We start from the raw sequence: 576,716 nt of genomic DNA on the forward strand, positions 1-576,716 counted from the left end.
CGCTTATTCGACGGTACAGGTGACTATTTTGACTTTTTCTTAGTCCGGTGTGTACCAGTTGATCCATATTTAGTTGACTCTGACAAGAAAAATGGAGATCTCTATCGACCTGTATGTGATTTAATACTTTTCACAAGATTTTTCAAAGGAGGCGAAACAGCAGGGCCAAAAGGAATTTCAAAATATCGAATAGATGAAGAAGTTTTGACAATCTTTCCTCGCAATAAGTGATCCGATTGTGGTTACACAACTGTGCTTAAACAACTGAATTGTTGCGAGAAAAAAGGAAACAAAAACTGAATCAACGACTGATTTGGCTCAATATCCATTTTTGGAAAATCTCCCTCCATACGCTGTAAAAAGAAATTTTGATAATAACAGTTTATGATATTTTGTAATACTTTTTATACCTACCGCCATAGAATGGGCGGTAAAACATCGAAATGTTGATCTCAGACACGATCAAATATTTTGGGTCGTGGTGAAATTCTGACCAAATTTTGGAGTCCATTAGTCTGTTGAATTTCCGGTACCATGGGAGCGAAACAAGCTATCTACTGTAAAACTTGGCACAAGTCGATGTTATTAATGCAGGTCAGATGTCAGTGTATAGTCCACATCAGACTATATACTGAAAAAATATTTACGTGATATTATTTACAAAATATTAAGGACAAATTTCTTTAAAAGAATGAAATTTTAATTAAAATAAAGTTTATAATGTTTGCTTCAAACATCTCTCTTCAAACATCCCTACTTCACGCGTCCCTCCGTTAAAGTCGCATGTCTTTGAACTGAGATTAATTTTCCTTAAAGTAAAGAAACACATTTTTGATTTAAAGAAATTGTCCTTGAGTTAACTGAAATATTGAAACTTTAGATTTAAGATAAAAACGCTTCAAATATAGGCTTAGCCTTAATTTGAGAATTTTTTTTTGAATTTAGAAAACATTTTTTACTTTGAAGTATCCGTTATAATTTGCATTTTTAAACTGGCATTTGTCTGTACGTGAGTACCTTTATTAATAAACCTCGAAAAGAGAATGAAAGTTTGATAAATGAGATATGCATCTTAATTTTAATTTTATTGGGCCTAGATTTATAGCCAGATAGGTCGCTAAAAATTTCTTTATTTTAAGGAAGCCGCATCTTTGGTTCGGAATCAATACCAAAATCCTTAAGGGAAGGTCCAAATCTTTGGTTCCAAGTAAACTTTTTTTGAGCGTATAAACCGGCCCCCAGAATTGACAAGGAAGAGCAAATTTCTTCTGGTCCGATGAAATTTGATACTCGATTTTAGTAGATGTCCTCGAATAAGTATGGAAAAATTAGCCCATACCAGTCTATTATTGTATATAGCCACCACACTAAGAATATTGGCATTGATTCCGAGCCAAATATACGGGTTCTTTAAAATAAAGAAATTTTTCTAAATTTAAATTACTAAATTACTAAAATTAAAATCAGGATACTGATTAAATTTAGAGATTCAATATTTCAGATAATTTAAGGACGATTTCTTTAAATTAAGAATATGTTTCTTTACTTTAAGGAAGAGAACGACTTAATTGGAGGGGCGAACATTTCCAAAAATGGTGTCCTAAATTTAATAAATATAATTTTTGTTTCCAAGAGTATAAAAATTCTTTTAATTCATATTTCATTATTTTAAAGAAATTTGTATTTAATATTGTGTAGATTACACATCCTGAATCTTAGGTTTAAGATATCCTTAACTTCTAAACTGGTCCACTAAATTATCCAATTATAATCCTTTTGCCAAATGTTTCTAATATAACGATTCAAAGTAAGATCTTCTACACAGTATATCTAACAATGGACAAAGTCATATTTACAAGTCTATATATTGGCATGAATTCATAATTGCATCGTTTTAAGCTTTTAAAAAAATTGTTTCCTTTGGAGGGTACTTAAGATTCGGTCCCGTCGTATTTACATGCTTTATTATTAAGGCCTGCATACATTTTATTTGTTTCAGGTTATTTATTTGCATGTTATTGTCAGTGTTTCACATTGTATTGGAAGCTTGTTCCCTGGTTTTCATATTTTTTTTTTAATTTTTTCTCCCAAGTCTTTTGAACACCATTTGTGATTTATTAATTAAAAAATGATAAATTATTTTTCAATTATTGTCACACCTTTGCTGTGTCAATAAAATACCAATAATATTATTTGTTTGTTCTTGTTGTCATCTTCGAAAAGACCAAAAAAAAAACAAAATTGATCTCTCCTCGTGTATGTTTTGCATTATTATTCTTTGCCAATGATTTCCCCCTGGACATATTGATTTATTTGTTTAACTAATGGCATTGTTTCTCATACCTATGGGTGTTTTTTTTCTATTGTTGATTTTTTTTCATATTTCGTCTACATTATGTGAGATCAAAGCTTTTGCGGTTTACCCCGTCTCTATTTGCCTTTCAGTCCTAGGGGATTATTATGATAAATATTTTTCTATATGAAGTTTGAAGAAGCTTAAGACATACACATATTTTTTTGACATTTATCGAATATTGATATTGACTTAAGTGTGCAGACATTTTGTCTGCCCATATGAGGAGTTTAAATATTTTATGAAAAAATAAATTAAGATTGCATTGGTGTTTATCTAAGCTCATTACGGAATTTTGTTCAAAAAAAGTATGTAAATAAAAATTAAATATTGAGAAATTAAGTGCTCCGATCAATATTTTATTTGGGGAGGGGGTCTGCATGAAGCAATAGTAAAAGATATTTTTTAATCCATCCACGGTATTACCTTTATTTGACTTCAAATATAAATCATCTCGCTGGGTGTTGATATCAGTCGATACCTCTATCGCTCTAGGACATCGGCATCTTGGAATAGTGCTCGCTCAAATGTATCCATTTTTAAAACTATTCGTAGGTTTTTTTAAGCTAAATTTTTATCATAACACTCGATAAATATGTGGTCACCAATATCAAAAACTAAAGGGTCCTGAAATTTTAAGCACCCAAACCCAAAAATTGGGTCTGGAACATTCCTTCACTATTTCTTGTGTAATTTTCTATGGAATATCAGCTAAAAGTTCAAACAAAAGACTTAAGACACAAACACACCCGAAACCCATACATGATTGACCCTATTTTCATTAAACATTCTATAAGTTATGGAACACTAAACTTGAATTCTTATCACATTAATCAATCTAAATGTTTCCAAATTCAAAATATTCAATGGTTTTTCTCAATATGAGGCCATGAGGCAAACTAGTTTTGATGATTGGAAAATTTCAATTTTTCCATTGCTTTTGATTTTAATCAAGATGCCTTATCGAAAGACACTATCTAAGTTCTTTTTTTCTACAAATAAAAATTTCATATGGCTATGTAGTTGACGGGTCTTAAAATGCAGCCAAAGAAAAATTTGATCACAAAATTTGGTTGAAACTTTTATTCATTTCTTTCAGTCTGTCTGTCACATTGACTTTTTTGTTTTATTTTTATATTTTATTTGATGATATTTAATTTAATGCAAAGCACCTGCTGTGCGAACTCACACGCCTTGGTTGGCATTGTTATCACATGATATCATCACTAGAAATTCCTCAAAGGCAAATAAATCCTAAAATTGTATTAATTAAAAAAAAAAAAAAATAATAATAATAAAAAAACCGAAAATAAACAAATCAGTTTCTCATCTTCAAGAGATTCGAAGTGGAAGTCCATAAACAATGCCACCCTGAATAATGGACAAAACAAAGAAATTTAGTGAAGTCGTAAACAAGAAGCTCATTTACTTTGGTCTGACATTTTAGACAATAAAATTTTTATATTGTTAATAGTCCATTGAGAAATAGCATTGCTAAGAACTCAGTTATGCTTGTATTGAAACTCTATAAAATCATCTTGTCATTGAATCTATAAAATATTAATTAATTGCATTTTTATTGCTAGAAATGAGATGAAAGTTATTTTTCTCTAATGTAACTCAAGCATGGTTATTTAGAAAAAAAATCACTTTCAAATAAACCTCTTTTTTGTTTCACATACATTTTTCTTTTACTTTGACCCAACTGAGATCACATATATGACGTGCATTATACGCCCTGAAAATCCTTCATCCATTATCTCTTCATTAATTGGCTTCCTTAATTACTCATATTTTTCCACTAATCGTTTCCCATTAACATTATAATCAATATCTCACTAATACCTTACATAAATATAATCCCTGAAAGCTTCAATCTAAACACAAAAATAATTTTTAAGAGGCTGCCGTGTTTCGCGCTTTTTATGAGAAATGGATTGTGAGCAGTTAACTTTCGTAAATCGAATATACAGAGATTTACAAACAAAAGACTTAAGACACAAAAATCCACTATAATCGATGCAATAAAAGGCAACAACATCATTCAAAATCAATGTCGTCAGACGCATAATCCCATCATCGAAATCGCTTATTAAAACATTAATTTTGTTTTAAAGGTAAATAAATGAAATCTTTGTTTAAACTTTCACACACCAATGGAAATATTTTACGGATTTAAAACAAAAAATATTTAGATATTTTTTTTCTTGACTTCCTATTATGTATTTTTTCCTGTGATGATAATTTTTAATTGTTTTTTAAACAGATTCTTGTTTACTTTTTAATTTGTCATCTCAATGTAATGTTATGTGTTTTTGTATATACTACTCAATGCCGGTATTTCAGCTTAAGAAGTAGTTAACGTCGCAATCACATTAGCTTAAGCATATGCTGAAAAAAATCGGTAAAAAAATAAATAAAACTCTAAAAAGTTTAAATACTGCTATATAGCCCAGGGGCTGAGAAAAGAAGCAAAGAGATTTCCTTACTTTTGGCCAAACAAATTTAAAGGTACATAAAAAAAGGCTTAACAACTACAATAGCTGTTGATTCTTAAAGTCATGACGGCAATAAGCTTTGACCCAACAGACAATAAGCTGCCAAAATCATGGTGACGGTGCTTGTACCTGGTTAGGGGCGATGAGTTGTTTATAATATACATGGACATTATTAAAGTCTTAAAGTTATAAATGTCGCATAATTCAATCTTAGCCTCATTTTATTAACGCTTTAGCTGTCGGTGCTAAAAAGGAATGACAGTCGTAACTTGGAATAATTTATAAATCTTTCAGTCCAAGTAAGTACGGAAATCTTTTATAGGTCCAAACAAGAGTTATTGCAATTGTGAGCATATGATATAGTAGATCTACATATTTTAAACCAATGTTGGAAATTAGTATATGAAAAATAATTAAATGAATATAAGAAAATAAATCAAATCAATTTCATATTGGCTTTAGACCCCGCACAGAACAAAAATTAACTATTTCATAGGACGAATGAACTACCTCGCCCTATTAAACCTCACGAAATTACAACCTCTCATAGAAGAAAAATGAACTAAAAGTCAAAATTGGCGTCAAATCATGATCATTTTAACCATATAGTAGTTCATTTTTAATATTTTTGGGAATGGGTATGAAAATTTTCTTATTCTTTAGTTCATATTGAACTTACGAGTACGTTCATTGAACTTTATGACCACGTTTAGTTCATAAAATTTTTGAGAAATACTTAACAAAAGGAAAATTTCATTAACCTGTGGAAAATTTCGAAAAAATTATAAAATTTAACTACCAAGAAATAATTTTGTTCGAGTAAAAATAAGTTAAAATTAGCGTTAGTTTAACTACGGACATTTTTTTTTCGGTGCATAAATACTATATTCGTTTTGGTAGTGCACAGAAAAAAATTACAAAAATATGTTCAATTAAAATGTTAATTGAATTAAGAACAAGTATATACAGCAGTAAGTTCGGCCTGGCCGAATCTTAAATACCCACCACCATGAACCAAATATTAGGGTTTCCTTTGAAATTTCAGGAGGACTTGAGGACACTTCCCGAAGATAAATTTAAAGATTTCACCTATGAGGACTATATCAGATTCTGGATTTATAAGAACCATTTTTGTTTGAGTTTTAGAGGAATCATTAACATCTCTTGTAAGTGTGCAAGAAAATTATAAAATAACGTCTTGATTTGAAATCTTAAATCTGTAGAAGTAAACTCTGGAAATTTTACATTGAGTTTCAAGCAATTTTCATGATCAGTGCGCCTTCTATACCCTCAAGAAGTGAAATCGGTCTATATGGATGCATTACCAAACCGACAAAAAACTAATCCGATACACGTTTTTGTGAGCCTAAAATACCAGAATATTTACAGTTTCCGGTAAATCGGATAAAAACTACGCTTTCTAGAAACCCAAGGAGTTAAATCGGGAGATCGTTCTTATGGGGGCTATACTAAAATATGGACTGATACTCACCGTTTTCGGCACACCTCTTTATGACCCGAAAATACCTCTAGATTTCCAATTTCAAGCAAATTGGATAAAAACTTCGGATTCTAGTAGCCCAAGAAGTAAAATCGGGAAATCGGTTTATATGGGGGCTAAACCAAAATATGGACCGATACTAACCATTTTCGGCACACCTCTTTATGGTCCTAAAATACATCTAGATTTCAAATTTCAGGCAAATTGGATAAAAACTACGGTTTCTATAAGCCCAAGACCCCAAATCGGGAGGTCGGTTTATATGGGGACCATACCAAAACATGGACCGATACTCACCATTTTATGCACACAATTTTTTGGTTCTAAAGTACCTCTCGATTTCCAATTTCGGGACATTTGAATAAAAACTGTGGATTCTAGAAGCCCAAGAAATAAAATCGGGAGATCGGTCTATATGGGGGCTATACCAAAACATGGGCCGTTACTCACAATATTCGGCACACCTCTTTATGGTCCAAAAATACCACTAGATTTCCAATTTCAAGCAAATTGGATGAAAACTACGGTTTCTATAAGCCCAAGAAGTAAAATCGGGAGATCGGTCTATATGGGGGCTATACCAAAACATCGACCGATACTCACCATTTTTGACACACCTCTTTATGGTCATACAATACCTCTAGATTTCAAATTTCAGGCAAATTGGATAAAAACTACGATTTCTATAAGTCCAAGGCCCCAAATCGGGAGGTCAGTTTATATGGGGACTATATCAAAACCTGGACCGATTTAGCCCATCTTCGAACTTTACCAGCCTGCAGACAAACGGCGAGTTTGTGCAAAATTTCAGCACGATTGCTCCATTTTTGAAGACTGTAGCGTGATTACAACAGACAGAGAGACAGACAGATAGCCAGACAGACGGACATGGTTACATCGTCTTAGAATTTCTCTCTGATGAAGAATATATATACTTTATATAGTCGGAAATCGATATTTCGATGTGTTACAAACGGAATGACAAACTGATTATACCCCCATTCTATGGTGGTGGGTATAAAAGTAGTTAATTAAAAATTTAATTGATTCAACAAATTTTTCAATCACAACAATTAATACTATGAATTAAGTTTTAAATTGACTTTGATAATGGATACTATCATTTCTGTGATGTGAAGACATTTCAATTAAAAATTAATTTAATCAATTAATTTCGTGATTGAATCCGAACATTATTTTTTTGTGTGTGATGAAATTCTGAGTCGATCTGGGAAAGTCCGTCGGACAATCTGCTGAAGCCTTGTTAACTTTTAACAAAATGCTAGCTATTGATTCTTAATCCTGAGGCAGGCCGCACTATGTATCCATTTTGGTTGAAATTTGACATTGGTCCATATCTATCGCATTCGTATTTTAAAATAAGAAATTGTTGTGCTTACGATATATTTATTTTTAGCATTGTATTATCTACTTACGAATTTTAAAGAAACTGGGAGGAGTTAAGTATAGTAAAATTTCCGTCGCTTGGCCACATTCTATATTGCTTAAAATATCAAGTAAATCGTATAACTAAAAACATTTTTTCAATGCTTCGAACTAGTGGGAGTCACAAAACTATTGAGTTACCTATTTGCAACACCTGAATGCAACATCTAGGCTATACACAAACTTAGAAATGTTAAAACTATACCTGAAGATTGCTTTCTTAGTGAATCGAAAGCCTAAGATCCGCAAGTAAACTTTGGTTATGTTTAAATCATTACACTATGATGTGTAAAACATTCACATGAATTTAAGTTGATGTCTGCTGGTTCAATGCTTCTTTTTGTATTACCAACTCCATAGTTGCTTGATTGCTTGCTATTATTATTATGTTTACGATGCTTTGTTATGGAGTCTTACAGTCTACCTAAGTCATTCTGAGTCTGATATTTTGTATTTTTTTATTATATTCCTTGTATTGCAGCTTTTGTTGTCTTTAAATTTTTAATGTTAAAAATTGTTAAAAATAAAAACATGCTTGATAATTTTGCAAAATGTTGTCTTCGGATGTCTGATAGCTTTTTGTTGATTTTTTATGGATTATGAACCATTCCAGGAGATAATGAAGAAATTATTGCGCATCGCATTATGTATAAAACCAACCCTAGCAATACGACAAGAGAGATCAGACAAATTTGGTTTTAGTTGAAATTATAGAGCTTTTAAAAAAAATATTACACTTTTGAAAATGTTTTGTCACATTTTTGCAAAATTTGATTGCTATAAAAATTTTATTTCTATAAACAAATTTGATTTCTATAAAAAAAACTTTGTCAAAATTTTATGGCTATAGAAAGTTTTGTTAAAATTATATTTCTATAAAAAATATAGAAACACTTATATTTATTCTATAAACAAATTTGTTAAAATTTTATTTTTATAAAAAAAACTTTGTCAAAATTTTATTTCTATAGAAAATGTTGGTAAAATTTAATTTCTATAGAAAATTTTTTCAAAATTTTAATTTTTATATTACATGTTAGCCTGATACCGAAACAGGCAATTGACGTCCAAATGCATTATATCTAATTATACAATTATTATTCGAGCTTTATGGACAGATATAGATTAAGGAACATGGTTAATAGAGCCATTGAAAAGAAAACGCCAGATACAAATCTATACACGCCTGGACTGTACATGTTTCGGTTCGGGCGAATGAACCTTTCCACAGCCTTTAGTATAGATCTTGGCTGGGAGAGATAACTCAATTTTGGGCCCTTTATGCTAACTCCTTATGGAGAAAACATTTGGGAAATTTCCTCTTACAAATTGAATCATCTTTTCTCCCACTGTACATCATCTTTTCATATAACTTACAAGTCCCTTAATCTTATTTTTATTTCGTTTTGTTACATAGTAATGCAACAACACGAAATTTATTTTTAGAAAGCTAATTTGTTAGAATTCACCTAAGTGGTGAACAGTCGAACAATGCATTTGTATCTGGCGTTTTCTTTTCAATGGCTCTATTAACCATGTTCCTTAATCTATATCTGTCCATAAAGCTCGAATAATAATTGTATAATTAGATATAATGCATTTGGACGTCAATTGCCTGTTTCGGTATCAGGCTAACATGTAATATAATAAGCAACGATGAGCCCGTCGTAAAACTAGGAAAAACACGACTAATGTACGCGTTAGAATTGTTGTTGTATCCTGGAAACCAGTTTCTGTTAATTGTCATATGTTGTAGTTGACTGTAGAAACAATAAGCATTGTTCGACTGTTCACCACTTAGGTGAATTCTAACAAATTAGCTTTCTAAAAATAAATTTCGTGTTGTTGCATTACTATGTAACAAAACGAAATAAAAATAAGATTAAGGGACTTGTAAGTTATATGAAAAGATGATGTACAGTGGGAGAAAAGATGATTCAATTTGTAAGAGGAAATTTCCCAAATGTTTTCTCCATAAGGAGTTAGCATAAAGGGCCCAAAATTGAGTTATCTCTCCCAGCCAGATCTATACTAAAGGCTGTGGAAAGGTTCATTCGCCCGAACCGAAACATGTACAGTCCAGGCGTGTATAGATTTGTATCTGGCGTTTTCTTTTCAATGGCTCTATTAACCATGTTCCTTAATCTATATCTGTCCATAAAGCTCGAATAATAATTGTATAATTAGATATTTTAATTTTTATAGAAAATTTTGTCCAAATTTTATTTCTATAGAAAATTTTGTCCAAATTATATTTCTTTACAAAATTTTGTCAAAATTTTATTTCTATAGGAAATTTTGTCAAAAAATTATTTCTATAGAAAATTTTGTCAAAATTTTATTTCTATACAAAATTTTGCCAAAATTCTATTTCTATAAAAAATTTAGAGAATAATTTGTCAAAATGTTATTTCTTTGGAAACTTTTGTCAAAGTTCTATTCCCATTCTTTAGAAAATTTTGTCAAAATTTTATTTCTTTAGAAATTTTTGTCAAAATTTAATTTCTATAGAAAATTTTGTCAAAATTTAATTTCTATAGAAAATTTTTTCAAAATGTTAATTTTAATAGAAAATTTTGTCCAAATTTTATTTCTATAGAAAATTTTTTCAAAAAATTATTTCTATAGAAAATTTTGTCAAAATTTTATTTCTATACAAAATTTTGTTAAAATTCTATTTCTATAAAAAATATAGAGAAAAATTGTCAAAATGTTCCCGTAGAAAATTTCATTTTCATTTTCAATTTCAATTTTATTTATTTTATTTTATTTCTACAAATAAATTTGATAAAATTTTATTTCTATAAAAAGCCTTTGTCAACATTTTATGTCTATAGAAAATTTGGTTAAAATTATATTTCTATAAAATGTATAAAAAAGAATTTGCCAAAAAATTATCTCTATTGAAAATTTTGTCAAAATGTTATCTCTATAGAAAATTTTGTCAAAATTTTATTTCTGTAGAAAATTTGTCAACATTTTATTTCTATAAAAAAATTTTGTCAAAATTTGATTTCTATGCAAAATTTTCTTTGTCAAAATGTTATTACTTTGGAAACTATTGTCTATTTCTATAGAAAATTTTTGTCAAAATATCATTCCCGTAGAAAATTTTGTGAAGATATTTCTATAGCAAAGTTTGCCAAAACTTTATTTCTATCGAATTTTTTTTCAAAATTTTATTTCTATAGAAAATTTTCTCAAAAATTTTATTTCAATAGACATTTTTTTTTCAAAATTTTATCAGAAGTTTATTTCTATAGAAAATGTTCTCAAATTTTTATTTCCATAAACATTTTTATTTCTAAAGAAAATTTTGTTTCTATAAAAAATTGTAGCAAAATTTTATCTTTATTGAAAGTGTTGTCAATATTTTATTTTTATAGAAAATTTTGTCAAAATTTTAGTTCTATAGAAAATTGTGTCTTTTTTTATATAAAAAATGTTATCAAAATTTTATAACACTAGAAAATTTTGTCAGAATTTTATTTCTATAGAAAGTGTTGCCAAAATTTTATTTTTATAGAAAATTTGTTCAAAATCTTATTTCTATCGAAAATTTTGTCAAAATTGTAGGCACATCATTTAAAAAAAAAAAATCTTTCAACTGGTAATTTTTTGATGAAATGCCACTCATATTACTTTGGTAATATCGCAACATGTTTTTTGAGTCTTCTTACATGAGTTTTTTTTTATTGTTCCTGAACATTTATTCATGACTTTTGACTTTGTTATTAAACGAATAACAATCGCATACCGTTTTTGTGAATTGCATGCAATTATTTCTGTTGTTTTGGCATTGAAGCATATGAGAAGGTAGAAATTTTTGGCATTTATTTTTAACAAAAAATAACGAAAACATCAAAAATTAAATAAGGTTTCATTCTATTAAAATCCTCATGTTAGCATATTTGTTTGCAACTTACTTGTTTGTCAACTTTATTGCATCAGGTTATCAATTGACCTAATGCGAAATTCTCACAGTCAATGAAAAAGCATATTTCAATTGTAGCCATGAAAGAGACGCAGTAATGAATAACATAATCTTTTAAAATAATAAGTCTGAAAAGCATAAAGGATTAATTATTGTATTTTTATGTATTTCTAATAATAAAATTTACAGAAATGGAAAATGTTTTAGTTCAAAATCTAATGAATCAGAAACTCTTTATTCAAGTTAAATAATGTGTGCAAAATATAGGTGAAAAAAGCAAGTTCTTTCTGATGCAGAGCTAAAAGTAGAATATGACATTGAATAATACCCCTCTTCAGTTGTACGAAGTCCATTTGGAAAGATAAACCCCAAAGTATGATTCACTTTGTTTTGTAACTTTTACACTGCCGCTAGATGAGCAAATCTTACATAGAGAAAACTGCAGTATCCACACCCAAAGAAAAAATACTTTTGACGAAATTTTCTTTCTATGTAGTTTTCAATTCCGGACGGTCTTTTAAATCAAAAGTAAAAATAAACCCTAATTTTATTTTGGGGTCTATTTTGATGCTTCGTTTTGACACGTTGCTCCAAACTTGTGGCCCTTTTTTATTTGGGCTGCGGGGTTCATTTTTCTGGGGCCCACCATCTTATATATACGTACTCTGAAACCTTCAAACTAAGTTATTGTGTTTAGTATACTTTAACAAAAGTCGGAAAAAGCGGAGGTGCGTTTAAATATGAGAAGTACCAAAGATTAGTTTGAATAATTTGATTTAATTTCTTCATGTTAATTTGTTCAAAATATAAGGTTAGGTTAGGTTAGCTGTAGAAGCAGTCTGTTATTTTAGGGTCACTTTCATTATTCACTATACGGTAAGTTTAGCTCAAAGACAAAGGACCTCCTTTTTAAAGCCAACTCCACACGGAGAAGCTTTAGTATACTCAGAAATATCACCAGCTATACTGAGAGGGTTTACCGTGAAAAACTTGTTGATGTTTAGTCGAAGCTGGTATTGAACCAATGAGTCATTATATGTAAGCCGGCTGCGGGAACACCGTGGTGCAATTCCCGACCAGCTTTGGTTAAGTGAGGTACCCTGCGTCAGGTCATCTCTTCACGTGTTCACTAAGGTGATTCCACTCTTGACGAAATCGGTTTATATGGTAGTTGTTTCCCCCGTTAAATCCAGTTTGTGTCTTAAATCTTTTGATTTCATATATTCCATTATAAAAAATGGATTTTAATTTCGTACATTGTTATTTATTTCCTTTAAAGTTTTGCATTCCCAAACAATTTGTACAATATTATATAATATTAATAAAAATACATTTGATGATAATAAACTGAGGCGACATTTTTTGATGTTTGGTCAAAACTGGGATTGAACCCGTGATTCATTGTATGTAAGCCGGCTGCGGGAACCACCGTGGCGCAATGGTCCAAATAATAGTAAGTATTCCATTCTCGAAAAGATTTGGAAATATAAGCTAATCCGCTTTTAAAGCTCTCTCTATGTTTTCTGTAAGGAGCTGGGCGCTTTGGAACTTTCAAGTAAATTGGTTTAAGTTCATTTTTCTAAAAGACAAACAAGTTAGAGTCCTCACTTCCCTACCAGCTTTGGTAAGGTGAGGTACCCTGCGTCAAGGCCTCTCTTTACGTGTTAACTAAAGTGATGTCACTCTAGACGAAATCGGTTTATATGGAATGTGTTTCCCCATTTATATCCAGTTTGTGTCTTAAGTCTTTTGATTTTATATATTCCATTATACAAAAATGGATTATTATTTTCGTGCATTGTTATTTATTTCCTTTAAAGTTTTGCATTCCCAAACAATTTGTACAAAATTAAATAATAGCAATAAAAATACATTTGATGATAATAAATTGTTCGTTCGTTCGTTCAATATAAAATTTATTTACAAAACAAAATGTTCAACAAAAATGTTAATGGTCGGTATGGAGGATAAAAATCTGCTTTTTTTCTCTTAATGCCACACAAAGACATTAACAAGGGCAGCTGTGAAGAAATCTCCTGAACCAAAATATTGGCAATCCATGAAGGTACTATGAGGAGTCAAGAACCATTGCCATGAAGCGACAATGCATGAAGAAACAAAAGCGATAAGTAGCATACAACATATTACAAACAACAATAGCTGCAACAAGCACATAAAACACAGACTTTTTGTCAGTCACACACAGTGCCGCACAATCACCCATGTTGTATGGGATACGATGTTTTAGTCTGTCCGTCCGTCCATCACTGACAAGTAGTAAAATATATGTACTGCAGCTCTTCGGATATGCAGTTAACTCCTCACAACTCCCACCCTGTTGGTTAAAGCGAGGACATAACCTGCATGCTTTAGTCGCTATATGTCAGTGTCAGTTAGAGCTTGGAACTTGGCGAGTTTGAAAAGCTCCTCTATGTGTTTGTCTGTAATTTATGTTAGTTGGTCTGAAATTTCTCACAGAAGACAAAAGAAATACCAAGCAAACATTTTGAAAAGAATTTTAAAAGAGCTGACATTTTGCATTTCGAACGCATTCCTTTAGGGCGAATTATCGATTGGAGTTTAAGTAGTTGTTATTGGGGTAGTGTGTGCGTGTATATGTGTTTGTCTTTATGGAGTCTGTGGCTTGGGTCAGATCACCATCAGAATCATCCTCATCATCATCAGCTGCCGTTGAAGCACCCGTGAATGGAACATCCTAGCATACTCACATGTTTGTCTGTCCATTTTGGTGAATTGGTGGGCGCAAAGTAGTGCCACACACATGCCATGCCAGGCCATAGGACAGCATAACAGCTGCAATCTGAACATAGGCAATTGTTGCACCATCAACATCACAGCAATGACAATGGCTACAGCTACAACATCATTCGAAAACAACAGCAACAGCAGCCAGAGAACAACATTCGGGGTAAAAAAAAAACTAAACTAAAGATTTTTTTAAAAACATTTAATAGCCAGCCCCTCATGGAGTGGGGTACATGGAGTTTATTTAACATTGACACTGATGATCAAGAGCGGTTCGCTTGTAAATAGTTGGGTGCCTTGATTCGGTTTCAATTTCGTATTGTATATCTTGGTTTGCACTAGTGTTGGGGTTTTTTTTTGGCCATATACTCCAAAAAATGGGTTACTAGGTTTATCAATCGCTTTGTAACATTTGAAACTAGTCACTTTTTCCAAAAAAAAGTTGGTAATGCGGGATGGTCAACAGTTAGCGTAGTTCGTAATTTTATTTAATTTTTTTTGTTGACCCAAATTAACCGCCTTTTTGCTATAGGACGCTTTGTTTAGGAGATATGAAAAAATGCGTTTTTCATATAAAAAATTAGATCACCACGAATTAATCTCCTTTTGGCTCTAGGACACTTACCCCCATTTTCATGAAGCTCCGTTAGTGCTTCGTTAGCTAACGAACTATTAAACCGTACTACGGATTTCTCTGTCATTTAGTTAAATTTAACCGGAGAGAAGCTATTTTCACTTTACTTTCTGTTAACTGGCAGTTAAAGCTTAACGGAGCTACATGAAAATGGCTGTTAGTTTAGGAGATATGAGGAAAATAAATATTTTATACAAAAACGTGGATTTTTTTTAGGGTTTGGATGGAATTTTAAAGTTTTACAGGGTGGTCATAAATCAACCTACTTTTCACCCTAGGGCGCTTAGTTTAGGAGATATAAGCAAAAGAAGTAATTCGCACAAAAACTTGATTTTTAGGATATGGATGGAGTTTTAAAATTTTGCGGGGGGATATTAATAAAATCACTTTTTCATATAAAAATTTGGATTTTTTAGGATTTGGACGAAATATTTTTTTTTTTTTGGGGGGTGACCAAAACTTTGATATTTTAGGGTTTGGTGTTAAAGCTGAGATCAAAACAACAAATATGGTTGAAGTACAAACCAACTATAATAAAACAAAACGCGAATGAAGTAAGAGGCAGCACGCTCAAAATAAACCCAGCCAACTGTACTCAAATCGATGATTTTATGGTGGCAAAGGAAAAGAGGGATATTTGTATGAATTTATTTCGGCATAAGCCGGCTATCATGCAAAACCTTTTTTCGGAGGGTTCAAGTGTGGTTCACTTTGGGTTTAGTGAACTGCCTGAATTTATTCTGATAATTGGTTGATAGTTTTGCTGCAAGTAGAAGATGCTAATGAGGAATGTGGTAATTCCGAAACGTGCGTCCATCCAACAATCTTGCAGTCTACAGGGCTTTGCCCAAAAAAATTTGACAAACATTCTTTTCCTCTGTTGGTTAAGTTACTCTTGTAGTTTAGTCAACATAATGGTTTTAAAGCGGAGATCAAAACAACTAATATGTTTAGATGGAATTAATTTTTTTTTGTGGGTGATAACGAACTAACCTCCTTTTCGATCTATATTCTGATTTCTCTGTACTGAAATTCTTGAGGAATTCCATGTATAGATTTTATAATAGAGTTAATGGGTTGTTTCGATGATTTTCTTTTTCTTTTGGGTGATCAAAACTTGGATTTTTTAGGGTTTGGATAGAATTTAAAATTTTTTGTGGGCGATAACGAATTAATCTCCTTTTCGATCTATATTTGGATTTCCCTGTACTGAAATTCTTGAGGAATTCCATGTGTAGATTTTATAATAGAGTTATTGAAGTGCCTTTTAGAACATTTTGCAAAATCTACCAAAACACCAAGAAGTCAACTAAATAGTAAAAATCTATAATTTTTGGTAGAATTTTACCAACTGTGGGAACCGTGTACCCAACCCGCCATATAGTCCAAATATTGTCCCATCTAATTACAAACTTTTCCGATCAAGGACGCATGTTATGGCTGATAAGCATTTTCATTCCAATGAGAAAGCACAAAACAGATCGCGTTAAAAAGCGAGTCGATTTTTTTGTCACGGTATCCGTGTGTTGCCACATAGAAAATATAGTGGCTGCCTAAGGACAATTATTTGATTGATCAGTTTTTTACTTTTTTGAATATAATTAATTTACCCTCCCAATATCGGTATTTACATTTGATACGATTTTAAACAAATTTCATGAATATCGGTAGAATATGTAAAAGGGAGATAGACAGCAAGAGTTACAGCCACTTAGATGTAGGTGGGTCTGAATAAGTCAATATCAGTTTTTTTTCTCAAATTTGTCGTTCGAAGAATAGCTTCCTATAAGTTGATAAATTTAAGAGATTTTAACATCTTAGGAAGATACATTTTCTTTTAAAAAAATTGAGAACCTTTTAGAATCTGGATTATAACATACGATTATAAATGTTCGAGGTAACATGGTACCACAAGAAAATAGTAGTACAAAATTTCCAAAGGAATTGTAAAAATTTTTTGGAATAATTTTACAAAACAAAAAAAAGAACAATTTCTCCCTACTAAGGCTACAATAATTTTTGATAGTATTGATAGTAATCTTAAAATTCTAGAGAATTCCAAAGATCTCGTTCCAGGAAAAATCCCATTCAGTATATTTGTTGTGGAATAAAGCTAAAAGGTAGATGGACCGTTAGCCACTCGGACCAATACGTCAAGTTGCGATTATTATACCCTAGAGTTTGCTTCTTATTTATAATTTGAAATTCCATAGGTTATATAGAAACTTCTAGCCGCCTTAACATATCAAAAATGTCTTTGCATTTATTGACTCCATGTGTCCTTTTGGTGTGTACTTCGCCAATGTGTCGCAGTTTTGTTCTCATGCATGTAATCCAACAACTATTAAGCTACAGTGATGTTGTGGCTGGTTTTGTTTCGTTTTATATTCTTGGTTATACAATTGAAGCTATTGAGACAGGATTACAGCATCTGGCAGAAAGATGCAATGTTGCCGTTGTTACTGACACTATTACCGCAACAATTCTTTTGTGGCCACAATATTTTTTTGTCATGAATTTAGTATGAAAATGAGAAGAAAAGCGACAATGAAGAGCTTCATCCCATAAAATAATGAACAGTGGATTAGTTGGATTTGTAGATTACAATCTAATTGTTAATATCAGGTGTTTTAAAATGATATCCATGATATTTGAATTTAATGCACTCAAAAAAAATTAAACTCGCCAGAAACGGAAATGTAGGAATTTTTAACTAAACTGCATTACAAACACCGTTATGTTAAAAACAATTGGTAAATATTTTTCGAAAAATTCAACAAAAATTTATTAGGCATGTAACATTTTTTTTCACATGTTAATTTTTTTTTTTTAAATTTTAGAATTGAAAAAAAAGGTGAAAATTACAAAACATTCAAGAGTGACGAACTTCTAATTAAAATTAAAAAAATTTAGGAAATTCTGAACTATTTCATAGAAATCCAAAATTAGTAAAATTTAATTTACGTATAACTTTGTTTCTCTTTTTTATTTCGTTAAACTAAAGGCAAAAAAAATATTAATGTGAAGAAAACCTTCTCATATTGGGAAAATTTTAACTAAAATATAACAATTTCCATAAACTAAAATAAAATAAAATTGACTATTGTAAACATGGGATCGATCAGAGCGAAAGTAAAGAATATCGACAATCAGCGGCGAGAGTCAAATACTTGGCTCGAAAAAAACGCAAGGACTATTTCGATAATATATCTGCAGAAGCGGAGAAGTCAGCGGCAAATGGCAAGAATGCTCGAACAACTGACGTAATCAAGGACGAAAATGGAAATGAAATTACAACAACGGCTGAACAGTTAACACGCTAGCGCAACTATTTCAACAATTCTTCTCCGACTACTACCCAAACAACTAGCTTGAGCTTGTTAACAATAGACGACTTCCAAGATGGGATATCTCGACTTCAACACCTACGTTTTCACAAATATTAAACGCACTGTCAAATTTGAAGAATTCCTTATTGCAGAAGCGCGGACACCAATTATCACAAATGTGTGAGAAGAAGAAGCTATAATGGATTGCTGGAAGGATGACGTAATTGTAACGATTCCAAAGAAAGAAGATCTCAGATTGTGCAGAAGTTGGAGGGGTATAACGCTGTTGAATGCAGTCAATAATACTGTCGACGATACTACTTAATCGCATATATCCAGCAGTAGAAACCATACTTAGGAACGAACAGGCAGGGTTCAGACCTGGAAGATCGTGCGCAGACCATATAAATACGGTCAGAATTATTATAGAGTAGTCCATCGAATACAACTGCAATGCATACCTCCTATCTGTGGACTTTGAGGGCGGGTTCGACACTGTATCCCGTCCAGCATTGTGGGATGCTCTAAGTATCATTGGAATACCGCCGAAAATAGTGAACTTAATACGAGAACGGTATAGAGATGCAAAATGCAAAGTAAGCTATAAAGAATGTGAAGACTTCGAGACAGAAGCAGACGCCAAACAGGGTTGCGTCTTATCACTCACCTTATTTCTCCTGCTCCTAAACAGTGTCATGCAACAGACAAAGGTCGAAGCACTATATGGAATACGCTGGAATATAAGAAGATTTCTATTCGACATCGATTATGCGGATGATATCTGCCTTTTTGTTCACCGATTTGAGGATATTGAAAAGAAACTCCAAGTCCTATCAAGAAATGCCAAGGCTGTTGGCCTGAAGATTAAAACAAAGTTGATGAGAATTGGAGGCAACAACGACTCACTACTCTCACTCGACGGCCAGATAATCGAAGATGTTGAAACTTTCTCAAACCTGGGTACCACCATCACCAAAGATGGAGGCTCACATGATGATATATCGGGCAGAATAAATAAGGCCCGAAACGCTTTTCATTCTTTGCAGAGGGTTTGGCGTGCAAACAACATCTCGAAAGATTTAAAACTGAAAAATTTCGACAGCAGCGTTAAGTCAGTTCTTCTATACGACTGCAGCACTTGGAATACTACACAGAATTCCCGAAGAAAGCTTCAATCATTTCACAACAAGTGCTTGAAGTAAATACTTAAAATCTTCTGGCCAAATTGGGTCACAAACGACCAACTATTAGCGATTGCTAACCGTCAGCCAATTGAAGCCGATGTACGACGACGTAAATGGACATGGATTGGGCACATTCTGGGAAGAACATGCGATGATATTGCCAGACAAGCTCTTGAGTGGAACTCCCAGGGACATAGAAATCCCGGACGGCCTAGGAATACCTGGATTCGGATGGTTAAAGCTGAGTGTACATCTCTTAACATGACCTGGAACCAAGTTAAAGCGTTGGCTAAGGACCGTACAATGTGGAGAGAATTCGTTGGTGCCCTTTGTTCTATACGAACTTTTAATCAAATTTTAAAACACACTGCCAAATTTCCACCACACCAGATGGTGGAAATAGTGGACATAGAGTAAAATTGATATTTTCTTTATGTATGTCAAATTTCACTTTATATATAGATATAGATCCATATAAATCTATTGAGCAATAGACTGAGAAGAGTGTTTTCTTTTGATGCAACAAAATTTTCTCTAAAAGTACACTAAAAAGACTAAAGGCAGTCGTTGCAACGCTTGTCATAAATCCATGTTAAGTTGCTATTTAAGAAACTACAAAGGGTAATTAAGTTTGTCTAAAATTTCCTTTCAATCGAAAGTATTTTTCTTTGACCGTAGTTACTGATATGGCCACAGAGTTAAAAAAACTGAATTTAAATCCCATTGAGGTTTTACAAAAAATTTTACGAAATCCAATATAGAATGCCGGTGCATCGGTTTGTTTTTTACTTTAAAATGTTACATTTTTTAACATCTTCGAAATTCAGGAATGTACGCTTTTGCGATCCGTATAAAAAAATTGTTTTTTACAGTTGCTTACTTAAGTTTTGATGGAATTTTCTAAAAATTGATGGTCATTTACTAACGAAAAAAAAGTTCTTTGTCCATAAAGCTCGAATAATAATTAATTGTAGTTAAATTAAAAGCATGCATTTCCATGATAATCGCCTGTTTCGGTATCCAGCTAACAAGAAACATAAACAGTGCTATACTATATTTCAAATATTTATGGAAAATTATTGTCATTTAAATCCACTGTTTGCAAAAAAAATTTTTTATTTCGTGGACTTTTACATTATTTCGGTTTTCAACTTATAGTGTTTAGATGGGAGAAGTATGATGCCATTGATGTTGTTTCATGAATGTTGCAATGTAAATTCGTAAAACAATAAAGAAATAAATTACTTTCAATTCCAGATTTTGCAATAACATTTAAACAAACAAAGCCAGTCATACAACTGCAGATCCAGTGCCATCATCATCCGCATTCACATCGTTCTCGTCATCATTGGTAGTTGTGGTGGTACTCCAAACGCCACCATTGCCAAAAAAAAAAAAAAAAACAAACTCTTATCGGCAAAACTCTATTGAAATGGCCAGAAGGAAAAGCAAGCACAAAAATTTAACATCGACACGACAAAAGCGCTGAAATCGTGGTTATGTTCAACGCTTTACGCTTGCCACACACAAACCGCAAGCACTTGTTTTTTAAACATTTTCGAATTGGTCTCCACTTCAAATAAAGTTGGTTGCTTACATATTATTGTTGTTGTTTTGAGATTTTGTTCTTTAGCCAAATGTTTTTGTTTTGTCTTTTAGTTTTGTAGGTTTCTTGATCTTCGTTTTGAGGGAAAATGGCGTTTGGGAAATTCCTTTAGTTTCATCGATCCTCATTGCCTCCATTGCCATCATCATCATTGTGGGGTGACTTACTTGTGTGTGAAATCTTTTAAGTTTTCCCTTCTTCACTGACATGAACTTTGTCCGCCTAAAATTGCAATTTTTAATGCATTTCGTGAGGATACCAGCAAATCCATTCATGTAACGAACAGGGCTGAAATAAAAGTTGGATAAGTGATGTTGGTATTATCCAATAAAGAGGCCTTTTTTGATGAGATCAATGGTATAATATTACAACATTTGATAATACAACCCCTTGATTCCGATACTGAAATGGCGAATCAACAGATGCGGTTAAACTATAACACTATCTAGCAGTGTAAATCTATATGGTGTTATAGTCACTGAAAAAATAGGGGTTTTATTCTCCACTGATGTTCTACTGCTTTTCGAAATGAGCATAAACGAACTCACTTTCTCCTTGATGGAGTTCGTGGCTTAAGTCTTTAGTTTTGGATGTAATATTTCTAATTCTTAAAGACAAATTTCAATTGTCCAACTTTTTGAATGTTGGCTTTAGCAATCCAATTTTATAAAGTTCGTTTCTTAAGTCTTTTGTTTTGATGCATTAAAATTTTTTGGTTGCCGTACTTTAATCATTGTATTGCTGTGCAAACGATGATGTAAATTTAATTGTAAGTCAATTATCTAAGAAAGTACGCGCTTTCAATAACGGAACTAGTGTCCCTAAAATGTAACAGATTTGTATTATGTCTGCTGCTTGGTAAAGTTCGTCATTCATTTTAGAATGAAGGATCTGGTAGACATATTTTAATTGGTGGTTTAGAAGACAGTTTTTAAATGGGGTCTGGGTGAAATACGGCCTAAAGGTAGAACAACTTTTCCTTATTACAAATTTGCAAGACATTTAAAGGATATTTACGTGGTTGAAAAGGATACGCAAATTTTTAAGAGTAAATGGGTGCCTTTTTTAACAGCGTGTGTAAAAAGTTAGTTTATATTATTATAAGGCTAACTAATGCTGTGTGAAAGAACTGACAATTTTTGTTTTATTTTGCCCACTGGTCAGCCGTTGCCTTTCAAAATGAATCCGTTCCTTAAATCTTTTGTTTTGATGGAATAAAAATTTTAAATAATGCAATTGTCCAATTTTTGACACTTATTGTCTACCAAACACTTATTGACTACCAAAATTTGAAGAAAATGTTACCAAAAATCTACTAAATAATTCTTATTTTGAAGTGTTTGATCAAATTTGTGTGGTTTTTGTGTTTGTCAGATATTTCATTAGAATATTTTGTCAAAATTTTATTTCTATAGAAAATTTTGTCAAAATTGTATTTCTATAGAAAATTTTGTCAAAATTTTATTTCTATTTTGTCAAAATTTTACTCCTGTATAAAGTTTTATCAACATTTCCTTTATATAGAAAATTTTGTGATCATTTTATTTCTATAGAAAATTTTTTCAAAATTTTACATATGTAAAAAATTTTGTTAAAATTTTATTTCTATAGAAAATTTTGTCAAAATTTTATTTCAATAAAAAATTTTGTCAAAATTTTAGTTTCACAGCAAATGTTGTCAACATTTTATTTCTAAAGAAAACTTTCTAAATTTAATTTTATTTCCATAGACAATTTTTGTCAAAATTTTGTTTCTATTTTGTCAACATTTTACTTCTGTAGAAAATTTTATCAACATTTTCTTTATATAGAAAATTTTGTGCTCATTTAATTTTTATAGAAAATTTTGTCAAAATTTTACATATGTCGAAAATTTTGTTAAAATTTTATTTCTGTAAAAAATTTTGTCAAAATTTTAGTTCTAAAGAAAATTTGTCAAAATTTTATTTATTAAATTTAATTTTATTTCCATAGACAATTTTGTCAAAATTTTATTCCGATAGAAAATTTTGTCAAATTTTGGAAAAAAAATTATTTCTGTAGAAAATTTTGTCAAAATTTTATTTCTATAGGAAATTTTGTCCAAATGTGATTGCTATAACAAAATTTTACATTTGTAGAAAATTTTGTTAAAATATTATTTCTATAGAAAATTTTGTCAAAATATTATTTTTATAAAAAAATATGTAAAAATTTTAGTTCTACAGAAAATTTTGTCAACATTTTATTTCTAAAGAAAATGATGTTAATTTAGTTTTATTGTCATAGAAAATTTTGTCAAAATTTTATTTCTAAAGAAAATTTTGTCAAAATTGTACTTATATAAGAAATTTTGTCCAAATTTGATTGTTATAACAAAATTTTACATTTGTAGAAAATTTTGTTAAAATATTATTTCTATAGAAAATTTTGTCAAAATTTTATTTTTATAAAAAATATGTAAAAATTTTAGTTCTACAGAAAATGTTGTCAACATTTTATTTATAAAGAAAATGATGCAAATTTAGTTTTGTTTCCATAGACAATTTTTTCAAAATTTTATTTCCATAGAAAATTTTGTCAAAATTTTATTTCGATAGAAAATTTTGTCAAAATTTTATTTCAATAGAAAATTTTGTCAAAATTTTATTTCAATAGAAAATTTTGTCAAAATTTTATTTGTATAGAAAATTTTGTCAAAATTTTACTTCTATAGGAAATTTTGTCAAAATTTTATTTCTATAAAAATTTTTGTAAAAATTTCAGTTTTACAGAAAATGTTGTCAAAATTTAATTTCTAAAGAAAAACTTGTAAATTTAATTTTATTTCCATAGACAATTTTTTAAAAATTTTATTTCCATAGAAAATTTTGTCAACATTTTATTTCAATAGAAAATTTAGGCAAAATTTTAACATATTTCTACAGAAAATTTTGTCAAAATTTTACTTCTATAGGAAAATTTGTCAAAATTTGATTACTTTAGAAAATTTTGTCAAAATTTTATTTCTATAGAAATTTTACCAAAATGTTTTTTCCAAAGGTTTTTTTTTTGTAATTTTCTTTTTATAGAAAATTTTTTTAAAAATGTTTATTTCTGAAGAAACACCTCGAAGCCGATGACCTGTAAAGTTCAAGGATAACCATCTGAAGAAACTGTTGAACGCAAATAGTCCCCAACAATCCAAAATATGTACATAAACGCAATGGCATCTCATCACGTTCAGTCAATTGGTTTTACCCAAAACCTCGGAGTATTAGAGTTTACTTGTGCATATATACTCGTATATGAAACATTTTTAGAAGGCCCATAATTTTCACTATTCCCAAAATAAATCAACGTCAATGTTCCCCATTACACCATGGATTTACTTAACTTAAAAATCTAAAAACAACAACGGTCATGGCTTTTGTTTTTGTATTTCATCTTCCTTGTTCTTGTTGGCCATGGATTGGTGGACTTTACTTACAATTGGTGGTGGTCATCAACAACAATACGATTCATTCTCTCCGCTTGCATGTATTTGAATAGTTTGCATCGAATGTTGGACATTTTGGTCTGCATGATTTCAATGGGATTCTTGCAATGGATTGGTACTTGGAACACCTTATTGGCTAGTTCTTTTATTTCATTTTTTCATGTTTTTTGGCAAATAAGGACCACCCTGCGTGTTAAACTTATAGCCGTTGGTCAGAAATGTTGTCTTTTTGTTTTATTCCTTCTTGATAGTCATACTCCATGTAAAGAAAAGTTTGTATCAAGGAGGTTAGGAGGAAGCAATGTAAAAAGTTTTATACCAACTTATATTGTGAGAACTTTTACTAGTTATATGTGTTTTTGGTTACCATTTGTTTTTGCAAAGAGTCTATGGGAAGAATACATTGCAAAATGATTGATTATTAGTATTAGAAATTCGGGCATTCAGGTCTTTATTTAAAACAATTATTGTTAAGGAGCTGAGTCTTTGCCTTAGAATCAAAACCAAAATCCTCAGGGTTTAACTCTATGGATTCAAGGGAACTTCTTTTTTAGTGTAGCCAACCGGAAATACGAATAGAATAAATTGATTCGAAATGATAATAAATTTTAGACCTTTCACACTTATTTCCACTTTCAATTCTTAGAAGTTATTCCAACAAGTTTTACTTAACCAGTATTCCACATATTCCGTAGCGACTTGATGTCTAAAGAATTCTTATGTAAATTTTTCTAGAAATTTCATATTTTAATATCTATAAGCAAGTAAGCCTGTCACTCAAATGCAAGAGAAAATTATAACAGCAACTTTTCATCAAATTAAAAAAATGCCACCTCGAAGTACATATATATCACATATTTAATTGCTTTGGCGACACTATCTAAACAGGTAAGAAAACAAAGTAACTCCAACATTCAGTACCCCATATAATAAAATAAAACATATGACAATATCTTTTCTAATCTATTAGTTCTGGGAACAATAGAAAATCTAATAAATGGACATTCTTGGCATAATTTAGCATCGATGTTACAGAAAACAAAAAAAAAGGTATTACAATGCGACAAGTGTTTATCTAAGCGTTAAGTGTTCTGCTTAACGTCTTTGATTGGCATTATTTAATTAGCACTGTAATTTCGCATTACAAAAAATAAGGTGTATAATTTTACAATTAATACCTTATAAATCATTCGGGCTCACTAATTGCTAGACTATCTAGACTTTTGTTAAATAAGCCATTAGCGAGACAAATAGAAGTCATTATAGAACAATGGGGGCAAATTCAAAATTTCCCCAACAGAACGCTTTATAATATGTGAAAAAAGTACTAAAATCAATCGTATTCAACTACACTGAGCAAATTTTGGCCCAAATATGAAAGATTATACAACCGAAGTTTTAGGACATGCAATTTACACAAATTTCATATTTCTTCAAAATAAAACAAAGGCTACATGTTATTACACTTTAAATACTAATTTATTGTACATGAAGATTAAGGACTTGGTATTATAAATTGAAGAGGAATATTGAAAGAACAATTCTGGTATGTAATTTCTATAAAAAGTTAGCATATAAGACCCAAAATGAATCCATACTTCCCGCCAGATCTATACTAAAGGCTATAAAAATTCGAAGCAATAGCAATAAAACATGTATAGCCAGGCTTTTATTTTCAATAACATATATACCAATACCATAATATTTATATTCAATAAGACGAAAACCAGCCTGCATTGCTATAAGATAGCATTATTAAAAATATGAAAAATATTTAGATTTAAAGCCATTCGGATTCAAAACCCACACATGTGCCACATTTGAAGTAGATTGGACTAAACCTGCGATCTAGATTTTGATCAAAAAATTCAGGAGACAGGTCAGAGCAATGTTGCCCACCATACGTAATCACTGTTGCCACTCGTACCAAAAATAATCTACCAAAATTTTAAAAAAATTTACCAAAAAAAAAAAATTTTTTTTGATCAAATTTTTGGCACAATTTTATTTCTATACAAAATTTTATTTCTATAGAAAATATTGTCAAAATTTCATTTCTGTAGATAATTTTGGCAAAATTTTATTTCTATAGAAAATTTTGACAAAATATTAGTTCTTTAGAAAATTTTTAAAAAATTTTACTTCTTTAGAAAATTTTGACAAAATTTTATTTCTTTAGAAAATTTGGCAAAATTTTATTCCTCTAAAAAATTTGGCAAATTTTTTTTATAAAAGATTTTGGCAAAATGTATATTTCTTTAAAAAAATTGACAGAAATTTATTGCTGTATAAAATTTTGGTAAAATTTTATTTCTGTAGAAAATTTTGACAAAATTTTATTTCTATAGAAAATTTTGTCTAAATTTGATTTCTATAGAAAATTTTGCCCAAATTTTATTTCTGTAGATAATTTGGGCAAAATTTTATTTTTATAGAAAATTTTGGAAACATTTTATTTTTATAGAAAATTTTGACAGAATTTTATTTCTGTAGAAAATTTTGGCAAAATTTTATTTTTTTGAAAATTTTGTCAAAATTTCACGTCCATAGAAAATTTTGCCAAAATTGTATTTTTAAAGAAAATTTTACTAAAGTTTTATTTCTATAGACAATTTTGTCAAAACTTTATTTTTATATTTTTATAGAAAATTTTACCAAAATTTTATTTCTATAGAAAATGTTGGGAAAATTTTATTTCTGTAGAAATTTATTGCTGTAGAAAATTTTGGAAAAATTTTATTTCTGTAGAAAATTTTGACAAAATTTTATTTCTATAGAAAATTTTGTCAAAATTTGATTTCTATAGAAAATTTTGCCCAAATTTTATTTCTGTAGATAATTTGGGCAAAATTTTATTTTTATAGAAAATTTTGGAAACATTTTATTTTTATAGAAAATTTTGACAGAATTTTATTTCTGTAGAAAATTTTGGTAAAATTTTATTTTTTTGAAAATTTTGTCAAAATTTCACGTCCATAGAAAATTTTGCCAAAATTGTATTTTTAAAGAAAATTTTACTAAAGTTTTATTTCTATAGACAATTTTGTCAAAACTTTATTTTTATATTTTTATAGAAAATTTTACCAAAATTTTATTTCTATAGAAAATGTTGGGAAAATTTTATTTCTGTAGAAAATTTTATAAATTTTATTTCTGTAGACAATTTTTGCAAAATTTTATTTCTATAGAAAATTTTGAGCAAATTTGATTTCTATAGAAAATTTTCTCAAAATTGTATTTCTAAAGAAAATTTTGTCAACATTTTATTTATATAGAAAATGTTGGCAACATTTTATTTATATAGAAAATGTTGGCAACATTTTATTTATATAGAAAATGTTGGCAACATTTTATTTCTGTAGAAAATTCTGTCAAAATTTTACTTCTGCAGAAAATTTTGTTAAAATTTTAATTCTATACAAAATTTTGTCCATTTTTTATTATTGTAGATAATTTTGGCAAAATTTTGTTTCTATGGAATATATTGACAAAATTTTATTTCTATAGAAAATGTTTATTTTTATACCCACCACCATAGAATGGTGACGGGGGTATAATAGGTTTGTCATTCCGTTTGTAACACATCGAAATATCGATTTCCGACTATATAAAGTATATATATTCTAGATCAGGGAGAAATTGTAAGACGATTTAACCATGTCCGTCTGTCTGTTGTAATCACGCTACAGTCTTCAATAATGAAGCAATCGTGCTGAAATGAAGATTTCCACAAACTCGTCTTTTGTCTGCTGGCAGATCAAGTTCGAAGATGGGCTATATCGGTCCAGGTTTTGATATAGTCTCCATATAAACCGACCTCCCGATTTGGGGTCTTGGGCTTATAGAAACCGTAGTTTCTATCCAATTCGCCTGAAATTGGAAATCTTGAGATATTTAAGGACCATGAGGTGTGCCAAAATTGGTGATTATCGGTCCATGTTTTGGTATAGCCCCCATATAGACGGATCTCCCGATTTTAGTTCTTGTGCTTCTAGAAACTGTATTTACTATCCGATTTGGCTGATATTGGAAATCTAGAGGTATTTTAGAATCATGATGAGGTGTGCCAAAAATAGGGAGTTTCGGTCCATGTCTTCGGCTTATAAAAATCGTAGTTTTTTATCCAATTTGCCTGAAATTGGAAATCTAGAGGTATCTTAGGACTACAAAGAGGTGTACCAAAAATGATGAGTATCGGTCCATGTTTTGGTATAGCCCGCATATAGACCGATCTCCCGATTTTACTTCTTGGGCTTACAGAAACCGTAGTTTTTATCTGATTTGCCTGAAATTGTAAATATACTGGAATTTTAGAATTAGAAAACATGTATCGGATTTAGTTTCTAGGGGTCCATTTGGTAAGGCCGATTTCACTTCTTGAGGGTATGGAAGGCGCATTGATCATGAAAATTGCTTGAAACTGAATATAAAAGTTCCAAATTTTACTTCTCGTAATCATTTGAATAATGGGGATAAAAATCTACAGATTTTAGATTTAAATCATGGCGTAATTTCATCATTATCTTGCACACTTACAAGAGATGTTAAGGATTTCTCTAAAACTCAAGCGAAAATGGTTCTTATAAATCCAAAATCTTGTATAGTCTTCATAGGTAAAATCTTTAATTTTATCTTCGGGAAGTGTACTGGTTGAACTGCTCTGCTTGGTACAATATCTCTCATAAAATAGAAAATTTTGTTGAAGTTGTACTTCTATAGGAAATTGTGTCAAAATTTGATTGCTATAGAAAATTTTGTAGAAATTGTTGATTTCTATCGAAAATTTTTTTCAAATTTGATTTCTATAGAAAATTTTGCCAAAATTTTATTTGTATAGAAAATTGTGCCAAAATTTGATTTCTATAGAAAATTTTATTTCTATAAGAAATTTTGCCAAAATTTGATTTCTATAGAAAATTTTGTCAACATTTTATTTCTATAAGAGGAATGTTATGCAAAATCTACCAAGACATCAAGAATTCTATCAAAATACCAAACCATAAAAAATCTACCATTTATGGTAGAGTTCTACCAACTGAGGCAACAGTGTGTGTAATCCGAACAACAAGAGCATGCATAAATGGTTTCCAAGGGAGTTTCAGTTTCATTTCATGAGAGTCGATGAATCATAGGTATATAGGCACAAAATAGCGATCAACGAGTAATCGAAATAGTGGACTGTTCCCTGCAAACTTGTTCCACAGAAGGCAAACACTGCCTCATCTCGTTTAATTGGATTTACAAAAAGTCGGGATAGGAGAAGGTTTTAAAAATTGCTAGTAATTTTTTGAACTTAAATTTATTTTTTTAAAACGTTAGGTACTCCTTATTCACTATATCAATACCATTTACGTTCTTTTTAAATTCAACTTCATTTTGTTAAAGACATTGAAATAAGATCCATTCCATGCTAAATATATTTACCAAGTGTTTTATTTAAATAAAAAACATATATAAATAAATAATCTAATTGGCTTGGCAAAGTTATGGCGTAAAAATAATATCAATACCATCAGTTGGATTCAAACAGCATGAAATGCGCTCATTTCTAACCACTTTTTTTAATGAGGTAATTTTACTGCGAATTAGCAAGTGAGCCAATACCACACTTGTTGCCTTAAGCAAAAGCAAGCAAGCCAAACCCTCTTGCTCACGGGTAATGATGATAAAATGATTTCCAATTGAAATAATTATTTAGAACGTAATTAAACTTGATAATTGATGATGCTGTCAAAAGGAGAGAATGTTATTTTTCTTTCATATAATGTTTTTTTTTTTTTTTGTTTCTTGCCTGTTCCTTCTCATTAATTGAGTTGTCTGTCATATATAGCAGTGGTGGAGGTGATTTATGAACAAGATTTATTTACTTTATATTAAAATTCATACAAATTGCCAATAATGACAACTGTTCAAACAATAGCCCAGTAAGCATCGCCATAAGGTGATACTAAACGAGTGTGATTAGTTAAATGTCATTTTGTGCAATGCCTCCCACTATGTAGCAAACGAAAGACTTAGGCAACAAACTTGCAAATGCTACATATGTATATTGTATGTTTAATGTCTGCACTGAATAATTGTGACATTTGATGTACAGCTCGGATTATTGCAGTAATTAACTAAAGTGACAAAGTGCTTGTTGTATTTAAAAACGTTATAGAGTGATTGGAAATGTAACCGTTAGCCGATCCCAAGTATTAATTAAAATAATTGTTTAATAAATTGTTTTGCATAAATGTCGATATGGACAACTTTTCACTTAAGTTTCTAATGATTAATTTATTGTATTAGAAAAAGTTAAGAAGGATGTAAGTTGTATAAATGAATTGAAAAAACAATGGAAAAAATCGTTTCTCTATATAGCACTGGACTATGGAAACTACAGAAAACTTATCTAATGTGTCAACTTTTAAATTTATGGGTTCAGGAAATAAACTACGAAGATCGGATACTTCATTTTTGAAGAAGCGGAATTATAAACACGCACGTAATGATGACGGTCCGATTCATCATATTCTGTGCTTACGTTAGGTTAGGTTAGGTGGTAGCCCGATGTATCAGGCTCACTTAGACTGTTCAGTCCATTGTGATACCACATTGGTGAACTTCTCTCTTATCACTGAGTGCTGCCCGATTCCATGTTCAGCTCAATGACAAGGGACCTACTTTTTATAGCCGAGTCCGAACCGCCGTTCGTTCCACGTTGTAATGAAACCACATAGAGATTCTGCGCTTAACCCAATACAACATTTTTAATATAGCTTGTCTCGTCGGGCCTGCAAGATATATTAACGCCGATAGGCTCATTATTCAGCGATAATCGGTCCAATGGGACGGTTTCCAAAGTTCAATTCAAAATTTCTAACACAAAATTTTAGATTTAAAGGAAACAAACAATTTGCTTAAATATCTGTCTGAGCGCCTAAGGCAATGGAATGGAAATATCACCTTTCATTGACTGAAAAAAAAAATATTGTCATGACACCAAAGATTTCTTTTCCTTAAAATACGAATGCGAATTTTGCTTAGTAAAAACGACGCATTTTTCTGACACGAATTTTGTTCCCTTGTCCAAAAGTGGATTAACTTTTTAATGAAGTCGTTTTGTCTTAATAGTTAAGTGGTTCCACTTGGGGTACATTTTTGTCAGTCTACGACTTCAGATCTAAATTTTATAGATTTATATAGTGGATGGTTATTGCTCGAAATGGATAATTATACCCTGCGCCACACTGAGGAACAGGGTATTATAAGTTAGTGCATATGTTTGCAACATCCAGAAGGAGACGAGATAGACACATGGTGTCTTTGGCAATAATGCTCAAGGTGGGCTCCTGAGTCGATCTAGCCATGTCCGTCTGTCTATGAACACATTTTTGTGATCAAAGTCTAGGTCGTAGTTCAAATCCAATCGCCTTCACATTTGGCACAAGTTCCCGTTTTGGGACAGAATAGAACTCTACTGATTTTGGAAGAAATCGGTTCAGATTTAGATATAGCTCCCATATATATCTTTCGCCGGAAATTCACTTATATGGACCCAGAAGCCAGAGTTTTACTCTAATTTGCTTGCAATTTTGCACCAGGAGAACAATAAGTACTATAGTCAGGTGTGCCAAATTTGATTGAAATCGGTTCAGATTGAGATATAGCTCTCATATATATCTTTCGACCGATATAGACTTATATGGCCCCAGAAGCCAGAGTCTTAGCCCAATTTGGTTGAAATTTTGCACTAGGAGTACAATTAGTAGTGCAGTCAAGTGTGCTAAATTTTATTGAAATCGATTCAGATTTAGATATAGCTCGCATATATATCTTTCGCCCGATTTTCCGTCATATGACCACAGAGGTCAAAGTTCTAGTCCGATTTACGTGAAATTTTGCACAGGGAGTAGAATTAAAATACTAAGTATTCATGCCAAATTTGGTTGAAATCGGTACAGATTTCTATATAGCTTCCAGATTAAAATGTTTCCCATATTTTTTTTACTAACATAGCGTACCATCCCAGGGCATTAGCAGACTTTAATTTTAAGTCTATAGATTATAAATTTTGTTCATATGGAGTCAGATTTAAATGTATGTATTTGGACAAAAACCTTTATATATAGTATCCAACAAATTTGAAGGATTTGATATAGAATCGAAAATATGGATTTACAAAGTGGTGCAGGGTATAATATAGTCGGCCCCGTCCGACTATAGATTTTCCTTACTTGATTTAATAAGTCGATGTGGGGCCTATATTATAATGAAAATAAAAATATTACCCATATTTAGTGTCAATTATATATCCAAACTAGCCCAGCAAAAAGCGTCGCCAAAAAAGTAGTGCAATTTTTTTTTTTCATTTCATTTCATTTCAAAAGCCATTGCACTAAATTTGCATCACTTCTTAAGGTGTGATCCGGTGTGTTTTGGATGCTAATTACAAAATTTTATGATATTTTTTTAAATAAATAATTTTTATAATTTTTTATGATTTTTAATGCATTTGAACACATGTTTGGCCTCGGATATTTATGCAAATTTGTAATTTTTTTAGAATGGATTTATCATTTTTTGGAGCAAAATTTACATAATTTGTATCATTTTATTAATTCCCCTTTGTTTTTAACCTATCTGAAGCAGAATAAGTTAAAATTTCCTACTAAAAGTATGGAGAAAAAATGAGAAATTTGAATTAAAATAACTTCCTGTGTAGTAAAAATAAAGAACATTTTTGGAAGAATATTTTCGGAAGTGCTTTTAAAGTTGTACCTTTAGAACAACTTCCAAATTTTTTGCTGGGAGGTCATGTCAAGTAATAATTGGTGTTGTTTCAAGAAATTGCGGTTACCATGCCCCCAAATTGAGATATCGATCTATATCAGCGCTACCAAAATGGGGGTGCCCCCTAGGGCGGCAACACGAGGTTCCAGAGGGGGCGCAGCGTCATTTTTGGTTGAGCAGGTTTTGTATCATTAAATTTGTTAAAACAACACAAATTGAAGCAAATTGGGTTGGGAAGCTCTGGTCTATATGGAAGCTTTATTAAAACACAATCCAATATATACTAAATTTCGTATACCTCTTGACGACTTTAGACCGATGTATAAAAGGAAAAAACTTTCACGAAAATTTTTCCAATTAAAATGTTAATTAAGTTTTAAAAAATATTCAATAAAAAATAAAATTTATTGAACAAATTGTTTAATTGAAAAAAAATCAATCACACAAATTAATAGTGTCAATTAATTTTTTAATTGGATCAATTAATTTTGCTACGGTGATAGCTATAATAAATCCAGTATGAGTTGACGAGTTAAAATTTGCATACAGGTCGAAGTTGTTAAGTGGGATTTTTTTTGGGATACAAAAACAAAAGACTTAAGACACAAACTTATTTCATTACTAAAAGGCAATCGCTTTTGTTTCAATGCTTCAAACTGATACGGTTCCAATAATAATTTTAGCACTATCAAAATTACTCTAATCATTTCACACTTATTTTATTGTTTGCTTCTATACGCCTGGAACTACATCGAAAAAAATGTATGGTAAAATATGTGTTTCTAAATAATCAAAATAATTTCATTATAAAATTCTAAATTCCATAAAAAAGTTTGAGTCTTTTGTTTGGCTTTCCTGAAAACCACATATCTTATCATGAAACTTAGAAAAAAATTCAAAAAAATCCTATTTAAATAATAAAACTGCTATATAACGAAATTCCTAAGTGGCGCCTATTGACCCATTAAAAAGGAACCATTTGAAAAATTTACACTCTAACACAGTAAGGATTCTAATAAAAACAGCCAGGATTAAATAACAAACAACTATTTCACCCTAACGTCGCAACACTTTTTTTTTCTTCAACATAAAAATTACTTCAAAGCGGTAATAAAAATAAAACTTTATGCCATGGTTTATTAGCAACACTTCATCACAAGAAATTTCACAGTAATTAAATAAATTTTAATAGACATTGAACAATTATTTCATACATAAAGTGAACGGACCGGAGAAAGAACGTGTCATTAAATGAAGACCAAATAGACTAAGAGATTGGACATCACCACGATTGTACTCAACACCAGCCTCCACCACAAGTATCTGGGGAAAAAGTGATTAGAGGAAAAATTCCACAAACCACAGGTATTCAAGATATTTCAGATCGGAAAGCGATTGCTCGAATGCCAGCCACCACATCAATGTGATTATTTTGCATTTAACCGTATCTAACACCATCTTCAATAGGTTTATTGTACAATGAAAAAAAAAATTCAAATTGATACAAAATTAGTTAAAATATAATTAATTTATATATCATAATTTACCACATAATTTCACCAATGTGGTATCACAATGGACTGAATAGTCTAAGTGAGCCTGGTACATCGGGCTGCCACCTAACCTAATTTACTGTGATACGAAAAGTTCGTACCTAGGAATGCTTCTTCACTTTAGCAAAACTTCTCTTTGAATATATTTTAGTTTTACATATTTTTTTTTTCTCTTTATATCTTTATTTGCAATCTATTTACAATACACAAATATTAAGCAAATTGGTTGGATGAATTTACAATACATGACATGTTATGTTAAGCTCCATTAAACTTAAATCATTAGATGAAATTGTTCAAAAACAAAATTAATATCATAAAAACATAACTTTTATACCATGAAATTTGCAGACTACATACATATAATTTTGACTTAAGTTAAAAAGGGCAAGTCGAGAACACTAAGTCTTTTCAGTCTTTTTAATTCATTTGTATCATCAAGGAGAGTTATAGCTAGAATATTCGAGTGGTTACTTAGTCTATTGAGGTAATTTGTACTAATTTTTCGTATTACATCTCGAACCATTGGGACATCAAGATCTTTGTGTATATTTTTGTTGGTCATAAACCACGGTGCACTTGTAATCATCCTTAACGTTTTGGATTGATATCTTTGCAGTATCTCAACGTTTGAGTTGCTTGCTGTACCCCAAAGTTCAATTCCATATGTCCAGATTGGTTTTAACGTTGTTTTGTATAGCAATAATTTATTTTCTAATCTCAACTGTGATCTTGGACCTAGAAGCCAGTACAATCGCTTTGTTTTAATTTCAAGCTGTTGTCGATTTGATTTTATATGCTCCTTCCACGTCAATCGTCTGTCAATATTTAGTCCTAAGTACTTTACGCAATTTGCCATTGGAATAACATCTCCATTTAGATAGACCTCCGGACAGTTACCTTTGTTAAGTGTAAATGTTACATGATTCGATTTGTCAGTATTTACTTTTATATTCCACTTTTTAAACCATGTTTCGATAGTATCTATATGGTCTTGTAATATTTCTGAGGCATCTACACATGATTTATTTACGGCCAATACTGCAGTATCATCGGCATAAGTAGCTACGGTCACCTCTTCACTAGTGGGAAAATCGCTGGTAAAAATAGTATACAATATTGGTCCTAACACGCTGCCTTGAGGAACTCCAGAATTTATACAACCAATATCAGAGTTTTCTTCATTGATACTAACATAGAAACGCCTTTCATTTAAATATGATTTCAACAATAGGTAAAAAGGTGTGGGTAGTAAGATCTTCAATTTGTATAACAGACCATTATGCCAGACTTTGTCAAATGCCTGTTTAACATCTAGAAAAATTGAAGAGCAATATTCTTTATTCTCCAAACAATCTCTAATGGTTTGAATGACTCTATGACATTGTTCAGATGTTCCGTGACCTTGTCTGAATCCGAATTGGTGATCAGGTATAATATTGAGCTCACGCAATATGGGCACCAGTCTTTTTTGTACTAGCTTTTCAAATACCTTTGATATTATAGGTAGCAAACTTATGGGTCTGTAGGAGCTTATAGAATTTTCTGGCTTTTGAGGTTTCAAAATCATGATAATTTTGGCTAACTTCCATTGAATGGGGATGTATGTCAAACGCAACGCCGCGTTGAATAGAAGAGTAAGAAAAATTATACCTTTTCTTGGCAGCGATTTCAAAATTCTTCCATCAATTAGGTCGTAACCGGGAGATTTTTTAACATTAAGTTTCTTCAACTCGTTACATACTTCATTCACAGTGAATGCTTTGATCGGACGATACATTTGACAGGGTACATCAAGAAATCCCCGAATTTTCTTATCATCAGACGCCTCACAGATAGAAAATGGTGTAAAAGTTTCCTCCAGAAGAGATTTAAACGCATCAACTTTACTTTTATCTGAACGACACCAAGTACCAGAGGCAGTTTTTATTGCAACGTTCCTTTTTTGTGGTTTCTTAAGATATTTTGTAGCTCTCCATAGATTAAATTCATTGTCTGAAGGTTCAAGGTTACGAAGAAAATAATTGACGGAGTCATTCTTGTAGCATATCAAATGGGTTTTCAAGATTCTTGTGGCTCTGTTCAAATTAGATCTGTCGGAGGGTGATCTCGTCTGTTGCCATATTTTCCGTAATCGTCGTTTTTGTTTTATTAATTTTTTATTTCGAGTGTTACTCGGTGTATCGATACATTTGTGTCTGAAATTTGCGGCGTAGCTATGGAAGCGGACTGATGTATCAAACCCGTAAACATTTCAACAGCTTCTTCTAACTCCGCACCAGTTTTTAATGAAAGATTTAAGTTTATATTATTTTCAATCCAAGATTGAAAAAGTGTAACATCGGTATTACGTGAAAATATCCTAAGTGTTTTATTTTGAAGACATGGTGACGTAGCTAAAGCAACTATTATTGGACTATGATCAGAGTTCAAATCGTGACTTTCAGATATCTGTAAAGATGTAGGGGAAATTCCTTTAAATATTATAAAATCAAGCAAATCTGGTATTTTATTGGGATCACTTGGCCAATAAGTAGGGCTTCCTGTCGACAGCACATTGTAGTGGTTATTGCAAATGCATTTGTAAAGTTCCCTACCTTTGGGATTTATCAGCCTTGACCCCCACCACGTATGTTTGGCATTGAAGTCGCCACCCGCAATGAATGAGTTTCCAATAGTTTTAAAGAAATCATTAAAATGTGCGCATTTTAAAGTGAATCGTGGTGGAAAATACACTGAGTACACTGATATGTTAGTGTTATTACAACAAATTTTAATTCCTGCTGCTTGTAGATATGGCTTAGTAAATGGTTCACTGACTTCGTATTTAATATTAGATTTTATTATTACTGCTGATCCTCCATGAGCCCGATCGTCAGGGTGATTTGTTTGGACAATGTCATATCCATATATTCTAAAATACGATTTAGAGGTAAGATGCGTTTCGGAGACAATATCAATAGCATTTGTTTTTAGAAAATATTCTATTTCATTTAAATGATTCAGAATGCCATTAGCATTCCATTCTGCTATAACAAGACTTAGTTGCATAGTTTGGTCATTATCATTGACATCATGTTCATCAACGTATTAGTAAGTTCAATTTGTTTAGCCAATATAGCTTCTATTTTCTGTAAAACATTGCCTATAGCAGATTCATCATTTCTTAGTACTTGCGCATAAGTTGCATTATTCGCTCCCATCATTTGGGGAATATTTTGGAACCTATTATCTGCTTGAGTAAATGATGAATTACTTATACGTTCTTTAACCTTGTTTATAGATGATGATCTTGTATGTAAAAGTTTTTGATAGAATGAACATCCACGAAAATTGGCGGTATGTTGCTGTGAACAATGAACATAATTACATAATTGATATATTTTTTTGTGATTTTTTAGCGAACATTTTCAATAGCGCTGTTTTTCTTTGTGCATATGTGATTGCTTTGACATTAGTCGGGGGAGTAAGTGGGGGTATAGAGAGACATATTGTCATTGTGGAATTTACACAACTTGCTCTAAATTCCTATTCAAAGCTAGACAGACAGTTAAAAAGAGAGCTTCATTGCGTTTGAAAATGCAAATTGAAATGGAGTTTTAAGTTGGAATTGGAATCATAGTTGAAATGTTACTAGCCTATGACTAGATGGATGGATGGTAATAGCAATGGCAATGATAATGCCCCCGATGACGATGACGAGGATGATGATGACGGTAAATCTGAAGCTGGCAATGTTTATTGATGATATCAAATGTTAATGAACGCCAAAGGAATGTGCCACAGAGGGAGAAAACTGGGAGGAATTTTAATCACCACACACACACACACACCACTAACTCTATGCACACGTGGTGATTTTTGTTACCCATCCCATAGTGTGTGGTTACTGTGACAAGAGAAAGATTCTCCACTTCTCTCCGGGTGGAATGTTGATCTTGCTTATCTCCTGGACAGAATGTGCATCCAAGCATACATAAGTGTGTCTGGCCGGTTAGAAAAAGAATCACATGGTGTACCACCATGAACAGGTATGCAAAAAAAAGTGAGTGCAGATTATGGGAAAATATATACAGAGAAAAAGTTTGAGATTTTCAAAAGATTTAAAATTTTTTCAAGATGATTTCCCATTAGTTGAGAAAAGTACGAAATATCACAACTCGCGAGGAACGGAAGGTTGTGCAGAAACAGAGTGGCAGAAGCAATTGCCACAGGGCCAAAAATAATCTACCAAAATTTTAAGAAAAGTTCAATAAATCTACCAAATTTAAAAAAAATCTTTACTTATTATTATTACAATTTAATACGAGCTTATTCGACATGAAAGATTGAGGAATTGATTATTTACGAAGCCATTGATTATTTACGAAGCCATTGACATTTCTTTGCTGACTAATGCAAGTTTCCATCGTCCTTAGCGTAGATCTGGTGGCGTGAGAGATGATTTATGATGTGTTCTTATATGCTAATATCCTAATGAAATTATTCTAAAAAATCTTATTTTGAAGCTTTTGATCAAATTTTTGTGGTTAGTATGAAAAAATAATCTTCTTCGAATGAATGATGGAATGGTCCCTCCTATTAGCGAACATTTTTTGGTAAAGGGTGATACGGTCAAAATTTGGTCAATATAAACTTGACGTATTTCTTTCAAATTTGCATTTAAAAAACTTGAAAACCCATCATTTTGAAGGTGTGTGTGTGTAGAATGTTGCTCTTATTTTGATTTTGGAATTCACTCTTCAGTTGTCAAAATGCCGTCCAAGCAAGAAGAGCAGCGTATCAAAATTTTGCCGGCGCATCGCGAAAATCCGAGCTACTCGCACGCAAAGCTGGCAAAATCGCTAAAAGTTGCCAAATCAACTGTTACAAATGTAATTAAAGTGTTTTGGGAACGTTTGTCGACAGCCAGGAAGTCTGGATCGGGGGGAAATCGAAAACCGGAAGCCGCTGAGTCGACAAAGAGAGTTGCCGGTAGTTTCAAGCGAAACCCTAACCTCTCTCTCCGAGATGCCGCAAATAAGCTGGGTGTATCGTCTACAACCGTGCATCGAACCAAAAAACGAGCCAGACTATCGACTTACAAGAAGGTAGTGACTCCAAATCGCGATGATTAAAAAGAAAATACGACGGCCAAAGCGCGATCCCGGAGGCTGTACACGGCGATGCTGACGAAGTTTGACTGCGTGGTAATGGACGACGAATCCTACGACGAAGCCTACGTCAAAGCCGACTACAAGCAGCTTCCGGGACAGGAGTTTTATACGGCAAAAGGAAGGGGAAAGGTAGCAGATATTTTCAAGCACATAAAACTGTCAAAGTTCGCAAAGAAATATCTGGTTTGGCAAGCCATCTGTACCTGTGGCTTGAAAAGCAGCATTTGCATAGCTTCCGGGACTGTCAACCAAGAAATGTACGTGAAAGAGTGTTTGAATAAACGTCTGCTGCCTTTCCTGAAGAAACACGGTTGTTCCGTACTGTTTTGGCCGGATTTGGCATCTTGCCATTACGGTAAAAAGGCCATGGAGTGGTAAGCCGCCAACAACGTGCAGGTGGTTCCCAAAGAAAAGAACCCTCCCAACACGCCAGAGCTCCGCCCAATTGAGAAATACTGGGCTATTGTCAAGCGGAACCTAAAGAAGCAGCAGTTCAAGGCAAACTGGCTTTCTGCGGCGAAGAAGGTGGACAAGGTGGCTGTATAAAATTTGATGGCAGGTGTCAAGCGTGAGGCCGGATTTGGAAAAGCGGAAACCTAACTGAATATTTTTCCTGAATTTTATACTAATTGAACTTGAAAAAGAAATTTAATTTGATTTTTTAAATAAACGATTTCACCGATTTACACGCGTTTTCCCTTGACCAAATTTTGACCGTATCACCCTTTATATTAATAACCCTTGAATTGTAAATGTGTCGACTTTTAAATGTTTTAACGATTTTAGCTTGCACCAACAAAGGAAATTTACTACTTCTACAAAAATTTAGCTTGTAGAAGATTTTAGCTTGCACCCACAAGGGAAAGTTACTACTTCTTCCAAAAAGGGAGAACTTACACTAAACTTTTATAGTAAGAAATAAAACGAAAATTAAAATCTCTAAAGATTTGTAGACAATTTTATTTCTATAGATAATTTTGCCAACTTTTTATTGCTATAGGAAATTTTGTCAAAATTTTATTTCCTTGAAGAGTTTTTTCAAAATTTTATTTCTATTGAAAATTTTCTCAAAATTTTATTTCTATAAACAATTTTGTTAAAATTTTATTTCCATAGAAAATTTTGTCAAAATTTTTTTCTATGGAAATTTTTATTTCTATAGAAAATTTTCCCAAAATTTTATTTCCGTAGAAAATTTTGTCAAAATTTTATTTCCACAAAAAATGTTCTCAATATTTTATTTCTATAGAAGATTTTATTTTTATAAATAATTTAGTTTATTTCTATATAAAATGTTATTTCTATAGAAAGTTTTGGCAATATTTTATTTCTATATAAAATTTGTATTTCTATTGAAAATTTTGTCAAAATTTAATTTCTATAGAAAGTTCTGTCAACATTTAATTAATATAGGAAGTGTTGTCAACATTTTATTTCTATCGAAAATTTTGTCAAAATTTTATTTCTATCGAAAATTTTGTCAAAATTTTATTTCTAAAGACAAATTTTTTCAAAATTTTATTTCTATTGAAAATGTTCTCAAAATTTTATTTCTATAAAAAATTTCCTCAACATATTATTACTATAAAAACGTTTCTCAATATATTATTTCTATAGAAAATTTTATTTTTATAGAAAATTTTGTCAAGATTTTATTTGATAGGAAATTTGGTTAAAATGTTATTTCTATATAAAATGTTATTTCTATAGAAAGTTTTGGAAATATTTAATTTCTATATAAAATTTGTATTTCTATAGAAAATTTTGTCAAAATTTTATTTCTATAGAAAGTTCTGTCAAGATTTAATTACTATAGGAAATGTTGCTAACATTTTATTTCTATAGAAAAATGTGTCAAAATTTTATTTCTATAGAACATTTTGTCAAAATTTTATTTCTATTGAAAATTTTCTCAAAATTTTATTTCTATAAAAAGTTTTCTCAACATTTTATTTCTATAAACAATTTTGTTAAAATTTTATTTCCATAGAAAATTTTGTCAAAATTTTTTTCTATGGAAATTTTTATTTCTTTAGAAAATTTTCCCAAAATTTTATTTCCATTGAAAATTTTGTCAAAATTTTATTTCTATAAAAAAATTTTCAATATTTTGTTTCTATAGAAAATTTTATTTTTATAGAAAATTTTGTCAAGATTTTATTTGATAGGAAATTTTATTAAATTTTTTTTCTATATAAAATCTTATATCTATAGAAAGTTTTGGCAATATTTTATTTCTATATAAAATTTGTATTTCAATAGAAAAATGTGTCAAAATTTTATTTTCATAGAAAAATTTTCTCAAAGTTTTATTTCTATAAAAAAATTTTGTCAAAATTTTATTTCTATAAAAAATTTTTTTCTAAATTTTATATCTATTGCAAATTTTCTCAAAATTTTATTTCTATAAAAATTTTTCTCAACATTTTATTTCTATAAAAATTTTTCGCATTATTTTGTTTCTATAGAAAATTTTATTTTTATAGAAAATTTTTTCAAGATTTTATTTGATAGGAAATTTGGTTAACATTTTATTACTATACAAAGTTTTGTCAATATTTTATTTCTATATAAAGTTTTTTCAAAATTGTATTTCTATAGAAAATTTCGTCAAAATTTTATTTCTATAGAAAGTTTTGTCAACATTTAATTGCTATAGAAAGTGTTATCAACATTTTATTTCTATAGAAAAATGTGTCAAAATTTTATTTATATAGAAAATTTTTCCAAATTTTTTTTAACAATTTTATTTCTATAAAAAATTTTGTCAAAATTTTATTTCTGTAGACAATTTTATCAATTTTTTTATAGCAAATGTTGTCAACTTTTTTTCTATAGAAAAATTTTTCAACATTTTATTTCTATAGAAAATTTTGTCACAATATGATTTCTATACAAAATTTTGTCAAAATTTTATTTCGGTAGAAAATTTTGTCAAAATTTTATTTCTATAGAAAATGTTGTCAAAATTTTATTTCTATAGAAAATTTTGTCAAACTTTGTTTTCTATACAAAATTTTATTTCTACAAAAAATTCTGTCAAAATTTTATTTCTACAAAAAATTTTGTAAAAATTTTATTCCCGTAGAAAATGTTGTTAAAATTTTATTTCTGTAGAAAATTTTGTTAAAAATGTATTTCTTTAGAAAATTTTGCCAACATTTTATTTCTATAGTATATTTTGTACCTCTTATTTGCAGAGGAATATTTTGCAAAATCTATCAAAACATCAGGAATTGTACTATTCTTCCAAGCAATAAAAAAATTTCCCATTTTTGGTAGAATTTTACCAACTGTGGTAAACGTGATGACATTATGTGCTAACTTTGAACTGCATTCAATGAAATTTGCTCCTCCAATTGAGGTCGGCTTTTATGGGGACTATACATATATAAAAAAGTGGTTCAGCATCAGCAACAACTATTTGTGCCAAGTTGATAACTTATTTCGTTTATAAGTTAACTTGATTTCAACAGACGGACGGACGTACATCGCTAGACACTAATCCGAAGATGGAGGGTATAAAAACCTTATCATTATTAACTATGATCATGATCAGTTTAAATTTTAAAAATGGCATATTCAAATTTAGAAAAAATTCTAATAGGTTTTATGAAAATTTATTTTTTTTTCTATGTGTAACTTAATAATAAAAAAAACTGAGAAATTGTGAAACGAACTATATTACATCTACCACGGAAACCAGTATTTGAAGTTATTTATAGCAGCTGAAGCATAATTCTAGTAGACCATATACAAAAATCTTAGGATGCATCTATCGGCCGACAACATTCTTGAGGAGAAAAACAAAAATAAAGACTAAACCAGAATGAAAAAAGTGAAGGTCGTTTGAAGATTGTTATGAGTTGAGAAAAGAATTTTTGTTGGATTCAAAAATCACAATTTTCATACTGCTACTGCAATACTAGTAAAGTTTTCTTTTAAAGAGAAAATAAAATAGCAGGCATAAGGTGGTTTAAATAATTTGCTTTAATTTTGTTACACTTCACAAAGGTCCAGATTAGAAAAAAGAACTGAACTTAATGAACTTCAATTCTATAACAATTTCCCTAACCATAGTTTGTTTCCCCAGAGTTTGTAGTACACATAAAGTTTTCCAATTTTACATTGAATCTTTACATTTAAAATTTAATATTCAAAATAATTCTATAGCATATATCCTCAATGTATCTACAGAAGAAAATTATTCTCGAAATCAATTAGAAAACACCTTGCTCTGGGATATCAATGTGTTCTGGAAACAGGAAAAGGTGATTAAAACATTTTTTCTTTTAAATGGTACATTTTTTCTTTCTTATCCTGACATCCTAATTGTTGTAATGTATGTCGTTTTTTTTGTTTTCTTCCATCTCAAAGATGGTTATTGGTGATGTTCCTTTCTCCTCCTATTTTGTGTTTTATAGATGTTCCGTTGTAAAATGCCGCTTCATATATTAACCACCTTTTTGTTTTTGTTATGGAAACAGGGAATTTTTCCTTACAGATTGATCTGAGTTCAGTTTTTTGTTTTTGTTGTTCCATTTTCAGTTTCGGTTGAGTTGTTCTCTTCTGTCCCGTGCTGTGTGTGGCTTCTTATCAGCACTTATGTTGCCCTGCTGCTAATTGTCTTTTAGGCCCCTTTTTCTTTGTACACCGTGTCTATGGATATTGGAGTATTGGCTTGGTCACTGCCATTGGTCTTATATGGAGTTGTTATATTTCTCAGAGTGATGTTGTTGTTGTTGTTTTTGGTGTATCAGTAGGGCTTGTTCCTGTTGCTTTTGTTGTTGCTGTTTAGTTTTAGTTGATTTTTATTACCACCAATTTGTGCTGCAACATTCTTTTTGACTGGTCCAACCACCACCACCATCGATGATGGTGGCATTACTGGCCGTTGTCCATTTACTGTCTTTCCTTCTCCTCAGCTTTTGTTTCTGACCTTTAATTGATAAGAAAAATTTGTCGTGGTGCTTCTTATTTTTTGTTGTGCTTGTTTTAATTCTCTTCCATATCATCTTTTTTTTATAAATTAATTTTGTAAGAAATTTGTTCACAGAGGGGAAGGGGGGCATAATGGAATGTTATGAGTCATACTTAATGACAAACAAGGAGATAAGACTGGGGAAGATAGAACACGCCATGAATCCTATTGCCACCATGAAGTGGTGATCTCATTACGATTGGTTTAGAATTTGGAAAACCTTGAAATGAGAGGACTGATGCATTTCATAAGTTTTTAGATTTTCGTTTAGATTGGTGGAAACCATATAGGCATGAACTTAGAGATCGAATGTGGTTGGTCATAAGATTTATTAGATTTAGTTTATTTATGCTTTTTCCAGCTTTGCATGCAGATCGTCATGAGTTCCCTGCATAAGTTTGGCCAGGTACCCTGCATAAGTTCGGCCAGGTCGAATCCTATATATTCTCCAACTCTACTTGCATAACTATAACTATAGACCGATATGGACCTAGTTAGGCATGGTTGTTAACGGCTATATACTAGCACAATGTACCAAATTCCAACTGACTCGGATGAAATTTGCTCCTCCAAGAGGCTCCAAAACCAAATCTCGGGATCGGTTTATATGGGGGCTATATATGATTATGGACTGATATGGACCACTTTTGGCATGGTTGTTAAATATCATATACTACCACCACGTACCAAATTTCAACCAGATCGAATGAATTTTCCTTCTCCAAAAGGCACCAGAGGTCAAATCTGGGGATCGGTTTATATGGGGGTTATATATAATTATAGACTGAGATGAACCAATTCCTGCATGGTTTTTGGATACCATATACTAACATCACGTACCAAATTTCAACCGAATCGGATGAATTTTGCTCTTCCAAGGGGTTCCGGAGGTCAAATCTGGGGATCGGTTTATATGGGGGCTATATATAATTATGAACCGATGTGGACCAATTTTTGCATGGTTGTTAGAGATCATATACTAACACCATGTACCAAATTTCAGCCGGATCGGATGAAATTTTCTTCTCTTACAGAGTCTGCAAGCCAAATTTGGGGGGTCCGTTTATATGGGGGCTATACGTAAAAGTGGACCGATATGGCCCATTTGCAATACCATCTGACCTACATCAATAACAACTACTTGTGCCAAGTTTCAAGTCGATAGCTTGTTTCGTTCGGAAGTTAGCGTGATTTCAACAGACAGACGGACGGACGGACGGACATGCTCAGATCGACTAAGAATTTCACCATGACCCAGAATATATATACTTTATGGGGTCTTAGAGCAATATTTCGATGTGTTACAAACGGAATGACAAAGTTAATATACCCCCACCCTATGGTGGAGGGTATAAAATTGGTCCATACGAGGAATGCTCTTTATTGTTTTTCAATATATTCCTCATTAAGATTTATACCTTTTTGCATACCTTTGAACCAATTGTCGAAGCATTTTTGCCACTCTGATTGAGGTGATGACTCCAAAACATGCATTCTGAACCGCTTCTTAGGGTGTCGAAAAACGTTGACCCTCTATTTTGTTTTTTAAAAAATAGGTGCCAAGTCAGGACAATACGGCCAATGTCCCATCAAATCGATGTGTGAGTTCTCGTATTGTCATGGAGAAGAGTGTTCTGTCTTCGCCGTCAGGACAATACGGCCAATGTCCCATCACATCGATGTGTGAGTTCTCGTATTGTCGCGGAGAAGAGTGTTCTATCTTCGCCAGTTGGTTTTTCTGATTTCTTGAAAGACAACAGACAAACAAATGGTTGTAGACCACTGATAATTGGCTGATCTGTGTTGTTCTAGTGGTAGGATTGCGGCATGTCCTCGTATTTTTGGAGCATTTCTTTTGGCCATTGACACGAGCCTTTGACAAATAGTGTGGGATCCAACGCAAAAAAAAAAACATTTTTGACGGTCAAATGTTCATGTAATATTGAATGTACGCTGGTCCCACTAATGCTTAATGCGTCTTACAGACTATAAGCTTTTCCGGACGGAATGTCTGTGTCAAATGTTCATGCAATATTGAATGTACGCTGATCCCACTAATGCTTAATGCGTCTTACAGACTATACGTTTTTCCGGACGGAATGTCTGTGTTTGTAAAGAATCTTACAGTGTGTCCAATCGCTACGACAATTCCTTGAAGACTAAACAATCGGTAAATGTGTTATCGATCCCTTAAACATGCAGCAGTATCGATTATGCCTTCGGACTTAACTTATAATGTGGCCAATATATCGGATATGTTCAACACGACCACTGTCGTCCGTATAATCTTATAGTCTGCAAGGCGCATAAGGTTGTCTCAATCTCGCTAAAGGTCCCATGACAATCTTGCAATATAAGTTGGTTCATGGTTTCCGGACCCACAACTAAATTTCGGTCCGTGAAATTTGGGTTGCAATGGACTATAACTTCGGTTGAATTCGCCATGCCATCGGTTAATAGTGGTCCTTGAAAGAGCTTCATCTAAAAAATAATAACACGAAAATATCCCCGATTTAATTCCATTTTTTGAACGAGATGAATCTTTTATGTTGCTTTAAACAACACAAATAGCGCTCGTATGTCAAAACGTATGTCAAAACTTAAGACTATAAACTTGAAACGAACCAACGTACCGCGTTTCCAAATCCCTTTTTAGAAACTTTCTGAATGGATAAAGATATGAATAGGAATCTGAGTCCACAATCTGTGATAGTTCCCGTGTTGCCAGGTTGGGGGTTTTCCCCCAAATTTAGGGGTTTTTCACACGTTTAGGGGAATTTTTAGGGGTAACATTTATTTGGGGGATTTTTGGGGGTAAAAAATCTTATACCTTATAAAGTGGAGCAATTCTCGACAAAATTTGTGGGGAAGAATCAAAAATTACCTGGCAACACTGGATAGTTAAAAGTCTTGTTTCAGCTGCCAAATTTGCACATTTTAAATCCACTTTCACGATTCGTACTCTTAAAAGCTACACAAATGGTCAAGTGGATGTGCATTCATCTCTGTTGGTCCGCAAGATATTATCCTTATTGGTCTAATTTTGCATCGCATCAAAATGTTTGGTTATAATGGCAGAAAAAAATTGGGTACATTTGGACCCCTTAATTTCTGTGATCCTTAATTTGTCAAATAAAATTGGAAATTCCAATACTTTTTACTGTAGAAAATGAAAATTAAAGACTTAAGAAACAAACTTTAAATTGTATTGTACTCTCTTGTTTGTGTCTTAAGTCTTTCGATTACCATAATCAAAAACGACAATACTTTTTATGGAAAGTAATGAAATTGCAAGGAAAATTATAAAATATCACATTTCTCTATTCTTATTACTTACCTTTTCAATTTTTTTTATTTTACCCAGATGACCCATTAAATAATGAAGAATATGGTAAAACAATTAAATTTGTTTTTTTTTTTTTTTTGGAACAAATACTTTTTATCATTCATCACTCTTCTTTTTCCGAAAGATACTCTAATATTTCCTTCAATATAGGGCCGGGAAATGATACTTTCTAAGCGTATAATACTCTCCGACACTCTTTGTTTCGTAAGCGCCACCATAGTGTCTCATATTCATATTGGATCTTAACTGAATAGTTTCTTAGATTTTCCAAGTAGATAAGAAAATTATGGTTTTTCGAAGCGCCCTGTTGTTTTTTCCAAATAGAAAGAAGGTATTTTAAAGTCAAATGACAACAGTTGTGACCAAAGGTTCTTATATGATGGTTACACTTCGACTGCCTCAAATAAGGGTCAGTTGTCAGGTATGCTGTGACCATGATCATTCTGGCATTTTAGATCAAAGTATCTTCAGTGGAAAATTGAAGGGTCTACATTGGTGATTATAATGTTCATAATTTAGATGATAGTATGCGTGAGCATATGTGTGTGCGTGCGAACATTGTTGTAACCATCATAACAAACATTAACATTTAACATATTGCCGTAGTTCTTGTGTTTGTTGTATTCTGCGATTCCTTCCTGCTGTTTTCCTTTTGCTTATCTATGATCAAAAATCTTGAGAATTTTTGAAAAGAACAACTCACATGCCCTCACACACACACACACTGATATAAAACGACGGACATAAGCAATTTCTCCCGTGTCCATTCTAAAATGATTTACATTATAAGGCCTATAATTACACCATACAACCATCGATATTATCATCTTAAGATCGAATATTGTAATCATCAATGAATGAATGAATGCATGTTCTATAGATGTATATTTGTTTTAATCATCTCCATGTCTGTCCTTCTGTGTGGGTCCTATCATCTGTTAACTAAAGTGACAATAATTTGTTGTTTTTTCTCCTCTCTAATCGATGGGGATGTGCCTTTATAGATTGAAATTGCTAGGTATAACGATAAGGCCTACAAAGGTCTCTAAAGATGATTATCAATTTGATCTTTGTGTCTTTCGTTTTCATAGTGTTTGTTGTTGCGACTGTGTATTATCTTCTTTTTTTTTCTTTGATGAAAATTGCATTTTTAATTATCTTTCTTAAGAATTAACAGCGGTGTTGCAAAGTGTTGTATAATTTCTTGTAAAACACACCCAAATGAATATCGATTTTTTTGTTTTAAATTTCGGCATTTTTGAAAGATATTAACAAGTGTTTTTTCTTCTTCATTTGTTTTCCTCTATCTATGAAATACATACAGAATACAGATACTTTTGGAGATAATCCTTATTATTAAAGTCACTGAAGTTAACCGCTCACGGATTGGTTTGCAACACATTAAACTGAGAAAATATCCAAGCGAGATGATATATACTCAAAGAGAAAAAGCGAACCTATAAGGAAAAAAATTAGATTAATTTTAGAACATTTTTAAAAGTATCAAAATGACGAAAATAGGTAAATATTTTTCAACGAATTCAAGAAAATTTAATAAACATAATCAAATTTTAATTATACAATTATTTTTCGAGCTTTATGGAACGATATAGATTAAGGAACATGGTTAATAGAGCCATTGAAAAGAAAACGCCTGGCTCTATTAACCATGTTCCTTAATCTATATCCGTCCATAAAGCTCGAAAAATAATTGTATAATTAGATATAATGCATTTGGACGTCAATTACCTGTTTCGGTATCAGGCTAACATGAAATCAAATTTTGTCACTTGCTACACTGAAAAAAATATTGTCGTGAGGTCAAAGATTTAATGTCTTTAAAATACGAATGCAAATTTTGCTTAGCATAAAAGACGCATTTCTTTAGTACAAAGTTTTTTTCCTTGACCAAAGGTCGATAAACTTTTCAATGAAGTCGTATTGTTCTTATAATTACGTGATTTGATTTAAAAATGGATATCATAACATGAAAGAAAAAATGTTTGGGCTAAGGTCAACTTGACTTTAATAATTTAGAAAAAATCTTTAAACTTAATGAAATTGTCTTTAAATTTGTTGTCTTTTTGCATCTTGACTACAAAGCAAAAAATCGTTCAAATATAGGACATGTTTTTCAACACTTTATTTGAAAGACGTTTTCTACTTGAAACACAGCATAATTTCTACTAGAAGTCGAGTCTTAATTTGGAAAATAAAGTCGTCGTTAACTTGTTTTTAAAGGACTTTGATAGCATATGAAGAAAAAAAGCTGAAAAATCGAATAATTAAAATTTGCTTCCTAGAAGCAAGTACACAAAACCCGATTTTAAAAGAGAATTGTGTCTTAAAAGTATCCTTACTTGTATTCTCCGCTTCTTTGGCTCGGAACCAATACCAAATTTTTTAAAGTAAAGACAAAATCTTTGGAACCGGGTATGCTTTTTTTTTCAGTGTAAAAAGTTTCGTCTTTTTAAGAAAACAAATTGGATTTATTATAAAATTGTCTTGTATGGATTTTTTATACCCTCCACCATAGGATGGGGGTATATTAACTTTGTCATTCCGTTTGTAACACATCGAAATATTGCTCTAAGACCCCATAAAGTATATATATTCTGGTCATGGTGCAATTCTGAGTCGATCTGAGCATGTCCGTCCGTCCATCTATTGAAATCACGCTAACTTCCGAACGAAACAAGCTATCGACATTAAACTTGCCACAAGTAGTTGTTATTGATGTAGGTCGGATGGTATTGCAAATGGGCCATATCGGTCCACGTTTACGTATAGCCCCCATATGAACGGACCCCCACATTTGGCTTGCAGACGCTCTAAGAGAAGCAACTTTCATCCTACCCGGTTGAAATTTGGTACATGGTGTTAGTATATGGTTTCTAACAACCATGCAAAAATTGGTCCGCATCGGTCCATAATTATATATAGCCCCCATATAAACCGATCCCCCGATTTGGCTTGCGGAGCCTCTAAGAGCAGCAAATTTCATCCGATCCGGCTGAAATTTGGTAAATGGTGTTAGTATATGATCTTTAACAACCATGCAAAAATTGGTCGAAATCGGTCCATAATTATATATAGCCCCCATATAAACCGATCCACAGATTTGACCTCCGGAGTCCCTTGGAAGAGCAAAATTCATCCGATTCGGTTGAAATTCGGTACGTGATGTTAGCATATGGTATCCAAAAACCACGCAGGAATTGGTTCATATCAGTCCATAATTATATATAGCCCCCATATAAACCGATCCCCAGATTTGACCTCCGGTGCCTTTTGGAGAAGCAAAATTAATCCGATCTGGTTGAAAATTTGTACGTGGTGATCGTATATGATATTTAACAACCATGCCAAAAGTGGTCCATATCAGTCCAAAATCATATATAGCCCCCATATAAACCGATCCCGAGATTTGGTTTTGGAGCCTCTTGGAGGAGCAAATTTCATCCGAGTCAGTTGAAATTTGGGACATTGTGCTAGTATATGGCCGTTAACAACCATGCATATCTAGGTCCATATCGGTCTATATATATATATATAGCCCTCAGATAAATCGATCCCCAATCACACAAAAATTGGTCCATATCAAGTTCATAATTCTATATAGCCCCCATATAAGCGACCCCCATATTTCAATTCTGGCTGTCTACGTACCGAGCAAAAGTCAATATCGATTCGTAATTATTTGTAAACTTACCTATACATACCTTTTTTGTCTAATATAAATCACGTATGGACTAACTCACAATTTAGAAAACGATGTTAAGAAGTTTTATGATAACACAACCCAAGTAATTCGATTGTGGATGACAGTCTTTCGTAGAAGTTTCTACGCAATCAATGGTGGAGGGTACATAAGATTCGGCCTAGCCGAACTTACGGCCTAGCCGAACTTACGGCCGTATATACTTATTTTAATTTATAATTTTTTGGAAATTCTCAACTATTTATTTTGTGGCATGTTAAAATTTAGTAAAATGCTTTCTATTTCATTTCGATTATGTCAAGTTGAAAAACAAGTAAATAAAACTTTCTCATATTGCACTGAAAGTTATGTCAGCGTTGCTAATAATGTTAAGTTAAAAATTTCTAAAATTAACCAAATTTTTTTTCTGGTGGGTTCACTGTTTTTTCAGTGTGGCATTTGTACGTTAATATGTTTTTTTTTTAATATATCGCAAAGAGAGAATGAAAATTTCTTAAATGAGATGTGTAACCTAATTTTAATTTTATAGCTAAATAGTTCCCTAAAAATATTTTATTTTAAAGAAACCGCATCTTTGGCTCGGAATCAATACCAAAATCTTGGATCAAATTAAACTTTTTTTTGAGTGCATATATTACGAAGTTATACATACCTAAAATACTCAAAAATGACATTAGCACTGCGGACGGACTAAGCCACCGCAAAAGTATGTGATATTGTGACCCATTATAAGTACGCAAATCGGAAAAAAACTAATTATCTTAAATACGTGTGCGAATCACGAAGTTATACCAACCTGAAATACTCAAAAATGACATTAGCATTATAGATGGACTGAACTAACGCCAAAAAATGCAGTGTCTGGGATTGATCCCGTTACTCATTGTAAGAATGCATCTACCAATGGATGTTTGCTATTCACAACTTTTAGAGAAGTTATACAAACCTGAAATACTCAAAAATGACATTAAAACTACGGTCGGACAAAACCACTACCGAAATGGCAGTGTCTGGAATTCTGGATACCATGTAGGTGGGAAGACTAACAATCACCGTACAAACAAAATCAATGCCAACTACAGGAGAAGAAATTGTCAAAATAGTAAGAATGAACTACAGAATGGTTAATATGGTAATGATTTGGTGCCAATTAATTTTTCTTTAATTTTACTTAATTTTTGCTTTTATGAGAAGCAAGAATTTCTTATATGCTGGTTACAAATTCCAAACTTCTCTCTAACAAATTTCAAAATTGGTCAAAAACCTTTGTTGTTAGCAAAGACAATAAACTTGAGGAAGATAGGAAATTGGCTTGCGTTATACCAAATATTGCATTTACCATGTTAGTTCCATACATGTTTGTAATTTTTTTATTTATTTTTCGTTTTTATTTTTTTAATGAAAAATTTAATTTTCTTAATGAAACAATGTTAAATTTTAGGCTACAACAAAAAAATTACCTTTTCCTCTTTATGGAAATTTATTTCGTGCACTAAACTTATTTTTATTTGCGTTTTAATGCTATGTCAATACTTGTCGTATACGCGTTTGGTTCGAGTATGAAACTAACACGGTAAATTTTTTGATCTCCTCAGTAGCCAATTTCCTATCTTCCTAGAGTTTATTGTCTTTGGTTGTTAGTACCTAATTTGTTTATATTTATTTTCGTAATTGATTATGATTGTAAATCTTGTAATAAATAAATAAATAAATTTCAAAATAGAAAAATGTCATTATTTTATTATGAAAATACAAATAAGTTCAATTTTCGTAAGAAGTAGTTGATATCTCCCATAAAATAAGTTAAATTTTTAGGCGTATTTAAAATTTAGTCCGTTTAAATAAAATTCTTGAGGAAAAATGGATACTCAAACCCTCTCTAATGTAGAAAATGGATATTTAAGGATATCCATAAGAAAAATCTAAAGACTTAAGAAACAAACTTTAGCTTGTAATGTAGTGTATTGTTTGTGTTTTAAATCTTTCGACTACCATACTTAAAATAGGGAATAGTTTTTATGGAAAATGCTAAAATTGCAAGAAAAAATTACACAAAACACATTTCTCATTTTACTACTTATATTTTTTTCTTATTTTGACCGATGACCCATTAAATAATGAAAAATGTGGTAATACATTTGATTTGTTTAAACAAATACTTTCTGTCTTATTCATCGATCTTCTTTTTCCGAAAGATGTTCTAATATTTCCTCATAATTTGTCTCATACTCATATTGGATCTTTAGCAGAACAGTTTCTTAGAACTTCCGGACACATAAGAAAACAAGTAAGGAAAGTCTAAAGTCGGGCGGGGCCGACTATATTATACCCTGCACCACTTTGTAGATCTATATTTTCGATACCATATCACATCCGTCAAATGTGTTGGGGGCTATATATACAGGTTTGTCCCAAATACATACATTTAAATATCACTCGATCTGGACAGAAGTTGGTAGACTTTTACAAAATCTATAGACTCAAAATTTAAGTTGGCTAATGCACTAGGGCGGAACACAATTTTAGTAAAAATTTACCCTGTTCCACAGTGTGGAGCAGGGTATAAATATGGGAAACGTTTCAATCTGAAGCAATTTTAAGGAAACTTCGCAAAAGTTTATTTATGATTTATCGCTCGATATATATGTATTATAAGTTTAGGAAAGTTAGAATCATTTTTACAACTTTTCGACTAAGCAGTGGCGATTTTACAAGGAAAATGTTGGTATTTTGACCATTTTTGTCGAAATCGGAAAAACATATATATGGGCGCTATATCTAAATCTGAACCGATTTCAACCAAATTTGGCACGCATAGCAACAATGCTAATTCTATTCCCTGTGCAAAATGTCAACTAAATCGGAGTTAAAAATTGGCCTCTGTGGTCATATGAGTGTAAATCGGGCGAAAGCTATATATGGGAGCTATATCTAAATCTGAACCGATTTCAACCAAATTTGGCACGCATAGCAAGAATGCTAATTCTACTCCCTGTGCAAAATTTCAACTAAATCGGAGTTAAAAATTGACCTCAGTGGTCATATGAGTGTAAATCGGGTGAAAGCTATATATGGGAGATATATCTAAATTTGAACCGATTTCAACCAAATTTGGCACGCATAGCTACAATGCTAATTCTACTCCCTGTGCAAAATGTCAACTAAATCGGAGCAAAAAATTGGCCTCTGTGGTCATATGAGTGTAAATCGGCCGAAAGCTATATATTGGAGCTATATCTAAATCTGAACCGATTTCAACCAAATTTGGCACGCATAGCTACAATGCTAATTCTACTCTCTGTGCAAAATTTCAACTAAATCGGAGCAAAAAATTGGCCTCTGTGGTCATATGAGTGTAAATCGGCCGAAAGCTATATATTGGAGCTATATCTAAATCTGAACCGATTTCAACCAAATTTGGCACGCATAGCCACAATGCTAATTCTACTCCCTGTGCAAAATTTCAAGCAAATTGGGGTAAAACTCTGGCTTCTGGGGCCATATAAGTCCATATCGGGCGAAATATATATATGGAGCTATATCTAAATCTGAACCGATTTCTTCCAAAATCAATAGGGATCTATTCTGAGCCAAAACACATACTTGTGCCAAATTTCAAGTCGATTGGACTAAAACTGCGACCTAGACTTTGATTACAAAAATGTGTTCACGGACAGACGGACAGACGGACATCACTATATCGACTCAAGAGCCCACCCTGAGCATTTTTGCCAAAGACACCATGTGTCTATCTCGTCCCCTTCTGGGTGTTGCAAACATATGCACTAACTTATAATACCCTGTTCCACAGTGTGGAGCAGGGTATAATTATTGGTTTTCGGGTATAAATATACCCCGATGTACCAATATTCGCAATATTTTCATTTGCCGATATTTTCTTAAGTCCAAAAACAGATTAACTTAAAATTTGGCTATACAGTTTTCTTTGATGAGATATTCAAATTGAAAACGAATTCAAATATTTTTTTCGTTGTAAGAAAAATAAATTCTTGCAATTTACTATTCGGGGTATCAGAATATAAGGGATTGAGTATTATTTATATTTAGTGTAAAATCAAGAAATAACAATAAGAAAACTCATCCTCCATTAAATTCTATTGAAATCAAAAGACTTAAGACACAACATATTTCAAGAAAATTTCAAGAAAATTGATGTCATTGCTTTACGATTTGTGCACCTGACACTCTAAACTAAACTGATACAAATGAGGCGCTTACTATCTATAATTTCATGCCAGAACACTTTCCTCACTTCCGCGATGACTCATGCCTCAAGCAATGATCAGATAAGCACAAAAAGAAACAAAATAAAATGCTTTTAGTCTAATGCAATACATCTAGATGACGCATTTTGGGGGAACAAAATCAAATTGAAATTCCTTCCATATCAAAACAAAAAAATGGAAAAAACCAAAGCGTCATCACTTCATTTTTCCTTTTTTTTGAGTTTTGTGAACACCAAAGTCCATACTGCGACAACAGCACTTAACATTAAAACTTAAGACCAGAAAACAGGATGTTGGTAATGCAACATTTTAAGATGTTACCTTAACCTCAGTTTAGTTTCGAGAAGTATGGTATGGTAGGGGGAATTGAAAAGATAATCATATATTTCGAATACTTTCAATAAAATATCCGCTCTTACTTAATAATGAAGAAGATGCCCATCAATATTGAATTGAAATTAATTTTCGAAAAAAGGAAATAAAATGAAAAATCTACGACAAGATAATTAAGATTGGTTTACTCACTCAAACAGAAACACAGCAACATGTAAAACCGACTGCTGCTGCTGCTGCTGATGATGATGATGACTCACTACATCAAGAATTTTGGGATGAAAAAAAGGAAAACTAAATAACCTTAACTAAAGTAAAAACCATTAATTTTAACATAAATGATTTGAAGGGAGAGTTTCAAAGATAAATCGGTATCGATGATGGTAATAGAAAAAAATAGTATTTCAGGGCAAAGTTTTAAGGAAAATTTGGGTGATAGCACACTGAAGCCGTGACTGACTTTTCCGTGCAGAAAGTGGAGACATCATTCTTCTCTACCACGTATATAGCCATTTGGTTATTGTCTTGGAAAGAAAGTCACAGTCCTTGGTAGCCATTAATGTTGCATTGAATGAAGCAGTATATCTGCACACTAGTTAATCTAAAAATGCGTAATATACTTTACTTTATAATATCTTCCTCTAGAGCTCCATGCCTTACTGCATCGTAACGGAGAAGTGCAATATTTAAGTTAGTTAAATCTACAATACCTCTCTTCTTGGCAAGGGTCTGTTGAAATTTGAGCAAATTTTACAAAAAATTTTGTAATATATTGCAAATTACATTTTCCGTTTTTAATCTGCCAAAAACGCGTATATATTGTTTAAAGCAGAGAATCAGATGTTCCTGTTGTTGTTGTAAGAGTGTATTGAATCTCCAGATGAAGGAACTCTGCGACTAATATCCACTCAAAAAAATTTTTACTTGGATCGTAAGATTTTGACCTTGCCTTAAGGACTTTTTATCTTGATTCAGAGCCAAAGATGCGTCTTCTTTGAAATAAAGACATTGTGTAGCGACTTATCTGGCTTTAAATCTAGGATCAATAAAATTAAAATTGCGATACAGATCTCATTTATCACATTTTCAATCTCTTTTTGCGGTATTTGAATAAAGCTATTCACGTACAAACATATAAACCAAAGATGCTAAATCCTCAACATGAATCTTAGCCTATTTTAAGTGATTTTTGCTTAAATTTATAGATTGAATATTTTGGTTAATTTAAGAGCGATTTCTTTAAATCAAAAATATGTTACCTTACTTTAAACAAATTTGCCGTAATTCAAAGACATACGACTTTAACGGAGGGATGAAAATTTCTTAAATTTGAGTCCTAAGTTTTTAGTCGGATTTATCTCGCCGTCGACTCTGCCTGCGATCTCTTTTCGTCCATATAATTAATGGTATGGCTGAGGATTTGGTGGCAGGTATTCTTAAATTTCTAATAATTGGTAAGATCTGCAAGGTAGAGGATGTTCACACGATCGCAAATGTCATCAACAATGGGCGTTTGCATATGATACAATCTTAACGTCGTCGGGGAAGTGGGAATATAAGATAGAAAATGGTTAAAAAGTGCCAGAGATGTCACCTAACCTTGGGGAACTCCCTGTTTTACTCTACGAGCTCTTGACTTCTATCACGGTTGCCACTCGAGCCAAGAATAATCTACCAAATTTTTAACCAAAAAACTATCAAATAAAAAAAATTGCAGTGTTTATAAAATTTTTGTGGTAAATAGTTTTGTCGTAATTTAATTTCCATAGAAAATTTTGTCAAAATTGTATTTCTATAGAAAATTATGTAAAAATTTTATTTCTATAGAAAATTTTGTCAAAATTTTATTTCTATAGAAAATTTTGTCAAAATTTTATTTCTATAGAAAATTTTGTCAAAATTTTATTTCTATAGAAAATTTTGTCAAAATTTTATTTCTATAGAAAATTTTGTCAAAATTTTATTTCTGTATAAAATTTTGTCAAATTTTTATTTCTTTAGAAAAATTTGTCAACATTTTATTTCTGTAAACAATTTTGTCAAATTTTTTTTTTTCAAAATTTTATTTCTATAGAAAATTGTGTCAAAATTTTATTTCTATAGAAAATTTTGTCAAAATTTTATTTCTATAGAGAATTTTGTCAAAATTTTATTTCTGTAAACAATTTTGTCAACATTTTATTTCTATAGAAAATTTTGTCAAAATTCTATATATATTTTATCTTTTTAGAAAATTTTGTCAAAATTTTATTTCTGTATAAAATTTTGGAAATCTTTTATTTCTATAGAATATTTTGTCAACATTCTATTTCTATAGAGAATTTTGTCAAAATTTTATTTCTATAAAAAATTTTGCAAAATTTTTATTTCTATAAAAAATTTTGTCAAAAATTTTATTTCTATAGAAAATTTTATTTCTATAGAAAATTTTGTCAAAATTTTATTTTTATAGAAAATTTTGTCAAAATTTTATTTCTATGGAGAATTTTAACAGAATTTTATTTCTACAAAAAATTTTGTCAACATTATATTTCTATAAAAAATTTTGTTAAATTTTCATTTCTATAAAAAATTTTGTCAAAATTTTATTTCTGTATAAAATTTTATTTCTGTATAAAATTTTGTCAAAATTTTATTTCTATAGAAAAGTTTGTCAAAATTTTTTTCTATAGAGAATTTTGTCAAAATGTTATTTATATAAAAAATTTTGTTAAATTTTTATTTCTATAAAGAATTTCGTCAAATTTTTATTTCTATAGAGAATTTTGCCAAAATTTTATTTATATAAAAAATAAAAGAAAATTTTGTCAAAATATTATTTCTATAGAAAATTGTGTCAAAATTTTATTTCTTTAGAAAATTTTGTCAAAATTTTATTTCTTTAGAAAATTTTGTCAAAATTTTATTGTAGAAAATTTTGCCAAAATTTTATTTCTACAGAGAATTTTGTCAAAATTTTATTTCTATAAAAATTTTTGTCAACATTTTATTTCTATAGAAAATTTTGTCAAAATTTTATTTCTATAGAAAATTTGGTCAAATTTTTATTTTCTATAGAAAATTTTGTAAAAATTTTATTTCTATAGAAAATTTTGTAAAAATTTTATTTCTATAGAAAATTTGTAAAAATTTTATTTCTATAGAAAATTTTGTCAAAATTTTATTTCTATAGAATATTTTGTCAAAATTTTATTTCTATAGGAAAATGTTGTCAAAATTTTATTTCTATAGAAAATTTTGTCAAAATTTTATTTCTATAGAAAATTTTGTCAAAATTTTATTTCTATAGAAAATTTTGTCAAAATTTTATTTCTATAGAAAATTATATATAATTTTCTATAGAAATAAAATATATTCCTTATTGACCAATCCTCTGATTCTATGAAAATTTTGAAATTAATATTTTCCTATGATGTACCAAATTTTTTAATATTATTTTTTTGCTAAATTATTTAATGTACAGTACAAACTCGTCTAGTCTTTATTAAACCTTTCAATGAAAATATATTTTGTTTTTCAAAAATTAAAAAATAACTATGCTGGTGTTTGTTCTTAGTACATTAACATGACCCCTGTTTGATTTTCTCATGTCCTTGCTAATAGTATTTTCCTGCCCAACCTATCGAGATCGTGTAGTAATCAATAATGTGTCATCAATAATGGTATAAAATCTACACCCCCTCCCAAACAAACACTTGAAATAACACACAAAGAGTTCCTGTAAAATCTCAAAAATTTTGAAACGCTTATCGAAATAACAATCAATCTATTCATATATCCATCAAATCCATTCACTGAATGGATTATTCGATACAGTCGATCGTTTTGTTTGATTCATAACTCTTTTTGTCAGATCATTCAGCGAGCAACTGTTCTCCAATCACCGGTACGCCTGTCCGTCCCATTAACGTCAGTCTGTCCTTCGTGACAGACATCAGATCGTTGGTTTAGTTGGTTGGTTCATTCACATCACTTGACTTCCCTAAACTCTCCCAATGATTTTTTGATTTGCGTTCACCTGTCGTTGTTACTCTCCAACCGGGAATATTTCGACACCAGCAGCTTATGGGAGCTATATAAGAAACAAGAAAACAAAAACAAGACCACTTTTCTTTGGTATTCTTAAAATGCTACTTAAGCAGCAATTATGGCTGCTTTGTAAGGCCATTGTTATTGAATTCATTTTCGAATTGATCTCTTTTGTTGTGGCTTGAATTGTTTTCGCTCGATCAACTGCTGATATTTCTATAAAGGATGTTTAATTGTACACTTAAGACAAAAGATATTCCTGGTCTGGTGGCGGTGTTGGTGGTGAAATAACATAATGTGTGGGTTTTCATTTTGGCTCGATTTCACTATTTTTTAAGATAGGTATTGTGAGACTAATGATCTGATTTGTATATGGCTCAAGAAGGGTTGATAATATGTATAAATCTAGTCAACAAAAAGTTTAAAATCAGAATAGTAACGAATGGTTTAAAGAAGAAACCAACATGAAAACAAAATAAAAACAAAACGATTGAAAGTAATTGGAAGCAAGGTGACTGATATGCAATGCAACAAGGTAATTTTATGGTTCCAAACACACACAAACAAAATCAATGAATTTTCTTGTCAATACAAATAAAATTATGTTTAAATTTGAGCTAACAACATAATTTACAGTTACGATTTTAGTAATATTTTGTCAAATTAGCAACCAATTTTGTTATATCAACAAAATTTTGTTGAACTTAAAAATTTTCTTTAACAACAATTTATAGTAAGTTCAAAACTTATAATATTATTTTGTGTGAAACAAAAAATGTTGGAAAGTAACATCACATTTTAGAATCAGAATCAAAGAATGAAGCCGTCGATCATTTTTTGCCAATCGACGTCGACGCCGAATATGTCGACAAAAATATCGATTTAAATCAGAAAAATGTATTAATAATTGTCGCATTTCTGCCAAAATTTTGAACCTTCCAACCACAATCAATGTCAAACTGCTATAATAGTTTTACAAAAATGTAGCTCAGAAATTTTTAACTAAATGTAATTTTGATTGTAAGATTAGTTGTACAACTAATCTCATTACCATTCGAATAACTTCAAATTGATTTTATAATGGATAATTGTGCGCCGCCAAATGAACAAATTTATATCGGCTTAGTCATCAAGCCGCCACGTTAAATATTGTTTGCACCAAAAGTAACGGTGGGAATTATAATTAATTTTTTGATTGAACTTTGAAATATGTGGAAACGATTATTCTGGATTAGATAAAAAATGCAGATTTCTCAATAGTTCAATAGAAACTGCGACCTAGACTTTGACACAAAAATGTGTTCACAGACAGACATACGGACGGACATGGTTATATCGACTCAGGGACCCACCCTGAGCAATATTGCCAAAGACACCATGTGTCTATCTCGTCTCCTTCTGTACCCTGTACCACAGTGTGGCGCAGGGTATAAAATTTGTTATGCAGATATTCTTTTACAATTTTGCATATTATATATTTTTTGAGGAATCGGTGTTCTTGTGTATTTAAGGGTTAAATTCCATCAGGAATAACTTTATTTCTGAATGCAATAGATCAGAATGCTCTTATAAGCTTGTTAACAATCAAATAAACTGCCATATCAGCTGTCAGACGAGCGGTTAAGAAATTACAGCAATCCAAAATTGATTACAATACATATTACCCACTCTGTATTGTCTATATTTTATATCTCTAGGGTAACGGTAATGTCGACTTTAACCCATTATTTTTTTTCATATTCTGTTTAGGTTTTCAAAATTCTGATTTTGATGCGCTTGCCATTGTTGCTGCATCATCATTGGATTCTGATTTACCAATTAGACTGTCAAAGTTGCATTTATTTTTATGTTGTGGCAATAAAGAGACCAGACCACAACAATAAAAGCCGATATGTATATCATCAGGGATCAGTGCAATGAATATCTTCGTTTGAAGTATTGTTTGGGATCGATCAATCGATCGATCGATTGGTTGATCGATCATTGAATGAATGGTCGATTTGTTGATTGGTTGAATGTACTTGGTAACCTTTTTTGTAGATGGAAGAGAATTTTGCAAGTCATATCCTATATAAGGTTGGTACTTCAATTTCCTTTTTCTTATATTTATTGGTTGTATATACGATTTAAAGTTTTCAATTGAATTTACTTTATTATGTTGGAGTCATTGAGAGGCATTGGTTTTGTGCGTTCAATCCCAGACTCTGGAAAAAGAGGAATAATCGGAAAATATCGGCATTTATGCGCCCAAGAAGCAAAATCGGTGGCGTCTTCTAGGCCCCTAGGTAATACAATCAGGAGATTTATATTTATGACAACTATATCAATGAGTGTTTTGGAGGCGATATAAAACACTAGATACTGAATTTTGGTCAAGTCCGTATAAAACCACAGCTTCTGAGATTTTTTAATAAATCAAATTAGGACAAACTATGAGATAATATTTTTGCAATTAATAAAGGGTGGTTAAATTGTAAGGGCCGATGTTGAATGTGAACCACACCTAAACTCCAAGTTTTTTCCGAATTTGATTTGACATTTCTCTATTTCAGACTTATTCAATTTGAACCATGGAGGTCGTGAATGGGCAGAATGGTTCCAAGAAATGGCAACAGTGGATGATCAATTTTCGAAGAAAATCATCTTCAGTGATGAGGCACATTTTCACCTCAGTGGATTCGTCAATAAACAGAATTGCCGCATTTGGGCGAATGAGAATCCAAGAGTGATTGTCGAAAAACCAATGCACCCATAAAGAGTGACTGTTTGGTGCAGTTTATGGGCTGGCGGCATCATCGGGCCGTATTATTTCCAAAATGTGGCCGGTCAGGCAGTTACTGTGAATTGTGTTCGCTATCGTGAGATGATAACGAACTTTTTATGTCCCGAATTGGAAGATATGGATGTGAACGATATGTGATTTCAGCAGGACGGTGTCACTTGCCACACAGCTAACGAAACAATGGCTTTTTTGCGCAACAAATTCAATGGCCGTGCTATCTCACGTAATGGCGATGTCAATTGGCCGCCAAGATCATGTGATTTGACACCGTTTGACTTTTTTCTTTGGCCAGCAATAATTCAAGAGCTATAGGATGAGATAATTAGGCACATTAACGGCATAGAACCTCCATTATGCCTCAGTGTCATCGAAAATTTGGACCATCGGATGAAGGTGTGTCACCGAGGTCGCGGCGCCCATTTGGCCGATATTTTGTTCCATACATAATTGAATAATACCAATATATCATAATAAAATAAAATTACAATAATTTCCTAAATAGTTTGTGTTTTATTCAAAATCAACATCGGCCCTTGAAATTTTAACCACCCTTTATATTGGGTCTATTAGTGTTCATAGTAAAAAATCACATTTACAAAAATTCCTTTCGAATTTTCGACTACAAAAAATCGTTCAGTCGACGTTGGCCAGCATCAAAACACAACTAGTTGATTTGACTATACAGAAAAAATAAACCCTTTTTTAGGAACAACAAACTACCCCGTGAACTAAATTGTACTTCACATTTAGAGATTTCCACAAAGCGTTGTTAAAACAAGGAAAGTTTAATGCCACACAGTATTACTCTCAATAGTACTCTCATAGAAGAAAAAATGAAATAAAAGTAGAGAAAAATCATTGGTGCCAGATCATGATCATTTGAACAATACTGTAGTTCATTCTTACTATTTTTGAGGAATCGTACGAAAATTTTCTCCTGCTTTAGTTTATATTGAACTTATGTGAACGGTCATTGAACTCTATATCCACGTTTAGTTTGAGACATACTTAAAAAACGGAATTAGGCTGTGGAAAATTTCGAAAACAAATAAACTTTAACTACAAAACAAATAATTTTTGGCAATAAAAATAAGTTAAATTTAGCATTCATTTAACTACGGACTTTTTTCATTTTACTTGCGTCAAAGTTTTACACAATTCCTTGAACAGGTTGGTATTGATTCCGAGCCAAAATTACTTAGCTCTAAATCTCTGCTAAATAAAATTAAATTTTTGATAAAATGACTAAAAATAACAAAACAAAATCCAAAAAAAAAAACTATTAACCTATATTATATTTATCTTTATTTCAAAGATTCAATGTCTCCGTCAAATTAAAGATTATTTCTTTAAATTAAAAATGTGTTTCTTTTTAAAGAAAATGTATCTTACTTAGAATACTCGATAAGGCTTTGGAGGGAAGACAATTTCAAAAATTAGTGTACTAATATAATTTGAACTTCTTGTCAATTAAAAAATCTTTTTGTTAAAGAAATTAGTACTTAACAATTGCGTGCCTTAAAATTTGGGATTCATAATATTACACACCGTTTATAATGTCTCCCTTGCCGCCTGAGCATGCAAAGGCCACTGGGGGTCGGCTAGTCCCCTCCAGTAAAATGTCAGCCACCCAGACCTATGTACGATTTTCCATGGTAGTCCCATATTTAGTGGTGAAATACTCTCTTATCACTGAGTGCTGCCCGATTCTATGTTAAGCTCAATGCCAAGGGATCTTATTTTTTTAGCCGAGTCCGAACGGCGTTCCACATTGCAGTGAAACTACTTAAACATGTCCGGTCCCAAAGATGTTGTCTTTACACTAATGATTTTGGTATTGATTCCAAGCCAAAGAAGTGGAGATAAGAATAATGGCGATTTCGATTGGGAAAAAAGGTGCAACATTCTCGAAATTGATTGCAACATATCAAGGACACTGTCATAGATTTTGGATCCTTTATACCTCACAATATTATAAATTAACAAAAACTTTAGAATTACACTATCATTTGGGCGAAATGTCAATTAGAGAAAAAGTAGTGTAACACCAAGGCAACATATTTTTTTGCGAATCGAAAACGCCCTAAGACACAATTTTCTTGCATGTGAAGATGCCCAGTTTTAAGTCGCATAACTTAACATTAAAGCCAAACGAATTAATTGATAAGTTTATCGACTTTTGGTATTCCTCTCGCCGTTTTTCGTCGTAAATAACTTCGGTTACTGTTGTTGTTAAATTTATCAGCAACGAGTTTGGTGATAAATTTTTGAATAAGTTTTTTGGTCTTTAATGGGCAACAAAGTTAAAATACGATAACTCGAAGGTGTCAAATTGAATAACGCTCGTTAATTTGAAAAAAAAAAACAAATAAGGAAAGTCTAAAGTCGGGCGGGGCCGACTATATAATACCCTGCACCACTTTGTAAATCCAGCTTTTCGATACTATATCAAATCCGTCAAATGTGTTGGGGGGCTATATATATAAAGGTTTTTGTCCCAAACACATACATTTAAATCTGACTTCATCTGAACAAAATTTATAATCTATAGACTTAAAATTTAAGTCGGCTAATGCCCTGGGATGGTACACTATGTTAGTAAAAAAATATGGGAAACATTTTAATCTGAACCAATTTTGAGGCAACTTCGCAAAAGTGTATTTATAAGATATCGGTCGATAGATATGTATTAGAAATAAAGGAAAATTTGAGTCAATTTTACAAGTTTTCGACTTAGCAGTGGCGATTTTTTAAGGAAAGTGTGGGTATTTTGGTCATTTTTGCCCAAATCAGTAAAGCATATATGGAAGCTATATAGAAATCTGAACCGATTTCAACCAAATTTGACATACATTCTTAGTATTTTAACTCTACTCCCTGTGCAAAATTTTACGTAAATCGGACTACAACTTTGAACTCTGTGGTCATATGACGGAAAATCGGGCGAAAGATATATATGGGAGCTATATCTAAATCTGAACCGATTTGAATTAAATTTAGCACACTTGCCTACACTACTAATTGTACTCCTAGTGCAAAATTTCAATCAAATTGGGCTAAAACTCCGGCTTCTGGGGCCATATAAGTCTATATCGGGCGAAAGATATATAAGGGAGCTATATCTAAATCTGAAACGATTTCAATCAAATTTTGCACACTTGACTATACGAGCAAGTGTTATGTTTGTGCAAAATTTCAAGCAAATCAGGGTAAAACTCTGGTTTCTAGGGCCATTTAAGTCCATATCGGGCGAAAGATATATATGGGAGCTATATATAAATCTGAACCGATTTCTTCCAAAATCAATTGAGTTCTATTCTGACCCAAAACAGGAACTTGTGCCAAATTTGAAGGCGCTTGGACTTAAAGTGCGACCTAGACTTTGATCACAAAAATATGTTCACAGACGGACGGGCGGACATGGCTAGATCGTCTCAGGGACCCACCTTGATCATTATTGCCAAAGACACTATGTGTCTATCTCGTCTCCTTCTGGGTGTTGCAAACATATGCACTACCCAGTAAAAAAGAGCTTCCAAAAAAGTAGTTTGGAACCCCAATCTGTGATCCGGAAATAGTGCAAACTTGGATCATCTCCAATGAATTTTACATGGGCTTGTCATAGGACGGAAGTACTCCCTTTTTGGATCCTTTGCATTGGTTTAGAAGTTGAGCCCTGGAAGTTAATGTGAATGAAGAAATTTAAAAAGCGAAAAAAAAAATTGTTTAACAATTTCACTTTTTATACCCTTCACCACTACTGTGGTACAGGGTATAATAAGTTTGTGCATTTGTATGTAACGCCAAGAAATAGTGGTCATAGACCCATCTTTTAGTATACCGATCGACTTAGAATTAAATTCTGAGTCGATTTAGCGATGTCCGTCTGTCTGTATATGTAATTTTGTGCACAAAGTACAGCTCGCAATTTAAGTCCGATCATCCTCAAATTTGGCATAGAACCGTTTCTTGGGCCAGAGACAATCGCTATTGGTTTTGGAAAAAATCGGTTCAGATTTAGATATAGCTGCCATATATATTTATCCCCGATTTGATCATAGTTAGCGTGTTTATCAACCGATTTTCTTGAAACACCGTACATCCAAATATTTTATGAGTCTCGAAAAACGTGCAAAATATCAGCCAAATCGGTTCAGATTTAGATATACCTCCCATATATATATTTCGTCCGATTTAGACTCATATGACCACAGAGGCCAAAGTTTACTACAGATTTTCATGAAGTTTTGCATAGAGAGTAGAATTGACATTCTACCAATGCTTGGTAAATTTGATTGAAATCTGTTCAGATTTAGATATAGCTCCCATATATATCTTTCGTCCGATTTGCACTTATATGACCTCAAAAGCCAGAGTTTTGCCGTGATTTGGTCCAAATTTTGCACGAGAGGTACGTTTAATGCTATAGTTATGTGTGCCAAATTTGGTTAAAATCGGTTCAGATTTAGCTATAGCTCTCATATACATCTTTCGTCCGATTTGCACTTATATGGCCTCAAAAGCCATAGTTTTTCAGTGATTTCCTTCAAATTGTGACCTGGAGGTACGTTTAATGTTGTCGTTATGTGTGCCAAATTTGGTTAAAATCGGTTCAGATTTAGATAACCCTCACATATATATCTTTCGTCCGATTTGGACTTATATGGCTTCAAAAGCCATGACTTGTTTCAAGTTTTGCACAAGGAGTACGTTTAACAGTATCGGCAAGTGTGCCAAATTTGATTGAAATCGGTTCAAATTTAGATATAGCTCCCATATATATCATTCGCCCTATTTACACTCAAATGACCACGGGGGCCAGAGTTATGCTCCAATTTGCGTGAAATTTTGCAGAGATTGCAGAATTATTATACTAACTATGCATGTAAAATTTAGTCAAAATCGGTTCAGATTATATATAGCTCCCATATATATGTACACCAGAGTTGGGAAAATATGGTAGACTATTTCATATTTTAGACCCATTTTCAATGGGATTTTCCTCCAATTGACTGGATAGTTTCCACAGAGAATATATTTAATATGATATTTAAGTGTGTCAAGTTTGATCTAATTTGCTTCAGATTTAGAAAAAGCCTGCATATATTCGTTTTTCCGGTTTATACAAATATGGCCCATATTCCCACACTTTACACAAAATTCTGTGATGATTTCCTCATATCTTAGTCCTATCCTGTCTAATGTAATGCCAGACTTTCCACAGAACGGTTGAAATAAGGTTCCAAGTCGCCCGACTTGACCAATTAATATATTACAACTCACACTTGACCACAAATCTTGGCGAGATCCAACCAATAATCTTGTAAAATCGCCAAAATAGCAAAAATTGTAAATATTACTGAAATTTTCCTATATCTAGGATACATATGTATCGCCTGATAAATCATAAAAGCTTTTTTGTACAATTACATTAAAATTTCTCTCGCTTCATATTTCCCATGTTATACCCTGCGCCACACTGTGGAGCAGGGTATTATAAGTTAGTGCATATGTTTTTTTTACTAACATTGTTTTTCATCCCAGGGCGTTAGCCGATTTAAATTTAAATTGTAGAGATTTTGTAGAAGTACAAAAAATTATCTCTATTTGTATCTAGAAATGCAAACTTTTATATAGCTTTCAGCAAATTTGAAGTAGTTGAGATGGTAACACAAATGTTTGTCTACATAGTGCTGAAGGGTATAATATAGTCGGCTCCGCCCGACTTTAGACTTTACTTACTTGTTTTTTTTTTCTTTTCTTTCAAAAATCCTTGGGAGAATAATTTCAGTGTGGTGCCAAATCGATAGTCTTGGAAGTTATTCCAGTCTTTCTGCAGGCATCTATATCTTTTCCCGCCTCGAGTTTAATATTTTTATTGATTTGTCCATTAATTATCCGCCACAGATACGTACAAATAAATTTAATAATTCAAAGCCACATACTTACACATTTAAATGCCCCCCCAGAATATTGCCTTATTTCCGTAGAGAGAAACTCAATAAAAATTTATTTTTTTTTTTATAAAATATTTTTTCTTTTTTATTTTTTTCTTTCAAAAATTTCGATTTTCATCATTCAATTTGTTTTGTTTGTTTTTATATTCTCTCCATTTCTCGGTACATCGTGTTTACAATTAAAATTATAAAAAATAATTTTTATAAATAAATAATAATAAAAAAATAAGAATTATACATCGAATTGTAGTAAGTAATAATAAAACTATCCATCTGTTCATCAAAGAAATGGAAGGCAATAAAAGTATATTTTTTCTTTGTAAAAAAACAAAAAAAAAAAAACTAAAACATTAATAAATGTATAGAAAATTATACACAGAGCAAAAACACACACAAATTAATTTTAAAGAAATTTTCAGAAAAAAATATACTTTTTGTAAAGAAAGAAAAGATAGTAAGATATATAGATGGTGGATAATTTACAATTCATATGAAAATATAAACAGGAAATATATAGAAAAATACATTGGATAGAATTTTGGAAGAAAAAATAATCTAAGGGAACTATTTTAATTATTGATTACATTTTTCGTTAGTTACTTGATAAAATAAGACTTAATAGTGTTTTTTTTTTAGATTTTATATTAAGTTCTTTTTTTTTGTATTTAAATTAAGACATACACATACGATTTATATTAATCTATAGTATATAGAGATAAAATACATTATACATTTTATTATATATATATAATCATGTAAAATTATAATAATTATCATTTATATTCATAATAATTGTAATAATAATAATAATCCTTAAATGTAAGGATATTCGCTAAAAGAGAAAATTTTAACTTAATTTATTTAAACAATACAAATTTTCCAACTTTAATTTAGGGTAAAGGGATTCGTTTATTTTTATACAACAGTAAAGTTTTATTTTAAATCAATTGTTTAAAAATTGTATTTTATTATTTTTTTTTAATTTAAAACATTTACATTTCTTTTATATTTTATTTGAGGGTTTTTCTTTATACAAAAATTTTTTCGAGTATATATTAGGAATTTTTAATAGATTTTTTGTTGTTGTGGTACAGATTTCGTTTTGTTAATTCAATGAACAAAATTTATGGATGATGGAACTTTTTTTATGAAATAATGGCACAGTGAGATTTTTTTCAAGAAATTATTTTTATTTATGGATGGATTTTGTTTAGGGACTAAACCTTCTTCTGACAGCCTAGCTGCCAAAATGGTTAGTTTTAAATTTTTACTTGCTATTGCTTTTTTTTAATAATTGAAATATTTTTTGTTAAATTAATGACTACTTTTGCAGTGTTAAAATGGAGTGTGTTAGACTTAACAAAATACCTTCATTTGATCATTTTAGATTTTCTTGTTTAATGCACTCAACTCTAGGGCTTCCTTAAATATTTAATATTTACACTTATTTAAGAAAAATAAAATTCAATAATTCAGTCCATTTAAATTGCGTTTGTTTTGTTTTTGTTGTTCTACACTTTAATTTAAACACAAAAATGTTTATAATTTTCATTTATAAAAATTATAAATTCCAAAAACAAAATCTCTTAGAAAAATTTTTTAAAGCAAAACAAAGCTGTTTTCAGAGAAAGTTACCAAAGACCCAAAGCTTTTCAAATATATTTTATTCTCTTGTTTTACATATACAAAAATGCTCTTTTGTTTGCTCTTTACATAATTTTGTGTTTTTATTATGCAGCATTTTGTTTTTGTATGCTCTCTTTTTAGCTAGCTGCTAGAAAATATCACGATTTATATATGACCATCATTAAGAGAAAATGTTTCAAAGAGATTGTTTAGACAGACAGAGAGAGAGAGAGGGTGTGTGCAAAAAAACTCCAGAGAAATATCGGTAAGAAGAACAAAATACTCAATAAAACTATTGAAAGAAATACTCAAAACTTATATAAAATCTCAATACTACCATAGGCTCTCGATCCCATACTAGCTCTTCTGATTTCGTTCTCTTTAAGATAAGCGTTTGAAAGACATTTTCAATAATTATCTATTACAGTTTGAAAATCATTGCAGTAAGGGTTTGAAAATATAGCGAATGGATATAAGCGTAAGAGTTTTCTAAAAAAATCATATTATTTTGTGGTTTTGTATAAATTACGGATAGAAAGTTTTTTTTAGAAAAATTCATATTATTTTGTGGTTTTGTATAAATTACAGATAGAAAAAAATATGCATTACGACTTTTAACTGTTTTTCTTCTATTAAAACATTTTTTAAAGGAAATTTTAGTAAGATTAAAAATTGTGTTTTTTTTTACTTTCTTATTAAAAAAACAAAAACAAATTTCTAATATTGATTAATTAATAGTTTTAGAAACCCTCTCCTATGACTTTCAAACTATCCTTTTATAAACTGAAAGCTGAGCGCTTTAAAGATCGAATGTCAAGATTTAAGAAATTTTTGCATGACGATTTTTTCTGCTATAAAAAATTTTCAGCAAATAAAACAATTTTTTCTTCTCCTGAAAGAATTCTCTCTATCACTTCCTCTCTGTCTCAATTATCATTCACAAGGTTTCTTAAAAAACATCACAGTGATCTCTTACAACGAAACATTTACTCACAATATGTCATTTGGGTTTCTTCGAATTCATTTGACCCCTCAATTTATCGACAGCCACAACCCACCACGGTCATATCTTGATAATTCTTGAGCACAACTGTACTTTGGTCATTTAAATAGAGCATAGATATGCCCTCCAACTGTGTGGGTACACAGCATGCCTTTGGTACCTTTCCTGGATTGATATTATTGACTATGGTTTGGACAACTGCATGATTGGTTGAATTAAAATGATCCGCTAGCGGAAATGGACACTTGCCCTGACAATAGAAGGCATCATAGCCTGGTGGGGCCACAATCCAATCGCTCCAACCGACATCGGTGAAATCCACATAGAGTGAATGCCGACGGCAAACATCCTCGTTATTCTTTCGTCGATGCGATCGTCGATGATGGCCAGCTCGTTTCGAGCGATTACTCACATCGCGTATGGAACGCGATTTGTGGCGTCCATCGTCGGTATAGGTGAAGAGCAGGGGTTGTTTATGCTGCCAACTATCATGTTCCTCGTCCGCACTGCGGCGTAATCTGACATGATGATGTGGTGCCGGTTTGAGGGAGCGTGATGTTCGTACCTCTACCAGTAGACCGAAATTCTTTTTCGGTGAAGCCAGCCACCGATCAACAGCAGGTTGCACATCCAAACTCACCGTTTCTGTGCTATTCAGACGTATCGTCTTATTGTCCAACAGCAAATAGCTGGGCTCTCGTTTACCCCTCACACCCACCCGGGTGATGTCATAGACAAGCACCTGATAGCGAGTGCGATTGGCCAGGCGGGGATTTAGGGAGGCATGACTAATGGCGTCACGTGTAAGCTGCAATTCGGCAGCCTTTAGCTTTTCCTCGGCGGGTATACTCTTGACGTCAAAATGTAAACGAAACCGATGATGGTGAGGAAACCTATCGTCGATTTTACTATCTGCAAAGAAAGAGAGAAAATATATTGAGATTAGTTAAAAAGGAATTTATTGGTGGGGAGAACAATAGGTTGAGGGTGGCTTTATTAGTTATGGCAGGTTAAGGTTAATTAAGAGGATAGCGCCATAGTGGCTAATCCGCTTAGAGAGAATTTTCCATTTTCCACACAGATTTCGAGATTCGGACTTTAACACACAAAGAGGCTACTCAAAAGTGACACTACCTCTAACTCGTAGAGCAATGCATTCGTCTCGGCCCTGCCCTTAGTAAACTCAACACCTTTAATGTAATTTTCAAAAGATGAGAAAAAATAACAGAAAATTTATAGCCGGCGCCTAAACAAGCCGCAATTCTCGTTTAAGGTTAACAGCAAACGACCATCATCGCGGTATGAGAACAACACAACCAATGGCAAGGCTGTTTGTAAACCTCCCACATATCCAGCCATCCATATATCAGTGTTTTTATGGATGTGCCATAAAACTTGCTAACAAAAATCTTCACACAAAACCCATTCTAACAGGTTCTCATGTTGATACTTTGGCCAACATCGAGCAAAGATGAAATGAAGCAAGATGGGTTCATTTCATAAATTCGTGGTGTTTTTTGTTTTTACAGAAATTGTTTTCACATACCCATTTGGCAGACAGACGGACGGACGGACTGGCCGGTAACCGAATAGCAGCACTATTCGCTATGTTATCCCAAATGCACCTACTTCTACTTCTTCTTGTTTTGTTGAGAAAGCACTTGAGTAACAAGCTGATCTCTTGGACCAAGAAAAACAATCTTCCTGTTCCTTTCTCCATCTCCAGACTTAAACATAACAGGTACTTTTGACCAAGGAATTTCGTTTGGCATACGTGTCATCTAACTATTCGGCACTATTTCCCACTGACCGATGAGCATATTCATAATTTTCATAGCGTGAGTGTATGTAAACACTTGAGATTCATTTGGATTCTATAAAGAATTTCCAATGAATTATGTAAAAACTACAACAACTAAATATATGATATTGTAAAATTTTCAAGGTCACTGCAAGGATAACATTAGCGTTTAGGTAGCCAGATACTTTAAATACCTGTTATAAAATTAAATCCCCCGAATTGAATCGATGTCCTTAATGATGATAAAGTCCTTTTTGGCATCATGCTATTGTTGCTATTGTTGTTGTTGCTATTGTTTATTTATTTATGATACGACCACTTGAGAATTTTGTTAAAGGTAGCTATCGTTATTGACCGGCCTTTTAGTTTAATTGTGAAAAATTATGGAAATCCCATTGTATTACTCTTAATGATTTTTCACTAATATATGTATACATATATTCGTTGTATGTATTTAAGAGGCAATGTATATATGTGAGTATAGTGATAATGCCTAGATGTGTGAACATTTGGGAAAATTTGCACAAGCTCTAAATGAGGCCATCGAAACAAGTGCATGATGAAATACTCAAGACATACATACATACTGAGTATCCTATATAAATATGAAAAAGTATGTGTAGATGTATTGGAAATATGGAAATATATACTATAGAACAATTATCAAACAAATATATATAAGTCATTCCATGATAAAAACATATGGTTATATACCAATTTATTTGTCACAATATGTATATGGGTTATTCTGATAAATAAATTGCATGATTGGAAAAACCCATTGATTTCGCAAAATTTTGAATCATTCTTAAGACTGACTTATAGCATTTTTTAATTTGTAGGTTTCAACATAAACCTCTTCTAAAAGATTGTGGAGACTTTTCGCCATTTTAAACAGGGAAGTGAGAAATAGCTAAATTTGAAATTTGAACAGTCAAGTATGATATGATAACCCTACGGTTATTAGAGGTATTCAGCACACTTGTAAGGTGTCTAAAGCAAATACATTTCTGGTATTGTGATCATATTTTTGATTGTTGGTATTATGATTATATTTGTGATAAACGGTTATATCAGTAAAAATCAGGCGATGTTTCTTCTTCTCAGGAATATCATACGCGAATGTAGAGATGAGTAATATAAAAATACGTCTGATGATTGAATATAATACGAATTAATATGACAATATAATAATAAGATAATTCATATATAGGAAGTAAATTGAAATTCTAAACGATATGAATTAAAGTTTACTTTTGAAAACGATCTAGTTTTTGAGGATAAGAGCACGACATTTTCTATATATACCTCGGTTAAGTTCAAAAAAATTGCTGTGTAAAAGTATATTGCCCAGTAAAAAAAAGCGTCGCCAAAAAAGTAATGAAAATGTTTTTTTGGATCCGGAAGTGGTACAAAATTGACGCAGAAGCGATGAATTTAACATGGGCTTGTCATAGGACGGAAGTCCTCCATTTCAACGGCTGTTGCACTGAATTTGCATCACTTCTTTAGGTGTGATCCGAATTCTATGTTTTGGATGTAAATTAAAAAATTCTGTGATATTTTGTCAAATAAATAATTTTTATATTTTTTTTTATAATTTTTAATGGATTCTAACGCTTGTCGGAAACGTTTGACCTCAAACATTTTAAAAAATTTACAATTTTTTCAGATTGGATTTAGCATTTTTTGTCGACAAAATTTAAATGATTTGTAACATTTATGAATTCTTACTCTGTTTTTAACCTATTTGAAGCAAAAAAAGTTAAAATTATCCATTAAAAGTATGACAAAAAAACAAGTTATAAAAAATTTAATTAAAGAAACTTCCCGGGTAGTTAAAATAAAGAACATCATAGAGAGTGCATCTTAGGGAAGTGCTTTTAAAGTTGTGCCTTTGGAAGAACTTCCAAAGTTTTTTCCTGGTTGTTAAACTTTGTTAGCTACTACTGCTACTCTTGCTTTGATACTATTTTAAAATGCAATTTTTATGACTTATGTTAAAAGAAATGTGACTAATGCTTTATTGAACTAACAATGTTGGAGATACTGTTTTAAGTCTTCTCAACATTTTTACTGATCAACTATACTCTTCTGAAAGAAATTTGAAATTATTTTGGAGGATTTTTTTTTGCCGGATATGAGCATTTTATTTACCATATATAGAAATAATATAGTGTTTTTCCGTAGGTTAAAAACTTATTTTCACAGGCAGTTTCGCAAGAATTTATTTTTCTTATAACGAAAAAAATCGAGATACTCTTGTACTTCAAACCAATTTAAATTTTAAACGTCTCATTAAAGAGAACTATATAGCCAAATTTTAAGCTTTGGGGTTAAGAAACCAAAATTTGGGATTCCCAATACTGGAACATGGGGGATAGTAAAAATATTCTTTGGTGCACTTCAAATAAAATTCATACCGAATAACCGAGTCTCTATGTCTTATAAGGGATTCCATAAGGGATTCTATGTCTTATAAGGGATTCCACTAATAATAATTCTACTAATAATATTTTTTGTTCAATACAGTTCACTTGCGGTAACGTGAACTAATTAAAACCAAGAGAGTTCACGTTAGCGAAAATGTTCACGTTAACGAACTTCAGCGAATTTTCGGGAGTTTTACGCGTTTTTTTTTTGTTATTAGTAATATTAAAAATTTAATTTAATTTAGTGAAAAAATTAAAAAAAGGATCGGGAAAATATCAGTGGGTATGGCATTTTTTAAGCCATTTAAATTATTAATTAAAATTTACAAAAAAAAGCTAAACTAGATCACTAAAAAATTCCGTAGGTGTATTTGAAATTGTATTTGGCATTGTGATTTTGCCTTCAATGTCAAATTTTATGTTACGGCGTTACGGAGTAGTTAGAGTCAGAAAAAGCATGTTCACGTTACGAGTGTACTGTATTAAAATTTTGTACTTGAATAAAATTTATATATAAAACGGAAATTTAAAATATTCGATACATATTAGGGAATTCATATTTTAATAATATAGCAAATTCTGTATTCTGCAAATTCTGCAAATTCTGGGTCAATCAGACTTGAATAAAACTGAAGCTAAAAACTTTAAAATTGTTCAAAGTTCTTGTAAGACCGGAGATTTATTTCTAAATCATCATTTTAAGTGAGTTCACATTATTTATAATAATAATCGAAACAGAACTAAAAACTTTAAAATATAGATTTTTTAGAAGGATACCAGCAAAAAAAAAAAATCTTCCAAAGGCACAACTTTAAAAGCACTTCCAAAAGATATACTCCTAAAGATGTTCTTTATTTAAAATATACAGGAAGTCCTTTTAATTCAATTATTTATAACTCGTTTTTTTTCTTATTTTTAATGCGTAAATTAATTTTTTGTTTTGTTTCAAAAAGGTTAAAAACAGATTAAGCATTACAAAAAATGGTACAAATTATTGAAATTTTGTCGAAAAAAATTTATAAAAACATTCAAGAAATACTGGGAATTTTTCAATATATTTTAATTCAAACATTTTAGACAAGTGTTACACAGAAAATAATATTATAATTTTTGAGCTAACAATAAATTGTTGTTACAGAAAAATTTAAGTTCAACAAAATTTTTGTTGATATAACAAAGTTGGTTGCTAAAGTGACTAAAATCGTAATTGTATTTACAAATTATGTTGTTAACTCAAATTTAAACATAATTTTAATTGTATTGACAACCAAATTAATTAATATTTTTTTGTGTGTTAGAATGTATTAAAAATTATAAAAATTATTTATTTGTGAAAATATGACAACATGTGAATTAAAAAACATCCAAAATACTGAATTCGAATCACAGAGTAAGAAGTGACGCAAATTCAGTGCAACGGCCATTGAAATGGTGGACATCCGTCCTATGACAAGCCCATGTTAAATTCATCGCTTCTGCGCCAATTTTGCACTACTTCCGGATCCAAAAATAAAAATTTTCACTACTTTTTGGCGATGCTTTTTTTACTGGGATATTATCCGGCTAACATTTAAATCTACATTTATCGCAATGGACTGAAAGTGAGCCTGAATCAAATCGGGCTATCATTTTAACCTACATTTATATAGGAGATATACCTAAATTAGGCTCGATATATAACAATGGAATGAACAGTCTAAGTGAGCCTGCAATCAAGCTGGCAGTCACTTTAACCTAACCTAACGTAGGTCCGATATGGGTGATTAAGTTCCCAGCAAAAAAAAATTGGAAGTTCTTCTTAAGGCACAACTTTAAAAAGCAATTCCAGAAATGTCCTCAAAAAATATTCTTTTTTTAACTGCACAGTAAGTTCATTTGAATCAATTTTTTATAACTCGCTTTTTTCATATTTTTGATGGGAAATTTAAAATTTTATTGTTTCAAATAGGTTAAAAACAGATTAAGAATTAATAAAATGGTACATAGTATTTAAATTTTGCCGAAAAAATGCTAAATCCTTTCTAGAAAAATTGTGAAGTTTTAAAAATATTTGTTGTCAAACGTTCCAGACAAGCATTATAATGCATTAAAAATCATAAAAAATTTTAAAAATTATTTATTTGTCCAAATATCACATAATTTCTTAATTCCCATCCAAAACACTGAATTCGCCTCACACCTTAAGAAGTGATGGCAATTCAGTGCAACGGCTGTTGAAATGGTGGACATCCGTCGTATGACAAGCCCGTGTTAAAATCATCGCTTCTGTGCCAATTTTGCACCACTTCCGGATCCAAAAAAAAATATTTTCACCACTTTTTTGGCGACGCTTTTTTTGCTGGGTTAAATGGATTACTATGTTCGAAATTTGAAGAATATTAGTTGGTTTACCTAGAGTTAAGATAGAATAGCTGTCGGTTGTTAAAAACACATACGATAGTAACAAAAACTACACGATGATATGTTTAATTCAGTGATAACGTAGCTCTTTTTATAGTCGATTCCTACACTGAAAAGAAAGCATACCCGGTTCCAAAGATTTTGTCTTTACTTTATTGATTCCGAGCCAAAGAAGCGGAGAATACAAGTACGAATACTTTCGTTTTTTTCAGCTTTTTTTCTTCATATGCCATCGAAGTCCTTTAAAAACGATTTAAAGACAACTTCATTTTCCAAATTCAGACTCGACTTCCAGTAGAAATTATGCTATGTTTCAAGTAAACAACGTCTTTAAAATAAAGTATTGAAAAACATGTCCTATATTTGAATGATGTTTTGCTTTGTAGTCAAGATGCAAAAACACAAAAAATTTAAAGACAATTTCATTAATTTTGAAGAATTTTTCTGAATTATTAAAGTCAAGTTGACCTTAGCTCAAAATTTTTTTCTTTCATGTTATGATACCCATTTTTAAGTCAAATCACTTAATTATAAGGACAAAATGACTTCATTGAAAACTATATCGACTTTTGCACAAGGAAAACATCTTTATATTAGAGAAATGCGTCTCCTATGCTAAGCAAAATTTGCATTCGTACTTTAAAGACCTGAAATCTTTGACGTCACGACAATATTTTTTTCAGTGTAATGGCGTGTAATATTAAGTGTGAAATTACTTAGAAAAGCATTGAAACTCTCAAAAGTGTCACCAGCATTACCAAGAGCCACGGTGGGGAGCCACCGTGGTACAATGGTTAGCATGCCCGCCTTGCATACACAAGGTCGTGGGTTCGATTCCTGCTTCGTCCGAACACCAAAAAGTTTTTCAGCGGTGGATTATCCCACCTCAGTAATACTGGTGACATTTCTGAGGGTTTCAAAACTTCTCTAAGTGGTTTCACTGCAATGTGGAACGCCGTTCGGACTCGGCTATAAAAAGGAGGTCCCTTGTCATTGAGTTAACATGGAATCGGGCAGCACTCAGTGATAAGAGAGAAGTTCAGCAATGTGGTATCACAATGGACTGAATAGTCTAAGTGAGCCTGATACATCGGGCTGCCACCTAACCTAACATAACCTAACCTACCAAGAAAAAAATAACAACAATTATGTGATTAAATTTAACAAATCACATTTTCTACCAAAAATTTTTAATTAAAATATTAGCAAACAAATAAATTGAGTAGACCTTAAGTGGGGTTGGTTATTGACACAATCATTTCGATGATTAAAAGAAATTTCAATTAAAAAATATTTGGGTCAATTCATGATTGAAGACAAAAAATATTTTGTGGGATATTTCATAGCCTTCGTCTTTATGCTAAAAAACCTATATTGAACCAAATTTCAATATATCGAACCAAGATTTTTATTTTCCAAAACTTACATTTTGAAAACAGGAATTATATAAAATTTATTTAACTCAATTCTTCTCAATAATAATGATCGGAAAATACTATAAAATAAAGAATAATGTTCTCAAAATGACACAATATCATTTTTTACATTTAATAAAAAAAGTTAAAATTTTTTATAACTAAAAAAATACTTTCCTCCGGAACCAACTTTTAGACAAACAATATTCTTCTTTCTTACGACTTATTTTCTTTAAGGACAAATGAATTCGAATTTATGACAAACATTGTAACGATCTTCTCAATTTTTATGTGATTTTAAAGAAAAAAAACGAAACCTTCATTTATATAAAATTACGTTCTTCACAAAAGAAATCTAATTTCAAGCAAGGGATCACACAAGGACAATAAAAAAAATTCCATATGAATTTACAAAAGAAAATTATTTACATTAAATTATAACAAACTACCGTAAAAATGGACAGAGAGAAGAATTTTATTTTCTGAGAAACTAAATCTCGGACAAACTATATTTTTTTTTTTGAGAAAAAAATTTTAATAACAAATTGACACAATCTTGGCAACACTTTCTTTTTGAATGCTCGGTCCATGCCGTTTTCACTCGGCGAAACAAGTTTTACACATTATTTTATTAATATTTAGAAAACCTTTTATGCGTTATCAGATGATGTAATATAGGCAAGAAAAACATTTAAATGCCTGGATGAAGCACTAGACTAAATTTATTTGGCCAGTTTTCATAGTGACCTTTTTGCTTAGCCAATATGTCTATTCTTACTTTTCTTTAATAATAATAAAAAAATAAAATTATATAGAAATTTTTTTTTCTTTATAATTTCCTGCCTTCCAAGTGTGCTATATTTTTTAATGTTTTTATAACTTTAGAAACGAGTTTGTGTGCTGAAATTAGTTCAACAGTTCACTAACAAATTTTCCAAATTTGAATCACTTAACTTTAGACCAAATTGTCTATAACGCTAATTTTGTAAAAAAAAAATATCCAGTAAAAAATATTTCATTCCATTTTCGCTAAGAACCTGATGCCCTCTTTTAAAAAACCGCACAATTATTTTTGTTTACAAACTATAATTTTTTTTGGGTGGAAATAATTACTTTTTAAATAAATTAAGTTTGATTTAAGGGTCATTCGTATTTGGACTACTTTTTGGGGACTTTATAGAAAACACATGGCAACGTTGGTTAGAGTCAATTAAAATCATAAGGAGTCAAATTAACATTGGCAATGTTTTTATATCTAACTAAAATCCCCAACAGAACGGCCATTAAAAGTATAGTATGTTGCCAATGATGTGAACAATTATTCTTTAATTGTTAACTAATCAAGTGTGAAGCTTATCTAAGAGCCATATAAAAAAAATATTTCATATTATAAAGAAGAAATCTTTTAGCACTTACCTTGATGCGTAAAACTTCGCACAGTATTTGCTGACTTTGTCAACAAACCAGGTTTTGGTATATTTACAGAATTCAATTCATGACCCATTATTTGGGCATACAATTGTTTCATGGCCTCCGGTATGATAATTTTCGAACGATCGATTTTTGGCGGCCGCTTCATATTGAAGAGTGATAATAAACTATTTTCAATTTCGACTAGAGTTGAGGGATCTGGCTTAAGTTTTTCGCCAATAATCTCATTATTACTATAGGTGCGTGGACCATCCTCTGGTATGACAGCATCCACTTGAGGTTCATCATCTTCGGCAATGACATCAGTATCCTCATCGGAATTGGAATCATCGGTTATAATATCAACATTTGAGGATGATGATGATGACGATGATGGGGAGGGATTTAGGGAGGTTAATGACTCTGTAGAAGATGATGTTGGCGATGCTGATGAAGATGTTTGGCTGGAGAAATTATCACTAATTGATTTGGTGGATATGGTATCAGAGTCCAAAGAATGTTGTTCGGACTGTTGTTGCGGCTGCAGCTGCTGCTGCTTCTCATGATGATGATGATGTTGACGATGTTTTTGTTGCTGTTGTGAGGCAGGTTGTGTTTGTTGCTGATGTTGGTGTTGGTGATGATGATGATGTTTTTTGTGTTGCTGTTTCTGCTGCTCAGTTGAGGAACTATGCCTTGTTTTTATAGCAGAGGAGTCCTCTGAATGTTTAGGCTTTTTGTTGTTGTTATTATTAACAATTTTTTGGTTTTCTTTTTGTTGTTGTTGTTGTGGTTGTTGTTGATTATTTTCATTAACACTTAAAGCCATATTTGTTGTTTTTGCTTTACTATTATTTTTAAGAATTTTCTTAGATTTTAATAAACTTTTCTCTTCTTCTTTGTCAACTTCTACTAGGTTTTCTTTAAACTCCGTAAGATTTTCTTTAGCTGTATTATTTTTACTATGATGTTTTTTATTATTATTATTACTATTATTATGTTTAATAATCTTGTGGTTGTTGTGATTCTCTTTCACTTGTATTGCTTGAATATCGTTTAAATCGTTTGTTTCGATTTCTTCAATATTTTTTATTTCAATAATAATGTTTTTGTTTTTGTTGTTATTATTGGAATTTTCTTCCACTTCTTCTTCTTCTTCAAACACTTGTTGTTCTTTTTGTTTTAATGCACTATCACTTTTTATGGAATTTCGATTTTCTTTTTTATGTTGAGGTTTATAAACAATCGTTTGTTGTTGTGGTTTTTGATCACCGTGAAAATCCATTAAAGCCGTCGTTGTTTTCGTTTGAACTTCGGTTTTTTCTTGTTGTTTTATAGCCGTTGAACTTATCGGCTTTTTATCATTGATTATTAATAAATCCTTTCTAATCGGTTGTATCGCTTCAATAAATCTCGATGATATTGAATTGGGATCCTCGGTGCTAGCAACTTGCACGATCGTTTGAAAAGTCGCCAGCACTGCGAGGAGTAGTAGCCATGCGCGCATGGTCGCTTGCAACTCTAAAACGATACAAAAACATGAACACACAATCGTTGTTAGTTAAAGGGTTAACACACAAGAACTAAAACTACATTTCAACAATATCTACGACTAAACTTAAAAATTTCAACGAACACCGACTAAACCTCACAATGCTCACTCACTCAAGAGAGAATGACGAGTGTGAGAGGGCGCGTGAGATGAAATAGCTAACAGTCATAAGGGGGCCACCATAGCCACCACAATGGAAAACAATAACAACAATGGGCAATGGTTGTGAAGCAGGTAAATGATTCACGAGATAGACACGAGCCACTAGCCTCCTCCTCTTTAGACCGAACAAAATCACTCATAATCGAGAGTACTCTGTTACTCTTGCTCTCACTCATGTATGTACTCTTTTACAAATAAATGTTCTCTCTCTCTCATGTTTCCATACTCTCTTTTACTCTCGCTCTCTTTAGCTCAATGTATATTCATTCGTTAGACCATTTGGAAAACCCCGTAAAATTTTTCAATCAGTCTAGAACTCTCAATTTATCTTCTCAGGCTTAGGCATAGCTTGTTCAGCATGACATGATGGTATATGCGTGTTGGGTGTGTGTGTGTGGTGTCAGTGTGCTGTTTTATGATCTTGTCTTCTCTTGTAATAAAAACAAATATACCCACCCATGTACCTGCTTGTCTGGTCGGCTATTTATGGCCCCTTTTTAGGTCTCTGATCAGTTGCACTTGCGCATTTGATATTTTCTCAACTCTCACTTTAACCAAAGCGCCAGAGATTTGCCCTTATGCAAAAGATTAATAATAAGTGGTCAAGCAACAGGTAAAAGTATTGGTATTTCGATCTGATATTTACAGATGGGTGAAATATAACAAACTCCTCTATCGAAACAGCGAATTTCTACGGATATGATTTAGGGGATATAAATAAGCAAGTGCCAGAGTTTTACCGACCATCTTATCTTGTAGTTTTGTATGTTTTAGACTATAATCTATTTTCGTTTTATAGAATTTGTTCACCTTTTTTGTATTGAGGAAAATCTCAAAACGGGACTTTGTGATTGGTTTTAGATTTTTGGCTTCAGGAAGAATATATTTAAACCATCCGTCCATCGATCTATTTACTTGTGATCAATCATTGATTAGGATTTAGATTAAATTCATTGTGTGTGTGCGTGTGACTGCCGTAACAAAGAGAGTCATCGTGATGCAATTCTTTGGGTTTTCGTGCATGGACAAAATCATGACTTTTTTCCCAATTTCTCACGAACACCTAAAGAAGTTTCAACTCTGGCGAGCAAGGCCTCTTAGCATGCAAGGAGTTATGGGATTTCTCCCAGTTTCTCACGAACGGCACATAACATGGTTTATAATATCTCAGCGACGACAGACCAATAGATCCAAGAGAATGATCAAAATCGTAAGCGTTAACCTTAATAACAGACTGGCAAATTGATAAAAAATAGAGCTCCATCAGATGCAAAAAAATCAAACTGCTTAACTTGGGACTTCCAAATGCCCCAAAAATTAAAATCTATAGAATGGTTTATATCGATGACATAATCGGTCATCCAGATAGACTACAGGTCCCGGAAAGTTAAGGTTTGTATGACTTTGGAATTAACACCATCTGTGGTGCAATGGTTAGCATGTCGGACTTGCATGCAACATGAGCCGTTCATGAGCCAGCTTCGACCGAACAGTAAAAACTTGTTCAGAGGTCACCCCCGCCAATAAAGCTGGTAACATTTCTGTGTCTTTCAAAGGCTCTCTAAGTGATTTAAAAATAAGGCCTCTTGTCGCTGAGCTAAATATGAACTGAATATTCCAAGAGAGCCTCAAATATCGAAACATTCTACTTGCAATTAAGGTACGTACCACCGGTTAAGACGTGGAGACATGTAACACTTCTGTTTTTTATATAACTTGGACAGCTTCCGAAAGCCTTGCAAATACATAAAGGTAAGTTAACTAGATAATGATTGATATGAGTTCAGTGTGGATAACTATAACTAACTTTCCAATGAAGGCACTTAAAATTGTAATAGCGCTTCGTTTCTCCATTAAAATTGATCTTCTTTTTTGTACTTTTTCAGTGTTCTTCAATCGAAACTGCTAAAGGGAGCTGTAAAGCCTATTTAAGAAGTTTATTTGGATCAATGTTGACCGACCTTCCTTAAGGATAGTACTATAAATAGTAAACATTATGAATTATATTAAAATTTACTATAAATAGGTAAGTTTACGAAATTTTACTATAAATAGATAATTTTATGAAAATTGACTATGAATATCAATTTTATTAAAATTTTATTTTATTAAAAACAAGTAAATAGTAAATTTTATGAAAACTTACTAAAAATTGTAAATTTTACGAAAATGTAAATAAATTTTATAAATTTTTTTTTTAAATAGCGAATTTTCTATTTTTTTTATAAATACTCGTACAAAAATTTGCTGTTGCTTTATGGACATTTCCTGTAACTCGAAAATATCATAAAATGTAGTTTAAAAATTTTTATGAAAATTGACTATAATAGCAAATTTTATAAAAAATTTCTATGATGACAAATTTTATAAAAATTTACTATAAGTAGCAAAGTTTACGAAAATTTTCCGTAGTTAAATTAACGCTAAATTTAACTTATTTTTATTGGGAAAAATTATTTGCTTGTAGTTAAATTTTATTATTTTTATCGCAATTTTCCACAGCTTAATGAAATCTTAATTTTTTATGTATGTCTCAAAAATTTAATGAACTAAACGAGAGTATAAAGTTCAATGACCGTACGTACACATAAGTTCCCAAAAATAGTAAGAATGAACTACTGTATGGTTAAAATGATCATGATTTGGCGCCAATGATTTTCTTCTTTACTTTTAGTTAATTTTTTCTTCTATGAGATGATACAATTTCGTAAACTGGAGTTAAAAGGTACAACAGGGCATTAAAATTTCTTGGTTTTAAAAACGCTTTGTGGAAATCTCAAAATGTGGAGTAAAATTTAGTTCAATTTTCGTGCGTGGTAGTTCATTCTTCCTATAAAACAGTTCACTTTTTTCGGTGTAAATATAAAATTTTATAAAAAATTGCAAATTTCATGAAAATTTACAAGCAATAGGAAACTTTATAACAATTTACTAGAAACAGCAAGTTACATAAAAATTTAAAATAATATAAAAATTTACTATGAACAACAAATTTTATAAACATTAATCCGTAAATAGCAAGTTTACTATAGAAAATTTTATGACCAATTACTAGAAATAGTAAATTTTACCATAATCTATCATAAAAAGTAAATATTGTGTTAGTGTACTGTATAAAATTTATGAAAATTTACTATAAATAATAAATTTTTGGAAATGTACTATAAATAGTAAATTTTTTGAAAATTTACAATAAAAATACATTTTTTGAAAATTTACAATAAAAATAAATTTTTTGAAATTTACTATAAATATTAAATTTTTGTGAAAATTTACTATAAATATTAAATTTAAATGTAAACTGTATTTTTTTACCTTACTTTTTTTACTATTTATTCTAAATATAATTTTTTGGAAAATTTACTATAAATAGTACATTTTATAAAAATTTACGTTAATTAGTAAAGTTTATGAAAACATTCTGTAAATAGGAAATTTTATAGAAATTTTTTATCAGTAACAAATTTTATGAAAATTTACTGTAAGTAATATTATGAAATAGAAAATATTTTCAAAATTTACTATAAGTAGTAAATTTTTTTAAAATTTACTATAAATAGAAAAATTTTGAAAACTTACTTTAAAAATTATTTTTGTTGGCTGATAAGTCCCCGGTCTGCACATAGATGGCGTCGCTAGTATTAAATGCATATTATTTTTATATAGTACCAACCTTCAAATGATTCGTGTCAAAATTTGACGTCTGTAAGTCAATTAGTTTGTGAGATAGAGCGTCTTTTGTGAAGCAACTTTTGTTATTGAGAAAAAATGGAAAAAAAAGGAATTTCGTGTTTTGATAAAATACTATTTTCTGAAGGGAAACAATACGGTGGAAGCAAAAACTTGGCTTGATAATGAGTTTCCGGACTCTTTTCCAGGGAAATCAACAATAATTGATTGGTATGCAAAATTCAATCGTGGTGAAATGAGCACAGAGGAAGGTGAACGCAATGGACGCCCGAAGGAGGTGGTTACCGACGAAAACATCAAAAAATCCACAAAATGATTTTGAATGACCGTAAAATGAAGTTGATCGAGATAGCAGAGGCCTTAAGGATATCAAAGGAACGTGTTGGTCATATCATTCATCAATATTTGGATATGCGGAAGCTCTGTGCAAAATGGGTGCCGCGCGAGCTCACATTTGACCAAAAACAACAACGAGTTGATGATTCTGAGCGGAGTTTGCAGCTGTTAACTCGTAATATACCCGAGTTTTTCCGTCGATACGTGACAATGGATGAAACATGGCTCCATTACTATACTCCTGAGTCCAATCGACAGTCGGCTGAGTGGACAGCGACCGGTGAACCGTCTCCGAAGCGTGGAAAAACTCAAAAGTCCGCTGGCAAAGTAATGGCCTCTGTTTTTTGGGATGCGCATGGAATAATTTTTATCGATTATCTTGAGAAGGGAAAAACCATCAACAGTGACTATTATATGGCGTTATTGGAGCGTTTGAAGGTCGAAATCGCGGTAAAACGGCCCCATATGAAGAAGAAAAAAGTCATGTTCCACCAAGACAACGCACCGTGCCACAAGTCATTGAGAACGATGGCAAAAATTCATGAATTGGGCTTCGAATTGCTTCCCCACCCACCGTATTCTCCAGATCTGGCCTCCAACGACTTTTTCTTGTTCTCAGACCTCAAAAGGATGCTCGCAGGGAAAAAATTTGGCTGCAATAAAGAGGTGATCGCCGAAACTGAGGCCTATTTTGAGGCAAAACCGAAGGAGTACTACCAAAATGGTATCAAAAAATTGGAAGGTCATTATAATCGTTGTATCGCTCTTGAAGGGAACTATGTTGAATAATAAAAACAAATTTTGACAAAAAATGTGTTTTTCTTTGTTAGACCGGGGACTTATCAGCCAACCTGTTACTTTAAATAATAAATTTCATGAAAATTTACTATAAATAGTAAATTTTATAAATTTTTTTGCAAATAGAAAATTTTACAAAAATTTACTATAAAAAGCTAATTTTATAGAATAAATTACTAGAAATAAAAAATTTTATGAAAATTTACTATAAATAATAAATTTTTGGAAATGTACTATAAATAGTAATTTTTTTGAAAATTTACTATAAAAAGTATTTTTTTTTTTTGAAAATTTACTATAAATATTAAATTTTTGTGAAAATTTACTATAAATGTTAAATTTAAATATAAACTGTATTTTTTTTTGAAAATTTACTATTTCTACTAAATACAATTTTTTTTTGGAAAATTTACTATAAATAGTACATTTTATGAAAATTTACTGTAAGTAGTATTATGAAATGGAAAATTTACTTGAAAATTTACTATAAGTAGTAAATTTTTTGAAAATTTACTATAAATAGAAACACTTTTTTAGAAAATTTACTGTAAGTAGTATTATGAAATGGAAAATTTACTTGAAAATTTACTATAAGTAGTAATTTTTTTGAAAATTTACTATAAATAGAAAAATTTTGAAAACTTAATTTAAAAATTATTTTTGTTGGAAAATTTACTTTAAATAATAAATTTCATAAAAATTTACTATAAATAGTCAATTTCATGAAAATTTACTATAAATAGTCAATTTCATGAATAGTAAATTTTATAATTTTTTTTTTTGTAAATAGAAAATTTTACGAAAAATAATTTTATAAAATAAATTACTGGAATTTTATGAAAATTTACTGTACACTGAAAAAAATATTTTCGTGATATTAAAGATTATGCAACCTAAATTTTAGGATGCGAAATTTACAAAATAATAAGGACATTTTTTTCTTTAATAATGAAATTTTAATTAAAATAAAGTTTATGATCTTTGCTTCAATTTTTTTTTCATTAAATTTAGGACACATCCCTTAAATTTAGGACGTCCCTTCGTGAAAGTCGCATGTCTTTGAACTAAAGCTAATTTTCCTTAAAGTTAAGAAACACATTTTTGATTTAAAGAAATTGTCCTTAAATTACCTGAAACATTGGAACTTTAGATTTAAGATAAAAACGCTTCAAATAGAGGCTAAGACTTATTTTGAGGATTTAGCGTCTTTGGTTTAAAGTTTTTTTGGAATTAAGAAAACAGTTTTTACTGGCATTTGTTTGTACGTGAGTACCTTTATTAATAAACCGGAAAAATTCATGAAAATTTGATATATGAGATCTAATTCCTAATTTTAATTTTATTTGTCCTAGATTTAAAGTCAGATAGGTCGCTAAAAAATTTCTTAATTTTAAAGAAGCCGCATCTTTGGCTCGGAATCAATACCAAAATCCTTAAGGTAAGGTCCAAATCTTAAGGTAAGGTCAAAATTTTTTTGAGTGTAAGTATTTATTTATAAAAATTTACAATAAATAGCAAATTATGTATATAAAAATGGTGAATAAATATGGACATCATATTATAATTCAAAGAAATTACTCTACAAACAATCATAAAAAGTGATTCCCCCATTTATATTCCACTATATGCAATAGATCAATTATGTTATGCCTTAAACAACAAAGCAACCATGCTATTTTCACTACCAAATAATTGTTTAAATGCACACCTGTATTCTTAGAACATTTCACAGGAAGCGAAACGAAGAAATATTAAAACTAAAGAATAATAAATTTCTTGGCAAAATCTTTTCATACGAAACGTAGCCAATTAAGCGCCAAATTTTCTAACGAATTTATTCCACTTTCCAAGGATTTTGCGCTGCAAGTGGTGGCAGCATGTGAAAATGAAATAATTTTTTGTTTTGTTGTATTTTATTTTTTTGTTTTTTTTTTTTTTGTTTTGAAAAACTAAACAAATCAATTGGACTATTGAATATAGCATGTCGATATATGGATATTCTTTATTGTGGATGATATACCATAGCCATCATAATGTTTGTTTCAAAAGTAGAAAAATGAACAAATTCTTGACCAATATATAGAGCCATAGAACAATTTTTTAAAAAGTGGCAAAAAAATGTCCTGCTTAAAGAGTGACTTATTTATTTTGTAAAGCATGACTGTTCAAAATCTATAAAATTTTGAAATCACTATTTCCAAATTAGTTTTAGAGTAATATAATAATTTGTTTGTGTCCTTTCCGTCCAATGTACTGAAGTCTGATGCATCGGGCTGCCACCTAACCTAACCTTTCCTTCCAAAATCACTCTTTGCGATTTACAATTCACGGGCGTAACCACTCTTAACTACTACAGAAATTTTTCTTGGCATACTTTTAGGCGGTACACATACTTTTATCGGAAGCTTGTAGTAAAAAAAGAGGCAATTAAAAAGGGGTAAACACAGTGTAAAAAGTATGACATTTGCAAGTAAATAAATTTATTAAAAAAAAAAAAATAAATAATAACCAAAATACCGGCAGAACTTTCTATAAGACTCTATTCTTAAGGGTATAACGATACTCGACCTAACGGGCTTCATGCCAATTTTTTTTCTATTCATTTAAATTAAACATAACTACAACAATTGGTTCATTTGTTTATTAAGAAAAAACGCACCAAGCCAAATCAGAGAAACGATACGAAAAAAAAAAACATTCTTATAAACAATTTATATAAAATTTTGTTTAAAACGTATTTTGTATAAACGACGTAGTATAGCGGGCATACACTTCAATGAAAAAATTTTTTTTGTGTTTTTTGGGAGGCAAAGCGTATTTGGTGTTTGGTCGTTTGGAAAAACTTTGTGAATATAGCAACCGACCGACAACAAACCGTGCCCGAGAAATCAAACAAGAAAATTTGATATTTTTAAGGTAAACAAAAATTACAAATAACAATAAATACTACAAACAAAACAGCTCAAAGGTGAGAGTAACAATTTGTACAAATTGTATACAAAATGTCTGATATATTTTTTGTTTTCGTGAAGATTAGCAAAATTTGGAAATTAAGTGAGGAAAACCACCAAAGATTCTTTATAAACCATTTACGTAATTTTTGCGGTGAAGGAAAATCGTTTAAAAGCGTGTAAGCATTGTTCGACAGATGAATATAAATTAACAAACACACAAAAATAATAAAAAAAAACTCTTGTACTTAATACACTGACAAAAAAAGCTTACTGAGTTGTAAAGATTTTTTAATTACATAAATTATTTTGGTATTGATTCCAAGCCAAATGAGCAAGAAATTATAATAATGATACATAACATATATGTAGTCTATGCTCTTGAACAGTCATGCAAAAATTGATCTATCGGTCTATAATTATATATAGCCCCCATTAAAACCGATCCCCAGATATGCCCCTAAGGACACGGTTGCCACTAGGGATGCCAGACGTGCTCTTTTAAAGAGCACAAGTGCTCTTAAAACAAGATAGGCAAAAAGAGCACACAAAAGTGCTCTATTTTTAGTTAAGTACTCTTTTTGTGCTCATTGTATGCATCACAACATATATTACTCCAACGCGATTGAATAAATGGTAAAAGTAAACTGAACATACTTAAATGTCACACTACGAGATTTTACTACGCCGTTATTTTCTAATTAAATATTGTTTTACTTTATATATCAGAGTCGAAGAAGAGCACGCCGATGTTGCTTCTTCACTTTGTACTCTGTTCTAATGTAAACAAACTTCTTTCAATAACATTTTTCACAAAAACACCAAACAAATGACTTAGCTTGATTTGAAAGTGGTTTATTTTATGTATATGTTATGAACCTTTTTTTACGTTTAAATGAATTATTATGGAACTAAATGTTATCATATTATTTGAAAAAGTATGCTCTTTTTTTCGTATGTGCTCTTTTTATAAATTGAATGTGCTCTTTTTGCCTCTTCAAAATCTGGCAACCCTAGTTGCCACAGTTGGTAAAATTTTACCAAAAAATGGTAGATTTTGAGAAACTTTTCAATAGAAATGAAATTATGAAAAAAGTTTCTATAAAAATACAATTATGAAAAGAATGGTAGAAATAAAATTGTGACAAAATTTTCTATAGAAATTAAATTTTTGAAAAAATGTCTACTTTGAGAAAATTTTCTATAGAAATAAAATTTTGAGAAAAATTTTTATAGAAATAAAATTTTGACAAAATTTTTATAGAAATAAAATTTGGACAAAATTTTCTATACAAATAAAATTTTAAAAAAATTTTTCTATAGAAATAAAATTCTGACAATGTTTTCGATACAAATACAATTTTGACAATGTTTTCTATACAAATAAAATTTTGACAAAATTTTCTATACAAATAAAATTTTGACAAAATTTTCGTTACAAATAAAATTTTGACAAAATTTTCTATACAACTTAAATTTTGACAAAATTTTCTATAGAAATATAATTTTATCAAATTTTTCTATAGAAATCAAATTCTGAGAATGTTTTCTATATAAATACAATTTTGACAAAGTGTTTTATACAAATAAAATTTTGACCAAATTTTCTATACAAATACAATTTTGACAAAGTGTTATATACTAGAGGTGTGCACGTGACGACTCACGCGTGAGTATGCGTGATTAAAAAATCAAATTGTAGTGCGTGAGCGTGAGTCACGAAAATATTATCTTCGTGAGTGTGCGTGAGTAAAGATTTACGCTACCGTGGTGCAATGGTTAGCATGCCCGCCTTGCATACACAAGGTCGTGGTTTCGATTGCTGTTTCGACCGAACACCAAAAAGTTTTTCAGCGGTGAATTATCCCACCTCAGTAATGCTGGTGACATTTCTGAGGGTTTCAAAGCTTCTCTAAGTGGTTTCACTGCAATGTGGAACGCCGTTCGGACTCGGCTATGAAAAGGAGGTCCCTTGTCATTGAGCTTAACATGGAATCGGGCAGCACTCAGTGATAAGAGAGAAGTTCACCAATGTGGTATCACAATGGACTGAAAAGTCTAAGTGAGCTTGATACATCGGGCTGCCACCTAACCTAACCTAACCTACGCTCACGAAAATAATCCCGTTCACCAACATTTACAAAGTTTCTTTTCGTGAGTGTGCGTGAGCCCTACCAAACAATATCGTGCGTGAGTAAGATTTTTCCGTCGTGAGTGTGCGTGAATAAAATATTACTCACGCGCACACCTCTATTTATTATATACATATAAACTTTTGACAAAATTTTCTAAACAAATAAAGTTTTATATTTCATGTTAGCCTGATACCGAAAACAGGCAATTGACGTCCAAATGCATTATATCTAATTATACAATTATTTTTCGAGCTTTATGGACAGATATAGTTTTGACAAAATTTTCTATACAAATAAAATTTAAACAAAACTTTCTATAGAAATAAAAATTTCAGAAAACATTCTATAGAAATAAAATTTTGACTAAATTTTCTATAAAAATAAAACTGTGACAATGTTTTCTATACAAATCAAACTGTGACAAAATTTTCTATAAAAATAAAATTTTGACAAAATTTTCTATAGAAATAAAATTTTGACAAAATTTTCTATAGAAATAAAATTTTGACAAATTTTCTATAGCAATAAAATTTTGACAAAATTTTTTATAGGAATAAAATTTAAACAAAACTTTCTATAGAAATAAAAATTTGAGAACATTTTCTATAGAAATAAAATTTTGACACAATTTTCTATACAAATAAAAATTTTACAAAATTTTCTATAGAAATACAATTTTAACAAAATTTTCAATAGAAATAAAATCGTAACAACATTTTTTATAAAAATAAAATTCAAACAAAACTTTCTATAAAAATAAAATTCTGACAATGTTTTCTATACAAATAAAATTTTGTATACAAATAAATTTTTGACAAAATTTTCTATACAAATAAAAATTTGACAAAATTTGCTATAGAAATAAAATTTTAACAAAATTTTCTATAGAAATAAAATTTTAACAAAATTTTCTATACAAATAAAATTTTAACAAAATTTTTTATAGAAATAAAATTTAAACAAAACTTTCTATAGAAATAAAAATTAGAGAACATTTACTATAGAAATAAAATTTTGACAACATTTTTAATAGAAATAAAGTTTTGATAAAGCTTTCTATAGAAATAAAATTCCGACAACATTTTCTATAAATAAAATTTTGAAACAAATTTCTATACAAAAAAATTTTTGACAAAATTTTCTATACAAATAAAACTGTAAAAATAAAATTTTGACAAAATTTTTTTTGCAAATAAAATCTTGACAAAATTTTCTGTACAAATAAAATTTTGACAAAATTTTTTATACAAATAAATTTTCTGTACAAATAAAATTTTGTCAAAATTTTTTATACAAATAAATGTTCTGTACAAATAAAATATTGACAAAATATTCTGTACAAATAAAATTTTGACAAAATTTTCTGTACAAATAAAATTTTGACAAAATTTTCTTTACAAATAAAATTTTGACAAAATTTTCTGTACAAAAAAAATTTTGGCAAAACATTCTGTACAAATAAAATTTTGACAAAATATTCTGTACAAATAAAATTTTGACATTTTCTATAGAAATAAAATTTTAACAAAATTTTCTATACAAATAAAATTTTAACACAATTTTCTATACAAATAAAATTTTAACGAAATTTTCTATAGAAATAAAATTTTGAGGAAAGTTTCTGTAGAAATAAAATTTTGAGAAAAATTTCTATAGGAATAAAATTTCGACAAAGTTTTCTATAGAAATAAAATTCCGACAATGTTTTCTATACAAATAAAATTTTGAAAAAATGTTCTATACAAAACAAATTTTGACAAAATTTTCTATACAAATAAAATTTGGACAAAATTTTATGTACAAATAAAATTTTGACAAAATTTTCTGTACAAATAAAAATTTGACAAAATTTTCTATACAAATAAAATTTTGACAAAACTTTCTGTACAGATAAAATTTTGACAAAATTTTTTATACAAATAAATTTTATGTACAAATAAAATTTTGGCAAAACTTTTTGTACAAATAAAATTTTGACAAAATTTTCTGTACATATAAAGTTTTGACAAAATATTCTGTACAAATAAAATTGTGATAAAATTTTCTATAGAAATACAATTTTAACAAAAGTTTCTATACAAATAAAATTTTAACGAAATTTTCTATAGAAGTAAAATTTTGACAAAATTTTCTATTGAAATAAAATTTTGAGAAAATTTTCTATTGGAATAAAATTTCGACAAAATTTTCTATAGAAGTAAAATTTTGACAAAATTTTCTATTGAAATAAAATTTTGAGAAAATTTTCTATTGGAATAAAATTTCGACAAAATTTTCTATAGAAATAAAATTTTCTGTAAAATAACATTTGACAAAATTTTCTATAGATATAAAATGTTGACAAAATTTATAAAATAAAATTTAAAATTTTGAAACATGTTTCTTTTTGGTAGTTTTTTGGTAAAATTTTGGAAGCTTATTTTTGGTTCGAGTTTGGTTGAAATTTGGTACGTCATGTTGGTGTATGCCTTTTTTCGACCTAGCCGAACTTTCGGTCGTATTTACTTGTTTTGTAATTTACTTTGTATATAATATATTTTACTACAAAATTATGTTAAATTAATTTACATTTGCTTAAATTAATTTTATTACATTTTAAGTTTAATTCAATTTAGTTTGATTTAATTACATTTTATTTTATACAAATTTAAGGTAAGTTTTTGTTTTATTCTTTATTTTCATTTTTATATTAACCTTAAAGAGTGGTTTAATCGTTTTCAATACTTCCATATAAAAATCATTGCTGACTGGTGTAGTTAATTAGATTTTTTTTTTCAAATCTCGTATCAATTTCAGACCCTTCCTTAATTTCCATTGAGAGTGTGAGTTTTCCCAAATTGACTTGCATGGTGGGAAATTCACGTACACTTGCGATAACCGTTATGTTTAATTTGATCTTAGCACATTTTCCTAGCACAACGATCGCAATATGGGGTGATCGATCAACTGGTGTTCACTCAAACGCACAAGGTGACAAGACGACAGAAAAATACACCGAATGTGACAAAAATGTCTATTTATTTTCACACGTGAAATTGTTGTTCGTTTTTGTGTTTTACTTCGCGCTTAGTGAACGTGTAAGCCACATTTTATGGGAAGATGTACGACGACGACATTGCTCTATAATGGTGTTAATAGATAACAAAAAAAACGGTAGTTTCCCATTCTTTGGCCACAATTCCCGATTAGACTGAGTGTATGGTTTAGCAAAGCAAACGACCAATGAGGATTTCTTGTAGACAATGAACCCGAACTTCGTGTTCTTTTTGGAGTTTATGGGAGAATGACCATTACTGGGCAAATACACACAACACAGATCTTAGAGAAAGAATTTTTCAACAAAACCAAATACTAAAAATTTTCAGAATCTAATAACAAAAAAAAAAAAAAAACAAAAGATAATACGTCACAACAATTGTCTATTTTCTTTGTTATATTTTTTTTATGATTTAATTTTGATTACATTTTTTCCCTGGTCCTTATTTCATAGAAAAATCATAACATTATTGAGCGTACACAATTCAATATGGATGTTGGAAATATTAAAACATAATTGTATGGTAGTATAACGATAATAAAAAATTCCTATAAATTTTAAGATAATAAATCAATTGACAAAGGAATTTTCGATAGCACCACTTCATATTGCGACAATGATAAATTGTCCTGAAATGGGAGTGTTGAGTGTTCTTTTAAAGGATTTTGAAATGTTGTTATTATATTCTCTGCCCTAGTAAGGGGGTATAATAACTTTGACAATCCGTTTGTACAATATATGTAGGTGGCAGACCCTATGAAGTATACATATAAATTTATGTTATTGGTCGGAGTTCATCTAGCGAGATCAGTCCGTCCGTCTGTCACGCTACTTTCTGAACGAAAATAAGCTATCGACTTGCTATTTTGATGTCGATCAGATGACATTGCAAATGGGCCATATTGGACCAATTTCAGGTATAGACCCCATATAGACTTGGTTGAAATACCATGTGAGTAACAGGTTGGCTGATAAGCCCCCGGTCTGACACATAGATGGCGTCGCTAGTATTAAATGCATATTATTTTTATATAGTACCAACCTTCAAATGATTCGTGTGAAAATTTGATGTCTGTAAGTTAATTAGTTTGTGAGATAGAGCATCTTTTGTGAAGCAACTTTTGTTATTGTGAAAAAAATGGAAAAAAAGGAATTTCGTGTTTTGATAAAATACAGTTTTCTGAAGGGGAAAAAATACGGTGGAAGCAAAAACTTGGCTTGATAATGAGTTTCCGGACTCTGCCCCAGGGAAATCAACAATAATTGATTGGTATGCAAAATTCAAGCGCGGTGAAATGAACACGGAGGACGGTGAACGTAGTGGACGCCCGAAAGAGATGGTTACCGACGAAAAATTCAAAAAATCCACAAAATTATTTTGAATGACCGTAAAATGAAGTTGATCGAGATAGCAGAGGCCTCATATCATTCATCAATATTTGGATATGAGGAAGCTCTGTGCAAAATGGGTGCCGCGCGAGCTCACATTTGACCAAAAACAACAACGTGTTGATGATTCTGAGCGGTGTTTGCAGCTGTTAACTCGTAATACACCCGAGTTTTTCCGTCGATATGTTACAATGGATGAAACATGGCTCCATCACTACACTCCTGAGTCCAATCGACAGTCGGCTGAGTGGACATCGACCGGTGAACCGTCTCCGAAGCGTGGAAAGACTCAAAAGTCCGCGCATGGAATAATGTTTATCGATTATCTTGAGAAGGGAAAAACCATCAACAGTGACTATTATATGGCGTTATTGGAGCGTTTGAAGGTCAAAATCGCGTCAAAACGGCCCCATATGAAAAAAACAAGTTAAAACGGCCGTAAGTTCGGCCAGGCCGAAGCTTATGTACCCTCCACCATGGATTGCGTAGAAACTTCTTCTAAACACTGCCATCCACAATCGAATTACTTAAGTTGCGGTAACGCTTGCCGATGGCAAGGTATCTTAAAACCTCCTAACACCATCTTCTAAATTGTATGTAAGTCCATACGTGGTATATATTAAATCAAAAACGATCGATCAAATACGTTCGTAATTCAGTTTGACAAAATAGACATAAAATTTTGACAAAATTTTCTACAGAAATAAAATTTTAACAAAATTTTCTATAGAAATAAAAATTTTGACAAAATTTGCTATAGAAATAAAATTTTGACAACATTTTTATAGAAAAAAAATCTTTTGCCTCGAGTGGCAACCACGATTATGAACCGAATAAAATTTGAACAAAATTTTCTATAGAAATAAAATTTTGACATATAGAAATAAAATTTTGACAATGATGAAAATTTGATTATGAACCGAATACAATTTTAACAAAATTTTCTATAGAAATAAAATTTTGGTAGATTATTTTTGGCTCGAGGGGCAACCATGATTATGAACCGATATGGACCAATTTTTGTGTGATTGGAGATCGGCTATATATAACTATAGACCGATATGGACCAATTTTGGTATGGTTGTTAGCGGCCATATACTAACACCACGTTCCAAATTTGAACCGGATCGGATGAATTTTGCTCCTCCAAGAGGCTCCGGAGGTCAAATCTGGAGAACGTTTTATATGGGGGCTATATATAATTATGGACCGATATGGACCAATTCTGGCACGCTTGTTAAAGATCATATACTAACACCATGTTCCAAATTAAACCGGATTGTATGAAATTTGCTTCTCTTAGAGACTTCGCAAGCCAAATCTGGGGATCGGTTTATATGGGGGCTATATATAATTATGAACCGATGTGGACCAATTTTTGCATGGTTGTTAGAGACCATATACCAACATCATGTACCAAATTTCAGGCGGAGGGGATGAAATTTGCTTCTCTTTGAGGCTCCGCAACCCAAATCTGGGGATCGATTTATATGGGGGCTATATATAATTATGGACCGATGTGGACCAATTTTTGCACGGTTGTTAGAGACCATATACCAACACCATGTGCCAAATTTCAGCCGGATCGGATGAAATTTGCTTCTCTTTGAGGCTTCGCAAGCCAAATCTGGGGATCGGTTTATATGGGGGCTATATATAATTATGGACCGATATGGACCAATTTTTGAATGGTTGTTAGAGATCATATACCAACATCATGTGCCAAATTTCAGCCGGATCGGATGAAATTTGCTTCTCTTTCAGACTCCGCAAGCCAAATCTGGGGATCGGTTTATATGGGGGCTATATATAATTATGGACCGATGTGGACCAATTTTTGGATGGTTGTTAGAGACCATATACCAACATCATATACCAAATTTCAGCCGGATCGGATGAAATTTGCTTCTCTTTGAGGCTCCGCAAGCCAAATCTTGGGATCGGTTTATATGGGGGCTATATATAATTATGGACCGATGTGGACCAATTTTTGCATGGTTGTTAGAGACCATATACGAACACCATGTACCAAATTTCAGGCAGATCGGATGAAATATGCTTCTGTTAGAGGCTCCACAAGCCAAATCTGAGGGTCCCTTTATATGGGGGCTATACGTAAAAGTGGACCGATATGGCCCATTTCCATCCGACCTACATCAATAACAACTACTTGTGCCAAGTTTCAAGTCGATAGCTTGTTTCGTTCGGAAGTTAGCGTGATTTCAACAGACGGACGGACGGACGGACATGCTTAGATCGACTCAGAAATTCACCACGACCCAGAATATATATACTGTCTTAGAGCAATATTTCGATGTGTTACAAACGGAATGACAAAGTTAATATACCCCCATCCTATGGTGGAGGGTATAAAAAGGTGTTGTTCCACCAAGACAACGCACCGTGCCACAAGTCATTGAGAACGATGGCAAAAATTCATGAATTGGGCTTCGAATTGCTTCCCCATCCACCGTATTCTCCAGATCTGGCCCCCAGCGACTGTTTCTTGTTCTCAGACCTCAAAAGGATGCTCGCAGGGAACAAATTTGGCTACTTACTTATCAGCCAACCTGTTATGTGTCCCCTAACAACCATTGCTGTGGAGTAAACGTTTTGCTCGACTCCGGCTAAACTAAAATTTTAAAATTGTAACTAAACAAAAATTTTGCAATAATGGAGATTATTCTATGTTTTAATAAAAACATTTTTAAATTTACAGATCGAAACCCTATGTTGTTAGCACCGATATTTCCTGTTTATTTTCATAATTAATTATGATTGTAAATATATAAATAAATAAATAAATAATTTTTAAATTTTGTTTAAGAAAATACGTATGTCGGTAGACTTCACGCTCGAAGATAAGTCACACCGGACAGTTATGTGACATAGTACTCACATAGAAATCGATCTTCCGATTTGGCGTTTGTATGATATACTAAAAATTATCTTCTAATTTTATACCAAACTGACTTGGAGTCACTACGTCTGCGATATTTTAAAAAACAAACTCAAGGATCACATTTCAAAGATTCATATTTTTGAACGTGTGTGTAAATACCACAAAAGGATAAGAACAGAGTCCTTCGATATTTTTGACCAGAATTCCTAAGATCTATAAAAAAAATACACACACAGAAATATTTGTTTTTTCAGCTATGATCCCAACGAAGCAGCACCATCAACATAAGCTGTGTGATATTGTAGGGCAAGTATAAGACTCAATGGTAACTTACTCAAAAAATGTTGAGTACGAGAATATCGAAAAGATTATAATCTTTATGTGAAAAATAACATGTAATTTGTTGTTCTTTTGGTGTTTGGAGTTTTGTGATTTTTTTTGTTCTGTGGCACAGGCGTTACAATTTCCAAATGCCACTGAAGGATTACCTTAATCAATTCATGGTTCAATTCTCTACAAATATGTACTATCTATTAAGTGTTTGTGGATGAACTACAATACAAAGATATTATCAAAGATCGATTGTTAGCGGCTGTTGTTGGCACATGTTCTACACAAACAACGAGAAACACGAATGTTGTGTGTCTCTAATAATCTACAATAGATGTGTTTTCTTTTAGGGAAATGAAAACAGGCATAAACCGTCATGAAGTTTTACTTGAGATTGACGAAAACAGTTTTGATCAAAATTAATTACTATCCGATTAAGATTTAGATCCCACTTATATACACTATGTGCATTTGTATGTAATGTCCACAAGGAGCAGTCTGATCATCTTCAAATTTGGCAAAGGCTATTATTTTAGAAAATCATAAGCAATCCCCAATGAGCGTTATCGATGAGAATTTCTAAAAAGTGGCACAAAAAGTCTCACACGCTATTAAAGATGGCACATTCATTTTAAAAAGTGACACACTTTATAAAGAAAAAGTAACAATTAAACGTATTTATACACAGAAAAAATTTCCTGTAGTTAAACTAACACTAAATTTAACTTATTTTTATTGTAAAAAAATTATTTGCTAATAGTTAAATTGTATTACTTTTTTGGAAATTTTCCACAGCCCAATGAAATTCTCCATTTTTTAAGTATGTCTCAATTATTTTATGAACTAGACTTGGGTATAAAGTTCCATGACCGTACACATAAGTTCAATATGAACTAAAACAAACGAATATTTTCGTACGATTCCCTAAAATAGTAAGAATGAACTACTGTATGGTTAAAATGGTCATGGTTTGGCGCCAATGATTTTCTTCTTTACTTTTAGTTCATGTTTTCTTCTATGAGAGGATGTAATTTCGTGAAGTGCAGTTAAAAGGTACAACGGGACATTAAATTTTCCTGATTTTAACAACTCTTTGTGGAAATTTCAAAATGTGGAATACTATTTAGTTCAATTTTCGCACGAGGTAGTTCATTCTTACTATAAAACAGTTTACTCTTTTTTTCGGTGTATCAATGTATTTTATAGCATAGTGAAATAATTTATTTCTATTGAGATCTTAACTCCATCTACTTGAAAATCATTGTTTGGAACTTAATAATGTGTAGAATATTAAGCCGGCATACTCGTAGTTGGTAATATTATGGGGGGAAATTAAAAGTTTCACACAAATATATAATTTCGACATGCGAACTCGATTTTTTGCTAAGAATTCAATAAAAATCTATATATAAATCGAAATGTGAACAATTATTACAGCATAAATTAATATTGTTAAAAAGTGGCACATTATGACAAAAAAAAAGTGGCGCAGAAAAGTAAAATGTATTACATTTAGTGGCAAAACAAAAAGGTGGCACCAAAGTATCACCGCTTGAAAAAAGTGGCAAATTTCCCACTAAAGTGACCCAAGGATAACACTGTCCCCATAAATTCTCCAAAAATCATTTCACCGAACATTGTCTTCTAAATTATAAGTTAGTGCATATACAAGGTGCATATGTGATATGTATTGCAATCAACTTCAGCTTGATATCATTTCTTAACCGTTAGATTTATTTCCAGTAACAGTTCATTTTATAGTTTACAAGCATTCTAAGCTATTGCAATCAAAAATAATGTTATTCGTTAGTTAGTTCAGGAGTAATAGTGTGAAGCCACTGGAAAGCCACTAGCGGCTTTCGTTGGAACCCTCAGCATTTAAATGTAAATAAATCTTTAGTTTTTCGTAACATTGCACGTTACCATATTCAAAAGCGAAGAATGACTTATTGGGAAGGCTTTGGCCCTTTAAAAACCTATTTACCACAATATAATATTGCCGTATTTTAGATATGGCGCTACAAAATTATCTAAATGCGCTAACGATCATGATAGTGAAGGCCACATTTGATCGAAATCCATGCAGCAGTGGTAGAAACTTGTTCGTGAGCCTAACATATCACGAAAACGGATGCAATATAACAGGTTGGCTGATAAGTCCCCACTCTGACACATAGATGGCGTTGCTAGTATTAAATGTATTATTATATAGTACCAACCTTCAAATGATTGGTGTCAAAATTTGACGTCTGTAAGTCAATTAGTTTGGGAGATCGAGCGTCTTTTGTGAAGCAACTTTTGTTATTGTGAAAAAAATGGAAAAAAGGAATTTCATGTTTTGATAAAATACTGTTTTCTGAAGGGAAAAAATACGGTGGAAGCAAAAACTTGGCTTGATAATGAGTTTCCGGACTCTGCCCCAGTGAAATCAACAATAATTGATTGGTATGCAAAATTCAAGCGTGGTGAAACACGGAGGAAGGTGAACGCAGTGGACGCCCGAAAGAGGTGGTTACCGACGAAAACATCAAAAATATCCAAAAAATGATTTTGAATGACCGTAAAATGAAGTTGATCGAGATAGCAGATGCCTTAAGGATATCAAAGGAACATGTTGGTCATATCATTCATCAATATTTGGATATGCGGAAGCTCTGTGCAAAATGGGTGCCGCGCGAGCTGACATTTGACCAAAAACAACAACGTGTTGATGATTCTGAGCGATGTTTGCAGCTGTTAACTCGTAATACACCCGAGATTTTCCGTCGATATGTGACAATGGATGAAACATGGCTCCATCACTACACTCCTGAGTCCAATCGACAGTCGGCTGAGTGGACAGCGACCGGTGAACCGTCTCCGAAGCGTGGAAAGACTCAAAAGTCCGCTGGCAAAGTAATGGCCTCTGCTTTTTGGGATGCGCATGGAATAATTTTTATCGATTATCTTGAGAAGGAAAAAACCATCAACAGTGACTATTATATGGCGTTATTGGAGCATTTGAAGGTCGAAATCGCGGCAAAACGGCCCCATATGAAGAAGAAAAAAGTGTTGTTCCACCAAGACAACGCACCTTGCCACAAGTCATTGAGAACGATGGCAAAAATTCATGAATTGGGCTTCGAATTGCTTCCCCACCCACCTTATTCTTCAGATCTGGCCCCCAGCGATTTTTCTTGTTCTCAGACCTCAAAAGGATCCTCGAAGGGAAGAAATTTGGCTGCAATGAAGAGGTCTGGGTCCGAATCACCTCGGTTGAGGTGATCGCCTCAGTTCACCCGAGTGCCTCCGGCAGAACCGAAGGAGTACTACCAAAATGGTATCAAAAAAAGGCCGTTATAATCCTGTTATATTGCAAAATGAGTTTGGACAAAAGTTCCAATAAAATACTACCAAAATGGTATCAAAAAAAGGCCGTTATAATCGTTGTATCGCTCTTGAAGAGAACTATGTTGAATAATAAAAACGAATTTTGACAAAAAAATGTGTTTTTCTTTGTTAGACCGGGGACTTATCAGCCAACCTGTTATATTGCAAAATCAGTTTGGACAAAAGTTCCAATAAAATTCAAAAGCTCAAGAAGTTTCTTCGCTTGAACGAAAGTTGCCTGTTACCGATGAAAAGTCATTCCAGTTGAGCAGTTTGTGAACAAACAAAATTATTTTTTTTTTACTTGCCAAAGAGGTCAGCTGAAAATGTAGACCTTCGATTGGCCACGACAACTCAAATGCCGTCAATGGTAATAGAGTGGACCGCACTAATGGACGTTGGTCGTTCATACTCATCGACCGTGGGGTCGATATAAATGCCGAATTGTAACGGGAAAATGTGCTAAAGGCAATATCAAATATTATCAAATAATACCAGCACCAAGAATTGAGTAGAAATGAGGTTGAAGCCCTGGGCAGACAAACATTTTGGCTGCAGACCATGAACATTCCAAGAGAACTCAGTACCGCTATACTCAGCACGCATCAACCAACAATAGTTTAGAAAGGAGGTTGTTCCTAAAGACAGAAGACTGAGCAGGGAAAATTTCGGACCCAGACCAGTACCAGCACCAAGAATGGAATAGAAAGGAGGTTGAAGCCCTGGGCAGGCAAACATTTCGGCCGCAGACCATGTCATTCCAACAGGAATCAGCACCATCGCACTCAGTATGCTTCAACCAAGAATGGCATAGCCATGAGAAACTTCTTTGAACGTAGGTTTCTCGCTTCATTTCTATCACACAATGACCACTAAATTTGCCGGATCTCAATTCATTGGTTTTGCATCTTGGTCGTTTTGGAAAATAAGGAATACGAATGTGGTAATCATCTCAAGATGGCGTTTTGCCATATCACAAAAAATTTGCCAGAACCACTTCCGTTCGGCGTGTGATGGCTTGGACGGCCATTTAAAGAACATAATATGTGTAAAAGCCAACTCGAACAAGTTCTAAACTGGCTCTAAAATTTGATAATATTTCCGACATTTTATTCTATCGAAAAATAAAATAAAAAAGATCCAAAATGAATCATCTCCCCCTGTCAGATCTGTACTGAAGGCAATGGAAATTCGAATTGGCCAACGATGTCTGATCTGTACTGAAGGCAATGGAAATTCGAATAAGCCAACGATGAAAAATGTATAGCCAGGCGTGTTTAGATTTATATTTGGCATTTTCTTTTCAATAACAATTCATAATTGCATTATTTATCAGGCACTCTGAATATGTGAACTATTTTTTTATACCAAATCTAAATTTCGATAGGACAAATCAGTGTATCACGCAGTAAGCCCCCTATTCAATAAATAATATTCGCTTTAATAATAACTATCTGTTGCCTCGCTACCATAACACTTATATTATTTTCAAGTTTACTCCTTCAAACGAATGATATACCTGCAGTAAACTAAAGTGAAAGGGTTAATATCACCCTCCGTCTAAAATTGGATTAGTTACCACTGTAGTTTTATATGGAATTTCCATAAAGCCATGAATCACTTCGACGATTCCACTAACACATATACTAATACGACAGAGGGATTTATTAACCATTTTACCCCATTCGCCAGGTAACCCTTTCGTCGTCACAGGTAAATCTAAGGCTATCATTGTTTAAATTCTTTGGAAATTCCTAACATAGAGGCGTTGAAATTTTAACTACAATTTTATTACAAGAAAATAGATCAACAAAATGTCACAGTGAAAACCTCCTTCCAATTTTTTGGGTTGTACAAAAATCGTTTCATAATGGAAGTCAATTGTTAGAGTTAATTCGAAATAGTTGGGGAAATACGTTCTGCCCATTAATGGATTCAAATGCTGGAAAATCCATACGAAATATTTTCTGTTGAAGATAAAGTATTTCCTTAATGAGAGAATTTCCGCAGGCGGTGACTTTCAGAAAAGTCAAGATTTAAAATTTCCCAGGCATTAATGCAATTATTACATAAACTGCTAGATGGAAAATAGGTTTTGGAATTTTTTAATTTGCTAATAATCACAGTTGGAATCCTACCAAAAATGCTAATACAAATACAATTTTGACAAAAATTTCTATAGAAATAAAATTTTGACAAAATTTTCTATAGAAATAAAATTTTTACAAAATTTTCTGTAGAAATAAAATGTTGATAAAATTTTCTACAGAAATAAAATGTTGACAAAATATTTTATAGAAATAAAATGTTGACAAAATTTTCTATAGAAATAAAATTTTGTTAAAATTTTCTATAGAAATAAAATTTTGTTAAAATTTTCTATAGAAATAAAATTTTGTTAAAAGTTTCTATAGAAATAAAATTTTATATAGAAATAAAATGTTGACAAAATGACAAAAAAAAAAAAAATACAATTTTGACAAAATTTTCTATATAAATAAAATTTTGACAAAATTTTCTATAGATATAAGGTTTTGACAACATTTTCTATAGAAATAAAATTTTGTCAAAATTTTCTACAGAAATAACATTTTGTCAAAATTTTCTAAAGAAATAAAATTTTAAGAAAATTTACTATAAAAATAAAATTTTTACAAACTTTTCTATAGAAATAAAATTTTTAAAAAAAATTCTATAGAAATAAAACATTGACAAAATTTTCTATAGAAAGAAATTTTTGACAATTTTTTTTTATAGAAATAAAATGTTTTCTGTAGAACTAAAATTTTGACAACATTTTCTATAGAAATAAAATTTTGACAAAATTTTCTATAGAAATAAAATTATCACAAAATTTTCTATAGAAATAAAATTTTATTAAAATTTTCTATAGAAATAAAATTTTGACAAAAATGTTCTATTTTTTTTTTTTTGACAAAATTGTCTATAGAAATGAAATGTTGACAAAATTTTCTATAGAAACAAAATTTTGACAATATTTTCTATAGAAATACAATTTTGAGATTATTTTCTATAGAAATAACATTTTGAAAAAAATTTACATAGTAATAAAATGTTCACAAATAAAATTTTGACAAAATTTTCTATAGAAATTAAATTTTGACAAAATTTTCTAAAGAAATTAATTTGACAAGAATACCAAATAAATTTTCTATAAAAATTAAATTTTGACAAAATTTTGATAAAATTTTCTATAAAAAAATTTGACAAAATTGTCTATATAAATGAAATGTTGACAAAAATTTCTATATAAAAAACTTTTGTTAAAATTTTCTATAAAAATAAAGTTTTTACAAAGTTTTCTGTAGAAATAAAATTTTGACAAAAATTTCTAAATTTTCATAGAAATAAAAATGTTGACAAAATTTCCATAGAAATAAAATGTTGACAAAATTTCATTAGAAATAAAATTTTGACAAAACTTTCTATAGAAATAAAAATTTTGACAAAATTTTCTATAGAAATGAAGTTTTGAAAATGTTTCCTATAGAAATAAAATTCCGACAATGTTTTCTATACAAATAAAATTTTGAAAAAAAAATTTCTATACAAAAAAACACAAAATTTTCTATAGAAATAAAATTATCACAATCAGATTTAGATATAGCTCCCATATATATCTTTCGCCCGATATGAACTAATACGGTCCCAGAAGCCAGAGTTTTACCCCAATTTGGTTGAAATTTTGCACTAGAAGTACAATTAGTAGTGTAGTCAAGTGGACCAAATTTTATTGAAATCGGTTCAGATCTAGATATAGCTCCCATATATAGCTTTCGCCCGATTTACACTCATATGACCACAGAGGCCAATTTTTTGCTCCGATTTAGTTGAAATTTTGCACAGGGAGTAGATTTAGCATTGTAGCTATGCGTGCCAAATTTGGTTGAAATCGGTTCAGATTTAGATATATCTCCCATATTAGCTTTCGCCCGATTTACACTCATATGACCACAGAGACCAATTTTTAACTCCGATTTAGTTGAAATTTTGCACAGGGAGTAGAATTAGCATTGTAGCTATGCGTGCCAAATTTGGTTGAAATCGGTTCAGATTTAGATTTAGCTCCCATATATATGTTTTTTGATTTCGACAAAAATTGTCAAAATACCAACATTTTCCTTGTAAAATCGCCAAAAAAGTTGTAAAAATTACTCTAATTTTCCTAAACTTCTAATACATATATATCGAGCGATAAATCATAAATAAACTTTTGCGAAGTTTCCTTAAAATTGCTTCAGATATCACAAAAGATTATATAGAAATTAAATTTTGAACAAAATTTTCTATAGAAATAAAATTTTGAACAAAATTTTCTATAGGAATAAAATTTTGACAAAAATTTGATAAAATCTTCTATATATATTGTTTTTTTTGACAAAATTGTCTACAGAAATGTAATGTTGACAACATTTTCTATAGAAATAAAATTTTGAAAAAAATGTACATAGTAATAAAATGTTGACAAATAAAATTTTGACAAAATTTTCTATAGAAATCAGATTTTGACAAAATTTTCTAAAGAAATGAATTTGACAAGAATACCAAATAAATTTTCTATAGAAATTAAATTTTGACAAAATTTGATAAAATTTTCTATAAAAAAAATTGACAAAATTGTCTATAGAAATGAAATGTTGACAAAATTTTCTATAGAAATAAAATTTTGACAAAAATTTTGTAGAAATAAAATTTTGACAACATTTTCTATAGAAATAAAATTTTGACAAAATTTCTATAGAAATAAAATTTTGACAAAATTTTCCATAGAAATGAAATTTTGACAAAATTTTTTATAGAAATGAAGTTGTGTTAAAATTTTCTATAGAAATAAAATGTTGTCAAAAGTTTCTATAGAAATAAAATTTTGATAAAATTTTCTATGGAAATAAAATTTTGACAAAATATTCTAAAGAAATAAAGTTTTGACATATTTTTCGATAGAAATAAAATTACTATATTAAAAACTATATTAAAAAATTTTGTTAAAGTTTTCTATAGAGATAAAATTATGACAAAATTTTCTGTAGAAATAAAATTTTGACAAAATGTTCATAGAAATAAAATGTTGACAAAATTTTCATAGAAATGAAATGTTGACAAAATTTCTATAGAAATAAAATTTTGACAAAATTTTCTATAGATATAACATTTTAACAAAATTTTCTAAAGAAATAAATTTGACAAGTATACCAAATAAATTTTCTATAGAAATTAAATTTTGATAAAATTTTCTATAAAAAATTTTTGACAAAATTGTCAATAGAAATGAAATGTTGACAAAATTTTCTATATAAAAAATTTTGTTAAAATTTTCTATAGAAATAAAATTTTGACAAAATTTTCTGTAGAAATAAAAATTTGATAAAATTTTCTATAGAAATAAAGTTTTTATAAAATGTTCTGTAGAAATAAAATTTTGACAAAAATTTCTATAAATATAAAATTTTGACAAAATTTCCATAGAAATAAAATGTTGACAAAATGTCCATAGAAATAAAATGTTGACAAAATTTCTATAGAAATAAAAGTTTGACAAAATTTTCTAAAGAAATAAATTTCAAATAAATTTTCTATAGAAATTAAATTTTGATAAATTTTTCAAAAAAAAAAAATGTTTGACAAAATTTTCTATAAAAAACAATGTTGACAAAATTGTCTATGGAAATGAAATGTTGACAAAATTTTCTATAGAAATAAAATTTTGACAAAATTTCTATAGAAATAAAATTTTGACAAAATTTTCCAAAGAAATGAAATTTTGACAAAATTTTTTATAGAAATGAAGTTTTGTTAAAATTTTCTATAGAAATAAAATGTTGTTAAAAGTTTCTATAGAAATAAAATTTTGATAAAATTTTCTATGGAAATAAAATTTTGACAAAATATTCTAAAGAAATAAAGTTTTGACATAATTTTCGATAGAAATAAAATTTTGATAAAATTTCCATAGAAATAAAATGATGACAAAATTTACATAGAAATAAAATGATGACAAAATTTTCTTTAAAAATTAGATTTTGCAAAATAATTATTTGGTAGTTTTTTTTTTGGTAAAATTTTCTCCAAATGTTGTTAGATTATTTTTGGCTCGAGTGGCAACAGTGCTACAAAACCAATATTCATAAAAAAACTCAGTCTATCCAAACTGAATGACAGAAAAACGACATGCTAGAGCTATTCTGTCACTCCAAATGGTTGTTCTATATTTTGATTTGGTACAAGCACAAATAATGATTTACAAAAAAACTGGTAACCACGATATTTTAACTATCACCCACGGTCACACTCATATTTAACAAAAACGAACATAAATCTCAACTTTCATAAATTAGGTTAACTTCCCTGATTGGGAATTTAAGTTTCCTTTCTTTAATGCCGACAATATAGTTATCTCGAATATCTCATTCTAAAACACTTGTATTAATTTAAAGTATTTAAAAACATTTTACCATAGAAATCAATGTTACAATGCCACCTTACACAATCCCCAGTAATGTGTTATCGTTCATTATTTACCACTAAATAGGTTTTATTATACCATCATATCATCTATCCAACCAAACATCCATCGATTGTATATCTTGATTACAATTGTCCGTAGTAATGTACCGGCATTTGAAAATTATTGAATTATACTTGCCAAGAGGGTAAGTAGTAGATGGATACAAATACTTAGAGATAGACCAAAGCAACGAATATGTGCACTTCAATTTTAAACAATAAACTCGATTTCCGCTTCTTGTTGCTGCCGTAATAATGGATACTTGAGATATATTCAACTGTTATTCGAGAGATTATTTATTTGGAGATGGAGTATTAGAATATGACATTTCTTGGAATATTGATAAAATGATCGTAATGTCAATGGAGCACCGTGGTGCAATGGTTAGCATGCCCGTCTTGCATACAAAGGGCCGTGGGTTCAATCCCTTCTTCGACCGCACACCAAAAAGTGTTTTTTAGCGATGGATTTCCCCTCTCACTAATGATGGTAACATTTCTGAGAGTTTCAAAGTTTCTCTAAAGGGTTCCACGGCAATGTGGAACGCCGTTCGTACTCGGCTATAAAAAAAAATTTTTTTTGAGAGAGGTCCCCAAAATTTCGAAGGCATATCCCAAAAAATTCCCAACCGAAATATTTTCCCTCTTTCTAATTACATATATGTTTATAGGCTATTTCTACATTAATATATGTTTGAATCCAAGCATCCAATCCAAGAATATTATATTTACAAAAATTGTCCAAAGCATAATATGTACTAACATATTAACATATATGTCCCAAACATGTTATGCTGGATTATGAACATTGTATGCTTGCACTTAAAAATATTGTGTTAAAAAATTTGGGTTCCAAACATATAATTTTTACACCCAAATATATGAAAAACAGTCTTTTTCGTCAGTGTAGAACCTATTTATAAACTCTTTTAATGACATCAAAATACATAGATATAGCCAATTCTGCCAATATTGGGAATTCCCCTCCTTAAAATGGGAATATGTCTTCGTGAATGGGGACGACATTTTTGAGTTGGGGATTTGTGGGGGAATTTCCATAAACTTAAGAATTTTCGAAGGGATTTTTTTCGAAATCGGTTTGGTATTATAAATCAGGTTTCTTTTTATTTCCACATTATTGAACAAGTAAGGAAAGTCGGGAGCGGCCGACTATATTTGCAGATTTACATTTTTGATACCATCTCAAATTTTTCAAATTTCTTGGGTGCTACAAAGGTTTATGGTCTCAGGGTATAATAGGTCAGACGAAAAAAAATCTCTTTAAATAAAACATTTTGTTTTCATTATACCCTGCGCCACACTGTGGAACAGAAGGAGACGAGGTAGACATTTGGTGTCTTTGGCAATAATACTCAGGATCAGCCCCTGGGTCGATCAAGCCATGTCCGTTCGTCCGTCTCTCTGTCTGTGAACACATTTTTGTGATCATAGTCCAGATCGCAATTTTAGTCCAATTAACTTCAAATTTGGTTCAGACTTAGATATAGCTCCCATATATATCTTTCACCCGATATGCACTTATAGATCCTCAGAAGCCAGAGTTTTATCCTGATTTGTTGCACAAAAACTACTATTGATAGTATCGTAAAGTGTGACAAATTTGCTTGAAATCGTCTCAGATTGAGATATATCTCCCACATATATCTTTCGCTGCATGATAGGCGATTTTGCAAAAACTATTGGCGCGAAATGTAATGAGCTGTCATGATGCGGCGGAGAAGGAATCAATTAAACACCTCTTGTGTGAGTGTCCTGCATTTTATGTAAGGCGTAAGCGAATTTAAGGGGCATACAGCTTTAGATTACTGGCAGAACTGGAAAACGTTAACTTTCCCAGCAAAAAAAATTTGGATGTTCTTCCAAAGGCACAACTTTAAAAGCACTTCCAGAAGATGCACTCCCAATGATGTTCTTTATTTTAACTACCCAGGAATTTCTTTTAATTCAATTGTTTATATCTTGTTTTTTTTTTATACTTTTAATGGGTAATTTTAACTTTTTTTGTTTCAAACACGTTAAAAACGGAGTAAGAATTCATAAAATGGTACAAATCATTTAAATTTTGTCGAAAAAAATGGTAAATCCAATCTGAAAAAATTGCGAATTTCTGAAAATATTTGAGGTCAAACGTTTCCGACAAGCGTTAGAATCCATTAGAAATTATAAAAATTATACAAATTATTTATTTGACAAGATATCACAGAATTTTTTAATTTACATCCAAAACAGTGAATTCGGATCACACCTAAAGAAGTTATGCAAATTCAGTGCAACAGCTGTTGAAATGGAAAACTTCCGTCCTATACCAAACCCATGTTAAATTCATCGCTTCTGCGTCAATTCTGCACAACTTCCGGATCCAAAAAGAACATTTTCATTACTTTTTGGCGACGCTTTTTTTGCTGGGTTATGCAGTTGCTAATGTTTTTAGAACAATCTTTTTGGTTCAACAGAAGAAAATTATCGAGAAGGTTCAGCGGTTAAAACTAGAAGTGCCCATATGTAATAGGTTAATGTGGTATCAAAATGGACTAAATAGTCTAAGTGAGCCTGACACTTAATAGGGCTTCCACTTTAACCCAACCTAACCTACGTGATATTTTGCACAGAGGCCAGAATTAATTAACTTAGTAAATTGTGAAATCGCCACTGCTAAATCAAAAACTTGGAAAAAATACTCCAATTTTGCCATACATGTAATAGATGTATATCGACCGATAAATCATAAATACACTTTTGCTAAGTTGCCTAAAAATTGGTTCAGATTTAAATATTTCCCATATTTTTTTACTAACATTGTGTTCCACCCCATGGTGTTAGCCGACTTAAATGTTAAGTCAATAGATTTTTTTTAGAAGTCTAACATATTTTATCCAGATCGGGTCAGATTCAAATGTATGTATTTGGGAATATAAACCTTTATATATATCACGCAACAAATTTGACGGATTTAATAGGGTATCGAAAATGTGCAACTACAAAGTGGGCAGGGTGTATATAGTAGGGTGTAATATAGTAGGTCCCACCCGAGTTTAGACTTTCCTTACTTATTTTAATTATTTTTTTTTTGTACACCAAAAGTCAACTAAATTAAAATAATCTAAAAAATGTCAACGGCAAACTAAATGGGTTTAAATTATGCAAAAACAAATTTACCCAGGGAACATGAAAACTAAATACATTATATCGTATAACAAAAGTAGAACAATAACAAATATCTGTTTTCATTGGTTTAACACTCAATGACCCCCAAAGCTCCCCATTCCTCTCGTTCAATATTGCAAAACTGTAAGAATATACCATTGTCATAAATTCCACAAAATGCAATGGCTACGAACACAAAAAAAAAACTAAAGATTGCTACTTTGATTGCAGCAATTAAAGAATACAAACTACATTCCCACCTATTAATTGGACACCTCGTTTGAGTCATGCGGAACACTTTTTGTTCACAATACCAAACATAAAGCAAAAACAAAAAAATGATAAGACAAAAGCAAAATTATGCTTAAACTGGCATAATTACGAAATCTGGTACATTTAATTTGAGATGCCGAAGAAAACCAAAATACACCGAAATTCAATTCAAAAAATCAATGACAAAACACATTCCGTTAAACAACCTCCCAAACCATGGATATACCCTCAGCCCCTAGAAGAAGTTGAAGACAAAGTGGATGGGTTTGTTGCCCATAGTCACCACAGGGCAGGGAGAAATACTCACAAATAATAAAATTTACAAAATAAAAATAAAACAAACAAACAAAAAAAAAACTCCCAAAAAATGCGGATAAAATATCACTAACAACGAAATAAAATGTAACTCTTAAATATATAAAATTTCGAGAGAAAAAAAAAACAAAACTGAAATAAAATTTTCAATAAAAGATGACCTAATACAAACAGACATACCGAAATATTTGGACATACGAACATATGTCCAATCCATCCAAAACAGTCCACCGGTCGTTTATTTGTCTGTCTGTCCGTCCATCCAACCGGCCATCCATCTAACCATCCATATATATATATATATATATATATATATATTTTTTTTATTAATACAAATATTTTTTTGAAGGTATAAACGCATAAACCTAATCACACATATTTATGTTCGGTAGTATGTCTGTAGACGTGTGTCCATATACATACATATGTATAATATGCTGATTTATATGATACAAAAAATATCAAATTACTATATTAACAACAATAACAAGATACACAGTAGAAACGTAAGAAGTCACACAAAAAAAAAAACCAAGAAGAAGAAGCAGAAATAACATAACTACAACAAAATTCAAACATTGTAAACTGAAAATATTTCAGATTGAGTTTATTATAATGTTGTCGTCCAATATTTGCCATCGCTCATCATCAAATGGCTAACTAGGTACGATGATGGTATATTGAGTTAAGAAAATTGAAGGAAACGTTAATTAATTAAATTCATTTTGACTTAATATACTTAATTTATTTTTGTATTTTTTTATACCCTAATCCACATACACTGTTAGAAAAATATGTTTTTCATATGTTCCGATATAAACAAAATGTGTTTCGGGCACAATTTTAAAACACAATATATTTAAGCGCAAACATGTAATGTTCCTAGACTAACACTAAATGTTTGGGACATCTATGTTAATATGTTAGAATATATTATGTTTGGGACATGAATGTTTCATAAAAATCATATGTGTGAATGCAAACATATATAAATTTACTAATTTCGACTAAACATACATATGTTGTGATATTTTATTCAAAGCGACAGAGAGAGTATAGAGAAAGAAATAGAGATGGAAACCGGGAGAGTTGACGAAAGATATCAACATAACACAGCGAGAGAATCAAAAGAGAGCGATTTCTGTGAAACCGCTTGTATGTTGTTTCGGAAAACTGTTTTATGATAAGGCCAAAAATTTGATATGCTTAAGTCTAAATATTATTTAATTTGAATAAAGAGAATGGACATTCGGAACCAAGAAAATAGACATTTGAAAAACAAACAGCATATGTTTCGACTTGAGAGCAGCATTTTATGTATGTGTGGACATGTGTTTTGTTTATCATTTTGGCATTATGGGCACAATTTTTTTCTTGGTTCGTTAAAAGAAATCAGGGGTCTTCATAAAAATAACGAAAGGGCACTATACTCTTTTTAGAGTTGGGACAGTAAAATGAAATAAGGAGGAAATAGTGAAAAATTACACAGTAAAATGTAAAAAAAAACAAAGTTTAGTTCCTCTTAATTAATAAGTAGTCCACGAGGAGTTGACGGTCACCTTCAAATATAAAAGCGGGCATTAAGTTCGAGTTTTGCAGCTAAAACAATTTAAAAAGTTTATTTTCTTTAAAATGAATTATTAAAGAAAAATAAAAGGCATTTTAGAGCGATGGTGTTAAATGCTAGTAAAAAACTGTTCACGCCTAAATAAATGTATGTTTATATTATAAAATTATTTATGTACGTTTATACTCGACTCCACGTTCTTCTTTTGTTAGAGTTTTTGAATTCCTTCCAAATTTTAAAGTTTTGTACCAAAAACAGTTTTTTGTTACAAAATTTTTATTTTTGCAAAAAAAAAAAATATTTCATCCAAAAATCAGTCAATTTCGTTTATATCAAGCTACTGTCTATAAATCTTTAATAACCCACATTTCGAAGTTTCATTATAAAAATTTAATATAGCATAAATATAAATGTGTAAATTAAAAAAAAAAAAAAGTTTTCGGTCGGAGCAGGGATTGAACCCACGACCCTTTGCATGCAAGGCAGACATGCTAACCACTGCTCCACGTGGCAAACAAATGTATGTTTCTGTTAAATAATGTTATGTTTGCATGGGCTCGTGGGCGCTGCAAACTATGCTATATAAATGTAACTTATAACGATAATTATCTGCTGGTGACCATAACAGCTACGTAGCCCAGTGGATAGTGTGTTGGCTTACAAACTGTATGGTCCTCGGTTCGATTCTCCGTGCAGGCGAAAGGTAAAATTTAAAAAAATTATAAAAGTGAATAATTTCTTCAACATTATTTGTATTACAGAAAAAGGTGCCAAGAACTAAAAAATTTCGTGGAAGTGAAAATTACGAGTATGTTAGGGAATGAGCACAATCGTCTTTGGGAAAAATTCTTCCAAGCATATAATATTTTTGGGCTCAAAATGCTTCCAAACATATAATATGTTCACATAAAACAAACATATTAATGTTTCGGCAGTATCCAATAATATATGTGCTTCCTGCAAAATATGTTTGGAACATATGTTAAAGAAGCGATTTTTTTTGAGGGTGTAGTAGTCAGGGTATAATAACTTTGATCTACCTAAAAATGTGCCTACCAGAAATATTGATTTTAGATCCCATAAAATAAATATATACCGATCGAGTTAGAATCACCTCCTAAGTCCATCTAGCGCTTGGTTTCCGTCTGTCCGTCATGTATTTGGCGTTCGCAGGATTCCGGTCGCAATTATTAACCGATTTTGATGAAATTTGGTATGTGGCGGTTTTTTGGTACAGAGACGAACGCTATTGAATTCGGATCAAATTTAGATATAGCACCCATATATATGTATCGTCCGATTTCGATATTTGGGGTCACATTACGTTTATTTACTAACCGATCGGCGTCAAATTTGCCGCAAAAGTAATCCAATTGGCCACCCTTTAAGCGTTCCAAATGTCATCGAAATCGGTTCAGATTTAACACTCTGAAAACCTGGAAGATTGCTATATTAACACATTAAAGTCAACATCTCATAACTGGACACCTCCCAAATGTGGACAAAATTTAGGTGACCGTGGGGAGCCACCGTGGTGCAATGGTTAAAGGGTGATACGGTCAAAATTTGGTCAAGGGAAAACGCGTGTAAATCGGTGAAATCGTTTATTTAAAAAATCAAATTAAATTTCTTTTTCAAGTTCAATTAGTATAAAATTCAGGAAAAATATTCAGTTAGGCTTTCGCTTTTCCAAATCCGAATTGCCAGGCCTCACGCTTGACTCCTGCCATCAGATTTTGTACAGCCACCTTGTCCACCTTCTTCGCCGCAGAAAGCCAGTTTGCCTTGAACTGCTGCTCGTCCTTAGCAGTTTTTTGGTCTTCTTTAGGTTCCGCTTGACAATAGCCCAGTATTTCTCAATTGGGCGGAGCTCTGGCGTGTTGGGAGGGTTCTTGGTTCCCAACCACCTGCACGTTGTTGGCGGCGTACCACTCCATGGCCTTTACCGTAATGGCAAGATGCCAAATCCGGCCAAAAGAGTACGGAACAACCGTGTTTCTTCAGGAAAGGCAGCAGACGTTTATCCAAACACTATTTCACGTAAATTTCTTGGTTGACAGTCCCGCAAGCTATGAAAATGCTGCTTTTCAAGCCACAGGTACAGATGGCTTGCCAAACCAGATATTTCTTTGCGAACTTTGACAGTTTTATGTGCTTGAAAATATCTGCTACCTTTCCCCTTCCTTTTGCCGTATAAAACTCCTGTCCCGGAAGCTGCTTGTAGTCGGCTTTGACGTAGGTTTCGTCGTCCATTACCACGCAGTCAAACTTCGTCAGCATCGTCGTGTACAGGAGTCACTACCTTCTTGTAAGTCGATAGTCCGGCTCGTTTTTTGGCTCGATGCACGGTTGTAGACGATACACCCAGCTTATTTGCGGCATCTCGGAGAGAGAGGTTAGGGTTTCGCTTGAAACTACCGGCAACTCTCTTTGTCGTCTCAGCGGCTTCCGGTTTTCGATTTCCCCCCGATCCAGACTTCCTGGCTGTCGACAAACGTTCCCCAAACACTTTAATTACATTTGTAACGGTTGATTTGGCAACTTTTAGCGATTTTGCCAGCTTTGCGTGCGAGTAGCTCGGATTTTCGCGATGCGCGAGCAAAATTTTGATACGATGCTCTTCTTGCTTAGACGGCATTTTGACAACAGAAGAGTGAATTCCAAAATCAAAATAGGAGCAGCATTCAGGTAAATGCAAAATTTAAACAAATACGTCAAGTTTATATTGACCAAGTTTTGACCGTATCACCCTTTAGCATGCCCGCCTTGCATACACAAGGTAGTGGGTTCGATTCCTGCTTCGACCGAACACCAAAAAGTTTTTCAACGATGGATAATCCCACCTCAGTAATGCTAATGACATTTCTGAGGGTTTCAAAGGTTCTCTGAGTGGTTTCAGTGCAATTTGGAACGCCGTTCGGACTCGGTTATAAAAAGGAGGTCCCTTGTCATTGAGCTTAACATGGAATCGGGCAGCACTCAGTGATAAGAGAGAAGTTCACCAATGTGGTATCAAAATGGACTGAATAGTCTAATTGAGCCTGATACATCGGGCTGCCACCTAACCTAACCTAGGTGACCGTGGGGTTCCACCTTTCGGAGGTTTCACTGTATATGTATTACCCGATTTTGCCAAATTTGCCCATAAGTTCCTTATTTATCAACCGATCTGACTTCAAGTTGGCCAAATCTAGTTTTCTATAGCACTTACTATATGTGCAAAAAAATCGGTTCCAATCGGTTCAGATTTAGCTATAGCTCCCATATATATGTATCGCCCGATTTTCACAAATTTGGCCATAAATCCCTTATTTATCCGACCGATCCTACTCAAACTTGGCTTACTCTAATCTTCTAAACGACTGACTCTATCTGCAAAATATCATCCAAATCGGTTCAGATTTAGATATAGCTCCCATATATATGTAGCGACCGCTTTTGAAAAATTTGTCCCTTATAACCTTATTATAGCCACCACCATATAATGGTGACGGGGGTATTATAAGTTTGTCATTCCCTTTGTAACACATCGAAATATCGATTTCAGACTATATAAAGTATATATATTCTTGATCAGGGAGAAATTCTAAGGCGATATAAGCATGTCCATCTGTCTGTCTGTCTATTGTAATCACGCTACAGCCTTCAATAATGGCGCTATCGTCGTGAAATTTGGCACAGATTCTTCTTTTGTTTGCAGGCAGGTCAAGTTCTAAGATGGACCTCCCGATTTTGGGTCTTGGGCTTATAAAAACTGTAGTTTTTATCCAATTTGCCTGAATTTGGATATCTAGAGGTATTTTAGAACCATAAAAAAGTGTACTGAAAATGGTGCCTATCGGTCCATGTTTTGGTATAGCCCCCATATGGACCGATTTTGCTTCTTGGGCGTCTAGAAAGTGTATTTTCTATGCGATTTGCCTGAATTTGGAAATCTAGAGGTATTATAGGACCATAAAGAGGTGTGCCGAAAATGGGGTGTATCGGTCCATGTTTTGATATAGCCCCCATATAGACCGATCTCCCGATTTTACTTCTTGGGCTTCTAGAATCCGTAGTATTAATCCAATTTACCTGAAATTTGAAATATTTAAATACTAGGACCCTAAGGACGTGTGCCGAAAATGGTGAGTACCGGTCTATGTTTTGAAAATGGTGAGTATCGGTACAGTTTTTAATATTGAAAATATACTGGCATTTTAGGCCCATAACAAAGTGTATATGATTTAGTTTTATCGGTCCATTTGGTAAGGCCTTCATATAGACCGATTCACTTATTGAGAGTATAGAAGGCTCGCTGGTCTGCTTGGGAAAATATCTGTCATCAAACTCCCCTGAAATTTTCAAAGGAAACTATTATATTTGATTCATGGTGGTGGGTATTTAAGATTCGGCCCGGCCGAACTTACTACTGTATATATCTAGACCCCAAGAAGTAAAATCGGGAGATCGGTCTATATGGGGGCTAAAGCAAAACATGGACCGATACACATCATTTTCGACGCACCTATTTGTGGTCCTAAAACACCTGCATGCTCCAAAACGAACGCAGTGTTTTTTATTGGCAAAGTTGTATTTTTAAATATAAATACATTTGTGTTGTGGCAAATGGTACTATAACTTTGCCACGTTTGCCCGCCCCCACCTATTTTGTTTAGCCTGAAGAAAACAACTGTAACAACAAAAGAAAACTTCGTTGATTTAAAATTTCGTTTCCCACAAAAGAAAACGAATTTTTGCCTGTGTGGCTTAATAGGCAAAATACTTTGTGAGTTTCATTCAACTGACGGCAGCCCTTCATAATTTGCACACTACTCTCGTAAGCCGTAGCCAAAGCCATAGTTGTCACTTAAATCGGGTTTAGTAGAAGGCTAACAAAAACGACAGTACAAAAAAAAAAAAACAATGTTGGAAAAACTCACCTCAGGTTGTTTGAAACAAAAGTTTTCGGTTACCGTGCAGTAGACCCCGATGATGATACGTGGTATATATGGGTGCATACATGTATGTCCGTATTGGCTGTGTCTCAACTGGTCAAAATAAATCTACTGGTGATAATGTTTAAATTACCAACAACCAAAAACTAATAACAAAGTTGAGGTGACTTCTTTGCTGCTTGGCTGCATTCAGAAGATACAGTTATGGAAATGTATCTTTTTTTTTCAGGTCTGTTCAAATTCCGTTTTACAGCGGCTGCGGTAGATATCAAATATTTTTGTTTGACAAACATTCACGTTGGCAACGGAGAGTAGCAACACCGCAACACTGCATTGCTAAAGACGAAGCTACTCAAGTTCATGCCATTTTTGGATTTAAGATCAAATCACACAACAACGCACACACAACACAATTTAACCAACATTGAATTTGGTTTTTGGTATCTTCGTTTCGACTATCGTTTGGTTTGTTGGGTGGCATGGGCATTTGAATGCTTAGGAATTTCGAGAATGTTGAAGAGTATTTTGAATTGTTGGATTTGTTTGTTGATCGAGATCGGGAAATTAAGACCGATTACTTCCGTTTTCTTGTAGCTATCACAAATCACTGCAAAGAAATGAAAGAGAAAACAGAAAAAAAAAACGAAACGACAATTTAGACCAAGTAAATATTTGGATAATTTATTAATATATTATGGAATTATGGAATTTTTCCCAGTTGCCCAAATTCGTTGGATTTAAACGCCTGATCTAGTTCGCATATCTCCGATAACATAATTTTTTTTTTTTTTTTGGTTTTTATTAAAAATAAATACACCTTGACTTGTAGTATTGACACTTTTCGAGTGAAAAGGTGAATTTTCAATAGGCACACAAACAACAAATAAACAAGGGCGTTTGACAATAAAATGTGTACAAACATATAAAGTTACAGCCATTCTTTATTATTACAAGTATGAAAAGGCCACTGTGACACGGGTTTTTTTTTCTAGGCAAACAAAATTTACAAATACGAAAAAATCTAGAATATAAGAATATTTCTTACAAATATGTATTTATAAGGAATCAAAATAATTAAAAACAAGTATAAACGTCCGACCAGGCCGAATATTATGTATCGCCTACTATGCGTATTGGTTTCTAAATTGTACCTTAGCCCATATGGAATCTATGTTAGATACAAAGACAGAATAAATAGTTATACAAGCCTTTTAAGTTCTTGATCCGTTTATATACTGAAAAAAATATTTACGTGATATTAAAGATTATGCAACCTAAATTTAAGAATGCGAAATTTACAAAACATTAAGGACAAATTTCTTTAAGATAATGAAATTTTAATTAAAAAAAAGTTTATAATCTTTACTTAAAATTTTTTCCATTAAAGTTAGGACACACATTTTGTAAATTTGCGTACCTCTATTAAAGTCGCATCTTTAAAGTAAAGAAACACATTTTTGATTTAAAGAAATTGCCCTTAAATTAACTGAAATATTGAAACTTTAGATTTAAGATAAAAATTATCACAATGGACTGAATAGTCTAAGTGAGCCTGAATCTTAATCGGGCTGCCACTTTAAGATAAAAATGCTTCAAATATAGGCCAAGACTTATTTTGAGGATTTAGCATCTTTGGTTTAAAGTTTTTTTTTTGAATTAGGAAAACATTTGTATACCCTCCACCATAGGATGGGGGGTATATTAACTTTGTCAATCCGTTTGTAACACATCGAAATATTGCTCTAAGACCCCATAAAGTATATATATTCTGGGTCGTGGTGAAATTCTGAGTCGATCTAAGCATGTCCGTCAGTCCGCCCGTCTGTTGAAATCACGCTAACTTCCGAACGAAACAAGCTATCGACTTGAAACTTGGCACAAGTAGTTGTTATTGATGTAGGTCGGATGGTATTGCAAATGGGCCATATCGGTCCACTTTTACGTATAGCCCCCATATAAACGGACCCTCAGATTTGGCTTGCGGAGACTCTAACAGAAGCATATTTCATCCGATCCGGCTGAAATTTAGTACATGGTGTTGGTATATGATCTCTAACAACCATGCAAAAATTGATCAACATCGGTCCATAATTATATATAGCCCCCATATAAACCAATCCCTCGATTTTGCTTGCGGAGCCTCAAAGAGAAGCAAATTTCATCCGATCTTGATGAAATTTGGTACATGATGTTGGTATATGGTCTCTAATAAACATGCACTGAAAAAAATATTGTCGTAAGGTCAAAGATTTCATGTCTTTAAAATACGAATACAAATTTTGCTTAGCATAGAAGACGCATTTCTCTAAAATAAAGTTATTTTCCTTGTCCAAAAGTCGATAAACTTTTCAATGAAGTCGTATTGTCCTTATAATTAAGTGATTTGACTTAAAAATGGGTATCTTAACATGAAAGAAAAAATTTATAGGCTAAGATCAACTTGACGTTAATAATTCAGAAAAATTCTTTAAATTTAATGAAATTGTCATTAAATTTGTTGTCTTTTTGCATCTTGAATACAAAGCAAAAAATCGTTCAAATATAGGACATGTTTTTCAAAACTTTATTTTAAAGAAGTTTTTTACTTCAAACATAGCATAATTTCTACTGGAAGTCGAGTCCTAATTTGGAAAATAAAGTTGCCGTTAACTCGTTTTTAAAGGACTTTGATAGCATATGAAGAAAAAAAGCTAAGAAAGCGAAAAATTAAAATTTGCTTCCTAGAAGCAAGTACACAAAACCTAAATTTAAAAGAGAATTGTGTCTTAAAAGTATCCTTACTTGTATTCTCCGCTTCTTTGGCTCGGAATCAATACCAAATTTTTTAAAGTAAAGACAAAATCTTTGGAACCGAGTATGCTTTTTTTTCAGTGTGCAAAAATTGGCCCACACCGGTCTACGAGCCTCAAAGAGCAGCAAATTTCATCCGATTCGGCTGAAATTTGATACATGATGTTAGTATATGGTCTCTAACAACCACGTAAAAATTGGTCCAAACCGGTCCATAATTATATATAGCCCCCATATAAACCAATCCTCAGATTTGGCTTGCGGAGCCTCTAAGAGAAGCAAATTTCATCCGATCCCATTGAAATTTGGAACATGGTGTTAGTATATGGCCGCTAACAACCATACCAGAATTGGTCCATATCGGTTCACAATATTGGTTGCCACTCGTGCCAAAAATAATCTACAAATATTTGTTTCTATAGAAAATTTTGTCAAAAGTTTATTTCTATAGCAAATTTTGTTAAAATTTTAGTTCTATAGAAAATTTTGTCAAAAGTTTATTTCTATAGAAAATTTTGTCAAACTAAATTATATACGTATTTAATCGGTCTTCTTTGATATAATATATACCACGTATGGACTTACTTACAATTTAGAAGACGGTGTTATGTTAGGCGGTTTTAAGATACCTTGCCATCGGCAAGCGTTACCGCAACTCAAGTAATTCGATTGTGGATGGCAGTGTTTAGAAGAAGTTGCTACGCAATCCATGGTGGAGGGTACATAAGCTTCGGCCTGACCGAACTTACGGCCGTTTATACTTATTTATCCGTTATAATTTGGATTTTTAAACTGGCATTGGTTTGTACGTGAGTACCTTTATAAATAAACCGCGAAAAGAGTGTGAAAATGCCATCCTAATTTTAATTTTATTGATCCTAGATTTAAGGCCAGATAGGTGGCTAAAAAATTTCTTTATTTTAAAGAAGCCGCATCTTTGGCTCGGAATCAATACCAAAATCCTTAAGGGAAGGTCAAAATCTTTGGATCCAAGTAAACTTTTTTTTTTTGTTGAGTGTATAGAGGAGCCAATTTTCGCGTGCTAGTGAGACAAATTACCACCGGATCGGATGAAATTTACTCCTCCAAATTTGAAGTCGTGGGGACTAAGAGTGCGATCTAGACTTTGAATACAAATATGTGTTCACAGACAGACAGACATGGCTAGTTAGACTCAGGAGCCGGTCTTGAGCATTATTACCAAAGATACACTACAAAAAATTTTACTTGGTTCCAAACATTTTGACCTTCGCTTAAGGATATTGGTATTGATTTCGAGCCAAAGATGCGGCTTCTTTAACATCAATACATTTTTCAGCGACCTATTTGGCTATAAAACTACACTCAAAAAAAAAGTTTACTTGGATCCAAAGATTTTGACCTTCCTTTAAGGATTTAAAATAACGAATTTTTTTCGACCTATCTGGCTTTAAATCTAGAATCTGTAAAATTAAAATTAGGATACAGATCTCATTTATGGAATTGTCATTCTATTTTACCGGTATATTAATAAAGCTATTCACGTGCAAATAAATGCCAGTTTATCCAAATCCAAATTATGACGGATACTCCATATATATAAAAAATAAAAAAATATTTTCCTAATTCAAAAAAAAAAAAAAAACTTTAAACCAAAGATGCCAAATCCTCAAAATAAGTCGTAGCCTACATTTGAAGCGTTTTTATCTTAAATCTAAAGATTCAATGTTTCAGTTAATTTATGGACGATTTCTTTAAATCAAAAATGTGTTTCTTTACTTGAAGGAAAATTTGCCTTAATTTAATGACATGCAACTTTAACGAAGGGGCAAATTTTCAAATTGTGTGTCCTGAAATTTAATGAAAAAAATTTTTGAAGCAAAGATTATAAACTTTCTTTTAATTAAAATTTCATTATTTTAAAGAAATTTATCCTTAATATTTTATAAATTGCGCTTCCTAAAATGTAGGCTTTTTTTAGTGTAGGATCAATAAAATTAAAATTAGAATAGAGATTTCATTTATCGAATTTGCATTCTCTTTTCGCTGTATATTAATAAAGCTATTTACGTACAAACAAATGCCAGTTTAGAAATCCAAATTATAACAGATACTTCAAAGTTAATAGCGATTTCTTAATTCCATAAAAAAAAAACTAACCCAAAGATGCTAAATCCTCAAAATAATATTTAGCCTATATTTGGAGTGTTTTTATGTTAAATCTAATGATTCAATATTTCAGTTAATTTAGGGCCGATTGCCATAAATCAAAACTGTGTTTCTTTACTTTAAGGAAAATTTGACTTAGTTCAAAGACATACTTATACGGAGGGACGCAAATTCCTAAAAAATTTTTTTGAAATAAAGATTATAAACATTATTTCAATTAAAATTTCATTATTTTTAAGAAATTTTTTCTTAATATTTTGTAATTGTCGCATCCTAAAATTTGGGTTGCATAATATTTAGTATATTTAAATTTTTTTTCAGTAAATATTTTTTTTAGTGTACCATGTGTCTATCTCGTCTTCTTCTGCGTGGACCAATGAAAATTAGCCCCAAAACCTGAATGAAATACGACCCCAAAAACTTATATTAAAAACCACAACAACACCAAATTTTTAGTTTTTTGTGGGAATTGACTTCATTTTATGTTTGTGGACCATTTGTATTACGAAAATAAATCCCAATATTTCACATGAAAATAAGACCCAATTTTCTTTTGACAATTTTGCGTGGACGGTCTTTGGTCGAGGTTTAAAACTAACTCCTATGAACAAATTGGGCTAATGTGATTTCCAACATATTCATTCTGGGTAACACATATTTATTTTTTTTCATAAAATGCCATACATTTTTCATCAGTTCGGGTTAATTTACAACCGGCCTTTTAAGTCAAAAGAGAAGAATATCGGTCCTAATTTTCTTTTGGGGACGATTTTCATGTTTCAGTTACATTTTGTTGGGGTTCATTTTAATGGGTCTCACATGCATTACGAAGCGCCAGCCCTCATTTGTGTCCTGTTTCATGTGGGTTTTGAGGCTCGTCTTCCAGGTACCCATTTTCTAGCTTAAAATTTTTGGATATAAGTAGCCGTCCGTCCGACCATCCGTTAAACCCACCCAATTATGTCCTTCGTTTGAACCAACCAAAAACTTTAGGCTTTATGACAACTCATAAAGATTGCCTCCTACCAATCCGACACACTATTTTGCGAAGCTCTGAAACACTTAATTTTTTTTTTAATTACTATTTCCTAAGAAATGATCGTATATAGGACTGAAGGTAATTTTTTTATGTATGTTATTTATTAAAAATATTAGTTTAATACTCAGCTACACTATATTTATATCTCACAATTGTGAGTTTTTTTTTTTGTTACTTTGGATTTTCTTCTAAATACTATAATCTTATTCCATTTCTCTAGCTCATAAATAAATAATTCCAAGATTTAGTTTACATATGAGATATCTCATTTCATAATGACCACATCTTCTCAGACATCCAGGTGTTCAATTATATTCGATTTAATTGTTGTTCTTTTCAATTCTTCGTTTATGATAATAAAATATTCAATTTGTATATTACTTATACACTATCTTCGTTGTTGTTGTTATTGCTTGTTGTAGATGTTTTGTTGGTTTTTTTATTATTGTATTTTCAATTTACAATCTACTGTTTTGTGGCTCTAGTTGATCGTTTTGTTGTTGTTGGAAAGAAAACATTTTTTTCCGCTTCTCTAAAAATTTTTTTACGAGCCATACATAACAAATTTATTTATTATTTCAATTAGTAAACGAACGTGAGTTGAACTACATTTTATTGATTTTCAAATTGGGCAGATTCCATTCAGATAGTTGTAACACTGCGGGAAAATTAAAAAGGTGCAGTGTAATAAGCAGCTGTGGTCCAAAGCTTGGAATTAAACTGAAGATTGTAAACATTTCTGTAAAATATGCATAGTATTGTAAGCAACGAGATTGTTCGTGAGTTTCCAGAATTTTCATGGGCCACAACACACATGTGGGAAATGTTCTCTTATAAATTAATTCTGATAGATTCTATGTTTAGCTCAATGATAGAAGAAGACCCGTTTAAAATAGTAGAGATGTACGTGACACGAAATTGTCGTGACACAGACGTGAACCTCACGAATGAAGTACGTGAGCATAAGTCAAATAAGTATTCTGTTCGTGAGTAAAAACTACGCTTACGAAAATAATCAAGATACCAAACATAATCCCGCTCACGAATTGTATTATTGCAGATTTCAATCATGCTCTAGTTTTTCCATCACGTTCACCAGGTAAAATGATCAGACAAATTTAGGATTGATTGATAATATTTAATGACGACTACCACATGATTCTCGTGGGTGAATAGTTTTCAACTCTCCAGACTATCTACATTTAAGGATTTTGATATTGAGTCTGAAGAAGCGACTTTTTATACCCTGCGCCACACTGTGGAACAGGGTATTATAAGTTAGTGCATATGTTTGCAACACCCAAAAGGAGACGAGATAGACACATGGTGTCTTTGACAAAAATGCTTAGGGTGGGCTCCTGAGTCGATATAGCCATGTCCGCCTGTTCGTCTGTCCGTGAACTAGAGGTGTGCACGTGACACGAAATTTTCGTGACTCACGAAAATTATCGTGACTCACGCGTGAGCCGTGAGTCACGATGGAGTCAATCTCGTGAGCGTGCGTGAGCGTGATCAAGCTGAAAATTTTCGTGCGTGAGCGTGAGTCACGAAAAAAAATTATTCGTGAATGTGCGTGAGTAAAAATGTTTGATAATTACACTCACGAAAACAAAATCACGCTCACGATTTGAATCACGATAACTACTTTAATCACGCTCACGATTTAAATCACGCTCACGATTTTAATCACGCTCACGATTTGAATCACGCTCACGACTTGTATCACGCTCACGATTTGAATCACGCTCACGAGTTGAATCACGATCTCGATTTGAATCACGATCACGATGTCAATCGCATGGATTGTGTAATAGTTTTTTTTCATTTAAAATTAATTGATTAAAAAAGTAATGTTGAAGCGCTGGTTTTCGGTGCAAAACCGAGTATAGTGCCGTTCCTTAAACAATAAAACCTTTTATAAAATATTGCTTTGTTTTTTTTTTCTAACGAAAATGAGAAATATTGTCGAAAAAGTGTACCATAAAACATTTGTAGATTAAATAAAATTCGATTAACGAGTAAAGTAGAAAGTCGGGCCGGGCCGACTACATCATACCCCAAATCACCCCTACTGAATTAGTGAACATTGTTTGTAGGGTATCAATGATATAGGTTTGGGAAAACCACATCTCCAGATTTAATAATATTACTGGGTACATGGGAGTTTTATCATAATCTGAACAGAAATGTCTTATATTAACATAGGAGTATAGTTGATTCTGAACCTACAGAGTTATTTAGTATGCTACTAATATTGAATCCTTTATTAAAAAAACTGGAAATCGCTCAATTAGTGTGGGTAATAAATTCAAATTTCTGAAAATAGGGTAATAGATTTATGTAATAGCTACATACAAGTCTCAATACGATCGGCTAATACATGTTTATTTGAAATTTGAGCAACATAGGTTAATAAATAAGAGTATTATGGTCAAATTTGGGAAAATCGATCGATGCATTTATATGGGAGCTATATCCATATATTGGTTGATACCACAGAGGGCTGCCTTGTGCTAAATTAGAGTAAGATCGGGTATTAGATAAGGCTACTATGGTTAGAAATAAAGTTACAAGGGGTACATTTTTCAAAAACGGGCGAAAAATATATATAAGAGCTATATCTAAATATGACCCGATTTGGATTATATTTTGCAGGTTTTGTTGATATTACAGGAGATTACCTTGTGCTAACTTTGAGTAAGATCGGTTAATAAATGAGGCCACAATGGTCAACAATAAGGTTATAAGGGGCAAATTTTGAAAATTGGGCGCTACATATATATGGCAGCTATATCCAAATCTGCACCGATTTGGATGATATTTTGCACATAGAGTCAGTGGATTACATTGTGACAAATTTGACGCCGATCGGTTAGTAAATGAGCGTAATCTGACCCCATTTATCGAAATCGGGCGATACATATACATATATGGGAGCTATATCTAAATTCAATAGCGTTCGTCCTTGTGCCAATAAAGAGCCACATACCAAATTTAATCAAAATCGGTTAATAATTGCGACCGGAATCCTGCGAACAACAAATACATGGACGGACGGACACCAAGGGCTAGATCAACTCAGGTGGTGATTCTGAGTCGATCGGTATATATGTATTTTAATTTCCATTAAGTTAGCATAGAACAATATTTTAGTTCATTCGTACTAAGAAGTATTCAAACTTTCAATTAAGCCAACTGCCTAAACATTTGAGAATAACAATTCGAAAATTACCAAGAAGTATTTATTTTTGTCATTACAAATAAGTCATTATAACTCACCGCAATGTAATGCAACGTGTAATGACAGCTTTACTCCTGGTAATGCCAATTCTAATGAGATGTGGTTGCCTAGTTTTTGCTGGGTATATATATTATTTATCGTCAAATTAGCATTTCTACAGTCGTGAATGTGCGTAAATACTTCACAAAATTTTTCGTGCATTTGTAACAATTCTCTGTCGCGAGTGTGAGCGTCAAGAACAATTTTCGTGCGTGAGTTTTGGAAAATAAATTCCTTCGTGAGTGTGCGTGAGCGCCTTGAAATTTTTTCGTGCGTGAGTGTGCGTGAGCAAAAAATTTCTTTCGTGAGTGTGCGTGAGCGTGAATGCCTCGAATTTTTTTCGTGCGTGAGTGTGCGTGAGTAGAATTTTTCTATCGTGAGTGTGCGTGAGCGTGATTTGTTAAAATAAATTCATTCGTGAGTGTTCGTGAGCCTGAGCGGTTCGAAAATTTTTCGTGCGTGAGTGTGCGTGAGTAAGATTTTTCTGTCGTGAGTGTGCGTGAGCGTGAGTAAAATATTACTCACGTGCACACCTCTACCGTGAATACATTTTTGTAACCAAGGGATTAGGTAGTAATTTAAGCCCAATCCACTTCGAATTTGGCACAAGTATGTGTTCTGGGTCAAAATAGAACCCTATTGATTTTGGAAGGAATCGGGTCAGATTTAGATATAGCTCCCATATATATCTTTCGCCCATATGCTCTTATACGGCCCTAGAAGCCTGAGTATTACCCCAATTTGGTTGAAATTTTGCACTAGGAGTACAATTAGTAGTATAGTCACATGTGCAAAATTTTTTTGAAATCGGTTCAGATTTAGATATAGCTCCCATATATATCTTTCGCCCGATATGGACTAATACGGTCCCAGAAGCCAGAGTTTTACTCCAATTTGGTTGAAATTTTGCACAGGGAGTAGATTTAGCATTGTAGCCATGCGTGCCAAATTTGATTGAAATCGGTTCAGATTTGTATATAGCTCCCATATATAGCTTTCGCCCGATTTACACTCATATGACCATAGAGGCCAATTTTTTACTCCGATTTAGTTGAAATTTTGCACAGGGAGTAGAATTAGCATTGTAGCTATGCGTGCCAAATTTTGTTGAAATCGGTTCAGATTTAGTTATAGCTCCCATATATAGCTTTCGCCCGATTTACACTCATATGACCACAGAGGCCACTTTTTTGCTCCGATTTAGTTGAAATTTTGCACAGGGAGTAAAATTAGCATTGTAGCTATGCGTGCCAAATTTGGTTGAAATCGGTTCAGATTTAGGTATAGCTCCCATATATAGCTTTCGCCCGATTTACACTCATATGACCACAGAGGCCAATTTTTTGCTCCGATTTAGTTGAAATTCTGCACAGGGAGTAGAATTAGCATTGTAGCTATACGTGCCAAATTTGGTTGAAATCGGTTCAGATTTAGATATAGCTCCCATATATAGCTTTTGCCCGATTTACACTCATATGACCACAGAGACCATTTTTTAACTCCGATTTAGTTGAAATTTTGCACAGGGAGTAGAATTAGCATTGTAGCTATGCGTGCCAAATTTGGTTGAAATCGGTTGAGATTTAGATATAGCTCCCCTATATATGTTTTTCTGATTTCGACAAAAATGGTCAAAATACCAACATTTCCCTTGTAAAATCCCCACTGCTTAGTCGAAAAGCTGTAAAAATGACTCTAATTTTCCTAAACTTCTTTTACATACATATCGAGCGATAAATCATAAATAAACTTTTGCGAAGTTTCCTTAAGATTGCTTCAGATTTAAATGTTTCCCATATTTTTTTTTTTTTTACTAACATTGTGTTCCACCCTAGCGCATTAGCCGACTTAAATTTTGAGTCTATAGATTTTGTAGAAGTCAAATTCTGTCCATATCGAGTGATATTTAAGAATCAAATTCTGTCCATATCGAGTGATATTTAAATGTATGTATTTGGGACAAACCTTTATATATAGCACCCAACACATTTGACGGATGTGATATGGTATCGAAAATTTAGATCTGCAAAGTGGTGCAGGGTATAATATAGTCGGCCCCGCCCGACTTTAGACTTTCCTTACTTGTTTTAAAATAAATATATAATTGAGGAAGGCAATAAAGTTATAAGTAGGTCACAGAATATTCCACTTTTAATTTTAGGATATGCTTACATACAAAGCCACCGTGGTGCAATGGTTAGCATACCCGCCTTGCATACACAAGGTCGTGGGTTCGATTCCTGCTTCGACCATACACCAATAAGTTTTTCAGCGGTAGATTATCCCACCTCAGTAATACTGGTGACATTTCTGAGTGTTTCAAAGCTTCTCTAAGTGGTCTGACTGCAATGTGGAACGCCGTTCGGACTCCGCTATAAAAAGGAGGTCCCTTGTAATTGAGCTTAACATGGAATCGGGCAGTACTCAGTGATAAGAGAGAAGTTCACCAATGTGGTATCACAATGGACTGAATAGTCTAAATGAGCCTGATACATCGGGCTGCCACCTAACTTTCATTCAAAATAAAATTCAATATTTTTTTTTTTTAACTCAATTCAAATTTTAATTAGAAGTGGAGACAAAATTCAATTAAAAATTTAATTGACATAGTTATTTTTTTTTCTCAGTCGCAGCAGATAAATGTTCGTTTAAAATTCCAAGCTACAACAGACCCTTCAAAATAAAACATTTCATTGAGCAGAAAAACATTTAAATCATCGATGCAACGCACAAAAAAAAATTCTTTCCCATGAAAAGATATATCAGAAAACTGGAAGATTTATTTTAGTGGAAACAGTGTTTCTTCAATTTAAATAAATAGTGACTTAAATAAATAATCTTTAAGTTAACAGAGTATTGAATTTTTGCATTTAAAACAATATTTCAAACTTTAATTTCAAACAAAAAAAATACTTCAAATATAAGTTCGGATATATTTTGGTTTAAAGATTGTTTGAAATTAAAAAAGTCATATATCACTTTGAAATATGTGTTAAAATTTGGATTTTTAAACTGAAATTTATTTGTATGTAAATACCCTACGGGAAATGGATCAACCACAGAACCGGTACAGGACTAGTCCCTGGTGTGTATGGACCAGTCTCAATTCTGATCAAAACGTCATTGACGGGGTAAATTTACATTTTAGGACGCGTCTTGGACTCATCCCAAAGAACACGCCCTGGGACAATTTAGCAGGAGCACGCCATAGACAGGTCCTCAGGAACCAATCGCGGACAAACTCTTAGAAATCTGTTTCAATTTGGCCTCTTAATCGAACCCGAAATGAAAAAAAAAAACAAGTATATACGGCCGTAAGTTCGGCCAGGCCGAAGCTTATGTACCCTCCACCATGGATTGCGTAGAAGCTTCTTCTAAACACTGCCATCCACAATCGAATTACTTAAGTTGCGGTAACGCTTGCCGATGGCAAGGTATCTTAAAACCTCCTAACACCGCCTTCTAAATTGTATGTAAGTCCATACATGATATATATTAAATCAAAAAAGATCGATTAAATACGTATATAATTCAGTTTGACAAAATTTTCTATAGAAATAAAATTTTGGCAAAATTTTCTATAGAAATAAAATTTTGACAAAATTTTCTATAGAAATAAAATTTTAACAAAATTTTCTATAGAAATAAAATTTTCACAAAATTTTCTATAGAAATAAAATTTTCACAAAATTTTCTATAGAAATAAAATTTTGACAAAATTTTCTATAGAAATAAATTTTTGACAAAATTTTCTATAGAAATAAATGTTTGACAAAATTTTTTATAGAAATTAAATTGTAACAAAATTTTCTATAGAAATAAAATTTCAATAAAAATTTTCAATAGAAATAAAATTTTAACAAAATTTTCTATAGAAATAAAATTTTGACAAAATTTTGTATAGAAATAAAATTTTGGTAGATTTTGGCTCGAGTGGCAACCATGATTATGAACCGATATGGACCAATTTTGGTATGGTTGTTAGCGGCCATGTACTAACACCACGTATCAAATTTGAACCGGATCAGATGAATTTTGCTCCTCCAAGAGGTTCCGGAGGTCAAATCTGGGGATCGGTTTATATGGGGGATATATATAATTATGGACCGATATGACCCAATTTTTGCATGGTTGTTAGAGACCATATACTAACACCATGTGCCAAATTTAAGCCGGATCGGATGAAAATTGCTTCTCTTTGAGGATCCACAAACCAAATCTGGGAATCGGTTTATATGGGGGCTATATATAATTATGGACCGATGGGGTACAATTTTTGCATCGGTGTTAGAGGCCATATACCAACACCATGTACCAAATTTTAAACAGATCGGATGAAATATGCTTCTCTTATAGGCTCTGCAAGCCAAATTTGGGGGTCCGTTTATATGGGGGCTATATATAATTATGGACCGATATGGACCAATTTTTGCATGGTTGTTAGAGACCATATACTAACACCATGTGCCAAATTTAAGCCGGATCGGATGAAAATTGCTTCTCTTTGAGGATCCACAAACCAAATCTGGGAATCGGTTTATATGGGGGCTATATATAATTACGGACCGATGTGGACCAATTTTTGCATGGATGTTAGAGACCATATACCAATACCATGTACCAAATTTTAGCCAGATCGGATGAAATATGCTTCTCTTATAGGCTCTTCAAGCCAAATTAGGGGGTCCGTTTATATGGGGGCTTACGTAAAAGTGGACCGATATGGCCCATTTGCAATACCATCCGACCTACATCAATAACAACTACTTGTGCCAAGTTTCAAGTCGATAGCTTGTGTCGTTCGGAAGGTAGAGTGATTTCAACAGACGGACGGACGGACGGACGGACATGCTCAGATCGACTCAGAATTTAACCACGACCCAGAATATATATACTTTATGGGGTCTTAGAGCAATATTTCGATGTGTTACAAACGGAATGACAAAGTTAATATACCCCCCATCCTATGGTGGAGGGTATAAAAACTTTTGAAATATGTCGTTATTCAGATAATTTTATTTCAATAAATGTGAAAATGCTTGATATTAGATTAAGATTTTAATATCAAGCAAGTACGGAAATAAATAAATTACGACTATTTAAAAATTGCAACTAACTGGAGCACAGATACCAGTTCTGTGATAGGTCCGTCAGTGGCAATTTGCACCAATTTCCCGTAGGGTAGCAAAAAGAGAATGAAAATTCGATAAATTTAAACTAATTTTAATTTTATAAAGAATAGATTTAAATTTTTACCTCATCATCTTTGGCTCTGAATCAATACCAAAAAACTCAATGGAAGATCAAAATCTTTAGATCCAAGTAAACTTTTTTGTTGAGTGTGTGTGTGTGTACAATACATACAGACAGGTGATGAAAAAATTATATAATATAAAAAATTGGCAAACAGAAGCGGTCAAAATTTTCGTCATACACGCAAAGAAAAAAAACGTTTGGAAAACGTGTACCGAAAACGTTTTTCTTTTGTTAGAGTTTTCTGAATTGCTTCGAAAATTTTTAACTTTTATCACCAAAAAAATTCGTTTGTTACAAAATTTTTATTTTTTTCAATAAAAAAAGTTATATTTGAAACAACAACACAGTCCATTTCGTTTATATCAAACACTGTTCTTTTCTGACTTTAGTGCTTTAATAAGACACATTTTACAGTTCAAAATTTAATATAGTACAATGTAATGTTGAACATTTTTTCGGAATCTTTCGAACATATCTGGAATATATGTAAAAAAACGAACAAACAAAAAAACTTTGGTCAAAGCAGGGATCGAACCCACGACCCTTGGCATGCAAGTCGGACGTAGCAACCACTGCTCCACGGTGCCAAACTAAATGTTTGTTTCTGTTAAATAAACTTTGTTTATTCGGTTCGTGGGCGCCGCAAGCTATGCTATATAAATATAACTTATATGGATAATTATCTATTGATGATCATAACAGGTACATAGCTCAGTGGTTAGTGTGTTGGCTTACAAAGTGCTTGGTCCGCGGTTCAATTCTCCGTCCAGGCGAAAGGTAAAAAATTTTAAAAATTTATAAAATCGTATAATTTCTTCTACATTGTTGGTATTACAGGAAAAGGTGTTATGAACTAAAAAACCTCGTGGATGTGAGAAAGATGTGAGGGAAAATGCAATTATCAAGAAAACAATGATTTTTTTTTTGAGTTAGTCTTTATGAAATTATTTTTACATCCTGGAAAAGAATAAACGTTTATCACAAAAAGTATATACTTTTCTTCCAAATACACTTCCTTAAGGCGAAAAGCAAATGAGAAACGAAGTTTGTTTGTCTAAAATTTCGTTTGGGAGGAAAGAATTATTTTTTTGGGTGTATAAAGGCTAAGATTTATTTATGTTCACATACTTAAGTAAAGGATACATTAATGGATATGTTGAATTTAATTTACTTTGTTGCTAAAATAATGACAACATTTTTTTATGTTTTAAACTTAAAACAACAACTGTATACTAAATCTGCTTTATTGTAATTGTATTGTTTTTTTTTTTTTTTTTTTTTTGGTTTGTTAAAAAATAAGCACAAGGAATTTTTATCTAAGGAGAATTATATTATATTAAGATGTTTATTTTTCTATAGAACTAAAACACATTTTTGTGGTCACAAATATTATATAATTAATTTGTAATTCTTCTTTTTTTAATTTCTAGTTTTTAAAATATTTTTTATTACTTTTTAGGTTGGATGCATTTTGCCGAAGTCACACATTTTATTATCTTCAATGTAATTTTCGTATATCTTTGAAGTTTACGATTTATTTTCGATTCAAAACTCTTGCGCTTAGTTTCATTATTAGACGTATGTATTTTGGGCTTTCAATTCGTTTTTTTTTTTAATTTGTAATTTATGTTTATTCATTGTATTGTCGCTATCGGTGTTCTTATTTTATTTAGTATTTATTTTATTTAATTATCTTTTGCTCTCTCAAAATGAAAACAACAATAAATATCAGTTAGTTGGTAGTAGAAGAAAAACAAAAAAAAAAAACAAATTTTGTTTTAAACTCGTTCATTGCCGTAGAACGACTAAACAAACGCCTTTCTGTCTACCTGAAACAAAAAGCCAACACACATACACGCACATCTATACAAAATTCATACATGCAAACACAACGAAGACGAGAAGGAAGAAGAAGAAGACGACGGCGATCAAAAACCCAATATTCCACTAGGCAGAGGCACACTGGCTGGCATCATAGAGATAATACAGGGCCCCACACTTATACACCATCAACATTCCACGACGATGCGGCGACGATCGCATTTACAACCGATCTCCTACAAGACTTTATAAAGTGATCGCACACACACACACGTACACTCAGCCAAACATGCCATCAGCAAAAACATATCGCGCATTATAGTATCTGCCGAAAGTCACAAACACCTGTATACCACATCAAAACTTAAAGCATGCGAACGATCGATCGATCGATTGTTTCGTTATTTCATCTTCCACCATAAAGTCTGTTCGATCGGACTGTCTGAAAAATCTGAATAAAAAAAAAAATAGTCCATACTCTACGCTACACCTCTCTCGGGTCCGGGCTTTGCCTGGCATGGCATGGCTAACAAAGTAGCTGTCTGACAGAGCTCTTAACTCAAATCGGAGTAGACCGAACGACCACAAACAACAAAATCATTAAAAATTTAATCAAAATCTACATTCAAACAAACTCAAAGTTCATTGTGTACTGAGAACCCCTTAGCCTCATCAGAGAAAGAGCATGTGTGTGAGTGCGAGAGAGCATCTGGCTTGTGGTTATTCTCTTTAAGCTTTTGGCTGAATTTCCCACACAACCATTTTAACGCCACCGCCACCAACGATTACAACAAACATCCAGTGGTCGAGTACAAAACATTCTTACATAGCGGCGCCTAAGTTGCCGCAATAGACAGAGAACCTTAGCGCCGCTTACAACGAGAAGCCTACATGACCAACTATTCGAAAAGAATATTCAGTCAATTGTGACAAGAGAATAACATCACTTTCGATAGCTAATACCCAGTAGGGTATTCGAGGTAATATTTCTATAGAAGGTTAGGTGGCAGCCCGATGTATCAGGCTCACTTAGGCTATTCAGTCCGTTGTGATACCACAGTGGTGAACTTCTCTCTTATCACTGAGCGCTGTCCGATTCCATGTTAAGCTCAATGAAAAGGGACATCCTTTTTATAGTGAAACCACTTAGAGAAGCTTTGAAACACTCAGAAATGTCACCAGCATTACTGAGGTGGGATAAATCACCGCTGCAAAACTTTTTTGGTGTTCGGTCGAAGCAAGAATCGAACCTACGACTTTGAGTATGCAAGGCGGGCATGTTAACCATTGCACCACGATGGCTCCCGTGGAAGTTTTATTTCTATAGAAAGTTTCGTCAGAAAATGTTGCCGAATTGTTATTTCTATAGAAAATTTCGTTGAAATTTTATTTCTATACAAAATTTTATCAAACTTTTATTTCTATACAAAATTTTATCAAACTTTTATTTCTCTAAAAAATTTTGTCGAAATTTTATTTCTATAGAAAATTTCCCCTAAATGTTATTTCTATGGAATATTTCGGGGAAATTTTATCTCTTTGGGAAATTTTAGGAAATTTTTTCATAGAAATTTTCGACGAAATTTTTTTCTATAGAAAATTTCGACGAAATTTTGTTTCTATAGAAAATTTCGACGAAATTTTGTTTCTATAGAAAATTTCAGGGAAATTTTATTTCTATAGAAAATTTCAGCGAAATTTTATTTCTATGGAAAATTTCGTCAAAATTTTATTACTTTAGAATTTTTTTTTCGATATTTTGTATCTATAAAAAATTTCGTCGAAATTTTATTTCTACAGAAAATATAGTCGAAATGTTAATTCTATAGAAAATTTCGTCGAAATTTTATTTCAATAGAACATTTCCTCGAAATTTTGTTTCTATAGAAAATTTCGTCAAAAATTTATTTCAATAGAAAATGTCATCGACATTTTATTTCTATAAGAAATTTTGTCAAAAAAAAATTCGACAACATTTTCAATAGAAATGAAATTTCGACGAAATTTTCTATAGTTGTATTTCTATAGAAAATTTCGTCGCTATTTTATTTCCATAGAAAATTTCATCGAAATTCTATTTCTATAGAAAATTTCGTCACAATTTCATTTCTATAGAAAATTTTGGGAAAATTTTATTTCTGTAGAATATTTCCGGGAAATTTTATTGCTATAGAAAATTTAGGGGATTTTTTTATAAAAATTTTGCGACGAAAATTTTTCTAAAAATTTCGGGGAAATTTTATTTCTATGGGATATTGCGGGGAAATTTTTTCTATAGAAAATTTCGACGAATTTTTTTTAGAAAATGTCGACGAAATTTTTTTCCATAGAAAATTTCAGCGAAATTTTATTTCTATAGGAAATTTCAGTGAAATTTTATTTCTATAGGAAATTTCAGTGAAATTTTATTTCTATAGAAAATTTCGTCAAAATTTTATTACTTTAGAATTTTTTTTCGAAATTTTGTATCTATCGAAAATTTCGTCGAAATTTTATTTCTACAGAAAATATAGTCGAAATGTTAGTTCTATAGAAAATGTTGTCGAAATTTTATTTCAATAGAAAATTTCGTCAACATTTTATTTCTATAAAAAATTTCGTCAAAATTTTATTTCGAAATTTTATTTCTATAAGAAATTTTGTTAAAATATTATTTCTATAGAAAATTTCGTCGAAATTTTATTTCTATTGCAAATGTTGTCGAAATTTTATTTCTATTGCAAATGTCGGCGAATTTTTATTTCTATAGAATTATTATTTCATCGAAATTTTATTTCTATAGAAAATTTTGTCAAAATTTCATTTCTATCGAAAATTTCGGGGAAATTTTATTTCAATACAATATTTCCGGGAAATTTGATTGCTATAGAACTGTAGGGGATATTTTTATAGAAATTTTGCGACGAATTTTCTTATAGAAAATTTTAGCGATTTTTTTATTGAAAATTTCGTCAAAAATTTATTTCTATGGACATCTTTTCGAAATTTTATTTCAATAGAAACTTTAGTCGATTTTTTTTTTCAATAGAAAATTTCATAGAAATTTTATTTCTATGGAACATTTCATGGAAATTTCTATATTTCTTTTAAAAAAATATTTCTATAAAAATTGTTGTGAAAATTTTATTTCTATAAAAAAATTATCGAAATTGTATTTCTATAAAAAATGTCCACATTTTATTTCTATAGACAATTTTGTTGAATTTTTATTTCTATAGAAAATTTTTTCAAAAAAGGTGAACTCTCTCATAGAATTATTATGGTTGGAGAATTTTTCCTTTACTCTAATAAATTTCTGACTACGTTAGTTAAATGAACTAAAAAACGGGCGAAAAATTATACAAAAATTAAGTATAAAAATTTACTAAATTCGTATTTCTTACAAAATAGTTCATTATTTCTTTAAATTTGTAAATTTTACTACCATCATTTACGTCCATCATGAACTTCGTATGTTACTATAGACATTCTTGCATTTTTGAATTCCATTTTTTTCCTTCAAACTACAACATTTTCTTTAACAAGTGAAAAAAATTATTTATGTCTAAGAATTTTTTTTAATTTGTCGAAAAATATTTACTTATTTTTATGATATCGGCATGATGCCAGCGTTTTTAATACTGTTTAGTTACAATTTTCTAAAAATATTCAAAATGTTCTAAATTTAACCAAAAGTTTTCTTCTTGGTGGGTTTACTGTTTTTTTAGTGTAGAAAATTTCGTCAAAATTTAATTCTATTGAAAATTTCGTTAAAATTTAATTCTATAGAAAATTTCGTCAAAATTTTATTTCTATAGAAAATTTCGTCAAAATTTTATTTCAATAGAAAATGTCATCGAAATTTTATTTCTATAAGAAATTTTGTGAAAATTTTATTTCTATACAAAATTTCGTGAAAATTTTACATCCATAATTGAAATAATTACAACTTTGTATAGAAATATTCGTATTCACAAAACTACAACATAAACATTTTAATAATATGATGAAATATTAATATTCATATGTTCATTTCTCTTAAACACATAGCTAGATCTCTTATTTTCCCAACCATATGTCTCTTCAAACTGATGCTCAATATTTACTCAGTCCCAAAATTATCTTGTAAATATTTTGAGAAAATATCTCTTTATCATTAAGTCTGAGTATCTATTATGAGATAATAATGTCCACTCTATTCTCTTTCACTCATACTCACATCCAATTAATGAAAAGAGACAAAAGAATCTCAATACCTGTTGCTGATCGTCTCTTAGATACAATAGCTCTTTGGTGCTCTTGTGAATTTTTCTCATGTTATTATTACTCATATTTGCGTAATATTAAATAACTGGGCCTATTTTTTCTCATTCTCATTGCATTGATGGGCTATGAGTTGAGTCAAAGATCATTTCATTTCGATGATTCGTTACGATGGTGGGGTACTTTAATTATTAATAACAATAAGACACTTGCAAAACAATGTTGTTGAGAATCAAATGCAATTAAATGAGACTATTTCTATAGTCTTGCTTTATATTCTAGTGCATACCGACCGAATTGGAATAGATATCTTAGCTAGATTTGGTTTTGTCTTAATATGGTTTTCCATTAATTAGCATAACATTATTTATTTATAGATTGCATTGCATTTAGTTTTTGTAGCATTTTTATATTATTTGCATTTGTTCTCGTGAGTTAATAGGAATTTTAATTGGATTTTTATTTTGTAAATGAAAAAAAAAGGAAATATATAAAATAAATTGTTTATATTCTCAAAACTAGTTCCGTCGGCTAAATATTTGTTTATAAACTATTGAGGTGATGTAGAGTTTGATTATCGTTTTGAATACAAACATTACAACTACACTAAAAAATGTGAACCCACCAGGAAGGGAAATGCAGGTTAATTTTAAAAATTTTTTAACGAAACTATATGAAAATCTTGTGTCAAGAATAAGACACAAGATTTTTTTCAAAGAAACTTTAATAATTTGAAGAAAAAATTCTAACTACAAATTACAACTTTAAAGAAAATTTCATAATTTGAAAAAAAATTTAACTACAAATTACAAAAACGTGCACACAGAAAAATATCAAAACAATATGATTAAGTTGAAAAAATTTTTATTTAAAAAATTAATTGATACAATAAACTTTTTCATTAAACTCGAAAGACTAAGTCAGTTAGAAAAGGGGATGTCCATTTTTTTAATTTTTAATTAAAATGTATTTCAAACAATCAATATTTTAATCAAACTAAAAACGCAGTCGGTTAAGAAAGTAATTGAAAATAGTTACGTGTTTAATTAAAAAGTTTAACACCAACTAAATTTCAAATTGAATCAATTAAAAAGTGATTAGAAATTTTTTAATCAAGTATTTTTCATGCCCAATTAAAATTGTGATCGAAACTATCGTTTTTTTGATTGAAGACATTTCAATTAAACAATAAATTCGATCAATTATCTTCGTGATTGGCTCAGAAAAAAATTTGTGTGTATAACGCCATTCGAAAAATTTTAGTATATTCTGAACTAGTTGGAGGAAATTTGAATATAAACAAGTAAGGAAAGTCTAAAGTCGGGCGGGGCCGACTATATTATACCCTGCACCACTTTGTAGATCTAAATTTTCGATACCATATCACATCCGTCAAATGTGTTGGGTGCTATATATAAAGGTTTGTCCCAAATACATACATTTAAATATCACTCGATCTCGACAGAATTTGCAAGACTTCTACAAAATCTATAGACTCAAAATTTAAGTCGGCTAATGCACTAGGGGTGAACACAATGTTAGTAAAAAATAAATATGGGAAACATTTAAATCTGAAGCAATTTTAAGGAAACTTCGCAAAAGTTTATTTATGATTTATCGCTCGATATATATGTATTAGAAGTTTACGAAAATTAGAGTCATTTTTACAACTTTTCGACTACGCAGTGGCGATTTTACAAGGAAAATGTTGGTATTTTGGCCATTTTTGTGGAAATCAGAAAAACATATATATGGGAGCTTTATCTAAATCTGAACCGATTTCAACCAAATTTGGCACGCATAGCAACAATGCTAATTCTACTCCCTGTGCAAAATTTTAACTAAATCGGAGTTAAAAATTGGACTCTGTGGTCATACTAGTTTAAATTGGGCGAAAGATATATATCGGAGATGTATTTAAATCTGAACCGATTTCAACCAAATTTGGCACGCATAGCTACAATGTTAATTTTACTCCCTGTGCAAAATTTCAACTAAATCGGAGCAAAAAAATGGCCTCTGTGGTCAAATGAGTGTAAATCGGGCGATAGCTATATATGGGAGCTATATGTAAATCTGAACCGATTTCAATCAAATTTTGCACACTTAACTGCACTACTAATTATATTCCTAGTGCAAAATTTCAAAAAAATTGGACCTCAACTCTGGCTTCTGGGACCGTATTATTCCATATCGGGCGAAAGATATATATGGGAGCTATATCTAAATCTGAATCGATTTCAACCAAATTTGGCACACATAGCTATAATGCTAACCAAATTCGGCCAAAAATCTGGCTTCTGTGGCCATATAAGTCCATATCGGGCGAAAGATATATATGGGAGCTATATCTAAATCTGTACCGATTTCAATCAAATTTTGCACACTTGATTATACGACTAAGTGTTATGTTTGTACAAAATTTCAAGCAAATCGGTATAAAACTCTGGCTGCTGGGTCCATATTAGTGCATATCGGGCGAAAGATATATATGGGAGCTATATCTAAATCTGAACCGATTTCTTCCAAAATCAATAGGGTTCTATTCTGACCCAAATTAGGAACATGTGCCAAATTTGAAGGCGATTGGACTTAAATTGCGACCTAGACTTTGATCACAAAAATGTGTTCACAGACAGACGGATGGACGGACATGGTTATATCGACTCAGGGACCCACCCTGAGCATTATTGCCAAAGACACCATGTGTCTATCTCGTCTCCTTCTAGGTGTTACAAACATATGCACTAACTTATAATACCCTGTTCCACAGTGTGGCGCAGGGTATAAAAAAAATTGTATGCTTCTTTGAGTCTATTTTTTTCAGGTTTCTTTAAGATTCTCATAGTTGGGAAATTTTACCTAAAATAAATTTTAATTTGTTTTAGTACCCCCTTTTTGAATTTACATATTATCCACCCTCAAATTCAAGTAAATTAATTAAGAGATTTTTTATAAAATGTTTGTATTATGAATTCTTTAGGGCATTTATAAGGCTAGCAAATCATTTATCATCTGGGGCGTACTATCCTTTAGGTTAGGTTAGGTTAGGTTAGGTTATGTGGCAGCCCGATGTATCAGGCTCACTTAGACTATTCAGTCCATTGTGATACCACAGTGGTGAACTTCTCTCTTATCACTGAGTGCTGCCCGATTCCATGTTAAGCTCAATGACAAGGGACCTCCTTTTTATAGCCGAGTCCGAACGGCGTTCCACATTCCAGTGAAACCACTTAGAGAAGCTTTGAAACCCTCAGAAATGTCACCAGCATTACTGAGGTGGGATAATCCACCGCTGAAAAATTTTTTGGTGTTCGGTCGTAGCAGGAATCGAACCCACGACCTTGTGTATGCAAGGCGGGCATGCTAACCATTGCACCACGGTGGCTCCGTGGTGCAATGGAGCCTTTACACAGGATTCAACTACACTTTAAAAAACACACTAGGAAGGAAAACTTTGGATATTAAAAAAAATTTAGACGTAATTATTTAAGTATTTAATGAAATCTCATAGTTTGAGGAAAAAATGGATTTCAAAATTACAGCCATGAGCATTTTAAGGAGAAAGTCTTTAACTTTGTAAAATATAATATCTCGTTGAAAATGATCATTGAAGGTGTATCGAAATATCCCAGAAAACAAAAACAAAACAAACAAATTTTCAAGAATAAAATAATTAAGAACCACAACACCAGACTTTTCATTAGCTCATGACCTCAAGCCAAACAAAAACATAAAATTGTAAAAAAGCTTTTCAGTGCCATACGAAGTTCACTATAGTCGCATTTGTGGTAAAATTTACAATTTTTTCAGAAATTCTAAACTATTTTGTGGGATTGGAGGAAAATTAAATGGAAATTGGGGCTTCCAGAATTTAGGTTAGGTATAATACCAGCCAAATATTTTAGGCTCACTTAGAACATTCACCACAGGTTGTGAACACCTCTTTTATCAATGACTGGGGACCTCTTTCGTATATTCACATATTATGGGGACCTCTTTCGTATTTTCACATATTAGTTAAACCATTTAGAGAAGCTGGGATACACTCAGAAATCTCAGAGTGGGCATATACCACCACTGAAAAACTTTTTGATTTTCGGTTGAAATTGGAATTCAATCAACGACCCTAGGTATGTAAGGCGACAATGCTAACCATTGCACCACGATAGATTTAGAATCTAAGAAAGTAAAATTGTTATTTCAGTTTAAATTTTAGCATAAAAAACCCTCATGTGTCCAAAATTTCATTCCTCCGAAAACAAAAATTTCTCTTTCCGGTGCAGATTGATTTGAATGCGGTTTATATCTAAAATTGAGCCGATCAGAATAAAAATGTTCTTTTTGGATCCGGAAGTGGTGCAAAATTGACGCAGAAGCGATGAATTTAACATGGGCTTGTCATAGGACAGATGTCCACTATTTCAACAGCCGTTGCACTGAATTTGCATCACTTCTTAAGGTGTGATGCAAATCCGGTGTTTTGGATGTGAATTAAGAAATTTTGTGATATTTTGACAACTAAATAATTTTTAAAATTTTTTATGATATTTTAATGCATTATAACGCTTGTCTGGAACGTTCGATAACAAATATTAAAAAAAAATCTTATTTTTTCTAGAAAGGATTTAGCATTTTTTAGGCGAAATTTAAATAATTAGCACTATTTTATTAATTCTTAATCTGTTTTTAACCTACTTGAAACAATAAATATATAAAATTCCCATTAAAAATACGAAAAAAGCGAATTATAAAAAAAGTGACTCAAATGAACTTTCTGTGCAGTTAAAATACAGCACAACTTTGGGAGGACATTTTTTGAAGTGCTTTAAAAGTTGTGCCTTTAAAAGAACTTCCAAATATTTTTGTTGTGACATGGTAGATATATTTTTTATGAAAAATAGATTTTATTAAAAATCTAAAAAAAAACATTTTGTTGACAGAAGAAATTGTTAGATAATTCAGAGATGTTTTGTGTTGCATTTTGAAATTATACCAAAGTTACAGAACTATTATTAACAATAAATATTTTAAATTCCCATTAAAAATACGAAAAAAGCGAATTATAAAAAGTGACTCAAATGAATTTCCTGTGCAGTTAAAATACAGAACAACTTCGGGTGGACATTTTTGGAAGTGCTTTAAAAGTTGTGCCTTTTGAAGAACTTCCAAATATTTTTGTTGGGATATGGTAGTTATATTTTTTAAGAAAAATAGATTTTATTAAAAATCTAAAAAAAAAACATTTTGTTGACAGAAGAAATTGTTAGATAATTCAGAGATGTTTTATGTTGCGTTTTGAAATTATATCAAAGTTACAGAACTTTTATTAATTCATTTGTATTTAACACAACCACCCGACGCGCTTTCAACTGTTCATTGTGGTGTATAGTATTAACTGTCCTAGATAGTGATAAAGTAGATAAGAATGTTTTGCAATTTCAAGTTCAAAGTCAAATAAAATTCCAAAATTATTTTAATTATTCAATGAGTACATTGAAAATAATCATTAATCACAATTATTACAAAAATAATCAAAATATTATAATCAAGTATAAAATTAGTCATCACACTTACACATTCATTTGTTTTAGTAATTTATGTAAACTATAGTATAATTTTAGCATATTTCATCTTTCTTTTTTTTTCACAAAAAACAGTCACCAATGTAGAGGAAAATCTCCCCTTGTAAAATCAATAATGTTTGTTTTTTCTTTCTTCTTATTTTTAATTGAATACTTGCTACACCACTTTGTGAATTTTAAACGACTTTGCCGAACACAAAATGTCTCGCGGGAAACGGAAACTGAACCAATGCCAAGTTCATTGAAAGATGAATTGAAAAAACCCAAACTGTCTGACTGAAAACAAAATCCATGACTAAAGAGAATGTTCATGAAGAATGTAAAAACAAAAAACAAAAAAAGCACACACACTCAATGATTATAGGGATATGGATGGTGAAATTCACACTCACATAGGCATAATGACAAAACAAAAAGTTTCTTTTTCACCACTACCACAAGCAAGGCTTTAAGAAACACAAGAACTCTCATATAATAAACAGGGCTTGGAAGCATAGCTGGTTATAGTTCTATGTGTGTATGTGTGGGTTTGTGCATTCGTACATAATGATCGACCACCCGCGTGACTTAAAACGAATGAAGAACGAAGGCTAACTACATCACAATGACGACGACAACGCCAACGATTCATGGACTAAAAATTCCTCTTCATTTAGATACACTCTCCCTCTCTCACATACATTTTGTGCTTATTGATGCATACAAAGCCCAACGAATACCTAACAACACGTTGACGTCCACTAACAAGGTACAACAATAGCAACAATCGAATAACATCCAACAACAAACAGCCAGAACATAATCGAAAACAATGCAGATCCTTTTATAAACCCAATTGGATGAGTTGTTATCATTATTATTGGTGGTGGTGGGGATGCTGTTGTTGTTAGAGGTATTTAGTATTCAATGGTCCACAGTATTTGAGGAGCCATTATAGCAGTTCACGCTGAAACATCAAAAACGAAAACAAACAAAAAAAAAACATCATAATCGGAAGAAGACAAACAGGCATCATGGTCGTGCAGGACGACAACGATAGCCAAGAAATTTTAAACTTGAAAAATAATAAAAATGTTGAGCGAAACAGAAATGTTTTAGAAAAACATTTTATTGGTTAACAAGGGCAAAAGGAATCGACTTCGTTGATCATTATTAGCTTCATTTATTTGGTGTATGTAATTAAAAACGTAGAGAACAAATTTAGACAAATAAGCTTTAATTAATGGGAAATTCTTCACCTTCTGTTTTTGAAAGATGAATTTAAAGTATTGCATTTAAATTTATGTTTTTTGGATCTTTAGTTTCAAATGAAAGTTCTACGTTGATACGAGCTTGATATCTATTGCATTTAAACCAAATTTTTATTTATGCTTATGGTTGAGCAACCTCAGAAACTAAAGTTTAGTTTTACAAAAATTAGGAATCGAAAATTTTTTAAATAAATTTTTAATTGTTTTTAAAACTTTTTATTTAGCTAATTATATATAGAAAAAAAAAATCACTAAAAGTCATAAAGAAACATTCATTTAAATTTCAATTCTTTCCTCCCACACGAAATTTTAGACTAGAGGTGTGCACGTGAGTAATATTTTGCTCACGCACACTCACGACGGAGAAATCTTATTCACGCACACTCACGCACGATATTTTTTGGTAGGACTCACGCTCACGAAAAGAAAATTTGTACTCACGCACACGCACGCACGAAAATCTTTTAAATGTCGTGACTCACGAAAAATGTCGTGACTCACAAAAAACGTCGTTACTCACGAATAATTTTATGAAAGGTGTTTACAGACAGACGGACGGACGGACGGACATAGTTAGATCGACTCAGGGGCCGACTCAGAACATTATTTCCAAAGTCCATTCTCCTGGGTGTTGCAACAATATTCTTTAACTTATAATACCCTGTTCCACCGTGAATAATTGAATGGACTAATTAATTAATATCAGAAAAAAATGTTCGAACCAATTTCCAGATTTTAATTTTTTTTAGAATTTTGTATGGAAATGTTCATATGATAGTGCTAAAAATTTTATTTTCCTAGAGAAAATAAAATATATGCTCATTTGTATTTATAATGAGATATTTTTGATTTTTTATTTTCCTATAAAGGACATTTCCATATGTTCTTTATACCAATGTATTTCATATCCTTGTCTCGCCATCCGGTAGACAATTTAGACTCAAGTGAAATTATATCTCATAATTCTTAAGAAATCGACACTTTAATGCTTCCGGTTCAGTTACTTATTCATTGTGCTCTTCTCTTTTGTAATACCAAAGAGTCGCTTTCGTTTGTGATTTTTAGCCTTGATCCTTGTCGTCGCCAATCACATAGAGTTGTTTTTGTGTGTACTCAAATATCCTTCATTTGCTATTCCACCACACTCATCGGGTCTGTCATTTGGTTTTTGTGTGCCTGTCAGTGGAGAGAAGATGTCAAGTAATGCCGTCAACTTAAGTAGCCATGCGCTAATTTTCTACCACATTAGATCTACTCCTCCTTCTCCTCCTATTTCTAGAGTATTGGTCAAATTAGTTGGAAATCTGATGCGGAAAATTAGTAAGTCAAACAAAATATTTTGGGTCATATTGTCATGGGATGGGTGATGTGAAGTGGATCGACCACCACCACCACAAGTATTAGACATACGAAAATATTTAGTGGTATAATGATCGGTAAGGGGGAAAAAGGAATTCATTTAAATTGGGTCCATTGTCTTGGTTGATATCTTAAAATCACTTCAAATGACAGTTTGTCTTTTGTACTGGAATCTAGGGTTCTACTCAATCTGTCGATTTTGATGGCTTGAGGAGAATTCTCGTTTATGGTAAATAATTTTGTGCCGCCTGACTGAGTTTTCAATATTGATTTTTGTCTTATTTTCTGATTGGGATGTCTTCAAGCATGATGACACTAACATGGATGGAAGGCTAATTGTAGTTAGGATTTATTTTTTAGAAAGAAACATTTTTTCAGAATTTGTCAAAATTAATTTCAAACAATTTGAAAGATGATAGTTTAAAGGCAAAAAAAGTCTAAATAAAATATGGACGCTTGACTATCTTCTAATATAGATAACCATACAAGAACATACGAATTTGGATTTATAATATATATCCAGAAGGAGTTTTAAACTATTATAACTATTTCAATACAGGCCTTCTTTCTTTGACTTCTTTAATAGCATCCATTCCAATTGGATATAAATGCAAAAGTCACGATTTCTTTGTAAAAAGAATGTTTGAGGAATGTATCGCATCGAATGTGGTTTGAAACAAATAAAAAACTAAAAAAAACACACCTGTTAATATAAGCGCCAGGCATTCTTCGCCAGGGGCTTGAATTTACAACGACTCTAGAGGCAAGTTACATATTCTTAAAATATGCAAGAATGTGCAGGAACATACTTATGGCCAACATATATATATATGTATATACACAATCACGTTCTTATAATGAAAACCAACAGTGTGACAATTATCCAAAATTCGTTAAAATTTTTTCAATATGGAAAATTTTGTAAAAATATTATCTCTATAGAAAATTCTATCTCTATAGAAAATTTTGTGAAAATTTTATCTCTATAGACAATTTTTTCAAAATTTTATCTATATAGAAAATTTTGTAAAGTTTTTATCTCTATAGAAATTTTTTGACAAAATTCATCTCTATCGAAAATTTTGCCAAAATTTTATCTCTATAGAAAATTTTTGACACAATTTTATCTCTATAGAAAACTTTGGACACAATTTTATCTCTATAGAAAATTTTGTAAAAATTTTATCTCTATAGAAAATTTTGTCAAAATTTTATCTCTATAGACAATTTTTTTAAAATTTTATCTATACAGAAAATTTTGTAAAGTTCTTATCTCTATAGAAAATTTTGTCAAAATTTTATCTCTATAGAAAATTTTGTCAAAATTTTATCTCTATAGAAAATTTTGTCAAAATTTTATCTCTATAGAAAATTTTGTCAAAATTTTATCTCTATAGAAAATTTTGTCAAAATTTTATCTCTATAGAAAATCTTGTCAAAATTTTATCTCTATAGAAAATTTTGTCAAAATTTTATCTCTATAGAAAATTTTGTCAAAATTTTATCTCTATAAAAAAATTTGTCAAAATTTTATCTCTAAGAAAATTTTGTCAAAATTTTATCTCTACAGAAAATTTTGTCAAAATTTTATCTCTATAGAAAATTTTGTCAAAATTTTATCTCTATAGAAAATTTTTAACAAAATTTTATTTCTATAGAAAATTTTTGACAAAATTGTATCTCTATAGAAAATTTTTGAAAATTATCTCTATATAGAACATTTTGTCAAAATTTTATGTCTATAGAAAATTTTGTCAAAATTGTATGTCTATAGAAAATTTTGTCAAATTTTTATCTCTATAGAATTTTTTGTCAAAATTTTATCTCCATAGAAAATTTTGTCAAAATATTATCTCTATAGAAAATTTTATCAAAATTTTATCTCTAGAGAAAATTTTGTTAAAATTTTACCGCTATAGAAAATTTTGTCAAAATTTTATCTCTATCGAAAATTTTGTCAAAATTTTATCTCTACAGAAAATTTTGTCAAAATGTCATCTCTATAGAAAATTTTGTCAAAATTTTATCCCTATAGAAAATTTTTGACAAAATTTTACCTCTATAGAAAATTTTTGACAAAATTTTATCTCTATAGACAATTTTGTCAAAATTTTACCTCTATACAAAATTTTTGACAAAATTTTATCTCTATAGAAAATTTTTGACAAAATTTTATCTCTATAGAAAATGTTTAACAAAATTTTATTTCTATAGCAAATTTTGTTAAAATTTTATCTCTATAGAAAATTTTGTCAAAATTTTATCTCTATAGAAAAATTTGTCAAAATTGTATATAGAGATAAAATTTTGTCAAAATTGTATTTCCATAGAAAACTTTGCCAAAATTTTATTTCTATAGAAAAATTTGCCAAGATTTAATTTCTTTGAAAATTTTGTCAAAATTTTATTTCTGGAAAATTTTGCCAAAATTTTATTTCTATAGAAAAATTTGCCAAAATTTTATTTCCATAGAAAATTTTGTTAAAATTGAATTTCTATAGAAAATTTTGTCAAAATTTTATCTCCATCGCAAATTTCATCGAAATTTTATCTCTATGGAAAATTTCGCGGAAATTTGGTTTCTATAGTAAATTTCATTACAATTTTTTGGTAGTGGAATTTGATTCGTAGCACTGTAATCATTATTCACGAAACTAAGTGGTATGGTTATGTGTTGGTGTGTGAATGAGTTACCCAAACTTAATGTTCGAGTATATCTCTGAACAATTGCAGAAAAGACTTTGTGTCGTCGTTGCCGTTTGTTGATCGTTGTACCTCTGGCATAGCTAGGCCTACGTTGTTGCTATTATTGTAGGGAGGCAGTTGGTCTCTGATGTTTGTCTTTTTATTTTTGTTTTGCACGCTGGCAGTATTTTTTGCAGATGTGGTGGCGGTAGCTTTCTGTAAGACTTTTCGTCGTCAGTAATCTGGACCCGAGACGATGACTTCAGGTCGTTTAGTCTTCCAGCTTTATTTTGTGGTTTATTTATTTGCAGAAGTTTTGCATTGTAGATTTTTTTGTAGTGGTAGTTTTTTTGTGTTGGATTCTTGCTGTTGTTGGATAAGTTTTTGTTTACTTCTGTTGTTTTTGTTTTTATTTCTGTTTGCTTAAAGGCCATTAGCGCAAAAAGTAGGTGGAGTTGTAGATTCTCAAAAAAAAAAGAAAACAAAATAATAGCAACAATACAAATGCTAAGATCAACAATATCCACTATAACAATAGCAACAACAACAACCAAAACTAAACAAATAGTAGATTTTTTTTTGCCAGAGTCCTGAGATCTGTTCAATTATACATTCGTTTTGTATAAGAATGGATTTTTACTTTACAGAATCCCAGATCAGCCTTTAGGACGTCGCTTAGCACAGTGGAATACTTTTCGACTTTTTTTCGAACTTGTGTGTAGAGAAAAAATTTTGACAAAATTTTTTTATAGAGATAAAAGTTTGATAAAAATTTTTTTAGAGATAACATTTTGACAAAATTTTCTATAGAGATAAAATTTTGACAAAATTTTTTATAGAGATAAAATTTTGACAAAATTTTCTATAGAGATACAATTTTGATAAAATTTTCTCTAGAGATAACATTTTGACAAAATTTTCTATAGAGATAAAATTATGACAAAATTTTCTATAGAGATAAAATTTTGACAAAATTTTCTATAGAGATACAATTTTGATAAAATTTTCTCTAGAGATACAATTTTGACAAAATTTTTATAGAGATAAAATTTTGTCAAAAATTTTCTATAGAGGTACAATTTTGACAAAATTTTCTATAGAGATAAAATTTTGATAAAATTTTCTTTAGAAATAAAATTTTGACAAAATTTTCTATAGAGATAAAATTTTCTTTACAGATAAACTTCTGACAAAATTTTCTATAGAGATAAAATTTTGACAAAATTTTCTATAAAGATAACATTTTGATAAAATTTTCTTTAGAGATAAAATTTGGACAAAATTTTCTATAGAGATAAAATTTTGACAAAATTTTCTAAGAAATAAAATTTTGATAAAATTTTCTATAGAGATAAAATTTTGACAAATTTTTCTAAAGAGATAAAATTTTGATAAAATTTTCTTTAGACATAAAATTTTGACAAAATTTTCTATAGAGATAAAATGTTGACAAAATTTTCTATAAAGATAAAATTTTGACAAAATTTTCTATAGAGATAAAATTGTGAAAAAATTTACTATAGAAATAAAATTTTCTACAGAGATAAATTTTTGTCAAAAATTTTCTATAGAGATAAAATTGTGTCAAAAATTTTCTATAGATATAAAGTTTTGTCAAAAGTTTTCTATAGAGATACAATTTTGAAAAAATTTTCTATAGAGATACAATTTTGAAAAAATTTTCTATAGAGATAAAATGTTGACAAAATTTTCTATAGAGATAAAATTTTGATAAAATTTACTTTAGAGATAAAATTTTGACAAAATTCTCTATAGAGATAAAATTTTGACAAAATTTTCTATAGAGATAAAATTTTGACAAAATTTTCTATAGAGATAAAATTTTGACAAAATGTTCTATAGAGATAACAGTTTGATAAAATTTTCTTTAGAGATAAAATTTGGACAAAATTTTCTATAGAGATAAAATTTTGACAAAATTTTCTATAGAGATAAAATTTTCTTTAGAGATAAAATTTTGTCAAAAGTTTTCTATAGAGATACAATTTTGATAAAATTTTCTATAGAGATAAAATGTTGATAAAATTTTCTTTAGAGATAAAATTTTGACAAAATTTTCTATAGAGATAAAATTTTGACAAAATTTACTATAGAAATAAAATTTTCTACAGAGATAAAATTTTTACAAAATTTTCTATAGAGATAAAATTTTGACAAAATTTTCTATAGAGATAAAATTTTGACAAAATTTTTTATAGAGATAAAATTTTGACAAAATTTTCTATAGAGATACAATTTTGACAAAATTTTCAATAGAGATAAAATTTTGACAAAATTTTCTATAGAGATAAAATTTTGACAAAATTTTCTATAGAGATAAAATTTTGACAAAATTTTCTATAGAGATAAAATATTAACAAAATTTTCTATACAGATAAATTTCTTACAAAATTCGAATTTCAACGAAATTTTCAATGCATCTGTTGTAGTGAAATTTGATTGTAAAATTTCCGCTACAGTTCTGTGTCTTTCCTTACGTTTCCTTCGATTGTACAAGGCATTTTATTTGGCTTAAAGCCTGCAGCAAGTCATCCATCCTTGTAGCCAGTCAGATAGTTTAAGTGGCATAATTCTCTTTCCACCACTACATTCAAAGCCATGTACTCCTCTGGAATCTGTTTAGCATCGTTATGTCTTTTGTTTTTTCATCCAGTCCAATGTAGATTTTTAAAACAATTTTTCGCTGTTCCATGTATGTGAGTTGAATAGAGGGACTTTTTCGAATTTCTTTTTTTATGATTCGTTGAGGCGGTGAGGTATATTAAGAAGAAGTAATGCTGTTTTGTTTTTTTTATTTTTTGGTTTGGTCTCATGCTCTTTGAGATACATGTAATAGTAATTTCATGCATGCTACCCCTCCTTCTCCGTGTATATCCTGATTAGGCTGTTTTACTGCATTAGTTGATTTTTAATATCCCAAATGATTGATCGTCATTATGTCTGTACCTGTAGTTTGAGTTTTCGAAGTAGACATTTTGTCGTGCAATGGAATGGAATATGACTTAGACCAGTGGACGACACAAATATTGTGGCTTTTATGGTAAGCGAAGCCAGCAAAAACCGGGTAACCATATGTAATTTTTTTAATATTACGAATAATCAAAATTTCATAGCATTACAAAAGCTTTAAAAGTAATGCATTATTTTTAGCATTACCAGTAATTGGTCTTTATTACTTGTCACATTGGCAAAGTTGAAAAATAATGCATAACCAGCATAGAAAAAATATAAATAATATTTTTGCAATTACATTTTGAATTGAATTTGAAAATTTTTTCAATTAAAGGGTCAATTGATTCAATTAATTTTTTTATCAAAATAAAATTCAATCACAAAAATACTTGCAATTTTTTTATTGAATCAAATTATTTTGTGATTAAAACCAAAAAAAAAAAAAAAATTAAATTAATAAAGGTAGTTTAATATTGGAGCCGTTTTATTTTTTTTTTTAATTTAAAATAAGTAGGTAATCAAAATCTTATTTACGACACTCAAAAGAAGTTAACCTCAATCCAAATCGGTATCCTAATTTAAGTTGAATAGAGATTAGTTTTAAAGCTGGTAGGCTTCCCAAAAGTTGTATTTATTTTAAAGAAACTGTATCTCTGGAAGGGAATCAACACCGAAAGCCTTAAGGGAATGCCAAAATCGTTGGCTTCAAGTAATTTTTTTTTTTGTGTAGAGACAACGTGACAATTCTTCGAGAAAGAGGGCAAGTCGAACCCATGACCGTAGCAAATCATACATACTAACCATTACCCATACATCCATGTATATCTTTTGCCCGATTTGCACACATAGGTCCCTAGAGGCGAAAGTTTTTTTCCGATATACGCGAGACTTTGCACAGAGATTAGAATTCACATTTACATATAGCTCCCGTGTATATCTTTCGCCCAATTTAGATTCAGAGGACTGTGGGAGGCCAAAGTTTCATTCCCATTTACTTGAAATTTTGCACTGAGAGTAGAACTAACAATTTTTGCATTGTGTGTTAAAGTTAGTTAAAATATTTTACACAGAGAAATGATTTAAAATTATATTCAACTGTGACGAATTTGATCCGAATGGGTTCAGATTTAAATAAACCACCATATAACAGGTTGGCTGATATGTCCCCGGTCTGACACATAGATGGCGTCGCTAGTATTAAATGCATTTTATTTTTATATAGTACCAACCTTCAAGTGATTCGTGTCAAAATTTGATGTCTGTAAGTCAATTAGTTTGTGAGATAGAGCGTCTTTTGTGAAGCAACTTTTGTTATTGTGAAAAAAATTGGGAAAAAAGGAATTTCGTGTTTTGATAAAATACTGTTTTCTGAAGGGGAAAAATACGGTGGAAGCAAAAACTTGGCTTGATAATGAGTTTCCGGACTCTGCCCCAGGGAAATAAACAATAATTGATGGGTATGCAAAATTCAAGCATGTTGAAATGAGCACGGAGGACGGTGAACGCAGTGGACGCCCGAAAGAGGTGGTTACCGACGAAAACATCAAAAAAATCCACAAAATGATTTTGAATGACCGTAAAATGAAGTTGATCGGGATAGCAGAGGCCTTAAAGATATCAAAGGAACGTGTTGGTCATATCATTCATCTATATTTGTATATGCGGAAGCTCTGTGCAAAATGGGAGCGCGCGAGCTCACATTTGACCAAAAACAACAACGTTTTGATGATTCTGAGCGATGTTTGCAGCTGTTAACTCGTAATACGAAAATGTCCTACATTGTGGCCCTACGTCCCTACAAGACGCTAAATATTAAAAACACCCTACATATAGGGAATTTCCCCTACTTCTAGCAACACTGGCTGTGTTGATATTGCACCTACGGAGTTAGTATGCCACTAATATTGAGCCAATTATTAAAAAAGAGAAAATCGTTAAATTAGTGTGGCTAATAAATACAAATTTGTAAAATTCGAGCAATATTCTTACGTAAGAGCTACAAGTACGTATAAGTACGATCGGCTAGTACATCAAAATTTGAAATTTGAGTAACATTGGTTAATAAATAAGAGTACTATGGCCAAATTTGGGAAAATCGAGCGATGCATATATATGGAAGCTATATCTAAATCTGAACCAATTTGCATAATATTTTGCGGGTTTGATTAATACCACAAAAGGTTACCTTGTGCAATATTTGAGTAAGATCAGTTACGAAATGGGGCCTGTATGGTCAACCATAAGGTTATAAGGGCGAATTTTCCAAAATCGGACAATACATATATGGGAGCTATATCTAAATCTGAACCGATTTCGACGATTTTTTGCACATATAGTTAGTGCCATAGAAGACTATATTTAGCCAAATATGGGTAAGATCGGTTGATAAATAAGGGTTTATGGCCAAATTTAGAAAAATCGGGCGGTACATATATATGGGAGCTATAGCTAAATCTGAACCGATTTCGATGATTTGTTGCACATATAGTTAGTGCTATAGAGGATTATATTTAGCCAACTTTGAGTAAGGTCGGTTGATAAATAAAGGTTTTGTGGCCAAATTTGGGAAAATCGGGCGATACATATATATGAGAGCTATTTCTAAAAATGAACCGATTTGGATAAAACTTTTCAGACTTGAAGGGCGATGGAAAAGATTACCTTTTGGCAAATTTGGTGACGATCCGTTTGAAAAAACGCGCAAACTGACCCCATTTGTCGAAATCGGGCGATACATATATATGGGAGCTATATCTAAATTTGATCCGACTTCTTTCAAATTGAATAGCGTTCGTCCTTGTGCCAAAAAAACTCCCTGTACCAAATTTCATCAAAATCGGTTAATAATTGCGACCGGAATCCTGTGAACAACAAATACATGGACAGACGGACGGACGGACGGACGGACACCAAGCGCTAGATCGACTCAGGAGGTGATTCTGAGTCGATCGGTATATATTTTATGGGGTCTAAAATCAATATTTCTGGTAGGCACATTTTTTGGCCGATCAAACTTATTATACCCTTACCACTATGTGGTTTAGGGTATAAAAACCATTAACAGTGACTATTATATGGCGTTATTGGAGCGTTTGAAGGTCGAAATCGCGGAAAAATGGCCCCATATGAAGAAGGAAAAAGTGTCGTTGCACCAAGACAACGCACCGTGCCACAATTCATTAAGAACGATGGCAAAAATTCATGAATTGGGCTTCGAATTGCTTCCCCACCCACCGTATTCTCCAGACCTGGCCCCCAGCGACTTTTTCTTGTTCTCAGACCTCAAAAGGATGCTCGCAGGGAAAAAAGGATGCTCGCAGGCTGCAATGAAGAGGTGATCGCCGAAACTGAGGCCTATTTTGAGACAAAACCGAAGGAGTACTACCAAAATGGTATCAAAAAATTGGAAGGTCGTTATAATCGTTGTATCGCTCTTGAAGGGAACTATGTTGAATAATAAAAACGAATTTTGACAAAAAAATGTGTTTTTCTTTGTTAGACCGGGGACTTATCAGCCAACCTGTTATAAGACACAACGTCAACGATGATTTTCCCAGACATTCCACAGAACCGGTTAAGATTTAGGCCAGACTCCGGCTTGGGTAAATGTCTACGTAGGCGAGATCTAACCCATATACCTCAAGATTTAAAATTTCAGGTAAATACGGTTTCTAGACGCCCAAGAAGTAAAATCGGGAGATCGGTCTATATGGGGGCTATTCCAAAAGATGAACCAATATGAGCCATTTTCGGTACACCAATTTTTGGTACCCAAATACCTACAGATTTCAAATTTCAGGTAAATCAGATTGACAATACGGTTTCTAGAAGCCCAAGAAGTAAAAGCGGGAGATAGGTCTATATGGGGGCTATATCAAAAGATGGACCGATACGCCCCATTTTGGCCTCACCTATTTGAGGTCCTGTAGTAAATACAGTTTCTAGAAGCACAAGAAGTAGAAGTAGGGAGATCGGTCTATATGGGGGCTATACCAAAACATGGACCGATAAGCACCATTTTCGGTTCACCTTTTTATGGTCCTAAAATACATCTAGATTTCCAATTTCAGGCAAATCGGATACTAAATACAGTTTTTAGAAGCCCAAGAAGTAAAATTGGGAGATCGGTCTGTATGGGAACTATATCAAAACATGGACCGATAAGCACCATTTTCAGTACAACTTTTTATGGTTCTAAAATATCTCTAGATTTCCAATTTCAAGTAAATTGAATAAAACTACGGTTTTTATAAGCCCAAGACCCCAAATCGGGAGGTCGGTTTATATGGGGATTATAAAGGGTGATTTGTTAAGAGCTTGATAACTTTTTTTTTTAAAAAAAACGCATAAAATTTGCAAAATCTCATCGGTTCTTTATTTGAAACGTTAGATTGGTCCATGACATTTACTTTTTGAAGATAATTTCATTTAAATGTTGACCGCGGCTGCGTCTTAGGTGGTCCATTCGGAAAGTCCAATTTTGGGCAACTTTTTCGAGCATTTCGGCCGGAATAGCCCGAATTTCTTCGGAAATGTTGTCTTCCAAAGCTGGAATAGTTGCTGGCTTATTTCTGTAGACTTTAGACTTGACGTAGCCCCACAAAAAATAGTCTAAAGGCGTCAAATCGCATGATCTTGGTGGCCAACTTACCGGTCCATTTCTTGAGATGAATTGTTCTCCGAAGTTTTCCCTCAAAATGGCCATAGAATCGCGAGCTGTGTGGCATGTAGCGCCATCTTGTTGAAACCACATGTCAACCAAGTTCAGTTCTTCCATTTTTGGCAACAAAAAGTTTGTTAGCATCGAACGATAGCGATCGCCATTCACCGTAACGTTGCGTCCAACAGCATCTTTGAAAAAATACGGTCCAATGATTCCACCAGCGTACAAACCACACCAAACAGTGCATTTTTCGGGATGCATGGGCAGTTCTTGAACGGCTTCTGGTTGCTCTTCACTCCAAATGCGGCAATTTTGCTTATTTACGTAGCCATTCAACCAGAAATGAGCCTCATTGCTGAACAAAATTTGTCGATAAAAAAGCGGATTTTCTGCCAACTTTTCTAGGGCCCATTCACTGAAAATTCGACGTTGTGGCAGATCGTTCGGCTTCAGTTCTTGCACGAGCTGTATTTTATACGGTTTTACACCAAGATCTTTGCGTAAAATCTTCCATGTGGTCGAATAACACAAACCCAATTGCTGCGAACGGCGACGAATCGACATTTCACGGTCTTCAGCAACACTCTCAGAAACAGACGCAATATTCTCTTCTGTACGCACTGTACGCATTCGTGTGGTTGGTTTAATGTCCAATAAAGTAAACTGAGTGCGAAACTTGGTCACAATCGCATTAATTGTTTGCTCACTTGGTCGATTATGTAGACCATAAATCGGACGTAAAGCGCGAAACACATTTCGAACCGAACACTGATTTTGGTAATAAAATTCAATGATTTGCAAGCGTTGCTCGTTAGTAAGTCTATTCATGATGAAATGTCAAAGCATACTGAGCATCTTTCTCTTTGACACCATGTCTGAAATCCCACGTGATCTGTCAAATACTAATGCATGAAAATCCTAACCTCAAAAGAATCACCCTTTATATAATTATGGACCGATGTGGACCAATTTTTGCATGGTTGTTAGAGACCATATACTGACACCATGTACCAAATTTCAGCCGGATCGGATGAAATTTGCTTCTCTTAGAGGCTCCGCAAGCCAAATGGGGGGATCGGTTTATATGGGGGCTATATATAATTATGGACCGATGTGAACCAATTTGTGTATGGTTGTTAGAGACCATATACTAACACCATGTACCCAATTTCAGTCGGATCGGATGAAATTTGCTTCTCTTAGAGACCTGGCAAGCCAAATTTGGGGGTCCGTTTATATGGGGGCTATACGAAAAAGTGGACCGATATGGCCCATTTGCAATACCATCCGACCTACATCAATAACAACTACTTGTGCCAAGTTTCAAGTCGATAGCTTGTTTCGTTCGGAAGTTAGCGTGATTTCAACAGACGGACGGACGGACATGCTCAGATCGACTCAGAATTTCACCACGACCCAGAATATATATACTTTATGGGGTCTTAGATCAATATTTCGATGTGTTACAAACGGAATGACAAAGTTAATATACCCCCCATCCTATGGTGGAGGGTATAAAAATATTTTAAAATATATGAATAAAATATGAATACGATCAATTTAAATTAATTTGAGATGATAGACTTTGTATTTATTATAGTTGAAGAAGTTTAAGAAATAATAAATTAATTAATTGATAGTCATAAATTTTTATAAATTTTAGTTAACTGAAAATATTTTAAACTAAACTGAACTAAAATAAATTAATTAAAATTATTTGAATTTAAATTAATTAATAAATGACATTGATAAAATAATGACATAACACCTTGGTAATGCTGTTTGTTAGGCTGTATTGAAGTAAAAGCGATTTATAAATTTTTAACAGCAAATGTTTAAATGTGCCTCTAAATTTTCATAAAAAGATTTCTTTTTCATTTTATATAAAATAAATCCCCTTATGAATCACTGAAATAGATTAAAGGGAGCTGAAACGAAACGCCCTTTTTGATGAAATGGTTTTTATTTCCTCTCTGTTTTATATTTGTTTCAAGTAAGGTTGCAGCAACATCTCTTTGTAATGGGAATGCATTCCTAAAAGACCATCCCACAAAAATTCATTGTTTTTTTTTTGACTCAAAACCACATAGAATTCAATTTACGAAAAAGATCAAAAAAAAAAGCACAAAGACATACAAACATTCCAGATCTGAATAAGAATCTTCCAAAATACTTGAAAACGTAAAACTGAAACAGATATATACAGAAAGATCTTATGGGTCTGAAGAGCAAGTAGAAGAGCCAAAAGAACCACTCCTCACCATGGATCCACTACAATGATCATTCATTGTTGGAGAGAAAAAACGAAGACAAACCCAAACAACAAAAACATCACACAACAAACTAAAGTAACAAAAAAACACACACACACACAAAGATGTTGAAGGGCAATTAACATACAAAAGGATCAGAGGTGGTATCAACCGTAGCGGCAGAATCTCCACCACCACCAGCGTTGCAGTATCATCTTGATCCATGTGAATTATGGAGCTCCTCCTGCACCACACAGATCTCACCGAACAGCCAATAAGCGTCAGCGGTTAAATCATTGCATGAATACCATGATGATGATGATGCTGCTGCTGATCTTTATCATCTGCATTATGATCATATTCACCTTCATCATGATGATGATGATGAGCCCAAAATAAAACACAAAATGTCCAAACAATACTCGAAGAGGAATTCAAAAGACAAGAATACCTCATCCAAAATTGCTGTATCATTTCGATTGTACCACAGAGACTATTTGGCGTTCGATTTGATCTTCCTGTGCATGAAAGATTTTGCTTTCATTCAGCATTTTGTTTTTTTTTTTTTTTTTTTGGGTTGAGTTGTTTTCTTATGCTTCATCTTTGATTTCTCCTTTGAATTGAGTGTAATTTGGTCAGAAAGAATGGAGGGAGGGTGATTTTTTTTTTTTGCCTGTTGGAGAAAGAGTGACAGAGAAAGATTTTTTTGTATATTCTATCATAAAATGAGAGGTATACTAAATTGATCATTCAATGAAGAACATTTGAAAAAATTCAATATATAGATACACTGGAAAAAAAGCATGTTCGTTTCTAAAGACTTTGCCATTTAACTAATGATTTTGGTATTGCTTCCGAGCGAAAGAAGCGGCGAATTGAAGTAAGGATACATTTAAGACACAATTCTCTTTTAAATTTGAGTTTTGCGTACTTGATTGTAGGAAACAAATTTTAATTAATCGCTTTTTCAGTTTTTTTCTCCATGTGCTATCAAAGTTCTTTAAACATGTGTTAACGACAACTTATATTTCAAAATTCCAATCGTCTGTACGAATTATGCTATATTTCAAGTAAAAACGTCTTTAAAATAAAGTGTATAGGCCGATAGCCTCTAGTGTCCATATAAATAAGTTTATTATAATTTGTAATTATAATAAATTAAGTAAAAATAAATAAATAAATAAGTTGTTAAGAAACATCACCAAATTCATTTTAAAAAAGACGATTTCATAAATTTTGAAAATTTTTGTAGAAGTATTAAAGCCAAGTTAGTAACACGAATTTTTCTTCCATGTTAGGATACCCAATTTTAAGTTGAATCTTTTAAGTATAACGACAAAATGACTTCATTGAAAAAATGATCGACTTTTAGACAAGGAAAAATTTTTATATCATAGAAATACGTTTTCTAGGCTTAGCTTAGCGAAATTCGCATTCGTATTTTAAGGTTTTGAAATCTTTAGCCTAACGACAATATTTTTTCAGTGTATGTTTGTCCGTCTGTAGGTCTATGTATTTTAATTCGGAAAAAAATCTGCCAGTTTTTATATCGTAAACCACTATACATAGTGGTTGGAAGGGAGCAAACATTTTTTGACCATCATGAAAATGGATTTAACAGAAATATTGCCCTGGAGTGTCCCTGGTCCCTGGAGCGACCCGTGCTGCCACCTAAGCTATATCTTATATAGAGTATCCACCGTAAAGATCTACAATATTAAATTAAAACAAGTATATACGGCCGTAAGTTCGGCCAGGCCGAAGCTTATGTACCCTCCATCATGGATTGCGTAGAAACTTTTTCTAAACACTGCCATCCACAATCGAATTACTTAAGTTGCGGTAACGCTTGCCGATGGCAAGGTATCTTAAAGCCTCCTAACACCATCTTCTAAATTGTATGTAAGTCCATACGTGGTATATATTAAATCAAAAAAGATCGATCCAATACGTATATAATTCAGTTTGACAAAGTAGACATAAAATTTTGACAACATTTTCTACAGAAATAAAATTTTAACAAAATTTTCTATAGAAATAAAAATTTTGACAAAATTTTCTATAGAAAGAAAATTTTGATAAAAATTTCTACAGAAATAAAATTTTAACAAAATTTTCTATAGAAATAGACTTTTGACAAAATATTCTATAGAAATAAAATCTTGGTAGATTATTTTTGGCTCGAGTGGCAACCATGATTATGAACCGAATAAAATTTGAACAAAATTTTCTATAGAAATAAAATTTTGACAATGATGAAAATTTTATTGTGAACCGAATAAAATTTTAACAAAATTTGCTCTAGAAATAAAATTTTGACAAAATTTTCTATAGAAATAAAATTTTGACAAAATTTTCTATATAAATAAAATTTTGGTAGATTAATTTTGGCTCTAGTGGCAACCATGGTTATGAACCGATATGGACCAATTTTTGAGTGATTGGACCAATTGTTGTATGGTTGTTAGCGACCATATACTAACACCACGTTCCTAATTTGAACCGGATCGGATGAATTTTGCTCCTCCAAGTGGCTCCGGAGGTCAAATCTGGAGAACGTTTTATATGGGGGCTATATATAATTATGGACCGATATGGACCAATTCTGGCACGGTTGTTAAAGATCGTATACTAACACCATGTTCAAAATTACAACTGGATTGGGTGAAATTTGCTTCTCTTGGAGACTTCGCAAGCCAAATCTGGGGATCGGCTTATATGGGGGCTATATATAATTATGGACCGATGTGGACCAATTTTTGCATGGTTGTTAGAGACCATATACCAACACCACATACCAAATTTCAGCCGGATCGGATGAAATATGCTTCAGTTAGAGGCTCCACAAGCCAAATCTGGGGATCGGTTTATATGGGGTCCATATATAATTATGGACCGATGTGGACCAATTTTTGCATGGTTATTAGAGACCATATACCAACATCATGTACCAAATTTCAGCCGGATCGGATGAAATTTGCTTCTCTTTGAGGCTCCGCAAGCCAAATCTGGGGATCGGTTTATATGGGGGCTATATATAATTATGGACCGATGTGCACCAATTTTTGCATGATTGTTAGAGACCATCTACCAACACCATGTACCAAATTTCAGTCGGATCGGATGAAATATGCTTCTCTAAGAGGCTCCACAAGCCAAATCTGGGGATCGGTTTATATGGGGGCTATATATAATTATGGACCGATGTGGACCAATTTTTGCACGATTGTTAGAGACCATCTACCAACACCATGTACCAAATTTCAGCCGGATCGGATGAAATATGCTTCTCTTAGAGGCTCCACAAGCCAAATCTGGGGATCGATTTATATGGGGGCTATATATAATTATGGACCGATGTGGACCAATTTTTGCATGATTGTTAGAGACCATATACCAACACCATGTACCAAATTTCAGCTGGATCGGATGAAATATGCTTCTCTTAGAGGCTCCACAAGCCAAATCTGGGGATCGGTTTATATGGGGGCTATATATAATTATGGACCGATGTGGACCAATTTTTGTATGGTTGTTAGAGACCATATACCAACACCACATACCAAATTTCAGCCGGATCGGATGAAATATGCTTCAGTTAGAGGCTCCACAAGCCAAATCTGGGGATCGGTTTATATGGGGTCCATATATAATTATGGACCGATGTGGTCTAATTTTTGCACGGTTGTTAGAGACCATATACTAACACCATGTACCAAATTTCAGCCGGATCTGATGAAATATGCTTCCCGTAGAGGCTCCGCAAGCCAAATTTGGGGGTCCGTTTATATGGGGGCTATACGTAAAAGTGGACCGATATGGCCCATTTTCAATACCGTCCGACCTACATCGATAACAACTACTTGTGCCAAGTTTCAAGTCGATAGCTTGTTTCGTTCGGAAGTTAGCGTGATTTCAACAGACGGACGGACGGACGGACGGACGGACGGACGGACATGCTTAGATCGACTCAGAATTTCACCACGACCCAGAATATATATACTTTATGGGGTCTTAGAGCAATATTTCGATGTGTTACAAACGGAATGACAAAGTTAATATACCCCCATCCTATGATGGAGGGTATAAAAAGATCGATCCAATACGTATATAATTCAGTTTGACAAAGTAGACATAAAATTTTGACAACATTTTCTACAGAAATAAAATTTTAACAAAATTTTCTATAGAAATAAAAATTTTGACAAAATTTTCTATAGAAAGAAAATTTTGATAAAAATTTCTACAGAAATAAAATTTTAACAAAATTTTCTATAGAAATAGACTTTTGACAAAATATTCTATAGAAATAAAATCTTGGTAGATTATTTTTGGCTCGAGTGGCAACCATGATTATGAACCGAATAAAATTTGAACAAAATTTTCTATAGAAATAAAATTTTGACAATGATGAAAATTTTATTGTGAACCGAATAAAATTTTAACAAAATTTTCTCTAGAAATAAAATTTTGACAAAATTTTCTATAGAAATAAAATTTTGACAAAATTTTCTATATAAATAAAATTTTGGTAGATTAATTTTGGCTCTAGTGGCAACCATGGTTATGAACCGATATGGACCAATTTTTGAGTGATTGGACCAATTGTTGTATGGTTGTTAGCGACCATATACTAACACCACGTTCCTAATTTGAACCGGATCGGATGAATTTTGCTCCTCCAAGTGGCTCCGGAGGTCAAATCTAGAGAACGTTTTATATGGGGGCTATATATAATTATGGACCGATATGGACCAATTCTGGCACGGTTGTTAAAGATCGTATACTAACACCATGTTCAAAATTACAACTGGATTGGGTGAAATTTGCTTCTCTTGGAGACTTCGCAAGCCAAATCTGGGGATCGGCTTATATGGGGGCTATATATAATTATGAACCGATGTGGACCAATTTTTGCATGGTTATTAGAGACCATATACCAACATCATGTACCAAATTTCAGCCGGATCGGATGAAATTTGCTTCTCTTTGAGGCTCCGCAAGCCAAATCTGGGGATCGGTTTATATGGGGGCTATATATAATTATGGACCGATGTGCACCAATTTTTGCATGATTGTTAGAGACCATCTACCAACACCATGTACCAAATTTCAGCCGGATCGGATGAAATATGCTTCTCTAAGAGGCTCCACAAGCCAAATCTGGGGATCGGTTTATATGGGGGCTATATATAATTATGGACCGATGTGGACCAATTTTTGCACGATTGTTAGAGACCATCTACCAACACCATGTACCAAATTTCAGCCGGATCGGATGAAATATGCTTCTCTTAGAGGCTCCACAAGCCAAATCTGGGGATCGATTTATATGGGGGCTATATATAATTATGGACCGATGTGGACCAATTTTTGCATGATTGTTAGAGACCATATACCAACACCATGTACCAAATTTCAGCTGGATCGGATGAAATATGCTTCTCTTAGAGGCTCCACAAGCCAAATCTGGGGATCGGTTTATATGGGGGATATATATAATTATGGACCGATGTGGACCAATTTTTGCATGGTTGTTAGAGACCATATACCAACACCACATACCAAATTTCAGCCGGATCGGATGAAATATGCTTCAGTTAGAGGCTCCACAAGCCAAATCTGAGGGTCCCTTTATATGGGGGCTATACGTAAAAGTGGACCGATATGGCCCATTTTCAATACCGTCCGACCTACATCGATAACAACTACTTGTGCCAAGTTTCAAGTCGATAGCTTGTTTCGTTCGGAAGTTAGCGTGATTTCAACAGACGGACGGACGGACGGACGGACGGACGGACGGACATGCTTAGATCGACTCAGAATTTCACCACGACCCAGAATATATATACTTTATGGGGTCTTAGAGCAATATTTCGATGTGTTACAAACGGAATGACAAAGTTAATATACCCCCATCCTATGATGGAGGGTATAAAAAACAAAAAAAAAAACTCGGATCAAATTTTAACAATTTTACGGCCGTAAGTTCGTCCAGGCCGAATCTTATGTACCCTCCACCATTGATTACCAAAGACTGTCATCCACAATTGAATTACTTGGCTTGCGGTAACACTTGCCGATGGCAAAATATTGTAAAACTTCTTAACACCGTGTTCTCAATTGTAAGTTAGTCCATACGGGTTATATATTAAACAAAAAAAGCCGATTAAATACGTAAATAATTCAGTTTTACAAAATTTTCTATAGAAATAAAATTTTGACAAAATTTTCTATAGAAATAAAATTTTGACAAAATTTTCTATAGAAATAAAATGTTGACAAGATTTTCTATAGAAATAGAATTGTGACAAAATTTTCTATAGAAATAAAATTTTGACAAAATTTTCTATAGCAATAAAAATTGGCAAAAATTTCTCTAGAAATAAAATTTTGACAAAATTTTCTATAGAAATAAAATTTTGACAAAATTTTCTAAAGTAATAAAATTTTGATAAAATCGTTTATAGTAATAAAATTTTGACAAAATCATCTATAGAAATAAATTTTTGGTAGATTATTTTGGGGATCGTCTATATATATAATTATAGACCGAAATGGACCCATTTTGGCACGGTTGTTAGCGGCCATATTCTAGCGCAATGTACCAAATTTCACCACGTACCAAATTTCAACCGGGTCGGATGAATTTTGTTCCCCCAATAGCTCCGGAGGTCAAATCTGGGGATCGGTTTAAATGGGGGTTATATTTAATTAAGACCGGTATGGACCAATTTTTGCATGGTTGTTAGAGACCATATACTAACACCACGTACCAAATTTCAACCGGATAGGGTGAATTTCGCTCTTCCAAGGGGCTCCGGAGGTCAAATCAGGGAATCGCTTTATATGGGGACTACATATAATTATGGACCGATATGGACCAATTCCTGCATGGTTGTCAGAGACCATATACTAACACCACGTACCAAATTTCAACCGGATCGGGTAAATTTTGCTCATCCATGAGGCTCCGGAGGTAGGCTTGCCAGATGGCCGGGATTCGCCTGGATTGTCCCGGAATTTCGTCTCTAGGAAGTGTCCCGGATCTTTCACAAAATTTACCAAATATCCCGGAATTTCAATTACTCAAGGCATATGTTTTATTTTTTTTACATTTCTTAAAAATGAAAACGATTTAAAATTAAATCGCTTTCAAAAATATTTTTGGTTTTGGATTTCCATACATTTTAAATGTGCATTTGTTTGTCCGATTTTGTACCATTTCATTTAATCTCACCACTTTGAGAAAAAAATCAAATCACTGTCTTGCGAATCATCAGCTGTCACTTGAGTAGTAAATGTAAAAAAAATATACGCAAATATCCAATTCACGTTTTTCTGCAAAATGCATTTTAACAAATTATAAGTCAAGTTTGTGCTCCCTGCCATCATTTCGATTTTATCCTATGATTACCATAGACCCTTTAGTGACACTATAACAATCCCCAATTCGGATACGAAATATACCTAAAACCATGTCCATGGCGATATCCAAATTCCCAGTCCAGTCGAAAGCCACTACAAAAGAAGCAGCGATTGTCACCTCAGAGCTTAAATTTGTTCGCCAAACCCGAAAGTATATGCCAGTAAATATGAGTTTAGGTTTCCGTTTTAAAAAAAATATTCCCAAAATTATTTCGTTTTATATAAAATCGTCGCAGCCATCTTGGGAGAAAGTTTCAGAGGCTCCAATATATTTAGGAATTTCAAAGCTTGCTGACAATTACGACTACGCCATGGCGTTTATGCAAATTTACCAAGTGATAAAATATGGGGAACTAATATCGAAAAATATGACTGTTTTTGCTTGTCCCGACAAATCCAGGAATGTACGGCGCAATGTCCCGGATTTCGGCAACCATCATTTGGCAACCCTATCCGGAGGTCAAATCTGTGGATTGGTTTATATGAGAGCTATACCGATGTGAACCAATTTTTGCATGCACCCAGAGAAATGGTTGTTTGGAATTCGAGCAGGATAACAGAAAGATAGTTCAGATACATTATTTTTAGTTGTGTGGATCATATGTTTGTTATTTCTTTCGTTTGGTCGTTGATATAACCAATAAAATATCAATGCAATCAAATGCTATTACTAATGACCAAATATTGGTCGTTGTAACTCAATTCATTAAAAACAAATTTCATTGTGTACCGCTCTGTTGTGTTGATTGATTTATTTTCCCAAAGTGTCAGCAAAACTGACAAAAAGACTGTACAGCAGATAATTTGGTTGTTTCAACTGATTTAAAAACTGATTGTTGCTGCAACCAATATTTGCATATATCAACTTCAATACTTCAATGTGAGTAAAATTGTTAAAAAGGTAAGTAGAATATTAAATGTCAATAAATCGATGTTTTGAAAATTTACATTTCAGCTTAAATATGTATAGTATATACGAATAAAATCTGAATACTGCTAATCCATCCATCGCCAAAACGAAATAAAAAGAAGTAAGTTCATTGTTTCGACTGCTCCTTGATCTCTGATGCGTACCAGTGGATCTATGTTTCGTCAGACTGAGAGGTATTTTCAAATGTTTCTTGTATCTCATGCACATGAAAACAGTCCTTCAATCTTAAATAATGGATTTGTCTAAATGTATACACAATGGTAGCCGTTTCGGGACATCTGAACGTTACCCATCAAAAACCATTGGGTCTACGTAGCAACTCACTCAACAACAAAATCTTGGCGGTAGCTACAGGAGGAAAAGAACGTTACGATTATTTCCCCATACACCGCGGCGCACAAAATAGATTCGGAAGATAACTCGAAAGATACATTGCGATTTGAAGGAAACAATAAAATCGGATTAGTATTACAAAAATTTTATATCTAAATATGTATTATTTATGCCTTTATATTATTGAACAATAAAGTACTAAAAATAAAAAATTATTTTTTTGCATAATTTTGTATGCTGTACGTGGTTCAAATGGGGTACCGATAGCAATTTTATTGGTTGCCCTGATAATTCAAAAGGCAGTTACTTCACACAATAGTTGGCTGTCATAAAAAAAACAAATACAATTATATTGGTTGTGACTGCCAATTTTACTGTCAATTGGTTGAGGCAACAAATTCTATCGGTTAGATTCCGGTAGTAGATGGAACCAAATAAATTGGTTGGCAAAAAAATTGGTTGTCACAACAAATTTGTTTTCTGTGTGTGGTTGTTAGATATTATATACTAACACAATGTACCAAATTTCAGCCGGATCGGATGAAACTTGCTTCTCTTAGATGCTCCGCAAGCCAAATCTGGGGATCGGTTTATATGGGGGCTATATATAATTATGGACCGATATGGACCAATTTTTGCATGTTTATTAAAGTCCATATACTAACACCATGTACCAAATTTCAGCCGGATCGGATGAACACATCGAAACAGACGGGCGGGCGGACGGACGGACGGACATGCTTAGATCGGCTCAGAATTTCACAACGACCCAGAATATATATACTTTATGGGGTCTTAGAGCAATATTTCGATGTGTTACAAACGGAATGACAAAGTTAATATACCCCCATCCTTCATTTATACCCTTTGTGGCGCAGGGTATAATGAAGGTACACCAAAAAAAAATGGGTTTGTTGTTTGCAATATATTTTTTTGGATCCTATTTCATTGAGGTTTTGAGACTCCTTATTGAAGCCTAATTATTGAGCCCATTTGATGCAAAATTTAAGGACGGAGTGAATGAAATGAAATGGACTCACAAATGTGAGACGATGCTTTCTAATGAATGCGAGGGACTCACATAACATAAAATAACTGAATCATAAAAATTTGAAATTTAATTTATTTAAACTTTTAATTTAAAAGGCCGTGCGAAAATTGACCCTTACTGAAGCCATATGACTAAACCCAGCTGAATCCTTTTTACTTTGAGGTCACTTCCACTTAGGATCTATCCGTAGGAGAAAATCTCTAACCCCGCCATCCATAACACTTGGCATTAACATCAGCCCACTTTGTCCGCAGAAGAGAGACCCAAATCCTGGTCGATGGACGTCCACTAGTCATCGAGACCTATTGGCCCAATTTGGATTCTGTTTAGCCTTTGCTACTTTTGTAATGGTGGAATTATCTCCCTAGGTAAACTTCCAATAACAGGATTGTAATGTGCCAAATTATTTAGCCCATTTGATACTGAATTTTATGATGGTGTGAAAATAGTCCCCAGGAAAAAGACCCAAAAACTAAATGAAATAGAGTCCCAAAGTGGGACGAGGCATCGTAATGAATTTGAGCCCGCATACAATAAACCTGGCCCTTCGGCCAAGATTTGGGACTTTCTACTACGGACAAAGTGGGCTATTTCGAACGCCAAGCATTAAGAATGACAAGGTTTCAGATTTTCTTCTGTGGATGGATACTAAGTGAAAGTGATCTCAATGTGGTATGGCCCCAGTTAGGGTCCAAGCCTTAAACTCCGGCCGAAAGTCTAATATTTATCTCATTTTGGAATCGGTTTATTCCACTTTGGATCTATATATGAGAAAATATCAAACCTCGGTTAATGCAAAAATAAGTCCTACTTGAAAAAGAAACACAATCTCATAAAGGAAATCGGAGTAAATTTTCATTTGAAATCGGGGTTTATTTTCGTAATTTTTATACCCCAAAAGTAACACAAAGTTAATCTCCAAACAAAACATAAAAAAATGGTGTTTGTTTTCATATAATTTTTGGGGTCCTTTTTTATTTAGGTTTAGGGGCTCATTTTCAGAATGGGTTTCACTCACATAGTCCAATCCGGAACCGTTCCTATTTGTTTCGTTTGTAACTGCATAGGACAAATAGGACTTGAGAATAATAGTTCTTGTTGGAATAAAGCGTTTTTGTTACATATCCATCGTCAAGGAAACTTTTTAGGAATTAGGGAAAGTTAATTGCCGGTTCACTTTGGAATTGCGTTAGCCCACTTTGTAATCGCATTAGCGCATTTTGACTCTATCTATAGCGCAAAACTTTGAACCCCGAAAAATATTTTTTGATCAGGCAGAAATTCTAAGACGATATAAGCATGTCCGTCTGTCTGTCTGTTGTAATCACGCTACAGCCTTCAATAATGGCGCAATCGTCCTGAAATTTCGACATACCTTAAAGAGGTGTTTCGAAAGTAGGGTGTATCGGTCCATGTTTTGGTATAGCCGCCATATAGACCGATCCCCTGATTTTATTTCTTGGGTTTCTAAAAACTGTATTTAATATCCGATTTGCGTTAAATTGGAAATCTAAAGGTATTTTGGGACCATATAGAGGTGTGTCGAAAATAGTACGTATCGGTCCATGTTTCGGTATAGCCCCCATATAGACCGATCTCCCTATTTTGCTTCTTGGGCGTCTAGATACTATATTTTCTAGTCGATTTGCTTGAAATTGAAAATCTGCAGGTATTTTAAACTCACAAATAGGTGTGTCGCAAATGGTGCCTATCGGTCCATGTTTTGGTATAGCCCCTATATAGACTGAGCTCCCGATTTTACTTCTTGGGCTTCTAGAATTCGCAGTTTTCACCCAATTCGTCTGGAAGTGGAATTCTAGAGGTATTTGAGGAATATTAAGGTTCCTCAAATGAGGCTTCTAGAAACCGTATTTTTTATCCGATTTGCACAAAAATGTAAATACACTGGAATTTTAAACCCTCAAAAATGTGTATCGCATTTATTTTTACCAGTCCATTTGGTAAGGCATCGATATAGACCGATTTAACTTTTTGAGGGTACACCCAAAGAAAAAATATTTTCCTCCGGAATGAAATTTTAGACAATTTCATTCCGAGTAGAGCAAACGAATCCGATTGTCTCTAAAATTTGTTTCAAAAGAAAACTTTGCCTGTCTAAAATTTCGTTCCTCAGAAAAGAAAACACATCTTTCAGGGTATAGCAGGCGCACTGATCATGAAAATTGCTTGAAACTGAAAGTAAAATTTCCAGATTTTACTCATCGTATTCATTTAAATAATGGCGGAAAAAATCTACAGATTTAAGATTTCAAATAGCAAAATTGGTTCTCATAACTCCAGAATCTGATCTATGTTAGTCTACATAGGTACACGCAGAGAAGGAATATGATCACCTCAAACATGTTTCAAGAGCAAAATGTTATTTTTGTATGGTGACCATGTAACATGTTTGTCAATAAAATTTTATTTTCTCGTCAAATATAACCTGCTTGTCGAAATCAGATACATGATTTCCGAGAAAATAACATGGTTGCGAAAACCATGTTACATGGTCACAACCCAAACATAACATTTTGCTCTTAAAACATGTTTGAGGTGATCACATTCCTTCTCTGGGTGTAGAATCTTTAAATTGTTTCTTCGGCAAGCGTACTGGTTGAACTGATTTGCTTGGGAGAAGATTTGTCATCAAACCCCCTAAAATTCTACATATTATCAAGTAACCCGCTATAGCGAAGATTTTTCAAAGTAAACTATTAACAGGTTGGATGATAAGTCCCCGGTCTAACAAAGAAAAACACATTTTTTTGTCAAAATTCGTTTCTATTATTCAACATAGTTCCCTTCAAGAGCGATACAACGATTATAACGACCTTCCAATTTTTTGATACCATTTTGGTAGCACTCCTTCGGTTTTGCATCAAAATAGGCCTCAGTTTCGGTAGCACTCCTTCGGTTTTGCATCAAAATAGGCCTCAGTTTCGGTGCAACTCCTTCGGTTTTGCCTCAAAATAGGCCTCAGTTTCGGCGATCACCTCTTCATTGCAGCCAAATTTTTTCCCTGCGAGCATCCTTTTGAGGTCTGAGAATAAGAAAAAGTCGCTGGGGGCCAGATCTGGAGAATACGGTGGGTGGGGAAGCAATTCCAAGCCCAATTCATGAATTTTTGCCATCGTTCTCAATGACTTGTGGCACGGTGCGTTGTCTTGGTGCAACAACACTTTTTTCTTCTTCATATGTGGCCGTTTTGCCGCGATTTCGACCGTCAAACGCTCCAATAACGCCATATAATAGTCACAGTTGATGGTTTTTCCCTTCTCAAGATAATCGATACAAATTATTCCATGCGCATCCCAAAAAACAGAAACCATTACTTTGCCAGCGGACTTTTGAGTCTTTCCACGCTTCGGAGACGGTTCACCGGTCGCTGTCCACTGAGCCGACTGTCGATTTGACTCAGGAGTGTAGTGATGGATCCATGTTTCATCCATTGTAACATATCGACGGAAAAACTCGAGTGTATTACGAGTTAACAGCTGCAAACACCGCTCAGAATTATCAACACGTTGTTGTTTTTGGTCAAATGTGAGCTCGCGCGGCACCCATTTTGCACAGAGCTTCCGCATATCCAAATATTGATGAATGATATGACCAACACGTTCCTTTGATATCTTTATGGCCTCTGCTATCTCGATTAACTTCATTTTACGGTCATTCAAAAAAATTTTGTGGAGTTTTTTTGATGTTTTCGTCGGTAGCCACCTCTTTCGGGCGTTCACCGTCCTCCGTGCTCATTTCACCACGCTTGAATTTTGCATACCAATCAATTATTGTTGATTTCCCTGGGGCAGAGTCCGGAAACTCATTATCAAGCCAAGTTTTTGCTTCCACCGTATATTCATAGCATTGAAATAAGGCGAAACGGTTTCACTCACCTAGTCCAACTTAGAAGTGTTCTTTTTTGTTGGGCTGATAATTGAATCAAATATTATTTGGAAAAATTAGTTCTTCTTGGAATTAAGATTTGTTCGATTTTTTGTCAAGGATCTCCATAGTCATGGATGTTTTTTTGTGGAATTTGGGAAAGTTAATTGATAATTTTAACTTATCTATACGAAAGACTAGCATTTCTTTTTTATATTCGAAAAACTAAATTTCAAAGTAACCGCTATCAAAAATTTGTTGAGCATTGACAATATCACAATTAGAAATTCCACAAATTAGGATTATTTTCTATAGAAATCTTACTATACCACACACACGCACACAGAGTTTTCTTGGGATGCAAAATCTAAGGATTCCATCATAAAATGACCTAAAAAATGTGATAAACAAAAAACATTTATCATTGATGAGTTATCTAAGTTATTTCGGTATTGGCATTTCTTAATGAATCTAATCTCAATTCAAGAGAATCGTACATCGGAATCTATCTTGAAGGCTTATCTTTATCCTGCTATTGCAAAATAAGGTGAGAGATACACAAAGATGCAATATCCTTTGGCTAGTGCACATGCCAGGCTCTTATATGAATTTTTCCAAATTGTTATCAAATGAAGGCAATTGTGAGGTATCTCCTGCTGGTCAAGTACTTGAAATCACAGCATGTTTTTTTATTCCAGTCTATGGCTATCCATCGGGGGGGAACAAACAAAAAGAGAAAAGGACCTTGTTTTCCTTGTTAATGTAACAGCAGGAATAGACAGCACTCATTTTAAGAACAGTCTCCTTGATCTGCATGCTGTACATTGTCCGTCCTTTGCCGTCTCAATATTTTGTGCGGGAGTGCATGCCAGAGCATCCTGGATGGATAAATGTACGTCACACGACATTTGCAACATTGCTCTCGGTAAGGAAGGTGTCGTTTGACCTATGATAACAACAACTACCTCAACATCAATGTAGACAACCCGCATAGAGAACGTGGCCATTCTTAAATGTCCTTTGTTCAGTTCAAGTACCATTTTTGGGAAAATAACAAAATGAGAATTCAACCAGAAAACAAATGCTGACGGCTGCTCTCTGGCACCCTGTGTTGATAACCGACAAACACGAGCATTTGGTATCTTCTTTTTTTTTCTCCTCTCAATCCAAGAACAAAAGATTGGCCGTAAAGATCACCTTGGTTATCAAGCTGTCCTTTGGGTTTCCTTTGGCCATTGTTAGATAATATTATGTGTTAGTTGCTGGTCGTCTCGTTTTGGTTGATGTGATTTGGGAACGATTGGGAAACCTGTCACCCGGGCATTTGTCATGTGTCCTATGTCTGCTGGTAGGGAAGTTTACCTTTTTTTACTTAATTTGAATCTTTCAAGTGTTGTCCTTCTAATTAATAACTAATTGTTATTAATTGTTTCTTTTGTGAAAAAATCAATTAAGGAAATTATATTCGTTGTTCATTGTCATTGTATATAATCCTATCCTAGTAATAATTGTCCTTCGGTTTTCTAACCAATTACTCTTGTCCACTGGTGGATTTAAAGCAGACCTTCTAGAAGGGAGGGATGGATGAGAGCCGGTTCCAGTTTCCTAAGGATTGCAAATTTGGCCGTTTCTACACACATCGATGGGAAATTTCTTTTCGCGGTAAAAAATTATTTATTTATTTTTTTTTTTAATTTCACATTTTTCGAGACGAAGGATCGATCCACAGATCTTTCGTTATATAAGCCAACAGACTACATGGTCCAAGTAGCTCATATACTCATCAATAGAGGTGTGCACGTGACACAGAATTGTCATGACTCACGTTGATGGCAACGGTGTGAGCTTGATTATAAGTTTTTCGTTATAGCGCGTGAGTAATGAATTTCGGAAGATGCTTACGAAAATATTCCTTTTTTTACATGTTAAAGAAAATATCGTAGTTTGAAGGAAAAAAAATTGGAGCTCAAAATTGTCTGTCTTTAGTGCCAAATGCAGTTCAAGATGGGAGCATTTCTGGTAAATTGGCTTTCACAGAAAAAAATATCACGAACATTTTTCTAATTAAAATTTTAATTGAATTAAAAAAAATATTCAATTAAAAATTTAATTGATTCAACAAATTTTTTAATTGCAACAAAAATCAATCAAAAAAAAAAAAATAATGGCATCAATTAATTTTTTAATTGGATCAATTAATTTTTTAGTTGACTTTCAATTAATTTTTTAATTGATATTATCATTCTGTGATTGAAGACATTTCAATTAAAAAATTAATTGGATCAATTAATTTTGTGATTGAATCGGAAAAAAAATTTGTGTGTTAGTGTCATAGAGGGTTCAATTTTTTTGATCGTACCAACAAAGTTTTTTTTTTATATGATGAAAAATCCTAAAAAGCTAAGTCTACGAGTATGTCTACATTTGAAGCTTTTTTATCCTTGATCCAAAGATGCAATATATTAATTAATTTAAAGATTATTTATTTAAATCAAAAATGTTTTTCTTTTTTTAAGAGAAATTTGCATTACGAAATTTTACTTTAACGGAGGCACCACAGTTGGTATAATTCTACCAAAAATGTTAGATTTGTTCTGTTTGGTAGAATGGTAGAATTCTCGATGTTTTGGAAGATTTTGGTAGGTACTTCATTTTTCTATAGAAATAACATTTTGACCAAATTTCCTAGATAAATAAAATTTTTATTTTAAATTGTTTTTCTATGCAAATAAAATTTTTACCACATTTTCTATGGATATTAGATTTTGAGAAAATTTTCTACAGAAATAAAATTTTGACAAGATTTTCTACAGAAATAAAATATTGAGCAAATTTTCTATAGAAATAAAATTTTGACAAATTTTATCATAGAAATTAAATTTTTACCAAATTTTCTAAAGAAATAAAATGTTGATCAAATTTTCTAAAGAAATAAAAGTTTGACCAAATTTTTTATAAAAAATAAAATTTTTCAATAAATTCAATATTATTAAAAAATTCGATTTTCGCACAGAAAAATATATTGTCGTGAGGCCAAAGATTTCATGTCCTTAAAATGCAATTTCTACTTAGCGTAGAAGACGCATTTATCTAATATAAAGTTTTTTTCCTTGTCCAAAAGTCGATAAACTTTTCAATGAAGTCGTATTGTCCTTATAATTAAGTGATTTGACTTCAAAATGGCTATCATAACATGAAAGAAAAAAAAAATTGGGCATTGGTCAACTTGACTTTAATAATTCAGAAAAATTCTTTAAAATTAATGAAATTGTCCTTAAATTTATTGTCTTTTTGCATCTTGACTACAAAGCAAAAAATCGTTAAAAAATAGGACATGTTTTTCAACACTTTATTTTAAAGACGTTTTTTACTTGAAACAACGTCTACTGGAAGTCGAGTCTGAATTTGGAAAATAAAGTTTTCTTTAACTCGTTTTTAAAGGACTTTAATAGAATGTGAAGAAAAAAGCTGAAAAAACGAAAAATTAAAATTTGCTTTCTAGAAGCAAGTACACAAAACCCAAATTTAAAAGGGAATTGTGTCTTAAAAGTATCCTTACTTGTATCCTCCGCTTCTTTGGCTCGGAATCAATACCAAAATTGTTAAAGTAAAGACAAAATCTATGGAACAGGGCATGCTTTGTTTTCATATCCAAAAATTGTCGCAGATAGAAGGGGCAATTGTTTTATACTAACCACAAAAATTTGATTAAAAAGTTCAAAATATTTTTTTTTTAATTTGGTAGATTTGTGATAAAATTTCCTCAATGTTTAGTAGATTATTGTTGGCAGGATTGGACCTAAATTTTAAATATCCGTGTTCTAAAGTTAAAGAAAACAATTCTAATTAAAAATTATTTATTTTAAAGAAATTTGTCCTTAATATTGTGAAATTTGCGTATCCCATAATCTTTCATATTGGGTCAATATTTGTTGCAGTATAAATACTAATTATTTTCGAATAAAATTTGTGATTATATTTTTAATTGGCAATATTTATACCCTTCACCACTACTGTGGTACAGGGTATAATAAGTTTGTGCATTTGTATGTAACGCCAAGAAATATTGGTCATAGTCCCATCTTTTAGTATACCGATCGGCTTAGAATTAAATTCTGTGTCGATTTAGCGATGTCCGTCTGTCTGTCTGTCCGTCTGTCTGTATATGTAATTTTGTGCACAAAGTACAGCTCGCAATTTAAGTCCGATCGTCCTCAAATTTGGCATAGGGCCGTTTCTTGGGACAGAGACAATCGCTATTGGTTTTGGAAAAAATCGGTTCAGATTTAGGTATAGCTGCCATATATATTTATCCCCGATTTGGTCATAGTTAGCGTGTTTATCAACCGATTTTCTTGAAATACCGTACATCCAAATATTTTATGCACCTCGAAAATCTTGCAAAATATCAGCCAAATCGGTTCAGATTTAGATATAGCTCCCATATATATCTTTCGTCCGATTTAGACTCATATGACCACAGAGGCCAAAGTTTACTACCGATCTTCGTGAAATTTTGCACAGAGGGTAGAATTGACATTCTCACAATGCTTGGTAAATTTGATTGAAATCGGTTCAAATTTAGATATAGCTCCCATATATATCTTTCGTCTGATTTAGACTCATATGGCCACAAAAGCCAGAGTTTTGCCGTGATTTGGTTAAAATCGGTTCAGATTTAGATATGGCTCCCATATATATCTTCCGTCCGATTTGCACTCATATGACCAGGGGGGCCAAACTTATACACCCATTTACGTGAAATTTCGCTTCGATACCAGAATTATTATTCTAACTATATGTTACGTGTCAAATTTAGTCAAAATCGGTTCAGATTATATATAGCTCCCATATATATATAGCATCCCACTGTTATACATTTTAGACCCATTTTCTATGGAAGTTTCCTCCAATTAACTGGATAGCGTTAGCCGATTTAAATTTTAATTCTAGAGATTTTGTAGAAGTAAAAAAAATTGTCTCCTTTATATAGCTTCCACCAAATGTGAAGTAGTTGAGATGGTAACACAAATTTTGGCCTACATAGGGGTGAAGGGTATAATATAGTCGGCCCCGCCCGACTTTAGACTTTACTTACTTGTTTTTATTTTACTAAAGTGTTAATTGGGATAATTAATATTTTTAACATATACCCTGCGCCACACTGTGGAACAGGGTATTACAAGTTAGTGCATATGTTTGCAACACCCAGAAGGAGACGAGATAGACACATGGTGTCTTTGGCAATAATGCTCAGGGTGGGTCCCTGAGTCGATCTAGTCATGTCCGTCTGTCCGTCCGTCTGTCTGTGAACACATTTTTGTGATCAAAGTCTAGGTCGCATTTTAAGTCCAATCGCCTTCAAATTAGGCACAAGTTCCTGTTTTGGCTCAGAATAGAACCCTATTGATTTTGGAAGAAATCGGTTCAGATTTAGATATAGCTCCCATATATATCTTTCGCCCGATATGGACTTATATGGACACAGAAGCCAGAGTTTTATACCGATTTGCTTGAAATTTTGTAGAAAAATAACACGTAGTCGTATAGTTAAGTGTGCAAAATTTGATTGAAATCGGTTCAGATTTAGATATAGCTCCCATATATATCTTTCGCCCGATATGGACTAATATGGTCCTAAAAGCCAGAGTTTTGGCCCAATTTGGTTGAAATTTTGCACAGGGAGTAGATTTAGCATTGTAGCTATGTGTGCCAAATTTGGTTGAAATCGATTCAGATTTCGATATAGCTCCCATATATATATTTCGCCCGATATGCACTTATATGGACCCAGAAGCCAGAGTTTTATCCCGATTAGCTTGAAATTTTGCACAAGGAGTACTATTGGTAGTATAGTCATGTATGCCAAATTTGATTGAAATCGGTTCAGATTTAGATATAGCTTCCATATATATTTTTCGCCCGATATGGACTTATATGGCCCCAGAAGCCAGATTTTTGGCCGAATTTGGTTGAAATTTTGCACTAGGAGTACAATTAGTAGTATAATCAAGTGTGCAAAATTTGATTGAAATCGGTTCAGATTTAGATATATATCTTTCGCCCGATATGGACTAATATGGTCCTAAAAGCCGGAGTTTTGGCCCAATTTAGTTGAAATTTTGCACAGGGAGAATATTTAGCATTGTAGCTATGCGTGACAAATTTGGTTGAAATCGATTCAGATTTATATATAGCTCCCATATATATCTTTCGCCCGATATGCACTTATATGGACCCAGAAGCCAGAGTTTTGGCCCAATTTGTTGGAAATTTTGCACTTGGAGTAAAATTAGTAATATAGTCATGTGTGTCAAATTTGATTGAAATCGGTTCAGATTTAGATATAGCTCCCATATATATGTTTTTCTGATTTCGACAAAAATGGTCAAAATACCTTGTTAAATCGCCACTGCTTAGTAGAAAAGTTGTAAAAATGACTCTAATTTTCCTAAACTTCTAATACATATATATCGAGCGATAAATCATAAATAAACTTTTGCGAAGTTTCCTTAAAATTGCTTCAGATTTAAATGTTTCCCATATTCTTTTACTAAAATTGTGTTCCACCCTAGTGCATTATCCAACTTAAATTTTGAGTCTATAGACTTTGTAAAAGTCTATCAAATTCTGTCCAAATCGAGTGATATTTAAATGTATGTATTTGGCACAAACCTTTATATATAGCCTCCAACACATTTGACGGATGTGATATGGTATCGAAAATTTAGATCTACAAAGTGGTGCAGGGTATAATATAGTCGGCCCCGCCCGACTTTAGACTTTCCTTACTTGTTTTTGCTAACATAGTGTACCATCCAGCCGACATAAATTTTAGATCTATATGTTAGATTATAAATTTTGTTCAGATGGATTTTGATTTAAATGTATGTATTTGGGACAAAAACCTTTATATATAGCACCCAACACATTGAGTGAAGTTGTGTGTTTTCCTAAGTACCATCTTATAATATTTGCCAAAACCCAATATGACTATTTTTCAAAAAAGGTTCCATCGATTCAAAATGGGTTTGATTGAAAAATAAAAGAAAATACATCAGTTAACCTAAAACCGTTTACCCATATCAAATCTCACCTGTCGCTATGAGACTACTTTCATAAAATTTTCAATGGACCAACGGACTCAAAATCTTATTACAATTATCAGACAAAGGGACGACGCCGTTTATGGCAACACTAAACACAAGCCAGACTTGAAATAGACACAGTCAAGCCCCAATGGGTCTGGTTGCACAACAACCAAAAACCAAAATAAATAGAAATCGAATAACTGTAATTGAAATTTCATAATTTACGATCATATTTAAATGAAAATATTTACAATACAAAACCAAAGCCAGAACTCAAAACAGAACCCCCAATCCAACAAGGAAGCATCAGTAGCTGGGGCAAATGGCCAAGCAAGCATACAAAACCATTTAAATAAACATTCGATCGATCCAATCGATTGTTGTGTAATCGTAACCGTAATACTATCGATTGTATAGATGAGTGTGTGTGTGTGTGGGTGTGCGTGCGTGATTTGGCCTCAGTAGTGTTTACATTATCAGGACAAGTATACAACAATAACAACAAATTTAAGTAAATTTAAATAAACAAAAAAACACACACACACCAGAAGAAACTTCGAAGAGGGTTTTGTAGAAAGTTTCCATCCATTCATCCATCCATCTATCTCCACATCCCCGAGGCGCACTTGCCGAGATTGAGGGATATCGTCATGGTCGTCATTATCATTTCACTGCTGATGTGTTTCGTTCGTTGTATTTATGAAATCATAAAATTTGATGTTTCCTTCTGTCTCTGTCAATTGCTGCCTCAATTGACAGTTACGATCAATTCACAATTATCGCTCTGTGGCATGCTTAACAAGAGAACTATAGGCGAGTTGCATACATTACGCGTTTACGGGTGGAGGCTGTAGTTGGAGGCATTTTCTTTGCTGTTGTCATTGCATAGCATTTGTTTTTATTGTCTGCGGCAGGCTTGCGTCGGTGGTGTTAATGATGATTTTGATGATCGTGGTAACGATTATGATGACGATTACATTGAGAGTATTGATGATTATCGCAATGGTTATGGTTGATATTTATTGACACTACTTTAAGAGAGCCAATGTGAAAGGGATGCAATGAGAGCAAGAGTATGTACGTGTATGTGTGTGTTTAAACATCTCCATGTAGTCTGGCTTATAATGATTGTTGCTTGATTTGTTATGGCTATGTTGTGCATTGTTGGTGGGGTGTGAAGAAATGATTTTTATGAGTTTTGCAGTGCAGAGGTCTAGGCTTTATCTTCATCATCCTCCCTCCCTCCCTCCACTATTCTCTTAATTTTTTCAAGAACAATAATTATGTAATGTTGTATTATAGGGTCTTCGGTATTTGCCTAAATTATCATGAAAAAACAAAATTTTATATTTATGTATAATAATTTATATTAACATTTTTATGGGACATTAGCTTCTGAAGCCGATAAAGATGATAAATATGTCGATAAAAATTTAGCCTTCGAATTGACTATTGATTTCATTTCATTTATTATTTGCCACGATTACAAATTTTCAAATATTTTTTTTCTAAATATCATAAATAATACATTTTTTATATTCACCACAATAGGATGGGGGTATTTTAACTTTGTCATTGCGTTTGTAACACAATATTGGTCTCAAACCCCCATCGATCTAGCGATGCCCGTCCGTCTGTCAGTTGAAACCGCGCTTGAACCACTTTCGAACGAAACAAGCTATCGATTTGAAATCGAATTTAAGTTGCAACTCCAAATCTAAACTGAAAAAAAGTTGGATCCAAAGATTTTGACCTTCCATTAAGGTTAGGTGGCAGCCCGATGTATCAGGCTCACTTAGACTATTCAGTCCATTGTGATACCACATTGGTGAACTTCTCTCTTATCACTGAGTGCTGCCGTATTCCATGTTAAGCTCAATGACAAGGGACCTCCTTTTTATAGCCGAGTCCAAACGGCGTTCCACATTACAATGAAACCACTTAGAGAAGCTTTGAAACCCTCAAAAATGTCACCAGCATTACTGAGGTGGGATAATCCACCACCGTAATAACTCCGAGCTAAAGATGCGGGTTCTTCAGAATAAGGAAATTTTTTGCGACCTGTCTGGCTTTAAATCTAGGATCTATAAAATTAAAATTAGGATACAGATCTCATTTATCGAATTTTCATTTTATTTTTCCGGTATATTAATAAAGCAATTCACGTACAAACAAATGCCAGTTTAAAAATCCAAATTATGACGGATGCTTCGAAGTAAAAAATATTTTCTTAATTCCAAAAAAAAAACTTTAAACCAAAGATGCTAAATCCTCAAAGTAAGTTTTATCCGCTATTTGAAGGGTTCTTATCTTAAATCTAATGATTCAATATTTCAGTTTAGTTAAGGACGATTTCACAATCAAATATGTTTTTCTTTACTTTAAGGAAAATTTGCCTTAGTTTAAAAACATGCAACTATAACGAAGGGATGCAAATTTTCCAAATGTGCGCCCTAAATTTAATGAAAACAAGTAAGGAAAGTCTAAAGTCGGGCGGGGCCGACTATATTATACCCTGCACCAATTTGTAGATCTAAATTTCCGATACCATATCACATCCGTCAAATGTGTTGGGGGCTATATATAAAGGTTTATCCAAAATACATACATTTATGTTAAATATCACTCGATCTGGACAGAATTTGATAGACTTCTACAAAATCTATAGACTCAAAATTTAAGTCGGCTAATGCACTAGGGTGGAGCACAATGTTAGTAAAAAAATATGGGAAACATTTAAATCTGAAGCAATTTTAAGGAAACTTCGCAAAAGTTTATTTATGATTTATCGCTCGATATATATGTACTAGAAGTTTAGGAAAATTAGAGTCATTTTTACAACTTTTCGACTAAGCAGTGTCGATTTTACAAAGGAAAATGTTGGTATTTTAACCATTTTTGTCGAAATCAGAAAAACATATATATGGGAGCTATATCTAAATCTGAACCGATTTCAACCAAATTGGGCACGCATAGCTACAATGCTAATTCTACTCCCTGTGCAAAATTTCAACTAAATCGGAGTAAAAAATTGGCCTCTGTGGTCATATGAGTGTAAATCGGGCGAAAGCTATATATGGGAGCTATATATAAATCTGAACCGATTTCAATCAAATTTGGCACGCATAGCTACAATGCTAAATCTACTCCCTGTGCAAAATTCCAACCAAATTGGGCCAAAACTCTGACTTTTAGGACCATATTAGTCCATATCGGGCGAAAGGTATATATGGGAGCTATATCTAAATCTGAACCGATTTCAATCAAATTTTGTACACTTAACTGCACTACTTATTGTACTCCGAGTGCAAAATTTCAAACAAATTGGGCCAAAACTCTGGCTTCTAGGACCATATTAGTCCATATCGGGCGAAAGATATATATGGGAGCTATATCTAAATCTGAATCGATTTCAACCAAATTTGGCACGCATAGCTACAATACTAAGTCTACTCCCTGTGCAAAATTTCAACCAAATTGGGCCAAAACTCTGGCTTTTAGGACCATATTAGTCCATATCGGGCGAAGGATATATATGGGAGCTATATCTAAATGTGAACCGATTTCTTCCAAAATCATTAAGGTTCTATTCTGACCCAAATTAGGAACATGTGCTAAATTTTAAGGCGATTGGACTTAAATTGCGACCTAGACTTTGATCACAAAAATGTGTTCACAGACAGACGGACGGACGGAGGGACAGACGGACAGACGGACATGGTTATATCGACTCAGGGACCCACCCTGAGCATTATTGCCAAAGACACCATGTGTCTATCTCGTCTCCTTCTGGGTGTTACAAACATATGCACTAACTTGTAATGCCCTGTTCCACAGTGTGGCGCAGGGTATAAAAATATGGGAAACATTTAAATCTGAAGCAATTTTAAGGAAACCTCGCAAAAGTTTATTTATGATTTATCGCTCGATATACATGTATTAGAATTTTAGGAAAAGTAGTCATTTTTACAACTTTTCGACTAAGCAGTGGCGATTTAACAAGGAAAATGTTGGTATTTTGACCATTTTTGTCGAAATCAGAAAAACATATATATGGGAGCTATATCTAAATCTGAACCGATTTCAATCAACTTTGGCACACATGACTATATTACTAATTGTACTCCCAGTGCAAAATTTCAAGCTAATCGGGATAAAACTCTGGCCTCTGGGTCCATTTAAGTGCATATCGGGCGAAAGATATATATGGGAGCTATGTCTAAATCTGAATCGATTTAGACATAATTAGACACGCATAGCTACAATGCTAAATCTACTCCCAACGCAAAATTTCAACCAAATTGGGCCAAAACTCTGGCTTCTGGGGCCATATAAGTCCATATCGGGCGAAAAATATATATGGAAGCTATATCTAATTCTGAACCGATTTCAATCAAATTTGGCACACATGACTATACTACCAATTGTACTCCTTGTGCAAAATTTCAAGCTAATCGGGATGAAACTCTGGCTTCTGGGTCCATATAAGTGCATATCGGGCGAAAGATATATATGGGAGCTATATCTAAATCTGAACCGATTTCTTCCAAAATCAATAGGGTTCTATTCTGACCCAAATTAGGAACATGTGCCAAATTTGAAGGCGATAGGACTTAAATTGCGACCTAGACTTTGATCACAAAAATGTCTTCACAGACAGACGGACGGACGGAGGGACGGACAGACGGACATGGTTATATCGACTCAGGGACCCACCCTGAGCATTATTGCCAAAGACACCATATATCTATCTCGTCTCCTTCTGGGTGTTACAAACATATGCACTAACTTATAATACCCTGTTCCACAGGGTATAAAAAAGTGAAGCAAAGATTATAAATTTTCTTTTAATTAAAATTTCATTATTTTAAAGAAATTTGTCTTTAATAGTGTGTAAATTGCGCATCCTACAATTGAGTTTGCGTAATCTTTAATATCACGTAAATATTTTTTTCAGTGTAGATCAGAAAATGACAATAACATGTTTGTCGAGATTCAACGATGAATAATAACAAAGTACTTTAGATATTCATTTTTATGGCCCCAGACGCCTGAATTTTACTCCGATGTACGTGAAATTTTGCACAGGTAGTACAATTAACTTTCTTACAATACATGCCAAATTTGGTTAAAATCGGTTTAGATTTAAAGTAAAGAATCCAAGTAAGGATACATTGTATTTTGCGTACATGGTTTTAAATCATTCGCTTCTTCATGTGCGATCAAGGTCCTTAAAAAACGTGCTAACGGAAACAAAAAAAATCAGAGTCGACTTCATGTAGCAATTATTCTATGTTTCAAGTAAAAACGTCTTTGAAATAAAATTTTGAAAAATATCTCCTAGTTTAAAACGCTTTTTGGCTTTGTAGTAAAAAAAAATCAAGAAATTTAAGGACGTTTTCATTAATTTTGAAGAATTTTTCTGAATGATTGAAGACGAGTAGACCTTAGTCAAATGACATTTTCTTTTATATGAAGTTACCCATTTTTAAGCCAAAACACTTAATTATAAGGACAATACGACATCATTGAAAAGTTGATCGATTTTTGAACAAAGAAAAAAACTTTATATCAGAGAAATGCGTCTCCTATGTAAGCAAAATCGCATTCATATTTTAAGGACATGAAATCTGTGGGCTCACGAGAAAATCGTTTTTTTCTGTGAACTTCTTGCAATATTGCTCATCTTACAATAAAATATATCTATGTTGCCATAAAATGACTTCAGCTCTATAACTTCGTGTACATCTTATTATATATCAATGAGATTTTCAAAGGTACAAGCTTCAAAGTATTTTCAATTAACACCCTGCTGGTATGTTTTCGGACTTTTTTTCTAGATATCAACTTTCCAGGTATCCTTCCTACCCCCTTCCTAGCCTAAAATTATGTTTCATAGAGAAAGATGAGACTGAGCTGATTTTTTTGTTGGTATCGTTGGTAAGCGGATTTGGTGTCGGCTTGTATTTCACACCTAATTAGTGATAAAATAAAATCAAATGTTAACCAGTGCTATGACGGGATGGTATTCTGATGTAGTGGATAATGTTTGATTGGTACAGCGTAAGAAAAAATATAGAAATACAAAAATGCACTGTTTTTTTCAAATTGAAATCTTCAATGTAAATCCGTAGAGGTAAAATTTTCGAAAACGCGTTTTTCGTTTTTAAGGCGAAATCAATACAAGGAATGCTAAAAAATGATGATAGGTTAGGTTAGGTGGCAGCCCGATGTATCAGGTTCACTTAGACTATTCAGTCCATTGTGAAACCACATTGGTGAACTTCTCTCTTATCACTGAGTGCTGCCCGATTCCATGTTAAGCTCAATGACAAGGGACCTCCTTTTTATAGCCGAGTCCGAACGGCATTCCACCTTGCAGTGAAACCACTTAGAGAAGCTTTGAAACCCTCAGAATTTTCACCAGCATTACTGAGGTGGGATAATCCACCGCTGATGTAGTGGAAAAACTTGTTTGGTGTTCGGTCGAAGCAGGAATCGAACCCACGACCTTGTGTATGCAAGGCGGGCATGCTAACCATTGCACCACGGTGGCTCCCAAAAAATGATGATAATGAACGTATGTAAAATTCATTGCTTCAAAGCCAATTTTGCGCCACTTCCGGATGTAAAACATTTACATTGCTACGCTTTTTTTTCGGTTATATACCGATATATTGAAATGTTTTAATTTTTTTTCCTGTGTGTAATGGCATACAATTTTTGTTTGTGATTCAAAACAAATTTTTGTTTGATTAACAACAATTCCCTTTTTGCTGATGGGATGGAGAAAATTAAATTCCATTTGGTAAAAGAAGCGTTAATGATTTCTGCCGTACATCGCAACAATTAACGTAGCATTTATGGGAGCCATTAAGTTTTATTGGATTCCTGCACTGTCTGTCTATCAAAGGCACCCACTCGTCTCCAATATGGATGGGAATTTTGCTTTTTTTCGGGGCCCTAGCGCCACTAAGTGCCACACTGTACAAGTGGGAGAAGACAGAAATTTTGTGAAATATCCAATTTACCAATAGATTTGGTCAGGTCGGTACTTTTCAAGTTCTTTTCATTTCTTTTTTTTTTGTTTTAGGTTGAGATGAATTTTTGGAGATTTCTACCCTACCCGATGATATTGGTAACATCAGGCATTAATGCCGCAATTTATTTCGACGTAAATGATTATTGTAATTGCATTTAAATCTTCTCTGAAATATCCATTTCAGCAATATGTACCTCACCGAATTACTCGGGTAATGAAAGCTGTTTATATTGAAAATGAAATGTTTTGAAATCAATAAAACATCGATGCTGTCAATAAATATACAATAACATTGGAAAATTCGGAATATGTATTTAAAAATCATTTATTGACTACAAATGGAAATGAAGGAAGAACAGACAAAAAACTGGGTTACGTCATACGCCATTTTAGATATGGGAAGATAAAAAAAATAATAATAAGTAAGGATATAATTTAGTTTCTCAAATTTGGTCCTACTTAAACTGAATGACCTATTTTTCAAATGAATCCATTAAGGTATTAAAATATCCTCAAACAAGTAAAAAAGTCTAAGGTCGGTCGGGTGGAGCTGATTATATTATGCCCTTTGTACACTCAAGTGAATCCTACGGTATATGACACTATAGCCAATTTCATTTTATTTTAGCTAATAGTACGTACCGCCATGGACTGTATAGTCTAAGTGAGCCAATAATAACCGGCTGTCACTATCACGATTGCACAGTTGGAAGAATTCTACCTAAAGTGGAAGTTTTTTTTTTTACAGTTTGGTAGATTGGTATAATTGCTGACGTTTTGGTAGACTAGGCACTGCATTCCAACACAGAAGTACTTCACAAATTGTCTAAAGAAATAAAATTTGGACAATATTTTCTATAGAAATAAATATTTAAGAAAAAAATAAAATTTTGAGAAAATTTTCTATAGAAAAAAAGTTTGACAAACATTTTCTATAAAAAATAAAATTTTGACAAAAATTGCTATAGAAATTCCATTTTGAAAAAAATATAGAAAAAAAATTTGACAAAATTTTCCATAGAAATAAAGTTTTGACAAAATTTTCTACAAAAATAAAATTTTGATAACATTTTCTACAGAAATAAAATGTTGACACCATTTTCTGTAGAAATAAAATTTTGACAAAATTTTCTATAGAAATAAAATTTTGACAAAATTTTCTATAGAAATAAAATTTTGACAAAATTTTCTATAGAAAGAAATTTTTTGACAAAATTTTCTATAGAAATAAAATTTTGACAACATTTCCTATAGATATACAATTTTAACAAAATTTACTATATAATTAAAATTTTGGCAAAATTTTCCACACAGTAAAATTTTGACAAAATTTTCTATGGAAATAAAATTTTGACAAAATTTTATATAGAAATAACATTTTGGCAAAATTTTCTATTGAAATAAAATTTTGACAAAATTTTCTATAGAAATAACATTTTGACAAAATTTTCTATCGACAATTTTGACAAAATATTCTAAAGATATAAAATTTTGACAAAATTTTCTATAGAAATAAAATTTTAACAAAATTTTCTATAGAAATAAAATTTTAACAAAACTTTCTATAGAAATAAAGTTTTGACAACATTTCCTATAGATACACAATTTTAACAAAATTTTCTATAGAAATAAAGTTTTGACAACATTTACTATAGAAATTTTCTATTAACAAAATTTTCTATTAACAAAATTTTCTATAGAAATATCATTTTGACAAAATGTTCTATAGAAATAAATTTTTGAGAAATATTTCTATAGAAATAAATTTTTTGATAAAATTTTACATTTTTTGACAAAATTTTCTATAGAAATAAAATTTTGGCAAAATTTTCTACAGAAATAAAATTTTGACAAAATTTTCTATAGAAATAAAATTTTGACAACATTTTCTATAGAAATAAAATTTTGACAAAATTTTCTATAGAAATAAAATTTTGACAAAATTTTCTATAGTAATAAAATTTTGACAAAATTTTCTATAGAAATAAAATTTTTACAAAATTTCCTATAGAAATAAAATTTTGATAACATTCCCTATAGATATACAATTTTAACAAAATTTTGTATAGAAATTAAATTTTGACAACATTTACTATAGAAATAAAATTTTGACAAAGTTTTCTATAGGAATAAAATTTCGATAAAATTTTATATAGCAATAAAATTTTGACAAAATGTTCTATAGAAATAAAATTTTGAGAAATATTTCTATAGAAATAAATTTTTTGATAAAATTTTCTATAGAAATAAAATTTTGACGAAATTTTCTTTAGAAATAAAATGTTGACAAAATATTCTATAGATATAAAATTTTGACAAAATTTTCTATAGAAATAACAATTTGATAAAAATTTGCTCTATAAATAAAATTTTGATAAAAATTTGCTCTAGAAATAAAATTTTCTATAGAAATAAAATTTTGAAATAAAATGTTGATAAAAATTTCTAAAAAAAAAATAAAATTTGAAAAAATTTTTCTACTGAAATAAAATTTTAATAAAATATTTTTATAGATATAAAATTTTGCAAAAATTTTCTATAGATACATAATTTTGCCAAAATTTTTTATAGAAATAAAATTTTAGCAAAATTTTCTATAGAAATACGATTTTCTATAGGAATAAAATTTCGACAAAATTTTACAGAAATAAAATTTTGACAAAATTTTCTTTAGAAATAAAATTTTCACAAAATATTCTATAGATATAAAAGTTTGACAAAATTTTTTATAGAAATAAAATTTTGACAAAAATTTCAATAGAAATAAAATTTTGACAAAATTTTTTATAGGAATAAAATTTCGACAAAATTTTCTATAGGAATAAAATTTTGACAAAATTTTCTATAGGAATAAAATTTCGACAAAATTTTCTATAGGAATAAAATTTCGACAAAATTTTCTATAGGAATAATATTTCGACAAAATTTTATATAGAAATAAAATTTTGACAAAATTTTCTATAGGAATAAAATTTCGACAAAATTTTCTATAGGAATAATATTTCGACAAAATTTTATATAGAAATAAAATTTTGACAAAATTTTCTACAGAAATAAAATTTTGACAAAATTTTCTATAGAAATAAAATTTTGACAAAATTTTCTGTAGGAATAAAATTTCGACAAAAATTTTCTATAGGAATAAAATTTCGACAAAATTTTCTATAGGAATAAAATTTCGACAAAAATTTTCTATAGGAATAAAATTTCGACAAAATTTTATATAGAAATAAAATTTCGACAAAATTTTTTATAGAAATAAAATGTTGACAAAATTTTCTATAGAAATAACATTTTGACAAAATTTTCTATAGAAATAACATTTTGACAAAATTTTCTATAGAAATAATATTTTGGCAAAATTTTCTATAGAAATAAAGTTTTGACAGAATTTTCGATAGAAATAAAATGTTGACAAAATTTTCTATAAAAATAAAATTATGACAAAAGTGTCTATAGAAATAAAAATTTGATAAAATTGTCTATAGAAATAAAATTTTGAAATAAAATGTTGATAGAAATTTCTAAAAAAATAAAATTTGAAAAAAAATTTTCTATAGAAATAAAATTTTAATAAAATGTTAACAAATATTTGTATAGATATAAAATTTGGAAGAAATTTTCTATAGATATAAAATTTTGACAAATTCTTCTATAAAAATGAAATTTTTACAAAATGTACACGGTTGCTCCTTTGGCAACCGTGGCCACTATACCTAACCTACTTCTCGATTCCATGATATTTCCTTCAATTTTGAAAATCTTTGTTACCAATTTCGTTCCCAATATGGCTGATATAAAACAAAACCTCCGTAAATCTTACTTGCTCCCCTTCATATCCATTCACAATTCTATACTTCAAGTATTTGCTGGTCATTAATGATTCTCCTATTGCATGTGCCCATTCATGAAGATCAACTACAAGTAGTCAATGTCTTCCTTCACTGTGCCTACTTCAGTGATTCAGGTATTCATTAAATAATTCATCATCGCATTGTCCATTAAACTATTATTGACAATGTCTTGAACTTGTCATTGCTGGTTTGGCATGTGGTGGCCCATGCCGATGAAGATGACGATGATGATGGAGCAGCAACATAAGTTGCGACTGCTTCCATGTATCACTCTATGCTCAACATCTGAGGACTTTGATTTTATTTTGTAATTCAAGACCATACCTACGATTACATTTTTAAGATGCATCGAAAAAAAAAACCTCCATTGTCCAACTCCCCAAACAGACATACGGGGGACAACATACTATTGTACTAAGGAAAAAATCTGGACTATCAAATGGTAACAAAAAAAAAAAAAACGCTTGCGCATAATGCCAAGATCATCATTAAATGACCATAAATGGTCAAACATGTGTGCATAGCGAAACAGAATAATGCTGCAAGCACTATTTCCACATGTTGCACAGAGAAATCACAAAAAGCCATGGGCCACAGTGATATAGATCGGCTGTGTTCGAATTTTAGGAGCACTAGTTTTGGAAGTTGTTTTAATTTAATTATTTTACTCACTCGAATCGGAAATTCGTTGAATGGGAAATGTAATTAGATTTATACAAAATTTTAAAAGTAAAAAGTTCGATGATAGGAATTGTCGAAGGTCCACTTTTCCAAATTTTTAAAAATCCAAAGAGTCGAGTATTTTTTTTTTTTTTTTGGAAAATAGTCGACAATTCGGAGCTTTGAAACTCTAGACGTTTAGTTTCCCAATTTTTCTAAAAAAAACAGGAGGTCGATTTTTTTTAATTTGTTAAAATCCAAACAGTTGATTTTTTAATGAAAGACAGTCGAACCTTCGATGTTTGGAATCTTAAGGGTCCAATTTTTCACCAAAAAGTCAGTTTTTTAAATTTTCATTTAATTTTAAGAAACACAAATTCGAGGCTTGAAAATGTCTAAGGTACACTTTTCAAATTATTAAAGTCGGAAAAGTCGAAGATCCATCCTCTTTTACAAAATCGATAAGCCGGGCATGAGAATCGTTAAAATCCAGTGATCCAAGGTTTTAAAAAGCCAAAAACTTGACTTTCTTAGTCTTGGAAAACTGTCGAAATATCGGGGATTGGTACAGCCAAAGGTTTTGCAAGAAGTCGATTTTTTATTTTAGAAAACAGTCACCAATTCGGGATTTCGAACCCTTAGAAGTTAAATTTACCTAATTTTTAAAAACACCAATTTTTTAATTTGTCCAAAACAGATCGGGGTTTCAGCAGTCGAAGATCCAAATTTCCAAAGTTGTAAAACTCAAAATTCGTGGCTTGGAATCGTCTATTTTATGTCATTGTTTATTTAAGAAAATATTCGAAAATTCGGTATTGAAAATTATTTTAAAAACCTAAAATTTTATTTTTATAGAAAATTTTGTAAAAATTTTACTATAAGAAAATTTGGCAACATTTTATTTCTATAAGAAAATTTTGCCAAAATTTTATTTTTATAGAAAATTTTGTCAAAATTTCATTTTTATAGAAAATTTTGTCAAAATTTTATTTCTATAAAAAATTTTGTCAAAATTTTATTTCTATAAAGAATTTTGTCAAAAAAGTATTTCTTTAAGAAAATTTTGACAAAATTTTATTTCTATAGAAAATTTTGTCAACATTTTATTTCTATAGAAAATTTTGTCAAAATTTTATTTTTATACAAAATGTTGTCAAAATTTTATTCCAATAGAAAATTTTTGACAAAATTTTATTTCTATAAAAAATCTTAAATTATTTTAAAAACCTAAAATTTTATTTTTATAGAAAATTTTGTAAAAATTTTACTATAAGAAAATTTGGCAACATTTTATTTCTATAAGAAAATTTTGCCAAAATTTTATTTTTATAGAAAATTTTGTCAAAATTTCATTTCTATAAAAAATTTTGTCAAAATTTTTTTTCTATAAAAAATTTTGTCAAAATTTTATTTCTATAAAGAATTTTGTCAAAAATGTATTTCTTTAAGAAAATTTTGACAAAATTTTATTTCTATAGAAAATTTTGTCAACATTTTATTTCTATAGAAAATTTTGTCAAAATTTTATTTTTATACAAAATGTTGTAAAAATTTTATTCCTACAGAAAATTTTTGACAAAATTTTATTTCTATAAAAAATTTTGTCAAAATTTTATTTCATTCGTTTTGTGTTGTTATTGTTGTTTTTTTTTCTTTATTCATTGTTGTTGTTTTTTGATTTCAGCTTAAAATCATGAATTGACTAAACTACAAGTGTAGCTTAACCAACAGAGGAAAAGAAGCAAGTAGATGATGATGATGAGGAATGTGGTAATTCCGAAACGTGCGTCCATCCAACCATCTTGCAGTCTATAGGGCTTTGCCCAAATAAATTTGACAAACATTTTTAAGCTGACATCAAAAAAATTTATTTCTATAAAAAATTTTGTCAAAATTTTATTTCTATAAAGAATTTTGTCAAAAATGTATTTCTTTAAGAAAATTTTGACAAAATTTTATTTCTGTAAGAAAATTGCCAAAATTTTATTTCTATACAACAATTTTTCAAAATTTTATTTCTATAGAAAATTTTGTCAACATTTTATTTTTATAGAAAATTTTGTCAAAATTTTATTTCTATGGAATAATTTACTCAAAATTTTATTTCTACAGAAAATTTTGTAAAAATTTTATTTCTATAGAAAATTTTGTCAAAATTTTACTTCCATAGAAAATTTTGTCAAAATTTGATTTCTATAGAAAATTTTGTCAACATTTTATTTCTATAGAAAATGTTATCAAAATTTTATTTCTATAGAAAATTTTGTCAAAATTTCATTTTTATAGAAAATTTTGTCAAAACTTTATTTCTATGGAATAATTTACTCAATATTTTATTTCTATAGAAAGTTTTGTCAACATTTTATTTCTATAGAAAATCTTGTCAACATTTTATTTCTATAGAAAATTTTGTCAAAATTTTGTTTCTATAGAAAATTTTGTAAAAATTTTATTTCTATAGAAAATTTTGTAAACATTTTATTCCTATAGAAAATTTTGTCAAAATTTCACTTCCATAGAACATTTTGTCAAAAATTGATTTCTATAGAAAATTTTGTCAAAATTTTATTTCTATAGAAAATTTTGTCAAAATTTTATTTCTATAGAAAATTTTGTAAAAATTTTATTTCTGTAGAAAATTTTGTCAAAATTTTATTTGCATAGAAAATGTTGTCAAAATTTTATTTCTATAGAAAATTGTGTTAAAATTTTATTTCTATAGAAAATTGTGTCAAAATATTATTTTTATAAAAAATTTTGTCAAAATTTTATTTCTATAGAAAAATTTGTCAAAATTTTAGTTTTGTCAATAGTTTATTTCTATAGAAAATTTTGTCAAAATTTTATTTCTATAGAAAATTTTGTCAAAATTTTATTTCTATAGAATATTTTGTCAAAATTTTATTTCCATAGAAAATTTTGTCAAAATTTTATTTCTATAGAAAATTTTGTCAAGATTTTATTTCTATAGAAAATTTTGTCAAAATTTTATTTCTATAGAAAATTTTGTCAAAATTTTATTTCTATAGAAAATTTTGTCAAAATTTTATTTCTACAGAAAATTTTGTCAAAATTTTATTTCTATAAAAAATTTTGTCAAAATTTTATTTCTATAGAAAATTTTGTCAAAATTTTATTTCTATAGAAAATTTTGTCAAAATTTTATTTCTATAGAAAATTTTGTCAAAATATTATTTTTATAAAAAATTTTGTCAAAATTTTATTTCTATAGAATTTTTTCTCAAAATTTTATTTCTATAGAAAATGTTGTCAATATTTTATTGCTAGAGAAAATGTTTGTCAAAATTTTATTTTTATAGAAATAGAATTCTTTCTAAAAAATTTTTATAAAAAAATATAAAATTTCAAAATTTTATTTCCATAGAAAATTTTGTCAAAATTTTATTTCTATGGAATAATTTACTAAAAATTTTATTTCTATAGAAAATTTTGTCATAATTTTATTTCTATAGAAAATTTTGTCAAAATTTTTATTATTTAACAAATTTTTATAAAAAAATATAAAAAATTTTGTAAAATTTTGTTCAGTTTTGGTAGAATTCTACCAACTATGGCAACCGTGAATGTTCTACACTGAAATGTTACAAAAGCTATATCAAAATGACCATACCTTTTTTGCATTCTAGAGCATACAAAACCAAGAATCATCGAACCATTCATTCATCTATGAATTTCATTAATAGGAGAAATGCTTGAATACTCGTACATCTGTCATACAACTCAAACCACTAGGCCATCACTTCAGTCAGCCATCGGTACAACTTACCTCTCGCTCTCTCTCTGGACTAAAGCTGTGGCATGTTTTTCAACGCGAAATAGTGTCATGCATTTTAAACATGATCGACTATTGGACAGGGATTTGATCTTATGTTTGACTTTACAAGAGCATACAGGCTATGCAATTGCATTGCATCGAATAATATAATGATGATGGTGGTGACCAGTGAGCAGGTACGCATGCGCCTTGCTGCAACTTATACAAGTGGTACACAAAGATATTGTGTGTGTTGCACTGAGAAAACCGGAAACAACTCATTATCCTAATTAAAACGTTCTCTTGCTAACCATAAAAGGCAAATACACGCGATCATTTAATTCCTTGACTACATTCGATGTTGCCATTGCTGATGCAAAAAGCACCAATGCTCCCCATACACAAAATCCAATGGCCTAAGATGGTCAATATTAAAGCGCCTCTTTATTGATGGAATACTATGATGGACATCGTAGAGAGAAAGATCTATACTGGGACTTGATTTCATTGCCAGTCATCTATCCATCCAGTTATCCAAAAATCAAAGTCCTCTATACTTAACCATAGTCGTAGTGATGGCTATGTGTTATGGCCAGTGTTGTTGTTGTGGTTGTTGCTATGGTATTTTATTGCTCCATGATTCATTGTCATGCGTCACATTACAACATGCCATAAATGTTGGCAACAAGTCATTTGACGTGTGGACAATGCTCACTGCTTATTCCAGCTTTTGCCTTTGAAAGCTGTATCTCTGACCCAAGTCGATTAATAGAATGATGGTAATACCTATAACCAACAACATTCAATCTTTCATCACATAAATATATCCAGAGATGTCAGTCAATATATATATTTTTAATTTTAAACATATTTTTCATATGGACATGTTTGGAAAGCCGAATATTAAATCGTTGGGGTCTTATAGCCTAATTGAATTGAAACATAATTCAATTTATACATTTCTCATAAATATGTAATCGATTTAAAAACACCAGAGAGAGAGTAAACGACTAATAGAGTAGAAAAGGGCAACAAATACCATCACAATTAAGATAATAGATACTTCATGGCGTTAGTGCTTCGAAGAATGGGGAAGACTTCCGCTTGATCGGAAAGGTGGTACCGTAGTGCCACGTTAGTGACAAAATGTCGATTTTCTTTAAGTGATGGTACATGTGTGCCACTAATTGCGATACTTTTTACATTTTTTGACAACCTTTTTTTATAATGTAATATATTTTGTCGTTTGATACGACAACCCGTTAAGATTATGGAAATTATCGGAGTCTAAACAAATAATCGAGTTTACGAGTCGAATATTATATTTGCGAGCAATTATAATTTTATTTATTTTGAGATAAAGTATTTAGTGGAAACTAATGTATGGACTGAAAATATGCAAGAGTAAATTTTTAAATTAGTTAAACCGAATGAATCTCCTGAATATTAAATAATTGTGAAGCTAAAGAGGATCTAAATGGAACAAGTATATGTATACAGCCGTAAGTTCGGCCAGGCCGAATCTTATGTACCCTCCACCATGGATTGCATAGAAAGTAGTACTAAAGATTGTTATCCACAATCGAATTACTTGGGTTGCGGTAACACTTACCGATGACAAGGTATCTTCAAACTTCTTCTAACACCGTCTTCTCCATTGTAAGTTAATCCATACGGGGTATATATTAAAGAAAAATAAAAGGCCGATTAAATACGTATATAATTCAGTTTGACAAAATTTTCTATAGAAATAAAATTTTGACTAAATTTTCCATAGAAATAAAATTTTGACAAAATTTTCTATAGAAACAAAATTTTGACAAAATTTTCTATAGAAACAAAATTTTGCCAAAATTTTCTATAGCAATAAAATTTTGCCAAAATTTTTTATAGAAATAAAGTATTGACAAAATTTTCTATAGAAATAAAATTTTGACAAAATTTTCTATATGAAATAAAATTTTGAGAAAATTTTCGATGGAAATAAAATTTTGAGAAAATTTTATATAGAAATTAAACTTTGACAAAATTTTCTATAGAAATAAAATTTTGACAAAATTTTCTATAGAAATAAAACTTTGACAAAATTTTCTATAGAAATAAAATTTAGACAAAATTTCATGTATAAATAAAATTTTGACAAAATTTTTTATTGACATAAAATTTTGACAAAATTTTCTATAGAAATAAAATTTTGACAAAATTTTCTATAGAAATAAATTTGTGACAAAATTTTCTATAGAAATAAAATTTTGATGAATTATTTTTGGGGATCGGCTATATATAACTATAGACCGATATGGACCTATTTCAACATGGTTGTTAGCGGTCATAAACTAGGGCAATATACCAAATTTCACCACGTATCAAATGTCAACCGGATCGGATGAATTTTACTTCTCCAAAAGCTCCGGAGATCAAATCTGGGGATTGTTTTATATGGGGGTTATGTATAATTAAGACCGGTATGGACCAATTTTTGCATGGTTGTTAGAGGCCATAAATTAGCGCAATGTACCAAGTTTCACCACGTACCAAATTTCAACCGAATCGGATGAATTTTTCACATCCATGAGGCTACGGAGGTCAAATCTGGGGATCGGTTTATATGGGGGCTATATATAATTATGGATCGATGTTGACCAATTTTTGCATGGTTGTTAGAGACCATATACTAACACCAGGTATCATGGACCTATGTGGACCAATTTTTGCATGGTTGTTAGGGATCATATGCTAACTCCATGTACAAAATTTCTACCGGTTCGGATGAAGTTTGCTCCTCCAAGAGGCTCCGCAAGCCAAATCTGAGCTATATGTAAAAGTGGTCCGATATGGCCCCGGTTCGGATGAAGTTTGCTCCTCCAAGAGTCTCCGCAAGCCAAATCTGAGCTATGTGTAAAAGTGGTCCGATATGGCCCATTTGCAATACCATGCGACCCACATCAATAACAACTACTTGTGCCAAGTTTCAAGTCGATAGCTTGTTTCGTTCGGAAGTTAGCGTGATTTCAAAAGATGGACGGACGGACGGACGGAAGGACATGCTTAGATTGTCTCAGAATGTCACCACGACCCAGAATTTATATACCTTATGGGGCCTTAGAGCAATATTTCGATGTTTTACAAACGGAATGACAAAGTTAATACACCCCCCATTGTATGGTGGATGGTATAAAAAGAGTTATTTCAGAATTCTATATAAAACTCCAATACCAATATGTTTAATTGTTACTTTTTATACCCTAAACCACATAGTGGTCAGATTTGTCAAAAGATGTTCTGCTTAATTTCAGACCCCATAAAATAAATATATATACAGATCGACTCAGAATCACCACCTGAATCGATCTAGACCTTGGTGTCCGTACGTCTGTCCAGTCATAGTTATTAAACGATTTTGATGAAAATTGGTTTTTGGGGATTTGTGGAACAAGGACGAACGCTATTTCCATAAATGGGGTCATATTTCGCTCCTTTCCCAATGAGGGCTGCCTGATTCGACAGCGAAAAAAATATAGACCTAATATGAAAAATTATGCAACCTAAATTTTAGGTCACGGAATTTACCCAATATTAAGGAAAAATTTCTTTAAAATAGAAACGTTTATTAAAAAAAGCATTTGTAATCTTCGATTTAAGAATTTTCTTCTTTATGTTCAGGACACGAACCTACGAAATTCTCGAAACAAAGAAAAACATTTTTGATAAAAAAATAATCTTTAATTTAACTGATATATTGAATCTTCGGATTCAAGATAAAAAAGCTGCAAATATAGGCTAAGACTTAGAGTAAGGATTTTATATTTTTGATTTAATTTTTCGTTTTTAATTAAGAAAACAATTTTTACTTTGGAGTATTTCATATAGTTCGAGTTTTTATACTGAAATTTATTTTTACATGAATAACTTTGTGAATATATCGCAAAGAGAAAATGAAAATTCGATATGTTAATTTTATTTTTATAGACCCTAGATTTAATGATAGATGACTCCCTAAATACAGTTTTTACTTTAAGGAAGCCGAATCTTTGGCTCGGAATCAATACCAAAATCCTTAAGGGAAAGTCAAAATCGTAGTATCCAAAAAAAAAAAAAAAAATTTTTTTGAGTGTATGTTTAACTCAATGACAAGGGCCTTCTTTTTTATAGCCGAGTTAGAACAACATTTCACATTGCGGTCAAACCTCTTAGAGACCACTTAGAGTTTTCAAACATTCAGAAATGTCACCAGAATCACTGAGAGGGAATAACCCACCGTTGGAAAATTTTTTGATGTTTAGTGGAAACCGAGATTGAACCCATTGATATTTCATCTACAAGGCGGGCATGCACCATGTTGAGTGATATATAAGCTTCTCTCAGGCCACCCTCAGTGCCATTTGTCCCTCTTTCTTTAAAATTTCTTTTCCATGCCAATTCACTTTTCCATCTCTGAAATCATAACTTCTTCAGAATGCATTGCACAGAAAAATATTTACAACTGGTATTTTGCTATGATTTTATTTTATATGCTCACATGCCTAACTGCGTCTTTTACAAGACGAATTTAACAAAAAAAAGAAAAAAAAAATCAAGCAACATACATCGAACGATAACTGCGTAGAGTTTTATTTGTTGAAAGAAAGAAAAGACGCATGCCAAGAATGCTGCACAACTATGATTGTTGCATACTGATCAATCACTTTACATTTGGGCATGCGCAAGCGCCCTCCAATTGCAGCTCCCTCTTAATGATAACAGTAGCATTACACACACACCATTGACTGAAGCGAACCTAGCTGAATGCGTTAGAATTTATCTATGGCAAGCAAGTATCGTGAAGCCTTCAAAAGCCTTTTATTCATCTGGATCTATCAATTCTTGATGATCTTTTGTTGAAATTGCATGTCGCTAACGAATGATAATTGAGGTCGAGAGAGAAGCGGCTATGATGATGAAGATTGTGACTGATGCTCTTGGCGGCATGTTTACTGGCATGAATCTAACCATTTTTGGATTAAATCTGAGATTGTTATTTTATTTCAGTTTCCCCATCGTCTGGGACAATCATCAAAGTCAACTAACGTGGCGGCTTTTGTAGAAATAACATCATTTACTCTCATCTAAGATGCTAGTACTTTGCTATGTATCGAAAACGGTAATGCATAGTGGGGCAGGTTAGATCAAATGACAGATGGGTTTAACTTTAGCTTAATGTTCGATATAGAAATACAATTTTTACAAAATTTTCTATAGAAATACAATTTTTAAAAAAATTTCTATAGAAATGCAATTTTGATAAAATTTTCTATAGAAATGAAATTTGACAAAATTTTCTATAGAAATAAAATTTTGATAAAATTTTCAATAAAAATAAAATTTTGACAAAATTTTCTATAGAAATAAAATTTTGAGAAAAATTTCTATAGAAATAAAATTTTGAGAAAATATTCTATAGAAATAAAAATTTTACAAACTTTTTTTTACAAAAAAAATTGACAAGATTTTCTATAGAAAAAAAATTAACAAAATTTTTTATAGAAATAAAATGTTGACAAAATTTTCTTTACAAATAACATTTTGACAATATTTTCTGTAGAAAAAAAAATTGACAAAATTTTCTATAGAAATAAAATTTTTACAAAATTTTCTGAAGAAATAAAAATTTGACAAAATCTTCTATGGAAAAAAATGACAAAATTTTCTATAGAAATGAAATTTTGAGAAAATTTTCAATAGAAAAAAAAATTGACAAAGTTTTTTATAGAAATAAAATTTGGACAAAATTTTCTATAGAAATAAACTGTTAACAGAATTTTCTATAGAAGTAAAATTTTGACAAAATTTTCTATAGATATAAAATGTTGACAAAATTTTCTACAGAAATTAAATTTTGCCAAATTTTCTATAGAAACTACATTTTGACAAAATTTTCTATAGAAAAACAAAATGACAAAATTTTCTATAGAAAAAAATTTTGCCAAATTTTCTATCGTAATAAAATTTTGACAAAATTTTCTATAAAAATAAAATCTTGACAAAATTTTTATAGAAATAAAATTTTGACAAACTTTTCTATAGAGATAAAGTTTCGACATTTTCTTTAAAAATAACATTTTGAAAAATTTTTTTATAGAAATACACTTTCGATAAAATTTTCTATAGAAACAAAATTTTTACAAAATTTTTTATAGAAAAAATGACAAAATTTTCTATAGAAATAAAATTTTGACAAAAATTTCTATAGAAATAAAATTTTTACAACATTTTCTAGACAAATAAAATTATGACAAAATTTTCTATAAAAATAAAATTTTTACAAAAATTTCTATACAAATAAAATTTTGACAAAATTTTCTATAGAAATGAAAATTTGAGAAAATTTTCTATAGAAAAAAAAATTAACAAAATTTTCTATAGAAATAAAATTTTGACAAAATTTTCTAAGAAATAAACTGTTGACAAAATTTTCGATAGAAACAAAATGTTGACAAAATTTTCTATAGAAATTAAATTTTGCCAAATTTTCTATAGAAATTCAATTTTGACAAAATTTTCTATAGAAATACACTTTTGACAAAATTTTCTATAGAAATAAAGTTTTGACAAAATATTCTATAGAAATGAAACTTTGAGAAAAATTTCTATAGAAATGAAATTTTGAGAAAATTTTCTATAGAAATAAAATTTTGAGAAAATTTTCTATAGAAATAAACTGTTGACGAAATTTGCCATAGAAAACAAAATTGACAAAATTTCTATAGAAATAAAATTTTGACAAAATTTTCTATAGAAATAAAATTTTGACAAAATTTTCTATAGAAATACACTTTCGACGAAATTTTCTATAGAAAACACAATTGACAAAATTTTATATAGAAATAAAATGTTGGCAAAAATTTCTATAGAAACTAAATTTTGACAAAATTTTCTATAGAATTAAAATGTTGACAAAATTTTGAATTGAAATTAAATTTTGTCAAATTTTCTATAGAGATAAAGTTTCGACAACATTTTCTTCAAAAATAAAATTAAAAAAAAAAAAAAATTCTATAAAAATAAAATTTCTATAGAAACACACTTTCGACAAAATTTTCTAGGGAAATAAAATTTTGACAAAATTTTTTATAGAAATAAAATTTTGACAAAATTTCCTTTAGAAATAAAATTTTGACAAAATTTGCTATAAAAATAAAATTTTTACAAAATTTTCTATACAAATAGAATTTTGACAAAATTTCCTATAGAAATGAAATTTTAACAAAATTTTCTATAGAAATAAAGTTTTAACAAAATTCTCTATAGAAATAAAATGTTGACAAAAGTTTCTAAAAAAAATAAAATTTTTACAAAATTTTCTATAGAAAAAAATTGACAAAATTTTCTATAGAAAAAAATTGACAAAATTTTCTATAGAAATAAAATTTTGACAAAATTTTCTATAGAAATAAACTGTTGACAAAATTTTCTATAGAAACAAAATGTTGAGAACATTTTCTATAGAAATTAAATTTTGCTGAATTTTCTATAGCAATTAAATTTTGACAAAATTTTCTATAGAAATAAAATTTTGACAAAATTTTCTATAGAAATACACTTTCGACGAAATTTTCTATACAAAACAAAATTGAAAAAATTTTATATAGAAATAAAATTTTGGCAAAACTTTCTATAGAAATTAAATTTCATTCGTTTTGTTTTGTTATTGTTATTGTTGGTTTTGTTCTATAAGCATTGTTGTTGTTTTTTTATTTCAGCTTAAAACCATACATTGACTAAACTACAAGTGTAGCTTAACCAACAGAGGAAAAGAATGTTTGTCAAATTTATTTGGACAAAGCCCTATAGACTGCAAGATGGTTGGATGGAAGCACGTTTCGGAAATACCACATTCCTCATCAGCATCCTCTACTTGCAGCAAAACTATCAACCAATTATCAGAATAAATTCAGGCAGTTCATTAAACCCAACAATTAACCACACTTGAACCTTCCGAAAAAAGGTTTTTTATGATAGCCAGCTTATGCCGAAATAAATTCGAAACAAACATATCTCTTTTCCTAATTAAATTTGACAAACATTCTTTTCCTCTCTTTGTTAAGCTACACATGTAAAAATGATTGAAGAATAAACCAATAATAACAAAAAACGAATGAAATAAAATTTTGACAAAATTTTTATAAATGTTTCTATAGACATACAATTTTGAAAAGAAGATTTCTTTGTTTGGTAATTTTTGATAAAATATTGTCAATTTTTTTTTTTGGCTCGAGTGGCAACCATGGGTGCAACCCTAGGGTCACACCTTCTCAAATAAATGAAATCGCCACTTGTATCTTTCAATGAGTTGATTATTGTGGCTTCTATAGATAGTGAAAAGGCTTTCAATTACGTCAGAGGTGATCCGAATGACAATTTTTTGGGTTTTCAATTGACAAAAAGTTTTAAACATCGAAAATTTTATATACAGGGTGGCTGATATGTAATGCAACAAAATAAAACACTATATTTTTTAACTTTTTTATATTATTGGTTAAAGGCCAAAATGGTCGGAAATAAAATCGAATTTTAGAATCGATTTTAGAGAAAACAAACTTTTTTCGTCTACTAATATCAGTCTTATATGATTTCTACCCTTATGACAGAGGGTATAAAATCCCACTGTGCAATATAACTAACTAGCAATTCACGGCAAAGTAAAAAATAATTTTTGAATGAATTGCACAGTTTATATGAGCAATTCTTGTAATCAGATACCATATGTTTGGTTCCTGCTGTTTGGATTCCACATAAAAATAATTTACTAAACACTAAAATCCTAAAATCTTGTAATAAATCAAAAATCTTGTAATTTGCAACAATGAAACAATTTGGGAAATGCATTAGAAAAATCTCAAAACATTGAACACTCGTGATTTTTTTTTTTTTTTTGTAAAATTGACATTGAAAAACTATTTGATCAGATCAATTCATGTGAATTCCATGCACTTGGATTTGGGCGATTCAAAACGATTTAATGTGAAAATTAAATACGTAGACGTGATGTCTGCTCTACACATTTCTTAAAGTAAGCGGAATTTGTATTGTAATTTTTTTTGCGCTCTCTCTTATGGACATAATTTTTGGTTTAATTTGCTTCAAATTTATAACGATTGAGATGTTTTGTTTGTATATCAAATTATTATGGATGCGGATTTGCTAAAAATAAATTCAATCATATTGCATTAATTGTCGATAATATTTTCTTTTCCATAATGATTTTCGAGTTTTGTACAAATTTGTTAGGCAATTTATTGACATTCAAATATAAAATTTATTGTATCCTCCACCATACGCTGAAAAAATTATTTGCGTGGTATTAAATATTACGTAACTTAAAATTTTGGATGCGCAATTTACATAATATTAATTTTTTTTCAATAATGAAATTTTAATTAAAAAAGTGTATAATCATTGTTTCAAAAATTTCTGTTATAAAATTTAGGATGCAAATTTTTGAAATTTGTGTCCCTCCGTCAAATTCGTATGCCATTCAACTAAGGCCAATTTTCCTTTAAAATAAGAAACACATTTTTGATTTACGAAGTCTTCCTTGAAATAACTGAAATATTGCATCTTAAAACGCTTCAAATATAGGCTAAGGCTTATTTTGAAGATTTTGCATCTTTGGTTTAAAGTTTTGTGGAATTAAGAAAACACTGAGTCGATCTAGCGGTGTCCGTCCCTCTGGCATCCTCTTGAAATCACACTAACTTCCGTACGAAAACTGAAAAAAAATTTGCGTGTGGATGTGGATAGGAGCCACCGTGGTGCAATGATTAGCATGCCCGCCTTGCATACACACATGGTCGTGGGTTCGATTCGTGCTTCGACCGAACACCAAAAAGTTTTTCAGCGGTCGATTATCCCACCTCAGTAATGCTGGTGACATTTCTGAGTGTTTCAAAGCTTCTCTAAGTGGTTTCACTGCAATGTGGAACGCCGTTCGGACTCGCCTATAAAAAGGAGGTTCCTTGTCATTGAGCTTAACATGCAATCGGGCAGCAATCAGCGATAAGAGAGAAGTTCACCACTGTGGTATCACAATGGACTGAATAGTCTAAGTGAGCCATCGGGCTGCCACATAACCAAACCTAACCTACACTGAAAAAACAGTGAACCCACCAGGAAGAAAACTTTCGATTAATTTTAGAAAATTTTGAATATTTTGTAGTTTGAAGGAAAAACTTGGAGTTCAAAATTGCAAGAATGTCTTTAGTGACATACGAAGTTCATGATGGACGCATTTTTGGTAAAATGTACAAATTTAAAGAAATTCTGAACTATTTTGTGGAAGACACGAATTTAGTTAATCTTTATGCTTCAGTTGAGTATATTTTTTCCTCGGGTTTAGTTAATTTAACTAACGTACACAAAAAATTATTATAGTAAAGAAAAGTTTCTCCAAACATAATAATTCCATGAACTAAAATAAAGTTAAATTGGCTTTAGTGAAATAGAGAGTTCACTTTTTTTGAGTGTAGTATGTGCAATTTACACACTATGAAGGACAATTTTTTTTTTTAAATAATGAAATTTTAATTAAAAGAAAGTTTATAATCTTTGCTTCAAAATTTTTTTTCATTAAATTTAGGACACACATTTTGAAAATTTGCGTCCCTTTGTTAAAGTTGCATGTCTTTAAACTAAGGCAAATTTTCCTTAAAGTAAAGAACCACATTCTTGATTTAAATAAATCTTCCTTAAATTAACTGAAATATTAAATCTTTAGATTTAAGATCAAAACGCTTCAAATATAGGCTAAGACTTATTTTGAGGATTAAGCATTTTTGGTTTAAAGTTTTTTTCGTTTTTGAAATTAAGAAAATATTTTTTACTTCGAAATATCCGTCATAATATGGATTATTGTACGTGAATGGATGTTTGTACGTGAACAGCTTTATTAATATACCGGAAAAATAGAATGAAAATTCGATAAATTATTTTAATTTTATAGATCCTAGATTTAAAGCCAGATAAGCCGCAAAAAAAATTATAATTTTAAAAGACTCGTATTTTTGGCTCGGAAACAATACCAAAATCCTTAAAGGAAGGTCAAGACCTGTGGATCCAAGTAAACGTTGTTTTTTTTTTTTGAATTAAGCTATTGAATTAAATATATGATACGGAACTATTTTTGCATTAGCGCAGATACTGACATCACGTATCGGACCTAATGTGCAGCGTTGCCAGAATTGTTTCTCAAAAAACCGCTAGATTTGCCCAAAAAAATAGCTAAAAAAAGCTAAAAAATGCTAAAAAATAGCTAGAAAAAAGCTAAATTTTTTTGTATCAAAAGTCACATTTTTGATTGAAATTTAACAAACTTAAAGGCTTTATTTCACTTACAATGCATATTATTTTCATTTTAATTCCACTTCTGTGAGACTGTAACAATATCTAAGGCATATTAGCTCTGTTTGCGTATTCGATACATTTTGATTACTATCACAAATTTTTTACTGGAAGTCCTTCGTTTTGTGGGAGCTACCTTCCCAACACCTCTATTTTATTTACTTGTTATTTTAAAATACTAAATGATCTAAGCATGCTTTGGATTTGGTAAAAAAATGATTTGTCATTTTTTTAAATAAAATTTTAGTTTGGATTTGAAATTGTGAAAAATTCGAAGTACATTACTTTTATTTAAATTGTAGAAAATACCTATAGTTTACATTTCCCAGTAAAAACATTTTCCTTTTCTTCATGAGCTATCAAAGTGCTTTAAAAACGTGCTCACGCCAACTTAAATTTCCAAATTCAGACTCGACTTCAAGTAGAAATTATTGTATATATACGTTTTTAAAATAAAGTGTTGAAAAACATCTTCTATTTTTGAACGCTATTTTGGTTTGTGGTTAAGATGCAAAAACTCCTCACATTTAAAGACTATTTCATTAATTCGTCCTTCTTTCATGAAAACATACCCATTTTTAAGTTGAATCACTTAATTATAAGGACAAAACGACTTTATCGTCTTTTGGACAAGGAAAACAGTTTACATAACAGAAATTCACAAATGCTATTATAACCAAAATTCGCGTTCGTATTTTAAGGAGACGACAATATTTTTTCAGTGCACAAAGCTATTCACATCTACTATTTTAATTTAGTAATATCGTAATAACTTTAGAATATTATAATAACATAAAAAGGATAAACGAGTCAAATGATAATATTCCCAATAATTTACTGACAGTTTATCTAACAAATTTGTATGGTAATAGTAGATTTAAAGTTTACGATAACTTTTATGTATATAATGAAAAAACTTTACAACAAGGTGTATTTGCTACAAAAATGCCCGCATAATGGCTGGACTCATTATTAATGTTTCAACTGAGCTTTGAAATATGTGGAAACCCTTATACTTGCAGCAAGGCTTAGATAAAAACGCCGATTTATCCATATTTCAATAGAAACATGTCGAAAATAAAAAAGCCAAAAATAGCTAAAAGGGTCATGAAAAAAAGCCAGAAAAAAAGCTAAAAGCTAAATGAATTTTTTTCCCGCTAAACGTCTTCAAAAAAAGCCAAATCTAGCGGGAAAAAAGCTAAATTGGCAACGCTGCTAATGTGAACCGATATGACCCATTTGCAATATTGTTCAAAGCAAAGTTTCCAACAGATATACAGCGTTCGGATGTTAGCGTCTTTTTAACCAGACGGACAGACCGACATCGTTAGATCGACACCAATATTTCGATATGGTACAAACGAAATCACAAAGTTTCTATACCCACCATTCGACATCAAGGCATATGGTGCCTTTAATTTCCCCAATCCTATATACCCTGTACAATATTGGTGTCTTTAAGTCTAATTATTTACATATTATCTAATGGACCACCCACAACATATATTGATGTTTGGAAAACTTAAGAACTTGATGAAATAACACTCAGCTACTTTAACAAATGACTAATTACAGCGGTGTCTTTGAAAATTCTCTTTTGTGTACCGTGGGTGGCTACATCCACAAATATCATCATCACTCCAAATACGATTGTCATCATGGACATCATGTAATACCTTCTTCCTCATCAGCAACAAGAAATCCATCAAAATCTATTTTGTATGGTTTAAAGAAATCTATCATCTCAAGTGATGTGGTAGTGATAGATTTTAAGTGATTTACATGCAACCCCTTGCGCCGAGCAGACTTCTTCAAATGATATCCAATGGAGATCTTATGCTTTTCAAAAACACTATTTAAATCGTAACTCATGTTCTCTTAGTTGGAGGAAGAAAAAAAATTAACCGTAAGGATAACAAAATAGGATCCAATATGATCCTTATGAGAAAAGAGCAATGCACTGAAAGGAGAGTTTTCTTTTCTGAGGAACGATATTATATTTTGACGCTAAACTATTATATTTAAATACAAGTAACAAGTAAGGAAAGTCTAAAGTCGGCTGGGGCCGACTATTTTATACCCTGCACCACTTTGTAGATCTAAATTTTCGATACCATATCACATCCGTCAAATGTGTTTGGTGCTATATATAAAGGTTTGTCCCAAATACATACATTTAAATATCACTCGATCTGGACAGAATTTGGTAGACTTGTACAAAATCTATAGACTGAAAATTTGAGTCGGCTAATGCACTAGGGTGGAACACAATATTAGTAAAAACAAGTATATACAGAACTAAGTTCGGCCAGGCCGAATCTTAAATATCCACCATCATGTAGCAAATATTAGGGTTTCCTTTGAAATTTCAGGAGGGCTTGAGGACTTGAGGACAATTCCTGAAGATAAATTTAAAGAGTTCACCTATGAGGACTATATCAGATTCTGGATTTATAAGAACCATTTTTGTTTGAGTTTTAGAGGAATCATTAACATCTCTTGTAAGTGTGCAAGAAAATTATAGAATAACGTCTTGATTTGAAATCTTAAATCTGTAGAAGTAAAATCTGGAAATTTTACATTGAGTTTCAAGCAATTTTCACGATCAGTGCGCCTTCTACACCGAAAGAATTTTCTTCGTAAAAAGAACGAAAAATTTCGTTAAAAGTACGAAATTTGTCATTGTTTTACAACCAAAGAAACTTTTCATTAAAAGTACGAAATATTTCGTACTTTTTACGAAGAAAAATTCTTCCAAAATTTTCGTAGTTTGTAAGAAAAAAATTCGTACTTTTTATGAAGAATCTTCGTACTTTTTATGAAAAATCTTCGTACTGTTTATGAAACAATTTCGTTCTTTTATGAAAGTGTTTCGTACTTTTTATGAAAAATTTTCGTAGTTTTTATGAAAAATTTTCGTACTTTTTATGAAAAAATTTCGTACTTCTTTCTGAAAAATGTTCGAACTTTTAGAAAAAAAAATTATAGTCGAAAGTGCATTTGGTTGTAGTTGCAAGTGTGAAAAATGACATCACTACTTTACATCTTAAGTTTTTGAATAATTTTTAGTTTTATTGCTTCACTTTTATTCATAGCGCCCTATCACCCAAATGAGAAGTAGCATAGACTTGCATAAAAAATAGAATAAAGGAATACACTCAAGCACATTATAAAACAATTTAATGCCGCGAACGGAAATTTTACAACTTCAATGAAACTTCTTCGTTATTTCAAAGAAAATGTTTCGTACTTTTTATGAAGAAATTTTAACGCAGAATGTTTCGTAAAATATTCGTAAAAACTTCTTCACAAAATTCATGAAATGTGAAGAAAGTTTCGTTAAAAGTACGAACTTTTTACGAAGAAAAGTTAATGTAGAATGTTTCGTAGGAGTTTCGTATATTCGTAAAATGTTCTTCGTAAAATTTACGAAAATGAATGAAAATTTCGTTATTTTAATGAAGAATTCAGGAAGAATAGTTAATGAAGAATTCTTCGTAAAATTAACGAAGAGAATTCTTTCGGTGTACACCCTCAAGAAGTGAAGTCGGTCTATAAGGAGGCATTACCAAATGGACCGATAAAAACTTAATCCGATACACGTTTTTGTGAGCCTAAAATACCAGAATATTTACAATTTCAGGCAAATCAGATAAAAACTACGGTTTCTAGAAACCCAAGGAGTTAAATCGGGAGATCGTTCTTATGGGGGCTATACTAAAATATGGACCGATACTCACCGTTTTCGGCACACCTCTTTATGACCCGAAAATACCTCTAGATTTCCAATTTCAGGCAAATAGGATAAAAACTTCGGATTCTAGAAGCCCAAGAAGTAAAATCGGGAAATCGGTCTATATGGGGGCTATACCAAAATATGGACCGATACTCACCATTTTTGGCACACCTCTTTATGGTCCTAAAATACCTCTAGATTTCCAATTTCAGGCAAATTGGATAAAAACTACGTTTTCTATAAGCCCAAGACCCCAAATCGGGAGATCGGTCTATATGGGGGCTATACCAAAATAAGGTCCGATACTCACAATTTTTGGCACACGTATTTGTGGTCCTTCAATACCTCTAGATTTCCAATTTCTGGTAAATTGAATAAAAACTGCAGTTTCTATAAGCCCAAGAAGTAAAATCGAGAGATCGGTCTATATGGGGGCTATACCAAAACATGGACCGATACTCACCATTTTTGGCACACCTCTTTATGGTCATAAAATACCTCTAGATTTCAAATTTCAGGCAAATTGGATAAAAACTTCGATTTCTATAAGCCCAAGACCCCAAATCGGGAGGTCGGTTTATATGGGGACTATATCAAAACCAGGACCGATATAGCCCATCTTCGAACTTGACCTGCCTGCAGACAAAAGACGAGTTTGTGCAAAATTTCAGCACGATTGCTTCATTATTGAAGACTGTATCGTGATTACAACAGACAGACAGACAGACGGATGGATAGACGGACATCGTTATATCGCCTTCTCCCTGATCAAGAATATATATACTTTGTATAGTCGGAAATCGATATTTCGATGTGTTACAAACGGAATGACAAACTTATTACACCCCCGTCACCATTCTATGGTGGTGGGTATAAAAAGTATATACAGTAGTAAGTTCGGCCGGGCCGAATCTTAAATACCCACCACCATGAATCAAATAGAATAGTTTCCTTTGCAAATTTCTGGGAGGTTTGATGACAGATATTTTCCCAAGCAGATCAGTGCGCCTTCTATACCCACAATAAGTGAAATCGGTCTATATGGAGGCCTTATCCAATGGACCGATAAAACTAAATCATATACACTTTGTTATAGGTCTAAAATGCCAGTATATTTTCAATTTGTGCAAATCGGATAAAAACTACAATTTGTAGAAACCCTAGGAGTTAAATCGGGAGTTCGGTGTAATGGGCTATACCAAAACATGGATAAAAACTATGGATTCTAGAAGTCCAAGAAGTAAATCTGGAGATCGGTCTATATGGGGCTATATCGAAACATGGTCCGGTAATCACCATTTTCGGCACATCTCTTTATTTTCCTAGAATACCTCTAGATTTCGAATTTCAGGCAAATTGGGTAAAAACAACGGATTCTAGAAGCCCAAGAAGTAAAATCGGGAGTTCGGCCTATATGGGGGCTATATCAACACATCGACCGATAATCACCATTTTCGGCACATCTCTTTATTTTCCCAGAATGCTTCTACATTTCCAATTTCAGGCAAATTGGATAAAAACAACGGATTCTAGAAGCCCAAGAAGTAAAATCGGGAGATCGGCCTATATGGGGGCTATATCAAAACATCGACCGATAATCAACATTTTCGGCACATCTCTTTATTTTCCTAGAATACTTCTAGATTTCCAGTTTCAGACAAATTGGGTAAACAATACGGATTCTAGAAGTCCAAGAAATAAAATCGGGAGATGGGTCTATATGGGGGGCTATATCAAAACATGGACCCATACTCACCATTTTCGGCACACCTCTTTAAGGTCCTAGAATACTTCTAGATTTCCGGTTTGGGGCAAATTGGGTAAAAATTACGGATTCTAGAAGACCAAGAAGTAAACTCGGGAAATCGGTCTGTATGGTGGCTATATCAAACCATGGACTGGTACTCACCATTTTCGGCACACGTCTTTAGGATCCTAGAGTACATCTAGGTTTCAAATTACAGGTAAATTTGATTAAAACTACGGATTCTAGAAGCCCAAGAAGTAAAATCGGGAGATCGGTCTATATGGGGGCTATATCAAAAGATGAAGCTATACACCCCATTTTCGGCACACCTCTTTATGGGCCTAGAATACCTCTAGATTTCCAATTTCAGGTAAATCGGATAGAAAATACACTATCTAGACGTCCAAGAAGCAAAATCGGGAAATAGGTCCATATGGGGGCTATGCCAAAACATGGACCAATAGGCACCATTTTCTGTACACTTTTTGATGGTCTTAAAATACCTCTAGATTTCCAATTTCAGGCAAATTCGATAAAAACTACAGTGTTTATAAGCCCAAGAACCCAAATCGGGAGGTCGGTTTATATGGGGACTATATCAAAACTTGGACCGATATAGCCCATCTCCGAACTTGACCTGCCTGCAAACAAAAGACGAATCTGGGCAAAATTTCAGGACGATAGCTCCATTATTGAAGGCTGTAGTGTGATTACAACAGACAGACAGACATGCTTATATCGTCTTAGAATTTCTCCCTGATCAAGAGTATATATACTTTATATAGCCGGAAATCGATTTTTTTTTTTTGGGTGCATATGTTGCTATTAGCCACTGTTCCATTTGTTGTAGCACTTGTGTCCCACAATGTTTGTATATTTTTTTGGTAGTAAAGAATAATAAATATACTAAAATACTAAATGAAGAAATTTTTTTGTTTTCCTTTAAAACGGAAAGTATGTTGTTGCTGATGTTTTGGTGTTGTGTCAACAAACAAAATGTCAGATATTAACATAAGTCTATAAAACATCAACCACAACCATCAACCCAGTGGAGTTAAATCAGAAACACTCAGCAATGTCACCAGCATTACTGAGTTGGGATAATCCACCGCTGAAAAACTTTATGGTGTTTGGTAGAGACTGGGTTTGAACCCACGACTCTGGATTCAAACTTGTGCAAAATGTAAAGCAAATCAGGTTGAAATTCTGGCTTCTGGGGCCATATTAGTAGATATCAGGCGAATGATATATATGGGAGCTATATCTAAAACTGGACCGATTTCTTCCAAAATCAATAGGGTTCTATTCTGACACAAAACACATACTTGTGCCAAAATTTGAAGACGATTGGACTTAAATTGCGACCTAGACTTTGATCACAAAAATTTGTTCATAGGCAGACAGACGAACGTGGCTAGATCGACTCAGGGCCGGCCCTGAGCAGTATTGCCAAAGACACCATATGTCTATCTCGTCTCCTTCTGGGTGTTGCAAACATATGCACTAACTTATAATAACCTGTTCCACAGTGTGGCGCAGGGTATAAAAACATCGTTGAGAGGCGAGTTTTGGAAGTGCTTTTAATGTCGAGCCTTTAGAAGAACTTCAACTTTTTTCTGTGAAGATATAAATAATAATAAGGCCTTTCAATCCATTTTTGGAAAGGCCCCTCCTTTGCTTGGTTTTTCCTAATTTCCATTTTATCTTTTTCCAGCAGCCATACCGCACACTCCTATTCCTAGATTTTAAGTATCCCAGAATATAATGATGTTGTTTAATGACTATGCGGACAGATTGACATTCATCCGAAAGAAACAAACGCGTGCCGGCAAACATCAGAAAATTATTTTCACAATCTTAAGAGTAATGTCTTACTCACATAGGTAAAATCAAATTATTGACTCGTGTTTGATCAACCAAATCAGTAATGAATTCAATAAAAACAAGTATATACAGCCGTAAGTTCGGCCAGGCCGAATCTTATGTACCCTCCATCATGGATTGCGTAGAAACTTCTACTAAAGATTGCCATCCAATATCGAATTACTTGGGTTGCGGTAACACTTGCCCATGGCCAGGTATCTTAAAACTTCGTAGCAGCGTATTATTAATTGTAATTTAGTCCAATCCGGGTGTGTTATTTATTACACAAAAAAAAATCCGATTAAATACGTATATAATTCAGTTCTTGACCGGTATATATAGGGAAGTCTACAAATAATTACGTACCGATATGATAATTACGTACCGAGAGATACAGAATACAAATATGGCGGTCGCCTTTATATGGGGGCTATATACAATTATGAATACGTTTGCCACAGTTGATAGAATTCTACCAAAAATGGCAGATTTTTCACTGTTTGGTAGATTGGTAGAATTCTTGGTGTTTTGGTTGATTTTGCAAAAAGTTCCTCTCCTCTGCGCCTGCAGGGCACTTCATAAATTTTCTATAGAAATAAAATTTTGGCAAATTTTTCTATAGAAATAAAATTTTGACAAAATTTTCTATAGAAATAAAATTTTGACAAAATAATCTATAGAAATAAAATTTTTACAAATTTTTCTATAGAAATAAAATTTGGACAAAATTTTCTATAGAAATAAAATTTTGGCAAATTTTATATAGAAATAACATTTTGACAAAATTTTCTATAGAAAAAAAATGTTGACAAAAATTTTCTAAATTTTCTATAGAAATAAAATTTTTGTAAAAAGACTTATTTCAGCAAAAGCCCACTATCATAAACCTCTTTTCGGAAGGTTCAAGTGTGGTTCACTTTGGGTTTGGTGAACTACTAGAATTTGTTCTGGTTGATAGTGTTGCTTCAAGTAGAGGATGCTGATGAGGAATGTAGTAATTCCGAAACGTGCATCTATCCAACCATCTTGCAGTCTATAGGACTTTGCCCAAATCAATTTGAGAAACACTCTTTTCCTCTGTTGGTTAAGCTACTCTTGTAGTTTAGTCAACGCAATGGTTTTTAAACCTCTAATGCCCCAATTATTATTATTATTATTATTTAGCCAACTGATTACATTTTCCATGTTAACGACACAAAAGCAAGAGAACTAAGCAAGAAAAATGTATATGGTAAAATTTTGCGTATGCTGCAAAGCCTCTTGAATAGTTTCACATAAGTTTTCTTTTTATTTTGCCCATTTTTGTTGTCTTAAGGTGTGTTTTCCTAAAAGCTTCCTTATTAATTGAAACCCGCCTACAGGCGGGCTTGGGCATTAGAGGGTTAAGCTTAGATCAAAACCACAAATATGATTGAAGTACAAACCAACAATAACAAAACAAAACGAAATAAAATAAAATAAAATAAAATGTTGACAAAATTATCTATAAAAATAAAATGTTGACAAAATTTTCTATAGAAATAAAATTTTGACAACATTTTCTATAGAAATAAAATGTCGACAAAATTTTTTATAGAAATAAAATTTTGACAAAATTTTCTATAGAAATAAAATGTTGACAAAATTTTCTATAGAAATAGAATGTTGACAAAATTTTCTATAGAAATAAAATTTTCACAAAATTTTCTACAGAAATAAAATTTTGACAAAATTTTCTATAGGAATAAAATTTTGACAATATTTTCTATAGAAACAAAGTTTTGACAAATTTTTGTAAAGAAATAAAAAAAAATTTTGACAAAATTTTCTATAGAAATAAAATAAAATTTTGACAAAATTTTCCATAGAAATACAATTTTGACAAAATTTTCTATAGAAATAAAATTTTGAGAAAATTTTCAAAATTTTCCATAGAAATAAAATTTTGACAAAATTTTCTATAGAAATAAAATTTGGCAAAATTTTCAAAATTTTCTATAGAAATTAAATTTTGACAAAATTTTCTATAGAAATAAAATTTTGACAAAATTTTTTATAGATATACAATGTTTACAAAATTTTCTATAGAAATGAAATTTTGACAGAATTTTTTCTATAGAAATAGATTTTCGAAAAAAATTTTTATAGAAATAAAATTTTCACAAAATTTTCTACAGAAATAAAATTTTGACAAAATTTTCTATAGAAATAAAATGTTGACACAATTTTCGATAGAAATAAAATTTTCACAAAATTTTCTACAGAAATAAAATTTTGACAAAATTTTCTATAGAAATAAAATTTTGAAAAAATTTTCAATAGAAATAAAATTTTGACAAAATTTTCTATAGAAATAAAATTTTCACAAAATTTTCTATAGAAATAATATTTTCACAAAATTTTATACAGACATAAAATTTTGAGAAAATTTTCTATAGAAATAAAATTTTGACAAAATTTTCTAAAGAAATAAAATTTTGAAAAAAATTTTCTATAGAAATAAAATTTTGAAAAAAATTTCTATCAAAATAAAATTTTGACAAAATATTATATAGAAATAGAATTTTTGACAAAATTTTCTAAATATTCTATAGAAATTAAATTTTGACAAATTTTTCTATAGAAATAAAATTTTGACAAAATTTTCTATAGAAATAAAATTTATAACAAATTTAAAAAACCAACCATCTTGCAGTCTATAGGGCTTTGCCCAAGTAAATTTGACAAACATTCGTTTCTTCTGTTGGTTTAGCTACTCTTGTAGTTAAGTCAACGCAATGGGTTTTAAGCTGAGATCAAAACAACAAATATGATTGAAGTACAAACCAACAATAACAAAACAAAATGAAATGAAATAAAATTTTGACAAAATTTTCTACAGAAATAAAATTTTGACAAAATTTTCTATAGAAATAAAATGTTGACAGAATTTTTTTATAGGAATAAAATTTCGACAAAATTTCTATAGAAATTAAATTTTGACAAACTTTTCTATAGAAATAAAATTTTGACAAAATTTTCTATAGAAATAAAATGTTGACAAAATTTTCTATAGAAATAAAATGTTGACAAAATTTTCTATAGAAATAAAATGTTGACACAATTTTCTATAGAAATAAAATTTTCAAAAATTTTCCATGAAAATAAAATTTTGACAAAATTTTCCATGAAAATAAAATTTTGACAAAGTTTTCTATAGAAATAAAATTTTGACAAAATATTATATATAGTAATAGAATTTTTGACAAAATTTTCTAAATCTTCTATAGAAATTAAATTTTGACAAATTTTTCTATAGAAATAAAATTTTGACAAAATATTCTATATAAATAAAATGTTGACAAAATTTTCTATAGAAATACAATTTTGACAAAGTTTTCTACAGAAATAAAATTTTGACAAAATTTTATATAGAAATAAAATTTTGAAAAAAAATTATATAGAAATAAAATAAAATTTTAACAAAATTTTCTATAAAAATAAAATGTTGACAAAATTTTCTATATAAATTAAATGTTGACAAAATTTTCTATAGAAATACAATTTCTACAGAAATAAAATTATGACAAAATTTTATATAGAAATAAAATTTTGAAAAAATTTTATATAGAAATAAAATAAAATTTTAACAAAATTTTCTATAAAAATAAAATGTTGACAAAATTTTCTATATAAATAAAATGTTGACAAAATTTTCTATAGAAATACAATTTTGTCAAAGTTTTCTATAGAAATACAATTTTGACAAAGTTTTCTACAGAAATAAAATGTTGACAAAATTTTCTATATAAATAAAATGTTGACAAAATGTTCTATAGAAATACAATTTTGACAAAGTTTTCTATAGAAATACAATTTTCGACAAAATTTTCTATAGAAATAAAATTTTGTCAAAATTTTCTATAGAAATAAAATGTTGACAAAATTTTCTATATAAATAAAATGTTGACAAAATTTTCTATAGAAATACAATTTTGACAAAGTTTTCTACAGAAATAAAATTTTGACAAAATTTTATATAGAAATAAAATTTTGAAAAAATTTTATATAGAACTAAAATTTTGAAAAAATTTTATATAGAAATAAAATAAAATTTTAACAAAATTTTCTATAAAAATAAAATGTTGACAAAATTTTCTATAGATATTAAATTTTGAAAAATTTTCTATAGAAATAAAATTTTGAAAAATTTTCTATAGAAATAAAATTTTGAAAAAATTTCTATAGAAATAAAATTTTGACAAAATTTTCTATAGAAATAAAATTTTGACAAAATTTTCTATAGAAATAAAATTTTGAAAAAATTTCTGTAGAAATAAAATTTTGACAAAATTTTCTATTGAAATAAAATTTTGACAAAATTTCCTACGGAAATAAAATTTTAACAAAATTTTCTATAGAAATAAAGTTTTGACAAAATTTTCTATAGAAATAAAATTTGTACAAAATCTTCTATCGAAATAAAATTTTAACAAAATTTTCTATGGAAATAGGATTTTGAAAAAATTTTCTATAGAAATGAAATTTTGACAATATTTTTTATAGAAATAAAATTTTGACAAAATCATCTATTGATATAAAATTTTAACAAACTTTTTTATGGAATTAAAATTTTGGAAAAAGTTTCTATGGTAATAAAATTTTGACAAAATTTCCTATGGAAATAAAATTTTGACAAAATTTCCTATGGAAATAAAATTTTGACAACATTTTCTATAGAAATAAAATTTTGACAAAATTTTCTATAGAAATGGCCACCGTGGTGCAATGGTTAGCATGCCCGCCTTGCATACACAGGTCGAGGGTTCGATTCCTGCTTCGACCGAACACCAAAAAGTTTTTCAGCGGTGGATTATCCCACCTCAGTAATGCTTGTGACATTTCTGACTGTTTCAAAGCTTCTCTAAGTGGTTTCACTGCAATGTGGAACGCCGTTCGGACTCGGCTATAAAAAGGAGGTCCCTTGTCATTGAGCTTAACATGGAATCGGGTAGCACTCAGTGATAAGAGAGAAGTTCACCACTGTGGTATCGCAATGGACTGAATAGTCTAAGTGAGCCATCAGCTACCACCTAACCTTCTATAGAAATAAAATGTTGACAAAATTGTCTATAGAAATAAAATTTTGACAAAATTTTGTATAGAAATAAAATTTTGACAAAATGTTCTATAGAAATAAAATTTTGACAAAATTTTCTATAGAAATAAAATTTTGACAAAATTTTCTATAGAAATAAAATTTTGAAAAAATTTTCTATAAAAAATTTTGGTAAATTATTTTTGGCTCGAATGCCAACCGTGATGCACCAATGAACCGATATGCACCAATTTTTGTGTGATTGGTGATCGAGGCAGAAGCGATGAATTTAACATGGGCTTGTCATAGGACGGAAGTCCTCCATTTCAACAGCCGTTGCACTGAATTTGCATCACTTCTTTAGGTGTGATCCGAGTTTAATGTTTTGGATGTAAATTAAAAAATTCTGTGATATTTTGTCAAATAAATAAATTTTATATTTTTTTATAATTTTTAATGGATTCTAACGCTTGTCGGAAACATTTGACCTCAAATATTTTCAAAAATTCACAATTTTTTCAGATTGGATTTAGCATTTTTTTCGACAAAATTTAAATGATTTGTACCATTTTATGAATTCTTATTCTGTTTTTAACTTATTTGAAACAAAAAAAACTAAAACTATCCATTAAAAGTATGAAAAAACCAAGTTATAAAAAATTTAATTAAAATAACTTCCTGGGTAGTTAAAATAAAGAACATCATTGGGAGTGCATCTTCTGGAAGTGCTTTTAAAGTTGTTCCTTTGGAAGAACTTCCAAATTTTTTTGCTGGCAACAACTACTTATGCCAAGTTTCAAGTCGATAGCTTGTTTCATTCGAAAATTGGCGTGAGTTCAACAGACGAACGGATGTGGCTAGATCGACTCGGAATTTCACCAAGACCCAGAATATATACAAACGGAACGACAAAGTTAATATACCCCCATTCGATTGGAGGGTATAAAAATTATATTGAAAAAATATCAACAATCACTATAAAGCAGTAGAAAGAGTAATTTGGCTATGCTCTCAAATCCCACAAACTTATTCCCATCCAATACACTAGAGCTTGCAATGATGAATTTCTATCATGCCAAATGAGTTACTCTCTCTCTCTAAAGACTACCGCTTTATAGATGTGTAGAGAGGCGCGTGTTTGATATCTAATTACTCAATTTCTATAGAATATCACATCAAATTTTATTAATACAATTGCGTTATAAAAACAGAAAAAATTGCAATGTTTACATCTGTTTAATTTCTTTAAAATAACAAGAAAAAAACGAACACAAAAAAAAACACATTCAATATCTGTTTCTGTTTCTTGTTCAATCGTCTGGAAAATAACTTTCAACATATCGATCATGTTTAGAGGCTATTCATGCCATTTAAACAATTGATTTGATATTTTCGAAAGCAAAAAAAAAAACACAAAACAAACTCAATTGCAATAAAAATCAATCACGAAATCATATAATTAAATTAAACAACAAAATTTTGTATTACAATTTAATTAAATTGTAATGGCCAACAATTCATGGTCTATGTTATGTGAAAAGGGCAATAAGATTTTTTTTAATATTTAAACTAATCATTTAAATATACTCACGATTTTATAGAGATCTCTCAACATACCTGCAAAATAGAAAATATCAATTATATTAAAAATCAAACAATTTTGTTTGTCCATATATACCCGTATGTAACATTAAAGCAAGATTTTTTACACATTTTTCAACGGGAATTATATAATAGACATACAGTAATAGTCTTATTAAAATTTTTGCTAAAGTATTTTAATGTAACCCCAAAAAACACTATTATATTTTTATAGCATATATTTTTTATGCTTTACCACTATCCATATTAGTGATGGGGCGTTTTGAATATGAGCCCCCAAATCATTTTGTGACAAAATATTTTTAAACAGCATTTTTTTGTTCAGTGTGAAATCAGTTGTAATTGTAACTGAAACCAAACCAGTAACATGACTTTATTGCAGTATTGTTTTTATTTTTTACTTCTTATATTCCGTTTTTGTATTAAATTGTTTATTTATATTCATATGCAGAGAATACTTGGAACTGTATCTGTTGGAGTGATAACAAAATGCTATTGGCACGCTTTTTATTTACAAAAACAAAAGCCAGAAAAAAATCTAAGGCAAAAAGTGTGAAATAAACAACAGTATCGAATTGAAAAAAAAAATCACTTGCCAAAAAACAGCATGGTGATAAGTTTAATTGAGATTTCTATAAAATCTTCAGTCACCTTAGAATGCTCTCACTTTCATTGAATTCATTGAAATGTTGCGAAATAATTATGGCAAAACATTTATGTTTTTTTTTGTTATATCAGCTATTTAAATCTACTAACGTCTAAATCAGTACTCGACCATTAACCGCCTTATTGTCGAATTAAAAATAATTAGCGAATCCATTTGTTTCTCTCAAGAAGTTTTTGTTTTATTATGTCAGCGAACTTAATAAATTTTGCAGTATAAAATTTATATAAAAATAATCCGCCTCACAATTACTGATATGGACTTCATGATACCATGTTGTTAGCGCGTGCTGAACTTATGGCAATTCTACCACCAGACAGTAGCGCATACATTCGAGTATAATATTTCCATCAGCACTTTACTTCGAATTTAATGAAGATCTTATATTTAATATAGAAAAATATTTTTCAAGTGTGAAATTGAAATCAATTGTGAATTGTATATTTTTTCAAAAATGTTTACGAATATTTTATGCACAGAAAAAATTTAAAAAAAAAATTATAAGTAAAATGAATTAGCCCGCGGGAAAAAATAGCAAAATTGTAGTCCACTTTGGCAGTCCGATTTTTCAGGTTCACTTATGGGCCGTCCATGCTATAAGTTGTCCGGATAAACTTATAGTATGGTCCATAAGTGGCACAGTGTTCGTGTCAAACATATCTCAGATATTGGCCACACTATAAGTTATGATCGAAGACATAATCGATACTGCAGCTTACTTACTTACTTACTTACTTACTTGTTACTTCCGACAATTCTTAGCGTTCGTCCATTCGAGTATAATATTTCCATCAGCACTTTACTTCGAATTTAATGAAGATCTTATATTTAATATAGAAAAATATTTTTCAAGTGTGAAATTGAAATCAATTGTGAATTGTATATTTTTTCAAAAATATTTACGAATATTTTATGCACAGAAAAAATTTAAAAAAAATTATAAGTAAAATGAATTAGCTGGCGGGAAAAATTAGCAAAATTGTAGTCCACTTTGATATTATTTTTAATTTAATTTAGAAATAGTGGCACTACGATATTTCAGGCTCACTTATGGGCCGTCCACACTATAAGTTGTCCGGATAAACTAATAATATGGTCGGCCCATAAGTGACACAGTGCTCGTGTCACATATATATCTCACATATTGGCCACATTATAAGTTATGTTGGAAGACGTAATCGATACTGCAGCTTGTTAATGGGACATTTATCGATATTTTACTTACTTCCGACAATACTTAGCGTTCGACCACACTGTATGATTCTTTACAAATACAGACATTCCGTCCGGAAAAACTTATAGTCTGGACGGCGCATTAGAAAACGATGTTAAGAAGTTTTAAGATAGCACAACCCAAATAATTCGATTGTGGATGACAGTCTTTCGTAGAAGTTTCTACGCAATCCATGGTGGAGTGTACATAAGATTCGGCCTGGCCGAACTTACGGCCGTATATACTTGTTATACCCTCCATCATAGGATGGTGGTATATTAACTTTGTCATTCCGTTTGTAACACATCGAAATATTGCTCTAAGACCCCATAAAGTATATATATTCTGGGTCGTGGTGAAATTCTGAGTCGATCTAAGCATGTCCGTCCGTCCGTCCGTCTGTTGAAATCACGCTAACTTCCGAACGAAACAAGCTATCGACTTGAAACTTGGCACAAGTAGTTGTTATCGATGTAGGTCGGATGGTATTGAAAATGGGTCATATCGGTCCACTTTTACGTATAGCCCCCATATAAAGGGACCCTCGGATTTGGCTTGGAGCCTCTAACGGAAGCATATTTCATCCGATCCGGCTGAAATTTGGTACATGGTGTTAGTATATGGTCTCTAACAACCATGCAAAAATTGGTCCACATCGGTTCATAATTATATATAGCCCCCATATAAACCGATCCCCCGATTTGGCTTGCGGAGCCTCTAAGAGAAGCAAATTTCATTCGATCCGGCTGAAATTTGGTACATGGTGTGAGTATATGGTCTCAAACAACTATGCAAAAATTGGTCCACATCGGTCCATAATTATATATAGCCCCCATATAAATCGATCCCCCGATTTGGCTTGCGGAGCCTCTAAGAGAATCAAATTTCATTCGATCCGGCTGAAATTTGGTACATGGTGTGAGTATATGGTCTCAAACAACTATGCAAAAATTGGTCCACATCGATCCATAATTATATATAGCCCTCCTATAAACCGATTCCCCGATTTGGCTTGCGGAGCCACTAAGAGAAGCAAATTTCATCCGATCCGGCAGAAATTTGGTACATGGTGTCAGCATATAATCTCTAACAAACATGCAAAAATTGGTCCACATCGGTTCATAATTATATATAGCCCCCATATAAACCGATCGCCCGATTTGGCTTGCGGAGCCTCTAAGAGAAGCAAATTTCATTCGATCCGGCCGAAATTTGGTACATGGTGTGAGTATATGGTCTCAAACAACTATGCAAAAATTGGTCTACATCGGTCCATAATTATATATAGCCCCCATATAAACCGATCCCCCGATTTAGCTTGCGGAGCCTCTAAGAGAAGCAATTTTCATCCGATCCGGCTGAAATTTGGTACATGGTGTGAGTATATGGTCTCAAACAACTATGCAAAAATTGGTCCACATCGGTCCATAATTATATATAGCTCTCATATAAATCGATTCCCCGATTTGGCTTGCGGAGTCTCTAAGAGAAGCAAATTTCATCCGATCTGGCTGAAATTTGGTACATGGTGTTAGTATATGGTCTCTAATGACCATGAAAAAATTGGTCCACATCGGTCCATAATTATATATAGACCCCATATAAACCGATCACCAGATTTGACCTACGGAGCCCCTTGGAAGAGCAAAATCCATCCGATTCGGTTGAAATGTGGTATGTGATGTTAGCATATGGTATCCAACAACTATGCAGGAATTGGTTCATATCAGTCCATAATTATATATAGCCCCCATATAAACCGATCCCCAGATTTGACCTCCGGTGCCTTTTGGAGAAGCGAAATTCATCCGATCTGGTTGAAATTTGGTACGTGGTATTAGTATATGGTATTTAACAACCATGCCAAAAGTGGTCCATATCAGTCCATAATCATATATAGCCCCCATATAAACCGACCCCGATAGTTGCTCTTGGAAGAGCAAATTTCATATGGCCGTTAACAACCATGCCTAGCTAGGTCCATATCGGTCTATAGTTAATATAGCCCTCAGATAAATCGATCCCCAATCACACAAAATTTGGTCCATATTGTATATAGCCCTCATATAAGCGACCCCTATATTTCAATTCTGTCTTTCTACGTACCGTGCAAAAGTCCATATCAATTCCTAATTATTTGTAGACTTACCTATACATACCTTTTTGTCCACGTATGGACTAACTCACAATTTAGAAAACGATGTTAAGAAGTTTTAAGATACCGCAACCCAAATAATTCGATTGTGGATAACAGTCTTTCGTAGAAGTTTCTACGCAATCCATGGTGGAGTGTACATAAGATTCGGCCTGGCCGAACTTACGGCCGTATATACTTGTTATAGCTAAGTCCGAACAGTTTACGATGAAACCTCCTGAGACACTTAGAAATGCCACCAACGTTACTGAGAGGGGATAATCCACCGATGCAAAATAGTTTGGTGTTTGGTCAAAACTATGTCTGAGTCCCTGACCCTGTGTATGCAAGGCGGACATGCACCACGATGGTTCACAAAGCAGCTAAGAGATGCTAAATGGAAAAGATTGTAATGTCGGGGAAGAAAAAAAGGCACATGCTTACAATTACAATGGGAACAGCAAATACTCCCACAAATGAGCAATGTAAGCCTGAAATATCGGGCTGCCACTATACCTATCCTAACCCAATCTGTAATGACTAGAGGAAACTATTGAGATAATGGGCTGGAAACTTCATCATTCTGATGTTTCTTCGGAAGCTTGTGCCCTGTAGATTCCATCTCCTCTAGAATGCCTCAAAGACGAACCTAAAACTCCTTCCACTCCGAGGGAAAAGGATGAGAATTAGATTACCAGAAGAGCTAAACATCACCAGAGGGAAAAGCAAAAACTAACCCGCTTTCAATTATGCTATGAAGGCCAATTAATCTCCCCCAAAAGAGTTTCAAATAAACGGAATTCGCTAGAGGTCACTAACAATATTAACCATAAAGAGGGGAAATATGCTGCGAATTTATATGGCCTCATACTACGCAAGCAAAGTTTGGATGATGTCCCCTCACCAAGCGGGTGAGTCGTACTGTAACTAATGCAATTGACACAGATTATAGACCACATTAAATGATGGCTCTATAAGTTCACGATAAAAATAATTTTTAAGGTTGGGGATCCACAGAACGATTTAACTCTAGGATAGGCGATAAGCTTTCGATCACTAAGCGCTCAAAGTCAAATTTGATCTGGCCAGACCAAGTAGTCTATCCTAGGGTTAAAGTTAATGAAATTAGAGCTTTTTTGGGAATGCGATGTAACCTGCCTTTGAATTTGGGACTGCATCACAACTAGAACTGTATTTTCCATGATGGTAAAAAGGCAAAAAATTTCAAACGCTCAGAGATAATGGAAACAACAACGGGACATGCAGAGGATGCATCAGTAGCACATTCCCCAGTCGAATAGGGTCGTCGAGTATTAATTTCTGAAGTCAGAAAGGATGACCCCAGAACATATGCCAAAAATTAATGTTTAGAAAAGAGGATCCAAATTCCCGTGTCTCATGTTGACTGACAGCACTAGGGTTTGCGCCTCACAATTACTGCGCCCTAACTCCTTTCTATCGTATACCTCTTTTATTCCAGGCACTGTGATTTCCCAAATTTTGATTCCCGTTTGCAATTTGAGCCATGTCCTGAGTCACCTCTTAACGGGCTCTATGCCTTGTGAAAGCCTGACAGTGGCGTAGATATAACTCGAAGGTTTCAACATCTTCAAACCACGCTCCATACCAGTCGCGAATCCCACGGCCCTCTTGTCCTTCTGTAGCTCTCATGTTTCTTTCTTTGTCTGGGCTAACCCCCAACATTGCCGTTCTGACATTTACACTGTTGCACATGTGGTATCACAATGGACTTTATACTCTAAGTAAGGCAGGAAAAACGTTCCAAAACTAAGGTCACCTAGTATAATCATACATACGTCACAGATTATTGTTAAGGGTGACAAAATTATTCAGTTTTCCCTGTCTCATGTCGACTGACTGCAGTTGTTTTGACCTCTAACTGCTCTCTTTCCATCGTGTTTCTCTTTAATTCCCAAATTGCTTCCTCTCCCTTTTTCCACGCTGGGTCAGGTCATGAATCACCTCTTCCCGCATATGACGGACTCTAAAAAAACACGACGTAAAGTGAATTATTAGCTTCTATGGCAAACCATGTAAAGATTGGAGACAGATAACAACGCAACTTCGAAAATCTAACGACTCAAAGTGAAAACTAGTACTAATTCAGCAGCAACGCAACTCGGAAACAACGCAAAACGAAACGACGCAAAGCGAGGTCTAGGTTTATATAGTGTGGAAGCTGAACCGTGACGTCTCAACATCCTCCAACCACGCTCTCCATAGCCCACGGCTACTATTTGTCCCAGAAATGCTCTCAACTCTAGGTGACCAGTCGCAATTCCTGCGGACCTCATAACTATTATTGTCCTTCTTCAGTTCTCATGTCTCTTTCTTTGTCTGGGCTAACCCTCAGTATTACGCTTCCGACATTTACACTGCTACACATGTGGTATCACAATGGACTTAGTAATCTAAGTAAGGCAGGAAAACCGTGCCAAAACTAAACCTCACCTAGCCTAATCTTACTTCCTGAGGAGAGATTGAGACAACATAATAATGTGTGGTGTCATTATTGTTTAGGCTAAAAAAAATTATCCAGGTTTCTGCGGGTCTTTAAAGAATTCCCAAATTGTTACATCCCCACTTCCAAGCTGGGTCAGGTTATGAGTCACCACTTCCCGCATATGACGGATTCTATATCGCGCGAAATCTGGACAGTGACGTCGATATTATTCAAAGCGAACAACATACTCAAAACACACCCTACATACTCCATACCCCACGGCTACTATTCGCCCAGAAATGCTCTCAGCTCTTGGTGCCCAGTCATGAATCCCAAGGCCTCTTAACTATGGTTTTCTCTCTGTAATTCTCCTTTTACTTTCTTTGTCCGGATGAAGCCGCAGTATTTTCGCCACCCTTCCGAATAGTCTAAATAAGCCTGAAATAACGTGCTTCCACTAAACCCCACCTAATCTAATCTAACATCCTTACGAGGCGAAATGGAAATGCGTTTGAAGAAACGTTCCCATATTTGAACTTTTCCATTTTGTTGATGTATGTGAATTTTTGGGGGTTATCATTCAATCTAAGAGTGGTCCTAAGGGGTTTAGCCGACAGAAACCCATAGCGCGGGATATGGGGTATGTAAATACCTCCAGGATCTCAGTATATCTTATTTCCTATTAACGTTAGTTCAGTTTGTGTAAATCGCAGGACAAGATTTTTTTCTGATGGTATAGTAAAATATTGACTTTTAATTGGCAAGAACGCTAACAAAGTTAAAAATAAGCCGATAGAAAACTCCACTGTTCTATGAAGCGCCGTCAAGTAGTAAAATGAACAGCATGGGTAATGTTGGCCAATGCCCAACACCGTAAGGTTAATCAAATCAACCGCAAGCACATATAACAACATGGACTATAAAATGACAAATAATCACAGAAGGGATAGCTTTCTAAAACAATGTTGCCCTCCATTCTCATTGAGCAACAAAATAGAGTGTGATAAAATTCCAATAAAACTAAATAATTATCATCATTTTTGCCTTAGTATTACATGCGTTACTCAAATGATATAGCAAACAATTCCGTTTTTGCACCCACTTTGAATTGCATTTTTAATTTACTGAGGTCAGCTCCATAACATACGGTATTGTAAATACAACAAATGCCAATCATAAAAATACTGAGTTTTGCATTAAAATGAAATCAAATAAAAACAATAATAAATGGCTACTTGTAAACAATATTGTTCCAGTTGAGTTCATCAGCGTAGTCTACTTGAATAAATGGAAATGTGTTGCCGATACTTACATGGCCCCAATGTGTCTTGCAAGTAGCGTTTATGCGATGCGTGATTCTGCGGAATGAGTGTTCACGACGCAGCAATGGTCAATTAATGGCATTGATAAATCCCATACCACCCATGGGGAGGAAATAAGACGTTTTTACCTTTATCTCTTGTTTTCATAATCGATTTTTCAGTAGTCTGTCCATTATGATTTTGCTTAGCTGCGCCACTTATCCGCCCGGTTTAAGTGTATGCCGTATGTTTTTTATGATGCTGAGAGTAATACAAGATTCGCACGAGTTTTCTGTTTATTTACACAATAGCTTGTTTGGGAAAAAACAACAAATTTTAACCAAAAAACATCGAAAACTTAAGGAACACAAAACATCACAAAATGCTATGTTAGAAATAATCAGTATGTGTGCTAAAATATTCGCTAGTATATACATATATGAGTGAATAAATTTTGATAACGAGGGGAGTTGAAGAAATCTGTGAATAAGTTTTTTTTTTCTCAGTAAATTATAGCGATAGAAATGGGGTTAGGGTAAGGGATATGGATAGGGTAGGATAGGGGTAGGATAGTGATAGGAACAGGGTAGGATAGGGATAGGATAGGATAGGGATGGGATAGAAACAGGGTAGGATAGTGATAGGAACAGGGTAGGATAGGAATAGGATAGGGATAGGATAGGTATATGATAGGGATAGGATAGGGATAGGATAGGGATAGGATAGGATAGGGATAGGGATAGGGATAGGATAGGGATAGGATAGGGATAGGATAGGGATAGGATAGGATAGGGATAGGATAGGGATAGGATAGGGATAGGATAGGGATAGGATAGTGATAGGATAGGATAGGGATAGGATAGGATAGGATAGGGATAGGGATAGGGATAGGGATAGGATAGGGATAGGATAGGGATAGGGATAGGGATAGGATAGGGATAGGATAGGGATAGGATAGGGATAGGATAGGGATAGGGATAGGGATAGGATAGGATTGGATAGGATAGGGATGGGATAGGGATAGGATAGGGATAGGATAGGGATAGGATAGGGATAGGATAGGGATAGGATAGGGATAGGATAGGGATAGGATAGGGATAAGATAGGATAGGGATAGGATAGGATAGGATAGGATAGGATAGGGATAGGATAGGGATAGGATAGGATAGGATAGGATAGGATAGGGATAGGATAGGGATAGGATAGGGATAGGATAGGGATAGGATAGGGATAGGATAGGGATAGGGATAGGATAGGGATAGGATAAGGATAGGATAGGGATAGGGATAGGATAGAGATAGGATAAGGATAGGATAGGATAGGATAGGGATAGGATAGGGATAGGGTAGGGATAGGATAGGGATAGGGATATGGATAGGATAGGGATAGGATAAGGATAGGATAGGGATAGGATAGGGATAGGATAGGGATAGGATAGGGATAGGATAGGGATAGGATAGGGATAGGATAGGGATAGGATAGGGATAGGATAGGGATAGGATAGGGATAGGATAGGGATAGGATAAGGATAGGATAGGGATAGGGATAGGATAGAGATAGGATAAGGATAGGATAGGGATAGGATAGGGATAGGATAGGGATAGGATAGGGATATGGATAGGATAGGGATAGGATAGGGATAGGATAGGGATAGGATAGGGATAGGATAGGGATAGGATAGGGATAGGATAGGGATAGGATAGGGATAGGATAGGGATAGGATAGGGATAGGATAGGGATAGGATAGGGATAGGATAGGGATAGGATAGGGATAGGATAGGGATAGGATAGGGATAGGATAGGGATAGGATAGGGATAGGATAGGGATAGGATAGGGATAGTATAGGGATAGGATAGGGATAGGATAGGGATAGGATAGGGATAGGATAGGGATAGGATAGGGATAGAATAGGGATAGGATAGGGATAGGATAGGGATAGGATAGGGATAGGATTGGATAGGGATAGGATAGGGATAGGGATAGGATAGGGATAGGATAGGGATAGGATAGGGATAGGATAGGGATAGGATAGGGATAAGATAGGATAGGGATAAGATAGGATAGGATAGGATAGGGATAGGGATAGGATAGGGATAGGATAGGATAGGGATAGGATAGGGATAGGATAGGGATAGGATAGGGATAGGATAGGGATAGGATAGGGATAGGATAGGGATAGGATAGGGATAGGATAGGGATAGGATAGGGATAGGATAGGGATAGGATAAGGATAGGATAGGGATAGGATAGGGGTAGGGTAGGGATAGGATAGGGATAGGATAGGGTAGGGATAGGATAGGGATAGGATAGGATAGGGATAGGATAGGGATATAATAGGGATAGGGAAATGGACAGGATGGGATAGGATAGGGATAGGGATAGGATAGGGATAGTATAGGGATAGATTATGAATAGAATAGGGATAGGTTAGGTTAGGTATAGTGGCAGCCCGATATTTCAGGCTCACTTAGACTATTCAGTCCATTGTGATACCACATTGGTGAGCTTCTCTCTTATCACTGAGTGCTGCCCGATTCCATGTTAAGCGCAATGACAAGGGACCTCCTTAGCCGAGTCCAAACGGCGTTCCACATTGCAGTGAAACCACTTAGAGAAGCTTTGAAACCCTCAGAAATGTCACCAGCATTACTAAGGTGGGATAATCCACCGCTGAAAAACTTTTTGGTGTTCGGTCGAAACAGGAATCGAACCCACGACCTTGTGTATGCAAGGCGGGCATGCTAACCATTGCACAACGGTGGCTCCCATAGGGATAGGGTTAGGATAAAGATAGGATATAATAGGGAAGAGATATGATAGGAAAGAGATAGAATAGGGATAGGATAAAGATAGGATAGGGATAGGTTAGGTTAGGTGGCAGCCCGATATTTCAGGCTCACTTAGACTATTCAGTCCATTGTGATACCACATTGGTGAGCGTCTCTCTTATCACTGAGTGCTGCCCGATTCCATGTTAAGCGCAATGACAAGGGACCTCCTTTTTATAACCGAGTCCGAACGACGTTCCACATTGCAGCGAAACCACTTAGCTTTGAAACACTCAGAAATGTCACCAGCATTACTAAGGTGACATAATCCACCGCTGAAAAACTTTTTGGTGTTCGGTCGAAGCAGGAATCGAACCCACGACCTTGTGTATGCAAGGCGGGCATGCTAACCATTGCACCACGGTGGCTCCTGCTAACCATTGCACGGTGGCTAGGATAGGGATAGGATAGGGTAGGGATAGTATAGGATAGGGATAAGATAAGGATAGGAAAGGATAGGGATAGAGATAGGATAGGGATAGGAAAGGATAGGAAAGTGATAGGATAGGATAGGGATAGGAAAGGATAGGAATAGGATAAGGATAGGATAAGATAGAGATAGAGATAGGGATAGGGATAGGATAGGATAGGATAGGATAGGGATATGATACGATAGGATAGGGATAGGATAGCATGGGGATAGGGATAGGATAGGGATAGCTATATGATAGAAATAGGAAGGGAATAGGATAGGGATAGTTGTAGCATAAGGATAGTGATAGAGTAGGAATAGGAAAGTATGATAAGGATAATAATAATAATAATAATGAATAGAGTACGATAATGATATAAGGATAGTATAGAGATAGCATAGTGGTAGGATAGGGATAAGACAAGGATAGGAGGGAGATACGATAGGAATAGGAAAGAGATAGGATAGGGATAGGATTTATATAGGAAAGATTTGGATAGATTAGGGATGAGCGAGAGATAGGATAGGGGTAGGGAGAGGTATTGCGATCTGATCACATCCATTATACTTTACCTAAAACTTGAAAAGTTCAAAGTAATGAGTCAATAAAATTTTAGAGCTTGATTTGATCGTGACGGAGCGGCAGGTCTAAGTCGGTATTAGAAAGAGCACTCTTATCTTTGTCGAAACGTGGACCGTTTCGTTCTCAATTTAACTTCAACCCGGGTCGACATTTCGCATAGCATAGTTCTGAAGCATTCATGAATCCGGTCAATGAGGCGGAATACCTTCGCACTGTTTTGTGTACTCATTGGTCCCCAGTGTATTCCAGTGAATCCATGCTTCGTCGACGGTTTCGGAACGACAAAGCAACATTGCTTCAACAACATCAAACTCTGATCCAATATTACCTTACGGTCGCACTTTTTGTTTGCAGATGGTAGATTCTTACGACCAAAATTCTAAGCCAGCTGTCTTTACTCGGTAGTCTGCCACTATGAGATCTGGAATTTTGGCCACTGTGAAAGTTTTTTTTCAGGATCCCTGGACGTGGCACCTCAAAAATCGATTGCGACTACTTGGAAATAAGTTAAACCAATGTATATTTATGGATATCGAAGGAAAGGAATCGCTGTAAGTAGCATATATATGCTCTTTGATTACAAATTACCGGACGAGTTTGCTCTAATCCATTTTTCTAGAAGCACACACCCCCATTTACATGATAGAAGCTCTTAACGCCAAATTTGGATCACTTTTGAACCATCTGAACCCAGCAAAAACTCTCATTACCCGGTAATCTTGTAGGTAAGCCTATTTAAAAATTAATAACCACTTATTAATTGGCATCGCTTCGGATTACATTTACATACACAGAAAAAAATATCACCAAAATATTTCCAATTAAAAAGTTAATTGAAGTTGAAATTTTTTTCAATTAATAAATTAATTGGTACAATTAACTTTTTAATCAAGATAGAAACATTAAGTTAATTGAGTCAATGATTGAAAATTTTAAAATTTTTAATTAAAAAGTTAATTGATGCAATAAACTTTTAATCATATTCGGAAGACTAAGTCAGTTAAAAAAGTGATTAACATTTTTTTAAATTTTTAATTAAAATTTTTTTCAAACAATCAATTGTTAATCCAAATAAAAATTCTAAGCCAATTCAAAATGTAATTGAAAACAGTTAACTTTTTTTAATTAATAAATTAATTGAGTTTTGCAATCAACATCAATTAAATTTTTAATTGAATCAATTAAAAAATTAATTGAAATTTGATAATGAAATCAATTAATTTTTTAATCAAGATTTTTTTCTATGCCCAATTAAAACTGTGATTGATACTATCATTTTCGTGATTGAAGACATTTCAATTAAAAAATTAATTGGATCAATTAATTTCGTGATTGAATCAGAAAAAAATTTTTTTGTGTGTACGCATGTCCTAGGAGGAAAGTACTTCTCCCCATGCATACTTTCGGCCATAAAATAAGTAGTGCATTTAAAGCATATAATCACCTAATATGTAATGACTTATTCGTAGATACACCAAAGCTTGCAAAATAGCCACTTATTGTCTCAGGCAACCAAATCTCGAAAATATTGATTTCTATCGCCAATTACAATGGATCAAAATATGGCGAGTGATACTGTAATAGGAGAACTACTATTATAATATATCCAATAGCCAATTCACATAAGGTTCGAAAGTGGATTTTAAGTCTCTTTTTATAAGGCAAATGGCATTTGAAATTTAGTTTAAGCGCATTTTGGAAGTGTAATGTCAATGAGGTATAAGAAAGCATTTATTTAAAACATAATATGATAATGTCATTAAACACAGTTATTATGAAATATTTGTGATAAAAAATTCTTAACGGAAAAATCTTCAGAATTACCGTTACTTACATATTCTTTTTAATTTTTTATGTAAGTGCTCGATTATATGAATAATTATATTAACTACAACTGCCAAAAATTTTGAGAATAACAATTCGAAAATTACCGAGAAGTATTTTTTTTTGTCATTATAAGTTAGTCATTATAACTCGCCGCAATGTAATGCAACGTGTAATGACAGCTTTACTCCTGGTAATGTCAATTGTAATGAGATGTGGTTACCTAGTTTTTGCTGGGAACAAATCGGACCTACCTCGTATGTGCTCATGGCTTATGGTCAGTAAAGTCATAAAACAATAACACAAAGCGTGTGGTTTTTATTTCGCACGCTCATTTAACTTAATAATTTATCGTTAGCACTATGTATTTGTGGCTAAATAAAGTATTTGTTTTTTGTAGTTGTTACTTTGATTTTATGCTCAATAAACATTAAAATTCAATCGAACCATCGAACGATAGATGGCTTATTTGTTAGAAATATTTCCTTCCTATGGAACGTATTTCATTATTAAAGACTGACGTTCATTTTTCGAACAGAAAAAAAGGGACCAAGAAGAAAGACTAGAGATGCGGAGTCTGCCCGCTTGGTCATCATATCAGGAAAATAACGGAGGTGATACTCATGAGGCTGAAGAGGCTGGACTCGCTCGGAAACGCGGAATGCAGATACACGGAACTCGTTGCTTCCGTTGGGCGACATATTAGAACAGACTTTATGGCGACCCAGCATGTATATGAGGGCCAGTTGAGATCGATTACACCAAGTATATAGGAATGGAAAGAGGGACGCATGCATTTTGCAGACCTGAATATTTATACAGATGGATCGAAAATGGAGGAACGCACTGGCAGTGGTATTTACTGAGAAGAATTGGGGATTAGAGATTCATACAAAATGGGTGGTGGATGCTGCATTTTTCAGGCTGAGGTATTTGCCATTGCGAAAGCTGTGGAACTACTGCTTATAAGACCGATATGCAGGAGCGATATCAGCTTCTTAATCGACAGTCAGGCAGCTCCAAAGGCCTTAAGAAATCCGACCATAACGTCGAAGGTAGTCAGCCGCTGTCGTAGAGAGCTTACAGCTATCACTGAGCAGCATAATATCACTCTATACTGGGTACCTGGACATTATGGAATACAGATGTCTTCCCCCCACTATCCTTATGTATTCACAGGATCAATGTCAAATACAATGATTTATGGAGAGGACGTTGGGCTGCCACAGCGAACTGCGAGCAAACCAAACTGATGGCAAGAACTCTGGTTTTCTGATGGCGATATATAAGAGATGATTTAAGACCATTGATAGGAATCATAACAGGACACAACACACTTGAAAAACACATGGTAAGGATTGGCTTAATGACTGACGATATTTGTAGATGGTGTATGGACCCAGAGGCAACAGAAGACTCCTATCATTTTCTGTGCTAGTGTCCAACATTATCCTTTAGAAGAAACAAGATACTGGGATCCTTTTTCTTTCAGTACATAACGGATGTACGGAACTGCATCCTGAAGGTTGCAAACCTTCATCAAGGCCTCGGGATGGAAGAACTAGAAAGCTATTTCTTTGGAACTCGACTGGAAACTCGAATGCTCGAATGATTAATGAAGATGAAGGAAAATAACTATGAGGAAACACAATTGATCAACATGGTCTAAGTAGGAACCATTCCCTGGACTGGTTTCATCCTCTATAACCTAACCTAACCTAATAAGAGAGACTAAATGTAGAGTGGACTTCAGGATACTTTAATCCTAGGAAAGGGTTATTCTCAAACGAAGAATGTGCATTTTAGTGTGAGGTTTAAGATGGGGTCCAATTGTGAACTCTATTTCTATTCCGAATTAGGTAAATCAGACGACTTCCTAGAAGAAATAATTTTACCTATAGTGGCCTTACATGTTACCAGAGGAAATCTGTTAAGCCAAACCAATTTGAATCTTGAGCATATTAAATCCACTCAATATATATTCATCGTAATTTCATCACGGTCTGTGCACGGCTCTGTAACTGTATAGAGATCAGAGACCCTATAGTCGTATATACTTGTATGTGAGACCACGAAAGTCCGATTTGAAAAATATTACAATCTAACATCGAAACGGATAATTTGAATTTGAAAAACCAAACTGATAACAAGAGGACAACATTGAGGCATCGTATCCTAGAATAACTCTAATAGCTACTCATATGGGCTGGATATTGAGTAACCCGAGGATGGGGGATTTTTCTTAGCCAACAGTATTCCACATTTCTTTTCAAACAATAGTTTCAGCAGATATTCAAAGATAATGAATTGCAGGATCTGTTCGATAAATTTATGGACCATAACTATAAAGAGATGGCGCTGACTAAGAAGTAGTTAGCACTTGTGTGAAAAAAACACACATAACTACATATCCATCCGACTAAGATCTCTGTGAGATGACTGTTTCCTATTTGTACACGGTGATTGTCGATGTTTTGTGTATGATCAAGAATTTTTCTTTCTTTCCTCCTCAGTAAATATGCAAATGTTGTGATATGGCCCAGGTCTCTGCATAGTCAGCAGTTATGAAAGGAATTATTTGTTGTTCATACATATGTACGTTGGTGTTGCCCTAGGGCATAAGAGTCTATAACACTCTGATGGTGTTGCTGGGAATGTTGTGGCCGGGGACATATTTACATTTCAAATAATCCAAGTTTGAAGATGTCCAAGTACCTATAGCACAGTAAGATTGAGGTAAAATATCTTATAGACTCTTAGGCTGTTGTTTCCGAGAATTATGCAAATTAAAGGATCTTCACTGCCTCGAGAGGTGGTGATCACTTGTGGCTAAAATCAATACAAAAACGACAAGCAAGGCAAACCGATCAAGTGTAAACAATGTTGGACTATACAAACATTCCACTGCCTACTGCCTACAACATCAAGTGAAACGCCATGTGGGAATAGGATGAATTGCAGCTGCACAGTGTAATGCTTTCAAAAGTTAAACAATTCCAGAAATAACAAGTAAGTAAAGTCTAAAGTCGGGCGGAGCCGACTATATTATACCCTTCACCACTGTGGACAAACATTTGTGTTACCATCTCAACTACTTAAAATTTGCTGGGAGCTATATAAAAGTTTGCATTTTCAGATACAAATACTTTTAATGGAAACAATTTTTTGTACTTCTACAAAAACTCTAGAATTAAAATTTAAATCGGCTAACGCCCTGCGATGAAACACAATGTTAGTAAAAAAATATAGGAAATATGAAGCGAGAGAAATTTTAATACAATTGTACAAAAGAGATTTATGATTTTTCAGGCGAGGTTCAAATCGGACGAAAGATATATATGGGAGCTATATCTAAATTTGAACCGATTTCAATCAAATTTACCAAGCATTGGTAGAATGTCAATACTACCCTCTGTGCAAAATTTCACGAAGATCGGTAGTAAACTTTGGCCTCTGTGGTCATATGAGTCTAAATCGGACGAAAGATATATATGGGAACTATATCTAAATCTGAACCGATTTGGCTGATATTTTGCAAGATTTTCGAGATTCATAAAATATTTGGATGTACGGTATTTCAAGAAAATCGGTTTGATAAACACGCTAACTATGACCACATCGGTGATAAATATATATGGCAGCTATATCTAAATCTGAACCGATTTTTTTCCAAAACCAATAGCGATTGTCTCTGTCCCAAGAAACGGCCCTATGCCAAATTTGAGGACGATCGGACTTAAATTGCGAGCTGTACTTTGTACACAAAATTACATATACAGACAGACGGACGGACAGACAGACGGACATCGCTAAATCGACTCAGAATTTAATTCTAAGCCGATCGGTATACTAGGTTAGGTTAGGTTAGGTTATGTGGCAGCCCGATGTATCAGGCTCACTTAGACTATTCAGTCCATTGTGATACCACAGTGGTGAACTTCTCTCTTATCACTGAGTGCTGCCCGATTCCATGTTAAGCTCAATGACAAGGGACCTCCTTTTTATAGCCGAGTCCGAACGGCGTTCCACATTCCATTGAAACCACTTAGAGAAGCTTTGAAACCCTCAGAAATGTCACCAGCATTACTGAGGTGGGATAATCCACCGCCGAAAAACTTTTTGGTGTTCGGTCGTAGCAGGAATCGAACCCACGACCTTGTGTATGCAAGGCGGGCATGCTAACCATTGCACCACGGTGGCTCCCATCGGTATACTAAAAGATGGGTCTATGACCACTATTTCTTGGCGTTACATACAAATGCACAAACTTATTATATCCTGTACCACATTAGTGGTGAAGGGTATAAAAAACTTGACAAAAATTTCTATAAAAAATAAAATTTTAACAAAAATGTGTAAAATGAAATTTTACAAAATTATATAGAAATAAAATTTTGACAAAATTTTTTACAGGAAAAAAAAATTGAGAAACAATTTTCATGTAAGGGTTAGATCGGTGTTGACGGCCCTGTGACCACGGACATTATTATTATCTCCTTGGACCAGTTTCGAATGACGAATGTTTTTTATTTTACATTTTTTCAACTCTTGTACCACTGTGCATATATGACCATCTATTAATGATGTTCGGTGACTTATGAGAAATTGTTGGTTCAACTACTGCTACTGCCACTGTATACAGATTGTTAATGCGCTGGCGCTCAGGCAAAGTTAACAATCTGTATACAGTCTTTAAGGTGGGACAACAAAGTGTTCCAGCACATCCATCCATATCATCACTTGAAGGTAAAACTCAATGACTTGTCTTCATTCGTCATTTGGGCTTATTTGCCAGTTTTGCTCTTTGATTAAAAAAATACAAAGTTAACTAAGAACAATGGCAGCACAAAGTGTTTACTTAACTTTTACATAATTAATTTTTTGAAATAATTCACACACTTTTTCCTATGCCCTTGAGTGCCTTGTATTTGAATCTTCAAAGGAGAACACAATTTTGCATTGTTCGCGATGCGAGGACATTAGCTAAATTTTATTCTAATAGAATAGAATTAGCTGTGAAACACTAAGCGATCTGAATATAATCAGAAGCAAGTATAGGTCTACAGGCTTGTGTAGGGTATAACATATTCGGCGTTACAGGCCCGGTAGCAACTCGACCCAAACAATAAACCACCAAGATTTGAATAGTTGATGACTTCTATAAAGCTGAAATCAATATAACAAAAAAATTGTATTTCTATAGAAAATTTTGTCAAAATTTTATTTTTATAAAAAATTTTGTCAATATTGTATTTCTATAGAAAATTTTTCAAAATTGTATTTCTATAGAAAATTTTATTTCTATAGGAAACTTTGTCAAAATTTTATTTCTATAGAAAATTTTGTCAAAATTGTATTTCTATAGAAAAAGTTGTCAAAATTTTATTTCTATAGGAAACTTTGTCAAAATTTTATTTCTATAGAAATTTTATTGTTATAGAAAATTTTGTCAAAATCTAATCTGTATAGAAAATTTTTATTTTTATAGAAAATTTTGTCAAAATGTTATTTCTACAGAAAAATTTTGTCAAAATTTTATTTCTATAGAAAATTCTGGCAAAATTTTATTTCTATAGAAAATTCTGTCAAAATTTTATTTCTATAGACAATTTTGCCAAAAATTTTATTTCTATAGAAAATTTTTTACAACTAACGTATTCTGTGTACACTTTCATATTGGGGAAATATTTTTTTAACTGTATACCACCTTGTGTCTAATAATTTTCAAATAATCAATTGTCTGCATGAAAAGCCATTAAAGAGATCCGTTGGTTACCTTGTTAGATGCCAAACACAATAGCCTGATGCCTATGAAATGCGGACGAGCGGTCTGCCTCAAAATCAGGGCTCGTACCAAAATATCATAAATATGTTTATACTATAATACATTTAATACTTTGTATATATATTTGCTTTGGAATATTGCATAGGTAAAATATTTAGCAAATTTTTGTTTATTCAAGAGGCAAAAATTGGCATACGCATAATGGTGGAAATCAAAAAATTGTGGCCAATGGCAAATGGACAAGTAAAATGCTCCGCAAATTAGTTGAGGGTGTGAAAGTTGAAAAATTTAAATAAATGACCCAAAGAAGATAAACATCGTCGATGTTTCTGTGTGAGGAAAATGAATCTATTTTACACTGGGTCTAAAATACAATGATCAATCTTCTAACCATTATCGTTTCAACTATAACTAGATCATTAAAGACTCCAGACTTATATTTCATGGAAACTTATAATGTGTGAAAATAATTGTTATACCCTCGACCATAGGATGAGGGGTATACCAACTAGGTTAGGTTAGGTTAGGTCCATTGTGATACCACATTGGTGAACTTCTCTTTTATCACTGAGTGCTGCCCGATTCCATGTTAAGCTCAATGACAATGTACCTCCTTTTTATAGCCGAGTCCGAACGGCGTTCCACATTGCAGTGAAACCACTTACAGAAGCTTTAAAACCCTCAGAAATGTCACCAGCATTACTGAGGTGGGATAATCCACTGGTGAAAAACATTTTGGTGTTCGGTCGAAGCAGAAATCGAACCCACGACCTTGTGTAACATATGCAAGGCGGGCATGCTAACCATTGCACCACGATGGTATACCAACTATATCATTCCGTTTGTAACACAGTTATCGTTTGCGTACTTGCTTCTAGGAAAAAAATTGAATTTATTCGTTTTCCCAGCTTTTTTCTTAACGTGCTACTAAAAGAAATATGTTATTAACGAAAACTTAAATATCCAAACACAGGCTCGACTTCAATTAGAAATTATGTCATGTTTCAAGTAAAAACAAGTATATACGGCCGTAAGTTCGGCCAGGCCGAATCTTATGTACCCTCCACCATGGATTGCGTAGAAACTTCTACGAAAGACTGTCATCCACAATCGAAATACTTGAGATACCACAAGTATCTTAAAACTTCTTAACATCGTTTTCTAAATTGTGAGTTAGTCCATAGGTGGTATATATTAGACAAAAAAGTTATGTGTACACACAGAGAAGAGATTGGTAAATTCGGTTGTCACAACCAATCTGTATTGTCTGTGTAGTTAAGTCTACAAATAATTACGAATCGATATGGACTTTTTGCACGGTACGTAGAGAGCCAGAATTGAAATATGGGGGTCACTTATATGGTGGCTATATACAATTATGAACTTGATATGGACCAATTTTTGTGTGATTGGAAATCGATTTATCTGAGGGATATATATAACTATAGACCGATATGGACCTAGTTAGGCATTGTTGTTAACGGCCATATACTAGCACAATGTACCAAATTTCAACTCACTCGGATGAAATTTGCTGCTCCAAGAGGCTCCAAAACCAAATCTCGGGATCGGTTTATATGGGGCTATATATGATTATGGACTGATATGGACCACTTTTGGCATGGTTGTTAAATATCATATACGATCACCACGTTCCAAATTTCAAGCAGATCGGATGAATTTTGCTTCTCCAAAAGGCACCGGAGGTCAAATCTGGGGATCGGTTTATATGGGAGCTATATATAATTATGGGCTGATAGGAACCAATTCCTGCATGGTTGTTGGATACCATATACTAACATCACGTACCAAATTTCAACCGAATGGGAAGAATTTTGCTCTTCCAAGGGGATCTGGAGGTCAAATCTGGGGATCAGTTTATATGGGGCCTATATATAATTATGGACCGATTTCGACCAATTTTTGCATGGGAGTTTGAGGCCGTATATTAACACCACGTACCAAATTTCAACTGAATCAGATGAATTTTGGTCTTCCAAGAGGATCCAAAACCAAATCTCGGGATCCGTTTATATGGGGGCTATATACGATTATGGACTGATACGGACCACTTTTGGCATGGTTGTTAAATATCATATACTACCACCACGTACCAAATTTCAACCAGATCGGATGAATTTTGCTTCTCCAAAAAGCACCGGAGGTCAAATCTGGGGATCGGTTTATATGGGGGCTATATATAATTATGGACTGATATGAACCAATTCCTGCATGGATATTAGATACCATCTACTAATATCACGTACCAAATTTCAACCGAATAGGATGAATTTTGCTCTTCCAAGGGGCTCCGGAGGTCAAATCTGGGGATCGGTTTATATGGGGCCTATATATAATTATGTACCGATTTCGACCAATTTTGGGGTTGGGGGGTTTGAGGTCATATATTAACACCACGTACCAAATGTCAACTGAATCAGATGAATTTTGGTCTTCCAAGGGGCTCCTCAAGCCAAATCGGGGAATCGGCTTATATGGGGGCTATATAATTATTGACCGATGTGAACCAATTTTTGCATGGTTGTTAAAGACCATATACTAACACCATGTACCAAATTTCAACCGGATCGGGTGAAATTTGCTTCTCGTAGATGCTCCGAAAGCGAAATCGGGGGATCGGTTTTTATGGGGGCCATATATAATTATGGACCGATGTGGACCAATTTTTGCAAGGTTGTTAGAGACCATATACTAAAACCACGTACCAAATTTCAACCGAATCGGTTGAATTTTACTCATTCATGAAGCTCCGGAGGTTAAATCTGGGGATCGGTTTATATGGGGGGTGCATATATTTATGGACCGATGTGGACCAATTTTTCCATGGTTGTTAGACACCATATACTAACACCATGTACAAAATTTCAGCCGGATCAGATGAAATTCGCTTCTCTTAGAGGCTCCGTAAGCCAAATCGGGGATCCGTTTATATGGGGGGTATATATAATTATGGACCGATATGGCCCATTTGCAATACCATCCGACCTACATCAATAACAACAACTTGTGCTAAGTTTCAAGCCGATAGCTTTTCTCATTCGGAAGTTAGAGTGATTTCAACAGACGGACGGACGGACATGCTTAGATCGACTCAGAATTTCACCACGACCCAGAATATATACATTATGGAGTCTTAGAGCAATAGTTCTATGTGTTACAAACGGAATGACAAAGTTAATATACAACCCCATGTTTCAAGTAAAAAAAATCTATGAAACTTGCCGCGGGAAATATCAATTTTTTTTAATGTTTTGTTTCTCTTTATAACTAAGTTACAAAAAGTAATAAGAACTTAAGTACGATTTCTATAATACTAATGAAGCAAAGTTGACCTCAACTCAACAGATTTTTCATTAATGAAAAGGTATGCAATTTAAGATCGAATCGCTTAACTTGAAAAATAAAATGCCTTCACCTACAAGTTTTTTTTTATTTTAAGGACAAGAAATCCCTGGTCTTATGATAAAACTTTTTTCCAGTGTAGTCTCTTACGAAACTTTTGGAATACACACAAAAAATATTTATTGTCTTCAATCACGAAATTAATTGATCAAATTAATTATTTTTCATGTTAGTCTGGTACTGAAACAGTCGATTAACGTCCAAATGCATTATATCTTAATTTACAATTAATTATTATTCGAGCTATATGGACAAATTAAATTAAGGAACTTGGTTAATAGAACCATTGAATGGAACCATTCTTTTTAATTGAAATGTCTTCAATTACAGAAATGGTAGTATCAATTAAAAAATTTATTTAAAGTCAATTAAAAAATTAATTTATACTATTAATTTTTGCGATTGATTTTTGTTTCAATTAAACATTTTTTTGAATCAATTAAATTTTTAATTGAATATTTTTTAAAACTCATTTAAGACTTTAATTGGCAAATTTTCGGTGTAGGTGATAATGATATAATCCAATACGTTTGCAAGGCAAGTATTTCAATCCTATAAACTACAAATTTATGGAAAAAGTTGAAAAGTCTAAACGTTCACTTTTGCCAAAAAAAAAAAAATATTGACCTAATATGCAAGATGATGAAAACTAAATTTTAGGATGCGCTATCTGCACAATGTAAAAAAACAAATTTCTTCAAAATAATGAAATTTTAATTACAAGACATTTTATATTCGTTGCTTTATTTTTTGTTTTTATTAAATTTAGGATACGAACATTTTTGATTTAAAGAAATCATTTGTAAATTAACAGTTATATTGAATCTTTAAATTTAAAACAAACAAGTATATACCGCAGTAAGTTTGGCCGTGCCGAATCTTAAATACCCACCACCATGAATCAAATATACTAGTTTCCTTTGCAAATTTCAGGGAGGTTGATGACAGATATTTTCCCAAGCAGATCAGTTCAACCAGTACGCTTAACACAGATAAATGTAAAGATTTTACCTATGAAGACTAGACCAGATTCTGAATTTATAAGAATCATTTTTTATTTGAGTTTTAGAGTAAGTTGTAAGTGTGCAAGAAAATTATGAAATAACGCCTTGATTTGAAATCTAAAATCTGTAGATATTCATCCCAATTATTTAAATGATTACGAGAAGTAAAATCTGGAAATTTTGCATTCAGTTTCAAGCAATTTTCATGATCAGTGCGCCTTCTATACCCTCAATAAGTGAAATCGGTCTATATGGAGGCCTTACCAAATGGACCGACAAAACTAAACCATATACACTTTGTTATGGGTCTAAAATGCCAGTCTATTTTCAATTTGTTAATAATCGGATAAAAACTACAATTTTTAGAAACCCAAGGAGTTAAATCGGGAGTTCGGTGTAATGGGGGCTATAGCAAAACATGGAAGGATGCACACAGTATTCAGCACATTTAATTGTAGTTCTAAAATTTAGACCCCAAATCGGAGGGTCGGTTTATAAGGGGGCTAATTGGATAAAATTAGCCCCCTTATAGGATGGGGGTATATTAACTTTATCATTCCGTTTGTAACACATCGAAATATTGCTCTAAGACCCCATAAAGTATATATATTCTGGGTCGTGGTGAAATTCTGAGTCGATCTGAGCATGTCCGTCCGTCCGTCCGTCCGTCTGTTGAAATCACGCTAACTTCCGAATGAAACAAGCTATCGACTTGAAACTTGGCACAAGTAGTTGTTTTTGATGTAGGTCGGATGGTATTGCAAATGGGCCATATCGGTCCACTTTTACGTATAGCCCCCATATAAAGGGACCCCAAATTTGGCTTGCGATTGCTCTAAGAGAAGCAAATTTCATCCGATCCGGCTGAAATTTGGTACATGGTGTTAATATATGGTCTCTAACAACCATGCAAAAATTGGTCCATATCGGTCCACTTTTACGTATAGCCCCCTTATAAACGGACCCCCAAATTTGGCTTGCGATTGCTCTAAGAGAAGCAAATTTCATCCGATCCGGCTGAAATTTGGTACATGGTGTTAATATATGGTCTCTAACAACCATGCAAAAATTGGTCCATATCGGTCCACTTTTACGTATAGCCCCCTTATAAACGGACCCCCAAATTTGGCTTGCGATTGCTCTAAGAGAAGCAAATTTCATCCGATCCTACTGAAATTGGGTACATGGTGTTTGTATATGGTGTCTAACAACCATGCAAAAATTGGTCCATATCGGTCCATAATTATATATAGCCCCCATATAAATCGATCCCCAGATTTGTCCTCCGGAGCCTCTTGGAGGAGCAAAATTCATCCGATCCGGTTGAAATTTGGAGCATGGTGTTAGAATGTGGTCTCTAACAAACACGCAAGAATTGTTCCATATCGGTCCATAATTATATATAGCCCCCATATAAACGGTTCCCCAGATTTGATCTCCGGAGCCTCTTGGAGGAGCAAAATTCATCCGATCCGGTTGAAATTTGCAACGTGGAGTTAGCATAAAGCCGCTAATAGCCAAAATTGGTCCATATCGGTCTATAGTTATATATAGCCGATCCTCAATCACACAAAAATTGGTCCATATCGGTTCATAATCATGGTTGCCACTCGAGCCAAAAATAATCTACCAAAATTTTATTTTTATAGAAAACATTGTCAAAATGTTATTTCTATAGAAAATTTTTTCAAAATTTTATTTCTATAGAAAATTTTGTCAAAATTTTATTTCTATAGAAAATTTTGTCAAAATTTTATTTCTATAGAAAATATTTTCCAAATTTTATTTCTATAGAAAATTTTGTCAAAATTTTACTTCTATAGAAAATGTTGTCAAAATTTAATTTTGTCAAAATTTTATTTTGTCAAAATTTTATTTCTATAGAAACCTTAAACTTAATTATATACGTATTTAATCGGCCTTTTTTAGTTTAATATATACCACGTATGGACTATGTGGTATATATTACGGGTTTCAGTAGAAGTTTCTACGCAATCCACACTGAAAAAAAAGCATGCCCGGTTCCAAAGATTTTGTCTTACTTTAAAAAATTTGGTATTGATTCCGAGCCAAAGAAGCGGAGAATACAAGTAAGGATACTTTTAAGACACAATTCTCTTTTAAATTTGGGTTTTGTGTACTTGCTTCTAGGAAGCAAATTTTAATTTTTCGCTTTCTCAGCTTATTTTCTTCATATGCTGTCAAAGTCCTTTAAAAACGAGTTAAGGACAACTTTATTTTCCAAATTAAGACTCGACTTCCAGTAGAAATTATGTTATGTTTCAAGTAAAAAACATCTTTAAAATAAAGTTTAGAAAAACATGTCCTAAATTGGAACGATTTTTTGCTTTATAGTCAAGACGCAAAAAGGCAACAAATTTAAAGACAAATTCATTAAATTTAAAGAATTTTTCTGAATTATTAAAGTCAAGTTGACCTTAGCCCAAACATTTTTTTCTTTCATGTTATGATACCCATTTTTAAGTCAAATCACTTAATTATAAGGACATTACGACTTCATTGAAAAAATTATCGACTTTTGGACAAAGAACAAAACTTTATATTAGAGAAATGCGTCTTCTATGCTAAGCAAAATTTGCATTCGTATTTTAAAGACATGAAATCTTTGACCTCACGACAATATTTTTTTCAGTGCATGGTGGAGGGTACATAAGCTTCGGCCTGGCCGAACTGACGGCCGTATATACTTGTTTTAACTTCAAGTAGATGTTATAACTGGCACTTGTTTTTACGAGAATACCTTTATTAATATACTGCGAAAAGATAATAATAATTCTACAAATGACAGACCTCATCCCTCATCCCAATTTTAATTTTATTGATCCTAGATTTAAATCTATATAGATAATGTCTTTAGTTTAAAGAAGTCATATCTTTAGCTCGGAATCAATACCAAAATCTTTAGGGGAAGTTCAAAATCTTTGGATCCAAGTAATTTGGAGTGTGCAACCATAGATCCCCCACTTTGCTATACTTAACCTATCCAAGGCTTTCAGTACTGTATTACTGACCTTCCTCTCATATCAATAATCACCTTATAGGTATTCACACTTCCTTATTACAAAATTCAAACGATATCATTGAGCTTTCATTCACTCAGTGTAACAAACCCCAAAAATAAACATTTCGCCTTTATTTTGTATACACGTAATTGTTTACAGGTGCAACATTTTTTTTTTCATAAAATAATTTTTCACACGTTTAAGAAAATTCGGAATATTGTTTCGGAAGAAGTGTCAGTCCTATAAAAACAAAATCTTTATTATCCAAACGTTTATAATTTAACTTCAGCTTGCATGGTACTTATTTGTGTAAAAGATGTAAAATATGAAAAACAATTAAACAAATAATAAATAAAATATAAATTTATGGTTTTAAAATTATATTAATTTCCAATTTAGGAGAAAATCGGAAAATCATATAAAAGTTTACTTGAATCCAAAGTTTTTGACCTTGCCTTAGGATTCAGAGGAAGCTTCGTCACAATTCACACTTTCTATATATGCTAATATACGTATATCTATTTTGGATTTTACAAAAAGCAAATCCATTTTCAATCGTAATTAAAAATTTTCATTCGACCTTCATTTAATAACTTTTCTTGTACAAAAACCATCTCAAAATTATCTGTTGATTATTTTGATGTCTTTTAAGATTTCATATTTGTTGTTTTTCCTCTTGTTCTTCTTTTTCTCTTTTTTTTTGAAATTGATAATAATGACATTTGCATACTGTGTTCGGAATCCCGAAAATGTTCAATCACATGAGAGAAGCTCCATGGCCGTCTCCATGGGATGGGATATATTCGAATGAACATTGAAACAAACATAGCTTTGGGTACACCTGCTGGGATTTTTATGCACAGAAATTTCAAAGAATTGAATATAGATAGAAAAATGAAAATCAAATTCTTAATCGATTGAATTAAAAAAGTCATTAAATGCCAAAACAAAAACAGCCACAATGGTAGTCGATAGGTAATATAAGAAGCAGAAACAGTAACGACAGCAGACGCTGATGTTGCTGCCGCCGCCAAAACTAAGTTATCGATATTCAAAAACGTCATTAACCCAATGCCAATGGCAACACTGGCCTACAGAAAAATAATAAAAAATAATATTTTTTTTAAATAATCGAACAATAAAGTTAACTGATTAAAAATAATTCAATCACAAATATAACTTGAATTATTAAAATTTATAAATGGATCATTTACGTTTTTAATCGGTTTTGATATGAATTCTGTGATAGAAGCAATTTCAATTAAAAAATTAATGGGTCAATTATTATGTAATTAAAACCAATTTTTTTTCTGTGTGAAATTGAAATTTTAGTCACTTGATATTGGGGTCAACTCTTCTATATAATGTCATACCGTTGGTTTGCTCGGTTTTATTTTTATTATCTAGGCTCCCTTATGTGTCCACTTCTGAGAAGTTTCGCAGTACCTTTATTACTAAAATCCTTTTTTTGTTCAAATTTTGTAAAAATTTTATTCCAATAGAAAATTTTCTCAACATTTAATTTCTATAGATAATTTTGTCAAAATTTTATTTCTGCAGAAATTTTTTTTTAAATTTTACTTCCATAGAAAATTTGGTCAAAATTTTACTTCAATAGCAAAAATTTTATTTCTATAGAAAATTTTGTAAAACTTTTGTTTCTATAGAAAATTTTGTCAAACTTTTATTTCTGTAAAAGAATCTTCTAAATTTTATTTCAGCATTTGGCAAAATTTTAGTTTTATAGAAAATTTTTTTCAAAATTTTATTTCTATAGAAAATTTTGTCGAAATTTTATTTCTTTAGATAATTTTGCCGAAAATTTATTTCTATTGAAAATTTTATCCAAATTTTATTTCTATAGAAAATTTTATCCAAATTTTATTTCTATAGAAAATTTTGCCAAAATTTTAGATATATAGAAAATTTTGTCAAAATTTTATTTCTATAGATTTTTTTCAAAATTTTATTTCTATAAAAAAACTTTCTCTAAATTTTATTTCTATAAAAAATTTGGCACACTTTTAGTTTTATAGAAATCTTTTCAAAATTTTTATTTCTATAAAAAGTTTGTAAAAATGTTATTTCTATAGAAGATTTGTTCAAAATGTTATTGCTATAGAAACTCTTCTATTCTAAGCCGTTTTTCTCTAGAAACTTTTGTAAAAATTGTATTTGCATAGTAAATTTAATCAAAATTTTATTTCTGTAGAAAATTCTGTCAAAATTTTATTTCTATAGAAAATTTTGTAAAAATTTTATTTCTGTAGAAAATTTTGCCAAAATTTTATTTCTACAGAAAATTTTGTCGAAATTTTATTTCTATAGAAAATTTTGTCAAACTTTTGTTTCTATAGAGTATTTTGTCAAACTTTTATTTCTGTAAAAAATTTTGTCTAAATTTTATTTCTATAAAAAATTTGGCAAAATTTTAGTTTTATAGAAAATTTTTTCAAAATTTTATTTCTATAGAAAATTTTCTCCAAATTTTATTTCTATAGAAATTTTGTCCAAATTTTATTTCTATAGAAAATATTGTCCAAATTTTATTTCTATAGAAAATTTTGTCGAAATGTAATTTCTTTAAAAAATTTTGTCCAAATTTTATTTCTATAGAAAATTTTGTCGAAATGTAATTTCTTTAAATAATTTTGTCCAAATTTTATTTCTATAGAAAATTTTATCCAAATTTTATTTCTATAGAAAATTTTGTAAAAATTTTAGATATATAGAAAATTTTGTCAAAATTTTATTTCTGTAGAATTTTTTTTTTAATTTTATTTCTATAAAAAACTTTCTCTAGATTTTATTTCTATAAAAAATTTCGCAAAATTTTAGTTTAATAGAAATTTTTTTCAATATTTTATTTCTATAGAAAATTTTCTTTCTATTAAAAAACACGCCATATGGAAATCGCAAATAAAACGCGTTTGAACGAAGTAGTTCGTCTCTTCCCATAAAACAGTTTTTTCTGTACATAGTATAGCGGTCGCATTTTTATACCCTCCACCATAGGAATATTGCTCTAAGACTTCATAAAGTATATATATATTCTGGGTCGTGGTGAAATTCTGAGTCGATCTGAGCATGTCCGTCCGTCCGTCTGTTGAAATCACGCTAACTTCCGAACGAAACAAGCTATCGACTTGCAACTTAGCACAAGTTAGTTGTTATTGATGTAGGTCGGATAGTATTGCAAGGGGTTATCGGTCCACTTTTACGTATAAACCCCATATAAACGGACCCCCAAATTTGGCTTGCGAATCCTCTAAGAGAAGGAAATTGCATCCGATCCGGCTGAAATTTGGTACATGGTGTTAGTATATGGTCTCCAACAACCATGCAAACATTGGTCCACATCGGTCAATAATTATATATAAACCGATCCCCTGATTTGGATTGCGGAGCCTCTAAGAGAAGCAAATTTTATCCGATCCGGCTGAAATTGGGTACATGGATTTAGTATATGGTCACTAATGACCATGCAAAAATTGGTCGAAATCGGTCCATAATTATATAGGCCCCATATAAACCGATCCCCCACAGTTGACCTCCGGAGCCCCTTGGAAGAGCAAAATTCATCCGATTCGGTTGAAATTTTGTTCGTGATGTTAGTATATGGTATCCAAGAACCATGCAGGAATTGGTTCATATCAGTCCATAATTATATATAGCCCCCACATAAACCGTTCCCCAGATTTGACCTCCGGTGCCTTTTGGAGAAGCAAAATTCATCCGATCTGGTTGAAATTTGGTACGTGGTGGTAGTATATGATATTTAACAACCATGCCAAAAGTGGTCCATATCAGTCCATAATCATATATAGCCCCCATATAAGCCGATCCCGAGATTTGGTTTTGGAGCCTCTTGGAGGAGCAAATTTCATCCGAGTCAGTTGAAATTTGGTACATTGTGCTAGTATATGGCCGTTAACAACCATCCCTAAATAGGTCCAAATCGGTCTATAGTTATATATAGCCCTCAGATAAATCGATCCCCAATCACACAAAAATTGGTCCATATCAAGTTCATAATTCTATATAGCCCCCATATAAGCGGCCCCCATATTTCAATTCTGGCTCTCTACGTATCGTGCAAAAAGTCCATTTCGATTCGTAATTATTTGTAGACTTACCTATACATAACTTTTTGTCTAATATATACCACGTATGGACTAACTCACAATTTAGAAAACGATGTTAAGAAGTTTTAAGATACCACAACCCAAGTAATTCGATTGTGGATGACAGTCTTTCGTAGAAGTTTCCACGCAATCCATGGTGGAGGGTACATAAGATTCAGCCTGGCTGAACTTACGGCAGTATATACTTGTTTAACTTTTAACTTTATACTATATTATATATTTTTAAATTTTTTTGGAATACCAGTGTTTTAAAATATAAAAGCCTATGGGAACTCACCACAGATAGCTTAACTAAAACAGTATCTTTTTCTTGAGAGGTGTTTTTCACATAGTTAACGATGAGCACAACATTGAAAGCATTCACATGAAATCATATGCTTGAAAGAACCGAGGGAAAAATACGTTTTGTGGAATTGATAACCTAGGCATCCATCCAACAACCACCACCACCCGCTGTGATATCCTGTGGCGCTTACTTATGCCACGAGTAGAAAAATATCTTAAAAATGTTGTACCACAAAATGATGCGTAGATTAGATGCAATTGCTCCAATGACCCATGATGATTATGATCATAATGATGCTACAGGTTGTGGCTGCTGTTGGAATGTTAGTGGTGAGGAGATGATGGCAATGATATTGAAATGTAAGGAACCGAGAACGCTTGTGGTCAATTATGTATGAAAATGATTATTAGAGGGGGTCGAAAAATTTTTAACTCAAATCTAAAAATCATGGAAATATATTTTTTTAATATAAAGGAAAAAAACAAGTTTTAATTGAAATATTGACATAAGGTATTTGATTTTTAGAGGGAAGAGATAAGAGCTTATTTTATATACAAAAGGGTGGCGGCGAAACAAATCTTGAGTCTATGTTCAAAAGTCCAAAGACTAAAATGCATTTATAAATAAACATTTGACTGAAATTGTCCGGCTCAAGATCATATAACCCCAAGCATTTGGATTAAATCAAAATAAAAGCCAAACATTACGAAAAAATCGTAACTTTGTTACTGGAAAATCGGTTTGTATAAAGCTATATCGTACCTACCAAAAAATTTTTTTTTATCAAATTTCTGTTAGCATAACAAAAATGTTTGCTTCTTTCTTCGAAAGATATGTTTCATTTTTATTTTTTTTTTTTAAATTTTGAATTTTGGTTACTACTTCTACAAAAAAGGAAGAATTTACTCACAATGGACTTTGATAGTATTAACAAACACGAAAATTATTTTATTTTAATATTGAATTTATAGAATATTTGTCAAAATTTTATTTCTATAAAAAATTTTTGTCAAGATTTTATTTCTATGGAAATTTTTGTCAAAATGTTATTTCTAAAGATAATTTTGTAAAAATTTTATTTCTATAGAAAATTGTGCAAAATATTTTATTTTTATAGAAAATTTTGTAAAAATTTTATTTTTGCAAAATTGTATTTCTATAAAAAATTTTGTAAAAAAAATGTATTTCTATAAAAAATTTTGTCAAAATTTTATTTCTATAGACAATTTTGTCAAAATTTTATGTCTATAGAAAATTTGTCAAAAATTTTATTTCTATAGACAATTTTGTCAAAATTTTATTTCTATAGAAAATTTTGTCAAAATTTTATTTCTATAGAAAAATTTGTCAAAATTTTATTTCTATAGAAAATTTTGTCAAAATTTTATTTCTATAGAAAATTTTGTCAAAATTTTATTTCTAAAGAAAATGTTGTCAAAATTTTATTTCTATAGAAGATTTTGTCAAAATTTTATTTCCATAGAAAATTTTGTCAAAATTTTATTTCTATAGACAATTTTGTCAAAATTTTATTTCTATAGAAAATTTTGTCAAAATTTTATTTCTATAGACAATTTTGTCAAAATTTTATTTCTATAGAAAATTTGTCAAAATTTTATTTCTATAGACAATTTTGTCAAAATTTTATTTCTATAGACAATTTGTCAAAATTTTATTTCTATAAAAAATTTTGTCAAAAATTTTATTTCTATAGAAAACTTTGTCAAAAATTTTATTTCTACTTTATCAAAAATGTATTTCTATATAAAATTTTGTCAAAACTTTATTTCTATAGAAAATTTTGTCAAAACTTTATTTCTACAGACAAGTTTGTCAAAATTTTATTTCTAAAGAAAATTTTGTCAAAATTTTATTTCTATAGAAAATTTTGTCAAAATTTTATTTCTATAGAAAAGTTTGTCAAAATTTTATTTTCTATAGAAAAATTTGTAAAAATTTTATTTCTATAGAAAAATTAGTCAACATTTTATTTCTATAGAAAATTTTGTCAACATTTTGTTTCTATAGATAATTTTGTCAAAAATTTTAATTCTATAGAAAATGTTGTCAAAATTTTATTTCTGTTGTTTTTTTATTTCAGCTTAAAACCATACATTGACTAAACTACAAGAGTAGCTTAACCATCAGAGGAAAAGAATGTTTGTCAAATTTATTTGGGCAAAGCCATATAGACTGCAAGATGGTTGGATGGACGCACGTTTCGGAATTACCACATTCCTCATCAGCATCCTCTGCTTGCAGCAAAACTATCAACCAATTATCAGAATAAATTCAGGCAGTTTATTAAACCCAACAAAAACCACACTTGAACCCTCCGAAAAAAGGTTTTACATTGATAGCCGGCTTATGCCGAAATAAATTCGAAACAAACATATCTCTTTTCCTATGCCACTGTCAAATCATCGATTTGAATTCACATGGCTGGGTTTATTTTGAGCGTGCCTCCTCTTCTTTTTCCATTTGTTTTGTTTTGTTATTGTTGGTTTTGTTCTTTAAGCATTGTTGTTGTTTTTTTATTTCAGCTTAAAACCATACATTGACTAAACTACAAGAGTAGCTTAACCATCAGAGGAAAAGAATGTTTGTCAAATTTATTTGGGCAAAGCCCTATAGACTGCAAGATGGTTGGATGGACGCACGTTTCGGAATTACCACATTCCTCATCAGCATCCTCTGCTTGCAGCAAAACTATCAACCAATTATCAGAATAAATTCAGGCAGTTTATTAAACCCAACAAAAACCACACTTGAACCCTCCGAAAAAAGGTTTTACATTGATAGCCGGCTTATGCCGAAATAAATTCGAAACAAACATATCTCTTTTCCTATGCCACTGTCAAATCATCGATTTGAATTCACATGGCTGGGTTTATTTTGAGCGTGCCTCCTCTTCTTTTTCCATTTGTTTTGTTTTGTTATTGTTGGTTTTGTTCTTTAAGCATTGTTGTTGTTTTTTTATTTCAGCTTAAAACCATACATTGACTAAACTACAAGAGTAGCTTAACCATCAGAGGAAAAGAATGTTTGTCAAATTTATTTGGGCAAAGCCCTATAGACTGCAAGATGGTTGGATGGACGCACGTTTCGGAATTACCACATTCCTCATCAGCATCCTCTGCTTGCAGCAAAACTATCAACCAATTATCAGAATAAATTCAGGCAGTTTATTAAACCCAACAAAAACCACACTTGAACCCTCCGAAAAAAGGTTTTACATTGATAGCCGGCTTATGCCGAAATAAATTCGAAACAAGCATATCTCTTTTCCTATGCCACTGTCAAATCATCGATATAGGGCTTTGCCCAAATAAATTTGACAAACATTCTTTTCCTCTGATGGTTAAGCTACTCTTGTAGTTTAGTCAATGTATGGTTTTAAGCTGAAATAAAAAAACAATAACAATGCTTAAAGAACAAAACCAACAATAACAAAACAAAACAAATGGAAAAAGAAGAGGAGGCACGCTCAAAATAAACCCAGCCATGTGAATTCAAATCGATGATTTGACAGTGGCATAGGAAAAGAGATATGTTTGTTTCGAATTTATTTCGGCATAAACCGGCTATCAATGTAAAACCTTTTTTCGGAGGGTTCAAGTGTGGTTTTTGTTGGGTTTAATAAACTGCCTGAATTTATTCTGATAATTGGTTGATAGTTTTGCTGCAAGCAGAGGATGCTGATGAGGAATGTGGTAATTCCGAAACGTGCGTCCATCCAACCATCTTGCAGTCTATAGGGCTTTGCCCAAATAAATTTGACAAACATTCTTTTCCTCTGATGGTTAAGCTACTCTTGTAGTTTAGTCAATGTATGGTTTTAAGCTGAAATAAAAAAACAACAACAATGCTTAAAGAACAAAACCAACAATAACAAAACAAAACAAATGGAAAATTTTATTTCTATAAAAATTTTGTCAAAATTTTATTTCTAAAGAAAATTTTGTCAAAATTTTATTTCTAAAGAAAATTTTGTCAAAATTTTATGTCTATAGAAAATTTTGTCAACAATTTTATTTCTGTAGACAATTTTGTCAAAATTTTATTTCTATAGAAAATTTTGTCAAAATTTTATTTCTATAGAAATTTTTTTCAAAATTTTATTTCTAGAGAAAATTTTGTCAAAATTTTATTTCTATAGAAAATTTTTTCAAAATTTTATATATAGAAAAAATGTGTCAAAATTTTATTTGATTTGTTTTCTTTATATTCATTTACGAGTAAAATAGTAAAAAAGCATATTTTGTAGAATTCTACCAATTGCGGCAACCGTGACTTACACCGAAATAATTTTTCATTCATCGTCAAGAAAATTTTGTCAAAAATTTTATTTCTATAGACAATTTTGTCAAAATTTTATTTCTATAGAAAATTTTGTCAAAATTTTATTTCTAGAGAAAATTTTGTCAAAATTTTATTTCTAGAGAAAATTTTGTCAAAATTTTATTTCTATAGAAAATTTTTTCAAAATTTTATATATAGAAAAAATGTGTCAAAATTTTATTTTATTTGTTTGTTTTCTTTATATTAATTTACGAGTAAAATAGTAAAAAATAGTAAAAAATCATATGTTGTAGAATTCTACCAATTGTGGCAACCGTGACTTACACCGAAATATTTTTTCATTCATCGAACACTCTTCAATAAAACAACGAAATTTTTATATATGTTGGTAAATTTATCGGAGATTTTTTATGAACAAAATGTTTCTGATTCAACGTAAAAGTGTTCAATCATTTCTTTAACTGACTTCAAACTTTATTTTTAAACTATAATTAAATTGTATTTTTTAATTTAATTAAAAAGTTAATTTTACCATTTGATTATTTAATTGATTACGTTTTCAACTTCAATCAATTCTTTTCTGTGCTATTAAATCACCAGAGCAGAACCACTTTACTTGCCAATGGCAAGTAGTTATCGTGGATTGTACAATTGAATTAGAGATTAAGCTATTCGAGCGGAACTAAAGATCTAGTCATTTCTGTTATAATAGGATTGAGGTTCTAGCCTTTTTAAGCAAATAGGATACGATCCTTTTCCTAAAAACTTGGACAATTGTTGAATTCTTTGTTAAAAACGTATACTTAAATAAATGAATAGAAGTAAATTATGAAAATGTTACGACCTCATTAATTGTTTAAAGTTATTTTTATATCACACTTTGTTTTCCCTTTTTTACGTAGGTGAATATAGAAATATTTGTTATATCACATTAATATTTCCCAGCTCCAAACAGAACAACCCAATTAGAACAAAACCGCAATACTCTGACAAATATATATTTTGTTTGACGGGCAATGATGCTTCATTATTCTAAATCTATGAGTTCATGTAACAATTCTAAGAGAAGCATTTAAACAAACTGAGCTCTACTATTCCGTTTAATTCCAAATGAATTTTTAACTGATAGGCTTCGTAAACCTCGACCAAATATATTCACTGATATTAAAAAAAAGTGAAAACATTTCGTGTCAGAGTATAATCTATCATGATTAAGTTTTAATACTAACAACGATATATTAACAGCGAATACCATGCAGCCGAACGATGAATGCAATGCAAAACAGTGGGTTCAATGGAGATGAATTATTGAAAAAAAACTCCAAAATTTGATGTATGTAGAGTTTATGTCGAAAAATTACCCGATTGTATAGAAAATATACATTAATGTTTTTAAAAGGCCATAAGATTACGCTAATGATCGCTGTCTTAATATATAATCGAGTGGACTCGTTCAATACTACAATTGTGTGCATTTTTTCCTTTCCATGCTATCGAATTTTTATGAGGACATATGTACCGCATATAAGTATGCAAGTAAAATATTCTTTAGCAGAGCAACAGCCGTAAATTCGGCTAGGCTAAAAGTTCTACTAAAGATTGCCATGCACAATAAACTTCTGCATGCTAAATAGCGAGTCAAATTTCTACCGGATCGGATGATATTTTTTCCTCCATGAGGCTTCAGAAGTCATATTTTGGGATCGGTTTGAATGGGGTCTACATATAATAATGAACGGATATGGACCAATTTTTGCATTTTGCAATTATTAGAGAGCATATACTAACATCACGTACTAAATTTCAAACGGATCGGATAAGATTTGCTCTTCCAAGAAGGTCCGTAAAGCAAATCTGGGAATAGTTTTATATGATTGTTAAAACAATTACATAACAATACGCAATGTTAGTGTATTCCCTGGAGCCACCGTGGTGCAATGGTTAGCATGCCCGCGTTTCATACACAAGGACGTGGGTTCGATTCCTGCTTCGACCGAACACCAAAAATTTTTTCAGCGGTGGAATAAACCACCTAAGTAATGATGGTGACATTTCTGAGGGTTTCAAATCTTCTCTAAGTGGTTTCACTGCAATGTGGAACGCCGTTCGGACTCGGCTATAAAAAGGAGGTCCCTTGTCATTGAGCTTAACATGGAATCGGGCAGCACTCAGTGATAAGAGAGAAGTTCATCAATGTGGTATCACAATGGACTGAATAGTCTAAGTGGGCCTGATACATCAGGTTGCCACCTAACCTAACCTAGTGCATTCCCTCTATAGAGAGAACGTACAAACTTTCAACCGGTTGGGATGAAATTTGCTTCTTTAGAGCCTACGGTTGCCACAATTGGTAGAATTCTATCGAAATAAAATTTTGACAAAATATTCTATAGAAATAAAATTTGGCAAAATTTTCTATGGAAAAAAAAATTTTGACAAAATTTCCTAAAGAAATAAAATTTTGACAAAGATTACGCTAATGATCGCTGTCTTAATATATAATCGAGCGGACTCGTTTAATACTACAATTGTGTGAATTTTTTCCTTTCTATAAAATAAAATTTTCTATAAAATAAAATTTTGACAAAATTTTCTTTAGAAATAAAATCTGACAATATTTTCTATGGAAATAAAGGTTTGACAAAATTTTCTATAGAAATAAAATTTTGACAAAATTTTCTATAGATGACAAAATTTTCTATGGAAATAAAATTTTGACAAAATTTTCTATAGAAATAAAATTTTGACAAAATTTTCTATAGAAATAAAATTTTGACAAAATTTTCTATAGACACAAATTTTTGACAAAATTTTCTGTAGAAATAAAATTTTGACAAAATTTTCTATAGAAAAACAAAACTTTGACAAAATGTTCTTTAGAAATAAAATTTTGACAAAATTTTCTATAGAAATAAAATTTTTTTAAATTTTCTATAAAATACAATTGTGGCAAAATTTTCTTTAGAAATAAAATCTGACAAAATTTTCTATAGATGGCAAAATTTGCTATGGAAGAAATATTTTTTTTTAATTTTCTATAAAAATAAAATTTTGACAAAATTTTCTTAAAAATAATATCTGACAAAAGTTTCTATAGATGACAAAATTTTCTATGGAAATAAAATTTTTACAAAATTTTCTATAGAAATAAAATTTTGACAAAATTTTCTATAAAATACAATTTTGAGAAAATTTTCTTTAGAAATAAAATTTTGACAAAATTTTCTTTAGAAATAAAATATGACAAAATTTCTATAAAAATACAAGTTTGTCAAAAATTTCTTTAGAAATAAAATCTGACAAAATTTTCTATAGATGACAAAATTTTCTATAGAAACAATTTTTTACAAAATTTTCTATATAAAAACACAATTTTGACAAAATTTTCTATAGAAATACACAACTTTGACAAAATGTTCTTTAGAAATAAAATTTTGCCAAAATTTTCTATAGAAATAAAATTTTGACTAAATATTCTACAGAAATAAAATTTTGAAAAAAATTTCTATCGAAATAAAATTTTAACAAAATTTCCTAAAGAAATAAAATGTTGACAAAATTTTCTATAAAATAAAATTTTGAAAAAATTTTCTTTAGAAATAAAATCTACCTAATTTTCATTAGAAATAACATTTTGACAAAATTTTCTATAGAAATAAAATTTTGACAAAATTTTCTATAGAAATAAAATTTTGACAAAATTTTCAATAAAAATAAAATTTTGACAAAATTTTCTATTGAAATAAAATTTTGACAAAATGTTCTATTGAAATAAAATATTGACAAAATTTTCTATTGAAATAAAATGTTTTTCATTTTCTATAAAAATACAATTGTGACAAAATTTTCTTTAGAAATAAAATCTGAAAAAATTTTCTATTGATGACAAAATTTTCTACGGAAATAAAATTTTGACATAATTTTCTATAGAAATAAAATTTTGAAAAAATTTTCTATAGAAATAACATTTTGACAAAATTTTCTATAGAAACAAAATTTTGACCGAATTTTCTGTAGAAATAAAATTTTCTGTAGACAAAATTTTCTATAGAAAAACACAATTTTGACAAAATGTTCTTTAGAAATAAAATTTTGACAAAATTGTGCTAGATTATTTTTAGCTCGAGTGGCAACCGTGCTCCGCAATCCAAAGATTGAGGTCGGTTTATATGAGGGCTATGTCTTAAACTGGTCCGATATGACCCATTTGCAAACACCATTTGACCTATATCAACACAAACTACTCCTGCCAAATTTAAAGTGGATAGGTTGTTTCGTTTGAAAGTTATAGGGACTTCAACAGACATATAGACGGGCATCACTAGATCGTATCAGTATTTCACAATTCTGGATATGTAAAGGGTGATTCTTTTGAGGTTAGGATTTTCATGCATTAGTATTTGACAGATCACGTGGGATTTCAGACATGGTGTCAAAGAGAAAGATGCTCAGAATGCTTTGACATTTTATCATGAATAGACTTACGATCTGCCACAACGTCGAATTTTCAGTGAATGGGCCCTAGAAAAGTTGGCAGAAAATCCGCTTTTTTATCGACAAATTTTGTTCAGCGATGAGGCTCATTTCTGGTTGAATGGCTACGTAAATAAGCAAAATTGCCGCATTTGGAGTGAAGAGCAACCAGAAGCCGTTCAAGAACTGCCCATGCATCCCGAAAAATGCACTGTTTGGTGTGGTTTGTACGCTGGTGGAATCATTGGACCGTATTTTTTCAAAGATGCTGTTGGACGCAACGTTACGGTGAATGGCGATCGCTATCGTTCGATGCTAACAAACTTTTTGTTGCCAAAAATGGTAGAACTGAACTTGGTTGACATGTGGTTTCAACAAGATGGCGCTACATGCCACACAGCTCGCGATTCTATGGCCATTCTGAGGAAAAACTTCGGAGAACAATTCATCTCAAGAAATGGACCGGTAAGTTGGCCACCAAGATCATGCGATTTGACGCCTTTAGACTATTTTTTGTGGGGCTACGTCAAGTCTAAAGTCTACAGAAATAAGCCAGCAACTATTCCAGCTTTGGAAGACAATATTTCCGAAGAAATTCGGGCTATTCCGGCCGAAATGCTCGAAAAAGTTGCCCAAAATTGGACTTTCCGAATGGACCACCTAAGACGCAGCCGCGGTCAACATTTAAATGAAATTATCTTCAAAAAGTAAATGTCATGGACCAATCTAACGTTTCAAATAAAGAACCGATGAGATTTTGCAAATTTTATGCGTTTTTTTAAAAAAAAAGTTATCAAGCTCTTAACAAATCACCCTTTATTTTATAAGGTCTGAGACGATGATTTCATTTCATTTCTATGTGTTACCTAATACATTTTAATGAAAATAAAGGTTTTAAATGGTTGCTTTGAATTATTTTCCTTAATTTATAGAAAGACTTGCCACAAAGGGTCTTAATTTCATCCATCTTACAGTTTTTTTTTATGTAGAACTAAACTCGACCTTAATATATAATCAAATATTCTACAATTTTGGGTACCCTTTCCATCTCATACCATAGCATTATCATGCGGACAATCGTGATGCCTGAAGATATTCAATGGAAATTGTCTGTTGTAGATATACTTGCTTGCTCCCCGATTTCTTAATTTTAAGGAAAAAGTTTGTAAAAGCAAATTTAATCGTATTTTTATTTAGAGAAATAGTTTTAAATTGATTGATTTAAATTAAATTTAATTCTCAGAGATAACGCTGTTCTACGGAACTGTCAATCATAAGAAGTGATTGGAAACAAGATTTTATCTGCAATAAAATTATTGTTAGGTCAATTTAGATCTAATTTTGATTCAATTAATTGTTTAATAAATCACAGAATTGATTTGAACCATTTAAATTTTTAAACGGATCAATTAAATTTTGTCATTGACCTTGGTGATTGATACCATCACCATAATTAAAGCAGTTTCAATTAAAAATTAACGAAATCAATTAATATCGTCATTGAATCCAAACGACATTTTTTTCTGTGCAATACCGTCTATTTCATATCAAATCACCCACTGTAAGCCGTCACTATTTTGTGGTAAGGCAACTGTTTTGCCTCCGGCTACAAATATGCATGTTGAGTGTATGGCATGAACGAGCAGCGCCTTCTTCTAAACATCCATCACCACTTGTGCATTGTGTGAGTGACAACAAACGATTGCCGACAAACAACGATATTTAATTTTAGCAAACATTTAGCGCAAATGTGCTATTTTTAGATATCAACAGATGTTGGTGTATGTGTGTGAATGTCTATTGTTTATTTAGAGAAACGTTATCATATACATACATACATGTATTTTTTTTTTTGTAAAATACTGGACTGAATATTTATTGTTGATGTTATTATCACGAAGCCCCCACCCCCTCCTTTGCCCACAAGACTGTTATAAGTCAACTACAGAAATTAATTGCAAACGGAATATGAATATCAACTGCGACACAATTAACTTGGAAATATTGGAGCAAAACAATAACAAAAGGGGAAAACATTTAATGTACATAAACAATTATTACTAAAAAAATAAAACAATTTAAAAATTTCAATTACGATTTTTATGAATTTAATTAAATTTTTAATCGAATCTAACATTCGCTTCAAACTTCAAATGATATTATTATTTTTGTGATTGCATTCTTTTTAATTCGTGGTGAAATTCTGAGTCGATCTAAGCATGTCGTTCCGTCTGTTGAAATCACGCAAACTTCCGAACGAAACAAGCTATCAACTTCGAACTTGGCAGAAGTAGTTGCTATTGATGTAGGTCGGATGGTATTGCAAATGGACCATATCGGACCACTTTTACGTATAGCCCCCATATAAACCGACGCTAAGATTTGGCTTGCGGGGACTAACAGAAGCATATTTCATCCGATCCGGTTGAAATTTGGTACATGGTGGTGAAATTCTGAGTCGATCTAAGCATGTCCGTCCGTCCGTCTGTTGAAATCACGCTAACTTCCGAACGAAACAAGCTATCGACTTGAAACTTGGCACAAGTAGTTGTTATTGATGTAGGTCGGATGGTATTGCAAATGCGCTTTTACGTATAGCCCCCATATAAACCGACGCTCAGATATGGCTTGCGGGGCCTCATGGAGGAGCAAAATTCATCCGATCCAGTTGAAATTTAGTACATGGTGTTAGTATATGATCTCTCATAACCATGCAAAACTTGGTCCAAATCGGTCTATAATTATATATAGCCCCCATATAAATCGATCCGCAGATTTGGCTTGCGGAGCCTCTAAGAGAAGCAAATTTCATCCGATTCAGTTGAAATTTGGTACATGGTGTTAGTATAAGGTCTCTAACAACCATGCAAAAATTTCAAAAAATCATCCGATCCCACTGAAATTTGCTACATGGTGTTAGTATATGGTATCTAACAACCACGCAAAAATTGGTCCACATCGGTACATAATTATATACACCGAAAGAATTTTCTTCGTAAAAAGAACGAAAAATTTCGTTAAAAGTACGAAATTTGTCATTGTTTTACAACCAAAGAAACTTTTCATTAAAAGTACGAAATATTTCGTACTTTTTACGAAGAAAAGTTCTTCCAAAATTTTCGTAGTTTGTGAGAAAAAAATCGTACTTTTTATGAAGAATCTTCGTACTTTTTATGAAAAATCTTCGTACTTTTTATGAAAATGTTTCGTACTTTTTATGAAAAATTTTCGTAGTTTTTATGAAAAATTTTCGTACTTTTTATGAAAAAATTTCGTACTTTTTTCTGAAAAATGTTGGAACTTTTAGAAAAAAAATTTATAGTCGAAAGTGCATTTGGTTGTAGTTGCAAGTGTGAAAAATGACATCACTACTTTACATCTTAAGTTTTTGAATAATTTTTAGTTTTATTGCTTCACTTTTATTCATAGCGCGCTATCACCCAAATGAGAAGTAGCATAGACTTGATTAAAAAAATAGAATAAAGGAATACACTCAAGCACATTATAAAAGACAATTTAATGCCGCGAACGGAAATTTTACAACTTCAATGAAACTTCTTCGTTATTTCAAAGAAAATGTTTCGTACTTTTTATGAAGAAATTTTAACGCAGAATGTTTCGTAAAATATTCGTAAAAACTTCTTCACAAAATTCATGAAATGTGAAGAAAGTTTCGTTAAAAGTACGAACTTTTTACGAAGAAAAGTTAATGTAGAATGTTTCGTAGAAGTTTCGTATATTCGTAAAATGTTCTTCGTAAAATTTACGAAAATGAATGAAAATTTCGTTATTTTAATGAAGAATTCAGGAAGAATAGTTAATGAAGAATTCTTCGTAAAATTAACGAAGAGAATTCTTTCGGTGTATAGCCCCCATATAAACCGATCCCCCGATTTGGCTTGCGGAGCCTCTAAGAGAAGCAAATTTCATCCGATCCGGCTGAAATTTGGTACATGGTCCACATCAGTCCATAATTATATATAGCCCCCATATAAACCGATCCCCAGATTTGACCTCCAGATTCTCATGGATGAGCAAAATTCATCCGATTCGGTTGAAATTTGGTACGTGATGTTAGTATATGATCTCTAACAACCATGCAGGAATTGGTCCATAACGGTCTTAATTATATATAACCCCCATTTAAACCGATCCCCAGATTTGACATCCGGAGCTCTTGGAGGAACAAAATTCATCCGATCCGGTTGAAATTTGGTACATTGCGCTGGTATATGGCCGCTAATAACCATGCCAAAATTGGTTCATATCGGTCTATAGTTACATATAGAGCAGATCCCCAAAAATAATCTACCAAAATTTTATTTCTATAAGAAATTTTATCAAAATTTTATTTCATTCGTTTTGTTTTGTTATTGTTGGTTTTTTTTCTTTAATCATTGTTGTTGTCTTTGATTTCAGCTTAAAACCATGCATTGACTAAACTACAAGTGTAGCTTAACCAACAGAGGAAAAGAATGTTTGTCAAATTTATTTGGGCAAAGCCCTATAGACTGCAAGATGGTTGGGATGGACGCACGTTTCGAAATTACTACATTCCTCATCAGCACCATCTACTTGCAGCAAAACTATCAACCAATTATCAGAATAAATTCAGGTTCAAGTGTGGTTCACTTTTGGGTATAGTGAACTGCCTGAATTTATTCTGATAATTTGTTGATAGTTTTGCTGCATAGTGATATAGTTTATAATAATATGATGGAATTTTCAATTTCAGGAGAAATATATAAATGAATTCATGCTAAAAGACCTGTACTGCTACGGCATCATTCTATAGGCATATGTAATTAATTTTCAATTTCAATTTTCTTAAGAAAATTTTCATTTTCAAAGAAACACAGTGGTACACAGAAAAATATTTAAAAGCACTGAAAAAATATTTGAAAGAAAAAAATCCTTAACGAATGATAACCATGAAGATGGATTATAAAATTTAATAAAGATATGCCAATTTGAATCATCACTACAATATTAAAGCATTCTTTAGATTGTTTAGAATTTTTAATTATCTGTATTCTATTGATTATCTCGAAACAAAATTACAATTTAAATACAAAAATACCATTTTATAATGAAAAATTTTAATTATACACAAAGTTTCGTTGGAATTGTAACATAAATAAATTCCAAATAAAAACATTTTTAATATATTTCAATGTAATTCTTTTATTAGAAATGTATCGGAAAAATTATGCCCAATAATGAGATAATACCAACATAGTGTGTAAATATAACCATAGGGATAGGCACATTGTTGCCAGTATTGGGGTTTTTCCCCCCTAAATTGAGGATATTTTTTCGTGAATGGGGACGAAACTTCTGAGTTGGGGACTTGGGGACATGGTGCGGAATTTCCATAAATTTGGAGATTTTTGAAATCGATTTAATCTTCTTTAACAAAATTTTATTCTATAGACAATTTGCCAAAAATTTGTTTCTATAGACAATTTTGCCAAAAGTTTGTTTTTATAGAATTTTTTGCCAAAATTTTGTTTCTTATAAAATTTTGTCAAACTTTTATTTATATAGAAAATTTGGTCGAAATTTTATTTCTATAGAAAATTTTGTCAAAATTTTATTGCTATAGAAAATTGTCGAAATTTTATTTCTAAAGAAAATTTTGTCAAAATTGTATTTCTATAGAAAATTTTGTCAAAATTTTATTTCTATCGAAAATTTGGTCAAAATTTTATTTCTATAGAAAATTTGGTCGAAATTTTATTTCTATAGAAAATTTTGTCAAAATTCTACTTCTGTAGACAATTTTGTCAAAATGTAGTTTCTATAAAATTTTTTGTCAAAATTTTATTTCTATAGAAAATTTTGTTAAAATTTTATTTCTATAGAAAATTTTGTCAAAATGTTATTTCTATAGAAAATTTGGACGAAATTTTTCTTTCTATAGAAAATCTATAGAAAATTTTGTCAAAATTATATTTCTATAGAAAATTTTGTCAAAATTTTATTTCTATAGAAAATTTGGACGAAATTTTTTTTCTGTAGAAAATTTTGTCAACATTTTATTTCTACAGAAAATTTTGTCAAAATGTGGTTTAAATTGAGGATATTTTTTCGTGAATGGGGACGAAACTTCTGAGTTGGGGACTTGGGGACATGGTGGGGAATTTCCATAAATTTGAAGATTTTTGAAATCGATTTAATCTTCTTTAACAAAATTTTATTCTATAGACAATTTTGCCAAAAATTTGTTTCTATAGACAATTTTGCCAAAATTTTGTTTTTATAGAATTTTTTGCCAAAATTTTATTTCTTATAAAATTTTGTCAAACTTTTATTTCTATAGAACATTTTTCAAACTTTTGTTTCTATAGAAAATTTGTTAAAAATTTTATTTCTATAGAAAATGTTGCCGAAATTTTATTTCTATAGAAAATTTTGTCAAAATTTTATATCTATAGAAAATTTTGTCAAAATTATATCTCTATAGAAAATTTTGTCAAAATGTTATTTCTATAGAAAATTTGGTCGAAATTTTTTTTCTATAGAAAATTTTGTCAAAATTGTATTTCTATAGAAAATTTTGTCAAAATTGTATTTCTATAGAACATTTTGTCAAAATTTTATTTCTATAGAACATTTGTTAAAAACTTTATTTCTATAGAAAATGTTGTCGAAATTTTATTTCTATAGAAAATTTTGTCAAAATTTTATATCTATAGAAAATTTTGTCAAAATTATATTTCTATAGAAAATTTGGTCGAAATTTTATTTCTATAGAAAATTTTTCAAACTTTTATTTCTATAGAAAATTTTGTCAAAATTTTATTTCTATAGAAAATTTGGTCGAAATTCTACTTCTGTAGACAATTTTGCCAAAATGTTGTTTCTATAAAATTTTTTGTCAAAATTTTATTTCTATAGAAAATTTTGTCAAAATTTTATTTCTATAGAAAATGTTGTCAAAATTTTATTTCTATAGAAAATTTTGTCAAAATTTTATATCTATAGAAAATTTTGTCAAAATTATATTTCTATAGAAAATTTTGTCAAAATGTTATTTCTATGGAAATTTGGACGACATTTTATTTCTATAGAAAATTTTGTCAAAATTTTATTTCTATAGAAAATTTTGCCAAAATTTTATTTCTATAGAAAATTTTGCCAAAATTTTATTTCTATAGAAAATTTTGCCAAACTTTTATTTCAATAGAAAATTTTGTCAAAATTTTATTTTTATAGAAAATTTGGACAAAATTTTATTTCTATAGAAAATTTTGTCAAAATTTTATTTCTACAGAAAAATTTGTCAAAATTTTATTTCTATAGAAAATTTGGTCAAAATTTTGTTTCTATAGAAAATTTGGTCGAAATTTTATTTCTATATTTTATTTCTCAATTTTTATTGTAAATTTTTTTTCTCAATTTTTATTGTAAAAATTTTATTTCTATGGAAAATTTTTATTTCAATAGAAAATTTATGAAGTACCTCCATACCAAAATCTATCAAAACATCAAAAATTCTACCAATCCACCAAACAATAAAAAATCTACCATTTCTGGTAGAATTTTGGCATAGTGTCTACCATCCAATTTTACTACTTGAATATTTAGAAGTAAATTTTCGTTCATAAATACAAGGTGACCGAACTCCCATTTGCAGCATTTGGAAGACGATCACTAGTCTATTTGTGTTGTGGTTCGAAATCTTGTTGAATTGACAACATTTTAATGTTTAAATTATTACTGATTTTCTACAGCAGAGCCGTTTGCTTTATTTTTTTTTTCAAGAAAACTTGTCAAAAATGTATTGGGGATTTTGTGAGGAATTTAAGTTTAAACTGGGGATTTTTGGGGACGGTAGCATCATAATTTGAGGACAAGAGCTAGAAAAATACTGGCAACATTGGATAGGCGGTATGCGAAACATTTTTTTCCGCGACGAAAAATACAATAAGCTTGTGGGCCAAAATTCCTCCTCTTTTCCTGTTTACGAGTGTTTTTATGTCTAATATTTACTATTGAAGTTGTTGAATAAAAACATGTAATAACTTGTTACATATTTAGTCATTTGATGATTAACCCTTAAATGCGCACTGTATCTTTTAAGATACAACTAGAAAAAAATTCTTACGTCTTAAAATTTTAAACGAATTCTATGAAATCAAGTTTGTTGTATTGAATACATCATAGGGCAATTTCTAAAAATATGCTTTTAAGAAAATTTCTGAAAATGTATTGTACTTTTAAGTAATCTGCAGTCAAAAGTAAAAAAATCAAATTTCAAAAATTTACAAATTGGAAGTTTAATAATATTTACCAAAGATGAAAGTAATGTTGGTCAAAAAGCTGTGTAGTGTAAATATATCTCTATTTTTACTAAAATCTAATTGTTTATTTGTAAATAAAAACTTAAATAAAAACTTAATTCGCAACTTGCTTTTAAGATTCAGCCACTATTAAAAACAAACATAAAAATTTAATAAAAAATGTGGGTTAAGGAATATTCACGTGGCCAGGCAACAACAGTGTCTATTGGTAAGTTAAAAAATTGGATAAGCGAAGGCAATATTATTATAACAGAATTAGACTAGATTATAATGTGGCTACACGCCGCTAGCCGTCACAGTATTCCATCACGGATTTTGGGAAGTAGCCATTTCGCCACAGCCGAATTGCAATAAGAATCTACGGATTTCACCATTGTAATGAAGTTTTTCATGTTGTCAAATAGATGCTACAACAAAAAAAAGCAACTCAAGTAATCCACCAGCAAACATCCTTATAGATGCAAATCGAAATTTTAAACAAAAAAGTATAAATAAAAAAACAACACCATTTCGAATATAAAACAAGACATACATATCTACATTCGATCTAAGCGATGCGATAACAAGATGAAGATGCGCAATAATTTGCAGATGCATTTTAGCTACCGGTCATTAGCAAATTTCCAAGCAAGTGTAATGAAAAAACACTTGCAGGCAGTCGGAATGTCTGACTGGCTTAACAAGTTGGGAAAACTATTTATGACCAAAGACCGGACTTTGGAAGGCAGCACAGCTACATCATCAAATGCCTAAGCAGCATATGGAAATATATTTTTTTTATTCTCTATTCAGGTTGTTTTACATGATGCCCTCGTAAAATATAGAGAGGATATATCGAATGTATTTGAAAGACTATGGTTGTTGGTTGGTTTTATGTAGAGAATTTTTTATTGATATATCTAAAATATTTTGTATTTCTATTAAAATTTTTGCTGGATTGCGTGTTGTCTCCAATGCAATAAAAATTACATATAAAGTAATTTTATTTAAATTATACAAAAAAAAATATTTAAATTATTTAAAAAAAATTTGCCAAAATTTTATTGCTGTAGAAAATTTTTTATTTCCATACGACATTTTGCCAAAATTGTATTTCTATAGAAAATATTGCCCAATTAAATTTCTATAGAAAATTTTGTTAAAATGTTATTTGTATAAAAAATTATGATAATTTTTTTTTAGAAAATTTGGTTTCTATAGAAAAATTTTGTCAAAATTTTATTTCTTTAGAAAATTTTGTCAAAATTTTATTTCTATAGAAAGTTTTGTCAAAAATTCACTAAATTTTATTTCTATAGAACATTTTGTCAAAATCTTATTTCCATAGAAAATTTTGTTAAAATTTTATTTCCATAGAAGATTTTGTACAAATTCTATTTCTATAGAAAATTTTGTCAAAATTTTACTTATATTGCAAAATTTTGTCAAACTTTTAGTTCTATAGAAAATTTGGTCAAAATTTTATTTCTATAGAAAATTTGGTCGAAATTGTATTTCTATATAAAATTTTGCCAAACTTTTATTTCTATAGAAAATTTTGTCAACATTTTATTTCTATAGGAAGTTTTGTCAAAATTCTACTTCTATAGACAATTTTGACAAAATGTTGTTTCTATAAAATTTTTTGTCAAAATTTTATTTCTATAGAAAATTTTGTCAAAATTTTATTTCTATAGAAAATTTTGTCAAAAAAATTTTTTTCTATAGAAAATTTTGTCAAAAAATTTTTTTTCTATAGAAAATTTTGTAAAAATTTTATTTCTATAGAAAATTTGTCAAAATTTTATTTCTATAGAAAATTTGGTCAAAATTTTATTTCTATGGAAAATTTTGTCAAAATTTTATTTCTATACAAAATTTTCTCAAAATTATATTTATACAGCAAATTCTGTCAAGATTTCTATAGAAATTTTGTAAAAATTTTATTTCTATTGAAAATTTTGCCAAAATTTTATTTCCATAGAAATTTTTTCAAAATTTTATTTCCGTAGGAAATTTTGTCAAAATTTTATTACCATAGAAAATCAAAATTTTATATCCATAGATGATTTTGTCAAAATTTTATTTCTATAGAAAATTTTCTCTAAATTTTGTTTCAATAGAAAATTTCATTCTCTCTAAATTTTAGCTCCATAGAAAAATTTGTCCAAATTTAATTTCCATAGAACATTTTGTCAAAATCTTATATCCATAACAAATTTTGGCAAAATTTTATTTCTATAGAAAATCTTGTCAAAATTTTATTTCTATAGAATAGTTTGTCAACATTTTATTTTAATAGAAAATTTAGTCAAAACTTTATTTCTATAGAAAATTTTCTCAAAATTTTATTTTTATAGAAAATCTTGTCAAAATTTTATTTCTACAGATCATTTTCTAAACATTTTATTTCTATACAAAATTTTGTCCAACTTTTATTTCTATAGAAAATTTTGTCAAAATTTTATATCTATAGAAAAATGTGTCAAAATTTTATTTCTATAGAAAATTTTCACAAAATTGTATTTCTATAAAAAATTTTCTCAAAATTATATTTCTACAGCAAATTTTGTCAAGATTTCTATAGAAATTTTGTAAAAATATTATTTCTATTGAAAATTTTGCCAAAATTTTATTTCCATAGAAAATTTCTCAAAATTTTATTTCCGTAGGAAATTTTGTCAAAATTTTATTACCATAGAAAATTAAAATGTTATATCCATAGATGATATTTCCAAATTTTATTTCTATAAAAAATATTGTCAGAATTTTATTTATATAGACAATTTTCTCTAAATTTTGTTTCAATAGAAAATTTTGTCAAAATTTTATTTCTGTAGAACATTCTCTCTACATTTTAGTTCCATAGAAAAATTTGTCCAAATTTCATTTCCATAGAACATTTTGTCAAAATTTTACGTCCATAACAAATTTTGGCAAAATTTTATTTCTATAAAAAATTTTATTTCTACAGATCATTTTCTCAACATTTTATTTATATACAAAATTTTATCCAACTTTTATTTCTATAGAAAATTTTATCCAAATTTTATTTCTATAGAAAATGTGTCAAAATTTTATTTCTTTAGAAAATTTTCACAAAATTTTATTTCTATAAAAATTTTTCTCAAAATTATATGTCTACAGCAAATTCCGTCAAGATTTCTATAGGAATTTTTTCAACATTTTATTTCTATTAAAAATTTTGCCAAAATTTTATTTCTCAAATTTTTTTTTCCATAGAAATGTTTGTTAAAATTTTGTATCCATAGATGATTTTCTCAAAATTTTAGCTCTATAATAATTTTTGTCAACATTTTATTTCTATAGAATATTTTGTTAATATTTTAATTCTATAGAAAATATTCTCAAAATTTTGTCTCTATAGAAAGTGTTATCAAAATTGTATTTCTATAGAAACTATTGTCAAAATTTTATTTCTGTAGAGCATTCTCTCAACATTTTATTTCTACAAAAATTTTTTCAAAATTTTATTTCTATAGAAATTGTGTCAAAACTTTATTTCTATAAAAAATCTTGTCAAAATTTTATTTCTATAGAATATTTTGTTAACATTTTATTTTAATAGAAAAATTTGTCAAAATTTTATTGCTATAGAAAAATTTTTCGAAATTTTATTTCTATAGAAAATTTTGTCAAAATTTTGTTTCTATAGGAAATACAATAAAAATTTTATTTCTGTAGAACATTCTCTCAACATTTAATTTCTACAAAAATTTTTTCAAAATTTTATTTCTAGAGAACATTTTCTCAACATTTAATTTCTATAAAAATTTTTTATGATTTTTTATCTCATAATCTCGGCTATAGGTCTATAAATTAAACTTGAAATTGTTGATTTCTTGTTTTTTTATTTTCCGATATTTCGGTTGACTTCGTCAGAACCGTCTTCCAGACTACAAATTACAAAATTGTACAAAAATTAATTACAAAATTCACAAAATAAAATGAAACTATCTATTGTCCTTTACATTTTCTCCGCTGTCTTGTTACTTCGCTGTCTGTTTTTCTACTGGTGATTACTTTCTCTTGTGTTTTTGTATCGTATGCCGATATATTCTATAGAAATAAAATTTTGTCAAAATTTTATATCTATAGAAAATTTTGTCCAAATGTTGTTTCTATAAAAAATTTTGTTAAAATTATATTTCTATATAAAATCTTGTAAAAATTTTATTTCCACAGAAAAATTTGTGAAGATTTTATATAGACAATGTTGGCAACTCATCAAAAGTTCGAATATTACAATTTAAAAAGGACGTACGAGTAAAGTCGACTTTTCCGAATTTGGAAAAGTTGAAAAAAAGTAGATAAGGTAAATATCAATAATTAGTAAAATTGACATTTACAAAAGACAAAAAAGTATTTTTTTTTTGAATTATTGAAAAACGAAAAAATTAGAGTCCCATGGTTGGCAAAGTGGAAATCCGGATTTTTTGATTATTTTTACAATCTTTAGATTCAAGACATAAAAAAGGCCACATAAACAGAAACAAATGTTTTTTTTCTTTTAGTTTCAACAACGAATTGATAATGTCAATCACTGATTCCAATTAAAAAGTTAATTGATCGAATTAAAAACTGATTGAAGCAATTGTTGTGATTGAATTTTGAAAATTCTTTTCAAATTAATTGGATTTTTTTTTTTCAAATTCAAATAAAATTTTAATGGAAAAAACATTTTTGATATTTTTTTCTTTACGATAACGTAGACTAATGTACCATATTTCAATACCAGAAGAGTCGCAATTTTCCCATGCAATTGTTTCCATTTATGTCCATTTCTATCATATTTTATATTGATTGAATTTTAATTTATTTGGAATATGAAACTTACCATTTGAAACTTCAGAGTATGAATTTATTTCTTCCCATCATTTTTTGTAATTGTTGTATATTTAAGAACTCGAAGTTTTATATGTATTATGATAAATTAGCTTTATATCAGGAATATTTTCATTCGCTACATTTTCTACATTTGAACCCAAATGGGATTTCCAAGATTTAAACTGCAAAGACAAGAATATAACAAATAAAAATTAAAAACAAGTAAACCAAATATAAAAAAAAAACATAAAATTGAATTTTGCCGAAATTTTTGTAGGGTCTAATCCAGGTTATGAACCCATTTTAGGATTTAAAATTGTGGAAAACATTTTTATAGACGAATAATAAACGGCATTATTTCCTTTCAAGTTTTACTAAAACTTCCCTTAAAAATTATAATTTTATGGTGATTTTACAGATTTATTTTTGATTTTAGGATTTTAGCCGCAAACATCGAACTTATTACCCACTTTTAATATAAAAGCAAACTTGTATTTCCACTAGTATAATTTTGATCAATTTTTCCTTCCCACACTATAGCCTTATCATGTGGACAATTGTGCCGCCTGAAGATATGCAATGAAAATTGGCTGTAGTAGGTAGTCCTAGTTTTCACCTCAACTGTTAACTTTATGGATTTATTTACGATTAGGTGGCCAGTTTGCCACTTTTTTAAAATTAATGTGCCACCTTTTTAGCGAATGGCATATTTTGAGTTACTGTAACAGCAATTTTTAAAAAATTATTAAAAATGTCTTTTTTGGATCCGGAGAAGCAATGAATTTAACGTGGGCTTGCCATAGGACGGATGTCCAACATTTTAGCAGCCTTTGCATTGACTTCGCTTATTAAGATGTGATTCGAATTCAGTGATGCGAATGTGAATTAAAAAATGTTGTGATATTTTGGCAAACAAATAATTTTTATGATTTTTAATGCATTTTAATGCTTGTCTGAAACGTTTCACCTCAAATATTTTCAAAAATTCTAAGTTTTTTTCGAATTTTATTTGACATTTCTCTATTTCAGACTTACTCAATATGAACCATGGACGTCGTGAATGGGCAGAATGGTTCCAAGAAATGGCAACAGTGGATGATCAAAAAGAAAATCATCTTCAGTGATGAGTCACATTTTCACCTCAGTGGATTCGTCAATAAACAGAATTGCCGCTTTTGGGCGAATGAGAATCCAAGAGTGATTGTCGAAAAACCAATGTAGCCACAAAGAGTGACTGTTTGGTGCGGTTTATGGGCTGGCGGCATCATCGGGCCGTATTTTATCCAAAATGAGGCCGGTCAGGCAGTTACTGTGAATGGTGTTCGCTATCGTGAGCTGATAACGAACTTTTTATGGACCGAATTGGAAGATATGGATGTGGACGATATGTGGTTTCAGCAGGACGGTGCCACTTGCCACACAGCTAACGAAACAATGGCTCTTTTGCGCAACAAATTCAATGACCGTGTTATTTCACGTAATGGCGATGTCAATTGGCCGCCAAGATCATGTGATTTGACACCGTTGGACTTTGTTCTTTGGGGTTATTTGAAAGAAAATGTGAACGTCGATAAGCCAGCAACAATTCAAGAGCTAAAGGATGAGATAATTCGGCACATTAACGGCATAGAAACTCCATTATGCCTCAGCGCCATCGAAAATTTGGACCATCGGATGAAGGTGTGCCACCGAAGTCGCGGCGCCCATTTGGCCGATATTTTCTTCCATACATAATTGAGTAATACCAATATATCATAATAAAATAAAGTTACAATAATTTCTTAAATACATTGTGTTTTATTCAAAATCAACATCGGCCCTTGAAATTTTAACCACCCTTTATATTCTGGATCGTGGTGAAATTCTGAGTCGATCTAAGAATGTCCGTCCGTCTGTTGAAATCACGCTAATTTCCGAACGAAACAAGCTATCGACTTGAAACTTGGCATAAGTAGTTGTTATTGATGTAGGTCGGATGGTATTGCAAATGGGCCATATCGAACAACTTTTCCGTATAGCCTCCAATTAAACCGACCCCTAGATTTGGCTTGCGGAGCCTCTTGGAGGAGCAAAATTCATTCGATCCGGTTCAAAATTTGGTACGTGGTGTTAGTATATGGTCTCTAACAACCATGCAAAAATTGGTCGATATCGGTCCATAATTATATATAGCCCCCATATAAACCGATCCCCAGATTTGATCTCCGGAGCCTCTTGGAATAGCAAAATCATCCGATCGGGTTGAAATTTGGTACTTGGTGTTAGCATATGGTCTCTAACAACCATGCTAAAATTGGCCGATATCGGTCCATAACTATATATAAAGGGTGATACGGTCAAAATTTGGTCAATATAAACTTGACGTATTTCTTTCAATTTTGCATTTAAAAAACCTGAACGCCCCTCATTTTGAAGGTGTGTGTGTGTAGAATGTTGCTCCTATTTGGATTTTGGAATTCACTTTTCAGTTGTCAAAATGCCGCCCAAGCAAGAAGAGCAGCGTATCAAAATTTTGCTCGCGCATCGTGAAAATCCGAGCTACTCGCACGCAAAGCTGGCAAAATCGCTAAAAGTTGCCAAATCAACCGTTACAAATGTAATTAAAGTGTTTGGGGAACGTTTGTCGACAGTAAGGAAGTCTGGATCGGGGGGATATCGAAAACCGGAAGCCGCTGAGACGACAAAGAGAGTTGCCGGTAGTTTCAAGCGAAACCCTAACCTCTCTCTCCGAGATGCCGCAAATAAGCTGGGTGTATCGTCTACAACCGTGTATCGAACCAAAAAACGAGCCGGACTATAGACTTACAAGAAGGTAGTGACTCTAAATCGCGATGATAAACAAAATACGACGGCCAAAGCGCTATTCCGGAGGTTGTACACGACGATGCTGACGAAGTTTGACTGCGTGGTAATGGACGACGAAACCTACGTCAAAGCCGACTACAAGCAGCTTTCGGGACAGGAGTTTTATACGGCAAAAGGAAGGGGAAAGGTAGCAGATATTTTCAAGCACATAAAACTGTCAAAGTTCGCAAAGAAATATCTGGTTTGGCAAGCCACCTGTACCTGTGGCTTGAAAAGCAGCATTTTCATAGCTTCCGGGACTGTCAAGCAAGAAATTTACGTGAAAGAGTGTTTGAATAAACGTCTGCTGCCTTTCCTGAAGAAACACGGTTGTTCCGTACTGTTTTGGCCGGATTTGGCATCTTGTCATTACGGTAAAAAGGTCATGGAGTGGTACGCCGCCAACAACGTGCAGGTGGTTCCCAAGGACAAGAACCCTCCCAATACGCCAGAGCTCCGCCCAATTGAGAAATACTGGTCTATTGTCAAGCGGAACCTAAAGAAGACCAAAAACACTGCTAAGGACGAGCAGCAGTTCAAGGCAAACTGGCTTTCTGCGGCGAAGAAGGTGGACAAGGTGGCTGTACAAAATCTGATGGCATGTGTCAAGCGTGAGGCCCGGCAATTCGGATTTGGAAAAGCGAAAGCCTAACTGAATATTTTTTCTGAATTTTATACTAATTGAACTTGGAAAAGAAATTTAATTTGATTTTTTAAATAAACGATTTCACCGATTTACACGCGTTTTCCCTTGACCAGATTTTGACCGTATCACCCTTTAGCCCCCAGATATAACCTCCGGAGCCTCTTGGAGGATCAAAATCCAACCGATCCGGTTGAAATTTGGTACGTAGTGGAAGTATACGGTATCTAACAACCATGCAAAAATTGGTCCATATCGGTCCATAATTATATATAGCCCTCATATAAATCGGTCCCCAGATTTGACGCAATCTATGCACGGATGAAAAAGGCTGTTTTTCATATGTTTGGCTATAAACATTATATGTTTGGAACACAAATTTTTAAACACAATATTTTTGAGTGCAAGCATATAATGTTCATAAACTAGCATAACGTGTTTGGGACATATATGTTAATATGTTAGAACATATTATGTTTGGGACATAAAATGTTTGTAAATATAATATGCTTGGATGCAAACATATATTAATTTAGAAATAGCCTATAAACATATATGTGTTTAGTAGCTTGGAGCGCCATTTAACAGGGAGCGATATTGAATTAAGTTGGTGGTTGTTGCTTGTTATTACAAAATTAACATTTTATTTTTCCTTGGGCAATTGATCAGCTACTTTTATCCTTACAAACTGTGTGAACCGCTGTTCGAATCCCCGTCCGGCAAAAGGTAAAATTAAAATAAAAAAAAATCATACAATTGAATAATTTCTTCTACAATGTTTGTATTACAGAAAAAGGTGCTAAGAACTAAAAAATCTCGTGGAAGTGAGAAAGATGTGGGGGAATATACAATTGGGCAGAAACAAAATTTTGAGCATTCAGGTCGAAAACCTATGTTGTTAGCACCTATATTACCTGTTTATTTTCATAATTCGTTATGATTGTAAATATATAAATAAATAAATAAAATTTTGAGCACAATATTGTTTGGGAGAATTTTTTTTAAGCATATAATATTTTTGGGTGCAAAATGCTTCCAAACATATTATATGTTCGCATAATAACATATTGTTTCTTGGAAGACAACATTATTGAATTTGGATGCAAAAATACAAAATGTTTGGAACTTAGACTACCCAAACATATATTGTTTAGACTAATATGCTTTCAAACATATTATATATTGGAAGAGATCAAACATATAAATGTTTGGGCAATACCCAAAAATGTAGATGCTTGAAGCAAAATATGTTTGGGAGTATATGTTACAGAAGCGATTTTTTGTGAGCGTGTGGTGGAGAGTACATAAGATTCGGCCTGGCCGAATATACGACCGTATATACTTGTTTTGAATTATTTGTATGATTTTATTAATTCTTATTGTGTTTTTTAGCTATTGAAGCAAAAAAAAATGAATTAAAGGAACTTCCTGTACAGTTAAAATAAAGAACATCCTTGGAAGGACATTTTTGAAAGTGCTTTTAAAGTGGTGCCTTTACAACAACATTCAAATTTTGTTGCTGGATTACTGTATTTTTTCGTCCATTTATCTCTAAATTAAAGATAAAATGACAAAATCAAGTATAACACCTCAATATGATATTCCATCAACCAACCCAAATCCATTGACCATTATAATAAAATTTATGGTCGAAATAAATATTTTGAAATTCAAATACATTATGATTATTTACTGCTTCCAGACAATTTGAGCAATTTCATTGCTCAATCTTAATTTATAGGTTTCAAATTTTACGAGTTTGACAATTTTCATTTTGAATTTTCTCAATATGTGTGTGTGTGTGTTTTTTTTTTTTGCAAGATAATAAAAACAAAATTTGTAATTAAATCGAGGCAATTGTAAACGAATGCTTAATTACAAATCGACATTACGGAATCCATAAAAATTTATTACTTGAGCTATTTATTTGTATATCCTCTACACTAGGGGGTCAAGTAAAATCAATCGTTCGACTTGTAAAGAAGTACAACTAGGGTTATCTTTGAACATTTCTAAAAAGTTGCACAAAAGGTGGCACATTTATTTTAAAAAAAAATTGCACAAAAAGTAGCAAACCTTTCCATAGGGAAAAAGTAAAAAATGCATCAGAGTTTTATATACAATTCAGAAATAACTTTGTCCAATTTTGTAAAAAAAATAACCGTAATCAGATTCTCGATCCAAAGATTTTAACCTTCCTTAAGGATCTTGGTTCGTAGCCAAAGATGCGGCTTATTTAAAAGAAAGACATTTTTTGGGAACTGTTTCCGTCAAATTCTGTTTCACTCAAAAACAAGTTTACTTGGATCCAAAGATTTTAACCTGACCCCTTAAGGATGTGGCTTCTGCAAAATAAAATCATTTTGTTGGGAACCTATTTACATTTATCTACAGGCTCCAATAAATTAAAATTAGGATATAGATCTCGTGTAACGAATTTTCATTTTCTTTTTGCGATTTATTTAACACGTAAAGCCCAGTTAAAAACTCCAAATTTAAACATATATTTTAAATTAAAAAATGTTTTCGTAATTAACACAAAAAAATTAAAACCGGAGATGAAAAATCCTTATTTTTAAAGCGGTTAATTTAGAGACTATCCAAAATGTTTTTCTATACTTGTACGCAAGTTTGCCTTACTTCTAAGACGTACGAATTTAACAGAGGATCGCAAATTTCGTGAAATTTAATGGAAAACTGTTTTGAAGTAATGTAATAAATTTTATTTTATTTATAATTTCATTATTATACCCACCAACATAGAATGGTGATGGGATATAATAAGTTTGTCATTCCGTGTGTAACACATCGCAATATCGATTTCCGACTATATAAAGTGTATATATTCTTGATCAGGGAGAAACTCTAAGACGATATAAGCATGTCCGTCTGTCTGTTGTAATCACCCTACAGCCTTCAATAATGGCGCTATCGTCCTGAAATTTGGAACAGATTCGTTTTTTGTTTGCAGGCAGGTCAAGTTCGAAGATGGGCTATATCGAAGATGGGCTTCCCGATTTGGGGTCTTGAGCTTAGTAGTTTTTATCCAATTTGCCTGAAATTGAAAATCTAGAGGTACTTGTAGACCATAAATAGGTGTGCCGAAAATGGTGCCCATCGGTCCATGTTTTGGTATAGCCCTCGTATAGACCGATCTCCCGATTTTGCTTTTTGGGCGTCTAGAAACTGTATTTTCTACTCGATTTGCCTGAAATTTAAAATCTGGAAGTATTTTTGGACCATAAAGAGGTGTGTCGAAAATGGGGTGTATGGGTCCATGTTTGGGTATAGCCACCATATATACCGATCTCCAGATTTTATTTCTTGCGTTTCTAAAAACTGTATTTAATATCCAATTTGCGTGAAATTGGAAATCTATAGGTATTTTGGGACCATAAAGAGGTGTGTCGAAAATGGTACGTATCGGTCCATGTTTTGGTAAAGCCCCCATATAGACCGATCTCCCGATTTTGCTTCTTGGGCGTCTATAAACTGTATTTATTACCCGATTTGCCTGAAATTGAAAATCTAGAGGTACTTGTAGACCATAAATAGGTGTGCCGAAAATGGTGCCCATCGGTCCATGTTTTGGTATAGCCCTCGTATAGACCGATCTCCCGATTTTGCTTTTTGGGCGTCTAGAAACTGTATTTTCTACTCGATTTGCCTGAAATTTAAAATCTGGAAGTATTTTTGGACCATAAAGAGGTGTGTCGAAAATGGGGTGTATCGGTCCATGTTTTGGTATAGCCACCATATATACCGATCTCCAGATTTTATTTCTTGGGTTTCTAAAAACTGTATTTAATATCCAATTTGCGTGAAATTGGAAATCTATAGGTATTTTGGGACCATAAAGAGGTGTGTCGAAAATGGTACGTATCGGTCGATGTTTTGGTATAGCCCCCATATAGACCGATCTCCCGATTTTGCTTCTTGGGTGTCTATAAACTGTATTTATTACCCGATTTGCCTGAAATTGGAAATCTAGAGGTATTTTGTGTGCCAAAATTGGTGTGCCAAAATTGATCGGTCCATTTTTTGGTATTCCCTCATATAGACGGATCTCCCGATTTTACCTCTTGGGCGTCTAGAGGCTGTATTTTCTATCCGATGTGCCTGAAATTTAAAATCTAGAGATATTTTAGGACCACAAAGAGGTGTGCCGAAAATGGGGTGTATCGGTCCATGTTTTGGTATAGCCGCCATATAGACTGATCTCCCGATTTTTATTCTTGGGCTTCTATAAACTGTATTTATTACCAGATTTCCTGAAATTGGAAATCTAGAGGTATTTTGGGACATTTTTTGGTATTCCCTCATATAGACCGATCTCCCGATTTTACCTCTTGGGCGTCTAGAGACTATATTTTCTAGCCGAATTGCTTGATATTGAAAATCTGGAGGTATTTTAAACTAACAAATAGGTGAGTCCCAAATGGTGCCTATCGGTCCATGTTTTGGTATAGCCCCTATATAGACTGATCTCCCGATTTTACTTCTTGGGCTTCTAGAATTCGTAGTTTTCACCCAATTCGTCTGGAAGTGGAATTCTAGAGGTATTTGAGGAACACTAAAGTTCCTCAAATGAGGCTTCTAGAAACCGTAGTTTTAATTCGATTTGCACAAAAATGTAAATACACTGGAATTTTAGACCCTCAAAAATCTGTATCGCATTTATTTTTACCGGACCAATTGGTAAGGCATCGATATAGACCGATTTAACTTTTTGAGGGTACACCCAAAGAAAAAATATTTTCCTCCGGAATGAAATTGTAGACAAACGAAATTCCCCTTTCGTATGAAGTATTTTCGTGTAGAGCAAACTAATCCGATTGTCTCTAAAATTTGTTTCAAAAGAAAACTTTGCCTGTCTAAAATTTCGTTCCTCAGAAAAGAAAACACTTCTTTCAGGGTATAGCAGGCGTACTGATCATGAAAATTGCTTGAAACTGAAAGTAACATTTCCAGATTCTACTCATCGTATTCATTTAAATAATGGCGAAAAAAAACTACAGATTTAAGATTTTAAATCAAGGCGTTATTTCATCATATACACGATATGTTGTATATGATTTCTCTAAAACTCAAGCAAAATTGGTTCTCATAAATCCAGAATCTGATCTAGTCTTCATAGGTAGAATCTTTAAATTGTTTCTTCGGGAAGCGTACTGATTGAACTGATTTGCTTGGGAGAAGATTTGTCATCAAACCCCCTAAAATTCTATATATTATCAAGTAACCCGGTACAGCGAAGATTTTTTCAAAGTAAACTATTATATTTGATTCATGGTGGTGGGTATTTAAGATTCGGCCCGGCCGAACTTACTGCTGTATATAGTTGTTTTTCATTATTTAAGTCCTTAATTTTGCATAAATTGCATATCCTAAAATTTAAGTTGCACAATCTTTCATATTTTTTTTTTGTGTAGGTTATAATTCCGTCGATTCAACTTGACTTTATTTGTTGTCGTTGACTTGTTTACTATTTCGTTTCTGGTTTCCATCACAGCCCACATCCATATTTCCATATTCAGTTGAGTTACAAAAATAAAATTGTCAACATGACTAGTAACCTATTAAGGCAAGCAGTGTAATTATTCAGAATTCATAAATATTTATGATAAGAATTGGAAATTTATTATAAGACTTATTTTCCTGTGAGATTGTCAGATAATATAATTTTTTCTGGCAGCGGAATAAATAGTAAATTAAATTAAATACGAAATCAATTTTTGAAGAAAATTATATAGTAGTACTTGGTGATGGCTTCATGTGATAGTTAGATATGAAACGAAACACGATTTCCGACTACATAAAGTATATACATATATATTCTTGATCCGGGAGATAAGGCAGTATGTCTGTCTGTCTGTCTGTTGCAATCACGTTACAGTGTTCAATAATCGTGCCAAAATTTTGACCTGTGTGCAGACAAAAGGCCTATATGTAGAGGTGACTCACGTAGTCACGCTACGTCTTGAGTGTGCGTGATTAATAAACTAAACGTCGTGTGTGAGCGTGAATCACGAAAATAATTTTTTCGTGAGTGTGCGTGAGTAACGAATTTCGGAAAATAGGCTCACGAAAATAATCCCGCCCAGGGACATAAAACGCTTACGAGTTGAATTTATTTACAATTTTAGTGACACCTGAGATGGTAAAAGTTAAATAACGTTCTTGATTTTAATCATGCTCATGTTCTTAGACACGTCCTTAAGGTAAATTACTCATAAAATTATTCGTGAGTCACGACATTTTTCGTGCGTCACTATATTTTTCGTGAGTCACGACATTTTCGTGCGTGAGTACACATTTTCTTGTCATGAGTGTGCGTGAGTCCTACCAAACAAAATTGTGCGTGAATAAGATTTCTCCGTCGTGAGTGTGCTTGAGTAAAATATTACTCACGTTCACACCTCTAGTTCGAAGATGGGCTGTATCGGTTCAGATTTTTATATTAAGCCCATTAGAGGTGTGCGCGTGACTGAAATTGCACTCACACTCACGCTCATTCACGAAGCAAAGTGTTTATTCACGCACGCTCACGCACGATACGTGTGGTAGCCAATCCCACTCACACACATGCATGCTCACTAACGAACTACTTTTAAAGACTCACACTCACGCACGATTCACGACAATTCTCGTGATTCACACGACTCACGACATTTTCCAAACGGAAATCAGCAAAGGTAACAAAAGAATCTTCATCTTAACCTCTCCAATTTGTTAGAAATTTTGAGCAAAACTGCATCCAAAACAAGTGAGGAAAGTCTAAAGTCGGGCGGGGCCGACTATATTATACCCTGCACCACTTTGTAGATCTAAATTTTCGATACCATGTCACATCCGTTAAATGTGTTGGGGGCTATATATAAAGGTATGTGCCAAATACATACATTTAAATATCACTCGATCTGGACAGAATTTGATAGACTTCTACAAAATCTATAGACTCAAAATTTAAGTCGGCTAATGGACTAGGGTGGAACACAATGTTAGTAAAAAATAAATATGGGAAACATTTAAATCTGAAGCAATTTTAAGGAAACTCCGAAAAAGTTTATTTATGGTTTATCGCTCGATATATATGTATTAGAAGTTTAGGAAAATTAGAGTCATTTTTACAACTTTTCGACTAAGCAGTGGCGATTTTAGAAGGAAAATGTTGGTATTTTGACCATTTTTGTCGAAATCAGAAAAACATATATATGGGAGCTATATCGAAATCTGAACCGATTTCAATCAAATTTGGCACATATGACTATATTACTAATTGTACTCCTAGTGCAAAATTTCAACCAAATTGGGCCAAAACTCTGGCTTCTGGGGCCATATAAGTCCATATCGGGCGAAAACTATATATGGAAGCTATATCTAAATCTGAACCGATTTCAACCAAATTTGTGATACCACAGTGGTGAACTTCTCTCTTATCACTGAGTGCTGCCCGATTCCATGTTAAGCTCAATGACAAGGGACCTCCTTTTTATAGCCGAGTCCGAACGGCGTTCCACATTCCAGTGAAACCACTTAGAGAAGCTTTGAAACCCTCAGAAATGTCACCAGCATTACTGAGGTGGGATAATCCACCGCTGAAAAACTTTTTGGTGTTCGGTCGTAGCAGGAATCGAACCCGCGACCTTGTGTATGCAAGGCGGGCATGCTAACCATTGCACCACGGTGGCTCCCTACTCTCTGTGCAAAATTTCAATTAAATCGGAGTAAAAGATTGGCCTCTGTGGTCATATGAGTGTAAATCGGGCGAAAGCTATATATGGGAGCTATAACTAAATCTGAACCGATTTCAACCAAATTTGGCACACATAGCTACAATGCTAATTCTACTCCCTGTGCAAAATGTCAACTAAATCGGAGCAAAAAATTGACCTCTGTGGTCATTTGAGTGTAAATCGGGCGAAAGCTATATATGGGAGCTATATCTAAATCTGAACCGATTTCCACCAAATATGACACGCATAACTATAATGCTAATTCTACTCCCTGTGCAAAATTTCAACTAAATCGGAGCAAAAAATTGGCCTCTGTGGGCAAAGGAGTATAAATCGGGCGAAAGCTATATATGGGAGCTATATCTAAATCTGAACCGATTTAGATGATATTTTGCAAGTTTTTCGAGACTCATAAAATATTCGGATGTACGGAATTTGAGGAAGATCGGTTGATATACACGCCAATTATGACCAGATCGGTGAAAAATATATATGGCAGCTATATCTAAATCTGAACCGATTTTTTCCAAAATCAATAGGGATAGTCTTTGAGCCGAAACAGGACCCTATACCAAATTTTAGGACAATCGGACTAAAACTGCGAGCTGTACTTTGCACACAAAAATACATCAACAGACAGACAGACGGACAGACAGACAGACGGACATCGCTAAATCGACTCAGAATTTAATTCTATGACGATCGCTATACTAAACGATGGGTCTCAGACTTTTCCTTCTTGGCGTTACATACAAATGCACAAACTTATTATACCCTGTACCACAGTAGTGGTGAAGGGTATAAAAACAAGTAAGGAAAGTCTAAAGTCGGGCGGGGCCGACTACACGCACATAAAAAATCGCTTCTGTAACATATACTCCCAAACATATTTTGCTTCAAGCATATACATTTTTGGGTATTGCCCAAACATTTATATGTTTGATCTCTTCCAATATATAATATGTTTGAAAGCATATTAGTCTAAACAATATATGTTTGGGTAGTCTAAGTTCCAAACATTTTGTATTTTTGCATCCAAATTCAATAATGTTGTCTTCCAAAAAACAATATGTTATTATGTGAACATATAATATGTTTGGAAGCATTTTGCACCCAAAAATATGATATGCTTAAAAAAAATTCTCCCAAACAATATTGTGCTCAAAATTTTATTTATTTATATATTTACAATCATAACGAATTATGAAAATAAACAGGTAATATAGGTGCTAACAACATAGGTTTTCGACCTGAATGCTCAAAATTTTGTTTCTGCCCAATTGTATATTCCCCCACATCTTTCACACTTCCACGAGATTTTTTAGTTCTTAGCACCATTTTCTGTACTACAAACATTGTAGAAGAAATTATTCAATTGTATGATTTTTTTTATTTTAATTTTACCTTTTGCCGGACGGGGATTCGAACAGCGGACCACACAGTTTGTAAGGATCAAAGAAGTAGCTGATCAATTGCCCAAGGAAAAATAAAATGTTAATTTTGTAATAACAAGCAACAACCACCAACTTAATTCAATATCGCTCCCTGTTAAATAGCGCTCCAAGCTACAAAACACATATGTTTATAGGCTATTTCTAAATTAATATATGTTTGCATCCAAGCATATTATATTTACAAACATTTTATGTCCCAAACATAATATGTTCTAACATATTAACATATATGTCCCAAACATGTTATGCTAGTTTATGAACATTATATGCTTGCACTCAAAAATATTGTGTTTAAAAATTTGTGTTCCAAACATATAATGTTTATAGCCAAACATATGAAAAACAGTCTTTTTCATCCGTGTATTTTATACCCTTCACCACTTTGTAAGTCCACATTTTCGATACCATATCAAATCCGTCCAATGTGTTGGATGCTATATGAATCCATACACATATATTCTGTATATCTGAGCAGATCTGTACAGAGTTCTGTAATACTTATAGATTTTACATTTAAGTCGGCTAATGCTCTGAGGTGGAACACAATGTTAGTAAAAAATATAGGAAACATTTAAATATGAACCAATTTTGAGGCAACTTCGCAAAAGTGTATTTATGATTTATCGGTCGATAGATGTGTAATAGAGTAGTAGGAAAATTTGAGTCATTTTGATAAGTTTTCGACTTAGCAGTGGCGATTTGATACGGAAAATGTAGGTATTTCGTCCAGTTTTGCCTAAATAGGAAAAACATATATATGGAAGCTATATCGAAATCTGAACCGATTGCAATCAAATTTCACATGCATAGTTACTATGTTGAATCTACTCCCTGTGCAAAATTTCACGTAAATGGGATAACAACTTTGACCTCTGTGGTCATATGACGGAAAATTGGGCGAAAGATATATATGGGAGCTATATCAAAATCTGAACCGATTTCAACCAAAATAAACACGCATATGCAGAACCTTAATTCTACTGCCTGTGCAAAGTTTCAAGTGCAATTCTACTTCCTCTGCAAAATTTCACGTAAATCAGAGTAGCACTTTTGCCTCTGTGGTCATATTAGTCCAAATCGGGCGAATGATATATATGGGAGCTATATCTAAATCTGAACCGACTTCAACTAAATTTTGCACAATTAACAATACTATAAAACGTACTCCTTGTGCAAAATTTCAAGCAACTCAGGGCAAAACTCTGGCTTTTGAGGCCATATAAATCCAAATCGGACGAAAGATATATATGGGAGCTATATTTAAATCGGAACCGATTTTAACCAAATTAAGCACACTTAACGATACTATTAAACGTACTTGTTGTGCAAAATTTGAAGCAAATCAGGGCAAAACTCTGGCTTTTGGGGCCATATAAGTCCAAATCGGTCGAAAGATATATATGGGAGCTATATCTAAATCTGAACCGATTTCAACTAAATTTGGCACAATTAACGATACTATTAAACGTACTCCTTGTACAAAATTTTAATCAAATCAGGGCAAAACTCTGGCTTTTGAAGCCATATAAGTCAAAATCGGACGAAAGATATATAGGGGAGCTATATCTAAATCTGAACCGATTTCAACTAAATTTGGCACAATTAACGATACTATTAAACGTACTCGTTGTGCAAAATTTGAAGCAAATCAGGGCAAAACTCTCGCTTTTGGGGCCATATAAGTCCAAATCGGACGAAAGATATATATGGGAGCTATATATAAATCTGAACCGATTTAGCTGATATTTGGCAGTTTTGACGGGACTGACAAAATATTCAGATGTACAAAATTTGAAGAACGTCGCTTCATAAATACGTGAATTATTATCAAATCGGTGATAACTATATATGGCAGCTATATCTAAATCTGAACCGATTTTTTTCCAAAATCAATAGCGATTGTCTTCTACCCGAAGAAAGACGTTATGTCAAATTTGAGGACGATCGGACTTAAACTGCGACCTGTACTTTGTGCACAAAATTACATATACAGATAGACGGACGGACAGACAGACAGACAGACAGACGGACATCGCTAAATCGACTCAGAATTTAATTCTAAGCCGATCGGTATACTAAAAGATGGGTCTATGACAATTATTTCTTGGCGTTACATACAAATGCACAAACTTATTATACCCTGTACCACAGTAGTGGTGAAGGGCATAATTATTAGTCGGTTCAGATGAAATCTGCGAAAAAATTAAAAAGTCTGCTGAGAGGGGAAAGCAAACATTATCCGCTATTTCTTCAATACAAAAAAAAAAATCAATGTACTAATTAGTTCTCTATTTAACCAAGCCATTTTATTAATTAGAGACATATTCAGATATCTGAGCAAACTCAATACTGACACGTACTCAAAAGAACTTACGCGAACCTATAAAAGAATATTTTCGGGGGCCAACTAAGAATTATGATTTGGGAAAAACTTCTCTTGAATAAATATGAAATAACTGCATACCCATAGTATCGCTGTAAAAAAGTATGTGCGTGCCTTTTGTTAGTTGCCATGTGAACCCTAAATGAACGGTCTCAAATTATGATTCGCCAAGGCCAGGGGGTTGAGTTGGTCTCTTTTGACTTTCGTCTGATACCAGGCAGCTTTGTGGGATGTACAATCATGCGAATGTATGTGGTGTTTGGTCGATCAGATGTCAGAACGTCTGACTGATTTTCAATGTAGGTAGATGTTAACGACGGCGGTGGCGGTGGCGCTGTCGGTGATATTTCTGGTGGATTGAAATTGAAACTAAGCCTCTGTCTGGCGGCGTCTGATAGCTACATACATTGAACATTGTCATGTATGTCTTGTGGTTTAATCTTTTGTTCTCCGTTCTTATATTACTTAGACTACCATTGAAGGGGGGAATATATCAAGGGGGCAACATTTTCATCGTAACAATGAAAAACTAATTAATAATCATAAAGTAATTTTTTATTTGAGTCATATGTGGAAAACAAATATACCGGCTTTTATATTTATTATTAATTATTTTCTTTGTTCCAAAAAATTGTAAAGTAATGGTTAATATAACCATTTCACATAAGGGAAAATGGTCTATTTCCCAGTTATTTACAAAGCCTTCTCGAAAGAACTTCCATAGAAATGATAAAGCCAAACCATACACGCAAAGAAAAAAAAAACGTTTAGAAAACGTGTACCGAAAACGTTTTTCTTCTGTTAGAGGTTTTTGAATTGCTTCGAAAATTTTAAACATTTATCACCAAAAAAATTCGTTTGTTACAAAATTTTTATTTTTTCAATAAAAAAAGTTATTTTTGAAACAACAACACAGTCCATTTCGTTTATATCAAACACTGTTCTTTTCTGACCTTAGGTCTTTAATAAGCCACATTTCACAGTTCAAAATTTAATATAGTACAATGTAATGTTGAACATTTTTTCGGAATCTTCCGAACATATCTGGAATATATGTAAAAACAAAAAACAAAAAAAAACTTTGGTCGAAGCAGGGATCGAACCCACGACCCTTGGCATGCAAGTCGGACGTAGCAACCACTGCTCCATGGTGCCAAACTAAATGTTTGTTTCTGTTAAATAAACTTTGTTTATTCGGTTCGTGGGCGCCGCAAACTATGCTATATAAATATAACTTATATGGATATTTATCTATTGATGACCATAACAGGTACATAGCTCAGTGGTTATTGTGTTGGCTTACAAACGATTCGATTCTCCGTCAAGGCGAAAGGTAAAAAAATTAAATTTATAAAATCGTATAATTTCTTCCACATTGTTTGTATTACAGAAAAAGGTGCTAAGAACTAAAAAACTTCGTGAAAGTGGGAAAGATGTGAGGGAAAATGCAATTAGCCAGAAAAAATTTTTTTGAGTTAGTCTTTATGAAATTGTTTTTACATCCTGGAAAAGAATATACGTTTATCACACGTTTTCTTCCAAATACACTTCCTTACAGTGAAAAGCAAATGAGAAACGAACTTTGTTTGTCTAAAATTTCGTTTGGGAGGAAAGAATTTTTTTTTTGCGTGTAAATGTTCACATCCCCACTGGGGTGAATTTTTTCAATTTTATTTTCATTGTATTTTCTACTTTCAGCAGTAGGGTACACGGTTGCAAAAGATAGGTCAGGTTAGGTTAGATGGCAGTTCCGCTGAAAAACTTTTCGGTGTTCGGTCGAAGCAGGAATCGAACCCACGACCTTGTGTATGCAAGGCGGGCATGCTAACCATTGCACCACGGTGGCAAAAGTTGGTAGAATTCTACCAAAAACTGTAGATTTTCTTACTGTTTGCAAATTGGTACATTCCTTCCCAACTAACTACTATAGAACAATTTTAAATTTAATTAAAAAGTTTTCTATAGAAAAATTTTGAAAAAAACTTTACTATAGAAACAAAATTTTGACAAATATTTCTATGGAAATAAAATTTTGCAAAAGTTTCTATAGAAATAAATTTTTAACAATAGAAATTAAAATTAAAAAAAAAATCTATGGAAATAAAAATTTAAAAAAAAAAATCTATTAAAATAAAATTTTTTGAAAAATTTTCTATAGAACTAAAATTCTGACACAATTTGATATAGAAATAAAAAATTGTAAAAAATTTCCATAGACAAAAATTTTTAAGAAATTTTCTATAGAAATACAAGTTTGAAAAAAATGTCTATAGAAATAACATTTTCCAAAAAATTTTCTATGGAAATAGCAATTTTGAAAAAAAAATTCTACAGAAATAAAATTTTGAAAAAAATGTCTATAGAAATAAAAATTGTCACAAAAATTTCTATAGAAATCTAATTTTTACAACATCTTCAAGAGAAATAAAATTTTGACAAAATTTTCTATAGAAATAAAATTTTCACAAAATTTTCTATAGAAACAAAATTTTCTATGGAAATAAAATTTCGACAAAAATTTCTATAGAAATAAAATTTTGACAAAATTTTCAATAGAAATAAAATATTTACAAAATTTTCTATAGAAATAAAATTTTTACAAAATTTTCTATAGAAATAAAATTTTTACAATATTTTCTACAGAAATAAAATTTTAAAATTTTCTATAGAAACAAAAATTTCTATAGAAATAAAATTTTGACAAAATTTTCAATAGAAATAAAATATTTACAAAATTTTCTATAGAAATAACATTTTTACAATATTTTCTATAAAAATAACATTTTTACAATATTTTCTATAAAAATAAAATTTTGACAAAATTTTCTATAAAAATAAATTTTTTACAATAGATATTAAAATTAAAAAAAAAAATTCTATAGAAGTAAAATTTGGAAAAAAATTCTATTGATATATATATTTTTTTAATTTTCTATAAACCTAAAACTCTGACACAATTTGATACAGAAATAAAAATTTTCTATAGAAACAAAATTTTGAAAAAATTTTCTATAGAAATAGCAATTTTGACAAAAAATTTTATTGAAAATAAAATTTAAGAAAATTTTTCTGTAGAAATACAATTTTGACATATTTTCTATAGAAACAAAATTTTGAAAAAATTGGCTATAGAAATAAAAATTTGTCAAAATTTTCTGTAGAAATAAAATTTAGAAAAAATTTTCTATAGAAATAAAATGTTGACAAAATTTTCTATAGAAATAAAATTTTGACAAAATTTTCTATAGAAATAAAATTTTGACAAAATTTTCAATAGAAGTAAAATTTTGCGAAAGTTTCTTTAGAAATAAAATTTTGACAAAAGAAATAAAAAGTTGACAAAATTTTCTATAGAAATAAATTTTTAACAATAGATATTAATGTAAAAAAAAAATCTATAGAAATAAAAATTTGAAAAAAAAAATCTATTGAAATATTTTTTTTTTTTAATTTTCTGTAAACCTAAAACTCTGACACAATTTGATATATCAATAAAAATTTAAAAAAACATTCTATAGAAACAAAATTTTGAAAATATTCTCTATAGAAATATAATTTTGAAGAAATAGTAATTTTCACAAAAATTTTCTATAGAAATAGCAATTTTGACAAAATTTTCTATAGAAATAGCAATTTTGACAAAAATTTTTATAGAAAATAAAATTTAAGAAAATTTTTCTATAGAAATAAAAATTTGACAAAATTTTCTATAGAAATAAAATTTAGACAAAATTTTCTATAGAAAATAAAAATTTAAAAAAATTTTCTGTAGAAATAAAATTTAGACAAAACTTTCTATAGAAAAAAAATTAAAAAAAATCTGTAGAAATTAACATTTTTAACAAAATTTCTATAGAAATAAAATTTTTACAAAAGTTTCCCTAGAAATAAAAATTTTACAAAAGAAATTAAAATTTTTAAAAAAATCTATGGAACTAAAATTTGGTACAATTTTCTATAGAAATTAAAATTAAACAAAAAAATTCTATAGAAAGTAAAATTTTTAAAAAATGTTTTATAGAAACTAACTTTAAAAAAAAATCTAGAGAAATTAAAATTAAAAAAAATCTATATCTATTGTTATAAAGGGTGATTCTTTTGAGGTTAGGATTTTCATGCATTAGTATTTGACAGATCACGTGGGATTTCAGACATGGTGTCAAAGAGAAAGATGCTCAGTATGCTTTGACATTTCATCATGAATAGACTTACGATCTGCCACAACGTCGAATTTTCAGTGAATGGGCCCTAGAAAAGTTGGCAGAAAATCCGCTTTTTATCGACAAATTTTTTTCAGCGATGAGGCTCATTTCTGGTTGAATGGCTACGTAAATAAGCAAAATTGCCGCATTTGGAGTGAAGAGCAACCAGAAGCCGTTCAAGAACTGCCCATGCATCCCGAAAAATGCACTGTTTGGTGTGGTTTGTACGCTGGTGGAATCATTGGACCGTATTTTTTCAAAGATGCTGTTGGACGCAACGTTACGGTGAATGGCGATCGCTATCGTTCGATGCTAACAAACTTTTTGTTGCCAAAAATGGAAGAACTGAACTTGGTTGACATGTGGTTTCAACAAGATGGCGCTACATGCCACACAGGTCGCGATTCTATGGCCATTTTGAGGGAAAACTTCGGAGAACAATTCATCTCAAGAAATGGACCGGTAAGTTGGCCACCAAGATCATGCGATTTGACGCCTTTAGACTATTTTTTGTGGGGCTACGTCAAGTCTAAAGTCTACAGAAATAAGCCATCAACTATTCCAGCTTTGGAAGACAACATTTCCGAAGAAATTCGGGCTATTCCGGCCGAAATGCTCGAAAAAGTTGCCCAAAATTGGACTTTCCGAATGGACCACCTAAGACGCAGCCGCGGTCAACATTTAAATGAAATTATCTTCAAAAAGTAAATGTCATGGACCAATCTAACGTTTCAAATAAAGAACCGATGAGATTTTGCAAATTTTATGCGTTTTTTAAAAAAAAAAAACGTTATCAAGCTCTTAACAAATCACCCTTTAGATATAGATTATATAGAATTGGATCCAAGTCATTGTTTTTTTAGTGTTGGTTGTTTGCTCTTTCCTCCCAACATTCCTGAACATTCAATACGATAACTTTTATTTCTCATATCCTCCTCCACTATAACGTTAGGAGTAGTTGTTCTTGATATTGTTTTCCATTCTCCACATGGAGAGAGAAAAACCCAAAAATACTAGTTAGTGGCAGTTTGTGTATGACCGTTTCAGCGATTGTCTCCCCTCCCTATTTAATGGACACAAAGATGTTGTTCTTGTTGTTTTTGATGATCGTATAATTAAAATATTACACTTGTTTCATCGCTGGCGGCGTCGATGCTGCTCCTTCTTCTGTTGATATTGTCGTTGGTTACTTGTATCATGCATATCCCAGTTTTGCAAATAGTGGAGGTATGCGGAAGTAATAACCCTATAATGACAATACCTAGTATTTACCCAAAGCTGGGAAATTATCATCTCAAAACTGTTTCACGAGCATAATGTTATATTTTCACGGGGAACATCGAAAATGTTTCTTGCACTCGAGCAAAAAATACACTACCAAAATTTTAAGCAAATTTTACCAAAAAACTACCAAACAAAAAATCTTATTTTAGCGAAGATTTATTATACCATGCGCCACACTGTGGAACAGGGTATTTTAAGTTAGTGCATATGTTTGCAACACCCAGAAGGAGACGAGATAGACACATGGTGTCTTTGGCAATAATGCTTAGGGTGGGTCCCTGAGTCGATCTAGCCATGTACGTCTGTCCGTCTGTCCGTCTGTCCGTCCGTCCGTCCGTCTGTCTGTGAACACTTTTTTGTGATCAAAGTCGCAATTTAAGTCCAATCGCCTCCAAATTTGGCACATGTCCCTAATTTGGGTCAGAATAGAACCGTATTGATTTTGGAAGAAATCGGTTCAGATTTAGATATAGCTCCCATATATATCTTTCGCCCGATATGCACTAATATGGACCCAGCAGCCAGAGTTTTATACCGATTTGCTTGGAATTTTGTACCAACATAACACTTAGTAGTATAGTCAAGTGTGCAAAATTTGATTGAAATCGGTTCAGATTTGTATATAGTTCGCATATATAGCTTTCGCCCGATTTACACTCATATGACCATAGAGGCCAATTTTTTACTCCGATTTAGTTGAAATTTTGCACAGGGAGTAGAATTAGCATTGTAGCTATGCGTGTCCAATTTGGTTGAAATCGGTTCAGATTTAGATATAGCTCCCATATATATGTTTTTCTGATTTCGACAAAAATGGTCAAAATACCAACATTTTCCTTGTAAAATCCCCACTGCTTAGTCGAAAAGTTGTAAAAATGAAAAATTCTGTCCAGATCGATTGATATTTAAATGTATGTATTTGGGACAAACCTTTATATATAGCCCCAAACACATTTGACGGATGTGATATGGTATCGAAAATTTAGATCTACAAAGTGGTGCAGGGTATAATATAGTCGGCCCCGCCCGACTTTAGACTTTCCTTACTTGTTTTTTAATAACATAGTGTACAATCCTAGGGCGTTAGCCGACTTAAATTTTAAGTCTATAGATTATAAATTTTTTCAGATGGAGTCAGATTTAAATGTATGTATTTGGGACCAAAAACCTTTATATATAGCACCCAACACATTTGAAGGATTTGATATAGTGGATTTACAAAGAGGTGCAGGGTATAATATAGTCGGCCCCGCCCGACTTTAGACTTTCATTTGTCAACATTTCTATAAAAAAATTTTCTCAAAATGTTATTTCTATAGAAAATTTCTCAAAATTTTATTTCTATAGAAAATTTTGCCAAAATTTTATTTCCATAGAAAATTTTGCCAAAATTTTATTTCCATAGAAAATTTCTCAAAGTTGTATTTCTATAGAAAATTTTGCCAAAATTTTATTTCCATAGACAATATAATACGGTAGCATTCATTAATGGACTGAATAGTCAAAGTGAGCTTAAAATAAGGACCTGCCCTTATACCTCTAACATTTAATAACACGATGACCGGCTTCGATGAATAAATTAATTGATCCAATTGAACATTTTATTTACTCCATTAATACGATACGATCGAATTAGTCAATGTATGACATTAAAAAACAGAAAAAAATTTGCAACGTTGTTTTAAAGTTAAGTTGAATTTGATTTTTTTAATTAAAAAAATTACATTACTCGAATTGATACTATTATCAGTTGAAGCAGTTTCAATTAAAAATTAATTGCAAAATTGAAAGCAAACACAGTTGAATGAGTGACAGTTGGCACCTATGAGAAATGCCGAAATGTATGATCACTTTTGAAGAGATTGGAAAAAGTATAATAAGGCCCCCACCAACAGAATGCCTTAAGTTTATTCTCAACTACCTTCCAGTGACTCTAGCAGTATGTGTTCCCATTATTGTAACTTGAGGTTAATTTTACTAGAACAGGAACGTGTAGCAGGGAAAACTGAGAAGAAAATCTGCATGAAAATACGAATATCAGCAACAACAAAAGATGGCGTCAAAAAAAAAAACAACCATGTAATCGCGAATGCGAAACTTTTCAGCATTTACCACAAAATAAAAAACAAACCAACTGAATGGGTAGCTGACAGCAGCATCAATAGCTGAAAACTTTGCAGTTGCTGCTGCGAGAGCTTAATACTGCGCGTAGCCTGCGAAAATACAGCTGTTACCCAGCTGTATATCTATACTGAAGCAGCAGTTAAACTTGTTCATCGGAATTTTTCTAATAGATAAAAAGCAACAATAACAACAAGGAAAAATATTCAACCCCAAAATCAAAAGCAAAAAAAAATCAAGCTTTTGAGCAGGTAATAGGCTGTAGAAAAATTCTTAAATATATTCTTCAATGGCAAACTATTTGAGCATCCATTAAAGGGTAGATATACGAAGTATGGTTGTCATGGAGATTTTAATAAAATTTCCAATAAAACTAAGTTTGGAAAAAATAAGTTAATTGTGTGGTCCAATAAAGTCGAACATTTTCAGCACGATAGCTTCATTATTGAATATTGTAGCTTGCTTACAATAGTTAGACCTACAGACATAACCACCGTTACGATTATTATAAAGAAAAAGTGTCACAAAACGTGGCATCTGAAATAAAAAAGGCACACTTCCCCATAAAGGAAAAAAATACACACAGAGTTATGAAATAATATTTTCCATATTTTAATGAATCAAATACCTCAATCACATTACACTCCCAAATTTGAACTTTTATTTGCTTTATGAAAAAAAAAAAAACAAGTATATACAGCAGTAAGTTCGGCCGGGCCGAATCTTAAATACCCACCTTCATGGTGGCAAATATAATAGTTTACTTTGAAAACTCTTCGTCGTAGCGGGTTACTTGATAATAAAATATAGCTTTTTAGGGGGTTTGATGACAAATCTTCTCCCAAGCAAATCAGTTCAACCAGTACGCTTCCCGAAGAAAAAAATTTAGAGATTCTACCTATGAAGACCAGATCAGATTCTGGATTTATGAGAACCAATTTTGTTTGAGTTTTAGAGAAATCATAAACATATCGTGTATATGATGAAATAACGCCTTGATTTGAAATCTTAAATCTGTAGATTTTTTCCGCCATTATTTAAATGAATACGAAGAGTAAAATCTGGAAATGTTACTTTCAGTTTCAAGCAATTTTCATGATCAGTGCGCCAGCTATACCCTGAAAGAAGTGTTTTCTTTTCTGAGGAACGAAATTTTAGACAAGCAAAGTTTTCTTTTGACACAAATTTTAGAGACCATCGTTGAGCTTATAAAAAATTCGGATTAGTTTGCTCTAAACGAAAATACGAAAGGGAAAATTCGTTTGTCTAAAATTTCATTCCGGAGGAAAATATTTTTTCTTTGGGTGTACCCTCAAGAAGTTAAATCCAGTAGATTTACATTTTTGTGCAAATCGGATAAAAACTACGGTTTCTAGAAGCCCAAGTAGTTAAATCTGGTGATCGGTCTATGTGGAGTCTGTACTAAAACATGGGTCGACACACACCATATTCGGCTGGCCTATTTGTGGTCAGCCGGATTCCAGAAGTCCTAGAAATAAATGCGGAAGTTAGGTCTATATGGGGGCTATACCAAAACATGGACCAATACTCTCCACCTCTTACTATTCCTCAAATACCTCTAGAATTCCACTTTCAGACGTATTGGGTGAAAACTACGAATTCTAGAAGCCTAAGAATTAAAATCGGGAGATCAGTCTATATAGGGACTATACCAAAACATGGACCGATACAGACCATTTTCGACACACCTCTTTATGGTCCTAAGATACGTCTATATTTCTAATTTCCGGCAAATTGGATAAAAACTACGGATTCTAGAAGCCCAAGAAATAAAGTCGGGATATCGGTCTATATGGGGGTATACCAAAATATGGACCAATAGACACCATTTGCGACACACCTATTTGTGATCTTAAAATACCTCTAGATTTTCAATTTCAAATTGGCAAATCGGCTGGAAAATATAGTCTCTAAACGCCCAAGAAGTAAAATCGAGAGATCGGTCTATATGGGGGTTATACAAAAAAATGGACCGATACACCTCAATTTCCGCACACATATTTGGGGTCCCAAAATACCTCTAGATTTTCAATTTCAGGCAAATCGGGTAATAAATACAGTTTATAGAAGTCCAAGAATAAAAATCGGGAGATCGGTCTATATGGCCCATTTTCGGCACACCTCTTTATGGTCCTAAAATGCCTCCAGATTTTCAATTTCAGGTAAATCGGATAGAAAATACAGTTTCTAGACGCCCAAGAAGCAAAATCGGGAGATCGGTCTATATAGGGGAGCTATACCAAAACATGGACCGATGGGCACCATTTTCGGCACACCTTTTTTTTGGTCCTCAAGTACCTCTAGATTTTCAATTTCAGGTAAATTGGATAAAAACTGCGGTTTTTATAAGCTCAAGACCCCACGGTTTATATGGGGACTATATCAAAACTTGGACCGATATAGCCCATCTTCGAACTTGACCTGCCTGCAAACAAAAAACGAATCTGTGCCAAATTTCAGGACGATAGCGCCATTATTGAAGGCTGTAGCGTGATTACAACAGACAGACGGACATGCTTATATCGTCTTATAATTTCTCCCTGATCAAGAATATATATACTTTATATAGTCGGAAATCTATATTTCGATGTGTTACACACGGAATGACAAACTTATTATACCCCATCACCATTCTACTTTCAGTAGATTTCGAGCCTAATGTGAATGGGCTATAGTGATTATTTTACTTCTATTTCAACGAGGTTGATTTGCAGACTTTAGAAAGTTTCCTTTGCATACATACAGGCGGTACATATCACCGCTTCAAAAGGCCATGACGTGAGAGGAAAACGTGTTCATAACTGCAGCTTTGGCCGCGTTCAACAAGTGAGAAATTTAAGTCAATTTGACTGACAATCAAAGTTTGAATATGGCGATTGGCGGAACTACCTTAGTAAATATGTCTTCACTGTTACAAATGTGAAATCGCTTGAAATATGTATATATATATTTAAAATTCACCACTTTTTCTGCCACTAAATGCCATTCTTTTCGAAACTTTTGTGCCTCCTTTTTGTCATACTGTGCCACCTTTTATTTTTATTCTTTTATACCTCACAAAATGTTGTACGTTTTCGTCTCAAATCCATTGAGATTGAAGCCATCGTGGTGCAATGGTTAGCATGCCCGCCTTGCATACACAAGGTCGTTGGTTCGATTCCTGCTTCGAAAAGATTTTCAGAGGTGGATTATCCCACCTCAGTAACGCTGGTGACATTTCTGAGAGTTTCAAAGCTTCTCTAAGTGGTTTCACTGCAATGTGGAACGCCGTTCGGACTCGGCTATAAAAAGGAGGCCCCTTGTCATTGAGCTTAACATGGAATCGGGCAGCACTCAGTGATAAGAGAGAAGTTCACCAATGTGGTATCACAATGGACTGAATAGTCTAAGTGAGCCTGATACATCGGGCTGCCACCTAACCTAACATAACCTAAGATTGAAGAAATGTTTGGTGCCTTAAAAAAAAATAAAGTTTAAGAATCAAATATTATATCGGTGAGCAATTGTCCCTCTTTGTACCTTTATGGTATTTTTCTGTGGATATGTGTCACGCCTAAAAATAGGCAAAGAAAATTTCTTTATTATATAAAACGAGTTACTCTCCTGAATATTAAACTTCACTTTTAAATTGAAAAAAAAAAATATTTAAGATTCAATATTAAATAAATGATTTTGATTTTTATTTCTCTATATGAAAAATGTGCCACTTCTTAAAAATTAATGTGCAACCTTTAGTAACGAATGACACATATTGTGCCACCTTTTAGAAAAGCTTTTTCCCATTTTTCTGGTAAAATACGCATACCGCGAGGAACCATTCACGCACCATTTTCTGCTGCCCTATTTTTGACAAAATTTTCTATAGAAATAAAATATTGAGAAAACTTTCTATAGACATAAAATTTTGACAAAAGTTACTATTGAAATAAGGTTTTGACAAAATTTTCTTTCGAATAAAATCTTTAAACATTTTTTCATAGAATTAAGATTTTGACAACATTTTCTATAGAAATAAAATTTTGACAAATTTTTGTATAGAATTTAAATTTTGAAAAAAAAATTATAGAAATAAAATTTTGCGAAAATTTTCTAAAGAAATAAAATTTTGACAAAATTTTGTACAAAAATACAATTATGACAAAATTTTGTATAGAAATAAAATTTTGACAAAAATTTCCATAGAAATAAGAGAAAATTTTCTATAGAAATAAAATTTTGAGAAAATTTTATATAGAAAAAAAAAATTTGAGAAAATTTTCGTTAGAAATAAAACATTGACAAATTTTCTACAGAAACAAAATTTTGACAAAATTTTCTATAGACATACAATTTTGCCAAATTTTCTATAGAGATAAAAAATCTTATTAAAGTTTTCTATAGAAATAACATTTTCACAAAATTGTCTATATAAATAAAAGTTTGACAAAATTTTTTACAGAAAAATTTTTTTTGACAATATAGAGATAAAATTTTGACAAAATTTTCTATAGAAATAAAATTATAAAAATACAATTTTTACAAAATTGCTTACAGAAAAAAAATTTTCTAAAGAAATAAAATTTGGACCAAAATTTGTGTAGAAATAAAAAAATTTAACAAAGTTTTCTATAGAAATAAAATTTTTACCAAATTGTGTATAGAAATAAAATTTTTACAAAATTTTGTATAGAAATAAAATTTTGAAAAAAAAAATAAAATTGTGAGAAAATTTTCTAAAGAAATAAAATTTTGTAAAAAACTAAAATTATGACAAAATATTCTATAAAAATAAAATGTTGACAAAAATTTCCATAGAAATAAGAGAAAATTTTCTATAGAAATGAAATGTTGACAAAATTTTGTATAGAAATAAAATTTTGAGAAAATTTTCTATAGAAACAACATTTTGACAAAATTTGCTGTACAAATAAAATTTTGACAAAATTGTCTATAGAAAAAAAAATTTGAGAAAATTTTCTTTAGAAATAAAACATTGACAAATTTTCTATAGACTTAAAATTTTGCCAAAATCTTCTATAGAAATAAAAAATCTTAGCAAAGTTTTCTATAGAAATAAAATGTTTACAAAATTGTCTATATAAATAAAAGTTTGACAAAATTTGTTTGAAAAAAATTCTATAGACATAAAATTTTGCCAACACTTTCTATAGAGATAAAATGTGGACACAATTTTGTATAGAAATAAAATTTTGAGAAAATTTGGTATAGAAAACAAAATTGGACAAAATTGTGTATAGAAATAAAATTTTGAAATAAAAAATCTATAGAAATAAAATTTTGAGAAAATTTTCTATAGAAACAACATTTTGACAAAATTTGCCGTAGAAATAAAATTTTGACAAAATTGTCCATAGAAAAAAAATTTTGAGAAAATTTTCTTTAGAAATAAAACATTGACAAATTTTCTATAGACTTAAAATTTTTCCAAAATCTTCTATAGAAATAAAAAATCTTAGCAAAGTTTTCTATAGAAATAAAATGTTTACAAAATTGTCTATATAAATAAAAGTTTGACAAAATTTGTTTGAAAAAAATTCTATAGACATAAAATTTTGCCAACACTTTCTATAGAGATAAAATGTGGACAAAATTGTGTATAGAAATAAAATTTTGAGAAAATTTGGTATAGAAAACAAAATTGGACAAAATTGTGTACAGAAATAAAATTTTGAAAAAAAAATCTATAGAAATAAAATTTTGAGAAAATTTTCTAAAGAAATAAAATTTTGTATAAAACTAAAATTATGGCAAACTTTTCAATAAAAATAAAATTTTGAGAAAATTTTCTATAGAAATAAATTATGGCAAAATTTTCTATAGAAATAAATTGTTGAGAAAAATTTCCATAGAAATAAGAGAAAATTTTCTATAGAAATAAAATTTTGAGAAAATTTTCTATAGAAATAAAATGTTGACAAAATTTTGTATAGAAATAAAATTTTGAGAAAATTTTCTATAGAAACAAAATTTTGACAAAATTTTCTGTAGAAATAAACTTTTGACGAAATTGTTCATAGAAAAAAATTTTGAGAAAATTTTCTTCAGAAATAAAACATTGACAAATTTTCTATATACTTAAAATTTTGCCAAAATCTTCTATAGAAATAAAAAATCTTAGCAAAGTTTTCTATAGAAATAAAATTTTTACAAAATTGTCTATATAAATAAAAGTTTGGCAAAATTTGTTTGAAAAAAAATTCTATAGACATAAAATTTTGCTAACACTTTCTATAGAAATAAGATGTTGACAAAATTTTGTATAGAAATAAAATTTTGAGAAAATTTTCTATAGAAACAAAATTTTGACAAAATTTGCTGTAGAAATAAAATTTTGACGAAATTGTTCATAGAAATAAATTTTGAGAAAAATTTCTTTAGAAATAAAACATTGACAAATTTTCTATAGAAACAAAATTTTGACAATATTTTCTATAGACATAAAATTTTGCCAAAATCTTCTATAGAAATAAAAAATCTTAACAAAGTTTTCTATAGAAATAACATTTTTACAAAATTGGCTATATAAATAAAAGTTTGACAAAATTTTTTACAGAAAGAAATTTTTGACAAAATTTACTACAGACATAAAATTTTGCCAAAACATTCTATAGAGATAAAATGTGGACTAAATTTTGTATACAAATAAAATTTTGAGAAAATTTGGTATAGAAATAAAATTTTGAGAAAATTTTCTATAGTAATAAAATTTGGAAAAAATTTTCCATAGAAATAAAATGTGGACTAAATTTTCTACAGAAATAAAAAATTTCGACAAAGTTTTCTATAGAAATACAATTTGTACAAAATTGTCTACAGAAATAAAATTTTTAAAAATTTTTTTACAGAAAAAAAATTTATAGAAATAAAATTTGGACAAAAATTTCTATAGAAATAAAAAAAAATTGGACAAAATTTTCTATAGAAATATAAAAAACAAAGTTCCCTATAGAAATAAAATCTTTACAAAATTGTCTGTAGAAATCAAAAATTCTATAGAAATAAAAAAAAATGGACAAAATTTTCTATGGAAATATAAAAAAACAAAGTTCCCTATAGAAATAAAATCTTTACAAAATTGTCTGTAGAAATCAAATTTTGACAAAATTTTCTACAGAAATAAAATTTCGACAAAATTTTTCATAGAAATAAACATTTTTGTCGAAATTTTCTATAGAAATAAAATTTTGAGAAAATTTTCTACAGAATGGAAGGGAAAAATCTATGCAATAAAATCTCTCGTTGCCTTCTACTCAGAAACTTGGAGCATGGATGGCTCTTTGTAAAAAATTTCACGAACTTATGTTACGTTTAAACCAAATTTCAACATTGCTGATTACGACAGACATTCAAATAGGCCAGTGAACAGAAAGACCGAGAAATGAAGAGACCTTACATCCTATAGTGGAGACTACATAGTAGACATAAAATGTGGTTATGATTTCTTGTCACTACTCCGACCCGTCTCTACATTACCGGAAAATTAGAAATATTTGTCTTAAGGCAATAGCATAACCTGATATATCGGAGATTAATGTAGGGTACAAAGAAGTGGCAATGTTTAATAACTTATTTGTTTTTAATTTTTTATATATTTGTTTATATTTTCCTGATGATTTGTCATCACTTGGTGCTGGCGATTCCAGTGATGGGTGGTGGTGGTGCTGCTGGGCCACTCATAATTGGAAATTATGGAGTAATGCATTGTAGTTGTTTCTTTATCTCTGTTATTGTTGCTATTGCATTTATTGTTATTATTTTTATTATTATTATTCGCTTTTATTGTCTTTGTATTTTATAAGGCAATTCGCCTTCTACCATCAACTTAATTTAAATATTTATTTACTTTTTTGTGGGGTATGCTGTTGGCGACGTAGTAGCTGCTGAGGTTTTTAAAACACAAACTCACTCGCACACACACACACACACACATGGAGACACATACACTTATACTATACTAGAAATACCACTTTTGGTTTGACTTGGATTTTTTCTATATATATATAGAGATTTTTTTGTAATTTTTTATAAAAACAAAAAAGCACTATAGGCAGTAACAAATATTTTATTTATCTACCCAAACAAACTTACACAGAAATCACTTGTTTTCTTTTCCATTTTTTTCTCCACTCTTGCTTATAATTTTTTAACAGACATTTAAATATTGATTTTTTTATCTTAAACTTGTGTGATTATATTTTGATTAGACTTTGGAAAATTTTCCATGGTAAAAACACCTGCAAAAATATATGTGGCCACTTGATGACAGTGGTGGATGGTAAAACAAACAAAAAACATTTTTGAGGATTTTTTTTTATTATGTTGTGGTTTGATTTTTTTGTGAAATGTTTTCTTATATAAAAACGGACATGACATTCACATTATCCGTTTGGGAGGTGATAAAAAACCCCCCTGCTTTTATAGAAAATTCACACCATTTCCCAAATAATTTTCTTTTATTTTTTTAATAGCTTTTTTAATTTCTTGGGTATTTTGAATTTTTTTATTTCGTTACATTTGCTACGTTTCTTTCGATTTCTTCGATTTTTTCTTTCGAATTCGAAACGACCTGAAAGTTATAGTTTTTCAGTTTCTCGAGCGCGTCTCACACGTTATTGATTACGACTGACTTTAAGAAAAAAAGTATAACCGTTTGTGTATCAGCAGTTGTGCGGCTCGGTTCACCAGTTCCATGTCGCCACTGTGTGCTGTTTTATTTTCGTCACCCTTGTCCCCTTAAACGCGGCCGGTCCGTTTCGTCTGAGGCCTAGGTTTGGTAAGGCGTTGTTACTCTCGCCGTTGTCTTTGCTTGATTTTTTTGCCACTAGATGCTAGCTGCATGAGTGCTGTGGTTTCTTGAGCCACTACATCATAGAAGGGGCAATATGCTAAATTAGTCATTGTAGATGTTATTCAAACTTCAAAGGAATTCGAAATCGAATAACGCACTAGCCCTCAGCTGGGAAGGATTGCTTCCTAAAATTAAATGTTTAATCAAATTAAAAACTTAAGAAAATTACAATTTTTTATTATAATATTAATTATCCCAATTAATATTTTAATTATGGTCAAACATATTTCTATTTTGCAAAATATTCTATAGAAATAAGATTTTTTCAAAATTTTCTATAGAAATAAGATTGTGACAAAATTTTCTATAGCAATAAGATTTTGACTAATTTTTCTGTAGAAATAAATTTTTGACAAAATTTTCTATAGAAATAAAATTTTGACAAAATTTTCTATAGAAATAAAATTTGTACAAAAATTTCTATACAAATAAAATTTTGACAAAATTTTCTATAGAAATAAAATTTTTACAAAATTTTATAAAACTGACAAATTTTCTATAGAAATAAAACTTTGACAAAATTTTGTATAGAAATACAATTTTGACAAAATTTTCTATAGAAATCAAATTTTGAAAAAATTTTCTATAGAAATAAAATTTTGACAAAATTTTCTATAGAAATAAAATTTTGACAAAATTTTCTATAGAAATAAAATTTTGACAAAATTTTCTATAGAAATAAAATTTTGACAAAATTTTCTATAGAAATAAAATTTTGACAAAATTTTCTATAGCAATAAGATATTGACTTATTTTTCTATAGAAATAAAATTTTGACAAAATTTTCTATAGAAATAAAATTTTGACAAAATTTTCTATAGAAATAAAATTTTGACAAAATTTTCTATAGAAATAAAATTTTGACAAAATTTTCTATAGAAATAAAATTTTGACAAAATTTTCTATAGAAATAAAATTTTGAAAAAATTTTCTATAGAAATAAAATTTGTACAAAAATTTCTATACAAATAAAATTTTGACAAAATTTTCTATAGAAATAAAATTTTGACAAAATTTTATAAAACTTTAACAAAATTTTCTATAGAAATAAAACTTTGACAAAATTTTGTATAGAAATACAATTTTGACAAAATTTTCTATAGAAATCAAATTTTGAAAAAATTTTCTATAGAAATAAAATTTTGAAAAAATTTTCTATAGAAATAAAATTTTGACAAAATTTTCTATAAAAATAAAATTTTAAAAAAATTTTCTATAGCAATAAGATTTTGACTAATTTTTCTATAGAAATAAAATTTTGACAAAATTTTCTATAGAAATAAAATTTTGACAAAATTTTCTATAGAAATAAAATTTTGACAAAATTTTCTATAGAAATAAAATTTTGACAAAATTTTCTATAGAAATAAAATTTTGACAAAATTTTCTATAGAAATAAAATTTTGAAAAAATTTTCTATAGAAATACAATTTTGACAAAATTTTCTATAGAAATACAATTTTGACAAAATTTTCTATAGCAATAAGATTTTGACTAATTTTTCTATAGAAATAAAATTTTGACAAAATTTTCTATAGAAATAAAATTTTGACAAAATTTTCTATAGAAATAAAATTTTGCCAAATTTTCTATAGAAATAAAATTTTGAAAAAATTTTCTATAGAAATACAATTTTGACAAAATTTTCTATAGAAATACAATTTTGACAAAATTTTCTATAGAAATACAATTTTGACAAAATTTTCTATAGAAATAAGATTTTCACTAATTATACCCTGCGCCACACTGTGGAACAGGGCTTTATAAGTTAGTGCATATGTTTGTAACACCCAGAAAGAGACGAAATAGACACATGGTGTCTTTGGCAATAATTCTCAGGGTGGGTCCCTGAGTCGATATAACCATGTCCGTCTGTCCGTCCGTCCGTCCGTCTGTCTGTGAACACATTTTTGTGATCAAAGTCTAGGTCGCAATTTAAGTCCAATCGCCTTCAAATTTGGCACATGTCCCTACTTTGGGCCAGAATAGAACCCTATTGATTTTGGAAGAAATCGGTTCAGATTTAGATATAGCTCCCATATATATCGTTCGCCCGATATGGACTTATATGGCCCCAGAAGCCAGATTTTTGGCCGAATTTGGTTGAAATTATGCACTAGGAGTACAATTGGTAGTATAGTCAAGTGTGCAAAATTTGATTTAAATCGGTTCAGATTTAGATATAGCTCCCATATATATCGTTCGCCCGATATGGACTTATATGGCCCCAGAAGCCAGATTTTTGGCCGAATTTGGTTGAAATTATGCACTAGGAGTACAATTGGTAGTATAGTCAAGCGTGCAAAATTTGATTGAAATCGGTTCAGATTTAGATATACCTCCCTTATATATCTTTCGCCCGATATGGACTAATATAGTCCTAAAAGCCAGAGTTTTGGCCCAATTTGGTTGAAATTTTGTACATGGAGTAGATTTAGCATTGTCGCCATGCGTGCCAAATTTTGTTGAAATCGATTCAGATTTAGATATAGCTCCCATATATATCGTTCGCCCGATATGCACTTATATGGACCCAGAAGCCAGAGTTTTATCCCGATTAGCTTGAAATTTTGCACAAGAAGTACAATTAGTAGTATAGTCAAGTTTGCAAAATTTGATTGAAATCGGTTCAGATTTAGATATAGCTCCCATATATAACTTTCGCCCGATATGGACTAATATGGTCCTAAAAGCCAGAGTTTTGGTCCAATTTGGTTGAAATTTTGCACTAGGAGTACAATTAGTAATATAGTCATGTGTGCCAAATTTGATTGAAATCGGTTCAGATTGAGATATACCTTCCATATATATTTTTCGCCCGATATGGACTTATATGGCCCCAGAAGCCAGAGTTTTGGCCCAATTTGGTTGAAATTTTTCACAAGGAGTACAATTAGTAATATAGTCGTGTGTGCCACAGGGAGTAGATTCAGTATTGTTGCATTGCGTGCCAAATTTGATTGAAATCGGTTCAGATTTAGATATAGCTCCCATATATATGTTTTTCTGATTTCGACAAAAATGGTCAAAATACCAACATTTTCCTTGTTAAATCGCCACTGCTTAGTCGAAAAGTTGTAAAAATTACTCAAATTTTCCTAAACTTCTAATACATATATATCGAGCGATAAATCATAAAAAAACTTTTGCGAAGTTTCCTTAAAATTGCTTCAGATTTAAATATTTCCCATATTTTTACTAACATTGTGTTCCACCCTAGTGCATTAGCCGACTTAAATTTTGAGTCTATAGATTTTGTAGAAGTCTATCAAATTCTGTCCAGATCGAGTGATATTTAAATGTATGTATTTGGGACAAACCTTTATATATAGCCCCCAACACATTTGACGGATGTGATATGGTATCGAAAATTTAGATCTACAAAATGGTGCAGGGTATAATATAGTCGGCTCCGCCCGACTTTAGACTTTCCTTACTTGTTTTTATATAGAAATAAAATTTTGACAAATTTTTATATAGAAATAAAATTTTGACAAATTTTTATATAGAAATAAAATTTTAGCAAAATTTTGTGTAGAAATAAAATTTTAACAAAATTTTCTATAGAAATAATATTTTGACAAAATCTTCTATAGAAATGAAATTTTGACAAAATTTTCTATAGAAACAAAATTTTGACAAAATTTTCTATAGAAATAAAATTTTGACAAAATTTTCTATAGAAACAAAAATTATGACAAAATTTTCTATAGAAACACCATTTCGACAAAATTTTCTATAGAAATACAATTTTGACAAAATTTTCTATAGAAATAAAATTTTGACAAAATGTTCTATAGAAATACAATTTTGACAAAATTTTCTATAGATATCCAATTTGACAAAATTTTCTATAGAAATACAATTTTGACGAAATTTTCTATAGAAATACAATTTTGACAAAATTTTCTATAGAAATAAAATTTTGACAAAATTTTCTATAGAAATAAAATTTTGATAAAACTTTCAATAGAAATAAAATTTTGAAAAAAGTTTCCATAGAAACACAATTTTGACAAAATTTTCTATAGAAATAAAATTTTGACAAAATTTTCAATAGAAATAAAATTTTGATAAAACTTTCAATAGAAATAAAATTTTGAAAAAAGTTTCCATAGAAACACAATTTTGACAAAATTTTCAATAGAAATAAAATTTTGACAAAATTTTCTATAGAAATACAATTTTGACAAAATTTTCTATGGAAATACAATTTTGACAAAATTTTCTATGGAAATAAGATTTTGACAAAATTTTCTATAGAAATAAAATTTTGGTAAAGTTTTCTATAGAAATAAAATTTTGGCAAAATTTTTTATGGAAATATAATTTTGGCAAAATTTTCTATAGAAATAAAATTTTGGTAATGTTTTATATGGAAATACAATTTTGACAAAATTTTCTATATAAATACAATTTTGCCAAATTTTCTATAGAAATAAAATTTTGACAAAATTTTCTATAGAAATAAAATTTTGACAAAATTTTCTGTAGAAATAAAATTTTGGTAAAGTTTTCTATAGAAATAAAATTGTGACAAAATTTTCTATAGAAATAAAATTTTGGCAAAATTTTCTATAGAAATAAAATTTTGACAAAATTTTCTATAGAAATAAAATTGTACCAAGTTTCAAGTCAATAGCTTGCTTCGTTCGGAAGTTAGTGTGATTTCAACAGACGGAAATCATCAACTTCAAAGTTTGCTGTATTTCAAAAAATTGCTGTGACTATTTCCAAACCCCTTTTTTTAGTGCAACCTAAATTTCCGTACACCCAATTCGCATACTACAAAATAAAGTCGACTTAAATCGCCGCTATTAATCGTTCCTTAAATGTTACTTGGGTTTTCTTAATGTCGTCTAGCTTACTGGTCGACCGGCTAGCGGACTGACAGCCTGCTATATGGATGTGTTACTTTGCCTGACTATCGACTATTGCTTGTTGGTTGGTGGCTTAGTAGTAGTCACAGCTGTGTCTGTCTCCAGTGGATGTTATACCAGCTAGTTTGAAAATGTAGCAGAGAGTAGTAGTAGTAGATTCCAAACTCATTTGCTTAACATTACCGCAGGCTCAGGCTACATATATTAATGACAAGCAAAATACTTTGTGATGAAGAAGAAATGAAAACAGAAAAAAACACCGATTTTATAATAAAGCTTAACATTCAATAGCAATTATTTGGACCTTAGCATCAAGCCAAGGAAGCTGGAAATTTCCTATATAACATATATATGCATACATATATTGTGTTTATGTGATAATTTCAAATGTTTTTGCTTAGATGTAGACAAAACAAAGAAATCTATGCAAAGTTTCATATGAGTAAAAATAAAATGTCCTAGAAAATGAAAATGAGGTCAAGGACATTGAATGAACTCTTTGAGGAATTTGTAAAGTACAGATTCCCATTTTTAAAATAAATAAACTCAAACAAAAAAACACAACATCATTTGAATGATAAAATAGTACTGATACACTGAAAGTATTGTTATTGCTAATTAAAAGAATTTATTATAGAAATGAATCTTTTTGATTATTTATTTTTCAAATTTACAATTAAAATTTGGTCATATGATTTTGGGGAAACATAAATAAGACCATTATGATTTAAATAACATCAAAAGTCAAATAGATTAATTTAAAGATTAATGCGCTTTAAATAACATCAAAAGTCGAATAGATTAATTTAAAGATTAAAACGTACACCCTTGTTTTCGTTAGGTTAGGTTAGGTGTCAGCCCGATGTATCAGGCTCACTTAGACTATTCAGTCCATTGTGATACCACATTGGTGAACTTCTCTCTTATCACTGAGTGCTGCCCGATTCCATGTTAAGCTCAATGACAAGGGACATCCTTTTTATAGCCGAGTCCGAACGGCGTTCCACATTGCAGTGGAACGTTGTTTTCGTTACAACCAGTGCTGTGGAGTCGGAGTCTTGGAAATTTTGCTCGACTCCTTTCGCACGATTTACACTCCTAAATTTTTAAAATTTGTAAATTTTCTCTCCAATTTACTTGAAATTTTGCACAACGAGAGTTACCATTATAACTATTCATAACAAATTTTGTCAAAATAGGCTCACTCCGAAAATTTTGAAATTGATTCGGATTTAAATATAGCTGTCATATATATCTTTGACACGATATGCACTATATGGACCCAGATCAGGGATGACAAATGATGTTGATGAAAAAGTACTACAAACTTATTAAAAATGTACTTTTCAAAGCCAAAAGGTGCTTAAATTACATAATATCAAATTTAAAGACTATTGTAAAAGTATACATATATTTTAATTTAGACCGATTTCGACAATTTTTTTAGATTTTCTAAAAAATCTAAGTTTGCAAAATTTTATTTCTATAGAACATTTTCTCAAAATTTTATTTTTGCAGAAAATTTTCTCAAAATTTTATTTCTATAGAAAATTTTGTCAAAATATTGTTTCTATAGAAAATTTTGTAAAAATTTTATTTCTGTAGAAAATTTTGTGAAAACTTTATTTCCACAGAAAATTTTGTGAAAATTTTATTTCCACAGAAAACTTTGTGAAAATTTTATTTCCATAGAAATTTTTGTCCAATTTTTATTCTATAGGGAATATTGTCAAAATTTTATTTCTATAGAAAAATTTTATTTTTGCAGAAAATTTTGTAAAAATTTTATTTTTATAGAAAATTTTGTCAAAATATTGTTTATATAGAAAATTTTGTCAAAATTTTATTTCTATAGAAAATTTTGTCAAATCTTTATTTCCATAGAAAATTTTGTGAAAATTTTTTATTCTATAGAAAATTTTGTCCAATTTTTATTCTATAGGAAAATCGTCAAATTTTTATTTCTGTAGAAAATTTTGTCAAATTTTTATTTCCATAGAAAATTTTGTGAAAATTTTTTATTCTATAGAAAATTTTATACAATTTTTATTCTACAGGAAATTTTGTCAAATTTTTATTTCTATAGAAAATTCTGTCAAATTTTTATTTCTATAGAAAATGTTGTGGACATTTTATTTCCATACAAAATATTGTCCAATTTTTATTCTATAGGAAATATTGTCAAAATTTTATTTCTATAGAAAAATTTCTCAAAATTTTATTTTTGCAGAAAATTTTCTTAATATTTAATTTTTGCAGAAAATTTTGTCAAAATTGTATTTCTACAGAAAATTTTTTCAAAATTTTATTTCCATAGACAATTTTGTGAAAATTTTATTTCCGTAGAAAATTTTGTCCAATTTTTATTCTATAGGAAATATTGTCAAAATTTTATTTCTATAGAAAATCTTTTCAAAATTTTATTTCCATAGAAAATTTTGTGAAAATTTTATTTCCGTAGAAAATTTTTTCAAAATTTTATCTTTGCAGAAAATTTTCTCAAAATTTTATATCTATAGAAAATTTTGTCAACCTTTTATTTCTATAGAAAATTTTGTCAACTTTTTATTTCTATAGATTTTTTTTTCAAAATTTTATTTCTTTTTATTTTTTATTTCTATAGAAAATTTTGTCAAAATTTTATTTCTACAGAAAATTTTGTCAAAATTGTATTTCTATAGAAAATTTTGTCAAAATGTTATTTCTATAGAAAATTTTGTCAAAATGTTATTTCTATAGAAAATTTTGTCAAATTTTTATTCTGGAGGAAATATTATCAAAATTTTATTTCTATAGAAAATTTTCTCAAAATTGTATTTTTGCAGAAAATTTTCTCAAAATTTTATTTTTGCAGAAAATTTTCTCAAATTTTTTTTTTGCAGAAAATTTTGTAAAAAATTTATTTTTATTGAAAATTTTGTCAAAATATTGTTTCTATAGAAAGTTTTGTCAAAATTTTATTTCTACAGAATATTTTGTGAAACTTTTATTTCTATAGAAAATTTTGTCAAAATTTTATTTTTATAGAAAATTTTGTCAAATCTTTATTTCCATAGAAAATTTTGTGAAAATTTTTTATTCTATAGAAAATTTTGTCCAATTTTTATTCTATAGGAAATATCGTCAAATTTTTATTTCTGTAGAAAATTCTGTCAAATTTTTATTTCTATAGAAAATTTTGTGAACATTTTATTTCCATAGAAAATATTGTCCAATTTTTATTCTATAGGAAATATTGTCAAAATTTTAGTTCTATAGAAAATTTTTTAACAATTTTATTTTTGCAGAAAATTTTGTCAAAATTTTATTTCTATAGAAAATTTTGTCAACCTTTTATTTCTATAGAAAATTTTGTCAAAATTTTATGTCTATAGATTTTTTTTCAAAATTTTATTTCAATAGAAAATTTTGTCAAAATTTTATTTCTACAGAAAATTTTGTTAAACTTTTATTTCTATAGAAAATTTTGTCAAAATTGTATTTCTATAGAAAATTTTGTCAAAATGTTATTTCTATAGAAAATTTTGTCAAATTTTTATTCTGGAGGAAATATTATCAAAATTTTATTTCTACAGAAAATTTTCTCAAAATTTTATTTTTGCAGAAAATTTTCTCAAAATTTTATTTTTGCAGAAAATTTTGTAAAAAATGTATTTTTATTGAAAAATTTGTCAAAATATTGTTTCTATAGAAAGCTTTGTCAAAATTTTATTTCTACAGAAAATTCTGTCAAACTTTTATTTCTATAGAAAATTTTGTCAAAATTGAATTTCTATAGAAAATTTTGTCAAAATTTTATTTCTATAGAAAATTTTGTCCAATTTTTATTCTGTAGGAAATATTATCAAAATTTTATTTCGATAGAAAATTTTCTCAAAATTTTATTTTTGCAGAAAAATTTCTTAAAATTTTATTTTTGCAGAAAATTTTCCTAGCATTTTATTTTTGCAGAAATTTTGTCAAAATTGTATTTCTGTAGAAAATTTTGTGAAAATTTTATTTCCATAGAAAAGTTTGTCCAATTTTTATTTTATAGGAAATATCGTCAAAATTGTATTTCTATAGAAAATTTTCTCCATTTCTATAGAAAATTTTGCCAAAATTTTATTTCCATAGAAAAAATTATGAGGAATAACTCTATATAGATTAATTGTGATGAAAAAGTACCAAATGGCTCGCGGTCGCGCCACGGTGTTTTTGGTAGTCGAAATTTATGTAAAGCATGAAAGTGTCAACTTTATCAACCCTGACCCAGAGGCCAATATTTCACTCCGATTTACTTGAAATTTTGCACAGAGAGTAGAATTACCATTCTGGCTATGTAACATATGTCAAATTTGGTCAAAATCGGTTCCGAATTCATTATAGCTCTCATATATATCCTTCGCCCGATTTACATTCATATGACCACGGAGACTAAAGTTTCAGACCGAAAATGAAATGAAATTTTGCAAAAAGAGTACAATTAACATTTTGCAATACATACAATAAAAATAAGTTAAATTTAGCGTTAGATTAACTAGGGATCTTTTTTCGGTGCAAGTACTTGTTATTGATTTAGGTCAGATGGTCCATATCAGACCATATATACTATATACCGATACCCACATTGACTTCCATGAAGCTCTTTCGTGGAGGAGCAAATTTCATCCAATCCGGTTAAAGTTCGATGCGTGATATATGCCTTCTAATAACTATGAGAAAACTAGTCCACATCGGTCTATACACTGAAAAAAATATTAATCTAATATGGAAGATTATGCAACTTAAAGTTTAGGACTCTTTGCACAGAGGGTAGAATTGACATTCTACCAAAGCTTGGTAAATTTGATTGAAATCGGTTCAAATTTAGAAATAACTCACATATATATCTTTCGCCCGATTTGGACTTATATGGTCTCAAAAGCCAGAGTTTTTCACTGACTTACTTCAAATTTTGCACAAGCGGTACTTTTAACGATAATAATGTATGTGCCAAATATGGTCAAAACCGATTCAGATTTAGATATAGCTCCCATATATATCTTTCGTCCGAGTTGAACGTTTATGGCCTCAATATCCAGGGTTTTGCCGTGATTTGCTTCAAATTTCGCACAAGGAGTACGTTTAGTAGTATCGGTAATTGTGCCAAATTTTGTTGAAATCGGTTCAGATTTAGATATGGCTCCCATATATATCTTCCGTCCGATTTGCACTAATATGACCAGGGGGCCAAAGTTATACTCCCATTCACGTGAAATTTCGCATAGATAGCAGAATTATTATTCTAACTATACATGTGAAATTTAGTCAAAATCGGTTCAGATTATATATAGCTCCCATATATACGTACAGCAGAGTTGGGGAAATATGGTAGACCTTTACACATTTTCGACCCATTTTCAATGGAAGTTTCCTCCAATTAACTGGATAGCGTTAGCCGATTTAAATTTTAATTCTGGAGATTTTGTAGAAGTAAAAAAATTGTCTCCTTTATATAGCTTCCACCAAATGTGAAGTAGTTGAGATGGTAACACAAATTTTGGCCTACATAGGGGTGAAGGGTATAATATAGTCGGCCCCGCCCGACTTTAGACTTTACTTACTTGTTTTAACTTTTTTGTTTCAAATTAAGCAAAATTAAGCAAAACAGTTTAAGAATTCATAAAATGCTACAAATTATTTAAATTTTATCGAAAAAAATTTCTTAATTCATTCTAGAAAAATTTCGAAATTTTGTAAATATTTGAGGTCAAGAGTTTAATACAAGCGTTAGATTGCATTAAAAATCATAAAAAAATTATAAAAAATATTTATTGGCCAAAATAATTTTTTAATTTACACCCAAAACATTGAATTCGGATCACACCTAAAGAAGTGATGCAAATTCAGTGCACCGGTTCTTGAAATGGTGGACTTTCGTCCTATGACAAGCCCATGTTAAATTCATCGCTTCTGCGTTAATTTATTTATTTTATTTATATTTATTTATTTGCTCAATTTTGTAATTGCACCACTTCCGGATCCAAAAAGAATATTTTCGTTACTTTTTTGCGACGCTTTTTTTGCTGGGCTTAATTTGAGGATTTAGCATCTTTGGTTTAAAGTTTTTCCGGAATTAAGAAAATATTTTTGACTTTGAAATATCCGTTATAATGTGGATTTTTAAACAGGCAGTTGTTTGTACATGAATAGCTTTCATAATATACCGCGAAAAGAGATTAAAAATTCGATATAATAAATCTATATCCTATTAATAATTTTATTGATCATAGATTTAAAGCCACATAGGTCGCTAAAAATGTCTTCATTTTAAAGAAACCGAATTAGTTTGACATTTTGTCTTGTCTGTGCGATTCAAATGTAATTTTTCATTGCGCATTTATGTGAACATTGCATCTCTATTTATCGAAATACAAAAGAAAAAAATACTAATTTTTTCTAGTGTAAAAAAACTAAACAACAAATTAAATAATTCCACTTAAATCGATAATTATCACACTTTGTGTGATGTGAATTTCTGATTATTCTTCTTGTCATACAAAATCCACTGATCGTGGGTTGATGGTCGTTTATGTCTCCTGTAACATGAATGAATGGCTGGGAATGAATGAATAGACAAAATGCGATTTTGTTTTTGCTCAATTCTCTTTTATTGCTACATTGCACCGGAGACATGATGCGAGCTACTTACTAGTATCAAGCTCTAACAATAAATCATAATAATTAAAATTATTAAGAGAAGAAAAACAAAAACACAGCATCACAAAATAGTGCATTTCGAATAGAGTTCTAACCAAAGGCATAGAGGAAAGTGCATAGAGGAATTATATGTCTATGCTGCAGAAAATGCAAACTGTGCAAAAATGTTCCTTATTTGAATTATCCACACTGTATATAGCTTTGTTTTGTTTTTTTGTTGTTTTTTTTTTTCGCACTGATATTTCATATATTCATTGTTCATACTGTTTTTGTTACTTTCCTGGCACTAATAATAAACAATTGCTGGCGAGATAACAAACCGCAGCGACAACAACAGCAAGTGATGCCAATTAAAAATTTAAATTAGTTAGTAAGTTTATTTTTAGAATAGAATTCCAAAAATGAAAAATTATCTAGAACTGATATAGGCGGGGTAATAAATGCATCTGAATTACACGTAACACAAGTAACAAGTGAGAATGAGCTATAAATCAATTGTCCAACAGAGCCGAATATGTGATACACTACACCAAGCCTGGAACTGATGCAGATGTACAGCTGTTATTTGTGATTCCGACATAGATATAATCTGTATCTATGTGGGAATTGATGGTAATTTAATTTCAAGTTTTTAACCATATATATGCCAATAATACACAAAATAAAATCCCAGCAAAAAAAAAGCGTCGCCAAAAAAGTAGTGAAAATATTAATTTTGAATCCGAAAGTCGTGCAAAATTGGCGCAGAAGCGTTGAATTTAACATGGGCTTGTCATAGGACGGATGTCCACCATTTCAACAGCCGTTGCACTGAATATGCATCACTTCTTCAGATGTGATCCGAATTCAGTGTTTTGGATGTGAATTAAATATTTTGTGGTATTTTGACAAATAATTAATTTTTATTATTTTTAATGCAATTTAACGCTTGTCTCAAACCCTTGACCTCACATATTTTCAAAATTACGCAATTTTTCTAGAATGAATAAAGAAATTTTTTTCGACAAATTTAAATAATTTCCATTCCATTTTATTAATCCTTGCCCTGTTTTTAAGATATTTGAAACAAAAAATGTTAAAATTGCCTTTTAAAAGAATGAAACAAGCGAGTTATAAAAAATTGAATTAAAAGAACTTCCTGAGAGTTAAAATAAAGAACATCTCTGGAAGAACATTTTTGGAAGTGCCTTTAGAAGTACTTCCAAACTTTTTTGCTGCGATATTACTAAAATATTTCCAATAAAAACGATTACCTGATACAATTAAAAAAAAAAATTTTAAAAATTATTAAAAGTTTGTAATATTAATTTCCCAATTAACATATTAAGTAGATCGAACAATAAAATAATTATTTTTTATATAGACATACTATACTTTAGTTCATAAAATTTTTATTTACATCAAACGAAAAGACTAAACATAATTATAACTGAAAAACTTGAACTGCATGAACTGTAAAAATTTGCTAGAAAATTATTTAATAAAAAAGTGAAAAAATATATATAAATAAAAATACAATAAATAATTGTATACCTTAATTACAATATAACTTTAATTGATATGAATTAAAGTGATTTCTTAGGGGACTTTCAATTAGAGGTGTGCACGTGAGTAATAGTTTACTCACTCTCACGCACACTCACGACTGAAAAATCATACTCACGCACTATATTTTTTGGTAGGACTCACGCACACTCACGAAAAGAAAATTTGTACTCACGCACGAAAACGTCGTGACTCACGAAAAATATCGTGACTCACAAATAATTTTATGATTAATTTACCTTACCGAAGTGTCTGAAAACATGAGCATTATTAAAATCGAGAGTGTTATTAAATTCTTAACATCCCAGGTGTCACTAAAATTGTAATTGAGTTTAACTCTTAAGCGTTTTATGTTGGTGAGCAGGAAGATTTTCGTGAGTATAATTCGTTACTCACGCACACTCACGAAGATATTATTTTCATGACTCACGCTCACGCAAGACATTTTGATTTGTTAATCACGCTCACGCACGAATCACGAACATTTTCGTGTCACGTGCACACCTCTACTTTCAATTAACAAGGTGTTATAATGTAGTGTGTATGTTTGTAACACCTAGAAGGAAAATTTTCTATAGAAATTAAATTTTGACGAAATATTCTATCCAAGTAAATTTTTGACAAAAATATTCTATGGAAATAAAGTTTTAACAAAATTTTCTATTAATAAAATTATGCAAAAATTTTGTATAGAAATAAAATTTGACAACAATTTTGTATAGAAATAAAATTTTGACAAAATGTTCTATAGAAATTAAATTTTGCAAAAATTTTCTATAGAAATAAAATTTTGACAAAATTTTCTATAGAAATTAAATTTTGACAAAATATTCTATCCAAGTAGAATTTTGACAAAAATTTTCTATGGAAATAAAGTTTTAACAAAATTTTCTATTAATAAAATATTGCAAAAATTTTGTATAGAAATAAAATTTTGACAAAATGTTCTATAGAAATTAAATTTTGGAAAAATTTTCTATAGAAATAAAATTTTGACAAAATTTTCTATAGAAATTAAATTTTGACAAAATATTCTATCCAAGTAAAATTTTGACAAAAATTTTCTATGGAAATAAAGTTTTAACAAAATTTTCTATTACTAACATTTTGCAAAAATTTTGTATAGAAATAAAATTTTGACAAAATTTTCTATAGAAATTAAATTTTGCAAAAATTTTCTATAGAAATAAAATTTTGACAAAATATTCTATCCAAATAAAATTTTGACAAAAATTTTCTATGAAATAAAGTTTTAACAAAATTTTCTTTAAATAAAATTTTGCAAAAATTTTGTATAGAAATAAAATTTTGACAAAATGTTCTATAGAAATAAAATTTTGCAAAAATTGTCTATAGAAATAAAATCTTGACAAAATCTTCTATAGAAAAAAAGTTTGACAAAATTTTATATAGCATTAAAATTTTGACAAAATTTTCTATAGAAATAAAACTTTAACAAAATTTTGTATAGAAATAAAATTTTGACAAAATTTTGTATAGAAATAAAATTTTGACAAAATTTTGTATAGAAATAAAATTTTGACAAAATTTTATATAGAAATAAAATTTTGACAAATTTTTATATAGAAAAATAATTTTGACAAAATTTTCTATAGAAATAAAATTTTGACAAAATTTTTTATAGAAAAAAATTGACAAACTTTTTGTAGAAATAAAATTTTGACAAAATTTTCTACAGAAAAAAATTGACAAAATTTTCTATAGAAAAAAAATTCTATAAATAAAATTTTGCAAAAATTTTGTATTGAAATAAAATTTTGCAAAAATTTTCTATAGAAATAAAATTTTGCAAAAATTGTCTATAGAAATAAACTATTGACAAAATTCTCTATAGAAATAAAATGTTGACAACATTTTCTGTAGAAATGAAATTTTGACAAAATTTTCTATAGAAATAAAATTTTGTAAAATAATATTTTTTGGTTTGGTGATTTCTTAGTAAAATTTTGGTAGATTATTCGTGGCTCGAGTGATAACCGTCATACTATCAAAATCGATTGTGCGTAAGTTTTCCTTTTTGGTAGAAATGGTAACTTTTCCTTGATGATGGCAGTTCAAATCCTTATAATATTTAAATTTCGACACATTTACAATTCAAAGGATATTTATAAACCCAAAAAATTGTCGCTAGTAGAAGTCACAATATATAATAAATAAACTTCTAAAATAATATACTAAACCATTTCTTTCGAAAGAAATATCTTTTCAGAATAACCACACAAATATATTTAAAGCTTTAAAATAAGATTTTTAAATTTGGTAGATTTTTGGTAAAATTTTCTTTAAATTTTGGTAGATTATTTTTGGCACGAGTGGCAACTGTAGTCTGAACTAGAGGTGTTCGCGTGACACGAAACTGTCGTGACACGCGTGAATCACGTGACTCGTGAACAAAATCTGAAGAAACTTTCGTGAATGTGCGTGAATGGAACTAAAAATAATATGTCGTGCGTGAGAAATAAAATCGGTTCGTGAATGTGCGTGAATAAAATTTCTGCAAAATCACGCTCACGAAAAAAATCAAGATTTAATGCTTTCTGATATGATAACTGAATTCTATTTAGCTGTCCAACCATATCCTATTTATTAATTGTTACCTTTCCTCTTTCCCGGTTGGAAAATGTCGTGAATCTCGTGAATTTGTCTTGAGTCACGTTAATTATGGTGAATCGTGCGTGAGCGTGAGTCTTTAAAAGGAGTTCGTGCGTGAGCGTGCGTGAGTACGGGTTTATATTTCGTGAACGTGCGTATGGCTACCAAACATATGAGTGTGAATGGCTACCAAACATATCGTGCGTGATTTGCTTCGTGAATGTGCGTAAGTGTGAATGAAATTTCACTCACGCGCACACCTCTAGTCTGAATCCGTACGTCCGTTTGTCTATGAACACAGTTCTTTTATCAATGTCTAGGTCGTAGTTTTAACCCAACCGGCTTCAAATTTAGCTCAAGTATGTGTTTTGGGTCATAATCTAAACCCTAGTGATTTTTAAAGAAATCAGTTCAGAATTAGATATAACCCCCATATATATTCATGTAACTCCCATATATAAAACTTCAATCAAATATTTTTCTGTATAAATTTTACTGATGCTCTATATCAGCGTTGCCAATTTAGCTTTTTTCCCGCTAGATTTGGCTTTTTTTGAAGACGTTTAGCGGGAAAAAATGCATTTAGCTTTTAGCTTTTTTTCTGGCTTTTTTTCATGACCCTCGTAGCTATTTTTGGCTTTTTTTATTTTCGGCATGTTCCTATTGAAATGTGGATAAAACTTTGTTTTTATCTAATTTCTACTTAAAGTCGAGTCTGAATTTGAAAATTTAAGTTTTCGTTAGCACGTTTTTAAAGCACTGTGATAGCTCATGAAGAAAAAGCTGAGAAAACGAATAAATTCAAATTTGACTCGGAATCAATACAAAAATCATTAGTGTACAAAATCTTTGGAACCGAACATAGAAATAATTAAGGAAATAAAGTTTTTAATGTGGTATTATTTTTTTTAACACCAAAAAATGCAATAAAAAATTCGTAGTGATAGGATCAAAACAAATCTGCTATTTATTAATGGGATGGATTTACATTTACGAAAATTGGACAACAGTAGGTTTGGGAAATTTTCGAATAAAAGTTATTCATTATAAACTTGCAAGACAGTTATAATGGGTTTTATTCTCTTGGGTAAAATTAGGAGAAGTGTACACGTTCACGAATTTATCATTAATTCAGTTAAAACGAAATATATAGATATTTTCTAATGCAGTTCTATGTGACATGATTAACCAACTGACAATTGCAAGTTCACTGAGAAAAATGTTTTTACAAGGAAATATAAACGAAGGACTTCCAGTAAAAATTTGTGATAATAATCAAAATGTATCGAGTACGCTAACAGAGCTAATATGACTTAGATTTTCTTACAGTCTCACAGAAATGGAATTAAATTGAATACAATTAAAATATTATGCTTTTTAAGTGAAATAAAGCCTTTAAGTTTGTTAAATTTTAATTCAAAAATGTGACTTTTGATACAAAAAAAATTAGCTTTTTTTTCTGGCTATTTTTTTTAATTTTTTTAGCTTTTTTTGGCTAGTTTTTTGGACAAATCTAGCGGTTTTTGGTGAAACAATTCTGGCAACGCTGCTCTATATCGAAAAATACAAATGATTTATTCAAAGTATATTCGTGATTTTTTTATCATTTTCCAATTTTTATTTTATTTAATTTTTTTTGCATATAATTCTTTAAAAAGAAATAATATAAATAAATAAAGAAAATATTATTGGGTTTAGTTTGATTAAAGAGTTTTTACTAATTCCGAAAATTGCACGCGAATTCTTTTTCTTTCATTTTTGGCATAATTTTGTACGTTGGCATAACCTTTCGATATATCGATGAAACGTCAAAATCCTTGACCCTCTATTCTCCAGGCCTGACCCATGTACGAAATATCAACCATAACATACATCTTTCATTCGAATGTTATCGGCATTTTAAAATGTAGACAGACATCGCCATGTTGCTCAAAATTTTTTAAAACAACAACGAAGAATTACTTATAATGGTCCGGGGTCCAATCGTTACTAACAACATGGCTATTCTGGTATACCGCCATGATATGTAGAGTACAAAAAAACCTAAAGCATTTTCAATGGCATCTCAATGCATATTAAACAATCTAAACGAGATGGGGAACGCCCTATAGAATTTAAATACAATTTTTTTCAACATTTTTGTTTAACTCATATATAACAGAAACATTAGGGTGTGGATAAAGGGCTTGTAAAAAATAACAAATGAATTAATAACAAAAAAATATTTCATTAATATTAGGAATTGGCAAATATTTTTGTCAGTTATTTATTAATAGTAAGTCCAGCCAATGTTAGTTCTTTGTATTTTACATATGGTCCCATGTTGATTTAATAAATAATTCAAATCGCTTGTCATAGATTTCGATTTTTTTCCGATTGATCTTATTATTGATTCTGCCCACCCCTAGTGATGTAGTAGTTTCTCTTCGCTGTAATTATTGTTATTTTGTTTTTATTAATATTTATTCCGATAAATTGTTCGCTAATATAGTGTTTGTTCATTGAGAATTCTTTCCGAGTTCTCCTCATACAAAAGGCAATTTTCAATTCTATTTTTATAACAAAAAAACATATTGAATATGATATTATTATTTATTACTATTATGGTCATTGAGCGAACCGAGAACAATTTTGTTTGAAAGTTCATTTTTAGCTTGCCATTATGGAATATATCTGGTTGGGTTTGTTTGGTGTTGTGTTTTGAAAAAATAAAAAAAATAAAAAAGGTGAAAATCGATTAATTAAAAGTTGTTTGTTTTCACAGACACACATGTAAATATTGGACCATAAACAAACCTATCTCGGAATGTTTAAAGAATTCTATATGAAACTCAATTATTAAAGAATTTTTAATGTAATTTATTGTTTCATTTTGTTATCACGACATTGATTATTTTGTTTAAATCAATTGAAGAAATAGTCACGGAATTGTGACGTTAACCCGTTTGTGCCTTTTTTGAATTATTCAATTCCATTGAATAGAAATGTACAGTCAGAGTAAAGTATTTACTATTATTCCCATTTCCAATATTCTATTGATTTTAAAATATTCCAAAGTTTCCATTATGACGAACACTGATTTTTTGTTTTTGAAAACTTTGGGTCTTCGTTCATCATAATTAAAATCCTTAGCCCAAATTTTTGCCCAAAATCAACTTGAAGAACAACGATGCGTATGATTAATTTAAATAGAAGTTCAATGTGGCGTATGATTCTTATCTTATAAAGGGTGATTTGTTAAGAGCTTGATAACTTTTTTTTTAAAAAAAACGCATAAAATTTGCAAACTCTCATCGGTTCTTTATTTGAAACGTTAGAATGGTCCATGACATTTACTTTTTGAAGATAATTTCATTTAAATGTTGACCGCGGCTGCGTCTTAGGTGGTCCATTCGGAAAGTCCAATTTTGGGCAACTTTTTCGAGCATTTCGGCCGGAATAGCCCGAATTTCTTCGGAAATGTTGTCTTCCAAAGCTGGAATAGTTGCTGGCTTATTTCTGTAGACTTTAGACTTGACGTAGCCCCACAAAAAATAGTCTAAAGGCGTCAAATCGCATGATCTTGGTGGCCAACTTACCGGTCCATTTCTTGAGATGAATTGTTCTCCGAAGTTTTCCCTCAAAATGGCCATAGAATCGCGAGCTGTGTGGCATGTAGCGCCATCTTGTTGAAACCACATGTCAACCTAGTTCAGTTCTTCCATTTTTGGCAACAAAAAGTTTGTTAGCATCGAACGATAGCGATCGCCATTCACCGTAACGTTGCGTCCAACAGCATCTTTGAAAAAATACGGTCCAATGATTCCACCAGCGTACAAACCACACCAAACAGTGCATTTTTCGGGATGCATGGGCAGTTCTTGAACGGCTTCTGGTTGCTCTTCACTCCAAATGCGGCAATTTTGCTTATTTACGTAGCCATTCAACCAGAAATGAGCCTCATCGCTGAACAAAATTTGTCGATAAAAAAGCGGATTTTCTGCCAACTTTTCTAGGGCCCATTCACTGAAAATTCGACGTTGTGGCTCGTTAGTAAGTCTATTCATGATGAAATGTCAAAGCATACTGAGCATCTTTCTCTTTGACACCATGTCTGAAATCCCACGTGATCTGTCAAATACTAATGCATGAAAATCCTAACCTCAAAAGAATCACCCTTTATAATATGTTACGTATTCGCATCTTTCAACCCTCTATTGCTCTAGAATATGTTTATAAATTCAAAGAATAGACAAATTAGGCTTAAAGGTCTAAGAAAAGTCAAGTATCGAGTCGTAATAAGAGAGAGAGAGAGAGAGCGAGAGTGATATAGCGGTTGAGTGAAACCCACGTTTTCAAGCACGAGGCGGTGCCATATGGGAAATTTAGTCGAGACAAGTAGTAAGACTAACACTTGATACTGGGAGCCACTGTGGTGCAATGGTTAGCATGCCCGCCTTGCATACACGGTCCTGCTACGACCGAACACCAAAAAGTTTTCAGCGGTGGATTATCCCATCTCAGTAATGCCGGTGATATTTCTGAGAGTTTCAAAGCTTCTCTAAGTGGTTTCACTGGAATGTGGAACGCCGTTCGGACTCGGCTATAAAAAGGAGGTCCCTTGTCATTGAGCTTAACATGGAATCGGGCAGCACTCAGTGATAAGAGAGAAGTTCGCCACTGTGGTATCACAATGGACTAAGGAGTCTGATACATCGGGCTGCCACATAACCTAACCTAACATAACACTTGATACTGCAGGTAATTATGACAGATGTTACATACCAGGTAAGGTTAGCTTAGGTATGGTGGCATCCCTATATTTCAAGCTCACTTAGACTATTCAGTCCATTGTGAAGGAAGGATATTCGAATGTCATATAGGAGCAATAGCAAAAGATACTTCAGAAAACCGAACTCTAACGGAATTCAAAAGAACGACCATACTCTGGGTACGATAGGATTCGTATCCACAGAACGGAATAACAGAAATAGTTGATAAGCTTTACTGGAGGATATTACCTTACACTGTAAAAAAAACTGAAATCTTAATTAAAATAAATGTCATAATCTTCCCTCTAATTTTTGTTATTATATTTAGGACACGAATCTTTGAAATTTGCGTCCCTCCGTTACAGTCGTATATATTTGAGGTGCACTGAAAAAAATATTTACGTGAAATTAAAGATTACGCAACCTAAATTTTAGGATGCGAAATGTACGACATATTAAGGACAAATTTAATTAAAATAATGAAATTTTAATTAAAATAAAGTTTATGATTTTTGCTTCCAAAAAAAATTTTTTTTATTAAATTTAGGACACAAGTTTTGCAAATTCGCGTCCCTCCGTTAAAGTCACATGTCTTTGAACTAAGGAAAATTTCCCTTAAAATAAAGAAACACATTTTTGATTTAAAGAAATCTCTCCTTAAATTAACTGAAATATTGAAACTTTAGAATTAAGATAAAAACGCTTCAAATATAGGCTAAGACTTATTTTGAGGATTAAGCGTCTTTGGTTAAACTTTTTTGGAATTAAGAAAACCTTGTTTTACTTTTTTTACTGGCATTTGTCTGTACGTGAGTACTTTTATTAATAAACTGCAAAAAATTAATGAAAATTTGATATATGAAATCTGTATCCTAATTTTCTTTATTTTAAAGAAGCCGCATCTTTGGCTCGGAATCAATACCAAAATCATTAAGGGAAGGTCAAAATCTTTAGATCCAAGTAAACTTTTTTTGAGTATGGGGTAAATTTTCCTTAGAGTAGATAAAATCATTTTCGAGTTAAAGCAATAGTCTTTATTTATGTAAACTTGAATGTTGAATCTTTGTATTAATAACGATAAGTTTAAAATATATTCTATTTTGAGGAATTTGCATATTTGTATTTTTTTATAAGAAAACATTTTTTTAAGTATATGTTATAATTTTGATTTTCAAACTGGCAATTATTTGTAGTTGATGAGATTTATTAATAAATTAAAAACTTCGATAAATGAGATCGGTAACCTAATTTTAATTTTATGGAGCCTACATTTAAAGCTCTTTTTGGCCAAATTGCCGATTTTGGGAGGAGAATAACTTATATACTAATTGACCAAAATGGCCAATAAAAGCTTAAAAGGTATCCTTATTTGGTCTTCTATAAGAAAAAAAGATTGGGAGAAATCTATAAAAAAAAATGTTACGACAGCAAGAATTTGTCTGCCTTTTTCAAAAAAAAAAATGGTCAAAATTCGGTGTTTTTTGAAATTCTAATTAATCTAAAACACATAGATAGAAATGTTTTCTAGAAATTATTACAATATTTATGCGAGCTTATTGGACAGGAAGATTAAGGGAATTGACATCATTAAGTTACTGAAAAGAAAATGCCATATACCCATCTCGCGTATCTCGTATCTGGCATTTTCTTTTCAGTAACTTAATGATGTCAAGTCCTGTCCAATAAGCTCGAATAAATATTGTAATAATTTCTAGTTTAAATGATTTGGACATTGAACCAGCCTGCATTGATATCAGGCTAACATAAAAATAGTAGAAATATTTTCTTCTAAAATTTGGTGGGGAATGCAGTTAAGAGAAATTACGGATCCACTCAAAAACGGAACTTCTAGGTTAAAAATACTGAATACAAAATTTTGCAAAAAAAAAATAAATTGTGGTGCCCATATCTTCCGAATGGCAAAAGATAATCGCACACTTTTTTGTAGAACTTTACAAGTTCTATCCAGACAATCGAAATCAGTACAAAATTGCGGAGTTGATAGCATACCCCTGAGGTGACCAATTTTCAACGTCTACAGGTCAGCCCGAGAACCCACTATGCAAACTTAGAGGAAAACACCTCAGCTTTCACATAAAATTATGCCAAAAAAAAGCGATTTGGAACCACTGTGTAGCGTTTCAAGAATTGTTTCACCGAAAACCTATTTTCCCCAAAACAACCAAAAAACCTAAAAAAAATGCTAAATAGTTTTTATAATAAATGTCACGGCGGCAATAATTGTTAATGTGTGGGTGGATTGACCTTTGAAATAAGTGGAAGACAATGGTTATATAAAACGCATTTTTGTCCATGAATTTTTTTCCCGCTATTTTTTTAAGAACCTAGATCATGCGAGAAAAAACCTAGTTTAAATTAAAGCGTGTCAGTTTTCTAATATGCTAATGATTCATACTGAAAACAAGATTTCTATTATTCAAAATATATATGACTTTTCTTTAGCCTACTACAACTTTATGGGCAACATTGCGTATGATTTACTTAAATAAAAGTTCAATGAGGCGAATGATATATATATCTTTGAAATTGCAATGTGTTAGGTATACGCACCTTTGTACTCTTAAGAGAGGTAAACAAATTATGTAATTTCAATATTATATTTTATGAATTTCTTCACAAAAAAAAAAAAATTACCTATAGATACCACAAAAATCTTAGGGAAAATTCTATAGAAATTCTATAGAAAACGTTGTCACAATTTTATTTCTATAGAAAATTTTGTCACAATTTTATTTCTACAGATTTTTTTTTCATTTTTTTTTCTACAGAAATATTTGTCAAAATTTTATTTCTATAGAAAATTTTGACAATATTTTATTTCTATAGAAAATTTTGTCAACATTTTATTTCTATCGAAAATTTTTAAAAATTTTATTTCTATAGAAAATTTTGTCAAAATTGTATTTCCATAGAAATTTTGTCACAATTTGATTTCTGTAGAAAATTTTGTCACAATTTTATTTCTATAGAAAATTTTGTCATTTTTTTTCTACAGAAAATTTTGTCAAAATTTTATTTCTATAGACAATTTTGACAACATTTTATTTCTATAGACAATTTTGACAACATTTTATTTCTATAGAAAATTTTGCCAAAATTTTATTTCTATAGAAAAGTTTATCAAAATTTTATTTCTATAGAAAATTTTGACAACATTTTATTTGTATAGAAATTTTGTCACATTTTCATTTCTATAGAAAATTTTGTGACAATTTTATTTCTATAGAAAATTTTATCAAAATTTTTTTCTGTAGAAAATTCAAAATTTTATTTCTATAGAGAATTTTGACAAAATTTTATTTCTAAAGAAAAGTTTACCAACATTTTATTTCTATAGAAAATTTTGTCACAATTTTATTTCTATAGAAAATTTTGTTATTTTTTTTTTTCTACAGAAAATTTTGTCAAAATTTTATTTCTATAGAAAATTTTGTCATTTCTTTTTCTACAGAAAATTTTGTCAAAATTTTATTTCTATAGACAATTTTGACAACATTTTATTTCTATAGAAAATATTGACAACATTTTATTTGTATAGAAATTTTGTCACATTTTCATTTCTATAGAAGATTTTGTGACAATTTTATTTCTATAGAAAATTTTGTCACAGTTTTATTTCTATAGAAAATTTCATCAAAATGTTTTTCTATAGAAAATTCAAAATGTTATTTCTATAGAGAATTTTGACAACATTTTATTTCTAAAGAAAAGTTTACCAACATTTTATTTCTATAGAAAATTTTATCAAAATTTTATTTCTATAGAAAATGTTGTCACAATTTTATTTCTATAGAAAAATTTTTTCAACATTTTATTTCTATAGAAAATTTTGTTAAAATTTCATTCCATTATAATACAATATTTATCAAAATAGCATATTCTCCTATTCATCTACTCAATTTTAATATAACTTTTTAATCATTTACACTATTTTGTAATTCCTTGGAAATCAAACAATATCCAACCATCAAAATTATTTGCATTGCATGCTAAGTTCAATGGAACATGTGACTATGTCCGAATGAACAGATAAATTGTTGTTCATTGATCATTCTTTCCGAGCTCAATTTTCATTTTTCTATTTTTATAACAAAAATGCATTTAATAAGATATTGTTTATTAAGTACTATGATAGTCATAGACAGAACAAAACAAATAGTTTGAATTTAATTTTTAGCTGTTTCATTCTAATTCTATCTAGTCTGATTGTTTACAAACCTAGAAAGTAATGTATAAAAATTATTTGCTTTGTTAGATACACGTGTTCATGGCCAACTCGTAATTGTAACAAACAGTCCATGTAAATAAAGCTCAACTATTAAAGAATTTCATTTAATTCCAAAATTATCACGACTTTGATGGTTGATGACATGACATATGTAATTATTTTATTACGACGAATGATTAATTTATAATTCCAGGAACTTTTCTTTTGTTTTGAATGGTAGACTAAACAGTCAAAGAGAGAAATTTAAATTATGAAAAATTATTTTATGTAGACATTTAATAAATTATTTATATATTTTAAATAAAATTATTATCAGTGTCTAACAGTGTCTAACAATAAACTGGTAAACAATTTCGAAAAATTCTCTACAATGTGTTTGGAATACTTTTTGGAAAGCAACCTGAAGTTTTAAAATCTCTTCAAGTTTTAAAATCTCTTCAATTCAAGAACTAGCTTACGTATGATTGATTTAATTTGAAGTACAAGATGTCGAATGATATTTATCTCATATGCTATATGTATACGCTCCATTACACTCATAGTCGGTTTCTCCTTATACAGTTTGTACTATACAATTATGATTTAATTGAATCTATCAGAAAAAAATTGTTCACGTTAGATCGCACACAATCGCTCATACTGGCTGTATTTAGCACAAAATATACATGGATGAAATCCTTCAATTATTTCAAATAAAAGCGCAGTTATAGATGGCACAGTTACAACCCTTGCCAAAAATAATCTACCACAATTTGAAGAAAATTTTACCTAAAATCTACCAAGCAATCTTTTTTAATTTTTGTCAAAATTTTATTTCGATAGAAAAATTTTGTGAACATTTTATTTCTATAGAAAAATTTGTCAAAATTTTATATCTGTAGAAAATTTTCTCAAAATTTTATTTATATAGAATTTTTTTGCAAAATTTTATTTCTATAGAAATTTTCTCAAAATTTTAATTCTATAGAAAATTTTTGCAAAATTTTATTTCTACAGAAATTTTCTCAAAATATTATTTCTATACAAAATTTTGCAAAATTGGATTTCTTATTATTCATGTTAGCCTGATACTGAAACAGACGATTAACGTCTAAATGCATTATATCTTAATTTACAATTAATTATTATTCGAGCTATATGGACAAATTAGATTAAGGAACTTGATTAATAGAACCATTGAAAAGAAAATGCCAGATACAAATCTACACGGACGAAAAAGACTGTTTTTCGTATGTTTGGGTGTAAAAATTATATGTTTGGAACTCAAATTTTTTTAACACACTAGTTTTAAGTGCAAGTATATAATGTTCATAAACTAGCATAACATATTTGGGACATATATGTTAATATATTACAACATATTATGTTTGGGACATAAAATGCTTGTAAACATAAAATGCTTGGATGCAAACATATATTTATTTAGAAATAGCCTATAAACAGATATGTGTTTAGAAAGAGAGACCTACAGAGTATGCTGCAAGTAACATAATGGAAGTAACCAATTGGCGCCTTAAAAATATAACCACCCAAAAAAATTCATTAAAATATTTTGTTTGCACCAATCCTGAAAATATATATGCTTGAAGCAAAATGTGTTTGGGGTATATGTTACAGAAGCGATTTTTTTAGCATGTACACATGCCTAGACTCTAGATAGATAGTATAGATCTGGCTGGGATAGATAACTCAATTTTGGGCCCTTTATGCTAACTCCTTATGGATTTCGATAGAAAATGTGGTGCAAATTTTATTTCTATAGAAAATTGTGTCAAAATTTTATTTCTATAGAAAATTTTGTCAAAATTTTATTTCTATAGACATTTTATCAAAATTTTATTTCTATAGAAATTTTTTGCAAAATTTTATTTCTACAGAAAATTTTGTCAAAATGTTATTTTTCTAGACAATTTTGTCAAAATTTCATTTCTATAGAAAATTTTGTCAAAATTTTATTTCTATAGAAAATTTTGTCAAAATTTTATTTCTATAGAAATTTTATGCAAAATTTTATTTCTATAGAAAATTTTGTCAAAATTTTATTTATATACACAATTTTGTCAAAATTTTATTTCTATAGAAAAAATTGATATGTTATTTCTAAAAAAATATTTTGTCAAATTTTGTTTTCTATTTTGTTCTTATAGAAAAAGATGTAAAAATTTTATTTCTATAGATTTTTGCTTTTAATTTTATTTCTTTAAAATGTTTTGTCAAGATTTTATTTCTATAGAAATTTTTGTCAAAATTTTATTTCTATACAAAGTGTGGCAAAATTTTATTTCTATAGAAAAATTTGACATCATTTTATTTCTATAGAAAATTTTGTCAAATTTTGTTTTCTATAGAAAATTTTGTCAAAATTTTATTTCTATAGAAAATTTTATCAAAATTTTACTTCTATAGAAAATTTTTCCAAAATGTTGTTCTTATAGGAAAAGATGTCAAAATTTTATTTCTATAGAAAATGTTGTCAAATTGTTATTTCCATTAAAATTTTGCCAAAAAATTATTTCTATAGAAATTTTCTCAACATTTTATTTCTATAGAAAATTTTGTCAAAATTTTATTTCTATAGAAAATTTTGTCAAAATTTTATTTCTATAAAAAATTTTGTCAAAATTTTATTTCTATAGAAAATTTTTTAAAAATGTTACTTCTAAAGAAAATTTTGTCAAAATGTTATTTCTATAGAAAATTTTGTCGAAATTTTATTTCTATAGAAAATTTTGTCAAAATGTTATTTGTATAGAAAATTTTGTCAAAATTTTATTTCAATAGAAAATTTTGTCAACATTTTACTTCTATAGAACATTTTTGTCGAAATTTTATTAATTTTGTCACAATTTTGTTCTTATAGGAAAAAATGTCAAAAGTTTATTTCTATAGAAAATTTTATTTTTATAGATTTTTGTTTTTAATTTTATTTCTTTAGAAGATTTTCTCAACATTTTATTTCTATAGAAATTTTTGTCAAAATTTTATTTCTGTAAAAAATTTTGTCAAAATGTTATTTCTATAGAAAATTTTGTCAAAATTTTATTTCTATAGAAAATTGTGTCAAAATTTTATTTCTATAGAAAATTTTGTCAAAATTTTATTTCTATAGAAAATTTTGTCAAAATTTTATTTCTATAGAAAATTTTGTCAAAATTTTATTTCTATAGAAATTTTTTGCAAAATTTTATTTCTATAGAAGTTTTCTCAAGATTTTATTTCTATAAAAAATTTTTCCAAAATTTTATTTCTATAGATATTTTCTCAAAATTTTATTTCTATAGAAAATTTTGTGAAAATTGTATTTCTATAGAAAATTTTGTCAAAATTTTATTTCTATAGAAAATGTTGTCAAAATTTTATTTCTATAGAAAATTTTGTCAAAATTTTATTTCAATAGAAAATTTTGTGAAATTTTTTTTTCTATAGCAAATTTGGTCAACATTTTATTTCTATAGAAAATTTTGTCAACATTTTATTACTATAGAAAATTTTGTCAACATTTTATTTCTATATAAAAGTTGGTCAAAACTTTATTTCTAAAGAAATTTTTTGCAAAATTTTATTTCTATAGAAAATTTTCTCAAATTTTGTTTTCTATAGAAAATTTCGTCAAAATTTTATTTCTATAGAAAATTTTGTCAAAATTTTACTTCTATAGAAAATTTTTACAAAATTTTGTTGTTATAGAAAAAGATGTCCAAATTTTATTTCTATAGAAAATTTTGTAAAAATTTTATTTCTATAGAAAGTTTTTGCAAAATTTTATTTCTATAGAAAATTTTGTCAAAATTTTATTTCTATAGAAAAGTTTATCAAAATGTTATTTCTATAGAAAATTTTGTCAAAATTTTATTTCTATAGAAAATGTTGTCAAAATTTTATTTCTATAGAAATTTTTTTCAAACATATTATTTCTATAGAAAATCTACTCAACATTTTATTTCTATAGAAAATTTTGCCAAAAGTTTATTTCTATAGAAAATTTTCTTAAAATTTTGCCACCGAACGTTTGGCAGTGAAATATGAGGCATTTCTCCCCCACAATAATATATTTGTCTATTTTGGATTAATTCAAAACACAAAGTTACTAGCATCGACCTCAATATCTGGTCGATTCTAGTAGCATCAAAAGTCAATGATATAAGCAATACGAATTCTGGATCCTTCCTACTTCACCAATCTATACTTGTGTTAAACTAAAATAAAAATACGATTTAATGTTGTGGAATTTTTGTGGCGGGAGACTTGTTGGTGCCATTGACCGATCAGCCCATGATTGTCTGACAATCGAATAGATGGACCAACAATAAACAAAAACAAAACAAAAAAAAAATCGCTTCTAGCCAAAAGCGACAAACGACCGTATGAATACTTTAACAATTGTCTCCCCATTGAATGTGAACTGCTTTCGCGCAGTGATTATTGTACCATCCGCAACAAATGGTGGAAATGGATGAAATCAGTGAGGACGGGAAAACACAAGACACAGCATTAACTAGAATTCCTGCTGTTTGGAAAAAAATGTTTAGATCATTTAACAGCAGATGTTGTTTTCATAGTTGAAGCTAGAGCAATAGTTGTAGATGTTGTTATTGCTCCTTCAGCCTGGCTAGCTGATGGGGCATGCCATTGGCGCTGTCGCTATGTTGTTGCATTAATGCATTTGAGTTTAACAACAAAAATGTAGGAGAGAAGGAGAGAGAAAAAAAGCAACAAAGACTTACAATCACTTGACCAACATTCTTTCTTTGCCAGTATGATCTGAAGCAGCAGCAACGACAAACAAACAAATCAACTGGCATATCCGACAATATGATCAAATAACGAGGTAGAAGTCTAGTGAGTGAATTTGCCAAAGAGAAACAAAAAATTATAAATTAAGAAAAACAAAATTATTTTATTAACATTTAGGGATCAATTGAAATTTCATTATAGTATGTTAATTAATTTAAGAAATTTGTGCTGAAAGTAGAGGTCATACCTCATTTCATAAAGAAGCTGATGGTCTTAAAGAATGTTTCTTGAATCGAAGTATTTTTGGGCATCTTCTGTCTAATATCTTCGGAGTTGGCGGAATCTTATCCGTCCTTCCGTTGTTCTTGCAAAATCATTCGTGAATCAGGCCAGTTTAGAGGAACCTTCCTCTTCACGCTGAGAAGAAATATTCCAGAGCAAAATGTTATTTTTAGATGGGGAGAATATAAAATTTTGGCCACACAAATATTCTCTTCACGTCAAACATAAATTTGTTGTCGAAATCAGATACATGATATCCGACAAAATAACATGGTTGCGACAAACATGTTACATATTCATCGTCCAAAAATAAAATTTTGCTGTAGGAGGTGATTATATTCCTTCTGTGGGTGTATTCTTTTACATCCTAGCCTTGCGGTGTTCCGCTTTTGCGTGAACCACCAAGGCCTGAACTACGTGGTACCTTCACGAAGTTTGCTTGATATTGACATTGTTTTGTGTTCTCATCGATTTCGTGTTGCGCTTTTGGTTATTCAGCTTGTATCCAAATCGTGAAACTCTGCGACTGAGGCGAGTAGGTTTGGCTGGGCAAGCGAAAAGGTGACAAGTGAGATGTGGCCCTTGATTACAGATGGGACACACGTCAGCTACGCTGCTTTCCTCCAGTGCTATGGGCGAGAACCAGAATAACCTTTTAGCTTTTCACCGCTTCAGCTACAGTATCCTCATGAATCCTTTTCAGACTTCATTGGTATGCTGTTTCATGATCTCTTTTTTATAACGTTGGATCTCACGCTCCAGAAAATAAAGATCAACTCTTACATTCCTGGATTGTGGATGATGGTTTGGATCATTACTGCGATAACAACCCAGGAGATACTGCTTTGGTCTCCACATAAAGGTGATCCAGATGTGCGCAGCGGTCACAATTCTAAGGGCAGCGTTCCAGCAGGTCTGGATGTTAGTCCACTGCGTATTACTTGTCTGACGTGCCCACACTGGCGCTGCTTAGTTTACCACTGACAGGCCAATAGATTGTCAATAAGGTTTCTTTGTCCGCACCCCAAAGAGCTGCCGGCAAGCGACTTAAAGACCTTGTTTCTACCGCAGAGGTTGTGACAAATTACAGTGGCATGGACAGACGACTTGAAAAGGCGGTCGAATGTGACCCCGGGAATCTTGGGAAAACTTATAGTCGGAATTTTTTCGACTCTGATATTCAACTGCCTGCGTACATCTGCTGTCTATGTAGAGAATAGTGTGACTGAGGATTTGGTGGCAAATATCCTCAAATTTGTAGCAGATGTAATCAACAATAGGCCCGGATGTCAAGATTGTATAGTCGTCTGATATGATGGTGACGTCGTTGATATTCAAGGTGAGGACAATTTGCGCGGGTTGCCTTTTATTTAGCGGGATTGGGCAACGCTAGTGTCAACCTCAACGAACATACGAACTCAGAACGTATTGACATACGAACGCTATTTATATTGGTTACAGCGACTCATCTTGCTCGTAAAATGGAATTAAATCGTGAAGATTTTCGTGTTATTATTATTACAACTTTCGACGATGATTAACTTAACAATAGTGCATCGATGAAGCTCCGTCAAGGAAGGTAATTCAACCGAGGTCGTAATACACTCCAGGACGAATTTCGTGAAAGTCGTGTCGATTAGTCGAAAGAAATGTTCTAAAAATACGATAGTGGTGCTTCGAAGTACGAGTACGAAGCACCGAGTATGAGCCTGAAACAGGGATGGAAAATACAATTTTTAAGAAAGTACAAAAAAAAGTATTTTTTCAACGAAAAAGTACTTTTCACTCAATTTCAACAAAAATTCCATTGGAAGATTATTGTCAAGAGCTCTTTTAGACTGAATTTTAAAGAAAATAAAATTTTGTTTGTCAACTCCTCAATTTTAAATATTTCTTTTATATATCCGCGTACAAAGACTACCGTAGTATTGTAATCACGGTTGCCTCAGTTGTACTTCATAAATTTTCTGAAGAGAAATAAAAATAAATTTTTGACACAATTTTCTTTAGAAATAAACTTTTGACAAAATTGTCTATAAAGACTAAATTTTGATAAAAATTTCTATAGAAATAAAATTTTACCAACATTTTCTATAAAAATAAAATTTTGCCAAAAATTTCTATAAAAAAAAATTTAGCAAAATGTTTCTTTAGAAATACAATTTTGACAAAATTTTCTATAGAAATAAAATTTTGACAAAATATCCTATAGAAATAAAATTTTGACAAAATTTTCTATAGAAATAAAATTTTGAAAAAATTTTCTATAAAAGTAAAATTTTGACAAAATTTTCTATCGAAATAAAATATTGACACAATTTTCTATGGAAATAAAATTTTGGAAAAATTTTCTATAGAAATAAAATGTTGACAAAATGATTTATAGATATAACATTTTAACAACATTTTCTATAGAAATAAAATTCTAACAAAATTTTCTATAGATATAAAATTTTGACAAAATTTTCTATAGATATAAACTTTTGACAAAATTTTCTATAGATATAAAATTTTCACAAAATTTTCTGCAGAAATAAAATTTTCACAAAATTTTCTGCAGAAATAAAATTTTGGCAAAATACCCTATAGAAATAAAATTTTGACAAAATTTTCTATAGAAATAAAATTTTGAAAAAATTTTCTATAAAAGTAAAATTTTGACAAAATTTTCTATAGAAAAAAAATTTTGAAAAAATTTTCTATAAAAGTAAAATTTTGACAAAATTTTCTATCCAAATAAAATATTGACAAAATTTTCTATGGAAAAAAAAATTTTGGAAAAATTTTCTATAGAAATAAAATTTTTTTTTTGAAAAATTTTCTATAGAAATAAATTTTTTTTGAAAAATTTTCTATGGAAATAAAATTTTGGAAAATTTTTCTATAGAAATAAAATGTTGACAAAATATCCTATAGAAATAAAATTTTGACAAAATTTTCTATAGAAATAAAATTTTGAAAAAATTTTCTATAAAAGTAAAATTTTGACAAAATTTTCTATCGAAATAAAATATTGACACAATTTTCTATGGAAATAAAATTTTGGAAAAATTTTCTATGGAAATAAAATTTTAACAAAATTTTCTATAGAAATAAAATGTTGACAAAATGATTTATAGATATAACATTTTAACAACATTTTCTATAGAAATAAAATTCTAACAAAATTTTCTATAGATATAAAATTTTGACAAAATTTTCTATAGATATAAAATTTTGACAAAATTTTCTATAGATATAAAATTTTGACAAAATTTTCTATAGATATAAAATTTTGACAAAATTTTCTATAGATATAAAATTTTCACAAAATTTTCTGCAGAAATAAAATTTTGGCAAAATACCCTATAGAAATAAAATTTTGACAAAATTTTCTATAGAAATAAAATTTTGAAAAAATTTTCTATAAAAGTAAAATTTTGACAAAATTTTCTATCCAAATAAAATATTGACAAAATTTTCTATGGCAAAAAAAAATTGGAAAAATTTTCTATGGAAATAAATTTTTTTTTTTGAAAAAATTTCTATAGAAATAAATTTTTTTGGAAAAATTTTCTATGGAAATAAAATTTTGGGAAATTTTTCTATAGAAATAAAATTTTGACAAAATTTTCTATAGAAATAAAATTTTGACAAAATATTCTATAGAAATAAAAATTTTGAAAAATTTTCTGTAGATATAAAATTTTGACAAAATTTTCTATAGATATAAAATTTTGACAAAATTTTCTATAGAAATAGAAGTTTGACAAAATATTCTATAGAAATAGAAGTTTGACAAAATATTCTATAGAAATAAAATTTTGACAAAATTTTCTACCGAAATAAAATTTTGACAAAATTTTCTTTAGAAATAAAAGTTTGACAAAATATTCTATAGAAATAAAATTTTAGCAAAATTTTCTATAGAAATAAAATTTTGATAAAAATTTCTATAGAAATAAAATGTTAGCAACATTTTCTATAGAAATAAAATTTTGACAAAATTTTCTATGGAAATAAAATTTTGATATAAAATTTTGACAAAAATTTTCTACCGAAATAAAATTTTTACAAAATTTTCTATAGATATACAATTTTGACAAAATTTTCTATAGATATAAAATTTTGACAAAATTTTCTATAGAAATAAAAGTTTGACAAAATATTCTATAGAAATAAAATTTTGACAAAATTTTCTACCGAAATAAAATTTTGACAAAATGTTCTATATATATAACATTTTGACAAAATTTTCTATAGATATACAATTTTGACAAAATTTTCTATAGATATAAAATTTTGACAAAATTTTCTATAGAAATAAAAGTTTGACAAAATATTCTATAGAAATAAAATTTTGACAAAATTTTCTACCGAAATAAAATTTTGACAAAATGTTCTATATATATAACATTTTGACAAAATTTTCTATAAAAATAAAATTTTTAAAAAATTTTCTATAGAAATAAAATTTTGACAAAATTTTCTAAAAAAATAAAATTCCTAATAAAATAAAATTTTGGCAAAATTTTCTATAGAAATAAAATGTTGACAAAATTTTCTGTAGAAATAAAAATGTGTATACAAAATGTACTAAATCATTCGCCGGGGTACTACGGTACTGACCGTATTGAAAAAAGTACTATAGTACTGCATTTTCCATCCCTGGCCTGAAAATATACAGCAGTCGACTGTATGGTTGTTTCAAGATGATCCAAATCCAAAAAAAATTGCTCGGGCACGAAGCACTTCCAAGCAAATAATCGCCTGCTTTTTCAGAAAAACTTGATATGTCGCAATCGTACCACTAGAACAAAACTTGAGATACACAAACATGGCATTCGCTGAACTTTTGCTAAACTTGTTGACTATTGAAACGACATTCGGACTCGGCTGTAACAAGGAGATCCCTTGTCATTGAGCTAAACAAGGTATCGGGCAGCACTCAGCCAGTGATGAGAGAAAAGTTCACCACTGTGGTAACACAAAGTCTAAGGGAGCCTGAAATATCGGGCTGTCACTTTACTTAACCTAACCTTTTCGGTTTAGTCCTCTCTTTTTCCCTGTTGTCTTTTTACACGTACAAAACTACATTTGCTTTTCTCGTCCTTTCTTCAAGATTGTGCTAAAATTCCGACAAAGTTGACAATGCATTTACTATTGATCTCAGATGGGCGTTATTGAATGTCCCTTCCATGTCTGGAAAACCCCCAATTGTGTATTCATTGACCGATAGTGAGAATTCAATAAAGCTGACTAGTTCATGCAATGCGGTGACAGGAAATTCTTTGCAACCAAACGAAAGGATTTTCCCGCTTTAGGAGTGAAAACGACTTTTGTCTTCGACCAACAAGGGATAATTCTGTCAGTCACTGCCTGAAATTCGGCTAGAGTAATTATACCAGGCCCGGGGGATTTAAACCAGCCAAAACTACTTAAAGTTCACTTTATTCCAAATTCCGATACAATTTTCCCAATAAGAAATGACAGTTGAGTCTCTATGATTTTGACAGAAGATGGTTCAGGCATCAGATTTCGATGTTAATACATATATTCTAGTAATGTCACATAGGCAATTTCAAGGGAATTAAATACAAATAAAAGTAAGCATGCAGGATACTCAAAAAGTGAAATCGAAGGACCACACATTATTCTCAGAGGGATACAAAAATTGAAAAACGACTTTTCGACGGATCAACATTCTTCAAAAAATTTCTACTTTTAGTAATTCAATTTCAACTAATCCACTTTAGATTTTTTTAATCTAATCCAATAGAGTTGTTGGCCAAAATTTAACTCTATTATTTTTTCCAAATTGTATGCTGAACTGATTAAACCAAACACCCCTGAAGTGGTTATGAAAGGTACAAAAAAACAAAAACAAAAAAAATAAAACATAACAATGTTGGAATCCTAACATAAATTTATGCGAGAAAAAATATCCAATCACTTGCAATAATAACGAGCGATTATAGCAGCAACTTGTATAATATTCAACAACATACAGCAGCAGAGAGCGGCAACTATACAACAACGACTGACAGACTAACAGCGAGCAAGGTAGACAAGCAATGCAACTTGCCGGATAAATGCTGCGCAAGCGCATTTAAGAGTGGATATGCCAGTTTATGTGTGTGTTTTTTTTTATTTTGCAAATGCTGCTTGGCATGCTCCTTTTAATCTGTTTTTATTTTTTTTTTAATATTTTGTTCATTCAATGATGTTGCAATTATGCAGTGATGTTCATGTTGTTTTTGTTGCTTCCATTATAAAGCTCCTTGTTGCTAGATTTGTTTTGGTCTCTATGGCCAACAGGCCGTAAAGTAACAACGTCAGTAACAAATGGGGTAAAAATAGGCAAAAATTTACATTAAAAAAATGCAAACAAGTGGCCAAAACGAATTATATAAACCCTTCACACAAAAAAAAAATTTTCTGATTCAATCACGAAATTAATTGATCCAATTAATTTTTAATTGAAATGTCTTCAATCACAGAAATGATAGTATCAATTAAAAAATTAATTGAAGGTCAATTAAAAAATTAATTGATCCAATTAAAAAATTAATTGATACTATTAATTTTCGTGATTGATTTTTGTTTCAATTAAAAAATTTGTTGATTCAATTAAATTTTTAATTGAATATTTTTTAAAACTCAATTAAAATTTTAATTGGAAAATTTTTCGAGAATTTTTTTTTCTGTGTTCATAAAGCTTAAGCAAAATCGATTTAATTTAAATTAGTTGAAAGTGTTTGAGGAACCTATAGTCATACTAAATACAAAGATCATTGTAAATCTAAATCTCAACCGGTTTCAACCAACTAAGTAGCTAGAATGTTAATTCTACACAATAATTATTTCTTCTCAAACGAAATTTTACACAAACAAAACGTATTTTCCATTTGCATTTCGTTGTAAGGAAGTTTGTTTGGAAGACAAATATATACTTTTTGTGATAAACGTTGATTATTTTATAGGATGTAAAAAAAATTTCATAAAGATTCATATATATTACATCAAAAAAGATCGATCAAAAACGTATGTAATTCAGTTTGACAAAATAGACATAAAATTTTGACAAAATTTTCTATAGAAATAAAATTTTCACAAAATTTTCAATAGAAATAAAAATGTTGACAAAATTATCTATAGAAAAAACATTTTGACAAAAATTTCTACAGAAATAAAATTTTAACAAAATCTTCTATAGAAATAAAATTTTGACAAAATTTTCTATAGAAATAAAATTTTGACAAAATTTTCTATAGAAATAAAAATTTGGTAGATTATTTTTGGCTGGAGTGGCAACCATGATTATAAACCGATATGGACCAATTTTTGTGTGCTTGGAGATCGGCTATATATAACTATAAACCGATATGGACCAATTTTGGTATGTTGTTAGTGGCCATATACTAACACCACGTTCAAAATTTGAACCGGATCGGATGAAGTTTGCTCCTCCAAGAGGCTCCGGATGTCAAATCTGGAGAACGTTTTATATGGGGGCTATATATAATTATGGACCGATATGGACCAATTCTGGCACGGTTGTTAAAGATCATATACTAACACGATGTTCCAAATTACAACCGGATTGGATGAAATTTGCTTCTCTTGGAGACTTCGCAAGCCAAATCTGGGGATTGGTTTATATGGGGGCTATATATAATTATGAACCGCTGTGGACCAATTTTTGCGTGGTTGTTAAAGACGATATACCAACATCATGTACCAAATTTCAGACGGATCGGATGAAATGTGCTTCTGTTAGAGGCTCCACAAGCCAAATTTGAGGGTTCCTTTATATGGGAGCTATACGTAAAAGTGTACCGATATGGCCCATTTGCAATACCATCCGACCTACATCAATAACAACTACTTGTGCCAAGTTTCAAGTCGATAGCTTGTTTCGTTTGGAAGTTAGCGTGATTTCAACAGACGGACGGACATGCTTAGATCGACTCAGAATTTCACCACGACCCAGAATATATATACTTTATGGGGTCTTAGAGCAATATTTCGATGTGTTACAAACGGAATGACAAAGTTAATATACCCCCATCCTATGGTGGAGGGTATAATAAAATTTTCACAAAATTTGCTATAGAATATTGCAAATATTCGCTATAGAAATAAAATATTGTAAAAGATTTTGACAAAAATTTTCTAAAGAAATAGAAATTTTCTATAGAAATAAAATTTTGACAAAATTTTCTAAAGAAATAAAATGTTGACAAAATTTTCTAAAGAAATAAAATTTTGACAAAATTTTCTATGGAAATAAAATTTTGACAACATTTCCTATAGAAAAAAAAATTTAAAAAACATTTTCTATAGAAATAAAATTTTGACAAAATTTTCTATAGAAATGAAATTTTTACAAAATTCTCTAAAGAGATAAAATTTTGACAAAATTTTCTATAGAAATAATATTTTGACAAAATTTTCTGTAGAAATAAAATTTTGACAAAATTTTCTAAAGAAATAAAATTTTGACAAAATTTTCTATAGATATAAAATTTTGACGAAATTTCCTATAGAAATAAAATTTTGAAAAAAAACATTTTCTATAGAAATAAAATTTTGACAAAATTTTCTATAGAAATGAAATTTTGACAAAATCTCTAAAGAGATAAAATTTTGACAAAATTTTCTATAGAAATAATATTTTGACAAAATTTTCTGTATAAATAAAATTTTGACAAAATTTTCTATAGAAATAAAATTTTGACAAAATTTTCTAAAGAAATAAAATTTTGACAAAATTTTCTAGAGAAATAAAATTTTGACAAAATTTTCTATGGAAATAAAATTTTGACAACATTTCCTATAGAAATAATATTCTGACAAAATTTTCTAAAGAAATAAAATTTTGACAAAATTTTCTATAGAAACAAAATATTGACAAAATTCTTCATAGAAATATATAATATTGTAAAAATGTTCTCTATTTTGCAAAAATTTTCATGGAAATAACATTTTGTAAACAAATGTGCACAAATTTTCTATAGAAATAAAAGTTTTACAAATTTTTCTATAGAAATAATATTTTCACAAAATTTTCTGTAGAAAAAAAATTTTGACAAAATTTTCTGTAAAAATACAATTTGAAACAAAATATTGCAAAAATTTTCTATAGAAATAAAATTTTGTAAAAATTTTCTATAGAAATAAAATTTTGCAAAATTTTTTCATAGAACTTTTATCAATTATAAATAAAATATTGACAAAATATCCTATAGAAACAAAATTTTCTAAAAAAATAAAATTTTCACAAAATTTGCTATGGAAATAAAACTTTGACAAAATTCTCTATATAATGAAGTTTTCAAATATTCTCTATAGAAATAAAATATTGCAAAAGATTTCTATATTTTCTAAAAATGTTCTATTGAAATAAACTATTATATATACAAATAAAATTTTGATAAACATTTTCTATAGAAATGAAATTTTGACAAAATGTTCTATAGAAATGAAATTTTGACAAAATTTTCTATATTAAAAAATTTTTGACAAAATTTTCTATACAAATAAAATTTTGATAAAATATTCTAAAAAAATAAAATTTTGGCCAAATGTTCTATAGAAATAAAATTTGACTAAATTTTATATAGAAATAAAATTTCGACAAAATTTTCTATAGAAAACATTTGACAAACATTTTCTATACAAATAAAATTTTGACAAAATTTTCTATAGAAATAAAATTTTAACGAAATTTTCTATAGAAGTAAAATGTTGACAAAATTTTCTATAGAAATAAAATTTTGACAGAAAATTCTATAGAAATAAAATGTTGACAAAATTTTCTAAAGAAATAAAATTTTAACAAAAATTTCTAAAGAAATAAAATTTTGACAAAATTTTCTAAAGAAATACAATTTTGCCAAAAAATTTTATAGAAATAACATTTCGACTAAATTTTCTAAAGAAACAAAATTTAAAAAAAAAATTTTAAAGAAATAACATTTTGACCAACTGTTCTAAAGAAATAAACGTTTGACGAAATTTTCTATAGAAATAAAATTTTACAAAAATTTTCTATTGAAATAAAATTTTGCAAACATTTTCTATAGAAATACAATTTTGCCAACAAATTCTACAGCAATAAAATTTTGACTAACATTTTCTAAAGAAATAAAATTTTGACAAAAATTTCAATAGAAATAATTATTGTAAAAATTTGCTATATTTTGTAAAAATTTTCTATTGAATAAAATTTTGTAAAAATTTTCTATAGAAATAAAAGTTTGACAAAAAATGGATCAAGATTTTTTAATTTGGTAGATTTTTTGTAAAGTTTCCTTCAAATTATAAATTAATGTTTCTTCAAGCTCGAGGTCTTTGTCTTTGGTAGATTATTTTTAGTACACATGACAACCCTGCTCCGTGGTCATTTGAGTCTAAATCGAGCGAAAAATATATATGAGAGCTATATCTAAACCTTGATCGATTTCCACCACTTTTAGCGCACTTGACTATATGACTAATTGTACTCTTTGTGAATTTGAAGCAAATCAAAGCAAAAAAATTGACTTTTCCAAATATTGAAAAAGTAAAAAAAAGAAAATTTCCAAGATGTTGGTCCACTGCGAGACCCTCTGTTTGTTGTCCAAAATATTCATGTTATTTAAACTTTTTAGTTTTCAAACTGATTCCTATTCGAAAATTGTATTTTTAAGAAAATTTGGTGACATCTATCTTTGTTTCTGTTAAAAAACAATACAGAATAAAAGTACATATTTGAAATTTGCGAATAGAATACCAATGACAAAAAGCTACACAAAACGCTAATTAAAAGATTTCAAGCTAAATACAAACAATAAATGCTAAATTTTGCTGCAAGAATGCTAAAATGGTTACACTAGTAAATACGATTAAAATTCTAACCCTAAGTATAGGGTGTAACAGAGCAACTGTAATATATGTATGTGTAAACTAAAGGAGCATATTTTATGCTTTTAATCAAATATCATAGTTACCCTGTGAGAGCGAAAGAGAGAAGAGCGAGAAGCACACGTGCAAAGATTACTGGAAAACCAAATCAAAAGTCAAGTGGTTGTCGCTGGTTTATAGCAACAGCATAGAGCAAACACAAAAAAAGACGTCAACAAGTCTAGCACTTTGCAAATAGCATCTCGACTATGACAACAACAAATGCCGCTCCAGTAGCAAAAACTACAGCATTGACCAAATCAGCATCCGCATGGTGGATAGCAGCAGCAACAAAAAATAGTGCTTCTAAAGGCTCTTTTTTCTGTGTGTTTCTTGACTTGTTTACTAACCTCTATGAGCAGCTGGATGCTGACAAGTGCGTCGATCTGTCTACCTTTTACTCCACCACTGGATACCTATATCGTCTAACTAACAGAAGCAGTTATGGATTTTATAAAGCAACAATAAATGTAAAAAACGAAAAACAAAACCCCTCATTGACGGAAAGGCACTGAATGGTTAGTTAATGCTGTTTAATGTTTAAAAGATGATGTGATCGGTCATAAGTCATTCCTCTTAAAATTATATGAAGAAGATTCATCTCTTTCGCCACATGCACATACCCATCTACAGGCACACTAGTGTCTATGCTCATATATACGCGCAATCTTGTGATTGCCCATCGTACTTGTATAGGAAGAGATAATGATATATGATCAGTGGCACTAACCCGAGTGTATGGCACAGATGGGCATCATCTTACCCAACTGGAATAGCTGGAATAGCTTTAATTAGGCACGCCAAGATTTAGGAAGTGTGAATTTTACGTGGACACCCTGAGAAGGCATGTGATCACCTCAAACATGTATAAAGAGCATAATGTTACATTTTGCAGGGAACATGCAACAAGTTTATCGACACTATGCGATTTTCTCGGAACCTATGAATTCGATTTCGGCATGTATGTATATGTTTGGCTAGAAGACAATTTGTTTGCGAGTTAGTTGTATGCATGGGTTTTGATAAGACGGCTCCAACTTATCGACCAGCGATTGTCATCTAAATGTTGCGTGGATACACTCTCCTTTTGCTGTTGGTCTGTGCGTGGATGGCGGAAAACCCTAAGGTATCGGTCTACAAGAGGCAAATGGACCACCGTTTGGTTTCGGTAAATGGTAATCATAGTATGGAATGGCTGCACTTTCGGAACTGATCTGGCTTAACATCGCTGCAAAGGTATAATCAAACTGATTATGGGACAGTGTTGTGCTCAGATGTGTTGCGACTAAGAGGGTGCGTGTAGCACTAAAGTTAATTCTCTTCATAGGATTGACCTTATGGCTTGAATCTATCGATTGCTATCTAAGTGTTTCGTAGAAGCTTTCTCCTTTTGCTGTTTGTCCGAGCGTGGATGAAGGAAACCCCCAATGTATCCATCAACCTGGGCAAATGCACCACAATGGCAGTGTTGTATTGCGCTATTGGTACATCAAGTTGCGTCCAGCTCGAGGAACACTACGCTGTTATCAAACACTCATAAATGGGAATTGAGGCGGTTGCACTTGCCTAATCTTAATTGGGCAAAAACTACCGTGGGAGGTAACTTTAATCCGGTGCTATGGGCGGTGGTCGGACTCGCGGAACGGGATTAACCTTTAACTGGGTACGTGGTGGTAAAAGTTACCACCTCGAACACTCGTTTACATATATTTTAAAAAAGACGTGTGAAATAAAGTATATGTTAATCATTGAAAGAACATATAATATTTCGAAATATTGTTTTATTTTCGTTAAATACAATGTTTACTAATCAACAAATATAATAATGATACAAAAAAACCATTTTTTTACAGAAAAAATATTAATGTAAAAGAGGGGGTAAAATTTACCACACGTCGCAAATTACGCAAAAAAATTTCACCTCACCGGTTAAAGGTTAACCTTGTACCTTTTCACTGCTTCAACTACAGTATCCTTATGACTATTATTCAGCATTTCCTGATATGCTGCCTCATCTAGAGAATCTCTTTTTTAACTTTGGATATCGCGCTCTAGAATATGAAGATCAACCCTTACAACCTGAGTGCCCGCTTTGCATACACAGGGTCTTGGGTTCAAACCCAGTTTCGACCAAATCACCCTCAGTAATGTTGGTGACATTTGTGAGTGTTTCAAAGCTTCTCTAAGCGGTTTCAAAAGGAGGTTATAAAAAGGAGGTCCCTTGTCATTGAGCTTAACATAGAATCGGGCAGCACTCAGTGATAAGAGAGAATTCACCACAACGGACTGAATAGTCTAAGTGAGCCTGAAATATCGGGCTTCCACTATACCTAACCTAACCTAACCCATGGTAGGATGCATTCAGAGTGATCTAAAGGTGAGTCACATAGGAGAGGTGGCGCGTGTCAGGTGGCCCTTGATTACAGTCTGCTGCTAGCAGTCTCTGATAAAGGAACCAAATCCACTCTGGAGGTCTCTTTCCTCCGGCGTTATAGGCAGTAATCGGACTCCGAGAACAGGATTAACCTTGTAGCTTCTCATCGCTTCAGATACAGTGCCCTCATGGACTCTATTCTGACGTCCCTCGTATGCGTCCTGATTTAGGGAATCTCTTTTGTAACTTTGGATCTCGCGTGTCTCTTGTCTGAGGTATCCACACTGGCCCTTCATAGTACTACTCAAGCCAGATAAAAATTCGTGCAAGGTTAAACCGATCTCTCGCAAGAAACTCGAAAAGACACTTGGAGGCTTAACTCTGTCCTGCGTTGGGGAGAATTTTCCATCTGCCAACTACCAGCATGGATTCCGTAATTTGCATTCCAGTGCAGCATACATAAACAGCGGTCTTGACCAACCCAAGCCGTGTGACAGGATGGATGTCGTGGCCCTTGTCTTCTCGAAGGCATTCGACATGGTCAGCTATGTCACACTGTTCGAGGACTCGAAAATACATTCCTGCCGGCAGGAACCAAACTATGGGTTCTTAATTACCTATGCGGTCGCAAATCATATGGAGAATTTTGAGACACAATATCGGATCCCTGTACAGACACAGGGAATGATTTCTCTGGCGCTATTTAACCTCTTATTGATGGCATCTGTGAACGGTTAAACATCTACCATGGACAGCAGAATTACGCAGGGTGTTGAATGCAACAGTCAATTGCGTAACAAATCCGAGATAGTAGCTGTACAGAGTGGTTAATTTGTACCAGTTGTGGAAGGTGATACAGTTTAGTAGGATCGTTTTTCAACCTCTACCTATTTTCTATTCCATCCCCTCCTGTCGGCGTGGAGATTGTATCATATGTTTGACATCTGCGATTTAACAAAGAGATAGAATATCGGATCGGATATCTATCGGATAGATATCGGATCAGTGAAACAGGAATTCCTCTACCTATTTTCTATGTCATCGCCTCCTGTCGGCGTTGAGATTGTATCATATGCCTGACATCTGGGATCGGTTAAACATCTACCTTGCTGACTTTACCAGTTATTTCACTACTAAAAATTTGGAGGAACAATTTCCTCAAGATGCCCCAAGTCTATCAAACCTACAAAAATCCTCAAACAAAAATGAATGGGATGAATATCTTAAAAAATGACCCACTTTGTAACATAGCATTGACATCCCGGCATCTAACATAGAGAGTTGGGGAAGGAGGTTTTTTAATGGCACATGTTTAATGTTTCCTAACTGGCAATATGTCAAAGCTTTTTATGATCGGAGATCAGTGAATTATTTCAACAGAAACATTTTTGCAAAATGTGCTTTCTTCAGTGGTGGACTTGAAAGCAAAACAAAAACCCAGAGTGACAAACACTTGGGGTAGGCATGAGGATAATTAATTTTACCACTTACCAAGTAAATACTTAATCATTGGCTACTGCGATAACATACTCCAGCCAGTGTGATGATGCTGGCATACAGGGAAAGACGAAGATCTTTTTTTCTTTTATAATTAATAAATCAACGCGACACTTAGTATTTCTTCGACAATGGATGTATGAATGAATGAGCAGCAACACGTACAATACCATAAGTCTTTCGGAAAGAAAACGCATTTGGTTCATAATCTTTTTTCTTCCAAGTCCCCTATGGGAAAACATACAAGGGGAAGTAAATTTATATATGCCAAAAGCGGGTATTTGGAGACATCGACTAAGGCTTTCTTGTATATGAGAATCATCAAATAAAATTTTTGAATTAATATTATATTAGTTATCCTGGAAATCATTTAAGGTGAAACGAGTATGATATTTTCATATGATATGCATTGGATGGTTATATTATGAGATCTTAAGATGTGATGTCATGTGCTATGAAACGAGGAGCAACGAGGATAACCTAGAAAAAAAAACATAAATATGGAGTTTTGAAGAATACACTGTTCGAGGTCTCCGTTGTAGCGAGGCCAATAGATTATAGATTGCTTAGATGATCAGTTTTTCTCCGAGAAAATAAATGTGTCTGCTGCAAACATTAATTTTCTGACGTTTTCCAAGTTTACAGTTTGGTCCAATACTTGTGACTGACATGTAACGCAACCTAGCTTGGGTTGTAATAATATCTAAGCCGCACGTCAGAATTGATCCGAAAAGTTAAAACCATCGAATCACAATTCACGCTGCAGTGATTGAAGAAAGTGCAATAGCTCACCGGTGAACAAAAAATGTTATACTGGAAAGAGCCAAGGAGTTGTTTCCCCTGCACGAAAGTAGCCAGTTGCCGAATTTGTTTTTCTCCAATCAGATGGAATTCCAAGTTGAGCAGTTTGTGAATACACAATATGACACCTTAGGTTAACAGGTTGGCTGATAAGTCCCCGGTCTGACACATAGATGGCGTCGCTAGTATTAAAGGCATATTATTTTTATATAGTACCAACCTTCAAATGATTCGTGTCAAAATTTGACGTCTGTAAGTCAATTAGTTTGTGAGAAAGAGCGTCTTTTGTGAAGCAACTTTTGTTATTGTGAAAAAATGGAAAAAAAAGGAATTTCGTGTTTTGATAAAATACTGTTTTCTACTGTTGTCTGTGGTGAAATGAGCACGGAGGACGGTGAACGCAGTGAACGCGCGAAAGAGATGGTTACCGACGAAAACATCAAAAAATCCACAAAATGGTCATATCATTCATCAATATTTGGATATGCGGAAGCTCTGTGCAAAATGGGTGCCGCGCGAGCTCACAACGTGTTGATGATTCTGACAACAACGTGTTGATGAAACAACAACGTGTTGATGATTCTGAGCGGTGTTTGCAGCTGTTAACTCGTAATACACCCGAATTTTTCCGTCGATATGTGACAATGGATGAAACATGGCTCCATCACTACACTTCTGAGTCCAATCGAATGTCGGCTGAGTGGACAGCGACCGGTGAACCGTCTCCGAAGCGTGGAAAGACTCAAAAGTCCGCTGGCAAAGTAATGGCCTCTGTTTTTTGGGATGCGCATGGAATAAATTTTATCGATTACCTTGAGAAGGGAAAAACCATCAACAGTGACTATTATATGGCGTTATTGGAGCGTTTGAAGGTCGAAATCGCGGCAAAACGGCCCCATATGAAGAAGAAAAAAGTGTTGTTCCACCAAGACAACGCACCGTGCCACAAGTCATTGAGAACGATGGCAAAAATTCATGAATTGGGCTTCGAATTGCTTCCCCATCCAGATCTGGCCCCCAGCGACTTTTTCTTGTTCTCAGACCTCAAAAGGATGCTCGCAGGGAAAAAATTTGGCTGCAATGAAGAGGTGATCACCGAAATTGAGGCCTATTTTGAGGCAAAACCGAAGGAGTACTACCAAAATGGTATCAAAAAATTGGAAGGTCGTTATAATCATTGTATCGCTCTTGAATGTTGAATAATAAAAACGAATTTTGACAAACAAAATGTATTTTTCTTTGTTAGACCGGGGACTTATCAGCCAACCTGTTATCTTTTGTCTGTGTTGCCAATGAGCACTTTGAACACTTAGAAATATTGGACTTTTTAGAAATTGGTCCCAAACATAAATTCATTTCAAAGCAATTCTGCTACAATTACAAAACACATAAATTATATTTTATGAAACTAAACTAAATTCAGATATTTTAGTACATTCGTTTTTATCAAATTAGTCAAAAAATTAAGTTTAAAAAAAATTTAAATTCTAATAAAAATAAATTTAATAAACATTTAATTGTACTAGTAATTATAAATTAAATATCATTGAATTACTAAATTTTGTAAAATATTCAGTGCCCAATATGTGCAGCTTTAAGTTATCTTGCCAAACTCATTCATATCACTCTCAACATTAGAGTTTCGTCAACATCTATGTTATAATCGCCAACATTTCTTTTCCATCTATTTGACGGCAAGAAATATGAAATAGTGGCAGACAAATTGACGCTCATCTGGTCTATAAGCTGCAGCTGATGAAGGAAGTTTTTTATTTTGGTTTTGTTTTTTTAGTGCAAATTTCTCAAGTGGATGAATGGACTTTTTCCTACGTTACATTGTCTTCAAAAAGCCCGTTAATTTTGCCCCATCTCTTTAAATACTCCATTCACATGACATTCTTCAGATCATTCGGTTTTTTTTTTTTTGTTGTTACAGTGCTATTTGTAGTTGCATTCACATTTTCTTTAAATATAGATCATGCTCTTAGGCTTTGTTCATGTTCATGCCGAAGTGTTTTGTCATAAAACTAAGCACCACTCTCTACTAGATCACCACAACATCGAGGGCAATGCTGATCGGGCTTACAATGTTGACTGATGATTATGCCGGCGTTGTTGTTATTCATTTAGCATGATTTTTTTCAATCAAACATGAATTCATTAAAATGTTGTGGCACAAATAACTACGTAATAACCCAGCAAACAGTGTTAGCAAGAAAATGAATGCATTTTAATATGGGCCAGAAATTAACCCTTGGTGATATTTGCCTATCCGCAAGATGAGATTTGCAAGCACGGATGCCACTCGAGCTAAAAATATTCTAAAAAAAATTGGAGAACATTTTACCAAAAAAAATCTTATTTTGCAAAATTTTATTTCTATAGAAAATTTTGTCAACATTTTATTTCAATAGAAAATTTTGTCAAAATATTATTTCTACAGAAAATTTTCTCAAAATTTTATTTCTATAGAAAATTTTACAAAATTTTATTTCTATAGAAAATTTTACAAAATTTGTTCTATAGAAAATTTTACAAAATTTTATTTCTATAGAAAATTTTGTAAAAATTTTATTTTTATAAAAAATTTTCTCAAAATTTTATTTCTATCTAAAATTTTGGCAAAATTTTATTCCGATAGAAAATTGTTTCAAAATTTTATTTCTATAGAAAATTTTGTAAAAAATTTATTTCTATCGAAAATTTTGTCAAAATTTTATTTCTATAGAAAATTTTGTCAATTTTTGTTCTATAGAAAATTTTGTCAATTTTTGTTCTATAAAAAATTTTGTCTAAATTTTATTTATATAGAAAATTCTGTCAAAATTTTATTTCTACAGAAAATTTTGTCAAAATTTTATTCCGATAGAAAATTTTGTAAAAATGTTATTTCTATTGAAAATTTTGTCAAAATTTTATTTCTATAGAAAATTTTGTCACAATTTTATTTCTATAGAAAATTTTGTCCAAATTTTATTTCTATAGAAAATTTTGTCGAAATTTTATTTCTATAGAAAATTTTGTCAAAATTTTATTTCTATAGAAAATTTTGTCAAAATTTTATTTCTATAGAAAATTTTGTCAAAATTTTATTTTGTCCAAATTGTATTTCTATAGAAAATTTTGTCAATATTTTTCTACAGAAAATTTTGTGAAAATTTTATTTCTATAGAAAATATAGTGAAAATTTTATTTCTATAGAAAATTTTGTCAAAATTTTATTTCTATAAAACTTTTGTCAAAATGTTATTTCTATAGAAAATTTTGTCAAAATTTTATTTCTATAGAAAATTTTGTCAAAATTTTATTTCTATAGAAAATTTTGTCAATATTTTTCTATAGAAAATTTTGTGAAAATTTTATTTCTATAGAAAATATTGTGAAAATTTTATTTCTATAGAAAATTTTGTCAAAATTTTATTTCTATAGAAAATTTTGTGAAAATTTTATTTCTATAGAAAATTTTGTGAAAATTTTATTTCTATAGAAAATTTTGTCAAAACTTTAATTCTATAGAAAATTTTGTCAAAATTTTATTTCTATAGAAAATTTTGTCAAAATTTTATTTCTATAGTAAATTTTGTCAAAATTTTATTTCTATAGAAAATTTTGTCAAAATTTTATTCCGATAGAAAATTTTGTCAAAATTTTATTTCTATAGAAAATTTTGTCAAAATGTTATTTTGTCAAAATTTTATTTCTATAGAAAATTTTTGTCAATTTTATTCTATAGAAAATGTTGTCAATTTTTTATTTCTATAGAAAATTTTGTCAAAAATTTGTTTCAATAGAAAATTTTATTTCTATAGAAAATTTTGTCAAAATTTTATTTCTATAGAAAATTTTGTCAAAATTTTATTTCTATAGAAAATTTTGTCAAAATTTTATTTCTATAGAAAATTTTGTCAATTTTATTCTATAGAAAATTTTGTGAAAATTTTATTTCTATCGAAAATTTTGTGAAAATTTTATTTCTTTGTTGTTGTTTTTTATTGCAGCTTAAAACCATGGATGGTTGGATCCAACCATCTTGCAGTCTATAGGGCTTTGCCCAAATAAATTTGACAAACATTCTTTTCCTCTGTTGGTTAAACTACACTTGTAGTTTAGTCAATGTATGGTTTTAAGCTGCAATAAAAAACAACAACAAAGCTTAAAGAACAAAACCAACAATAACAAAACAAAAAAAATTTATTTCTTTAGAAATTTTTGTCAAAATTATATTTCTTTAGAAAATTTTGTCAAAATTTTATTTCTATTGAACATTTTTTCAAAATTTTTTTTCTATAGAAAATTTTGTAAAAATTTTATTTCTATAGAACATTTTGTCAAAATTTTATTTCTATAGAAAATTTTGTCAAAATTTTATTCCGATAGAAAATTTTGTCAAAATTTTATTCATATAGAAAATTTTGTCAAAAATTTGTTTCAATAGAAAATTTTATTTCTATAGAAAATTTTGTCAAAATTTTTTTTTTCTACAGAAAATTTTGTAAAAATTTTATTTCTATAGAAAATTTTGTCAAAATGTTATTTTGTCCAACTTTTATTTCTATAGAAAATTTTGTCAAAATTTTATTCCGATAGAAAATTTTGTCAAAATTTTATTTCTATAGAAAATTTTGTCAAAATGTTATTTTGTCAAAATTTTATTTCTATAGAAAATTTTTGTCAATTTTATTCTCTAGAAAATGTTGTCAATTTTTTATTTCTATAGAAAATTTTGTCAAAAATTTGTTTCAATAGAAAATTTTATTTCTATAGAAAATTTTGTCAAAATTTTATTTCTATAGAAAATTTTGTCAAAATTTTATTTCTATAGAAAATTTTGTCAAAATGTTATTTCTATAGAAAATTTTGTCAAAATTTTATTTGTTATTGTTGTTTTTTTTTTTTTTTTTTTGATCTCAGCTTAAAGCCATGCATTGACTAAACTACAAGTGTAGCTTAACCAACAGAGGAAAAGTATGCTTGTCAAATTTATTTGGGCAAAGCCCTATAGACTGCAAGATGGTTGGATGTACAGCTGTTTCGGAATTACCACATTCCTCATCAGCATCCTCTACTTGCAGCAAAACTATCAACCAATTATCAGAATAAATTCGGGTAATTCACTCAACCCAACGTGAACTACACTTGAACCTCCCGAAAAAGGGTTTGATAGTCGGCTACTGCCTAAACAAATTTGCCAGCATATCTCTTTTCCTTTGCCAAACTCAAATCATCGATTTGTATGTATTTGGCTGGGTTTGTTTTTGAGCGTGCTTCCTCTATCTTCATTCGTTTTGTTTGTTATTGTTGGCTTCTCTTCAATCGTTATTGTTGTTTTTTTTTTTTGATCTCAGCTTAAAGCCATGCATTGACTAAACTACAAGTGTAGCTTAACCAACAGAGGAAAAGTATGCTTGTCAAATTTATTTGGGCAAAGCCCTATAGACTGCAAGATGGTTGGATGTACAGCTGTTTCGGAATTACCACATTCCTCATCAGCATCCTCTACTTGCAGCAAAACTATCAACCAATTATCAGAATAAATTCGGGTAATTCACTCAACCCAACGTGAACTACACTTGAACCTCCCGAAAAAGGGTTTGATAGTCGGCTACTGCCTAAACAAATTTGCCAGCATATCTCTTTTCCTTTGCCAAACTCAAATCATCGATTTGTATGTATTTGGCTGGGTTTGTTTTTGAGCGTGCTTCCTCTATCTTCATTAGAAAATATTGTCAAAATTTTATTTCTATAGAAAATTTTGTCAAAATTTTATTTCTATAGAAAATTTTGTCAAAATGTTATTTTGTCAAAATTTTATTTCTATAGAAAATTTTGTCAATTTTATTCTATAGAAAATTTTGTGAAATTTTTATTTCTATAGAAAATTTTGTCAAAATTTTATTACTTTAGAAATTTTTGTCAAAATTTTATTTCTTTAGAAAATTTTGTCAAATTTTTATTTCTATAGAAAATTTTGTCAACATTTTATTTCTCTAGAAATTTTTGTCAAAATTTTATTTCTTTAGAAAATTTTGTCACAATTTTATTTCTATAGAAAATTTTGTTCCAATAGAAAATTTTATTTCTATAGAAAATTTTGCAAAATTTTATTTCTATAGAAAATTTTATCAAAGTTTTATTTAGATGATCGATATCCATGTCGCAGTAGTAGAAAATTTTCTCGTGAGCTGAACATATCGTCAAAAAGTACAAGAGCTCCGAATTTGGAGAATCCATTCCGAATTGAGTAGTTTGTGAACAAACAAAATAATCGGATCTACTTGCTAATAAAGGGAGTTTAATATTTACACCTTCGTTTGGCGACCAGAACTCAAGCGCCACCGATAGTAACGGTGGGAGCCACCGTGGTGCAATGGTTAGCATGCCCGCCTTGCATACACAAGATCGTGGGTTCGATTCCTGCTTCGACCGAACACCAAAAGGCTTTTCAGCGGTGGATTATCCCACCTCAGTAATGCTGGTGACATTTCTGGGTGTTTCATAGCTTCTCTAAGTGGTTTCAAAGCAATGTGGAACGCCGTTCGGACTCGGTTATAAAAAGGAGGTCCATTGTCATTGAGCTTAACATGAAATCGGGACGCACTCAGTGATAAGGCAGATGTTCACCAATGTGGTATCACAATGGACTGAATAGTCTATGTGAGCCTGATACATCGGGCTGCCACTTAACCTAACGGTGTGTGGGTTCCTCGCTTCGCAAAATGGCCACAAAAATCTCCGCGTATCAATCTGTTGTATTTTTGCGCATGGGCTCTAGAAAACACCAAAGTGTCGATCATCTCAAGACGGTGCTTCTCCGGGAATAGGCCAAAACACCATAGAGCCGCAATCGTGCAGCATGTGATGGCTTTGTCGGCCATAATTTGAAGATCATAATTCGTGGCAAAGGTAGCCAATTTGAACAAATCTACACTGATTTTAAAATCTGATAATAACTGCAATGTTTTTCCCTTTTGAAGAATAACACCCTGTATGGCCAAACATTTCAAAACATATATCGACAAGAAGTCCAAATCCAAGTATTTTTTTTTGCGTGAGTCACCCTGATGCCATGGTTAGCACACCTGCCTTGCATACAAGGGCCATTGAACCCATGACTAACAATCAAAAAAAGTTTACTTGGATCCAAAGATTTTGACCTTCCCTTAAGGATTTTGGTATTGATTACGAGCCAAAGAAGCGACTTCTTTAAAATAAAGATATTATTAGTGACTTATATGGCTGTACGTGTAGGATGAATAAAATTGAAATTAGGATACCGATCTCATTTATCGAATTTTCATTACTTTTTCGAGGTGCGAGTTTAAAAATCCAAATTATAACAAATACTTCGAAGTAAAAAAGATGCTAAATCCTCAAAGTAAGTCTTAGCCTATATTTCAAACGTTATTATCTTAAATCTAAAGATTCCATATTTCAGTTCATTTAAGGACGATATCCTTAAATCAAAAATGTGTTTATTTACTTTAAAGAAATTTTGCCTTAGTTCAAAGACATACGACATTGACGGAGGGACGCAAAGTTCCAAAATTTGTGTGGTAAATTTAATAAAAAATTTTTTTGAATCAATACTTTTTATTTTTATTAAAATTTTATTATTTTAAAGAAATTAAATAAATTTAAATTTAATATTTTGTAAATTGCGCATCCTAAAATTTAGGTTGCGTAATCTTTAATATCATGTAAATATTTTTTGCAGTTTCGACCAATTTCAGCGGTGGATTATCCCCACTCATTTATGCTGGTGAAATTTCTGTATGTTTCAAATATTCTCTAAATTGTTTCACGGCTATGTGCAACGTCACAGAGGACAAATAGTCTAACAATCTGTTTCTGTATGTCGAACGAGCTTTATCGAAACAGATGATTTTTGGTTATAAATTCAGTTGTTTGTCTCCATTTCAGTCGGTCGATAGAGCTCGTTCGAGATACAGAAACAGACTGTAAGTGAGTCTGAAATAGTGGAGTGGAGAATCTATGCTGGGATATCTTCCATGGCATCATTAACGCATCAAAGCCAAAGACAATGGATTGCAAAGTGCTTTGACGACAAAATGACATCAAATGATATGAAATCGTCACTCATTTCGTCATTAAACAACAAAAATACTTTAGACAGCAAGTTAATTATACATCACAAGTCCATCAGAAGATATTTTAGAAATATTATTGCCAAGCCGTCTACCTCGATGATAATCTGCAAAAATATGATATAACTGAAGTGAGTAAAAAAAGAGAGGTCCTCATCGTAAAAATCCCTTTGGATTTTTTCCCATTTAAATTTGCGGAAACGGAAACGGATATGCCTTGGAATTTTTATGATACTATCAAGCATATGTGATGCGAGAGGAAAATATATACTTTTTTTACATTCATCATAATGACACATGATAGAAAAAACTGAAGTCATTAAGATCAAGATAAATTTGTATCCTTGTCTTTAAAACCTAAATGTATAATATTTGGTGGAAAAAGACAAGCACTTTCTATTACAATGTTCAGAATACAAAGCGCAAATACTGAACATCTGTTATTCTCAACTGATCTTGAATGAAGTAATTTAGAGCTGCTGCATCTGGCACATGTTTCCCAATATTAATGTGGTCCGTTTAAGCTTATGTTTAAAGATCGTAAAATTCAGCATTATTAAAATTATGCTATAAAAATAAATTAAAACATTTTTTTGTTTTTTTGTTGTTTTTTTTATTATTATCAGTATCACATGAATAGAATAGAACAACCATTGCACACGTTTTGGCTACTTTGAAATAGTTTGCAACTCGCCTTGCTTTAATCAAATTTTACGACTCAGAAGCTTAGTTTGATAATTCTTTCTGATGTTAATGTTGAAAACTAACAACATTGACATATGACATGATGCGAATTCCTCATGAAATTATATCATTAAATCTCTCAAGATTTGATTGACTCATGAATTTGATAAGTTTACGGAAATGGTAATTTGTCCAAGATTTTTTTTTATGAAATACAATCTCATATATATTATTTGATAAAAGTTGCAGAGATTATGGAAAGTCGATAATGAAGCCGACCCATTTGTTGTTGGTGCTTTCTCCCAGAGCTGTGGAGCCGGAGCCGGAGTCGGAGTCTTGGAGTCGGAGTCTGAAGATTTTGCTGGAGTCGGAGTCGTAAAAATTTTGCTCGACTCCGGCTAAACCAAATTTTTTAAAACACTTCACATTTTTGTAACTAAGCAAGTTTTTACGCAAATTAGTTTCCATTGCGTTATTCATTCGATCAATGTACAGCATGATTGTAAATGAAAATCAACTACCAATTACGGCTATCTTTTGATGTTTCCTAGAATGTTAGACTAGCAGCTGGATGGGCTGGATCCATCCATTTTAATATCCGAAATTATTATTATTTTTTTAATTTTATTTTAAGGCCATATACATATGTGGAATATTGACAGAAAATTTTTTCAAAGTTGCTTTTTATAGAAAATTTTGTCAAAATGTTATTTCTATAAAAAGTTTTGTCAAAATTTCATTTCTATAGCAAATTTTGTCAAAATTTTATTTCTATAAAAAATTGATTCAAAATTTTTTTTACTATAGAAATATTTTTTTTCTATAGAAAATTTAGTCAAAATTTTATTTCTATAGAAAATTGAGTCAAAATTGTTGTTTCTATAGAATATTTTGCAAAATTTTATTTCTATAGAAAATTTTGCAAAAGTTTGTTTGTTACACAATTTTTTTTTTTAATTTTATTTCTATTGATATTTTATTTCTATAAAAATTTAAGTCAAAATTTTATTTCTATAGAAAAGTTTGCCAAAATTTTATAGTAATAGATTGTTTATTAGAAAATTTGGTCAAAATTTTATTTCTATAGAAAATTTTGCCAAAATTTTATAGTAATAAATTTTTTTATTAGAAAATTTTGTCAAAATTTAATTTCTATAGAAAATTTAGTCAAAATTTTGTTTCTGTAGAATATTTTGCAGAATTTTATTTACTACATAAAAATTTTTCTAAAATTCTATTTTTATTGATAATTTTTTCAAAATTTTATTTCTATAAGAAAAAATTGTCAAATTTTATTTCTATAGCAAATTTTCTCAAAATTTTTTTTCTTACTGATGCTCACTGCTATAGAAAATGTATTCGAAATTTTATTACTATAGAAATATACTTTTCTATATAAAATTTAGTCAAAATTTTATTTCTATAGGAAATTTAGTCAAAATTTTGTTTCTATAGAATATGTTATTTTATTTTAAAATTTGAAATTTTATTTGCTACACATTTTTTTATACCCTTCACCACTACTGTGGTACAGGGTATAATAAGTTTGTGCATTTGTATGTAACGCCAAGAAGGAAAAGTCTGAGACCCATCGTTTAGTATACCGATCGTCTTAGAATTAAATTCTGAGTCGATTTAGCGATGTCCGTCTGTCTGTCTGTCCGTCTGTCTGTCCGTCTGTCTGTTGATGTATTTTTGTGTGCAAAATACAGCTCGCAGTTTTAGTCCGATTGTCCTAAAATTTGGTATGGGGTCCTGTTTCGGCTCAAAGACGACCCCTATTGATTTTGGAAAAAATCGGTTCAGATTTAGATTTAGCTGCCATATATATTTTTCACCGATCTGGTCATAATTGGCGTGTATATCAACCGATCTTCCTCAAATTCTGTACATCCCAATATTTTATGGGTCTCGAAAAACTTGCAAAATATCATCCAAATCGGTTCAGATTTAGATATAGCTCCCATATATAGCTTTCGCCCGATTTACACTCCTTTGTCCACAGAGGCCAATTTTTTGCTCCGATTTAGTTGAAATTTTGCACAGGGAGTAGAATTAGCATTATAGCTATGCGTGTCAAATTTGGTGGAAATCGGTTCAGATTTAGATATAGCTCCCATATATAGCTTTCGCCCGATTTACACTCATATAACCACAGAGGCCAATCTTTTACTCCGATTTAATTGAAATTTTGCACAGGGAGTAGAATGAGCATGGTAGCTATGCGTGCCAAATTTGGTTGAAATCGGTTCAGATTTAGATATAGCTCCCATATATAGCTTTCGCCCGATTTACACTCATATGACCACAGAGGCTAATTTTTTGCTCCGATTTAGTTGAAATTTTGCACAGGGAGTAGAATTAGCATTGTTGCTATGCGTGCCAAATTTGGTTGAAATCGGTTCAGATTTAGATATAGCTCCCATATATATGTTTTTCTGATTTCGACAAAAATGATCAAAATAGCAACATTTTCCTTGTAAAATCGCCACTGCTTAGTCGAATAGTTGAAAAAAATGACTCTAATTTTCTTCAACTTCTAATACATATATATCGAGCGATAAATCATAAATAAACTTTTGTGAAGTTTCCTTAAGATTGCTTCAGATTTAAATGTTTCCATATTTTTTTACTAACATTGTCCATTAGCCTAGTCCATTAGCCGACTTAGCCTAGTCCATTAGCCGACTTAAATTTTGAGTCTATAGATTTTGTAAAAGTCTATCAAATTCTGTCCAAATCGAGTGATATTTAAATGTATGTATTTGGGACAAACCTTTATAAAGGGTGATTCTTTTGAGGTTAGGATTTTCATGCATTAGTATTTGACAGATCACGTGGGATTTCAGACATGGTGTCAAAGAGAAAGATGCTCAGTATGCTTTGACATTTCATCATGAATAGACTTACTAACGAGCAACGCTTGCAAATCATTGAATTTTATTACCAAAATCAGTGTTCGGTTCGAAATGTGTTTCGCGCTTTACGTCCGATTTATGGTCTACATAATCGACCAAGTGAGCAAACAATTAATGCGATTGTGACCAAGTTTCGCACTCAGTTTACTTTATTGGACATTAAACCAACCACACGAATGCGTACAGTGCGTACAGAAGAGAATATTGCGTCTGTTTCTGAGAGTGTTGCTGAAGACCGTGAAATGTCGATTCGTCGCCGTTCGCAGCAATTGGGTTTGTGTTATTCGACCACATGGAAGATTTTACGCAAAGATCTTGGTGTAAAACCGTATAAAATACAGCTCGTGCAAGAACTGAAGCCGAACGATCTGCCACAACGTCGAATTTTCAGTGAATGGGCCCTAGAAAAGTTGGCAGAAAATCCGCTTTTTTATCGACAAATTTTGTTCAGCGATGAGGCTCATTTCTGGTTGAATGGCTACGTAAATAAGCAAAATTGCCGCATTTGGAGTGAAGAGCAACCAGAAGCCGTTCAAGAACTGCCCATGCATCCCGAAAAATGCACTGTTTGGTGTGGTTTGTACGCTGGTGGAATCATTGGACCGTATTTTTTCAAAGATGCTGTTGGACGCAACGTTACGGTGAATGGCGATCGCTATCGTTCGATGCTAACAAACTTTTTGTTGCCAACAATGGAAGAACTGAACTTGGTTGACATGTGGTTTCAACAAGATGGCGCTACATGCCACACAGCTCGCGATTCTATGGCCATTTTGAGGGAAAACTTCGGAGAACAATTCATCTCAAGAAATGGACCGGTAAGTTGGCCACCAAGATCATGCGATTTGACGCCTTTAGACTATTTTTTGTGGGGCTACGTCAAGTCTAAAGTCTACAGAAATAAGCCAGCAACTATTCCAGCTTTGGAAGACAACATTTCCGAAGAAATTCGGGCTATTCCGGCCGAAATGCTCGAAAAAGTTGCCCAAAATTGGACTTTCCGAATGGACCACCTAAGACGCAGCCGCGGTCAACATTTAAATGAAATTATCTTCAAAAAGTAAATGTCATGGACCAATCTAACGTTTCAAATAAAGAACCGATGAGATTTTGCAAATTTTATGCGTTTTTTTTTAAAAAAAAGTTATCAAGCTCTTAACAAATCACCCTTTATATAGCACCCAACACAGTTGACAGATGTGATATGGTATCGAAAATTTAGATCTATAAAGTGGTGCAGGGTATAATATAGTCGGCCCCGCCCGACTTTAGACTTTCCTTACTTGTTTTAAATTGTATTTCTATTGGTAACTTTTTCAAACTTTTATTTCTATACAAATTTTTGCCAAATTTTATTTCTATAAAAATTTTATTCAAAATTTTATTTCTATATATTTGGTCAAAATTTGATTTCTATAAAAATTTTTGCCAACATTTTATATCTATAGAAAATTTAATCAAAATTTTGTTTCTGTAGAAAATTTTGCAAAATTTTATTTATTAACAAAAATTTTTCCAAAATTGTATGCTCACTGCTAAGTCGTAAACTTGTAGAAATGACTTAAATTTTCAAATTTTTCAATGAATGAATCATAAATGCATTTTTGCGAAATTGTCTAAACAATTATAAATATTTCCCAAATATTGCCCGAGATTTTGTAGAAGTCTGATTTGAGATTTTATAAAAATGTAGATCTAAATACAAAGTTGTGCAGAGTATATTATAATCGGCCCGCCCGACTTTAGACTTTCATTGCATTTAAAATTGTGTTACGTCGCATAACGTTAGATTTAAATTTAAAGTACATAGATTTTGTAGAAGTATATACAATTTTGTCTAAATCGATTCAGATTCAAATTCATGATTATGGGAATATAAACCTTTATATAGCTCGCAACAAATTTAAAGAATTTGAGATAGTATCAATAATTTTGGTCCACAAATACATATACTGGTATCTTCTCATATTAAGATGGGTATTTGCATTATTTTATTTATTAAACATTGCCCTAAATTTGAAATATAGAGTTTAATTGGCATCTAATGTGAAATTAAGACCTTTTTTTTGCACACATAAATAAATACGATACTTTATATCGATCCACTTACGGTACCCCCACAATAGAACTACAAATTAGTGGTATTAAAATGAGATTTAGTTATATTACCCGGAGTCGACTCCGGAGTCGGAGTCGAGCTGATGAAAAATGCTGGAGTCGTAGTCGGAGTCGAGCAAAATTGGCTCGACTCCACAGCCATGCTTTCTCCGTTTGCTGTTGGTCCGAGCCGGGATAGAGGAGAACCCCGGACCATGGTTTTGTTCAGTCTGCCGAAACCTGATCCACCACCGTTCGGTTTCGGTCAGGTGTAACCGGTGCTTGGAGTGGGTGCATTACCGGAACTGCTCCGGCTTAACATCGCTGCGGAGTATAGTCATACTGACTACGTGGCAGGATGCTGTGCCAGCGATAGCAGCAGTGGATCGTCTGACTGTGCGACCCCGTCGACATCTCCCGTACAACAATATACTCCGCCGTAGCATCTTACACCCAATATTGTTGTTCCAGTTCCGGATAGTACATCGTTTTTGCAATCTAATTGTAACGGGCACCGAGGTAAGATTAGCGAAATCGTGGACTTTATGAATCGGAAAAGGATAAGGGTCGCGGCGATCCAGGAGACTAAGCTGAATTCCACCTGCTCCCTACGCCATTGTGATGGATACAATGTGCTTCGAAAGGATCGCACAAGAAGTGGAGGTGGTGGCCTGGCTTTCATAATACACCGTTCCGTGCAGTATATAACTATCCCGTTTGTGCCAGACACTAGTGACCGGTATATGGAATGTATGGGGGTAGCATTCAAGTCTGGGGCTGCCGAGATAGAGCTATACAATGTGTATATAACGCCGGTTGGTAGCTGTGCTCCAGGTTATAGCCCAAACATTGAGTGGCTGTTGTGCGGGCATAACCGATTGATTCTAGGAGACTTTAATGCCCACCATGAACTTTGGCATTCACTCCTAGCTAATGACCAGAGAGGCATAGCTTTGGCAGAGCAGATAGATGACTCCATATTTTGCACGGTGAACGAAGAGGCCCCCACGAGAATTATGGGTGACTGCAGCAGTTCGCCTGGTCTGATAAATGACGTTTCCTGGCAACCAGTCATTTCATTGGGATCGGACCACCTCCCCATAATTCTCACCATTAACCGACCCTCCGATTTCATAACCTCTGAACGCCGGACGTTTATCAATCAATAGAAAGCCAAGTGGGAAGGCTTCAGAGAATACACTGATCGCCGCTTCAGTGAGCTCCCGTCCCCCTCTCATGTTCATGTTGCCCAGAGGGCGTTCCGGGACATCATCAACGCAGCAGCCGCTCGCTTCATACCCGCCGGTCGAATTGCCCAAGTGAGGCCCAACTTCCCAGCCGAAGCGATGGGACTCGCAGACGAGCGTGATGAACGCCGTCGTGCTAACCCTGCTGATCCTAGAATCAGAGAACTAAATCTAGAGATTCGTAAGATAGTCTTTTTGCCAAATTAAGATTTTCCTCACATTTCAAAGCTCAATTACCTGCGTGTCTTTTGGAAACAAATATTTAATTTTTTACTTTGGCTTTTATTTTAGAAAATCTAGCAGTTTTTGGTGAAAAAAAATCAGGCAATGATTCACACTTTGATATTTTTAGTGCCAAACTAATCTCCTAAGGGGAAAAGTCCAACGGATTGAGAATCAGAAATTTTAATGAGTATTTAATGTGCGGTAGAAATTAAGCGAGAAACCTCCTTTTTAAGTCATTCTAAGTTGACGCGTACTTAGTGCGATGGTGCTGAGTCTTGTTGGAATGCCCATGACCTGCGAACGAAATGATTCGCTGCCCAGGACTTCATTACTCTCTTTAGTACATTTTCTCAATAATATTCGGCATTTATGTTGACCCCACGGTCGATGAATACGAACAGAGAGCGACAATTGGCATTTAAAGGGTGATACGGTCAAAATTTGGTCAATATAAACTTGACGTATTTCTTTCAATTTTGCATTTAAAAAACCTGAACACCCCTCATTTTGAAGGTGTGTGTGTGTAGAATGTTGCTCCTATTTTGATTTTGGAATTCACTCTTCAGTTGTCAAAATGCCGTCCAAGCAAGAAGAGCAGCGTAACAAAATTTTGCTCGCGCATCGCGAAAATCCGAGCTACTCGCACGCAAAGCTGGCAAAATCGCCAAAAGTTGCCAAATCAACCGTTACAAATGTAATTAAAGTGTTTGGGGAACGTTTGTCGACAGCCAGGAAGTCTGGATCTGGGGGAAATCGAAAACCGGAAGCCGCTGGGACGACAAAGAGAGTTGCCGGTAGTTTCAAGCGAAACCCTAACCTCTCTCTCCGAGATGCCGCAAATAAGCGTCTACAACCGTGCATCGAACCAAAAAACGAGCCGGACTATCGACTTACAAGAAGGTAGTGACTCCAAATCGCGATGATAAACAATATACGACGGCCAAAGCGCGATCCCGGAGGCTGTACACGACGATGCTGACGAAGTTTGATTGCGTGGTAATGGACGACGAAACCTACGTCAAAGCCGACTACAATCAGCTTCCGGGACAGGAGTTTTATACGGCAAAAGGAAGGGGAAATGTAGCAGATATTTTCAAGCACATAAAACTGTCAAAGTTCGCAAAGAAATATCTGGTTTGGCAAGCCATCTGTACCTGTGGCTTGAAAAGCAGCATTTTCATAGCTTCCGGGACTGTCAACCAAGAAATTTACGTGAAAGAGTGTTTGAATAAACGTCTGCCGCCTTTCCTGGAGAAACAAGGTTGATCCGTACTGTTTTGGCCGCATTTGGCATCTTGCCATTACGGTAAAAAGGCCATGGAGTGGTACGCCGCCAACAACGTGCAGGTGGAGGACAAGAACCCTCCCAACATGCCAGAGCTCCGCCCAATTGAGAAATACTGGGCTATTGTCAAGCGGAACCTAAAGAAGACCAAAAAACTGCTAAGGACGAGGAGCAGTTCAAGGCAAACTGGCTTTCTGCGGCGAAGAAGGTGGACAAGGTGGCTGTACAAAATCTGATGGCAGGCGTCAAGCGTGAGGCCCGGCAATTCGGATTTGGAAAAGCGAAAGCCTAACTGAATATTTTTCCTGAATTTTATACTAATTCAACTTGAAAAAGAAATTTAATTTGATTTTTTAAATAAACGATTTCACCGATTTACACGCGTTTTCCCTTGACCAAATTTTGACCGTATCACCCTTTAGGGCGGTCCACAACATTAACATCGACGGCTTGGAGTTCTGCCAGCATATCAATGGTGTACATTTTCTACTAAGCTCTCCGGCAAGTAAAACCAAGCATTTTTCTTGTCCACAAAATGACATGTTTGCGACATATATGTTAATATGTTAGAACATATTATGTTTGGAACATAACATTTTTGTATATACATAGTATGTTTGGATGCAAACATATATTAATTTAGAAATAGTCTATAAACATATATGTGTTTAGAAAGAGAGCCCTAGAGAGTATGCTGCAAGTAAAATATTTAATGGACGTAACCAATTGGCGCCCAAAAATATATCCACACAAAGAAAATTTCATTACAATTTTTTTCTACCAGTGTATGCTCTAAGGTGAAACATAATATATTTGAACAATACAAACAATATTTTGTTTGGACCAATAATATATGCTTGAAGCAAAATGTGTGTTGGGGTATATGTTACAGAAGCGATTTTTTTTTGAGGGTGTATAATCTTTAAATTAACTGAGAAATTAAATCTATGGATTACAGATAAAACAGTCATAAGATTTGTTTTGAGGATTTTTGCATCTTTGGTTTGGAGTCTTTTTGAATATATATTTTTTTACTTTCAACACAGAAAAAAATTTTTTCAATTCAATTTTTAATTTAATTTTAATAATTTAAATTGAGATTTAAAGCTACACAGCTCCCTTAACAATGCTTTTATTTGAAAGAAGTAGCATCTTTGGCTCCTAATCAAAATCCTTAAGGAAAGGTCTCTGTGGATCCCAAGTAAACTTTTTGGATTGTACTTTATTATTTTTTTTAAATATATCATTACAAAATCAACTTTGAGTCATTGTGGAATTAAAAAAGAAATCTACCATTTCATTGTTACACAATTAAAATTCCACGAAAATAAATAAAAAAAAAAACATATAATACACAAATTATTTAATTATCAATTCTTCAAAAGTTCATGGTTCATTGAATTAAACCAAGGCATTGATGGTCAGCACGTGCTCTCATTTGCAAATCCAGATTATTTTCAAAGAAAGAGGTTTCATTCCTCCAAAAACAAGAAAGACACAAAAATTAATTTAATTACAAAACATTTCAAACTCTTTCATTCATATTTGTGATTCATAATTTATGCGTAAGAAAAAGTAATGAGACACTACATATCATCACCATTCGAATCTTAAATTGTGATCATAAAATGTATTCTGTCACCCAAATGTTAGGAATTTTTCCTTGGAATATCCACATCAAAGTTCAATTGAAATTTTATTTTATTCAATTTGTCTTTCGTATACGCTTCGTAATATTTCAATTCGATTCGATTTCAATTTCATTTTCCAGCTACATAAAATTGTGCTAGACTCGATTTCTCAAGTCTGGTTGTTAGGGGCACTAATTGTTAGAGAGAGAATTATTTCAGTGGTGCGTAGCAAAGGATGGGTGAGGTCATTGAGAGGGCCTTGTTTGCAGCGTACAAGGAAAATTGTTTTATAATTTATTTTATATTTCATTCCGGTGGAGATTAATATTTTTTCAATAATAAGTTCTACACGCAAAGAAAAAAAAACGTTTGGAAAACGTGTACCGAAAACGTTTTTCTTTTGTTAGAGTTTTTTGAATTGCTTCGAAAATTTTAAACTTTTATCACCAAAAAAATTCGTTTGTTACAAATTTTTTATTTTTTACAATAAAAAAATTTATTTTTGAAACAACAACACAGTCCATTTCGTTTATATCAAACACTGTTCTTTTCGGACTTTAGGTCTTTATAGATACATTTTACAGTTCAAAATTTAATATAGTACAATATAATGTTGAACATATTTTCGGAATCTTCCGAACATATCTGGAAAATATGTAAAAAAAAACAAAAAAAAAACTTTGGTCGAAGCAGGGATCGAACCCACGACCCTTGGCATGCAAGTCGGACGTAGCAACCACTGCTCCACGGTGCCAAACTAAATGTTTGTTTCTGTTAAATAAACTTTGTTTATTCGGTTCGTGGGCGCCGCAAGCTATGCTATATAAATATAACTTATATGGATAATTATCTATTGATGACCATAACAGGTACATAGCTCAGTGGTTAGTGTGTTGACTTACAAAGTGCGTGGTTCGATTCTCCGTCCAGGCGAAAGGTAAAAAAAAATTAAAAATTTATAAAATCGTATAATTTCTTCTACATTGTTGGTATTACAGGAAAAGGTGTTAAAACATCGTGGATGTGAGAAAGATGTGAGGGAAAATGCAATTAGCAAGAAAACAATGTTTTTTTTGAGTTAGTCTTTATGAAATTGTTTTTACATCCTGGAAAAGAATAAACGTTTATCACAAAAAGTATATACTTTCCTTCCACACGGATGAAAAAGACTGTTTTTCATATGTTTGGCTATAAACATTATATGTTTGGAACACAAATTTTTAAACACAATATTTTTGAGTGCAAACATATAATGTTCATAAACTAGCATAACATGTTTGGGACATATATGTTAATATGTTACAACATATTATGTTTGGGACATAAAATGTTTGTAAATATAAAATGTTTGGATGCAAACATATATTAATTTAGAAATAGCCTATAAACATATATGTGTTTAGTAGCTTGGAGCGCTATTTAACAGGGAGCGATATTGAATTAAGTTGGTGGTTGTTGCTTGTTATTACAAAATTAACATTTTATTTTTCCTTGAGCAATTGATCGGCTACTTCTTTGATCCTTACAAACTGTGTGGTCCGCTGTTCGAATCCCCGTCCGGCAAAAGGTAAAATTAAAATAAAAAAATCATACAATTGAATAATTTCTTCTACAATGTTTGTATTACAGAAAAAGGTGCTAAGAACTAAAAAATCTCGTGGAAGTGAGAAAGATGTTGGGGAATATACAATTGGGCAGAAACAAAATTTTGAGCATTCAGGTCGAAAACCTATGTTGTTAGCACCTATATTACCTGTTTATTTTCATAATTCATTATGATTGTAAATATATAAATAAATAAATAAAATTTTGAGCACAATATTGTTTGGGAGAATTTTTTTAAGCATATAATATTTTTGGGTGCAAAATGCTTCCAAACATATTATATACATAATAACATATTGTTTTTTGGAAGACAACATTATTGAATTTGGATGCAAAAATACAAAATGTTTGAAACTTAGACTACCCAAACATATATTGTTTAGACTAATATGCTTTCAAACATATTATATATTGGAAGAGATCAAACATATAAATGTTTGGGCAATACCCAAAAATGTATATGCTTGAAGCAAAATATGTTTGGGAGTATATGTTACAGAAGCGATTTTTTGTGAGCGTGCAAATACACTTCCTTACAGCGAAAAGCAAATGAGAAACGAACTTTGTTTGTCTAAAATTTCGTTTGGGAGGAAAGAATTATTTTTTTGCGTGTATAATTTATGAAGAACAAGTAAGGTAGATGAGAAATATCCGTATTTGAAATTTGCCACATTTGCACGTAACTTATAGTGAGAACCTGGCTTGCAAATAGAGGAATCTTTTCAAGTTCGCAACTCTGAACTTATAGATAAATTATGTGTGAGAAAGAGGACAAAATACTTAAGCTCTAACTTACACAAACGTATCCTCTGACAAAGCTATGTCGAAAGGTCTCTTTTTGCTTATCATCGGAAACCGAATTCAAATCCATGCCCAGCTTAGGCCAGCAGTGAGCGCAGAACCAGTCATTCGAATTAATTTGTGGGTAGGATAGTGTATTTTAAAGAGAAAATGTTAAGTAATAACATCAATTTGTCGGGAGTTTTCAAGATATCGAGCTTGTAAAATTAGTATTTTATTTTGGCTGATTATTTCAGTAAAATTAAGGAATTTTTGTGCTTTTTAAAACAAACATTGGCTGAAGATCGAGATTTTTTCCTATAGGCAGGGTAGGCTATCGTGAAGCCAAATATGCGTTACCTGCCTTCGCCGGGTTGTCAGACTATTTTCTATGGACAGAATCCAAAGTGAAGGGCGTGGAGAGCCACAGTCGAGTTTTGTCTGCTATGGCTATGGTTCAAAGAGGACTAACGCGAACGAAAATAAAATAGCGTCGATTTTTTGCGAACAAAATTAGAGCTTTACACAAGAGCCTTTGTTTGTTAATTTTTTGTCGAATTCACAATCTACTTATTAGCTTTATTGTGAGTACAATAATCCTTATATGAAGTTCCCTAGAGCTCTGCGGGTCCACGGGTATAAGGATTTTTATTTCAATTCAAAATGTAGTCTTCATTACTAGGGTGTCCAAATAACCGGGGTGTTTTTATACCCTCCACCATAGGATGGGGGTATATTAACTTTGTCATTCCGTTTGTAACACATCGAAATATTGCTCTAAGACCCCATAAAGTATATATATTCTGGGTCGTGGTGAAATTCTGAGTCAATCTGAGCATGTCCGTCCGTCCGTCCGTCCGTCCGTCTGTTGAAATCACGCTAACGTCCGAACGAAACAAGCTATCGACTTGAAACTTGGTACAAGTAGTTGTTATTGATGTAGGTCGGATGGTATTGCAAATGGGCCATATCGGTCCACTTTTACGTATAGCCCCCATATAAACGGACCCCCAAATTTGGCTTGCGATTGCTCTAAGAGAAGCAAATTTCATCCGATCCAGCTGAAATTTGGTACATAGTGTTAGTATGTGGTCTCTAACAACCATGCGAAAATTGGTCCACATCGGTCCATAATTATATATAGCCCCCCATATAAACCGATCCCCAGATTTGGCTTGCGGAGAATCTAGGAGAAGCAAATTTCATCCGATCCGGCTGAAATTTGGTACATGGTGTTAGTATATGGTCTCTAACAACCATGCAAAAATCGGTCCACATCGGTCAATAATTATATATAGCCCCCATATAAACCGATCCCCCGATATGGCTTGCGGAGCCTCTAGGAGAAGCAAATTTCCCGAGTTTTGGTTTTGGAGCCTCTTGGAGGAGCAAATTTCATCCGAGTAAATTGAAATTTGGTACATTGTGCTATTATATGGCCGTTAACAACCATGCCTAACTAGGTCCATACCGCAGATAAATCGATCCCCAATCACACAGAAATTGGTCCATATCAAGTTCATAATTGTATATATCCCCCATATAAGCGACCCCCCATATTTCAATTCTGGCTCTCTACCACGTATGGACTAACTCACAATTTAGAAAACGATGTTAAGAAGTTTTAAGATACCACAACCCAAGTAATTCGATTGTGGATGACAGTCTTTCGTAGAAGTTTCTACGCAATCCATGGTGGAGGGTACATAAGATTCGGACGAACTTACGGCCGTATATACTAGTTTTTTTTTTTGTTTTTTTTTTTTTTTTTGAGAAGTGGCTTTTCGTTTTATTCGAAATCCCATTTTTGTTTTTTTTTTTATTTTGTTCAAAACCGCTTCTGAGAATTTTTCTTTCACCTATAAAAAATTACAATAAAGCGGAATTTCGTTTAACTAACATTTCGTTCCGGAGGAAAATATTTTTTCTTTGGGTGCAAGACACAATCTTATCTGTTTAGTTAATGTATGGTTTTAAGCTGCAATAAAAACAACAACAAAATTTTGTTTCTATAGAAAAATTTTCCAAAATTTTATTTCCATAGAAAATTTTTCCAAAAAAAAAATGTATTTCTAAAATTTTCCAAAATTTTATTTCTATAGAAAATTTTTCCAAAATTTTATTTCCATAGAAAATTGTGTCAATATTTTATTTGGATAGCAAATTTTATCAAAATTTTATTTCTATAGAAATTTTTGTCAAAATTTTATTTCTATAGAAAATTTTGTCAAAATGTTATATCTATAGATCATTTTGTCAACATTTTATTTCTGTAGAATATTTTGTCAAAATACTATTTCCATAGAAAATTTTATCAAAATTTTATTTCTATAGAAAATTTTGTCAAAATATTATTTCTATAGAAAATATTGCAAATTTTTACTTCTATAGAAAATTTTGTCAAAATTTTATTTCTACAGAAAATTTTATCAAAATTTTATTTCTATAGAAAATTTTATCAAAATTTTATTTCTATAGAAAATTTTGTCGAAATATTATTTCTATAGAAAATTTTGCCAAAATTTTATTTCAAAAAAAAAATATTGTCAAAATTTTATTTCTTTAGAAAATTTTGTCAAAATTTTATTTCCATAGAAAATTTTGTCAAAATTTTATATCTATAGAAAATTTGGAAAATCGAAAAATATATGCCCTGGCTAAAAATTGGACCAATCAGGCACCTTTTACTAAAGTACATTTAAGCGACTTTCGTCTCCTACTCGTCAGCCAAATGTCAAGAGACTTAACTCTCAAAATAGAAGAACCAAACTCAATTTTCTTTCGTTTGAACAACGAATGTAAACTTTCGCATAATATAGAGAAACAGGGTCGACATTTTCTTAAAATTAAGGCCTCCTATAAATATCGTTTTACTCTTCTCTCTATCTCTGGACAGATTCTGGGCAGACGGACAGACGACACATTTTCAGTTAGAGATACCAAGCATATTGGTCATGCAAATTAAAATTGAACCCAATTTGTTTACGAGTGTATGGCTATGTCGTTGCGACAGCTGTTGCTGCCTCTGCTGATGATGGCTATACTTCTGGTGACAAACGACACAGATAAGAATAATTCATATTTTTTTTTTTGTCTGAGGCAGAGTAGACTTCACACTTTGGGCGTTTGCTTCCATGGTTGGCTAGTTGCCTGGTTTGCTGGCTGGTCGATTGCCTTCACACTAAGATGGATGACACAATAACAAAAGCCTCACTCAAAGTTCAATACTATTTTAATTGGAGCATTTTTATTGAAGCATGATTTAGTCAAAGTTATGAGTGACCTTTGGATAATGAAGAATGTTGTAGGGGGATAGAATGAGGGATTTGTTTAACTTGGCCCATCAAATAAAATTTCTAATAGAAGGGGACCCTTTTAGTATTACTAGCAATGTTCGAAAGAAAATGCTCAGCTCATCACCTCCATGCTAGAATATAATGAAAGCATTCGTATTTTTGCTTTTCTCGCGTATGCGATCACGTTATTTTCACTAAGTGTCCTGAATATGATTCCAATCGGCTCCAATTAAAATGTAACTCCAACAGGAATAGACTTCGGAGGTTAGTTTATTCCAATTTGATTCAAATTGATTATTGAATGATTTCAAGATATGGGATCCATAAAGAAGATTCAACCAATTTAGAAGATTTCTTGAGTTTTTGACTACAGTGCCTAAACGTAGGGTACGGTTACACTAGGCAATTATTTGACCACAATGAGTGTCAAACTTTTTTCAGACCATTTTCGAAATATCAGGATACCATTAGTGAAAAATACTTCTATTGGGACGTTATACATTCAATATGAGCTAAAAATGTTTGATGATTTTACTATGGCGATTACAGTTTTTTTATTGGAAAATATTTCATAATTATTAGATTTCCTTAATGATAATAGCTCTTCATTTTTCACTTTCGAAAGGATAACATTAATATACGAATTGCAGGAAAAAAGCTGTAACTAGATCTAATGAGAGTGTGGGAAGTTAAATGATTTCCTTATCCGGCTTGCACCAAAGTTAAAATTTTATATAGAAATAAAATTTTGACAAAATTTTCTACAGAAATAAAATTTTGACAAAATTTTTTATAGAAATAAGATTCCGAGAAATGTTTCTATAGAAATGGAAATAAAATTTTGACAAACTTTTCTATAGAAATAAAATTTTAACAAACTTTTCTATCGAAATAAAATTTTGATAAAAATTTTGACACAATTTCTATAGAAATAAAATTTTGACCAAATTTTCTGTGTAGCATTTTGAATTGGTTTCTATAGAAATAAAATTTTGACAAAATTTTCTATAGAAATAAAATTTTGATAAAAATTTCTATAGAAATAAAATTTTAACAAAATTTTCTATAGAAATAAAAATTTGCAAAAATTTCTATAAATAAAAATTTGCAAAACTTTCTATAGAACTAAAATTTTTCAAAAATTTTCTATAGAAATAAAATTTTGACAAAATTTTCCATAGAAATAAAATTTTGACATAATTTTCTATATAAATAAAATTTTGACCTAATTTTCTATTGAAATAAAATATTGACAAAATTTTCTATAGAAATAAAATGTTGACATAATTTTCTATAGAAATGAAATTTTGACATAATTTTCTATAGAAATAAAATTTTGACAAAATTTTCTATAGAAATATAATGTTTACAAAATTTTCTATACAAATAAAATTTTGATAAAAATTTCTATAGAGATAAAATTTTGACAAAATTTTTTATAGATATAAAATTTTGACAAAATTTTCTATAGAAATAAAATTTTGACTAAATTTTCCACAGAAATATAATTTTGACAATAGTTTCTATAGAAATAAAATTTTGACAAAATTTTCTATAGAAATAAAATTTTTACAAAATTTTCCACAGAAATATAATTTTGACAATAGTTTCTATAGAAATACAATTTTGATAAAATTTCCTATAGAAATAAAATTTTGACAAAATTTTCTATAGAAATAAAATTTTGATAAAAATTTCTATAGAAATAAAATTTTAACAAAATTTTCTATAGAAATATCAATTTGACAAAAATTTCTATAGAAATAAAAATTTGCAAAAATTTCTATAGAAATAAAATTTTGCAAAAATTTTCTATAGAGATAAAATTTTGACAAATTTTTTTATAGAAATAAAATTTTGAAACACTTTCTATAGAAATAAAATTTTGACAAAATTTTCTATAGAAATACAATTTTGACAATAGTTTCTATAGAAATACAATTTTGACAAAATTTTTTGTAGAAATAAAATTTTGACATAATTTTCTATAGAAATAAAATTTTGACAAAATTTTCTATAGAAATAAAATTTTGATAAAAATTTCTATAGAAATAAAATTTTAACAAAATTTTTGATAGAAATAAAGTTTTGACATAAAAATTCAAAATTAACAAATAAAATTTCTAATGGAAGGGGACCCTTCTGGTATTACTAAGTACCTATAGAAATAAAATTTTGCAAAAATTTTCTATAGAAATACAATTTTGACATTTCCTATAGAAAAAAATTTACAAAATTTTTTATAGAAATAAAATTATGACGAAATTTTCTACATCATTTTGACATCATTTTATATAGAAATAAAATTTTGACAAAATTTTCTATAGAAATAAAATTTTAACAACATTTTCTATAGAAATAAAGAAATAAAATGTTGACAAAATTTTATATAGAAATAAAGGTTTGATAAAATTTATATAGAAATAAAATTTTGACAAAATTTTCTATAAAAATAAAATTATGAAAATATTTTCTATAGAAATAAAATTTTGACACTATTGTCTATAGAAATAAAATGTTGACAAAATTTTATATAGAAATAAATGTTTGATAAAATTTATATAGAAATAAAATTTTGACAAAATTTTATATAGAAATAAATGTTTGATAAAATTTATATAGAAATAAAATTTTGACAAAATTTTCTATAAAAATAAAATTATGAAAAGATTTTCTATAGAAATAAAATTTTGACACTATTGTCTATAGAAATAAAATTTTGACAAAATTTTATATAGAAATAAAAGTTTGACAAAATATATATAGAAATAAAATTTTGACAAAATTTTCTATAGAAATAAAATTATGACAAGATTTTCTAAAAAATAAAATTTTAACAAAATTGTTTATTGAAATAACTTTTTGACAACATTTTCTATAGAAATAAAATTTTGGCAAAATTTTTGATAGAAATAAAGTTTTGACATAAAAATTCAAAATTAACAAATAAAATTTCTAATGGAAGGGACCCTTCTGGTATTACTAAGTACCTATAGAAATAAAATTTTGCAAAAATTTTGACATTTCCTATAGAAAAAAATTGACAAAATTTTTTATAGAAATAAAATTATGACGAAATTTTCTACATCATTTTGACATCATTTTCTATAGAAATAAAATTTTGACAAAATTTTCTATAGAAATAAAATTTTAACAAAATTTTCTATAGAAATAAAATTTTGACAAAATTTTCTATAGAAATAAAATTTTGACAAAAATTTCTATAGAAATAAAGAAATAACATTTTGACAAAAATTTCTATAGAAATAAAGAAATAAAATTTTGACAACATTTTCTATACAAATAAAATTTTAACAAAATTTTATATAGAAATAAATGTTTGGTAAAATTTATATAGAAATAAAATTTTGACAAAATTTTCTAAAAAATAAAATTATGAAAAGATTTTCTATAGAAATAAAATGTTGAAAAAAAAAAGAAATTTTTTACATTTGATAGATTTGTGGTAAAAATTTCTTCACACTTTGGTAGATTATTGTTGGCACAAGTGGCAGCCGTTGTCATGGGATGTGAGTAAAGATAATTTGTACATTTAGCTAACCGAGACACAAACCAGGTAGTTTTTTTCCAGCCCACCTAATGAGTTAATTACAATATGGGAAGATAAAATATTTAATAAAAATCAGCACCGAGCTCTACACCTGCGCAATATTTTTTGATATCATACGAAAGGTCTTGAAGAGTGCTACAAATTCAACTAGTTTTCATTCTCCACTCCATTCTCCGCCCACTGTGCAATACCTGCCCTATATTTTTTTGTGTATCAGAAGTAAGGTCTTGACGAGTACTACAAATTCAAGTTAGAATTATTTTCGAAACTATCCCAAAAATATTGATTTCAATCAAAACTAAAATTAGTTTGCGCGAATTTCAGCTATTTCATATCTGTGTAGCATTTTGAAGTGGTTTCTGTGATAGCATTCTCACTTATATTCTGTTAGGGACATCCATAGATATATTGGGTTGTTTTCAATTTGTTGATGAATTGTTAATTTGATTGTATTTCTTAAGACATTGTTTGCCATATGACCCTTTAATAAATTCAACTCTATTTTCCTTACCTCGAATTGACATTTGCAATTTACATTTCTCTTTCGCCAATACACACGATTTTATTACAGCTTCAATTTGTATAGATTTCTCCATTAAAAGAACGGATATTGGATTGATGGTATCTTTAAGTACATGCAATTGAAATGCCTTATCGAAGAGCGTGACACAATTTTCATTAGCATCATGAAGTACACCTATAGTCCAATTGGTATAATCAAAATCTTCATATGGGGTTATCCCTTTTAAAGATCTCCAAATAGCATTACTATGGGCGCCTATTCAAAATTTTGGTTTATCCAAATCTGCAAAAACATCAAACGCCTTACATTAAACTGAAATGCCTTATCCCTTTGAAAGATCTCCAAATAGCATTGCTATGGGCGCCTATTCAAAATCTTGATTCATCCAAATCTGCAAAAACATCAAACGCCTGTATCAATTAGGTAAATAGAGAGGGCCTTTTACTTAATTTATCAAATCAAGCTACTAAATGAAATCTATTGTTGAAAAATTAATTTGAACTAAATCATCCACGATTTATTTAAAAAATAATTTAGTTCATATCATCTATAGTTTTTAAAAGTTAATAGTGCCGAAGGAAAGAGTAATAGAGAAAATAATGGCGAAATCAAGCTATTCTACCGATGAAATCATTCGCACAGTAGTCGGGCCTATATGCAATCATGGCACCCGGGCTCCTTATTAATGACATTTGCTTGTTACTAATTCGCCTACTGCACAGGAGGAACGTAACCTCGCTAGGCAGAGTACTTTACCTAACTAAGATCCAGGGTTGCACTGCAGAGACAACCTGTCGCAGTTCCAAAGACAACGTTCTGACAGGTCTGTATATTATTCCACTGCGTGTCGCTTGTTTAAGGTGTCCACACTGGCGCTGCATAGGTTTCTTTGTCCGCAACCCAAATGCAGCAGGTAAGCGAATTGAGGACCTTGTTGCTAACGGGGAGCTTACCACAAATTGCAGTGGCAAGGGCAAACAACTTGAAAATGTTGTCGTATATAACCCCGACAATCTTGAGGTAGTTTATAGTCAGTATTATCTCGCTGTCGAATCTGGCATTCAACTGCCTTCGTACTTTTGCCATACATGTAATAAAAAGTGTGGCTGAGGATTTTCTCAAATTTCTAGCACTGAAATAACTGGTAAGGTGGGCAAGGTAGAAGTTTAATCGATCACATATCTTAGGAAAAATGGGTCCGGATCACGGTTGCCACAGTTGGTAGAATTCTAACATAAGTTGAAGATTTTTTACTGTTTAGTAGATTGGTAGAATTCTTGATGGTTTGGGAGATTTTGCAAAAATTTTGCAGGAAGTTCAACTAAAATTTTCGATAGAAATAAAATTTTTCAAAAATTTTCTATAAAAAAAAATTTTCTACAGAAAAAACTTTTTCAAAAAATTTCTCTAGAAATAAAATTTTCAAAAATTCTGTATAGAAATAAATTTTTTCAAACATTTTCTATAGAAATAAATTTTTCAAACATTTTGTATAGAAATAAAATTTTTCTAAAATTTTCTTTTGAAAGAAAAATTTTCAAACATTTTCTATAAAAATAAAATTTTTCAAAAATTTTCTAAAGAAATAACATTTTTCAAAACTTTTCTATAGAAATAAAATTTGTCAAAAATTTTCTAAAGAAATAAAATTTTTCTAAAATTTTCTATTGAAAGAAAATTTTTTCAAAAATTTTCTGTAGAAATAAAATTTTTCAAAAATTTTCCGTAGAAATAAAATTTTTCAAAAATTTTCTTTAGAAATAAAATTTTTCAAAAATTGTATATAAAAAAATTTACAAAATTTTCTATAAAACCAACATTTTTCAAAATAATTGTTTGGAATCACCGTATATGACACAATCTCAACGCCGTCCGGAGGGAGTGGAGTAGAGGATATGTAGAGGTTGAATAGTGCTGGAGATATCACCCCACCTTGGGGAACTCTCTGTTTCACTCTACGACTTTCTATCCCTATATACTACATACGACTTGCACCTGCATAATTAAGAGCCCAACGTTTGGTTCCTGTCGGTAGGGACGTATTTTTGATCGAATGCCATCGATAGGTCAAATGCCATGAGGACCGTAGCTTGGACTGATTGAGATCCAGCGTTACCAAATAGAGCCACTAGGTCAGGCGGCATACAAAACAGGTCTGAACAGGATTCATGAGGATACTGTAGATGAAGCGGTGAAAAGCTACAAGGATAATCCTGATCTCGGAGCTCGACCACCACCGACCATAACACCGGAGGAAAAAGACCTCCCGCGACAGACCAGGGTAGTTTTGGCCCAACTAAGATCAGGCAAGTGCAGCCGCCTCAATCAGTGATTGATAGCAGCGTAGATGACGTGTGTCCCATCCATACTAAAGGGCCACATGATAGTCGTCACGCTTGCCCAGCTAAGCTTACCCGACTCGCCACCAGATCACTCTAAACACATTCCATCCTTATCGCATAGTTCCAGCATACGTAGAACCAAAATGGATAAAATCACATAAAAACTGTTATCAGGCCTCACTGCATTTGGAGTATGTTTATTTGCTGAAATACCCGAAAATACAAACAATCTCAAAGATCTACAAAAACAACAATCTAACTAAGATCTCATCTACTTTGCATATCGTACTTAAATCAGCAACAAGTTCTACATAAATTTTTACTTAGTTACATACCTGGTTAGCGCACTAATAATGCTAAAGAAAACACAACGAACTATTGCCCTGGGTTTGGAAAAACCACCTCAAGTCTATTGGTGGCATCTGTTATTATTATGTTCTCCCTGGAATCACTTTTCCTCAGATTGTTCAACGCTAAGCGTTTCTTTTTCTTTCAGGCTTCCCAAATTTTTATTGTATAAATAAAAATAAATGTATGTCCATTACATTTGTTCCCGTATGACCAGTGATTACATGATAATCTCCCTGTTTCAAGTTTTTGTAAAAATTATACGAATCATTATTGTCTAACATTCTTTGCAAAACATGAAAATCATTGGATGGAGTTTTCAAAAAATCCTTTATAACATCAGAGCATGCCAAAGCCCCTGCAGCTGTTGTAGGACCATCTATACCATCAGTACCAGCACTAAGGAAACATACATTTTTTAAGCGTTGATCTTGATAGAGCTTCAGGGCCATGCGTAAAGCCATTTCCTGATTCCGACCTCCAACACCATTCCCACATACCTAAAAAACGCCAGAAATTCATGAATATTTCACACTTATGTTTATGCTTTTTTATATACCTTTATAGTGGGCTCTCCAGCTGTGATCAGTAATAAGGGTTTCTGGGTCCTTTGGCACATTAGCAAGGTTTTCACGAAATGTTGGAAAACTCTTGAATCAAATGGGAATTTCTGGCTTAATTTATATTCTCCTATTAAACCATCTAGAAACTCAGAAATGGCTTTTAGGAAACAATCATAGATTTTCACCAAAGATGAGACATCGCCTTGTATACTGGTCGAGGCTATAAATGGAATATAGCCATACTGCATAGCTTCGTTTACAGCCATTGAAGTTGCCACACGATTATCTCCTACCACATAAATGGAGTTATTATGTAGCTGGAATGCTTGATTATTATTATTGTCTTCGAGAAGAGTTTTAATATGATCCGATATACCATTCCATAAATTATATTTTTCCAATATCTCTCTGGGTGTAGTCTGTCTTTGGGTGCGAGAAACCCATGTAGGTCCACTGGCAATAAGATCAACAGGATCACCAACTATATCACTTATTACAAAAGATATTACCGCTGATGCTTGAGATGCTGTCGCGGCCAATTGACCTCCCTTAATGGATGAAAGAGCAATACGTACTTGATTCATTTCTTGTATGGAAGCCCCTTGGTTTGATAAATCTTTAATAAGTTTCATTTTTTCTTGTAATTTTAAATTTGCTTTTGGTAAAGGCAATAGGGCTGAACCACCTCCGGAAATCAAAACAAACAGAATGTCATTTTCATTTAGGTTTTTGGCTAATTCTTTGATTTCCTTAGCCGCTTGTAAGGCAATATCATCTGGATGATTATTTTCAGCACCTTCATATACCCTGAAAATAGTGTCATCCTTAAGGCACATGTGTTTAAGGTTTTGAAATTGCTGACGACTTCCCTGTAAAAAAAATTAATAAGATGGTTATTTAAGTTTTCGAGCGGATCAATTCGGAATTAAGAATATATGTATGCGTTTGGAGTAATAACCCGACCAACTCGACGAACCCTAACATGGAGCATAGAAAATCATCACTAATGAAAGATGAAATTTTAGTTATACAGTTTTTGGAAATGATTGACGAATTTTGGCAGAAATATAAACTTTGCAGAATTGCAATCCTCGCTCACCCACCACCATGAATCAAATTCAGGGGGATTTGATGACAAATACTTTCCCAAGCAGATCAGTTCAATCAGTCCCGAAGATAAATCTAAAGATTTTACCTTTGAAGACTAGAGTTTTAGAGGAATCATAAACATCTCTTGTAAGAGCGCAAGAAAATGATGAAGTAACGCCTTGATTTGATATCTAAAATCTGTAGATTTTTACCCAAAATTATTTAAATGATTACGAGGAGAAAATATGGAAATTTTACATTCAGTTTCAAGCAGTTTTCATGATCAGTACGCCTTATATACCCTCAAGAAGTGAAATCGGCTTATATGGAGGCCTTACCAATAAAAACTAAATCCTATATTAAAATAGGGACCGATACTCACCGTTGTCGGCACACCTCTTTATGGTTCTAAAATACCTCTAGATTCCCAATTTCAGGCAAATTGGATAAAAACTACGGATTCTAGAAGTCCAAGAAGTAAAATCTGGAGATCGGTCTATATGGGGGCTATACCAAAACATGGACCGATACTCACCATTTTCGGCACACCTCTTTGTGGTCCTAAAATACTTCTAGATTTCTAATTTCAGGCAAATTGGATAGAAACTACGGTTTCTATAAGCCCAGGACCTCAAATCGGGAGGTCGGCTTATATGGGGACTATATCAAAACCTGGACCGATATAACCCATCTTCGAACTTGACCTGTCTGCAGACAAAAGACGAGTTTATGCAAAATTTCAGCATGATTGCTCATTATTGAAGACTGTAGAATGATTACAACAGACAGACAGCCAGACATATAGCCAGACAGGCAGACGGACATGGCTATATCGTCTTAGAATTTATTGCTGATCAAGAATATATGTTCTTTATATAGTCGGAAATCGATATTTCGATGTGTTACAAACGGAATGACAAACTTATTATACCCCCTTCACCATTCTATGGTGGTGGGTATAAAACGTCATATTAGGTTCATATCACAAACATTTGAATATACGTTTTTTGGCTGAGTGTGATAAGGCCTTCTGTTCTGGTACCAACAGATCTAGGTGCAACCCCCGATAGAAGCAAAACAGCTTTTTCAAATTGTAGAAATTGGATAATAAGAAAATAAATGTATGTATAAAAAAAATATTGTTAAAATTAACAAGTAAGGAAAGTCTAAAGTCGGGCGGGGCCGACTATATTATACCCTGCACCACTTTGTAGATCTAAATTTTCGATACCATATCACATCCGTCAAATGTGTTGGGGGCTATATATAAAGGTTTGCCCAAATACATACATTTAAATATCACTCAATCTGGACAGAATTTGATAGACTTCTACAAAATCTATAGACTTAAAACTTAAGTCGGCTAATGCACTTGGGTGGAACACAATGTTAGTAAAAAAATATGGGAAACATTTAAATCGGAAGCAATTTTAAGGAAACTTCGCAACAGTTTATTTATGATTTATCGCTCGATATATATGTATTAAAAGTTTAGGAAAATTAGAGTCATTTTTACAACTTTTCGACTAAGCAGTGGCGATTTTACAAGGAAAATGTTGGTATTTTGACCATTTTTGTCGAAATCGGAAAAACATATATATGGGAGCTATATCTAAATCTTAGCCGATTTCAACCAAATTTGGCATGCATAGCTACAATGCTAATTCTACTCCCTGTGCAAAATTTCAACTAAATCGGAGCTAAAAATTGGTCTCTGTGGTCATATGAGTGTAAATCGGGCGAAAGCTATAGGTGTGAGTTTATCTAAATCTGAACCAATTTCAACCAAATTTGGCACGCATAGCTACAATGCTAATTCTACTCCCTGTGCAAAACTTCAACTAAATCGGAGTTAAAAATTGGTCTCTGTGGTCATATGAGTGTAAATCGAGCGAAAGCTATACATGGGAGATATATCTAAATCTGAACCGATTTCAACCAAATTTGGCACACACAGCTACAATGCTAATTCTACTCCCTGTGCAAAATTTCAACTAAATAGGAGCACAAAATTGGCCTCTGTGGTCATATGAATGTAAATCGGGCGAAAGCTATATATGAGAGCTATATCTAAATCTGAACCGATTTCAACCAAATTTGGCACGCATAGCTACAATGCTAATTCTACTCCCTGTGCAAAATTTCAACTAAATCGAACCAAAAAATTGGCCTCTGTGGTCATATGAGTGTAAATCGGGCGAAATCTATATATGGGAGCTATATCTAAATCTGAACCGATTTCAACCAAATTTGGCACCCATAGCGGAGCATCTGCAGTTTATGGGCCCCTCACCGATTTGCTTGAAATTAATATATGTTATGTAACTTAGTATGCTGATTCTAACAAGGTAAAATTTTTGTCCCGGAAATACCCGGGTCTTGAGATATATATGAGATATCTCCTTTGTTGTTGGTCCTATCTAAACAAACTTGGTGTCATATGAAAGCTTATTTTATGCACTTTTATACGAAAAAAAGTCTTAAACCCCGGCCGAAGGCCGGCTACTTTTCCCCCCTTGGGATTGCGTTAGCCCACTTTGGACTCGGCCGGAGTTTAAGACTTTCTCCTATGGATAGAGTCCAAAGTGGGCTCGAAGACTTTTTGAGATATAACGAAAATAACAAAAAACAAGTATATAAAGCAGTAAGTTCGGCCGGGCCGAATCTTAAATACCCACCACCAAGAATCAAATATTATAGTTCCCTGTGAAAATTCAGGGGGATTTGGTGACAAGCAGATCAGTTCAACCAGCACACTTCCCGAAGATAAATTCAAAGATTTTACCTATGAAGACTAGATCAGATTCTGGATTTTTAAGAACCATATTTGTTTGAGTTTTAGAGGAATCATTAACATCGTGTGCAAGTGTGCAAGACAATGAAAATGAAATAACGCCTTGATTTAAAATCTAATATCTGTAGATTTTTACCCCCATTATTTAAATGATTACCTGAAGTAAAATCTGGAAACTATAATTCAGTTTCAAGCAATTTTCATTATCAGTGCACATGGACCGATATTCACCATTTTCGGCACTCCTCTTTCTGTTCCTAAAATACTTTCTGTTCCTAAAATACTTCTAGATTGCATGCAAATTTGATAAAAACTATGGTTTTAGAAACCATAGTCAATGCCCAATGTCCAAGGAGTACAATCGGGAGATCGGTCTGTTTGGGAGATAAACCGAAACATGGACCAATACAAGCCATTTTCGGCTCTCATATTTAAGGTCCTAAAATACCTTTAGATTTCTCCTTTCAGGCAAATTGGATAAAAACTACGGATTCTAGAAGCCTAAAAAATAAAATCATTTCTTGCACACCTATTTTTATTCCAAAAAAACTCCAGATTTTCGATTTCAGGCAATGTGGACAACAATTACGGTTTCTAGAAGCCCAAAAAGTAATATCGGGAGATCGGTCTATCTGATGGCTATATAAAACATGGACCTATACTCACCATTTTCGGCATACCTTTTTATGGTCCTAAAATACCTCTAGATTTCCAATTTGAAGCAAGTTGGATAAAAACTGCGGTTTCTATAAACCCAAGAATAAAATCTGGAGACCGGTCTATATGGGGGCTATATAAAAACATGGTCCGATACTCACCATTTTCAGCACACCTCTTTATTGTTCTAAAATACCTATAGATTTCAAATTTCAGGCAAATTGCATAAAAACTACGGATTCCATAAGCCCAAGACCCCAAATCGGGAGATCGGTCTATATGGGGGATATACCAAAACCTGGACCGATACTCACCATTTTTAGCACACCTCTTTATGGTCCTAAAATACCCTTATATTTCAAATTTCAACCAAATTGGATAAAAACTATCGATTCTAGAAGCCCAAGAAATAAAATCGGGAAATCGGTCTATATGGGGGCTAAACCTAAACATCAACCGATAGTCACCATTTTTGGCACACCTCTTTATGGTGCTAAAATACCTCTAGATTTCTAGAATCCCTAGAAATATAATCGGGAGATCGGTCTATATGGGGGCTATATCAAAACATTGACCGATAATCACCATTTCTGGCACACCTTCCTGTGGTCATAAAATACCTCTAGATTTCCAATTTCAGGCAAATTGGATAGAAACTAAGGTTTTTATAAGACCCCAAATCTGGAGGTCGGTTTATATAGGGACTATATCAAAACCTGGACCGATATAGCCCATCTTCGAACTTGACCTGCCTGCAGACAAAAGACGAGTTTGTGCGAAATTTCAGCACGATTGCGTTGTTATTGAATACTGTAGCGTGATTACAACAGACAGACAGACAGACAGACGGACATGGCTATATCGTCTTAGAATTTCTCCCTGATCAAGAATATATATACTTTATATAGTCGGAAATCAATATTTCGATGTGTTACAAACGGAATGACAAACTTATTATACCCCCGTCACCATTCTATGGTGGTGGGTATAATTAGGGTAAAAATGTCTTATTTTTATTTATATCTCCCAAACTAAATTAAATATTTAAAAAATATATTTTGCGTATAAAAGTGCATAAAATAAGCTTTCATATGACACCAAGTTTGTTTAGATTGGACCAAAAACAAAGGAGATATATCTAGTTTTTATTGACCCTTTGGAGGGCTATATCTCAAGACCCGGGTATTTCCGGGACAAAAATTTTACCTTGTTAGAATCAGCATACTAAGTTACATAACATATATTAATTTCAAGCAAATCGGTGAGGGGCCCACAAACTGCAGTTTAGCCCAAAACACATACTTGGGACAAATTTGAAGTCGATTGGACTAAAACTGCGACCTAGACTTTGATTACAAAAATGTGTTCACGGACAGACGGACATGGCTATATCGACTCAGGAGCCCACCCTGAGCATTTTTGCCAAAGACACCATGTGTCTATCTTGTCTCCTTCTGGGTGTTGCAAACATATGCACTAACTTATAATACCCTGCTCCACAGTGTGGCGCAGGGTATAAAAAGTGAAATTGGTGAAACAAGTTTTTGTTTTTACTTTATTTTTACTTTTTTCAAATGAACTAAAACCATGCAAAAGATCCAAAAATGGAGTGCTTCCATCGTATGACAAGCCTATGAAAAATTGGAAGTGATCCGAGTTTGCACTACTTCCGGATCACAAATTTGAGATCCAAGCTACTTTTTGGAAGTTCTTTTTGTTTGCTGAAAACTTAACTGCAGGCGTTTTTCCAGCTAAAGCTGGAATTTACTTTCTGTTAACTTACAGTTAACGCCTAGCAGAGCTACTTGAAAATCGCAGTAAATCTGCTATAATGAGAAACTGCAATATCATAATATTTGATACATACGAAATTAATCCACAATAGTCCACAAAGAATCAATTTATTTGACTAACTGTGAGAAATGAAGAAATTATGAAATGGCACAACTTAAAGTAATAAAAATCTAAAAAATATTGTATTGTATACTATTGAATACTAAAAAATATAAATTTGAGATGGTGTGTCATGAACAAAACTTACATGCAAATAATTAGAGTATATAGTTAAAAAAATATAGTCCTAAGATAGATATGTTGGAAAAACGAAACTTTTCATCTTACGATTATATTAACGTCGTACTACAAATTCTTATAAACATCAAATCCTCTTGAATAGTTGAACTCAAGATTTAACTCTGGTTCCGGGACAACATGTGTCAAGGGTTCCATTGGCAGTATGTAATCCCTAAGATCTGGTTGTAAAGTAGTATCAACATTCTTATGAACTTTAGTAGTGGGTCGCATTACATTTTGTGATGGTAAAATCGAGTCGTTCACATTGAGAGGTAGTAGATTTTTAAAAATGTTATAGGTTACACCAAAGTTGAGCTTCTTGGTGGTTTCAGATGGTAAAACATCATCGCTGGTGACTCCTGGCGGTTTTTGATTTCTAATCTTTTCTCCCTGACGTAACTGACGGAGAGTGGTGTAAAGTCTAGGCTTTTCCATATTGTTGTCTTTTTATGATCATTAGAGGATTTTTGTATTTAAATAAGCTAAAAAAAATTGGCGGTAGCCACCAAAAAAAATCTAAAACAATAAACAACGAACAGTAATGCCTACTAAGTCTTGGGCTAAAAAGCGCCAGATCAATAAAAGCGCCGTTCATTGAATGTTTTTATTTGGACGACTTTTTGAAGAGTATGTAGAGTACGATATAGTACGATTAACGTACTCTACTAATAAATAAAATACATCGATGACGAAAATCATGATATAATTATGATTTTCACAATTTAGTATCTTTTTTAGAGGCCAGTACAAAGATCGTGTTGCACTAGTGGGGATCAAAGAAATTGTCATATTCTTCTTCAGGTGATATTAATTAGATTTAATCATTCATTTCTTCAGGCTTCCTAGTCAATGTACTAAAAATATGTACTAAAGCAGTTACGGTTTGCTAAAATAGCAAAATATAGTATGTTATTGTAAACTCGGTTTCACTTTGTCGGTTTCATTTTGTCTAAAACAAATAAAAATATCATTAGCGGCTATCGTAACACTATAAAATATGAATGTATGTGTACCCTGGATCCGCACATTTTAGTATTTGTTTAGTACAGCCAACTTTTAGAGCGGTATAACTTTCAGAGAATATAAAAGTTCCAATTTCTTTAAATTGGGAAACTTAAATTGGGTCACACTAGGAAATTCTTTCACACAAATCAAAAAAGGATTCGTCGCCGGAGTCGAACCTAAAATATTTTTAGCTTATTCTGGATATGTAAGATCAAAAAATGCTCCTGGAAAAAATATTTGACATTCAGTTTTGTCAAATATTAGTGTTACGACATCCGTAGATTGGCTATTTTTATACCCTTCACCATAACTGTGGTACAGGGTATAATAAATTTGTGCATTTGTATGTAACGCCAACAAATAGTGGTCATAGACCCATCTTTTAGTGTACCGATCGGCTTAGAATTAAATTCTGAGTCGATTTAGCGATGTCCGTCTGTCTGTCTTTCTGTCCGTCCGTCTGTCTGTATATGTAATTTTGTGCACAAAGTACAGCTCGCAATTTAAGTCCGATCGTCCTCAAATTTGGCATAGGGTCGTTTCTTGGGACAGAGAAAATCGCTATTGGTTTTGGACAAAATCGGTTAAGATTTAGATATAGCCGCCATATATATTTGTCCCCGATTTGGTCATAGTTAGCGTGTTTATCAACCGATTTTCTTGAAATACCGTACATCCAAATATCTTATGAATCTCGAAAATCTTGCAAAATATCAGCCAAATCGGTTCAGATTTAGATATAGCTCCCATATATATCTTTTGTCCGATTTAGACTCATATGACCAGAGAGGCCAAAGTTTACTACCGATATTTGTGAAATTTTGCACAGAGGGTAGAATACATTCTACCAATGCTTGGTAAATTTGATTGAAATCGGTTCAAATTTAGATATAGCTCACATATATACCTTTCGTCCGATTTGAACTTATATGGCCACAAAAGCCAGATTTGCTTGTAATTTTGCACAAGGGGTAGGTTAGGTTAGGTTAGGTGGCAGCCCGATGTATCAGGCTCACTTAGACTATTCAGTCCATTGTGATACCACATTGGTGAACTTCTCTCTTATCACAGAGTGCTGCCCGATTCCATGTTAAACTCAATGACAAGGGACCTCCTTTTTATAGCCGGATCCGAACGGCGTTCCATATTGCAGTGAAACCACTTAGAGAAGTTTTGAAACCCTCAGAAATGTCACCAGCATTACTGAGATAATCCAATCGAACCCACGACCTTGTGTATGCAAGGCGGGCATGCTAACCATTGCACCACGGTGGCTCCGGTGGAGTTTTGCCGTGATTTGCTTCTAATTTTGCACAAGGGGTACGTTTAGTAGTATCGGTAATTGTGCCAAATTTGGTTGAAATCGGTTCAGATTTAGATATGGCTCCCATATATACCTTCCGTCCGATTTGCACTAATATGACCAGGGGGGCCAAAGTTATACTCCCATTTACGTGAAATTTCGCATAGATAGCAGAATTATTATTCCAACTATAACAAGTTGGCTGATAAGTCCCCGGTCTGACACATAGATGGCGTCGCTAGTATTAAATGCATATTATTTTTATATAGTACCAACCAAAAATTTGGCTGCAATGAAGAGGTGATCGCCGAAACTGAGGCCTATTTCGAGGCAAAACCGAAGGAGTACTACCAAAATGGTATCAAAAAATTGGAAGGTCGTTATAATCGTTGTATCGCTCTTGAAGGGAACTTTGTTGAATAATAAAAACGAATTTTGACAAAAAAAAATGTGTTTTTCTTTGTTAGACCGGGGACTTATCAGCCAACCTGTTACATGTCAAATTTAGTCAAAATTGGTTCAGATTATATATAGCTCCCATATATACGTACACCAGAGTTGGGGAAATATGGTAGACTGTTACACATTTTAGACCCATTTTAAATTTTAATTCTAGAGATTTTGTAGAAGTAAAAATAATGTATCCTTTATATAGCTTCCAGCAAATGTGAAGTAGTTGAGATGGGAACACAAATTTTGGCCTACATAGGAATGAAGGGTATAATAAAGTCGGCCCCGCCCGACTTTAGACTTTACTTACTTGTTTAAGTCGGTCTTTGTTTTTATAGCGGTCCCATTTGTCTAATCTTCTGTTTTTCTACTTAGGCAATCGGAATTTCTGTAGGATTTAAAATGTAAAATAATCAGATGACAATTTAATGGCAGATATATCCACAATTAATTAATACTATAATCTAGTTTTTCCCTTTATCCAGAAACATATGATCATTAAGGTAAATTCATTAAATTGCGTCAAATAGATTAATATCGTCCTCTAACTTATTGAATACCAATCGGTCTATAATTTAAAATCATTTGTTGTCAATTCAAAGGTACATTTTCCATCCACTACATTTAAAATTCCTGGTGAACTTGTACATGTCTCACTAATACGTTTAGATTCTCTTATCTGTACTTTTTTCTCACACACACACAAGTTGTGGTCCTACTTCGACTAACATTCAACAACGAGGTCATTGTAATCCATTCTAGATATTTTCACCATTTAGATATTGCAGAAATTTCGGATTTCACTTCTTACCTTTGGTATGCTAATAATCCCTTGATGCAAAAAGCTACCTAAAGCCTCTTCCAATTGCACTGCCATTCCCAAAACAGCTTTACCGAAACCCACAGCATAACAGCGTTTGCCAGTGAGGTCTACATATTTACCCTGCAGTTGTATGTATTTCTTGTTATCCTTTCCTGGTAAAGAGTGTGGAACTAAATTGTAATTATTTGTGGCTGACAGCAAATTATGAGGCTGCACTGATTCAACAGAACGAAGGAATATATTTCTTAAATTTTGTAAATGTTGCAGGCGATTACTCATGATGACCAGTGTATAAGTTCAAGTCGTAACGTTTAATCTTCATATCATATCTCATTCTTCGTCGTCGATTTATAAAGTAAATAAACACAGCTGTTTTTTGCGACATCAGCTCAGTGTTGCCATGCCATACAGCTGCGATGAATTGGAAACAGTAATGCCAACTAACGCTTTCTTCAAATGTACAAGGTCAATTAAAGCGCATATGCGTTTTGTATAAACCGTTTTCGCGTTGTTACGTTGTTACTTTATTAATACAGAAGAAATGAAATTTTGAGAAAATTTTCCATAAAAATGAATTTTTGAGAAATGTTAGCGGCTTAACTTAATACCAACATACAGAAATGAAATTTTGACAAAATTTTCTATATAAATGTAGGTATGGAAAATTTTCCAATGGAAATTAAATTTTACAAAATATCCTAGAGAATTGAAATTTTTACAAAATTTTCTATACACAAAATTTTGCATAGAAATGAAATTTTGTGAACTTTTCAGAAAATTTTTTCTATAAATAAAATTTTGACAAAATTTCCTAAAAAAATGAAATGTTGAAGAAATTTCCTATAGAAATGAAATTTTGAGAAAATATTCTATTGAAATTAAATTTTCACAAAATTTTCTATAGAAATGAAAATTTAAAATAAAGTCCTATCGAAATGAAATGTGACAAAATTTCCTATAAAAATGAAATTTCAGAAAATTTCCTGTAGAAATGAAATTTTGACAAAATTTCCAATAGAAATGAAATTTTGACAAAATTTTGTATAGAAATGAAAATGACAAAGGAAGAGAGATATGTTTGTACGAATTTATTTTCGGCATAAGCCGGCTATCATGTAAAACCATTTTTCGGAAGGTTCAAGTGTGGTTCACTTTTGGGTTTAGTGAACTGCCTGAATTTATTCTAATAATTGGTTGATAGTTTTGCTGCAACCCTGCCAACATTTTTTGAATTTGGGGACTCTTTTGAGAATCCCCACTACGTCGAAAACAATCATATACGACATCAAAAACTCGTCGGAAAAGCGCCGTCACTATTGAGAAGTTGTACCACGCCAAGTTACTACAAAAATGTTTCGCATGAGTGCAATTATTAGGTGCCTTTATAGATCAATTTAGAACGACGCCAATAAGGGACCCTCCAAACAATCAGAAAAAGTGCATTTTAAGATAGTTGTAAAAGAATCATTGTGGTCGAGTAAAACACGTTTGTTTAGATATTTATTAATTTGATTAAACATTTACAAATTCTTAAAAATATAATATTTATACCACTATCACATTACATTTATCATAATTTTTGGCATTAATGATGATGTTGAGTTACAAGTAGCGAGTTACATGTTGCTGCGTCTATCAACCAGTGTTTTTATTCCATGGAGGCAGCGTGTCTGTAAAATATCTGAAAAACAATCACTTTATTCCATTTGGAAAATCACCAAATTGTTCACCAATATACCTTTCACAATTTTAAGCTTATAATCTATGTTTTCAGAACTTTATTTTCGTTTTTATTTAATTAAAATATAACAAGCTGGTTGCGCTTGGCGTTTCACAAAAAAATGGCTTTTTTAACAGTAGGGATGGCAAATTACTTGCATGTACTTTTTGATGTACCTTTTCATGATGGTTGAAGTGACATTTACGAGTCTGTGGTAACGATGAGGTTGAAATGGAACTTTGAAATGCTGGCAGGGAAGTAGAAGATGCTGATGAGGAATGTGGTAATTCCGAAACGTGAGTCCATCCAACCATGGTGCAATGGTTAGCATGCACCGTGGTGCAATGATTAGCATGCCCGCCTTGCATACACAAGGTTGTGGGTTCGATTCCTGCTTCGACCGAACACCAAAAAGTTTTTCAACGGTGGATTATCCCACCTCAGCAATGCTGGTGACATTTCTGAGGGTTTCAAAGCTTCTCTAAGTGGTTTCAATGCAATTTGGAACGCCGTTCGGACTCGGCTATAAAGAGGAGGTCCCTTGTCATTGAGCTTAACATGGAATCGGGCAGCACTCAGTGATAAGAGAGAAGTTCACCAATGTGGTATCACAATGGACTAAATAGTCTAAGTGAGCCTGATACATCGGGCTGCCTAACCTAACCTATCCAACCATCTTGCAGTCTATAGGGCTTTGCCCAAAACAAATTTGACAAACATTATTTTCCTCTATTGGTTAAGCTACACTTGTAGTTTAGTCAATGCATGGTTTTAAGCTGAAATCAAAAATAACAACAGAAATGAACAATTTTAAAAATTTCTTATGGAAATAAAATTTGACAACATTTTCTATAGAAATGATATGAAAGTTCCTATAAAAAGAAATTTTTAGAAAATTTCCTATAGTTATAAAATTTTCAGAAAATTTTTTATAGAAATGAAATTTTGACAAAATTTCCTATAAAAATGAAATTTTTACAAAATTTCCTGTAAAACTGAAATATTGACAAAAGTTCCTATAAAAATGAAATTTTGACATATGTTCCTATAAAAATGAAAATTTGATAAAATTTCCTATAAAAATGAAATTTTGACATAATTTCCTAAAAAAATGAAATTTTGACAAAATTTCCTATAAATATGAAATTTTGACAAAATTTCCTATAAAATTGAAATTTTGACAAAACTTCCTATAGAAATGAAATTTTGACAAAATTTCCTATAAAAATTAAATTTTGACAAAATTTCCTAGAGAAATTAAATTTTGTGGAAATTTTCCGTAGAAATGAAATTTTGACAAAATTTTCTATAGAAATTAAAATTTTTTAAAAATTTCTTATTGAAATGAAATTTAACAAAATTTTCTATAGTAATTAAATGTTGACAAATTTCCTATAGATAATATGAATTTTGACAAAATTTCCTAGAAAAATGAAATTTTGAGGAAATTGTCCAAATAAATGAAATTCTGATAAAATTTCCTATGGTGCAACGACGGATTTTCCTACTATTGGCTGGGGTAAAGTTTTCGGTGGCCAGGGTACGTCACAGAAAATATTTATTTTTGGACAGGGGAAAGAAGAAAACGGGGTTTATGTTTCAGTGGAGTTACCTTTATTGTGCAGTTTAGAGAAGTTTAGCTTATTACTAGTTTGATATGGTAGAGGCAGTGATGTATCGGCGGCGTGCGCCGAGACTCGTCGGTCTTCGGTGTTGGCTCCCAGAATGCTGGCTGAGAGGGTTTGGCTGGGAAAGGACTGTAGCGGAGTGTTAGTAGATAACGTAGTCACGTGTTCCTACTTCTCCATTCTCCTTTTATACCCCATAGCTAGAGGTGTGCGACTAGGGATGCCAGACGTGCTCTTTTAAAGAGCACATGTGCTCTTTTTTACAAAATGTGCTCTTAAAACAAGACAGGCCAAAAGAGCACGCAAAAGTGCTCTTTTTTTGCATCACAACAAATATTAATCAAGAGCGATTCAATAAATGGTAAAAGTAACTGAAAATACGTAAATGTCGCACTAATAGATTTTCCTAGCCGTTATTTTCTAATTAAATAGTGTTTTACTTTATATATCAGAGTCGCAGAAGATGTTGCTTCTTCACTTTGTACTCTGTTCTAAATGTAAACAAACTTCTTCAATAACGTTATTCACAAAAACACCAAAAAATGACTTAAAGAGTATTGTAAGAAAATTAGCTTGAGTTGAAAGTGGGTTATTTTATGTTTATGGTATGAACCATTTTGCTATGATTAAATGAATTATATTTCAATAAATTATTTGAAAAAGTGTGCTCTATTCTTTTCGTATGTGCTCTTTTTATAAGCTGAATGTGCTCTTTTTTCCTCTTCAAAATCTGGCATCCCTATGTGCGACCTCTCTAGCCACGTCTTCCCCTTTTTCTTTCATCCTCCCCTTCCCCTCAGCAAATCCAGCCCGTGTACCCCTAACTACCCAAAGTCCTGCCCAGTTCCCGACTAGAGGTGTGCATGATCACTCTAGCCCACTGTACCTCATCTACTAACACTCTGCAACGCCGCCAGCCACATGGTTCTCCAACCAACAGTCCTTTCCCAGCCAAACCCTCTCAGCCAGCATTCTGGGAGCCGCCTTCTCAACACCGAGAACCCGACGAGTCTCGACGCACGCCGCCGATACATCACTGCCTCTACCATACCAAATTAGTATTAAGCTAAACTTCTCTAAACTGCACAATAAAGGTAACTCCACTGAAACATAAACCCCGTCTTCTTCTTTCCCCTGTCCAAAAATAAATATTTTCTGTGACGTACCTTGGTCACCGAGAGCTTTACCCCAACCAATAGTAGGAAAATCCGTTGTTAGAATGGCAATGAAATTTTGTGCAAATTTCCTGTCCATCGCAAAACGCGTTAAGGGCACCTTATACGGGCGGATAAACCCTGCGACACAACACGTTGCGGCGACAAATCCGATTGTATAAGGTCGTGTTCCGCTGTCGTGGGGACGTGTTGACATAAAATCAAAACAACTGGTTGGGTGGTACAAATCATTGAGTAAGGGGATGTTCGACAAACATTATCAAAGACAAATTTATTTTTACATTAAAAACAGGCATTTCTGTAATGAAATTAATGATGGATCGCCAATTCTGGTTGAAAATTAAAGAAATATATAAATCTAAACAAGTATTGTGGCAAAAATGTGGAAAAATTCCACTTCCAATCAATGGGAAACCAGGCGACAAGTATTTTAAATTCATCAAGTAATTTGTAATATATTAAATGTGGATTACTTCAGGAATCATTGTTTTGACACATATACCAGGATTTTTTTTATTATTTTCTTACAATTTTTCAGTAAAAAATGGTTTCACCCATAAATCTTCGTACAACTTCATTGTTTGTTTATGCTTCTTCTTATTTTTTCATGTTGTCATCACATTTGTTCGTGCAGTGTAAGGGCAAAACTTGAACGAACACACAACGAATAGACGAACCTCTGTCGGAGTGTTTATCCGACCGTCTAAGGTCCGCTTTATTGTAACACTGAATATATTAAACTGTTCCGATAATACGATGTTAATGTTATCGATAATAAGTTTTCGTTTTGATAGTCCCTCTATTGGCAAAATTATGAACTGTTATTTGTGTGAACCGTTACGAAATAAAAGGCAAATGCAAAAGTACACGGCTAGATGTCGCGATAGCAGTAAATGGAAACTGTGTGTAATATAGTTATAATTTGAATCAATTTTGTAGACGCAAAAAGTTTTTTTTTGCATGATAATGAACCGTTTCTATAAAATTTCTTCGATATTGGGTCACCAATCTGAATGTCAGAATAATTTATTTTAAATGGTTCACAATAAAAATTAAGGTTTGTTCTGTCAATGTTTACCTATTGTTATGATTGATAATTTTATTGAACTTAATTGTTAGGTATTAATTTACAAATTGACGTATTATGATTTATAATGTCATTATTTGGATTTCCTGCATTTGATACTTCTAAAGCGATTTGCACCAATGGACCCTTAGCAAATGGAGATGCAGAATTTGTCGTTAGAAAATATGATCCCTTTGCTCTGAAATAAAAACGCATTGAAAATTTGAAATATGTTATAGAGTGAGATACGTGTTAAATAAATCCATACTTATCGCTGACATAATAGCCCATCAATTGCTGATCACAGCCATAGGGTTGACATTGATTAAGAAGGTATGCGATATAATTGCTACAGTGGTAGGACCAAAACCCTAAATGGGTTGTTATCGATTCGGCATAATAAGCAACTGATCGAAAATGATTACAATTTCCTGAAAAGAAAGTAATTTGAACATGGAAAAAAATATCGTTACAACAAAAACATCACGCCAATGTTTTTGAAATTAAAAAATTAATTGAAGTTTTAGAAAAAGTTAATTTAACTATTAATTGATTCTATTAATTTTTTTATGTAATCAATTAATTTTTTAATTGAATGCAAATACAGCTTAAATAATGTTTCAAAATTAGTATTTTGTAATAAATAAAAAAATGATTAAAATTTTTAAATAAAAAATAAATGATTTAATTATTTTTTTATGCATTTAAAAATTGAATCTATTAGTTTTTTATTCAAATAATAAATCAATTTTAGATTCCATCAAGTTTTTTATGCAAACAAATAATGTGTTCATAAAAGTGTTTATTAATATAATTAAAATTTTAATTTGCAAGAAATCAAATTTAACATGAGTTAATTTAATATATTTAAAAATTGATTTATTTTTGTTTTGTACAAATACAAAATTATATCGAATGGATCAAGAAATTTATAATATGATTTAAATATAATTTAAAATATCAATCATCTGCGAATATTTTTTTGTTATTTTATCCCAGCAAAAAAAAATTTAAGTTCTTCTCAAGACACAACTTTAAAAGAACTTCAAAAAATTCCCTCTAAAAGATGTTCTTTATTTTAACTACATAGGAAGTTCATTTGAGTAAATTTTTTTATAACCCGCTTTTTTCATATTTTTAATGGGAAATTTATTTTTTTTTGTTTCAAATAGTTTAAAAACATATTAAGAAATAATAAAATGGTGCAAATTATTTAAAGTTAGCCAAAAAAGATTTTAAATCCTTTCTAGAAAAATTGCTAATTTTTGAAAATATTTGATGACAGACGTTCCAGACAAGCGTTATAATGCATTAAAAAATCATAAAAAAATTTTTAAAATTATTCATTTGCCAAAATATCACAAAAATTCTTAATTCACATCCAAAACACTGAATTCACTTCACACCTTAAGAAGTGATGCCAATTCAGTGCAGCGGCTGTTGAAATGGTAGACATTCGTCCTATGGCAACCCACACAGAAAAATAATTCATGAAAATTTTTCCAATTAAAATATTAATTGAGTTTTAAAAAAATATTCAATTAAAACTTTAATTGAATCAACAATTTTTTTAATTGAAATAAAAATCAATCACACAAATTAATAGTATCAATTAATTTTTTAATTAATTGATACTATAATTTCTCTATCAATTAAAAAAATTAATTGGATCAATTAATTTCGTTATTGAATCAGAAAATTTTTTTGTGAGCATGTTAAATTCATCGCTTTTGCGTCAATTTGGCACCACTTCCGGATCCAAAAAGAACATTTTCACTACTTTTTTGGCGATGCTCTTTTTGCTGGGATATTCAAATAAAAATGTATGGGATAAAATATTAGAAATTAAATTTTTCCTACTTGGTTCTTCTTGAAAACTGCATCCTGGTTGACGGATGGGACCTAAATTAGGATAGAAATCAGCATGACCCATGGGATTGACATCGGAGAAGAGATAAACATCTGTATGTATGATATCCACAAATTCAGCATCGGAAGGATCTAATTTATTTTCAGAACTTGACCAAGTAAAAAACCAACCAGCCGGATCAAGGCCTCAAAAATTAAGCGGTATAATACCAATATAATTTTTTAAATTTTTGTTTTAAATTTTATTTCTTCATCTATTTAAGTACCTGTGATTTTTCCAAGTTTAAAATCTATATAATTTGCTGTTAGTCCTGCAATTTGAGCACCCAAACTAAATCCTATTATATGAATCATATTTGGAGTGTATAGTTCCGTAAGGATTAGAGAATTCAATAGTTGAGCCAAACATTTCGCTACCACTTTAGCATTTTCTACAGCCCAAGGATAATAACATGGCATTGGTGCCAATGATTCATAATCCACACTTATCACATCTACATTTGTGTATTCCAAAAGCAATGGACGTAATTCTTCATTGGGAGATTTATCCTTATTTAAAGTATATCCGTGTATTAGAATTACTAAGGGCTTTCGTGGCTCAAAAAGTTCATTGGATATGTTAAGAGAATCCAATTGATAGGGTTTGTCGGGAAAGTCTCTGTAAGATGAAAGTTACTCATATTCAAATTTAATTTAAGTAATTTAAAATTATTCTAATATTTTATATACACAAAAAATACTCCACCAAAATGTTTACAATGATGTGTAAAACGTAATTAATTAAAGAATTAACTGATTCAATTAACTTTTTAATCAAATAAAAATTATGAATGAAAATGATTGAAAATTTTAACGTTTTTTATTAAAATATTAATTAATTAATTTTTTAATCAAGAATAATTTTTATATCAAATTAGTTTTGTGATTCATACAATAATTATTGTTATTGAAGAATTTCAATTAAAAAATTAATTGGATATATTAATTTTGTAAAATAAAAGCTAAATATCTATGTACTCACTTTTTGTAATACCAAAACTCTATGGCAGCATTTGGGCACTCATCTCTTGCAAAATAACAAGGAAATTCAAAAATTCTTTCCGAACTACAACAGACTTAATAAAAATTAAAATAAATTTCAGTATAATATCTTAAACATATATTTTATAGATATTGGCAAAGAAATATCAAAAATTAAGACATCAATTCTTGTACCTCCTAGAAGTTGTATCATCCATAAATACGATAATAAATGGAAAAAATATTGAAATTAAAGTAATTTTAAGCCACAACCTTTCAAACTGGTTGCATCGAACTGTTGGTCATGCCTAAATTTATATGATCTCAAATTCTCGAATATACAAAATACAGAGTTATGCAATAATAAAAGTAAAAAACTTCCAAAGGGACCTTACTATCCACCGGAGAATTAAAAATGCCGGATTTCCTGGACTACGTTACAACCTCCCGAATTTTTCACATTTTGGTACTACAGGCACGGTTGCCAAAGTTGGTAGAGTTCTACCACAAATGGTAGGGTGGTAGGGAGCAACCGTGGTGCAATGGTTAGCATGCCCGCCTTGCATACACAAGGTCGTGGGTTCGATACCTGCTTCGACCGAACACCAAAAAGTTTTTCAGCTGTGGATTATCCCACCTCAGTAATGCTGGTGACATTTCTGAGGGTTCCAAAGCTCCTCTAAGTGGTTTCACTGCAATGTGGAACGCCGTTCGCACTCGGCTATAAAAGGAGGACCCTTATCATTGAGCTTAACATGGAATTGGGCAGCACTCAGTGATAAGAGAGAAGTTCACCAATATGGTATCACAATGGGCTGAATAGTCTAAGTGAGCCTGATACATCGGGCTGCCACCTAACCTAACCTAACCTAACCTACCACAGATGGTAGATTTTTTACTGTTTGTGAAAATTGTAGAATTCTTGATGTTTTGGTAGATTTTGCAAAACATTCCTCTCCAATTTTCTAAATAAATAAAATGCTTACCAAATTTTCAATATACAATTTTTGACAACATTTTCTATAGGAAGAAAATTTTCAATTGGAATAAACTTTTGACAAAATTTTGTATAGAAATAAAATTTTGAGAAAATTTTCTAACGAAATAAAATTTTGACAAAATTTTCTATAGAAATAAAATTTTGACAAAATTTTCTATACAAATTAAATTTTGCCAAAATTTTCTATAGAAATAAAATTTTGAGAACATTTTCTAAAGAGTTAAAATTTTGACAAAATTTTGCATAGAAATAATATTTTGACAAAATCTTCTGTAGAAATAAACTTTTGACAAAATTCTATATAGAAATAAAATTTTGAGAAAATTTTCTATAGAAATAAAATTTTGACATAATTTTCTATAGGAATAAAATTTTGAGAAAATTCTGTATAGAAATAAAATGTTTACAAAATTCTGTATAGAAATAAAGTTTTGATAATATTTTCTATAGAAATAAAATTTTGATAAAAATTTTCTACAGAAGTAAAATTTTGACCGAATTTTCTGTAGAAATAAAGTTTTGACAAAATTTTCTATAGCAATAAAATTTCGAAAAAATTTTCTATAGAAATAAAATTTTGAGAACATTTTTCGTAGAAATAAAATTTTGAGAACATTTTCTGTAGAAATAAAATTTTGAAAAATGTTTCTATAGAACTAAAATTTTGACAAAATTTTTCTTTAGAAATAAATTTTTGACAAAATTTTCTATAGGAATAAAATTTTGACAATATTTTCTATAGGAATAAAATTTTGACATAATTTTCTATAGAAATAAAATTTTGAAAAAACTTTGTATAGAAATACAATTTTGACAAAATTTTCCAACGAAACAAAATGTTGACAAAATGTTCTACAGAAATAAAATTTTGACCGAATTTTCTATAGAAATAAAGTTTTGACAAAATTTTCTATATAACTAAAATTTTGACAACATTTTCTGTAGAAATAAAATTTTGAAAAATTTTTCTATAGAACTAAAATTTTGACATAATGTTGTATAGGAATAAAATTTTGACAAAATTTTCTATAGGAATAAAATTTTGACAAAACTTTGTAAGAACTACAATTTTGACAAAATTTTCCAAAGAAATAAACTTTTGACAAAATTTTCTACAGAAATAACACTTTGACCGAATTTTCTATAGAAATAAAGTTTTGACAAAATTTTCTATAGCAATAACATTTCGACAAAATTTTCTATAGAAATAAAATTTTGAGAACATTTTCCGTAGAAATAAAATTTTGAGAACATTTTCTGTAGAAATAAAATTTTGAAAAATTTTCTGTAGAACTAAAATTGTGACAAAATTTTCTATAGAAATAAAATTTTGACAAAATTTTCTATAGGAATAAAATTTTGACAAAATTTTCTATAGGAATAAAATTTTGACAAAATTTTTTTGATAGGAATAAAATTGTATAGAAATACAATTTTGACAAAATTTTCCAACGAAATAAAATTTTGACAAAATTTTCTACAGAAATAAAATTTTGACCGAATTTTTTATAGAAATAAAGCTTTGACAAAATTTTCTATAGCAATAAAATTTCGACAAAATGTTCTATAGAAATAAAACTTTGAGAACATTTTCCGTAGAAATAAAATTTTGAGAACATTTTCTGCAGAAATAAAAATTTTCTATAGAAATACAATTTTGACAAAATTTTCCAAAGAAATAAAATTTTGACAACTTTTTCTACGGAAATAAAATTTTGACCTAATTTTCTATAGAAATAAAGTTTTGACAAAATTTTCTATAGCAATAAAATTTCGACAAAATTTTCTATAGAAATAAAATTTTGAGAACATTTTTCGAAAAAATAAAATTTTGAGAACATTTTCTGTAGAAATAAAATTTTGAAAAATTTTTCTATAGAACTAAAATTTTGACAAAATTTTCTATAGAAATAAAATTTTGACAAAATTTTCTATAGGAATAAAATTTTGAGAAAATTTTCTATAGGAATAAAATTTTGACAAAACCTTGAATAGAAATAAAATTTTGACAAAATTTTCCAAAGAAATATAATTTTGACAACATTTTCTACAGAAATAAAATTTTGTCTGAATTTTCTATAGAAATAAAGTTTTGACAAAATTTTCTATAGCAATAACATTTCGACAAAAATTTCTATAGAAATAAAATTTTGAGAACATTTTCCGTAGAAATAAAATTTTGAGAACATTTTCTGTAGAAATAAAATTTTGAAAAATTTTCTGTAGAACTAAAATTGTGACAAAATTTTCTATAAAAATAAAATTTTGACAAAATTTTCTATAGGAATAAAATTTTTACAAAATTTTTTTGATAGGAATAAAATTGTATAGAAATACAATTTTGACAAAATTTTCCAACGAAATAAAATTTTGACAAAATTTTCTACAGAAATAAAATTTTGACCGAATTTTTTATAGAAATAAAGCTTTGACAAAATTTTCTATAGCAATAAAATTTCGACAAAATGTTCTATAGAAATAAAACATTTTCCGTAGAAATAAAATTTTGAGAACATTTTCTGCAGAAATAAAAATTTTCTATAGAAATACAATTTTGACAAAATTTTCTATGGGAATAAAATTTTGAAAAAATTTTTTATAGGAATAAAATTTTCACAAAATTTTCTATAGGAATACAATTTTGACAAAACTTTGTATAGAAATACAATTTTGACAAAATTTTCCAACGAAATAAAATTTTGACAAAATTTTCTACAGAAATAAAATGTTGACCGAAATTTCTATAGAAATAAAATTTTGACAACATTTTCATTAAACCCAACAATGAACCACACTTGAACCTTCCAGCCAACTACACTCAAATCGATGATTTGACAGTGGCATAGGAAAAGAGATATGTTTGTTTCGAATTTATTTCGGCATAAGCCGGCTATCATTCAAAACCTTTTGTCGGAATGTTCAAGTGTGGTTCATTGTTGGGTTTAATGAACTGCCTTAACTTATTCTGATAATTGGTTGAAAGTTTTGCTGCAAGTAGAGGATGCTGATGAGGAATGTGGTAATTCCGAAACGTGCGTCCATCCAACCATCTTGCAGTCTATAGGGCTTTGCCCACATAAATAAGACAAACATTATTTTCCTCTGTTGGTTAAGCTACACTTGTAGTTTAGTCAATGTATGGTTTTAAGCTGGAATCAAAAAATAACAACAAAATTTTATTCCTATAAAAAGTTTTGTCAAAATTTTATTTCTATTGAAAATGTTGTCAAAATTTTATTTCTATAGAAAAAAATTTGAGAAAATTTTTTGTATAAATAGCATTTTGGCAAAATTTTATATACATATAAATTTTTGACAATATTTTCTATAGTAATAAAATTTTGACAATAATTTTTTAGTAATAAAATTTTGACAAAAATTTTTATAGAAATTAAATTTTGACCGAATTTCTATAGAAATAAAGTTTTGACAAAAATTTTTATAGCAATAAAATTTTGACAAAATTTTCTATAGAAATAAAATTCTGAGAAAGCTTTCTATAGAAATAACATTTTTAATAACATTTGACAAAATCTTCTATAGAAATAAAAATTTGAGAAAATTTTCTATAGAAATAAAATTTAAAAAAAAAATCTATGGAAATAAAATGTAGACAAAGTCTCTTATAGAAATAAAATTTTGAGAAAATTTTCTATAGAAATAAAAATTTGATTAAATTTTCTATAGAAATTAAATTTTGATCGAATTTTCTATAGTAATAAAATGTTGACAATTAAATTTTGACCGAATTTCTATAGAAATAAAGTTTTGACAAAAATTTTTATAGCAATAAAATTTTGACAAAATTTTCTATAGAAATAAAATTCTGAGAAAGCTTTCTATAGAAATAACATTTTTAATAACATTTGACAAAATCTTCTATAGAAATAAAAATTTGAGAAAATTTTCTATAGAAATAAAATTTAAAAAAAAAAAATCTATGGAAATAAAATGTAGACAAAGTCTCTTATAGAAATAAAATTTTGAGAAAATTTTCTATAGAAATAAAAATTTGATTAAATTTTCTATAGAAATTAAATTTTGATCGAATTTTCTATAGTAATAAAATGTTGACAAAATCTCCTAGGGAAATAAAATTTTGACACAATTTTTTATAGGAATAAAATTTTGACAAATTTTCTATAGGAATAAAATTTTAACAAAACTTTGTATAGAAATACAATTTGGCAAAATTTTCCAAAGAAATAAAATTGTGACAAAATTTTCTATAGAAATAAAATTTTGACAAAATTTTCTATAGGAATAAAATTTTGACAAAATTTTCTATAGGAATAAAATTTTGACAAAATTTTTTTGATAGGAATAAAATTGTATAGAAATACAATTTTGACAAAATTTTCCAACGAAATAAAATTTTGACAAAATTTTCTACAGAAATAAAATTTTGACCGAATTTTTTATAGAAATAAAGCTTTGACAAAATTTTCTATAGCAATAAAATTTCGACAAAATGTTCTATAGAAATAAAACTTTGAGAACATTTTCCGTAGAAATAAAATTTTGAGAACATTTTCTGCAGAAATAAAAATTTTCTATAGAAATACAATTTTGACAAAATTTTCCAAAGAAATAAAATTTTGACAACTTTTTCTACGGAAATAAAATTTTGACCTAATTTTCTATAGAAATAAAGTTTTGACAAAATTTTCTATAGCAATAAAATTTCGACAAAATTTTCTATAGAAATAAAATTTTGAGAACATTTTTCGAAAAAATAAAATTTTGAGAACATTTTCTGTAGAAATAAAATTTTGAAAAATTTTTCTATAGAACTAAAATTTTGACAAAATTTTCTATAGAAATAAAATTTTGACAAAATTTTCTATAGGAATAAAATTTTGAGAAAATTTTCTATAGGAATAAAATTTTGACAAAACCTTGAATAGAAATAAAATTTTGACAAAATTTTCCAAAGAAATATAATTTTGACAACATTTTCTACAGAAATAAAATTTTGTCTGAATTTTCTATAGAAATAAAGTTTTGACAAAATTTTCTATAGCAATAACATTTCGACAAAAATTTCTATAGAAATAAAATTTTGAGAACATTTTCCGTAGAAATAAAATTTTGAGAACATTTTCTGTAGAAATAAAATTTTGAAAAATTTTCTGTAGAACTAAAATTGTGACAAAATTTTCTATAAAAATAAAATTTTGACAAAATTTTCTATAGGAATAAAATTTTTACAAAATTTTTTTGATAGGAATAAAATTGTATAGAAATACAATTTTGACAAAATTTTCCAACGAAATAAAATTTTGACAAAATTTTCTACAGAAATAAAATTTTGACCGAATTTTTTATAGAAATAAAGCATTGACAAAATTTTCTATAGCAATAAAATTTCGACAAAATGTTCTATAGAAATAAAACTTTGAGAACATTTTCCGTAGAAATAAAATTTTGAGAACATTTTCTGCAGAAATAAAAATTTTCTATAGAAATACAATTTTGACAAAATTTTCTATGGGAATAAAATTTTGAAAAAATTTTTTATAGGAATAAAATTTTCACAAAATTTTCTATAGGAATACAATTTTGACAAAACTTTGTATAGAAATACAATTTTGACAAAATTTTCCAACGAAATAAAATTTTGACAAAATTTTCTACAGAAATAAAATGTTGACCGAAATTTCTATAGAAATAAAATTTTGACAACATTTTCATTAAACCCAACAATGAACCACACTTGAACCTTCCAGCCAACTACACTCAAATCGATGATTTGACAGTGGCATAGGAAAAGAGATATGTTTGTTTCGAATTTATTTCGGCATAAGCCGGCTATCATTCAAAACCTTTTGTCGGAATGTTCAAGTGTGGTTCATTGTTGGGTTTAATGAACTGCCTTAACTTATTCTGATAATTGGTTGAAAGTTTTGCTGCAAGTAGAGGATGCTGATGAGGAATGTGGTAATTCCGAAACGTGCGTCCATCCAACCATCTTGCAGTCTATAGGGCTTTGCCCACATAAATAAGACAAACATTATTTTCCTCTGTTGGTTAAGCTACACTTGTAGTTTAGTCAATGTATGGTTTTAAGCTGGAATCAAAAAATAACAACAAAATTTTATTCCTATAAAAAGTTTTGTCAAAATTTTATTTCTATTGAAAATGTTGTCAAAATTTTATTTCTATAGAAAAAAATTTGAGAAAATTTTTTGTATAAATAGCATTTTGGCAAAATTTTATATAGATATAAATTTTTGACAATATTTTCTATAGTAATAAAATTTTGACAATAATTTTTTAGTAATAAAATTTTGACAAAAATTTTTATAGAAATTAAATTTTGACCGAATTTCTATAGAAATAAAGTTTTGACAAAAATTTTTATAGCAATAAAATTTTGACAAAATTTTCTATAGAAATAAAATTCTGAGAAAGCTTTCTATAGAAATAACATTTTTAATAACATTTGACAAAATCTTCTATAGAAATAAAAATTTGAGAAAATTTTCTATAGAAATAAAATTTAAAAAAAAAATCTATGGAAATAAAATGTAGACAAAGTCTCTTATAGAAATAAAATTTTGAGAAAATTTTCTATAGAAATAAAAATTTGATTAAATTTTCTATAGAAATTAAATTTTGATCGAATTTTCTATAGTAATAAAATGTTGACAATTAAATTTTGACCGAATTTCTATAGAAATAAAGTTTTGACAAAAATTTTTATAGCAATAAAATTTTGACAAAATTTTCTATAGAAATAAAATTCTGAGAAAGCTTTCTATAGAAATAACATTTTTAATAACATTTGACAAAATCTTCTATAGAAATAAAAATTTGAGAAAATTTTCTATAGAAATAAAATTTTAAAAAAAAAAATCTATGGAAATAAAATGTAGACAAAGTCTCTTATAGAAATAAAATTTTGAGAAAATTTTCTATAGAAATAAAAATTTGATTAAATTTTCTATAGAAATTAAATTTTGATCGAATTTTCTATAGTAATAAAATGTTGACAAAATCTCCTAGGGAAATAAAATTTTGACACAATTTTTTATAGGAATAAAATTTTGACAAATTTTCTATAGGAATAAAATTTTAACAAAACTTTGTATAGAAATACAATTTGGCAAAATTTTCCAAAGAAATAAAATTTTGACAAAATTTTCTAAAGAAATTAAATTTTGACCGAATTTTCTACAGCAATAAAGTTTTGACAAAATTTTCCATAGAAATAAAATTTTGACAAAATTTTCTATAGAAACAAAATTCTGAGAAAACTTTCTTTAGAAATAAATTTTTTATAAAATTTTCTACATAAATAAAATTTTGACAAACTCTTCTATAGAAATAAAATTTTGAGAAAATTTTGTATAGAAATAAAATTAAAAAAAAAAAAATTCTATAGAAATAAAATCTAAGCAAAATTGTCTAGAAATAAAATTTTGTTAGAGTGGCAACCGTGTCTATGGTACATGTCGGAAAATCGGCCGAATGAGACATTTCATATAAGACAGGTGTCGGAAGTGAATCCTCTTGGCATCCTCTGGTGGGGTGCTAGAAAAATTGTATGTATAAGGCATTTGCAGTATGAATGCCACCCTTCGCAATTTACGCCCGCAGAGAAAAGCTGATGTTATCCTGTTGTTAGACGTTTAAGAGTTTACTTTTGGTAAGCTCATCAAAGTTCACAAACGCTGTTTTCTTCGGAATTACTTAAAAATTGGCACAAAACTGCAAAAACTATGGTGTTTTGTGGCACAAAATAAAAATTACACTAATGCATCACCCACTGAAATTGGTAATTGGATAACTAACACTGACCAATATGAGAATTGAATTTTACCGCAGGATTTTTAATTTTTTTATTTCCTTCTTTTTACTGATATTCAAATTTACTACTTTTTATACATATTGAAGTTTTTACTCAAACAAATTGAAAAGGACTGAAAAGTGTTGTGGAAAATTATTTTCGGATAATCTGTTCTTTTTTTTCGACAAATTTTTACAAATTATTTTATTGGAAAACGTTTTTAAATAAAATTAAAATGTTCACTTCCAAATATATCCATACTTTCAATGAGTAATAAGATAAAGCAACTGCACAATTTCATTATTTGATGTAACGAAGTTCCAACTAATACTATTCCCAATTTACACAATAAAATAAAAATTCTAAAATTTTGCATTTAAATATTTTTATTATTAAATAACTGATAAATATATGACCTCTAAAATGAATTACAATTATAATAATACTAAACATTTGCATATAGCTATAGCTTATATGGGTTACAATTATACACTCAAAAAGCATTTTCATGGAAATAATTATGTTTTACTTAAAATTATCCAAATATAAGAATTTTTCCTTCACATTAAAAATTGTTTGTTTAATTTAGTTGTAAGTGCTAAAATAAAGAAGAAATAAAATTATATACATTAATGAAGAACAATATTTTACTAAGTTTGAATTTTGAACAAATTAGTCTACAATTTCTTAAAATTTGAAAATTTTACCAAAAATGTGTCCATCTTGAACATTTAACTCCAATTTTTTTCTTCAAAATAGAAAATATTTTTAAACCAGTGAATAATAGGTTAAGTAGTTTAAAGTGGCAGCCCGATTAAGATTTATGTCTAAATTTTTTATACACATTTTTTTGTCTACAATCACGAAATAAATTGATCCATTTAACCCTCTAATGCCCAAACATGCCTTTAGGCGGTCTTCGATAAAACTAGAAACTTTTAGTAAAACACACCTAAAGACAGCAAAAATATGTAAAACAACGACAAAACTTAATCAACACCCTACACGAGAGTTTTCAGCATATACTCGATTTTACCGTACTGGGTTTCCTTCTTCCGTGTTCTTGCATTTGTGTCGTAACCCTGGACTATTTTTTTCAGAGGGTTAATTTTTTTGGGAATTTCTACAATCACCGGAATGATACCATCAACCATCAATGTCTATTAAAATCAATTGATCCATTAAAAAATTAATTAATCCAATATAAAAATCAATCCAATATAATAATTTTTGGGATTGATTTTTGTGTTAATAAAAAAAGGTAGTTCAGTCAATTAAATTTTAAATTAAACATTTTTTAAATTCAGCTTATATTGTAATTGGAAAATTTTCGGTGATATTTTTTTCTGTGTATGTCGGAAAATATTTACTTAGTTTTTTTCATCATATCACCATTTATAATATAGTTTAATTAAAAATTTCAAAAAAAACCCATGTTTTCCTTCCTAGTGAGTTCACAAGCTATTGAGTGTAAATTCATATTTGAAGAGCTATAATGATCCCTTACTATAATTCAGTGTTTGGCCAATGTTTCAGCATGCCTCTCATCGAAATGGGTCATTTTACGAAATTCCAAAAAATCATAATCTGTCCAATCCACAAAAGCCTTTTGTAATTGTGGTTCGAACCCTTCATCATATATGTCATTATAATCATAGAGTGGATGTGAATGATGTGCTTTTTGTGATGACTGAGAAATTTGTTTACCCATAGCAAAGGGTGGTTTTTCATTGGTACGAAGGAAATAAGATCCAGAGGCACTGTAGAGAAATTAAGAATTTCAAATAATTAGGAATATAGGTAATTAAAAAAAAATTTAAAAAAAAACTTATTTTGAATTAAAATAGATATAAATTATATTAAATCACAAACAACAAAATAACTCATTTCTTAGAAACAAAATTTTGAACAAACGAAGAAATCTCTTTTTTCAGTATAGTTTAAGTACATTTTTGACTCTGAAGTGCTTGCTTTTATTGTTTTCACCACCACCTTGCTTCCACCACGTGCAATGCCTTACCTGCGTTTTACTCTATGACCCATTATTTCATCATTTGAATAGGGATTACATAACCCAAAAATATTGTGTAACCAACTAGGACAAGAATAGGACCAGAAACCTTCGGGATTTCTAATGGACTCAGCATAATATTGGGGAGCACGATCATGATTACAACTGCCAGGATCTGAAATTGTACAAAATATCGTACAGTATTTTCATAAAACAAAATTTTACAACCCTCATTTACCATCCATATTATCATCACGACAGCCTGGTTGATAAGGTCCTATATTGGGATAGAAATCAATATGACCCATTGATCTTAGCATACCACGACCCAAAACATCTGTGTGTATGACATCAACGAATTCCGCATCGGTGGGATCTAATTTACGATCAGAGCCCACTGTTATAAACATGGGCTTGGCAGGATCCAAACCTAAAAATATCAAGAAAAACATAAACGCTTGAAACCCCCCAAGTCATAAATACCCATTTCCCATAAACATACCAGTTATCCTTTTCAAACGTCTATTTAAATAATTAGCCGTTTGTCCTGCCACTTGAGCACCCAAACTAAAACCTATCATATGTATATCATCATTATTTACCACTTTCTTCTCCACCATGTTATTGATAAGTTGACCCAAACATTTGCTAGCTAATGGTAAATTTTCTACTGCTGCAAAATAACATGGATATGGGACTATCGGTCCATAATCCACTGAGATCACATACACATCTTCATTTTCCAATAGGGCAGGACGTATGTAACTGTTGGGAGAAAAATCACGATCCCCCGTGTAACCATGTATAATAATGTAGAGAGGTTTAGTCGGCTGTAGTAAATCGGTAGCAAGATTTAAAGGATCCAGTTTTAGCGGTGTATTTTGGGTTTCACTAACAAAAAAGAGGATTTTTAAAATGTATTTTAACAAACATTTCTACACGTAAAATTTTATTTGTCGTGGAGCGAAATTCACCTCTCCTAACAAAATTCAAAATTTAATGCAAAGCCTCAATAGTCTTAAATATGCTTTACAATTTCTTGTTGTTTTAAATTTAAATTGTTTATTTATTTATATATTCTTAAATGTTCTTTGCAATTTGTTGTTGTTTTAAATTCATGACCACCCCCAAAAAATACAACATTTCATGAAAATCTGCCAAAATCAAAAATTTTATATGACAAATTTGTGTTGATCATGAAATAAAATTTTGACAAAATGTTCTATAGAAATATTTTTTTTTTTTCAAAAAATTTCATATCAAAAATGAACTTTTGAGAAAATTTCCTATAAAAATTAAATTTTCAAAAAAAAAAAATCCTATAGAAATGAAATTTTTATATGAAATTTTGAGAAAATTTCCTATAGTAATAAAATGTTGACAAAATTTTCTATAAAAATGAAAATTTTCAAAAAATTGCATATCCAACTGAATTTTTTTTGGGAAAATTTCCTATAGAAATGAAATTTTGAGAAAATTTCCTATAGAAATGACATTTTGAAAAAAATTCCAATAGAAATGAATTTTGACAAAATTTTCTTATAGAAATGAAATTTTGACAAAATTTCCTATAGAAATGAAATTTTTACAAAATTTCCTATGGAAATGAAATTTTGACAAAATTTCTTATAGAAATGAAATTTTGACAAAATTTCTTATAGAAATGAAATTTTGACAAAATTTCTTATAGGAATGAAATTTTGACAAAATTTCCTATAGAAATTTAATTTTGACAAAATTTCCTATAGAAATTAAATTTTGACAAAATTTCCTATAGAAATGAAATTTGACAAAATTTTCTATAGATATGAAATTTTGACTAAATTTCCTACAGAAATGAAATTTTGACAAAATTCCTACAGAAATGAAATTTTGGCAAGATTCCCTATAGAAATAATTTTTTGACAAAATTTCCTATAGAAATGAAATTTTAACAAGATTCCCTATAGAAATTAAATTTTGACAAAATTTCGTATAGAAATTAAATTGTGAGAAAATTTCCTATAGAAATGAAATTTTGAAAAAAAATTCCTATAGAAATGAAATTTTGACAAAATTTATTATAGAAATGCAATTTTGACAAAATTTCTTATAGAAATGAAATTTTGACAAAATTTCTTATAGAAATGCAATTTTGCAAAATTTCTTATAGAAATGAAATTTTGACAAAATTTCTTATAGAACTGAAATTTTTTTTCCAATTGATAATTGTTGATAAAAACGAGCTCGAGGTCTATATACAGGTCGAATATGATAAAAACATCCATAAGAAATGAAATTTTTACAAAATTTCCTATAGAAATTCAATTTTTACAAAATTTCCTATAGAAATGAAATTTTGACAAAATTTCCTATAGAAATGAAATTTTGACAAAATTTCCTATAGAAATGAAATTTTTACAAAATGTCTTATGGAAATGACATTTTGACAAAATGTCTTATGGAAATGAAATTTTGACAAAATTTCTTACAGAAATGAAATCAAAATAGAAATGAAATTTTGACAAAATTTCTCATAGAAATGAAATTTTGACAAAATTTCTCATAGAAATGAAATTTTGACAAAATTTCTTATAGAAATGAAATTTTTTCAAAATTCCTTATAGAAATTAAATTTTGACAAAAATTCCTATAAAAATGAAATTTTGACAAAAATTCCTATAGAAATAAAATTTTTACAAAATTTCTTATAGAAATTATATGAGAATAGAAATAAAATTTTGAGAAAATTTCCTACAGAAATGAAATTTTGACAAAATTTCTAATAGAAATGAAATTTTGACAAAATTTCTTATAGAAATTAAATTTTGACAAAATTTCCTATAAAAATGAAATTTTGACAAAATTTTCGATTGAAATGAAAAAAATTGAAAAAAATCTCATAGAAATGAAATTTAAAAAAAAAATCCTATAGAAATGAAATTTTGAGAAAATTTCCTATACCCGTAGAAATGAAAATTTTACAAAATTTCTGTTTGAAATGAAATTTTGCCAAAATTCCTATAAACAGTAAATTTTGACAAAATTTCCTATAAAAATGAAATTTTGACAAAATTTTCATATAGGAATGAAATTTTGACAAAATTTCGTACAGAAATGAAATTTTAACAAAATTTTGAGCAAATTGCCTGTAGAAATTAAAGTTTGACAAAATTTCCTATAACAATAAAATTTTGATAAAACTTCCTATAAAAAATGAAATTTTGATAAAATTTAAATTTTGACAAATTGTGCTATAGAAATGAAATTTTGACAAAATTTCCTATAGAAATGAAATTTTGACGAAATTTCCTATAGATATGAAATTTTGACGAAATTTCCTATAGATATGAAATTTTTACAAAATTTCCTATAGAAATGAAATTTTGACAAAATTTCTTATAGAAATGAAATTTTGACAAGATTCCCTATAGAAATGAAATTTTGACAAAATTTCGTATAGAAATGAAATTTTGAGAAAATTTCCCATAGAAATGCAATTTTAAAAAAATTTCCTATAAAATGAAATTTTGACCAAATTTTCGATGAAAATGAAAAAATTTTAAAAAAATCTCATAGAAATGAAATTTAAAAAAAAATCCTATAGAAATTAAATTTTGAGAAAATTTCCTATACTCGTAGAAATGAAAATTTGACAAAATTTCTGTTAGAACTGAAATTTTACCAAAATTCTTATAAACATAAAATTTTGACAAAATTTCCTATAAAAATGAAATTTTGACAAAATGTTCATATAGGAATGAAATTTTGACAAAATTTCGTATAGAAATGAAATTTTGACAAAATTTCCTACAGAAATGAAATTTTGACAAAATTTTCTATAGAAATGAAATTTTGAGAAAATTTCCTATAGAAATCAAAAATTGTGAAAAATTTTCCTATAGAAATGAAATCTTGCCAAAATTCTTATACACATAAAAAAATTTCCTATAGATATGAATTTTGACAAAATTTCCTATTACAATAAAATTTTGATAAAACTTCCTATGAAAAATGAAATTTTGATAAAATTTCCTATAAAAAATGAAATTTTGATAAAATTTCCTATAAAAAATAAAATTTTGATAAAATTTCCTATAGAAATGAAAATTTGTCAAAATTTTTGAAGTTTTGACAAATTTACCTATAGAAATGAAATTTTGACAAAATTTTCGATAGAAATGAAAAAATTAAAAAAAAAAATCTCATAGAAATGAAATTAAAAAAAAAATCCTCTAGAAATGACTTAAATGTTCTTTGCAATTTGTTGTTGTTTTAAATTCATGACCACCCCCAAAAAATACAACATTTCATGAAAATCTGCCAAAATCAAAAATTTTATATGACAAATTTGTGTTGATCATGAAATAAAATTTTGACAAAATGTTCTATAGAAATATTTTTTTTTTTTCAAAAAATTTCATATCAAAAATGAACTTTTGAGAAAATTTCCTATAAAAATTAAATTTTCAAAAAAAAAAAATCCTATAGAAATGAAATTTTTATATGAAATTTTGAGAAAATTTCCTATAGTAATAAAATGTTGACAAAATTTTCTATAAAAATGAAAATTTTCAAAAAATTGCATATCCAACTGAATTTTTTTTGGGAAAATTTCCTATAGAAATGAAATTTTGAGAAAATTTCCTATAGAAATGACATTTTGAAAAAAATTCCAATAGAAATGAATTTTGACAAAATTTTCTTATAGAAATGAAATTTTGACAAAATTTCCTATAGAAATGAAATTTTTACAAAATTTCCTATGGAAATGAAATTTTGACAAAATTTCTTATAGAAATGAAATTTTGACAAAATTTCTTATAGAAATGAAATTTTGACAAAATTTCTTATAGGAATGAAATTTTGACAAAATTTCCTATAGAAATTTAATTTTGACAAAATTTCCTATAGAAATTAAATTTTGACAAAATTTCCTATAGAAATTAAATTTTGACAAAATTTTCTACAGAAATGAAATTTTGACTAAATTTCCTACAGAAATGAAATTTTGACAAAATTCCTATAGAAATGAAATTTTGGCAAGATTCCCTATAGAAATAATTTTTTGACAAAATTTCCTATAGAAATGAAATTTTAACAAGATTCCCTATAGAAATGAAATTTTGACAAAATTTCGTATAGAAATTAAATTGTGAGAAAATTTCCTATAGAAATGAAATTTATTTTCTATAGAAATGAAATTTTGAAAAAAAATTCCTATAGAAATGAAATTTTGACAAAATTTATTATAGAAATGCAATTTTGACAAAATTTCTTATAGAAATGAAATTTTGACAAAATTTCTTATAGAAATGAAATTTTGACAAAATTTCTTATAGAAATGAAATTTTTTTTCCAATTGATAATTGTTGATAAAAACGAGCTCGAGGTCTATATACAGGTCGAATATGATAAAAACATCCATAAGAAATGAAATTTTTACAAAATTTCCTATAGAAATGAAATTTTTACAAAATTTCCTTTAGAAATGAAATTTTTACAAAATTTCCTATAGAAATGAAATTTTTACAAAATGTCTTATGGAAATGAAATTTTGACAAAATGTCTTATGGAAATGGAATTTTGACAAAATTTCTTACAGAAATGAAATCAAAATAGAAATGAAATTTTGACAAAATTTCTCATAGAAATGAAATTTTGACAAAATTTCTTATAGAAATGAAATTTTTTCAAAATTCCTTATAGAAATTAAATTTTGACAAAAATTCCTATAAAAATGAAATTTTGACAAAAATTCCTATAGAAATAAAATTTTTACAAAATTTCTGATAGAAATTAAATGAGAATAGAAATGAAATTTTGACAAAATTTCTAATAGCAATGAAATTTTGACAAAATTTCTTATAGAAATTAAATTTTGACAAAATTTCCTATAAAAATGAAATTTTGACAAAATTTTCTATAGAAATGAAATTTTTACAAAATTTCCTATAGAAGTGAAATTTTGACAAAATTTTCGATTGAAATGAAAAAAATTGAAAAAAATCTCATAGAAATGAAATTTAAAAAAAAATCCTATAGAAATGAAATTTTGAGAAAATTTCCTATACCCGTAGAAATGAAAATTTTACAAAATTTCTGTTTGAAATGAAATTTTGCCAAAATTCCTATAAACATAAAATTTTGACAAAATTTCCTATAAAAATGAAATTTTGACAAAATTTCCTATAAAAATGAAATTTTGACAAAATTTTCATATAGGAGTGAAATTTTGACAAAATTTTGAGCAAATTGCCTGTAGAAATTAAAGTTTGACAAAATTTCCTATAACAATAAAATTTTGATAAAATTTTTTATAAAAAATGAAATTTTGATTAAATTTAAATTTTGACAAATTGTGCTATAGAAATGAAATTTTTACAAAATTTTCTATAGAAATGAAATTTTGACAAAATTTTCTATTGAAATGAAATTTTGACAAAATTTCCTATAAAATGAAATGTTGACGAAATTTCCTATAGAAATGAAATTTTTACAAAATTTCCTATAGAAATGAAATTTTGACAAAATTTCTTATAGAAATGAAATTTTGACAAAATTTTAAAATTAAATTTTGAAAAAATTTCCTATAAAAATTAAATTTTGACAAAATTTCCTATAGAAATGAAATTTTGACGAAATTTCCTATAGATATGAAATTTTTACAAAATATCCTATAGAAATGAAATTTTGACAAAATTTCTTATAGAAATGAAATTTTGACAAAATTTCGTATAGAAATGAAATTTTGAGAAAATTTCCCATACAAATGAAATTTTAAAAAAAATTCATATAAAATGAAATTTTGACCAAATTTTCGATGGAAATGAAAAAATTTGAAAAAAAAAAATCTAATAGAAACGAAATTAAAAAAAATCCTATAGAAATGAAATTTTGAGAAAATTTCCTATACTCGTAGAAATGAAAATTTGACAAAATTTCTGTTAGAACTGAAATTTTACCAAAATTCCTATAAACATAAAATTTTGACAAAATTTCCTATAAAAATGAAATTTTGACAAAATGTTCATATAGGAATGAAATTTTGACAAAATTTCGTATAGAAATTAAATTTTGACAAAATTTCCTACAGAAATGAAATTTTGACAAAATTTTCTATAGAAATGAAATTTGGAGAAAATTTCCTATAGAAATCAAAAATTGTGAAAAATTTTCCTATAGAAATGAAATCTTGCCCAAATTCTTATACACATAAAAAAATTTCCTATAGATATGAATTTTGACAAGATTTCTTATAGAAATGAAATTTTGACAAAATTTCCTATTACAATAAAATTTTGATAAAATTTCCTATAAAAAATAAAATTTTGATAAAACTTCCTATAGAAATGAAAATTTGTCAAAATTTTTGAAGTTTTGACAAATTTTCCTATAGAAATGAAATTTTGACAAAATTTTCGATAGAAATGAAAAAATTAAAAAAAAATCTCATAGAAATGAAATAAAAAAAAGTCCTCTAGAAATGACATTTTGGGAAAATTTCCTATACTCATCGAAATGAAAATTTGATAAAATTTCTGTTAGAAATGAAATTTTTCCAAAATTCGTATAAACTTAAAATTTTGACAAAATTTCCTATAAAAATGAAATTTTGACAAAATTTTCATATAGGAATGAAATTTTGACAAAATTTCGTACAGAAATGAAATTTTTACAAAACTTTCTATAGAAATGAAATTTTGAGAAAATTTTCTTTTGAAATGAAATTTTGAGAAAATTTTCTATCGAAATGAAATTTTGGGAAAATTTTCTATAAAAATGAAAATTTGAAAAAAATTTCCTATAGAAAATGTTAAATGTCAAGAAGTCGTAAAAAATACACAGTATGTGAAATTAACTCCGAATTTATTACAAGTGTTATACAATATTTTTATCGTAAAACATGGTTGGTCTAGGTATAGTGGCAGCCCGATATTTCAGGTTCACATAGACTATTCAGTCTATTGTGATACCATATTGGTGAACTTCTCTCTTATCACTGAGTGCTGCCCGATTCCACGTTAAGCTCAATGACGAGGGACATCCTTTTTATAGCCGAGTCCGAACGGCATTCCACATTGCAGTGAAACCACTTAGAGAAGCTTTGAAACCCTCAGAAATGTCACCAGCATTACTGAGGTAGGATAATCCACCGCTGAAAAACTTGCAATTCCAGCAGTTATGGTGAGTGTTATGACGATATTGCTATTTTGATTAGAAATTCTGATGTAGGCTTCACTTTAATAAAAAATCGTGAGCAGTTTGAAACTTCCGTAACTACATCACTCTAACTGATATCCTTTTTTATACTATTAGATTCGTCCAGATTCGGGTCTATTTAATCATTTTATATTCCAGTCAATTTTAAACTAATATTGAATTTATAAAATTCACATTTCGAGAATATATTTGATATTCAAATCAAGTTTAAGAATCACTTACTTGGTATAAAGCCAAAATGTCACATTTTCGTTAGGACAGTCACCTTGGTAAACAACACATTTTGGATCAAATAATCCCACAAATGGATTTGCCAAACAATAAACTAAAAACAACACAAAAATATTTAAAAACTTGTTCTCAAAATTATAAACAATCTATTGATACCTGAACAAAAAATTATAAAAATCGTAATTTCAAAACTTTTGTTAAATTTACAAAATAACATATTTTGTTAGAAAACAACCGTCAAGGGTAGAAACTTTTTTAAGAATAAATAAAAATTTGCCAGAATTCTAACTTAAATAGTCCGCCCAATAATGTAACTAACCTAGGACAATTTGTTCAGAATTTTTAAGTTCTTGCCAAAAATTTCTTTTTTTCACGATAATTTATTTACAATGCCTACCTAATTTGTTTACCTTAATGGATATAATTCATTCATGTCAAAATCTCCAGGTGGGCTCTTTGCTATCTGTTTTTTTTTGTTTTTTTTTTGGTGACGTTGTGATGTTTTTAGTTCAAAACCATATTAGAATTGTCAAACACCCTCATAAAAATTTCTCTAGTGGCACACTGTCACGCCGAGTTCATTGGTGTTGATATTTTCAGTGATATTGGTAGTTTTTGAGTTGGAAAACTAGATCAAGGTTTATGGGTCAATAAGAGTTGGTTAGAGTAAACTTGAACCGCTATATACCAATGCTATTGCCAATTACTTTTGTCATCAGTTGACATTCAAAACCATTGGCTTCAGTAATGGTAATAATTGGTTAAGCGGTTGAAATATAGACGAACTCTTCAAGGAGCAAATAAGGCTCGGAATATCCAATAAGCAAAGCTATATAAGGACCTTATGGTGTCCTGAGTGTATATCAGAAATATCAAGGGTTAGTGTAATTGAGGTCAAATTTGAGAGAAATTTTGTTCAGAAATATGTATCAATATATTGAATTCTAGGACGAATTAAAAAAATTAGCAAACATTTTAATTCTTTTTGCGAAGGAATAATTCTCTCTTATCAGTGAGTGGTGCTCGATTTTGTGTTTAGCTCAATGACAATGATAACAGGTTGGCTGATAAGTCCCCGGTCTGACACATAGATGGCGTCGCTAGTACTAAATGCATATTATTTTTATATAGTACCAACCTTCAAATGATTCGTGTCAAAATTTGACGTCAGTAAGTCAATTAGTTTGTGAGATAGAGCGTCTTTTGTTATTGTGAAAAAATTGAAAAATATGGAATTTCGTGTTTTGATAAAATACTGTTTTCTGAAGGGAAAAAATATGGTGGAAGCAAAAACTTGGCATGATAATGAGTTTCCGGACTCTGCCTCAGGGAAATCAACCATAATTGATCGGTATACAAGCGTGGTGACACTAGCACGGAGGACGGTGAACGCAGTGGACGCCCAAAAGAGGTGGTTACCGACGAAAACATCAAAAAAATTCACAAAATGATTTTGAATGACCGTAAAATGAAGTTGATCGAGATAGCAGAGGCCTTAAAGATATCAAAGGAACGTGTTGGTCATATCATTCATCAATATTTGGATATGCGGAAGCTCTGTGCAAATGGGTGCCGCGCGAGCTCACATTTGACCAAAAAGAACAATGTGTTGATGATTCTGAGCGGTGTTTGCAGCTGTTAACTCGTAATACACCCGAGTTTTTCCGTCGATATGTGACAATGGATGAAACATGGCTCCATCACCACACTCCTGAGTCCAATCGACAGTCGGCTGAGTGCACAGCGACCGGTGAACCGTCTCCGAAGCGTGGAAAGACTCAAAAGTCCGCTGGCAAAGTAATGGCCTCTGTTTTTTGGGATGCGCATGGAATAATTTTTATCGATTGCGCTATTGGAGCGTTTGAAGGTCGAAATTGCGGCAAAACGGCCCCATATGAAGAAGAAAAAAGTGTTGTTCCACCAAGATAACGCACCGTGCCACAAGTCATTGAGAACGATGGCAAAAATTCATGAATTGAAGAATCGAACTGCTTCCCCACCCGCCGTATTCTCCAGATCTGGCCCCCAACGACTTTTTCTTGTCCTCAGACCTCAAAAGGATGCTCGCAGGGAAAAAATTTGGCTGCAATGAAGAGGCGAATGTATACCTCAATCCCTCGACATGGACAACTCGAAAATTCAGAAGGAATTGAAGATGCCCGCATGGCGCAGTCCATTTCTATGTTGTTGACCGTCCAGTGTACAAATTTCATTGATTTGTATAAATGCTCTTCTGCTCTAAAATAGGTGTTTAGATAATTTTGCTTGATTGAAGATGAAATAAGCTCTTCAATTTGCCCATACGCTGCTTGTATGAAATTAAGAGCTTATTTCTTCTTCAAACATACATCGTACATATACATATATGTTACATCCTGGACGGATACAGGACGGACAACAACATAGAAACGGAGGGACGGACGGACTGCGGTCCAATTAAGCCTCACAAATAACGGGATGCCACTATTCCTGAGCTAACAAAAAAAATCTGATTCAATCACGAAATTAATTGATCCAATTAATTTAATTTAATTTAATTGAAATGTCTTCAATCACAGAATAGTGTCAATTCAAAAATTAATTGAAAGTCAATTAAAAATTAATTGATCCTATTAAAAAACAAGTAAGGAAAGTCTAAAGTCGGGCGGGGCCGACTATATTATACCCTGCACCACTTTGTAGATCTAAATTTTCGATACCATATCACATCCGTCAAATGTGTTGGGGGCTATATATAAAGGTTTGTCCAAATACATACATTTAAATATCACTCGATCTGGACAGAATTTGATAGACTTCTACAAAACCTATAGACTCAAAATTTAAGTCAGCTAATGCACTAGGGTGGAACACAATGTTAGTAAAAACAAGTAAGGAAAGTCTAAAGTCGGGCGGGGCCGACTATATTATACCCTGCACCACTTTGTAGATCTAAATTTCCGATACCATATCACATCCGTCAAATGTGTTGGGGGCTATATATAAAGGTTTATCCAAAATACATACATTTATGTTAAATATCACTCGATCTGGACAGAATTTGATAGACTTCTACAAAATCTATAGACTCAAAATTTAAGTCGGCTAATGCACTAGGGTGGAGCACAATGCACCACTTTGTAGATCTAAATTTCCGATACCATATTACATCCGTCAAATGTGTTGGGGGCTATATATAAAGGTTTATCCAAAATACATACATTTATGTTAAATATCACTCCATCTGGACAGAATTTGATAGACTTCTACAAAATCTATAGACTCAAAATTTAAGTCGGCTAATGCACTAGGGTGGAGCACAATGTTAGTAAAAAAATATGGGAAACATTTAAATCTGAAGCAATTTTAAGGAAACTTCGCAAAAGTTTATTTATGATTTATCGCTCGATATATATGTACTAGAAGTTTAGGAAAATTAGAGTCATTTTTACAACTTTTCGACTAATCAGTGGCGATTTTACAAGGAAAATGTTGGTATTTTGACAATTTTTGTCGAAATCAGAAAAACATATGTATGGGAGCTATATCTAAATCTGAACCGATTTCAACCAAATTGGGCACGCATAGCTACAATGCTAATTCTACTCCCTGTGCACTAAATCGGAGTAAAAAATTGGCCTCTGTGGTCATATGAGTGTAAATCGGGCGAAAGCTATATATGGGAGCTATATATAAATCTGAACCGATTTCAATCAAATTTGGCACGCATAGCTACAATGCTAAATCTACTCCCTGTGCAAAATCCAACCAAATTGGGCCAAAACTCTGGCTTTTAGGACCATATTACTCCATATCGGGCGAAAGATATATATGGGAGCTATATCTAAATCTGAACCGATTTCAATCAAATTTTGCACACTTAACTGCACTACTAATTGTACTCCGAGTGCAAAATTTCAAACAAATTGGGCCAAAACTCTGGCTTCTAGGACCATATTAGTCCATATCGGGCGAAAGATATATATGGGAGCTATATCTAAATCTGAATAGATTTCAACCAAATTTGGCACGCATAGCTACAATGCTAAATCTACTCCCTGTGCAAAATTTCAACCAAATTGGGCCAAAACTCTGGCTTTTAGGACCATATTACTCCATATCGGGCGAAAGATATATATGGGAGCTATATCTAAATCTGCACCGATTTCTTCCAAAATCAATAGGGTTCTATTCTGACCCAAATTAGGAACATGTGCTAAATTTGAAGGCGATTGGACTTAAATTGCGACCTAGACTTTGATCACACAAATGTGTTCACAGACAGACGGACGGACGGACGGACAGACGGACATGGTTATATCGACTCAGGGACCCACCCTGAGCATTATTGCCAAAGACACCATGTGTCCATCTCGTCTCCTTCTGGGTGTTACAAACATATGCACTAACTTATAATACCCTGTTCCACAGTGTGGCGCAGGGTATAATTAATTGATATTATTAAGTTTTGTGATTGATTTTTGTTTCAATTAAAAAATTTGTTGAATCAATTAAATTTTTAATTCAATATTTTTTAAAACTCAATTAAGACTTTAATTGGAAAATAGTTAGTGAAATTTTTTTCTGTGTAGACTACTAAATAAGCCAAAATTTACCACTTCAATTTCCATGAAGTTTTTGATATCATGATACATGATTTGCTCTGGCCGGTAACCAAAGGCTTAATTTTCTATCCATACCATAAAAGTAACGGAAAGACTAAAATATTGGATATCAGTCCTCCCTCATATGGATCATTATAAATCATATTAACACCTCTGTCTATGGTATAAAAGAGAAACTATTTAAAATTTATTATATATTTAAAATATATTAATTTATAGTTTTTTATTATAAATATCCACAGATGTTTAAACGAAAGTTTAGTCTTGAAATTATATTCCATTTTAATCATGAGGCTTTTAACTATGTAATTTGCATGAAAAAAAATCATCAAAATTATCATAGACCCATAATTTAATTTTGTTTACAAACCTCGCCTTCTCCAGCTGTATTCGAGATTTATGTTTTGTTTTTGTATCATCTGAATATGATGTTCAATGGAACAAGAAATAAATGTTAAAATTATTTGGGTCAAAGTAGTTTTTGCAAATAAAAGTAAAATTCATATTTTTGGGAATTTGTTTCTAGTTTCCAATATGTGCAAGGTTGACTCTTCAAGGACTTGTACTGGAGGTCTTCCGCTCAACGGCATCAAAATTTACATTTAATCATAATAAAATTAAAATATATGTAAACTATGAATATTACAATAAAACTTATCCATGTAGTGTATTAACCATTTTTGAACGAATTAAAATTTTTGCTGGAACTTTTAATTGCTAAAGACTTGATTAGACTAGCTATAGAGGCATGGACATTAATAATAGAGAGAAACTTAAATAGTAAACCACATAGTGCTCAGGGTATAATAAGTTTGATCGGCCAAAAAATGTGCCTACCAGAAATATTGATTTTAGACTCCATAAAATATATACCGATCGACTCAAAATCACCTCCTGAGCCGATGTAGCGCTTGGTGTCCGTCCGTCCGTCTGTCCATGTATTTGTTGTTCACAGGATTCCGGTCGCAATTATTAACCGATTTTGATGAAATTTGGTACAGGGAATTAATTGGACCCAAGGACGAACGCTATTGAATTTGGAAGAGATCGGATCAAATTTAGATATAGCTCCCATATATATGTATAGCCCGATTTCGACAAATGGGGTCACGTTGCACTTTTTTACTAACCGATCGTCGTCAAATTTAGCACAAAATAATCTTCTGCATCACCCTTTAAGTCTGCAAAATTTCATCGAAATCGGTTCAGATTTAGTTATAGCTCCCATATATATGTATCGCCCGATTATTCTAAATTTGGCCATAAAACCCTTATTTATCAACCGATCTGACTCAAGGTTGGCTAAATGTAATCTTCTATAGCACTAACTATATGTGCAAAAAATCATCGAAATCGGTTCAGATTTAGCCTTAGCTCCCATATATATGTACCGCCCGATTTTTCTAAATTTGGCTATAAAACCCTTATTTACCAACCGATAGTACTCAAAGTTGGCCAAATGTAATCTTCTATAGCACTAAATGTATGTGCAAAAATTCATCGAAATCGGGTTAGATTGAGATATAGCTCCCATATATATGTATAGCCCGATTTTCCCAAATTTGCCCATAGAACCCTTATTTATTATCCGATCTTACTCAAAGTTGGCTAGATCCAGTCCTCTATAGTACTAACGGTATGTGCAAAATTTCATCGAAATCGGTTCAGATGTAGATATAGCTCCCATATATGTATCGCCCAATTTTGAAAAATTTGCCCCTAATAATCTTATGTTTGACCATAGAGGCCTAATTTCTTAATTGATCTTACTCAAATTTTGCACAACGTAACCTTTTGTGGTATTGTTACTCACATTTCAAATTTTGATATACTAGCCGATCGTATTTATACGTAGTTGTAGCTCTTACATAAGAATATTGCTCGATTTTTACAAATTTGGATTTATTACCCACAATAATTGAGCGATTTTCTCCTTTTTAATAATGGGCTCAATATTAGTGGCATATGTTACTAACTCCGTAGGTGCAATATCAACTACAGCCAGTGTTGCTAGAAGTAGGGGAAATTCCTTATATGTAGGTTTTTTCTAATATTTATGGTCTTGTAGGGACGGGCCACAATGTAGGCACATTTTGTAATAATTTTTACATTTTGGTAGCTCTATACACGCAGAGAAGGAATATGATCACCTCAAACATGTTTCAAGAGCAAAATGTTATTTTTGTATGGTGACCATGTAACATGTTTGTCACTAAAATGTTATTTTCTCGTCAAATATAACCTGCTTGCCGAAATCAGATACATGATTTCCGAGAAAATAACATGGTTGCGAAAACCATGTTACATGGTCACCACCCAAAAATAAAATTTTGCTCTTAAAACATGGTTGAGGTGATCATATTCCTTCTCTGGGTGTAGGGGGAAATTAGAAGCCGGCAAGGCTTGATCTTTAACAATGTGTGGTAACAACAGTTACCACTCGTGCCAAAAAAAAATCTAACAAAATTTGAAGATCACCACAAATTACCACAAATCTACCAAACAAATATTTCTATTGAAATTTTTGTCAAAACTTTATTCCTGTAGAAAAATGTTGACAATTTTATTCCTATAGAAAATTTTGTCAAAATTGTATTTCTATAGAAATTATTTTTCAAAATATTATTTCTATAACAATTTTTTTCAAAATGTTATTTCTATGGAATTTTTTTCTCAAAATTTTATTTCTATAGAATTTATTATCAAAATTTTATTTCTATAGAAAAATTTCTCAAAAAAATTTGTTTATAGAAACTTTTTCCAAAATTTTATTTCTATAGAGATTTAACAAAAAAAAAATTAATTATTTTTGGTAGAATTCTACCAACTGTGGCAACCGTGGTGGTAATACAAATTTATTTTGTATATACGTTGCATTTTTATGTTTTAAGATAGTAAAGTACTTAGAACCATTTTGTTTTGTAAACTTAGTTTAAATTTAACGAAAAATATTGTAGGGAAAATTATTTGGGAATGTATGGGAAAGTAGGAAACTTTTTTATCCTTGTAGGGTAAACCGAACATTTTCCATGGCAACACTGACTATGAGCTATAGTCAGATTGAGACAAAGCACACATAAACGTGTACCCCTTAATTTTCTTAAATATGCAACCGCGGCTTATCTCCCAGACCTATATCAATGTTACCCCACAAATGCTTATGATTACTAATTCAGTAAGGGTAGTTTAGGGTATGATATAGTCGGCCCCGCACGACTTTCTACTTTTCTTACTTGTTTAATAATTAACTCGATTTTAGTGGTATCCTAATTCTGTAGCTCCTACTTTTACATATGTGTGTATCACAAGGTTTTCATGATTTACATATTACCCATATTAGAAGTGCGAAGCATTGACCACATCGTATGGGATTTATCTCACTGACTTATTTTAATAACACCCCTCAAATTCTTAGGATTAATAATTCAGTAGGGGTGGTCATTTATTATACCCACCACCATAGAATGGTGATGGGGGTATAATAAGTTTGTCATTCCGTTTGTAACACATCGAAATATCGATTTCCGACTATATAAAGAGTATATATTCTTGATCAGGTAGAAATTCTAAGACGATATAACCACGTCCGTCTGTCTGTCTGGCTGTCTGCCTGTTGTAATTACGCTACAGTCTTCAATAATGAAGCAATCGTGTTGAAATTTTACACAAACTCGTCTTTTGTCTGCAGGCAGGTCAAGTTCGAAGATGGGCTATATCGGTCCAAGTTTTGATATAGTCCCCATATAAACCGACCTCCCGATTTGGGGTATTGGGCTTCTAGGATCCGTAGTTTTTATCCAATTTGCCTGAAATTGGAAATCTAGAGGTATTTCAAAACCATAAAGAGGTTTGTCAAAAATGGTGTTTTGGTATAGCCACCATATAGACCGATCTCCCGATTTTACCTCCTGGGGTTCTAGAATCAGTAATTTTTATCCAATTTGCCAAAAATTGGAAATCTAGAGGTATTTTAGGACCATAAAGAGGTGTGCCAAAAATGGTGAGTATCGGTCCATGTTTTGGTATAGCCCCCATATAGACCGATTTCACGATTTTATTTCTTGGGCTTATAGAAACCGTAGTTTTCATGCAATTTACCTGAAATTGGAAATCTTGAGGTATTTTAAAGGGTGATTCTTTTGAGGTTAGGATTTTCATGCATTAGTATTTGACAGATCACGTGGGATTTCAGACATGGTGTCAAAGAGAAAGATGCTCAGTATGCTTTGACATTTCATCATGAATAGACTTACTAACGAGCAACGCTTGCAAATCATTGAATTTTATTACCAAAATCAGTGGCAGAAAATCCGCTTTTTTATCGACAAATTTTGTTCAGCGATGAGGCTCATTTCTGGTTGAATGGCTACGTAAATAAGCAAAATTGCCGCATTTGGAGTGAAGAGCAACCAGAAGCCGTTCAAGAACTGCCCATGCATCCCGAAAAATGCACTGTTTGGTGTGGTTTGTACGCTGGTGGAATCATTGGACCGTATTTTTTCAAAGATGCTGTTGGACGCAACGTTACGGTGAATGGCGATCGCTATCGTTCGATGCTAACAAACTTTTTGTTGCCAAAAATGGAAGAACTGAACTTGGTTGACATGTGGTTTCAACAAGATGGCGCTACATGCCACACAGCTCGCGATTCTATGGCCATTTTGAGGGAAAACTTCGGAGAACAATTCATCTCAAGAAATGGACCGGTAAGTTGGCCACCAAGATCATGCGATTTGACGCCTTTAGACTATTTTTTGTGGGGCTACGTCAAGTCTAAAGTCTACAGAAATAAGCCAGCAACTATTCCAGCTTTGGAAGACAACATTTCCGAAGAAATTCGGGCTATTCCGGCCGAAATGCTCGAAAAAGTTGCCCAAAATTGGACTTTCCGAATGGACCACCTAAGACGCAGCCGCGGTCAACATTTAAATGAAATTATCTTCAAAAAGTAAATGTCATGGACCAATCTAACGTTTCAAATAAAGAACCGATGAGATTTTGCAAATTTTATGCGTTTTTTTAAAAAAAAAGTTATCAAGCTCTTAACAAATCACCCTTTAGGACCATAAAGACGTGTGTCGAAAATGGTGATTATCGGTCCATGGTTTGATATATCCCCCATATAAACCGACCTCCCGATTTGGGTCTTGGGCTTATAGAAACCGTAGTTTTTATCCAATTCGCCTGAAATTGGAAATCTTGAGGTATTTTAGGACCATAAAGAGGTGTGCTAAAAATGGTGAGTATCGACCCATGTTTTGGTATAGCCCCCATATAGACCGATCTCCCGATTTTACTTCTTGGGCTTCTAGAAAACGCAGTTTCTATCCAATTTACCTGAAATTGGAAATCTAAAGGTATTTTCGGACCATAAGGAGGTGTGCCAAAAATGGTTAGTATCGGTGGATGTTTTAGAATAGCCCCCATAAGAACGTTCTACCGATTTAACTCCTTGGGTTTCTAGAAAAAGTAGTTTTTATCCGATTTGCCTGAAATTGGAATTCTAGAGGTATTTTAGGACCATGAAGAGGTGTTCCGAAAACGGTGAGTATCGGTCCATGTTTTAGTATAGCCCCCATTAGAACGATCTCCCGATTTAACTCCTTGGGTTTCTAGAAAAAGTAGTTTTTATTCGATTTGCCTGAAATTGTAAATATTCTGGTATTTTAGGCTCACAAAAAAGTGTATCGGATTAAGTTTTAGACCGATTAAGTTTTTAGACCGATTTAACTTCTTGGGGGTATAAAAGTCGCACTGATCATGAAAATTGCTTAAAACTCGATGTAAAATTTTCAGATTTTACTTCTCGGCTGAAAATCTACAGATTTAAGATTTCAAATCGAGACGTTATTTTATAATCTTCTTGCACACTTACAAGTGATGTTAATGATTCCTCTAAAACTCAAACAAAAATGGTTCTTATAAATCCAGAATCTGATATAGTCTTCACAGATAACATTTTTAAATGTACTGGTTGAACTGCTCTGCTTGATCTGTCATCAAACCCCCTGAAATTTCAAAGGAAACTATACTATTTGATTCATGGTGGTGGGTATTTAAGATTCGGCCCGGCCGAACTTACTGCTGTATATACTTGTTATGCCCTCCACCATAGGATATTAACTTTGTCATTCCGTTTGTAACACAGCGAAATATTGCTCTAAGACCCCATAAAGTATATATATATATTCTGGGTCGTGGTGAAATTCTGAGTCGATGTGAGCATGTCCGTCCGTCCGTCTGTTGAGATCACGCTAACTTCCGAACGAAACAAGCTATCGACTTGAAACTTTGCACAAGTAGTTGTTATTGATGTAGGTCAGATGGCATTGCAAATGGTCCATATCGGTCCAATTTTACGTATAGCCCCCATGTAAACGGACCCCCAAATTTGGCTTGCGAATCCTCTAAGAGAAGCAAATTTCATCCGATCCGGCTGAAATTTGGTACATAGTGTTAGTATATGGTCTCTAATAACCGTGCAAAAATTGGTTCATATCGATCCACTTTTGCGTATAGCCCCCATATAAACGGACCCCCAAATTTGGCTTGCGAATCCTCTAAGAGAAGCAAATTTCATCCGATCCGGCTGAAATTTGGTACATGGTGTTAGTATATGGTCTCTAACAACCGTGCAAAAATTGGTTCATATCGATCCACTTTTGCGTATAGCCCCCATATAAACGGACCCCCAAATTTGGCTTGCGAATCCTCTAAGAGAAGCAAATTTCATCCGATCCGGCTGAAATTTGGTACATGGTGTTAACATATGGTCTCTAATGGCCATGCAAAAATTGGTCCACATCGGTCCATAATTATATATAGCCCTCATATAAACCGATCACCAGATTTGACCTCTGGAGCCTCTTGGAAGAGTAAAATTCATCTGATTCAGTTGAAATTTGGTACGTGGTGTACATATATGGCCTCAAATACCCATGCAAAAATTGGTCGAAATTGGTCAATAATTATATATAGGCCCCATATAAACCGATCCTCAGATTTGACTTCCGGAGCACCTTGGAAGAGCAAAATTCATCCGATACGGTTGAAATTTGGTACGTGATGTTAGTATATGGTATCCACCAACCATGCAGGAATTGGTTCATATCAGTCCATAATTATATATAGCACCCATATAAACCGATCGCCAGATTTGACCTCCGGTGCCTTTTGGACAAGCAAAATTCATCCGATCTGGTTGAAATTTGGTACGTGGTGGTAGTATATGATATTTAAAAACTATGCCAAATGTGGTCCATAATCGTATATAGTCCCCATATAAACCGATCCCGAGATTTGGTTTTGGAGCCTCTTGGAGGAGCAAATTTCATCCGAGTCAGTTGAAATTCGGTACATTGTGCTAGTATATGGCCGTTAACAACCATGGCTAACTAGGTCCATATCGGTCTGTAGTTATATATAGCCCTCAGATAAATCGATCCCCAATCACAAAAAAATTGGTCCATATCAAGTTCATAATTGTATATAGCCCCCATATAAGCGACCTCCATATTTCAATTCTGGCTCTCTACCACGTATGGACTAACTCACAATTTAGAAAACGATGTTAAGAAGTTTTAATATACCACAACCCAAGTAATTCGATTGTGGGTGACAGTCTTTCATAGAAGTTTCTACGCAATCCATGGTGGAGGGTACATAAGATTCGGCCTGGCCGATCTTACGGCCGTATATACTTTTTAATAATTAACTCGTTTTAGTGGTATCCTAATTCTGTAGCTCCTTGTATCACAAGGTTTTCATGATTTACATATTACCCATATTAGAAGTGCGTATCAGATTTATTTCACTGACTTATTTTAATAACACCCCTCAAATGTTTAGGGTTAATAACTCAGTAGGTGGTCATTTATTTTCGAATAAAATTGGCTATCTTTTTTTATACAGTGGAAAGTTACACTATAAAACTGTAGGGGCCTTTAAAATATTTTTGTAAACTTGTTAAACTAACTTGTTAAGCTAAAACCTTTTTTAATTTAATTTATTTGTTATTTTATTTAGAATTTCAAATTTTTAAATTTTCTTTAATGAAACTTCTTTTTGGATTAAAAGCTTATGCTTACTATTGAAAAGCTCTCTCTCTCTCTCTCTTTAAGTTGAAAATTCAATATCAAGACCTTACTTAACAGCAAGTCTATTGCAAGAGGCAAGCTTAAAATCCAATTTTACCACCTCAAGACATTAAAGAAACTGCATGTGCAGAGAACACCTAACAAACGAAAGCAAAAGTTGTAAAGTTGTATCTTGAATGGTAGATTAAGTTTAGCGCGCAAACGCAACGGTCGAAAGGAACGGAAAAGACGGCATAAACGAGTAAACTAAAATAAAATAAACCTACTTGAATGAGATAAACTCCATTTCATTTATTTAATGGTTTAGGTTAAGCAAAAACAATAATACGAAAAAAGCAAACAGTTAAAGTGAAGTGATTTCGAAAAGTGTAAATTATTTGGATAACAAAAAAATCTGTGGTAATTACAAAAGCAAGTTCATGCGATATAAACGGCGTGTTAATTTAAAAGAAGATATTGAAAATAAGAGTTTTACTAAAATTCATTTGAGTCGGAAACCTTGGCCTTTTGTGTTCTTTAAGTGATGTATAATAAATAAAGACATAGTTTATAAATTAAATTAAATACTATTATTCATAAGAGCTATTGCATAATTGCTAGTATCGGCCAGTAGCTAAACCGCCATTTAGTTTTGCCTCTTTTTTTACGAAACGAAAAAAAAAAGAATTACGAAAATTATTTAATACTGGCCCCAAACAAGCTATAGCAACACCATTTTCGTTAAAGGCCATACTACATACAAATAACAAAATTAAAAAAAAAAAAACTCCAAAAGCTAAAGTGAACATAGCGCCATACTTGGCCATTAAATTCAGTGACGGTGACGAGGAGCATAGTCCAAAATTATCTAAAGTTTACATCTAGCTACAACGATTGTCATTGAAAAGTCTTTAAATTTTGTGTATTATAAGAATTTTTCTTTGCAAAACTACGTAAAGTTTTTATTTTCATCAATAAAAACAATGTCGACAACTGCCATTATAAAGAAATTCCGGATTTTATGGATTTTTACATTGGTACTCAGCTGTTTGGTGACAAATGCCGGTTTGTATAAAAATTTCAAAATATCTATCACCAACCCCCCAAAAATTATTATCGAAACTTTTGGAAGTTTTTTTTTTTTATTTTTTTATATACATGATCACATATACTGCTATGTGTCTGTGTGAGTTTTTTAGTTTTTGGTTTAGTTTACCAATAAAAAAACTTTTACTTTCATTTCTTTTATTGATCAGTTATATTTGCATTTCTTTTTAACGACCTTCATAATAGCTTTAAAGTTGGCATAGGTTTAATTTAAAATTTCCAATTTGTTGTTTGTTAAATATTGACCCTTTATTTCTATACTCAGTTTTGTGAGTAAATTGAATTTTTCTGATTCATAAATGCATTGTGTTGGGCAGTTGCCTCTTTAATGGGATGGTTATCCCTTCTTTTCATTTCCCATTGTGTCTTAAGTCTTTTGTTTTCTCTTGTTAATTTTACCAACAACTGGGTCCATATACAAATTAGATTTACATTTCAATGCAGTATATTAGTATATTTGATAGTAAATATTTAGTTTTTATTGTACTTTAGGTTTATTTTGTTTTTTTTTTCTTAGTTTATTTCTTTTGTTTTTTTAGTTTAGTGGATTTACAATTTTGGTATATTTTTTCTGGGCAGCTCTTAAGATCTTTTTGCTTTTGTTTTTTTTTTACTATCTATATACCCTACATTATCATTGTGTAGGTCAAGGGTATATCGGAATTTTCAGGCTATGTGGTTTAGCATAAAAACATGACAATGCCAAAATATTGGAAAGCCCAATGTCTCATCAATGGGATTTGAACAAAAATGCAATAGTATACAATACTATATATATAATAAACTGGGCGATTTGCCATTAAATTATCATTTTATGTTAAATTTATTTGCAATTTAAAAAAGATCGAAAAAATTAAAATTAAATTTATAGATTTTTTATCTTTTATTTCACTAGAAGTTATCACGACACCAAGTGTTCGGGGTTGAAAATTTTTTTTGTCTATGTACATATCACAAATATTGTTTCTAATAGAAATATTGTTATAAGACCCCATGTTGTATATACCTTTAGATTAAAAAAGTTTTGAGTTACATACAACTTGGCTCAATGTTTGTGTCAGTCTATAGAGAAGATATTCGTATGTGGGCAAAAATTTATAATTTAATCCCACAAATATGTATCAATTTTCTAGGAATAACATATGACTAGACACAATCCAGTGATTTAAATGTACGGAAGACAGAAATATGCCTATGATTTAAAATGGTTCTGACACTCTCTTCGATTATAGAAGTGTAAAACAAATCCAATTCAAGAAATAAGTGCTGCGCAAAATTAATTGATTCAATTAATTCTTGTAATTGATTATTCCTTTTATTAAACAAATTATTCAGACAATTAATTTTTAATTGAATATTCCTTCAGGTTCAAGTAGGTTAGGTTAGGTTAGGTGGCAGCCCGATGTATCAGGCTCACTTAGACTATTCAGTCCATTGTGATACCACATTGGTGAACTTCTCTCTTATAACTGAGTGCTGCACGATTCCATGTTAAGCTCAATGACAAGGGACCTCCTATTTATAGCCGGGTCCGAACGGCGTTCCACATAGCAGTGAAACCACTTAGAGAAGCTTTGAAACCCTCAGAAATGTCACCAGCATTACTGAGGTAGGATAATCCATCGCTGAAAAACTTGTTGGTGTTCGGTCGAAGCAGGAATCGAACCAACGACCTTGTGTATGCAAGGCGGGCATGCACCACGGTGGCTCAAGTAAGATTATATTTGGCAAAAAAATCAGTAAAATATTTTTTATATATATTATAGAAAAAGTCACTGGTTCAACAAAATTTCCCGAGTGGATTCTTTGGAGGAAAGTCTACTTTTTCAAATTAAAAAAATTGACTTTTAAATTTAGAAAATGTCAAAAACTATAAAAATCTACTTCTCGTCGATAAATCTATCTTGAAATTTTGAAAATGTCGATAGTTAGATTTTGTCTAAATTTTTAAAAATTATGACACTCACAAATTTTAAATTTCGAAACTTTATAAAAATCGAAAAGCCATTTTATCAAAAATTTTAAAAAATTAAAAAAATCGAAAAGTCGATATTCGTAATATATTATTTGTAGAGAATCGTAAATAAGTTTCCAAATCATGAGGGGCCAACATTATTCTGGAGGAAGTTAAACAATCCCCCAGAGGCCTTTATTCATTTATGTTAAAATGTCAAAGAGCCAACTTGTTCATTCTGATTACAATCCCTACAATAAACTTGCTGGAATGCAAGAGGATGACCAAGAAGACGAAAATTAAAAAATATACAAGATACATGCTAGAATACTAGAGGCCGGCAATTGATTATCATTTTAGATCGTTACCATTCACACCATATGCAAATAAAAGGGAACAAAAGTACTGTGGTAAACAGGTACACTCACAAGGTGATAATTCTATTTAAAAAAAGTTTTCGTGGAATTTACTGAACACCAGAAGTACACAAATGACCGCGCTTAACAGACCGAATGCTAGTTTGAGTGTATGTCCATCGACTGGAATTATTGTTACGAAAAAATCGTCATAATAGGAATTTTCATTTTAAAAATCGTCAAAAAATCTGAAATTCGAATAATATAAAAATAAAACATATTATTTGGTTATAAACAAAAGTATTTTTCAAATAAAAAAGAGAAAATTAACACGCAGTTATGGGTTTCAATAAAAAACCATAATAAATTCAGTTTTGCATAAAAGTAACATTAAACCAGAAAATACTATCCTATGCAATTAAAAAAAAAAAACAAGTTCGGCTAGGCTTCGGCTGTAAGTTCAGCTAGGCCGAAGCTTATGTACCATGGATTGCGTAAAAACTTCTTCACTGTCATCCACAATTGAATTACTTGGGTTTCGGTAACGCTTGCCGATGGCAAGGTATCTTAAAACTTCCTAACAGCGTCTTCTAAATTGTAAGTAAGTCCATACGTGGTATATATTAAATTAAACAAGTATATACGGCCGTAAGTTCGGCCAGGCCGAATCTTATGTACCCTCCACCATGGATTGCGTAGGAACTTCTACTAAAGGCTGTCATCCACAATCGAATTACTTGGGTTGCGATAACACTTGCCGATGGCAAGGTATCGTAAAACTTTTTAACACTGTCTTCTAAATTGTAAGTTAGTCCATAAGGGGTATATATTAAACAAAAAAAAGGCCGATTAAATACGTATATAATTCAGTTTGACAAAATTTTCTATAGAAATAAAAACTTGACAAAATTTTCTATAGAAATAAAATGTTGACAAAATTTTCTATGGAAGTAAAATGTTGACAAAATTTTCTATAGCAATAAAATTTTGACAAAATTTTCTATAGAAATAAAATGTTGACAAAATTTTCTATAGAAATAAAATGTTGACAAAATGTTCTATAGAAATAAAATATTGACAAAATTTTCTACAGAAATAAATTTTTTACAAAATTTTCTATAGAAATAAAATTTTGACAAAATTTTCTATGGAAATAAAATGTTGGCAAACACTGTTATAGAAATAAACTTTTTACAAAACTTTCTATAGAAATGAAATTTTGACAAAACTTTCTATAGTAATAAAATTTGACAGTTTTTACATGGCTGTTAGAGGCCATATACTAACGAAATGTACCAAATTTCAACCGCATCGGATGACTTTTGCTCCTCCAAGAGGCTCCGGAGGTCAAATCTGGGGATCGGTTTATATGGGAGCTATATATAATTATGGACCGATATGGACCAATTTTCGCATGCTGGTTAGAGACCGTATACTAACATCAGGTACCCAATTTCAAACGGATCGGATGAATTTTGCCCCTCCAAGAGGCTCCGGAGGTCAAATCTGGGGATCGGTTTATATGGGAGCTATATATAATTATGGACCGATATGGACCAATTTTTGCATGGTTGTTAGAGACCATATACTAACACCACGTACTAAATTTCAATTGGATCGGATGAATTTTGCTCATCCAAGAGGCTCCAGAGTTCAAATCTGGGGATCGGTTTATATGGGAGCTATATATAATTATGGACCGATATGGACCAATTTTTGCATGCTTGTTAGAGACCGTATACTAACATCAGGTACCCAATTTCAAACGGATCGGATGAATTTTGCCCCTCCAAGAGGCTCCGGAGGTCAAATCTGGGGATCGGTTTATATGGGAGCTATATATAATTATGGACCGATATGGACCAGTTTTTGCATGGTTGTTAGAGACCATATACTAACACCACGTACCAAATTTCAATCGGGTAGGATGAAGTTTGCTCCTCCAAGAGGCTCCGGAGGTCAAATCTGGGGATCGGTTTATATGGGAGCTATATATATATTTATGGACCGATATGGACCAATTTTTGCATGGTTGTTAGAGACCGTATACTAACATCAGGTACCAAATTTCAACCGGATCGGATGAATTTTGCCCCTCCAAGAGGCTCCGGAGGTCAAATCTGGGGATCGGTTTATATGGGGGCTATATATAATTATGGACCGATATGGATCAATTTTTGCATGGTTGTTAGAGACCGTATACTTAGACCACGTACCAAATTTCAACCGGATCGGATGAATTTTGCTGCTCCGGAAGGCTCCGCAAGCCAAATTTGGGGATCGGTTTATATGGGGGCTATACGTAAACGTGGGCCGATATGGCCCATTTTCAATACCATCCGACCTACATCAATAACAACTACTTGTGCCAAGTTTCAAGTCGATAGCTAGTTTCGTTCGGAAGTTAGCGTGATTTCCACAGACGGACGGACAGACGGACAGACGGACAGACGGACGGACGGACGGACATGCTTAGATCGACTCAGAATTTCACCACGACCCAGAATATATATACTTTATGGGGTCTTAGAGCAATATTTCGATGTGTTACAAACGGAATGACAAAGTTAATATACCCCCATCCTATGGTGGAGGGTATAAAAAGACCGATTAAATACGTATATAATTCAGTTTGACAAAATTTTTATAGAAACAAAATTTAAAAAAAAAATCTATAGAAATAAAATTTTGACAAAATTTTCTATAGAAATAAAATTTTGACAAAATTTTTTATAGAAATAAAGTTTTGACAAAATTTTCTATAGAAATAAAATTTTAATAAAATGTTCTATAGAAATAAAATTTTGGAAAAATTTTCGATAGAAATAAAATTTTGACAACATTTTTTTATAAAATTAAAATTTTGGTAGATTATTTTTGGCTCGAGTGGCAACCATGATTATGAACCGGTATGGACCAATTTTTATGTGATTCGGCTATATATAACTATAGATCGGCTATATATAACTATCCATATCGGATCAATTTTGTTATGGTTCTTAGCGGTCATATACTAACACCACGTTCCAAATTTGCACCGGATCGGATGAATTTTGCTCCTCCAAGAGGCTCCGGAGGTCAAATTTGGGGATCGGTTTATATGGGGGCTATATATAATTTTGAACCAATGTGCACCAATTTTTGCATGGATGTTAGAGACCATATACTAACACCACGTTCCCCATTTGAACCGGATCGGATGAATTTTGCTCCTCCAAGAGGCTCCAGAGGCCAAATCTGTAGAACGATTTATATGGGGGCTATATATAATAATGGGCCGATATGGACCAATTCTGGCAGGGTTGTTAGAGACCATGTACTAACACCATGTTCCAAATTTCAGCCGGATTGGATGAAATTTGCTTCTCTTTGAGGCCCCGCAAGCCAAATCTGGGGATCGGTTTATATGGGGGCTATATATAATTATGAATGGGGTCTTAGAGCAATATTTCGATGTGTTACAAACGGAATGACAAAGTTAATATACCCCCCATTCTATAGTGGAGGGTATAATAACATAAAATTGTCCGTCCATTCGTCTGTTGTTCGCAGGATTCCGGTCGTAATTATTAACCAATTTTGATGAAATTTTGTTCAGTGCGTTTATTTGCAATATTGAAATCGGATCAAATTTAGATATAGCCCCCATATATATGTATCGCGTTATTTCAACAAATGGGTTCGTATTGCGCTTATTTACTAACCGATCATCTTTAAAATTAATACAAGATGATTTCTAAGCACCCTTAAGATACGCAAAATCGACCTTTATCGAACTTGATACCAAGTAATTTTCTCTAGTGAAAACTGTAATCATTGAATTCAATTCAGATTTAGATAAAACTCCCATGCCTGGTTTGCCAAATTGGGCCATAATATCCTTATTTATTAACTTGCAATTTCTCTATATGACAACTGTCAAATGTAGTCACTTTCCGTCTCCCTTTTGATGGCTTTCGGTATAAACGAACGACTTGCAGCATACATTTTTGAACGGAGCTACTAATATCGTCATTTTCGAGGCAAAAATTGGAAAATCTGCAATTGCTTTTCTTTTTGTGTAACAAATCGTCAAAATGCCGATAAATCAGCAAAATTAGCCGATAAATCATCGAAATTGTTCACCCTATCTTACATATATGTATCGGTCGGTACAATCCGATGTTCATATTTAGGTATAGCCTCCTTTACTAGTTTCGAATTCAATTTTGCATAATTCTAAAACCAAAATAAGATTTGGTAATGTGGACACCTGTCAGTACGAGTATAATTACTATCAAGTCTGTTGGAATACCTTTTAGCGACCTTCCCCATTAAGATCAGGTAATGATTGAAATGTGTAATGGACAAATAACAAATATACGAATATATTGACGGTCAGCACGGACTTAATTGTCTCAAGAAATGATTCCGTGTACATAATGTGAGATCTAGCCTAGGATATAAAAACATATTGCCTTACAAATTTCATGTTATAGTGTAGTTTCATCCGAGCAGAAGTTTAATAACCTTTCATACTACATATTTGGTATAAAGTAAAAACGTTTATTAGCCATATTAGTTTTTCTTCATTTGCCAACATGTGTTCTTCTTTTTTGCAGTATACGGCTGTTGTTATGACAACACAGCTGAACTCATAATTGACGGATGCTTGATCATAAAATTGCATACATTAGGGCTATGATTGTCAGCAAGTGATGTAATTTTAAAATTGTCAACATTTTGAATACTTTGAAACTTTTAATGATGACATAAACAAGTAAACTATAATTTTAAAAATATGTTTTCTTCCTGACCAATTACATATGGGTTGTTGAGAAATATTGATAACAGTTGACGGAAATCATTGATTTTGCATTAAAAATTTACTACCTTATGTTGTCATATTGGAGAGGAAGGAGATCTTACATATATATATATATATATATATATATATATATATATATATATATATATATATATATATATATATATATATATATATATATATATATATATATATATATATATATATATATATATATATATATATATATATATATATATATATATATATATATATATATATATAAGATTTATATGTAAATAATAACTGATATACAAACCATATTACAATTAAGGTATATCCAAAATAATAAGTTTTACTAAATTGACAAAAATTTATAAAAGTTATGATAACATATCTGAAAATATTCTGATTATCTATATGTGGTACCTCTAGCCTGCAAAAAAAGCTTCACCAACAAAATAGTGAATATGTTCTTTTTGAATCTGAAAGTGGTGCACAATTGGCGCAGAAGCTATGGATTTGGATGGATAAATTGACAAAAATTTATAAAAGTTATGATAACATATCTGAAAATATTCTGCAAATCTATATTTGGTATCTCTAGCCTGCAATGAGTGTTTTCCACTAATGGTATTATACTATTTCCAAAAAGCTCCTAGTAGAAAATTGACACTCATTTTAGTTAAACAAATCAAAAGATTGGTCTATCATTAGGTCAATAAGCACATTCGCCCAAACTATTATTCAGAATACGAATTATTACAAATTGACAGACGTACGGCTAGCCGCTGCTAGATCAACTCTTTGTTACGTGGTTAAGTATAATGGCAACCCATTATTTTAGACTCACTTAAACTATTCAGACCATCGGGACACACCAAGTGGTCAATTTCTCTCTTATGAGTTGAATTTCCAAGGGACTTCCTTTTTATCGATCGATTCTACATCACTTGCATTTTGGGTTGAAAAATGAAACTTCTAGAAGATGTGCAAGACAACATCAAACTTCTTATAGCTTATGCATATTGTGATAGTCAATATAAAATAGGAGATAACAGAAATTTTGTACTCTATTTACCCTGTTACCGACCCCACATTGTATCTAGGTTTATTTTGTCCACGCTAAAATATTGAATCGTTGTGTTCTAATAAAGTCTGATACTTTTTAAACATTGACTTCTACACATATAGTGAACACCTTAATTTATTTATTAAAATCATTATTATAATTAAAAATTATAATAAATGTATAACAAAAAAAGCAACTAACAACTTAGAATATCGACTTAACACCTTTATATCTTCACAGTTCAGAGGAAATAAATGGTTTAATAGGTCAAGTAAACAATTTCAGAATATGATAGCATGCTTGCACTAGCAACCTTTATCACAGAAGATGATCTAATGAACTACACTCGCGTTCATTGTTAACTCTATGACAATGCTTTGCCTGCCACCTTCATAAAAATATTATGTTAACATGCATATTTACCTAATTATACGTAATTATTATTACCATCGTTCGAGAGGTATCATAAAATATATCTTTAGCGTTTTTTAAATTATGTAGCATATAATAAATAGTACTAAAACTAAAATGTCATTACAAATAATTAGTATTTAGATGTTTGGACTCATATTTGTTTCTGATGGTCATCGTCATATGGGAGTCATAAACAGATGCATATTATGTGCATGAATATTAAATTATTGTAATAATTTTGCATTACCTTTATTTATATTTGTTTGTAAAAAAAATTTGGACTCTAAACCTATAAATTATATTATCATGTTAAATGTTAAAAATGTGGCAATGACATAAAACAATATTTAATAAAATGAAATTTAAAAGCAATATTTAATAGTTGCTGAAACGATAGGCTTAAGACACAAACATGTTCAATGTAAGGCGAGAGAGAAAATTCTTATTGAAACGATAGACTTAAGAAACAAATATATTTTTTTTGTAATGGTGCTGTAACTTTTATAATAACGATAAACTTAATACCCAAATTTATTTTTAGCAAACTTCGATCAATAAGTGTTTCTCACTTTGATGTGGTTGTTAGATTTAATAATCATATATTTGTTTTGTAATAAAAATATCTAAATTAAGTTTTAAGGAATTGTTTGCATGCTAAGAATTTCCTCATCAAGAACTAGATTTGCAAATCAAACTGGTTCCTTAAAACTCGACATTGTAATAGACTCTTAAAAAGTTGTTTTTTTGAAATTATTGCCAAATAGTTAATTGAAATTCAATTGAATTCAAGGTGACTTATACAGCTAATAAAAAATCACATACATAATTATAAAATATTTCAATAGGTTTTGGTCATTATGTTGTTGGATTTTGCTATTCACAGTTGCGTAGATTTTGCATAGCCTTTTAGCAAACAAGCAACCTTGTAAAAAAATTTGGATTCTAAACCTATAAATTATATTATCATTTTAGTTACATGTTAAAAATCTACCCATGAAATAAAATAATTTTTCAAAGAGTGATACAAAATTTTTGTTGAAACGATAAACTTAAGACATAAACTTGTTCCACGTTAGACGAGAGAGAAAATTCTCATTGAAACGGTAGACTTAAGACATAAACTTGTTGTACGTTGGACGAGAGAGAAAATTCTCATTAAAATGGTGACTTAAGACACAAACTTATTCTATGTAAGGAGAGAGAAATTTCTTTTATTGAAACGATAGACTTAAGAGCCAAACATATTCTCTGTTCACTTGGATATATAAGTGCTTTTAGTTATATGATAAAAAGGTGCCAATGAAATAGAATAATTTATCAAAGAGTGATACAAAATTTTTGTTGAAACGATAAACTTAAGACACAAACTTGTTCCACGTTAGACGAGAGAGAAAATTCTCATTGAAACGGTAGACTTAAGACATAAACTTTTTCTACGCTGGACGAGAGAGAAAATTCTCATTAAAATGGTAGACTTAAGACACAATCTTATTCTATGTAAGGAGTGAGAAATTTCTTTTATTGAACGATAGACTTAAGACCCAAACGTATTCTCTGTTCACTTGGATCAATAAGTGCTTTTAGTTACATGTTAAAAATGTACCCATGAAATAAAAAAATTTGTCAAAGATATATATACAAAATTTTTGGTGAAATTATAAACTTAAGACACAAACTTGTTCCACGTTAGACGGGAGAGAAAATTCTCATTGAAACGGTAGACTAAGACATAAACGCTGGACGAGAGAGAAAATTCTCATTAAAATGGTAGACTTAAGACACAAACTATTCTATGTAAGGAGAGAGAAAATTCTTTTATTGAATTATAGAATTAAGACCCAAACGTATTCTCTGTTCACTTGGATCAATAAGTGCTTTTAGTAACATGTTAAAAATTTACCCATGAAATAAAATAATTTGTCAAAGAGATATATACAATTATTTTGCTGAAACGATAAACTTAAGACACAAACTTGTTCCACGTTAGACGAGAGAAAAAATTCTTATTGAAATGGTAGACTTAAGACACAAACTTGTTCTATGTTGGACGAGTGAGATAATTCTCATTGAAATGGTAGACTGAAGACACAAAGAAGAGAGAATTTTTTTTATTGAAACGATAGAATTAAGGCCCAAATATATTCTCTGTTCACTTGGATCAATAAGTGTTTCTTCATTTAATGTGGTTGTTAGATTTTTTAGTGATATATTTTTTTATTATTCTTTTAAAATAGTATATGAATTATATTTTGAGGAATTATTTTCAATTTAAGAATTTCCTCACCATATATCAAACTGGTCCCTTAAAACTCGATCGAAATTGTAATAGACCCGTAAAATTTTTTATTTTTTAAACTATTGCCAAATTGTTAATTTAAATTCAGTTGAAATCAAGGTGACTTATAGAGCTAAAAAAAACCATACATATTAATTTTGATTATTATGTTGTTAAAATTTACACAGTGGGGTTGTGTTTGATTTTAGGCGTGTACAGTGGGGATTGTTGCAATTGTCGTGAGGCAATATATCACATACGTAAACTATTGGCCGCAATCGTTCTGAGATAAAATACATTTTGACTTTATATCTTTGCCATGTTATTAGTAATGCATAGAAATATTGGTTCGAGACTCCATGAGGTTTTTATAATCTTTAGATTCATGAACTTCGGAGTCGTTTTGGGCATAAGATGTTAATGTCATTGTGCATAGAACACCTAAGGTCTCAAATTCCTTATGGGAGTTGAATAGTGAGAGCTATTAAAAACATAAAAAACAAATCGGAGGGATCCCATTAATAAGTGAAAATTTTAATATGACGGTATTTCTATAGCCTTAATTGCTTATATAAAAAAAAGTAAACTGTTTTATAGGAAGAAGGAACTGCGTCGTGCGAAAATTGATTTAAATTGTATTCCACATTTTGGGATTTTCGCAAAGCGTTGTTAAAAGCAAGAAAATTTACTTGGTGTATGTTTTAACTGCACTTCCGAATTTACACCCTTGCATAGAAGAAAAAACTAAAATTAAAGAAAAAATCATTCACGCCAAATCCTGACCATTTTAACCATTTGTTCATTGTAGTTCATTCTTACCATTTTTGGGAATCGTACGAAATTGTTCTTCTGCTTTAGTTCCTATTGAACTTATGTGTACGGTTATTGAACTTTTAGTTCATAAAATAATAAAATTTAACTACAAGCAAATAATTTTTTTTGCATTAAAAATAAGCTAAATTTATCGTTAGTTTAACTACACTCAAAAAAAAGTGAACTCTCTATTTCACTAAAGCCATATTAACTTTTTATTAGTTCATAGAATCATTATGTTTGGAAAAAGTTTATTTTAGTCAAATAATTTTTTGCGTATGTTAGTTAAATGAACTAAAAAATGGGAAAAAGTTATACACAAATAAAGCATAAAGATTTCCTAATTTCGTATTTCTTACAAAATAGTTCATTATTTCTTTAAATTTGTAAATTTTACCAAAAATGTGTCCATCATGAACTTCGTATGTCACTAAAGACATTCTTGCAATTTTGAACTCCAAGATTTCTCTTAAAACTACAAAATTTTCTTTAACTGCTGAAAAAATTTAGTTATGTCTAATAAATTTTCTTGAATTTGTCGAAAAATATTTACTTATTTTTGCCATATCGGAGTGATGCCAGCGCTTGTAATGCCGTTTAGTTAAAATTTTCTAAAAAAGTTCCAAATTTTCTAAAATTAATCGAAAGTTATCTTTCCTGGTGGGTTCACTGTTTTTTCAGTGTACGCACTTTTTTTTAAGAGTCATTGATCTTTTATTTTACCTTGTTATGTTGAAGTAATGGGCACACATATCGTATATCCTATTTGCATAAAATGGTTTTTGGGCGATGTGAGTCTTTTAAGTTGCTGTAAACAACGCAAATAACGCTAGTACTTTAAAACATTCTTAGTACGTATAACCTCAAAAATATCAAGCTTTACGATAGAGACCTGAAGTTCAAATAGAAATTAAGCTATGTTTCAAGTAAAATAACTCTTTAAAATAAAGTGTTGAAAGTCATCTCCTATTTTTGAACGTTTGTTCCTTTGCAGTCAAGATATAGAAAATCAACAACATTTAAAAATAATTTTTTTAATTTTGAAGAAGGTCAATTTGGCTTTTTTATTAAAGCCAAATTGACCTCAGACAAACAAGAATTTCTTTCAGGTGAAGATAAATCGAATCACTGAACTATAATGTTTATCGACATTTGTAAGGAAATGTGTCTTCTTTGCTAAGCAAAAATTCGTATTCTAATTTTAAGGACAAGATTTCTTAGGCCTCATGACAATATGGTTTTCAGTGTAAATATATTGTTTTCAGTGTAGATGGGACAAAAAAGTTAGATGTAGCAATCCTACGGTTTTATCTAAAACTGATGTGGTTCGTACAAAATTTAATAAAAATTTAAAGAAACTTTGTTCAATTTTTTTTCATAAGCTTAAAGCCTTTGAAATGTGAAACATTGCTTCAATGTAAAGACAGTCATATCTGTCATTTATTTGTTCTTCATTAAAGTTTTTAATATATCGCAGAAATGAAATAGAAAATTAGGCAAATGAGATCTATACTACAATTTGAATTTTATAAAACCTTTATATTAAGATGGGTTGCTGCTCAAAAATGTATTTTCCATAGACGAAGGTCGAAATCTATGAATCCAAGTTCTTGATGAATGAATAAATATAAATAGTAATGAATATATTACTGTGATCAATATTTTGAAAACAGATATAGACATGTTTTCACCGGTGTAGAGTATGAAAATAGACAACACCCATAAATCACAAACCACCCGTCATGATCATGATCTACGGCACGTTTGTCATTTAAATCACCAAATAAAAACAGAAGTCCCCACAATATTATGAAGTAACAACAATTGATTGTATATTAATATTTATAGTTATTATTGGTAATACCAAAATAGTATCCGAGTAAAACTTCACAAAAGCATTAAACCAAACCAAAATAATATTTAACATTTCGTACAACAAAAACTTTTTTCAGTTTCAATGACTGCGGTTTGAAGATGGCCTTTAACCAACTGAACAGTAGAAATATTGTTAGACTTGGGGACATGCTGGTGCTATTGATGGCATAGATTTGTTGTGGTTTTTTTTCATGTGTGTTATAAGTTTTAAAGATATTACAACAATCAATTGTTATGGTTTATTGAACCAAATTGCTATGCCTTGAAAAAAAAAAAAGCAATGATACAACAAAAATGCTACCAAATAGTAGGTTTAGCTTTAAGCTGTCTCTGCTACATGTAAACCATTGATCACGAATCACTTTGTTTCTCTTATGTGGGTGTAGATATTTCATTCAGAAAATCGAAATACTTGTTTTATTCAAAATATTATGAAGGAAGATGGGTGAGAGCTCAAAAATTAATGGAATTGTAATAGCTATGCTTTGTAAGAAAAGAAAAACAAAATTTCATTGATAGATTTGCTTCATGTATATCATACAAAACAATGAATGCAAGGGCCTACTTTGATTTAGAAAAAAGACTTAAGGCGCAAACGCATTGACATAAACAAAAGACTTAAGACACAAACGCATTTGAAGTATTTGATTTTATTGTTTGTATTAAATTGTTAGGCTACATTTTATTAGCGGTAGGCCGATTAAAACACAAATTTTGTGTATTTTAATACCGGTTTTTCTATGACCTACTCAAGTGTGAAGATTTTCATCAAATTTGAATATGTCTGTAGTTGCTCGGTATTTTAATTTCATGTCAAGTATTGGTATTCATTAATTGAAATATTGCATAATTTGTTTTTGAATTAATTAATAGAGCATTGACTTACTGATTTACATATTTATATAGCTTCGTTCACTGAAGTAAACCATGAATCTAGGTTGCATGTCGCTGTTTGATAAACCAAAGTCTAGAGGGTTCGATAAAACTGGAATTTATATTAGGTATTTTGTAAAATTTGTAGTGATTTTAGATTTTGACATTCCATAGTATTTTTATGATATTTAATGAATCATAATATAATAAAAGTTTCAATTTTATTACACTTTACACAATAATTTCGATATTATACCTCACCATGGTGTTCCCTGCTCTATAGCAATTCTTCTTTTTTATTGCATCCATATAACAAAACTGCTATATATGTAGTTAAAATTGATTTTAAGGTAAATGTATTACATCTACCTTCTATAAAATCATAAATGTTTTACAAGCACTTTGAATGTAGGCCACAATCAATTCCAAATATGATTGGCCACTAAATAAAGAAAAGTGTAACAGTTTACCATTTAGTATAACTAGGAATCCATACGATACCATATTAAGCTGATGAGCACGCGAAAGTATTACAAGCAAAAAAAAAAAAAAACGTTAAGCCGGTAAAACCGCAAGGCCTTAATATTTAATTTTAAATCGAAACAGTAGTTTAACTATGGCTATTGATTAAGACAAACTCATACATATGTATCACTGAAAAGGAAATGAGTACACAGGAAGATTAAAAAATATTTTGTAATAAAAATTTTATGATTAAAAGTGTTTGGTTAATTACCATATAAAATATTCTCAACACGAAGACGTAATGTCTATAATTTTCTACACTATCCCATATTACTGAATTTTATTACCTTTTTTAATAATTATATCTTTATGAATGGGTAAAAATAAAATATAATACACATCGGTTTGAGCTTCGAAATATATAAAACGCACTGGGATATCAGTGTGTATAGGAAGTAGGAGACAACAAAAAATCATCGACCATTTCAAAAATGAAAGAGTTTATTTTTTTCAAAATTTATTTATTCGTGTATCATATGCATCAAGGCATATATCTGTCTTATAACTTTGTACTAGAATCAATTTTGGTACGAAATTTCCATTAAATTCAAATGCGATTTTTCGATTTCGAACTTGAAAACTATAAAAACAGTCAAAGTTCACTTTCGTTTCTTTTGACAATAGGTCGATTGGCAGGTCCCCAAATCTAGTTAACGTTGATCGAAATACATAAAAATGGATTTATATAGCAGGTGACATCAAAAAATCGTACTCAGAACTTTTTGACATATTATCGCTATTTGTGTTGTTTACACACTGAAAAAAAGCACGCCCAGTTCCAAAGATTTACATTACAGATTTTGGTATTGATTCCGAGCCAAAGAAGCGGAGAATTTAAATAAGGATAAATTTAAGACACAACTCTCTATTAAATTTTAAAAACGTGTTAACAACAACTTAAATTTCCAAATTCAGAGCCCATTTAAAGTAGAGATTAGGCTATGTTTCAAGTAAAAAAAGTTTTTGAAATAAAGAATTGGAAACACGGTTGCCACTCCACCTATAAAAAATCTACCAAAATTTGGAGAAAATTTTACCAAAAAACTACTAAACACAAAAAATCTTATTTTTCAAAACTTTATTGTGTCAAAATTTTATTTCTATAGAAAATTTTGTAAAAAATTTATTTCTATATAAAATTTTGTAAAAATTTTATTTTTTTTTTTAATTTTGTCCAAATTTTATTTGTATGGAAAATTTTGTCAAAATTTTATTTCTATGGAAAATTTTGTCAAAATTTTATTTCAATAGAAAATTTTGTAAAAATTGTATTTCTAAAGAAAATTTTTTTAAAATATTATAGGTATAATATTATAGGCAGATTTTATCAAAATTTAATTTTTATAGAAAATTTTGTCAAAAGTTTAGTTCGATAGAAAATTTTGTCAAATTTTTAGGCCCACGGAAAATTTTGTAAAAATTTTATTTCTATAGAAAATGTTGTCAAATTTTACTTCTATAGAAAATATAGTCAAAATTTTATTTCTATTGAAAATTTTCTCAAAATTTTACTTCTATAGAAAATTTCGTCAAAATTTTATTTTTATAGAATATCTTGTCAAAATATTATTTTCATAGAAAATTTTGTCAAAGTTTTTTTTCTATAGAAATAAATTGTTGACAAAATTTCTATAGAAAAAAATTTAATTCTATAGAAAATGTTGTCAAAGTTTTATTCCTAAATTTCCAAATTTTCCTAATTTTATAGAACATTTTGTCAAAAGTTTACTTCTATAAAAAATTTTGTCAAAATTTTATGTCCACGGAAAATTTTGTAAAAAGAAAATGTCAAAATTTTACTTCTATAGAAAATATAGTCAAAATTTTATTTCTATTGAAAATTTTTTCAAAATTTTATTTCTATACAAGATTTTCTCACAATTTTATTTTTATAGAAAATCTTGTCAAAATTTTATTTCTATAGAAATTTTGTCAAAATTTTAGTTCTATAGAAAATATTGTCAAAATTTAATTCGTAAAGAAAAATTTGTCAAAATTTTATTTCTATAGAAAATGTTGTCAAAATTTCATTTCTATAGAAAATTTTGTCAATAATTTTATGTCCATAGAAAATTTTATTTCTATAGAAAATTTTGTCAAAATTTTCAATAGAAATAATGTACACAATTTTGTAAAAATTTTATTTCTAAAGAAAATGTTTTAAAAATTTTATTTCTAAAGAAAATTTTGTAAAAATTTTATTTCTAAAGAAAATTTTGTCAAAATTTCGTTTCTATAGAAAATGTTGTCAAAATTTTTTTTCTATAGAAAATGTTGTCAATAATTTTATGTCCATAGAAAATTTTATTTCTATAGAAAATTTTGTAAAAATTTTCAATAGAAATAATGTAAACAATTTTGTAAAAATTTTATTTCTAAAGAAAATTTTGTAAAAATTTTATTTCTAAAGAAAATTTTGTAAAAATTTTATTTCTTAAGAAAATTTTGTAAAAATTTTATTTCTAAAGAAAATTTTGTCAAAATATTATATATATATAATATTTGTAAAATTTTATTTTTTTAATTTGGTTATTTCTTTGAAAATTGAAAATTTTTTCAATAATTTTATGTCAATAGAATATTTTATTTCTATAGAAAATGTATTCAAAATTTTACTTCTATAGAAAATTTAGTCAAAATTTTATTTCTATTGAAAAATTTGTCAAAATTTTACTTCTATAGAAAATTTTGTCAAAATTTTATTTTTATAGAAAATATTGTCAACATTTTATTTCTATAAAAAATTTTGTCAACATTTTTTTCTATAGAAAATGTTGTCAAAATTTTATTTCTATAGAAAATTTTGTCAAAATTTTATTTCTATAGAAACTGGAAGTACCATTATGTTGGAGAGGAGTATTTTGCAAAATCTAACAAAACATCAAGAATTGTACCATTCTAACAAACAGTAAACAAACTACCATTTGCGGTAAAATTGTTGCAGCTGTGGCAACCGTGATTGGAAAACATTTCCTATTTTTAACGCTTTTTTGCTTGGTAGTCAGTATGCAAAAAGACAACAAACTTAAAACAATTTCATTCAGTTTGAAGAACTTTTCAGTATTTTAAAAACCACGTTGACCCTGGTCAACCAAGAATTTATTTTATGTTAAGATACTCATTTTTGCATCAAATCAAAAAGATTTCATTGAAAATTTTATCAACTTTTGTTAAAGGAAAACGTGTACCGAAAACGTTGTTAGAGTTTTTGAATTTCTCCCAAAAAAAGTTTAATTTTAAGTCTTCAATAAGACACATTTTGAAGGTTCATAGTAAATAGCGGTCATATTTTCGAAATCTTGCGAACATTTTTGGAATATCTGTAAACAGATATATGTAAAAATAAACTTTTTGATATTCGGTCTTAGCAGGGAACCCACGATCTTTTGTATGCCAGACGGGCGTGCTAACCATTATTCTACAGTGGCCAACAAAATGTATGTTTCTGTTAAATAAAGGTTATTTACATTGGCTCGTGTGCGCCCAAAACTATGCTATATAAATATAACTAGTTGACTATTTGCATTGCTTGTGCATTGGTGGCTATAGTCTTTTGATGACAACAGCTACGTATCCCAGTACATAGTGTGTTGGCTTACAATCTGTATGGTCCGTGGTTCGATTCTCCGTCCATGCGAAGATAAAATTTATAGAATCTAAAAAATTGTACTTAACCGTAGAAAATTTCTTTAAAATTAGTAAACATTTCGTGCACCATAGTAAAAAAATGCACTTTCTGACGGTAAAGCTGTCTTAAATGTCCAAAGCTGTCCAAATCATGGTAATTTTTACTATAAAAATATCATAAAGTTTTTTTAAAATTGAACTGGCTAGTATGAAAAAATTTTGTAACAGGTGTACGAGTAAGTAAAAATTTCGTTACTGGCACGAAAAACTGACAAAATCTTTGTAATTTCAAACTATAATAGAGTACACCACTTTAAGTAAAACTTTTAAGATTTGCGTGAACTGCAAAAACATTAAAAATAATAATTATTACAAAATTTTCATAAAAATCTTGTAGAAATGCCCTCAACTAAATTGAAGTTCAACATTTGTAATTACGAGCTACTTTGTTTTCTGTATAAAAGTGATAAATACTTAATTTAAGTTTTGTATATGTTTGATATAAGTCGGAAACTATCAAACTTTAAGTCTGATATAAGCTTGTATTTTATGCCGTAGACAAACCCCCATAAATAAAACGCATTCAAAGAGTGTTTACTTTATGGCATATTTTTTATTTATAATTAACGTTTTAGAGCTAAATTATATACACTTCTCCTGTATGAAGCATTTATTTTACTTTATTCTTTATGTAGGTTATTATATATTGGGGATTGATGATTACCTAAATTTTAGCATGACCGCATTTAAAATCTTTGTATTACTAAACCATTACGTCCATGATTAAAATGTTTTCTCTACGTATTTTGCGCCTTTTTAAATTGTAATGTAACAATGAAACTATAATCATGTATCTCACGTTCATCTGTGCAACATTAGCAACATTTATACTGCAGTATTGTCTTTGGTTATGACTACTTCAATGATGGGTTTTATTCCCCCATTTATCTCAGAGCTCTTTTTCCATCTTCAGCTTCATGAAAGCAGTCATTTGTCTAGCTACAAGTAAATCTAAATGGTTTCACAGCCATTTTTTTGTTGTTGTTACTTGTGTCCAGGGTATATTTTTTTCTCTAGTAAATTCCTCTTCAAATGCAAACGACGAATAGGAAGTTAAATTTCTTTGGTGCTTTGTTTTGTTTGTTTCGTTGTGGCCAAACAATTCCATGATTAGATAATAGTGGAAGTTCAAGTTGTTTGGTGCTGCCACCATTGTGGGCAGTTTTATGAAATGGAAAGAAATAGATTTCGACAAATAGGCACTCTGTTGCATGTAACATTCATTTATTATAGGAGGCAATGCAACAATTTCTTTTACGGATAAACATATTTTAGTTTAGTGTCAATGTGTTAAGAGTGTTGGCTTATGAGCGTATGCATTTGGTGCAAGCCATCATTATTTGTATGTAACTTAACGATAACGTTAAGGTTTACTTTTTGTTATTAAACGAATATCGATTGGTAACATAAGATCGAGTTTACTTAAAAGACTGTACATTATTGGTAATCATACCATGAAAGAAACTGTAGGTTTATATTGGAAAATTTTAACTAAAACATTTTTGTAATTGCAACATTATAAGTTAATAACTTTTGTCAAATTGAAGAAAAATTATTAAACATAATATTTTTTGCTGTTGTTTAACAAAATTTCATATTTTGGAATTAAAAATTGTTAAAATGTCTTTAGCGCTATATGAAGTTCTAGACAGACACAATTTAAGTAAAACAGTCTTTAAAATAAAGTATTATTTTTGGGCACATTCTTGTTTTGTAGTCACGATGCAAAAAGTCAACAAACATAGAGACAATGATGAACGCCGTAGTGCTAACCCTGCTGATCCTAGAATCAGGGAACTGAAGATAGTCGACGAGCACAAGCGGAACTCTTGGTTAGAGCACTTGAAGCAATGTTACTTAGGCACAGGAACAGCTAATTTGTGGTGAACAGTGAGAGCCCTCTCAAACCCGAGTGTAATAGAGCGAAAAAGAGAGCCACTCGTCGCATACGTGGTCTCCGAGCCGATGACACACCACAATTTAACACTGCCGAAGTTACCAATGTCATCAACAGCGCAAAACCATTCAAGACGCTGGGCCCCGACGGAATTTCAATGCTAATGCTGAAGCATCTGGGAATACTGTGAGTTAAGTAACTGACCAGACTCCTCAATTTGTCCTTGGAATCACTCATTATATCCGATGTCTGGAAGATGGGTAGGGTGATTCCATAACTGAAGCCAGGCAAAGATTCGAGTAAAGGTGAATCGTACAGACCGATATCCCTTCTCTCGCCAGTAGCCAAGACACTTGAGGCACTACTCCTCTCCAGCCTTGTGGAGAATTTTCCAGCTGCCCACCATCAACATGGATTCTGTGAGGTACATAGTACGACGACAGCCTTGCATGCCATTTCAGCACACATTTATATGGGACTGAATCAGCCCAAGCCGTATCATAGGATGTTCCACGTGGCGCTTGACTTATCGAAAGCATTCGAGGACATCGAGAATACGTTCCTACCGGCAGAAACCAAGCGTTGGGTTCTGAATTATCTGTGCGGACGCCAGTCGTACGTAGAATTCAGGGATAAGAAGTCAAAACCCCCGTAGAGTTAAACAGGCAGTTCTCCAGGGTGGGGTGATATCTCCGGCACTGTTTAATCTCTACCTGTCCTCGATTCCACCCCCTCCTGACGCGTCGAGATTGTATCATATGCGGACGATTGTACAATCATGGCATCCGGGCCATAGGACGGTCCTCGTCGCGCTTGACCTATCGAAGGCATTCGATACGGTCAACCATGCCACACTAATCGAGGACATCGAGAATACGTCCCTACAGGCAGGAACCAAGCGTTGGGTTCTGAATTATCTGTGCGGACGCCAGTCGTACGTAGAATTCAGGGATAAGAAGTAAAAACCCCGTAGAGTTAAACAGGGAGTTCTCCAGGGTGGGGTGATATCTCCGGCACTGTTTAATCTCTACCTGTCCTCGATTCCACCCCCTCCTGAAGGCGTCGAGATTGTATCATATGCAGACGATTGTACAATCAGTCACCTTTGGCGGCGTGACGGTGATTGATCCAAAGAGATGCGCCAGATTTTTCAACCGACAGTTTGTCAAGTATCCCGAGAGTAATAGAGCGAAAAGGAAAGTCATTCGTCGCATAGGTGGTCTCCGAGCCGATGACACGACACCAATTTACCACTGCCGAAGTTACAAATGTCATCAACTGCGCGAAACCATCCAAGGCGCTGGACCCCGACGAAGTTTCAATGGTAATGCTGAAGCATCTGGGAATACTGGGAGTTGAGTACTTGACCAGACTCCTCAATTTGTCCTTGGAATCACTCATTATACCCGATGTCTGGAAGATGAGTGGGGTGATTCCACTACTGAAATCAGGCAAAGAATGGAGTAAATGTGAATCGTACAGACCGATATCCCTTCTCTCGCCAATAGCCAAGACACTTGAGGCACTACTCCTTCCCAGCCTTGTGGAGAAATTTCCAGCTGCCCACCATCAACATGGATTCCGTGAGGTACTTAGTACGACGGCAGCCTTGAATGCCATTTCAGCACTCATTAATATGGGACTCAATCAGCTCAAGCCGTATCCTAGGACGGTCCATGCCACACTATTCGAGGACATCGAAAATACGTCCCTAGAGGCAGGAACAAAGCGTTGGGTTCTGAATTATTTGTGCGGACGCCATTCGTACGTAGAATTCAGGGATAAGAAGTCAAACCCCCGTAGAGTTAAACAGGCAGTTCTCCAGGGTGGGGTGATATCTCCGGCACTGTTTAATCTCTACCTGTCCTCGATTCCACCCCCTCCTGACGCCGTCGAGATTGTATCATATGCGGACTATTGCACAATCATGGCATCCGGGCCCATTGTTGATGACATATGCGATCGATTGAACGTCTACCTCGCTGATCTTACCAGTTATTTCACTGCAAGAAATTTGAAGATATCTCCCACCAAATCCTCAGCCATACTATTCACTACATGGACGGCGGAAGTATGCAGGCAGGTGAATGTCAGAGTCGACGGCGAAATCATTCCGACCACAAATTACCCCAAGATTCACGGGGTCACATTGGACAGCCTTTTAAAGTCGTCCGCCCATGCCACTGCAATTTATGATAAGCTCCGCGGTAGAAACAAGGTCCTCAAGTCGCTTGCCGGCAGCACTTGGGGTGCGGGCGAAGAAACCTTGTTGACTACAAATAAGGCAATTGACCGGTCAGTGGTAAACTATGCAGCGCCAGTGTGGACACCTCAAACGAGCGACACGCAGTGGAATAACATACAGATCTGTCAGAACGCTGCCCTTAGAACTGCAACCGAAGGTTTCCGCAGTACACCCTGGATCACCTTTATGCGGAGACCAAGATCATCCCAGTGCGTCGACATAATTTCATGTTGTCAAAGCAGTACCTCTTGGGTTGCTATCGAAGCAGTCATCCAAATCACCATCTTGTGTATAGACAACCTCCACCCAGGAATATAAAAGTTGATCTTCATCTTCTACAGAACGAGATCCAGCGTTATAAAAGAGGGTCTCTAGATCAGGCCGCATATCAGACAGGTCTGAACAGGATTCATGAGGATACTGTAGCTAAAGCGGTGAGAAGCTACAAGGTTAATCCTGTTCTCGGAGTCCGACCACCGCCCATAGCACCGGAGAGAGACCTCCCACGGCAGCAGCGTTGCCAGAATTGTTTCACCAAAAACCGCTAGATTTGTCCAAAAAACTAGCCAAAAAAAGCTAAAAAATGTTAAAAAATAGCTAGAAAAAAAGCTAAATTTTTTGTATCAAAAGTCACATTTTTGATTGAAATTTAACAAACTTAAAGGCTTTATTTCACTTAAAATGCATATTGTTTTAATTGTATTCATTTTATTTCCATTTCTGTGAGACTATAAGAAAATCTAAGTTATATTAGCTCTGTTTGCGTACTCGATACATTTTGATTACTATCACAAATTTTTACTGAAAGTCCTTCATTTATATTTCCTAGTAAAAACTTTTTTCCCCGTAAACTTGCAATTATCAGCTGGTTAATCATCAAAAAGTCCAATGTCACATAGAACTGCATTAGAAAATATCAATATATTTCGTTTTAACTGAATTAATGATAAATTCGTTATTCGAAAATGTCCCATACAAATCTATTGTTGTCCAATTTTCGTAAATGTAAATCCATTCCATGAATAAATAGCAGATTTGTTTTTTATTGCATTTTTATACCCTTCACCACTACTGTGGTACAGGGTATAATTTTTATGTTAAAAAATAATACCACATTCAAAACTTTATTTCCTTAATTATTTCTATGTTCGGTTCCAAAGATTTTGTACACTAATGATTTTGGTATTGATTCCGAGTCAAATTTTAATTTATTCGTTTTTTCTGCTTTTTCTTCATGAGCTATCACAGTGCTTTAAAAACGTGCTAATGACAACTTAAATTTCCAAATTCAGACTCGACTTTAAGTAGAAATTGTTATGTGTATACGTTTTTAAAATAAAATGTTGAAAAACCTCTTCTATTTTTGAACGCTATTTTGGTTTGTGGTCAAGATACAAAAACTCCACACATTTAAAGACTATTTAATTAATTTTAAGAATTTTTTAGAATTGGCCCTAGCCTTATTTCATGAAAATATACCCATTTTTAAGTTGAATCACTTAACTATAAGGACAAAACGATTTTATCGGCTTTTGGACAAGGGAAACAGTTTATATAAGAGAAATTCACAAATGCTACTATAACCAAAATTCGCGTTCGTATTTTAAAGACATGAAATCCTTGGCCTCACGACAATATTTTTTCAGTGTACAAAGCAATTCACATCTACTATTTTAATTTAGTAATATCATAATAACTTTAGAATACGTATTATAATAACATAAACGAGTCAAATGCTATTATTCCTAATAATTTACTGACAGTTTATATAAGGAATTTGTATGGTAATAGTAGATTTAAAGTTTGCGATAACTTTTATGAATACGAGGAAAAAAATTTACAACAAGGTGTATTTGCTGCAAAAATGCCCGCATAATGGGTGGAATAATTATTAAGGCTTCAATTGAGCTTTGGAATATGTGGAAACTCTTATTCTGGCAGCAAGACTTACACGCAAAGAAAAAAAACGTATGGAAAACGTGTACCGAAAACGCTCTTCTTTTATTAGAGTTTTTTGAATTGCTTCGAAAATTTTAAACTTTTATCACTAGAAAAATTCGTTTGTTACAAAATTTTTATTTTTTCAATAAAAAAAGTTATTTTTGAAACAACAACACAGTCCATTTCGTTTATAGGTCTTTATAAGACACATTTTACAGTTCAAAATTTAATATAGTACAATGAACATTTTTTCGGAATCTTCCGAACATATCTGGAATATATGTAAAAAAAAAAAACAAAAGCAAAAAAACTTTGGTCGAAGCAGGGATCGAACCCACGACCTTTGACATGCAAGTCGGACGTAGCAACCACTGCTCCACGGTGCCAAACTAAATGTTTGTTTCTGTTAAATAAACTTTGTTTATTCGGTTCGTGGGCGCCGCAAGCTATGCTATATAAATATAACTTATATGGATAATTATCTATTGATGACCATAACAGGTACATAGCTCAGTGGTTAGTGTGTTGGCTTACAAAGTGCATGGTCCGCGGTTCGATTCTCCGTCCAGGCGAAAGGTAAAAAAATTTTAAAAATTTATAAAATCGTATAATTTCTTCTACATTGTAGGTATTACAGGAAAAGGTGTTAGGAACTAAAAATCCTCGTGGATGTGAGAAAGATGTGAGGGACAATGCAATTAGCAAGAAAACAATGTTTTTGAGCTAGTCTTTATGAAATTGTTTTTACATCCTGGAAAAGAATAAACGTTTATCACAAAAAGTATATACTTTTCTTCCAAATACACTTCCTTACAGCGAAAAGCAAATGAGAAACGAACTTTGTTTGTCTAAAATTTCGTTTGGGAGGAAAGAATTATTTTTTTGCGTGTAGATAAAAACGAAGTTTTATCTATATTTCAATAGGAACATGTCGAAAATAAAAAAGCCAAAAATAGCTAAAAGGGTCATGAAAAAAAGCCAGAAAAAAAGCTAAAAGCTAAATGCATTTTTTCCCGCTAAACGTCTTCAAAAAAAGCCAAATCTAGCGGGAAAAAAGCTAAATTGGCAACGCTGCACGGCAGACCAGGGTAGATTTGGTCCATCTAAGATCAGGCAAGAGCAGCCACCTCAATTCCTACTTATCAGTGATTGATAGCAGCGTAGCTGACGTGTGTCCCATCGGTAATCAAGGGTCACATGACACTCGTCACCGTTTCGCTTGCCCACTTTGGACATAACCCATCCTTGTCGCAGAGTTCCTTGATCTAGCTACTAATTGAACTACCTAAGCATAGAACCAAATGGATTTTGAAGATTTTGTGAGAATTATTAAAGCCATGCTGACCTTAGCATATTACGTTACTCGTTTTATATCAAATCACTTAATTATAAGAACAAACCGACTTCGTTGAAACGTTTGTTGACTTTTGGACAAAGCAAAAAAAAAAAAAAACGTTATATCAGAGAAACGCATGTAAACGCATTGCCAGCAAAAAAAGCGTCGCCACAAAGGTAATGAAAATGTTCTTTTTGGATCCGGAAGTGGTACAAAATTGACGCAGAAGCTATGAATTTAACATGGGCTTATCATAGGACGGAAGTCCTACATTTCAACAGCCGTTGCATTGAATTTGCATCACTTCTTTAGGTGTGATCCGAATTCAATGTTTTGGATGTAAATTAAAAAATTCTGTGATATTTTGTCAAATAAATAATTTTTTATAATATTTTACAATTTTTAATGGATTCTAACGCTTGTCGGAAACTTTTGACCTCAAATATTTTCAAAAATTCACAATTTTCCAATTTTTTTGCTGGATTCGTACTGTAAAAATTATTCAAAAAATCTATTTAATTACCAATAATTCATATGTGATACTTTTCTCAAAATACATTATTGACTTACAAATTCATCACAGTTGTTAATACTATAATATGTCAGCAAAATAAAATTCATTAACCCATATAACCATAATAAAAACAAGGGAATTCCAAAAATGTTTCTAATGCAAAATTCATTTTGTATTACAACAATGAACATTTTGCTGGTATCTACCTATCTAAGGAAATGGGTATACCAATGGTTTTACCATTTTTTGTATGCATATTTAGTAACACACATGCATAGATCCTAAAAGAGGATATGGAACAGTTGTTTTCTTTTATTAAGTCATACAATTAATTATGTTCAGACGTTTATTTGGCGCCATATGGTTCAGTAAATGTTGCTGGGCGTAGTAAATATTTACCATCGATAGTCGATGGTCATAAAAAAAAACAAAAAAACTTGCGAACATTCCAGAAAACTGGTACTTGAGTATACATTTCAATTGCCTCATTTTGCAACAAAACTTCATATGCAGGCATTTGGGTTGCATAGTGCTCGTTTACAAACAGACACAATGAATGCAAACAAAAAACTTCCGGTACTTTTACTTTGCACTAGCTTCCCACTTTGGTCAGGTCGATCAACAATGATGGCATGCAAGAAAAAATCCCAAAAAAGCGAATGTTAAAATAAAAACAAAAAATCAAAATTATAACATAAACATTGGAAAACCGGATAATGACGTATGTTATTCTCCACGAAAAAAATCCCAAGTGAAAAAGAGGCAAAGAAGTGACGTTGTGTTATTGAGCTTTTTACGAAAAACAAAAATGGGAGTTTTTGGCTTTGAAAAAGCTTAACTTGTGCGTTGGATGTGAACATATTGGGTATGTAGGTTAAGTTGTCTTATGTTATTGTAAGATTTATTCAATGTTTTCTTCAATGGGCAGATAATTTTTACTTTAGGTATCAAGATAATTAAATAACCCTTAGTTTTATTTATTTATTTTTTTATAAAAGTAAATTCCCATTTATTCAATAATACTATGATGATCTTAATATAATTGAGTTTGTGTCTTGAGTCTTTTGTTTTTCTTTTATTATTTAGCACTATGTGCAAAATATTGATGTTCCTAATATTATAAAGTTTGTGTCTTGAGTCTTCTTTTATCACTTAACACAAACAGGTAACTTTATAATTCAGTCTTCATCCATATTTTAAATCCTTCGATTTTATGATTTCTTATGAAAATGAATACCTACTAGTTCTGGTCAAACCCATGGTGTTCTTAATACATTGAAGTTTGTGTCTTGAATCTTTTGTTTTTCTTTTGTCAGCTAACGGAAATATGTGATTATGTTTTACAAAAATGCAATTTAATGTAGATTTTATTTATGCAAACTCGAGAGCAGTGTAACAACTAGTTTATAAACCAATTATTAATTATTTTTTACAATATATCCGGACACGCAAATAAGGCAATTATGCAGATGTTATTTTCCCTTAAATGTTTAGAGGTAATATAATTATGCAATATTTAAAATATAACAAGTAAGGAAAGTCTAAAGTCGGGCGGGGCCGACTATGTTATACCCTACACCACTTTATAGATCTAAATTTTCGATACCATATTACATCCGTCAAATGTGTTGGGTGCTATATATAAAGGTTTGTCGCAAATACATACATTTAAATATCGCTCGCTCTGGACATAATTTGATAGACTTCAACAAAATCTATAGACTGAAAATTTAAGTCGGCTAATGCCCTGGGTGGAACACAATGTTATTAAAAAATATGGGAAACATTTAAATCTGAAGCAATTTTAAGGAAACTTCGCCAAAGTTTTTTCTTATGATTTATCGCTAGATATATATGTATTAGAAGTTTAGGAAAATTAGAGTAATTTTTATAACTTTTTGACTAAGCAGTGGCGATTTTACAAGGAAAATGTTGATATTTTGACCATTTTTGTCGAAATCAGAAAAACATATATATGGAAGCTATATCTAACCGATTTCAACCAAATTTGGCACGCATAGCTAAAATGCTAATTCTACTCCCTGTGCAAAATTTCAACTAAATCGGAGTAAAAAATTAGTCTCCGTGGTCATGTGAGTGTAAATCGGGCGAAAGCTTTATATGGAAGCTATATCTAAATCTGAAACGATTTCGAAAAAATTTGGCACACTTAACTATAGTACTAATTGTTCTTCTTGTGCAACATTTTAAGCAAATTAGGGTAAAACTCTGGCTTCTGGGGCCATATAAGTCCATATCGGGTGAAAGATATATATGGGAGCTATATTTAAATCTGAACCGATTGCTTCCAAAATCAATAGGGTTCTATTCTGAGATAAAACACATAAGTGTGCCAAATTTGAAGTCGATTGGACTAAAACTGCGACCTAGACTTTGATTACAAAAATGTGTTGACGGACAGACGGACATGGCTAAATCGACCCAAGAGACCACCGTGAGCATTTTTGTCGGTCGGTTGACATGAATATAGAAAATTTTTTTTTTACAAAATTTTCCATAAAAAAACAATTTCGACAAAATTTTCTGTAGAAATAAAATTTTGACAAAATTTTCTAAAGAAATACAATTTTGATTAAATTTTTAAATGAAATATTTTTTCTGTAGTTTTCTATAAAAATAAAATTTTGACAAAATTTTCTGTAGAAATAAAGTTTTGTCAAAATCTTCTATAGAAATAAAAATTTGATAAAATTGTATATAGAAATAAAATGTTGACAAAATTTTCTGTAGTTTTCTATAGAAATAAAATTTTGACAAAATTTTCTATAGAAATAAAATGTTGACAAAATTTCCTATAGAAATTTTAGTTCGTTCAGTTTATAACCCGGCTGGTTTACCATATTTAATTTGAGGCTCTTTTCCTGGTTGGATATTCCAATGAGGTCAAAATTACTGGGGAGTTTGACATGACCTTTGAATGGCATGACCTTTTCTGTAGACATAAAATGAGAGAAAAAATTTCTATAGACATAACATTTTGTCAAAATCTTATTTCTTCAGAAACTTTTCACAAATTTTTCTATAAAACTAAAATTTTCTATAGAATCTTCTATAGAATTAAAATTTTCTATATAGAATCTTCTGTAGAATTAAAATTTTGACAAAATTTTCATCCTATCATAACCTACAAGGAAGATGTTAATAGAAAAAATCAATATTTGCTAAAATCCAAAGTTGGTTTGAGCAGACCCAGGGAAGGAATATGGTCAACTCCTAGAGCAAAATTTTATTTATGGAATGTGTACACGTAACATGTTTGTCGCAACCAAACTTTTTTCTCGGACATTATGTTATGTTTGGTAGAAAACAAAATTTTTGCGACAAAAATGTTATTTTATCCCCATCCAAAAATAACATTTTGCTCCAGGAGGTGACCACCACATTCTTTGTCTACGTGTATTATTTTCTCATTTACACTTTTGTCCACATTTAGCAACGGTATTAATGTTTCATATTCTTTTATTATTCTTACAGACGCTCAGGAGCGTAATCAGACACAAGTTTATGTTACGGATTCATGTTTGGAGAAACCCTTTCGATGTCCTCATCCCAAAATACAATTTTACTTGTATACAAGGCGCACGCAAGAGGAACCCGAATTTATAGATGTTCTCGATGATAATGCCCTCTACTATACGCACTTTAATCCCAGACATCCTACCAAGATAGTCATACATGGTTTCGGTGGAGGTCGTAACCTAAGTCCTAGTCCAGATATAAGAAAAGCCTACTTCACCATAGGTGATTACAACATCATCATTGTGGATTATGGCACAGCCGTGAAGGAGCCATGTTTAAGTCAAATGGATTGGTCACCTCGTTTTGGTGGCTTGTGTATATCTCAATTGGTTAAATATTTAGCCCGACATCCAAGAGGTGTACAACCTGATGATATTCATTTCATTGGTTATAGTGTGGGTGCTCATATAGCCGGATTGGTGGCAAATTATTTGAAGCCCGAGGAGGGAAAAATTGGTCGTATAACAGCTTTGGATCCAACGATTTTCTTTTATGCTGGTACTAATAATTCTCGTGATTTGGATTCAAGTGATGCCCATTTTGTCGACGTCTTGCATACGGGTGCTGGAATTTTAGGTCAATGGCATAATAGTGGTCATGCAGATTTTTATGTGAATGGAGGAACACGACAACCAGCGTGTATAGGATCGCCTACAATATTTCGTAAGTTGGATGGGATATTTTTGGTAAATCTACATATACATACATATAAAAAATCTTCTGCCATTCGTTTTCCAATACATTTTTCTTTATTTTGAGGCTGTTTCAGTGAGCCCAAAATTACTCAGGAGATTGAAAATTGAATCCATGACGCTAGAAGAACATTTTAAATTACAGAGCAGGCGTAACCATTTTTTCTATATAAATAAAATTTTGACAAAATTTTCTAAGAAATAAAATTTTGACAAAAATTTCTATATCAATAAAGTTTTGGCAAGATTTTATAGGGAAATAAAATTTTGATAAAATTTCTTGTAGAAAGTAAATTTTGGAAATTTTGCTAAATTTTCTATAGAAATAAAAAGTTTATAAATTTTTCTATAGAAATGAAATTTTTACCAAATTTTCTATAGAAATAAAATTTTTTTATAGAAATGAAATTTTGGGAATATTTACTAAAGATATAAAATTTTGATAAAATTTTCTATAACAATAAATGTTGAGAAAATTGTCTGTAGAAATAAAATTTTGAGAAAAATTTCTATAAACATAAAATTTTGAGAAATTTTTCTATAGAACTAAAGTTTTAATAAAATTTGTTATAGAAAGGAAATTGTGGAAATATTTTCTAAAGAAATAACATTTTGCAAAGGGTCTATAGAATTAAAGTTTTGACAAAATTTTCTATAGAAATAAAATTTTGACAAACTTTTCTATCGAAATAAAATTTTGACAACATTTTCTATAGAAATAAAATTTGGACAAAATTTTTTATAGAAATGAAATTTTGACAAAATTTTCTATAGAAATAAAATTTTCCAAAATTTTCTATAGAAATAAAATTTTGACAAAATTTTTATAGAAATAAAATTTTGATAAAATTTTCTACAATAATAAAATATTGAGAAAATTTTCTGTAAAAATAAAATTTTGAGGAAATTTTCTATAGACATAAAATTTTTATAAAATTTTCTATACACATAAAATTTTGAGGAAATTTTTTATAGACATAAAATTTTTATAAAATTTTCTATACACATAAAATTTTGAGAAAATGTTCTATAGAACTATAGTTTTCATAAAATTTGTTGTAGAAAGGAAATTTTGGAAATATTTTCTAAACAATAAAATTTTGACAAACGTTTCTTAAGAAATAAAATTTTGCAAAATTTTCCATAGAACCAAAATTTTGGTAAAATTTTCTTAAGAAATAAAACACAATTATGGATAGAAATAACATTTTGCACAATTGTCTATAGAAATAAAATTTTGACAAAATTTTCTCTAGAAATAAAATTTTGACAAAACTTTCAATGGAAATAAAATTTTGACAAAATTTTCAATGGAAATAAGATGTTGACTAAATTTTTTTATTGAAATAAAATTTTGACCACATTTTTTGTAAAAATAAAATTTTGACAAAATTTTCTATAGAAATGAAATTTTGACAAAATTTTCTATAGAAATGAAATTTTGACAAAATTTTCTATAGAAATGAAATTTTGACAAAATTTTCTATAGAAATAAAATTTTCACAAAATTTTATATAGAAATAAAATTTTCACAAAATTTTCTATAAGAATAAAATTTGGACAAAATTTTCTATAGAAATAAAGTTTTGACAAAATTTTCTATAGAAATAAGATTTTGACAAAATTTTCTATAGAAAAAAGTTTTAACAAAATTTTCTATAAAAATAAAATTTGGACAAAATTTTCTATAGAAATGAATGTTTAATAAAATTTGCTATAGGTATAATATTTTGACAAAATTTTCTATAGAAATAAAATTTGGACAAAATTTTCTATAGAAATAAAATTTGGACAAAATTTTTTATAGAAATAAAATTTGGACAAAATTTTTTATAGTAATAAAATTTTCTATAGAACTATAATTTTGACAAAATTTTCTATGGAAATAAATTTTTGACAAAATTTTCGATGGACATATATTTTGACAAAGTTTTCTATTAAATTAAATTTTGACAAAATTTTGTATAGAAATAAAATTTTCAGAAAATTTGCTATAGAATTACAGTTTTCATAAAATTTGTTATAGAAAGGAAATTTTGGAAATATTTTCTAAAGAAATAAATTTTTGACAAAATTTCCTTAAGAAATAAAATTTTGACAAAATTTTCTATAGAAATAAAATTTTGACAATATTTTCTATAGAAATAAAATTTTGACAAAATTTTCTATAGAAATACAATTTTGACAAAATTTTCTATAGAAATAAAATTTTGACAAAATTTTCTATAGAAATAAAAATTTTACAAAATTTTCTATGGAAATAAAATTTTGACAAAATTTTCTATAGAAATAAAATTTTGACAAAATTTTCTATAAAAATAAAATTTTGACAAAATTTTTATAGAAATAAAATTTTCTATAGAACTATAATTTTGACCAAATTTTCTATGGAAATAAATTTTTGACAAAATTTTTTATGGACATATATTCTGACAACGTTTTATATTGAAATAAAATTTTGTATAGAAATAAAATTTGTTATAGAAAGGAAATTTTGGAAATATTGTCTAAAGAAATAAATTTTTGACAAAATTTCCTTAAGAAATACATTTTTGACAAAATTTCCTTAAGAAATAAAATTTTTCAAAAATTTTATAGAAATAAAATTTTGACAAAATTTTCTATAGAAATAAAATTTTCACAAAATTTTCTATAGAAATAAAATTTTGACAAAATTTTTATAGAAATAAAATTTTGATAAAATTTTCTATAACAATAAAATATTGAGAAAATTTTCTGTAAAAATAAAATTTTGAGGAAATTTTCTATAGACATAAAATTTTTATAAAATTTTCTATACACATAAAATTTTGATGAAATTTTTATAGACATAAAATTTTTATAAAATTTTCTATACACATAAAATTTTGAGAAAATGTTTTATAGAACTATAGTTTTCATAAAATTTGTTGTAGAAAGGAAATTTTGGAAATATTTTTTAAACAATAAAATTTTGACAAACGTTTCTTAAGAAATAAAATTTTGCAAAATTTTCCATAGAACCAAAATTTTGGTAAAATTTTTTTAAGAAATAAAACTTTGCAAAATTTTCTACAGAAATACAATTTGACACAATTATGGATAGAAATAACATTTTGCACAATTGTCTATAGAAATAAAATTTTGGCAAAATTTTCTCTAGAAATAAAATTTTGACAAAATTTTTTATAGAAATAAAATTTGGACAAAATTTTCTATAGAAATGAAATTTTGACAAAAATTTTTATAGAAATAAAATTTGGACAAAATTTTCTATAGAAATGAAATTTTGACAAAATTTTCTATAGAAAAGAAATTTTGACAAAATTTTCTATAGAAAAGAAATTTTGACAAAATTTTCTATAGAAATAAAATGTTGACAAAATTTTCTATAGATATAAAATTTTGACAACAATTTTTCTAGAAATAAAATCTTTGACAAATTTTTTATGGAAATAAATTTTTGACAATATTTTCTATAGAAGTAAAATTTTGTGAAAATTTTCTGTAGAACTACAGTTTTCATAAAATTTGTTAAAGAAAGGAAATTTTGGAAATATTTTGTAAAGAAATAAATTTTTGACAAAATTTCCTTAATAAATAAAATTTTGCAAAATTTTCTATCGAAATAAAATTTGGACAAAATTTTCTATAGAAATGAAATTTTGACAAAATTTTCTATAGAAAAGAAATTTTGACAAAATTTTCTATAGAAATAAAATGTTGACTAAATTTTTTATAGAAATAAAATTTTGACAACTTTTTTTCTAGAAATAAAATTTTCATAGAACTACAATTTTGACAAATTTTTTTATGGAAATAAATTTTTGACAAAATTTTCTATAGATGTAAAATTTTAAGAAAATTTTCTATAGAACTACAGTTTTCATAAAATATTTTGTAAAGAAATAAATTTTTGACAAAATTTCTTTAATAAAAAAAAAAATTTCACAATTTTCTATTGAAATAAAATTTTGACAAAATTTTCTATAGAAATAAAATTTTGACAAATTTTTTTATAGAAATAAAATTTGGACAAAATTTTCTATAGAAATGAAATTTTGGCAAAATTTTCTACAGAAATTAAATTTTGACAAAATTTTTTATAGAAAAAAAATTTTGACAAAATTTTCTATAGAAATAAAATTTTGACAAAATTTTTTATAGAAATAAAATTTGGACAACATTTTCTATAGAAAAGATATTTTGACAAAATTTTCTATAAAAATAAAATGTTTACTAAATTTTTTATAGAAATAAAGTTTTGACAACATTTTTTCTAGAAATAAAATTTTCATAGAACTACAATTTTAATAAATTTTTTTATGGAAATAAATTTTTAACAAAATTTTCTATAGAAGTAATATTTTGAGAAAAATTTCTATAGAACTACAGTTTTCATAAAATTTGTTATAGAAAGGAAATTTTGGAAATATTTTGTAAAGAAATAAATTTTTGACAAAATTTCCTTAATAAAAAAAAATTCCAAAATTTTCTATAGAAATAAAATTTTGACAGAACTACAATTTTGACAAAATTGTGACAGGACTACAATTTTGACAAAATTATCTATGGAAATAAATTTTTGACAAAATTTTTTATGGACATAAATTTTTGACAAAGTTTTCTATAGAAATAGAATTTTGACAAAATTTTCTATAGAAATAAAATTTTGACAAAAATTTATACAGTAACAAAATTTCCTATAGAAATAAAAATAAAATGTGAGTTCAACATTTTTCAGCACTTGAAGAAGCGCGTGATGCATTCAGAATGCATTATATGCAGATACCTTCATCAGAGTGGCAAAAGAGTTTCGACAACTGGATGAGATTCGTTGCAAAAGTGTAGAAATCTTAATCTGCAATATTTTGAAAAGCAATATAGCGATTAATATTTCTTTTTTTTTTGTCTGTTCGGACTACATAAAAGGCAACCCTTGTAAAATAAGATTAGTTCGTTCAGTTTACAACCCGGCTGGTTTACCATATTTAGTTTGAGGTTCTTTTCCTGGTTGGCTATTTGAATGAGGCGAAAATTACTGGGGAGTTTGACATGACCTTTGAATGCCAAAGTATCATGTACCATACAGAATTTCATTAAAATTTAAAGTAAAAATATTTATCTTAGTTCATAGAATTTCAGAAAATGTCTTTCACTACAAATTAAGTATATTGGAATCGGGGATATCGTCTATCAGTGGCAGAAGTGTTTCCAAATTTGTGTCCCACTGTTTTGTTTTGTGAATATGATATTAACTAAAATTTTGAGCTTTTTAATTTTCTTTATAGAAACATTGGCCTGTGATCATACTAAGGTTACACCCTACTTTATAGAATCCATTACAACCACAAAAGGTTTCTACGCTGGACCTTGTCCTAATCTCTTCACTTACCTGATAGGATGGTGTGAGCCAAAGGATTCAGAATATGTGTTAATGGGAGAACATGTCTCACATAAGTATGAGTGATTGTTGAATAAATAAAAAAACTTTATTATTAATTTTTTGTTTAAACCTTTTCCAGAGCTCGTGGTACTTATTATGTGACAACCAATGCAAAACCTCCATTTGCCCGTGGCTTTCCGGGAAAGGGAAGATCGGCGACAACTGGAGAATATGTGGGTGTACGAAGACGACGCCATGCTCCCAAATTTTAAGCTACAAAACACTAAAAACGAAGTTTTTTAAGATTAGTTAACAAAAATTTGTGATTTTATTTATAGTTACTATTTTCTTTCTTTTGCTCCTTATATTATTTTGTTATTCTAGAATCCTTGATCCTGGAGTGTCTATCGAATAGTTTTTTTCAGCAAACAAAATTGATTTGTAATTGTATTTATTTCTCTCCTTTATGTATATATTTAAGTTTTCATTAGGAATGTATGTATGTGTGTATTTTGAATTAATAAAATATATATCTTGAGACCAAAATCGAAAAATTATTGTTACACCAAAAAAATGTATACTGAAAATTTAAATATAATTCATTTACTGAAATTTCAGATTGTTTGAGTAAGGTGTAATTTGGAAGGGATGGAAGAGTTGTTATTCTGTGAGTAAAAATAATTAAATGATCAAGGATGCAAATTGGATTAGAAGCTCTTTAAAAAAAATTAAAAATATTTACATTTTATTTCATAGTCTAATGTAATTTTACCGGGGATATGTCATTTCCATTTTTTCCATTGGTATCTGTGATATGAGTGCAACTCTGATGTAAGACTTTATATATGGGAGTTGTAGCTGAATTTTAACCGGTTAGATCCAAAAACGGTAAATTTAGGTAGATCAGATTCAGTCGTGAAAATCGCGTGTCAAATAGTGAGTAAAAATATTAAGATATGAACGAATTTTAAAGATATAGGGATATGCTCGCTACACATACTACATCCCTTTCACTTTAGAAAAGTACTTTTTATACCCCAACCATAGGAAGGGGCGTATATTAACTTTGTCATTCCGTTTGCAACACATCGAAATACTGCTCTAAGACCCCATAAAGTATATATATTCTGGGTCGTGGTGAAATTCTGAGTCGATCTAGCCATGTCCGTCCGTCCGTCTGTTGAAATCTAAATAAAACTTCCGAATAAAGAACAAAACAAGCTATCGACTTGAAACTTGTCATAAGTAGTTGTTATTTATGGTATTACAAATGGGACGTATCGGACCACTTTTACTTATAGCCCTCATATAAACCGACCCTCAGATTTGGCTTGCGGAGCCTCTTTGAGAAGCAAAATTCATCCGATCCGGTTGAAATTTAGTACGTGGTTTTAGTATATGGTATCTAACAATCATGCAAAAATTGGTCCATATCAGTCCATAATTATATTAATGTAGCCCCCATATAAACCGATCCCCATATTTGACCTTCGGAGCCTCTCGGAGGAGCAAAATTCATCCGATCCGGTTGAAATTTGGCACGTGGTGTTAGTAACAGGTTGGCTGATAAGTCCCCGGTCTAACAAAGAAAAACACATTTTTTTGTCAAAATTCGTTTTTATTATTCAACATAGTTCCCTTCAAGAGCGATACAACGACCTTCCAATTTTTTTTATACCATGTTGGTAGTCCTCCTTCGGTTTTGCCTCAAAATAGGCCTCAGTTTCGATCACCTCTTCATTGCAGCCAAATTTTTTCCCTGCGAGCATCCTTTAGAGCTCTGAGAACAAGAAAAAGTGGCTGGGGTCCAGATCTGGAGAATACGTTGGATGGGGAAGCAATTCGAAGCCCAATTCATGAATTTTTGCCATCGTTCTCAATGACTTGTGGTACGGTGCGTTGTCTTGGTGGAACAACACTTTTTTCTTCTTCATATGGGGCCGTTTTGCGATTTCGACCTTCAAACGCTCCAATAACGCCATATAATAGTCACTGTTGATGGTTTTTCCCTTCTTAAGATAATCGATTAAAATTATTCCATGCGCATCCCAAAAAACAGAGGCCATTACTTTTCCAGCGGACTTTTGAGTCTTTCCACGCTTCGGAGACGGTTCACTGGTCGCTGTCCACTCAGCCGACTGTCGATTAGACTCAGGAGTGTAGTGATGGAGCCATGTTTCATCCATTGACACATATTGACGGAAAAACTCGGGTGTATTACGAGTTAACAGCTGAAAACACCGCTCAGAATTATCAACACGTTGTTGTTTTTGGTCAAATGTGAGCTCGCGCGGCACCCATTTTGCACAGAGCTTCCGCATATCCAAATATTAATGAATGATATGACCAACACGTTCCTTTGATATCTTTAAGGCCTCTGCTATCTCGATCAACTTCATTTTACGGTCATTCAAAATCATTTCGTGGATTTTTTTTATGTTTTCGTCGGTAACCACCTCTTTTGGGGCGTCCACTGCGTTCACCGTCCTCCGTGCTCATTTCACCATGCTTGAATTTTGCATACCAATCAATTATTGTTGATTTCCCTGGGGCAGAGTCCGGAAACTTATTATCAAGTCTAGTTTTTGCTTCCACCGTATTTTTTCCCTTCAGAAAACAGTATTTTATCAAAACACGAAATTCCTTTTTTTCCATTTTTTTTCACAATAACAAAAGTTGCTTCCCAAAAGACGCTCTATCTCACAAACTAATTGACTTACAGACGTCAAATTTTGACACGAATCATTTGAAGGTTGGTACTATATAAAACTAATATGCATTTAATACTAGCGACGCCATCTATGTGACTATGTGTCAGACCGGTGACTTATCAGCCAACCTGTTACATGATGTCTAACAACTATGCAAAAATTGGTCCATATCGGTCCGTAACCCCCATATAAACCTAAACAGATTTGACTTCCGGAGCCTCTTGGAGGATTAAAATTCATCATATCCGGTTGAAATTTGTCCCGTTGTTAGGTTGAGTGGCAGCCCGATGTATCAGGCTCCATGTTAAGATTCCATGTTAAGCTCAATGACAAGGGACCTCCTTTTTATAGCCGAGTCCGAACGGCGTTCCACATTGCAGTGAAACCACTTAGAGAAGCTTTGAAACCCTCAGAAATGTCATCAGCATTACAGAGGTGGGATAATCCACCACTGAAAAACTTTTTGGTTTTCGGTCGACGCATGAATCGAACCCACGACCTTGTGTATGCAAGGCGGGCATGCTAACCATTGCACCACGGTGACTCCTAACAACTATGTCTAACAACTATGCAAAAATTGGTCCATATCGGTCCATAATTATATATAGCCCCCATATAAACCGATCCCCAGATTTTTTTTTTTTTTTAGTTATTTAAGTTTATTTCAGAACATAATATCAAATTTCGTAGTGCCCCAGCGCCTTATAGACATTTTAGGGGCGAGTTGGCAATGAGTGTTACAATAGTAAATATATATTATACAATTTGTAGTTTTTCAGATATTACAGTTCATTTACTTTCCAGTTGTTAAATTACATTAGAAGCATTTCAATATTTTGAAGAAGATATTGTCTTAATTGTGTTTTAAAAGAGGATATTGTACATATTGACTTCAGATGAAAAGGCATCTGATTATATTCTATAGCACCAATGTGTCCAATTCTTTGTTTCGTTAATTCTAGTATACATCTCTTTACCAATAAGTTAGAGCTATTTCGAGTATTAAAAGCTGTCTGGTTAATGTGAAATTCCATAGGACAATGTCTAATATTACGGATAGACTTAAACATATATACAAGCAATTGCATTTTGTAGATACCATTAATTGGCAAAATAGTCTTTGCAACGTTCTGATATAAGGATATTGTTGAGTACATACGCGGAAGTTTGTATACAATTATAAGGGCCTTATTTTGCATTCTTTGTAAGGATTTTAAAGCGCCCCTTTTCCTGTAGGCATAGACAATAGGCAGGTAGTTCAAGTGGCTATGTATTAAACTATTATATAACAGTAAATTTGTTCCATCACTAAATTTGTTCCTAAATTTGTACAACAGACCAATTGCCGGAGCAATTTTCCCCTTAATACTCTGTATGTGTAAATCCCATGCCAAATTGCTCTGTAGATGTATACCTAAATATTTTACAGAGCTACATTCTAGGACATCCCTCCCACAGATCGATACACTAAAATAATATCCCGCTGAATGTGGTCGAAAACGAACCACCTTTGTTTTCTCCGCATTTGTTGCGAGGGTCCTGGGTAAAAAAAGAGAAAAAAAGGAGAAATTCATTTTTTTAATTTTTTTTTTTGATAGGTACATAGATGCATACAAGTACAGGCCACATGATGATTACAAGTGCGGCTGCAAGATTATTTGAAAGGCAACTTACTCAGAATCGAATTCTGAGCAATTTACTCACGTCCGTCCGTGCCCCGTATAAATCTTGTCCGAGAATTGGTATACATTTTTGTTCGCACTGGCATCCCTATTTTCGTTGCTCTTAACATATACCAGGTAATGCCGTGCGTGTTATTTTTATTGGCCCATGCTTATGGGAATGAATCCTTATGGTCTGTGGATAATGACGCTTTGTTTCGCCATGGAATGCAAATTTCCTTTACGGAGCATCCTAAGGCAAACGTGGCAGGCGTGGGCGTTAGATGCGGCCAAAATGTAGAGTATTTTTTTTTATTGTGCAGGTTGACCAACACACTTTTGTGGCACAAGTTTTTTTTGTTTGGTTCAGGGCCTATGTGGTGCTGGCCAATTGTTTTTTTATTTAATGTTTGGTTCAGGGCCTATGTGGTGGCGGCCAATCGTGTTGTTATGTTTTTAGGATTAATGCAGCTTAGGCAAATAATTAATGTAGATTTTAATGCCTAAATCTTGCTGCAAATCAATAATTTCAAGTTTTAGTGTGGTTTTGCTTGCGGCGTGGTCTGTGGTTGGTGGTGGAGTGTCAGCTGGTTAGATATATGACAGGTTAACAAGTAGTAAGAGGGCGTTGTTACACCGTAGCCATAGGGTTGCTCGTAGTCCATAAATTCATTCATGAAATCCCACGAAGCATGGGGAATGAAGACTATGAAACAGAAAAAATGGTAAAAGCAAAAAATAAATAAAAATGTAATAAAAGCGGAATTTAAACTTGGTTTTAGGAGAAAGGGACAGATATTAGTCTAAAATATGGCGTAGAAGCGCTTGGCTTGATGAAACCAGGGGTATAAATAGAGCAAAAGACGTCAAAAGTTGCCATTTTAGCAAAGTGTATTTTAAAGTGTTTGTTTGAAACGTTTGGCGGTTAACATAAATAGAAACATAATTAAATAAAGTATGTGTTGATAGTAGTGTCGTAGAGCAGTGAATTTGAAATATTTCGTTTTTTTAGAGACTATAGAGTGAAAATATAAAAGCGGAAAATTGAGAGAAATTTCATTCTGGCAAATTTTGGGTTTGCAATTATTAATATTGAAAATAATAAAGTAAGTTAATCAAGTGATGGTAATCTGAAGGAGTATGAATTTAATAAAATGTTTTTGTCAGGTCTGGAATAGCCTCCTGTATGATCAGGAGGCGCTATACTTTTTATGCAAAAATTCGTTTTTTTCTGGAGAAATTAACTGGTGAGGATTAGTTTTGGTTGCCACGATCCTGGAGAGGTTCACCTCATAGCGCTAGTTCCAGTGGAAGCAATTGACTGAACAACGATCGGAGAATCACCAGGGAAGAAAACAAATTAATAAAATATCAAGGTAGGAGTATCAATAAGTAAGTGGGTGGAGTAATATAAGCCCACGAAAACGTCAAATATGCTTACCTGTGAAAACCAAAGGGAAAACTAACTCCTAGAAATACCAATGAAGATATCCGCCAACGTCCGATATTAAAATCCACTTTGTTTTAAAAATCCCATAATCCCAGAAAATGTTGTGGGCAATGCCCAAATGAAAATCCAAGGGCATCCCAGTGTATCAGTTTTAATAACACTATAAGGCGGAGGGAGAATGCCCGGAGAAAAGAAAACTGCTTTTAACACCCTATGAATATATGCGTTTATTCTATTACAAAAATTTGATCTAAACGACTGTTATTGAACTTACATTTTTTTATTAATATTTTAGTATAAGTGTATATTTGCCTTTTCCATTCCCATATTTAGTTTCCATTGTCAAGGGCCATACAAAGTCACCTGAATAATTTCACTTGTTTTCTTTAGTGGGTTATTGTTTTGATATTTAATCCCCAATATTTTCCACTTAACTGAGCTCAATTAGGTAGGAAGTCAGAGTAAAAATAAATCCCCATTGGATTATGCAATTTTAAGGCTTTGTAGGTTCCATACTCATAGTCATTAAAAAGGATAAAAAAAAGATGTTTAGTTATAGTAAATGGTAAAGTTTCCGTGTTTTCATGTTCTATTAAATGATAAGAAATTTAGTTTTATTTTGTTAATTTTAATTATTGACTAGGAAAATGAAAAATAAAAATGTATCTTGATTTTAATATTTGTAACGGAATTATGTGCTAAATTTTGATTTGTTGAGGGGGAATATGTGAAGGTAAAAGGAGTGAAGGAAGGTTTTGTGGGGTTCATAAAAATTGATGAAACGGTATCTGTGAACCATGGTTGGGAGGGCAGAGTGGGAGGTTTGTCCATCAAAAGCCTCATTCAACGTGTGTGTCCCTTTGTGTTTGTAAGTGTGTTATCGACAGTTGTAAGTTCCTTTTTTTTCATGTTATACCTCGGGCTAGGTTTCGGCGGGTTGAGGACCGTCCTGAGAGAGGTTGAGTATGCCGGAGGGCCAAGCCTAGTGCTATATGGGGTCATAACACATTCAGTACCAACCTATTTATCCTGGCAAATTCCCTGAGAGTCTCCGCGTCCCGTTCAATCTGAGCTCTTAAAATAACGTCGTGATTATAAGGGTAAAATAAGCTAATATCATCCGCATATGCTACCAATTTGCCAAAAAGCTTAAGCTTCGCAATATCATTAATATAAAGCATAAATAACAGTGGTCCCAAAACGCTGCCCTGGGGTACCCCATATTGGACATAGGCCATCTCACTTCTACTCTCCTTTATCTGTACGTATTGCTGCCTATCACTCAAAAAACTTCTTATTAATTTCAAAGAATACCCATCAAAACCGTATAGTAACAATTTCTGCAACAAAATTTCACATTCCACTAGGTCAAATGCCTTAGAAAAATCGTAGAAAACTCCCGCAACACCACCAAACCCACTGTCCAAACCGTCGCATATCATATCCATCACATTCACAACGGCCTCTTGTGTCCCGCAACCCTTTCTAAAACCAAATTGAAAATCTTGAACAATTTTATGTTCACTCAAAAATGACATCATCTGGCCATACAAAATCCTCTGAAAAATCTTGTTAACCGAAGACAAGAGCGCAATAGGCCTGTAAGATTTGACATCCGGAGCCTCTTAGAGAAGCAAAATTCATTCAATCCGGTTGAAATTTCGTACGTGGTGTTAGTACATGGTCTCTAAGCATCATGCAAAAATTGGTCCATATCGTTTCAGAATTATGTATAGCCCCCATATAAACCGATCACCGGATTTGAACTCTGGAGCCTCTTGGAAGACCAAAATTCATCTGATTTAGTTGAAATTTGGTACGTTGTATTAATATATGGCCTCAAACACCCATGCAAAAATTTTTAGATATCGGTCCATAATTATATATAGCCCCCATATAAACCGATCCCCAGATTTGGCCTTGCCGAACTTACGGCCGTATATACTTGTTATTTAGTACTATTTCAAATTTTCTGTTTATCAATCCTTGTTGGTAAGCTAGTTTTCTGTTCTGGTCGGCACGGCCGAACCTAAAGCAGTTCTCATCCATTTTTAAAAATAACTAGAAAAAATCTTTTTTGAATAAATTCAACATTTTATTTAAATATTTGCATTACATTCGTTCCATGATTAATACTTTGGTTTCATTATGTATAATAGGGATTATTAGATTTCATTATTAATTGTTCCATATTATAATTTCATAAATTTGTTTTTATTAAAACATTTGATGTTACCATCTTAAATTAATATTTGTTATAATTTTACACGGTATTTGATGGATGTGTTAGTGGGCATTTAGGGCATAGAGGATTGTTCAAAGTAAACAATAAATCATCATATCTTGTCTATTGATATATAAGATAAATATTTGCATTAAATACGTAATAGGAAAGTCTATTTATATCTGGTAGTGGGGACAGGGAGGAGGTTAATGAAATTCAAATTTTGATATACTTAATTATTTAAGACTTTTTGGATGACAGTGATTTACTTCATATATAATCCATTTTTATTTTATTTTTAATATTTATATGCCTCTGCCTTAGATATATGCTATATATATGTATATAAATAACACATAATAATTTATAGAGTTTTGTTTTTATATATATAGAAATTTTGAAATAATTTAGTTTTGTTTGTGTGTGTGAAAATACTTTTCATTTAAATGGCATTTCAGTCAATTTTATTGTATTTGTTTTTTTTTCTACATACATTATATGGTATATTTTAGTTGAGTTAGTTCATTGTTATGAGTATTTTATATGTGTTTTTATTTTTTTTATAAATAATATTGTTTAAATATAGAAATAAATAACATATATAAAATAATTAAAATAGTTTGTTTATAACATTTGGTTTTCTTAGGGTTTTTTGTTTATTTTTTATTTATTATATTCAAACAATATTTAAAAACATTTAGAATAAAATTATCATAAATTTTTTTATTTTCTGTATCGTGGGCGGTTATTTGTCAGAAAAGGGAACTCTACAATTCATATATATATTTTGTATTATAATTAATTTAATAATTAATAGAAACACCATTTTGGGAGGGGAGAGGATAATTTATTTAATTTGCACAAACATCAAAAACAGATTAAGAGATTTTATGTTTTGTTTTTTATAAATGATTTTTTTTCTAAATCATTAAATTTAATAATTACATGTTTATGTATATTATTGTTATTATTATTATTATTTTTAACATATTGTTAATTATTTGTCATTGCCACAGCAATATGAATTGGTTGAGCATTCAAAGGATTTTAATGTTATTTTTTTTAATTTCTTTTATATACTAAACATTTAAGAATATTATTAGCATCCGTTTTAGTTTCCCACCTCCTTTAGTTATGATTAAAATGTTTTATTTTTTATTGTTTTGTAATATATGTTTTTAATACTTAAATTTAGAGTAACCTAATGTTTTATTATTTTATATATATGTCTATTGCAATATATACAATGAATTTAACTTAATTGTACTCACAAAAGCATTTAATGATTTGCTATCAATTTTTTCCATATGCAATTAACATATTTACATATAAGTGTTTCATTTACTATTAATCTAGAAAATATTATTATTATTATTACTATTTTTAAATAATATTTTATAATATTTAATTAAACCATTTCCTAACCATTTTTATTTCATGGGGGATTTATTATTGTCAACACAGCCTGAGAGTGAGTTGCTCTCATGTTAAACTAAAAAAAAATCAAGAGGGTATAAAAACTACATTTAAGATTTTATGATGGGCTCTAGAAACTAATTGTTATTCCTATAAAATAAAATATATAATATAAAATTTTTAATAAAATAAAATATATAATTTAAAAAAAAAAATAAAATAAAATATAAAATAAAATGAAATGAAAAATAAAAATAAAAATTATACCGAAAAAAATAGTTTTTGTTTTCACTTAGAAAATGATGTTTCATTTGAAATTTGTTTAAGAATATAAATGATAATACCAATCACCATGGTCAGAACCACATATTTTAATATACTGCAAATGAAATGGAAAATTCATTTTTATGGTGAAAAATACATAAAAAAAATAATAATAATAATTTTTTTTTATAATAAATGAACTCTAATAAAATCTTGCTATATTATTATTTCCTAAGTCATATTATTGCACAATGCCCGACAATCAAACCTTTATTAGTATTTGAAATGAACGGTTATTAAATTAAAAAAAAAAACACAAACAATTTTCTACATCATTTAATAAACTCAACAATTTAATGTTATATATAGTCAAAGAAAAGAAAAATGATTTATTTATATTTATTAACCTTCATATTTGTGCATAATATTTACAGTGCATTTAAAATTCTAATGAGATTAATTCACGATTATATATCCGTTTTATCAAAATCTTTCTTAGGCTAAGAATATTTTTTTTTTAAATTAAATTAAAAATATTAAATTAAAAATTAATATAACGCCCATTTAATAGCTTAATATTTATATTGGAATTTCGAATATCTTAATATCTATATTAGTAAAGTGCAGTTGGTGCATGGTGCAGGTTTTATGGATACTTTAACTCTCTAACTTTCTGAAATATTAACCCTTTCACTACCGATGTCCACTTAGTTTCGATTTATTTCTCGATATCATTTTAAAGTAGATGCTTTAATCTAAATAAGCTATAAATATTTTCCATATTGTTGAGCACAAAAATAAAGGGTGGTTAAATTGTAAGGGCCGATGTTGAATGTGAACCACACTTAAAAGCCAAGTTTTTTCCGAATTTTATTTGACATTTCTCTATTTCAGACTTACTCAATTTGAACCATGGACGTTGTGAATGGGCAGAATGGTTCCAAGAAATGGCAACAGTGGATGATCAATTTTCGAAGAAAATAGTCTTCAGTGATGAGGCAAATTTTCACCTCAGTGGATGAGTCACATTTTCACCTCAGTGGAGAGTGACTGATTGGTGCGGTTTATGGGCTGGCGGCATCATCGGACCGTATTTTTTCCAAAATGAGGCCGGTCAGGCAGTTACTGTGAATGGTGTTCGCTATCGTGAGATGATAAAGAGCTTTTTATGGCCCGAATTGGAAGGAAGTGGCAGGACGGTGCCACTTGCCACACAGCTAACGAAACAATGACTCTTTTGCGCAACAAATTAAATGGCCGTGTTATCTCACGTAATGGCGATGTCAATTGGCCGCCAAGATCATGTGATTTGACATCGTTGGACTTTTTTCTTTGGGGTTATTTGAAAGAAAAGGTGTACGTCAGCAATACGCCAGCAACAATTCAAGAGCTAAAGGATGAGATAATTCGGCACATTAACGGCATAGAACCTCCATTATGCCTCAGCGTCATCGAAAATTTGGACCATCGGATGAAGGTGTGCCACCGAGGTCGCGGCGCCCATTTGGCCGATATTTTGTTCCATACATAATTGAGTAATACCAATATATCATAATAAAAGAAAATTACAATAATTTCCTAAATAGTTTTTGTTTTATTCAAAATCAACATCGGCCCATGAAACTTTAACCGACCTTTACATTTTTATAAACTTATTTAACAATAAACGAAAAATACGAAAATTTGAGACTATTTATCTACTGTATGTTTCTAGTAAATGGAAAAACTATAGCAGATACCCTTTCGGGTTCTTTTTGTATTTTTTCTCACACTTTGAAAGATATTATAGGCCAAATAGCGCTCATTTTCGTAAGGCTATTTGGTCGCAATTCAAGAATCAAGTTTTCAGAACTAGCTGATATAGCTCTTGAAGTAATTGAGGTACACCCAAAAAAAAGTGAACTGTTTTACAGGAAGAATGAACTACCTCGCACGAAAATTGAACTAAATTTTACTCCACATTTTGAGATTTCCACAAAGCGTTGTTAAAACCAGGAAATGTGAATGCCCTATTGTACTTTTTAACTGCAGTTCACGAAATTACATCATCTCATAGAAGAAAAAATTAACTAAAAGTAAAGAAGAAAATCATTGGCGCCAAATCATGACCATTTTAACCATACAGTAGTTCATTCTTACTATTTTTGGGAATCGTACGAAAATCTTAGTTCATATTGAACTTATGTGTACGGTCATTGAACTTTATACTCACGTGTAGTTCATAAAATTTTTGAGACATACTTAAAAAAAGTAAGATTTCATTAAGCTGTGAAAAATTTCGATACATATAATAAAATTTAACTACAAGCAAATAAATTTTTTCCAATAAAAATAAGTTAAATTTAGCGTTAGTTTAACTACGGAAATTTTTTTCTGTCTAGGTTCTCAAAATGAAAATTTTTGCTCTAAATCCCAGCAAAAAAATTTGGAAGTTCTTCTTAAGGCACAACTTTATAAGTACTTCCAAAAATGTTCTCCCAAAGATGTTCTTTATTTTAAGTTGCACAGGAAGTTCATTTGAGTCAATATTTTATAACTCGCTTTTTTTCATATTTTTAATGGGAAATTTAAAATTTTATTATTTCAAATGGGTTAAAAACAGATTAAAAATAAGTAAGGAAAGTCTAAAGTCGGGCGGGGCCGACTATATTATACCCTGCACCACTTTGTAGATCTAAATTTCGATACCATATCATATCCGTCAAATGTGTTGGGTGCTATATATAAATGTTTGTCCCAAATACATACATTTAAATATCACTCGATCTGTATGTATTAGCAGTTTAGGAAAATTAGAGTCATTTTTACAACTTTTTGACTAAGCAGTGGCGATTTTACAAGGAAAATGTTGGTATTTTGACCATTTTTTTCGAAATCAGAAAAACATATATATGGGAGCTATATCTAAATCTGAACCGATTTCAATCAAATTTTACACACTTGAATATACGACTAAGTGTTATGTTTGTACAAAATTTCAAGCAAATCGGTATAAAACTCTGGCTGCTGCGTCCATATTAGTGTATATCGGGCGAAAGATATATATGGGAGCTATATCTAAATCTGAACCGATTTCTTCCAAAATCAATAGTGTTCTATTCTGACCCAAATTAGGAACATGTGCCAAATTTGAAGGCGATTGGATTTAAATTGCGACCTAGACTTTGATCACAAAAATGTGTTCACAGACAGACGGACGGACGGACGGACAGACGGACATGGTTATATCGACTCAGGGACCCACCCTGAGCATTATTGCCAGAGACACCATGTGTCTATCTCGTCTCCTTCTGGGTGTTACAAACATATGCACTAACTTATAATACCCTGTTCCACAGTGTGGCGCAGGGTATAATTAATAAAATAGTGCAAATTATTTAAATTTGTGCGGAAAAAATGCTAAATCCTTTCTAGAAAAATTGCGAATATTCGAAAATATTTGATGTCCAACGTTCCATTAAAAATCATAAAAAAAAATTAAAATGTATTTATTTGTTAAAATATCACAAAATTTCTTTATGCACATCCAAATCACTGGATTTGCATCACACCTTAAGAAGTGATGCAAATTCAGTGCCACGGCTGTTGAAATGGTGAATATCCGTCCTATGACAAGTTCATGTTAAAATCATCGCTTTTGCGCCAATTTTGCACCACTTCCGGATCCACTTTTTAGCGACTCTTTTTTTTGCTGGGATGCTCTTATTACAAGTAAAAACAAAAGAAAAATTAAAGTTTTTAGCATAAGGTTTATTTCGGTAGTGAAAGGGTTAACATGTGTTTTTTGAAAAGACACTAGACAACAGTGAGAATAACTACTTCATGAGACAGACAAAAATCTATTAAATTTTAAAATTGAAGATAAAGTTTTTGAAATTGATCTTTTTATGCTTTAGAGGGTTAAATCCATACTATACAAATATTGGTGCTAATTGTGCTAATGTGTTAGTTAGTATAAAAAAGATAGTCGTGAGACCAAAGATTTCATGTCTTTAAAATACGAATGCGTTTTTTGCTTAGCATAGAAGACGCATTTCTCAGATATTAAGGTTTTTTTCCTTGTCCGAAAGATGATGAACTTTTCTATAAAGTAGTTTTTTTCCTTATAATTAAGTGATTCAAATCAAAAATGGGTATCTTAAAATGAAAGAAAATTTTGTTTGACTAAGGTCAACTTGTTTTTAATACTGGTGAAAAATTCTTCAAAATTAAAGAAATTGTCTTTAAATTTGTTGTCTTTTTGCATCTTGACAACAAGGCAAAAAAGCGTTTAAAAATAGGAAACGTTTTTCAACACTTTATTTTAAAGACGATTTTTACTTGAGACATAGCATAATTTCTACTTGAAGTCGAGTCTGAATTTGAAAATTTAAGTTGTCGTTAACACGTTTTAAAAGACTTTAATTGAATATGAAGAAAAAACAGAAAAAAACGAATAAATTAAAATTTGCTGCCTAGAATCAAGTATACAAAACATAAATTTTAAAAAACAATTCTGTCTTAAAAGTATCCTTACTTAAATTCTCCACTTCTTTGGCTCGGAATCAATACCAAAATCATTAGACAAAATCTTTGGAACCGGTCATACTTTTTTTTTCAGTGTAGATATAAGAATAATTCATCTCTTAATATCTTAAAAGCTTCATTAATATCTATGTTAGTAAAGTGCAGTTGGTGCATTTTATGAATACTTTAACCCTCTAATTACCTGATATACTATTATGGTTTTTGTAGGATGTTTGATCTCTAACCTATTTGCTGTAAAAATTTGAGACATTAATTTGTACAGAGAATAACTACTTTGAATCCTGAAAAATCTATAAAATTTTATAATTGAAAATATCTTTCCTTGAAATTGAATTTTCTATCCGTTAGAGGGTTAAATCCATTCTATATAAGTGCTATATAAATATTGGTGCAAATTGTGTTAAAGTGTTAGTTGATAATTATAGGGCTTCATATTACTATCCCACGAAAAATTAGAAGCAATAATTCATCATTAAAAATCTTAATATCTTCATTAGAATTTTTAATACCTTAACATCTAGTTTATTAAAGTGCAGTTGGTGCATGGTGCTAAATTTATGGATACTTTAACCCTCTAATTACGTGATATACTAACATGTTTTTTGTAAAATGTCTAATCGATTTTCTGTAAAAATTTGAGACATTAATTAGTAGAGAGAATAACTACTTTGAATTCTGAAAAATCTATAAAATTTTATAATTTAAAATATCTGTTATAGAAATTGAAGTTTCTATCTGCTAGAGGGTTAAAATCCATTGTAACTAAGTGTTATATAATTGGTACTAATTGTGCTAAAGTGTTAGTTGAAAGTTATAGTGCTTCATATTACTATCCCACGAAAAATTAGAAGATAAAAGTGGAGCCTTTTATTAGCAACAATTCATCATTAAAAATCTTAATATCTTCATTAGAATTTTTAATACCTTAATATCTATGTTAGTAAAGTGCAGTTGGTGCATGGTGCTAAATTTATGGATACTTTAACCCTCTAATTACGTGATATACTACCATGTCTTTTGTAAAATGTCTAACCGATTTTCTGAAAAGATTGGAGACATTAATTAGTAGAGAGTATAACTACTTTGAATTCTGAAAAATAGTAAAATCTATTAAATTTTATTATTGAAAATATCGGGTCTTGAAATTGAAATTTCTATCCGTTAGAGGGTTAAATCCATTGTAACTAAGTGTTATATAAATATTGGTGCTAATGGTGCTAAAGTGTTAGTTGATAGTTATAGTGCTTCATATTACAATCCCACGAAAAATTAGAAGATAAAAGTGGAGCCTTCACTCAAAAAAAAAAAAAAAGTGAACTCTCTATTTCACTAAAGCCAATTTAACTTTATTTTAGTTCATGGATTTGTTATGTTTGGAGAAAGTTTCCTTTACTCTAATAATTTATTGTGTACGTTAGTTAAATTAACTAAAACCGCGGAAAAAATATAAAGATTAACTAAATTCGTGTCTTCCACAAAATAGTTCAGAATTTCTTTAAATTTGTAAATTTTACCAAAAAAGCGTCCATCATGAACTTCGTATGTCACTATAGACATTCTTGCAATTTTGAACTTCAAGTTTTTCCTTCAAACTACAAAATATTCTTTAACAAGTGATTTCTTGAATTTGTCGAAAAGTATTTACTTGTTTTTATGACATCGACATGATGCCAACGTTTGTAATACTGTTTAGTTAAAATTTTCTAAAATTTTCACAATTTTCTAAAATTAACCAAAAGTTTTTTTCCTGGTAGGTTCACTGTTTTTTCAGTGTTCTATTGGCAATAATTCATCACTAAATATAATAATAGCTTCATTAGAATTTTTAATACCTTAATATCTATGTTAGTAAAGTGCAGTTGGTGCATGGTGCTTAATTTATGGATACTTTAACCCTCTAACTTTCAGAAATATTAGCATAAAATGTTTGAAACAGTAGTGAGAATAACTACTTTGTATGCTGAAATAGACCAAAATCTTCTCAATTCTAAATTCAAGAACATATTTTGAAATTTAATTTTCTATCCATTAGAGGGTTAATCTATTCTAAGTTAGTGCTATATATGGGTGCTAGTTGTACTAAAGTGTTAGTTAATAATTAAAGTGCTTTTTACCACAGTCACCCAGCGGCGTAAATCGAGAGCACTTTCGATTTAAAACATTCACGGAGCCCTTATTTTAGAGGCAATACTCATACGATTAGGTCTTATAAAATAATCCCTTTTGTAAGACCTCTTCCTCCTTTACAAAAAAAAGTTGATACTCATTCATCATTCATTGCAAAAACCAGGCCTTAAAAAAGGTCTTTATTTACTAAGATCGCTATCCCTTTTCTCATAGCATATTTGTCGAGGCCTTTTGAAATTGCTTATTTGGGACATGTGTTTAAAGACACATTTTAAAGAACTCCTAATAGGCCTTGTTTGGTATTGTGACTTACAATGTGTTCTTGCAACGAGGCAAAATAAAACAATTTTTAAAAAAAGCAACTCCTATTCTCATAGCAAGCTCTTATAATTTACGAGACCTTTGAAAGGCCCTTATGCCGTAAGCCAATTTATAAGTTTTTCGACAACGAGTCACAAACAATATAACGACTTTAAAAAACCAAGTCATGTTTTCATATGCGCACTTCTTTAATCTAAGAGACCTTTGATAAGCCCTTATGCCGTAAGTTTATAAGTAACCGAAAGTTAAGAATAAAAATAATTTTGCACAATTTAAAGCAACACGTGTTTCTTCATTCGGGTTTGTGATTTCGTTGGAGCAAGTCGCTGTGTTTGTTTTTTATTTTAAGTAGCTGAAGTGTCAAATATGCGGTAAGTATATATTTTTTGACGAATATTATACTATATTGAATTACATTATAATAATAATTTTACTTATTTATTTAGCGGCAACTTCTACCATGAAAGCCAATGATCTGTTCAATATGTGGAAATCAGACGTCCAATACGAAATCAGTTCCTATGAAGAAGGTGATTTATTTTATATAGTACAATTTTATATAGTACAAAATAAAATAAAAAGAATTCTGCACAAATTTTGGGTTTCTTGTTTATATATGAAATTTGGAGTAGGTCCTTTATAAGGTATGTAAACAAGGCCTTTTAGACAGCCTTCATAAAAAGGCATTAAATTGGCATTATTTTAAACACCTCTTAAGAGGCCTCTATTTATATATGCTTCATAAATCCTTTTGATGAATACATTATAAAAGGCCTTATTTTATTACACAGTATAAAGAACTTATTTGAGGCAATTCCTAAAAGGCCTTAAAATAATGACCTTATATTAGCCCTTATGCTGTAAGTTGAAGTCGGAGCCCTTGGTCGGCTATGACACCCTGTGTAAAAATACAATGAATATGTAATGGGAAGTCAATGCCTTGTGTCTGCAAATAAATGCCTTTTAAAAGGCCTTATGAAGAGTGATTTCCGCCGCTGGGCAAGGGACTCATGGTCAGAGAATGAAGCCGCCGAGTCGCGCCGCTGAGTTTAGCCGCCGTCGACCAGTTTCTGGCAGTCGACGCCGCCGCCGAATATATCGACTCATCTCGACTCAAATTTAGCCGCCAATTAATCAAAAATATTGATTTATATCAGAAAAAATTATTATAAAATTATTATATATTTACTAAAATTATAAACTTTCCACCTAAAATCAATTAGTATCAAATTGATGTAATAGTTTCACAAAAATTTAGCTCAGAAAATTTGAATGAAATATAAATTTGATTGCAAAATTGGTTGCACAACTAATCTCATTACAATTTGGAAAACATCAAGTTAATTTTATAATGGACAATTTTATATTGGCTTGGCCATCAAGCTGCCGCCGCCGAAGGCAACAATTTAGTGTCAGCCGCCGCCGACAAAAATGGGTCGGCTTCATTATCTGCTCATGGTAATAAAGTCCAACGGTGTTACGTGTAATAATAAGTATTTCATTAATACGATTTCGTTCATTGGAAATACAGAACAAAAAATATCTTTTGTCTTCAAACATGAAATTAATAGATCCAATTATTTTATAATTGGAAATAATTCACATAATGATATTACAAAAATCACCAATGCTAATTAAAAAATTAATTGATCCAATAAAAAAAAATTAAATGTTATATTTAATTTTTATGGCTGATTTTTGTTGTGATTAAAAAATTAATTGAATCAATTAAGTTTTTAATTGTTATTTTTTTTTAAATTCAATTGAAAGTTTAATTGTAGAATTTTTGTAGATATTTTTTCTGTGTAGGTTAGTGGTGCACATAGAAAATATTTACTTTGGATAATGATGTTTATATGATCTTGCATATTGAAAAATTGTAATTGAGACAAAAAATTATATCAAATATTTCCATAGAGAGAAAATATATATTTTTTTCGGTGCGATAATAGAAGTTTGGTTGTTTTTATATGGTCATATACACCCTCACAACAAATCGCTTCTGTAACATATACTCCCAAACATATTTTGCTTCAAGCATATACATTTTTGGGTATTGCCCAAACATTTATATGTTTGATCTCTACCAATATATAATATGTTTGAAAGCATATTGGTCTAAACAATATATGTTTGGGTAGTCTAAGTTCCAAACATTTTGTATTTTTGCATCCAAATTCAATAATGTTGTCTTCCAAAAAACAATATGTTATTATGTGACCATATAATATGTTTGGAAGCATTTTGCACCCAAAAATATTATATGCTTAAAAAAAATTCTCCCAAAATTCCCCGACATCTTTCTCACTTCCACGAGATTTTTTAGTTCTTAGCACCTTTCTCTGTAATACAAACATTGTAGAAGAAATTATTCAATTTTATGATTTTTTTTTATTTTAATTTTACCTTTTGCCGGACGGGGATTCGAACAGCGGACCACACAGTTTGTAAGAATCAAAGAAGTAGCTGATCAATTGCCCAAGGGAAAATAAAATGTTAATTTTGTAATAACAAGCAACAACCACCAACTTAATTCAATATCGGTCCCTGTTAAATAGCGCTCCAAGCTACTAAACACATATATGTTTATAGGCTATTTCTAAATTAATATATGTTTGCATCCAAGCATATTATATTTACAAACATTTTATGTCCCAAACATAATATGTTCTAACATATTAACATATATGTCCCAAACATGTTATGCTAGTTTATGAACATTATATGCTTGCACTCAAAAATATTGTGTCTAAAAATTTGTGTTCCAAACATATAATGTTTATAGCCAAACATATGAGAAACAGTCTTTTTCATCCGTGTACCTAAAAACAATGTTAGTATGTTATTATTTATTTCAATAAGTTGAATAGCCAATTTCGTAATTTGTATTCATATAAATTATAATATTACATTAAAAAGTGTGATTTAATTTAAAAACAATTTAAAAAATGAAATCAAATCTTTTTATATACACAGAAAAAAATTACACGAAATTGTTTTTCAAATGAAATATTAATTGAGTTTTAAAAAATATTCAATTAAAAAATTAATTGATTCAACAATTTTTTTAATTAAAAAAAACAGCAATCACAAAAATTAATTTTTTAATTGATTCAATTAAATTTTTAATTGACCTTCAATTCATTTTTTAACTGATACGATCATTTCTGTGATTGAAGACATTTCAATAAAAAAAATTAATTGGATTAATTTCGTGATTGAATCAGATTTTTTTTTTTGTAGAGAATATAATTTTTCGGTGCGGTATTAGTAGGTTAGTTGTGCATAAATTAAATTCCTTCTCAATCGTATTATGATAAAAATTTTCCAGACAATTGTATAAATTTAGATTTTTTTATTCTTAGAAATATTTAATTTGTGTATTTACTTAGACTTCTTTTTAAGTTTAAATTTTTTTGATTTTCATTCAAGATCATAAGGCAGACCTTTTAAAAATTTGTTTCAGCGTACAATTATACATTATAAATTATTTATTTTATATTATAATTAATTAAAAAAAAATATATAATACAAAACTAATTTGCTGACCTTTAAATAATTAAATCAATCATTTTTTTTATTTAAACAAATAAAATAAAATATACTATATTTGCTCATAGTGAATCTATTTGGTGCAAGTGCAATTATATATTCAAATAAAATAATAATGCTGTGCTCTAAAATTTTTACGAAATTGTTGTGCAAAATGTGCTCAGTGCGATTAATACGATTTTAAGCTATAATGTAGCCAGTGCTATGTAAAAAAAGTATATAGTGATATTAGTATTAAAGAATTCAACATTTTCTGTTAAGGTTAGTACACAGTCAACAAATTGTGGTTTTTAAAACTCTGGTACAAAATTAAATTTAAATATAATAGTATAGAAGAAAAACTAATTTGATTTTGAAAATCTTTTAAAAATAATATATAGAAGTAAAAGATGGATAGAGACAAAGTGACCATAGATAAGAGAGAGAGAGAGTAATATGTTGTAATAAATTGATAAAATAGAATTAAACCAAATAGTTGTTGGTCTGAAACCAGGAGTAGATTAATAGCCCTTTCTCTATGCCGAACAATCGATCCACTGAAATTAAAAAAAAAAACAACAACAACAAAAATGTATATAAAATAAAAAATAAAATAATGAAAATAACTTTTCCCGTGCGTTTGCTCTATATTTTCAAAACTAAATATTTACCGGACCCTGGTATGTCTCTAATTCAATATTCCATACAAATGAGCAATACGGCTTTTTTTGTGTAGTTCGTTTTTCATCGGCAAATATTTTTATATTATTCTAAATTTTTAATGAAAATAACTTTTCCCGTGCGTTGGCTCTATATTTTTAAAACTAAATATTTACCGGACCCTGGTATGTCTCTAATTCAATATTCCATACAAATGAGCATTACGGCTTATTTTGTGTAGTTCGTTTTTCATTATTCTAAATTTTTATATTATTCTAAATTTTTAGAGCAATGTGTTTTGGGTCTATATTTTTAATACTAAATATTTATCGGACCCTAGCATGTCAATATACCATACAAATGGACATTGCAGAAAAATCGGAGCTTTTTTTGTGTAGTTCTTTTTCATCGGCAAATATTTTTAATTTCTTCTAAATTTATTGAGCTGAAAAGCGATTATTTTTCCTAAATAAGGTTTTAATAAAATCATTTCAAATAATGAACTTTAATCAGTACTGTGGATTTTTTTCGTCTAAGTTTCGATAAGTTTTGATAAAAATCTAATTATCTGCATGTATAATTTTAAACTTTTAATTTAGAGGTTTGGTAAAAATTTAGAACATAATACCAGCCTTATTAAGGTAATAAAAAATTAAAATAAATAAACAAAATTATGAAAAATATTGCACATTTTTAAAATAATTTATTTAGAAATATAGAAAAGTGGTTAGTATTGGCTAAAAATATTCGCATTTTCATCGAAAGATACAAAAGTTCGTCTTCATTGAAGAAAATAAATGAAACAAATTATAGTTATTTTTTGAATTAATTGGATCCAATAAAATTATATTAATTTTCATATAAATTATAAAATAATTAAATAAAATATAAAATAATTAATTTAATTTACTTTTAATTTAATTTAGCTACTTTTTATACCCTCCACCATAGGATGGGGGTATATTAACTTTGTCATTCCGTTTGTAACACATCGAAATATTGCTTTAAGACCCCATAAAGTATATATATTCTGAGTCGTGGTGAAATTCTGAGTCGATCTGAGCATGTCCGTCCGTCCGTCCGTCCGTCTGTTGAAATCACGCTAACTTCCGAACGAAACAAGCTATCGACTTGAAACTTGGCACAAGTAGTTGTTATTGATGTAGGTCGTATAGCTCCCATACAAACGGACCCCCAAATTTGGCTTTCGATTGCTCTAAGAGAAGCAAATTTCATCCGATCCGGCTGAAATTTGGTACATGGTGTTAGTATATAGTCTCTAACAACCACGCAAAAATTGGTCCATATCGGTCCACTTTTACGTATAGCCCCCATATAAACGGACCCCCAAACTTGGCTTGCGATTGCTCTAAGAGAAGCAAATTTCATCCGATCCGGCTGAAATTTGGTACATGATGTTAGTATATGGTCTCTAACAACCATGCAAAAATTGGTCCATATCGGTTCATAATAGCCCCCATATAAACCGATCCCCCGATTTGGCTTGCGGAGTCTCTAAGAGAACCAAACTTCATCCGATCCGGCTGAAATTTGGTACATGGTGTTGGTATATGTTCTCTAATAACCATGCAAAAATTGATCCACATCGGCCCATAATTATATATAGCCCCCATATAAACCGACCCCAGATTTGACCTCCGAAGCCTCTTAGAAGCAAAAGTCATCCGATCCGATCGAAATTTGGTCCGTGGTGTTAGTATGTTGTCTCTCCAACCATGCCAAAATTGTTCCATATCGGTCCATAATTATATATAGCCCCCATATAAGCCGATCCCCAGATTTTCTGTCTATAGTTATATATATCCCCAATCACACAAAAATTGGTCCTTATCGGTTCATAATCATGGTTGCCACTCGAGCCAAAAATAATCTACCAAAATTTTATTTTTATAGAAAACATTGTCAAAATGTTATTTCTATAGAAAATTTTGTCAAAATTTTATTTCTATAGAACATTTTGTCAAAATTTTATTTCTATAGAAAATTTTGTCAAAATTTTATTTCTATAGAAAATTTTGTCAAAATTTTATTTCTATAGAAAATTTTATCCAAATGTTATTTCTATAGAAAATTTTTCCAAATTTTATTTCTATAGGAACTTTAAACTTAATTATATACGTATTTAATCGGCCTTTTTTAGTTTAATATATATGTGGTATATATTACGGTGTTAGGAAATTTTAAGATACCTTGCCATCGGCAAGTGTTACCGCAACCCAAGTAATTCGATTGTGGATGACAGTCTTCAGTAGAAGTTTCTACGCAATCCATGGTGGAGGGTACATAAGCTTCGGCCTGGCCGAACTTACGGCCGTATATACTTGTTTAAATTAAATTGTATAAAATAGAAAAATCTTGATAGTGTAGTTATAAATCGGCGAAGCGTTTGAAAATATATAATTAAATTATTTCATTTGCAACAATGTGATAAGCCATATTTGCTAGAAGAATAGCATCCAAAAAAGTATATAAACTTTTGAATTGAATTTAGTTTAACTGGACTAATTTAGTTTAGTATTGATGTAATTTAATATACTTTAATATTATTTGTAAAACATTAGTATGCCCACCCAAATATTTTATATAAAACGGATATATAATCGAATTATATTTTTTGTATGAAAAAATAAATAAATAAAAAATAAATAAATAAAAAATGTATATTTTAAATAAAATTTGTGAATCTAAATTATAATTCATATAATTTTAAAATACATTCTAAAAACGTATTTTTTTTTTCTTATATAAATCTGTGCATACTATAAAGTGAAGGACTTATCTAATGTGCGTTGTATGAATTAATCTAGAACTAATTATTATGTTTATTACAAACTATGTATTTATCAAGTGCATTTTATGAAATGATTTCTCTTATAAACTAATTATTGTTCTTGATTCACAAGCAGTATTGGAATTTCGATTATTATATCTAATATTTCACTTATTCATATTTCATTTATTAATTAATATATATTTTTAGTAATTAAATAAGGTAATGTTGTTAATAAAAATAATATAAAAAAATTAAAAATGATTAAAGATATAAAAATAAGAAGATTATTGATAGTGGTAGTGAAATTAGCTAATATTATAAATTAAAAAAAAAAAAAACATACATACATAAAAAATAAAGAGCGGTTTCTCAATATCTTATTTTACCATTTATTGTGTCGATAAATCAGCTTATAGCATACGAAGGAATATAAACATATTGACTGGTGATTATCCTCCGGTTAAGAACAAATTGAAGAATGAGGAACCACCACAATATTTTGCTTTTATTGGCTAAAATGAATCTCAACTTAAAAAAACAAAACAAATAATCCATAAAATAAATCAATAAACTAATACCAAAAAATTATATTCAACTCTGTAAATAACATTATAACATTAAAATATGATTAATAATTTAATTAAGTAAACAGTTTCAACAAAAACAATCCAAAAGTTAGGTAAATTCATAAATGAAGAAATTAAGTATTTACAAAATAATTTTGTCTTTTTTTATTATTTCATTACATGTACTTCACATACAAGTACATATATTGTAGAAGAGTATATATATATTTATTTTATTATCTAGAATTATATTTATGACTAATTATTTTTTAAAATATATTATTTTTATTTATTATAGATATTATAATATAAATATATACTGTTTCGACTGTACAAATTACTGAATAAGAATTGACTCTTTTAGTTAGAAAATTTATGTTTTTCACATTTCATACAATAGTTTTTATTTATAGTATGTTTGTATATTTCTTTTAAATGATTTATATATTATATCTAGTATATTTATAATTATGATGATCGAAAAAATATTTGCAATATGCTGAATTTATTTTTTAGAAATTGATCGAAATGAGTTCATTTTTAATTTTATGGTGATTACAAATATTTTTTGTCATAATGAAATTTTATAAAAAAAAATAATTTCATAGGTTGGCTAATATATACTTGTTGGTACAGGGGAGAAGCTTTAGCCCCCAATATCCCAAAGCCATTCCAATGATTCAATGTTATAATTGACAAAAGTTGATGCAGAGCAAAATAAAAAGGAAATATTTATTTCGAATGCAAAAATTATGAATTTAGTTTTGAAAATGTGTTCAATGTACGATCTTCAGGTCTTCTTTATTGCAAGAAGAGTTCGTCTTTATTACATTGAAGTTATATAGGAACATACCGGGGAAGCAGATGAGCTAGCAAGGCTAGGAACTACCTTACGTATTCCAGGGGAACTAGAATCTGTTGGTATGTCTCTGGCTACCTGCAAGCGTGAGAAGGCTGTTATGATGGCAAATGTTCGATGGGAGAATTGCAAGGGTTGTAATGTAATCCTGCATTTTGTGTAAGGCGTAATTTTAGGGCCATATAGCTTCAGATTACTGGCGGACCTGGAAAATGTTAACTTAAGCAGTCTGCTAATGTTTTTGGAATAATCTGGTTGGTTCAACAGAAGAAAATAATCGAGAAGGTTCAGCGGTCAAAACTAGAAGTGCCCATATGTAATAGGTACTTTTAGTTAATGTAGTATCACAATGGACTAAATAGTCTAAATGAGCCTGAATCTTAATCGGATTGCCACTTTAACCTAACCTATATTGAAGTTGTTATATTTATCAATTCACCTTTGGCGTGGTAGTAGGTAAAATGCGCTTTCCAAACTAAACTAGAATTAATCCCTTGGTTGATTTATATTAAATGGGGTGGCATCTTTATTGTTCCTATCAAACATTTCTGGTACACAGAACACTTTTTTCGATTTAAAACACAAAATTATTCCATCCAATTAAGTTGTAAGTAATTGTAATTGTTTCAATCAAACAATGAAAAGTTTAATTTATTTAAGTAATTTTTGTGATTGAATTTTGTTAATTGAAAAAAAAAAAAAAAAATAGTGTTAATGTTTTTTGGTTGTATATGGTGAAGGCATAAGCCCAAAGAACGCAAAATTTACACCAATTGGTAAAAATAAAAATTTCAACCACCAATATCCAATGCAACCGACGACTGTGTTTGCTAGTATGAGTGTTGGTCTCTCCAAAACACAGTAGTAAAGCAATCACACAAAATGGTTACCCATATCTCAGCCGTTTGGTATTCTCTTATTTGGTACTCTCTCAAATCTCTTGAGCTAATGCCAACCAGGGATGGAAAATACAATTTTTAAGAAAGTACATAAAAGGTATTTTTTTGAGCGAAAAAGTATTTTTCACTAAATTGGAAGATTATTGTCAAGAGCTCCTTTAGACTGAATTTTAAGGAAAATAAAATTTTGTTTTCAACTCCTCAATTTTAAATACTTTTTCTTGTTTAGTTTCATATCCGCTTACAAATTTTCTGTAAATAATTTTTTTTCTATAGATATTTTCTATAGATATAAAATTTTGACAAAATTTTTTATAGAAATAAAATTTTGACAAAATTTTTTATAGATATAAAATATTGACACAATTGTCTAGAAAAATAAAATTTTGACAAAATTTTCTATAGAAATAAAATTTTCTACAGAAATAAAATTTTCACAATATTTTCTACAGAAATAAAATTTTGACAAAATTTTTTATACAAATAAAATTTTTACAAAATTTTCTATAGAAATAAACTTTTGACAAAATTTTCTATAGAAATAAAATTTTGACAAAATTTTCTACAGAAATGAAATTCTCACAATATTTTCTACAGAAATAAAATGTTGGCAAAATTTTTTACCGAAATAAAATTATGACAAAATTTTCTATAGAAATAAAATTTTGACAAAATTTTCTATAGAAATAAAATTTTAGCAAAATTTATAGAAATAAAAAATTCAAATTTCTTTTTATAGAAAACAAAAAATAAAATAAAATTTTGACAAAATTTTCCAAAAAAAAACATTTTGACAAAATTTTCTGTAGAAATAAAATTTTGAGAAAACTTTCTGAAGAAACAAATTTTTGTAAAATATTAAAATATGTTGTCAAAACTATTATACCATAAATGTGATATCGGCTCAAAATGTACACAAAAGGTACTAAATCATTCGCGGGGGTACTACGGTACTGAAAAAGTATTGAAAGAAGTACTATAGTACTGCATTTTCCATTCCTGATGCCAACTGCTGGTAATTGTTGTTGTTGAGTGCAATCACACTTAAGTGCCACACTCGTTTTTTTGTTTACCAAGCGTTGTTACGATGTCGATTGATTTAAGATTGCAAGACACTGCATACGAACATTGTTATATACATGTGGTGTTTTTATTCTCGCATTTGTATCAATGTAAAAGATCGCATGGTAATTGGTGTTTTACTCACTGCCACCGACATTTTGTGGGCAAGATTGCAATACGAAAAAAGGCCACCGGTTGCAGTTCTCTGCTAAGGACATTGAATGCTGGTCATCACGGGTATGTAAAAATTAGTTTTAGCTGTCAACTACCGAATTATGAAGCAATTTCTCTATAAGCCCGTAAGATATAAGCCTTCCATTTTTTTTGACATTTTAACAGAGTAAGGTCAGTATTTGTAAGTTTTAGTTTTATTTTGGACAAATAATATATGAGTTCTCTTTTTCAAAAAATAGGTATTTTTTCAGAGAAGCATTTTTTCAAATAGAAAATATTTGTTCTATTTATAAATGTTCAATTTGGTTAATTTTTATTAGTTACACATGAAGTCCCATTTGATATAGTCCTTATAGAAATGTACTGCATTTATTATACAGTTTGATTGAAGCAAACAAGGGCAAAATGAAAATATTAATTGCTCTTTAAATTGTCCCATGTCATATTATGAATTTATTATAGAATTTTTGATCATCACAATTATATTTAATATTATCACATTTATTTTCAACTAAGCATAACAATTAATTTAATTTTTTTTATTATTTTTTTTTGTTATAATTATTTTACAAAGAAACATCCATAAAATGTTTACAAAACAATTACAGAGGGAATTTCACTATTAACTAGATCTACTTAGATCTTTGTTATAATGTTTTTTTTTTTATTTATAATATTTGATAATAAATATTTTCTATTAGGGAATATCAATTACGGTAATATGAGTTATATGAATTTAACATATACATATATATAGTATAATTTAGTTTGATATATAACTTACAAACTCCTAAAAGTCGGTAGATTAAGCTCTAGGTATTTACAATATTTTTATATAGAATATTTTACCAAAAGTTTCTATAGCATCAGGAAGAATATGATCACAAAAATACACTTGGAGGGCCTAATACGTTTTTGAAACAAATTTATTTACTGTCTTTGGAAAATTATACATGGCCTCCACAAAAACGAGTATTATTGGTGAGAAAGAAACTTTTGTTTGAAATAGAAATATTTGACAATAAAAATATTTGTTTTGATTATAATCTTACTTTTCCGCGAATCGATTGCCTTATATAGGACATCCCCATTATTTTCTATTTTATTTTGTCATATTTTGCTTCTGATCTTTGTGCTACTTGTTTTGTGATTATAATTTACATTATGGACATTTAAAATGTTAATTATTATTCTATTGGTTTTTATTGCTAGTTTTCTTACATTTATTCTTATTATTTATAATTTTTTTTTTTATATGTATAGCATATGTATGTATGGATATATGTGTGAAAGAAACTAAAAATTAAAAACAAAATATTTAAATATTTTTGAAATAGCTTTAAAAATTCTAGCAATATAACATTTTGTATTTGTTTGTATAATTTGAACCATGAAAATTAACAACAAGATAGAATTTTCCATTTTTTTTTTAATTTAAATTTTACATTTTTTTTTGTATAAATAGTTTCAACAATAAATCTTTAGTTAGTTTGTTTTTATATTTTTGTCACAGTTTTCTTTTTATCGATTATTCGAATAGGTAGTTTAACAAAAAACATAGAATGAGAAGTGTTTTCTGGTATGTATCTTTTATATTTAAATATATGTAAAAATTTAGCTACTTGTAATAGAAAGGGGAAATTTTCCAAAAAAAAAGAACCTTCACATAAAAGAGGTAACAAACATTTGTTACATATTACAAATAAATGAAATTCGAATAGGAATCTTTTATGCATATCAGATTTACGTTTTGCCAAATTTGTCACATTTTTAAGTGTTGATATTTTTATGTCACTTTAGTCTAAATTTGTCATTTTTTAAGCGATGATACTTGGTACCACTTTTTTGTTGTGCTACTAAATACCATACTTTTTATATTATTGTGCCACGCATTGTCTTGTTGTAGCACTTTTTAAGTAATTTCTTTTATACTGTAATATACTGTGTAATGTTTGATACCAAAACCTTGTAACAAATTTATTTCTGATCAATTTTCTCTTCACATATCATAATATTTTAATTTAATTAATAATATTTATGTACCGCCTAAAACTATGCAACGAAACTTGTCTATAGTAGGTAAATTATTTTACTCCCCTGAACAGCAAAGTTCAGGTGGTGGTTTACGATGAAATCGGGAAAAATGATTCTTGAGGAAATTCAAATTTCATTAGAAAAAATGTTATAAATGCATTCAATTTGTATTGTTGCCCTTTTTTGATTGGTAAGTCAACGATAATTACTCTGGTCAAATCGTGTACCAAATATTTCTAAGGAAAGCTTTGGGATTCTGGAGAAATTGAATGGCTTTGGAATAAATTTTTATTGCACTATTCAATCACAAATTCTGAGACACTGATCAGAAGTAGTAGACTAGCACTCAATATTCAATTTAACCACCAAGACTTCGGAATTCAATTCAACTTCGGTTTACAGTTCAAACACTAGTTGATAATCAATACAGCTACTGAGAGATTTTGATTTGCAGTTCAACTACTGTGAATTTGATATAAAGTTCAAGCACTATGACTGCCGGAGACTTCAATATACAATTAAACTATTGAGGTTTAGTTGTATGGTTTAACTACTGAGATTTCGGCCTGCAATCACGGTTGCAACTTCTAAAACAATCTACCAACATTTGAAGAAATTTTTACCAAATAAAAAATCTTATTTTGCAATTTTTGATTTCTATAGTTTGTCAAAAATTTATTCCAACAGAAAACTTTGTCAAAATTTTATTTCTACAGAAAATTTTGTCAAAATTTTATTTTATTTTTTGTATTCTATAAAAAAATTGAATTTTTTATTTCTATAAATTTTGCTAAAATTTTATTTCTATAGAAAATTTTGTAAAAATTTTATTTCTATAGAAAATTTTGTCAAAATTTTATTCTTTAGGGCATTTTGTCAACATTTTATACCTATAGAAAATTCTGCCAACATTGTAAGAAAATTTTGATAATATTTTATTCCTAGAAAAAAATTGTCAAAATTTTATTCCTAAAGAAAATTTTGTCAAAATTTTATTCCTAGAGAAAATGTTGTCAAAATTGTATTCCTAAAGAAAATTTTGTCAAAATTTTATTCCTAGAGAAAATGTTGTCAAAATTTTATTTCTAGAGAAAATTCTTTCAAAATTTTATTTTTTATAAACATTTTATCAACATTTTATTTCTATAAAAAATTTTGTCAAAATTTTATTTCTACAGAAAATTTTGTCAAAATGTCATTCTGTCAAAATTTTTATTCATAGAGAAAATGTTGTCAACATTTTGTCAACATTGTATATCTATAGAAAATTTCGTCAACATTTTATTTCTATAGAAAATTTTGTCAAAATTTTATACCTATAGAAAATTTTGCAAACATTGTAAGAAAATGTTGTCAATATTTTATTCCTAGAGAAAAGTTTGTCAAAATTTTATTTCTATATAAAATTTTGTCAAAATTTTATTTTTATAGAAATGTATGTCAATATTTTATTTCTATAGAAAATTTTGTTAAAATTTTATTTCTATAGAAAGTTTTATTTCTATAGAAAATTTTGTCAACATTTTATTTCTATAGAAATTTTTATCAAAATGTTATTTCTAAAGAGAAATTTGTAAACGTTTTATTTCTATAGAAAATTTTTTAAAAATATTATTTCTATAAAAAATTTTGTCAAAATTTTATTCTTTAGGGCATTTTGTCAAAATTTTATACCTATAGAAAATTTTGCCAACATTGTAAGAAAAATTTGTCAATATTTTATTCCTAGAAAAAATTTTGTCAAAATTGTATACCTAGAGAAAATGTTGTCAACATTTTATTTCTAGAGAAAATTTTGTCAAAAAGTCATTTTCTCAAAATTTTTATTCATAGAAAAAATGTTGTCAACTTGTATTTCTATAGAAAATTTCGCCAAAATTTTATTCTTTATGGCATTTTGTCAAAATTTTATACCTATAGAAAATTTTGCCAACATTGTAAGAAAATTTTGCCAATATTTTATTCCTAGAAAAAGTTTGTCAAAATTTTATTTCTATATAAAATTTTGTCAAAATTTTATTTCTATAGAAAGTTTTGTCAACATTTTATTTCTATATAAAATTTTGTTAAAATTTAATTTCTATAGAAAATTTTGTCAAAATTTTATTTCTATAGAAAATTTTGGTCAAAATTTTATTTCTATAGAAAATTTTGTCAAAATTTTATTACTATAGATAATTTTGTGAACATTTTATTTCTATAGAAAATTTTGTGAAACTTTTATTTCTATAGATAATTTTGTCAAAATTTTATTTGTATAGAAAATTTTGTCTAAATTTTATTTCTATAAGAAATTTTGTCAAAATTTTGTTTCTATAAGAAATTTTGTTAAAATTTTATTTCTATAGAAAATTTTGTCATTATTTCTATAGAAAATTTTGTGAAAATTTTATTTCTATAGAAAATTTTGTCAACATTTTATTTGTATAAAAAATTTTGTCAAAATTTTATTTCTATAGACAATTTTGTCAAAATTTAATTTCTATAAAAAAATTTGTCAAAATTTTATTTCTATAAGAAATTTTGTACAAATTTGTATTTCTGTAGAAAACGTTGTCAACATTTTATTTCTATGGAAAATTTTGTGAACATTTTATTTCTATAGAAAATATTGTCAAATTTTATTCCTAGAGAAAATGTTGTCAAAATGTTATCCTATAGAAAATGTTGCCAGAATTTTATTCCTATTGAAAATTTCCTTAACATTGTATTTCTATCGAAAATTTTGTCAAAATTTTCTTCCTAGAGAAAATCTTGTCAAAATTTTATTGTGATAAAAGTTTTTGTCAATATTTTATTCCTAGAAAAAAGTTTGTCAAAATTTTATATCTAGAGAAAATGTTGTCAAAATTTCATTTCTATAGAAAATCTTGCCAACATTTTATTTCTATAAAAATTTTGTCAACGTTTTATTTCTATAAAAAATTTTGTCAAAATTTTATTTCTATAGAAAATTTTGTTAAAATGTCGTTTTGTCAAAAATTTTATTCATAGAGAAAATATTGTCAACATTGTATTTCTACTGAAAATATTGTCAAAATTTTATCTTATAGAAAATTTTGTCAATATTTTATTCCTAGAGAAAATGTTGTCAAAATGTTATCCTATAGAAAATGTTGCCAGAATTTTATTCCTATTGAAAATTTCCTTAACATTGTATTTCTATCGAAAATATTGTCAAAATTTTATTCCTACAGAAAATCTTGTCAAAATTTTATTGTGATAAAAATTTTTGTCAATATTTTATTCCTAAAGAAAATTTTGTTAAAATTTTATTCCTAAAGAAAATTTTGTCAAAATTTTATACCTAGAGAAAATGTCGTCAAGATTTCATTTCTTTAGAAAATCTTGTCAAAATTTTATTTTTATAAAAATTTTGTCAAAATTTTATTTCTATAGAAAATTTTGTCAAAATTTCATTTTGTCAAACAATTAATTCATAGAGAAAATGTTGTCAATATTTTGTCAACATTGTGTTTCTATTGAAAATTTTGTCAAAATTTTATCTTATAGAAAATTTTTCAAAATTTTATTCCTAGAAAAATTTTTGTCAAAATTTTATGAAAAATTTTTGTCAAAATTTTATGAAAAATTTATAGAAAATTTTGTCAAAATTTTATTCCTAGAGAAAATGTTGTCAACATGTTATCCTATAGAAAATGTTGTCAGAATTTTATTCCTATTGAAAATTTCCCTAACATTGTATTTCTAACGAAAATTTTGTCAAAATTTTATTTCTAGAGAAAATCTTGTCAAAATTTTATTATGATAAAAATTTTTGTCAAAATTTTATTTAGGTAGAAAATTTTATTTCGATAGAATTTTAAATTTTATTTCTATAATAAGTTTTTGAAGACTTTTAGGTGGAGATTAATATTTTGTAATATCTACCAAAACATCAAGAATTTGACCAATCTACCAAACAGTAAAAAATCTACTATTTTTGATAGAATTTTAACAACTGTGGCAAGCGTGCCTGCAATTCTATAATTGGGTAATAGATTTATAGTTCAAATAGTAAGACTTCAATTTACAGTTCAATCACGGAGACTTCGGTATTAAGTTCTACCACTCAGATTTCTACGTTGGAAATACAGCTACTTCGGTACTCATCGTAAACTATTAGATTTTGGTCCACATTTGTAACTGATCAAAATATGAGTGAGTCGGGTAGGTTTAGCTGAGCAAGCAAAAAGATGACGAGTGTTATGTGGCCCTTGAATACAGATGGGACACATGCCAGTTACACTGCCATCAATTACTGATCTCACTTGGGCCAAAACTACCCTGTCCTGCCGCCAGCAGTGTCTTTCCACAGCTGCTATGGGCGCTGGTTGATCTCCATAGCAATACCGAAAATGTTGCTTTGACTCTGCGCTCTGGGATGATGTTGGTCTCCACATAAAGGTGATTTAGGTGTGTGCTGCGGAGACAAGCTGTCGCTGTTCATATCGTAGCGTTTAGAGGTGTGCACGTGAGTAATGGTTAGGTTAGGTTATGTGACAGCCCGATGTATCAGGCTCACTTAGACTATTCAGTCCATTGTGATACCACAGTGGTGAACTTCTCTCTTATCACTGCGTGCTGCCCGATTCCATGTTAAGCTCAATGACAAGGGACCTCCTTTTTATAGCCGAGTCCGAACGGCGTTCCACCTTGCAGTGAAACCACTTAGAGAAGTTTTGAAACCCTCAGAAATGTCACCAGCATTACTGAGGTGGGATAATCCACCGCTGAAAAACTTTTTTTTGGTGTTCGGTCGTAGCAGGAATCGAACCCACGACCTTGTGTATGCAAGGCGGGCATGCTAACCATTGCGCCACGGTGGCTAGTTTACTCACGCTCACGCACATTCACGACTGAAAAATTATACTCACGCACGATATTTTTTGAAGGACTCACGCACACTCACGAAAAGAAAATGTGTACTCAAGCACACTCACGCACGAAAACATTGTGACTCACGAAAAATACAGTGACTCACGACAAATATCATAACTCACGAAAAATATCGTGACTCACGGATAATTTTATGATCAATTTACCTTACCGAAGTGTCTGAAAACATGAGCATTATTAAAATCGAGAGTGTTATTAAACTCTTAACATCCCAGGTGTCACTAAAATTGTAATTGAATTTAACTCTTAAGCGTTTTATGTTGGTGAGCAGGAATATTTTCGTGAGTGTAATTCGTTACTCACGCACACTCACGAAGATATTATTTTCGTGACTCACGCACGACATTTTGGTTTGTTAATCACACTCACGCACACTCACGCTGTTGTCATGAGCGTGACTCACGACTCACGCACGAATCGCGAAAATTTTCGTGAGTCACGACAATTTCGTGTCACGTGCATACCTCTAGTAGCGCTCTTTCAGGTCTGTACGTTATTCCTCAGGGTGTCGCTTGTGGCCCACATTGGGGCTATTTTTCCTCTTGTTAGCATCCGACACCAATTCAACGACAATCCCGAATGAATAACACAGAGCTGTCACCAGCGGCGTGTCAATAAATCGTCATTGGCAATCCCTAATCAACAACACCTAACCATCACCAACTTCATATCAAGAAATCTTCGACGACAATCCGGAATCAACGAAACCGAATCATCAATCCCGAACAGCGAATACTCAATTACGTTTTAACGAATGGTCAATTACAATCCCGAGTCAATAAATCCGAATCAGCAACTGCGAACAGTCGGCGATGCCGAATCAACGGTTCGGATCCTGTAGTCCCGAGTCATCAACAATGAACAGTCGTCTACGACTATCCTGAATTTGTTTTAAGGTTTGTGGGTCTCTTAAAGGTAACCCTGCACAACTATGGGTTTAACTCAGCGTACAGTTTATCCACTGAAATTTCTATCTTAGGTTGAATCACTGCAACCAAGGTTGACAGTTTTGGAGTTATCCATAGTCTATGATTCTGTCATAGACACAAGTAGATACTGACAATAAATTACCATAGTATTCTCAGGGTTACATTATATGGCTTTCTCAACTCATGACAAGTTCTAAAGCGGAAGATCGATCCATCGTTACAAGATATAAGACAATATACCAACTGAGTTTAGAAATAGTAAATAAAAATACAGGATTTAAAGAATTGGAAATTCCTTAATAAAAACCTGTAGAAGCGAAAGTCATGAGCCTGTAGCCGTGATAACTCCTGCTACCAGAGAGTATAATAAAGTTAAGTCTAAACGGAAAGATCAACTATAATTGTATTTGTGTAAGTCCCTCCTATTTTAACCAGTTTCATTTCTAAAGAAATCTTCAAATAAATGTTAATGTTTTTTAAGGCTCTGCATCCTTTTTATAGTCTAGTATGAAGAAATATCTTTAAAGTATGTGTCACAATTTGGATTTTTAAGGTGTAATTTAGATGTACATGAATCGCTTAAAAAATTGAAAATTCATGGAAAGAGATCTGTATCCTCTTTGTTTTTTGTTGATAATTTCCCCTTTACAAATTAAATATATATAGAATTTTACTTATTTAGACTCATAAATAATTTAGCTATTAACAATAATCTTAAATAATATATGCTCATTTTCTTTGGAGTTCTCTCTTTTTTCATTTCATTTGTTGCTCTATATTGTATGTGTGATATTTTAACGATTTTATTTTGTATATTATTTTTTTGTAGTTTAACTTTGTTCACTTACTGTGTTTTTTTCTTAATTCATGTTTATTTTAAATATTTCGTACTTTGGTTTCGTTTCGTCTACTTTTGTTTTTGTTTTTTCGTTCTTTTTTTGGTTACTTTGATGCATTCGGTTTTTTTAATATTTTATTGAATATTGATTGCTTATTTTGGAATATATGTTTATCGGTTTTATAATTGCAATTCAAACTGCATATTTTCACTTGCGATAATTTATCTTACCTGATGTCCTTTACGGTTTTTTGAGATAGTAGTCCTGTTTCAACTCTCTATTTGTATGATACATTGAAATGGAGATTTTATTGTGTTTGATATTGAGGATATTGTTGTTCATATGATGGCATTTGTGGTAATTGTCCCATAGGAGCAGTTGCCGCTGGTTGGGTTGCAGCACTATAATCATAGCCCGTCGCATAGGTATCTGTTGACATACCAATGCCACTAGCCTCTTCGGGTATGGTGGCTCCCGCCATGGCAAAAGGATTATTGGCCACATGACCTGTAGCACCATAATTAACTGTATTCGATTGTTGCATTTGGCTTTGTTCCGTATATGGTGGTGGTGCTTCACCCTGGTTTTAATTTTTTTTTTTGGGAGAAAAGAATGGAAAAATTGGATATTGTAGAATGGATTGGAGATCTCTGTTTAATGTTACTTACAAATGATGTCTCTTTCATATAGCCCGCTCCTCCCTGTGAGGGATCTTCTGTAATTGCTCCCATAGGTGGTGCCCATACCTTTTGCTCCTCTTCAGGTGGTGGTTCAGCCCAAGGTTGTAATTCGCCTGAGGCAAATATGCCATAGAAAGTACAACCAACTAAGTGAACACAAGCGGCCAAGGTGAATACGGTGGTCCAGCATCCTTCAGGCTAAATGGAAATAATTATTAAAGTAAAAATGAATACCTTAAATAGCAAGGAAGCGACAATATTATATTCCAAAATAATACGGCACATTTCTGTGGTCGCAACCCATAACAGCCTAAGTCTGTTTTTCAATATTTTCAGTACAGGGGTTTAAAGTTTTGAATCTTCAATGAAAATCAGGAGAAGGTGTTTTTTGGAAAACTTTGCTACAGATTCCTAGAAGAGATACAAACATGAAAAATTTTGAGCAAACAAGTATATACGGCCGTAAGTTCGGCCAGGCCGATGCTTATGTACCCTCCACCATGGATTGCGTAGAAACTTCTACTGAAGACTGTCATCCACAATCGAATTACTTGGGTTGCGGTAACACTTGCCGATGGCAAGGTATCTTAAAACTTCCTAACACCGTAATATATACCACATAGTCCATACGTGGTATATATTAAACTAAAAAAGGCCGATTAAATACGTATATAATTAAGTTTAAAGTTCCTATAGAAATAAATTTTGACAAAATAAAATTTTGACAACATTTTCTATAGAAGTAAAATTTGGAAAAAATTTTCTATAGAAATAAAATTTGGAAAAAATTTTCTTTAGAAATAAAATTTGGAAAAAAATGTCTATAGCAATAAAATTTTGACAAAATTTTCTATAGAAATAAAATTTTGACAAATTTTTCTATAGAAATAACATTTTGACAATGTTTTATAAAAATAAAATTTTGGTAGATTATTTTTGGCTGGAGTGGCAACCATGCTTATGAACCGATATGGACCAATTTTTGTGTAATTGGGGATCGGCTATATATAACTATAGACCGATATGGACCAATTATGGCATGGTTATAAGCGGCCTTATACTAACACCACGTTGCAAATTTCAACCGGATCGGATGAATTGAGCTCCTCCAAAAGGATCCGGAGGACAAATCTGGGGATCGATTTATATGGGGGCTAAATATAATTATGGACCCATATGGACCAATTCTTGCATGGTTGTTAGAGACCATATACTAACACCACGTACCAAATTTCAAACGGGACCGGATGAATTTTGCTCCTCTAAGAGGCTCCGGAGGTCAAATCTGGGGATCGGCTTATATGGGGGCTATATATAATTATGGACCGATATGGACCACTTTTGGCATGGTTGTTGGAGACAATATACTAACACCACGTAACAAATTTCAATCGGATCGGATGACTTTTGCTCCTCTAAGAGGCTCCGGAGGTCAAATCTGGGGATCGGTTTATATGGGGGCTATATATAATTATGGGCCGATGTGGACCAATTTGTGCATGGTCATTAGAGAACATATACCAATACCATGTACCAAATTTCAGCCGAATCGGATGAATTTAGCTCCTCCAAGAGGCTCCGGAGGACAAATCTGGGGATCGATTTATATGGGGGCTAAATATAATTATGGACCCATATGGACCAATTCTTGCATGGTTGTTAGAGACCATATACTAACACAAATTACCAAATTTCAACCGGATCGGATGAAATTTGCTCCTCTAAGAGGCTCCGGAGGTCAAATCTGGGGATCGGCTCATATGGGGGCTGTATATAATTATGGACCGATATGGACCACTTTTGGCATGGTTGTTGGAGACAATATACTCACACGACGTAACACATTTCAATCGGATCGGATGACTTTTGCTCTGGGGATCGGTTTATATGGGGACTATATATAATTATGGGCCGATGTGGACCAATTTTTGCATGGTCATTAGAGAACATATACCAACACCATGTACCAAATTTCAGCCGAATCAGATGAAATTTGGTTCTCTTAGAGGCTCCGCAAGCCAAATCGGGGGATCAGTTTATATGGGGGCTATATGTAATTATGGACCGATATGGACCAATTTTTGCATTGTTATTAGACACCATATACTAATACCATATACCAAATTTCAGCCGGATCGGATGAAATTTGGTTCTCTTAGAGCTTCGCAAGCCAAATCTGGTGATCGGTTTATATGGGGGCTATATGTAATTATGGACCGATATGAACCAATTTTTGCATGGTTGTTAGAAACCATATACTAATACCATATACCAAATTTCAGCCGGATCGGATGAAATTTGGTTCTCTTAGAGCTTCGCAAGCCAAATCTGGTGATCGGTTTATATGGGGGCTATATGTAATTATGGACCGATATGAACCAATTTTTGCATGGTTGTTAGAAACCATATACTAACACCATGTACCAAATTTCAGCTGGATCGGATGAAATTTGCTTCTCTTAGAGCAATCACAAGCCAAATTTGGGGGTCCGTTTATATGGGGGCTATACGTAAAAGTGGACCGATATGGCCCATTTGCAATACCATCCGACCTACATCAATAACAACTACTTGTGCCAAGTTTCAAGTCAATAGCTTGTTTCGTTCGGAAGTTGGCGTGATTTCAACAGACGGACGGACGGACGGACATGCTCAGATCGACTCAGAATTTCACCACGACCCAGAATATATATACTTTATGGGGTCTTAGAGCAATATTTCGATGTGTTACAAACGGAATGACAAAGTTAATATACCACCATCCTGTGGTGGAGGGTATAATAAGTTTAGATACGCTGAATACGATGGTGCTAATAACTCAGTTGTGTCCTAACTCGAGTTAGGCTGTTAAGGGTTGTGACCACAGATTTAAGAGGAGTAAATTTGGATAAATTTTTAGAAGATGTGTCATTGACATATTTTCAAAATGTGTGGAATTTTTTCAAATTCTAAATCCTCTATTGATAGTACCGTAGAAGCTCAACGGTTGTTTACTATCGAATACATTGTTTCGGAGAATAAAATATATAGGCTATATAAACTTATGAAATATTCCAGGAAAGCCAAAGGAGTCATAGGTGGTTTTTTCCCTAAAGCGAAGAAATTCTTCCTTTCGGATGTGAAGGATTTCCGACCAATTAGCTTATCCTCATTCCTTCTTAGATCTTTGGAGATGCTGATAGATATTTATCTTTGATTTAGAACTGGTTCAAGATTGCAACATGTCAATCAGCTTTATTGAAAGCTCAATATCTGTCAATAAATATAGAATTATGGATTTTGCTGATAATGTAGAGGCATTCAATAACGTCTATTCGAGTTCAATAGTAAATGCCATTGGAACTCAAAATGTTAATCAAAGGAATTTGAACAGAGTCACTCCTCAATGAAGAGTTTCATCATTTCTTCTTTGGAATGTTGATATAAATAGTCTACATGCAAAAATGGTCCCTCTAAATATAAACCGCCCACTTGATATGCTACACGCAGAGAAAGAATATGATCACCTCAAACATGTTTCAAGAGAAAAATGTTATTTTTGTATGGTGACCATGTAACATTTCTCGTCAAATATAACCTGCTTGCCGAAATCAGATACATGATTTCCGAGAAAATAACATGGCTGCGAAAACCATGTTACATGGTCACCACCCAAAAATAACATTTTGCTCTTAAAACATGTTTGAGGTGATTATATTCCTTCTCTGGGTGTAGTGATATCACTCCTGATATCTGTAAAAATGAGTCGTTGGCTGATAGGGGCCCTCAACTCTTCACGCAAAGGTAGTAATTTCTCGACTAGAATTACTGTCAAACTTACATCCTTCATTATAAGACCATCCAAGGCATAGGGCACAATAATTCCGGCCAAGGTACCAATACCATTCGATAAACCCATAAGAATACTGGCATAACGGGGTGCAATATCCAAATGATTTACATTATAGCCAGATATCGCAAATCCAGAGAAGGCAACACCACAGGTTAAAGCAAACATAGCACCTGTCTGAAATTTAAGACAAACTATTCATATCAAATGATTCTAGTGATTTCAAAACTTTTCCAAAACTTACCGAAGTTTTTGCATGAGCCACAAATAGGAAAAATATACCCTCCATACCAAAACCACCACAATTGAATAGTTTTCTCACATTAGTCGTTGACATTATGCCATTCTTACGTAAATGATCAGCTAACATGCCACCAAATGGCACTATCGTAGTCATTATCAAATGTGGCAATGACCCCACAAAACCAGCTTCTTCAACCTTAAAATGGAATTTATGTTTCAGAAACGAAGACTGGAAGAGTACAAGCAAATAGAAATTCCATGAACGACAAAAATTCGCCACAATTATAGCATAGACAGGCATAGAACGTAGCATGGCACGCCAGGGTGTGGTTTTTAAATTCGGCATTGTTGGATGAGCTGCAGTTTCGCCCAGCGATTTTTCAATATATTTTAATTCGGGTATACTAATGGCAGGATGTTTTCGAGGACTTTCAAAGCAAAGCCACAGCCAGAACATGTACCTATAGTGGGGAGGGACAGAAAAAAAAGAAATGGTTTTAAAAGTAACTAAATTATATAAGATCTCAGTAATATTTAGGAGTGGGATTCCCTTCATAGAGATCAGCCTTTCAACCGTTGTTTACTTGAAACTTACCATACAATACCAAATACTCCATACGCATAGAACGGGGCTTGATACCCCACTGCATCTGCCAGAAGACCGGATAACGGTAGGCCCACAACTACACCCGCATAAGAACCACTAAAGGCCAATGTAGCTAACCGAGAACGCTCCAAAGGAGGAGCCCAGAATCTCCAGATACCATGGCAGGCAGGATAGGTAACACCCTAGAAGGAAAAATAAAACAAAACTCTTAGCTATGGACATTTTTGTTTTGTGTTTCTTTTTTTAACTTAATTTTAATTTGTTTTAATTATTATTATTATTTTTTTTTTTAATTTTGTAGCCTTAGTGTTGAACTATTCTGAAGTTATATACTGATAAATTGATTCCGTAATCAAAATTATATAACGCTCTCAGTTATCCGCTTTGAGTTTTCTTTTTTTGTGGTTATGGTACCTAAGGATTTAGAAGGATAACAAACCGAAAATCCTTAATAGCCTTACTCAGTTCTAAAACATTTAGCAAAATCATTTTGGCACATGTTAAAAACCCATTGCCTTAAATTTTTTTTGGTAAGATGACAAAATCATATCAAAAAAGGAAAAATCCTTTTTGTTCGTTTGAGTAACAACGAACATGATGTCATCATAACATAGGAAACATAAGCTTTGATATCCTTTGTCAAAATAAAGAAAAAAAACTCCAAACTTCTTTGACGATATCCATCTTTATTTTCTTTAATTCCCTCACTCCAGGGATGGAAAACGCAGTACTTTTTTCAATAATTTTTCACTGGTCAGTACCGCAATACCCCCGCGAATGATTTAGTACCTTTTGTGTATACAGTTTTGTGCCGATATAATATTTGACAAAAAATTTTAATATTATAAGAAATTTTTTAACAGATTTGCTAATGGTCTGTTATAAATTTATAAAGACAAGTTCATGAGGAAAGAAAATCTCGATTTTGATAAAAGTCAGAGTCAAAAACACGATTTTCTTGGAATTGGGGAATAGTTTGTTCGGAAAAGGCATGGGATTCTATCTTTATTTTCTTTAATTCCCTCACTCCAGGGATGGAGAATGCAGTACTTTTTTCAATAATTTTTCACCCTGGTCAGTACCGCATACCCTCGCGAATGATTTAGTATTTTTTGTATATAGTTTTGTGCCGATATAATATTTGACAAAATATTTTAATATTATAAGAAATTTTTTAACAGATTTGCTAATGGTCTGTTATAAATTTGTGAAAACAGACAAGTTCATGAGGAAAGAAAATCTCGATTTTGATAAAAGTCAGAGTCAAAAACACGATTTTCTTGGATTTGAGGAATAGTTTGTTCGGAAAAGGCATGGGATTCTATCTTTATTTTCTTTAATTCCCTCACTCCAGGGATGGAAAATGCAGTACTTTTTACAATAATTTTTCTCCCTGGACAGTACCGCAATACCCCCACGAATGATTTAGTACTTTTTGTGTATACAGTTTTGTGCTGATATATTATTTGACAAAATATTTTAATATTATGAGAAATTTTTTAACACATTTGCTAATGGTCTGTTATAAATTTTTGAAAACAGACAAGTTCATGAGGGAAGAAAATCTCGATTTTGATAAAAGTCAGAGTCAAAAACACGATTTTCTTGGACTTGAGGAATAGTTTGTTCGGAAAAGGGAGCCACCGTGGTGCAATGGTTAGCATGCCCGCCTTGCATACACAAGGTCGTGGGTTCGATTCCTGCTACGACCGAACACCAAAAAGTTTTTCAGCGGTGGATTATCCCACCTCAGTAATGCTGGTGACGTTTCTGAGGGTCACAAAGCTTCTCTAAGTGGTTTCACTGCAATGTGTAACGCCGTTCGGACTCGGCTATAAAAAGGAGGTCCCTTGTCATTGAGCTTAACATGGAATCGGGCAGCACTCAGTGATAAGAGAGAAGTTCACCACTGTGGTATCACAATGGACTGAATAGTCTAAGTGAGCCTGATACATCGGGCTGCCACATAACCTAACCTAACCTAACCTTGTTCGGAAAAGGCAAGGGATTCTATATTACGCTTCCATACGATTACTTTCTAGATAAGAAATTATCGATTGCCTACTAAGATAATGCGAACCATTACAGTGGCGGTAGAAACTTGGGACAAAAATTATCTACCAATATTTGGAGGAAATCTTACAACAACTACCGAAAAATTTTTTGTAAAAATTTTATTTCTATAGAAAAGTTGTCAAAATTTTATTTCTATAGAAAATTTTTTTTATATAAAATTTCGTCAAAAGTTTACTTTTATAGAAAATGTTTGCAAATTTCGCGCATCGCGAAAATCCGAGCTACTCGCACGCAAAGCTGGCAAAATCGCTAAAAGTTGCCAAACCAACCGTTACAAATGTAATTAAAGTGTTTGGGGAACGTTTGTTGACAGCCAGGAAGTCTGGATCGGGGGGAAATCGAAAACCGGAAGCCGCTGAGACGACAAAGAGAGTTGCCGGTAGTTTCAAGCGAAACCCTAACCTCTCTCTCCGAGATGCCGCAAATAAGCTGGGTGTATCGTCTACAACCGTGCATCGAGCCAAAAAACGAGCCGGACTATCGACTTACAAGAAGGTAGTGACTCCAAACCGCGATGATAAACAAAATACGACGGCCAAAGCGCGATCCCGGAGGCTGTACACGACGATGCTGACGAAGTTTGACTGCGTGGTAATGGACGAAGAAACCTACGTCAAAGCCGACTACAAGCAGCTTCCGGGACAGGAGTTTTATACGGCAAAAGGAAGGGGAAAGGTAACAGATATTTTCAAGCACATAAAACTGTCAAAGTTCGCAAAGAAATATCTGGTTTGGCACGCCATCTGTACCTGTGGCTTGAAAAGCAGCATTTTCATAGCTTCCGGGACTGTCAACCAAGAAATTTACTTGAAAGAGTGTTTGAATAAACGTCTGCTGCCTTTCCTGAAGAAACACGGTTGTTCCGTACTGTTTTGGCCGGATTTGGCATCTTGCCATTACGGTAAAAAGGCCATGGAGTAGTACGCCGCCAACAACGTGCAGGTGGTTCCCAAGGACAAGAACCCTCCCAACACGCCAGAGCTCCGCCCAATTGAGAAATACTGGGCTATTGCCAAGCGGAACCTAAAGAAGACCAAAAAAACTGCTAAGGACGAGCAGCAGTTCAAGGCAAACTGGCTTTCTGCGGCGAAGAAGGTGGACAAGGTGGCTGAACAAAATCTGATGGCAGGTGTCAAGCGTGAGGCCCGGCAATTCGGATTTGGAAAAGCGAAAGCCTAACTGAATATTTTTCCTGAATTTTATACTAATTGAACTTGATAACGAAATTTAATTTGATTCTTTAAATAAACGATTTCACCGATTTACACGCGTTTTCCCTTGACCAAATTTTGATCGTATCACCCTTTATAGAAAATTTTTGCAAAATTTTATTTCTACAGAAAATTTTTGCAAAATTTTATTTCTAAAGAAAATATTTGCAAAATTTTATTTCTATAGAAAATTTTTGCAAAATTTTATTTCTATACAAAATTTTGTCAAAATTTATTTCTATGGAAAATTTTATAAAAAATTTATTTGTATAGAAAATTTTGTCAAAATGCTATCTCTGTAAAAAATTTGTGAAAATTTTATTTCTGTAAAAAATTGTGTCAAAATTTTATTTCTATAGAAATTTTTTTCAAATTTTATTTCTATAGAAAATTTTGTCAAAATTTTATGTTATTTCTATACAAAATTTTATTTCTATAGAAAATTTTGTCAAAATTTATTTCTATAGAAAATTTTGTCAAAATTTATTTCTATAGAAAATTTTGTCAAAACTTTATTTCTATAGAAAATTTCGTCAACATTTTATTTTATAGATTTTTATAGTCAAAACTTTTTCCTAAAAATAAATTTTGTCAAAATTTTATTCCTAAAGAAAAGTTTGTCAAAATTTTATTTTTATAGAAAATTTTGTCAATGCTTTTTCCTAATGAAAATTTTGTCAAAATTTTAATCCTAAAGAAAATTTTGTCAAAATTTTATTTATATAGAAAATTTTGTAAAAATTTTATTTCTCTAGAAATTTTATTTCTACAGAAAATTTTTGCAAAATTTTATTTCTATAGAAAATGTTGGCAAAATTTTATTTCTATAGAAAATTTTTGCACAATTTTATTGCAAAATTTTATTTCTATAGAAAATTTTGTCAAAATTTTTTTTCTATAGAAAATTTTTGCAAAATTTTATTTATTGAATTATTGCAAAATTTTATATCGATCGAAAATTTTTCTTAACAAAATTTTGTCGAAATTTTACTTCTATTGAAAATCTTGTCATAATTCCATTTCTATAGAAAATCTTGTCATAATTCCATTACTGTAGAAAATCTTGTCATAATTCCATTACTGTAGAAAATTTTGTCAAAATTTTATTTCTGTAAGAAAATTTTGTCAAAATTTTATTTCTTTAAAAAATTTTGTCAACATTTTATTTCTATAGAAAATGTTGTCAAAATTTTATTTCTACCGAAAATTAATGCAAAATTTTATTTTTATAGAAAAATTTTGTAATATTTTATTTAGAATTGAGGAGCTGGCAAACAAAATTTTATTTTGTGAAAAATTCAGTCTAAAGGAGCTCTTGACAATAATCTTCCAATGGAATTTTTGTTGAAATTTAGTGAACAGTACTTTTTCGTTCAAAAAAAAATACATTTTTTGTATTATCTTAAAAATTGTATTTTCCATCCCTGCATCACTCTCACTCACCCCCTTGTAGTAGCCACATATCGTATTACTTACCTCTAATAATCCTTGCACGATACGCACACATATCACCACATGACCGTGCATCAATGTCATCGCAAATGGCACAAACAAATGCAATGTGGCCGAACTGGCAATCGACAGACCAAAGATTTTGTTTGCGGGAAATTTCGATGCAATAAAACCACCGGGAATTTGGGTTATCAAATAACCCAAGAAGAATGATGAATCGACATGACTCTCTGTGGCCACTGTCCAGTTCATGAAGGATGTCTGTAAATAGAAAAATCGAACAAAAAGGACAATAGTGAAATTCTAATGCTTAGTTTGTATAAGAGGAAAATAATAATAATGGTGATGTTGATGATGAAGGAAGTGATTTTGTCTGTATGATGAAAATAAATCCTTGAATTCAATTATTTTTTATTTATTCACGACCATTCATCCATTCATTTTCGCAAAAGCCTTGTATCCTTATGAATAGTGCGTTTGCATTTTGTTCTGGTTTGAAATATGAAATGAGCATTTATTTTGTAAGGAAGGAAAGGGGGACTAGTGTTGTTCATTTGTATAGATGGGGGATGTTGGTGTTTTGTTATGTTAAAAAGGAATCTTAAATGTATTTCCGGTGTAGATTTTTCTTCGATTCATACAAAGGAGTATATGTAATTTTGACGGCGCTATTTTTGCAGGATGTGTTTCTTATTTATAACCCCATAACATTACACTGGAATATTGGCATTTTTGCAACATCTAATACGAATTGATGTTCACCTAAAAAATTCTCTTTGAAAAAGGAAATATGTCATTGTTTTACAACCAAAGAAACTTTTCATTAAAAGTACATTTCGTACTTATTAAAGAAAAATTTCGTTGACTTTATGAAGATCATTCGTACTTTTCATTTTGAGTAGTTAATTAACAATATTTCGGGGAAATAACGAAAAATATCTTTGGGTATGAAGTTACTCGGTCCCGTCGAACTGAGTAGACATGTTTTTCTACATCAATTTGGCATAATAGGTACTTAAAGGGTGATACGGTCAAAATTTGGTCAAAGGAAAACGCGTGTAAATCGGTGACATCGTTTATTTAAAAAATCAAATTAAATTTCTTTTTCAAGTTCAATTAGTATAAAATTCAGGAAAAATATTCAGTTAGGCTTTCGCTTTTCCAAATCCGAATTGCCGGGCCTCACGCTTGACACCTGCCATCAGATTTTGTACAGCCACTTTTTCCACCTTCTTCGCCACAGAAAGCCAGTTTGCTGCTCGTCCTTAGCAGTTTTTTTTTTGTCTTCTTTAGGTTCCGCTTGACAATAGCCCAGTATTTCTCAATTGGGCGGAGCTCTGGCGTGTTGGGAGGGTTCTTGTCCTTGGGAACCACCTGCACGTTGTTGGCGGCGTACCACTCCATGGTCTTTTTACCGTAATGGCAAGATGCCAAATCCGGCCAAAACAGTACGGAACAACCGTGTTTCTTCAGGAAAGGCAGCAGACGTTTATTCACACACTTTTTCACGTAAATTTCTTGGTTGATACGCTGCTCTTCTTGCTTGGATGGCATTTTGACAACTGAAGAGTGAATTCCAAAATCAAAATAGGAGCAACATTCTACACACACACACCTTCAAAATGAGGGGTGTTCAGTTCGCTACTGTGTGCAGCCACTATACCTATCCTAAATCACAAATGAGGGAACTTGGCAATCCATTGTCTAGCGTCTACTTACAGATACGGTCCAAGTCCACGATGGCAAGAGGTTGGTTGGAACAAAGAACGATTTAAGCTAATGCGGACCAGAAGACTATGGATTGTTTTTAAGCCTGCGTAAATGCTGATTGGTGAAGTTTGGGAAGGAGCTGCTATGGACTTAATCGAGAAAAAGGACACACCAGCTAGATATGGGGCACACGCATGGATAATGGTAAACATTTCTGCTTCTGTATCTGCATTAAACAGACAGATGGAATGTAATGTGTATAGATCTTTCAACCGCTGATAGGAAGTTTGGATGAAGTGTATGGACCAATACGTTATGCGGTGTTTATATTGAACATTCAGTATTTGCCACATCTAGCCGTTTTAGAGTTGTTATAGCTTCCATTATATACATGCAAAGGTATAGAAAAGCGAATAGATGAAGGATTCCGAAACGGACAAGTCTCAATAAGAGCTAGAAGTGAACAGATCTTCTGGCAAATTCCAGGGAGATACCAAAAATGCAGATATGGAAGCACTTCGAGTACGGAAGGATAAAGGTACAGAAAAGCGAATAGATGAAGCATTCCGAAACGGACACGTCTCTATGTGAGCTAGAAGTGAACAGATCTTCTGGCAAATTCCAGGGAGATACCAAAAATGCAGATATGGAAGCACTTAGTGTACGGGAGGAGTTTTCTACAGCCTCAAAATTCACCAAAGTTGAAGCAAGGGTTGTTGCAAGAGTCACCAGGATCTGTGAAGAGGACATTCTTGATGACCGAATCGAAACTACTGATGTGGCAGTGGTTGAAAATCTTTATGGTTCTATGGGTTGTTGGTGTTGCCTTGAAAGTTCTCCTGATGAAAAGAGACTTAGAATGTGCTTCTTATCCCAGAACTCTCATTAGCAGGTAATCGTGGAGATAACCTAATTCCTAATTCCTTTGTAATCAGTTTTTTATCTGTACTAGCCAGTTTTGCTGGGTAAGTCTTCGATTAACAGTAAGATCTTCCAAACTAAAATAGTGCTAGATGAGACATTGTTGGTAAGGAAATACAAAAAGGTACGTAGACCAACATTTTGCAGTTTATATTTATTTAAGGTAGAGTACTATGAAATAGTTTAAAATTAAAACAAGTATATAAGGCCGTAAGTTCGGCCAAGCCGAAGCTTATGTACCCTCCACCATGGATTGCGTAGAAACTTCTTCTAAACACTGCCACCCACAATCGAATTACTTGGGTTGCGGTATCACTTGCCGATGGCAAGGTATCTTAAAACTTCCTAACACCGTTTTCTAAATTACAAGGTAGTCCATATGTGGTATATATTAAACTAAACAAGTATATACGGCCGTAAGTTCGGCCAGGCCGAATCTTATGTACCCTCCACCATGGATTGCGTAGAAACTTCTACGAAAGGCTGTCATCCACAAATTTCAACTCACATGGTTGTTAAATATCATATGCTACCACCACTTACCAAATTTCAACCAGATCGGATGAAGTTTTCTTCTCCAAAAGGCACCGGAGGTCAAATCTGGGGATCGGTTTATATGGGAGCAATATATTATTATGGACTGATTCGAACCAATTCCTGTATGGTTGTTGGATACCCTATACTAACATCACGTAACAAATTTCAACCCAATGGGAAGAATTTTGCTCTTCCAAGGTGCTCCGGAGGTCAAATCTGGGGATCGGTTTATATGGGGCCTATATATAATTATGGACCGATATCGACCAATTTTTTCATGGGTGTTTGAGGCCATATATTAACGTCACGTACCAAATTTCAACTGAATCAGATGAATTTTGGTCTTCTAAGAGGCTCCGGAGGTCAAATCTGGGGATCGGTTTATATGGGGGCTATATATAATTATGGACCAATATGGACCAATTTTTGCATGGTTGTTAGAGACCATATACTAACACCATGTGCCAAATTTCTGCCGGATCGAATGAAATATGCTTCTGAAATTTGCTTCTCTTAGAGGCTCCGGAGGTCAAATCTGGGGATCGGTTTATATGGGGGCTATATATAATTATTGACCGATGTGAACCAATTTTGCGTGGTTGTTAGAGACCATATACTAACACCATGCACCAAATTTCAGCCGGATCGGATGAAATTTGCTTCTCTTAGAGGCTCCGCAAGCCAAATCGGGGGATCGGTTTATATGAGGGCTATATATAATTATGGACCGATGTGGACCAATTTTTGCATGGTTGTTAGAGACCATTTACTAACACCATGTACCAAATTTCAGCCGTATAGGATGAAATTTGCTTCTCTTAGAGGCCTCGTTTATATGGGGGCTATACGTAAAAATGGACCGATATGGCCCATTTGCAATACCATCCGACCTACATCAATAACAACTACTTGTGCCAAGTTTCAAGTCGATAGCTTGTTTCGTTCGGAAGTTAGCGTGATTTCAACAGACGGACGGACGGACGGACGTAGGGACGGACATTCTCAGTCAGATCGACTGAGAATTTCACCACGACCCAGAATATATATACTTTATGGGGTCTTAGAGCAATATTTCGATGTGTTACAAACGGAATGACAAAGTTAATATACCCCCATCCTATGGTGGAGGGTATAAAAAGGCCGATTAAATACGTATATAATTTAGTTTGACAAAATTTTCTATAGAAATAAAATTTTGATAAAAGTTGCTATAGAAATAAAATTTTGACAAAATAAAATTTTGACAACATATTCTATGGAAGTAAAATTTGGAGAAAATTTTCTATAGAAATAAAATTTTAAAAAAATTTTCTATAGAAATAAAATTTTGTCAAAATTTTCTATAGAAATAAGATTTTGACAAAATTTTCTATAGAAATAACATTTTGACAAAATTTTCTATAGAAGTAACATTTTGACTAAATTTTCTATAGAAATAACATTTTGACAACATTCTCTATAGAATTAAAATTTTGACAACATTTAGATAGAAATAAAATTTTGCCTAATTTTCTATAGAAATAAAATTTGACAACATTTTCTATAGGAATAAAATTTTGACAAAATTTTCCATAAAAATGAAATTTTGCCAAAATTTTCTATAGAAATAAAATTTTGACAAAATTTTCTATAGAAATAATATTTTGGTAGATTATTTTTGGCACGAGTGGCAACAATGATTATGAACCGATATGGACCAATTTTTGGGTGATTGGGGATCGGCTATATATAACTATAGACCTATATAGACCAATTTTGGCATGGTTATTAGCGGCCATATACTAACACCACGTACCAAATATCAACCGGATCGGATGAATTTTGCTTCTCCAAGAGGCTCCGGAGATCAAATCTGGTGAACGGTTTATATGGGGGATATATATAATTATGGACCGATATGGACCAATTTTTGCATGGTTGTTAGAGACCATATAATAACACCATGCACCAAATTTCAACCGGATCGGGTGAATTTTGCTCCTCCAAGAAGCTCCGGAGGACAAATCTGGGGATCGGTTTATATGGGGGCTATATATAATTATGGACCGACATGGACCAATTCTTGCATTGTTGTTAGAGACCATATACTAATACCACGTACCAAATATCAACCGGATCGGATGAATTTTGCTTCTCCAAGAGGCTCCGGAGATCAAATCTGGGGAACGGTTTATATGGGGGCTATATATAATTATGGACCGATATGGACCAATTTTTGCATGGTTGTTAGAGACCATATACTAATACCACGTACCAAATATCAACCGGATCCGATAAATTTTGCTCCTGCAAGAGGCTCCGGAGGTCAAATCTGGGGATCGGTTTATATGGGGGCTATATATAATTGTGGACCGATATGGACCAATTTTTGCATGGTTGTTAGAGACCATATACTAACACCACTTACTAAATTTCAACCGGATCGGATGAATTTTGCTCCTCTAAGAGGCTCCGGAGGTCAAATCTGGGGATCGGTTTATATGGGGGCTATATATAATTATGAACCGATATAGACCATTTTTTGCATGCTTGTTAAAGACCATATACTTACACTATGCACCAAATTTCAGCCAGATCGGATGAAATATGCTACACTTATAGGCTCCGCAAGTTAAATCTGGGGGTCCGTTTATATGGGGGCTATACGTAAAAGTGGACCGATATGGGCCATTTGCAATACCATCCGACCTACATCAATAACAACTACTTGTGCCAAGTTTGAAGTCGATAGCTTGTTTCGTTCGGAAGTTAGCATGATTTCAACAGACGGACGGACATGCTTAGATCGACTCAGAATTTCACCACGACCCAGAATATATATACTTTATGGGGTCTTAAAGCAATATTTCGATGTGTTACAAACGTAATGACAATGTTAATCCATCCTATGGTGGAGGGTATAAAAAAATGCTAGTGCCCGTATAAATAAGTTGTTTGTAATTTGTACTTATAAAAATTAAATATTAAATAAATAAATAAATAATAAAAAAATGGTTAATTTTTTGTTCGTGTATGACATTTTTACATGTTTCCATTTCAATCAGTTTAATTTTCAGTCAGTCAGAGAGGAAATTTCTATTATATTTGAAAACAGTTTTGATGGTTAAGTAAACACCTTAACTAATTTCACGTGACATCCCTAAACAAGACATTCTACTTTTGAATTTTTAACAAAGCTATTCCATTTCCTCACATATGTAGACGTGTTGGAACTTCTACAATATCCACACAAAATTTGAAACATAATGCATCCATTAGCAACAAACCCAACAATAATAATGACAATAAAACGAGCCATTAGTCGCAACATGAAGGGTATCACAGAAAAATTTCTCTTTTCGTCAAAGGAACAATAACTCAGCATACAAAAACCAACAACAAAAACTCTAAAGCTTCACAAAAGAAGTTGAAAGTCTCAAACCCATAGTAACCAACACAAACCACCCATTGATGAATTATGGAAGTTTATAGAAAAGTTTCATATACAATCGATACAAAGGCGTCTATGTGGAACAAAAGCCGGAAAGGAGTCAAAAAACATCCTGTTACCAAAACACAACCAAAAGTCCTTCCCCCCCCGGTTGGTGGGTCTCAAAGTCAGGCAAATTGTTTTTCATGTACGCATCTAAGTGAGCCATTGACGAGTGTAATGTTGCCGTTGACAAAAAATACCCTGAAGCCATTATTAATGAGCGTGATGGAATTATGCCCATATAAAAATTGTAATGAATTCAAATGCCACCGATACATTCCCGCCACCATTACTAGTATACATTCGGATGGTTCTTTATAAAATCGCTACAAATTGTTCGAAGCGTTTGTAAATCATAAATATGAGGCAATACGCTATGAATTGACTTCAGCAAAAAGCAAGTAAATAATAATGAAGGAAATTCTGGCTATGTCGAGTGCCAAGGACGAGAATCCACAGATTGTTTGGACTTTCTTTCCGGATCTCAGCCATTTTTCTGGCTTTCTACGCTAATAGAAAAAATTACGTTCCAAAATCGTGAACTGACGGTAAGAAATTGAAACGGAAACGTTCATGAAAAATCAAAACTGAATGTTCAAGTTTTCGTCCACGTGCGTTCACGATTTCACGAACGACTGTCGTTTTTCTTTGGCCATGAAAAGTCTTAATATATTCGTTAGACGTTCTTATGATAACTCCGTCTGTGGTACAATGTGCTAAGGCGAGTGTTAACGCGCATGGAGCAGACAAACCAGGTTGGAGTCACGGTAGCGGATGTTTTTTATACCCTGCTCCACACTGTGGAACAGGGTATCATAAGTTAGTGCATATGTTTGCAACACCCAGAAGGAGACGAGATAGACACATGGTGTCTTTGGCAAAAATGGTCAGGGTGGGCTCCTGAGTCGATATAGCCATGTCCGTCTGTCCGTCTGTCCGTGAACACATTTTGTAATCAAAGTCTAGGTCGCAGTTTTAGTCCAATCGACTTCAAATTTGGCACAAGTATGTGTTTTGGCTCAGAATAGATCCCTATTGATTTTGGAAGAAATCGGTTCAGATTTAGATATAGCTCCCATATATATATATCGCCCGATATGGACTTATATGGCCCCAGAAGCCAGAGTTTTACCCTAATTGGCTTAAAATTTTGCACAAGAAGAACAATTAGTACTATAGTCAAGTGTGCCAAATTGCATTGAAATCGGTTCAGATTTAGATATAGCTCCCGTATATATCTTTCGCCCGATATGCACTAATACGGTCCCAGAAGCCAGAGTTTTACCCCAATTAGGTTGAAATTTTACACAGGGAGTAGAATTAGCAGTGTAGTCAAGTGTGCAAAGTTTTATTGAAATCGGTTCAGATTTAGATATAGCTCCCATATATATCGTTCGCCCGATTTACACTCATATGACCACAGAGGCCAATCTTTAGCTCCGATTTAGTTGAAATTTTGCACTGGGAGTAGAATTAGCATTGTAGCTATGCGTGCCAAATTTGGTTGAAATCGGTTCAGATTTAGATATAGCTCCCATATATAGCTTTCGCCCGATTTACACTCATATGACCACAGAGGCCAATTTTTAACTCCGATTTAGTTGAAATTTTGCACAGGCAGTAGAATTAGCATTGTTGCTATGCGAGCCAAATTTGGTAGAAATCGGTTCAGATTAGGTATAGCTCCTATATATAGCTTTCGCCCGATTTACACTCATATGACCACAGAGGCCAATTTTTAACTCCGATTTAGTTGAAATTTTGCACAGGGAGTAGAATAAGCATTGTTGCTATGCGTGCCAAATTTGGTTGAAATCGGTTCAGATTTAGATATAGCTCCCATATATATGTTTTTCTGATTTCGACAAAAATGGTCAAAATACCAACATTTTCGTTGTAAAATCGCCACTGCTTAGTCGAAAAGTTGTAAAAATGACTCTAATTTTCCTAAACTTATAATACGTATATATCGAGCGATAAATCATAAATAAACTTTTTCGAGGTTTCCTTAAAATTGCTTCAGTTTTAAACATTTCCCATATTTTTTTACTAACATTGTGTTCCAACCTAGTGCATTAGCCGACTTAAATTTTGAGTCTATAGATTTTGTAGAAGTCTATCAAATTCTGTCCAGATCGAGTGATATTTAAATGTATGTATTTGGGACAAACCTTTCTATATAGCACCCAACACATTTGACGGATGTGATATGGTATCGAAAATTTAGATCTACAAAGTGGTGCAGGGTATAATATAGTCGGCCCCGTCCGACTTTAGACTTTCCTTACTTGTTTTTAAATGCGATTGTAAGTGCCTTCACCTTAAAATAAAACGCCGTTTGAACTCGTCTATAAAAAAGAAGGTCTCTTGTCATTGCGCTAAATATGTAATCGGGCTGCACTCAGTGATTAGAGAGAATTTAACCACTGGGGAGTCTGAAATAGCGGGCTGCTACTATAACCAACCTAACCATGTCTGTAATGTTTTTTAACATAATGCTCTCTCACCACCATCAATCTAATAGCCTCCATGTGATATTTAAATATGTCCTCAAATTTATTTTTGAACTTCCCATATACGCTTCACTCCGCCCATTAGTATCTCAATATATATGTAACTAAAACGTGACTTATTTATATATGTGGGTAACCCAGGATATACGTAAGGACATCAAATTGTACACATGGGCGTTCATGTATTTATACAAAATTTCCCTATTACAAAATAGAAAAGAGAGTAATTGACATGCAAGCATAATAATATGGGAGTAATTTTCATTGTCCTTGGTTAAAAATCATATTAAGGCAAATGAAATCAATCCATTTAATGATATTTGACATACGTTCAGCTATCATAATCAGCTTAATTTCCATTTTAAATAACTTTAGGCTTTTACCCCCTCTCTTTATGTGTCTTATTCATAGTCACACCCATACTTACACCATTATGTTCTCCTTTAAGCTTAGCTGCTGACATATTACATCTCATGCCAAAGGCTATCATAAATCCAATACAAGCCATGGTAGCAATGGTATAACGTGCTGACATACAAGGACATTCAGCCTTACAGTATTTGTCGATTTTCCTCAGAGGTGGTCTTTCGATTTCTTCAAATGATGCTGGTGAATCGGGTCGATCATCATCGTAAGCCACACCACCACCGGGTCCTTCGCCCTCCCGTTCACCACCAGCCATTTCTTCGTAGCCACCAAGACCGCCATGGTATCCTTTAGAGACTTCAAAATTTTCGAATGTTGGTTTGATGCTGGAATACAGAGAAATTGAGGATATTTAGTGAAAAATGCTTTAGTTTTTGGATTTAGAGAAATTTTTGTATAACATAGCAATGGTCTCAGAGTATAGTTTGAAACTATCGATATTCTGTTCAAATCATTTACAACGAACCCTACCATAAATCTAATCTATAATTTTATAGTTTAAAACTCAATTATAAAGTAATATTGGAGTGGTATTTCCAAATTCTAAATGATTTATATAGTATCTAAATAATTTATATAGTATATATATTATATATCATAATATATTGATATTCGGAAGAAAAATAAAGATTCTTGGGAATCGACCTGTTTAAAACTTTTACATATAGCTAACGCTCTCAAATAAAAGTTTGCAAAAACTGTCCATCGAAATAAAATTTAGCAACAATTTTCCATAGAAATAAAAATTTGGCAAATTTCTATAGTAAAAAAAAATGTTCTTAAAAAATAAAATTTTACAAAAAACATTCTATCGAAATAAAATTTTGTAAAAATGTTCTATAGAAATAAAATCTTTACAAAATTTTTTTTAGAAATACAATTTTGACACAATTTTCTTTAGAAATAAAATTTTAACAAAATTTTCTATGGAAATAAAATTTTGCAAAAATTTTCTATAGAAATACAATTTTGACAACATTTTCTATAGATATAAAATTTTGACAAAATTTTCAATAGAAATGAAATTTTGTATAGAAATAAAATGTTGACAAAATTTTCTATAGAAATGAAATTTTGACAAAATTTTCGATAGAAATAAAATTTTGATAAAATTTTCTATAGAAATAAATTTTTAAAAAAAATTTCGATAGAAATAAAATTTTGATAAAATTTTCTATAGAAATAAAATTTTGAAAAAAAATTCTATAGAAATGAAATTTGGACAACATTTTCGATAGATGTAAAATTTTTACAACATTTTCGATAGAAATAAAATGTTTAAAAAATGTTCTATAGAAATAAAAATTTTCAAAATTTTCTATAGAAATAAAAATTTCCAATATTTTTCTATAGATATAAAATATTGCAAAATTTCCTATAAAAATAAAAAACTCCAAATTTTTTCTCTAGAAATAAAAAATTCCAATATTTTTCTATAGACATAAAATTTTGCAAAATTTTCAATAGAAATAAAATTTTGAGAAAATTTTCAATAGAAATAAAATTTTGACAAAATTTTCTATAGAAAAAAAATTTGACAAAATTTTGTATAGAAATAAAATGTTGACAAAATTTTCTATAGAAATAAAATTATTTAAAAATTTTCTATTGAAATAACATTTTGACTAAATTTTCTATAGAAATAAAATTTTGCCAAAATTATCGATAAATATAAAATTTTGACAAAATTTTCTATAGAAATGAAATTTTGACAAAATTTTGTATAGAAATAAAATTTTGTATAGAAATAAAATTTTGTATAGAAATAAAATTTTGACAAAATTTTCGATAGATATAAAATTTTGACAACATTTTCTATAGACATGAAATTTTGACAAAATTTTCGATAGAAATAAAATGTTCACAATATTTGCCATGCATAAAATTAAACTTCAAAATCACCCAAACAACGAGTTAAATAACATATATAGAAACTACTTCACTTAGAGGTTCCACAGGATTGTCCTTCTGGATTTGGTCAACTAACCCCAGAAAAGTAATCAGCTAGAGTATAGTTGTCGAACTATTTTATACCAAATTTCTTCACTAGAGTAAATATTCTAGTATTGTAATTGTACACACAAAAAAATTTTGTTCTGGTTCAATTACGAAATTTATTGATCCAATTAATTTTTTAATTTAAATGTCTTCAATCACAGAAATGATAGTATCAATTAAAAAAATTAATTGAAGGTCAATTAAAACATTAATTGATCCAATTAAAAAATTAATTGATACTATTAATTTTGTGATTGGTTTTTGTTTCAATTAAAAAATTTGTTGAATCAATTAAATTTTTAATTTTTTTAAAATTCAATTAAAATTTTAATTGGAAAAATTTTCGTGAAATTTTTTTCTGTGTAACTACTGTAAAATTACTAGATGTAGTAAATCAGTTGTAATATAAATAAAGAGATAAAAAAAAATATTTGCCATAGAAGTAAAATGTTGAAAAAATTTGCTGTAAAAATAAATTTTGTAAAAATTTTATTTCTACAGAAAATAGAAATAAAATTTTGTAAAATTTGTTCAAAGAAATAAAATTTTGTAAAAATTTTCTATAGAAATAAAATTTTGACACATTTTTCCATAGAAATAATAAATTTTTTATGTAGAGACAAAATCCCAGAAGATGGTTAATGACACTTACCGAAATATTGGAAATGAATATTGAAACAAATCAATAATCGATTGTTTCTATGGCCTCAAGCCGAACAAAATTAATAATCGAAATAAAATTTTGACAAAATTTTCTATGGAAATGAAATTTTCTATAGAAATAAAATTTGCTATAGAAATTAAATTTTCTATTGAAATTAAATTTTGATTAAATTTTCTATAGAAATTAAATTTTGATTAAATTTTCTATAGAAATTAAATTTTGATTAAATTTTCTATAGAAATTAAATTTTGATAAAAATTATCTATACAAAAAATTTATCCAATTAATGAATCTTTCAACGAAAAGACAAAATATTGAATAAAAAATAAATTACAAAACACAGACCTCGAGCTCGTTTCTATCAATAATTCATTAATTGGAAAAATCAAATGCAGGTCGAAGACAATAAAAACAAGTTTGTAACATAAAAAATTTATGACAACATTTTCTATAGAAATCAAATTTTGAAAAAAATGTCTATAAAAATAAAATTTTTGACAAAATTTTCTATAAAAATTAAATTTTGAAAAGAAATTTTCCATAGAGATAAAACTTTGATAAAATTATCTATAGAAAAACAAATTTATGACAAAATTTTCTATAGAAATCAAATTTTGCAAAAATTTTCTATAGAAATAAATTTTGACAAAATTTTCTATAGAAATTAAATTTTGCAAAAATTTTCTACAGCTATAAAATATATACAAGGTTTCTAAATTCAATTGGTAGTAATACAAAACATTAAATTTTCCTAGATGATAAATGTTTTAAATACTGTAAAAAAGTAACAATTTATTGAAATCGACGAAATTAAAAAATTTTTAATTAAACAAATTTAAAAAGTTTTGTTAAATATGTTTTTGATGAAATTGATCCCTATAATGACTTGTACATATATTCCCCCATGTATGTAGAAATTCCTAATATATTTGAACATAGTTTCCGACCTGTTGCATATCCTTCAATCACCTTATATTTTCCAACCCCATGAAGTACACACAAATTAAGCCATCTTAATTCTCCAGAGAGCAAACAAATATTTTCACACTGTTAAACCGTAATCATTACTATCCGTAATCATCACTATCGATTGCAATCTAGAAAAGGAATCAATGAATTCTTGTTATCATATGCCACCATATAAAAACCACCACCATATCTGCCATCACTATCCCCCTGTGGGCCATAATCTCGATTGCATTGGAAACCATAGTCCAAACGAAGTGAATGAGCTAGGGCCAAAATTGATATAAGGTCATATACAACTGAGAATTACTTCAACCAAGGTAAAAATTGGATAAGGCGAAGGATTGTATTGGGAAAACAGACGTGTTCAATTGAAATAAAATTCAATTTTATTAAGTGCTGGTTGTTGTAACGGATACGGAAGTCCCAAAACGTAAAATTTTCTATGCAATGTGAATGTTTGGAAGGAAGTCTATAAAAGTGCAGATTTCGTATTTGTATGTGTGGAGAATTGCTTTTGGGGTGAGTTGTCGGAATTTTTATTGATGATTGTCGTCGATAGAATCATTTTTCTCTGATTGCTGTGATTCTTTCCTTTTTTATGTGGATTTGGTTTTTGTTGCTGTTCATTAAGGTTAATGACATTAAATTGAGATGATTTTTTGTTTCTTGTGGAGATGTTGCTTTTTTTATCGGAGTTTAGATGTCACAAAAGGTTGAATGAAATCCTTGATGACAATTGATTGGGGATTGAAGAATGTGGTAGAGGTAGGATATTTATTAAAGTGTTATGGAAGGGTAAGGGTTTTCGCATTAGTTCTTCAGATGTGATGCTAGTTCAGTAAACCAGATTTCATTAAAAAAAACTAAATTTTTCTTGACTTTATAGGTTTTTTATCATTTGCTTTAGAAAAAATGTTCTTTGTATTTCCATTTTCTTCTAGTGTATTTTCAGAAATCAAATATCAATTACCATCATCATCATCACCAACAAAAAGGTCAGTTGTCATAATAACAAAAATCACATCAAAAAATTGGAACGTTTAATAAACAATTAAATGGCTTCATCTTTGTTCATTGAAATACGTCTCGAACATGGAAAATTGCCACTAGAAATTCATAATTGACCATTTCATAAGGATAACCTAATACGAAGGTCTCTTCCACACAGACAAAGGACAGAAAAATATAAGAAAACTTAAGAATGCTAAACAATTTCTATGAAAGTTTAGTTGCCAAAGACAACCATGAAAGAAAAAGAAATAAGGGGGGAAAGTAAAGAATAAAAAGAGAATTCTTTACAAAACAACCAATTTGCCCTTAAAGAAAAATCTATGGAATACATTTTGCTTTTGGATGTGTACTTTATCTTCATTCATTCATCAGATTATAAGACGTAAAATATTAGCGAAAATGTGACAATGCACCATGGATTTATATATACCGAAATTATATTTTAAAAGAAAATTTTGCAAATGGCAAAGCATTGCTTTCACAGAAAAGTTTGTAATTTTAGATTTATAAAATATATTGGAAATTTTTATTTCCATAAAAAATTTTAGCAAAATTAAAAAAAAAAAAAAAAATTCTAAAGAAAATCTTTGCAACTTTTAATTTCTTGTAGAATTTTATTTCTATAAATTATTTTTGCAAAATTTTTTCTTTATACGATATTTCGTGAAAATTTTATTTCTGCAGACAATTTTAGCAAATTGGGTTTCTATAGAAACTATTTGAAAAATTGTATTTCTATAGAAAATATTTGCAAAATTTTATTTTTATGGGAAATTTTTTTTCAAAACTTTACTTTTATGGAAAATTTTTGCAAAATTGTATATCTATAAAAAAAATTGTATAAAATTTTATTCTTTTAGAAGATGTATGCAAAATTTTAATTTCATGAAACATTTTTGAAACTTAAAAATTGTTATTTCTAATGACAATTTTTGAAAAATTTTTCTATAGAAACTTTTTTAAAGATTTTTTTCTATAGAATCTTTTTAATAATTTGTATTTCTATAAAAAATGTCTGAAAAACTTTTTTTTATAGAAAATTGTTTAAAAAATGTATTTCTACAGGACATTTTTCGAAAATTTTATTTCTTTAGAAAATTTTGTCAAAATTTTATTTCTATAGAAAATTTTATCAAAATGTATTTTCTGTAGATATTTTTTTTTGCAAAATTGTATGTCTTTGAAAAATTTTTATTTCTATAAAAAAATTCTGTTTTTAGAAAATGTTTGAAAATTTTTATTTCTATAGAAAAATCTTGAAAAATTTTATTTCTATAGAAAATTTTTGAAAAATTTTATTTCTATAGAAAATTTTTGAACAATTTTATTTCTATAGAAATTTTTCTTTCGTTTTGTTTGTTATTGTTGGCTTCTCTTCAATCGTTATTGTTGTTTTTAATCTCAGCTTAAAGCCATGCATTGACTAAACTACAAGTGTAGCTTAACCAACAGAGGAAAAGTATGCTTGTCAAATTTATTTGGGCAAAGCCCTATAGACTGCAAGATGGTTGGATGTACAGCTGTTTCGGAATTACCACATTCCTCATCAGCATCCTCTACTTGCAGCAAAACTATCAACCAATTATCAGAATAAATTCGGGTAATTCACTCAACCCAACGTGAACTACACTTGAACCTCCCGAAAAAGGGTTTGATAGTCGGCTACTGCCTAAACAAATTTGCCAGCATATCTCTTTTCCTTTGCCAAACTCAAATCATTTTTTTAAAAATTTCTATAGACAATTTTTGAAAAATTTTATTTATATAGAGAATTTTTATTTCTATAGAAAATTTTTGAAAAATTTTATTAATATAGAAAATTTTTGAAAAATTTTATTTCAATAGAAAATTTTTGAAAAATTTTATTTATATAGAAAATTTTTGAAAAATTTTATTGCTATAGAAAATTTTTGAAAAATTGTATTTCTATAGAAAATTTTTGAAAGATTGTATTTCTATAAAAAATTTTTGAAAAATTGTATTTCTATATATATTGTATTTCTATAAAAAAAAAAAAAAATGTAAAAATTTTATTTCTATAGAAAATTTTATAAATATTTTTTTCTCACACAAAATTTTTATTTTTATAGCAAATTTTTGAAAAATTTTATTTCTATAGAAAATTTTTGAAAAATTTTATTTCTATAGAAAATTGTCCCAAAAATTTCTTCTATAGAAAATTTTATCAAAATTTTATTTTCATAGAAAATTTTTACAAAATTGTATGTCTTGGAAAATTTTGCCAACATTTTATTTCTACAGACAATTTAGCCTAAATTGTCGTTTTATAGAAAATTTTATTTCTATAGAAAATTTTTGAAAAATTTTATTTCTTTAGAAATTATTTGAAAAATGTTATTTCTATAAAAAATTTTTGAAAAATGTTATTTCTATAGAAAATTTTTGAAAAAATTTATTTCTATAGAAATTTTATGAAAAATTTTATTTCTATAGAAAATTTTATTTTTACAGAAAATGTTTGCAAAATTGTATTTCTATAAAAAATTTTGTCAAAATTGTATTTTTATAGAAAATTTTATTCCCATAGAAAATTTTTATTTCTGTAGCAAATTTTTGAAATATAAAATGTTATCAAACTTTTATTTTCATAGAAAATTTTTACAAAATTTTATGTCTATGGAAAATTTTGCCAACATTTTATTTCTACAGAAAATTTTTGAAAAATTTTATTTCTATAGAAAATTTTTTAAAAATTTTATTTCTATAGAAAATTTTTGAAAAATGTTATTTCTATAGAAAATTTTTGAAAAATTTTATTTCTATAGAAAATTTTTGAAAAATTTTATTTTTATATATACGAGTATTGTATTTCTATAAATAATTTTGTCAAAATTTTATTTCTATAGAAATTTTTATAAAAATTTTATTCCCATAGAAATTTTTTATTTCTATAGCAAATTTTTGAAAAACTTTATTTCTATAGAAAATTTTGTCAAAAAATTATTTCTATAGAAAATTTTATCAAACTTTTATTTTCATAGAAAATTTTTTACAAAATTTTATGTCTATGGAAAATTTTGCCAACATTTTATTTCTACAAAAAATTTAGCCATAATTTTTGTTCTATAGAAAATTTTTGAAAAATTTTATTTCTTTAGAAAATTTTCGAAAATTTTTATTTCTTTAGAAAATTTTTAAAAACATGTATTTTTAAAGAAATTTTTTTTGAAAAATTGTATTTCTATAGGAAATTTTGTCAAAAATCATTTCTATAGAAAATTTTAATCAAAATTTTATTTCTATAGAAAATTTTATCAAAATTTTATTTTCATAGAAAATTTTGCCAAAAATGTATTTTTATAGAACATTTTGCCAAAAATTTATTTCTACAGAAAATTTTATCAAAATCTTATTTCTATAGAAAATGTTGTAAAAATTTTATTTTTATAGAAAATTTTGTCAAAATTTTATTTCTATAGAAAATTGTGTTAATAGTTTATTTCTATTTGTTTTACATTTTTATAATTCTCAACCCACTATGTTACATCTCCATAGGCAATATTATCTCTGATATCTGTGTATTTGAATACAGATTGTTAGTCTTGTTATCGGTTCTGTTTAACTACTGTATATATTTACCCCTCATACCACATTGTGCCCTCTTTTTTGTTTGTTCTAACTCCGAGTGATATTTTGCTTTTGTAATGCAAAAGCCTATTAAAGGATGTTTTTCTACTTTGGAATTGAGTAGGTTTTAAGACTTTATTGCCTTTCCCCCCTAAATAGACAAAATTGTAGTTACAAACTAAGAAAAATTCTTAGTTTATGGCTTTGTTTTCTGTTATAATTTGCTTATTTATGTGGCCTGATTTTATTCTCTTTATTCATCTCTTCAAATGTGGGAGAAGTTTCCGTGCAAAGGATACACCAACGGCATTGGAAGTAAACTGGCAAATGGGTACATATATCTTTGTCTCCATTATGAGAATGAGGACATTTCCTTTTTGATGGTATTCTACTTGGTATTCTGCCCTCTTTAATGCCAGTCAGTCTGACGCCATTCTACTTAAATGTGAGTTCTTTTTATGCGTAATGTCGCATTGATGCTCTGGAGCTTTGTTTAGTTCAAAAAATTTTCCAGACTTGGTGGCAGCCAAAAGATTAAAGTTATTTGGCGCCTCTAGTCTATCACGACAACTATGAAAAAAATCCTTACCAGAATAAGGGAGAATAAATGCCAAAAATAGACCATAGGCTATTTATGACTAAGGGAAAATTAGAAAGGGGATAATAAATTATTTGAACTATTTTTACCAGTAATTGTATAAATATCCCATAAATTTTGGCTGAATACAATGTTGTTATCGTTGACATTCTGTAAAGATTATTCAAGGTTTATTGCTAACTAAACCAAAACTAGTTAACATTACTATTAACTACCTATGTATCGATGTCCATATTAGAGCAAGAAATATTGACTTGTTTTGAGATAGAATGATATTTAGATTACTTTTGGAAATAGTAACTGTATTTATATTCATAGTTCATCCGAGTCGCCTACGGACGGACTGAGATGATTCAGAAGGTCTTTCTAAGTATATCAATGTGTGTCTACGACTAATATTTGTGGTGACCACTTCTTCACACAGACCAATCCTGACCATTATGGCATATTTCGGTGGCAAACCGAAAACCACTTTTCGAAAATTTAATTTATATAGAAAATATTCTGAAATTTTTTTCTCTATAGAAAATTTTTTAAACTTTTATTTCTAAAGAAAATTTAGTCAAAATTTTATTTCTATAGAAAATTTTGTCAACATGATATTTCTATAGAAAATTCTTTTAAACTTTGTTTCTATAGAAAATTTTATCAGGATTTTATTTCTATAGAAAATTTTGTTCAAATTTCATTTCTATAGAAAATTTTGTCTAAATTTTGTTTCTAAATAAAATTTTGTCAATATTTTATTTATATAGAAAATTTTGTCAAAATGTTATTTCTTTAGTAAATTTCTTCAAAATTTTATTTCTAAAGAAAATTTTATCACGATTTTATTTCTATAGAAAATTTTTATCAAACTATTATTTTTATAGAAAATTTTATCAAACTATTATTTCTATAGAAATTTTTAAAAATTTTATTTCTATAGAAAACTTTTTCAAATTTTTATTTCTATAGAAAGTTTTGTCAAAATTTTATTTTTATAGAAAAATCTGTCAAAATTTTATTTCTGTAGAAAATTTTGTCAAAATTTTATTTCTATTTAAAAATTATATATCAATAAAAAATTTTGTCAAAATTTTATTTCTATAGAAAATTTTGTTAAAATTTTATTTCTATAGATTTTTTTTTTAAATTTTACTTCTATAGAAAATTTTTTCAAAATTTTATTTCTATAGAAAACTTTTTCAAAATTTTATTTCTATAGAAAGTTTAGTCAACATTTTATTTCTACAGAAAATTTTGTCAACATGATATTTCTATAGAAATTCTTTAAAACTTTGTTTCTATAGAAAATTTTATCAGGATTTTATTTCTATAGAAAATTTTGTAAAAATTTTATTTCTGTAGAAAATTTTTTCAAAATTTTGTTTCTAAATAAAAGTTTGTCAATATTTTATTTCTATAGAAAATGTTGTCAAAATGTTATTTCTTTAGTAAATTTCTTCAAAATTTTATTCTAAAGAAAATTTTATCAGGATTTTATTTCTATAGAAAAATTTTATCAAACTATTATTAAAAAAAATTGTCAAACTATTATTTCTATAGAAAATTTTGTCAAACTTTTATTTCTATAGAAAATTTTTAAAAATTTTATTTCTATAGAAAATTTTGTTAAAATTTTATTTCTATAGAAAATTTTGTTAAAATTTTATTTCTATAGAAAGTTTTGTCAAAATTTTATTTCTGTAGAAAATTTTGTCAAAAATTTTATTTCTATAGAAAATTTTAAAAATTTTATATCAATAAAAAATTTTGTCAAAATTTTATTTCTATAGAAAATTTTTAAATATTTTATTTCTATAGAAAATTTTTGTTAAAATTTGTTTCTATAGTTTTTTTTTAATTTTACTTCTACAGAAATTTTTTTCAAAATTTTATTTCTATAGAAAACTTTTTCAAAAATTTTATTTCTATAGAAAGTTTTGTCAAAATTTTATTTCTATAGAAAATTTTGTCAATATTTTATTTCTATAGAATATTTTGTCAAAATTTTATTTCTATAGACAATTTTGTCAAAATTTTATTTCTATAGAAGATTTGTAAAAATTTTATTTTTATAGAAAATTTTGTCAAAATTTTATTTCTATTGAAAATTTTTAAAAATCTTATTTCTTTAGAAAATTTTGTTAAAATTTTATTTCTATAGATTTTTTTTTAATTCTACTTCTATAGAAAATTTTTACAAAATTTTATTTCTATAGAAAACTTTTTCAAAATTTTATTTCTATAGAAAGTTTTGTCAAAAATTTATTTCTATACAAAATTTTGTCAATATTTTATTTCTATAGAATATTTTGTCAAAATTTTATTTCTATAGAAAATTTTATCAAAATTGTACTTCTATAGAAAATTTTTTCAAAATTTTATTTCTATAAAATATTTTGTCAAAATTTTATTTTTTCAAAATTTTATTTCTATAGAAAATTTTTTTCAAAATTTTATTTTTATAGAAAGTTTTGTCAAAATTTTATTTCTACAGAAAATTTTGTTAAAATTTTATTTCTATAGGAAATTTTGGTAAAATTTTATGTCTATAGAAAATTATGTCAAAATTTTATATCAATAAAAAATTGTATCAACATTTTATTTGTATAAAAAATTTAGTCAAAATTTTTCTAAATTTTCATTTATATAAAAAATTTTCTCAAAATTTTATTTCTATTAAAAATTTTCTCTAAGTTTTATTTCTATTAAAAATTTTCTCTAAATTTTATTTCCGTTAGAAAGTTTGTCAAAATTTAATTTCTATGGAAAATTTTGTCTAAATTTTATTTCAGTAGAAAATTTGTTTCTATAGAAAAATTTTGTCAAAATTTTATTTCTATAGAAAATTTTTCAAAATCATCTGTACAATGTACAAGACTCCTCCTTTGGAGTGCCCTCGTTCACATACCATTGAATGCCGTTTGCGTTCTTCACTTTGTTTAATTTACGATAATCCAACGTAGTCATCACCAATACACAACACCTCACTTTCGTTTTCATGCCATCGATAAAATATTTGATTGCATTCCTGACCATGACCACGAAACAACGTCACCATAACAATCTAAGACTACTATCAACATTTTTCCAATGATTTTTACATTTTGTTTTGAAATTCATCCTTCGGTTAGTAAAATAGAAACTCTCATAACATGAAAATAACGCACTTCATAATCATTTCCTGTTCCATCCATGTAGCGAGAGTTATTAAATGCACGTGCATGAAACGTGCAAGGAATTCCTTTCCGTCAAACACTTTTGTCTGTTTTCTAACTTCGAGAGTATGACTTGACAGTAGCAACAGGAATATCCTGAGGCACTATCCAGGGATCAACATTCATTATGTCGAACTTCATTGTCATCACTCTCGTTTGCCGTCGATTTATGCTGTCTTCAGTACACAAGTCCATTACCCCAATAATTGTGGGATGCAGAAGAAATCAACATAGCCCTGCATTCGCTGTCATATTTTGAGAAATTTATAAAGTTTTCTTGGTTCAATTTGTAAAACAAAAGTAAAAGCTCATGTAGAAAAAACGAGCAATAATAGTAAGTCAGAAGTATCCAGTTAAGCACCCTTCATGGCACATGGAAGAAAATACTATTACAGCCATAGACATTTATTGGTAGATGTTTGAATATAAATTAATGTATAATTCCTCATTCGCGTAAATGCAGTCTGTTCTTTGGCCAACAGACTGCATTTACGCGAATGTTTTAATATAGTAGATGCAATATGGCATTAAGAGTATCTTCTGTTGTTTTAAAGATGATCAAAAGCTTTATAAATTTTGATTTCTGAAGCCAAGGAATATAAGTTAAAAAATCGCTTAATTCTCTTAATTCGTAATTCTTTAATGTCTCCAATACTTCAGGAAAAAAAAACTTTTCAGTGTACTCATATTCTCTCCATTTTATTCTCTTATATCCTTATAATAAACTTTTGCACCAGTTAACTTAGCATAGATATTAAATGACTTCATATCCATGACTCCATATCACATTCATGCTTCATCCCTCTGTCAGAAAATGAAAAAAATAACAAAAACAGTAGATAAAACTTATCATCCAGTGACATCTTCATGCTTCAATTACACAAATTCTTAAGTGTATGAGCTAGGGTTCTAGAAGCCATATCCTTCTTACAATGATATCCCAAACATGCCAATAATTTTTACAACTTCGTTTTCTTCTTTTGTTGGCATTTTATCACTGTCATTGACTTTCTTTTTTTTTTGTAAAGTATGCTCATATATTTCGATATGAATTTGTGTCATCATTTCCCACTGCTTACTATACTATTCTTCTAACAAGGTCCTTAGCTGGTGTGCATTTTTATGCGGTCGCGTTTTAGGGCTTAATATTATGGCGAGACTATGTCTTAGATGCCATAGTCTATGGACGTTTAAAAAACTTTGCCGCCAACTTAACTAAATTTGCAAGAACTGGTGAACAACACCAGTTTGGAGTTTTGTATGCTCTAAGATGTTTGTGGTATAGAAAGTTAAAGTTTAAAAAGAATTTGGGAACAAAAATATAAAAAAAAAATTAGAATATAAAGTAATTAATATTGGAGAATTATCCAATTCTACTTGCGTTTCCGTTAAAAATCTCGCAATAAAAAATGACACACATTTTTAAGAAAAGTGCCACAAAAGAAGGCATCTTTATTCGTAAAGTTAATGTAGTATACAATTTGTAGTTTTCTTACTTGGTTTACATATTTTGGAAAATTTCGTAGCATACTTTTAGGTAGTACATGTCTCCGCTACATGAGTAGGAAAAATACGACTTCAACGAAGGGATGAAAATTTCAAAGATTCTTTAAACTTTAACTTTAAAGCAAATATTATGAACTTTCTGTTAATTAACATTTTTTTATTTTGAGGAAAGTTGTCCTTAATATTGTGTAAATTGCATGTCCTTAAATTTAATTTGCATAATCTTTCTTATAGATGAATATTTTTTTAAGTGTCTATAGAAATAAAATTTTGACAAAATTTTCTAAAGAAGTAAAAAAAAAATCTATAGAAATAAAATTTTGACAAAATTGTCTATAGAAATAAAATTTTAACAAATTTTTTTATAGGCAATAACATTTTGACAAAATTTTCTTTAGAAATATTATTTTTCACAACATTTTCTATAGAAATAAAATTTTGAGAAAGTTTTCTTTAGAAAAAAACTATTGAAGAAAATTGTCTATAGAAATAAAATTTTGCCAAAGTTTTCTATAGAAATAAAATTTTTGACAAAATTTTCTATAGAAATAAAATTTTTCCATATTTTTTCTATAAAAATAAAATTTTGGTAAAATATTCTGTAGAAATAAAATATTGGTAAAATATTCTGTAGAAATAAAATATTGGTAAAATTTTCTATAGAAATAAAATATTGACAAAATTTTCTATAGAAATAAAATACTGGCAAAATTTTCTATAGAAAAAAAATTTCTTCGGTACAAAGGTTTTTCCTTCACCATAAGTCCATAAATTTTTCAATGGAGGCGTTGTGTCCTTAGAACAAGAAGATTCGATTTTTTGTCTTGATTATATTACTTGACGAAAAACTAATAAATTAGGGTTCGTGCCTTCCTACAAGGTCCATTACAGTAAAACCACAGACTTAGGAGTTATAATAAATAAATATTTTCAATACAAGGACGAAATTTTCTATAGATATAAAACTTTGACAAAATTTTCTAAAGAAGTAAAAAAAAAATTCTATAAAAATAAAATTTTGACCAAATTGTCTATAGAAATAAAATTTTGACAAAACTTTTTATAGACAATAACATTTTGACAAAATTTTCTATAGAAATACAATTTTTCACAAAAATTTCTTTAGAAATAAAATTTTGAGAAAGTTTTCTTTAGAAAAAAACTATTGAAGAAAATTGTCTATAGAAATAAAATTTTGACAAAATTTTCTATAGAAATAAAATCTTGACAAAAGTTTCTATAGAAATAAAATTTTTGACAAAATTTTCTAATTATGGCAAAATCTTCTATAGAAATAAAATTTTGGTAAAATATACTGTAGAAATAAAATATTGGTAAAATTTTCTATAGAAATAAAATATTGGAAAAAATTTATATAAAAATAAAATACTGGCAAAATTTTCTGTAGAAATAAAATTTTAACAAAGATTTTCTACAGAAATATAATTTTGACTAAAATTTTGTAAAGAAATAAAATTGTGGCAAAATTTTCTATAAAAATAAAATTATGGCAAAATCTTCTATAGAAATAAAATTTTGGTAAAATATTCAGTTGAAATAAAATATTGGCAAAATTTTCTATAGAAAAAAATTTTTGACAAAATTTTCTATAGAAATAAAATTTTGACAAAGATTTTCTACAGAAATATAATTTTGACTAAAATGTCTATAAAAATAAACTGTTTTCTATAGAAAATAACATGTTGACAAACTTTTCTATAGAAATAAAATTCTTGGCAAAATTATCTAAAGAAATAAAATTATGGCTAAATTTTCTATAAAAATAAAATTATGGCAAATCTTCTATAGGAATAAAATTTTGGTAAATTTTCTATAGAAATAAAATATTGGTAACATTTTATATAGAAATAAAATATTGCCAAAATTTTCTATAGAGACAAACAATTTTGACAAAATTTTCTATAGAAATCAAATTTTGACAAAGATTTTCTACAGAAATATAATTTTGACTAAAATGTCTATAGGAAAAAAATGTTGAGAAAATTTTCTATAGAAAATAATATTTTGACAAAATTTTCTAAAGAAATAAAATTGTGGCAAAATTTTCAATAAAAATAAAATTATGGCAAAACCTTCTATAGAAATAAAATTATGACAAAACCTTCTATAGAAAAAAATTTTGGTAAATTTTCTGTAGAAATAAAATAGTGGTAAAATTTTCTATAGAAATAAAATATTGGCAAAATTTTCTATAGAAATAAAATACTGGCAAAATTTTCTATAGAAACAGACAATTTTGATAAAATTTTCTATAGAAATAAAATTTTGACAAAGATTTTCTACAGAAATATAATTTTGATTAAAATGTCTATAGAAATAAAATATTGAGAAATTTTTTTATAGAAAATAACATTTTGACAAAATTTTCTGAAGAAATAAATTGTGGCAAAATTTTCTATAAAAATGAAATTATGGCAATAGCTTCTATAGAAATAAAATTACGGCAAAATCTTCTATAGAAACAAGATTCTGGTAAAATATTCAGTAGAAATAAAATATTGGTAAAATTTTCTATAGAAATAAAATATTGGCAAAATTTTGTATAGAAAAAAAAAATTGACAAAATTTTCTATAGAAAAAAATGACAAAATTTTGTATAGCAAAAAAAATTTGACAAAATTTTGTATAGAAAAAAAAATGATAAGAATTTTCTATAGAAAAAAATTTTAACAAACATTTTCTATAGAAATAAAATTTTGACAAAGCTTTCTATCGAAATAAAAAATTGAGAAAATTTTCTATAGAAAAAAAATTGAGAAAATTTTCTATAGATATAAAATTTTGACAACATTTTCTATTAAAATAAAATTTTGACAAAATTTTCTGTAGAAAAAAATTTTCTATAGAAATAAAATTTTGAGAAAATTTTCTATAGAAATAAAATTGTGACAACATTTTCTACAGAAATAAAATTTTGACAAAAGTTGTGATGCAAAGCTTCAAATAAAAGTTTTTTTGTATATTATTTTTGGCACGAGTGGCAACCGTGAATATAACCCAACCCCATTCTTGTCCATGGGCATACAAATTTTCTATATCTTTGTCTTCCAAACAAAATGATTTAATCTTAAGATTTTCGCTACAAATGGTGTTTGCGAAAATTCACCCCCCTGTATTCAAATTACAGCTATAAATATCAATTAGAAAAGTCTTCAAATAAGTAATTACAAACAAATTGAAATTCAATTTTTATTTCAATAAAATCAAGCATGGAGACACAAAGCCACACAGAGAGACTCTATTATAAAACACCACAATGAACAATAAAATTTCATTAGGATTCCATGGTGAAGTCGTACATTCACACCTAAAGACTAAAATTAATGAAAATGTGCTATCGATACAGGACGATTGCTTGGTAATGCTAATGCCAGTGTCAGGATTACTCCTTCACAACTTTTCTAAATAACATCATTCAATACACGTGTCTCTAGCCAGTAATGGGAGTTCGATTGATTAAATGGCATTCGAATAATACAGGGCCTTATGATAGGCCTAAAGTTTAAACAATTTGTTCCTAATAATATCCTTTAAAAGTAAGCTTTTAAAAATTATACATACACTGAGAAATATAACAAAAATATTTCTAATTAAAAAGTTGAAAGTTAATTAAAGAGTTGAAAATAAAAATAAAAACTTAATCAATTAAAAATTAACTGACACAATAAACTTAAAAAAAAAAATTAAATTAAATTTTTAAATTTAACAAGTAAGGAAAGTCTAAAGTCGGGCGGGGCCGACTATATTATACCCTGCACCACTTTGTAGATCTAAATTTTCGATACCATATCACATCCGTCAAATGTGTTGGGGCTATATATAAAGGTTTGTCCCAAATACATACATTTAAATATCACTCGATCTGGACAGAATTTGATAGACTTCTACAAAATCTATAGACTCAAAATTTAAGTCGGCTAATGCACTAGGGTGGAACACAATGTTAGTAAAAAAAAAATATGGGAAACATTTAAATCTGGAGCAATTTTAAGAAAACTTCGCAAAAGTTTATTTATGATTTATCGCTCGATATATATGCATTAGAAGTTTAGGAAAATTAGAGTCATTTTTACAACTTTTCGACTAAGCAGTGACGATTTTACAAGGAAAATGTTGGTATTTTGACCATTTTTGTCGAAATCAGAAAAACATATATATGGGAGCTATATCTAAATCTAAACCGTTTTCAACCAAATTTGGCACGCATAGCTACAATGCTAATTCTACTCCCTGTGTAAAATTTCAACTAAATCGGAGTTAAAAATTGGCCTCTACGGTCATATGAGTGTAAATCGGGCGAAAGCTATATATGGGAGATATATCTAAATCTGAACCGATTTCAACCAAATTTGGCACGCATAGCTACAATGCTAATTCTACTCCCTGTGCAAAATTTCAACTAAATCGGAGCAAAACATTGGCCTCTGTGGTCATATGAGTGTAAATCGGGCGAAAGCTATATATGGGAGCTATATCTAAATCTGAACCGATTTCGACCAAATTTGGCACGCATAGCTACAATGCTGATTATACTCCCTGTGCAAAATTTCAACTAAATCGGAGCAAAAAATTGGCCTCTGTGGTCATTTGAGTGTAAATCGGGCGAAAGCTATATATGGGAGCTATATCTAAATCTGAACCGATTTCAACCAAATTTGACACGCATAGCTACAATGCTAATTCTACTCTCAGTGCAAAATTTCAACTAAATCGGAGCAAAAAATTGGCCTCTGTGGGCAAATGAGTGTAAATCGGGCGAAAGCTATATATGGGAGCTATATCTAAATCTGAACCGATTTGGCTGATATTTTGCAAGTTTTTCGAGACTCATAAAATATTCGGATGTACGGAATTTGAGGAAGATCGGTTGATATACACGCCAATTATGACCAGATCGGTGAAAAATATATATGGCAGCCATATCTAAATCTGAACCGATTTTTTCCAAAATCAATAGGGATCGTCTTTGAGCCGAAACAGGACCCTATACCAAATTTTAGGACAATCGGACTAAAACTGCGAGCTGTACTTTGCACACAAAAATACATCAACAGACAGACGGACATCGCTAAATCGACTCAGAATTTAATTCTAAGACGATCGGTATACTAAACGATGGGTCTCAGACTTTTCCTTCTTGGCGTTACATACAAATGCACAAACTTATTATACCCTGTACCACAGTAGTGGTGAAGGGTATAAAAATGATTGGTAATTTTGACGTTTTTAATTAAAATATTCATTATTCCAAATAATATTTTAAATGAATAAAATATATTTCCAAGGTAAAATATATTTCAATTGTATAATATAATAAATATTTCAGTTTCAAAACGTCAAAATTAACAATCAATTTCTTATGTTTTTCTTTATGTTTTAAAATATTTTATTATACCCTGCGCCACACTATGGAACAGGGTATTATAAGTTAGTGCATATGTTTGCAACACCCAGAAGGAGACTAGATATACATATGGTGTCTTTGGCAAAAATGCTCAGGTTGGCCCCTGAGTCCAATTGAGGCCAATTTTTTACTCCGACTTACTTGAAATTTTGCACAGTGAGTAGATTTAACATTGCAGCCATGCATTATAACTCCCGTAGAATCTTCTACAGATTTGGCCAGAAATATTGCCTTAGTCGGTTTTCTTTTGGCGAAAGTTTTGATTTCTTTTGGCGAAAGTTTTGATTTTATATAAGGTGATGGTTCTCTAAAGATCAAATAAGTTCTAAACAATTGGGGAAGAATTTCAAAAAAATAATTAAAAATATATAAGTCAACTAAATTAAAATTTTTTGTTTTAAACATTTTCTTTACTTGAAACAATTTACGCCTTTAAAGTGCGTTCTATCTTTCTTTACGCCACTGGGAAAATAAGCATCGATATGCGGTTGCTACGGCATTTAACTGTGTTAACACTTGAAATTTTAATTTCGTATTCAAGACATGACGACGATGTGGATGAGGTTGATGATGACGATGACGATACTACTGAAGCTGCCACTGACGTTGATAGTGATGCTGGCCCTTATGGTGGTTCCAAACAATCCTCCCAAGACAACCGGGATATGAAGACAAGAAAAAATAAAACGGAAAAACCGTCGATGAAATGAAAGCAGAGTGTTTGTGGCGCCACTTGAAAGTTAGAAAGGCAATGAATACCCACACACACACAAAACAACTTAGACTGATATTAAATCTTTTATTTATTTGTTGGAGGCGAAAATGTTTTGCAATTTCCCCCTTTAATGGTGAATTGAGATCTGGCCTTTTTAGCTCGCTTCATTCTGGGACAATGGAAAACGTTTACGCTTCTAAATTCTAAAATTGTTTACTAAACACTTTCTAAAGAGTTTATGCTGCTTTTGTTGGGATATCCCAAAGAACTCTAAGACATGCAAATGAGATATGAAAGTGAATGTTCTTCACGCACTTCAAGCGTAATTTCTTCATCATTCATATCGCGAAAATGTGTGGCTTTTGTTTATGTGTCATGTGAAGAAATTAAAGGGAGCCCTATGCTTTTTGAAGTGGATTAATTTAAAAGCTTTCATCATAAAATTTATTTATTCCAAATAAATTGAAGTGAGCTTGAAATATCAGGATACCACTATACCCAACCTAATCTAAACTTACTTCGATGAAATTCAAAATTGTTTGAACCGAAAGAAGAGTTTATATTATTGTTGTATATAACCATTATTATCCTTGTGCTATTTTAGTGGCAAATTCGTCAATTTTTTCAAGCTTTGGTGCATTTGTTTTGTTGTGCCAATAGAATCCATTTTGGACCATGGTTTTTAAAAATTCCTTTCTTACGGCCATTTTCTTGTAGCTCCGTTAGGCTTTAACTGCCAGTTAACAGAAAGTAAATTGCAAATATCTTCTCTCTGGTTAACTTTAACTGAAAAATTTTCAGCAGTTAAATTTCTAACTGGCATGTGGAATATATAGGCAAGATGACAGATATGTCCATGGTACGGTTTAAAAGTTCGTTAGCTAACGGAGCACTAACGGAGCTTCATGAAAATGGGGGTTAGTGCAACAGTTTCCTTAAGTTTTAAACCCGGATCTCTTTAATATTAGATATGTGATCGGTGCCTTAACATAAAATCAAACTAATGCTATAAAATTGAGACTTTTTTTCCTTCCCGAACTATAGTGTTATCATGAAGCCATAGTGTGACGCCTGAAAATATGCAAAGACAATTTTGTTTACAAGATCTCCCATGAACTGTTAATTTGGGTTTAGGGCTTTTCCTATGGTCAGAATCAACGTGGGCTAACTCCATTCCAAAGAGATAAAAATGGCAGGCATTCGTCCGTGGTTTGACTCTTTCTCATATGGACAGAGTCGAAAGTGGAGTAACGCGATTCCAAAGTGACATTAGTGGCCGGGTTTGTGCCAAGGTATAGAACAAAGTCCATGTGGGCCAACACGATTATATAAGTGACCATACTTCAGCCGTCCAGCAAAAAAAGTGTCGAAAAGTAATGAAAATGTTCTTTTTGGATCCGGAAGTGGTGCAAAATTGACGCAGAAGCGATGAATTTAATATGGGCTTGTCATAGGACGGAAGTCCTCCATTTCAATAGCCATTGCACTGAATTTGCTTCACTTTTTTTAGGTGTGATTCGAATTCAATGTTTTGGATGTAAATTAAAAAAATTCTGTGATATTTGGCTAAAAAATAAGTTTTAAAATTGTTTATGATTTTTAATGTATTCTGACGCTTGTCTGAAACGTTTGACCTCATATATTTTCAAAAATGCAAATTTTTTTCAGATTGGATTTAGCATTTTTTTCGACAAAATTTAAAAAATTTGTACCATATTATGAATTCTTGCTCTGTTTTTAACCCATGTGAAACAAAAAAGTTAAAATTACCCATTAAAAATATGGAAAAAGCATGTTATAAAAAATTAATTTAAAAGAACTTTCTGTGTTGTTAAAATAAAGAACATCATTGGGAATACACCTTCTGGAAGTGCTTTTAAACTTGTGCCTAAGTTGTGCCTTAAATCTTTCTCCTACACTGAAAAAAAAAGCATACTCGGTTCCAAAGATTTTGTCTTTACTTTAAAAAATTTGGTATTGATTCCGAGCCAAAGAAGCGGAGAATACAAGTAAGGATACTTTTAAGACACAATTCTCTTTTAAAGTTAGGTTTTGTGTACTTGCTTCTAGGAAGCAAATTTTAATTTTTCGCTTTCTCAGCTTTTTTTCTTCATATGCTATCAAAGTCCTTTAAAAGCGAGTTAACGGCAACTTTATTTTCCAAATTAGGACTCGACTTCCAGTAGAAATTATGCTATGTTTGAAGTAAAAAACTTCTTTAAAATAAAGTTTTGATAAACATGTCCTAAATTTGAACGATTTTTTGCTTTGTAATCAAGATGCAAAAAGACAACAAATATAAAGACAATTTCATTAAATTTAAAGAATTTTTCTGAATCATTAAAGTCAAGTTGACCTTAGCCTATACATTTTTTCTTTCATGTTAAGATACCCATTTTTATGTCAAATCACTTAATTATAAGGACAATACGACTTCATTGAAAAGTTTATCGACTTTTGGACAAGGAAAATAACTTTATTTTAGAGAAATGCGTCTTCTATGCTAAGCAAAATTTGTATTCGTATTCTAAAGACATGAAATCTTTGACCTCACGACAATATTTTTTTCAGTGTATGGACAGTATCGAAAGAGGTCCACTTAGGACGGCCCTCTGTCGGGGTTTAAGATTTATTCTTATGTATAGAGCACATAGTGGGCTAACACGATTCCAAAGTGACACAAGTGACTGGCCTTGGCCAAGGTTTTGACTTTCTCTATTGACAGAGTCGAAGAGGTTTCACTGCAATGTGGAACGCCGTTCGGACTCGGCTATAAAAAAGAGGTCCCTTGTCATTGAGCTTAACATGGAATCGGGCAGCACTCAGTGATAAGAGAGAAGTACACCAATGTGGTATCACAATGGACTGAATAGTCTAAGTGATTCTGATACATCGGGCTGCCACCTAACCTAACCTAAGTGAGCCAACGCGATTATGCCAGTGGCCGTACATTGGCAGGGCTTTAGCACTTTCTCACATGGACCTAATCCACAGTGGGCTAACACGATTCCAAAATGATATAGGTGGAAGGCTAGGGTCGGGGTCCAAACATTTTCTTATGGACAGGGTCCAAAGTGGGTTATCGCGATTCCAAGGTGGTTTAGCACTTTCTTCTATGAACAGACTGAAAAGTGGGCTAACGCGATTCCAAAGCGGTCGGCTTTCAGCCAAGGGTTATGACTTTTTCCCATGGGCAGAGTGCAAAGTGAACTAACGCGATTTAAAAGTGAGAAAAGTCTATGGCCTCCGGCCGGAATTGTGTGCTTTTTCCAATGTGGGTTAATCACAAAGGACTGAATAGTCTAACAAAGCCTTAAACTTAATCGGGCTGCCACTTTAACCTAATGTGGGTTAGCGACAAAGTGGTATAAGGCTAAGTGAAAACTACACTGAAAAAAATATTGTCGTGAAGTCAAAGATTTCATGTCTTTAAAAAATACGAATGAAAATTTAGCTTAGCATAGAAGACACATTTCTCTAATACAAAGTTTTTTCCTTGTGCAAAAGTCGATACACTTTTGAGTGAAGTCGTATTGTCCTTATAATTAAGTGATTTGATTTAAAAATGGGTACCATAACATGAAAGAAAAAATTGTTGGGCTAAGGTCAAGTTGACTTTGTGTCTTACAAGTGTCCTTACTTGCATTCTCCGCTTCTTTGACTCGGAATCAATATCAAAATTTTTAGAGTAAAGACAAAATCTTTGGAACCGGGCATGCTTTTTTTCAGTGTATATACTTCAAACAATTTAGTGACATAACAAAAATTATTATTTTTTCGAATACAGTTAGGGTTCATTTTCACATGCTACAGTTACATTCGTAATGACTATGGTCTCCATAAAAATGAGCCACCAAAAAATGTAACAATCGAGCCTAAAATTAAGGCTCACTTTCACTATCGATTTAAAAGACCATGTGAAAATAAATCGATGGAAATATTATGAAAATTTAAGAAAACAAATAAATACGAACCTCTTGGGAATCGCATTAGCCCTACTTAGGATTCTGACCATGGGAGAAAGTCTTAAAACCCGGCGGAAGACTGTCCACGCAAAAAGCAAATATGATGCGATGCAATTCTATTCGACAAAACAACAAAAGTGTGTATAGTTACCACCATTGTCAAAACCGAGAATGCAAAAATGGCGACCGGACATATCCCCCAACGGACATATCGCCCAAAATGATTTTTGAGCGTTATGACCTCCAATGGGGCGGTCATCGCCCAATTTTAGTTTGGGCTTTATGTCCTCCCTCATCGCGGTCATATGTCCCAAAAAATAGGCGGTCAAAACGCCCAATATTTTATGGGGAAAATACTGTCGTAATACAAATCAAAAACTGTCCTAAATGAAGTAGTTTTGATCCCCAATTTTGGTTAACTTAATACGTACGGTATTTAGTTCAAAATGCCGTAACTAGAAAGACAGTGCAGATCTCGTGGTCTATAAGAAAATTGAGGAGAAAATGGTGCAAAACGCTCCACAAAGTCCCCAAGAACTCATAGCACTATTTGCCAAATCAGAACATATGAGTGAATACTAAATGTGCGAAAGTGTGCCGGAAAAGATATTTTAGCAAACCACTATTATGGAAGCCGATTTGGCATACAGTCTCTTTGTGTTCCACCCCAGTAACTGAAATAATGAATGAATGAAATATGGATGATGGAGATGCTATTGTTTTATTGATGTCCCTTTTCGGTCGTTCCATTTTACAAGAAATTACCAATATTTACGAAGGTTACAAACGACATGTCAGTATAACTGTGTTAATTTTTTAAATCAAGTTAATAAAACGAAAGATGCAAGAACTCTAGGACAAACTGAATGTGATGAATTTAAAAAAGAATTAGCTCACGCGAATCCTTTGTTAAATTCATCACATTCAGTTCGTTCTCAAATCCTAGCAACATTCAGTTTATTATCTTGTTCTAAACATTAAAATTGGAAAGAGATGAGATGATCGACGTGCTGCTGATGGGTACTTGAAAAAATCGCGCTCGCGATTTATTTCAAGTACCCATCAGCAGCACGTCGATCATCTCATCTGCCTCCAAAACGCGGGCGCGAATCCTTTTTTAAATTCATCACATTCAGTTCATCCTCACATTCTTGCAACTTTCGTTTTATTATCGTGTTCTAAACATTAAAATTGGAAAGAGATGAGATGATCGATGTGCTGCTGATGGGTACTTGAAATAAATCGCGCGCGCGATTTTTTTCACGTACCCATCAGCAGCAAATCGATCATCTCATCTCGTTCCAATTTTCAGTTTAAAATACATAATTTTCAATTCAGCATTTGTCTGCTTTGTTCAAAAGAAAAAAATTATCAATTTCCGAATTTTCATGTTTCAATATATAAATTCAAATGTCTTGGAGCTTAAACCGAGCGAAATAGGTCTTCGTAGTGCCACTTTAGCCGCTTTTCCATTTCAATCGTACGCTGAGAAGAAAAATGGTCAAATATTTTGTTCCAGTCAAAAAGAATTAAAACAAACGATGAAGCCAAGATATGCTAGTTTAACATCTTCTTCCAGCATATACAATAAAAGCAGGATTCGATATTTGTCAATAAGAGGCATATCTATCTATTAAATATTTAAAAAAAAAATTAATGGATAGGTAATCATATATAGCTTTTGAATGATTAAAAAAAATATATTTTGTTATTCTAAACTATTGTTTAGATTCAATTATATTCAGACGGTCATAACACCTAAATTTTTTTATGGGGCTTATGACCGCGATGAGGGAGGACATAAAGCCCAAACTAAAATTGGGCGATGTGACCGCCCCAATGGAGGTCATAACGCTCAAAAATCATTTTGGGCGAAATGTCCGTTGGGGGATATGCAAAAATAGCCCCATTTGAAAATGAAGCACAATCCCAAGATGGTAATTGGGGTTTATTTTCATAATATAAACGGTCCCAAAAATAAAACGAAGTTGTTCTCAAAAAAAATGTTTTTACATATAATTGTTTCGGGTCCTATTTCCTTTAGGTTTTGGGGCTAATTTTCATGGGATTCATAATCCCAGAATCCAAAAATAGGCCCCACTTGAAAATGAAGCACAATCCCAAGAAGGAAATTATGGTTCATTTTCATATGAAATATGGGAACCACCGTGGTGCAAAGGTTAGGCATGCCCGCTGTGCATACACAGGGTTGTGGGTTCAAACCCAGTTTCAACCAAACACCAAAAAGTTTTTCAGCGGTGGATTATCCCACCTCAGTAATACTGGTGACATTTCTGAATGTTTCAAAACTTCTCTAAGTGGTTTCACTGCAATATGGAAAGCCATTCGGACTCGGCTATAAAAAAGAGATGCCTTGTCATTGAGCTTAACATAGAATCGGGCAGCACTCAGTGAGAGAAGTTCATCACTGTGGTATCACAATGAACCGAATAACTGAGCCCGAAATATTGGGCTGCCACTATACCTAAACTAACCTTCATATGAAATATTGGGGTTTATTTTCACAATATAAACGGCCCCAAAAATAAAATGAAGTTACTCCTTTTTGTTTCCGGTCCTACTTCTTTTAGGTTTTGTGGCTAACTTTCATGGGGTTCATAATCCCAGAATGCAAAAATAGACCCCACTTGAAAATGAAGCCCAATCCCAAGAAGGAAATTGGGGTTCATTTTCATATGAAATATTGCGGCTAATTTTAATAATATAATTTTAATAATAAAAATTTTAATAATATATATAAAATAAATAAAATGAAGCTGTTCTATAAAAAATGTTTGTTTTTCATTTAATTGTTTGGGGTCCTACTTTTTTTTAGATTTCGGGGCTAACTTTCATGGGGTCCATATTCATAGTGCCGACCAAGCAAACTACAATACACTTCCGTCCTCTCGTGTATATATTTTTATTTAAAAAGTTTTAAAATTGATTGCAATTTATGGTTATCTTTAATATGATATGGCAAATTATTTTCTTTCAAATCTTGTCTGCAATCCTTAAAATAAAGTAGATATCGTAGCCATAACAACATAATCAAAAATTTGAAATCTTTTTTTCATTTTGATTTTGAATGGCTGGTTGGTCATTCACTGGTGCGTTAAATTAAATTCAGCCTCTATTGCATAAAACACATACGCTATCACTTTTGTGGGCAACCTCATCGATAATCATAATTCATACAAGGATAAATAAGAAAATCATGGAATATTTGGGAAAAAACCAAAGAAAGAAAAACTGGGGTTAAAATTTCTCATATTGCCATTTGATACTTACCCACCAAAAACTCCTGTGGCTTTTTCTTTAATCGCCGTCAAACCCTTCATTTTGCCAGGAAGATGATTTTAAACTTTTCAGGATTTTTCTTACTCTCGTAGCGATATTGTGGGTGACTTTTGTTGATACTTTATTCTCTAAGGATTCACCGTGGGTGGTCTAAGGTTTCACACTGAGTTTATGGCGAATCCTTTTTCACACAAACAAACACACCCGCGAATTTACGTTTCGTAAAGTTTAAAAATACGAGTTTTGTTCACACGTTTCGTTCAAATGTCGAGGGTGGGATAACGTAAGGGGAGTATGGGTTATTTTTTGTTTATTGCAACAAATGAATTATTAATTAAAAGAATCGAAGAAATGCCAATGGCCATATGAATCGAATTAAACTCGAATTACGGAATGGTGGTTGTTTTACTTTTATTACCGTTTTGTTTTAGTTTGCTTTGCCTTGTTAATCCCTGTTTATGATTTGACTTGCATGGAGCACGGAGATTAAAGTCTTGCGATTTTTGCCATAATTCGTTCTAATTGTTTTCTAGATGGCTCAATATGAGGGTCTTGGATCTTCCATCAGAATTTTCTCAAAACCCATTACTCGTGCCAAAGTTCATATGTGTGGGAGTATCTATGACTCTGCTCGCCGTTGTGGTTTTCGCCGTTATCACTGTTGTAGTCCTTGCTGTTTACTGTGGTATCCTGTAGGGTTGCTGTGATTTTAGTTGTTCTCTCCAAGCCCCCTTGCCAGTGATATGGGTCATTTTTATATGCTCGTCCTTATCCTGTAATCATAACGAAACAAATTGCAATTTAGTTTAGTTCCATCATTTATGTGAGGCAAAAGAACGAACAAATCTGTGTGAAATGATTTGAAATGATTTCTTTGTTTGTGTCTGTCTATCTGCCTATTTCACGGTGTACGGTGGTGGTACGTCCTGATAAGAACCCATTTCACCAATCTCGGCCTTATTTGTTTGTTGGGGCATTGCCACAAACCGAGAACTTGGCAACATAAGCGGATTATATTCATAAATTTTATTTTATGCATTCAGTATTTTGCCAAGTGATGACGTATGTACATTTGTCCATTACATCAAAGGATTTATTACATTCTTCTGGGAATGAGTGAAAGTAGTAGGAGGAGTAAAATATACCCTCCTTTACATGTGGTAATATATGTATCGAGACGCGCGAGGAACCAACGATTCAGCCTATTATAATACATTGTCGCCCTCGGATCCAATCAGTGCGTTAATTTTCTTTCTTGAATAAGAAAAAAATATTTTTTAAGCCATTTTTATACCCTCCACCACCACCGTGGTGCAATGATTAGCATGCTCGCCTTGCATACACAAGGTCGTGGGTTCGATTCCTGCTTCAACCGAACACCAAACAGTTTTCCAGCTGTGGATTATCCCACCTCAGTAATGCTGGTGACATTTCTTTCAAAGCTTCTCTAAGTGGTTTCACTGCAGTGTGGAACGCCGTTCGGATTCGGATATAAAAAGGAGGTCCCTTGTCATTGAGCTTAACATGGAATCGGGCAGCACTCAGTGATAAGAGAGAAGTTCACCAATGTGGATCACAATGGACTGAATAGTCTAAGTGAGCCTGATATATCGGGCTGCCACCTAACCTACACTGAAAAAAATATTGTCGTGATGTCAAAGGTTTTATGTCTTTAAAATACGAATGCAAATTTTGCTTAGCATAGAAGACGCATTTCTCTAATATAAGGTTTTTTTCCCTTGTCCAAAAGTCGATAAACTTTTCAATGAAGTCGTATTGTCCTTGTAATTAAGTGATTTGACTTAAAAATGGGTATCATAACATGAAAGAAAAAATTTTTGGGCTAAGGTCAACTTGACTTTCAGAAAAATTCTTTGAATTTAATGAAATTGTCTTTAAATTTGTTGTCTTTTTGCATCATGACTACAAAGCAAAAAATCGTTCAAATATAGGACATGGTTTTCAACACTTTATTTTAAAGACGTTTCTTACTTGAGACATAGCACAATTTCTACTGGAAGTCGAGTCTTAATTTGGAAAATAAAGTTTTCGTTAATTCGTTTTTAAAGGACTTTGATAGCATATGAAGAAAAAAAGCTGAAAAAGCGAAAAATTAAAATTTGCTTCCTAGAAGCAAGTGCACAAAACCCAAACTGTGAAGAGAATTGTTTCTTAAAAGTATCCTTACTTGTATTCTCCGCTTCTTTGGCTCGGAATCAATACCAAAATTTTTGGAGTAAAGACAAAATCTTTGGAACCGGGCATGCTTTTTTTTCAGTGTAACCTAAGCTATACCCTCCACCATAAAGTATATATATTCTTGGTCGTGGTGAAATTTTGAGTCGATGTAAGCATGTCCGTCCGTCTGTTGAAATCACGCTAACTTCCGAACGAAACAAGCTATCGACTTGACACAAGTAGTTCTTATTGATGTACACTCAAAAAAAAGTTTACTTGGATCCAAAGATTTTGACCTTCCTTTAAGGATTTTTGTATTAATTCCGAGCCAAAGATGTGGCTTCTTTAAAATAAAGATATTTTTTACGGATTTAAATCTAGGATCGATAAAATTAAAATTGCATACAGATCTCATTCATCGAATTTTTATTCTCTGTTTGCGATATATTAATAAAGGTATTCATGTACAAACAAATTCCAGTTTCAAAATCCAAATTATGCCAAGTACTTCAAAGTAAAAACAGTTTTCTTAATGCTAAAAAAACTTTAAACCAAAGATGCAAATCCTTAAAATAAGTCTTAGCCTACATTTGAAGCGTTTTTATCTTAAATTTAAAAATTCAATTGAGTTAAAGACGATTTCTTTAAATTAAAAATGTTTTTCTTTATTTTAAGGAACATTTACCTTACTTCAAAGATCTACAACTTCAACAGAGGAACGCAAAATTTTATGATTTTTGTCCTAAATGTAATGAAAATAATTTTTGAGGCAAGGATTATTAGGTCAATATTCCATATTAGGTCAATATTTTTTTCAGTGTAGGCCGGATGGTATTGCAAATGGGCCATATCGGTTCACTATTACGTATAGCCCCCATATAAACGCACCCCCAGATTTGGCTTGCGCAGTCTCTAAGAGAAGCATATTTCATCCGATCTGGCTGAAATTTGGTACATGGTGTTGATAAAGGGTGATACGGTCAAAATTTGGTCATAATAAACTTGACGTATTTCTTTCAATTTTGCATTTAAAAAACCTGAACACCCCTCATTTTGAAGGTGTGTGTGTGTAGAATGTTGCTCCTATTTTGATTTTGGAATTCACTCTTCAGTTGTCAAAATGACGTCCAAGCAAGAAGAGCAGTGTATCAAAATTTTGCTCGCACACAGAAACGATAGTATTAATTAAAAAATTAATTGATACCATTAATTTTTGTGATTGATTTTTGTTTCAATTAAAAAATTTGTTGAATCAATTAAATTTTTAATTGAATATTTTTTAAAACTCAATTAAGATTTTAATTGGAAAAATGTTCGTGAAAATTTTTTCTGTGTACCATGAGGGTTAAAAGTATGATTGCTTTATATTTATATTAATCATAATATATACTTATGGACCGATATCAAAAATTTTCTGAATGGTTATTAAAAATCATATACTGAAATCACCATGGCTGTTATCCCGGCTCAACTTCCGTTCGGAGCGAAATTTTTTTTGAAATTGTAAAAACTAAATAATAACAAAAGAAATGTAATAAAAATAATGATAAAAATTTAAGTTATTGATTTTTATACCCTCCACCAAAGGATGGGGGGTATATTAACTTTGTCATTCCGTTTGTAACACATCGAAATATTGCTCTAAGACCCCATAAAGTATATATATTCTGGGTCGTGGTGAAATGCTGGGTCGATCTAAGCATGTCCGTCCGTCCGTCTGTTGAAATCACGCTAACTTCCGAACGAAATAAGCTATCGATTTGAAACTTGGCACAAGTAGTTGTTAGTTGTCGGATGGTATTGCAAATGGGTCATATCGGTCCACTTTTACGTATAGCCCCCATATAAAAAGACCCTCAGATTTGGCTTGCGGAGCCTCTAAGAGAAGCATATTTCATCCGATCCGGCTGAGATTTGGTACATGGTGTTGGTATATGGTGTCTAACAACCACGCAAAAATTGGTCCACATCGGTCGATAATTATATATAGCCGCCATATAAACCGATTCCCAGATTTGGCTTGCGGAGTCTCAAAGAGAGGCAAATTTCCTCCGATCCGGCTGAAATTTTGTACATGGTTTTGGTATATGGTCTCCAACAACAATGCAAAAATTTGTCCACATCGGTTCATAATTATATATAGCCCCCTTATAAATCGATCCCCAGATATGGCTTGCGGAGCCTCTAAGAGAAGCAAATTTCATCCGATCCGGTTGAAATTTGGAACATGGTGTAAGTATATGGTCTCTAACAACCGTGCCAGAATTGGTCCATATCGGTCCATAATTATATATAGCCCCCATACAAACCGTTCTCCTGATTTGACCTCCGGAGCCTCTTGGAGGAGCAAAATTCATCCGATCCGGTTCAAATTTGGAACGTGGTGTTAGTATATGGCCGCAAACAAACATACCTAAATTGGTTCATATCGGTCCAAAATTATATATAGCCCCCATACAAACCGTTCTCCTGATTTGACCTCCGGAGCCTCTTGGAGGAGCAAAATTCATCCGATCCGGTTCAAATTTGGAACGTGGTGTTAGTATATGGCCGCAAACAAACATACCAAAATTGGTTCATATCGGTCCAAAATTATATATAGCCCCCATACAAACCGTTCTCCTGATTTGACCTCCGGAGCCTCTTGGAGGAGCAAAATTCATCCGATCCGGTTCAAATTTGGAACGTGGTGTTAGTATATGGCCGCAAACAAACATATCGGTCTATAGTTATATATAGCCGATCCCCAATTACACAAAAATTGGCCAAAAATTGGAGGAGCAAAATTCATCCGATCCGGTTCAAATTTGGAACGTGGTGTTAGTATATGGCCGCAAACAAACATATCGGTCTATAGTTATATATAGCCGAACCCCAAATCACACAAAAATTGGTCCATATCGCTTCATAATCATGGTTGCCACTCGAGCCAAAAATAATCTACCAAAATTTTATCTATCAAATTGTTATTTCTATAGAAAATTTTGTTAAAACTTTATTTCTATAGAGAATTTTGTCAAAATTTTATTTCTATAGAAAAATTTGTCAAACTGAATTATATACGTATTTAATTGGCATTTTTTAATTTAGAAGGCGGTGTTATTAGGTTTTAAGATACCTTGCCATCGGCAAGCGTTACCGCAACCCAAGTAATTTGATTGTGGGTGGTAGTGTTTATCCATGGTGGAGGGTACATAAGCTTTGGCCTGGCCGAACTTACGACTTGTTTTTCACATAGTTTTTTTTTTATATTTCTTCTTTTAAATAAACTTCATACACATAAAAGGATCCGAAATCTGGGTACATCCGTCTTATCACAAGTCCATGTAGAATTCATTCGAGATGATCTAAATTACCAACACTAAAGCATGAAATGTTGGAGGACCAAACTACTTTTTTGGAAGCTTATTCTTTTACTCAGATGTACTAGTAAATTATCCTCCCCCTCTCGTTTCGCAGGCATACGAAAGATATGAAATTTCGTATTGTATCTGGGAATTTTCCCCTGACATATCTTTGTAGGGAGTACGAAGTACATTTTTATAGCATCATTCCAAAGTAAATGTGATTGAATTTCATTTTGGGGAATACTTCCGTTCACTCATCCTTGAGGTTGTAGTTGTCCTAAAGTGGCGTAAATACGTTTCTCTTGGGAGTTCGACTATTTGCCCCACTTTCCCTTGATCAATATTTAAAGTGAACATGACATTTACGAATATTGATCTCTGATGGATGTTAGTGAATGTCCCTTCAATGTTTTAAAAAAGTCTATGAGTATGTCAGCTTAGAAGATCGAACATTGCCGCTTATGTAAGAAAATAAATTTGGGGAGCCTGGCGTTATACTGCTGCATCACCTCAGTACTCCAATTAACCCTTTTAAATACACAATAATACCGATTCCTCCGAAAAAAATATATGATGTACAAAATATACTTTTATCTCTGGGAAATAGTAATTATTCTCCAATTTGTAGGTTTTTGAATTTTGGGACAAAATTTGATTTTCAATTTTGGTTTCAGATTACACAGAAGTATTATAGATTTTTTTCAGAAAAGCAGATTTTTTGAAACTGCGTTATGATGTTTTAAATGCAACAAACTTGATTTCGTAGAATTGGGACAAAATTTTAAGACATAAGAATTTTTTTCCGCTTGTAGCTTAAAAGATACAGTGTACATATAAGGGTTAAGAATTCAACAAAGAAATATGATCACAAAACATATATTTCATTTATTAAGATAACAATTTTAACCTTTATCCCTCAAAATATTTTTGTCACAATCATTACATTTTCCTGTTTGGAATATTTTTATTCTTGAGGGTAAAAATCGGGAAAAATGTTCCTCATAAAAATATGTCCATTGGAAATGCCAAACTATATGTTTCCAATATTAGCTAAATACTTACATATCTTTCTAGCGGAGTTTGTAATCCATATCCAATTATGTAAGTCAATTAGATGATGTCATGCTGTAGACCAGCCAAAGATGAGTTCAAACCCACGAAATTTTTAACAACTTAACAACAGATTTTTCGACGATTTTCTTTTTCGATCGACCGATATAACAAACAAATCAACCACACATAACAATTAACAATGAAGATAAATATATATTATTTTATTTATTTAATAAGGTACACGAATTGCCTTTGATTATATTACGAATGGGAAACGGAAACACTGTAAATAAAATTTGATTGTTTTCAAAGGAAATTGTATGAATATGCGGAATATAGAACAAAAAAAAATTAATAGCGAAGAAGAGAAAAACTTCAAAATTGTATCTGAAGTGACATTTCTCGGGGACAGAGTAGGCCCGTGTTTGCAACTCTGTCTGGAGAGACTGTAAGGCTGGTGGAGTATCACAGCTCTATATAAATGTTAAGATTTACAAAATTCAATAGATGATCATGTTTCGTGAGGGAGGAATTAGTCTGAGGGTTGGGTGGGGGATTTTAATTAAGGAAATTTGGAAAGTTTTAGAAATTGGAAAATATGGTGGATTTCCAGGTGGTTTTAGGTATAGGTAGATAATGAAATCTGGAATTGAGACCCAGTGTATAAGGGTCTTATATAAAATTTCGGCTCTCTGAAAATTTTGACCAGTTCGGGAGAGAGAGAGAGAGATAGGCCAATGGAAAGAGAGAATTGATATAGAAGCTATGATGCAATCAAATGATACTTGGAATTCTCAAAAAAAAATTAAAGGGGAAAGGGCATGGGAATTTTCACTGTTTCTGCTGCTGCTGCCACAAATCACAGTAACACTGGAACTGGAATCTTCACTCAGATAGACACAATTTTCACATAATTTTTTCTCATTGTTTAAAATCTCAAGAGGTATTTAGAAAAGTTTTTATATTTAGTTTTTATTTTTTTCATTGAGTTTTTATTATTTTTTTTTTTCAAAAATCTATTTGTTGGAAATTCAACCTCTGAATTTTAACTAATTTTTTTTCTCTTTATACTGAGCTTTGCTTTGGATCCGCTTTTTTTACCGTTTTTTACACCACACAACAGGACTACAAACGAAGGACTACTGTGTGAATTGGTAATAGCGAGCAATTGCCAGCCATGGACCGTTTCACAATCTAAACCATAGGCATTTCCTTATAGCCATAAGGATCTCTCTGTCACACAATAATGGTCTAGAGAGAGATGGCAGAGGTGTGGTGAAAAGCTTTCGCCCCCACAGGAGCATGCTCAGTTGATGAAAGCAAGGGAAAAGTGTGATGGAATTTCTTTCGACAAAAGGATATCTTGAAGGGCAACAATGGGGGTTGGAAATATTTTCACAAGTCCTAGCACTTAGAGTGTGAGAATGCAACCTGTGTGCTAAACACCAATCACAGAGCAGTAAAAGTAAGAGGGGTATCCTGCAGCCATTCTATGGTTTGGAAATTCTCTCTAAGAAAATAAGAAATCTCTGTATTTTACCCACATGCTATGCGAGTTTTACACATTTTTCTTTCCAAAATCACTTAAATGTAAAAAGTGTGAATGGGGAAAATACCATGCATGGCAGCCAAGAAAAATGCAACATTTTCCATGACTGACTTTGCAGTGAATATTTCTGCAGTGATTTTGTATTTTGTGTGCTCTATTTTGTTCAATGGTCTAGCTCTGCATTCCGACTGAAATATGTGTTGGCTGAGTATATACCATACAACAACATGAAATATCTCCTCCTCCTTCCTTCTTGACTCCATTGATGGTTGTTATGACCACCAAATATGTTTTGCATGAGAATAGATTTTTACTGTGAGCGAATGAACCGAAAATGTTAACATTTTCAAGTCTCTGACATTGAAGTCGGCCATTTTGAATTTTCATCAGTTTCATGTAGGCATTGTGAACATAGTGTATAGTACATAGCAAGAATACAACAATTTTAGTTTATAGTATTTGACATTTTGGCTGAATAGGCAAATTTTTAGTGGCCTGTGGGGGTTTATATTGACATTTTAGGTGCAGAATAAAATTCATGAGGGCCTTAATTTGGGAAAAAGGAGACTAAGTCCTAAAATCGAAAGGCTAACATCCCACGAAGAACATTAGTACTTAAAATACGAATCCGAATTTTCCTTAGCATAGAAGACGCATTTCTTTGATATAAATTTTTTTCTTTGTCTAAAAGTAGATACACTTTCCGACAAGGAAGTAGTTTTTTCCTTATAGGTGATTCGACTATCCTAACATGAAAGAAAATTTCCTTTGACTAAGGTTAACCTGATTTTAATAATTCAGAAAAATTCTTCAAGCTTAATGAAATTGTCTTTGAATTTGTCGACTTTTATTCCCTCCACTTCCGAACGAAACAAGCTTCACGGATCCTCTAAGAGAAGCAAATTTCATCCGATCCGGCTGAAATTTGGTACATGGCGTTAGTATATGGTCTCTAACAACCATGCAAAAATTGGTCTACATCGGACCATAATTATATATAGCCCCCATATAAACCGATCCCCCGATTTGGTTTGCGGAGCCTCTAAGAGAAGCAAATTTCATCCTATCCGGCTGAAATTTGGTACATAGTTTTAATATATGGTCTCTAATAACCATGCAAAAATTGGTCCATATCGGTCCATAATTATATATAGCCCCCATATAAACCGATCCCCTGATTTGACCTCCGGAGCCTCTTGGAAGACCAAAATTCATCTGATTCAGTTGAAATTTGGTACGTGATGTTAATATAAGGCCTCAAATACCCATGCAAAAATTGGTCGAAATCGATCTATAATTATATATAGCCCCCATATAAACCGATCCCCAGATTTGACCTCCGGAGCCCCTTGGAAGAGCAAAATTCATCTGATTCGGTTGAAATTTTGTACGTGAAAAACACAGTTTTTGTCAAAATTCGTTTTTATTATTCAACATAGTTCCCTTCAAGAGCGATACAACGATTATAACGACCTTCCAATTTTTTGATACCATTTTGGTAGTACTCTTTCGGTTTTGCCTCAAAATAGGCCTCTGTTTAGGCGATCACCTCTTCATTGCAGCCACATTTTTTCCCTGCGAGCATCCTTTTGAGGTCTGAGAACAAGAAAAAGTAGCTGGGGGCCAGATCTGGTGAATACGGTGGGTGGGGAAGCAATTCGAAGCCCAATTCATGAATTTTTGCCATCGTTCTCAATGACTTGTGGCACGGTGCGTTGTCTTGGTGGAACAACACTTTTTTCTTCTTCATATGGGGCCGTTTTGCCGCGATTTCGACCTTCAAACGCTCCAATAACGCCATATAATAGTCACTGTTGATGGTTTTTCCCTTCTCAAAATAATCGATAAAAATTATTCCATCCGCATCCCAAAAAACAGAGGCCATTACTTTGCCAGCGGACTTTTGAGTCTTCCCACGCTTCGGAGACGGTTCACCGGTCGCTGTCCACTCAGCCGACGGTCGATTGGACTCAGGAGTGTAGTGATGGAGCCATGTTTCATAGAAGATGATGTCAAGAAGAACCTTGCCATTGGTAAGTATTACCACAACCCAAGTAATATGATTGTGGATAGCAGTCTTTCGTAGAAGTTTCTACGCAATCCATGGTAGAGGGTACACAAGATTCGGCCTGGGCGATTTTACGGCCATATATTTTTATCAAATTACTTGCGTCAAGTTTGACTATTTTTATACCCACCACCATAGAATGGTGACGGGGGTATAATAAGTTTGTCATTCCGTTTGTAACACATCGAAATATCGATTTCCGACTATATAAAGTATATATATTCTTGAACAGGGAGAAATTCTAAGACGATATAACGATGTCCGTCTGTCCGTCTGTCTGTTGTAATCACGCTACAGTCTTCAATAATGAAGCAATCGTGCTGAAATTTTGCACAAACTCGTCTTTTGTCTGCAGGCAGGTCAAGTTCGAAGATGGGCTATATCGGTCCAGGTTTTTATATAGTCCCCATATAAATCGACCTCCCGATTTGGGGTCTTGGGCTTATAGAAATCGTAGTTTTTATCCAATTTGCCTGAAATTTGAAATCTAGAGGTATTTTATGACCATAAAGAGGTGTGCCAAAAATGGTGAGTATCGGTCCATGTATTGGTATAGCCCTCATATAGACCGATTTAACGATTTTACTTCTTGGGCTTATAGCAACCGCAGTTTTTATTCAATTTACCTGAAATTGGAAATATAGAGGTATTGCAGGACCACAAATACGTGTGTCAAATATTGTGAGTATCGGTCCATACTTTGGTATAGCCCCCATATAGACCGATTTCCCGATTTTACTTCTTGGGCTTCTAGAATCCGAAGTTTTTATGCTATTTGCCTGAAATTGGAAATCTAGAGGTATTTTCGGGTCATAAAGAGGTGTGCCGAAAACGGTGAGTATCGGTCCATATTTTAGTATAGCCCACATAAGAACGATCTCCCGATTTAACTCCTTGGGTTTCTAGAAACCGTAGTTTTTATCTGATTTGCCTGAAATTGTAAATATTCTGGTATTTTAGGCTCACAAAAACGTGTATCGGATTAAGTTTTTATCGGTCCATTTGGTAATGCCTCCATATAGACCGACTTCACATCTTGAGGTAGAAGGCGCACTGATCATGAAAATTGCTGAAACTCAATGCAAAATTTCCAGATTTTACTTCTACAGATTTAAGATTTCAAATCAAGACGTTATTTTATAATTTTCTTGCACACTTATAAGAGATGTTAATGATTCCTCTAAAACTCAAACAAAAATGGTTCTTATAAATCCAGAAATTGATATTGTCCTCATAGGTGAAATCTTTAAATTTATCTTCGGGAAGTGTCCCCAAGTCCTCCTGAAATTTCAAAGGAAACCCTAATATTTGGTTCATGGTGGTGGGTATTTAAGATTCGGCCCGGCCGAACTTAGTGCTGTATATACTTGTTCGTTCTAATTCTATCTTCTCCTGCAAAGCACTGTGTGTTCCCACCGTCGGTAACCTCAGCTGGTTCGTAGATGCAATAAGAGGTCTCACACTTGTCCATGCAGTCTATTTACCATCTATATCCTACCTTTTTAGTCCATCAGGCATAGACTTCAAAACTTCATCTTCAAAGCTTCGCGCTTGTATTGTTATCGCATTATCATCGACGTATCCCAGTACAAAGTGTACAAAGTGTCGTGTGGCAACTCCATTCTCAAGATCACATTATAATTAATGTTCAAAACATCAGGACCCACTATTGATCCTTGTGTCGAATTTGATGTAATATTTGATTTTCTTATTTTCAATTAGAACTCTGTTCGTTAGGTAATTCTTTATTATGTTCAGAAGGTATGCTGGAAACTGATAATCTCGGTTTAGGACCACAAGTACGTCAGTCCATTTCAGGCCTTTGAGGACATTATTTACATCTAATGTAGCTACTATTACGTTAAGTCTTCTGTAGTGGTTTCCTTCTTGCATAGCATATGCGATTTCCCTGGACGGAAATCATAATGACTCCCTGATGGGAGCCACCGTGGTGCAATGGTTAGCATGCCCGTCTTGTATACATAAGGTCGTGGGTTCGATTCCTGCTTCGACCGAACACCAAAAGTTTTTCAGCTGTGGATTATCCCACCTCAGTAATGCTGGTGACATTTCTGAGGGTTTCGAAGCTTCTCTAAGTGGTTTCACTGCAATGTGGAACGCCGTTCGGACTAGCTATAAAAAGGAGGTCCCTTGTCATTGAGCTTAGCATGGAATCGGGCAGCACTCAGTGATAAGAGAGAAGTTCACCAATGTGGTATCACAATGGACTGAATAGTCTAAGTGAGCCTGATACATCGGGCTGCCACCTAACCAAGTCCAATCTAGTTCTCTATAGCATCCTCTAGTCTTGATTTTAGTAGTCTATCTAGTAATATGTCAGTATACACAGCATCCTGCAAAGATGGAACTAGTAGGCCTCTCTTTCTCTTACTTATCAATACAAATTTCTGATCTTTCCAAGGTTCGTAGAATATAACTTCTGACAATTGAAGCAATATTTCAGGGTGGAATTGGGCCATATTACAATACCTTCGCTGGAATACCGTCTGGACCGGGTGCTTTGTTGTTCTTCAGTTATATGGCGGCTTGTTAAGGCTCTTCTATGAAGAGTGTTAGATTGATACGCCAACTTCGGTGTGGTCAACTCTTCTGTTACTATGTGTATGTTTTTCATGGTCTGTCCAACTATTTCTTCCTGCGAATTACTTGCTCTTAGCTCAAGGTCCACTTGCGCATGGAGTATGTATTTCTTCTTACTGTTTCATTTCTATAGACAATCTTATGAACTGGTGGCCATTTGTAATGATTTTGGTATTGATTCTGAACCAAAGAAGATACACTTAAGACAAAATTCTCTTTTGAATTTAAATGTTGCTTACTTTTTAATAGAGTATACGTTTTAATTTATTCGTTTTCCATTTGAAAAGTAATCTTCTTTGCTAAGCAAAAAATCACATTCACATATTTTAATGTCATGAAATCATTGTGCACCCGAGAATATTTTTTTAGGATCTGTTTTTATAGAATTTATCAAGATTCAACAAAATTATGTAAACGCGAAAATAATCTGATAGGGCCCTTTTCAAAGGCCCACATGAAACATTTTATAAAATTATTTTACAATGTCATTCTTAGCATTTGGAACAACCTCAACTTAAACAAACCTGCCATAGAAAAAAATCAATAAAATGTCTATTTTTTTTTAATAATGGGTTGATATTTTCTCTGCATAAAGGTCAACAAATATGAGTTTCTTTTAGGCGAAATTTATAATGAAAATAAATCCACAAGAGTGAATTAAGCCTCTTGAATAAATTCTAACGTTCATTGACGTTATTTTTACCTACACATATTAATTACAAATGGCCTCCTACGTTAGAGGTGTGGGCGTGACACAAAATATTCATGATGTATGAATTTTTTTTGAGAGTGTGGGAGTTTAAAATCGTGTTATTTTTATACCCTCCACCATAGGATGGGGGTATATTAACTTTGTCATTCCGTTTGTAACACATCGAAATATTGCTCTAAGACCCCATAAAGTATATAGGTCGTGGTGAAATTCTGAGTCGATCTGAGCATGTCAGTCCGTCCGTCCGTCTGTTGAAATCACGCTAACTTCCGAACGAAACAAGCTATCGATTTGAAACTTGGCACAAGTAGTTGTTATTGATGTAGGTCGGATGGTATTGCAAATGGGCCATATCGGTCCACTTTTACGTATAGCCCCCATATAAACGGACCCCCAAATTTGGCTTGCGATTGCTTTAAGAGAAGCAAATTTCATCCGATCCGGCTGAAATTTGATACATGGTGTTAGTATATGGTTTCTAACAACCATGCAAAAATTGGTCCATATCAGTCCACTTTTCCGTATAGCCCCCATATAAACGGACCCCCAAATTTGGCTTGCGATTGCTCTAAAAGAAGCAAATTTCATCCGATCAGGCTGAAATTTTGTGCATAGTGTTAGTAAATGGTCTCTAACAACCGTGCAAAAATTGGTCCACATCGGTCCATAATTATATATGGCCCCCATATAAACCGATCCCCCGATTTGGCTTGCGGAGCCTCTAAGAGGAGCAAAATTCATCCGATCCGGTTGAAATTTGGTACGTGGTGTTAGTATATGGTCTCTAACAACCATGCAAAAATTGGTCCATATCGATCCATAATTATATATAGCCCCCATATAAATCGATCCCCAGATTTGTCCTCCGGAGCCTCTTGGAGGAGCAAAATTCATCCGATCCGGTTGAAATTTGCAACGTGGTGTTAGTATAAGGCCGCTAACAACCATGCCAAAATTGGTCCATATCGGTCTATAGTTATATATAGCCGATCCCCAATCACACAAAAATTTGTCCATATCGGTTCATAATCATGGTTGCCCCTCGAGCCAAAAATAATCTACCAAAATTTTATTTTTATAGAAAACATTGTCAAAATTTTATTTCTATAGAAAATTTTCACAAAATTTAATTTCTATAGAAAATTTTGACAATATTTTATTTCTATAGAAAATTTTGTCAAAATTTTATTTCTATAGAAATTTTTTTCCAAATTTTATTTCTATAGAAATTTTGTCAAAATTTTACTTCTATAGAAAATGTTGTCAAAATTTTATTTCTATAGAAACTTTAAACTTAATTATATAGGTATTTAATCGGTCTTTTTAGGTTTAATATATACCACGTAAGCACTATGTGGTATATATTACGGTGTTAGGAAGTTTTAAGATACCTTGCCATCGGCTTCAGTAGAAGTTTCTACCCAATCCATGGTGGAGGGTACATAAGCTTCGGCCTGGCCGACCTTACGGCCGTATATACTTGTTTTTTTTTTGTATAACAGTACTCTATCTGCAAGACTTCGACAGGCCTGAGATGCCTACATTTGGATAAGTTCAAAAAGTTGCCTATAGCCCCATTGGGCGCCGGTAGCAAAACAATATACATCAAATTATATAGAATAAGGCTATGGTCACACTAGGCAAATATTTGCCCAAAATGAGTGTCAAACATTTTTCCAGAAGCACTTTCGAAATATCTGAATACCGTTTTTGCAAAATACTCCTATCGTGATGGAATATATCCAATATGAGCTATAAACCTATGCTGGTGTGGCTGTGGCGACGAATTTTTTCGATTTCTGACAAGAGTTTTTTGAATTGCTTCGAAAAGTATACCTTTTATCACAAAAAAAAATTCGTTTGTTACAAAATTTTTATTTTTTCAATAAAAAAGTTATTTTTGAACCAACAACACAGTCCATTTCGTTTATATCAAACACTGTTCTTTTCTGACTTTAGGTCTTTAATAAGACACATTTTACAGTTCATAGTAAAAGTTTAATATAGTAGAATGTAATGTTAAACATTTTTTCGGAATCTTCCGACCATATCTGGAATATATGTAAAAAAAAACTTTGGTCGAAGCAGGGATCGAACCCAGGACCCTTGGCATGCAAGTCGGACGTAGCAACCACTGCTCCACGGTGCCCAACTAAATGTATTTTTCTGTTAAATAAACTTTGTTTAATCGGTTCGTGGGCCCCGCAAGCTATGCTATATAAATATAACTTATATGGATAATTGTCTATTGATGACAATAACGGCTACATAGTTCAGTGGATAGTGTGTTGGCTTACAAATTGAATGGTCCGCGGTTCGATTCTCCGTCCAGGCGAAAGGTAAAAAAAAATAAAAATTTATAAAATCGTATAATTTCTTCTACATTATTTGTATTACAGAAAATGGTGCTAAGAACTAAAAAACTTCGTGGAAGTGAGAAAGATGTGAGGGAAAATGCAAGTAGCCAGAAAACATTTTTTTTTTGAGTTAGTCTTTATGAAATTGTCTTTACATCCTGGAAAAGAATAAACGTTTATCACAAAAAGTATATACTTTTCTTCCAAATACACTTCCTTTCAACGAAAAGCAAATGAGAAACGAACTTTGTTTGTCTAAAATTTCGTTTGGGAGGAAAGAATTATTTTTTTGCGTGTACCGTAAGTTGACTAGATGCAATATTGTAGAATGTAATTATAGGGCTAGCCGTATATTGAGATTATATTAAATCCCTGTATTGTGGAGTAAAACTTGAGAAACCTTCCACGGCCTATGACCAATACTCGAAATGAGAATATGTAAATTTCTTCACAAAGGCTTTCCTGGTATTTTTTAACCTAAAGCAGAAAAAGCATCCTTATAATTTTGTCTCATTATATGAGCTTAAAAATCCTCTGCAAATAAATTCATAGAAAATCCTACTCACTCTTATTCAAATTAAATGAAATCCTTTTTTAAAGAGAACTTAAAAATATAAAATCATTTAATCTCCTCATTTGTTTTAAATATCCTGGTAATGGATTTGGCAATAGCACCCCCTCGACTCTTCTCAACGTCTTACATACTCGTACACTTTGCAGCACAAAACGAAGAAAGGGTTGAGGTAATACCCTTCATGTCCTGTGCCACAGTTGAACACCCGCAAACAAAGTTGTCACTTCATTTCAAAGCGACAACGAGCTGAAGTTAATGGTATGGTATGAACTACTGCTGTTCCCAGAAGAGCGGTATAAGGTGGTATTTTATATTCTGCTGACAATACCACTCCATTAATTGAAGCCAAAAGAATTATTTTGAAATTGCATTGTCTTCTACCACCAATCAAGTTTACCCTAGTATTCCATGCGTTCCCCCTTTCGCGTAGAACTAAACGAATGGACAAACAGACAGACAGACAGACTGAAAGTTTCCGGTACTTTTAGCCATCATCACTCATCATTGTCATACAGGTCCACGGATCCCTTACGCTGAGTTTAGTGTGTCTGTTTGCCGTGGATAAGGATGTTTTCTGTTTTCTGTTCGCTGTAAGGATGTTTCATTGTTTCCATTTGTTCACTGGTATTCAGAGGTTGAGTATGCGTGTGCTCATCTCTGTAAAACGTTTCCTGGCAAATCCTTATAATCCTTTATAATTTCGTTAATGGCATTAATCACTGAAACGGTATTTTATCGTATTATTTTTCAAGTTATTCGTCGTAATGTTTTCACGAGTGAATTTATAATCGACTGAAATTTTTATATTTCGTAATCAGTTTAATTACATTGTTATAAATGCGTCAGCGAATAGAGGAAGAGGAAGGGAAGTTAGTAGGTGGATATTTTATATATAAAATAGTCCAGTATATTTTATTATTTTGAATTATGAAATTAAAATAAAAACAAGTATATACAGTTGTAAGTTCGGCCGGGCCGAATCTTAAATACCCACCACCATGAATCAAATAAAGGGTGATTTGTTAAGAGCTTGATATCTTTTTTTTTTAAAAAAAACGCATAAAATTTGCAAAATCTCATCGGTTCTTTATATGAAACGTTAGATTGGTCCATGACATTTACTTTTTGAAGATAATTTCATTTAAATGTTGACCGCGGCTGCGTCTTAGGTGGTCCATTCGGAAAGTCCAATTTTGGGCAACTTTTTCGAGCATTTCGGCCGGAATAGCCCGAATTTCTTCGGAAATGTCTTCCAAAGCTGGAATAGTTGCTGGCTTATTTCTGTAGACTTTAGACTTGACGTAGCCCCACAAAAAATAGTCTAAAGGCGTCAAATCGCATGATCTTGGTGGCCAACTTACCGGTCCATTTCTTGAGATGAATTGTTCTCCGAAGTTTTCCCTCAAAATGGCCATAGAATCGCAAGCTGTGTGGCATGTAGCGCCATCTTGTTGAAACCACATGTCAACCAAGTTCAGTTCTTCCATTTTTGGCAACAAAAAGTTTGTTAGCATCGAACGATAGCGATCGCCATTCACCGTAACGTTGCGTCCAACAGCATCTTTGAAAAAATACGGTCCAATGATTCCACCAGCGTACAAACCACACCAAACAGTGCATTTTTCGGGATGCATGGGCAGTTCTTGAACGGCTTCTGGTTGCTCTTCACTCCAAATGCGGCAATTTTGCTTATTTACGTAGCCATTCAACCAGAAATGAGCCTCATCGCTGAACAAAATTTGTCGATAAAAAAGCGGATTTTCTGCCAACTTTTCTAGGGCCCATTCACTGAAAATTCGACGTTGTGGCTCGTTAGTAAGTCTATTCATGATGAAATGTCAAAGCATACTGAGCATCTTTCTCTTTGACACCATGTCTGAAATCCCACGTGATCTGTCAAATACTAATGCATGAAAATCCTAACCTCAAAAGAATCACCCTTTATAATAGTTTCCTTTGAAAACTCTTCGTCGGTGCGGGTATCTTGATAATATATGTAGGATTTAAGGGGGTTTGATGACAGATACACTTCCCGAAAATAAATTTAAAGATTCTACCTATGAATACCAGATCAGATTCTGGATTTATAAGAACCAATTTTGTTCGAATTTTAGAGAAATCATAAACATATCGTTTAAATGATGAAAAAAAAGCCTTGATTTGAAATCTTAAATCCGTAGATTTTTACCGCCATTATTTAAATGATAACGAGGAGTAAAATCTGGAAATTTTACTTTTAGTTTCAAGCTATTGATATGATCCTGCTATACCCTCAAGAAGTGAAATCGGTCGATCGATAAATGTCTTACATAATGGACCGGCAGAAATAAGTGCGACAACAAATCCGAAAATATACAGCCGAAACAACCGAATCGACGCAAATATAGTCGATTCTAGAGATGCGAACCAACCAAACCGATTGAAGTATAGCCGATACAATAATTTCGTGACATGAAAGCTGAGTCAACGAAATTCGCGACAAATATCAACTATCACCATTCAAACATTGTAGGTTAGGTGGCAGCACGATATTTCAAGCTCACTTATACTATTAAGTCCATTGCGACACCACAGTGGTGAACTTCTCTCTTATCGTTGAGTGCTGCCCGAGTTCATGATAAGGGACCTCCTTTTCATAGCCGAGTCCGAACGGCGTTACACACTGCTGTGAAACCACTTAGAGAAACTTTGAAACACTCAGAAATGTCACCAAGATTAGTGAGAGGGGTGCCAATGAGATGCAATGGTTAGCATGCCCGTCTTGCATACACAAGGTCCTGTGCGACTCCTGCTTCGACCGAACACCAAAACGTTTTTCAGCGGTGGATTATCCCACCTCAGTAATGCTGGTGACATTTCTGAGGGTTTCAAAGCTTCTCTAAGTGGTTTCACTGCAATGTGGAACGCCGTTCGGACTTGGCTATAAAAAGGAGGTTCCTTTTCATTGAGCTTAACATGGAATCGGGCAGCACTCAGTGATAAGAGAGAAGTTCACCAATGTGGTATCACAATGGACTGAATAGTCTAAGTGAGCCTGATACATCGGGCTGCCACCTAACCTAACCTATCCTACTGAGAGGGGATAGTCCACCGCTGAAAAACTTGTTGGTGTTCGGTCGAAGCAGGAATCGAATCCAAGACCTTTATATGCAAGGCGGGCGCCACGGTTGTAAGCTCATTATTAACACCTGCACTGTTTGCCGTAAAAAGGCATAACTCGCGTGTTTTATTGTAGAGTTTATGGGTCCTTTAAATGTAATCGTGGATGACCACAATAAATCCCCATTACACTTATTTAACGGGAGCTGGGCGACAATCAGACCGCGTTGCCAAATTGGCTTTTTCACGCTATATATGTGTTTTTTTTTTAATCCGTATGCTTAGTACTAAGTTCGTTTCGGCGAAAAACGAATACCTTCATATATCTCCGTAAATAGGGTCTCAAACCCAGGGATGTTAATTTATTTATTCGAAATAATATGCCTGCCTATTTTTCGTGTGAAAATTCCAGGGTTGTATAAATAGCAGGTTGGCTGATAAGTCCCCGGTCTTACAAAGAAAAACACATTTCTTTGTCAAAATTCGTTTTTATTATTGAACATAGTTCCCTTCAAGAGCGATACAATGATTATAACGATCTTCCAATTTGTTGATACCATTTTGGTAGTACTCCTTCGGTTTTGCCTCAAAATAGGCCTCAGTTTCGGCGATCACCTCTTCATTACAGCCAAATTTTTTCCCTGAGAGCATCCTTTTGAGGTCTGAGAACAAGAAAAAGTCATTGGGGGCCAGATCTGTAGAATACGGTGGGTGGGGAAGCAAGTCGAAGCCCAATTCATGAATTTTTGTCATCGTTCTCAATGACTTGTAGCACGGTGCGTTGTCTTGGTGGAACAACACTTTTTTCTTCTTCATATGGGGCCGTTTTGCCGCGATTTCGACCTTAAAACTATCCAATAACGCCATATAATAGTAACTGTTGATGGTTTTTCCCTTCTCAAGATAATCGATAAAAATTATTCCATGCGCATCCCAAAAAACAGAGTCCATTACTTTGCCAGAGGACTTTTGAGTCTTTCCACGCTTCGGATACGGTTCACCGGTCGCTGTCCACTCAGGCGACTGTCGATTGGACTCAGGAGTGTAGTGATGGAGCCATGTTTCATCCATTGTCACATGGAAAAACACGGGTGTATTACGACTTAACAGCTGCAAACACCGCTCAGAATCATCAACACGCTGTTGTTTTTGGTCAAATGTGAGCTCGCGCGGCACCCATTTTGCACAGAGCTTCCGCATATCCAAATATTGAGGCATGATATGACCAACACGTTCCTTTGATATCTTTAAGGCCTCTGCCATCTCGATCAACTTCATTTTACGGGCATTTTTTTGATGTTTTCGTCGGTAACCACCTCCTTCGGGCGTCCACTGCGTTCACCATCCTCCGTGCTCATTTCACCACGGTTGAATTTTGCATACCAATCAATTATTGTTGATTTCCCTGGGGCAGAGTCCGGAAACTCATTATCAAGCCAAGTTTTTGCTTCCACCGTATTTTTTCCCTTCAGAAAACAGTATTTTATCGAAACCCGAAAATCCTCTTTTCCAATTTTTTCACAATAACAAAAGTTGCTTCACAAAAGACGCTCTATCTCACAAACTAATTTACTTACAGACTTCAAATTTTGACACGAATCATTTGAAGGTTGGTACTACATACAAATAGTATGCATTTAACACTAGCGACGCCATCTATGTGTCAGACCGGGGACTTATCAGCCAACCTGTTATATGTCTGAAAATGCGCAAAACAAAGATTTCGCATTTATTCCGCGCTAACGGTTTTTAGATGGAGCATAACAGTTTTTCGTGCGAAAACGTGATCT

General features: G+C 31.1%; 9 protein-coding genes and 1 long non-coding RNA gene across 14 annotated transcripts; 2 read left to right on the top strand and 8 right to left on the bottom strand.

Moving 5' to 3' along the window:
• Window positions 1-19,156: 19,156 nt before the first annotated feature.
• Window positions 19,157-21,413, top strand: LOC142225252 (uncharacterized). The gene is made up of 3 exons (XM_075295025.1): window positions 19,157-19,659; window positions 19,810-20,058; window positions 21,305-21,413. The coding sequence occupies exons 1-3, from the start codon at window positions 19,157-19,159 to the stop codon at window positions 21,411-21,413; spliced, it is 861 nt and encodes a 286-aa protein (XP_075151140.1).
• A 49,793-nt stretch (window positions 21,414-71,206) lies between these two features.
• Window positions 71,207-308,174, bottom strand: dpp (decapentaplegic morphogen). 3 transcript variants are annotated; one of them, XM_075297308.1, is made up of 5 exons: window positions 307,656-308,174; window positions 276,890-277,061; window positions 121,094-121,715; window positions 81,682-83,196; window positions 71,207-73,129 (listed from the first exon to the last, which is right to left on the bottom strand). In XM_075297308.1, the coding sequence occupies exons 4-5, from the start codon at window positions 83,180-83,182 to the stop codon at window positions 72,252-72,254; spliced, it is 2,379 nt and encodes a 792-aa protein (XP_075153423.1). In that variant the 5' UTR covers window positions 83,183-83,196; window positions 121,094-121,715; window positions 276,890-277,061; window positions 307,656-308,174; the 3' UTR covers window positions 71,207-72,251. The 3 variants fall into 3 exon arrangements, with proteins under 3 accessions (XP_075153423.1, XP_075153422.1, XP_075153424.1); XM_075297307.1 differs by lacking the exon at window positions 307,656-308,174 and adding an exon at window positions 307,411-307,535; XM_075297309.1 differs by lacking the exons at window positions 276,890-277,061; window positions 307,656-308,174 and adding an exon at window positions 137,074-137,346.
• A 76,363-nt stretch (window positions 308,175-384,537) lies between these two features.
• Window positions 384,538-395,529, bottom strand: LOC142227006 (glycerate kinase). The gene is made up of 3 exons (XM_075297311.1): window positions 395,151-395,529; window positions 384,965-385,837; window positions 384,538-384,905 (listed from the first exon to the last, which is right to left on the bottom strand). The coding sequence occupies exons 1-3, from the start codon at window positions 395,439-395,441 to the stop codon at window positions 384,567-384,569; spliced, it is 1,503 nt and encodes a 500-aa protein (XP_075153426.1). The 5' UTR covers window positions 395,442-395,529; the 3' UTR covers window positions 384,538-384,566.
• On the bottom strand, window positions 391,380-392,112 carry Rcd4 (Reduction in Cnn dots 4). Its single transcript, XM_075297312.1, has one exon. It carries the CDS (start codon window positions 392,014-392,016, stop codon window positions 391,648-391,650), a length of 369 nt encoding a protein of 122 aa, XP_075153427.1. The 5' UTR covers window positions 392,017-392,112; the 3' UTR covers window positions 391,380-391,647.
• A 5,208-nt stretch (window positions 395,530-400,737) lies between the features above and the next one.
• LOC142225253 (pancreatic triacylglycerol lipase-like) lies at window positions 400,738-413,586 on the bottom strand. Its single transcript, XM_075295026.1, has 5 exons — window positions 413,438-413,586; window positions 402,887-403,278; window positions 402,612-402,806; window positions 401,020-401,212; window positions 400,738-400,950 (listed from the first exon to the last, which is right to left on the bottom strand). Exons 1-5 carry the CDS (start codon window positions 413,584-413,586, stop codon window positions 400,794-400,796), a joined length of 1,086 nt encoding a protein of 361 aa, XP_075151141.1. The 3' UTR covers window positions 400,738-400,793.
• Window positions 413,587-413,891: 305 nt separating this feature from the next.
• LOC142224921 (pancreatic triacylglycerol lipase-like) lies at window positions 413,892-415,189 on the bottom strand. The gene is made up of 4 exons (XM_075294699.1): window positions 414,946-415,189; window positions 414,682-414,873; window positions 414,453-414,618; window positions 413,892-414,192 (listed from the first exon to the last, which is right to left on the bottom strand). Exons 1-4 carry the CDS (start codon window positions 415,061-415,063, stop codon window positions 413,946-413,948), a joined length of 723 nt encoding a protein of 240 aa, XP_075150814.1. The 5' UTR covers window positions 415,064-415,189; the 3' UTR covers window positions 413,892-413,945.
• A 20,576-nt stretch (window positions 415,190-435,765) lies between these two features.
• Window positions 435,766-473,368, top strand: LOC142227008 (pancreatic lipase-related protein 2). The gene is made up of 4 exons (XM_075297313.1): window positions 435,766-436,620; window positions 466,721-467,428; window positions 472,728-472,896; window positions 472,962-473,368. Exons 1-4 carry the CDS (start codon window positions 436,539-436,541, stop codon window positions 473,092-473,094), a joined length of 1,092 nt encoding a protein of 363 aa, XP_075153428.1. The 5' UTR covers window positions 435,766-436,538; the 3' UTR covers window positions 473,095-473,368.
• LOC142227009 (uncharacterized) lies at window positions 466,688-467,631 on the bottom strand. The gene is made up of 2 exons (XR_012719780.1): window positions 467,472-467,631; window positions 466,688-467,416 (listed from the first exon to the last, which is right to left on the bottom strand). It is a non-coding gene; the product is annotated as an uncharacterized LOC142227009 (long non-coding RNA).
• A 1,766-nt stretch (window positions 473,369-475,134) lies between the features above and the next one.
• On the bottom strand, window positions 475,135-477,879 carry LOC142227010 (uncharacterized). Of its 3 annotated transcripts, none has more exons than XM_075297314.1 (2): window positions 477,148-477,879; window positions 475,135-477,072 (listed from the first exon to the last, which is right to left on the bottom strand). In XM_075297314.1, the coding sequence occupies exon 2, from the start codon at window positions 476,730-476,732 to the stop codon at window positions 476,346-476,348; it is 387 nt and encodes a 128-aa protein (XP_075153429.1). In that variant the 5' UTR covers window positions 476,733-477,072; window positions 477,148-477,879; the 3' UTR covers window positions 475,135-476,345. The 3 variants fall into 3 exon arrangements, with proteins under 3 accessions (XP_075153429.1, XP_075153431.1, XP_075153430.1); XM_075297316.1 differs by having other exon boundaries at window positions 477,238-477,878; XM_075297315.1 differs by having other exon boundaries at window positions 477,208-477,878.
• Window positions 477,880-509,028: 31,149 nt separating this feature from the next.
• On the bottom strand, window positions 509,029-528,734 carry VGlut (Vesicular glutamate transporter). Its single transcript, XM_075294715.1, has 7 exons — window positions 528,448-528,734; window positions 518,892-519,128; window positions 514,117-514,310; window positions 513,523-513,982; window positions 513,270-513,455; window positions 509,438-509,647; window positions 509,029-509,349 (listed from the first exon to the last, which is right to left on the bottom strand). The coding sequence occupies exons 1-7, from the start codon at window positions 528,700-528,702 to the stop codon at window positions 509,077-509,079; spliced, it is 1,815 nt and encodes a 604-aa protein (XP_075150830.1). The 5' UTR covers window positions 528,703-528,734; the 3' UTR covers window positions 509,029-509,076.
• Window positions 528,735-576,716: the final 47,982 nt, after the last annotated feature.

This window comes from Haematobia irritans, chromosome 2 (genome assembly GCF_050003625.1).
Source record: "Haematobia irritans isolate KBUSLIRL chromosome 2, ASM5000362v1, whole genome shotgun sequence".
NCBI lineage: Eukaryota > Metazoa > Arthropoda > Insecta > Diptera > Muscidae > Haematobia > Haematobia irritans.

Excerpts from the sequence above, each read along its gene's own strand:
- LOC142225252 (XM_075295025.1), top strand. The coding sequence starts at position 19,157 with ATGCAACAGACAAAGGTCGAAGCACTATATGGAATACGCTGGAATATA. Across the intron at positions 19,660-19,809 it reads TTTCACAACAAGTGCTTGAA|ACAAGCTCTTGAGTGGAACT; the intron begins GTAAATACTTAA and ends TGATATTGCCAG. Across the intron at positions 20,059-21,304 it reads GTGGAAATAGTGGACATAGA|TTTTGTAGGTTTCTTGATCT; the intron begins GTAAAATTGATA and ends TTTGTCTTTTAG.
- dpp (XM_075297308.1), bottom strand. The coding sequence starts at position 83,182 with ATGCGCGCATGGCTACTACTCCTCGCAGTGCTGGCGACTTTTCAAACG. Across the intron at positions 73,130-81,681 it reads GCGAAGTTTTACGCATCAAG|ATAGTAAAATCGACGATAGG; the intron begins GTAAGTGCTAAA and ends CTTTCTTTGCAG.
- Rcd4 (XM_075297312.1), bottom strand. The coding sequence starts at position 392,016 with ATGGAAAAGCCTAGACTTTACACCACTCTCCGTCAGTTACGTCAGGGA.
- LOC142227006 (XM_075297311.1), bottom strand. The coding sequence starts at position 395,441 with ATGAGTAATCGCCTGCAACATTTACAAAATTTAAGAAATATATTCCTT. Across the intron at positions 385,838-395,150 it reads GGATTATTAGCATACCAAAG|GGAAGTCGTCAGCAATTTCA; the intron begins GTAAGAAGTGAA and ends TTTTTTTTACAG. Across the intron at positions 384,906-384,964 it reads CTGGAGAGCCCACTATAAAG|GTATGTGGGAATGGTGTTGG; the intron begins GTATATAAAAAA and ends GGCGTTTTTTAG.
- LOC142225253 (XM_075295026.1), bottom strand. The coding sequence starts at position 413,586 with ATGGTTGATGGTATCATTCCGGTGATTGTAGAAATTCCCAAAAAAATT. Across the intron at positions 403,279-413,437 it reads TATATGCTGAAAACTCTCGT|AGACTTTCCCGACAAACCCT; the intron begins GTAGGGTGTTGA and ends TTCATCTTACAG. Across the intron at positions 402,807-402,886 it reads TAAACTTGGAAAAATCACAG|GCCTTGATCCGGCTGGTTGG; the intron begins GTACTTAAATAG and ends TTAATTTTTGAG.
- LOC142224921 (XM_075294699.1), bottom strand. The coding sequence starts at position 415,063 with ATGGTGGAGAAGAAAGTGGTAAATAATGATGATATACATATGATAGGT. Across the intron at positions 414,874-414,945 it reads ACGTTTGAAAAGGATAACTG|GTTTGGATCCTGCCAAGCCC; the intron begins GTATGTTTATGG and ends TGATATTTTTAG. Across the intron at positions 414,619-414,681 it reads TCGTGATGATAATATGGATG|ATCCTGGCAGTTGTAATCAT; the intron begins GTAAATGAGGGT and ends GTACAATTTCAG.
- LOC142227008 (XM_075297313.1), top strand. The coding sequence starts at position 436,539 with ATGTCGACAACTGCCATTATAAAGAAATTCCGGATTTTATGGATTTTT. Across the intron at positions 436,621-466,720 it reads CTGTTTGGTGACAAATGCCG|ACGCTCAGGAGCGTAATCAG; the intron begins GTTTGTATAAAA and ends TTATTCTTACAG. Across the intron at positions 467,429-472,727 it reads AGGATCGCCTACAATATTTC|AAACATTGGCCTGTGATCAT; the intron begins GTAAGTTGGATG and ends TTTTCTTTATAG.
- LOC142227010 (XM_075297314.1), bottom strand. The coding sequence starts at position 476,732 with ATGCAAAATAAGGCCCTTATAATTGTATACAAACTTCCGCGTATGTAC.
- VGlut (XM_075294715.1), bottom strand. The coding sequence starts at position 528,702 with ATGGCTGGTGGTGAACGGGAGGGCGAAGGACCCGGTGGTGGTGTGGCT. Across the intron at positions 519,129-528,447 it reads TTAAAGGAGAACATAATGGT|ACATCCTTCATGAACTGGAC; the intron begins GTAAGTATGGGT and ends TTCTATTTACAG. Across the intron at positions 513,983-514,116 it reads GGAGTATTTGGTATTGTATG|GTACATGTTCTGGCTGTGGC; the intron begins GTAAGTTTCAAG and ends TCCCCACTATAG.